General features: G+C 39.9%; 16 protein-coding genes across 32 annotated transcripts; 7 read left to right on the forward strand and 9 right to left on the reverse strand.

Annotated features, from left to right (window-relative positions):
- Positions 1–5,008: 5,008 nt before the first annotated feature.
- LOC148817970 (adenosine receptor A3-like) lies at positions 5,009–6,088 on the reverse strand. The gene has a single exon (XM_088937746.1). It carries the CDS (start codon positions 6,086–6,088, stop codon positions 5,009–5,011), a length of 1,080 nt encoding a protein of 359 aa, XP_088793872.1.
- Positions 6,089–21,837: 15,749 nt separating this feature from the next.
- LOC148817971 (protein snail homolog Sna-like) lies at positions 21,838–27,171 on the forward strand. The gene is made up of 3 exons (XM_088937447.1): positions 21,838–22,263; positions 23,444–23,941; positions 25,481–27,171. Exons 1-3 carry the CDS (start codon positions 22,188–22,190, stop codon positions 25,660–25,662), a joined length of 756 nt encoding a protein of 251 aa, XP_088793573.1. The 5' UTR covers positions 21,838–22,187; the 3' UTR covers positions 25,663–27,171.
- Positions 27,172–37,483: 10,312 nt separating this feature from the next.
- On the reverse strand, positions 37,484–50,173 carry LOC148817972 (deoxynucleoside triphosphate triphosphohydrolase SAMHD1-like). Its single transcript, XM_088937383.1, has 14 exons — positions 50,075–50,173; positions 48,305–48,465; positions 46,963–47,078; positions 46,741–46,814; positions 46,081–46,227; positions 44,471–44,556; positions 43,161–43,269; positions 42,878–42,969; positions 42,385–42,497; positions 41,045–41,184; positions 40,811–40,873; positions 39,067–39,171; positions 38,631–38,765; positions 37,484–38,084 (listed from the first exon to the last, which is right to left on the reverse strand). The coding sequence occupies exons 1-14, from the start codon at positions 50,114–50,116 to the stop codon at positions 38,037–38,039; spliced, it is 1,431 nt and encodes a 476-aa protein (XP_088793509.1). The 5' UTR covers positions 50,117–50,173; the 3' UTR covers positions 37,484–38,036.
- An 8,863-nt stretch (positions 50,174–59,036) lies between these two features.
- samhd1a (SAM domain and HD domain 1a) lies at positions 59,037–73,756 on the reverse strand. 2 transcript variants are annotated; one of them, XM_088937382.1, is made up of 16 exons: positions 73,408–73,756; positions 72,266–72,332; positions 71,871–71,943; positions 71,499–71,659; positions 71,042–71,157; positions 70,846–70,916; positions 70,421–70,570; positions 66,828–66,928; positions 66,398–66,506; positions 65,934–66,025; positions 65,640–65,755; positions 64,689–64,828; positions 64,197–64,289; positions 63,813–63,917; positions 62,577–62,705; positions 59,037–61,996 (listed from the first exon to the last, which is right to left on the reverse strand). In XM_088937382.1, exons 1-16 carry the CDS (start codon positions 73,592–73,594, stop codon positions 61,808–61,810), a joined length of 1,899 nt encoding a protein of 632 aa, XP_088793508.1. In that variant the 5' UTR covers positions 73,595–73,756; the 3' UTR covers positions 59,037–61,807. The 2 variants fall into 2 exon arrangements, with proteins under 2 accessions (XP_088793508.1, XP_088793507.1); XM_088937381.1 differs by having other exon boundaries at positions 62,577–62,714.
- Positions 73,757–76,322: 2,566 nt separating this feature from the next.
- On the reverse strand, positions 76,323–84,021 carry gss (glutathione synthetase). 3 transcript variants are annotated; one of them, XM_088937384.1, is made up of 13 exons: positions 83,920–84,021; positions 82,916–83,066; positions 82,335–82,480; positions 82,148–82,223; positions 81,506–81,645; positions 81,252–81,368; positions 80,890–80,970; positions 80,239–80,316; positions 79,949–80,015; positions 79,176–79,370; positions 78,417–78,498; positions 78,018–78,207; positions 76,323–77,242 (listed from the first exon to the last, which is right to left on the reverse strand). In XM_088937384.1, the coding sequence occupies exons 2-13, from the start codon at positions 83,048–83,050 to the stop codon at positions 77,119–77,121; spliced, it is 1,431 nt and encodes a 476-aa protein (XP_088793510.1). In that variant the 5' UTR covers positions 83,051–83,066; positions 83,920–84,021; the 3' UTR covers positions 76,323–77,118. The 3 variants fall into 3 exon arrangements, with proteins under 3 accessions (XP_088793510.1, XP_088793511.1, XP_088793512.1); XM_088937385.1 differs by lacking the exon at positions 83,920–84,021 and adding an exon at positions 83,796–83,887; XM_088937386.1 differs by lacking the exon at positions 81,252–81,368 and having other exon boundaries at positions 83,920–84,005.
- A 14,315-nt stretch (positions 84,022–98,336) lies between these two features.
- On the forward strand, positions 98,337–124,478 carry myh7ba (myosin, heavy chain 7B, cardiac muscle, beta a). Of its 3 annotated transcripts, XM_088937329.1 has the most exons (43): positions 98,337–98,373; positions 98,860–99,004; positions 99,659–99,762; positions 100,735–100,878; positions 101,545–101,701; positions 102,070–102,097; positions 102,525–102,621; positions 103,751–103,771; positions 104,378–104,470; positions 104,861–104,924; positions 105,340–105,438; positions 105,934–106,037; positions 106,224–106,362; positions 106,575–106,693; positions 107,065–107,214; positions 107,830–108,000; positions 108,722–108,901; positions 109,504–109,636; positions 109,864–109,943; positions 110,919–111,006; positions 112,135–112,252; positions 112,838–112,961; positions 113,199–113,335; positions 114,353–114,608; positions 115,136–115,378; positions 115,627–115,803; positions 116,547–116,692; positions 116,978–117,068; positions 117,499–117,888; positions 118,016–118,142; positions 118,446–118,564; positions 118,884–119,080; positions 119,549–119,898; positions 120,099–120,223; positions 120,380–120,495; positions 120,735–120,927; positions 121,046–121,249; positions 121,754–121,879; positions 122,234–122,404; positions 122,621–122,725; positions 122,945–123,040; positions 123,504–123,638; positions 124,379–124,478. In XM_088937329.1, the coding sequence occupies exons 2-43, from the start codon at positions 98,908–98,910 to the stop codon at positions 124,388–124,390; spliced, it is 5,826 nt and encodes a 1,941-aa protein (XP_088793455.1). In that variant the 5' UTR covers positions 98,337–98,373; positions 98,860–98,907; the 3' UTR covers positions 124,391–124,478. The 3 variants fall into 3 exon arrangements, with proteins under 3 accessions (XP_088793455.1, XP_088793456.1, XP_088793457.1); XM_088937330.1 differs by lacking the exon at positions 102,525–102,621 and having other exon boundaries at positions 98,357–98,373; XM_088937331.1 differs by lacking the exons at positions 98,337–98,373; positions 98,860–99,004; positions 99,659–99,762; ... (7 more) ...; positions 105,340–105,438; positions 106,224–106,362 and having other exon boundaries at positions 105,933–106,037.
- Positions 124,479–125,036: 558 nt separating this feature from the next.
- LOC148817976 (short transient receptor potential channel 4-associated protein-like) lies at positions 125,037–140,374 on the reverse strand. The gene is made up of 19 exons (XM_088937332.1): positions 140,160–140,374; positions 136,018–136,146; positions 134,822–134,938; positions 134,628–134,685; positions 134,289–134,344; positions 133,758–133,886; positions 133,088–133,289; positions 132,288–132,476; positions 131,916–132,058; positions 131,555–131,683; positions 131,320–131,378; positions 130,803–130,904; positions 130,242–130,325; positions 129,965–130,055; positions 129,654–129,794; positions 129,365–129,476; positions 129,079–129,191; positions 128,431–128,637; positions 125,037–128,092 (listed from the first exon to the last, which is right to left on the reverse strand). The coding sequence occupies exons 1-19, from the start codon at positions 140,283–140,285 to the stop codon at positions 127,955–127,957; spliced, it is 2,325 nt and encodes a 774-aa protein (XP_088793458.1). The 5' UTR covers positions 140,286–140,374; the 3' UTR covers positions 125,037–127,954.
- Positions 140,375–142,027: 1,653 nt separating this feature from the next.
- edem2 (ER degradation enhancer, mannosidase alpha-like 2) lies at positions 142,028–149,761 on the reverse strand. Its single transcript, XM_088937354.1, has 11 exons — positions 149,519–149,761; positions 148,537–148,647; positions 148,409–148,448; positions 148,047–148,152; positions 146,827–146,952; positions 146,088–146,299; positions 145,368–145,509; positions 144,900–145,024; positions 144,410–144,554; positions 143,436–143,557; positions 142,028–142,545 (listed from the first exon to the last, which is right to left on the reverse strand). Exons 1-11 carry the CDS (start codon positions 149,677–149,679, stop codon positions 142,075–142,077), a joined length of 1,761 nt encoding a protein of 586 aa, XP_088793480.1. The 5' UTR covers positions 149,680–149,761; the 3' UTR covers positions 142,028–142,074.
- Positions 149,762–151,216: 1,455 nt separating this feature from the next.
- Positions 151,217–205,765, forward strand: ndrg3b (ndrg family member 3b). 5 transcript variants are annotated; one of them, XM_088937333.1, is made up of 17 exons: positions 151,217–151,406; positions 171,884–171,964; positions 175,828–175,860; positions 189,275–189,380; positions 190,311–190,431; positions 191,704–191,766; positions 192,022–192,082; positions 193,038–193,124; positions 193,678–193,734; positions 194,088–194,191; positions 195,159–195,224; positions 196,263–196,314; positions 196,743–196,790; positions 197,140–197,175; positions 197,863–197,914; positions 203,008–203,046; positions 203,774–205,765. In XM_088937333.1, exons 2-17 carry the CDS (start codon positions 171,908–171,910, stop codon positions 203,953–203,955), a joined length of 1,164 nt encoding a protein of 387 aa, XP_088793459.1. In that variant the 5' UTR covers positions 151,217–151,406; positions 171,884–171,907; the 3' UTR covers positions 203,956–205,765. The 5 variants fall into 5 exon arrangements, with proteins under 5 accessions (XP_088793459.1, XP_088793461.1, XP_088793460.1 ...); XM_088937334.1 differs by having other exon boundaries at positions 151,290–151,420; XM_088937335.1 differs by lacking the exon at positions 203,008–203,046.
- A 5,194-nt stretch (positions 205,766–210,959) lies between these two features.
- Positions 210,960–221,885, forward strand: sla2b (Src like adaptor 2b). Its single transcript, XM_088937367.1, has 8 exons — positions 210,960–211,269; positions 214,653–214,795; positions 216,037–216,136; positions 216,710–216,796; positions 217,124–217,227; positions 219,217–219,366; positions 219,784–219,916; positions 220,032–221,885. Exons 2-8 carry the CDS (start codon positions 214,705–214,707, stop codon positions 220,168–220,170), a joined length of 804 nt encoding a protein of 267 aa, XP_088793493.1. The 5' UTR covers positions 210,960–211,269; positions 214,653–214,704; the 3' UTR covers positions 220,171–221,885.
- A 6,751-nt stretch (positions 221,886–228,636) lies between these two features.
- On the reverse strand, positions 228,637–251,520 carry phf20b (PHD finger protein 20, b). Of its 5 annotated transcripts, XM_088937343.1 has the most exons (20): positions 251,354–251,511; positions 245,745–245,844; positions 245,419–245,590; positions 244,695–244,779; positions 243,659–243,735; positions 242,765–243,347; positions 241,995–242,099; positions 241,371–241,541; positions 241,025–241,216; positions 240,614–240,673; positions 240,258–240,509; positions 239,366–239,584; positions 238,754–238,852; positions 236,670–236,837; positions 235,754–235,932; positions 234,908–235,007; positions 233,501–233,714; positions 232,689–233,070; positions 232,159–232,339; positions 228,637–231,046 (listed from the first exon to the last, which is right to left on the reverse strand). In XM_088937343.1, the coding sequence occupies exons 2-20, from the start codon at positions 245,825–245,827 to the stop codon at positions 230,904–230,906; spliced, it is 3,465 nt and encodes a 1,154-aa protein (XP_088793469.1). In that variant the 5' UTR covers positions 245,828–245,844; positions 251,354–251,511; the 3' UTR covers positions 228,637–230,903. The 5 variants fall into 5 exon arrangements, with proteins under 5 accessions (XP_088793469.1, XP_088793466.1, XP_088793465.1 ...); XM_088937340.1 differs by lacking the exon at positions 241,371–241,541 and having other exon boundaries at positions 233,501–233,696; positions 251,354–251,520; XM_088937339.1 differs by lacking the exon at positions 241,371–241,541 and having other exon boundaries at positions 251,354–251,520.
- Positions 251,521–258,510: 6,990 nt separating this feature from the next.
- On the reverse strand, positions 258,511–329,228 carry arhgap46b (Rho GTPase activating protein 46b). Of its 2 annotated transcripts, XM_088937344.1 has the most exons (10): positions 329,112–329,228; positions 302,129–302,566; positions 280,889–282,257; positions 276,361–276,922; positions 275,308–275,400; positions 268,888–268,961; positions 267,574–267,773; positions 264,296–264,387; positions 263,597–263,766; positions 258,511–261,998 (listed from the first exon to the last, which is right to left on the reverse strand). In XM_088937344.1, exons 1-10 carry the CDS (start codon positions 329,123–329,125, stop codon positions 261,804–261,806), a joined length of 3,207 nt encoding a protein of 1,068 aa, XP_088793470.1. In that variant the 5' UTR covers positions 329,126–329,228; the 3' UTR covers positions 258,511–261,803. The 2 variants fall into 2 exon arrangements, with proteins under 2 accessions (XP_088793470.1, XP_088793471.1); XM_088937345.1 differs by lacking the exons at positions 302,129–302,566; positions 329,112–329,228 and adding an exon at positions 283,614–283,794.
- A 3,922-nt stretch (positions 329,229–333,150) lies between these two features.
- Positions 333,151–348,680, forward strand: hm13 (histocompatibility (minor) 13). Of its 2 annotated transcripts, XM_088937189.1 has the most exons (13): positions 333,151–333,551; positions 336,425–336,523; positions 338,237–338,319; positions 338,694–338,782; positions 339,628–339,713; positions 340,919–341,044; positions 341,386–341,443; positions 342,020–342,103; positions 342,436–342,472; positions 342,676–342,778; positions 343,105–343,190; positions 344,288–344,471; positions 346,901–348,680. In XM_088937189.1, the coding sequence occupies exons 1-12, from the start codon at positions 333,321–333,323 to the stop codon at positions 344,433–344,435; spliced, it is 1,230 nt and encodes a 409-aa protein (XP_088793315.1). In that variant the 5' UTR covers positions 333,151–333,320; the 3' UTR covers positions 344,436–344,471; positions 346,901–348,680. The 2 variants fall into 2 exon arrangements, with proteins under 2 accessions (XP_088793315.1, XP_088793316.1); XM_088937190.1 differs by lacking the exon at positions 344,288–344,471 and having other exon boundaries at positions 333,152–333,551.
- Positions 348,681–398,906: 50,226 nt separating this feature from the next.
- id1 (inhibitor of DNA binding 1, HLH protein) lies at positions 398,907–400,221 on the forward strand. The gene is made up of 2 exons (XM_088937393.1): positions 398,907–399,446; positions 399,648–400,221. Exons 1-2 carry the CDS (start codon positions 399,078–399,080, stop codon positions 399,681–399,683), a joined length of 405 nt encoding a protein of 134 aa, XP_088793519.1. The 5' UTR covers positions 398,907–399,077; the 3' UTR covers positions 399,684–400,221.
- Positions 400,222–404,794: 4,573 nt separating this feature from the next.
- Positions 404,795–410,557, reverse strand: mrgbp (MRG/MORF4L binding protein). 2 transcript variants are annotated; one of them, XM_088937395.1, is made up of 6 exons: positions 410,305–410,500; positions 408,805–408,926; positions 408,205–408,286; positions 407,859–407,933; positions 407,682–407,718; positions 404,795–406,621 (listed from the first exon to the last, which is right to left on the reverse strand). In XM_088937395.1, exons 1-6 carry the CDS (start codon positions 410,438–410,440, stop codon positions 406,543–406,545), a joined length of 531 nt encoding a protein of 176 aa, XP_088793521.1. In that variant the 5' UTR covers positions 410,441–410,500; the 3' UTR covers positions 404,795–406,542. The 2 variants fall into 2 exon arrangements, with proteins under 2 accessions (XP_088793521.1, XP_088793520.1); XM_088937394.1 differs by lacking the exon at positions 407,682–407,718 and having other exon boundaries at positions 410,305–410,557.
- A 6,620-nt stretch (positions 410,558–417,177) lies between these two features.
- eef1a2 (eukaryotic translation elongation factor 1 alpha 2) lies at positions 417,178–427,659 on the forward strand. The gene is made up of 8 exons (XM_088937398.1): positions 417,178–417,353; positions 419,701–419,906; positions 422,091–422,270; positions 423,064–423,360; positions 424,358–424,508; positions 424,810–425,066; positions 425,912–426,146; positions 427,306–427,659. Exons 2-8 carry the CDS (start codon positions 419,763–419,765, stop codon positions 427,431–427,433), a joined length of 1,392 nt encoding a protein of 463 aa, XP_088793524.1. The 5' UTR covers positions 417,178–417,353; positions 419,701–419,762; the 3' UTR covers positions 427,434–427,659.
- Positions 427,660–499,750: the final 72,091 nt, after the last annotated feature.

Genomic DNA, 499,750 nt, shown 5'->3' on the forward strand with positions numbered 1-499,750 from the left:
TCTTAGAGTTATGAAAGCAATGACATAAATAGCAAAGCCCAGGTTAATAACAAAGTTTGGGTTTTGGAAGTTTTCATTTCGTGAAGACAATTTAAAATTGTTACAAGTGCCAATTTGCTGCTTTACCAACAACAATGGGCTTTGTCTATTAAAGAAGCTTCTGGTAAAAAAATAGATTTATTTTTTTGCCCAGTATCACACTTGAAAGCCTGTCTATGCTTAATTTAACAGCACGTAAAGCAAAACATTGAACACAGCACCTCTTGTTTATGTTTTCCTTGATGATGAGAGTATCTTTTATAAGCTGTCATGCACTCTGGATAGTAGGTAGCCTTGTGTCTCCCTTTAATATCCTTCAGAATTCATTTTCTTTCTTTAAAACACATTTTCTTTAGGGTGATATCTGCAATCTTGAAATCCTTTCCTGAAACGTAAGGGGATCTTGATAACGGCAGTAACATTTTTCTGTAACAAACATAGCTCTGCGCGCTTTTGTTTTCTTTGCTCGAATAGACCCCTATGGCATTGAAAAAATTACCAAGAAATAAAAGTGATAGATGAGCAAGATTCCTAGGTTATTAAATCAAATTGTGCATCAGTGAGTCATCAGCTTTCTGTATCACCATAAGTATACGTGTTTGTGCATAAAAATCTTCAAGAGAATGTCTTCTATATCTCATTTACATAATCAAAAGAGGCATAGTTAAATGTATTTAAAATCACTTCAAAATCAAAATTATAGTCCCTTTAAAATCAAAACTAGAATTCAGTAATCAAAGCCATTCTTAACAACAAACTCTTAACTTGAAAAGACGTGAAGCTTCCTATAGATACAGGACTGGAGTAAATTAATTTTTGTTACCAGCTGGTATTGAACTTGGCTGTTGTGTGTAATACTCTTGACTGGCCACCTCAAGCACTTTTTGAAATCAAGTTGGGATGAATTTGAAAATCAGATTGTCTCTGGGAAACCAAATTTTAAATACATCAGAATGTCTTCGGTACATTATCTTTCACTTGATCAAGTATAAAAGCTAATGACTCACTTCAGCAAAAGATGAGCTGATTAGCAGATGCTCAGGTGTCTCTTTACCACACCAACAGCTCAGACTGATAATTCATTTGCCTTTTAAATGAAAACATTTCCCAATTAAATATCTAGTTGTCTTTCCCCTACCAAGAGAGTCATTGAGACATGTATTAAAAGGTCCATTATACCTCTATAGAAGAGTCTTCACTTAAGAATGTGTACTATGTTAGAGATTTACATAGTATCAATGTAAGGTATTCTATACCTTACCAGAATGTTTAATAGAAAGTTCAAGGGAAATGTGTGAACAGAGATTAAAATGAAGAAGTTTCGCTTCAGCGAATTGAGAAATTCATTAATATTTTATTTCTTCTAAGGGTAACATTTGAAAATGAAAATGAATGAATTTGAAATAAAACCAATTGTAAAGCAGAGGCAATCTAAATGGATGACAGGCAAAAATACCAGAGTCTGGTGCTTCATGCCTGAATCTAACTATGAACATTTGCCCCCTTCTGATTTAATTCTCAGAAATGCGGTTTGCCTTGTTTTCTGTGTATTGGTTTCTCTTAAATCATATTAAAACTGGCAGTATGTCATGTTCAGTGATACAGAAAGTTATGAATGAAACTCCTGTTTGCATCAGGCACCTGCTATTATTCCGAATTAGGTGTTTGAGAATCTACACTACACTTTAATAAAAGTGCAGTGTAATATTTACAAATTCATGATATCCACAGGACTGGATAACACAATAGAACCTACTCAAATAGTCAAAACAGAGCCTATTGTATGACAAATGGCTCACAGCTTGCCCTCTATGTTTCTAAGACAATAACAGTAGAATCAACATAATATTAACAGTCTGTTGTAGAGTAGTGTTTTTCTGTTTCAGAAAAAAGATTTGAGGATGATTATTTGAAAAAAAAATGTCTTTCACTTTGTTATATAACTCATATTGTGAAGGCTGGAAAAGTGGTTATTTGAAATGTAATTTACAGGTTATTACACTGTGAAAACCTAGCGATGTAATAGATGTGATAATTCTTGTGAATTTCCTGCAGGCACTGCAAATTAAAAACCTATTATCATTTGGCATGTAACCATCCAACCATCCTGGTACATATAAAAGATACAGTGTAATTTCTAAAGGTTATTGGAACTGTGATAAGGTGTTATTGTCAGTATGTCAACAAATAGCAATCGTTAAAGAATACAAAAACACTAGAAATTGAAACCTTTGAATTATTTAATCTAGAGGGTAAAGGCTGCAGGCCTTCACATGACAGAATTAATTAATTTCTGTTGTTGGAAAACGAAATCAAACCATTAATTAGTCTTTACCACTACATCAGTGTCTGGTTGAGAGAAATAACTATCATCATAGAAATAAACACACCAATAAGAATGGCATGTTGATAGTGTTCCTTAGTGTAGTTTTAGATAAAATAGAATCTTCTTGAAATGTCAGAGATGGTTGTAGAAATAGTAGTTTGCTGTTTTGTACACTCCTGTGTAACAAACAAATGGAATAAGAATCACTTAACTTAGAATTGGTAGGTGAATGCATTCTGTCCTAACAATTAATTTATGTATCAGTCAGTTTCACATGAAGGAAAACTCATTAAAATGTGTTTTAAAATTATCTCAGCTGTGCTAAGAAGGACTTTCATTGTCAGTTAGTCCTTTAATCTTGAACAGTGCTTGTGTTTTGGTACATTCTGTTCCTGCTGATGTTTTTGTCCATACAGTGTGAAGCCGAACAAAACCAGAAGACAGTGGCATGCCTTGTTTGTGCTTTTGTGGAATTTTTGTTTAATGTTCAATGTAATATTCAAAAACAATGAAGAACAGAGAACACCAAAAAAGGGCAGTTGTTATTTCTCTCTGTGTAAATATTGACGTTTTTGTGTTTGCTAAAAAGATTCCTGTCGTTGGGCTTTGAAACACACTGGAATGTGCCATCATAACGTCTACCCAAGGTACTACATAAGTTGGAGCTGGGACTTATAAACTATTTTAATCTTTACCTAATTTAGTAGTTTGATCAAGTTTTAATTACCTTGATGAGTGAACAAATACAAAGCGAATAGCATACTTAATGTTTGGCATTAACTAACAGTGACAGCCCTGGGCGTAATGTCAAGGGCTAATTATTCAATTAATCATTCATTAATTGCCCGTAGCCACTCAAATTTCAGCTCCTGTGACCTACAGAGCCTATGAACCTACAGAAATACCTCGTAAAATAAAACAGAACTAAAGAAAAATCATTGAGCCATGGTTTGCAGGCTTTGTGGGTCTTTCTGCAGCCCTCATGTATGAAATGGATTTAATTTATAGGAAATTCTAAAGAAAAGTGCAGGTCTCACCTGTATCCATGATTTGATATCAGAAAATACAATCTTTTTTACAATAATTGCCAAGGGAAACAAAGTCACAATGTCCTGGGGTAATGTTCTTGCAATAGCCTGGTGAAAATTGTGGTGCAATATTCCCCTTTCCTACTTTCACTTTCAGTTCTCACCTTATCTCTATTTTACACTCACTTTCACGGAATGTGTGGACTAGGAAACGTGTTCCTTTCTGTAATAAATCACTGCTGCTGATTATTTTTTAGTTTTTACTGTTGCATTTTCTGACATTGGTCAGTATATTCTCAAACACACAAACACAGCTTTTCTCCAGAAACACACTGTATATCCAGGGAAAATGTAAGCACATTGTTTTTGACATGCACTGTTATTTTATTATCTTACAAGACAGTATATAATCCGTTTGCTCTTCTGCCCATCTTTTGTTTTTAACCTCATAAATCTCATTACCCCAGATGACGCAGGGTTACCTCAGCCATTATATTTGTCATAACAATCGGTATACAAACCTTGATTAAAAGCAACCCATCCAACCATTTCCTAACTGCTTTATTCAGTACAGGGTCACAGGAGAGCCAGAGCCTATTCCAGCAAGCAACAGGTGCAAGGTGGGGTACACCCTGCATGGGACACCAGTCCATCACAGGGCACACATAGACACACACATGCACCCACACTTACACTAAGGCCAAGCTTCCCAGAAGCCAGTTACCATTCCAGTATGTCTTTGGCTGGAAACCAGAGCAACCAGAGGAACACAGTGAGACCATACAAACTCCACACAGATAGCAGCCCAGATCTGGAACTGAACCCACTAGCACCCAGGACCTCACTGCAGTGATGCAGACAACTAACCACTGTGACTCATTAAAAACAACTCAATAGCTTTTTAGAAAGTAAAGGTTAATTCAGCCCTGAATGGCAAAAAGAGAAAAGAACAATGTTTTGGCTGTAGAGTATTCAAAGGGGGAAGAAGAAGGATGCTCTGCAGGTGAAACAATGTTGTTTCCTCGTTCTTTCAACTCTTCAGCATGTAATTAACCTCTACTTATTCATTTCCAGCTCACATATTGAAACGTTTCTATACATCTTAATGAAAAAAGCCATTACATTTGGCAGTAAACATATTGTATAACCTATGTAACTGTAGGGTTCGTGCGATGGTGGTTAAACCCTCTGCCTGTCAGCATGGGAACTGGATGGAGACGGATATTCTTTTTACAGTTTATTGCTGAACAGCTACATTTACACCTGCTACATTCTCCCTCTCTCGGTTCCTGATCTCTCCCCTCTTTCCTAGTCACGTTCTCCCCGTAACTAATCCGAAAACACAGAAAGTTAAATTGACGTAAACCTACCTACAGACTAAAATAGAGAATTCTATATAGCTCAAAAATATTTAAACTGCTTAACTGAATAAAACGACAATAACGGGACCTAAGCTTACACTTAACATATAGACGCCAACTCTTTCTTACGTTTAAGAGGCACAGTACAGTACATATTTTAACGCATTGTTTGCTACTTTTTATCTGTTAATGTCTTTCCTGGTGTAATGGTATTGAAGAATCTATACAATGATTTCCAGCATATACACAGCCGATCACACATACTCCGGCCGCAGCATTTCCTTAATCACGGCCATGCAGTGTCCAGGGTGACGCTCATCTGTCGCCTTGGGGCGGTGTCTGCCTTTCAGCACCTTCCCAAAGAACAGCTCCTTGGTCTTGCGACGGAATTTCTGGTCGCGGACGCTGTAGATAATCACGTTCCAGCAGCTGTTGGAGGTCAAAATCCAGAAGGCGTAGAAAGAGAAATCGCACCACTGGTAGCCTAGGACGCTGCCGACCACAAACACTGCGACAGGACCAAAAGAAGCCGAAAAGGACAAAGTAAGAATGGCGATGGTTTTGGCTGCACGTATGTCAGAAAAAGAAGGTCTGCTGGAGATGCGCCGGACCCCATTTTCGGCCAGCTTCTGTCTCATTTTGCAAACCTGACGTATAGCGCCGAATGTTATCAGATTGATCACGAAGGTCCCACCCAGAAGCGAGAAATCGAAGGCAGGGAACAGGAGCATCACGTTCCACCCCGGGTGCCGCCGCCCTAGCGATGAGAAGGCGTAGTTGCACATTCTGCTGCAGGGGTTGAACTGCAGGGTGATGTCCCGGCTGAAGAGCAAAGGAGCGACGGCGAGAAAAAAGCACAGCGCCCACGAAAACAGGATGAGGGACAGCGTCCTCCTCTTGGTGACGACCACGTTCTTGTGCAGCGGTTTCAGCACGCTGATGCTCCTTTCCACAGACATCAGGAAGATGGTTGTGATGGAAACGAACGTGCACCCCGCGAAAATGGGCCCCATCAGGTAGCAGGGATGGAAGCGCCTTTGCTCTTCCGATAGCGCCTCGATGCGTTCTAGCCCATGAGATAATATTTGTATCTCTGTGTGAACGGAGTACGGAACCACCAGTACTCCAACAGCTAAGTCCGCCAGGGCCAGGGAGGCTTTCAGATAGCCCTGCGGGGTCCTCAGTCGCTTTGATCCCAAAAATATCGCCAGACTCACCACATTGCCCAGCGTTATACCAATAACCAGCACCACCATGACGCAGACGTTTAACACCCGAGCGTGTTCAGGGGAGGATCGGAAACTGCAGACTGTTTTATTTGTGATGTTATACATTGTGGACGAGTAATCAACTTTTAGCTGATAATACAATGGTTTTGTCCTTTTTGAAGAATACCCGTTCTTGTTTTCAGCAGGTGCGCGCCTGCAGGAAAGTGAACAGAGAAGGACAATTTCATTTTGACAGCTAAGCAACACGCATCAACTCTTAAACAGGCAAAAAAAGGCAACTGCATTCACTATCTGCCAGTATTTCACTCTAACTTCAAAAGGGGAGCAAAAGAACGGCTTAATGTGTTCTTCTTTTACAAAAAGGATCAAACCTATAGATTCCACCATTATGCTGTAGCAACCTCGTTTAAACATGTAATTGAATTACTAGCGACTTAAGGACTTTGACAGATGTGACCACGTCTGTCTTACTCTTTGTGCATTCGCTAGTTTTGTAACTACATGTAAATATATTCACTATGGTGGATTGAAAGGATTGAATATTCACTATGTGTTTGAATGGTGTTCAAAAGAAGAGCCAATTGATAGTGCCTTGTTAAATGATAACCGATATGATTTAGCTAGACTGATGTTACTTGTTTGTAATCAATAAATACTTATGCTTAGATGTTAGGCTTTGGTTATAAGACATATTTTAGTTCATCGTTTGTAATTAAATTAATACAAGCAAATGTAAGTCTGTATGTTTTCCTTTTATGCATCATAATACGTAAATCTATCATCTAAACCATCGTTTTATATATGTTCTACGATCATTGCATGATGTCTTGAGGTTGATTTAGGAGAAAATGTGACTTGTACCAGACTAGCATGCTATTTGTGATATACAATACATTTACAATATACATTTTCTCCAACCAATAAAGCTTTCCTGGCAAAACGAATGTAAGTGTGTTTTAATTAGAAAAACAACTTTTCAAGAAAGGTCACAATTTTCGCGCTACTGAATGCAGCACGTTTTCTTTTGGCTTGGAGTGGAATTGATTCATTACTTTTCATTTACCTGTCTGTCACCGTTAAGTTGTAGCGGTAAAACGCATAAATTACACCTGTTAACGAAAACACCTAATCGAATCCAATCTGTCATGATTAAATTGTAATTCTAAAGCATAGAAGTTGCACCAATAAAAGGAGTTAGAACGAACCGTTATAGAATCAATCAAATATAAAATCAAATTAAATGACGTGCTAACCTACCACACAGTATGGAAGTAATAAACGTACTCGCGGAATAAAAGTCCCGTTTGCAGGCAGCATCTTTACTTGTCGCCAAGTGTCTTTGACTCCAGGCTACGGGTTTCTCTACAGTATGCTGGTAGTTGAAGCTACGTCACCAGCACCAATAGGAGCTACACAACCCCTGCTTTTCCAGTTCTTCAGCCGTTCTGCGCTGTAGTTCAGAGAACTGTGCACTCTCGCCGCTTGTCATAGCTGTATGTTTCTCCTTCGGGGTAAAGTGAGCAATCATGCTGGTTGACGCCATCTAGCCGTGCTAATATTCTTAGCTGTACCGTTTTTTTTCTTGAAGACCTTTAGACGTCAAGACGATAACTGTACAGTCAACTTTAAAATATAATTTTACTGATCTATTACTAATCCTTTTTTTGTGTAAATTGTAGAAACCTAACACCCATTTCCTCTTCTGTCTTCTGTCCGTTGTGAGCGACAGTTCTCGTCGTCGTTCGCTAATTCTCTGTTATTTTGTTTTCGTTACTTAACTCAAGGAACACACCAGTTGAATGGCCTGAGTTTCTATGTTTAGGTGTAAAGGTGGGCTGTTGTACATTTCGGTTTTTACGCAGTTTTCTTAATTGCTATATTTAACGTAATTTTAACATCTGTATTATAAAGTGTCTTTGATCATGTAACATAGGCTTGAACCCTTAAAATATCACGCCTATTTGCATCTGTGGGTGTTAACTTTGAAGAAAGAAAATGCATTTTAAATTATAACCCACATCAAAGCCAATGAGCCACAACAGCAGGAGTGAAATAGGAATGGTTATTCCATCATCACAGACTCAACATGTACTTTACTACCTACACATTCTGGAACACAGAATTTATTAAGTGTCTGATCTGAGCTTTTGACATTTGCACCGCAGTTCATTCTTGACTCCTGTCAATGTTCATGTCCCGCATCATAAAGCTCTTGAAATCTTAGAAAATCACGCTCTTTAAATTAAATTTGCAGTTTCGAGTAACTACAAAGATGGTTATTTTACTGTCTCCACAAAGGCCTATGATATAAGAATTTCTGTTTGCTTTAATAAACTATTCACTAGTGACCATATTGCATGCAGGTTGCCTTTTTTACACCTGAAACACATTATTTTTTCCTCTCAGTTGTGAAGGGCATCATTTATCTGCTGACCTTTATTAGCCTGTGGTTATTCAGATTAAAAAGGTCTTTTTAAGAGATGGAGAATTGCGTTATTTCTAGCATTTCATCTTTTTTCCTAGTGCTCCATCTGATTTTATTTGTTAAATCATTTCACCTCTAAATAACTAAATAACAAAGAGCATTAAAAGACCAAAAGCGGGTTTAACAAGATGTGCTTTCCCTTTGTGGAGTGAACCATTATGCAATATTTAAAGATGTTTAAATGAAAGCTTACATAATATAAGCATTTAAAGAAGATGCTGTTTTTTCAGGAAAACAGGGATCTTTTATTTCATATCAGTAATCACCTTCAATCCTGAATTTGTTCTTGTGTTAAACAGTAGGTTTGATTTAATAATTTCCTCAGAGAATTATTAGTGATCAATTCCACGCTGAAAGATAGATACTCTTTCTACTTTTCAGTAGTGTTTAATGTCAGCCCATCTCAATTTTTACTTTACAGTCAATCATTAGGTGCCCTGAATGGGATGCCAGTCCATCACCGGGCAAACACACAGAGATGCACACATTCACATCAGAGCCAATTTTCCAGTAAGTCAATTAATCTTTGGATTGTGGGAGAAAACCCACATGCATATAGAGAGAACATGCAGACTCCACACACATAGCATACCAGGTCCAGAATGAATCCCAGGGCCCCAGTGCTACAAGGCAGCAAAGTTAACCAATGTGCCACCATGCTGCCTCATACCATGTACACATCTGACATTTCATATGTGTTTTATATCTTTATACAGTACATATACTGAAACTATGGAAAAAGCCATTTGTCCTAAATTTCTCCTCTATGGTATTTCATAGGCTATCTCTCTACACATAAGGTCTTCAGCTAGAGTCCTTCCTTCTTTCTCTGGTTTTAGCTAGAATCCCTTTGTTCCCCCAGTGCAAACCTTTGCCCTGAAAAATAACATTTTCTGACCATTATTCATCCCCCATCCCATCTCTTCTTCCTCCTTTCTTTGCTTTCTTTTTATATGCATTTAAGAAAATGAATCTGTCTGTCTTGCAATTTCACTGTCCTTAGTTATAGAAGAAATAAAGACGTCAGTTTTCATCCTCTGGCTCAGAGGTACAGAAACAGTCACATCACCTACAGTAGCACATCACATGCTTTTCCAAAGGGCTAGAAAGCAATTATATTCATACGGATCAGCTTCCAAGATATTATTGAAGGAGATGACAGGCCATGCACTAGACTTCCTATTTAAAAGATTTGAAACAGGATCAGTCTCAGGAGGACTTGTCTGATCCTTTCATTTGAGTGAGGAGTAAAATGCTCAACTCTGACAGAATCTCTATCCAGTTTCTTTTGAAAAGTTCAAATGAGATACAGTAGGTTACCCATGTGTTTACTTTTAAAAGGCATCCCAACAGAGAACAAATTACTCCGGTCTGTGGCGTATTATGAAAGCTGTAAAATACGTTTTAACTGATAGTTCCTCAGTTAAAATACAGCATGTTCTATATTTCTTAACTTTTCTTTAAAAATGTCCAGACTGTTTTGCAGAAAGTTGGAAGAGCTGGAGGTCATAGCTTTTTCCAAGTAAATTTATAATATGGATGCAATTATTAATCATTAACAAGTGAATGTGATTATAAAAGTGTACATTTGATTGTAATAATGCATATATAAATATAATTTCCTCCAGAAACATAAATATAATGCAAGTGTTTAGTTTAATTTGCTATTTTGACATCTGCAATTTTCATGAAACCCATCATTTACTTTACTGTGGCTAATTTAATCACATCCTGACAGATCTCTTTCCTGATATATTTTGAAAGTGTGATGTTTGACACATCTGGACTCTAGTGGAGTCACTCAATCTGTGAATTACATGTTGGTAGCAATGAAAATATCTTCCCTCAAAACATTGGGAAGATATACTTACACATGATTGAGGTAAGAGCAGTAGAAATATTGAGGAATTTCTGTAGGAAACAGACATCTGTTATTAATCTACACATTTGTTTTAAGCTCAAAAAAGGAATTGAATATGTTTTGTAGGCAAATCGAAAACCTAGGACAAAGAAAGCTGAATTTAAGATAAGATGTGACTGTCAAGATGTTTTCATCAGTGGGATTCAGTGGGATTTTATAAGGTGGAAAGTGAAAAATAATAGCAATTCTGAACAAAAGCAATTCCTCTCAGCTCATTTTCTTTTTACACCCTTTCTCTGGATCTGTATCCCCTCAGCATTGTTCAGATCATCTTTAATATGATCTATTTGACACTTGTACAGTATACAGCCTACTCCATTTTATAAGCCTGCTGTTTAAAAATCTCAAGTTACTGAAAAATACTTTAAAATGTTTAGGTTTTTGACAGATACAACTAGCACAATGAGCAAAAAGCACTGATATCTGATCCTTTTTTAAGCGGAAGTTTAAGTATAGTAATTTCATAGAGAATTAGTTTAGAATACTGTCGGATGAAACACTAACATTAACAGTGAATATTCTGCCAAAACGAAAATAATACTATGATGTTTTGCAGAAAAAGAGGTAGCGGCTACAATTCCAATTTATCCAGCTTCATAATAACTATATATAGTCATATAAAATAGAAGGGAGACAACAAGGTGTGCAAACACAAATGTCATTTGAGTAGCTATGCTGTTGGGGAACTCCTCATGAGTAGAAGTAGGGATCTCTAAGTCTGGATCCTTAAGGAAAAGGGATTGCTGGAATTTCCCTGGATGGAGAAGAATGAATTCCCAGTCTGAGGCAAATAAGCTGTAAAAAAGTGTACACTTCTTCTCTTTGCCTGCTTAAAAATGATCATACTGTATTCTGTAGCAGACCCCATGGGAACATTCAACAAAAGTAACTGATTGATGCCTCTCTCCCATTCATTATAAATCCTATTGCCTTTCTCCTTTCTTTTATCTCAGTGTGATTGTCTGCAGTTGTTGAAATGCTGGCTTTTGAATTTTGAAGTGTACAGGATGATATGAAGAGAATCGTAAACACCAAGATCTTTATTTGATCTTTATCATTGATCTTTAATTGGCTAAAATTAACAAAATCACCAGACTACATTGACTTTTATGGGATTTATAGTGTCAATACAAGAAGGGGTGTTTGTACTGATTGTGTGTTAAGATTTGGAGATATTACTTTAGGCAGCTGTCAAAAAATAAGTGAAGATCAAAACAAAAAGACAGATATATTGAAAACCTTTTCATGTGAAAACATGACCAAGCTTGGGGTGCTGTGATAGATTTCTATATCTGTTTTTTGCTTGATTTTGTGTCTTTCTACAAAGAGAACAAGAAGAAGAATAATTGCTTTCTAATTTAAAGGCACAGTGGAACTCTGATAAGATAAGATCACTTTATTAGCCATACACAATTTCTTGCATTGGGAATTTGTCTTTTCGCATACCCCAGCTTGCTCTCCGTGAGACACACAGGCACAGAGAGAGAAGCTTGGGGTCAGAGCGCAGGGTCAACCATTTATATGGCGCCCCTGGAGTAGCTGGGGTTAAGGGCCTTGCTCAGGGGCCCAATGGAGTAGGATTCCTCTGCCAGGCCGCAGGATACAAACTGGCAACCTTCCAGCCACAGGCGCAGATCCTTAACCACAGAGCCACCGCTCCGCCCAATAAAGTGCAGAAAGATAGAAGCAGAAATGGACAAAGGGAGAGATGACGGGTTTAGGAAATGAAGAAAGATTTAACAGTGGGCAATGATTCACCATGTTGTCTGTGACACTAAGGTAGAAGATCCCAACACAATCAAAGACAAAGGCAGCAAACCTGATCACAGACACTTCTAGCAACAGCATAGAGTTGTCTTTCTTCAGGGAGGGAGAATGGTGAAGGGCCAAAAAAAGACCAGTGCTATATTATTATCATCATCTAATCATCCATCCATTATAAAAAATGCTTATTCCTGGTAAGTCTGAGGCAACCTGGAGTCTATCCCAGAAGCAAGATGCCTACAGCCTGGATGGGTCACCAGTCCATCACAGGGCAAACACTGTCACACAGGGACAATGTAGAGACATCAATTAACCTTAGCAGCATGTCTCTGGAAGGAGCAAGGAAACTAGTGCACCAAGAACAACGTCACAGGGAAGGTGTTTCAATCTTAAATTGAGCCCAATGTCCAAGAACAGCACTAATCACCCTGCCACTGCACTGCTCTGATTGTTCGTATTATGAAATAATAGAGGAGTACCACAGAGATTGTTATTATTATTGATTACCAGAGGTTGTTAGTGTAAAGTATTTGTAGTACTGTGAATTACTGTACTGTATGTGTGTGTTAAGGGGAATCTCCAGAGTGAGTGCAAAGAGGAGAAATCAGATGAATTTCTGATATGAAGAGAAAATCACAATTAGACAGATTAAGGGAACACAGAAGATTATACTGGCACTTGATTTACAGTAGGTATCAAAATCCCAAAAGGCACTGACCTAGTCAACTCAGAGAATATATTCTAAATCAGCAGCATAATAACGCCCCTGGAGACTTCAGTGGTACAATGCACAGACAATGCACAGATGCAGTGAAGATAATAATCGGGAAGATTATCTCGTCACTTCAATAACCTGCCGAGCACTTTAGAATGATTCTTGAGTGGAACAAAAAGAATCAAGAAGACCAGAATCTATGGAGAAAGGGGGACAGAAGATAATGGCTTAAACTAAACAGTATTACATCTGTGATTTTGTTTCACATTGTTACATATGTGCTTGTTTTCTCCTTGACTCTGAAGTAACTATAATTTTCCACTGCCACAGTTGTTTACAGCTGACTTAACAAAAGAGAAGCACAGACACAGCAAAAGAAGAAGAATGGGGAGCTGGAGACTAATATAGATAACAAAACATGTCAAAATTTAATGACTTTCCTACTCAGCAAAGAAGAAAGAAGTGAAAATGTTTGTTGCTGCAGTAGTCCATTTTTCAGACTGTCAACAGCAAATGACAAACATGTCTTGGCAGCATTAACCTTTCTAACTAGTTCATTCACTGTGTCATCTACCTGTGTTCTTGCTGACAAACCTTCCAGAGAAATGTCACTCTGTGGCACGAAGGTCTGGGAAACTGAAACACACTATACCATGTTCTGATTCTCAGGTTTACTGGTACTGCTGTTTTTGACACTAGAAAGTAAGGTTTAATCACAAATGTTTTATCAATAGAGAAAAATAATGAGCTGTCGAGGAAATTCAACCCTCTCTTCCTTCTGTGTTAATATAATCTATTAATACAGCTTATCTTATTTCATGCCCATGCCAATGTCGTGTTGGCAAAAATAGCTGCCAATGATATCTGTAACAGATCACAAAGATACATACAAATTATCCAGCATCTACTAGCTAGACATTTCCTAGACACCTTCCACCCAAATTCTGCTCTATATCTTGTGCTGTTTGTACAATATCTCTCTATCATCAAATTGACATAAATTAAATTGATGATTTTCATCTAAAGACACTGTGACTGATGTTTTAAAAGAAAAATTAAGTGTGTGTTTTGGCATTAATTTCATATTGGGAACTGGGAAATATTTCGTCGAATTATGCATTTGTGTAATCTTTTTGGTCAAGCAGAACTTGTCTAGATCTGTTGTCTTTATCGGTGGGCTGTACCTTTAAACCATTAACACTGTTATTTATATACATTATTTATATATTATATATTGATTTGATAAGTTGATTACATATGTGGCTGAGTTCCATTTAATTATAATACCATCAGGTATAATCATAATACAGTTAGGTTACATTAAGAAATACAGTGCCTTGCGAAAGTATTCGGCCCCCTTGAACTTTTCAACCTTTTGCCACATTTCAGGCTTCAAACATAAAGATATAAATTTTTTATTTTATGTGAAGAATCACCAACAAGTGGGACACAATTGTGAAGTGGAACGAAATCTATTGGATTTTTGAAACTTTTTTAACTAATAAAAAAATGAAAAGTGGGGCGTGCAAAATTATTCGGCCCCTTTACTTTCAGTGCAGCAAACTCACTCCAGAAGTTCAGCGAGGATCTCTGAATGATCCAATGTTGTCCTAAATGACTGATGGTGATAAATAGAATCCACCTGTGTGTAATCAAGTCTCTGTATAAATGCACCTGCTCTGTGATAGTCTCAAGGTTCTGTTGAAAGCGCAGAGAGCATCATGAAGACCAAGGAACACACCAGGCAGGTCCGTAATACTGTTGTGGAGAAGTTTAAAGCCGGATTTGGATACAAAAAGATTTCCCAAGCTTCAAACATCCCAAGGAGCACTGTGCAAGCGATCATCTTGAAATGGAAGGAGTATCAGACCACTGCAAATCTACCAAGACCTGGCCGTCCCTCTAAACTTTCAGCTCAGACAAGGAGAAGACTGATCAGAGATGCAGCCAAGAGGCCCATGATCACTCTGGATGAACTGCAGAGAACTACAGCTGAGGTGGGAGAGTCTGTCCATAGGACAACAATCAGTCTTACACTGCACAAATCTGGCCTTTATGGAAGAGTGGCAAGAAGAAAGCCATTTCTCAAAGATATCCATAAAAAGTCTCGTCTAAAGTTTGCCACAAGCCACCTGGGAGACACCCCAAACATGTGGAAGAAGGTGCTCTGGTCAGATGAAACCAAAATCGAACTTTTTGGCCACAATGCAAAACGATATGTTTGGCATAAAAGCAACACAGCTCATCACCCTCAACACACCATCCCCACTGTCAAACATGGTGGTGGCAGCATCATGGTTTGGGCCTGCTTTTCTTCAGCAGGGACAGGGAAGATGGTTAAAATTGAGGGGAAGATGGATGCAGCCAAATACAGGACCATTCTGGATGAAAACCTGTTGGAGTCTGCAAAAGACCTGAAACTGGGACGGAGATTTATCTTCCAACAAGACAATGATCCCAAACATACAGCAAAATCTACAAAGGAATGGTTCACAAATAAACGTATCCAGGTGTTTGAATGGCCAAGTCAAAGTCCAGACCTGAATCCAATCGAGAATCTGTGGAAAGAGCTGAAAACTGCTGTTCACAAACGCTCTCCATCCAACCTCACTGAGCTCGAGCTGTTTTGCAAGGAAGAATGGGCAAGAATTTCAGTCTCTCGATGTGCAAAACTGATAGAGACATACCCCAAGCGACTTGCAGCTGTAATCGCAGCAAAAGGTGGCTCTACAAAGTATTAACGCAAGGGGGCCGAATAATTTTGCACGCCCCACTTTTCATTTTTTTATTAGTTAAAAAAGTTTCAAAAATCCAATAGATTTCGTTCCACTTCACAATTGTGTCCCACTTGTTGGTGATTCTTCACATAAAATAAAAAATTTATATCTTTATGTTTGAAGCCTGAAATGTGGCAAAAGGTTGAAAAGTTCAAGGGGGCCGAATACTTTCGCAAGGCACTGTACATGTTTAGCAATTGTCTTTTTAATTACTGGGATGTACATCTTAATTAAATTATTGTAACTTGTAACAATGTTTATACATTATACATTCTTACGTTTTTATATGGGCATAGCATTTTAAGGGTGTAGTACTGAGATCTAAACTGACTGAATTGCTTGCCCTTTAGTTTTACTATTCATTAGTAGTGAATAAAAGACACTTTTGCTGGATTCACTCCTTTTCCTTTCTCAGTCAATGATGTTGTAACAGTCATAAAAAAACAAGGATGAGACGTTATTTTAAAACGCAGCGGTCATTTCATTTACTTCATTCTGTTTGTGTGCACCTGGGGTGGCATGAATGGCCATACTTTAGGAAGCCCAGTCAGAAAGGTGTGAACTGCAGTATAGCCTCTCAAATTCCTCTGTAAGTATGCAGTCCTTTTTAGAGAGGAATTCAAGACAGGACACCACGGAATTTCACAGCTTTCCCTCTTTACATGTAAATCAACAAGAAAAGCTGTTACATTCCTGGCATGCACAAGAAAATCATCATGTGGGAATCATTTATAGAGCACTGTACAGACAACAATACATGGAATTCAAGTTCATGTTTTTCTTTTGTTTCTTTACTCTTTTAACAATTTGATGCTTTTTATTCACAGTAGTCTGGTCCTCTCTGACTATTCTGTCTAGTAGTAGGTTCAGGGCTGATGCTTCAACATTCCAGCAGGAATACTGACATCCTTGACTGCTCAAGTTACAGCACAAAATTAAACTGGACTGTGCTGAGTGGGCGAGAGACACATACCTGTAATAAATTCATTAAAACAATTAAGAAGAAACCACCTTGCTGGATGTACGGCATTATCTAGATTATCAGTCCACTATAAACATAAATTGCAATTTTAAGCAACGTTTTTGTCTCTCTAAAAATGTTAGTGGATGGCAGTGATCCCCAGATGAAAGAGTAATTATAATAGGAGGAGCAAATGAAAGAAAAGGCAGAGGAATAAGATTTCTTCTTCTTTTCATTGGTGCTTATATTTCCCCCTAGTAAAATATGGACGAGTGAGCTTATCCAGCTGGCTGCTGATACTATTTTTAATGGTGGTAGTGGACTGGGGAAATATGAGGGGTTGAAATGTCACTTGATAATGGAAAATTAGTCAGAAAGATTTTCACATTCACTTGAACATTAAATAGCTCCTGTATGTAAATTACAAGCTTTTTGCTCTTTCTGAGTGACAGATTTCACTTCTAGAATTCCAGATGTTGTTGTGCATGATTAAGCATGGCGTTCAGTTTTACGAACATGACTTAAAAGTGTCTTGAAGTTGACATGTTGACTCTTAGCTCTTAAAACACAATTTTCTCTGTTCTTTGTTTGACCTTCTGCCTTTTCGCACGGTGTTCAAAAATGACTTTTACTGAGATGGATTTTGCAATATTTCTGTGAAAAAGGATATGAGAAGGTAGACAGGAAATAAACAAGAGGAGGCACTTAGGCTAGCTTATCTGATTGCGAATACCCTATTGATTCAAAAATCTTATCAAATCAACCTCACAACAAAAAATCACTTGGTTGCAAACTGGTGACTGAAAGAGTATATATCGTATAAGAATATTTTTTATACACACATGATATTTTATGTGTTTGATTGTGTTTTTCCCAATATAAACAATCATTATTTAAAAAAAACAATGATTCTGTAGTATTGTTCCGCAATGATAAAGTAGTAAAGAAGAATAATAAAGATTAAGAAAATGTTATTAATATGGACCAATTAAAACAAGATACAACTTATAATGATGCATCAAGAGGAAGTTTGAGTAGTGAATGGAATATTTTATTGAGAATGACTTGTTAGACAATGTGTCTCGAACATTTTTAAAATAAATTTAGTTTTGCTGTATGTATAATGAACATCAAATAAAAATGATGTTCCTATATTAAGGTGATTATCCTACATTAAGATAAAGGACTTGCATTAATAATTGATTTTAATTACATCTTCTTTGCAAGAAAGAGGAGACCATTTTGGACACTCAGCCTAAAAACACAATTGGGCATACCTGCAATGAAATTAGTACGTTTTGCATCAAGTTCACATATTAATCTGTAATCTATTAAGAAGAATTATTAATCATCAGTGCTGAATTTGTGTTCCCAGTTTGTTCATTGTATTGTTTTTTGAATACAGAGGAGGAATGAGTTAAAGCAGTTATAAATAAAATGTGAAAGGATTTACATGAAATGAAGAAGCCTTAAATATCTACACCCTGTTGTGCAAAAGTCTTATATATGTATCTTAGACCCCGATAGGAGTTAAATTATATATGTATGTTATCGGCATCAACATTTTACTCACAGCCTCCACTAGTGTTTACTAACAATTATAACGGTTAATAATGCAGTTTAATTTAGGTTAAATTTACTTAGTGTAATGCTTAATTTGAAAGTGTCCTATGTCCTATGTAGCCCGCAGCTTCATAGAGGTTACATATTACATTATAACATAAATCAAGCTTGTTCCGAACGACATAACTAATAGTGTACATACTGTACCGTATTTTCTATTAATACAGTACATACCATTTGTCTCAGCAGAGGTCTTATAATACGTTACAGCGTTAAAGTTTCGGCTACGGTCATTACGCCCTCCTATACTGGAGCTCTCATGTTTAAACATATAGAAATATTCCATATATATTCCATGTATAAATATTCCATGTTTAAAGGAATATTATGATGACACTTCATGCAGGCCTTGGCTTATTCACGCTCCACTGCACACAGCCTGCCACAGTATTTTTGTCAAGAGGATTCCTACTATAGCATCTGAAAAGTACGGTCTTTGGTGCACTTCTTCATACACTTGCAAGCAAACTGTGACAGACCATAACTATACTCTGGAAAAAAAGCATTCTGCAAACTGATTTCTTCGCTAATCTTTGCTTCTTTGTTTCACCTCAAGAGGGTTTTTTTTCCGCGTTAATGCAGACCAGAGTACACGTGTGGTAGAACAAAATTCGAGGGCAGAAGGAGGAAGTAATACAAAAACAATATCACATGAACTACAATAAAAGCAGTATGTCATAGGAAACCCGGTGTCATCATTAATTTGAACAATGTACAGGTCTCTCTTATAGTAGTTGATATTTGTTCCTGTATTTGCTGAATCAATTGATGTTTAATTTTGATGTTAGTCTAATTAAAAAGCCTCTAAAATGTATAGTGTATAATGTAGTATCTTTACATTCATACATAAAACACCCTGGAGAAGTGTCTTCGAGATTTACTGCAGAAGACAGAAGAGCTTTGGACCAGTGAATAAATCCAAAATTTTACTGTATACTAAAAACATAACTAACAAAAAAACAGTTTATTCCGCCCCCTAGAGGAAGCGAACCGGATTTTAAAAAAGCACATGAAAAGTTACGAGTTAGAGGAAGCCATTTGTCCCATCTAACAGGAAGGTGATGCTCTTTGAAGATCGAGCAATTTGGGCTTGAATCGCAGCAACGTTTATATAAATGTAGCATAGGGATGAAGAGGCAAAGAGTCTTTTTGTCTTTCACCTCACACAAGGGTTGGACAAAAGGCCGATAAACCTACATTGTACAAAATCCCGCAAAATAATTTTCATGTCGGAGACAAACATCTTAACATTTCAATTTAGCCGCGTCGGTTTGAGAGCAACAAGAAAGAAGTACAGAGCTGTATTTATTGGTCAAATCACCTAAAAGTTGCATGCTAAAAACAAAATAGACAAAGTTTAGAGAACCATACAGTGTTGCCCTAAAATAAGCTCTAAATGTTGGAGGGAAATGTACTCTGAACTATGCGACGATTGCGGTATCTGCGTCTCACTATTAAGAGCTAAAGGCCGCAAATAAGTAACCAGAACACAGAATGATGCGGGTGTAAGAGTCTTTTAAAATAATGAATAAAACACTCACTTCTGATAAGCGCCGCCGAAATTAATCGGGTTAAATAATCGAGTTCGCGAGGATAATTTAGAGAGCAAGTTTATTGTTTAAACTCTCTTTTCTGTTAATTTTCACCTTTCACCTGCTAAGCAGACAGACGAGAGAAGGCATTCCTCCAGTTATCAATGAGTCACGGCGCCTTTCCACTGCTGCACTGTGCAAAACCATGAAAAGATACGTTTATCTTGTAATAGATTAACATAAGCAACTTCTCAGTTTCGTGCAGCTAAAACTGTGATTTGTGGTGCTTACTGTGCCGTGTCTCCAATAAGTCTTCAATTGTTTTAATTTAATTAAAAACAATTAGCAATTATTTCCAAGGTCTGATTGATTAAGTCATGTTACATTTTTAAAGGCTTGGGCGCGCACTTGACATACTGTAACTTTGGGAAGTCACATCTTCAAGGACTCCCAAGGGATGTTAGAGAGAACACGCTCCACTCAATAGGTCCTATTTTCCTCGGTCTGAATTTGTTGCGGTCGGCATTTGTTTATGCGTTTGTTTGCTTGTCAGTAGTAGTCGTGTTGTTAATGGAGATCTAGAGAACGATTTTGCTTCTGGGACCTTATATCTCCCTGTGGGAGTAGGTAGTTTGGTGCTCTAGACTCTAGACCTAAGACTTGTGGGTCTTGTGGACATGGGACGCTGCGGTAGTGCGTTTAAGCAAAGCGCTTCACTCAAATTGCACCACCGTAGGAATGTATCGCTGAATGAATGGGGACTCTGCAGGACGGCATTGTAAATGATAATTTGTTCTAAGGTGACCTACATGATTAAGTAAAGGATTTTAAAATAAACTATTCATGAGTTACCTCCTGCCGGTTATTTTACCTGGGGAACTCCAGACTGGATGTCTCTGCTGCAGTAAACAAACCACCCGACATCCAAAGTAGTAACTTTTAGGTTTTTTTGAAAAGTAAAGAAACAGTTATATTTTAAATACAGACTTAAATCTTTCCACATTTATGTTGACCCTCTATAACGCTAAAGGAATACGGTTAATTTACGTGTTCCATTTTAAATACATTGCAATAACACGGTGCACTTATTAAAATAACAACTGAACTATTTTTTTTTACCAATTTACCACCTTTTGTGCCGATAGGGGACACTGTAGCAGCGCAGTTCGGAAATGAACATTACATCACTATCCAGACACTTCGGATTCTTTACCGCAGACTCACAGATACAGTAATTTGATATTTGTGTTTCGCGTCTCTGCACCAGAGCACATTACTGCTTTTTTTGATCATGTCTGTTAAGGTTTTTAGGTGTATAGGCCCAATGAATTGTACTGTATATTCTGGGCTTCGGCCTCTGAGCTCTTTACCTAACAAATTCTAGAGATATGAATTCTAGAGAGATGACATGGTGGGCACTGTTGGTTTTTTTTCACACAAATTGCTTAGCGTAGTATTGCCTATTACTTTAAACCGACTACAACTTTTAAAAAAACATTTATTTTAAAATCACGGTATCCTAGATACTTATTCTAAGCAAATAATCATATTGCAGGATCATTGCAGGCCTGTCACGTATTTCTGAAGTAGTTGTCTGTTTTAGAGGAAAATGATTCTCGTGATAATGGAAGTCTAACGGGTAATTGTTGTTTTTTATGTCATATTTTGTACGGTAGAACGGCAGAACTGAGAAGATTTTAACAACAACAACAACAAGAAGAACTAAAATGGACATGCATTCCTGATCTTTTCAGCTGCCTAATGGGCAATTCGCTTCCTTCGTGCAGCACTGCGTTGCTGTATAGTTAGGCAAGTAGCGAAGGCGATGCAATGCACTGTGTTCAAAGTATTTACATAATCTCGATTGGAATGTGATTTTAAATATGAAGAAAGACAATCACATTCCTTCTGTGTGTATCTCGATAAACACGACAGACGTTCACCACGTGGATCTCCCACCTCGCGCCTCCGGGCACCTGTTTTGGAGCCGCTCCGGCTCCGCCCCCCTAGTGTCCGATTGCAGGGGGTGTCTTCTGGGCGGGGTTACTGCTGCACACCCCAGCCCCCTGTCTCATCCTGGGAGAATATTTGAGAAACGGACCAGGGAGGGATTGTACAATTTTCACTCTTAAGTACGAGTGACACGGACTGCGTGCGGAGTTAAGAAACAGGTTACCGCGGTCATTCCGGGCATCTCCACCCAAGTGCTGCGAGCGGTGGACCAGCTTTGAGCTCAAGATAAATTCCGATTCCCAAAGGAGGTGGCGGACAGTCTCTGGCTTTTTTCAGCCTCTTTCCCCTGATGTGTTAAAGGGGATTCTTTCTTGGTGAGGACATTGTGCTGACGTTGGATCCCAGAATCTTCAGAGAAAGTTATTCATCAAGACCGCGTTTCTCATCCTTTTTGTCCCCACTATTAAGAAAACATGCCTCGATCTTTCCTCGTGAAGAAGTATTTCACCAACAAGAAGCCGAATTACAGCAAGCTCGCAAGACAAGCTGGTAAGTATTTTTTTTAAATGGTACTCTATGTATCTTGTTGTATGTGTATGTTTAAGAAAGCCAGCTTGCAACCTACGGTAATGGGTGCTGATGTGACAACAGATCGGTGCTAAATATACACCAATGTGATAAAACAAAACGAGCTTTCATATTAAGGAGTTTCGTTTTAAACGTGCAAAGTCGTAATAGGTTATATAGTTCTGAAGCAGGAACTATGTAACGTTTGCCAACCGTTTCGTTAGTATTCTGAAACCCGCAAGAAACGTGTCTTGCATAGGCTCAACTTGGAGCAGAGAGGAGACCAGTTCTCCACAGAGCGGATCTGTCTGTGCGGCGATAGCTATACAGTGCGGTGATGGCACTGCAAACGGCATTCCCTGAGTGCAGAGTTTTTGGGTTACATAAAAATAAAGTTCAAGGCAGGTTTTTAATTGATATCGGTCTTTTGCTAATAAAAAGTTACCCGACTTTCAGAAATCAGATCTTAGGATGCAAAGTGTACGTTGCGCGCTTTTGAATCCCTGGTAGTTTCAGACGACAGTGCAGGGGGTATCAGTTTTGACCTTCCAGTCAGCCTCGTGAAATTAGCGGTTTCCTGGTGATTTGACGACCCCATGTCAATGGGTCAGTAGAGGAAACAGCCCTTAATTGGCTGAATTTTGCTGTAGGTAATAACTTGGGGGATTTTACGCAGCGTTAAGTATGTCACCTTTTGTTGGGAGCAAGGTGTGCAGACAAAATCCCACGACGCTTCAAAAACACTAGCGGAAGGGTTATTGGAGTTTTTATTGGTTCCACTTTTGTCTTGAAATAAAAAAAAGGTAGTTTGAACGCTCTTTAAAAAAGACACATCACATGGAGTACTACACTGTTAGGGAAAATACAGAAGGGGATATCTCATTTTCAGCAGAATATGCCAGACTCATAGATTGAACTACCTGTACAAGACTTAAATGACTGAGTCACGACCTATTTGCAAATGTAGCTCTGTAGGCAGGCCAGATCGTTTTCGGAAGCGATTTAAGTCACTTTTTGAACCTGTACAGTTAAATTAATTTAAATTTCATGTTTTCCGATAACCTTTAAACAAACACCGTGCAAACTGCGGCGCTGTTGAGGGATGCCGAGAGTATTTGGTTTGGAGCGAGCTGCCTCTAACTGTCTCTCCTTGAATTTGCAGACTCGCTGCCACCTGTCCTGCCAGAGAGGTACCCGCTGGTGGAGCTCCCAGCTGGGGAGAACGGCTCCGTCTCTTACTCCGCCTGCCTGGTGTGGGATGTGGGGATCATCCCTAACCTCTACCCCTCTGAGACCAGCCCCTCTGCGGCCGACCCCATGGAGGTGAGCTCCCAGTCCAGCTGCAGCGAGGAGGACGAGGGGCGCACCTCGGACCCCCCCAGCCCCGAGCCCACGGACCGCTACCCGTGCCCCCGCTGCAGCAAGACCTACAGCACCCCCTCCGGACTGTCCCGCCACCAGGTGTCCCACGCTGGGGAGAACGAAGGGTTTGTGGTCCCGCGGCCAGCCTTGCGCTGTAAGCACTGCCCTAAGGAGTACAGCAGCCTGGGAGCGCTGAAGATGCACATCCGCTCCCACACCCTGCCCTGTGTGTGCACCACCTGCGGGAAGGCCTTCTCCAGGCCCTGGCTGCTGCAGGGACACATTCGAACCCATACCGGTAAGCCCCAAGAGATGCACCCCACTCACTGTGGACCGCCTGTGTTTCATTTTGCCACGGACAGCACGCGTGGTGCTGAGGTTCAGGGTTGTTGTGATTCTTTCTGTGGTGCTGCCGGGGGTAGTCGGATGGTCACGCAAAAAGGCTAAAGAGAAAAAAAGTACGCCGTGTCCAAGGGCCGAAAAGAAAAAAAAGGCTGTAGGGTGTGACCGTACTGGAATGTGCTTGAGGTAGACCAGAAAATAGTTGCGTTTTCGCCACTCGTAAGAGTTTTGCTGAGTGCTTCCTCAGAGTTCCTCAGAGTGGTTTTACACATTCGAGAATTGACCTGCCAGAAGTTTTGAGTTAGCAGCCCATACTCTGTATTTTGTGTTGTGCGTGTCTACCACTCTATACTGTTCTCATAATGCTTCAGTCAGATTTATGTATAGGCCTGTCCATCTCAGGTTAGCTGCTGACCTCCTCTGATTCGTGTCCAGTTGGCTCTCCAGTGTGCAGAATTAGGCAGCACTCATAACTGATCTGACAGAGATATATTTTTATATTATTCCATGAACATTTACTAGAATTTGCAGTGCTTGAGTTTTAAAATATATAGATTTGGTTGAAAGTAGGGTTGTTAAGGGTGCTTTGCAGGTTTCTGCTTCAGATTCTTGACAAAGATATATATTTTTTCATTTCTGATTGCTTGCGAAACTGAAACCATAATGAAAGCAGTAACATAGTTATCCAGTTCTGATCAGGGAGGCCACTGTGGGTTAGAATGAAGCCATGCACCATTAATAAAAAATAAGATCAAAGGAGGCCTTTCTAGTTTGTGCCTGGAAAAGGTACTTCTGAGTACAGCGAATGATAGCCATGATGGTAAAGAAAGCATTGTTTGTTTTTGCTTGGTGTAGGCATGGCTCTTTGCAAACAACCAATCACAATGCCTTCTCTGATTAAAACATCTTATCTTGCATGTGCATCAGATATGTAGATAACATGGTAAAAGACAGCCTTAAGAACCTGAGAGCTAAACTAAGTATTTTTAACATGTAGCACCTAATGCAAATATTTCTAATACTTTCTAGCCTCAGAATTACGCCAGGGAGTTATGCATTATAGTACTCTCCTGGTTTACATGTATTAATGCGTCAGACACATTTATCCAAAGAAGCTTACAATTAAAGTTATTTAATATTTCATATATATGATCATAGTTATCAATGGTTATTTTAGAAATGTGTTAGTAGACACTCTACATACTGTTGGCTGGAGCTGTAGGAGCTCTTGCAAGAGCCCCACTTGCTCCCACTTAGATGATCCTTTGCACTAATTTGATGGCAATAAACATGAACTGCTTTGCCACTATCATTGTCCTAAAAAGATAAGGTTGAAGGGATTAGTACATTTTTGGGATTCCTACCACTATGTCAATAGAGGCCCAGTGGAAAATGCATTGCCCATCTCTTCTCCAATTTACATGGCATTGAAAAAGGTTTCTCGAACCCGAGCTCTTTAACCCACTCAGCCTTCCCTGTCGTCCTCTGTTTCCAGGCGAGCGCCCGTTTTCTTGCCCGCACTGCAGCCGCGCCTTTGCCGACCGCTCCAACCTGCGCGCCCACCTGCAGACCCACTCCGAGGTGAAGAAGTACCAGTGTAGCGGCTGCTCTCGAACCTTCAGCCGCATGTCCCTGCTCCACAAGCACACGGAGACCGGCTGCTGCTCCTCCACCTAGGAAAATCTCGCCTGCCTGAGGACTGCTGGGCCACGTGTGCCTGCCTTTAACAAACAGACCTGCCTCCCCTCCTCCACCACCTACCATGACCTTCAACCTTTGACCCCTCTACCCCCCTATCGAGTGACTCATGGTGTCAGTGGCTGCCGGGCTTGTCATGTGAGACACCCACAGATTCGGCACTGTGTAGGAGGACATAGATGGCTAATATACTGGATGTGGAATGTCCTCGCTGAAATGGATAACTGTGTAATCGAGTCAAGCTTTTACTGCAGTCGCTCTTGGTTTTTTTTTCCTTCTGGTACAAAAAAAAGAACTTCTAAAATCTGACCCGCATCTGTCTGAGTTTGCCTGTCGTTTTAAGGAAATTTCAATATCGTTCATGAATACAGTCTCTTTCATAGAGAGGTACAGTGAGTATTTGTGTTTTATTAAGTTTTCGAATGGGGCTTGGACAGCACGACTGTTCGAATGTGGCAGTCCGGGGCTCACAATGAGACAGCTGCTCTCCAGCGTGTCAGGGGCAGCGCACACTAAGGAATTTATTGGGACAGCTGCCTCCTGACGCTGAGTGGAGGCTGGGCGCTGACAGGTGCACAGTCAGTGACCTTCGCAGGACCGCTGACAGGTGACTTCCTGTGAATTCTCTGCTGGAAAGCAAATAAGAAGAAGTAAAACAGTGGTGGGAGTGGGAGAAGTGGGGATTAATTGTGTGTGACTTACAGCCGTCCTCTCTTGTCTTGGACATTTCTGAACAATATCCCGGGACACTTTTAACTGCCTGTCTAAAGAAGTCCACCTGTCTCCAAACCCCTGAAAACCCACGCTTCCTGGTGCCCGTTTCATCTCTTTCACCAACGGCTTTCTTTTCGGGCTGCTACGGCACACTGTTTAAGATCTATCCTGGTCAACTGCAAAGTGCATTTTATTTATACCATTGTCGTTCAGAAAAGAAACACCCACAACCACAAAGCCATAGGACTAACGACAGGAAATAAGTATGTAACAGTTACTATTTAAACTTCTCTTGAAACACAAGATAAACTGTAAATCAAAATATTACTTGCTGTGCTTTTTCAGTATTTGATATACTGTAATTTCAAAACCATTCCCTTTGAAATAACAAGGGTGTGCCTTCTGTTACCTCGAATGGTGTATTCCCTGGTGCCATTTCTTAAATACTTTGTTAGTCTTATCATTTTGCAGTATTAGAATTTGTCTTAAGGAAGGTGTATTAATAAAGGTAGCAGAGCTGGACCTGCTCTATTTCCATAGGGATTTTCTCACTGCTTGATTCCTATATTGTATTATGATTAGTGTCTGGTTTTGTTCTTTCTGAATCTTAGCTGGTGAGGATCAGCATCCAGACATTTTACACTTCAATTTTTGTAAGGATTGGAGCTTTACAAAATACTGTGCAATCTCTTGACAATCGCTTTTTGTACCTTTAGACTTTTGTACTTGTTTGGTTTATACCAATTCAATAAAGTAATTTATGTTTGTAAAAAATCAAGTTTTTGTCATTTTTGAAATATTTTGCTGTTGCACTTAGTGAGGATACAGATCAGGAAGGAGAATGATGGCGGTTCAGAGCAGGCATGTGTGATTAAAATGACACAGAATGCACACCTGCCCATTATCAATGGATACCTCTCAACAGCAGATCTTATTATCCACAATTAGGAAGGTTGTTCAAATATCAGCATGATCATGTATTCTAAGAGATGGCTCCTATGACCGGGTCCATTTTTCACAAAGCATTATTTATCAACTTTTTCCCAAGGGACAGTGCACTCTATCGAGCAGTAAAACTGCTCGAACTTGCAACTCCTTCTTAGTGTTCAGTTTGAGCTATTTTGTCTTGTAAAATGAGTTATAACAAAGGGCTTTTAGATACAGCTGCTCGCTCTAAAATTCCACTCTGGAAAATGGAAATGACAGATGAGAAAAAAATGTAAATCGCGTTGCTAATCTAAACCTTAGGGTCGCCATGCTGGACTGTATTGAACATTAGTTAGAAACACTTATCATGGTATTTCCGTGCAGTTAAGCAAAGTGGAGGCATGTCGAAACCATAACAAAGCTATGACCCAATCACAGTAAAAATGTATTCATCAACCAGAAATCTACCAAGGTAAACTTTCATAAACGAAGAAAAAAAAAACACATTTCTTACAGGGTTTTTTTAACAGTATGTTTCAACCTGCCCTGAACTGTTGTCATGTTCTTTCTGGGTGACGGCTGGGAATATTGCTATGGTATGAAAGTTCAGTTCTAAATAGCAGCAGTTTCTTGTGCTAGACAGTTTAAGAATTTCCAGCTCGTTTTTTCAGCAGCAGTTTGCAAATATTTTCAGACACCCACGATTGTAGTGTGTAATGTCTTCATTCTAAGCACTTGCTCTATTTATGTTTGCACAGTGCTACTCAGATGTTCTTGGATTGGGCAAGATGCTTGGGAATTATAGCTGTGGACTCCCTGAACTGTATGATACAGTACGTCTGTCACAAACGGCTTAGGAATTATAAATACAGGCTCCATGTGTGTGGGGCTGAGGCTGCAGTGATATTTAAAGAATGGTGCAGAGACCACTAGACTCCTAAACCTTTGGGAACAAACACATGTAATACAGATACATAGCACATTTCATAGAAAATTGCATATGAGCCATTCTCTCTAATTTGTTCACCCAGGCATTGCATGCAAATGGCCATGACAAAAGAAAGTTTTAGTTTTCTGTTGATTTGATGATTGCATGTTTAAAGTGACAGATGTACTCTATCATTTATTAAATCACCACTTATGACTCCCAAAGTAAGCACAGAGTTCAAACGTGCTGTGGACTGCAGCCTGCACTTTTAAAAAATGCACCATTTGCACAGTGCCTCTGAGCTGCTGCTAGGAATCTCCTGTCTCCTGTATCTGTGGACCTCACATCTTCAAATTCACATCCTTGAGTCTGAGCCAATTTCAAGCAGGAAACCGCCAGTTTATATTGACCTAGTTTGGAGTGGGGAGCACATTTTTTTTGAACAGCAACCTTCCTCTCAACTGGAGTTGCACAGCCTGGTCTGGGACACAGGAAGAAGCTGTCAGGCAAGCATAAACACGACTCATCCTGCAGCCCTGATAAAAGTCCTCAGCCAGTTCTTACTGAGTGCAGGTTTTCCAGAAGGGTATAAACACTCTGCGGTCTAGAGAAGGTTTTTGTACTTTATCGAAATGTTCCAGTTACTACATGTGCCACTGCTAAGCAGGAGGACTCCGTCTTGTTGAAATAGACACTAGGTGTCCGTGCAGAAAACACTGTTCATTTGATTAATAGACATGGATCAAAATAAGGCCAATGAAGAAGGGACATCAATGACCATTGCTGTAGTTGCAAATCTTTAACATTTTGTTCCTTATTTTATGTATTGTGCCTGGCAGGTGAAATACTTGTTATGCATTGATAGAAACACATTGTAAAGAGGGCAACACAGTATTGAGGTGGTTAGTGCTACTCAGAAACCTTGTCTTTCCTTCTGTTCCTATGCTGCTCTGTCAGTTCTGTTCATAAAACACAGGATTTTTTCCAGGCCCTGCCTGCAGTTTTGCCCCCTCTTCCCCGGGTCACACATTAGATTTGATTGGCAGTTCTAAATTTTCCCTTTCTACATGGTCCAGTGGTGGACTGGCATCCTGCACAGGATGAGAGCAGTCCCGTGCTCTCAGTCATGCCTTGTGCACAATGCTTCAGGGATAGGCTCTGACTTTTACCCGAATACGCTGCTTTTCCTATAATGGATGGATATTCTGAAATCAAAACATCAAATATCAGGCAGCTCTAAAACATTTTATACTGAGAAACACTGAACAGAAATAAATGGACGTTTTCACACATATGTTGAAGAAAAGGATTTCTGCACAGAGTTTTGAGGCAGAAAGGGTCTTTAATCAAATATACAATGGTGGCAGGGTAAATGTTGATTAAATTCAATTAAAGCTAAATTAAATGTAATACTTGAATACCTGACATCTCAGCACCTGCAATCCTTATTATTGAACTATTGCATATGTTGGAAACTTCATAGCAAGTGATTCACTGCCTCAGTAGTACAGTCTATCAGGAAGAGTCTGAAGAGTGAGTGTTTTACTGTGATTTCACTGCCACTTTGTGAATGGAACCATCTCCTGCCCTGGAGCGACACGTTTAGATAAATAAACCAAGCTGACTAAGAGACAGGAAATGACCCCATTGGGGGGGGGGGTTCAGAGAACATCCTGCCTTGCCAGCTTCCCACATCAAGCCTACAGTAGGTCTTATTACTGGAGTTTCAGAACATATCCACACTTTCCCTTATCCTCCTTCTTATCCCTTCTCTCAAAACAGTCTGGCAAAATATTAGTTGCCATCAGATTTTCTTTCACAAGTTCCCAACAAACTCTAGTGTCTTATTGTCCCCTGTGCTAGATCTGAATGTTGCAGCTGGAACTGCTAGTCTGTAATCATCCATCCATGTTCTAATCGTTTCCTCCAATTTAGGGTTGTGGGGGAGCCAGAGTCTACCCTGGCAAACACTGGGCACAAGGAAGGATACACCCTGGACAGGACTCCAGTTCATCACAGGGCACCCACACACACAGACACGGGCACACACACACTCACACTTAAGACCACGTTTCCCAGAAGCCAATTAATCTGCCAGTATGTGTTTGGACTGTGGGAGGAAACCTACACAAACAGGGGTAGAACCCCAGATTGAACCCCAAACAGGTTTTGTGATTAGTTTATAACTCTCCATGTCTCTTCTCTCTAGTTTGGAGTTTTTAATTGCAGTTTAGTTTCTGCGCTAAATATCACTAATTATCAAAGGGGCCCTATTTGTCCTTCAATGTTGATATCCAGCAAAATTCCCTTTTCATTATCCAGCATAAAACAAACTAATGTCAGAAACTAACAACAAGAGAAAGCCTTCCTGCCCATAACAGCTCTCTTGTAGACTCCTTAAACCTACTGAAGATGCCTGGCAGTTGAGCACTGTGGCTGGAGTTTAACCCATCCCTCCACATAAATCTTCGTCATGTTATGAAAACAAAGGGTCTTCTACTTGCTTGCCACATGCTCCAAATTCCACCTCTAAGCTCTGGAAAAGCTGAGAAGGAGACAACAGAAAACAGGCCGGGACGTCTTCTCTCTGCACGTTCAGAATTGGGTGTGTTTCTCTTGCACCTGGCACAAAAATAATCACCTGTATTCCAGACAATTGCAAAATATGCAAGAGGTATTTTGCCTCAGTGGGGGAGGGGGTGGCTGGGAGAGAGAGTTAGTGAAGTGCAAGGTGCACTGCTTGTCTCCTGTCAGGGCTTGCTGAGCCTGGAGGTTTGGGGAGGAGTGTTTGGTGAGCTATTGTTCTGTCACATTCCACACGGCAAGAAAAGAGAGAGGACGCTTGCTCCTTAGAACAGGGGGGTGGCCCAGCCGGTGCAGAGAGAGCCCCAGATTGACTGATTCTCTCCCCGTGCCCTGCAGGCGCACTAATCCACCTGCCTGAAATCCATACCCAGAGGCTTCCACGCTTTCAGAAAGGCTTTTCTTTCCACTGTCTTCACAGCACCGCAGCGCTCTGATAAAGACTCCCCCTTTTCAGCCCGCGGTTTGTACTGTGTATCGAATTAAGGCGAGTGAAAAGCTCCGAACCGGAGCAAAACCGTACATGGAGCAGTGTGAATCTGATGCTGAAAGATGGATACGTGCCCCTACGTCATCGAGCTCAGACTGCAGTGGCTCCTTCTTTCCTGACTGTAGCAAGATTCGGAATATGTACTGTACCTTCTGTACATTGCTTTGACTTCCTTTGAAGTTTAGAGTAGATTTCAACAGTTCCCTGCTTATCTATAAGTTAGTACATGGTCCAGCTTCAGGTTAACTAAAAGGATAGTTGTATGGCAATAGTCCAACACATGATCAGAGATCTGCTGATTGAAGTATTCTTCTTTTACCCAAAAATCAGGCTTCACACAATGGGAAATGCAATTTTCTTGTGTGCAGTTCCACAGTTCTGGAACCCATCACCCCGATTGATTAGAGACTCTGTGAGTGTGTGCATTTTAAAGGCCCACCCTTTCCTGCAGTTTTTAATGCGTATTTCTGTTTGACTCTAATTTTCGTTTGGTCAGTTGACTGTGTGATTATTTTTTTTTTTCATCTGTTATGTGTTTAATCCCTGAACAGCACCATGTAAGGGCAGGAAATCCTCCATTTCTCTCTCATCTTCATCCATCCCCTCTGCTTGTGCTCATTAGTTGGAAAACCATAACGATAGATCTACTAGACAACAAATAAATGTTTCTCAATCACATGGTGTATACAGTAAATATGTTAATGGTGTAACAAAACCATGTTTGCTATAACAATGCATGCTCTCTGTGGGAGCATTAAAGTTTATAATTAAAGACAAGTGTAGAATTCTGGCCGGGCCACACATACAGTAGGTATGAGAAGGGTAGGAGCAGAAGGGGACGTTAAGAGTCATCACACAGCACAGCACCAAAGTACAAAATGAGAGCTCTTGTCTAAAAAATACAGGATTCCTTTCTAAGCAGGCAGGCAAGAAGCAGGCAGGTAGCAGCAGGTGTTCTGAGGCTGTCCCTGCCCTCTTGCCTGGAGGTGTGGTGAGGAGAGACACCTGCCCCCCAGCCGCGCTCAAGACTCGGGTTACAGCAGAGTGCAGGGCGGAGGGGCTGCACAGATTGAGCCGTCACCATGATCCCGTGCTCGTGCCCCTGCACCGTGCCTGCAGCTGTCACCCTGAAACATTAACTCTTTTTCCACCTGAGGAACGAAAAAAAAAAAGCACAGGGTGGTCCATTTGGAAAGCCAAAACAACAGGCAGATTAAAGACAGGAGCCCCCACTTTAAACAGCAGACCAGTGGCCTCAGCATGCGTCATCCAACCATGAAAGAAGAGCATCTGGAGAGGAGAATAAACACAGTAGCTCTTAATCTGAAGTGTAACAATGTTTAATTAATGCTAAAGTCTCACAAAACTAACACCATTTCAATAGTGTTCAATTACAAACATTGGGCAAGCTAGATATTCCACACAAATCACATTTGGTCAGAGCTTTGTGGAATTCTGCTAGGAGACAGAGCCTTAGTACTTTCTGCTCAGAGGTTCAGTTTTGCCTTCTGCACTACTTCCTAACTCCCTAATTCCTAGTCTTCCCTGCTCATTCAAGCCTTATGTCAGGTGTACAGAGTGCCATCCTCCATACATAAACAATTATTAGGCTTTGGTTTCCACCTCTCGGTTTCAAGCTCCATAGACACCATTTCCTGAAACGAAAGAGCCAAGTATATTTCTGGACTGTGGCCAGGGGATTATGAGGGGACCAAAAATGAAGGAAACTGGAGCCATAAATAACAAACGCAACACATTCATTCAACATGTCTCCAAAGCACACGCTGTAAGCATCTCCCTGTGTGTTTTTCCAAACAGAAAGAAGACAAAGAGAAAGGAGCCCTCAAGAGCCTGCGCTGTTGGGGATGCAAATCTTCCCACACAATTTGTCCAAGAGAACTGGTGACACTGACCCCCACGGCTCTGAGCAAAGCCTTTCCAGATGTGAAAACATCCGTCCGCTGCAGTTGCGGCTCCAGCTCGCTGTGCCCCAGCCGGTGGGGGACAGAGTCACACACACACACTCGGCGCTGAGCAGGCCAGACAGCTAGGCTGTAATGCACACCATGTGCTCTGTGGAAGCTGCCTCCTAAAGCCCTTTTGTGAGGGAAAACATGCAGAAGAACAAACAGGGGAGGCATGTGGACGTTACTTTGTTTTTTTTTTGCCCCTACATTCCTGCTTCCCCCCCACTTCCTCAAAAATGAAGGCAGGAAGTTATCAAGGTCTGTTAACAGGGACCCAGCCAGCCAGCGAGCCAAAAAAAAAAAGTCTGCTGAGTCTCCTCACAAAGACAGCAGGATTTCACTTTGACAAAAATCAAATGCGCAGTTCGGATATAGAAATATATATATTCCACCTCGCACAATGTGCGTTCGGGCTGTTAAAAGTTTTACAGCGAGGTGATGAAAGCCTTCACGCCGCAGCGAGAACAAGTTTTCAATTAAAACCCCCAGCTTTCAGGAGGATGCTAAATGAGCACCACGCAGCTAATTGTGCCTGATATGTCACCTAAGATCAAAGGCAGTGCGGCCCAGACTCGCGCCATTAAAGAGGTGACTGTTTCCCCTCTCCCCTGGCACGTCTGGCGGCTGAGGTACCACCTGTCTCAGGAATCCGCCCCCCCCTCGGGCAGGCTGTGGTTGCCTTTGCAAATAACAGTAATAGCAGTGAACTTCACAGCACAGGGCAGGGCGGCTGCAGCAGCAGATCCAGCCTGGCAGAGACAGGGAGCTGTCAGAGCTGCGGGGAATCGTCCCAGCAGCTGGGAGGCTGGCTCAATGATGCAATGCCACGCAGGAGGGAGGGAAGGAAGGAGAGGCAGAGATAGGATGCAGGAGAGGAGATGGAAGGCCTTCTGCAGCTTGACCCACATTTCCAGACCTCCCCTCCTCTGCGCAGAGAGCCGCGCTCGGGATTACTCTGTGGGCCTCTTCCTCTGGCAGTCTGCTTTTCATTCCCTTCTGCCCCCCCCGTTCCTGTGGATCACACACAGCTTCTCATTAACCTCCTCACAGGGGGCAGCTCGCGATCAAAGCGCACACCCCACTGCAGACTCAACACGCAGCCGTGCTGTGGGGGTCTGGAGACAGCGAGACGCAGCCCTTAATGAGAGCGCTGAAACGCCGCCGTCGTGGCCCGGCGAATCCCCGCAAAGACCAACAAAGCCCGGGAGTAGCGATGGGCGAGGTAAACCGAGTTCGGCTTCTCCCTCTCGGGAGGCGGCATTCCTCTGGAGGTGTGTGTGTGTGTGCCCAGACAAGTCACCCCCAGGATGCTCATTTTGTCAGCGTAAATAAAGGGAGAACTAACTCACACTCTGAGTCACCGGGGTTAAAAAGGGAAAGAGTATCCCCTTTCAATGAAGAAGAAAGCAGGCCAACCCCACAAACAGTTTCATCCCTGTGGTGGAGAACTAATGTCTGCAGGGGGCTCTTTATAAACGTGGGACCTCCTTTTTCGAGCTCTAAGCCTTTGCCGGCTGGAAAGGGCCAAGCCGTGAGGCAGAATCGGGGGAGTGTGCACGCCAGGCAGTGCTCAGGGTTTCCTGGCCTGCTTCATGTTTCGCCAAGTCGAGTCGCAAAGCCGCAGGAGCGGCGGAGAGCAGCGCCTTGTGGTTTCGGGCTGGCGGGGAGGCACGTCGCCCCGGGAGGGCCGGGGGAGCGAAATGCGAAGTGTACAAAAAACAAGTGCAGAAGGAGATGCATAACTTGGAGGGGGGGCGGCACCTTGCAACAGCTGGTCTCAATTATCAGGGGGGAAAAGGCAGAGACCACTGGCGCCAGAAGGGGGGCAGGAGGTCAGGGAGGATGAAGATTATCAAAATACGAGCAGGCAGTAGGCCCTGGTGCCGCGATCTGCGGCAGAGGCGAGTGAAATCCGGGTCTCCAGTCTCAGGGCCTGGCTGAAAGCACGCCACAGGATGGTGTCTGCGTGCGCTGTGGGGAGGGGGATTGGAGAGTGACTTCCGTTTCCTGGCCAGATAGCCCTTTCCTGGCTAAATGAGTGAGTGAAAGACAACAGCAGGGGGGCTGGACCTGCCACCTACAGCAGAAGCGGTGAGATCAGAGGGGGAACTAGCAGAGAAAAATTAGAATAACGAGTTCACCTGCTTGATTTGATTATCCAGTTTGCAGCCTAAGCTTAAAAGAGACCATTCCTAGAATTTAGTCAAAATATTTCATTGCAAGATCTGTTTATTTCTCGCAGAATGCAAACCTCCCTTGTCTCATTTCAACTTCAGTGTGTTAATTAGCGACAGAGTGCAGGCAGCAATGGGTTTCTCTTTCGTAAAAACTCAGAAGCACTCAAGGGGCAGTCTTTAGTTGCTAAATTAATTTCACAAGTTCATGTTCATGGGGATACTATGCACTCTAGTCCTTTACAAATAATTAAAAAAATGATAATATAACACTACCTTTTGAGTGATTGTTGTTAGCAAGAATATAAATGTGTGCAGAAAATGAAATTCACCTGACTTTATGAAGGATCCGAAAAAGAGATGGAATGGTACAGTACTCTACCATCTTTAAAATTGTACTTTTTTTCACACAATTTGTGAGTTTAGAACAACACGTCGTACATGTATCAGGGTGCTTTTCAACTCCGCCCTTGGAAAAAAAAAGATTTTCAACATACTGCTAACAAGACTTTGGCTAAAAAGGAGAATGTTGCCATCTTGTGGCAATAATTAAAATTAAAAAGGAGAATGTTGCCATCTTGTGGCAATAATTAAAATTAAAAAGGAAAATGTTAATTAAATTTATAATTAAAATGAGAGTGTGGTATGACCTGTTTGAATAATTTGGTCAAAACAGAAATGTAATTATAAGCATTACTATTAGTATTATTATGTTTCTTAATGAATTAAAATTGTCTTCTTGAGACATATGTGAGAACCATTGCATGAGAGCTTTTGTTGTTGTATTGGCGTTCTTTAATATAATTTCTCTTTCAACGATTAGAGTAATAAAACGTCTTACAACTCGAACATGTTCTGCTACAGTGTATATACGTAATGAGTGTCGACATTTTACTCAAATTCTCCGCATACTCCTTTTATTGTTATAAAACTGTAGATTTGGGCAAGAAGAAAACAATCTAAGTCACATCGATCACAAACGTGTCCAAGACACATCCTTAAAGCCGAAACGTTACTCTTTGTTTTGCAATATACAAACCTTTCATCAAGATTAACTGTGACAATAAAGTGGCTAAATGTTCAGAAGAATATTGCCATAAAACAGTGCTTCTGCATAAATATGGAGAAATATTAATATTGGTAGATAAATGCAAAATGTCTATGATGTGAGTGTTACGCATTCCACACGCGTCTCCGTCCCGCCTCGCATTCCCACGCGCACTGTGTTTAACAAACCTTCACCGTTCACTCGTATCACTACTTCAGTTTCCCTCTTTCCTCCCTTCGGCGCTCACTATTGCGGATTCTCCTCGAGCTTCCAGGTGCGTGTTATTCGTTACTAGTTTATATTCGGTATTTGCCCTCCTAGCTTTGCTCCTCTTTTACGAATTAGCCTTGCGTTTCGGATTGTTGCTCTGTAGCGCTTCAATTGTTTTCTGACTTTCTTGCTTGTTTTCTGGATTACGTTTTGTTTAGCGATTTGGGTTGGTGTGTTATTTCTCCTGAAGTCCTGCACAGGATCTATAGTACATACCTGCCCATTGTTGCAGAGAGCTTTATCTAACCAAGACATAGATGACCGGTAATACACGGCAATGAATAATGTTTCATCTTCTATCCCACATGATTTGAAACATTCTCTTTTAAAGCATGAGAGTAAGTCTTCCTTAAACAAAAACAACCATATACCAACTTTCACATTCATTAATATCTTTGTAACCACAGTTGTTAAAACTGTTAGAACAGACCAGTGAAGAAGGAAAAGAAAACTGATTTGTACACTGCAGTTCAACCTCCACTAAACCCATTAACTGAACAAGAAGTTCCCTTTCCCTTATGGTTCCAGCAATACAGATTCTTCTCAGTCTTAACTCATTTCTGTTTGCATTGTACTGAGTGATAAACATATGACTTCCTCTCTCTTCTCTACTCACATCTCTGCATTACTGAGTATAATGTGAAGCACTATGTCACAAAGTGTGAAAACTAGTAATTGTAAAGTAATAGTAAAAACAAGTCCAACTGAAGTTTGTCTTTAATGTGAAGCTTAAGATCATAATAACCAAAAATACATTTAAATCAATTCATCCAAAACAAGTATCTTAAAATTAGACAAAATCTTATATTTTGTCATAGAATGCCTGTATTTTATACCTTGGTGGTCCATAAACTGTAACCACCAATTCCCAGAATCTTAGCCCTATTCAGTTTTGGATATCTCACCTTTTAAACTCTAACTACTTTTAGACTTAAAAAAAAATTAAAAACAATATGATCACCTTGCTAATCCAACTAAAAAGTATAGATACATATTTTTTTTAATTTTGCCACCACCAAAAATAAGATTAAGCTTATTATCAAGACAGATAGATATATATAAGGTAGATAAAATTTCATAAATTGTAGTGTTTTAACAAGTAAAATTCCTTTTTGATAGTCAGAAATCTAAATATATCATTTCAGATCTACTTAAAAGCATTGTGGGATTCCCCTCTACAGGAGGAGTGTGGTTCTGGGAAACTGCCAGCATCTTTTCACACACCCATCCCTTCTTTGTTTCTTCCATCTCGTTATGGGTCCCACTTGTCCTTCAGGTCAGGGCAAATAATGTCAGCATCCTGGGAAAAAAACGGTTGTGCAATTAAAAAATCCAAAACCAAAATATGGTGTACCGGTCACACACTAAAACACTCATATACAGTATCTACTTTCATATAATCATCTCATATATATTTTCTTTTCAAAATCCACACATCTGTACAAATATCTTTTATTAATATTTTAAGTCAAAGATTAGCGAGAGGGAAGAAAGCTATATTTTCTATTATGTTTCCATGTCTTTGTAGCACAAAGCATCAATGAGGAAGGCAGTGTTGTATATCTATTGTACTATTGATTTTAATAGCACCTTAACTGTTTCATTTTTGTGTGAGACATAGGAACTACAATTGAGTGAACATAATTAACAAGTGATAATGTATAAGTACTGGTATTATTCTGTAATGGATCTTATTTTATGCATATCAGTAACAAACATATAATGACATTGTTCAAGCATTAATATTGTCTCTTTTCACACTGAAACCTTGGGCCCTAATTTGCTGTAGGGGCAGTACTCCTTCAGAAAAAATAGAGAAAAGGGGAGAAAGCAGTAGGGAGCATACCTTAGGCTTGGTGAGTTTATTTTGAAAGCACCATCTCACGAAGCACTTCTCAATGCTTTTGCTGTCATTATTTTCACCCATGTAGTAAACTTGAACCAGTAGCTCAGAAAAGTTGTTTGGTAGGATGTTTGTCACCTGAAGTGACAATAAGAACAACTGTTAGTCTAATGCAAAAGAGAGGCTGGTCTATGGCATAAATTTCTGCATCCCAAAATGCACAAACAACAAACTGAGAAACATATTTGAGATATTTGAGTTTTTGAATCTTTAGATCTTTAGAATCTTTAGATAGTAAAATAATTACGTAACATTGTATGAGCGGAATATTTTTTCCAGAACACAAACACAGCCCATATTGCATATTAGAATGAAGAGAGCACCAATAATATCACTACACCTCACTTTACTAAGAAAAAAAGACTTGAAAGGAGCCCACCTGGTTTTTATCAATTTTCACGCCTTTGGTAGGTTTATCTTTGAAGTAGAAGTGTACTTGATCGATGGGGTTGTCGTCACCCATGCCATAGTCCATTTTAGTTTTCTAAATAAGAAAAAAATATCTGTAATATCCTTTGCACCCTAAAGCAGCTTGCAAATAAATTATCACAAGTCACCGCTATACACATACCAGCTTATTCAAAAGAATATGGTATCTGTTTTCTTATTACAAAACTTTAGGACTTTGTATGAGCTTGCAAACAGAGTTGCTGCCTGGAAAATAATTTCAGTGTTTGCTTTAACCCTCAAATTGTCAGCCTGTGTCATTTATAACTGTGAATGTACTTATTTCAATACAAAGTTTTGTAGAATTATTTTTAAAATCAATCACTTTATTTGCTTTGGATCCTTTCACATACAGAGTGCTTTACAGAATTATAAAGTGGTCAGCAATATTGTACAGGTATAGTAGAACATGTGGCCAAGGAGGATAGGAAACAACCTTCCACCCCCCCCCCCCCCATTTATTATAGTTAATAAATTTCAAAATCATAAGAATAATTACAGGAGATAGTGTTTACTTTTTTATCCTGCATTCAGACATTTTGCTCCGTAAGTTAAGGAATGTTATGAATGAGTGATTGCTCCATTCATTGATGTTCTAACTGCTTCTTCCAATTCAGGGTCACTAGAAAGCCAGGGCCTATCCAGGCAATCAACAGGTGCAAGGCAGGGTACACCCTGGCTGGGACGCCAGTCCATCACAGGGCAGACACACAGACATGCACACATTCATAACTCAGGCCAATTATCCTAGTCAATTTAGAATCCAGTTAATAATAATAATTAATAATTGCTTACACTTATAGCGCTTTTCTGGACACTCCACTCAATGTGCTTTACAGGTAATGGGGACTCCCCTCCACCACCACCAATGTGCAGCATCCACCTAGATGATGCAACGGCAGCCATAGTGTGCCAGAACGCTCACCACACACCAGCTATCAGTGGGGAGGAGAGCAGAGTAATGAAGCCAATTCATAGATGGGGATTATTAGGAGGCCATGATTGGTAAGGGCCAATGGGAAATTTGGCCAGGACGCCGGGGTTACACCCCTACTCTTTTCGAGAGACGCCCTGGGATTTTTAATGTCCACAGAGAGTCAGGACCTCGGTTTTACGTCTCATCCAAAGGACGGCACCTGTTTACAGTATAGTGTCCCCATCACTATACTGGGGCATTAGGACCCACATGGACCGGAGGGTGAGCACCCTCTCCTGGCCCCACTAACACCTCTTCCAGAAGCAACCTTAGTTTTTCCCAGAGGTCTCCCATCCAGGTACTGACCAGGCTCACACCTGCTGAGCTTCAGTGGGCTGCCAGTTGTGAGTTGCAGGGTGATATGGCTGCTGGCTGAACATACTAGTTAAGCTACTAGTATGTTTTTGGACTGTGGAAGGACTATAGGAACCTGGAGGTATATAGCATGTTGAGGAAACCCACATAAGCACAGTGAGAACATAAAAGCTCCATGCAGATAGCCCCCTATCAGATGGAACTGAACCCTGGGCCACAGCACTGCAAGGCAGCAATGCTACATTGTGCCACCATGCCACCCCATGAGTGGCCACTCATCCCATTCAAGTGTATATTTATATACAAAATGTGTTTTCTCTTGAGAGTGAAAAGTAACTTACAAATTGGTCATCTACAATTTTAAGGTACTGTATAATTAACCTACCAGAACAATAAATTTTTTAGGATCCAGATTGACGCCATGCACATCTTGTTCTGTGAAGGCGTCCTGTAAAAGTAAAGCAAAAATATCAATTTTCAGTTCATTCTGTTGAAAAAACAGATACTTCTAGCAAGGAACTTAACGATTGCAATGAAGAAATGCATGGATCATTAATGACAAAATCTGTTTAGAAATTCATTTAAAATAATTTTTCACTAATTTACATTTAGTCCTCACCCGTATTTCATGTGTGTCAGGTTTGGAACATGTTTCTCCTACGAACTTGTAGAGTTTACGGCGCATCACTCTCTGGAGGATTTCACGGGCTTCCTTCAACTCTTCTGAAGTGGAGTTCAGGATCTCATGGAAGACATTGTCTAGGGACAGAGGCAGGGCACTCAGTCAGTGTTTGGAAGAAATTGGAAATAGGAAGTAACATAAGTAACACAGGAAGTAAAATAATATTAAATTACAAAAATCAGTATGAATATCAATCTGTCATGTTTAAAAAACAAGTCATCGGAGCGAAGGATTTAAACTTATTTAACACTGTGATAAGCACAGACACAGACAGGACAAAGACACTTTGAATATCATAACTTTGTCATATCCCCCAAGGCTAATGCACTCAAATTTACCCTAACTGTCAATAAATACAAGGTGATCTAGCCAGCAGCAATTTCACTCTGCAGCTCACCACTGGCAGCCCACTGAAGCTCAGCAGGTGTGAGCCTGGCCTGTACCTAGATGGAAGACCTCCTGGGAAAGCTTAGGTTGCTGCCGGAAGTGATGTTAGTGCAATCAGTAGGGAGTGCTCACCCTGTCATCTGTGCTGGTCCTAATGCCCCAGTATAGCCATGGGGACTCTATACTGTAAAAAGGTGCTGTCCTTCAGATAAGATATAAAACTGAAGTCTGACCAGGAGCCTGACTCTCCAGGGTCATTAAAAATCCCAGGGCATTTCTTGAAAACAGTAGGGGTGTAACCCTGGCACCAAGGCCAAATTTCCAATTGGCCTTTACCAATCTATGAATTGGCTTCATCACTCTGTTCTCCTCCCCACTGATATGTGGTGAGTGTATTGGTGCACTGTGGCTGCCATCTGATCATCCAGGTGGTGCTACACATTGGTGGTGGTGCAGGGGAGTCCTCAGTACCTGTAAAGCTCTTTGAGTGGAGTGCCTATACAAGCACTACAGTATGTAAGTGTAAGGAATCATTTATCACAAAATGTTCCTGAATACAACCTTAAGACTTCCAAAACATAACTGAGAATGAGGATTGATCAGTAAAATACAGCTAATTACATTTGAGTAAGCTTTATGAGTTGGAATTCTTTTTATTTTTTAGCTACTTATTGTCCAGAGTATTTCCAGAGTGGGGGAAGAATTCATTTTCACATTGTTTTCCCAGCCAGGATGGGTCAGGCATGTCTTTTGGACTGAAATAATCCATTCAGCTAATATTCCATTGAAATTACAGTTACATTTTACTTTTCAAATATACTGTAGTCACACTGCATGTTACTACAGATTCCTGGAGGCAATGAGAACAAACATCACTGAAAACAGTCAACCTGTCAGCTGAGTGTAGGCCTCCATATCATCTACTGCAGTGGAGAGATTGTATAGTCCGTTGGAGCTTTGAACTGTAATGTGTTCAGCAGCTTTCACGAAGGCCTCTGTTATCCTGAAAAATGAAATCATTTTGTTACTGCTGTTTAATGTTTAGAGTTAAAATGTCTCTGAAGTCTCTCAAGATGTGTGGAGTTTGGATGTTGTTCCTACAGTATGTTTGGTTGGAACTGCAGGTCCCTCCTACCTCCCAGAGACATGCAGATTAGTGTGATTAGACTGTCCAGAGACGGGGGGGGGGGGAATCACACATGGGGCTTTGCTCAGGTACAAACAATATTGGTTATGAGACTACAGAGACCTGCAACCAAATGGGAAAAGTAGACTAAATGGCCTCTTCTGTGACCTTTCTGATGATCTTGATTTTCACTAGACACGGCAATAGCTCCATTACCCAACTTAGTTTGTACAGAACTCCACCGTGTCTATACTTACATATGCTCAATTATATTGACAACCCTGTGCTGGAGAGCTCTCTTGTGAAGGCTGAACCGGGTGTAGAACATGTCATACAAATTGTAAATTTCCTGGAAGGTACAGAACATGCAAAAATTGATCTCGGCAGTCATTGTCCTAAGACACAGAGAAAGGATCCCAGACCACTAATATTTACCACCATATTTCTAATCCTCTGACATCAAACTTGTAATAAGAGAAATATGGTAAAGCAGAACTATTTTGAATCATGCATATAGCATGCAAATAGCATAGAGAATACCTTGTCTCTTGTGCAAATTTGTCTCTCTCCCTCAACTTCGCAGACACGGGCGAACTTCAGTAAACGCTCATGGTCAAAGCTGTTTTGCATCCCAAGGTAATAGCAATCCCTTACAGTGTGAAGAAAAGAAATAGTGTAAAACAATTACATCACCCAAGGGTGACAATAAGATGATTGTAAAGTATTACATTAATTTAGACTTTAATTTGCCTTGCCTTTTTGGATTGACTTACTGTATATTTGTATCTTTCACAACCCGGAAATTCTATCTCTCAGTAAATAATTGTGGAATTTATACCTTTACATCTTATCACATATTCCTAGGAACATCTATTGATTGAGAGAAAATGGAGATAAGACAATATTGGAATTAGCCATTCAAGTTCTTATGCAGTTTTCTGTGAAGGTTCCAAGACTCTATTGGATGCGCAGTGAACTGTTTCATTAGAGATTATCTAAATGTCATCAGGCTTGACTCTGAAACAGGTTTTCAGCAATGGGGGAATTAAATGGATAGACTAATTATTTAATTATTTCCCTGATGCATTTTCCCAAAGTAACATGTGTACATGGGCATACACATCAGGACACTCTACTGAAGAAATTTGATTGTAGTATCTTGCCGAAGGATACCACAACAATGTTCTCATTAAGGTGATTTCAATACGAATTTTCAATAAATTGCAAACTTTGTATGATCTACTACCAAGCCACGAGAAGGGATATGGAATTATTTTGGTTCAGATTTGTCACGTTTACCATAGGTATATTATACATTCTGTGTGATATCCATTTAGGCAAAGAAAGAACTAGCTTTAAGCTATTTGCTTATATAGTAAACACAGACAAAAAGTGGATTACCAACTATCTCTGATAAGGCATAACACTGCAAGCATAAAATTAATTTATTTAATGCAATATTAGGTTTGTGACAATTTACATTGATTTCACATGGATTTTCCTGAAAGGGGTGAAGAGTGCACCTAAATTAATTTAAAATAATTATATACTCAACATATTTTGGTTTTGAATTGTTTTTGCTGATGTTTAACTACTTTCTCTCATACAAGAGTTATAGCTAAAACATTCACTTTAAATTTTGTAATAATTTTTAAAATTTTTAAATTTTAAAAATCTCATCATTTTATCCATCCTATTTTTACTTTCCATTTCCAGAGGCAGGAACAAATACCCAGAGGATATCAGAAAAGTAAGAGACCAAAAGCCAAAAGACAAAGTAACTTAACCTACTGAACATATGAATCTAGTACCCATACATACAGCCGACTGTTGCAGGTATGAAAACTCACCTGGCAAGATAATCCCACTTGTCCACATCAATGCCATTTCTCTTGTTGGCCACAATCTCATACAGGAATTTCTTGTCCTTTCGACCCTAATATAGGAAAACAAGGACAGTCATTTATAATGTACATTATGCTTTTGTTTATCATAAATTAGTAGCTCATTTTTTTTCCCATTTACTCCTTCTAGACAAAAGTTATTTTCAGAGGAATTAAATGCTTTCCACCTGAACTGACACACACACTGCTGACGCAATGTGATAACTAGACAACCTTGCAGAAAATATAGGACACTTCCCAATATGCAGTTTGGCTATTGCAGCACTTTCCTGAGCAGCTATACAGTATAACAACTCAAAGCTACACTTGCCTGTTAAAGATTGAAAAGCTTATTTGCCAAGGTACCGAATACAGAAACATGACTTTCAATATTTCACTTAACAGACTGACTTCTATTTTGTAGAAGGAAATACTGAAGGTAAAGATGCAAACTTTATAATACATCATAATCTTTAAAATCTAAAATGAATAAACGTAAACTATATGTACTTAAGGAAAACATGCTTTTATTAGTAAACTCTCTAAGCTTACTTGATAATGAAAAGGCACATTAATATGTAGTATTATAATTCACCTGCTTATCACAGTGATCTAAATTATGCAATCATACAAATGTCAATATAAAAAGCCCTGTAGATCTGGTGAAAACCAAAACATTTTTTATGGACTATTAGTTTAGAATCACCTTTGTGGTAAGTTGTTTATGCACTTTAATGTACTTGGATTGAACAAAACCTCACTAATTGTTAAATCGCATCATATGTAGAGCATGTCTTTGTGCTCAATTTTTATTTGTGCATATATAAAAATGTTTTATAAAGAATATGAAGCATTAATCTGAAGTCACTTTCATATACCGCAGCCATATCACCTGTCTTCTAAGGTACTGCATTTCTAGTGCACAGCAATCCATGCATTTATAACTGGGAAGTGCCCATTTACTGTACATGGCAGCTGTGCATTTAGCTTGTAGGACAACAAACACTCTTTTTCTCTTGTATCTATCCAGCACTCATTAGTTTGTAATCAATCAAAAACAAAAGTGCTAGATTAATTCTGTAGCATGGTTTTGTGAATTATGAAACCTACAGCTACTGAATAGGGTTCCTTTTTGCCGTCTGTATCGTTTCAGATTTTTAATCACATATGTGAAGTGAAGTAGAACAAAGAACCAGTTCACTCATGCGCAAATATATAGAGTTTGAGAGACTCTGAAAAGGTGTTGGTGACTAACTGGCACACGTGCTGTGGACCAGACCAACCCCTGATCTGGAGAGAGTGGAATAACAGGAATTCTTAACCCAGGGGTCACCAATTCTACTCAGGTTTTCAGGTCAAACTAGGTTCTTGACAACAGAAATCAGCTCATCATTGGTTTAACTTGACCAGTTTAACATTTTATCTGAGCTCCTCAGGTGCTGCTGTTTTAAATACACTTAGGAAATCTGGAGACACACTGGCCTTCTAGTAGGTTTGGTGATTTCTGCCTCAATCGTTCATTATTAGCTTGGAAACTAACAAAGCAATGTGATCAACATGGTTATTCAGTTACTCACACATTCCCCATTATGGCTGTGATGATCTATCTGATTCTTAATGAAGGCAAGGTCCTGTTCATCCAGTTCATAGTCTTCCATTGCTTTCTTCAAGTCAGGATTATCATTTAACATGTGCTCAAACATCTTGACAGAAGTTTTCTCATGCTGGAGTACACAGACAAATAAATTACAGTGTAGTTAACAGCAAAAAATAGAGAACTCTAGAGATTTTAGTTGCAAGATTATGCTGCATGACTTCATAAACTCAGAAGACAAATTAATTGATGGACAACTAAATTCAAGGTGTTTTAGATGACCCTTTAAAATTTTAATTTGTCATTCTCTTTTTGGCACTCAATATATTTAGTGAAAAGACTTTGAACATATTGATTGAATTTAAAGGTTAAATTAACTTCAGATAGTCCAGAATCAGCGTTAAACAGATTTTGTGACATCAGTGGTACCCAGTAGCTGAATCTAGAATCCACTGTCTTTCAAATCCACACATTTCCAACTTCTAATATCCACAATGCTATCCTAGTGAAGAAGGTGAAATATGTTTGGTTTATACAGTACATTTTAAGTGATGTTCAGCCACATTCTGGAGTTTAATATTGGCCCTATCTTTCTCTGATTTTTAATTAACATTGTCTCTTCAGTCACAGACTCTTCACATACCTTTATTTCATTTTTGTCTTTTCTGAATCTGCAGAGGGATTTCGCATCAAACATATGAGAAAAAGGGCCATGTCCTGAGAAGGTGAAAACACAGTATATTCAAAATCTATGTTGCATGGAATTTGCAGAAAAAAAAATATCAACATCTGTCAAGAGAAACAATACTTTTCAAAAAGCCTAAGTGATAGAACTTGTGAATGAAGCAGCAGTGATTTGGTTCACCTAGGTCATGACACAGCCCTGCAATCTGCACACACAGCTTGTCCTTCTTGGTGATGTTCAGCTCAGACTGTCTGTCCTGTAGCACCTCGACCAGTCTCCCAGCCAGGTAACTCACCCTGCAAGAGACACAATGTGGAAATAATCAGCAGCTGTCTGATCATCGTCAACAGCATGTGTCTTTCCTGTACATCTCCTCTGATAGTGTTCCACAGAAAGAACTCATCTGTTGATGATTGTAATATTTCAGGTCTTGTCATGTAAAGGGGTCCACTATCATTTACGGTACATGTTATAAGAATAGTAGATCTGTCTCCATCATTCAGAGAAATTCATTGCAAACTTTAATTTCTATACACATAGATACGAAGCTGCTCTTGCAGAAAAAAGTTTAAGTAAAAAATAAGACAGATGATTAAACAGAGCAGTGTATGGTGGCCAAACTGCAAGACTGAAAAATCTGGAAGTATCTGTTTTTGAGAGGGTTGGGGTGTTAAGTAAAGACTGCTTTTTGAACAGTTTTCTTAGGATTGTTATTCATATGTCATATTGATTGTAAATAAGATCTTGAGTTGATCAACTGCAATTTATACATTTTTTGCTTTACTGCACGTGATCATCCTATTTGGTGATTGCGTAGTGTGAAAACTGATTTATTTTACATCGTTTGTAAATTCCATACAAACCCAGCTAATGGAGGACCTACAGCTTTCAAAAGAAATGTCCCTTCCTATAGGCTTCTATTAGGAGTTTATAAAGTCAGTATACAATGAATGTCAAACAATTCAAGATGTGGTGGCTTAGCTGCCACAGTTCACTCATGTGGGTGCAGTGCTGCAGTTCAAATGTGGATGATATCAGTCCTCCTAATTGGAGAGTTTTGGAATGCTCTAAGATGAAAAGCTCTGTTTAAATTCCAGCAACTATTATTATTTATATTGCTGTTGATTAATATTATTGTTTGCATTTATATTCAACAGTAATATTAATTAACAACAATCTGGACTCTTTCAAGAAATGTCTGAATAAGATTTTTGAATCAATTACTAATGTGCCAAAAAGATGGGCAATATGGCCTCCTCTGATTCTCTGTTCTAATGTTCTTTTACAAACAGAAAACAGGAGACAATCTTTAAGTGAATCAGAAGTTAAGGCCACTGTCTAGCAGGGGGAAATCAGGAGAATGGACTGAAAAAAAACAAAGTAGAACTCCCATTGGCCAAACAAAACACCATCTCTGCACATGGAGTTTCCAAGCTTTTTAAATGGTCCAATTTATATAATTTCTTTAATAACACTTTATTATAGGCGTGATATTACTGTGCAGAGAAATTAAGATCCTTACCCCATGGAGTGCTCAAATCGGTTGTGTGTAGCCCCAGGATAGACGAAGCTGCAGGCGCCCAGCTGCTTGATGAAGCGCAGCCTCTGAAACTGGGGGGTGTCGATGATTTTCACCAGCAAGGGGTGCATCTCAATGTGACCGTGGATGGGGTCGTTGAAGACCTGGAAGGCAGGAACTCTCATGGAATAAACACTACAGGCACTGCAGGCTACAATTAACCCCACTGATTCTGAACAAAATCTGTGCTATTATAACATAACTATTTTCAGGGTCCAGGTAGGAGGTGAAGGTAAATTCTAAATAATAATAAATAAAAAACTAATACTTCAAATAAATATTTCCAAATAAAGATGCATCTAAATTCTTGAATTTTGTAAATCAAGTGTTTTCATGACGACATACACCAGAAAGTAATTTGGACTTAATTTAGCACTGTTTTCCAGTCCATTAGTTTCAGTCTAAGACCAAATTTAAAATTTTGCTACAATATGCTGTACTGTATTCTCTGCTTAAACTGTATAACAGAAAATAATGGCTAATTATTTGGAAATGGTTAGATTATTAAAGAACATGAATTTCTTATTTCTTTCTCTTATATCAGATTACTGCCACAGATTGTAATTTTGTCATGAAACATTTTACCCAAAACTCGGTATTTTAATTTTACTTACTAATCTCTATTTTTCCGTCACACAATTTTGTAACATTATTGTGATGATGACTGGTGAACTTTTCATTTTTCATCCCATAAGATTCCTAAGTACTTAATTTATTTGAGAGAACCCATTTTGTACCCATCCATGAACGCTAATAAATAATAAATACTTAGTTTACTTTAACCTGGTTGGAAAAAAAAAACAATGACAGGCGAAACCTGGACTGAAAAACTAGTTCTGTTTCTAGACTTATTATGAAGTGCATTGTAATAAATATGAAAGGCGTTATGTAAAAAGATGTAATATTATCGGACAATGAGATTAGTATACAGAGTGAATTTAACAACAAACCCACAATTCGGTCTTTAGTGCTGAGTTGACTTGTTATAAAGTTTCTGAACAACAACAATAATGTAATGATAAAGGAAGCAAGCACCTTAGGCTTGGAAATTAAATAAGACAACATGAAAATCTACGGACAGCCAACATTATTTCCATCTATATCATTATAAGACAATTATTATTCAATTAGACCAGACAAGGACGTTTCTCGATAAAAAAATATACAGTGTAATTTCCTTCAACTGTTTCGTAAGAACCACAACCTTATCCCCTAATTACCAGAAAAGAGCATGAAATTAGTACTAGAGGCAGTAAAAAATGTGCGCAGAAATTAAAAAGAAAAAACACATTACAGTTCTGATACTGTATATTGCATAATTAGAAATGAACCTGACATAGTTCTGTACTAGCCATCTAATCTCCCGTCAGCCCCACAGCTGCGGTCCCTGCTATTCACAGGGAAGGGCGGTGACGTATGCGTTACAATACGTCCCATAATAAAAGAAAGTGTACCAAAACAGCCTATCTGAATGTTTCATAATAATCACGCAGTCACCTCAAATTACAGCATGAAATTAATGCAAGAAGTATTTATAATAATCTTGCGTAGAGAAAAAAATATAAAAAATATTTCTGATTTATTGCAGAACTCACAAGAAAAATATATTTGCATAGAACTAAGAATTTAAGAAGAAGACGAAATACGCGCAATCGATCTTATTCTATACTACAACATTAAGTGCAGTAAATCTATAAACAATTACTCACGTACCTTGCCGAGCTGATAATTTTCTTGTCCAGAAGCCGAGTTCATGTTTGCTCTTCTAAAGGTGTGTAAAACCTGTGCTTTCAAAGGAATAAACAAGTGAAATGTATTCGATTTCTTGTTTTTCTGTTATATTTCCTCTCCCAAGATCGCTTTTTATACACTCGAAGTGCTACACCTGTACAATATCCATTCGTTCTCATTGGTCGAACTCAGAGGATTAATTTCTCAAACGGTCGACACGCCTCCATAGGAATCCAGTTACTGCTTCTCTTTCGTTGCGAAGTGATGTACGCCGTAACAAACTTATATTTGTTTTAGGTTTGCCCTCTCTAGTAATATACAGCATATTAAAAAAAAAAACCGCCACATGTGCTCACAATATAAGACTCTGTTCACCTGAACACTTGAGGACAGGACAGGATTTTAAAAATTACTCTTGATCTGAAATATACGAATGCGTGTGAATTAATCATAAGTGACTTTGCCGAGATGAAATTTGGTTGCCCGGATATAGTATATTCCGAATGCTGAGTAGCTTCTCATTCCGATTTGTAAATACCAGACTGATATTATCAAATTGCTCGAAAGCTTTATTGCAGGTTAGGTTTTATATTAAAAGTGCACAGAATCTGTAACTGTTCAAAAGAAACTGTAACAACATAAATCATTGTTATTATTAAGGACAATTAAGCAATAGTAGTGTTTTCAGTTTAGTAATGGTGAAACATTGCACTTTATGATCAAGTGACTAGATTTTCTTTATGTAAACGTATGTAAAACACGGGTGTAATGCTGAAAACATGCAAAATAATACTGCATACTAAAACCTTCAAGCTCTGCTTTGTCTCAAAACGTCTCGGTGAACATTGAAATTGCATACAGTATATTCATTCTAGTTATAGCTCACCAAAGAAACCCAAAGCTCTATTAATCTTATACAGTATACATCTATGTATTATAGTTACAGTATGCCTCTATAATACATTTAATTGTTTTTATATTTAAATATTAATAACATTTATATATTAATATGAAAATGATCAATCGGAGTATTAATAATATTTTAAGATGTATTAAAAGATCGAAAACAGTTGTGCTTATTTGCTTTAACTATAAACAATCAAACAGTATGTACAGTAGGAGGCGTGTGTGATCGGTATGTCCGAACTGGATACCTGGAACAGGAAGGGCTCCGCTGGGAGAATTTAATAAATCATTTATAAATCAATATATACATTTTATAAAATCTACTCATGAATGTTTCCGTTTTAAGTTTTACTGCTTTTTATTGAATGTACCCATACGCAATGTTTTACTAATTGAACAGCAGCTCCATTGGAATTAAAAAGAGAAATGAGCTTTACTCCATTCACTATAATGTTTTTCAGCTACTGCTGAAAGATATTATTATTATTGTTGGTAATGTTAATATTAAGGATAATTATATTATTATGCTCAGCAGACATCCTTATGTATGATGACTTGATTGAAGTTTCATACTCAGTGTATAATCTGTCAGTAATGGCAAGAATAAGCATTAGAGCTTCCCTTCTCTACTGAACATTTTAAAAATGATATTTTGACTTTTAATGTGTGGTTTTATACCCTATTTACACCCCCACCTGTCCCTGTAACTGTATTTCACAGATGGTTCTTAGGAAAGCAGGTTACCCCACAAGTTTGTAACACATTAAGTCATATAGTTACACAAAAACCATGAAATTAACTCGAAAACATTTTAAATTTAGGTTATTCACACTCAAAACATTTCTTATTTATTTTTCAATGTGGAATGAACCTCTACTTGTTCCTTTGCTGCCAGTGCACTGAACTTCATTGTGTTTGCATAATACAAGAAGGAAGACTATTTGTTCTTCAACAAGTTTTGTTTTGACCAGATTAAAATTCTTTTCTGTGCAGTATAGTTTGCTAACACAGCGGGGTTCTTAAAGATTAAAAAGATTAACAATAGATCAACATGCACTATATATGTAGTTTAAAATAATTGACAGCTTCCCTGTATTCAAATGCTATTTATGTTTTAAAGCTTATATGTATTAAATATCACTATTGAGTTATGAGATGTGTTCCATAGATTCTCATAATGTGGTTTCATAGAAAGTATAATTACATATTATAAGATGAATAGGACTGTACAAAGCCTTTTTAATATAAGGCAACTTGGGGGTCCACCTCTAGTCTTTTAACATGTATTCATGCCAGTAAAATTCCGTTTTTTTTTCATTATCCAAGTTCCTAAGGTAACACCTAAAGTCAATTTTAATCTCTCATACAAAAACAAGCTACCAGTGCAAACTAAATACAATGCAGTGTGTTTGCTTGATTACTCATCTTAAAATACCTGTTCAACAGCTGTTCAGATCACCTGCACACTTTGTTAACTACAGTAAACAGTGCTAAAAGAAACCTCTTTGCAGCTGACTCTGTCCTCCTCTAGTATAAAAATCAATATTGTCTTCTGTGCTGCCTGGTTAACTCACTGCATTGATCTCAATCCAATTCATCAGTAATCTTCTATATCATCTGCATCTCACTTGATTCTGTGTTCACCGATCATTACTAAGGTGTTAATCAACTAGTCTTAAAAAAGGAACAACATGTAAGTTCCCAAAATGTAACAACTCCTGTTTCTGGTTAGACATAGATATTCTATATTTCTGTAGATATTCTATACATTCAACAAAAGGAGATTTTATTTTGCCTTTTAGATCTGTATATTTCTACCCAAGCGCTCTATCACTTGAATTTTATTATTATCATAATCTAGAGTTTAGAGTTGGTCAGAAAACATAAAAAGACCAATTTAGGTAGTGTGTTTCTGTACACTTCGAGCTCATCATTGGAAGCTGCAAACTACAGGAGGGATAACCATTTAGAGAAGCAGTATGTTTCTCATTGACATCATTTCAAATGTGTGGGTGCCCATGAAGTTGTAGTTTCTCAGAGACATGAGGGCTCTGGCCATCAATCTCAGCCCTACACTGGCAGTGCTTAGCCACTTGTGCCCCACTGCATACAGAATCCTGGTCATGGTCAGCTGGTGGTATAACCCAGGTTCGAGCTTGTGTCAAAGTTCAAGTTTGTTCAACCTGCTGCCTCTCCCCCTGCCTCAGGGGGCAACCCTCACCCATGAGGTGGAAGTGAGGGGGAAGTGTATGTGCCTGAATTCCTCTGGACTCTCAATAGTTCTAATCTGCATTTCATTTCTCAACAACATGGAGAGAAACATACTAAAATGAAGGAGCAGTTTTAAAACAGAAAGAGCTCCTTCTTTGCTTTTCTTTCCTGTGATTACTAACCACATTTTAATTCCTTCTTCTCAACACCAAGAATGACAACACTGTTTTCGGAGATCCAACAACAGTTTTTAATTCAGGTATATTGAGATATTTCACCCATCTTGACTGACGTGGTCACCAGAAAGTACAGTATGTGACATACTTAGAAAGAATTCAACCAAGAAAACAAAGCTAAAAGGATGAGCTAGGGAGAGGTAGTGATTCAGAGATCCACAATGTGTTCATCTTACATTATTGTTGCCAGCTCACTCATCAATAATGGTAAAAGGCACATTACTAGAACATGTTGTTATGATCAGGGTGTTGCTGAAACAAGGGAAAGGAAGGCTTCAGAGCCCAAAGTGATGCTCAAAAGACTGACGAAGTACTCTCCTTCTTCAAAAGTCACATAAGATTACATCTTCCTGACCACTATTAATGTGACACGACCTATTTGCCAGTATTGATAAACACTGAGCACATAAATAAACTGAGCAGAAAGTGGACTTTACCCTTCAGGTACCCAGGGTCACAGGTACCCAGAACAACAGTATTACAGAGCATTTCTCACAATACTTAGAGATACAGTATTGTCTACCAGTCAGATCTAACAATTACTTACCAAGTGGATGGGCATCCGTAGCAGTCAGTGGGGAAAGTGTCTCCAAACCTCCAAACCACTGTGTCTATGTCGTCTCAAACGTTTCACTGGGGAATAATTGTAAGGATTTAGAGATACGACCAGGCGCCACCCCCCAGGGAACAAGAGTGGACGCAAAAGTGTTAATGGACCCAAGAGCTAGGGCATCACAGTCCAGGTGGGAGTGGTGGGCTCACTTCACCCGGGCTTTAGACCCAAAGACAGCCTGAGGCGAGACTGTCCGGGGAAACCCGCGTCCAGGCTCCAAGAGCAGGGGCTGCCAGGGGTGTCGGACTCCACAGGAACTGTCTGAATTCCTAGTCCCCAGGCTCTGGGAGCAAGGGCTGAATGGGTTAGCAGAAAGAGTATCCTTTGGGCCAGACAGGGAACTCCTTCTCAAGCCGGTACAGTCATCAGCAAGGCATGCCGAAAGTGTTATGTCGCACACAGTGTCTGTTTGGGGTTTACCACGCTGTTGCGCTTTGGGTTTTGGGGGTTACTGCTTTACAGCACTTGGGTGCCTCGGCGGGTTTTTTGACATTCTGTGTCAGTTGTGAGTTATGCACAATAAAAAGCAGACATCTGCAAAACCTGTCCACCTTAGTCCCTGGTTTTCCACGATGTAACAGAAAGATGGGTTGACCAGGGTATGCTCTCTTCAGGGGGTCTTCTTCAAGACCAGGCTAGTGCATGCCGTCAGAGCAGACGTAGGAGAGACTGGGCCAAGGGAGTCGTCTGCCGGGGTACTGGACTTCTTGGGTGGAGGAGTCCAAGAGCACTGGATACCTGGAACAGGAAGGGCTCCGCTGGGAGACTGTAAGATGGCTCAGGAGTGAAGTGTTGTAAACATTAATACTGGAGCGCAGAGGAGGGACCAAGCTGAGCTGAAATACCCCAAGGTATTGAGTGATGTTTCACTGAAGCCAGGTGATCTGTGTATTCTGTCTCCTTGGTGATCAAGGCCGAGTGGAAATGTAGCTGCCAGCCACTGTGGTTGCAACTCGCATGGATGTGAAACAGCAGAGTGACCGTAACATTTAGAATTCAATTTCAACTCGCACTATTTGTCATTACAATATAATTTCACATGGAGTCTGCTAAAAATAAAGCACATAAAATACAACAATGTATTCCCAGCAAACAAAATTAAAATATTTTGAAATACTGTATAATACAATTATTAGATATCAGCTAATAATTATTATGAACACAGACATCTTGTTGCATTGACCCCCATTTGGTAGTAAATATGTCCAAAAACTTCCCGTCAGATCTAGAGCTAGAGCAATCCAAAGTTTTTTGTATTTCTTCCAATAGTTAGTACATTTCAGTTGTTCCTGTTAATATAAACAGCATGTGCCTGAAGTCCCACCTTCAACAAAACTGACAAAAAATTACTGTTTATATTATTTAGTATTTTACACAGACATTTGGAGACTGCTCGGATCAATTAATAGGGTAATCCCATTCTAATTATTAACACATTGAGATATGCTTCTTCACTGAGGATTCTTCAATAAATCACAGCTGGCAGCTAATTAACCAATTAGACAGAAACATGCCTGTATAAAAACACATTGTTTTGTGTAAGTACTATTCTGAATATGTTTGTATGAATTTATGGAGGAGAAGGAAACTACTGAACTGACGGGTGTAAGCTAAAAACAGGTTTGTGTTGATCCTGAGTATGAATTAGCAGTTTGCACAGCCAGGTCTGATTTATTGTGTGGAGAACTGGTACTATTTTTTATCAGCACACTGTTTTTTTTTTTTTACAATCTTTAGTGATTTTAAGCTCTTTATATTCTTACATGCCATGGGCTCCCCCATGACCCAGAATTAGAAGAAGCAGTTAGAAAATGAATGGATTGATAGATATCAATTAAAGGACAGCTGGGATCTGGAAAATGTGGTCAAGCTATGCATGCAGGGAACATCAGCTGGAAATCATTGCCAACTCATGCATGTGTGACAAGTCATGGAAATGTGTGGGTGTGACTCCTTGCTGTTGATCATGGCAGGACAGACTTTCAAGATGAGCAGCAACCTGGGCAATTAAGGACTCCTCCCCAGATGGGGAGATGATATTATCGAAAGAATAATTTGGGAGGAGGTTATTGTTACCTACTATCCTCAGGTCTGTGTGTTCAGTGGCTCATGCCCTACTGGGACATCAACAGCCAGTGAGTTTCCATCATGAGACAGTGATCAACACAATTTCCAACAATTATATTTACAATGACATTGACTCATGTGTGGTGAATTCTTGTGCAATGAGTTTTCTGTATTGTGCTTATAAATAGTTTAGGAGGATCTGTAGAATTTTATTTTCACTTTGGCAAAAAATCCCAATTAAATGTATGATGATTCAATATTTTTACACAGTACAAAGTTTAAAAGGAACATGGGGAGCTGAATACTTTTGATAGCCACTTTATATCACTTCTGGGATGGTTAAAATCTTATCACCAAGCCAAATAAGTTATACATCCCTAACCTTTAACCTTTAACTATAACTGTAATCCTAGCCCAGACTCAAACATTCATCTTAACCCTAAAACCTACTCCCAGTCCTAGCTCATCCTTAGATATAACCATGACCTAAATAGGCCTGTAATGTAATTAAAATAATGTGATTGCTCTGCATTGTCTTACAGGGTGATGTAAAACTGAGTTTAATAAAGGACATGTTCTTAAAAGGGGATCATCTAAAAATCTCTTGATGCTAAAGTATGGAACCAAAAAATATTTGAAATTAAAATTTTGAACTTCAATTTAAATATCATATCAATATAAATTTAATGTGTGACATAATATATTATGCTTGAAAGATAAATTAATGTTTGCTATTTGATACAATGTGTTTTTTGTAAATTAAGTACTGGTTAAAGGAGAGAAAACAGAGTACAGAGGTGAAAGCTTCAGCTAATCGTTATTTCATTAGTAGAGTATCACATGGATCTGTACTAGGACCACTGCACTTCATAATGTATACAGTATAAGTCATCTACATTCTTATGAATACAGAAGGGAGCAAGAACGTCATGGAATATTCTCAGCAATAACCAAAACACCCCCTTCACAGACTCAAAACACAGTTTCCATTTAAAGGATTGGGTCACGATTTGATGGCAAAGAGATGAGCACGGAGAGAAGCACAGTAAAATGAGGGAGCACTGTCAAGGTACAAATAGTACATTACTCACTTTTCATTTTGTGATCCCAAACCACTTTTCTGATTTTTTCAACACAACAAACGGCAGTATTATTTTACATAGACACTAGGGTACTGCGCAGATGAATTAATACGGTAATTTATCAACACGATGAAATGTGCTTCGCCACCGATGATAAATAAATGCATGACAGCTGACAGGTAATTAGACAGAAACACACCCGTGTGAAACGCAATTGTGAATATATGGGTATGTCTTTATGTAGAAGACAGTAATGAATGTTGACGAGGCTGAAAAAGATTACTGAATGGAGAGGTGTGACCTGAAAACAGGTTTTGTGTCGAGTACGGCGCAGATCTTGAATACAAATTAGCTGTTTGCATGCTCAGTATCAGCTTTCGGTTCACTGTTAATCATCTTTTGTGACGTCTGAAACGATAGAACGCTGAAGAGGAAGTAACAAGACCTCTTGCAGTGGGATAAACGGTTACTCCTGTCGATTTACACAGACTGAGTTCTGTAAATAAAAACGAGAGTTCACCAAGGAGTTATTGGAAACCCAATTTTAATGACCGAAAGCGCTGGAGTGATATCTTGGCAGTGAGACCAGCAGCACTCCCCCGGCGAAAAAAAAATGCCCGACGAACTCAGGATTGGACAGTTTGTACGATCGCTGGAAATATTCAAATGTGCACAAAAATAAGTAATTTATTCCTTTATCATATTGGCTAGCTAATGGCCTCTCTTTGCTAGTTAATGTTAACTGTGGCTGTGTTTCTGTGTTGCGCAGCAACGATGGACTATGTTGTCTGGCGGAGTAACGTAAACAGCTAAATTGTCGTGTTAAATTTTGAAATTAAAATTCATTCTATATAGCAATCCCATGTTTCGCAACTGTTTTCTAAAAGCAATAGGCACTCGAGGCCTTGCTATATCGTGAATATAGTCACAGTAAAAATGTGTTGCCGACACCTCCTTTTAACTGACTATATTCACAATATAGCACGGCCACACGCATCTATCATGGTACGTATTTAAATTTTTTAATGGAACTTGAACAATACGATCTTGCTGGGAATTTTCTAGGAGAAGGTGCTCAGAACGTCTCATACACTGGTCCAGCACCATGGACAGTTCAGCACCTTTTTCACCTGCCTAAGTGTATTATCACTTTGAGACACCCAAACCAAGGATGAGTGAGAAAAACAATGACATTATAATACTTTCATATTTTAATGATTAAAGAGAATGAGCATGAATGGACTTTATTACACTAGGACACAAGTAATTTATTTTTAAAAGTGTGATTTGTATTCTTTTTCCTAAGGGTTTACCCTGATAAACTTGCAGGACACAGTTCACAGTTACAGTAAGCACATTTTTCCTATTTATTTGTAACATTTTATTCCCCAGCTACAGACTTTAATAGTTCAGTGGCAGTGACTCTTATTATCAACCCCTTTCTTTTCTTATTGTTTCACATGAAGTCTGTTCTCTGCAATACATGTGCCTCAGAACTGCATGACGATGATGTTAATAAAGGTAAAAAAAATCCTCATATGGCTGTTAAGACCTTTTAAGTTTTTCTTAAGACAACAGACCTGGTATTTTACATATGTTTGCATACAGTTGGGTTAATAGTTCAAGTAAGGAGCTGTATCAGCATGTGGAGGCTACAAAGGAACAAGTAAAGGTTTATTACATGCTGAAAAGAGGAAAAAAAGGGACGTTTCGGCTGTGGAGCCTTCTTCAGGTGGATTAGTGACTGGTATATTAAATGTGCATCTTTTGTATATTTCACTAGCATGTTTGGTCAATCATAATATATTACGAACCACACATGAAACTTTGTTAGAACACAATTTATTGTGATCCCCCACCCCATATACTAATGAAAAGTACACACTGTGCAGAAGGTTACATTCTAGAACATTCGTGAGTCCATGAAGCCTGATATTGGTACGCAAACCACCCCAGTATATAAGCCATTTTGAATTACAATTTGACATTTTTCATTTTAAAACTTCTGAAAATAAGAAACCTCAAAGTGATGCGTGTAAAATAAGTAAACACCACCAAGCACAGAAAACGTGAAACGGCAAAAATGAAGAGCGTGAGTAAGTAAAAGAAAAAGGTCTTGTGTGTGAGGCCTGTACACCACTTCAAAATCAATAAAAAGAATAAATAGGAAATTGTATGCATTTGGCCTAACGATCACCATGAAAGAAAAAGGGTGTTGAAAATGTAGGCGAATAGTATACTCATCATAAAATTAAAAATATGCTTGACTGTAAAGGAGCTTGCTCCATTGCTCCTACCATCTAGATGACTCAGTTTTGAACCCGGGTCAAGTCACTAACTGGGATTCCTCAGGCTCGGCCCGGGTTCCAGCGGCTCCCAGCGAAGAGGTAACCCCTGAGGCTTCCTGGGTGCCCTGCAGTCAGTGTGGACCTCTCTGTGAGCCGTGGCGGGGGGCATCGATGGGCGAGAGGATTCGAGCGGCCCGCCCGCCCATCCTCATTCTCCTCGTGCGGAGACAGCTTCACGAGTGACCATTTCCAACCGGGAGGGTATATTGTAAAAATGACAGGGAAAACCACCGTTTAAAAAAAACAACAGCAAGGCTCATTTTGTTTCTGCCTGTATTTCTCCTACTAGTAACAACCCCACTCCCAGTAAGTATGTATCCTTTATAAACCTGAATAAAGCAAACTTTACACTACTGTATATACATGATTTAGTTCTATACAGTGAGTTATCACCTGAAAACATTTTTAGGGTTTATCCTAGATGAAACGGTGAGAAAATGTGTAAAAGTGGTAGTGGATTTTAACTATTGAACAAGTGTGCCATTCATGCATATGTTGAGTTGAGCAATTCAGGACAGCATCAAAGTGCAGCTACATAAAAAACTATCTCTTCATGTGATTTACAAAATTCAATATTCAGATCTTTTTTCTAAACGTACTTTTGGAATTATTATTATTTTCTGTTTTATGCCTCACAAATTCAGAATCACCGATTTTCAATAGCAAACATCCTCAACGCACATGAATTGAGAACACACTCCATGACACACACTCACGTCGCTGGGATTGTAAGGCAGAGTTAGCATAAAAAGGTGAGCTGGAATATTAACAGGCAGCTTAAAACAAACCAATACGCAAGGATAACGCAAAACCCTGCAAGCTTAAGTTTCCATTGCCAATGGTTTTCTACAAAAAGATGCCAAATGCAGAATACATACAGCTGTTAAAAAACAGGAACTCAACATTCATCACTGGTCACAATTTTGACCTGTATAACATTAACAATAAAAACCTTAATTCTTCCAAAATAAAAACATGCTGTTTTCTTTTGCAAACCAAAAATAACCATAAAAGATAAACTCTTAAGTAAGAACATGGCAAATACAAAAACATTCAAAACTTAAAAGCATTCACTGCTGGAAATAAAAAGACATATTGCCAACACAATACAAAATCAAAATATAGGCAGCATTTGTTGATACTCAAGAGATTTATACTGAGAAACGATATGTAAAAAAAGGTTTTCTCACACTGAGGTTCATGGACAATAAAGAGCTCTATTATATTGTCTATTGACATTCTAAGTCAACTCTTTCCTATGAATTCAATAACTGCTTCAGCTTGAATTAAAAACAAACATGAGCCATGCTTTTTATCAACAAGCATGCAATGTCAAAGATGGAACTGATAATGACAACGCAGAAGTCCGGTGTTCAAGACTTTAACACCCAGCACACTTTATGAACATCTGCACTAGGTATCTCTTGCCAATTTGGTTGGCACTACTCAATATTGTTAATTGACAACTTAGTTAAAATATTTTGTGCACATCCTGATGCATTCTCATCATAATTTTAGTAACACTATGCATAATAGCCTCTTTGTTGAAACAGAAAGATTAACTGCCTAGATTGTCTTTTATGCAAACACAGCTGGCAACAATTTCCATTGGTGAGGTAGAAAAGCAGGAACTCAGACATTCACAAGAGTTTTTTGACATTCAAACAAGTACATAGGGAAGGGTAGAATCTGCAGCATATTTCTGAAACTGAAGTATATAAGAGGACGTTTAAATGTAAAATTCACACTTTAAATACAACCTTAAACCACCTGTTTCAATCAACCAAGCAGTAAGCTCCAGACAGCAGCCAACAAACTCCACTTCTAAAATCCTCTTTAACTGTCACACCTCTCTACAATCATATTAACAGTCCTTACACTCAAGATCCCAACTGTCAAGAGATCCTGGTCATTTAGAATCAGGTTTAAAGAGTCTAGAAAAATACTAAAGCGCTTTGAGTGGTGATCGCACACAAAAAGATCAAAAGTACAGCACAGAAATAAAATTGTAAATAAAATATCCAGGCTGACTGCAGTCCTAGGTTGAGCAACGATTTTCTGAGCAGCTCTGAGAAGGTCTAGAGTATGTCGTAACACACCATGTTGGAGTATCTACTGTACGTGACGTTTCATTTCCTTTATGATCTCAATAATTATGCACCTTGCCTAAGAAAGCAACACTCAGAATACCGTAAGCACGAGATCTAGGTTCTGACCCTGCATGTACTGTTCTACTTCTGTTCTCAACACCTCTAACACACATTTCCCTCGATTTCCCTTTGCCTTCCAGTGCTCTCCGGCCATCCCTCGAGGATGAGCTTGGTTCGCGTTTTGGAATTGATCGGGACTCTGCTCATCACCCCTTTTCCCTCTTCGTCGTCACTGTCCTCATCCCAGCTGGCTTTCAGGGGAGTCAGCTCTGGGGCAATTATGTCCCCATCCTAAAAATAAAACCAGTAAAATCAAGACAATTTGGGCATCTACTCAAACCACCTTAACAAAACAAATAAAGGACTTCTGAAGGACACACATGGACCACTTCCTTAATTTGAAAGGATCTAAAGTTTAATTTAAAATTTTAATGTGAACTACTAACCAAAAAATACTTCATATCGTTCATATTTAACATTACCTCAAAATACATATAATGTCTTGCAAGAGTATATACAGTATATCCTTGCACGGTATTCATATTCTGCTGCTTTAGCATATTACTCATGCCAATATTATAAAATTACTCATAAATGAACTTGTCAATTCACTATAAAGGACTTTTTAATAGCAAATTAAGGACAAATTTTTAGTTTTAGATTTTCTGAAATCTAAAATTTATTCTCCTAAAAACTAAGATACATATCTCACATATCCTGGAATATCCTTAGCTAACATTAATCCTGAAGAACCTCAGGCAATATTACAACAAGCCAATGCTATTTAAGAGCTACTAAAAGGACTAAGTGTTAGAGAGCACAGGTCTCCGATATGGGCCAGTAAAAGATAAAAAGAGTAAAGGGGCAATACCTGAGGTTTGGTAAAGTCTCTATCGAAGCACCACTTCACAAAGTACTTCTTGGCTGCCTCGATACTCTTTTCATCAGTCTTCTTGCAGTAAACCCGAATCAGCTGCTCAGCAAACTTCTCAGGCAGGAGCTGAGACACCTGCAGAATCAATAGGGCTGAAAAGGCCTTTCTTAAAAGCAGAACGCATTTAGCAAATTTCGTATCCCAAAGAGAACGTAAACACTTGTTTTTCACTAAAGCTTTAATCACAGCAATACACATTTCAAAAAAGAGGCTTGGTGTTTGCTATATCACTGTAGCTCTTGTAGCTTTTTAATACAAATCCCAGAGAGAAGAAGATAGCAATGAAGCAAAGTTTGTGTTCAGCATTGTAGATGGAGGATTCACAGGTACTAGTACAGTCCTAACTGGCAGCAGCTTTACCATTAGTAATGTAACATAATCTCATGCGATATCTAAACTAAACCGGGTATGGCCAGTACTGGGCAGGGGGACCTCCAAGGAAATCCAGGCTGCTGTCTTAAGATGCTGGTGGACCAGTGGACCACTGTCCTTGTGCACCAGAATTTCCAGACCAGTGCCCCAGTTTGGTGACCAGTGATACTGTGCTACAGGAGGTGCTGTCCTTCAGATGAGATATAAAACCAAGGTTCTGACTAGTTATTAAAGATCCCATGGCTCCTCTTGAAATTTCAAGTGCTCTAATCTCAGTGTCCTGTTGAAATTTCACTTTAGGCTAATAGGCTTGTGTGGCTTTCCTAAAGTTTTGCCTTAATCAGCCCGACAAAGCAATTTCTCACTTCTGCTCTTGATCTGTTGTAAAAGCATGAACTACCACACATCACCTAGGTGTGTGATGCTCTGAATATATGAAATAGGTCTCCTTCTATGACTAAAGTACTTTGGAATGAAAAGCGCTATATAATTGTAAATTGTTATTAGAATAATAATTGAATGGATAAAGAAGGAATTGAATGAATATGAATGGAATACAGTTTCTATGGAAATCAATATACATCCTGTCTGAATGGAAAATAAATAATTGTCTTTCACTAAACCTTATTTGTTTTCTGTTTGGTGCAAAGTTAATAGTGGAATTTTTCTAGTGGAACTACAATTTTCCACCTAAAAATAGCCCAAAGATCCATAGCAAATTGCACAGAACATATAGGTAAGCCCAGAGAATTCTGACCTGCAATAACAACTGTTACTATGTTTACACAGAAAAGGGCTTACCTGGTCTTTACGAATTCTGATGGCATTGGTAGGGTCATTCTTGCAGTAGAAACGCACTTTGTTAATGGGATTTTTTTCCTTCATTCCATAGTCTATGTTTATCACCTAGAATAGAAGAAATGATTTAAAAATTCACCCTTTTCAGAGTTCTAGGCTATATGTTATTTAAAACGTTATTCAAAAACCATGCTGCTGAAGTCATACAGTATGTAACTCAAGCTTGGGACAATTAAACATTTTGATGTTCAACTGCTTCCTGATATGACAGTTCTAGTATCTATGTTAATTGGGACCAAGAATTTTGGCACAACGTCCAAATGGTGCAAGTAAATAAAAGACAACTTGCACATACTTGTGTTTGGAACGAAATGCTTATCAACTCACACTGACGATGAAGTCTCCTGGATCTAGATTCACATCTGATGGGACCTGTGGGATAGATTTCGCAACATCGCTGGCCAAAGTGTCCAGCTCATGCTGAGGAAAAAGAAACCAAAAGTGTCAGCAACAGTAAGACCCTGTAACAAAGACATATATGTATACAAAAATCAATACAATCACCTCCAAATATATATGCATAAATTATAAGTTGACCTGAACTCCAAATGAAAATTCAAGACTTTTCAATACAAAAAAATAGCCAAGGATGGAATTTCTTTACTGTATGTATTAACAGATTACAGATAATAAATAATATCCACTATTATTGATGCATTCAGTACTCCTTAATCATATTTTTATCCTGAAATGTTCTTGGGGTGGCCAATTTCTCTCAGTCAAGTACAAAGAGCACTGGATAAGCGAGGCAGAAGAGCTTGTCTGAAATGTGGACCCAGAATAGTCTCTTCTTAAATGTACATATTATCACCACTTTACCGGCAAGATCTTTGTGTCTGATTTTGGCTGCGTCTGTCCGATGCACTTGTACAGCTTCCGGCACATCACGTTGTTGAGGATTGTCCGAGCCTCTTTCAGCTCCGGGGCGGTGGAATACAGGATCTGCAGGAAGATGTGATCTGGGAGAGAGGTGGATAATCCCATTAAGCAAAGACTGTTTTGGAAGCCGAGAGGTAAAAGGACCTCTTAGCAATGCAAAATGTAAATGCAATTGAAAAGACTAGGCATGATAACTTAAGCCTTTTCTCTATCTTTTAACATGTTGAAAACTGAAGTGCACACGAATTACAAACAATGAAATATCTTGAATGACACAACTTTAGTTAAGTTTCACACTTTGTATAAATGTGGACCAATATTTCAGATTCAATGAAAATAAGTGTAACACTCCCATCATGAAAAAAATATTTTGTTTGTACCTATTTTTTATATTGTTTTCTGCCATCATGGTGTTTCTGACATAGCCTTTAAATTATGCAAATTTTACCACCTGCTCTGCGCTTGCGACAGCTGATTTTTACACTTTACTTTCAGTTTCTTGGGAGGGGCAAAAGCCACCAGAAACGTCAAGGGGCCACCCAAATGGCTCTACAGGTAAAGGCATTTGTCTCAGCAGAGGCTGAGAGTCAGCCAGGGTTCACCCGGCTTTCAGCCAAACCCTGTATCCTCTTATGAGCCCCCAAACTGCAATCAGGGCTGAATATCCAGTATGGGGCTGCCTAGTCCTCAAGATGAACAGCATGAGGGGTGGTCATGTCAGAGGAGTCTGCTTACTCCTCATTCTCCCGTGTGCGGTTGCAGGGTTCTTAGCTATGAGCCAAGACACAGACAACACACCATGGGCTATGCCAAAAAAAAATCAGATGCATAGAATAAAAATAAGTAGTTATTCTAAACTTAAAAAAAAAACACAGAAAAGAAAAAGCAAACCTGTCAGCTTGGTGTAGGCCTCCATATCATCTATTGCAGTGGAAATTGTGAATGTCCTTCCTTCGGAGCCTTCAATCTGGATGTATTTATCCGCCTTCAGGAAAGCCTCGGTTATCCTAAAAAGTAAGAAGGCTACTATTTTTTTCTTGCTACAGTAGTTTGTTAACTGACACAATAAATAAATAAATGTGTCATTCTCTGGACATGGAAAGCTCGACTTAAAAACAAGATGGCAGATAACCCTCAAGATGAAGCCTAGAAGCCACAAGAATGTGCAGTTTAAACTTTACTCACATTGTCTCAATGATATTGCCAACCTTGTGCTGGTAGGCTCTGCGGTGAAGGCAGTTTCTAGTATGAAACATGTCATACAGATTCCCTACTTCCTGAAAAGAGAACAGAACAAGTCAATAAATTCATGAATAAAAAAACACACATGAATTAATAAATTAAAAAGTAATTAATTTGGTTAACATTTTACTGTTTGGGTTTAAGTACCTTGCTGGGTACATATCCCAGCTGCAGTTTGAACCTACAACCTTCCAGTTACATATCCAGAACCCATACCAATTCTCCACACTGCTGCCTTAATCTTACGTTATTATTATTCTGTTCTGAACATTTTAAACAGAAAGGCTCAGGATCAGAACAGTATAATGCTTTAAAACCTCTGACAACAAAATCTGATAGTGATGAATGGATGTAGTTGTAACAAATAAGTTTACCAGCCATTTTCATTAAAAAAATCACACCAATACCTTGTCTCTGGTACAGATGTGTTTCTTATTCTCAACCTCACAAACTCGGGCGAACTTCAGAAAGCGCTTGTAGTCAAAGTTGTTTTGAATTCCAAGGTGATGGCAATCCCTAACACACAGGAACAAAAAGCAGCACCGATTAAGGGAAGCATTTGGTATACTCTTGCCTGTGCACAGGTGACCTGAAGGTACATTCTGAGGAGTCTATGTAATAAGGCTGCAGGCAGGGTCTTGGCAAGTCAAAAGTAGAATTAATTCTGTACACATCAGAAGTAGCATTTCAGTTTCTAAACAACTGAATACAGCATATAAAAAGATTCAGACTGGAAGACACACATACTGTAGGTACAGTACATACAGACAAATGCAATGCAATAAAACATTGTAGTCCAGCAAAATCCACGGTTGTGAATTTAGATGGAAAACACACCTGGCAAAATAATCCCACTTGTCCACATCAATGCCATTTCTCTTGTTGGCCACAATCTCATACAGGAAGCCCTTCTCTTCTGGACGGCCCCGATAAGGCCACTGGAAGGAGTACAAAAGGAAAAAGCAATGGGTTCATTTTCCTAAATAGCTTCCTTGTGATTTATTGTGTGTACTTCACATTTAAACCTCAGCGTACATCAAATTGGCAGTGATTCAGTTTTCCAATAATCAAGAGAATTACATGCATTACAGGCACCTTCATAAATACTGGCAATGCCGGATTTCCCATTAGGCACCGTAGGCACAGTGCTTGGGGCCTACGAAAGTTTTAGGACCTACGAAGGAGGGAAACACTAGTGGCTAACGAAAACCGAGCTGAAACAACATGCTCGTGTTCGGCTCTAGGTGCTCTAAATCAATAATCATATCCTATCCAGTGGCTGTTCTACAAACTAGAAGTATCGAAGTGATGGTCGCTCGACTCGATCCATCAATTGCGTGGTTTAGCATTAGAATAGTGCAGCGCCCCCACTGGTTGCTTTAGCAGCTGCACCTCCCCTTAGCTATGTGTCCACAAGGCAGGCTGGGGGCAGCAGCCATGGGGCTGTATGTGAGGTCAGTGTGTTGATCTCAAATTGACCTGGCAGTGTAAATAGCCTAGAGAGTTTATGAAGAGCCATTGTAAATAGTTGTCAGTGTTTGCTGCTTTGTCCTTGTAACCCACCCTAAACTGAAGTACCCCTCCTTAATCCTTACCCTGTGTGTGTGTAACCCCTTCCAGGAGTTTCAATCTCTGTCTGTCAAAGTACAACTGGCGAAGGTAAATAAACATCTTGTTGCTGGCACGTGTGAGCTTCATTCTGTTGGAATCCCCCGGTCATTACAATAGTTTAAAGTGCATCATGTCAATCAACGTAATTCAATTGGTGTTTACCCCTCTTTTTGCACATTTCGGAGTGAAAGTGCCTAGGGCCTACGGAATGCCAAAATCCAGCCCTGAATATCAGTAACATTGTATGTGAAATATGGATTTCCGCTTTATTTTAACTGTTGAATATCATTTTACTGGCCTCCACAAATAAAACAAGCATTACAACCAATGATATTAGTTGACATTTACAGTCAACATCCAGGTTGATCCAGGCAGGTGCTTTTTACTTGGAAGAACCTGTATATTGCTGCACTGATGCAACTAGGGAGTCTTTTAACTCCAGATCTAAATGCCTCTTAAGAGTCTTTAAAGAGGACTTACAATTCACTGTTCACAGGTAAGGAATGAGAACACAAGCAATCCTCCTCCTGGATCAGTAATTCATCATCCCCAGAATGCTAGCATTGCTGCTTTTGCCCCGGGGTTACGCACTGGGCTCCACTCAGAGCTATCCTCGGCTCTCAACGTCCTTTAAATCCTGCTACTGAGTGATTTGCTCTTTTATTGTGAGGTGTGCTTATGTTTGAGTGTTGTATGTTCAGAAACAAGAAAAAACATTAAAAAGTGCTCATATATTATCTACTTCCCACCATTTTCTTTTTAAAACAAAACTACTCTGCGCGCAATGAAAGCAAAACCAGTCCTGAAATCCGCTTGCAATGAAGGCACATCCAAGTCCCGAACTCCGCGCACAATGCCGCGGTTTCTTTGCCTGCCAGACTATATTCTGGGTTTATAGCCAACCACCCATTACATAAACCAGTGTCTGCCCCAGGCCAGTGGAAAATCAGAAACTCACGTTCACTCCATCACCTCAGGCGATCCTCGCAGGGAGCGGAGACATCCCAATCGGTCAGACAAGAGAGTCGGGACTTAAAAAGGAGTCCTTACTTCTTTGTAGTGTGCGCACTAAGCGTCTCTTCTGCCGATGGGAAATCCCCGTGCCTTCTGGAGGACCCTGCTTGCAGCACCAAAATTGTTGTAACAGACAAATAAGTTCTGGACCCCGAGATGAAGTTGAACAAGCGAGTTTTATTGCATGCAAGGAACAATCGGAATTGTTCAAAGATTATAGGTACAAAGCTCCAGTTTTTAGAACAAACTTCAGCTGTTTCTGACGCAAAATTGTTACCATGGTAATGGGGGGAGGTCACCTGTGTTCGGACATTCTCTAGACCTTGAACACTTTGAATGGCTGGTCTCATCTTCCATAGTTAGGGAGTCTCTAGCTCGCACTTGGAATCTCTTATCAGTTAACTCCCGTCCCTGCCATAATTCAAAAGAGCTTAAGTATGGAATGTTTTGTACCAAAAGACGTCTTTGTGCAAAAAGAAACCAGTTAACCCTTTTTCACATCTTATATCTTTCTTCACTACCAAACAGGTTAGATAGGCCAAAGGGCCTTCTCTCGTTTCCAACTGTACTAAAAGAGAAAGTGGCTAAAAGCAGCTCTTGCTGAAAAAGCCTTATATTGCTGCTGCTGAGATGCCAGTATTTCCTTTATTATCACTGTTACAGCTTCAGGTGACTTAGAAGTGTCTCTTAGATTTTAGATGAAGTTTGTGACACTGAGAAGAGTAAACACTTCAAACTTCAAAGGAGAGAGGATGTTTGCTGAGGTATGTGGGGGTCTATTGAGCAGAAACAACTGTAAAGTTTATCTTAGTATACCTAGGCAAGTTGTGGATTAATGATTGCAAAGGAGCAGGACAGAAACAGACAAAATAAGATCACATTAAGAGTACAACGGAAGAAGAAGAGGGAGGAAGAAACGAGGAGGAGCAGGGAGAAGAGACAGTCCACAGGAGTTGGGACTTGAAGCTTGCGCCAGGCGAAAGTCCCTACTTCATGATCATCCAAATCAAACCTGAATAGAGCTAAGTATCTGAACCTTGTTAGAGAGAGTGTGCTATTCTGCGTTTTAGGGCACTTGGGTTTCCTGGGTAAAATATACCTCAGTAAGAAACATCTTTCCTGCTTAGGGTGCATTCTTATGGATAGGGATATAGGCTCCCATTTATTTTGTGGCATCTGGGGTGCAGAGAGAGAGAGATTTAACTGCAGTTTGCACTGTATTTAGTTAGAAGGCATATTAAGAGTTTAATGCTTAGTAGCAGTCTGAGGTTTTCTAGGGGTGACCAGAATGTTCGGCCTCTGAAACACCTTGCTTGTAAATACCGTACATAACGTATCTTGTGTGTTGTATGTTGTGTGTAGTGTAGTTTGTGTTCTGTATTTGGAATAAATATTTGTTTAACCATGTGTGCCTGGATTATTACTCCTCTCTACTAAGCTGTGCTGGAGAACAAAGAAATTCACCTGCCTCTACTTATTCCAGCCACTCGGGTATATTGCTAGAAATCATTTTCAAGTTGGGGCTTATAAATAATTACTGACTAAACTGCTTGGTCAAACCCTGATTTTCACCCACTTTGTAATCCCCCATTTGTTATATTATTATTTACTTTATTGCTTCATTAGGTAATTACTGGTGTGGAGTTAGGACGGTATGTGAAGATGTGTTGGGTGGATGCAGTCTGTTATTGGCTTTATGTTGCTTAACTGTATGAGCTCACCAAACCCCATTCCATCCATGGTGTTCACCTCTGCGCCTTAATTGTCTACATGCTCATGCACAATCCTGTTGGCTCATTACTCACTGAAGACTGGTTCTGGTAAGTGGGCCCAGCTATCTGCTCCTTGATGAAAATGATGTCATCCGGAAGAACTAGGCCATACTGCTTCATCGCAGTCTCCAGATGATTGGCAGATACCAGGTGATCGAACATCTGAAGAGAGGCAGTCTCATGCTGGAACATGCAGGTACACAATTACTCAGGACCTCAGGATAACAAGGTGGATCCAGCCACAGATAAAAAGTGAGAAAATGAGTCACAATGTACAGTTAAGAGGCCTAGCACATCTTGTGTGAAGAGACAAATAACACAGAGAAATTATGTTATTCTTAGTTAAATGCAGCATAATTATAATTTTTTCTCATTTGATCTTGTGGCCTTGGCCTTGGCGTCATTATTTTGCCACAGCACTTAAATCCAAAAAAATATACAAAATTCTCTTCCATTACCTTCCAATTAAAGCCTGGGCGGGCTTGAGGGATGAATATTCCATCAAACATGTGAGAGAAAGGGCCGTGTCCTAGGAACAAATAAGAGAGAACAAAACAAACTGTTAGTTCCGCCTGTGCACCATGCAGAGGTGATCGAAAGAGTTAAGAAGTAAAGCCACAGCCAACCGAAGAGGCTATGAGGGACATGGCTCACCCAGGTCGTGACACAGCCCTGCGATCTGCACACACAGCATGTCCCTCTGGGTGATCCGCAGCTCCGGCTGTCGCTCATACAGGGCCTGGACCAGCCGGCCCGCCAGGTAGCCCACCCTGAGAGAAACGCACAACCTATGAACCATCACCAACACACCTGCTCAATGCCGCTCAGTGCACAGCAAGACTGCTGCCACAGTACTCCCGCCTGCGTCAGCAAGGAAACACGCCTACTGTGGCAGCTGCAGGATTTCCGAGTAAATTTCCTTTGTTTGCTTCCTTCATGTTAACAAAAGGCGTACAGCTTGGACATTAAAAAAAGCTTCACTTTCATGTGAAGATGAACTGAGAGAACTCCATGTTACTGCCATTACGTTAAGAGTTTGGGCAAACTATAAACCTTCACTAACATGAACAGACAGTGGACGTGGAGCTGTGCCAGTGCAGGGTTTGCCTACCCGATGGAGTGCTCAAACCGGTTGTGGGAAGCTCCAGGAAACACTAAGTAGGTACCACCCAGCTGCTTGATGAAGCGCAGCCTCTGAAACTGGGGGGTGTCGATGATTTTCACCAGCAAGGGGTGCATCTCAATGTGACCGTGGATGGGGTCGTTGAAGACCTGGAAGGCAGGAAGGTAGGAGGTGAAGGTAAATTCTGAATATCAATAAATAAAAAACGTTCAGATTTATTTTAACAGAGACATTAGAGCTGCAAAAACAGCTGCTATCCCCCTTACTACATCCAGATCTTTACCAGTTCCAGCTCCTACACTATCCATGTGAATCTGGAAAATTAAGATGGAAAAACCACATTAAAAAAAACAGCTCTACCTTCATCCTGTCAACAGAAAACTGCCATAGATTTCTCAGACAGTGAAGAATCTGTAATCGGGCACCCAGAGGTCTGAAAAATAAAAGCAAACAATGAGCACAACAGATAGTTAACAGTCCTGGAAGTTACTGGGGGTTCATGCAGAATAAGTTAAATTCTTAAGTCCTGAAGGTGTTTAGAGATCAGAGGTTGCCCGAGTTCATACATCAGCATGGAGAGGCTCTTAACATTAAGCCTTAAGAGCTTTAATTGGATTCACTTTTAGATCAGCTATTCCAAAATGAAGGAAGCTGGCAAGAAGACCTAAACGCAAAATAAGAACTGTGCTCAAGCAGCCAGTATACTGTACAAGCATGCCCTTTTTATTAATTTACGTCATTGTAAACTCCCTTACCCAATCCCCATTCTCTCCAGGTGAGCATCAGTAATGTAGGGCAGGCCCACACCTGTAATCTGGTGATCTGAAAGAACAAAAAAGGGGTCAAGGTCATGAAGAGAAAAGGGCTGCAATATAGCTCAGTAGTGCTTTAATGTACAGAAGTTCAGTAATGCACTGCCACATCACTAGACACAGGTACAGTGCAATTCAAAATGCAGGTTACTTAAAATGACAAAAGCAGGGTTTTAAACATGAGTACAGGCTGTCAACAAACAATGTAATTCCTTTTCTCTCATGTGCAAGAGTTCATGATTTAAAAATATGGTATATGACTCAATCACAATCCGTTTAATTGAATATAAAAATTAGTTTAGAGTTACTGCTGCTCGCTTGCTGCCTCCCTAGAGCAATGTGTATGCTATCTTCCTTGGCACACTTGGTGCACTTTGGTCCAGTCAAATGCAACCCAAGATTGAAAACAACTTCTTGCTGCTGCATAATATATTTGATAAGAGGATCTAAAAATACAGACACCAAGCTCCCACAGTCTGGAATACGAAGGTCCAGGAACCTTTGGACAAGGTCCAGGAACTACATGGAGGAAAACGAAAGTGAACGACACTGAGTGGAGGAGAAGCGGTTTCGGATAGTGACCAGCAGTGTTTTAAAAAACATTAAAAAGCTTCTTTTGGTTTGCACAGGACCTACATTCCATAGTAAAAAATAATATGGGTTATTATAAAGATACGTTACTCCACTTGGTGAAATGTATTTATTGTAAAATAAATAATTTATTGTAAAAACATTTTTTAATGACAGTCTTTACAGGAATCGGCTGATGTTTTCTGCCATGCTTTACCAAATTCGACGTGGGTCGTTTACGAAACTACGGAAATTTACAGATGAAACTACTTCAGCTTCTATGTACAGTATATATCAGAGTCAAGTATTTTGATGTAAATTCGTGCACCGATACCCACGAGTCTAAATACCATAAACCAGTTATAGTTAATCAAATTACAGTAGTTTGATACCACAATGTATTATTTCCGAACGAGAAAGTGTTACTACAGCTCAGGTTAAACGCCTATTCCTAATCTGTAGAAAACGCGCATGCATGACGTCCATTGCATTTTAAAAATAGAAAACACCCCCACCTCTAAATTTTTGTTGCCATTCTCCAAACCCTTTCAGTTGCAGATATTTGCACGTTTCTTCAACACCCCAGCCCTGATAATCGGTGTGTCGCCACGAAACGTCTGAAACCTTCTTTTCGGGAGTTACGCACAAGTCATTAGGCAAGATCTCTTCTCTCAAACGCTTTCGATTTTCGTTCCGGCTCATGCTTATCTCTTGTAAAAGTATCAAATGCAATAATTTTGCGTACGTTCAAAAAATATATACACAAACGAAATCGATTCGGTTTTCCACTCGTGTGAGTGCTATCGCCTCCTTTACACATCCGCTTTAGTTTTACCGGCTCCAGCAAAAGCTCAACCTACACCAACCACTCCAGCTCTTATTGGTCAAACTGTCATATGAATGCAGTTGTACCAGAAAGCGCCGCCTCTCATCGGGAGCCCACGCCTGCATTCTGGACCGTGACGTAGAAACTAGTGGTGCCATCTACCGGGTTTCATTTTTTTCACCACTGCTTTCAGTTATTAAATTATTTTAAAACAAACTTAAGTTTAAAACAGCTACAATTTCCATATACGAAAATTACATGAAAAATGAAAGATGTTTTAACAGCAAGGAGCAGACAAAGAACGACATGCAACATCGCGCCTGTACTTTGTATGCTGGTTACATCTACTGTATATCCCTTCTCTTTCAAAGTACAAAAATAATAGCCCTAATGAGCAATATATGAGACCCGTTATTTGAGTGGAGCTTTCTTTCAAACAATTCCAGACTGCAGTATTACAAAAGTAAAAGCCCTACTTTGAAATTCTGTCTGTTGTTTTTTCATCATCCCTTATCCTCTCGATCAATTTATAATTACAGGTAAAACCAAAACGCCTTCAATCTTAGTAGAAACGAACTTAAAATTCTTAAACTATGTGTGTACTTATATGATTAGTTGAATATATTTACATATATACATAAAGAGCTATACAGTATACAAATTATAACCTGTATGTCTTAAAAAAACATCTAAAATACTGCTTATGCTGCCGCTGTCAGGCAAGCGCGATGTTTTCTTTCATTCGCATAACAATTATCATCTTAATTACTGTACTTGTGTTGCAAGACCTCGTTTTTCAGGAAAACAGAGCCATCCGCCTGATTACTGCTGACAAACGAAAGCTTTTATAGAAGGGCTTCCCAGCTTCCTTATAAAACAAAAACAATTTTAAAAAACGATAATTACCTACAATGGCTAGCAAAACTATTCACTCGACATGATTTCCCAATATTAATTATGAATAATGTATGCTCAGTTTTAAAGTTAAGATTTTAAATCAAACCGGGAGCTTTTACTTCATTAAATTATTACATAACCGTGAGTTTTTACTTCATTATAATGTCACTTTATTCCCACGTTTCTCTTAAAAAAAACCATCCAGATTAATTTATAATAGTTATCCTTTAAACATCCATCTTTTGTCTTCCTCATCACAAATTAAAAAATGTAATATAAGAAAAATCAATTATTTCTCCCAAACTTACACTTCATACATTTTAAGTTTTTAATTTAAATTCAGCACAATGAAAATACTTCATGCAGAGAAAAAATTATATGCACCATTTATTCTAATTATACCACAATATGGATTTCAAAATTTGTCCCCTTTTAAATCATGTCAGTTCTAACATGTTCGTAGTGAATTATGTACATTGAGCCTTGAATTGTAAAATGACTGGGTTGAAGACAGGGTGTATAAAAACCATCCAAACCAAATGAAATTGCAAATACAGTACCACATATCTGCGGAGAAAGTCACAAAAAACAGTGACTGGCTCAGCATGTGAGCTTTGTGCATAAATCTGAAAAAGAAACATACCACAAAAACACCTTAAGATAGGATTCACCTGGACTGGAGCCACTGATTTTCCTCAACCACAGCGCGTGTGATGTGGTGAAGTGTGTTCAACCAAGAGTTTAAAACAAGTGAGCTGGAAACAGAACACGAGAAGCACAAAGACAAGCTATGATCACTTTTTGAATGGGTAAAAACATACATTTTGCACTCTAGAGTTGACAGTACAAAGACTCTTCAAGGATAATACTTGACGAGCCAACAATGGACAAGGCTAGGCAAATATGATGAGATAGCCAAAGAATAATGTCTTCAGTGACATCCCTCATTGGCACCATGCTTGGGGATAAGGCTAGAAAAGTCATTTTTACCAATTATCAAACACTATCTCATGGCTCATCAGTGACATGGCTCGTGCTGTTCTGTGTAAATTAGTGAAGTGAATCGTCAGCTACAGTTATTTCGCACTACAATTGAGTCTACAGATGTGGTAGACTTTGTTTATCTCCTTAAACATATGTGATAGATTAATAATTCAGGTTCCACACATGAGAAATTTTATTTTGCAAAATGTTATCTAGCTGAACAACTAACCATTTCATCAATGATCACAGGGTTCAAGATGTGTTGAAAATTGCACTGATGGTGCAAAATCAACAACAAGGGGCTTGTTAAAGGAGTGGCTCAAGATGCAATAGGGGTGCATTACAGGAAACACAGGGAACAAATTGCCACATGCCTGCCAATGCAAGGGAAGTACTGCACAATGCTGTGAAGATGGTCAAGTTAATAAAACCACATCCTTTGAATTACTGCACCTTTTCTGAACTGGATAACAAAACGGGAAGCAAACAGATAAAACTGATGCTGCACACACGGCTGTCAGCTCTCTTGGGGTAAAGTGTTGACCAGGCGATTTAAACTGCACTTTCAAGTCCAGCCGTTGCCCGCTTTCCCACTTTCTGTCATTATTCAGCCACTAGTGGTCGGGTTCTCGCGTTCGAGGGTGTGGTCTGAAATTTTTGCTCTTTAAATTGGACTACAAGAGCATAGGTCAGAAGTTTTCAATGTGCAAACCGAACTGAGGCCGCAGTTAAAAGCTTAGTTTATTCTTTTAAATAAAACAAAATCGAGTAGGATATCATACACCTGGCACAGCAATTACAGGTTTATTTTCTCTAAATGGTCAATACAAAGAGCTGGATTCTCTACCTTGTTTAAATTTCCCTACCTCTCTGGTGCCAAACAATTCAACCATAAATGAGCAAGAATCTCACCGAAACAGAAACAAATGGTGTCCTGAAGACTGAGCTTCAACAAACACATTTGCCAACGTTTTCCACATTAATGCAATCCGAGTATCCACTGTATCAGGTAGGGCAGTCAAGGGTTCACTGTAATTTGCCACCTCATAGCTTTTGAGAAAGTGGATTTTGGTTCACAGGGAAATCACTGCCCATTAGCTGAAAACCTTGTGTCTTGTGGCAGAAACCGTTGCCTACAGTACCTTCTGCTCCAGGAAACAGGCATAATCATCACATTAGTTGTAAAATGCATTTTTGATATTTCTTATTAGCATTTTTGTGTGTAATTATAATTACAATATGTGCAGGTACAAAAATGACTAGGATTTTGGAATATATAGGTAGTTCTGGATAGAATCGGTCAGCAAGAGTATCGTATTTCATGGAAATAAAACAATACAATAAAATCCTCACATCTTTTAAAAATAATTATAAAATTTACAAAAATCTTCATGATGATTTCATTCATTGAGATAATTTTTCAGACAACTGTAGTTGTTCCTGGTCCTTCCTTAGTGTTGTCATCAGGTGATGGGCTTCATGTGCAGTTCCTCCTCCACACAGAGAGAGGCAGCGTGGTTCATACGATTAGGGGGTTGTCCAGGACTGCCACGCCTGCAGCCACACCCCCATCAGAATGTTCTGCACTCTTGGTCCTCAGCAGGTGTCCTGCACACTCGTTCAGCACCATCTGATTATCCTGCCTGTATGAGCACATGGAGTTGAGCACCATGAATTAACTTCCAATACCCTGTTTCACTAAATTAATCTGCACAGGCCTACACAACTGATCTAAGACAGTATCGGGTAATGTAGGTATGGGCCCAAATAAGAGGTCTACTGGCATTTTATAAAATACTGGGTTAAATTCCAGGCCTGGGATGCCAACTGTGTGGAGTTTGAATGTTCTCTTCCAGTTCTCACAGCTTTCCTCCAATAATTCCAGTTTCTTCCCACAATTCTACATAGTTTTACACATTCTCTGAATTCAAAGTACTAGAAAGAGGTCTGAATTCAAATCCCTTTCATGTCCTTACAATCAAAACTGCCATTACGTTTTCTTAAATATTAGATTATTTGAAGCAGAAAAACATGATTCAAAAATCCATTCAATGACAAAAATTACTCTTCATATTAAGTAACTGCATCTTTTAAGTAGATTTCTTTTTACAAGAGATCACATTTACATGTGTATTTGTAATAGGTTATTTGGTGTTTTAATTGTGTATGCTTATGATATATTTGACATGAATTCACTTAAACCTTTACTGGGTTAAGACTGTATGTCCTTTTTGTGCCACAATATTGAAAGAGTTCAATAAATTATAATGGAGCAGACATATGTGTGTTCTGTTTTTTTTCTGTTTCTGTTGGCCAGCACCTTGTGAAATTACAATGATCATGTAAGTCCCTCTGAACAGAGCCCAGTCTGATTAATCCCCTCAGCACCCTGGCGGTGAAGAGAGTGACACACTGTACCTGATGTAGGCCCCAAACACACCCAGCTCACTCAGGCAGCTGCTAAGCTTCACAGCACAGCCACTTCTCAGCAGGTAGTTCTTCACAGGCTGAGGCTGGATCTTGTCCATCAGGATGTAGGCAGTTCTGTCAGAGCTGCCTCTGGCCTTGTCCAGCACCTGGCGAATCTCCTCCCCGTAGATATTGTTTCCTGTGTGAGAAAACAGAATATTCACAACTGCAGGCACTGGCCTTGAATTTGTAAAATATTTGTTTCCTGTGTGAGAAAAGAGAAACTGCACTTCAGAAGAGACCTAAATCCAGAACAAGAAGAAGGATGCAATATTCACAATGGCCTTAAAATATGACCTCGATTTTTTATTTTTTAACATACTAAAGAAGTACAGCGTGTCCTCTCACCTCCCCCCTCTCTCTGAGGTTTTAAAACAAAATGCTCTGGGTTAGCCAGGGCCATGGCTACAGTCCTGTCTCCTTCTTCTCCCTGTGGATTTAATTGCAGTTTTCAGTCTGTAAGCCATTTTACTTTAGTGGATAAACAGAAGTGAAGGTGGAAAGAAAAATAAAATGATGTATTGACTTAAACTTACTATGTTAATTCTAACAGGGACATTAAATTGTTCAAAATGTTCAATAAGCAGGGAAGCATGCTCAGCATGAAGTTCAGACAATGCCAGTTTGAGTGTGGGCTGCCATTGGCCATCTATAGGTACATTTACACCAGCATGAATATTCACCATCCACCACACAAGAGGACATTTTCCATTGTGCAGCAACTTAGGACATATTCTGGTACAAGTGGAGAATTTTCCCAGATTCGACAGCTCATTAGGTACTATATCAATCACAAATAAAACCAAAATTCAAGGGTACGTTTTCAAGAACAAAATATTTTTTTAAGCATGAATGATGCAATTCCTGTCAAACTAAAAGCAAAATCATCCTGGATTAGTTCAAAATGGGGTCTGGATGTAACAGTATTGTAATAGTAGCTTTTAATTCATTTTAGTTCACTGTCAATCAACACTCTTTAATCATATTCTATAATTCCATGAAGAATAAGAGTAATTCATTCCTACTCATATAGGGTGTGGTGAATATTCAGTGTGGGATAAAAGTTTGCTGCTGTTCTTCTCCATGCTTATACTAGGGTTATCTCACCATGTCCAGGGTGTAGAGCCCAGTGAAAGTAGCTCTGATCTGAGCAACAGCTGTTGGGTTGTCAGGGAAGAACCTCTCTAGAACTCCGGGCCGGGTCAGTTCTTGCTGGACCTTCTTGGTCCCAGCCAGGTGGGTACCGATGTCAGGGCACTTCACCGCCCGTGAGCGCTCCATCATGACTCTGGCCTCCCAGCCCTGCACAACAACACCCACAGCCCAGGGCTCCAGTTCACACAAGGTGTCCTAGCAGTACATCATCTTCACTACATCAATGTTCACAGCCTGCCTCTTCAGTGCCTAGGCCATTACAGATAATGCTCACAAAAGGTCATAACTATAAAGGAAGAATTTCCCTGTCCTTTCATTTACAACAATAAAATGCTGTGAAATGGGAACATGAAATTATGCATAGTGTAGCTGCTGTGCTTCCTTCAAAACCAGTGGGCACATTTCTTGAGGTCCTCTGCCTGTGCCTATAGTTTTGCAGTGAACACTGTGTGAAAATATTCTGTTATATCCCAATTGATCTGCATCTGGTTGAACGAACATAAGCAAGAAATGCAGTCTACACACAAGGTTGGACTTCAGATGTTAACACTCCCTTGACCAGTATGTTGACAAGTTATTGAAACATCTTTTGAAATGACAAAAAGTATAAAGTATGAACCAGTTTTCACAGTATCAGTCCTAAGTGTCAGTTTCATACAGCTCAATAAATTCAAAACAGCAGCCATGTAGCTCCCCAAGAAGAGAAAGAAACATCATGCACAGACCTGTTCTGTGTAGTTCTGGGGCATGTAACCATTCCGAAAGTACACAATTGCAACTTCTCGGCCGTCTCTAAACAGAAATGGAATTGTAAAAACGTTTAAGAGATCCTGAAAATTTGGTTTTACTCATTTCCAAATTTGCATGTGAATATTGTTTGTGAAGCCTGTCACAAGACCACCCTCTCTCTGTAGTTTTCAATTTGCACCCTGGATTTAAAGGCCTTAAAGACAGGTGAAGACAGCATTGCCACATCTTTCATGTCTATGAGAAAAGCAATGGAGATACTACTTACACAAAAAGCCTTTTGTCCTGGTCCAAAAATCCACCTTTGTACACGTCAGCAAATCGCCTCCTTATGACAGCAATATTTCTGCAAATGTAATTAGAATTTAGTTATGTCAATTATGTGTCTTTTGCTACACCCCTTGCCTGAAATTTCCATCTTAACTCACCAGAAAAACCCCTGTGCAAGCCTTCTGCGTCCTCCAAGGTGCACACTGTCCATGCACAGTGGTGCCAACCTCCATCTTGCACACCCAAGCTCCACAGAGCCCACAGCAGAGTCACCAATGAACAGAGGACTGATGCTGCTGTCTCCTGCATTACAGCCGGAGACCTAGTGGCCAGTGGGTCAATTTTCTACAGGTAGTCAGGGATGTCCTAACAGACTCTGGTCTCCCCCAGCATGATGACACTTGGCCAAGTGCACACTGCCACCTGGGGCAACAGCTGTGTTTCTTATCTTTGTACTTTTTATTTTACAATTCATACATGCCTTGCTCTCTATAGATAAAACATCAATAAAACCCAATGTTAATCACTCTCTTTCAGTTTCCTTATACTGTCATGTTTTTTCTTTAAAAAAACAATGAAGTACGTAGTAAAGACACAGAATACAATGTGTACCCTTCAGATGAACATCTGAAGAGCTGAATAAATTTACCTGTTCCAGAGTTCATTTTCAACATATCGATGGTCATATATATTCACTTGGACATTTTCAACCAGAAACATCACCACAGCCCTGGAAGAGACAAGTATTTCAACTCAACAAGGCTAACACTAAGATTAACTCACTGTGCCACCAGTAGCTACAAGGCAATGTCCTCACAACGTGGAGTGCTTTTTCATCCAGTTCACTTTAGGCATTGTATTATCATAATTTCCAGTATGTGTTCCTCCTTCATACCAAGCAGAATGCAGCCTTGAAAAGCAACTCAGCCACTTTTTTGTTAATCTCATTAACAAATTAGATGCAAAGGTGTAAACATTAAAAAAAATTCTACACTCATGAGCTCATCTCACCTCTCAGAGCCATAGAGCTCCCAGGCTTTTGCAATGGCCTTAGCAAGTCCTGCAGCTGGGTTATTGTCCAGGATCTTCTTCTCTACATCTAGGAGGCCTGCAACCTTCAGGACATGTCTTTAACAGGAAGGTGGAAACCGTCAGGCTTGATGAGATGGGCACCACAGGAAAGACTCGCAGCTTGAACACACACAGCTCATACACAGTAATACAAGGGAGCTCTGAAAATATCACCCAGCCTCCCAGAAACTTACCTATGAACTATTGGAGTCCTTGAGGAAAGACCTCCAAAACTGGCAGCTATGGTGTTGATCTCGATCTGTTTTAAAGATGTGCCGCCACCTTTTCCACTGTCCAGCATGTAGTCTGAGCGGTTTAACCCCAAAGCTAAAGACTACAAAAAACATATGTTCAAATTAGACAGGCCACAGAGTTAAAACTTAATCAGTTAAATGCATGAGATACAAATTACTAACAACACTACATTCAGGGCCTGACAGCCAGGGTTAATGTATAACACAGAAGGCCGCAGTGCAAAGTAATGGTTAGGTTTCTAGAGTTGAACATATAAGACATCGAGTTCAAATACCATATCTGAAACTGCTGTTTTATCCTTGAGCAAGGCACAGAAATATTGCTCCAGAAATACATCTAGCTGTGTAAATAAGTAAATGTATACATTTATAAGAAGCTTTATGAAAGCATCAACCAAGCTAATGATACAAACACACTCCTTCTCGGTGTAAGTTTACAACATTTAATTCAAATAAATCATTATCAGCCTGAGATGCAGCACAAAAGGTCAGGAATTTCTGATACTAATATGTCGTATGAAAACAAGCCTTCAAAATGAGGGAATAAAAGATGTTAATGAATACCTGCTTTACACTGCCTACCTGGGAACAGCCCTCTTTAAGAACCTGCCTATAGATGCTGAGCAGTCTGGCAGTGAAGTCATCTACTTCTATTGTGCTGAGGGGAAAATGTAAAAGTGCTCATGATCCATCTGTTTAGACCGCAGTCGTGATCTCTCAGCTTACGGCTATACGGCCAGGACCCGAGGTTTGTTGCTCTATACTGTACCTTGCCAGGGCTTGTTCCAAAAACTCTGCATCTCGGCTGACTCTGTCCACGAGCAGGTTGAAGTGTGTCTGAACCTGCAGAGCCTGTTCAAACAGATCTCGTGGCACTGGAGTGGGGAAGAGTGTGAATGGGGCATAGCTGACAACCTGGAACGAGATGGTGAATTTTCCACATTAGTAGTGCTTCCCAGCACTGTACTTTGAAAAAGTGAAAAGTCAGACTGTCTTATTTAATCAGATATATTCTTTTCAAATAATCATTTTAGTCCAATCTGCACAAAAGGAGCAAGGCGGCACCTCTAACTGCCAAAGCACAATGTCACCTTATTGATGTTACAGGAAAAAAACACTTTACAGAAAATATTAGTCTAGAATGAAATTTCCCTTGAAGGCCAACTCAAAACTGTTTCTTCCCATGTCCTACAGTATACTCATCTATTCCAGATCACAAAATATTTTGAAGCAAACGTCAAATGATGGCTAGTTTTTAAGCGCACAAAAGCTTACAATATTAGTGCTTATTGACAATCTGATCCAAATGAACTGGACGAGCACTAAAGAGTGGATACCAAGGCCCTTCACCTCTGATGAACTGGGACTCTCTCTGGTTCTCATCAGGACACCGTGAAGCAGGGCAGAGTCCTTAGCCACCTCCTGTAGATCCTGTATCAGAGCCTCGTTCATCAGCACTTCCTCAGGGATTGGATTAGACGCCATTGGGTCTGAAAAAGATCTGGACAAAACGCTCAGTTTTAGGTGCCAATGTGGTACACAGACTATCACAGGCATGAACGTGGCAAAGACTACAACATGTTAAATGTCTTTATTTCGTTCAACAATTCAACACTCAGTATTAAGTGCTAAAACTATATGGTAACAATGAATAAAAAACAATAAATTAATTAATACAATTAATCAGGTTTGTAATTTTAAGTGCGTTAAGTTTTTAAATCTTAAATGTTCTCGCTCGAATTATTTTTATAAAAAGAAACGGGAGAAAAACTATTTTTTTTTAAATTCTAACGTGGTTTAACACTATTTTATACCAAACTCCCTGAAAGGGTCTAAACTTAAGTTTCTTTTTTGCAAAGTCATCGTGAATGGTAAAGTGCCGTAAAGTGACTCATCAATAACACAAATCTGTATGTTTTTTGGTATCTTCAGTATACCACGATCAACCGATTACGATCATTTAAACTTGGTACTAACATAAGTCGCAGTCAAGAAAGCACCGTAATAGAGCTGAAATACTGCTTTTTGAACAGAATAACGTATGCTTTCAACTCAGCTTCATCCGTGAAAAAGTGGAGTTCCGATTCCCATTCAAATATAACGGAAATGAGCATTAAGCTACGAATCAGCGTCTCTGAATATCAATGGTACAGATCTAAAAATAACGATACTACATACACTACAACAGAACTAATTTTATTGACTTCTAAACAAAAACCTGCTCTCCCACCTGTCAAAAGCTTCAGATGTTAAAGCTTAGACGTGCAATCCCCAATAGCTCTCAGCGTTGAGATAATGCTCCAATGGCATATGAAAAACATAGATGAAAACAATTAACATTAACAGTGACTTACCTGACAGCTTCCCTTTGTCAGGAAAGGTAAAAATTAGTGATGATAGGACTCAGATGCGGTAGCACACACAACTCTTAACAGCGCTGCCTGAGTCATAGAATCGAGTTTACGGAAGCGCACGCAGGAAATGGATTGGTTGGGGCCATGCATTGAACGAAAATACAGAGCGCACCGCCTAGTGGTGGAGTACTGTAATATTAATTATTGACTAATATAGTTTTGCAGTTAAACGTGGAGCTCCGTCTTCACGCAAAGCATCGATGGAATGGTTAGTGTCGTTTTGGATCATTATTTATTTAAGAAGGCCTTTGCAAGCCTGCATGACAGACAGGTTGTATCTGTATCGCAAAGAATTAAAATGAACTGCAGTTCCCGGTTAATCCACTAGATACAAACGAATTTGAGTACACTTTTGAGTCTGCTGATCTGCATTGTTATCAATGCGTTGAAGCGTGACCCAATCCCATTCATTTCTATGGCCCGAACAAATCCTGTCCTGATAAGAACTGGCGGTGGAAGAACACGAGGAATGCGCAGTTCAGACACACACACGCCATTACCCTGGTCACGACCTCGACAGAAGGCAGTTCACCGAAAAAATAAGGGTTGCGTTGGTCTTCGAGAAAAACAAACATTGCGGTGTGCAAGCCTCATTCTGTTCGAATTGTGCAGAAGCTCAGTTTTATCCGAATAAAGTCTGAGGCCAATAAGTCTTAATAACAGCAGTAACTTGCATTTTTAATTCCGGATCATGCGTGCCGTTTCCTGTTATTTTCAGCGTTAACGAATAGTGAAACGAAAGGGTGTAGTAGCTTTCTCCCTTCACAAACCTGTACAATTGAAAAAGTGTAATAATGGTGTCATCAAGTTATTTCAGGATGTGCTGCGCTCCAACGTACTATTTGTACACCTATACATTTATGAATATTTTACAAAAAATACTATTTTTTTTGCATTAAATGCATTTGTTGGAATTGTTTTCATTCGCTTAATTATTTGTACCTTCAAACAGGGGCGTCGCCAGGAATTGATTTTTGCGTGGGCCTGTGCAAAAGTGGGTGGCCCGGGCTCTCTCTCACACACACACAGGTTAAGAAACAATTGCCTAGGCTGCCGAACGCTACTATATCACGGCGGACACACAAAAACTATCAGTACCTACCTCTGTTGTGAGGTTTTGGCCTTCTAGACCAGACGCAGGCATCGGGGCTTGGAATTGAATGTGGCGATAATCTCGTCACTGTCTAGAGAGTCGGCAAATTCCCGTTCAAATGGCAGCTAATTTGCAAAGGTCTCTCATATGAGAGCTAAAGAAAAGCTGCAAGAGCTCATTTTCACTTGTTGCTTGAGACAGTGCTAAGTATTTCGTATGCCTGCTTTTAGATTGCTCAGTAGTTTTACGAGTTACTCTAAAGTTAATATTTTATTGCAAAACGCAAGATTCAAAATCCGTCCGAAATATTGTATTTAAAATACCATGCAGGGTTCTCCTTGAGCTCCGTGAAGTTGCCCCGCCCTACAGACAGCACAAACGATGAAACCCACCTCATTAGTTAGTGCTACGTTTGTGCAGTTCAAAGTAGCGCTTGTGGTGCTTCCGTTTCCGAGATATAGCGCCTTGATTTTTCGGGGTCGTGACGTCACTCAGCCCTAACCCAGAGTTAGGTGTTTTAGGTACACGTGTTTTCTTTTAATTTTTAACCATGTTCTCGAAAACAAATTGCTTATGTACTCCTTTCACTGGTGAAGAGACACCAGTTTCCAAATTACCGCTGGTACACTCGAGAGCCCATATTCACATTTTAGGTATTAGTTTCAAGATCGATATAATTTAACAACAAAAAACAAAATTAAAAGCACGATCATAATACTATAATGATCATAGACTTTACATTTCTATTCATTTTTGAAGTACAAAGCAGAAGGTGTTTCCCCTACCTTAAATATACGATTAAAATTGTTCAAATACCATGTATTCATTACAAAAAGCAGCGGAGACAGTTATATTACAAATAAAAAATGTATTTATTTCGAAGAGTACGGGACATTGTGAATCAATAAAGACGTTAAAAAAATAAACCGATTAAGTTTTTTTTGCAGATAAGTAAAACACTTTAAAAATAGATTCTCATTGACAGTAAACAAGCCGATCCACCTGGCGCTGCTAGCTTGAACAGCTCTCAGACCCGTGATTGACTAAACCCCCGAACAGTTCGGGCCGCGATTGGGTGAAGAGTGAGAATCGACACTCTGATTGGGTAAAGCGCCACAGCGGAAGTTCTGTGTGTATCGTGTGTGCTGTATGAGCACGCTGGATATACAGTAACACATCCATTGGTTTCCAAGTACTGATCAATCGCACTGAGGTAAAAACTGAATAGCAGACAAAGAATGTCATGGCATCCACAGGGCATTCACGACTCCGATAGGAATGCGCGCAACACGATCACATCGCGATACGCATTGCGACTGGCGCATCACTGTCTTGGCGCCACTGTCACGACATTAAGTCAACATATCGCGATATGACATGCCCAAACAAAACGCCGCCGCCCCCATGTCGCGACATGGAGCCCGCATATCGCGATATGGCGCACCCACGACAAAACGCCCATCCCCATGTCGCGACATAAAGCCCGCATATCGCGATATGACATATCCCGGCAAAAGTGCACCACCCCCATGTCGCGATATGAAAGCCCTTATATCGCGATATGACAATGCCCAGCCAAAAACGCCCACCCCCATGTCGCTACATGGAGTCCATATATCGCGATATGACCAAAACTGTCACGCCCATGTCGCGACATGAAGCCCATATATCGCAATATGACATACCCCGACAAAACGCCCCACCCCCATGTCGTGACATGGTCCATATACCGCGACACGTCTGGGTATATCATGTCCTGATATGAGACCTTTGTTGCGACAGCGGTGCCAGGGAGGCATGGAAGCAAGCCGCCAGTCGTGATATACACTGCCGCGATATATATGTGATATACATGGGGTCCCTATCATGATATGCTGCGGAGGTCTTGTCGCGATGGTACCCTACAGTTACGCGTTTGGCAACAGAGTGTCACGGTAGGGAAAGAAAAGGAAAACGTGCCTTAGGAAATAAAAACTATAGATCTTACAATCACGGTGATTTTACATACATTCCAACCAAATTTATTAATATTTTACAAAAAATACTTTATTTTTGCATTAAATGCATTTGTTGTAGTTTTTTTCATTAGCTTAATTATTTGTACCTTTAAACAGTGGCGTAGCCAGGAATTGAGTTTTGGGTGGGCCTGTGCAAAAGTGGGTGGCCCGGGCTCTAACTGACCGTTCTGCCAGCATAGGGGCACCCCTGCAATGTACAATGCAATCCTCGAGCGGTATAATCAAATAGTAGAATTAGCGGAACTTTATTTATACACACTGTCTCTCTCTCTCACACACACGGGTTCAGCAACAATTGCCTAGGCTGCCGGACGCTACTGTGCCACGGCGGACACACAAAACCAATCAGTGCCTACCACTGTTGTGAGGTTTTGGCCTTCTAGACCAGACGCAGGCGCCGGGGCTTGGAATTGAATATGGCGATAATCTCGTCTACGAAGGTATTAAAATATTAAATTCTGGAGATTTTGTGTGATCCTTCATACTTTTAAACTTGTATGAAACCCACGAAATTAGTATTCTATTTTTGATGCCAAAAGACATAATTAGGAAACTCGTGACTTCCCACAAGACTTAACACTGAATTGTTATAGTCGCATTACAGTTTTAACAATTTCATCGTACCTTTAATTGCAAGAATGGTCTGCTAATAAAAGCGTCAAATACATATTTTGGATGTATTTTAGCTCTGTAAACGTTGTTCACTTAAAAATACTGCAGGGCATTTAGAGGCAATCTGAAAATGCACACTCGCATCAATCCGTCTATATTATCTTAATGTTATTCACGCATTCCAAAACTTGTAATATGTTTACAGGAGAAATTGTAGAACCTCTTCGTGCTTAACTCCTACAGGTCGAGCATGTATCGAGCTGCTACAAGCAAACGCGTGCACTGCCCCTTGCGGTACAGAAACACTACTCGGGAAGCCAGGCTGTACTCCTTAAAACCCAAGATGCCTGTAGCAACTCATGTGTCTTATTTATTTACATTTACATAAATATTTACATAAATATTTACATAATTTTCTTATTGGTCACAAAAGATACAGCGAGCCAATCCCAAATCACATACGATGAAAAAAAAATCAAACACGTAACATTAAAAAGCAAATCATGTAACGCAAACAAGGGGAAACAAATCTTAAATTACTTTGGACTGATTGGGCAGGCCTAGGATCAATCACCAGGCCCACCAGTGGCTACGCCCCCTGCCTTCAAATAGGATCTTCCCAAGGAGTCTTACTAGTTGTCATTAACACCCTCGCCTGAAGGTGTCAGCAAATAAGAGATTTCGTCTTCTCTTTCAAAACAAAAGTGTTTCAAAATAGGTTTTATGTTTTGAGTATATTACAATACCGTACTGTATAAAAAACTGTTGTGCAAACATGTGAGGCAATTTTTTTTCTTCTATAATTACAATTTCGTATTTTCCTACTTTATGCAAACCATTGTTTCTACATGAATTTTAGACATTTTTTGTTTTAAAGATAGCACGTACTCGAAGATCTGTATTTTGTAGCATACGAGTATCCATTTAGCTTTATAGATGTAAAAAGAAGAAAAAGTGTTATTAATGACGTGGAAAACCTGACAATGAGACAATACGATTTGACTAATGTGATGATACTACTACAAAACCTCGTATCAGGTTTCTAGAGATTCTGATCAATGCAAATTAAGGGTGTCTAAATAACAGGTTTGGTTCCTTATCATCCAAACTAAATTAAACAGTGAAAGTTAATATAATGTAGAAAACACTTTTATACTGTAGGCTTTGAGTAAATCATAAATGCTTTAATGTAGTTCAGGTGGGAAGCGGCGTCAGCATGCGTAGGCTGCAAAGGAACAAGTAATAGGTTTATTCCATGCTGAAAAAACAGAAGAAAACCCAACGTTGTGTTTTCTTTCTTCTGTTTTTCAGCATGGAATAATGCTTTAATGTGTTTATATTGCAACTTCAAGACCTGCACTTCAGTCCAAAAAATATATGTATTTAGTCACATAAGGACATTAAAAACGTTTTTTTTTCAGAATGTGTTATTTTATATTTCTGATCAATTATTAACTGCATGTAATTACAGATCATATTACAAGTTTAGATATCTAAACTTGTAACAGGATACTGCAGGATAAATGTTGGAGAAAAACATTGTTCAGAATGACAAAAGAAGTCCTCACAGTGCGTTCGACAACTCTCAGTTCTTTCAGGTTTCATTATAGTATAGACGATAGGTAATGTTTTGGTTCTGTAACCGAAAACTTCTCAGGTTAGTTTTATTTTATTCTGTGTTTATGAAAGTCCAGCATTTTGAACACGTTTGTACGGACAGCATGCTCTCACAACTTTAGCTATCCACATGATGAGAGCAGGAATGTTGTTGTAAGAAAGGTCTGCACTGTGCCCAGTGCTTACAGGCTGACACACAACTGTGGGAGAAGATTCTGGACACACAGAAGAGCACTCCTGCTTGTTTCTCTGTTACAATGGAAAGGCAGGAAATAAATGCTCGAGGGCTGAGTTTACCGGACACTGCAGGGCCTGTAAAAGAGCGTCTCGTCACTGTCAGTTGTCTTTTTCTCCTTTTATTTTGAATGAGCTGCTTCATTGTCTGGCCACACAGAGCCTTGTTGATTGGAATGTAGAGCCTCAGGCTTTTTCCATGAGTCCTCAGCTGAGGAGGAGAGAGAGAGGACAGAGACACATGTTGGTCAAGTGTCTGGCCGGCAGCCAGGAGGCACTTCCCAGGATATATTTGCAGCCCCCTGTTTGCCGCGAGGCCACTAACACATTCAGAAACCTTATAAAACAGGCTCTTTAACGCAGCAGAGGTGGTGACGCATAGGCATTGAATTTCAAAGGCATTCTTTCCCAGCCGCACGTAATTTGCAACAGAATTTTTTTAAAGATGGAATAGTTTTAAGATAAGGTGGCACAGTGGTTAGCAGAGCTACCTCACACTATTAGGTCCCTGGGTTTAGACCTGGGGTGCTATCTGTGCGGAGTTTGTACGTTCTCCCCACTATCGCATGGGTTTCCTCTGGGTGCTTCGGCTTCCTCCCACAGTTTAAAGACTTGCTGGCAGGTTACTTGGCTTATTGGAAAATTGGCCCTGGTGCGAGTGTGTGTCTCTGTGTGTCTGCCTTGTGATGGACTGTCCCATCCCATTGCAGGCTGGGATACGCTCTGGCTCCCCCGCAACCCTGAATTGGGTGAAGCAGTCAGAAAATGGATGAATGGATAGTTTTAAGATATCTTGTCTGCAGGGATGACTTTGGCAGCTGTCTGCAGTAAGGTTTCTTACGACGTATTGGCTGAAGTTCAAATACTGCATTAATCTCCCGTCAGTGGTCATAATCAAACCATGTCACCTCAATCACGAAGAAGTAATAAGATAAAAGCTTTGCATATCCTGTTGCTTTTAATGACTTCTATTCCAGGCTAATCAACAGAACTTTTGGATGAAAGGGAAGTGGAAATCTCTTTATGTCTACTCGTAAAGCTTCACATCTTTGTGAATTACAGCCAAAGTACAGTACTTTCGCCACGTTTTCAGCAGTACTGTAGAGTATGTGTCAGAGTGTGCAGGTCTGCCGAGCGGCTGTGTGCCTGTGTTTGAGCAGTTGCTCTGGGAGACAGGTGCAGTTGTATTGCAGAGGCCTCTGTGTAAACTGTGAAGAGGCTCGTGCACACTCCCTGCATTCTCTGGTGCTTTGAAGCCTGACCCTAACAGAACTGCGATGGAATGCTTTTCATTGTTAACAGAGATTTAATATCTAAATATCAAGGAAGGCTCAAACTCCTTTGCATCCCAAGACACTGTGCATCTACTATTTTAGTTCCTCTTGGATTATCTTCTTAAGAGCCCTTCAAAAGAGGAAAAACAGGTAAAAAATAAAGTAAAATTAAGCCGCAGACTCCACTCTGGTTAATTCCGACAACAAATGAGACTCCAGCATGCTAACTAGTTACATGGCCCCGTGTGGTCGGGAACTTCTTACGGGGACTAGTGGCTTTCTGCTACATGAGATTGAGCAATATAAAAAAGTCATCAAGAGAGAAACTGAAATAATGCTCAGTCTAGTGAAAGCTTAAAAAGTGCTTGTGAGCAAAAACCTTGATTAATTGAGTGTGAGGCTACTCTAAATTGGCCCTGTGTTCTGTGGTGCAGTTTGTCCTTAAATTCAATGTGCTTGATTCTTAATCTGTGAAATATTGGATTATCTGACTGCAAGTGACTGAGCAGAATGGTGCTGCACTGGTTAGTACTACTGTTTCACAGCTTCAGCAGTTTGCATGAAAATAAAGTTCCTGGCCCTTGCTCTGTTTGATGCTGAAATACTGATGCACACCTTTATTTTAGGACTCTGGTATCATCAACATTTTTAAAACTCACTCAGAAATCTTTCTGCGTAGGTGTGGATTTACTCTTAATTTCTCAATCTCAATCTACTGTGCTCTTGTACAGCTCTTAATGATGACGGTAATTATTTTTCTGAGGCATCATACACACAGCAAGTTTAGAATAGTACTGTATGTCACAGAATAAGGCGGCATCACTCCAACTAAGCAAAAATACAAAATATTAAACTTCACTTTACAGATAAAAGATGTAATGTCTTAATTAAACAATTTATTATCAAAAATCTCTAGCTCCCCTGCAACCTTGCATTGGATAATGCAATTAGAAAATGGATGGATTATCAAAAATCAGCCTGAGCAAAATAAGTACATTTACTTCTGTGCCAAATCAAATCAAAACCATGCACAAGAAACGCCTTACAGCCAATGCAAGCTAGAGTATTTCACTAGTGTTACCCTGAAGTTCATGACATTTTTAGATGTTACACTTGCAAAGTCATTTAGTGGGGGTCACGAGTGGCGGCAGAGGGATTGTTTTGGTATTCTGAGGTATGACAAGTTTCTAAGTTTGCAATGTTTATGTGTGTGTGTGTCTATTGTTCTAGGCAGAGCTGAATGGCTGAGGTATGCCTTAACACCCCAGAAATAGACAGACAGCTGAAGCTGGCCTTATCAGGGAGGCTGAGAGAAACACAATGCAGATATGCTATTGTCTAAAACTGCAGGAGTAATGGCATTGGTATCTGTCCCAAACGAGCTGTTAAAAGACTGATTACTGATGTTGTTAGAGGATAGCAATTGGGATATCATCTATGATTACAGAAAGTAATAGTAAAATATCAACTGCAGTCCTAACCTCGTATATTTCATTCTAAAGGCAATCAAAAACTCAGGTTGACTACTATTTTTTTTGTACAACATTTTTTATTGGGGATTTTAAAAGTAAAAGCACTTCAGTCATTTAACGTTATCATACTTTTGCAGAGATTTGCCATGTAATACTGTTAAAGTTTAGCAAAAAAAATGCCATTGGAGCTCAAAAGATAAAAACAATAATGTATTACAAAAGTCATTTTCTAGTTAAAGTAATCCAATGTTGTAGATCTTTGATGGCAAACATGTATTTTAATTGTACATTGAGTCATTTTCAACCTAGCACTTTTAATAGTAGTTGTAAAAAGAAGCTTAGTTATTTAAGCTTATATAATAAGCAATACATTGTGCTGCTTTATACAAAAGAATTCACCATTGCATTTTGAAAAGTAAAATTGAGGCAATGTGCTTGATATTGTTAGCAGATATTAAAAATGTTAACTTTAAAAAAGTTAATAATGGTTACAATCTTGTTTTAAACTAGGGATATTCAACTTGCACACTGACGTAGGCAATTAATTTGATCACCTGACTGCAAAAATCCATTTGTGAAACAAATACAAATTAAGGAGCTGTCTGTAGCAAAATTGTTTAAAGGTACAGATTGGAGAGGCCTTTTAGATGAGCACTCCTGTTTTAAACAACGGTGAATTCATTCATCCATTGTCTAACCACTTATTCCAATTCAGTGTTGTGGGGGAACCAGAGCCAACCTCAGAAAGCAACAGGCACAAGGCCGGGTACAACCTGGGAGGCACACCAGTCCATTGCAGGGCAGACACACAGACACTCACACCTAGGGCCAGTTTTTCCAGAAGCCATTTCACCCACCTTAGGTTTTGGTCTGTGGGACAAAACCAGAGGACCAAGAGGTAACCCACAGAAACACGGGGTGAACATATAAACTCCATGCTGCTAGCACTAGTTACTGTAGGTGGGGAATTGAAGTCAGGGCCCCAGCGCTGCAAGGCCCTAACCACTACGCCATCATGCCACCCAATAGTGGCGAATACAAAAATGAACAGTGTTTTTAATTGTGGCCATGTGATCAATGGGAGACTGAGATAATATATTAAAAGGAAAGAAAAAGTGTTTTTGCAAAACAGTTAGGGTGCAATTTTAGTTACACACAAGCTGTAAGCAGTGAAAAAGCAACTGACCCATGAAAGTGAATTGATGTACACTATATACCCATGGAAATGGAAAACACCGAGATAATTTTCTAACTCCTGGAGGGAAAAAAAACAGTATTTTGATCAATTTTAATTTTTGTGATTTGTTCTAACTAAGCACAATTTGGCATTGTAGCTTCTATTGGAAAGAAAAGTGTTCATACATACTGTTTTAAATAACTTACATTTAGGCCTCTTGCAAAACCTACCCATGAGTTAATTTTGTAATCTTCATTTCTTTTACATCTTCATTTCTTTTACATTTTTTTCTTGTGCTCTCCACAATTGGAAAACCATTCTGTTTTCTCTATTTTTCATTATTCGGTAATGCAACAGGAGGTATTGAAATTTTGTTTCTCTTTTTGTAGCAGTGAGACAGGGAAGGGGAGAGGATTTGCTTTCATTGATAGAGCAAAGAAGTGCTGTTGTGGTGTTGGAATAAAAACCCATTACAGCAAATTTAAACAACTTTGTGGGGGCGAATACCGTATAATCAAATATCAGTCAAGCTTTGTCCTTTTAGTTTTTTCAGCCAATTATTTTTCCTATGTTATAATGATTGTATAGGCTTTATTTATACATTTTGAAATAAAAGTACAAGATCACCAAAGATATGATGACTGAAGAAGAATGAGCAACAGAGTCCTGAAACAGTAATGGAGAGGGAGACTTGTGATCATCCAACCAGTATGTTTCTTATTCCTACTGTTTTCTGTTTACTTTACTGAGAACCTGGAGGTTAAGGTCTTCATTGCTTGCTTGCTCAGTGGGGTCTCAGCAGGCATTACCTACCCTAGCTATATTACAGAGACAGCCTGATTTAAGAAAAAATTGGAAAGAATCTGATGCCTTCTACAGTAAAAGAAAATTAATCTATTTGCAAATAACGTTTAATCTTTCATCTTCAAAATAAAAATATCTGTAAATTTGATAAAGAAATCCTGGACATACATTTCAAACGTGCTTCTTGTTTTTGAAATCGGCACATAGAAAGAATACAAATGCAAGCACAACCTACCTCTCCTTCAGTAACTAAGCATGCTGGCATTTAGTGCATGATAATCTAAAACAACTGTACCCTTTACAGCAATCCGAGCTCCAGTTCCTGGAATCCCTGCTTGTGCAGATATTCCTGTTAGCTCTGTTGGCTCACGGAGATGAGCTCACTGCACTGGTGGATAAACAGGTACACACAGAAAATATATTGTGACAAACCAAAACCAAAAGGGGAAATAGGTTATTGGGCATGTAACTGGTAAGAGATGAGCAGCATTTTATCATAGAAAACACAGAAATCATTTTAATATATACAATATGGAATTAAATATGCTCAGTGTGCAAAACGATGTGTCCTGATAGATGACATTTTGACCACTTTCACCCCAAAGCTTTAGTGACAAATATAATTAATAATTCACAGATATTATATAATATAATTAAAAACATTATAATTCAATTATAATTTAATAAAGCATTGGAATATTACAGACTCCAGGTACTGCACACTGTATATATGTGTGTGCATATAAATCTTTACATATAAGTACACAAAATATAACATATTTTTCAATTTCGGGAACACAATTTAAACATCTCACAACATCTCAGATCTCTGCAATTAAACCTGTTTAAACTTTTTCATTGCCTGCTTTTATCATGCAAAACACATGTCTGTGGAAACAGAGCAGAACTTTAATTAGCCATCTAATGAAATGCACTCCCAGAATAGCAACAGTGTGGGCTGTTTCTATCTAATCAATGTTTGAGGAGGCACCAGTTATCATTGTAACACTTCATGGCAGGAGATAGGACTGTCTGCAGACAACAGGGACATGTTTTCCTTCTAGCTCAAGCTGCCTGATTCAGAATGCAAGTAAAACGCTAAGTTTCAATTTCTTCAAATATTGTTTAGACAATGAAATAAAGGTTCAGAAAGGTTTCCACATATTCTCTTTTGACAGAATTTGTTAACAGCTGCAGTTTGCAGATTTTTTTTCTTTGACATACTCTCCTGCAGTTATCAGGAGCCCAGAGCTGGCCACTTGAGTAAGGCAAGCCTGAAATGGCCAATCCCTGCAAAAGACTACTTGCACAACTAAAGACAAACAGAGCTCTTGAGACCCTAAACGTATCCACTACACTTCATCTACAACATTAATAAATGCTTGCTGTACAAAGAAATCCAGGCTTAGATTTTTATGCAACCTTAGAAACCCAGAGCTGAACTTGAAGGACCTACTCATGGAAAATACTTCATTTATATTAACATACCTTTAATACTTGGTCCATACAATGTGAAGAAGCCCATAAAAAAAGGCAAACTGAATGTTAGGATATATAGCTAAAATGTGGAATTCAGAAAGATGTTTCTGCTTTGGAAAGCTGGCAGAGAAGAGTGACCTGATACATTCTCAGGCTCAAAGGAATGTCATATATTGACAGATTAGAACTACTAAATCTTCCTACTCTCAAATAAAGTTGACTATGAAGAGACCTGTTTCTGTTTTTCTAAATTCTGAAAAGCAGTAACAACATTAACCCAATTAACTTCAGAAACAACTTGAAACAACTGTGACTTGATGAGACACTTAGATCAATTTTCCTACTAGCAAGCAAACAAGCAAAATATGTCCATTGAGTTCACAAACTATTTTCTTATTTTGCATGTATAATTTCATGCGTTTTTTCATGTATGTAACTTACAATACCTTTGTATTATTTTCATACTCTTTATTGTTCTGTTGTTATATAGATACCTTTGTGCATTCTTTGTACATTGCAACACATACTATGAGGGTTGTAAGTTCATTTGCAAACTTTTTGGAAGAAAATAAAATCTGAGAGTGACCCAATGAACCTTATTTTATCTATTTGACATCACGATAGCAAGGAGAGTATGGATTAATCAAATCTGTACTATTTGCCTGGGGAGACAGAAGAGCCATAAGTTTCAAAATAGACGTTGCCCAGGTTTGTTGGGGTAGACATCTCTGTGGGATGTTCCCCGTCTTACTGCACTGATTGTCCTGCTGCTACCCTAGCTGAGTGCACTACCTCTTTAACAATGGAGCTCTTTCCAGCAGTTGGCCTGTCTCAGGCAGGAATTTTGGCTATTAGCACTGGAGCTGTATTCTTGTCTATTTCGGGACACTAGAGTCTGCACACAAGGACGTTTATCTCCTCTTTTGTTCTCAAGGTCAGGACGCACTGAGTTCCAAATTTAAAAAGCAAAAGGAAAAACAGCAAGAAAAAAAAGCTGTGAAATGCATGTACATCCCAAATGACAAGACCAGCCACATTATGCTGAAATGAGCAAAAACGTAGCTGCAAAAAGAGTGGTATCAGTATTGCACATGTTGTTTTTTTCTTGTTTTACAATTAAGATTTGTTTAAAAAAGACTTGATTGGCTTCACTTTGCAACACAAATAGTCTATTTTTCATGTTACCAAAGTAAATACATGTGCCGTTCAAAATCGTATCCACTAACCACTGGATGGAACCGCATGTTCAACAAATTCAGCAGGGATTTTTAAATTCCTCCACTGCGTTCAACCACTCAATGAAAATCTCTGTCAATGAAAATCTTTTTTTTTCTGTCAAAAGCAGGCATGTTTTCATCCAGATAACCTGTCACAGAAATCACTTCTTGATAGTTTAGTAAGTAGATTAGCAAGTTTCCTCAGTGCCGATGGGCAGAAGCTTATCTGGAATACAAAACAGACACCCCTACGTGCTGCTCATTCCATTTTCATTCAAGGGTAATGCAATAGTACAATCAGGCAGTAAGTACCCTGCTTCCCTGTACCCCATTCCTAAGGTTAAACACGCCAAAGACTCTCCTCAAACGCCAGGCGTGCTTTTCAGAACACATTCACAGACAGCCTGTGAGATTCTGCACAAGAATTAGATGCACAGCATTAGAGTCCACCACCTCGCGTTGGACTTATCTATTCTGTGAATTTAATGAATCGTTTTATGCTTCGCTTCTATTAATATCACTTTATATTTTTAGTGCATCTACTTAATGTCACGGGGCCCTTAAAACCACTTCTAAACGAAGCTTTCATTAAGTCGCACAGTGTGATTGAGTGAACCCCCTTCATGACTCAATGAAGGAATAAGACGAAATCACGTGGATTTGAATGTAAAAATATGGTGTTTCTTTAATTTATTTGTATAACTAATGTCTCGGCAAAGTGGCTCATCTTATCTGCAGGATTTAGAGAGAGATTAATATTCTTGTATTTAAGGTAAGATTACTGTATTTTACTCCTTAATTGATTAGGAGATTATGCGGTTTCTAAACTGGCATTTTCAGGTTCAGGTTTGAAGGATTTATCTGCGCACTAGATAGGCACTGTGTGTGTACTGCATGTTAACTGTAACAGAATTTAGTCTGATTTAATATAATATTCTAAACATGCGTTTGATTTATTCCGCTTTGAGTCATCAATACATATAAATTCATCCTTGCAGCTGTTTTATTTTCACAACTTTGAAAAGTTGTGGTCCTGTTCGATAAATTGTAGTTTACACAGAAATACAGTATATGCCGTGTTTGTTTTTATTAACGTACCACTCTATACGTGTTTATTGATAACAATACCCTACTATAAAGAAAGACAGTGTCCTTTTGATTGCTGTAATCCCAGTTATAACATAATACCGTTACAAAAATAACCGGCTTAGGTTTGCTTCGAGATAAAAATGCTGCTTGCCTTTTGTGTCAATGCGGGCACACGGACAGCACCAATGGGCGGAGGAGGAGGTGACACATGGGAATTTTTGACATATCTCCCTTAACCCTGACCTTGAGAAAGACAATAAAAAGACGGACTCCGTTTCACCAACCCAATCTGACCTGTGTGCTCCGAGGTTGGTACAGTCTACCTACCTGCATGTTGGCTGTATTGTACTAACTGTTACGTGTTGTAGCCGTGATTTTCCCCTTGTGTGATTTAAATTGATAACATTTAACAATATATTGATTCAGAGGATAATTACATGTTTTACACACTATATATGTTTTTCAGATCTCACGTTGGTATATTTTGGTTTCTATTTTTGCATGCAAATGTATATAGGATGGAAGCTTATTTAAAATCTACATCTCTAATGCTAACTGAAGTTATTTGCTTCGATTTCGAAATTGTAGGAATGTTTTCTTCCACTTTTTTTTTAAAGAGGTCTCTAATTTGCTCTTAGTAAAATAAATCAATGTACCAGCAAACACAATACTTTTAAAAACTTTGTTCGACCGTGAAGGGCGGAAAGTTTTATGTCCGTGTTCAAACTTGAGTTGTGCTTGGCGAATTTCAATTGCAAACCTTTCTAATGTGAAGTTTTTTTCTTCTCGCGCAGTTCAAGAAGTCGCGTCCGCTGTGTCGAGTGCCCTGTCGGACCTTCACCATGTCTCTATTGGATATGTCCGAGTTTGGGGAAGCCGCTTCGTTCCTTCGGAAGAGCGACAAGGAGCTGCTCGTCTTGCAGACTATACCTTTCGACGGTACTAATGTGCTCGTTTGCAGTGACTTTATCTGCGTTTTTCTCAGTTTTCGCCACCGCTCCTTAGTCGTTATTGCGTTCTGCAGATCTGTAGAACGAAAATCATAGGTCTGTAGTTCGGGGCAAACAGACCAAGAGTTTTCCAGAATCGATTGTTACAAAAACGAAATCCCAAGATTATAAAATTAAAAAAACGTTTTTTGGTCATTGTAAATTAATGGAATTTCGTAATTACTAGACGGAAACATCTTTATATCACCCCGAAACATTAAACCCTACAACAAAAAGGCCTAGAGGAACACATGCTACAATTTTCTTGTAAAGTTGCTAGCTTCTGAATAACCTAAGGCAATTAAATTGTGTAATTACGCATAACGTGGGAAAATGTGTATTCAATACATGAATAATGAAATGCTACTAAGAAGGTTTTTTTTTTTGCAACCAGTTCACAAGTTATTACTGACCTTGCATTTTTGATTCAGTGTCAAAACATATCTTAATTGTGGATAATCTTTAAGAATCGCGTCTCATTACCTCTGCGTTGCGTTGCGTTGCGCTGCGTATGCGTATGCTGGAACAGAAAGGAGCGAGTGTTTGATTTAGGTGACATGTCAGTCAGCGTTTCTCAAGACAGCCCTGGGTCCCTTCGATGCAGGTAAGAAGAAAGCCTGGGTACCCGATGATAAGGAAGCCTATACTGAAGTGGAGATAAAGGAGCTGGCCGGCGGAAAAGCCATCGTGGAAACCAAGGATGGCAGGGTAAACACATCTAGATGGTTGACTTCTTCCAGTACTTTAACCATATTAATAGCTTGGCTCATATCGAGCCATTCATTCAAAGGATCCCAGAAAGCTTCGCATATAGGAGGAGACCGACTTCCTCCACCACTGAACTGCAGCCCCCACCTGGGCGACAGGCAGCAGCTACAGTACTCTGCACAGCAGATTAAGTGGCTCAGTAAAAAATGTACTGTACCAATTGAATTAAGGTGGAAACGTAGGCTCCCAAAATGTGCAAGCCCAAAGTGGAAGGAAGCCAGGGTTTAGCACCTTTACTCACAAATAGTGTCATAGGGACTATAATGCCCAAGTAGTCGGGAGCTCAGTTTAATGTCTCATCTGAAGAATAGCGCTTCCCACAGTACAGTGTTGTCCCCCAGGTCACAGCAGCAACCTGTTATTCCATAGAGGTCTCCCATGGAAAGTACTGACCAGCCTTGCTGATGTGAGATCAGGTTGGACATGGTGGTGACAGTTTGTTTTCAGTGTAACTATGATTGTTTGACTTTGTACTGTGGGTGGGAGAAAGAGTCGTAGGTGAGGTTTTGAAATAATAAGGTGGGGGTACTGCAGGTCCTCTTTATATGCAGTTTTATTCAGCTTGCCGAAGCAGAGTTCAAGGCAACAATAATATACGGTGCATATTTTAGTTAGTTTGCACATATCATTTAACACAAAATAATATCCGCTTCTCCCTCAAAAGAGTTAAAGTAATAGGAGCGTTTTTCAGGAATTGTCTTAATTCTTCACATGGGAATTCACCCTAATAAGATTCTCAGGGTTTCTGAGTTAATAAAAGTACAAAAACTGTATAAGTGGGCTCTACAGAGCATCAGACACAATGCAGTAAAAAGATGTATTACAGTAATCTTATTATTGTATTCTCCCAGTGCTTTAAAAGAGAGTGTGGATGTTGGTTCAACTTTAATAAATCACCATTTCCTTCCTTAGACCATAACTGTGAAGGAGGATGACATCCAACAAATGAATCCTCCCAAGTTTGACATGATCGAAGACATGGCCATGCTCACCAACCTGAACGAAGCTTCTGTTCTGTACAACCTGAAGCGTCGGTACAGCAACTGGATGATCTATGTGCGTTCTCTTCTCGTTTACACAGCAGGTCCCTCCGTATTTTGCAACAATCAGCTAAAGAGCTAAATCAGCTAAAGAGCTGATTGTGGACTAGCCTGTGCTGTGCAAAAATGACTATACGCACACAGCAGCGTCACGCAGCTGTCTTGCTTCAGCACTCGTTCTGTGTTATTCTGGGAACTAAAATACAGTAAACACTAAAAGTTTGTTCAGGCTACAATGGCGATAACTTATGTCTTTAAATGTCATTTTAAAACAATAGTGAAGTGATAATGAGTAGTATAGTTCACTTTCCTGAATTTCAATGACATTGAATTCCTGTCTTTCCATTTCTTATGACATCTGTCGTTTACAGTAGAGCTATTTGTTTATATGCAACTTATTTTTTCCCCCAAAAAATATACCTGAGACTTGTTAATATTTGTGCAATCGTAAGCTTTTAAGCTTTTACGACGTAACTGCAAAAATGTAGTTGGAAAGTAAGCTTCTTGAATCCCAGAACCACCTCTGCCATCTCGCTGATCTAATTCCGTCCTCCCCACCTTAAGAAAGGTTAGCATTTTCATTTTGGAAATGTCAGAGGGATATTTCTCTGATAGCCCCAGCATTGTCACCAGGCTGCTCTCCAGACTACATGGTGCTACTGTGGTTTCTCCTTCCTGGCAGACGTATTCTGGGCTGTTCTGTGTGACGGTGAACCCCTATAAGTGGCTGCCTGTCTACACCGCCCCCGTCGTCGCTGCCTACAAGGGCAAGCGGCGCTCAGAGGCGCCCCCACACATCTACTCCATTGCCGATAATGCCTACAACGACATGTTGCGCAGTAAGTCTTCACTTCCTTCTGGTTCCCTCAGGTGTCGGTGAATCCTTCACCTGAAGAAACGCCAAGTTTGGGTGGCTAGTATTTTACCCTTTCAGATTTCACTCCAGTAATTTGTGCTGTGAGTTCCGTTAATGGTTCCATGTCATTGAATCGGATGTCTGAACTGAACCCCAGAAGGAAGCTGTTAAAATAAGGTGTGAAAAAATTGAATCTGTTGCAACTGTTTTAAAAGCAGGTGCTGCAGGTGTTTCTCCCTGCAAAGGCAGTCCACTGTGACGAGAATTTTAAGGAAACTGCCTTTTCTGTTTGTAGGCAATCACCCTGAGCACTGTGTCACTTTATAATCCTCCCCTGGTGTTTCTCCACAGATCGTGAGAACCAGTCCATGCTCATCACGTATGTAAAATTACACCTTTTAAACATTTAAACATTCTAGCTAGTATTCACTCAGTTGATTAGAACTTTAGGCAGAATTTCACAAAGCTGGGAATGTGTTATATAATAATAATGCTCAAAACATTCAGACACCTGAATTTGCTCGGACTAGGTCATCAGAGTCCTTTTTTGCACATATTTATTTCGATGCATATTTTTGCTAATTATTCTTATTCTAAAATGTGGGGAGCTGTTTTTTGGAATCGAGTGCAGTTTCTATTTTTTTGCTGCCTTTTGAAAGTGTAACGACTTTTTGTGGGGTTTTTTTGAGTTTGCGAGATTGGTGTGAGAATGCTGGGTGTGGCTAGTGGTGTATTTTTTCATGTGTATTTTTGCTTGACTTCTTGCATACATATATGTATATGTATTTTTTGTCTACCACTCCTAGCGGAGAATCCGGTGCTGGCAAAACTGTCAACACGAAACGTGTAATTCAGTATTTTGCCATTGTAGCAGCCTTGGGCGATGCATCCAGCAAAAAAGGAGTAAGGCCAAAGCTTTAGAACTTTGCCATTTTTCCCTTTTCCTTTTTGATTTTTTTTTCTTTTAATGAAGTAGGGCTTGAAAGTTTCTACACTAATTTTTTTGAGAAGGAGGTTTTCATTTTATATAATTTCATACGCTTCTAAAATACCTGAACAACTTGCTGGAGGTTGTATAATAGACATTTTTTAATGACGTAAAGAACGCTAGTATTTCCAATCATTTTAAGCCCTGCTTACAATGTGCTGCCCTCTTTCCCACAGTGCTTTTCTGCACCTTTTTTTACACCATTTTCCTCCCCAAATAATTTTTTCCCCTTTTATATATATTTTTGCTATTTTTAAGTGGTTTTGGGAAACCTTTTCTTGTTATTAACCTGCTGAGGCCACTTACTCCCTGCTTTTTTGCTACAATCCCGTATTTTGATTTAATTTTTCATCTCAGAAAAAAAACAGTTTTCTACTCACTGCACACTTGTCCTTAGAATTCAGAGCAACATCTTACTGCTGTAAGTTAAAAATACATTGTAGCCATTAAGCTTCACAACAAAAGCAGTCACAAATTCTTACATTCTCCATAAAATAATTTGTTGGACAAAAGTTGTGTCTTTGAATGATTCAGGCAAGAACAGTCCTGTTTATACACTGCAATTCTTGATATTTAGCTATGAAAACATAGCCTCAGTATATACACTAGGCTAATTGTTTCATTTTAAATTGTAACAATTTTATTTGCATGAAGATGCTTTTAAAATTTCCACCAAAACACACTGAAAAACAAATAACCACAGATAATAAAGGAGTGCAAAGGCTTACACATCTGTGGTATAAGACATTTTGCCAAGTTTAGATAAAGTACTATATTGCTTTTCAGCGCTCTTAATAAGCAGTTCAAACTACATCAATTAATAGTACATACATGTGCATGTTTAATACCTTAAAACATTAATAAGAAAATGATTAGTAGCTAACAGTAATTTATTTCTTCATAATTGCTGTGAAAAAATGATTAACGCCTGATGTTTTTTAGTCAAAAGCAGCCTTAAATCTGTTGCTATAAATCTTAGTTTGTGGTATTTAGTCTTATTTTTTATATTTTGTATTTGCTATTAATATGTTTTTTTTTATACAGGGGCCTGCCACCAAAACAGGGGTGAGTACAAGTTACATTATACTCTTTGTAAACAGTCTGGGAAGTCAAGTGCTCTTTGTCTCCCCCCTGTGTTTGCAGTCTTCACTAGCAGTTTATAACCAATTTGATATCTAGTATCTAGTATTTGGCATCTAGTGTAAAGAATCCAAAAGCAGTTGTGTATTTGTAATTAAAACAACCAATAAGATTTCGAGTCATTAGAAACAAGCAATATATTACAGAGTTTTAGATGTTTCCTTACAATCATTTATAACATTGTCTAATTTAGAGGGGAAACACACAGCAGTTCTTAGGGTGGGGTTGAGTCTCCTCAATGGACTTCACTGTTTTTTACCTTTGGGCCAGGTATTTCTCCCTTGAGTACTTCAGTGTGCTCTGCTGTTTGTATGGGTATCACCATTGCTGAGTATGATGTTACAATACACAGATGTCCACCCCCAACTCAGAGTCTTGCACTAACAGAATGCTTCATGCTGTGCAATCCAGGATGAAACCCAGCATACAATGACATGTTTGGCTCAAGTACAAACTTCACAAGTTTCATCACTAATTCAGTCACGTTACTGACAGTAGTAGGCAACTTCTTTCCATGTTATGCTTTGCCAGGGCACCCTAGAAGACCAGATTATAGAGGCTAACCCTGCCATGGAGGCCTTTGGTAATGCCAAGACCCTGAGGAATGACAACTCCTCTCGTTTTGTGAGTATTTGGCAGCCTGGGTTCAGCAGCAGCCAGCATCATATTAAAGGTCCAGTGATTTGATTTGATTTTGTATTTATTGTAACGTGTTCTCTTCCTATCTAAAATGTTTTTGGAATCAAAAATAAATCCCAAAACTCTTCTCAACAGAAGTTCCCATACTTGATATACTTAAAATACTTAACAACTTCAATTGTTCTTTTGTAAAAAGTACACTTGTATTTCAGAGTATTATCTCAGGCTGTTAAATTGGTTGTTAAACATTCAAGATTCTTATTTTTGGTAAAAAATGGAACAGAATTTCGGCAAACCCTAGAGAGGTTGTAAAAATATTTAGACTTACACCACTGGCTTGAAAAACAAGTGATTTGTCTTTCTTTTTTTACCCAGGGCAAGTTCATCAGAATCCACTTTGGGCCCACAGGGAAACTGGCTTCTGCTGATATTGACATCTGTAAGCAATTATTGTTTTATGGTACAAGAGAGTAATGCTACACCAAAAAATGTTGGTTTTCCAGGATGGCTCACAGCTTTCATGTCTGACCATCACTTTTACAGTGTTGTTGTCAGAGAAAAAAAAACTCTCTAGAAGTTTATTGTCTAAGTGAAATGTTTAGAGTCACAGTTGTTTGACAGTAGTGCTTATTCATTTTCCCACAAACATGGCTGTTGCTACTTCTAAAACAAAGTTGAAAGAGATACAGTACTTCTTGAAACTTTCATACACCTTTGTGTTTCGTGTCTGTACACCCCACAAGCATCTATAGAATTAGAACATTTGAGGCTTGCCTTTGATTTCTAGTTCTTAAATATTATGTCATTTGTAATTAATTAAAATTAAACAAAATATCAATTAAATTGTTTTTCAGATCTTCTGGAAAAATCCAGAGTGATCTTCCAGCAGCCAGGAGAAAGGAGTTATCACATCTACTATCAGATTGTGTCTCAGAGGAAACCGGAGCTTCTGGGTACGGAGTTTATGACTGCTCCGACGCTGTCGTAATGTCATGTAAAGTCTTCGTAGTCACTACCTAATGAATATTTTTCATTTATGATATTAGCATGTCAAGTTTTCTGCCAAAAATATATTTTATATATTTGTGAAAAATGACTGGCTCCCACGTGATCATTTGTTGAAAGATAGTGGTTAGAAAATGGATGGATGACATTTAGACTATGTTACCTTTTTCACGGTAAAGGGGAAATTGTGCCTTTCTGTAGTGAAGCAGTCAGTGATTAGATTCCAGATTCAGTCCTTGTACCCCTGTCCAGTTTTCTGGCCTTTCAAGTCAAACAAGGCAGCTGTCACACTACTGGATAGAAACAGATCAGGCAGCAAACAGATGTCATTCATTTAGAACAACGCTGGGTACAACTAGGAGTAAAAAAAGGTGTATGAAGTACAGAATGTTCCACCTAGACCTGGACACAGAAGGTTAACCAACAGTCGGTTTTATCCTCAGATATGTTGCTGGTCTCTTCAAACCCCTATGACTACCACTTCTGCTCCCAAGGAGTGACCACTGTGGATAATCTGGACGACGGAGACGAGCTCATGGCGACCGATGTAAGATGATCTTTGTACTGCATTCAGTTCAGCTGAAAGAAACTGTTCTTTTCCTTCCGTTTTTCAACTAGGGCGACCTGATAAGCTGATAATGATCTCATAATTTTTCTTAATGTAAGAAGATCATCACTGTATGATAAAAAAGTCTTTCTGGCATCTTTCTTTCCCTGTGGTCCTGTTGTTCAGAAAGCCATGGATATCCTGGGCTTCAGTGCTGATGAGAAGTATGGCTGCTATAAAATAGTGGGCGCCATCATGCACTTTGGCAACATGAAGTTCAAGCAGAAGCAGCGCGAGGAGCAGGCAGAGGCTGATGGCACTGAAAGTGAGTCGAGTTTTCGACAAGCTGACAGAATGAACGGGGCACTGTTGAAGGAAAATATGATCTGTTACGTTGGAAACAATCGAGAAATTTAAATTTGACCAGAATACAGGGCTCTTTCATATTTCAGTACCTATTGCTAAAGCAATGGAGGTCCCAGACGACACGTCTTATCCAGCACAGTCCCAGCAGTAACACCTGTGTCTCCTGCCCAGGTGCTGACAAGGCTGCCTATCTGATGGGAGTCAGCTCAGCTGACCTCATCAAGGGCCTCCTGCACCCCCGAGTCAAGGTGGGCAACGAGTGTGTCATCAAGGGGCAGAATGTCGAACAGGTACAGTCACCACCCCCAGACACAGCAGACAGCCTTTGTGCCATTTCTCTTTCCTAGGAAAATCTGAATGAGCTGATGACAAGCCTGTGTTTGTGCACTGTAATGAAATGAAAACACCAGGTACATCTTCGTGATTCTGTACTTGAATAAAAAAAGATTGGACATGACCTGCTCTAAAAGAGCTTTAAGAAAGCTATAGATAATAATTTATTTGTCAAATTTACACATACTGCCTTATAAAACAAGGATCTATCATTGCCTGCATTGTATCTTGTTACTTATTACTAACCTGATTTGAATATTTAGGCCGAGGGAGTTATGTGCTCTGTCCACTGTGTGACGGATAACATGTTACGTTGTGTTGTTTTTAGGTGAACTACGCAGTGGGTGCCCTGGCCAAAGCCACTTATGACCGCATGTTTAAATGGCTGGTCAACCGCATCAACAAAACCTTGTACACCTCCCTGCCCAGGCAGTTCTTCATAGGAGTACTGGACATTGCAGGCTTCGAGATCTTTGAAGTGAGTTCCCCAAATGTCTTTTTTTCCCATATAAAGAAAGTCAGGAATTTATTCTAAAACCAATCTGGTTTTCATACTTTGACAGGGTCTCGACAATGTCTCAGTCTGTTGTGACATTACTCCTCTGTTGTAATCCTTACCTTGGCTTCTGGTAGAGTTTCAAATTGATTTTAAAACCTTACTCCTGTCCTTGTTATCCTTCGATGGCCTGGTCTTTTATTTTTTTGTCATCTGTTTTTGAGAAGTGTAAATGATAAAATAATTCCGTCTAACTATAAATAACAATCCCATTTTCACCCTCCTCTCCCCACAATCCAAAACGTTCACAACAGCAGTAACCCATCCATCATCTCCCCAGCGCCTCTCCCTCCCCTGCCACACAGCAGATAACAGAGTCAACAAGACTTTGAAGGCAAGGACCTGATGATTTTTTAAGACCTAAGCTTATGTTCAATTTTATCATCTTACTCCTTTCTTATTCTTTTTTCATTCAGGGTTCTTGCTCTGCACTTTGTGACATTGATCGTGAAGGGTGTTTTGTAAAATATAGATTTAACATCATGGATTAAAAAAAACACACGCTCACCTTTTCCTCTGCCGTTCAATTCCTTGCAGTACAACAGCTTTGAGCAGCTCTGCATCAACTTCACCAATGAGAAACTGCAACAGTTTTTCAACCACCACATGTTCATCCTGGAACAGGAAGAGTACAAGAGAGAGGGAATCGATTGGGTGTTCATCGACTTTGGCCTGGACTTGCAGGCCTGCATAGACCTCATTGAGAAGGTAGGAGGAGCACACACAAAACCAGTTTCACTGGAGCAGTAAAAGGGGATTAAAACTGGTAACTCTTTCCTTAAATCCAATAAGGGAAAGGTGGTGGTAGTAAATGTGTTAAATGGGTACTACGGAGAATTTACAGTACATCACTAGAGAGACTGAAATGCAGAATGAATTCTCTCCTTGAAATGGTGCATTTGTCACATATGCCGAGGGAAAAGGTAGGGGAATAGACCCTGTGCAGGGTCAGAGAGAGTGAAAACAACTGAATTCCTAAGGCGAACGTAATCCAAATTGTCAGGCTAGAGCGAGGTCGGAGATCCGGAGCAAAGGGTCGGAATTCCTGAGAGTCACAAGAACAACGAGAGGCTGGACTAAGTCGCTAACTGGATGCGTAACTCTGGCCGAGAAAACCTCGATAGTGAGCGAGGACAGGTTGCAGAGTGGGAGCGTAAACAGACAAGGTGAATGAAGTTAAGTAGAGTGATCGGGTGCCTGTGGGAATGCGACAGTGTCGGCGTGCAGTTTGTGACAGCATTTCAAGAATTGTGGAAGATCATGTCAAAATGAAACGTCATCTGCCTTTTAAGAAGTCTATTAACATACAATTTCACTCGTTATTGTTGTGTGTTCACAGTTACTTTGGCACGGCTTTTTTTGTAACTGAATTTGAAATTGATGGCATGTCATACAAAGTGACCACTTTCTAAATTTTCCCGTTCCTTAGCCAATGGGAATTCTGTCAATCCTGGAGGAAGAGTGCATGTTCCCCAAGGCCACAGACTCTAGTTTCAAGGCCAAGCTGTACGACAACCACCTTGGGAAATCGGCTAACTTCCAGAAACCCAGGCCTGACAAGAAACGCAAATACGAAGCTCATTTTGAGCTAGTCCACTATGCTGGGGTGGTAAGTCATGAGTCATGACACAGCAGTGACAACTCCTGTCATGTAGGATACCTAAGAGTCTATATAAAATTATATTATTTGTAGAAGCCCTGTCCTGCAGTCTGAATCCTGTCTCATTTTATTTTTGTTCCTAACCTCTGCCTGTTTAGCTCTGGTTGCAAAGTATTTCTAAAGTTGACTTTTAGTTTTTATACATCTTGACAGTAAGTTTACATTGTGATCTTTCACCTATCTATAATGATCCTGATTAAGTACAACTGGGCTGTCCAGCTCTAGATCTAAGGAAGCATGTGTGTCTGCAGGTTCTCTCAGTTTCTTTAAAGTACCTGCAGAGCTGGGAGAAGCTGATCAAATGACACAAAACAAAATGATGTAGCTTGTCAAGAGCTGAGCTGGAATAAAAACCAGCAGACAAAGTGGCTCTCTAGGACAAGGATTGGACACTTCTAGTATAGAAGGATACTCATAGCATGCTATTGAGAATTTACACTCAATGCAAGGTATGCTTTTTTCTCATTTGTTTATCTACTTATTTAGATAAAATGTAGGGCACTGCAATTGATCAGAAAATTATTTTCATTTCTTCTTTTGATTTTTGTTAGGTACCCTACAATATCTTTGGTTGGCTGGATAAGAATAAGGACCCACTGAATGAGACAGTGGTGACCTGCTTCCAGAAATCAGCCAATAAGCTCCTGGCCAGCTTGTATGAAAACTATGTCAGTGCTGAAGCAGGTACTGGAAAAGAGGCATTTCAAGGCATTTTCCTCATTTAATGTGTGCTTGAATGTTCAGGGAGTGTTTCATTCACAGTCAGTGGGGTTCCTACCTAAAAATGGACTGGTCATGGTCAAGTCTTTTAGTTGAGACTTTGTGACAACTGTGTCGGTGCAGATACGCCCTTATTTAAAACAGAACATGATTTCAAGACATTTGTTTAAAAGCTGAACCTTATCTTGTAGCTGCTGAACATCCCAAAACAGGAGCCAAAGAGAAGCGCAAGAAGGCTGCTTCCTTCCAGACCGTGTCTCAGCTGCATAAGGTGATGCTCTTTGCTTGTCTTGTCCCGAACTGCCACCCTAACAAACTTTTCTTATATCACCCAAACTCTTTGTACTTTTTCATTTTGCATTATTTGTGCTTTGTTTGGTAGCTGGTCATTTTTAAACAAAGAGTTTAATTGAATTTAAGTGGAGTAAATAGAATGGATCTGCTTCAACACCAAGCTTAAGACAGTAGTGCACAGGGAAGGCGGTGTAGCAATCATTGTTCCTCCTCTGGAGTCTTGCCCAGCACTTGGGAGCAGTGCAGTGCTTCCCTTATGAGAAAGAGGTAGTTAAGACTTGCAGTGATGTTTAGAGGCATTAACACATGAACATCACTTTAAGTCTGTGCTAACTCTGCACTCAGTAGCGTCTGCTGAGGTCAAGGCCAGGGTAAGTAACCCAGCTGGCTCTTAACATGATAACAGCTGGCTGGACACATGATAACAATTGTTCTTTGAAAATGATGAAACAGGGATTAGCTGTTTTCTAACTTTGTGCCTTGCATAACCCCACAGAAGGGGTATTGATACATTTAGGTTTGTGCTTATTTATATTCCTGACCTGTATAATAGCACCCTTTCTTACTGCCAGTTCAAAGCCTATCCAGCCATGGCTTGGTGGAAAATGTAAGGACTCTGTTGAAAACACTGAAGTGTTTTTGTGTGCTCGTCTTTTTTAAATAATATTTGTGAGCAGGAAAAGATAAATTAGATAATAAAACAACGTTCCTACCCCTGTGTCATCTTGTTGACTTGGCCTACATTCTGCTGCTTAAAATAAACTGATAAAAAGTTTGAAAAAAGAAGGAAGCTGTTATTCTCAAAAGCCAAACCTGAGGCAGTAAATTGATATTAGTGTAAATACGTGCCCATGAAAGTGCCGGGAAATGCTGAAAATTGGGAATTTACACTTATACATACCCCTGTTGTCATTTTTTATATTATTTATTCATCTATTTATGTCTTTGTTAGGAAAATCTGAATAAGCTGATGACAAACCTGCGTGCAACTCAGCCTCACTTTGTGCGCTGTATCATACCTAATGAGACGAAAACTCCAGGTACATCTTGGTCATTCTGTACAACTGAGACGGCTCTCACATATCCAAGGTTAATTCAGACTCTAAAAGAGATTTAAAGGAGCTATAACCTTTTTGTTCATTGTCAAATTAGCACACATAGCATTATAATACTGGGATGTTTGTAGGAACACAGTAGTCAGAATTCAGGAGGAATAATGTGGTCCAACCAGAAAATATGTTTTGATTGTTTATTGAAAAAGTTAGGCATGAAGACTTTGGCTTAACCTATTGGTTTGAGGGTCAGCTACCTGGCTGTAGGACAGGACATGAGTGAGGAACTCACCAGGGGCTGCTGCAAGGGCAGAGATGGGGTGAAGAAAGAATGCAAAGAAAAAACAATCTGAAGAAGAGAGGAACTAAATAACTTGTAGCATTTCAGGAGGTGATGCCGTGGAAGGTTACAAGTAAGAGCAGCAGAGATCTGGGGGAATGTGGTGGCTGTCGTTCCTCCCAGGCTTGTGTTAAAATCTCAGTTCACACAATTTTGTGAATTGATGATTTCTGAATTAACCTTGGAGAGAGTTTTGGAAAGCATGTCCCGCTTATTCTTGACACACCCTTGCTTTTGTCAAACGCTAAGGCTGCCTCCCACTGAGCACGTCGCTTACAGTGCATTGCCGAGCCTCTTAAATAATCACAGCTTATTTTGATGAGAAATATGGCTGCATGCAAGTAGAAAGGGCGGCACGGCGGCGCAGTGGTTAGCATGGCTGAGGCCCTGGGTTCAGCTCCTGGGGTTCTGGCTGTGTGGAGTTTGGATGTTCTCCCCATGTTCACATGGGGTTTTCCTCCCACAGTCCGCGGACATACTGCTAGTTAAATCGGCTCTGGTGTGAGTGTGCTGTGTCTGGGTCTGCCCTGCGATGGACTAGCGTCTCGTCCGGGGTCCCCACCTTGGCCTGTTACTTGCTGGGATAGGCTCCGGCCTCCGGGCTCGTCCCCCCATCTCTATGAACTTTGAGGTCCCCTTCGCTCCCTCAGGGCTCAAGGTGCGCTACCTGAAGGTGTTCGAGCCAAAGATCCGCGATCCTGTTTTGGCTAAAGCGATTTGAAAATGGATGGATGTAAGTGAAAAACGGGCATCTGTTAATCTTCCTCCCTCCGCAGGCATTATGGACCCGTTTCTGGTGCTGCACCAGCTGCGCTGCAACGGCGTGCTGGAGGGCATCCGGATCTGCAGGAAGGGTTTCCCCAACAGGGTGCTGTATGCTGACTTCAAGCAGCGGTGAGCGAGGACACCTGTGGACATTTACACAATTTGAAAAGATTAATACTGTACACTATTATATTAATGTTATTTTAAAATACTTTTTTCATTAGTTGGTGGTAAAATGCCTGCCTTTTTCAAGTTAAATATATTAAGATACTTTTTGAAGTGGTAATGGTTTTATTATTTTATGAACAGAATGCCTTCAAAGTCTTATCTCAGTGTGTATGGTTTTGCTGCAGTGGCAGATGCTCTCTGATAAGTGACTGTTTCATTCCTGCTGAAGACATTAAATTAAGTTTTTTTTTATGTAATATAATGGCTGGGGGGAGTTCAAACAGCTGCAAAGTGCAATTTTCTAAAACAGGTTTTCTTCATTTATGGGATCTCAGATCCTATCAGTTTCAGTATCCCCCTTGCCTCTGTTTTTTAATATTTTTAAAACCTTTGTAAAAAAATAAGTAAATTATATGACATCTTTACTTAGAGGTCAAAGTGTGTGTGCAATGGGGACTACTCACACTTTGTTTGCAATTATACTGATTAAAAACCTTGTTCATTGGAATCTTGAACTTGTCTTTCTCATTCTCCCCTGTCGTGTAGCTATCGCATCCTGAACCCCAGTGCCATCCCCGATGATAAGTTTGTGGACAGCAGGAAGGCTGCAGAGAAACTGCTGAGCTCCCTGGACATCGACCACAACCAGTACAAGTTTGGACACACCAAGGTGAGTACGATACTGCAATACCCATTATAATTCCCAAAAGCTGGAAGGTCTTTTTAGAAAGATGACGTAGGACTGGCATTGAATACCATCCACAGAAAACCACAGTGGACAGTTAGAGTATAGAAATGTAGTAGAACTTGCGTTGGTTGGTAAATCTCGTTTTGAGAGCTCAGAAGCCCTACAAACAGGAGCGCAGCCCTGTTCTTTACGGACAGCCTGACCGCGCGGTCTCTGCAGGTCTTCTTCAAGGCAGGCCTGCTGGGGCAGCTGGAGGAGATGAGAGACGAGCGCCTAGCTAAGATCCTCACCATGATCCAGGCCAGGGGCCGGGGAAGGATCATGAGGCTGGAGTACCAGAAGATGATAGAGAGAAGGTAACCTTTCTTTTGGTCTGGTGTGATCAGTTAAACCAACTAACCGGTTCTAATGAATTTATTCTTCCAGAGTTACTGCATATGATTAACGCACTTCATTGTTCTGCTAAAATGTTCGGCATGGCAATGGAGGTCATCTTTTTCCTCTTCGCATTTTATCTCAGTGTGTATGGTTTTGCTGCAGTGGCAGATGCTCTCTGATAAGTGACTGTTTCATTCCTGCTGAAGACATTAAATGAAGTTTTTTTTTAATGTAATATAATGGCTGGGGTGAGCAGACACCATAAAATGTGTCTATTCCCAGACTTCACCACAAATGAATGATAGCAACATGCCGAAACGTAGCATAATAATAGTTCAACACTTAACACAGAGATTGTGAAGGGAACGAGCGAAGGGCAAAAAAAGTGCATTTCTCGTTGGGAGAATAATTCTGAAATCACATTAATGTGCATGTGTGTATGGATCCCTGATCTAAAATACACAGTCGTAAACAATGCAAAACCTGCTTTTTGAATTAGGAAGGAAGACATTTTCAAAGACCATTAAGTGTAAGAGCTAATCAGCCTCTCTTAAAAATAATTTCTCACTCCCTTGGGCCTAGTTGTGCATTTTAAATTAACTGCATAGACTGAATATCTACCAGGGTCATTGGGGATTAATACATCTTTCACTCTCTTATTTTTAAATATCAAAAGCAGCCTTCAATGTCTCATCACTTGAGCTTGTATTTGACAGATAACTACTGATAGGTAAAGAGAGGTTTACTGTAACAGGCATGGGGTTATGAAACACTTGGGAAGTGAAATCTGTTTTCAGATTCTAGCAGGCTTCCTTAAATTGCAAGTCAATGAGGGCAGAAACTGACCAACAGATACAAAATAACAGAATGATCATTGTTAACTCCTTTCAAGTTGGTGTCTTCTGAGTGTACGACGAGGAAGCACGTTTCCCGTGGGGCAGCTCCGGTTTGTGTCTCTCTCACGCCCCTGCGCCCCGATTCCTGCTCACCCCCAGGGACGCCCTGATGGTTATCCAGTGGAACATCCGTGCCTTCAACGCGGTGAAGCACTGGCCTTGGATGAAGCTCTTTTTCAAGATCAAGCCTCTGCTGAGGAGTGCGGCCACGGAGAAGGAGATGGCCACCTTGAAGGAGGAGTTCCTGAAGCTGAAGGAGGCCCTGGAGAAGAGTGAGGCCAAGAGAAAGGAGCTGGAGGAGAAACAAGTCAGCTTGATCCAGGAGAAGAACGACCTCTCTCTGCAGCTCCAGGCTGTGAGTGTTTGTGACCACACTCGCAGAACTTATTTTTATTATTTTATCGTTAGTAGTATTAGATTAATACTCATATCTTCTACATTAGTTTAAATTCATCATTACAAAAAAGTAAACGACTGAAAGAAAAGCAACAAAAATCTAGACGATTGTGTGATCTGAGTGAGAGAACTGATAGGGTCCAGGACTTTTTAGGACTGTTTGAAATTTATGGGGATGAGCAAATCGATTTTCTTTGCACTTTGTCATCATTCCTCAACCCCATTAAATGAAATGTTCCTGTTAAGAAGCGATTTTAAGTATTTTTAATAGGAATGCAATTTAAAAGAGAGACACTACAAGACAACAGCAAAATAAATGAATTACTCCCTCCTTTTTGCATTTAGATTCACATTCATGACATATGTATGTATAGACCATCGGTGTTTTTTACGTTAGTTTGTTATGCGCATTTGGAGATGATTCATATTTCATGTGCTCTTTGTCTGGTTTCATTGTGCTAAATACCTCCAAATGTCTCTCTCCAGGAGCAGGACAACCTTGCAGATGCTGAAGACCGCTGCGACCTCCTGATCAAAGCCAAGATCCAGCTGGAGGCCAAGGTCAAAGAGCTGACAGAGCGCCTGGAGGACGAGGAGGAGATGAACGCGGACATCACTTCTAAGAAGCGCAAGCTGGAGGATGAGTGTGCCGAGCTGAAGAAGGACATTGATGATCTGGAGATCACCCTGGCCAAGGTGGAGAAGGAGAAGCATGCCACAGAGAACAAGGTGAGCTGTTAAGGAGACCAGAAGATAAATTCAGTTAAAAATAATGAATCTCACACTGTTGTTGTTCAGTTTTATAGAATGCTTGAGAAAAAAGATGGGACTTTTTCATTTAGATGGGACATTTAGTTCTCCACTATAGTATTTTATTAAAACATCACTTAATATTTCTTGAACAGCAGTAGAACAATGCATGTTGGGAGCTTAAAAATTATGAATGATGGACTCCATCTCTCCCTTTCCACCCTCAGGTTAAGAACCTGATCGAGGAGATGGCTGCTCTGGACGAGATTATCGCCAAGCTGACCAAGGAGAAGAAGGCTCTTCAGGAGGCTCACCAGCAGGCCCTGGATGACCTGCAGGCAGAGGAGGACAAGGTCAACACACTGACCAAGGCAAAGGCCAAACTGGAGCAGCAAGTGGATGATGTGAGTCAACACTGGGGTATACGTGGGTGTGATTTCAGCATTGTTCTCTATGCTGACACTTAAATATACATCTCAGTATTATGTCACGGTAGCATTAAAGGAGGAGCAGTGTGTGATACATTCTGATTGTTTTGTGGCTACAGTCAGCTACTGAAACCTTGTCCTCCTTTGTGTTCCAGGAGATATCTCAGATACTAATTAAACCTTTGATTGAGCTAATAATTTGAATGAGGTGTTTGTCATTATTTTCCAACATCTATGAGGTGCAAATTGAAATACAGGGAAATCTCTAGCAGTTTGTGAGCTGAAAAGGTTCTAATTAATCAAATTATTATCTTTAACAAGAGCTCTATTAAGTAACTATGAGCTCCCCGGCAGATTAATTCTGTAGAGACTGGGGTCACCAAGATGTGAAGTTCAGATCCTCACAAATTTGGAAATTTTAAAAAGCTGGAAAAAGGGAAATTCATCAGATTAATTCTTTCCCTACATATATTGGAAAGGTATTTTAAATGTTCAAATATTAGACCTACATATAAATGGTACGTAACACCAATACATGGCTGTACAACTGATCCAGCTAATCAGTTATTGAACTGTCAAATATAAAATAATAATCAAATTATAAGCGTTTTAAGAGTTTGATGTGGAGTTTGTTTTAGAAAGTAACATCTGCTGTGTGTGTGAGAAGTAAGGCTTGAATCTCGGCCATGAATGAAAGCAGACCTTGCTCCCCATTCCAGCTGGAAGGCTCCCTTGAGCAGGAGAAGAAAGTGCGAATGGACCTGGAACGGGCCAAGCGCAAGCTGGAAGGAGACCTCAAACTGTCGCAGGAGTCCGTCATGGACCTGGAAAATGACAAACAGCAACTGGAAGAAAAACTGAAAAAGTGAGAGCAACGTGTTTTGTTCCACATGGCAGTAGCTATATAATCTTAGAACCAAGAACTGTGGTATATTATAGTATGTGTTCTTACATGTAAAGAAGAATCTTCAACATGATTTTCCCTGTGCTGAAAATCAAGAAATTGACATCAGTTTTGCACTAGAAATTACTAAATTACATTAGTTGCACCAGAATAAAGATAGTATATTGTACTGAAAGATAGTATATTGTACTGGTCCTAAGTGAAATAAGACACCTTTAAGCAGCTTCTTTTTTCATCTTTTTCTAGGAAGGACTTTGAAATGAACCAGCTCAGCTCAAAGATTGAAGATGAGCAAGTAATGGTGATGCAGCTTCAGAAGAAAATCAAAGAACTGCAGGTGAGCACCAACCTCTGCTGCCAGGAGCTCCTGACAGTCTTACTCCTGGGCTCCAGGCAACATCCATTTCAAATGAAGTTACATTTGTAATCACTAAGGGATTGTCTAAAACATCACTGTAGTTTATTTGGTGAAAATTGAAATAATCCTTGTTTACAAATTACCTTCAAGACAAGTAAATATAAACATTTGCACTGTTCTTCATAGTAGTTGTCACTGCAAGTGTTACACTCAAATACTTGGAAAATCTTAGACCAAAATTACGTCTTAAAATAAAAAAGCACAAAAGAAAGATGCATACGTTAAAGTTTTGAGCTTCAGTCTAATACAAGTAGGAAAGTTTGAATAACCGACCTCACATCAGTCATCAATGAGTTTTACTCTTGACGTTAAACATTGAACGATTCCTCCCTCGTGGGGGCGTGGCCAGGCTCGCATCGAGGAGCTGGAGGAGGAACTGGAGGCGGAGAGGGCCGCCCGGGCTAAGGTGGAGAAGCAGCGCTCCGAGGTGTCCCGTGAGCTGGAGGAGCTGAGCGAGCGGCTGGAGGAGGCCGGCGGGGCCACCACCGCCCAGATCGAGATGAACAAGAAGCGCGAGGCGGAGTTCCTGAAGCTGCGTCGGGACCTGGAGGAGGCCATGCTGCACCACGAGTCCACTGCGGCCGCTCTGAGAAAGAAGCATGCCGACAGCGTGGCGGAGCTGAGCGAGCAGATAGACAGCCTGCAGCGCGTCAAACAGAAGCTGGAGAAAGAGAAGAGTGAGGCCAGGATGGAGGTGGATGACCTGAGCTCAAGCCTGGAGCAGCTCACCAAGTCCAAGGTAAGCTAAATCAAGGTGCCCGTTTGATTACGATCGTAGATAAATCAGGCACTTCATGGCTTCTTTTCAGACTTTTTGCTTTCATAGCCCAATTCTGTACGCACAAGGTTTCAATTTATTTTTATAGGCTAATTCTGAGAAGATGTGTAGGACGTATGAGGATCAGTTGAATGAAAGCAAGTCCAAAGTGGATGAACTTCAGCGCCAGCTAAATGATGTCTCATCCCATCGGGCCAAGGTCCAGGCAGAGAATGGTAAGAATATAAAAAGAAGTACGGTACATTCTCATACAAAACGTGTATTTTTAAGCAGGATTTGTCTCCATTGTTGCTCATTGTGATTTTTTAGGTGCATTATCCATTTGCATCGAAGCTCCAAACCCACAAGAAAACATCAAAACTATCAACGATGATTTATTGCGATTTACTTTGTTGGGTTGTGATGAAACCTTTATTCCACTAAAAGTGCCTTCTTTCTGTGAAAAATCTAGGGTGAAGTGTTTTTTTAAATGTTTTCTTGTAATACATAGGTGTCCCCTTTCCCATCTCTCTTTGCAGCGGAACTGGCCAGAAAGTTAGAAGAACGTGAAGCCCTGGTCACGCAGCTGAGCCGAACTAAGATCTCCTTCAGCCAAGCCACAGAGGAGCTCAAGAAACAGCTGGATGAGGAGAACAAGGTGCTTACGTCTGCAAGGGACTACAAAAACACTCCTGTTCTGTTAACAACCAGAGTCTAACCTCACTTAAGCCATTTTGTTTGCTCACACAAACCAGCCCATTGTGAAAAAGCAGTGTATATGTTTTGGGTCATATTGACATTGAAATCTCATACGGAAATACTGACTAGTGATAATAGGACATTGATAATATTTAGTACTTAATCAGTCCTGTACATGACTCAAATTTAGTTTAATGTATAAAAATGTGTAATTGTGTAACCTTAGGACCACCAACACACTTATGTATCTGACACGGTGTTTAATTTTTCGGCCGCAGGCGAAGAACGCTCTGGCTCACGCCCTGCAGGCCTCGCGGCACGACTGCGACCTGCTGCGGGAGCAGTATGAGGAGGAGCAGGAGGCCAAGTCCGAGCTGCAGCGGGCCTTGTCCAAGGCCAATGCCGAGGTGGCGCAGTGGCGGAACAAGTACGAGACGGACGCCATCCAGAGGACCGAGGAGCTCGAGGAGGCCAAGTAAGACCCTCTTTCATCAGTGTCTCGGTGTCTCCGATAAGCAAGAAGCTTAAATCTGTTTTTTTGGGGGGGATATTTTCACAGAACTGTGGAAACCCAAAGAGGAATTTTCAAAAATGTATCCTACCAAAACCATAGATTCAGTATACTGTACACTGAATTTGTCATTAGCAAATGCATAAACATTAAGTACTATCCTGCCGTATACGTAGTTAAACTACGCAATTCTTAATTATAAAAAAATAAAATGTAATTAATAAAAAAAACTAATTTCTCATTAGAGAAGATACAAGAATGGCAATGAGATCTCAGTTCATAAGACTGACAATTTGCTTGGTCCATGAAAGATAGGAATGAATACTTCTCGTATAATCTAAATCTTGTGTACTGGTTGCTCATACAGCGAGGGAGTGGTGCAACGGGATGAACCATGTGTAAAAAAACCAATGCAATGACCTCCTTTTGCAGGAAGAAGTTGGCATCGCGGCTGCAGGATGCTGAGGAAGCAGTGGAGGCGTCCAACGCCAAGTGCTCCTCCCTGGAGAAGACGAAACACCGCCTGCAGACCGAGATCGAGGACCTGGTGGTGGATCTGGAAAGAGCCAACTCCGCCGCCGCCGCCCTGGACAAGAAGCAACGCAACTTTGACAAGGTGCTGGCCGAGTGGAAGCAAAAGTACGAGGAGACGCAGTCCGAGCTGGAGGCCTCGCAGAAGGAGGCACGCAGCCTGAGTACGGAGCTCTTCAAGCTCAAGAACGCCTATGAGGAGTCGCTGGACCACCTGGAAACAATCAAGCGGGAGAACAAGAACCTCCAAGGTATAAGTGAAGACTGGGCTTGCAGACCAGTTATAGATCAGGACCTGCATTTACCCTGCAGGTTTAATCTTCTTTGAAAGTTTAGCTTGAATTTGGGAACGGACAGTTTATTGTGTTCCGCAACCATAGCACAATGCAGCAGATGTTTTAAAAATGCGTACTCCTGCTTCTGATCTCATAAGAGTCTGTGTTTCTTCAAGAGGAGATCTCGGACCTCACGGACCAGATCGGCCAAGGAGGAAAGACAATCCACGAACTGGAGAAGATGAAGAAAGGCCTGGAGGCAGAGAAGAGCGATATCCAGGCAGCGCTGGAGGAGGCAGAGGTAAGCATCTGCCCAGGTTAAGCCACATGGTCATGTCTACGTTCTTGCAGCTGTATCTTGAGTAGCAAATTTTGCACAGAGATGTGCAAAACCATTTTTTTTGTTTTAGAATTACAAATGACAAATTACAAAATTGCACCGTATTTCTGCTTCCAGGGTGCCCTCGAGCATGAGGAAAGCAAGACCTTACGAATCCAATTGGAATTGAACCAGATCAAGGCTGAAATTGACAGGAAGCTGGCGGAAAAGGAAGAGGAAATCGACAACCTTAGGTAACCCAACTCTTCTTAGACAACCGTGCATTTCTCATTGACTGTTCTACATGGCAACAGGCACTTGGTATGTTTTAGGGGTCATTGTTTATGCTTTAATCCAAGAGAACTTCAGCCGCCTAACAATCACCCACCTTGGGCCATCACCCTGCTCACAGTCGGCAATATAGGCAGTTGCAGGATAACCTTTAAGGAAAGCAAATGGTTAATCCTAGGCTCTGCCCTCCCCTATTTCTCAGGCGTAACCACCAGCGTGCCATAGAGTCCATGCAGGCCACCCTTGATGCTGAAGCAAAGTCTCGCAACGAGGCTATCAGGCTCAAAAAGAAGATGGAAGGGGACCTAAACGAAATGGAGATCCAGCTGAACCACGCCAACCGGCAGGCAGCAGAGTCCCAGAAACTTGTTCGCCAGCTGCAGGCTCAGATCAAGGTTCGCAAGCGCCAGGGGGCCAGCGGAGTGGCGAAACAGTGCGTCTGTCCTTGACCGCTTTGAAACAAAATGGCAACCTCCAAATTCAGATAAGTCCATTTCGGTTTTGCGTTCCCAGGACCTGCAGATTGAACTGGACGACACACTCCACCAAAACGAAGACCTGAAGGAGCAAACCGCAGTGGTGGAGCGCAGGAACAACCTGCTGGTGGCGGAGGTGGAAGAGCTGCGCAGCTGCCTGGAGCAGACCGACCGTGGTCGCAAGCTGGCTGAGCATGAGCTGCTGGAGTCCACAGAGAGAGTCAACCTGCTGCACTCTCAGGTCTGTCCAACACTTACACCCACACAAGGGCCTGAATCCACAGCTATCCACATGGTGTTCATTAAAATCTGTATTCTTGCATATACTGTATATATTTAATTTGTACACTGCTGCCTTAGAAATGCATAATAATTGAAATTCCCTGAGTAGCACTAATCTTGGATAACCTAATGTTAAGTTAATTAAGCAAATCCAAGACTACTTCAAATTGGGGTTGGTGAAACAAGTCCCCAGATCCCACTTAAGAACTTGCAGACTCGTGCATAAGTAGACACTAAAGGCAAAGTTTAAGTGTAATGCATTGCAGTCTTAGATATGTGACTTAGTGTCCATGCTTGTTCACTAAGAAAATCCATTACACAACGTTCTGTGAGGACTGGAAAAAGATCTATATGCTGTTTGGATGTTGGGGACTCATGGACTTGGATTATTAAGCAAACCAACTTCCTTCATTAGCATGTCATTCAGTCTAATAAATTCTGCCTCTGTTGCCTTATCTTGCAGAATACTGGACTTATTAACCAGAAGAAGAAACTGGAGAATGATATTGCACAGCTGTCCAGCGAAGTGGACGAGGCTGTCCAGGAGTGTCGCAATGCTGAGGAAAAAGCCAAGAAGGCCATAACTGACGTAAGAAATACAGATATAAAAGCTTGTTGATGAATCCTGTTAGTCAACATCACAATGCACTGCCGAAATTTAAATTTCTGGTCATGTGCGATACCCAGCTTGTCAAAGGTGTTAATTGCCTTCAGTTTTCTATAATACTTTCTACATTACAATACAAAAAGCTTAGCATATTTCTAAATTTCATCACATTTAATTACATCAAAGGATATGTAATATACAAATGGTACGTTAAATTTGTGAATGACTTATGGTTGGCCAAAGTAACAGGAGCAACTATATTCTGCTCAAGGCAACGTGTTCTCTAATCTGTGCTCATCGCACCTGGTGACTGGTCTGTTCTCCATCACAACGCAGGCTGCCATGATGGCGGAGGAGCTGAAGAAGGAGCAGGATACCAGTGCCCACCTGGAGCGTATGAAGAAGAACATGGAGCAGACCATCAAGGACCTGCAGATGCGGCTGGACGAGGCTGAGCAGATCGCGCTGAAGGGTGGAAAGAAGCAGATTCAGAAACTGGAGGCCCGGGTGAGCCAGTGGAGTGGCCCTTGTCACTGTACCATGTAATGCCGAAGGCACCATCAAACTGCACTAATTCATCTACAATTAAGTAAAACTACTTCCTCATGCATGTCATACCCTAATCATCCCTGATGGTCGGAGATCCCTTCAAATCTTGTTTTTACTACTCACAGGTTTTATTAAAAAAAAACAAATCAAGAAGCAAACTATTCATTTCCCCAGGTGAGGGAGCTGGAGGGCGAACTGGAGAGCGAGCAGAAGAAGAGCAACGAATTCCAGAAGGGAGTTCGCAAGTATGAGAGGAGAATTAAAGAGCTCACCTACCAGGTACTCAGTCTTAAGTCAACAGTCACAAAGCTTACCTGAACACAGGACCTGGTCCTTGATTTCCATTTAAAGACTTGGGCTAAATCTTAGCCTGTTCTAATGCTTGCAAGGGGCTATTGCTTGTACAATATATCTACGGATGTATTAGTCAGTTCACAAGTATAGGTCATACACATAAAAACTTAAAAGAAGAGGCTGAAGCTCGCTGTCGTTGTGCAGACAGAAGAAGACAGGAAGAACATGGCGCGCCTGCAGGAGCTGATTGACAAGCTGCAGATAAAGGTGAAGAGCTACAAGAGGCAGGCCGAGGAAGCGGTAAGTCGCACTGTTCGACACGGACCAAACTTGAACGCTTTATGTTAACCTTGAAAAAAGCCTGGGCCATTTTCACGACAACAGAAATTGTTTTTGGAGGAAAAAAAAAAAAGACAAATCTATATTTTCTCATTTCAGATTTAATATGGAAAAAACAATATAGTTTAAAAGCACTTAAACAGCAGAAACATCACCTGCCAGTTCCTGCAAGCCTCCCATTTTCATCTGTAGCAGCTTTAACTACTCAGAAATTTGATAAACAGACCTTTAAAACTCTGCAAGGAACCAAGAGCATGTGTTTCAGCTTTAAAGTATTAACAACATGGGTCCCCACTATGAAAAAATAAAAGTAATGTTAGCCATTACTTAACCATCTTCATGCACCTATACTTCATAACAGTAGGTACATCAGAAGCTGTGTGCTCTTCTTAATCCGTCTGTCCCATCCCTCTCCCCCTTCTAGGAAGAGCAAGCAAACTCCAACCTGTCCAAGTACAGGAAGATCCAGCACGAGTTGGATGATGCTGAGGAGCGAGCTGAGATGGCTGAATCTCAGGTCAACAAGCTGCGTGTCCGCACCCGAGACCAGGGAGGCAAGGTAGGCAAAGTGCAAAGCACTGTCGACCAGCAGGTAGGAGCCATAAGCGAACTTTCAATGAAGTTTACTACAGACCATAGAGCATCTTCATTACAATTAGTTCTAAGCTTATAGCCAGCAGCTATATCGCCCTGCAACTCACAACTGGAAACACACTGAAGCTCAGCAGGTGTGAGCCTGGCCAGTACCTGGATGGGAGACCTCCTGGGAAAAACTAAGGTTACTGCTAGAAGAGGTGTTAGTGGGGCCAGCAGGGGGCGCTCACCCTGCGGTCTACATGGATCCTAATGGCCAGAATAGTGACGGGGACACTATGCTGTAAAAAAAGGCACCGCCCTTCCGGATGAGATGTAAAACCAAGGCCCTGACTCCATGGTCATAAAAAGTCCCAGGGCGTTTCTTGAAAAAAGTAGTGGTGTTAACGCTGGTGTCCTGGCCAAAATTCCCCCTGGCCTTTAACAATCATGGCCTCCTAATAATCCCCATCTATGAATTGGCTTCATTACTCTGCTCTCCTCCCCAATGATAGCTGAAGTGTGGTGACCACACTGGAGCACTTTGGTGTTGATGGAGAGGGGATCCCAATTACCCGTAAAGCACTCTGAGTAGAGTGTCCAGAAACATTCTATATAAGCATAAGGATTATTATAACTTAGACTAAACAACAATTTTACTTCACTTGTTTCATAACAGCCATTAATGGTTGTATTCAAGACTGACAGTATTTCCTTTTATTTCAGCAAGCAGAATAAAACAGAAGTTACTCTGCACCTTACAGAAGAAAACAGTCACTTAGCTGCAACAGCTATGGGAGTGTGAAATAAAGCATTTACAATTTAACTGCCCTCGGTCTCTTTGTGATAAAAGCCCTTCTATTCCATCTGAAACTTCACAGCATTCCAGATCCCATTTGCTACTTTAAAAGAGCAAAATGAAGTCCTTTATGAATTCCACGTTTTCAAGCAAGTCCCAAGGCGAGGCCTGACTATCGTACAACACCGAGCTACTCTTATCAAAAATGGTGCTCTGCTAAGAAGTGGTATTAATTCTGAGCAAGAAAATAGTGGTTAAAACATTCTTCCATAAAAATAAGATTCGACTATGAATGGAATATGCAGTGTATATATATATACATACACACACACACTCAATGAATAAGCAAAACACTTAATTCTAAAACAACCTTATAATGACCACTAGCACTACTGAGCTAGGCCACAGGTATGCAATAGGGATCCAAAGCCCTCTCACACTTACTGTTCTCATTAGGAAATACATGGCAATGGCAAGTCTACAATTTATAACGGACGCATTATAAATTTAGGCAATTACTCAATACCATCACTAGCAAACCTTTTTTAGTGTCAAGCGAATCAGAAGCTAACACACCACACTAGATTAAAGTAGTGAGAACAATTTATTTTTAAATTTACAAACAATAAAGTTAAATAATGAAAACCGCAACCATTACAGAAAAGAAGACATGGAGAGGAGCAGTAACTAAAGACTGGAGGACTGTGGCTGTGGAGGCAGGGAGAGTGCTGCACATCATGGAAGAGGTCTCTCTCGGGGACACTGGGTTTCAAATGTACTACTGGGAGGCAGTTGCTGCGTAAGACACTCATGGGGTGTGTGTTCCTAGTTTTGTGAGATACTCAACACAAATGATGAAAGTTACTAAATCATCCACACATGTCAAAACTATACAAAGAAAAGCAAAAAATTCTAAAAAAATAAAAAGGGGGGGGGGGGGGGAAATCAGAGTCTGCATCTATGGCAGCCACTTTTAACCAAGAAAGAAAAAGGAACAAAGCAAGGTTAGTTATCCAAAATTCACTCATGTACTCTAAAGTACCTACAGCACAGAGAAGAGACGTGAGGAATACAATCAGAATTCACTGCAAAGAGCATAGCACCAGCACCACACCTGTCTATAGCAGACAGCTGATAACTGCTATCGTTCATATCTAGGATTTAAGTTGGTACAGAATATATATTAGACTGATCAATATCTTAATTAATAGACCTGTACAATTACAATTTCTAAAATTTAGTTCCCATACTTAGCAAATGCAACTTCCATTGATGAGCTTGTACGTTTTAAATAAAATTCTACTATTAAAAAGTATATTTCAAATACTAAAACTTAAAATTGTGCTCCTTGTGAAGCCAGAAGATCAGTAAAACTTAAGTTGCTGTGATACACAAGAGCAAAGCAAATAGAAACAAGAAATTTCACTCTTGGCTAAATGTTATTTTTGCAGCTGTTTGGCTAGAACCCTGCATATCACAAACTGTTTTTTTCCTAGTTCCAAAGACAGACTTAAATCAATCTAGTTACAACTGCTGAACTGGAAAAATATTTCTTTGCAACAGCTGTTACACCAGATGAGATTCTTTTATCCTTCACTTCAAATACTAAACCATTAAGTGTGTACAAACTTAGGGAGAGCTGGTCATCTGCAAAACATGATGAGGAAGTCTGTAGTGTAATCTTCTTATGTAAGAAATATCCTGAATTAAGAGTTAATGTCCCGGATGCACACATTTAAAGTACCAGTACGAATTGTATATAACATTGTAAGAGCACCTATTTTGACAACAACCATGTTTCATCTTGGTGCAAATCATTCAATTTGAATACTGGCAGCACTGTTCCCTGTGCACAATGAGAAAGATGATTCAGTGGTATCTATACAGAAGGCTTGGAAAAACAAAAGCCAATCATGTTTGATTAGGCATTATGTTACAAAAAACAAACCTATCAGTTATGTCTTTGAAAAAGTGCAAATTTCTTTTAAAAAAGTAACATTTGCAAATTAACATTTACCATAATTATGGGTAATTTGGGTAGAGGGCTCCAAATGTAATCCAAAAGAAAATATTTTGAGGAGGCAATTAAAAATACACCCAGGCTACCAGATTCCCAGGAAAGAAAAAATTAGCAGCAATGTAGCTACCCTTTATCTTCTCTTTTCTTCATTGCCGAAGGACAATCCGGTTCCCGACTCTGTGCCTTGCAAATGTGAATCAGAATTTCTGGGGAAAACATCAGGCAATTTACCAAGCATGGGGAGAAGCAGATTAAAGTGTCCATATAGAAAGGTTCTCACTTGTAAAAAGTCAGAATAGTTTAGCATGGCTGAAAAAGTTTATTGTAACCCTATGGATGAAAATGGTTATACAAACGTATGGTGCTGGGTTGAAAAATGAGGTAGCTCAAACCATGTTTTTCCAGAGGGTTACTCAGGCCAACCAGAGAAATCAAGAACTAAAGTTTTGTCTGATATTAGTAGCAACCTTTAGAGCAGATAACTGCTAATGGATTTCCAGGCAGTTTTAAACATCCTAACAAAAGCAGCTTAGCTGGTTCCTGGAGGAACATACTCCAGTCACCTATATCCATCAAGTTTTGCAAGACCAAGAGATAGGATGTAAAACTGGGATAAACACCTTCTAATAGTGAAGCAGTTACTATACTAGAGAAGGTGGAGGGCTTTTTTCCCCACTCTCATTCAGAAGGGGGATAAAACGTTACAATGAGAAATGCCTTAGCCTGCATAGATATAACCTATTCACAATTTTACAGATGTGTTCTAAGCATTAATAAAAAATTAAGATCAACAGTGGATTACACTTTGCGAACCTGTCTAAAACTGTAACTGTCACACTAATGCCATTTGATGATTAACAGCTAATAATACCACTAAAGCAAAAACAAAAAAATATTTGGGTGTCCCATTCCCTCTGGCACCAACTTTCAGCAACTGATTTGAAATACAGGTTCGTCTTCATGCTGTATAGGATAGAGCTGACTGTGTTAGACTTCACATCCACAAGCATCCATCTCCAGATGGATAGAAGAGAAATCTGCAAATTTCCTCAAGGTCATAGTTATGCTTGAATGCAGATGATGCCATTTTGTATGTATGGTAATAACAGATATCCAAGTCTTAACATTGGCATACCTATATGGAAAGTATTTCTTTTTTATAGATTTGCTGTATTTATATATAGTTTTTATATATTGTTAATATATATAAAAAGATCTATTTAATTCAGTCAAAAACAAACCACCATCGTAACTACCATCATTTCATGTCCCTGAATAATAAATTTTTCTGGGTTAACTTTTGTTTGGGGAAAAAGAAAAAGTCCATAACTGCTGTGGGTTAAAACACACCTGCAATGATCAATTAACATTCCATATTTCCAGCATCAAACACAAACACTGTACAATGATGGATCCCTGAATAATCACGGGCTGGGATATGCACTCTGAATTATAGTCTATTGTTGTCAGAAGTCCCCCAGGATTAATCCTCAATGAAATCTCTGTCAATGTCCATGTATGCCTCATCAATGTAGCTTGCTATGGCACACAGCGAAGTCCGGTCAGGGCTGAGAAGTACCGACACTGTCTCTTTCCAGTAGCTGAAAGAAATGCAGGAACTCTGGAAAGCAAGAAGGGGAAGCATTGAAGAAAAAAACTGATTTATATAAAAATGACAAGAAATCACGTGCAAGCAAAAAAATAACTTTGATCATCTGAAGGTTTTGCAAAGAAATATTCTAAAAGCATTTGGTAATACAATGTAGGGGCTCTGAACACTAAGGTGGCAGGCTCAATCAAATGCATGCATGGCAAAAACTGTAGGATTAACCACACATGTTAATTTTACCCATGGACCTAAACAAATTCAAAATGCTTAAAATCTATAGGTTTTGCCTTTAATATTACGCATTCTAAAAAAGAAATCCTGTGAAAGACAGACACTTGAGTGAAACTTACATTTTCCAAACAGGTGCTGTCCTTGTCTTTGTTGAGGTAATGTTGCTGCCAAAAGCGAAGGAGGTTGTGGAAGTTGTTGAGGAGACAACCAGGATATTTCTCTGCGTATTCCTTTTCCCTCAGAGCGTTCAGGTAAAATGGGAGCTTTCCCTTCCTCCGGGCCAACATCAGGATCACAAGACTGGTGTTTAAGCAACTGACATTCTCCTACAAACAAGAAATCACATCTCTCGGATGAACAGGTCACTTGAGTTTACCTATCCTTTAAGATGGAACATTGTTCAGTTTATACATACACATATAGTGACCAGGAAACTGTCTGCACTATACTGAAATTTACCTACTACACTCAAATTGGTAATTATACAGAACAATTGCAGAATGATAATGCTATTTAAAAGCCATTTATCTGAGGACTAACACCACTACTTCCACAACATGTATGAATATAGTTTCAGTCTGTTACACAAAAGCCTTTGATCACAGAAACCTAATTCATGCTCTTGTGCTCCCACGAAAAACACTAACATGCATACACAAAGCAAAAAGACTAAGCTTCCACATTTTCTGATAACAAAAGGGGGCTAAGAAAATTTGAAAAGCATAAGAATAAAAAAATAAAATAAAGTTTTAATATCAAAATCTTGCCTGTGTGAGTGTCTGCACATTGATGATATTAATTAGCCGGAAAAGAAAAGACAGTCTGTTCTCCACTCGAGACATGTACGACAACAGGCAACACTCTGAAAGGACTTCAACAACTGAAAGAAAAAAAGGAAACCACTATAAATAAGAGCATTATCGCCAACGTACATATAATAGATTGCGTATGATAAAGATGCTAAATATACTTGCTTTGCATTTTAAAAGTTCCTTTTTCCGAAAGCACCCAAAGCAGCTACTTAAACTGACCACTTAAATAATCCCAGTTTACCTTTGACATCTTCTGTTTGGCTCTCAAATCTGTCTAGAGATAAAACAATGCACCGAACGAGCATGTTGGAGTCCACTAAAGAACTGTTGATCTGATTCAAGAAGATCTGAAACTGAAAAGATAGAAAACAAAGCATAAAATTACACCCTATTACAAATGAATTGTTCAAAACTGTAACAATATGTTCTGAAATTAATACTTTTGGGATGGTTGTGATATAGTTAAAGCATAAAGTTAAAATCATTATCAAAATCACAGTTTCTTAGTGCTTGAAAAAAAAAGTGCTTACCTTCTCTTCTGTATTAACATATTTGTTAAACCTCTTGAAGGCATCAATGTTGAACTTCATGAGCTCTCCCAGAAGGTCAAAATAACTCTGTAATACATCCCTTGACTTGCACCCGCTGTCAATAATGCAGAACAGAATGTGCTGTTCAAAGGAAAAAAAAAGGTGAGAGCAGGCCAACATTTACCACACAGCATGCCAAGGACTGTCAGTGAAAAACTTCTCACAAAAAGGCACGACACCACATAATGTACAAAATGAGAAAATGAAGGGAAAAATATGCCAATGTAATGCAACAATATCTACAGCATTACCTCCAACAATCCTCTTTTCAGCAGAAACATTTGATCAGCATAGGATGTTGCCCCTCTCAGAAAGCTCTCTACTGCTCTTGCCTGCCAGAACCTGCAGAGATGGAGTCGAAATTAATACCAACCACTGAGAAGGACAAATCCCCCCCAGATGGACGAACACATGTCCATCCCTCAAATCTGTCTGCATATTGCATGTGGGCAAAAATGAATAGGCAAAGTAGATGCGTGGGCCCAAATTAAACACAAAAATTACGAAGAGGCAAGAAAAGAGCCTTACCTAAACGAGGAGTCCGCAGGTTCTCTCTTCATAACTGTTAATAACCTTGTTAGGAGGCCTTTCTTACCGTCACATACCAAACTCCTGTTTGGACAGGGAATAAAGATCAGTATTTCAAAATACCTTTCAGAAGGTTTCATGCAAAAAGTCATTTCAAGAAGTTAACACAAATTCAATCTGCTTTCTTGGCAGTTTCCTTTTTAACATGAATGCAACCAGACTACAACTTTGCCATTTCTTAATTCTAGTTTTCCTCCAAGACACAACCCTCAATCTTAAGCAGACTGAAAAAATTGTGTAATTTCAAATGAAAGCTCAAAAATCACCAAAATATTTTCTTCAGCCAAGCAAAACAAAAAGATACTAGTAAAATAAGTTGGGTATCTGTGGGATTCCTGCTACCAGGACTAAAATACTTGTCACTTTAGTGATATTGCACAGTAAAAGAGCCTAAAAACAATACATCAATTTAGGATGATACAGGGCTCCCTTCTAATGTTTACAGCTCTACTTCACTTACATCTTTGCCACAAGTCAAAGTATATTTCCTGTTCATCCTACCTGTCGGTGTTTACCAATGCCTCTACCTCTGGGATGTTGGCCTTCAAGGAGATGGCACTGAGCTCATTCAGTTCCTGACTATTCAAAAGCAGGTACTTGTTTCTAAATGGCGAAAGGAAAGCAAACATGTTTTTTTAGATGAATTTAAAAAAGTGAAAAGCTAAATAGTTAAAAATTTAACTTAAACATGTAAGAACACCAGAACATAAAATACCTCAGTAACAAGGTCATAAAATGAATACAAATAGGAAACTTCTGGCTCCTTCTCACATATAGTGCATATTTGTGTTTACAGAGGGTTTAAGTACTCTATATGATCCAGGAAAGATGATACCCTTAAGAACTGCCGGAGCACTAGATGTATAAAGTTTTCATTGAATTACAGACGTACTCTTTGATATTAATGTTTTTGCAAAAACTAAACTGTACAATATAACATCAGATCATTTAATGAGAACATACTAAAAACACAGACAAGGCTTTGCTGTGAAGTGGATGTGCATCAAGAGGGACTCACTCATGATGGTCACTAAAGCTTTGAAGTAGTCGCAGGAACTGGATTTTGAAGGAAATTTCCTATAAAACACAAAAAAGAAGAGATTCCATTTGCATAAGTCTAAACAATTTCAAGCATCCAAAAGTGATGTGGGTTCAGCCGAACCCTTAACATGTATATAAAATAAACAAATTTCCAAAGCAGATAACTCAATGCAAAATTTATTTTTAGGATCATCATAACTCTGTGTACTTACAGGACTACAGTCACAGTTCTGGTTTTGTCCATGAAGAACATGGTTTGAAGTGTGTTTCCTCCAGATGAGTTTATCAAATAGATTGTTAAGGCCTGGAATCAACCTAAACTCTGCCAGCATTTTGTGCACCTGTTGAAATAAAATTTGTTTAAGAAGAAACTCTGCTCTTCAGATATATAGGACAGATTAAAGTATTGATTATTTCTCTCTATCACAACCCTGTGACGACTGGCGCCATTATATTTAGATGGCAGAATAGCTTAAGCAAAAGTAATGATAACTGTTATAGGTTGCAGACACATCAGTAGAATTCACAGTTATTAAGAATGATATAAATTGGTATTTGGCAATAGCCCCTTACCTGATTTCTCTGTCGCCCCATAAGCAGGACACACAGCACATACAACACTTCCACTTTGTACATGATCTCATGCACAATTTTCATAGACTGGGGTAACCGGTGCCTTAGTGGGCTGGTGGCCAATGTGCTCTCATCTGAGGATTCTGTAAGGGCAAGCATTCTCATTATCACGTCTCTATTTTTCTCAATGCCGGCAGAAGCTTTACACAGTGCAAATCTATCTCCAGAAGCATACAACATTTGCATGAAAATTGAGTTCTGAAAAAGGCACTTAGATGACATATTGAACTGTTTTTCTGATTTTTGGCTTCAGACTTCATTCTGATCTTAAGCAGTACGTTTACTTGTAGTACATAATGAGCTCAGTGTCACCTGTGCTGCTGTGCTCAGCCTCCTCGCTGGCCATCTGCATGAGAGCATCCAGCACGAGTGCATTGTCTAGCCAAGTGTACCAGTCTTCCAGCTCCTGGAGGAAGTTTGATGTCCCTGTGGCCTCCGACACTTTCCGTGTAGCCAGCTTACACAGCCTCTCAATAAACCCAGGGATGTTCAGAAGAGTGACTGGAAAAGCACAGCAAGGCACTTAGAAATCATTCAGAACCACAATACTGACTAAATCTACGTCTTGCAATAAAGTTTAAACTAATAAAGTACAACTCAAAATAAAACTATTTGAACAAACACTTCAGATCAGAATCTACTGAAATAAATGCATTACGTTTGTCCAATCTACTTCTGACAGGCAAGAGAAGCAAATTCTTCTCTTATCTGGTACATGAGCAGAATACTTTTCTATTTATTTTCAAGTAACATCTCTTTAAACTGTAATTACTATAATAAACTGTACTCTTTATCAGCACACTGTGACCTAATTAAGAGAAAATTATGCAATACCATCTGCATTTTAGATACTTTTTATATAGCAATGTTTCAAGCATTGGAATTCAGTGCTTATTACCACATACAACAGTAAAGATATGCAGAAATAAATATCTGTCTTCTTTTCAGCTTATGTTGAACATGACAAAATGGAGGCTAAATTAGGACACTGGAATTATCAAATGCATGTCAAAGGTTGGGATAATGAGTGTTCAGGGTCACCTGTCAGGTAGAAATAACTTTCATACATTTGGCAGAAATGTTGAATTCTGGAGGAGACTGTCTTACCCTACCTTGGTTAATCTCTGCCCGAGAGGGGTTAGAGTTCTTCTTCTGCTGAGCATTCTTGGCTAGGAGGGTGTGTTTGTCGTCATTGCCAATGTCGGGCTCGGAGATAGTAACAGAAAGAATTCTGCAGAAGTTGGCAAGTTGCTGCTGGTCAAAGCTCTGGACCAGGCTGGGCAGGTTGGGAATATCCTCCAGCTGGATTATCTCCTTTAATATGGAAGAAAATATTCAGGTGTTGTGATAAAACCAGTGTTTTGGTGTTTTTGGACAGTAGTTTAGGAATTATGAGTAATAAGACAAAATTGACATCCTGCAAAGAATACGCATGCACAGCAGTTCTCTACAACTTTTAATATTGAGGACTGTAATCTCTCTGCAAGTCAGCAGAATTTTGATTTAACATGCCATTTTCTAGGTAAATGTTATATCGGAATACCAGAAGGCACGATAAAGACTATCCTACCTTTTCAAAGACAGAAACAGTCACTTTTTAAAAAGAAAAGCTTTTCAAAAAAGCACTGAAGAATTTATTCAAAAGGTAACACTTTTTAAAATAAATCATATTAAAGAGTTCCTGAAGACCTGGTTTGTGGATAACCACAGATCTCACTTTATAGTTCATTCACGTATTGCACTTAACTTAAATATTCTATGAGTTCATGTTGATTTACTCACCTTTTTAACTCCTAGAATGTCTTCTATTAGTGTGGCAGTTTGTAGAAACGTTTTCTTGTTCGTCATCAACGAAAACAGAAACAGGACAAAGTCACTCCTGGCAGCCAGGCTTTTGGTGACTCCCTCCGTCTACAAGAAAAGGCACACTTGATTTCCACATGTTCTCTATACAGATCAGAGGTCCTGTCCCAACCCTAATTTAAAATACATAAAAAATGACCACATTCTCACATTTGGAGTTATTCACAGCAATAGTATACTACTAACTAATATTAACTATATGCATGTCATTTTCATGCTTTTATTAGCACAGATCTAGAACCACATGTTTTCTGTAAAGCCCTATATTCATCTCCATTTATGAAAACAGCAAAAGTGTTACAACTGACATGCTGCAGTTTCTATGGCTACTATATAGTACTTCATATTCTGCATCTTTCAGAACTGTTATTCCACAATTTCACAAACCATTGCGATACCGAGGTAAAATCCAAACAGCCCACCAATAGCATTTTCAGAAGGACCACTTACACATATGCAACAGTTGTACAAAACACTCAGACAATCCTTAACAAAGTCATCACTCACTGCAAATACAAAAAAAAAGGTTAATGCAAAAAAAATGCAGACATCATTAAGAAAGCTAATGCAAGAAAAAGTTTAACTATTGTTAAGGAACTGACTATTTTGTTGTGCGCAAACATTTGCACCCTAAACTGTAAACAATATACTAAAAGAATCAGTTTAAAAATGTTTTGGCACTATGTAATACACTTAAAACTCAATTTAAAAATAAAAATTATATTGCAAATATAAAGAGCTAATGCGTGATGAATTGATAATACACACAATTCGCTTTCTGTCACTTACTTTTTGGTTTCTTCTTCTGCGTTGTAAGCGTGGGCCTCATTAGGATTTCCACTAACAACTGAGGACAGAAGAATTTGTGCATAACATTACATTTAAAAAACGATTGTTTCAGAACTTGTCAACTGCTGTAAAAGCACAGGCTAAAAATCGGCACAGCTAAGCATCCCACTGAAACTCAAAATGTCAACACTTACGTGAACTCCACCGAACAGATCAAAGGTATACGTGTTGGGAAAGGTCGATTCTTGAGCAGTCTTTCTGTCCTCCGTTACAAATGTCATAGCTTCCATTGAAAGCAAGGAGGACATTTCCTGCAAAATAAAATGTACAACTTATACAGCAACCGAAAAAATAATATGGCACTTCCCTCACGAGTGTTTATGAAAAGCATAACTAGAAGTTATACTGGTGTAAATCACAAAAGACGTGGAGATCACTGCCAAAGAGACATAAAGGGGTCATCACAGAGCAAAGTAAGGCATTTTATTCCAGAAATTCCAGATGGAATTTGTAAAAAGATTGGGACAATATTAAACATAAGAACGCATTAAAAAAAAGAGGACATTCAGCTCATCTTGCCCATTTGGCTGATCGCAGCTAAATTATCTGAGGACCTCATCCAGCCACTTCTTGGAAGAAGGCAAGGTTCTGGCTTTGGCAACAGAGCTGGGTAGTTTGTTCCAGACTCCCACAACCCAAAGAAACCCACTGGCTAAAAAAGCACTATACAAATGCAAGAAATAGTTATGATTATATATGCAGATAATAATTTCAGTTAATAGACGACATATCATTTCAGAAAATGTCAAATATTAGTCACACTTTCACCCAAAGCAGATATCCAGCTTTAATTGATAGCCATCAAGAAACAGGATTCACTTAATTGATCTATTGAGTGCTTTTTAGGAACAGGTGATTTAGAGCACTTATATAAGTTACTGGATCAGGGCTCTCCAGGTACAAGGCTTGAGATTCTTGACCTAAACCACAGGTGCCAGAACCCAAGATCTATTTAAATCATCATCAGCTGAAGAACCTGCTAAAGCATTTAATAGTTAAGCTAACATTAGCTCAATCAGGTCATTAAGAGCAGTGGTGAAATGAAAACTCACTGTTCCTTCAGACATCCAAGACTGGAGTGGCACACCACTAACTTAAAGCCCTCTTATAACTAAAATATATATATGAAGGTGTTGTATGAGCACAATTGCTACCGAGTTCATATTTGTGCTAAAGGAGTCTACAATACTGTCCCAACCCTAACTACCAATTTACATTAAAGATAGTTTGACTTCAGTCTGAATGGCTATAATACACCTGACTGACTCAAGTCTTCTTTACTTTATTTGACACCCCCCCTTAACTAAAAGGGTGCGTGGAGATGCTGTACCTTCAGTACACCATGGGTCTGCAACAGGTCGCTGTTGGGATGACTGCTTTCATACAATTTCTGCAGCAGAACTGGGATACCATGCCACTTGGATTTCTTATCCCTTTCTTGTAACAAAGCCTCAGGGAGCTGAAAAAAGAGAGGACATTTTCATTAGCCGATATTCTTTGTTCTGCGCTTTCTTCTGTAAACACTTCTGCTGACATCAAACCCAACTATAACGATCCATCACACAGAACACAAAGCTGTAGCAGGAGAGACCTTCAATATTTTAGGTGTTTTGGACTTTATTCTACCCATAGAAACAGAAACTAGCAGCTAAAATGTCTCTCCTTTTCTACAAAATATCAAGTAGGACTTCCTCAGACAGACTAGTCAGTGTTCTGACAGTGGATGGGTTGCTCTGTGGACCTTGGCATCAGATGTGGGCGAAAACTGGAACTGGTGTGTGGAAAGAAACACTGCATTACTGAGCTGCCATAGGTGACATTTGGAAAAGTGTGAGCTTGCAGATGCTATTTAGATTTTGTCCAGACTTTGTGATTTTCCAGTCACAGTAGAGAACATGCAGCTTTTTTAGAAGGCAATCAACGTTTCCTCCAAAAAGCCCTTCAAAAAAACAAAAAACCAAAAGCAAAAAAAAAAGATATACAAGAAGAGGACAATAGTCAAACTTTCCACTGGCTAGGCAACAGCAAGTGTAGCACCATGCCTTTATTCAGCTGTTACCCACATTAAATCTTGTTGTAATACTGTATCAGAATGATCAACATACAGAACAAACAGAAGAAGTACAATCTAATATACACGAACAGATCGATGCCAAAGACCAATTATTCCATTGGTAGCAGCGTACAAAAGTACAACTGTTCTATGTGACTAATATTCTATACTTCTGGCTACTGTCAACTGCCAAATCTTTGATTCATCAAGATAAAAGACCTTTTACAGGTATCAACCCTTTTGTGGTTTTAGATGTTTTCCATGCTCAAGACAGTAACAATAATAAAACACCAGAAAACAGGTAGAATGTTCATCTATCTATTCATCCATTTTCTAACTGCTTTATTCAACACAGGGTCACAAGGCAGCCAGAGCCTAACCCAGCCAGCAATGGGCACAAGTCATTGTACACCCTAGACAGGACTGGATGCCAGTCAATCACAGGATACACATAAACAGACAAACGCACCAACTCAGAACCAGAAGCCAATTAACCTACCAGTATTTGGACTGTGGAAGGAAACCTGAGCACCTAGAGGAAATCCATGCACACAAAGGGAGAATATACAAATGCCACACAGATAGCACCCCAGGAGTTAAATCCAGGATCCCAGCGCTCCAAAGCTGCAAAGCTAACCACTGCACCATCGGTTTCCACCTCAGTACCTGCCTGAACTATTATCGCCCTACTGCCCACCTCACAACCTTTGCTCTTCTAATTTTGGTCTCCTAACTGTCCACCAAGCCCGTCTACATTCTATGGGTGACAGGGCCTTCTCCTGTTGCCCCCAAGATCTGGAAGTCTCTCCCCAAGGATAATCAGAGAGTCACCTTCTCTAAACTCCTTCAAATCCAGACTCAAAACCTTCTTCTTTAGAAGAGCCTTTACTTAACTGACTCCATTCTTTATCCCTCTGCTCCTACTATACTTAGTACCACCATCCACGGTCTCCTCTGTGTATTGTAATTGTGTTTAATCTTGTGTGTTCTTTTTATTCATTGTTATTCTGTAAAGCGCTTTGAGAAGCCACCTTTAAAGGTGATATATAAAATAAAGTTTATTATTATTTAATTACAGAAACCACATTGTGTTATTAAAATGTTAAAATCACACTCATACCTAAGTCACCATTGTAATACTGTACAGTGCTTATACACTTAAATGTATATAAACACAATACACAAACTGTACAAACAAGCTGTAAACAGCATCTCCTTAGCTTGTAACAACACTACTTCTTGGTTCCTGGTTTTCCACCCTGTAATAAAAATTAAACTGCTTCCCAATCCTGATTAAAACCACTTATCATTCTGGCTTGCTGGACCTCTTGATAATCTATTTAAGAGTTGCACAAGGTACGTCAGAGCTGTATTCAAACTTCTGAAAACATGACAGCTGAGGCTCTGATGTTGATCTATGCAAAGAATTAGCTGGCTGACAAACAAAAAAACAAACAGATCTAGCCAAAATATAATCATATATTGAACCAAGTGAATGCTATACAGTATGTTTTGAAGAACCAGTGCTGTACTATACATAACATGACCAGCAAAGATACAGGAAGTAGGCTGCTGAATGTATTGTTTGCTTTCATTTCTCTTCTGATATGGAATTGTGCTAAAGTGCAAATTTGCAGCCCCCCCCAAGAGCAAATACAGTGAAGATTCAGCATTTGTTGATTTATTCCTTTGCAACAACTGAAATTTCACTATGTCAGCTCACTTAATTTGCAGTCCCGTTCAACACTGTAAAGTTATATTCTGTAGTGGATGCATCCTGCCATAATGCTCAACACTGCATATAAGAGGTGACCAGGAAATTCAGAGCAGACTTGTGAATGTGAAATGCATCTTCACCAATGTCTGGGTTGAGGTCTTCTTCCAAGGACAGAATTATAGCATAGCAGAGCCGAATTACTATGATTTTAACACATTCACAAAGGAGTACTTTGTATTATTCTAATGTGTTCCAAACAACGGCAAAAATAATTTTGTATAAAACATCACATACCATGCGTGAGCCAAACACCGCCATCCCCAAAATTTACTTTTCTTGTACTAAACATGCATTTAAGAAGATGGGTATTTCATGGTTATATAAAGCTCTTCTGTGAAAACAGCAAGACCACAGCCAGCATCCCAGGTGTGTGATCGTAGTGGTTTGCTCAGCTGATACCAAGACCTGCTGAAAACCAAAACGCTAAGGAGTGCCTTTAAGATTCAGATTTTTGTTGCTGAAGGTTTCCAAAATTGTAAGTGCTCTGGATTCTGCGTTTCTTAAATGCTTCATAAAAGCCACGTTGATTGTTTCGGCCTCAAAGCAAGGAGAAAATGACTATCCTCCTCTTCAATCATATGTATTTACGTTTTAAAAACAAAACATGGGATTAGAAACGGAAATAATTCACTCGCGTTCCTTCTATACCGATTACAAAACAACCACCTCGCCCTAGTACAAGCTGAATGTAACGTTTCCTGGAACACAACGTTTTAGATAAAAGCAAAGCAACATTTAAAAATTTACATCGCAAAACTGTTAGACCAGGTGATAGAACAGCCTTACTTTCAAGCAATGTTAAAAAACGAGTTAAGACATTGCATTTTTACAACTGAGACACTAAGGGGAACGTCAACACTTTTCAATGTACAGTACACTTTTAAAACCAAAGATTTCAAAACAATATTCGCATAATGAAATGGTAGTTGCAACTGAAAAGGCTATGAAGATTTCCGTTTTGCTTCTCGGTATTCGATGTTACAATTTAAGATGTGACTTTTGCACATTTGTTGGGAACCAACCTATCAACGAAGATTTATACAAAACTTCTGTTTTACACAGATCGAATCGCTTTAAAACATTTAAATTGCTTTAATCGTTGCAACGCAGGGAAGCGATAATTATTTGCATGGATCAGCGGCACTGGTATTCCTTCTGGGAATTTTAAGACCGTAGACGAGCAGAAAAGACTGTAATTTAATATGATTCACAGATCATACCCGTTATTGTTCATTTCTTCCAGCCGACCCGTCTTTGTAACTGTCTCAACCGCCTAAACTGCACATTTTCCATTTCTCACGTATTGTCTGAATCGTTAAACGTCGCTTTATCGATATGGTAAATTACTCGTCAACAAAGACTATAAAACTATACACAATTTTACATCACACACTATTGTCTAGAGCCATGCAATATACGTTTTTTCATTACGGAAGAGTGGGCAATTGCTCACAATACGATTTTCTGGCAGTAAAAACGGGGTAACAATATCCCGATAATAAAGCCGTCTGAATATCCCCCACAGCCGGGATGGTTTCCTTTATCCCGGTTCAGATGTTAACTTTGGTCCCAGGCTCACCGTGGCCTAAGCGTCTTTCTTCCCGGAACGGTCAGCAAGCGGGAAAGCCCCAGAGTCTTTTACCTGTGTTCCTCGGCTCATCCCCCGTCCAGTAATCTGGGCCTGTCTGATTCTAGTAAGAATATTCCCATTCCGGCTCTTTCGGGTACCCCAGGTCCGAGGGGACTCGGACCCCAACGACATCGCCATTACTTCTTCTTCCTCCTCTTCCTGAATCGTTCTAAACAGGAAGGTGCGGGTCGTCCCTTCGATAAATCGAGCCCGGCGCGCACAGCGCCACCTACCTGGAAGGCCTGGGCAGTAGTACAAATAGGTGGTAAAACTGCATAGATGCCTTGCATTCCCTCAAACCTCCAAAATTTGGAATTAGTCCAGCACATATATTCCTCCACCCCACCATATTACTGGCTAGTGTTAAGGGCTGCGTTTTGTCAAGAACATGATGACCTGGTGCAGGCAAATGCCAAACCTGTACTCGTGAAGTGCAAGTCTAAATTAGGTCCGAGTTAAAACAGTGCTGTTCCCAAGACAGAAAACAGCCAAAGCCATCAGAAATAATGTAGGAATCCTGTTTTAACACATTGTAACTGCAACTGTTAGAGAATGATACCTACCAGGCCGGGAGTTATTTGGTCAAACAGTTCTTGAAGCAGGCCTAAAAAGTGTCTCTGTAGCAGGCTATGTGCAACTCTCAAATGGCAAAGTGCACAAAAATAATAGCATGCTAAATTAATAAATAGATTAAAGTCACATTAGAAGACAATCACTTATCAAGATCAATAACATGATGTCTGTCCATCATTAAAAGAGACTTCAAGAGATTAATTATTACAAGATTGGTTTGCTTTAAGCCATGCTTTCACTTCTGTTTGATTGATTATAGATGATTGTTTAATGCTAGATGTTCTAACTGAAAATGCTGATTAACCAATTTCAGTGGCTTTATTACCTATAACAGAGGCTCTTGTGTTTCTAATATTGTCAAAGCAGAGTGATATAAAGTATTTCAAAGGAGGGAGGACAAGATTATTTATGATTCTAAAAAACAGCCAGGCATTTGCCAAGTACAAGAAATTATCAAATGATAGATTATATTTTTTAATTATGTGGCAATGGTGATGATGAGTCTGAAACAGGTTTGAGTGCAATGAAAGTTTCCATCAGTGGAGCAGTTCCCCAGACAATGCAAGTTCGAATTTGGCGAATAAAATGGCAGTCAGATAGCCTCTGTGGAACTATGCATTATGCAGGACACCATTTCATCACATATTAACAGTATCTACTAATACCATAAAAGCAACTAATAGCAGTTGGTTTAAGCGGCTGTATTTTGCCCAACACTGATGGCATGTTGTGAGCAGGAAAATTGTTGCAGCCTCTTGTAAGGAAGAAATCAGTAGACACTTTGGTTGGCTGTTCATGAAATCAGCTAAGTTTAAATTCAATTGGTGCAGTAGTACTCAGGACAGAGGGAGTCAGGGTTATGAGAACTACACTGAGTGCATGTGGCCAAGTGGTTATACATGTAGGAATGACAGTGTCAATTATATTCTAGCTGACATTACTTAACACTAACCTTAAAATTTCTGAAAATTGTCACACCAAAATCATATCTACCTTGAGACATCTAAGAAACGTCCTTCTTGAAGCCTTTATGTTTTTGATTTCATAAATGGCAATTAAATATCTCAAGAGTGATATTAGCAGATAATTCCAAAATATATTTTAGTGTACTATAGAAACTAAATTAAAAAAAAATATTCAATTTGTGAAAGTAATTTTAAAAGGCTGGAATATACTGTATTTCCTGTGTATTTAAATTCTTTATGCACAATGGCGATCCAATAGGTTTAAAATTGATGAGAACATTAGGTATTCATTTAAGAAAACTGGTGAAACATCACCAAGAATAAAACTGGGACACTCCAGCATTCGAAATAAATAAAACCATTTATTCTCAGCAATGAAAACAGCCCTGTCACGTGGTGTCGGTGAACACCTGGCCCAGTATGGAGAGCTTGGAGGTGAAGGGCTGCATGGGGCAGGTGAGGATCGGGGCTTTCCTCCTCTCCCCGTGCTTGAGCGCGATGCTCTCGGGAAAGGCCTGTCCCTTCGGCTCACCACCCACCGGCTCTCCGCGGGCGGCGCCGGCTGGGCCGGGCGGCTGTGTCAGGCCCAGGAGGAGCTCCTGCAGCTCCTGCTGCTCCGCCAGAGCCCGACTGCAGCAGTGCAGGGCCGCAGGGTCCAGCGGGTGAGCCTCGGTGTTGAAGACATACCCGCCGGCCCCCAGGACGCACTCTCCCCAGGGCCCACTCACTATGTCGAACTCAGAGCCGGTGTTGTGCAGGAAGTTGTCAGGATCGAAGAGCAGATAGAGGTACTTGACTGTCTCAGCCAGGAAGAAGGACTCCATCCGATTATCCAGCTTGTGATCTCTGACATCTTTTACCTAGGAACAATATATAATTTATACATAACTGGTATCACCTAAGATGTACGGAATTACTACTGGGCAGCTTTAAAACTAGATGATAAAAGCCCCAAACATGATCTGTCTTAAATTGAAACATCTTAGTCTATCCAGAAGTACCAATGTTAAAACAGATTTGTCCAGAATCAAAGATTCAGATGCACCGTTAATTAATTAAAAAATATTAAAATGAGAATTAAAAATATGAACTACCCGAGTAAGATAGACAATTAACTCAGGATGCAATCCATATTCCAATGACCTAAGTGAGGGCACAGCCCTGTTGGGACTACATTCCCCAGAACCCTCTGGGAAAATGAACCACTGCTCTCAGTTGCCTTATCAGATGCTCAAAAAAGCAGGAAGCAGACACTCTATCTGAGTCAGTCACTGAGATGTCTGTCGTTTGAAAAGCAGAAGGCAGAACCTCTCTGTGCACCATTCACAGGAGGGAGAAGAAGTGACTCAAAAAAGCTTCTGCTTCCTGCTTCTTAAAGTCAACTGACCAACCGTCTTCAAGCATCAGGTCAGGAGACTGAGAGCAGCAGCTCACTTCCACAGAGGTTTCTGGGGAATGTTGTCCCGACAGAGCTGTGATCTCATAAATAAATAATAAATACTACTCCTACAATGGCACAGCAATTCTGTTTTAAAGATCCATTTCTACTGCTTGTAAAAGTATTCATATTCACATTTCAAGCATCACAATATGCACAAATTACTTCTAACATAGAAAACAAACTGAAGAAAAACAGTGTTTTTGATAAGGTGCTTGGTTGCAAACGCACCCTGTATTTATTGTGCTTTCCTGAAATATTTCACACAGAGGTTTCTAAATCAAGGCAGTAATCTTTACAATCTGCACTTACAGTGGCAAAGCCACAGCTGACCCGGCTGATCTTCTCAATGGACTCCACCGCGTCCCGGCCCAGCTCGAGCAGGGTGGGGTCCCCTGTGGCTCGGTACAGGTACATGGCACTCTCTATCAGTTCTGGGACACGTGGGGCGCATGTTAGGAATTGAACCGAGCCAAATCCGAAAACACGCACACCGGTTTTTATCAGAAGTCAAATGGTCGACTGAAAACCTTAGAAAATGCTTGCCGGCTGCCTTTCAACCTTCTGCTTTTGTCTTCTTTTAAGGAGTACTTGCCTTTAAAATTTCAGCACAGCGCTTCTACAAGTGCACAAAAAAGGGTCTACTACTACTACTATCCTTAATAATATCCTTACTCCTTATATAGTGCTTTTCTGAACACTCTACTCAAAGCATTTTACAGGTAATGGGGACTCCCCTCCACCACCACCATTGTGTAACACCCACCTGGATAATGCAAAGGCAGCCAAAGTGCGCCAGTACGCTCTCCACACACCCGCTATCAGTGGGGAGGAGAGCAGAGGCCATCTAGGCCATTAGGAGGCCATGACTGGTAAAGGCCAAGGCGGAAATTTTGCCAGGACGCTGGGGTTACACCACTAGTCTTTTCGAGAAACACCCTTGAATTTTTAATGACCATGGGAAGTTAGGTGCTCGGTTTTATATCTCTTCTGAGGGACAGCACCACAGTTTCTTAATCACTATACTGGGACATTAGGACCCAGAACAAACCACAGGGTGAGCACTTCCTACTGGTCTCACTAACACCTCTTAGCAACTTAGCTTTCCCAGGAGGTCTCCCATCCAGGTACTGGACAGGCTCACACCTGGGTAGCTGCTGGCATATATATAAGTGCTACTCATATACTGTAAGTGCAGGGTGAAACCCACACACCTTCAAAATTCTATAAAGTGCACATTAAACCTGGGTAGGTTCTATAGGAAATGTACAAGCACAGTTGTCTACCTGGTCGGAGGGGGTATCCCTCTCTCTTATCCACAGTGTACCCCTGTGGGATGCTGTAGAATTCAGGCAGCCCTCCGAACTGTCTCCACACTGTGTAATAATTGTGAAACGTTTTCATGGCATTATCTATATCGCCGATTAGACTCTGAAACAGAAACACAGGCCAATCAGTAAATACACAGATAGTCTTACCTTACCAGCAAAACTACAGTATATCCATCACAGGTTCAATCTGTTAGAAGCAGAGCATGTTATTTAAGACGGAGTGTAATGCAGGGTTTGTGTATTTGCACTTCATGACAGAGGATGGCGCCAACCTCTAACTTTTGAAATTGTATGTACCGTACATACATAAACTGTTAATACTTCTACAGTGCAGCGCAATGCAAATTCTGCCAACACCTTGTCTTGAGTGTAAGCACTAAGGTCCTATCTTGACAGAAGGCAAGAAGAATGCTGAAGTATTTAAAAAGCTGCTCAAGTATTTCACCTGCAGCCCTGGCCAGAATGCTTCCAGTGACTGAAAGATTGGCATGGACACAGTGCCTCTGTGCATCTGAACCCATAAGTACCAGTCGTCAAACTTGGTGTAGTTTCTGATTGCCTTGTCATACTCTGTAAAGACACAATAAGAAAATAATAACTCTGTAGCTAACATTATAAGGACAATGAAGAATGAGAAATGAAATGCTTCCATATAATCACATTAATCTCATCATGTTCAATAAATTTGTGTGTGGACAGCAGATGGAGCTATTATGTCCCTCACAATTTGCAAATAGCTGTAACAATTGAATTGGTGCATTGAATATCTCTTGAAATAAAAAATGAAGCAGTCATACCTAAAGATGGTGTATGAAAATGTAGCAGCTAAAGGGAGAGGGCTTGAAAGCATCTCACTTGTTAGCTTCACTTCACAAAATGTCAGGCAATCTGGAAACAGGGTGTGACTTCTCACCTGAGAACATAGACATCAGCTCCTCATCTTGCAGCATGATAGCTCCCTTCACCAAGTACTCAAAGTATGAATCCACGCCAGCTCCTATTCCAGCGTCTTGCGCCACCCACTTCGAGGTGACCACATTAATGTGGTTCCCCACCTGAGAAGCACAGACACGCAACATACACATCACTGCACCTCTTGCGAAATGTCCAGAAAGGAGTATCCAAAGGGCCTTTGTTCTCACTGGTTCTGAAAGCTTCACAGCAGGGAAAGTTTCACAATACATTAAAAGTAGCATAATTGCCTATAAACGTTGTTTACTTGGGTGCAACAAAAGAAAAATAAAAGAGATCACAGTTCCCACTGGAATTCTATATGATGAAATGGCTGACTTCTACCGTCTACTGACTAAATGATAACGGCATGTCATGCAAATATTTTTAAATCTGAAAACAAAGATTATCAGCAGTGTAAGGTCTCCGGAGATAGGTTTATAAAAGGAAGGTATTTTTTTAATCATGTACTACTGGTACTGGACATAAGCCCAGTCCCTAACAAGATGAAGCTCTGGATGGCCATCTTGCTAGTGGCTAGGGTTATATGCAATACCTGGAGTATGTGATTAGAAAAAATACCTTCCGACTATAACCCTGCTCGTGGAGACATTACTCCAGGCCACTTCTTTTAAGTTCTGTCAGCAGGTATAACGCTATCAGGCTTCAGGTCTCTCCTCACCAGTCCAATGTCAGAGCGTGTTTCCCAGAGTGCTTTCAAGGCCTTGCGAGCCACTTCCTCAAAAACAGGGTCGCCAGTGAGCCGGCTGAGGGCAGCGAACTCCAGAATGAAGGTGCCGGCGCCAGCAGTGCAAGTCACAGGGGTCTCGGTGGGGTTGACGCCCAGGAGCAGGTTCACTGTGCCATAGGGCAGGCCAGTCGGTGTCTGGAAGGCTTATTGGAGACGGAATATCAAAACAGACATCTCTGCGGCATATCATTACACTGTATGAAATCAGTGTTTATGGCCAACTGTACAGAAAGAAATGTTTGTTGACAGCATGGAAAGAAGCCACTAATCTGACTGTGTATAGTGTACATTACTATAGCACACTATTATTGTGAATAATTATCTCCTGTATTATTACTGTCTGCTAAGCATTTATAGAGCCAAAAGATATTTGATGGTTCTATTGCTACTGCCTGCGGTGATGTGTGCAATGGCTTACATAAGAAACATTTGCACAATCAGAATTTTGAATTTTCATTCATTCTCCCTTTCAGATTTCATTCTCCCTCTTGCCCAAGTCTCATACACCTCATGAATCTTATTATTATTAAGTCACTGAAGGGTTCACTATGAAATGGGACAGCTCTGTTCTTATATTTTTGATTTAGGAAAAAGAAGGCCGCTACTTTTGCATGAAGGTAAAATCTAATGAACGTGTTGATTCAACATCAGTAGAGGAAGCCCTGCTCACCTGGCAGGAGCTTGCGAGCAGCCTCTTCGGCCATCCCGAGAAGAGGTCCCGAGCAGGGCCAGCCTGGCTCCACCTCCACCCCTGCCCTCTTTGACAGCAAGTGGGCTGAAAGGAGGCCTCCCACCACTGAGGGGAAAAAAAACAATAAGGCCAACTGATTCTGCTTTCTGGTGTAATGCACAATGCAAACATCCCATACAGTATATCTCATAAAAAAGAGGGAATTGGTCTGTCAACATCTGTCAAGACAACATCTGTCAGTCAATAGCAATGACCCACAGTCTGCTTGTTACTGTAGGTCTTTCATGGAGAATCCCAAGACCCTAAATGTGGGTGGAGATTACACCTACCAGAAACTTGCCTTAATTAGGGCAGTGGAGGAAGCAACAGAAAAGTAGTTATACGAAAAGCATTTGTATTGAATCACCCCTAGGCTGCATCCGTTTTTTCTCATTTATATTTTCCTAAAATTGAATCCACACTGTTTTCACATCAATGATATTTGAACTTACTGAACAGTACCCCATCAATGCAGTGAAAACTGTACATTGTATTTTTGCATGCGTCAGTGGGTATATCGAAAGTGCCTGAGTAATTTTCTTATGGATTTTTTTCACAGTTATGGGCTGTGTTAAAATTAAGGAATAAAAAACATTTGCCATTACGCGTAATTATCAATGTTCGTCCTGATTTAATTAAAATACTTTACAAAATGAACCTGATAAAAATGTTTTTTTTTCTAAATGAAAAGGGGTTATTTGATATACATAGTTTGCTACAACAATAAGCTGATTGTTGCTGATTCAATGATTCATTTCTGGTTTATGTGATATTTATTATGAAGTGAATATTCAAACTGTGTATTGCTCGAGTCACACTCCGTCTTTAGCGCTTTCCCTAAGGGTGACGAGGGAGGGGCTAAGAAACTAAAAATTGGTTTTGTCAGGAAGTTCAGTCCTTTTGGTGGTGAGGGCACCAGTGATTGGGGTTCAATTCCCCATTGGACCTGTCTACCCTGAGCATTAAAACACTAAATCTCAATTAACACAATCATCCATTTTTTTTCTCAGTGTATCAAGCACTCTGCAACATAACCGAAAAACATGCGACAGATCCTGTATATTTTCCACAGATACTTGTGTTTCAGGGATCTTGCTATGAAAACATTGCCTGTAAGCGGAACATTTTGTATTACCTTCCATGTGTTCTCAACAACTCACCCCTGATATTGGTTTCAAACACAGATGCATTCACATCAATGTCAAAGTCCACTGTATCCTGAAGCAGAGCAGCCACCCGCTGAAACTCTGTATTGTTTCCAAGGATCTAAAGAAAAAGACAGAACATTTGAATGCAGCATACTAGGCTTAGGCCTCATGAGCAGTCGAAACATCAGGACCTACCTTTGTGTAATTGTATAATTTGCTGGTAATAAACACCTGCTGTGTTCCTGTGCTCTGACTTTGGGATGTGAAATTCCTCCTTTAGAGGAGGAGGTGGGGGCATTATAAACACTCTTTTTATGTAACAATCTTTTAAACTACCAATAAAAATTGCTGCCAAGAGGAGGAAGTTAACTCACCAAAAGAGTGTCAAGTGCATCAATCAACGTCAGAGAAAAACTACAGGAAATGGAAAAACATGTCACTTAATTCAATTCTACACAGCAGCTATAAATCTGAATGGGGAAGAGGGGGAGACATATGGTACCTGCCCCACGTGTCCTGCCCATCACAGGTCAGAGGTCGCAACTCATCGTAAGGAAAGGCGTTGTCAAGGTAGCTGTTGTAGGCATGATAAAACATGGACTTTATTCTTTCCCTGTAAAAACAGAGAGGGTATAATTTTGAAATACAAATGTGAACAAGACTGCCAGGTAAGAATATGCAAAGAAAGATGAAAATCTCAAAGGTCTTTTAACATTGAACAAAAATAGTGTACTACTACACAGCACCAAAAGTCGGCTTTTGCATAAATTCAATACATTGCAAACTATCATTTCACTTTCATAACAGGCCTACATTGATTTTCTCCAGTTAAAACACTGATATTTGGCCATGAGGGACCATGATAAATCCTAACCTTAAGGAATAACATTGGTTAGTCAGCTAAGGAAAACTCTGACTGATGAGTCGGTTGCTATACAATGCTAAAAATATAAAGACTATTTAGTTCATTCGCATTCCTGCCATATACTCCATAGTAGTTGAAACCACTTTTATCTCTGTGCTTATTGTAGAGAATTTACAAACTTCAGTTGAAATGAATGGTCTTAGTTTAAGAGCTTTCGTGGGGGGTAATTATGTTTATCCCGACTGCTCTCACACTACTATAATAATAAAAATAATAATTTCTCGCATTTTTTAAATAAGGATGATAAATCATTTTAACAGATAGCAGGGAACAAATAGACCTTTGGCCACTTAAAGTCTGGTACAACTCTTTTTCGTGACTTTCAAGATTTACAATATTAGAATACCTTTCTGAGAAAAGGTTTTTTTCGAAGTGAGGGCGTCTGAGCGATATACAATACTTGATACAATAGGCATTGCTTTCTGAATGATTACTTCCTGTTTATGTGATCATAATACCAAATGCGAATTTATTATTTAAGCTACGTACTGCTACGTATTTAGCCAGACTCCGGCTGTAGCGAGGTTCCCCCTGAAGAAACAGTCTGTTCCGAACGAACCTGTAACGTGCCATGTCTTGTTCTGTAATGTCTTTTCCTCTGGCATGGTTTATTATTGGCAAAACATTAATGACACAAAAAATTACTGTGCAGAGGTACTTCAGCATGGAGAACCGGGAAATGGAGAAAGGACGACTCAAGTCGCTGTCTAGATGCAACATTAATTTCTTAAGAAAAATTACATTAAGAAAAAAGGTATCTTAAGAAAATCCCCACTTCTTCTCGCAAAGCTGTTTAGAAAACGTATGAGGAAGCGATTCAACTACCAAATGAGCCTTGAATCCAGCGCTGACGTCATTGTTGAGCGACGGAGGCCTCTTTTTTTAAAGGGGCAGCCCTTAATTCATTATATTCCAAAATGCCAGATATCCTCTGATTTTCGACTTACATTATCATTCTCAATAAAAAGCTATTTATTCTCTTCAGTTTCTCACACATCTTATGTTCCGTCAGTTCTCCGATTTTTTTGTTGCCATAAGACATTAATGTGTGTTGTTTTTTAAACAAATATTTGTCAAGGAGGAAAACTAGAGGAGACCCCTGTAGGTCAGAATAGAGATTGCAGGGAGTGCACCTGGCCGAGTCCAAAACTACCTTTTATTTGGCTTCTGTCCTAAGAATTGAATTAAGATAAAAAGTTGAAAGCACAGTCATTGTCATTCTGCGTAGTGAATAAAATATCATACTGTACTTAAAATTCACATTAATCTCAGGATCACAAATACAAAGTGCTTGACTGTACAGTAATAATTATTACAAGTACAAGTACAACTTATATATACAAGTAGGTAGCTGCGTCAGCATTCGTAGGCTGCAAAGAAACAACCTTTGCAGTAAAAATCATTATTTTGACCTTGCTGTCCCGATACGTTTGAAGGTCAGCGTGTGTGATAGTATACAAGCACACGCCTATAGACTACAGGTATTATATTCAGACGCTAAAAAATGGCCCATAAAATATTTCCACCACACTATCAAAACACAGTTTGTTGCTGGAAATACTACAATGATTGAAAAGCTGTAGCTGAGGGAAGAAAGGTATGTGGTGTTAATCGCGTTCTCCATCTTTTCTATCTTACAAGGTAGTCCAATAGAATACAATCTACTACAATACTGGACCATGACATCAGCTGCTAACTGTCTGAACTGGAGGAGAAGCTATTGTGACGTCTGCGTTGTTGTGTATTTGGCTTTCCTTATTAAAAGCAAACATCTAACACTTCTCATTCAAGGTTACGGGCTAATGAACCACTCGACTTTCAATTTAACCCCAATGTCCACATATATGAATACAAACACTACTGTTAATTGAACAGTCTATATATATATATTTTGATTTTATGGTGTTGTTTGATATTTTATTGTTTTTATAACTAGCGAAACGTTTCAGCTGTTTGTGGACGTGTCCGTATTAATCTCTATATAGCACAATACAGTACATATGCTCCAAACCGGATCGCAGAACACGCGTTGCTGCTGCCTGCTGTCTTCAAATAGCTGTTGTACCTTGCACTTTGCTCATGGTGTCACGATCTAATACGCCATGCTTTGGTTTTTATTTCACACTTTTAAATTAGAACATCATAGCTTTATAGTTTTACAAAACACAGCTGAGCTGCAAAGGAGCATACAGTATCTCGTTTTTTTTTAATGCCCAACCTCCTGGGGGCGTAAAATATTCTCCTTTTGGCTCGTAGGGGTTGTCCTATTGCTGTCTTCGGCGCATCATGTAGTACCGCCCTTCAAGTGTGAGACTGGCGTCATTCGGGCAGGAATTGAGACAGCTCGGGAGAAACGTGTAGTGGAAGAAGACGGTGGATCCGGAATCTTTACAAATTGCACGCACATTTTCGGAGAAGCTAAAGCCTTTTTTTAGTCTAAGCAAGCGGTGAGTAGCGCAAGGTGTGTTGCCGTTGTATCTGATCAGGTGGTAGATGCAGATATGTTGCCGGGTTAAAAGCAAGTTTATTCAAATTGCGGTATGCTGTTCGCACTCTTTACGGTACAGGACAGCAATACAACAAAATTGTTCCCCCCTTCTCAACACTGTTTATAAAATCTCTTGCATGCCGTTTTAATGTTGTTAAATCAGTTATGATCGTGTACGCAGTGCTTCAGGAAATGGGAGCGTCGACCGAGAACAGGCGAGCGAAGATGCGTGTTATTTAAATCATAAAATCAGATGTTTTAAAGCAAGCTTTGAAAATGCTGTACTGTGAGGTGATGTTTATACCGTCAGTCTAAACAATTTGTGCCCTTTACGTAAAGAAAAACGTGAGTTTAGCATTAGCATTGTTCTTGTACGCAGTTGTTGTTAATTTTCAAGTTGATCGCCACACTGCGTGGTCTTTAAATATTGTTCTCTTAAGGCTTACTCGTAGTCGTTTGTGATCGTCCTGTTACTTCTTTTTCCTGTGTGTCTTCATTTTGACACCTACTTTTTTAGGAAGTAGCGATGCCCTGATTCAACAGATTTCTACCACACAAGGGTGGACGGGTGGAAGCAGTTGCGTGTAGCCAGACCACCCCTATCCCTCCCAGTTTAAGGGTATTTCCATTTATCGGTTCGTTAGCTACTGGATCTAACTGGATCTTCTTTGCTTTTTTGTTACGACAGTCCATTATCTCGAAGACAGACTAGGTATAAAATGCATGCGGCACTGTATACGGTACACAGTGAATTTGAGACACAATAACCATTTGAGTTCCGATTCCGCCGGATCGGTTGCACGGCGAAGTGCGGGAGTTATGTCGTGTCATGAGCATGTATTTCAGGTGTGACTAATGTGCGTAACACGGTTCTGCAGCTGTTACAGTATGTTACTGTGATATGTTATTGTGTTTCATCTATCATAGTTCTTCTGGGCACCATTAATAACATTTACAGTATAAAGACACATGCTTACTGTAGGTGTGCTTTTGTTTAGGTATAGGATTTGCGAGAAATTAAGAGCAAGTCACTCCTTACCGGTCTCAAATTCACATAAGTAGAAGTGCTCGATGACTCTGTCATAACTTCATGTTTCGTCTTATTTTGCCGAATATTATCTTTATATTAAAGAAGCTTACACGAGGGATCGCATTTTTGTAAAACGATTACATGGGAAAAGCAATTTACTGGTGTTTAGAGGTTGAACTGTCCATTTTTTGTATATGTACTGTATAGTACGTGCAGGGACAAGTGGATTTGAATAAGTAATGAGTGTCACGGACTGTATGTGCTCTTTGTGTTTGGAGACCAGGAGCTGAATAAAACCGTCCACGTGTTGAGCCTGAAGGTCTTAGACGTTTCAAACTTTTCAACAACAATTGCAACAATTCCAATAATAATTGTACTGTTTGTTTATTTTCGAGGAATAACAATAGGCCAAACCGGGCAATTGGACTCAAAATAAATTGGTTCAAGTAGTAGTAATAAACCTGTACCTGTTCCTCCAAATGACTTGTCTGAGGTAATGAAATAGAGCAGCAGGTGTGGGAAGGTGACCCCACACAGAGGAATTGCAGCAGTTAACAGGGAGTGTGTGTACAAAACACAGCCAGAGTAACTGAATGCATAACAATTGCTTTTTGTGTTCATGTGCTGAAAAGGTCAACACGGCTCTCCCTGTGACTCTGTATTTCACTCCATTATGTGGTCCACCTTCTGTTTACGTACTAACAAAATTAATATACAAATAAACCTCAGAGAGGCTCAGTGCATATATTTGGGCCAAATACCACAATTTGTGTGATGTGCAAAGATCATTGTTATCGGTCTTCAGAGCAGGGATAATATTTCCAGTATTCTGCCTGTTCAACACTAGATGCAAGTATGGCCTGTATCTAATCAAGAGTTTAAAAAATCATTTTCCCATACTGGTAGGAAAAAAAAAATCAGTAGCAAGCTCTAGGCTTCTGCTAAGTGTGTCTTCTTTGTCATTGAAACCTAGGGTTTGATTCTTGTACACTTCATAGTACCTTGCTTAGGAAAAGCAGGAATGAACTTTTCCACTATAGAGGTAGAATGCTTTTCAAAGTGTTTTAGTAATGAGACTGTGGAATGAAGTGTACTGTACATTATTGATGCTGTTTGTGCAGACCTTGTGATATTTGCTTGAATATGGATTGATTTTTGCACCAGTTGAGCATGGGTAGAATCTAGGCATTTTTGGCTTTATTTGACAAAATCTGCTTTGCTTTATTTTATATGGGAGTAGAAACATAATGTGAGTATAAACAGCGAAAGTGCTGCACGATGAAATAGACTTCTGTGATGGAAAGGTTCACATCCTCTCTGTAGAGCTATGCAAAATAATTGTTTCATTTTTCAGATGGTATGCTGTTAGGATGTGTTTAGAAAGACATGGATTGAAAACACTGTCACCTTAGATAGAAGACTGGTGGTTTCTAGAGTTTGTATTGATGAGGCCTAAACACTGCCAGCAGACATGAACCAATTGAGTGAGGAGAGAGGAAAGGAATTTATCACATAGCCACAGTTATTTGTTTCATTTATCAGTTCTAATCATATGCATAAGTGCTTATAATCAAAGGAGTATTTTTTACTAGTTTGTATAATCTGAATAACTTGACAGCTAATATCAGGGAATACATATGCGTTAATGTTCCCCATTCAATGAATACACTAAAGAAAAATAAACTCTTTGTAAATTGACTCAAAAATAATTGAATTGTTGTGTCATGCAGCTCTGTCTCATTACGCTGTGACTGGCAGCAGTTTGGCATGCAAAGGTAAAGGTCCAACACTATAAGTTGAATGTAACAAGGATGTAACAGAATACAATTAAAGTGAAAGCTGTATTTGGCATAGCTGAATTTAACCGATCTTGCAAATTACTATTGCTTGAGCTGAAACCAAATAGGGTTGTATTGCTTTAGTTTCAGATACTGTATTATAGATAGATACTTATTTATCCCGTAAGGGAAATTGCAATTGCATTTTAGTCAGTTTGACTAATTGAATTGATTGATAAAGAGAAAGGAATATGGAAAGTTCTGTAATGGTATCCTGAATCAATAATTTGGTATGTTCTTGATTGCTCATTGCTACATGTACATTATTAGTGTTAAATTAGAGGCGTTGATTGCTTCACAGGCTTACAAACCTAATCTTTACAAATACTTAGCTGAAATCTGTTTGCTTTATGAACTCTGTGTTTAGTACTCCATAACAAATATTTGAAATGCATTGTGCTCTCATTATTTTATACATTCATAAAAGTTGCCCAGTTTGTATCGGAGCAGTGTTGAGAATGCTAAGCTAAAGCATTACTGTACTTTTTCAATTAACGTTTAGTATGGATCATGGGTTAAATGTGAATAACAGTGAAAGGGTTGAAACATGGGACATGATTTTAATTAAGTTGTGTACAATATTAATTTGTCTTTGTTAGTGCCGCTTGACAGCTTATCAATGCTAGTCTAATACAAAAAGAAAATGAAAGAAAAGAAAATCAAGGCCATCCATCTAATACGGAAACATTTGGGAATTAAAAAAATGGCAGTTTAGATTAAAAGCAGTTTTAATGAACCTTGTCTAACAATTTTTTTATTGTTCTGAAAAATATATTCTTTTTATTGACCTCGAGTTTGTTCTGAATTAAATGTAGAGCAGTAAAAGACAGCTTTTAATTTTTTTTTGTTTTGAGCTTTGGTTGAAGTGTAGTTGTCACTGTTTGAGCCGGAGGACACTAGCCAAAAACGGCGTGTGTGTGTCTGAATTACCTCATGTCTTAAAATTATTGTGAAATTACCTCATGTCACCATTAAGTGAAGTCTGGCTGCCTACATCACCAGACTGAGCGCCTCATTTGCAGCACGTACAGTCAGTATGTGGAGGACAAGATGTCATTACCTCTGTGCGGCACAGTATCTTAAGAGGCGAACAATTTGTTCTTGATTCAGTCCTCTTCTGTAGTGTATCATATTCTATTTTTCTGTAAAAAGGTTGTGGATTACTGTAAACTGTAAATGGAGTGCCCACGTGTAATGTAACTTTGTGGTGGTTTTGTTATCATTTTCTTCCTCCTGTATTCTTAATGCAGTCAGAGCTGAAGTGAGATAGTCTCAGTGTGTGCAAAATACATTCAGTGTGTTACGATGCAAATAAGTATGTATGCTGTTTGGAGCCTGGCAGTCCAGTAAAAACATGAAAACAGTTCTTGAGTCTTACTTTCTAAACGGAAGACGCTTGTCTTTTTGTTTTATATGAGGTTACCTTGATTATTGTACCCAGAGAAGCATTGTTACTCTAAATATCCTATCAGCGATGAAAGGTCAAATATTGAATTGGCACACAAAGTAACAAAGGAGAAAGATAACCCCCACCACCACCACCACCAGTTGGCATTATATTTTAAAGATAAGTTAACCTTCCAGTTCCTTTTTTTGCAGTTCTTGCAATACTCTTTACCCAAAAGCAGTTCTTTAAGAAATGGATTAGTTTGTGTTCATATGAAGAAGCAGCGTCCAGCTTCAAAGCTTTGGGCAGTGGTTGCAGATCATAGTGCTAATAGCTATACTGTAGGTGCTGCCCATTTCCCATTCCTACCTCAGGGCTTTAAAACTGAGAAAAAGGGAAAAACTCACTGGAAATGAACGAGCCGTGGGCCGTGTGTGAGTTGAATGTGGCCAGTGTAAGCCAGTTTGTCTAACTGCGTGTTCCAGCGGGGCACCTCATTCAGACCACACTGCCCTGCAGAAAAGATTTCTTTCCATATGAACTTGTCCTCAATGGAGCTGTGGCAAAAGGATGTCAAATGACCTATGACTCATTTGGGAGTATTACTGTATGTCCTGTGTCCAAACTCCTATGGGTTTAGACAGAGGGACAGCAACTTCTCTGGCTCTATAGCAGCTATATCACCCTATATCTATAGCAGATAAAGCAGCTTCCAGCAGCTATATCACCCTGCACCTCACCACTGGCAGCCCACTGAAGCGAAGCAGGTGTGAGTCAGGTCAGTACCTGGATGGGAGACCTCCTGGGAAAAACTAAGATTGCTGCTGGAAGAGGTATTAATGGGGCAAGCAGGGGGTGCTCACCCTGTGGTCCATGTAGGTCCTAATGCCCCAGTAAAGTAACGGGGACACTATACTGTAAACAGGTGCCGTCCTTCGGATGAGACGTAAAACCGAGGTCCTGACTCTCTGTGGACATTAAAATCCCAGGGCGTCTCTCGAAAAGAGTATGGGTGTAACATCGGTGTCCTGGCCAAAGTTCCCATTGGCCCTTACCAATCATGGCCTCCTAATAATCCTCATCTATGAATTGGCTTCATTACTCTGCTTTCCTCCCCACTGATAGCTGATGTGTCGTGAGTGTTCTGGCACACTATGGCTGCCGTCACATCATCCAGGTGGATGCTGCACATTGGTGGTGGTGGTGGAGGGGAGTCCCCATTACCTGTAAAGTGCTTTGAGTGGAGTGTCCAGAAAAGCGCTATATAAGTGTAAGCAATTATTATTATTGTTATTTAATCTTCCAATCCTTTTTTTTTTGTTTGGTTTGTAGTTTTTAGCTTCCCTTCATCAAATTACAAAGATTAAGCAGGTAACCTGAGATCATCACATTTTTGTTTTCATTTCATGTACCTGAGCTTGCAAGTATTTTTCATCTGAACTCCTTTCTCAGCAGCCTTTCAGTCAGAAAGAGGTTATAGGAAATGTAAAAGGAGGATGTCTTTGGGTTCACTGCTACTTAAGGTACAAACCTCAACTGCAAGACAAATCATGAAGATAAGTTTGCAACCTTGACTTGGGTAACAAAAATTTGTTTGGTTATTGTAATGAAAGTAAGAAAGAAGACAGAAAGAAGCATGTTTTTGTTTACAAGAAAACAATTGAATGACCAATGTCCCTAATTCATACCCAGCTCCCTGTGAACATACGTCCTGCTGAAGAATGTGGTATTTCTAGGCAGGAAACAGTATGTAATGGAGTGCAGCATCTGTCTGTCACACAGACAAGCAGTGTGTACATCCAAGTTAAAAATAATCACCTTTTTTGCAATTTGTATTTTCCAATACATAAATTAGAAATAATTTATGAACATGAATTTGTTCAGCTGCCTGGCCTTTCCTTGCTTCTTGTTCTGTGCCATCAGGCTGCAGCCACTGTGCATCAGACAGCTCTCCTATTGGCTCTTTTGCTTCCTTCTCTCCTTCTATTTCTGTAGCACATCCCTCTGGAGGACCACACAGCTCACAGGAATAGCGATTGTGAGAAGGCTGAGTGACGGATTGAAACCGGTGGACTTGGCTGGTGTTTAGCAGTGAAATAATTACAGAACAATGCATTTGCCAAAATTATAGAACGCCCAAATGTCTTCTGTTATAAACAGCATATGCCCCGCACCCACCTAATGTCCAGGATAAAACTGCAATGTCAGGAAAATTCAATGTCAGGACAATCCTAGCTACCCTTTTGTTTTTGTTTCATAGATCTTGAGTTTCTGATTAAAAATGTTCCCTTCTGTAGGTTCAGATCTGGTCTGGTTTATCATGTGAACGAGCGTACCGGAGGAACAGATTCTCTCCCAGATATCCCCACGGGTGTCCAGATCTAGTGGTGGTTTCCCTCTCCCAGAACTGCAAACTGGGTTTTAATGCTTCCCTCCTGTAGTACTTCCTGTAGTATGAGTCTGGTGATAAGCAGTTAATGTTAGATAGCAGAGTTTCTGCCTTTGTGTACCCAAGCTATTTGAATTCATGGGTTATCTTGTGTTTTGATTCTGAGGTCTCTTCTTTTGACTCCCAGTGCTTGAGGTGCAGCTGGAACCACAGTCTTGTCATAAAATACACCGTAGTAGTTCATGTAGGGAGCTGCGTCAGCATGCGTAGGCTGCAAAGGAACAAGTAAAGGTTTATTCCATGCTGAAAAGAGAAGAAAAGAAACACAACATTTCGGCTGTGGAGCCTCCTTTAAGTGTGAGGGTGTGAAGGTGTTTCTTTTTTTCTCTTTCTAGCACGGAATAAACCTTTACTTGTTCCTTTAAAAAATACACTGTTACAGGCCTTCTGTATTTTGTGCCCTGTGTTAGAAAACGATTAAGATATGGTAATTACATTGGGATAGGGTGTATTAAGCTACAATTGTGAGTAAGTGAGCTCAGTCTTTTCTTTTTTCCGAATGCGCCTGGATAGAATCACAGAGAATTTTTCCTGTCATTCCTTAACCTGCTGTCAGGAGAGCAGGAAAGCTGAAACCTGCCAAGTGGAGTGCATTGAGAGTTGGAAATCAGCACAGGACAGACCTCTGTGTACAATCTCAAAACCATCAGCCTCCCTTAATGCATTGCAAGATATGCATCAAGGTGTCCTGATCTTGTAGTAGTTCCCTCTCCTATAATCTGATCTCTTTGTGTGATCTTATTAAGAGCCAAATGGAATGGTAACGTGATTCACCTGGAGCAACACAAATTGAGGTTGAGGCATAGTTCATTTCTGTAATGGCACAGATTCATACGTCTTGAGCCTTGCAAGCTTATTCTGTTGCATGTTATGTCTTGTATTCCAAAGGAGTTGTTCTTTTCTGATTCAGAAATTATGTCTTATTCTTTGGTTTTGTTTCATAACTGTTTCTACAGTTATTTAGAAAAATGAAGTGCTGCATTACTGTGTTGCTCTGGGTGTATACAGATATGTCAGGAGAATAAGGATGTATTTGTAAAAATTCTAAGTTGGATGCCCAAATAGAGAAGACTAACAAGTTTCCTTGACCCAGTGAAAATGCTTTATATTTAAAAATAACAAACTGAGTGCTATTTCCCACTTGTTTTCATTACTATCTGATGGATAGTTGAGCTCTGCAGAAATACAAAAGGAAATAAATATCAAACACTTCAGTGCCGCTTTATGAATATTCTAATGAAATTTAGAAATCTTTTGAAACTCCCTTGCGAGTGCTGTGTAACTTTGCATATGCTGTCATGGGATGAAACGGATCTTTTCAGTTTCTGGCTTTCTCTTGGAATTGCACACTTCTGATGTTTTTTAGTTTTAACCAGATTTCTTTTCATTATGTTCCTGGAAATAAAAAATAAAATAAAAAGCCATTGTACTTTGCACAGTGGTTATGTTGCTGTATGTTTTGTGTTACATTAATTTGGTGGCCTGGTGTTTCAGTTCATTGCACTGCGTTGCGTAGAGGGTCAGGGAAATGAGAGATTTATTAAAATTTTGGAAAATAACATTTTCTTGATTTGTCATTTGCCTACAATTAATGCCACCCGTCTATAATTGAGAGTCAAGTGAAGCAAAAGTCATAGATATAACAGCTCCAAAGTGGACGTAATAGTACGATCTTTCATCACTCACACAACGTTTTGTAAGTGGTAAACTACTATGGATATTCTGTAAAGCATCATGCAGTTAAGAGAAGAAATGCCAGGAAATTTCTGGCACTCCCCAGATCTCCTCTTTGCTTTGACTTAGACTGTGACCTTGGGGAAGGTAAATTGAATGAAAATGGAGGACTAGAGGGTTAGCCATCTTTAGCAAGCAGCAACATGTTCTTGTGACCTAATAAAGCACTGTGCACACCAGAGAAGGTGCTGATGTGTGCACAGGGTGTCTGCTCCTGTGGAATTTTCCAGGAGCCAGCCAGCCTGATGAATACTACAGTGCAGTCACAGGCTGGAGTGCCTTTTAGAGCAACAGAACTGGAATATTTAATTAAGGACCTTTACATTTGTTTTTAAAAATTACCATTGTGCATTTTAGTGATGCATAGTGTACTGTGCTTTATAGTCTGTGAATGTATGTGCGGGCCCGTTATTGTAAATGGAGAAAGTGTGTGAGATGTTAGATTTCTGCTACATTTACTGAGAATAAAGGGATTAAACATCTAGATTTGTTTTATGCGAATTCAGACCTACGTAACAACACTAGTGGACATTTCATGTGAAATAACATGTCTCGGATACCTCGTTGAGAGCTCTCCTTTGAAACAGTGCTTGCTCATAGTAAATCTTTTTGAGACTGCAGGTAAGCTTGTGGATTTCTGTGTGTACACAATGTATATTATTTCTGATCAATTTATTTTTATTTCTTTTTGTTTCAGATCGGTCATATACAGTATTTAATATATACCAAACCCTGGATCCTTAAAACACAATTCTTGTAAATCATGTGCAGAAAATTGAATCTAATTGAGCGGTTCCTGTTGTCGCTTGATTGTCTCTTTGCTCATTTGCAATTGTCATGCTGTTCCCTCTTCATTATTAATAAGCAGTGTACCTTAGTCATTATCTGATGACCTATTCCTGTACTCCATTATCACAATGGTCCACATTGACAGAATACTTACACAAGGCTCAATGATTCCTGCTTAGCAAACTGTATTTTCTCAGAGCCTCTCCGTAATCATAAAGGTGTATCCCGCCTTGTGTTTGTTGCTTCTGGGGTTAGGCTCCGACTGCCCTGCAAACCTGCATTGGATATAGCAGTTAGTGGATGGATGGATGGTTGTAGTGGAATGCTGCAGGCTGAAATTGGGGATGTTGGTGGAGTAGCCCTGGTGTACAGTGCCCCTCTATACTGTGCGTTAAGAGCCCGGCCACAGCTCTGCTTCTTCCTGTGACACCAGTGCAGCCTCATGTGCATGATAATGGCACTGTACCTTTTTTAAAACTGCTACTCTGCTGTGGTTTCCTCATCCTGAAACAACCTGTCTTTGGGAGGAAGGGCTAGCAGCCTGACCAGAGTGCACCAACGTTTCTTTTAGAAATGGAGCACAGCTAAAGAAAAGAATCCTCTGTTCAATGTTTGTTTTTTAAAAATACTCTTTATTTAAAATCCTTATTCCGAATGTGCCCAAGGAACAAGTGAAAGAAATATCCCTTTAAATCTGTCAAGGTGTTAATGAAGAGTCAAAAGCGAAAGTCCTTGCAGGACAGGTGGCACCAGTGTATCCTAATGCAGCAGGGAGCGAATGCATCATCGTACATCATACTGGCAGAGCGGTATTCATTACAGCCTGCGTCGTGCCCCAAACAAACAGCACTAATATGGTTGCCACTGCGCTGCCTTGATTATTAATGTACAGGGGATGGAATTCCTCCTTCACACTTGTATTGCGAGAGGAATGCTGCCGCGCATCGCAGGAAGCAGATTAACCCAGATGGAAAATTCACCCCAAGATCCTTAATGAGTTCTCCTCCCCCTTCTCTATCTCTACGAGCAAATCTCTTCCCAGTATCCATCCCCACCCCTCCCACACCAGCTACCCAGCAGCAGGGAGCAGCAAGGTCAGAGAGAGCTATTTAGGTAAGCGCAGGTTGCTCAGTATCCATTGTGTTTCTGTATTGGAAAGTGAGATATTAATTATTAGCTTTTGTTGGACCAACAGGAATGTAATGTAATGTAATGTGTGTTGGGGGGTTGGGTTAGTCATTTTTTTCAGCCTTTGCCTTTTTCAATCAGTTACACATTAACCACCAAAGGTAACAAGTGTTTTTTTATGGTTGGTTGGAAAAAGGTTGTCCACCATAATATAAAGGCCATCCTGCATTGTAGCATTGAACCACGCATGACTTCAGAATGGGAACTGAGACATCTCAAGGTTAACATTCCTAAACTAAATGGATTATCCTCGCAGTGAAGAGGAAGACGTTCCAGATCCTAAGTGTCACACGTAATCTAAGACTAAAGCATTGCTCTTTGTAACTGGAGCTCAGAGTTTAAGTTTACTTGATCAGGGCTATGTCTCACACTCTTGACTGATATTAAGAATCTGCAAGACAAGGCAATCTTATTTTGTAAGAAAATACAGGCAGATCATGCTAATTCTAAACAAAAATATGTACAATAAAAAGGGTTGATTACCAAATTCCAATGTGTTAGATGTTGCATAAATTGGAAATGGGTTCTTAAACGTAATGTTCGCTTAGATAAATTTGAGGTGTTTTGTCTGAAACGTTGTAGGTCAAGTTGAAAATATGCTTCATGTTCCTCATTAAGTGAATTTGGATTTTTCATCAGGCTTCTTGTCACGAAACTGTCTGCTTTTCTTTCTTTTGTCTTTGAGAGCATGCTGTCAGTTGTTTAACGGAGGTCACAGGCTGACATTACATGCAATTGTATCCGAATGTAAACCGAGTGAAAGTATCCCTTCATTGATCGGGTTTGTGGGAAACAACAGTAAAATGTTTTTTGTTCACTGCAAAGCTTGGAATCCTGTTTTTTCTTAGCTTGCACTGGGTTAGTGATGAACAAATCCGGCAAGTAATAAAAGCGTTGTTTTTTGCTGTAGTGTCATTGAGAAGGCAAAAAAAGATGGCAAAACAGAAATCCTTTTCTTTTTTCAGACACGGGCATGTACTGATTTCTTTTGTATAGTAGTCAGATCAGTGACCTTGTTCCTGCTTGAAAGGTCAGTTTTTAAGCAAAAGGTGGGGGAGCAAAAGATTACAGTTTGTAGAAGGGATTGAGAAAGAGCCACATCTTTTTTTAAAGACTAACATGAGTTGCAATTTATTGAGGAATTGTTCAAGGCAATGGTGAAATAGTAATCGTTCTACACTCCACCTGAATCAGATGGAACACAGTGGAAGGAAAAGAGCCACATGCTGCCATCAATTATTCACCAGTCTCTCTCTGACAGGCAGGTAAAGATACCTTCTGCTTCCAAAAGAAACACTAGAGGAATACTATGTGCTTTCTTCTCAGGACTGTAGCTCTGAGGACGGCAGCCATTAAAATGATTAACCTTCCCCGCTCAGCCTCAATGCAAGTCCAAGCACAGACCTGAATAAGTATAAATACCTGAAGTAGTATGCAGCTAAATAGCTTTGCACTGCACGTTAAGAGCATAATATTGTATTTTTTCTGTAAGTGTGAGTTCAGTAAAATTGTTCAGTTGCGCCGTTCTCTATTTCTGCTTCCATGTGTTGGAGGAAATGCTCTGTGAGTGATGAAATGCTGGACTAAATTTAGTTTTAACAACAAGAAGGCGTGAGGACTGAGAATCAAGATAAACTGTAGCTGTAGCCAGTATACAAAGCAACAAACTTATGTATTTTAGCATTTTATCTAACTAGTTTGAAACGCATCCTTCATTTGGGTAACCAATAGCTACAAAAATAAAGTCTGGTGGTGCTTATAAAATATAGCTGTCTAGCCAAAGTGCATGAAGAAGCCTCTTGAAGCTTTGGCTCTCTGCTGGGGTCACCTTGTTAAGCTTTGAGTGGCAAGATCTGTAGACAAAACAGGTGTGTCTGTAGTCAGCACACATCGATTGATTAGGAATCCTAGAACAAACACACAGTAGATTTGGACTGCCTGGTGTGGGCTGGCCATAAGAGTTCATCACTTACCCCTCTGTATCCACAGACTTGCGGACACTTCATCACTCAGAAGCAGCTGATCTTAAATGGCTAGGAAAAGATTGTTAAATTGCTGCTTATCATCTTTGGTCTTTTTTTCCACAGTCCTATCCAAATAACATCATTTTGGTTACATAAAAAACAATGAAAACCTCAGTGTTTACTGTGGCTGGCTCTGGAAATCTGCAATTTCTGAAGCCCACTGTTATGACTAAGTACAACACTAGTCATACATATTTAAAAAAGATAGTATCGATGAATATTGCTTTAGTTTCTGATTTCAGTGTGCTGCATGCCGCTTGCAGGCAAGTGTCAGATGCAATGGATGCATTATATTTCTGAAGTCAACCTGTTTCTGTGCATTCCTAATATGAATATGTCTGTGTACAGTCTGCACTTGTGTAGACTCACTGCTGTGCTAGTGCATGAGTTTTGATAGCAAGGAGCAGGACAAAATGTAATCACCTGGTCTTCATATTCCATGTAATATTAGGGAAGATGTGTCATATACATATACACTAAATGTGAGCACTATGAGCATGCATTGTTAACATAGTTAAAAAACACCTGGCTTTGTATTGCTTACCTTGTTTCTGAGCAAGGGGTTTCAGCTTTTTCCAGCATCTACCCCTGATAGCATCCCACCGATTTAGACTTTAAATCAAAGTGTACGATGATGATGAACAAGTGCTGTTTAAAATTCACATTTACAAGAACCGTAGGACAGTACATTCAACTGTAAATAACAAGAGCTCAGAGGAAACCTATTGTTAAAGAAAACCGAGAATTAAGAAAGAAAACTAGCAGTGTGTGAAGCAAATACTCTGTTTCTGGGAACCTCCTGGGGGATGACTCCCGGGAGATCTCAAACCCTTGAAGACTGCTTCTTCGAGTGTTCTTTGGAAAGGTTTTGTTTTCCAAAAAGAACAGAATTACAGTAATCTGCTTTGACCTCAGTCCTCTGCATGTCTTCATTCTCAGTGATTACCACTGCAGTAGCATCTTCTGGTATTATGAAATTCCCTGTTATTATGAAAATGAGAGAAATTAGGAAATTTCCACTGGGGGAGGCTGAAAAGTTGCTCTCCAAAACCAGGAGGACCTCTGCAGCTGTTCAGTCACTTGTGAATTCCATCGAAGACGCAGATGAAAAAAAGGCCTGCCGCTCTCTGTAAGCTCATAGAAATGTACCAGACAGCTTGTGTTAATGGTCAGGAGGAGGGCGTAGAAGGAGAAAGTGTATGGGGCTGGGAGTGGAAAATTAAATTGGTCTTTCAAATATTATGAATGGGTGAATAGAACTCTTTACTTAGTGAGGCATTAGTATAAATCCAGAGTGTAATTTGACTTTATGGTGAGTTCCTTTTTTGTTTTTTTTCCTTTAGTCCCACATGGAATTCCTCAGAATATTCCATTTCTTCTCTGCAAAACCTGATGTAACTTTGTCTCTTAGCAACCGCAGAAGAACCTCAGAAGGCCCTTCCTTAGTCAGGAGTGGCCATTTCAGACAATCCATGTGTTGGTTAAGCAGGTTAGAAGTTAAAACTCTGTGCCCCCGGAGAACAAGATATGACGCGAGAGAGCTTTTTTTTTTTCTCTCGAGCCAAGCAAAAAGATTTTTCCTTCTTGTGGTTGTGCAATTTGAAGTTGAAGCATAATTCATCTGAGATTTTGATTTTGTTTAAGAGGAGTGGCAGGTAAAAGTGTGTGGGGAAATGTAAATGCTGAAAATGAAGTAACCCCACAAGAAATTCCTTTTTTCAAATAAGACTTGCAAGTTCCAAACCCTCTATTACTGCCTTGGTAATAAACTCAGGAGATTATTGCTGGATTTAGGACTTTGTTTTCTAGTGATGAACTATAGCCAGAATAGGACATGGAGCTGGGTGCTGTGATCTTTTTTAGGAACACCAATTCTCCCTAAAAAAATAAATAAATGAATCTTACTTAAAGCTTTTTACACCAGTAAGCTTCAATATTATATATTATTTTGGTTTGGTCCTTTCACACTGAAGCTGCATCATTGCCCCCTATACTTCAATAATCAGAAAATATGGTGGTAGCATATTCCCGTTAACTTAATCAATCTCTGTACAGCAGCTTAATCCATCTGACAGCAACTTTTCCTTTCGCCTTTGTCATTATAAGCTTGTGAATGCAGCTCAGACTGTGTTCTGCCAGTTGGCCTCATATGAAAAGGTTTTTTTTTTCTTGAGAATCCAAAAATATAAAATGACCTGTATGCCAGCAAAGGGGCAATGATGAAAAGGCTCAAGTCGCTGTTCCTTTTTTTAACTGAGTGCAAATTGGATGTAAATTGGGAAAATGGAGTCAAACACACTGTGGTCATGGTGGCAGAATACCAGCCACAGTCTTCTTTACCAGCGAGTAAACTTCCCTTTTTTTCTCAGGGATGAAGTGGGGGAATTGTTTTCAACACCAGCTCGTATGCGGTCTCTGTTTGCTTGAAAGAATTTGAATTCTTAGGGGTCACAGTGCTTAGCTTCGCTGCCTTGCAGCTCTGGGGTTCGATTCCTGGGGTGCTCTTTGTATGTCCCCCTGGGTTTGCGTGGGTTTCCTCCCACAGTTCAAACACATGCAGGTTGGTTTATTGTCTGGTAAAATTGGCCCTGGTGTGCGTCTGTGTCTGCATGTGCCCTAAAAATGGAATGCCATCCCATTCAGAGTGTGTCCTGCCTTCCGCCATACGGTTGCCAGGATAGGCTCCATGGTTAGAAAATAGCAGAATGGATATTAATCCTGCTACCCTAAGTTTGAGTTGCCCTTCTTCCTTCTCAGTAAATTATTGTATTCAGTGTTTCTCTCTTTCAAAGGAAGTGCAGGGTCGCACCTTTTTCTGCCTGCCGACTGTCTACGACTTTAATCAAAGAAGGAGAAACATGATAGTAAATTTTGCAACTTATTTCTGCAACTTCACCCTGGATTGTACCCTTGTAATCTTTTGTTTTTTCTTATCTCATCCTCCATGATTTGTCCCTGGCTGGTAATCATGACTTGTTATTATTAATGTACTGCATGGACAACTGGCTAAATTTCAAAAGTAACAGGGATCATTTCAGAGTAAGAAAGACCAATAGGCAGCCGCTCTGTGCAAAATTAGTGTATGGCATGTGTAGAGGACAGCAGACAGTCTGGGCAAAGAAGAACAAGTGTGACTGTAACTATAATAAAAGTAATAAAAGCAAGAGCTGTTTAAGAACAGCTGTGGAGCTAAATGTCTAAAGCATGTGCAGTTGTTGTAAGAGCAGGCCTAATGATGAGTGTTCTGAATTATATGATCAGATTTACTATAGATTAAATATTCCATGTGGTAACAGGGTTGCCTTTGGTGTTAGGAATGTAAATTAAATGAGCACCTCCGTGAGATCATTTATTTCTCTAAAATGTGAATAGTTATGTAGTAAGATATGTGGATGAGGAGTGACCAGTGTGGCTTTCAGGGAAGAAGGAAGACTGAATCTCAAAACAAGCAAAATGGGTGAATCTCCTTGTTTTGAGACTGCCCCTAGAATGTGGGATTACGAGACGCTAGATTGCATTTTCTTTCTGAATCAGTTTCTTTTACACTAAAGGAAGTCTTGGATTGAAATAAGCGATAAAGCTTTGTAAACATTTGGAATATCCTTTTCCCTCATTTTTTTTTTTGCACAGCTGATCTGGTTTAAATGAGTTTTAAGCAGATTTTCAGCATTAAGCATTTCCAATGCTTGATCTGTGCTTGTTTTTTATTTACGTAATTAGTTTGCACTTGTTTTTGTTTGTCTGCACGGATTACTGTGATGCAGAAGCTCCCCATTCTAATGAAGCCAGCTCATCTGCTGACTCACCTCACCTTTGACAAATTGGATGAATGATTAAGACCGTATAGGCCTAGAGTTCCTGTTCAATTCTGAGTTAAGGCCATGACACAGGAGTGATTCCAAATCAACAGGCGAAAGCATCTGATACCCGTGGGTCTTTCTGTGCTTTTTTATGCAAGACTCGTGTTTGATCTTTGATCTTGGGTCTGGAATTCCTGAAACGGTCCTGAGAGAAGAGTTCATACAGTACTTTGGTTTGGCAAAATTGATGGCGATACAGAAGGTACAGTACCTGGTCACAGCATGAGAAGAAGAGAAAATTCCTTGTGGTGTCTTTGGCAGAGTTTTTCAGTAACAGTGTTCGAAAGGAGGCGTGGAAGGAGTCCATTGATGTGATTAGCACATCACTTTCAGCCATGTTTTGCTTGTCATGGCAATGTGGACCCAGAGAGCCACTGCGATCTCTGCTCCCCCTGGAGTGCAGCAGTGTTTTCTTTGTGCTTTCTTTGTGCACCGAACAGATCAACAATATGTTTGTGGCAGAGGATGGTGAAGCCTTCATTTTTAGAAAAATTTGAAATCATACAGATTTAGTGGTGCACCTCCTCCCCCTGACAGTAGATGATGTGCAATACGGCCTCATCTGCTCCCAGAAAAGGCATTTTGCATTCTGTTTGAGTTGTCTCATTGCAGAGTGACCTTTACAAAACCAAAACTAATAACTTGTTTATTTTCTCCTGACAGGGATGTGTCTCTGCAGATCACACTGAACCTTTCACTTGCCACCTTCAAGGTTGCATGTGATTTCAGTTCCCTGTGTTTCTTGTCTTCTTTAATGCTTTCCCGCATACCATCTGCTAGCAGACCAGAGGCCAGGGGACATGTAACTAAAAGGCTTGGATCACACAGCTAGAGAAAACGAAGAGCAGACTGGTTATCGTGCCCCTCCCAAAAATGAGAACAGACAGCTCAGAATGTTCCTTCTGTCTCCTTCCAAGCATTTTTTTTTAAAAAGTCTGGTTTGAGGAAGGCAGATCACATTTGTTTTACTCTTTCTGAAGGTGTTTTGTGATTTTAAAATGGCAAATGTAAGCTTGTGCAAGTTTAAAATAAATGGATGAGGGCTGGCTGGCAAAAACCCCTGGCTGGTTTAAAAGCATCCGGACAGCACTCGGGAAATTCTAATGTCCATTTATAAATAACTCATAACTTTAGAAGGACGTGGAGAGGCACATGTAGGAAGAAAAAAGGAAATGAAGACACCAAATGAATTTGTTGGAGACGTAAATAAACCAAAATGTACTGGACAAGTAGGCCAGAGTGGGACAATGGAAAATCTAAACTGGGAAGAGGTTAGACAACTAGCTAGGCCTTGTAAAAAATGGAAAGATGAAATTAGGATGTTTGCATCTGGAAATGGGAATCAATGAAGGGACATCTAAATGTGATGTCATTAGAAGATTTTTTTTGTAGACAATAGCAGTCAAGTCTCTGCCAATCTGTGTTTTCTCAAATGCTTGAGTCTGAAACTTAATTGACCCGTAATTGTCAGCATAAATTACTGCACTTGCATCACCTGTGGCCTGATTGCCTCAATTAAAGATAACTGCAGAGAATCTCATCTAAAAGGCCTTAATTATTCATGATGTGATTCTTGACATTTGGAATAAGGAGAGTAGGTCAGTGGGCCCTTACTTCTGTGTGTACAGTACGTGTTTGTGGAGGCGTGGATACAAAGAAGCCAAATTATCTCGCATAAATCAATCTCTGGCTTCATGAGTCATAAAATGTACAGTACACCTGTTAAGAACCTTTTTGAGACTCATTTTAAATTAAACAGTTATTGTAAATCAATGACAAGTAAATTTGGATAGAAATTTAAAAAGGCACCTGACAAGAAGCAGCAAAACACTACATTATTATAAGTTCTATCATTTCACTTTACGTAATCAGATATTGAGAATGTGTTATTTTTTTCTGATATTTTTGTTTTGCTGAGCTCCAGTGATTGTCTTAATGGTAATGCGTTGTTCTAAGTTAAGCTTACAGAGCGTTTTTGTTCATGTATACTGTTTGGAATTCTGACCAAAGGCTGTCTGGAAAATGTTTGTGGATTCATGCAAAACTGTACCTCTCAGCAATAGATATTCCTCTCCTCACTTCTCAGAAGAGGCAAGTGGCACTCAGACTGGAAAGCAACATGACAGGTGTATTAAATATTTTCAGCATCCCATTTTTCTTGCCTCAGATTTTATTGCAGCCTCTTTTCGAAAGCTTTCTTGTTCCCTGTCGTACTGAGGTATCCATGGTAACAGTGATGCCAGTGTTTCTGTAGGCTCTGCAGATTAATATGCAGTCCTGTCTGAAACCCAGTCTTGTAATTATCTTGGACTGTTATTATGTACTCCTTCGGAGACCTGGGTTAGCACAGTGCCATTATTCCTATTCCTCATGAAATAGCAGATTAAAAATGTAATATAGTATCATACAATAATGTAAATAGCATTGCACATATCAAAGTCATATTTGTCATAAAGTCTAGAAAACGGGAGGGTCACATTTATTCACACCCCTGTTTGTTAGTATTTTCTAAATGCTCTTCTGCTGTTGATTACACTGACAAGCCATGGCCTGTAGTGAGGTCCTTATGATTACATTGTATAAATATAATTGGACACATTTTTATATCCGTAGCTCCTTCTGTTATGAGATTATCTTTTGTCCTATTTCATCAGGGGCATTAAATCATTTGCAGGACACTGTATGTTATACAAACATTTTGTAATCAGTGCAGATCAAACTACTGTTAGATCTAATTGTCCCAATTATGGATGTCTTAATTGATTTGTGTCAGATCAGTTTTAAGGGGCAGGCTTTGTGTGAAGAGTAAGCCCAGACTGATGATATTTTTTGATCATATATATATGATATATTTGAGCTGATCCGCAGTTTCAGTTTCAGGATATTGGAAATGGTGTTTGCCAACACTTCTCGATAAAAGTGCAAGGAAGAGAAACTCCATGGGGTAAAGACCTCAGCTTGGAGTGTGTGGCAAGTCTTAAGGTGAGGAGACCGCAGGTTCATGTGAGGGCCCTGCCACAAGCCAGTTGTGGCCAGCAGAAAGGCACAAGCTGGAATGCCCAGGCGAGATGGGATGAGGTGGTTTGAGTTCACATAGCCCTGTTACTGCTAGGGCCGTTTTTCTGTCTGGACATACAGATTTAAAGACGAGGATTAACATGGCAGCCGTCTACAGATACCCTGGTGAATTATAGATGAGTACTCCATCATTTAATTAAGTGCTATCTTTGCCACTGCAACTAAGTTACAGTGTATACAGTACAAGTTCTTAATATTGTAAATGTACGTACTGTATAACTGGCATAAGGTTATTCACAAATTAAGAATTTTTGTAAAGCCGGTCCTGGTGTGGGTGTATGCATGTGTGAGCACTGCGATGGACTAGTGTCCCGACCAGGGTGTATCCTGCCTTGAGCCTGTCGCTTGCCAGTATAGGCTCCAACTCCCCCGCTGTACTGTATTGGATAAAGTTATTAGAATATTGATGAAGAGTTCGTTACTAATTGATAAGATCACTTTATTAGCCACATACAATTTCTTGCATTAGGAATTCGTCTTTTCGCATACCCCAGCTTGCTCTCCATGAGACACACAGACACACAGATGGGGAGAGGGAAGCTTGGGGTCAGAGTGCAGGGTCAGCCATTTATACAGCGCCCCTGGTGCAGTTGGGGTTAAGGGCCTTTGCTCAGGGGCCCAACAGAGTAGGATTCCTCTGCCGGACGCGGGATTTGAACCGGCAACCTTCCAGCCACAGTGCCACCACTCCACCCAAACAATGTGATGCAATGCGCTATGACCTTTACTTGCATCTTTTCACTCGCTATGCTCTGACCTGGCCTCATGGACAGTAGGCAGGTGTACTTGAATTCAGTCCTTGGTTTAGTCTGACCTACAATGATTTGCCACTTATCTTTGAATTGCCAAGGCTCTCATGTCCCATGGCCTCGCCTCAGTCTGAAATCCTGCTCTGTGCCCGTTGTGGAGAGGAACGAAGGTATCGGTGGGTAACTGGCAAGCAAATGGGCAGAACCCAGTAGGGTACTCTCTGGCTCCTTTTTAGCATTGGCTGTCCTGCAGTGCCAAGCCTTTCTGTTTCGGGCACTGTTCACAGCCTTGTTCCCTCTCCTCTTTCAGGGCCCAGAGCAGGTGGACGTTACCATGGATGAGTTACAGGATGTGCAGCTGACTGAAATCAAACCACTGCTGACTGACAAGGTGAGTTCTTGGACAGCAGCTGTCTTTCCGTTACAACCTGTGTGGAACTCGGCAGCTAGACTCCTTACTGGCTCGTGTAAGTGATCATCACATCACTCCTGACCCCTGATTCTCTGTCAGGTTTCCAGAGGATGACAAAAGCCTCTTGCTTACTTAGGGGCTCTACTTGGCCTGGCGTCCCTGTAATTAGCTGAAAATATGTAATCTTTGTACTCCCCTCCATCTTTGTTCAACTTATTCTGGTTTATTATTTTTCCAGTATTCATCTATATGCTCAATGGGGGACAAGGCCTTTTTTTACTATGACCCAAAGATCTGGAAGTCCATTCATCAAAAGAAATTGGGGAGCCAGACTGTAAATCCAACCTTGAAGAATTCAGAAAGAAAAATCCTTAAATTTTAATTTGTGTGATGTTCTTTTCATGTACTGTATTGCAGAGCACATTTAACTCATTGTTTTGGAAGGTGCTATCTAAAAAAGTTGATTCTTTCTTTGCATGGGCACTTGTGAGACGGCCTGGTTTTGTGTGTGTGCGCATCTCTTCGATATTCTGTGTATATTAGGTGTTCGTTTTGTCCCCTCCTTGTCGGTTTCAAGTGTCAAAATGAGAAACAGGAAAAGGCTGCAGATGGTAGTGAATGCCTCAGGATCCACCCTGGGTCTGTTCTTCACCTGTCAAGAAGATTTCATAACTGGGGGTTTGAAGTTGTGTCTGAATGGCAGCGTTACTTATCAAAGGACCAAAATAACACCCATGTGAGGAAGGTGAAGATCGCTGTGGTATGGTACCTGCAGTGATGGCAGCTGTCAGCTTGTGTACTGCTCTGATCGACGGGAAGGATTTTAAAGTGCTCCTCTTTGATGTACCAGCTCTGTTTGGTAATCATACCCTGGGAGCATGTTAGCAGTATTTGATGATCAGCTTTGCAGCGATAGATCTGATTTAGTGTTAGTGCTGTTCTTCCAGTTCTCGTGCATCTTCAATTAGCAACCATTTTCTGTCACTCTACACCAAACCATCACACTCTCATAAACCTGATCCTTACACCCACTATTACAACATATATAGTGAGAACACAGCAATTACCAGAGTGGTATAGTGTGTAATGTGTCATGCATGTAAATTTCAAAGGATGTTCAGAGGGATATTTTGAAATCGGGGTGTATTTCTGTGTTAACAATAACAAGGCTCACTATAACCAACAGAAAGCCATAGACATTTTCATTTGACTCTCAGAAGGACAATGCTGATTATCCTGAACTGAGGAAAATGAAGGGGGCTTTTTTTTCTTTGTCAAATCAGATAGCACTTTCTTTCCCAAAAGGGCTTTGCATTTATTGATCGGAGACTCCCTATGCTCTTGTTACCAAGCAGGTTGCCCTTGGAAACGAGATTCAGAGCTTTCAGTCGTCTTTTTCCTCAGGACAACATAAAAACACCAACGAAAGAGTAAACCCAAATGCATTGCTTGGCAAAGTGATATAGCAGGTTGAATGCACCACAGAATAAACAGCTCTCCCTGAGAAGCCCCAGTGAAGTGATGAGTGGTAAAGTGTGGGCGTGATGTCGATTCAGTGGTGTGCTAAGTGGTTCTGCAAGATACTTCTGTGGTTTGTTTTATTGATGAACCAGAGCAGACGATCACTCTGCCTCTTGGGCAGTGCAGCTAAAATGGACTGAGCAGTCATGAAGAGGAAGAGAGAGCTCAAGGATGGAGACACGGTGTAGTTCACATGGATCAAAAAGTAAGGAAGTGTTCAACGTGAAAAGTGAGACTGCCACTCAAGTTGATCGAGCACAAGTTCTCAGTGTCCTTTCGTTAAAAATCTGCACTGACTTAGTGAGGGGAGTTAAGGTGAGTAAATATTTAGGGTCAAAGTTATCATCCACTTTCATGGCACAAACAAGCACAGCCATCAAGGTAACAGCTGTAAAGTCTGAAAATATATCTAAACATTACTGTTAAAACTATGAATTTATAACGTGCTTCTGCTGTTTTTTGTTTATTTGTTTTATCGTTAACTCAAGAAAAGACAATACATTGGTGACAAAATCAGTAGCTTTTTTTCTGGAAGCTTTTAATTAGTTGTACTTAATTTTAGAGTAGCTGGTTGAAAATAAATACTTGGCAGGTGTTGGTTGTAAACCAGAGACAATACAAACTACAAAATCAGAAAATGTTTTTGAGTTATTGGCTGTTCTTTTTGAGCTTAAGCATTTTTGTTTATTTTTCGGAGTAAAAAAAAAATCTATTCTTATTCCTTTTTTTACTCTAAAATAATTCGCCCAATTTTGCCTGATTGGTTTGTGAAACTGGGTCCAAATTCAAATAAAAAAATTAACCTCAAAATCAGAACCTCTAATTGAGCTGCTGAATCACCATAATATAATAATTTAGCTGTCCATAATTATTCCGAGTTATGAAATAAAGTGAGGGAGGTGAAAGTAGGTAACATGTAAATGGATCATATATTTCCTAAAAACGCTAAGAAAATGGCTTTAATCTATGAATTGGCTTCATCACTCTGTCACGTCCCCACTGATAGCTGGTGTGTGGTGAGTGCACTGGTACACTCTGGCTGCCGTCGCATCATCCAGGTGGTGCTGCACACTGGTGGAGGAGAGTCCCCATTACTTAAATGGCTCTTTGAGTGGAGTGTCCAGAAAAGTTCTATGTAAGTGTAAGGATATTATTATAAGAATAAATATTCAGCTATTATTGCCCAAGTCATAGAACCTGGATCCTAGTTTGTTAGGAGTCGGTTAACCTGCAGCACCTCCTAGTGGTTGAACTCTTTTGCTGGGGACTGTGTTCATGTTGATGAGCTCCAGAGCTCCTGAAGAGCACCTTGTCAGCAGCTCTCCTCTGGCTGCAGACCGGCTGAGAGAGAGAGAGCAGCAAGGCTGTGGTTCACAGCTCCAAGGCTTGAATGAATTTGCCCTGATTTGTATTCTGAGCATGCCACGCTCGGAAAAAGTAGGACTGAGGTTTAAAAGGATGGATTTTAATAAAAAAGCCTTGCTTGTTTGTGTCTGTGGCATGTGTCGGAAAATCTTTGGAAATTCTCGTGTCTCGGGGGGGGGGGTGAAGAGGTGGAACTTTCCACTGTGCTGCGTGTTGCCCCCAACCACCCCCCCCCCCTCATTTTCTCATTTCCAGAACGTGTAATGGTAAACAGGCAGTGCAGCAGACTGGTGGGCCCCTGCAACCTTCTGCCCTGCAGTTCCCCTCTTCACACCTCCTCTACCTCATTGGCTTCGTTTGCTCTCTGTGTTCCCTGGGTTTCTCAGTATTGCCTTCGTCTGCCAGTTCTGGAGCAGAGCATGGTTTATCTCCATTAAGCAACAGCGTTGAAGATGCTGCACACCTACACCTACGCAAAGCGCTCGTGAAAATCATAGTGCTGTCTGCTTGTACCCTTACAGCTTTGAAACTTTGACATGAAGCTTGTAATGTCAAATCGCTTAAGAGGCTAAAAAATGAGCTCAGCTGTTAATGGCGTCTCTTCACTTGTGTCGGGTTTTTGAGCATGGCAGGTACTAAAGTACCTTTAGGGTAATTCTCCATACAAAAGGAAGTCTGTTTTCATAAAATGATGTCATGAAACGGTAAAATCCAGCTTTTTATTTTAAAGCAGAGAAAGAGTTTAACATTGCTGTTATTAAATAATGTCCTCAAACAGTAAAACAAATGAGATTCCTGTGTAATTCCACTTACTGTAAAGCAGTCATGCGAAGTGCAGTAGCTCAAAATGGGAGCTGGACTAACCTTTTCCTTTTACTTAAGACACCAGATTCTTCCAGAAAACCTGAAAGGAATCTGTTAATTCACTGACATTGTGTTTTCCTTTCTCTCCACAGAACACTCGTAATTTTCAGGACTTCGACTGTCAGGTGAGTGTCTACTGAGCACACTCTGTGCCCGGTAAGTGACAAGTACTGCCCTTTAAATTGGAGCCCTTTCATTTGTCAGCTTTTTACTATGTAGAAAGAGTAGGTTTTGTAAGACACTGTGTGATTTAGCAGGACAACTAGACACCTAGGGAACTGGTGTTCCATTCTTAACCAGTATTGCAAAGGAAAGGGGTTCCTTATTTTTGCAATGGATTTTGTTTCTGGAATGAAAGAGCCCAGAAGGCAAGTAATCCATGGTTTCCCAAGGTGAATATGATGACAATCAGGTGTAGTGAAGGACTTTTTCTTTTGTCCTTTTCACAAATTCCAAATATCACAAATGTTTGGGGTTTATAGTCTTGTTTGTGTCAAAATAGCTACAGTATGTGAGTGGAAGTAGTTAAGTCTGATTCATGTAAACTATGGGCAAATGCTACAATACTTTGTATACTGGTAAAGTGGGTTAAATGAAGAATTATTAAAGGCCTAGATAGTTAATGATTGGGAGTTATTTTTGTTTGTCTTGAAATTCAGTACATGCAATGTTCAGTGCCTAATATGTGCAAAAAAATGGTTCCATTTGCTGGGAGATTGCTGGCATGCTGGTGTTAGTGTTGTTTACAGGTAAAAATGGGGATTTCTTAATTAAGCAGGTAAGCTTAAAAAATCTACTGTAGTATAAAAAAATATATTGTACACCAAACAGAAAGAAAACCTGTTTAGAATCTAGAGGACTCTGTTGAGCTACTTTATGAAATCCCATGTGCCACTATGCCTAACACATTGGTATTAGTGGCACATTGTTAGTTAGTTAATACATGTAAATAAGGGTAATTCTTGCTGCTGGCGGGCCACTGGCTTTTCTATAATTAATATTGCTTGTATTAGCATTGGTTTGCCAATGACTTCATTATGAAAGATCAATGCTGTGATGTCAATTTTAATGCAGGGCACACTTGCTGCCCTGCTCAATTTTTCCATACAAAGATTACCAGTAGATTACCAGACATTTTCTTGTCTGGTATTGAAATGGCAATTCTTGCTGCTCTCTGCCTTTTTTTCTGAGCTTGAATGACCTGTTACGATACTAAGACACAAATTTTATATGGGTTTACAAAAGTAACATAATATCTAGAATTTTTTAAAGCGGTGATAGGCAAGGAGATTTGTTTTGATTTAAAGTCCTATCCATTCCTTCATGGCAAACTGAATAGAACTATCTATAGCTTTTCTGCTCTTTATTGTAGATAGATTGGGCTAATGTAATCCAGAATCTGAAATGTATGCATGATTCAGTTAATCCCTTAACTGATCCTCACAGAACAGTATTTATGAGAAACTTAAAATACTTGTTTTTTGGAGAATTTTGCCCAACCTAATTGAGTCCTGTAGTCCAGACATCAGTGGTTGCACACTGGGTTGTACCATTTGCCAGTTGTCACCTGTATTCCGCAGTTGATAGCACAGAAGCTAACAAGAGCTGGGCATGAGTCAGCCAGGCTGTTCTTATCTTATCCTCAGTTTCAGCACCTTTTACACTGGCTCTCAGTGTAGGTCAGAATTACATTCAAAATTCTGTTACAATCCATAGTTCTGCTGTTGCCCTTTGCCAAAGAACACTACAAGAGTCACGACCTGTTGGCTGAGCGGGCAGTGAAAGGGTTAAGAAAAAAGGCGACTCGCACATCTGCACATGCAGTTTTATTCCCAGCGCTGTGTCACTGCTATATATAGCTACCTCAGGTAGGAGAGCAGTTACAGATGAGCAATTGCAGTGTCACCAGTTCCCCGTGGGGCCTGGGGGAGAATCGATTTATCAGTGACGGACAATTCCTGAACGTCACTAGCGCTACACAAACGGACAAAGGCTCAAAGTGATGTCAAAGGGAATTGTATAAGAACTGTAAATTGCGTCACTCTGTGGTCCTTGATATTCAGGGTTATGCTCAAGGTGACTGGACTTCACTAGTAATTCAGCTTCGCTGGGAACTGATTTAAAGTACTGCTTTTAATGATAACATTGTGTTTTCTCAGGACTATAGTGATAAAAGTGACGAATAGGTGAGTCACAATTACATGGCAAATCATAGAAGACTGTCAATTAATAACTTCTTTATATTTAATTTGTATGCAACACCACTGTTTTTATTATTTTCAAAATGAATGTGAGTTATTAGGATGCAGGAGACTCAGACTGACATGCAGGAGAAGTGCTGGGGAATTTACATTCCTTAAATACTAGGTTCAACGGTTTGGGTCTTCATTTTCAATTAGCATAAATCTTTGTAAATTTTAATTAAAGCTTGTTAAAAAATCTAGGTATCCTAATCAAAAGAACAGAAGTATTCAGTACTACCTAGGTTTTAGATGCTTTAACAATCATTCAGACAGTGTACAAGTGCATGGATATTTTATTCTGAAAGTATATTTGTCAGCAGTACAACATTCAACAAAAATAACCAAAGTGCAGAAACACTGGGGACTAACTGGGGTCATTGGAGTTATGAATATGTGTCCCAGAAGCTGAGAAGAGTCACCTGTCTGAGTGTCTTGTCTCGCCTCAGTTTCATTTGCACATAATATGAAACGAACAAAATTTGTGTCAAGATGCCAACCTAAGAGGAACCAGCTTTGTTTCATAATCAGCAGATTTTTGTGGTTTTACTTACCAAACCAGGGGATCTCACAACTGGTTTAAAAGGTCATCACATGATAAATAACAACTGTTGAAAAGAAATAGGGTGTAGCATGGTGTGGTGTTTCGGTGTCTGAAGGCAGTACCAGAGGGTTGGTGAGTTTAAGTGGCCACTGTGCTTGTTGCATTGCTGAGTGCTAGGTACTGTACACTGAGTTATCCTAATTTGCTGGAAATGAGCTCACAGCAGACTGTCTGAAATCTGAAGCTTTCAGTCTTCAGTCTGAAAGAAACCCCTGCCCCCTGTGCCATGTGGGTGTGACTGTTACCTGGGTAGATGAATAACTTTACACATAGCACCCGTTTAAATTATAAAGGATTTACATAGGTTGATATTTACATCATTTATTGAATCACTAGCAGTATTCAACAGGTTGTAGGCAGTTTCTGGTATAAGAAAGTACATCCTTTTTAAAAAGAATTTTTATTTTAACAGATGAGTTCATTTGCCTTTTATCCTTTCATAGCTGCAGACGGCAGGCACTGTAGAGTATTGGCTCTGCAGGTTTGTAAAATCCTGGGTAATACAGTACATAGAGTCTCTTTTTTTAACACTCCTGCCTTGTGAGCAAGCTAGTGTTAGCGTTTACAGAGCCTGCAGCCTAATATACTGTGATAAGGGGCAGATTGCTTGTTGTCCAAGGACAGCTTTTGTTATGTACTCTGTCTGCTTCATAAAAACCTGCTTTGGATGGGACCTGGGTGATAAACTCTTTTAGCTGCACAGTTGGTTCTTTCCATTCTGCAGCATGTATGACTCCAATAATAAGAATGGAAATAGGATTTTATTAAAATGAGGCTGAGACCTACTGGGAAAATCAATTTCTTCCATGAATTGGATTGTTTGTTGTATTTCTGTTTCTTCTCAATACAAGGATTTCACCCTGAGCTCTGCTTCTCCTGAAGGATCCTTGCCATTATAGATTGGGAGCCTTACTCTGAGGGGCATTGAGTTTTTGTAGGAAAGTATAATGAATCCATGCTCTTTAAATCGATTATCTTCTTCTAAGTCTCCATAGGCAACCATCCTATGTTTATAGACTTAATAGGAAACATGCATAATCACTAATGTAATTTATAGAGCACAGCTGTCTTAGGATGTTATCCTCCTTTCTGTTTGCTCTTATTACTTCTGTGCTCAATCATACTAGATTGAATGAAAGTATTAACTCTTGTGCTGAAATATATGTCAGAAACAGAGCAGGTCCTTCACCCTGCCTTGCTTATCTGATTGTCAGTGGCTTGTTATTCCAAGGATCTCAGGTCTGCATAAAGAACATGGATGTTTCTCAGGCTCCACACTGCTTTATTGGCTTACTGTATGTTTTACAACTGACTTTAAAATTCTGTAAACTCTTCACGATAAGGCATGGGTTGGGAGTACAAGTTTTGTTGCAAATGATGGATGCATCCCAAGCAGCATGTTCCGGGTTAAGGAGGAGTATAATTGTGAAGGTTGGTTCTAGTTGTGCATGTCCCTGTCCTCCTTAAATCCAGAGGAATTCATACTGGAACATTTGACGTTGTCTGATGATCACCAAGCATGTTTCAGCATGATGCCGTTTCACACAAAGCTTACAGAACTAGATCAGAAATAGCCATCAAACAAACAATTATTATTTAAACATTTTTATCATGTTAGTAGAAGAACAAGCGAAGAACACGATACTCTTTCTACATTACTAAACTGCAATGTGCTACTAATATGTATATGAGAATCAGAATCTACTTTATTGTCCACATAAAGTCCAGTGGACATTTTCCTTTGACCTCAATGAGACAACAATAAAAGCAATGTATATACAGAGCACATAAAACATTCAGTGAATTTCTCAGATGTACACAATAAGTGCAATATATATAATACAAAAATGTTCACGACTGAGCTGCATACAGTACATATAGAAGTACATAGCTGCAAGTATTTTGTCAATGAACTGCTCTGTAGGGGGCTCTGAATATAAAAGCTTTTTCAAATTTCTGTTATTTTACGTAATTTGGATCTGAGTGCTGGATCGAATGTTTTTTCAGTTTTTTTCACCCTTTCAGATTTAACAAACTGTTTAACGGATAAATTGATGTTAGGTATTTGTCTGGCACTTCTGATTTCTGCCAGGAGGGGGCGTTGGAGACATGCTATTGGCTTAGACCTGTGAAGCTGGTCTGAGGGAAATGGTGAACGGAGGGACTGCAGAAATTAAAAAATGTCCCCGGGACCTTGAAAGTCCCATTAATTAAAATGTAAAAATCTTAATTTTCTAATTTTCCATGATGATTATTAGGTTATTATAGTCACACAGCTTTCAATATTATTTGTTTTGTCTATATCCCCTATAGTGATGCAAGTTTAAAATCTGGTAAGGTTACATTTAGTCACCTGTTGAATTATTACTTATTCAGGGCAGTTCCCTTGCATTGAAATTATAGTTTTTGGGGAGCATTTTGTGTCAGAGAAATTACCTGGTATTTTTGTATTATAAATCAGTGATATAAATCTGCGAACTCTCACTTTAAATTTCTGTCTGAGCGGTCTCTGTGTCACAGTCACGGTGTTTCCATCACAGGTCATAAGAAGATTGTGATTGCTTTTTCCACGTGGCCAAACTGCTGAGCTCTCTGCCCTTCTGTTCCACTGTGGGCAAAGTTCCCAAAATGTAGTAAATTAGTAAACAAATTAGATGTACAGTATTCTCTGAGTAGAAGAACATGGCCTCAGGTGTTATGATTCTTTTTTCTTGGACCCTGAGCACCCATATTCCTGTTGGAATGGTGAACATGTGCTGTTCTGCTGAGCACAGCGTGTGTCAGTCCATGTAGTTCAGCCATGTGCCTATAACTGTGGGTACAGCCTGCAGAACGCTGCCCCAGATAAACAACTGAAGGACAGGATCCTGCTGACAGATGTTGGGCAGGCCAGGGGGGACAGATTGATTTAATCTGCCAGGGTAACTGTCAGCAGGCCAGACCACATGGCAGTCATGCTGGCAGACTTATTTCTAGACTCTGTCGCCGGGCACACAGTGCCAGTGCATGGCACAGCAAGACAAAAGGGTGAGCCAAAGTGAAAATGTACTTCTTTGACAAGTACGTCTAATTCTACAGAAATGACACACTGATACAAGTTTTTATCGGCTTCTGGAAGTAATCTGAACAAGTTAAAAAACAAGTCAAACCCTCAGAAAAGGCAGTGCCAAATTTAGTAGCTCACAGCAGCGACGGTCAATTCAGATGTTTTGAGCCCAGTTTTATTTTGCAAGTAAATGATACAATCCATTGTCGCCTTGTACTGTATGTTAAATTAGTGGGTTCACATCTTAATCTTGGAGAACTTGCTAGCAGTTCTGCACCAATGCAGAGAGGTATTATTAAGAAGTAGGAATTGACAGTTACGTATACGAAAAACACAAACACTTCTGTCTGAAACTGAATTCTTCCCTTTTGGAATGGAATCCTTTTGCAAGCACCTCGAGGGGTTACGTGGCAAGAAAAGTTGTCTTGCACAGAGTGAAGTGTAGCGCATGTGACCTGATGGGTCCTGTTGGCAGCGATGGAGGATACACCTGTGGTGTGTGTTGATCTCGGTAGCTGCAGACGTTGCAGTGAGAACAGCCAGACGTGTTTTCCCGAGATAAAGGAAGACTACTGCAGACCGTGCATGGTGAAACGAGAAGGTCCCCAGAGCAGTGCCGAGAGTGGAGAGGGAGTCCTCAAGGTAATGTCAGCTCAGCGCAGGTGTATCCTGCAGTGTGATTTGGGTAATCGTTCACCTTTTCGGCATGGAAATGACTTCTTCTTTTGGTTTTGAAATGGCAGTCTTGGTCCTGAGGTCTGCCAAACAGTTCTCAACAGCTGTATCCCTCAACTGCACAGATACAGTAATGAGGTTTAGTGACATTTGGAGGCGTCTTTCCTGTGACCTACATGGGCGACCCTAAATAAGAGATGCAATGCCCTGTATTCAGTGTAAACAGTGGATTGAGTTTAAAATACTTCTTTGTCAGCTATGCAATGGATTTTTAATCACCTATGGGTGTATGCAGATGCAGAGCTGTCTTCACTTAACACAATTTTTCACACCAGTTTATTAAGTTTAATTACATTAATATAATTTTCCGTGACTTTATAAGATTATTTGAGCAGCTATGTATCCGCTCAGGGGCATGAAGATGTTATAGTGAATTAACTGTTTAATGAAGCAGGATCCCAGTACACGCCTATATACAGTAAATGTCTCGCTTGCTTATACTGTGTCTATCTTCATATCCATTTTCTTTTTTTCTGTGTTATTAATAGCCAGACTAATCTAGCCCTGTATGTTGTGATTTCCTGTATGTCATTAACTGACTCATGTAACAAATCAATTTTGTAGAGTTGTTGCCATGAGCCTAGTAAGTACTGATCAATTGAATGTCACCTTTACACCCGCTAAATGCAAAATGAGATGTGTCTGGGATAAATAACACTTTGCAAAACCATTTTTGAGTAATATTTTTGTTTTTGTTGAGCTGAATGAATAGTGATCGCATTGTGAAGAGCTGTGATGCGTCTCACCCCTGTTAACCAAGGTGGTGCAGAGGCTGGGCAGTCAGAGCAGTCACGGCCACTGCGCCTGCCTCATAATCCTCATAATCGAACAGCAGGCAAGCGCCCCCCATGGTCACTATCATCTGTCACAACACAGACAGGCTGGCTCTCAGTCCCTCTGTGGGAGAGACACTCAGCTGCAAACTGCAGTGGCCTCTTGTGGAAACGGTGTGACACTGCCAGTTGAGACCACTGTGTGTGTGTCCCAGTTTACTGTAATCACAATAGGTAATGGGACTAACAGCTGCACACAGCCTCAGATGAAAAGTAGTGATTGCCAGAAGTGGCCTTTTCCCCCAGATGATCAGAAATTCTCAAAACGTATGCCTCTGTTAATTTGCAGCAGCATTTTCTGTTGGGCTAACAACGAGCAGCCGAATTAAAGGAGGTTTTCCAACCTAAGTTCATTTTAATTAAAATAGTTTTTTTTATTTTTTAAGGTTGCCACTTGGGGGGGCGCCTGAAAGGTTTCTTGGGTGCAGAAATTGAGGCCTCCTGCCAACTCAACTGCAATGAACTTAGACATTGTCACACTAGGGTCCAGAGCCAGAGCTAATCCTCGCAGAAATCCACACACAAGATTGCTTTCCCTCTCTGCTAAAGACTGGGGTGAATGGGAAAGCACATTCCTGCAGCTTTGAATTCAGATTGTTCTACAGAAAAGCAGGGAAGTAAGGATTAAATTCTCTTGGATTTACATCAAATAGAAATGAGAAAGGAAAAGGGGTCTTTGTGTTGTATACTAAAACTAATTCAACATGGTTCTACCAGTTTGCACCAAAACCAAATATAAAAGCCCTGTGTTAGGTATGTAGTATAACACAATATATTTTGGACATTTGGCCTCCCTTGGACTCAAGTATGCCAAATACCTTCTGCCTTAAGCACTTCCTTAAGCAAGTGGAGTTGATTTGAATGCTTTCAACTAGTTTGAACTAGTTTATCACAGATTCATTTCAGCTTGGAAACCCTTTTTGTTTTTGGTAGTGATTACAGCAGCAGGAAATCCAAATATACATCTGGAAAATCAGTAGTGCCGTTATTGGCATGAATAAATTGTTGACTTCTGCCCTGCCTCATCTTCTCGTGCACAGAGACACACTCACACACCATTTGTTTGGATTAGAGTCAGTGTTGTTGCTTCAAGCAGTTTTCAGATGACCACTGCCCCCTAAGAAGTCCCAACTGCATGACATCATAATTTAATTGAAGCATAGAACTATTCTCATTCCCCTTTGTTAGAAGTGAAAGTTTGGAATGTGGAATCTGTTGGTAGAGCACATCAGTATACAGTGAGTCCAGAAGGGTGTTATTGATCTGTTTAAAGCAAGCAGCTAAAAGACGTTTTTCCTGCAGTGCCACTGTGCTGGATATAGGGTGTTTTCCATGCTTCTTTGGCACTCCACCCCACCTGACCTTCCTAAATCCAATTACCAGCCGCACACAGCCCAGACAGCTCCGGATGCTTTATGCTTACCAAGCGAGAACTGCAGTCATTCCCTCTCTGCGCACCTCCCTCTCTCGCTCTCTCGCTTCCTCGCTCTGCTCTATCGCACTCTCCTCCCATCTTCTGGAGGGTCAGGCTGCTTGGAAACACTATTTCTCCTTTTCGGCTGGCAGTGCTCTCAGTGCTTTCTCTCCCGCCCCGCCTCAAGAGAAAGATGACTGCCGAGCTGGATCTGAACCACATCGCGTGCGCAGTAGTTGGAGTGGTGAGTGAGCAGGAGTGTGAATCGGACACGATTGCTTTGCCTTTCTAAATTGTCGTTCATTTGCAGTGTGCTACTGTAATTACAGGGTGGCTGCTTTTGTAAAGCAGTGGGCTGTGGTTGTGTGTGGACGCTGGCAGTGGGCATGTGCGGGTGCGACGGCTCTGGTCTTCCCACTGTTCTGCCTCTGGGCCCGTCAAGAGTAGCCACACAAGAAAGAGAAGGGTTGTGTGTTGAAAAGAGCAGATTTGTTACTTTTCTTCCCCACCAGAGTGATGTAAATGAGAAGTTATAGCTCACAGATTGTGTAGCCCTGAGGAAAAGGGATGGGCTAGCACAGAATCCACTCTAAGCTTTTTTCCCAATTGCAACAGTGAAACGCGTTTTTGCATCTCCTCGTACAGTGCTCATACAGTATTTAGCACTGCATCGGAAAAGCACAGCAGTATTGTTTGCTACTGCAGAATTTTTTTCTAATGGTGATGTATGCCCAGGGTTTAGCAGACGTGCTATAATAAAAGGAGTGCACAATTTTAATTATCGCCCAGAAAATTTTGCAGAATCCTGTCTGTGTCAATGCTCATAACAAAAACCTAAAAAAACAATCCACTTTGTTTGTTGTTATTACTACTGCTATTTTTATTTACGTTTTATCCATGATATTGGGATTTATTATCCTCTGTTCTCCCTTAGTCTGGAATCCCTGCACAGACAGTAATGAATCTCTTTGTTGCAGATGTGCACCAAAAAGTGCTGTTTCATTGAAGGCTATTAGCTGTTCTAACTTCATCCCGATCCTGCACACGAGTAAGATGGTATTTTGCAGTGCTCTTAGGAACACATTTACAGGTATATGTGGAGGAATTCTTAGTATAAAATCAGACTTGTCATAACAATGCACCACAGTCACTTATTCTGCTAGGCGATGTCCCTTCTGTTTCATCTGAATGAGTATTAATGAATGCTGTCCCTCATGCGGACACATAGTATCACTGAAGACTGTGAAATCTCAGTTGGTTGATGTTTTCATCCATTTTTATTTAACAAGTGCAGTTCTGCTATTGAGCATCCTTAACCCTCCACGCTCTGTCTCAGAACATGGAAACCAAAAATCGCATTTCCTTGTTTCCAGATTATAAAGTAGAATTCAGTTACCCTATATTAATCAGGCTCTTTTTCAAGTTTTACTTTGACTACTACTTTTTGTGCCCTTTTCCAAAAAAGCGTACTTTTGTTGTGGCGAGAGGGGACTTTCCCTTCGTTTGCTATGACTGGAATCGGAGCGATGAGGAGAGTGGGGAAAGTGGTATCCCATTAAAGCTCATCACCTAGACCTCTGTTGCCGCCCACTGATGTCTTTCTAGAAGTGTCTTTTCTGCACTGTGTATTGTCCTTTCCATTAGAACTAATGTCATGGCAGAGCTACTCAAGGCATTGCCAGTCTGTCTTAACTTCTGTGAAGAAGAATCTTGCTCTTCCCAGTTATTTTTATTGCAAATTTACCTGAGGTTTAAATTTCCATTTTTATTAGGTGCCATTTCCTTGCATCCTTTCTTTCAGTATCTACATCTGTGTGGAAAGATTGCATGATAATGCAGAAAGAGAGAGAGCTGTTTTCTTTCAAGATGGGTCAGACTGGACCAAAATGGCTTTATTCAGTGAATCTTCTAAATTTCCAAATTGCTTAGTTGTGTAGAAGGTGGCTTAGGGGCTTTCTCAAGCAGTAATCTCAGTTTGTTTTCCGAGTCAGGTTTGGGTTTTCATTTTTCGCTCCCTCCTTTGTTTATGTTATATTTGCAAGGCAGACAGTTGCAGCAAGTCTGCGGCCGATCACGGTATATAGGGGCAGCTTCCCCGTGCAAACAAAACGATTTTTGCAGCAATTGCGGTAGATACAACGGGGTAGTTCCCAAACCTGTTTATAACATTTTTCATACTGAGAGTGCGGCGAAGCACACCCCTTTTCGAATACCCTGAAGAAAACGAGCAACAAGGAGCCGTATCTCTGATGTGGAAGGTCTTTCCCCAGGTGGGGAGTCCCAGGTGTGGGTGTTCAGTTACTACAGTCCCTGGGCTCAAAGACAAGGTGCTTAACCAGGCCTCCCCCATGTTCAATTCTCTGTTCTATATTTACTCCTCTTAAACGTAGTTTTCAAAATGCTAATCCCACAGCTGCTAACTTGGTCATGCTTTTGCAAAGCCACCAAGTTTCTTGAGAATCTGTCAGACAGATAGTTTTTGTTCTTACTCGACATTTTGTTTTAGTGCTTTTTTTGTTGTTTTCATGCTAATTCACTAGATAAAATTGACACCAGATTAGTTCCGAGATTTTGTGCTTCAATAAAACACTAATCCCCCCGATTAAATCCTACTGTAGTCAAGTCTTGCCAGTTTGTTCTTTGTTATATAATCATCCAGGCAGATATTATTGGGCAAACAATAAGCAAAATAGAATGTTTTCCTTCTAGCTCTGTGCTTATTGGGCATGGTAGAAATAATGCACTGAACAGCAAATAGCATTGCTTCAGGTTCTAGGTTTAAAGAAACTAGCTCACTGAACTGTGACCACTCCAGACGTTACACATATTTCTATCTATAATTCTGGCTAAAGCAATATTTACTTTATTTTACAAATAAGCGTGGAATGCTCACCGTTTCAATAATGATTAAACATCATGTCTTTCAGTACATGTACAGTAGGTGATAGTCAAATTCCACAGTGTTTTGGAAAAAAATGTTTTTTTTTCCTTAAAAATGAAATACTGTATGTTCCAGGATATGAAGTAACAAAACCCTGCAGTGACACCTTTCATAATGAATCTGTAAATGTGAGGCATCAAAAACCTGTTCAAATATTTGATTGAGTGACTGTTCCATGCTCTCACAAACATTGGCTGTGTTCACATGTTGCTGAGGGGAGCAGAAGATCGATGACTTCATTTGTTGAAGCCTAGTCCAGGGACTGATGGAAAGATGACTAAGGCTGGCACTCTCCATTGTTGATTTTCAGCTGGCTTCCAAGATCTCACCCCTTTTAAAGAAACTATTTTTTTTCAAAAGTTAGTGAGATCAAAGCTTGTGCAAATCTTTGTTTATTTGACTAATTTTGTAATAAAAATCTGTAGTGATCTAAACTGAGGTAATTTGATAGCTTCGCTTATATACTGATTTTTGCTCTCTTGGAGGAACAGAATGCCTGTTGGATGCTGTTAATACAGATGACCCAGTCAATGGGTCTATGACACATCTAATATATTTTACTGCAGTCCTATCCTTGGTTTATGATGCAAACTAAGGAAGAAGGCTGCTGACAGATATGGATTCATTTTAATGGCATCACTGAATTAGATACCCCTTGTAGTTTGTGTTGAATTGGTTTTGTTTGCTTGCACATGTAGGCTCATCTGGATACCCGAGTTCGTACATTTCATTAGATTGTAGAGGAAACTGCAAGTCATTCCGTGCTTCATAGTTTTGCTAAAATAGGCCCCAAGGGATGCACAGCAAGGATATATCCGTACAAAGATAATTTGATTACAGGCAGACGTCACTGGCCATTATCTAGTAAACAGCATTACAGCTGTGACACAGTTCCATGTCCTCAATGTGCGCTGGGCTTTCTTTTGAAGACATCACAGAGTCAGAAATGGGACCTTTTTCACTTCTGACCTAAACAGAGATTTTGTGATCTAATCAGGAAGACCTAGTGATCTCAGACAATGGGCACATGCATCTCAGTATGACCGCAAGTGCATCAATTTGCTGTGGAAACAATTCTGCTTTTTGAGCCCTTGCATCACATGATCTTATCATTCTGAAAATGTCCACATTTGCAATTGCACAAGGACATAGTGATGCAGATATCCTTTTATCTATTTAAAAAAACTGAAGTGGTTGTGCTTCCCAGTATTTTGTCCCTTAACCTGCTTTCTTGGTTGTCATTACATTACAATAAATGTACTGTATAGAAAGTTTGCAAGGATGTTTTGATGTGTATAATGTTAGTAATTTAAAATATTTACTATACCCTACTATGTTTGAAATACCAAAAGAAGTTTTGAAAATGACATTCTTGCAGTGGTACATATTTCAATGAACAAAATCAATACGATAAAATTGTACACCCCATTTCTTACAATAAAAATGGAACCTTGGTATATCCTGGAGCTGTTGAATACGACCTTTGATCGCATCCTATATGTCCTGTATTTATTAACGAAGGATAAGCCTCTGGGGAATCTGAAATGAAATTTCTTTGGTGGGAAAAACAGAACCGCATGTTCCCCACTGCCTCTCTCTTTTGGGCACAATTTGTTGATCACTCAGTTGTGGAGGAGCCAGAGTGCGTCGTAAGTTAAGCGGCCTGCTTGCGACTGCTGGTCATCCGGCCCTGACTGAAGCAGCACTTGTTTCTCGTCGTCTCCAGGAGCATGACATCGAGACTCCGCATGGCGTCCTCCACGTCACCATGCGCGGAACCCCCAAGGGCAACAGACCGGTCATCCTCACTTATCACGATATCGGCCTGAACCGTGAGTACTCCCTGTGGGTACAGCTTCTTGTGAGCTTTCTCAGGAAGAGCAAAGGCAACATCTGCTGTTTAGATTTCATGATGGCGTGTGTCAGGTTCCGGATCTCCAAGGACCGTTTGTCCTTTGGCTGTATTCTAGAAATCCTCAATGTCTTTTTTTTAAGGGAGATTCAGAATAGAGTGAAGTTGTGTGTGGTAATAATAACTGGCGTCATTATATTCGTTGTTGACCAACAACAGATCTAAATTTGCTGGTAAATCAAAAAAAAAACTGGTAACATATTGCAGAACTTCAGCTTTATATTGCTTTTGTGTTTTGAACAGTTTACTATAACTATGGCTGTGGCCAGTTATAATCATAATTATCTGCCAGTTCATTTTAGATACCTTTCCCGAACCCACTAACAAGTAGTCAGTGTGGTTAATGGTAATTTTAATGTTATGAGTGTCTACAGTACAACGCTACAATAGTGTAGTGCTAAGAAGCCACTAAGGTACTGTGCTACAGTATATTTTTACAGGGTACATTGTCTTGGACAAAGAAAGCACATTAAAGAAATGTGAGATTGCCTTGGCCTGGGCAGCACTCCAGGCCCAGAGATTTAGGCCATTAGGCCAGAATACACATTACATCACATCCACCTGTTTCTTCCTGAGTGGCCTTTCAGCATTGGGGATGAGGTCAGCAGGAACGAACTGAATTGTATTAAAATGCAATGGCCAGGCTGTGTCCGCATGTCTCATGCTGTCAGCTTCAACATTTAAAATTCTCCAGGAGGCTCCCTGGCTGTTTCTGTTGGTTAGGTAGCTCCAAAGAGAAGTTCACCACAGCTTCAGCGTTCCGTTGCCTAACGAATGGAGTGTTCTTTATACAAGATGGGCAGGTAGGAGACTCATGCCCATGCGTGTGTCTTTCTGTTGTCCCGCTCAGATAAGTCCTGCTTCAACACACTCTTCAACTTCGAAGACATGCAGGAGATCACACAGCACTTCGCAGTTGTCCATGTGGATGCACCTGGGCAGCAAGAGAATGCCCCCCCATTCCCTGCTGGGTAAGAACCTGGGCCGATCTGGTCCAGTCTAAGGAGCAGTCTAAGAGTGTGCCTGCCTGGAAGTCACCTTCCACTGTACCTAACGCCATTAAGATTTAGGACCGTGTTCTGGGGAGGTTTGTATAAACTTCCATGTCAGGATGTTCCTTTCTTCCAGATTTTTGCCTTGTCATTTTTGAAAGGCACTAATGGATCTCTTCAAACATTACTGCTCACAGCAGGAGAGATCATTTGAGACATGGATCATATAAATATCCTTTATCTGAACAGATATGACTTAATTTGTTTAATTTAATTTTAAAAATCTATATTGATATGACTTAACAATCTCAAAATATCTCGATCTACAACAGAGGGTAGTTTTTCATCTATGTGTACGTGTATTTTGGTATGTGTGTATGTATATTAGTTTATGTTCATAAACTTATTTGAAAAACATTTTTGTGAAATATAGTATTCTTTATCACATAACACTGCCTTGTCTGGTAATATGTTCGTCTCCTGCATGCATGCAAGTTCGGAAAAGAGGACTCTTTCATACCATAACATAAGCTAGCTGGATAGTACATATAATAGTGCAATTGTATTTTTTGTTCATTCCGAAGAGCTCTTATTGCTGATTCCCTGTTCCCGAGGTAGTTAATGACATATCCTTCATATAGCCTGCGTCAGCTCAGTCAATGACACACTGCTGACCCCCAGACCCCAGGTCTCACTCACTATAATGTATATATAACTATAAAGTTATAATGTAGGCCTTAGAGGTAGAAACTTTCCTTCGCACATCAGCATAGTACAAGACCATATGTTGGGGTTGAAAGCACTCTTGCTGCTCTTCATAGGTTTTACAAGCAAAGCCAACCTTTTAACCAAATTGTAGTAATATAGCAGAAAGGAAATACTTTTGACTTGACTTATGGAAATGGATCAGAAATGCCCAGCATCTCTTAGCCTTTACAAGAAGCTGTAGCTCATAAAACCTGAAATGGATCCAAGCCCAGTGGGACAGGAGTATCACCGGTTTCATGCAAAAGGGCTTGAGCACTAAATTTCTCGGTTCTTGTTAAATTGAAGAACACTGTGGTTGTAGAGATCTGGGTCTTTCCTTATGGGTGACTGTTCAGCCTTTTCAGCTTTTAAAGAAAACAGCTCAGGCTGTTTTTTAAAGGCTGGGAGGATCACATGCAGTTTCTCGTTGCTAGTCCTCATTATTTCTTTGCACGTTTTGGAATGGTACAATTGCTGTAGTGTAAATTCCACATGTCCTCACAGGTACCAGTACCCCAGCATGGAGGAGCTTGCCGAGATGCTCCCTTCTGTTTTAACACACCTGAAGTAAGTTCCAAGTGCAGTGCACAGCAGAGTCTGCTTATTGTTTTGTTTCCTAGAAGTCTAGACAGTCATGGAAATGCCTGGCGTGATCTTGATGGAACGTTATTCATGATTATTTTTTACTTTATGCTAAAAAAAATTAAAGCTATTTAAAGAATTGTATTGACAGGAACTAAAAGATGACATTTCATCTTCAAAACAGGGATCTGGTCTTTCTAACCTTTTTGTTTGCTGTTTTGTTGTGCTTTATTTAAACAGAATAAGCAGCATTATGGGGATTGGCGTGGGAGCTGGGGCCTACATTTTGACCACACTGGCGGTAGGTTCAGTGGGATTTTTCACTTGAGTTTGACTGCCTAGTTGGCTCGAGTGGACCACAGGATGCATCTTGTGAATTCATCCAGATGTTTACCTTTCTTATAGAGACCAAAACACTTCACAAATTCAATTCACATTTTTTGTGTCAGAACATTTTCTTGTTCAAATTGAGGAGTCAGGATAGGTCAGTAACCCGTTATCACTGTACATGACTTTAATCAGTTGTTAAATGTGTCATTTTAAATCTGCACATACTTGATTATTATATATCAAGGTAGATTTTGAGTTGTATCTTATCCCTCTTTAACATTTTGGATCGAATGGAAGGGTCTCTTGTTGATGAAAACCTTGATCTTTAACTGGGTTTAAGTAAATGCAGTAGACCAATTTAAATACAGGTAGAGGTGTCACTTTTTTTTCTATGCAAATATATTGTATTTCTAATGCATTGCCTAAAATGACTAAGACGTCACATGCACTACCCGTATGGAGGGTAGAATCCCCATATCCCATGATATACAGTAAGGAGATAATGACCCCTCCCACACTGTCTTAGCCCTGCATAGGTTTACTGCCATACTCTGCACCATATTTCCAGCTCATTCTAATCCCTCTATAAAAAGGTAATAGGATTTACGATAGATTGTGTTCTGAGGCTTTACCTCTGGCCTCATTGTTTTTTTAGATTGATGTCACACATGTTTTCGGAAACTGACTGACCTGCACTGTTCTATATTTAGAGTCTTGTGGTCCCTTTTGCTGTGTCACCAGTTTTCTGCAGGCTTGACAAGATGTCTCGGGCTGCTGAAACATTAATGTAGGAAAGAGACCAGTATTGGAATGCTCGAGTGAGCAGAGCACTAAAAGCCTCACGGCTCCTGGCGAGTGTGCAGATTCCCCAGTCAGTTCTGTTGTCAGGTCTGCTCCCTAAGTCATGTGTTTCTTGTGGTCTGCAGCTCAACCAGCCCAACCTGGTGGAGGGATTGGTGCTCATCAATATCGATCCTTGTGCAAAAGGTTGGATCGACTGGGCAGCTTCAAAGGTAAATATTTATATTGCATGTATGACATGTAAGTATTCGTGTTTAATTTAATATATTTATAAATAGCGCTGGGAGCCCTATCCTCCAGCCTGATCATGTGCAGTAGTGTACTCGGGTAATCTACTTACCCGAGGCATAGACTATGTGAGGAGTTAATCCAGTCTCACTGCACTGCTGGAGCTGCAGATTTGGTGTTATTTACTATTTTTTATGGATAATCTGTGGTTTGTTTACAATCAACCACGTCTTCAATGTTCAAGAAGTTTGTCCACCTTGTCACTTGTCCACCTGTCTCTTTGAGGAGAAAAGGTGAATGCAGTGTGCTATAATATTGTTCTGAGAGGGATTTTAAGAAGAATGATTAATGTTGTAATATGATTTGAATGCATGAGGTTTGCTCCTAAAATTCTATCGGAATTATGGAAAACTTATAGAGGTGGCTGCTGAAATTCCTTGCTGTTTATGCAAAACAAATGTTCTTCTGCAGTGCAGTTAGCTTACCCTTGCTAGCGCAATTGAAAACAGATATGTAACTTCTTGACTTCTTTTCTAGCTCACTGGATGGACAAGCAATTTAGTGGACATTGTGATGGCTCATCATTTCAGTCATGTGAGTCTGAGTTGTTTACCTGCTGCACAGATTGCTTCATTATTGGATATCTGTTTACAATACTCAGCTAATCTCTTCTGATAAAGTGCAAATGGCACCCACACATCATATCTGATTCATCTGGCTTAATCTGATTGGTCTCAGTAAATATTGTATCTAGCAGCATGTGAATGAAGCCTAAAGCCAGCATTTCACTTCAGACATGCTACAACATTGTAAGTTATCCAGATGTAGGTAGAGGTGAGGGGTTTGTTTCAACAGGCAAAGGGTTCTGTTTCAGTCTTTTTTTTTAAGTAATACCATACCCACAGTGTCTGGGTTCCCAATGAGGTTTTCCTTGTGTGTCCTCACAGGAGGAGCTTCAGGATAATCAGGAGCTGATCCAGACGTATCGCCTTCACATTGCACAGGACATCAATCAGGACAACCTGAATCTCTTCTTCACCTCTTACAACAGGTATAAACTGCACAGCCTCCTTCCCATCAGCCCTCTGATGGACTCAATCTACCATCAGCCCTCTGTCTTCCCTTCACCCAATGATGGTGAGCCACTGTAAGTTTCAGCACCCAGAGTTCTGTGTTTTTCCTTGAAGTGACACTATTGACAGTACAGAATCAGTCCAGTCTTTATGCATCTTTGCATAAAACAAATAAGATATACAAACTTTGTAAATCAAGCCTGGAGCAGTTAATTGAAGATAAAAGTGATCCAGACTGTGGACATCTAATGGAGAAAATGTTAAATCTGTGGCACTGAGAGATGCGACTTTAAATAACAAGATAAGGAAATCTTGTGATGAGAAAATAGAATTCAGCCTGTTAGAGCTTATCATTTTTGATGCACTAAGTGATTAGGTCCATTTCTATAGAATACAGTGCATTCAAAGGGTTCTGGTCTTTATATACACTTTTATGAAAATTAACCAAATGGAAAGAAAATGTGAAGTTCTACATTATAGGTGTCTGTATGTTTATATTGAAACCCATAGGCAGAATGACACACATAGTACCTGATAGCAAGCATTGTACATGTTGCACTGTAGGTGCTTCTTGTTGAACGCAGTGATGTAAAAGTTCATGGTGTTCTGTAAGGGTTCTGGAAAATACGCGATAGAGTAGCTAGGGGCGTGGGGGTTCAATTGTGTGGCTTGCTTGCTTGCGACATTTCAAACCACAAATCTGTGCCTGACACAGAGGCGTGCTATACAGTAGTGTGGTCCTGAGACACGCGACACGCATCATCCTACAGTCTGACCTCGTTGTGGAAACAAGGAGGCTGACAGAAGCCCACATGGGGTCAGCCTGCTTGGAAACAGCTGGGCGTGAAGGGGGGTCTTGAGATTTGGAAAAACTGCTGTCATTCCACAAGGTCTGAATGCGGAAGATTTTATACCGAGTTGAACTTTTGTTTTATTTGTTTGAAGCCGTCATGATCTTGAGATTGAGAGACCTATCCCCGGCCTGAATGAAGACACAGTGAGCACGCTCAAGTGAGTATGAGTGTGACTGTTAAGGGAGTCCAGAACATAGCAAAGGTTACTGTGGTAGGAGATTGCCATCACCTCTCAACCTGACATTTGGTCGTGCCGCCAGACCCTTTAAACTGATATTGATATCTATCTCGAGGTCAAGCTCCTCTCCTTGTTCTTTCGGGGTTTCTTTTTAGCATTGCACTGGCCCTAAATCTTGTCAACGCTCAGTAAGAAATCCAGACAATAAAACTACAGATGTCTAAGTGTAGAAATATTTTCAAGGGAGCAGTTCAAACACTTACTTTGGATTCTTTAACACCATCCTGGTAACACTTTCATTTTTAGTTTGGAGTTGGCAAGTGCTGTCCACACTGATGACCATTCCTATTGTTTTACCACACTGTCTGGATCAGAACTTTGGAGGAATTCACCTTCTGTAAATGCCTAAATTATTCATTAATCACTTCCTCAAGATCTGTTCCCGAAGTTTTTTTTATAAACTGAAGCAACTAGTAACTTCAATACTTTTTTGTATCACCTGTTTTATTCTATGAGCTTGACAAAGTCAGAGTATGACAAAAAAACAATTGGAACGTTCAATCCATGTTCATTGAGGTTCACTTGTGATATGTGGTTTGGGTCCCCCTTAGGTTCTTGGGTTAAGATGTGTTTGTATTCTTTAGTGTAGTATCTCCAGAAAGATCTACATTCGCTGCTCAGAAATGTTCATAACCCTCAGTAAAATGAGCTGACTCACTCTTGTGGCTGGCTGGGCCGGAAACAGAACTGGCCGGGCCTTGACAATTCCAGATCTCAGTGCCATTGAAAACTGTGGGAACTGGAGGAGTGTGCCGTTTCATCACAACAGTGTCCCGATCACAACCTCAAATGAGGGAGAACCAGCCAGAAGAATGGGATGGGATGGGGCTGTAGATATTTCCAAATGCTGAGGAGTTCAATCCATCCCTGCTTTAAAGACCCAACGCATTATTTGGAGGGCTGTCCCAAAGGTTTTGACCAGTAAGGAATATAGTCTTTCCCTCTTTTCCACGCCAGGTGCCCTGCCTTGCTGGTTGTTGGTGACACCTCACCAGCAGTAGAGGCTGTGGTGAGTTTATTTTGTTTTACGTTTTTGGTGGTGTTGTCATTACTGATGAATTCAGAATTGTAACTCTCATTTACAGTATCTTACTCCTTGTAGTCCTCAAATAAACTTAAGCACTCAGAAGAGTGATTTAATATAACAGAAAATGCTGTTTTCTGCTTTTCTAGCCTTATCATCAGCAGTAGATAACCACGCCTATGTTTTGATGAAGACCTGTAACAGTTTCTGAAAAAGTTCAAGAACAACACAGATAAACTCAATTTAACTTTTGTTAAGCTAGAACCTGGAATGTGGTCTGGGTGGATTTTATATTGTGTATTTTAAAATGTATTTAAAAAACTATTTACAGTGTTACAGGTGAGATTAATAACCTTATCATTTCAAGAATGCTCAAACTGAAATGTATTGTGATATTATGTTTTCAATTACAGGTTGAGTGCAATTCCAGATTAAATCCTACAAAAACAACATTGTTGAAGGTGAGATGTCACTATTGTAGAGAAGGTTTGGTGATGTCCAGCAAACATTGTGACTGCCATATGGTTTGAAAAGCTGATAGTGATAGATTTTGCTAAAAAAAGTCCTTATTTCCTTATTTTCTTCTGTTTTGGCAAAGATACTAAGTGTTTGAAAAGAACAAACAGTCTTATCTGTTCAGAACAGTTTGTACAGTCTACCCTTTCTAGGACAAATTATTAAAAGATCCACATGCAGCTTTAAATAACTATGTATCAGTAAATGTCGAGCCAAAATTAGCTCATAGTGATATTTTTATGGCCCAGCCAACGTGGTGTGTATTTATTTTATGTATTTTATCTTGTTTTTCAGATGGCAGACTGTGGAGGGCTGCCTCAAGTCGTTCAAGTAAGTAGATGAATTATGTGTAACTATTTTCAGAAGACAAGATTCATATAGAAGAAAGTGCAGCGAGACAGTGCAGTCAGGACTTCAGACAAGCATGCTTACCTCCAGCTGAGGTAAATGCTATTTCTATAGCGCATTATGTTACACTGTGTGATCTTCACCAGTGAAAAATCGCAAAACAGGATTTTATTGGGACACTACCTGTGTTAGCTCACCTGCTCTTTTGAGTAGTGCCAAGATGTCTTTAATGAACACAAGTGGCCTGGATATTAATTTAACATCTCTTCTAAAGTCTGTCTTCCGTCATTGTAGTTGTGTCTTGGTATGTCTGTCTTACTGGTCTGACACCACTTCCAAAGACAGCAGACAAATAGCCATGTCCATCCCTCATGTTTGTAGACATGGAGATCATAATGATTAATAATAATAATTGCTTACACTTACAGTATATAGCGCTTTTCTGGACACTTTTCTCAAAGCGCTTTACAGGTAATGGGGACTCCCCTCCACCACCACCAATGTGCAGCCCCACCTGGATGATGTGATGGCAGCCATAGTGCACCAGAACACTCACCACACATCAGCTATTAGTGGAGAGGAGAACAGAGTAATGAAGCCAGTTCATAGGTGGGGATTATTAGGATAATGATTTTACACTTTTCAATAATGACCATCTTCTTCTTGCAGCCTGGCAAGCTAGCAGAGGCCTTCAAGTACTTTGTTCAGGGAATGGGCTACAGTGAGTAATCTTTTCTCAATTTGCTTTTTCAGCCTCCTTACTGTCAAACATAATGTTGCATTAGTTTTTGTGTTTGACTGATTGATTTACACTGTCTACATGTACCGATGAGTATGGTTTTTGCTCAGAGTGTCCCGTCTGCAAAGGTGTTTCTGTGTCTTAGCATCTCTTTCCCATAGAAGATAAAATCTCCTGCTGTCTCCCTGTCAGCTGTATTTTTCCACACCACAGAGGTATTGTGATCTATACATCCCATTGCTAATTTCCTTCTTTGGTATACAGAGTCAGAACACTTCTTCACCGATGTCTCTGTCTCGGTTTGACAGACTTGAACAGACGTTTTGTTTTCTCTTTTTCTTTATTCTGTAGAAACCTTTTGTTTTTCTCTCGGTTCTAGATCTATTTTTTCCGTATTTTACTTGTATTTAGGAGACCTGCCCTGAAAAAAAACTGCTTTTCCAATAGAATGTTACAAATTAGGATGCTTGAATACAAGAGCTTAGTTTTCACAGCTGAATTTATACACCTTACTGCTAAGTCCAGACTAGTAAGCATCATACTCAGATGTGTACTGGTTTAACATAATTGATTTTATTAAAGGAGGAATTAGTGCATGCAGTCTGGCAGATCTGCAACCTTATCCATAAGAATTTCCATTTTCCAGGCTGATATATCTGAACATGGCTTTATAGAGGATCAACGTTATGCTCTTATTACTCATCTAGAATACTACAAACACATAGACAAGCATAACATCATTAATTGGCAACCCACAGTACACATGCTGTGACTTTGGGAGAATGACTTAAATATCTGATACAGGCCATACTGCAGTGCATTTAATCATTTGCAGTCTTTTGGCCAGTAGAACTCTGCCATGTTACCTGAAATGATTACCTGAACAACTGGCAGCTTCTTCAAAGGCTGAGCATTAAGTCAATTTTAAGGCTCCTGCTCTCAAGTCAAGTGGCTTGCACTAATGCTTTTCTTGTACTCGTTGTGCATTACTGCTCCTCACAGAATTCCTTCTTAACCTTAAGCTTTCCATCTAGTAAAAAATCTAGTTATTCCACAATACATTCTTGGCCTCCTTGATATCACCTTTATTATGAGTAAACAAGTAAAATGTTTTGTGACAGCTCAAAACGCACTGGTGTTGGGTCTACCCTGAACTTGGAGACGAGAGCATGTTTCTCTCATTCAGAAGTGTATATTCATTTTGAGCGAGTGCAAACACAGATTGGTATTAGACCAAACTCGTCTGAGTGATGTAAAGGCTTGTGTGCCATGATTTTCCATAAATGTTAAATGTTAGCTGCAAATTAAAACCTGTCTGACGTGTGTTCAAATACTCGCATGTGGCAGTTTCAATTTCAGGGACCTGAGGCCTTTCAAGAAAGTTTCAAGTTTTTCTTTAAATTGATTTAACAGTGCATTCCTCCAGGAGGTTAATTTGTGGCATACGTCTGTCTGAGCTGCTGTTGTATAGTTTAATTCAATTATTTCCACAGAGGAGAATATTTAGATTTTGTTTATTACTTAATCTGTTAGTGTTAGGCTAAATATAAATACAGGCAGTGTTTTGGGACTAGTTGTTACTTTGACAGCTCATATTACTAAGGAGAGGGACTGACATGACTGAACTCTAATGATATTACTGTCTTGTTTTCAGTGTTGCGTAACCATGCTTGTAAGTAATTGTTTTCTATTAAGAAAAGGATGTTTCTAGCATGACTTGCACTAAGCCATGCCAATATATATTGGCATTCTGAAATCCTCCGAGTGTGAATCCATTTTCTTTTATTTCACTTTAAGGTACAGTGGCCCCTATAATGAAGACATAGCTTTTATGCAATTCAGAGCCCAATTTTTACCAGTCACCTTTTATAACACAGACCATTACAAATCATTAGACACAGATACCAGATATAATCATGCAAAGTGTATATGAAGCTTGTAATAAATATTGGAAGCATTTTTAATGAAATGTGGGGCATTGTATTCTTAAACTTTATCAAACTTTCACTGTTATTCAGTGTCTAAGATTACTTCTCCTGTTGATACATTTTGAAAAATTGTGTATATATCAAAATTATTGGTGACAAGGGGTGTAAACGTGGGGGGAAATATTTGGGCTTCTTAATGTCATTAAAGAAGGCGAAGCTGCTGTCCTTTTTTACAGGGGCAAGAAATACTTTTTTTTATTAAACCATTTTGTTACTGGAATGAGTAATTATTTTGTGAATGTTAACTTGGTTACCGCTGGTGGACAGTCCTGTACTTTATACTAATGCAAACAAACCTTACTTTGCTGTGAAGTAAGGTAAAAGTAGGGATGCTTCTCAGATTTTTACTTTTTATTTTTGCTTTTTTTAATTAATAAATGCCGGTTTATTCCCCTGTCAGGTACTTCCTAACATAAAGAATATAAATGAAGCTAAGCTTTATTGACTTGAGAACTGAGGAAATATGTTTACGTAATAAATTTACCCTCTTGCTGAGTAAAGTCTATTTTTATTGTGATTTCAGCAAGTTAAAAAAAAACTGATTTCTAGTTGTAACAAATATATGAAGAAAACAATCTTCAGACCATTTAAGTGGTCAATTTTCATAGTAAATTGCTGCATAACCATTGTTAATGGATTTAGATGGAAGTGGTTGCTATTGCCTGTCACAACCTGGTCATCAATTAACAGGTAACTAGGTGAAGGGCAGGCTGTTCTGTGCCATTTAAAAACAATGTCATTGGATGCTGAAAGATATCTTTGGCCGATTAAGATATTAAAAAGGCAATGGTTAATGCCTTGGAAATTAATCTTAATGTGTATGTGTACTGATGTCAATACAGAAGCCACAGGCTTCTCAGAAAGGGAGTGTTTGAAATTAACGCCGAGCAGTCCAGAGGGTTGTAGGAACCACTTCAGACTCGAGACTGCCATCCTTCATCTGGTCTGAGTCTCTACTTAATGTCATGTTACCGTTAGTATCAGAACCTCACATTAGCCTTTGTTTCTGTGGTGTTTTGAAATTAAGAATGAGTAATAGATGGCACTCTTCTCTCTGATCCATGATTCTTAAAAGACGTATCTACTTTCGCTCAAGATATCAGACTGAAGCCCTGATTATTTGGTCGATAGAAATCATGAGAGTAAAGGTGATAACCTATGTATCTTGACTGAATTCCATTAGGGGCTTGTATGATGTGGCCAACGTATAATTCCCCCTTAATTTAACTGGTGAAATAATTCCTCAAGTTATTTACTTGATGAAAAGAATGTAATGAGGCTAATTCTTCATAATGACTACATTTCAATATAGTGCAGCAGTGGACGAAGGTGGACCTCTCCTATGTGTGTGAAATGCTTTGGGACCCATAGAGCTAAGAAGCACTAAAAAAGTGTTCTTAATACTTTGTATTTCTCATATTCGTAATGCTCCACTGCACACACACTTCAGTTCCCTTATAAAGCTAATCTGGAAGCATTTGAAAACTGCACAGGAGTGTGGTGTGAATAATGCACTTTTACGTTTCCTGGAATGCAAAAAAAAGTTCAAGAGCCAAGTGAGAATTGTGAAATCTGGAAGAAAAAGGCACACAGGAGCATAGTGTCTTAGAGAGGGCAGTGAAGCCCCTTGTGTCTTGTGGTCTTCGACAGTCACATCATCAGCCCACACACCGTTTCAGAGACTAGGCACTGCAGGTCTCTGGTGTTCCCCTCACAAAGCCCATTTACTTTGAAAGCTGTTGCAGTGCTTTGTAGATTTTTTTGTTAAAATTGTTTTATAAACAGGACCAGTATGGAATGTTAGTGTCATACCAGATATATCATTAATATACATACTCTTTAAAGTATACACATGAAAGATAATAGATTCCATTATTAACTGATTATAAAAGTTATATTGATCAATTATGTACACTGGTCCAAAATAATCCTCTCTTTAAAATATTTTGGTATTCCAGGGTTTAAACTTCGGGACATTCTCATATTTTGTGCTTGATGTTATGTTGCTTATTTAAGAATACAGTATGTGTAATTGTGAACACCAAATACAGTTTAAAATCTCCACAAACTGTACATATTTTTCATTGTATTTTGAATGTAAGCATTTTTTTCCCCAATTTTTTTTTAAAACCCTTAATTCAAAAAACAAATCGGGTTGTGAAGAGTGAAGATGGCTAAAAAGTAATTTTCCCGTGTCTTAAGAAATATGAGTGGATGTCGCAGTGCACGGTCTGTGTCTGCGTGTGCCGACACAATGGAAATGTCTTCCTCTATGCAAATGTAAGAGAAACTTTCTCTTGTATGCGATGTTATCATTCAAAGGTGTTCCCCGGTTGACTTATTTTGGGGGGGAAATTGGTGTGGGTGCTTGAGTCCGGGGTGGGGACCTCAGGCGATGAATGAAGCCTCTGAACATTTGTTTCTTCCAGCCTTTTGATTTGATTCCAGATAGTGATTCATCTTTGCTGCACAGGAAGTGAACCTGGTATCAAAAATATGTGATACATGCAAATTCCAACAGCAGAACTGAGCAGAAATACGTCTGAGCTGCGTAAATGTCTAATCTTCCCCACGGGCGTTGTGATGTTTGTTGAAAGACGGCTTTGAACCATGAAGAAAAGCCCTGAGTTACAGGCTAGCACCAGTGCATAACAGAGTAGAGAAGACTGCACGTCTTTCAGGTTCCACTCTTCTTTATCCGGCTGGGGTGGACTTGGCCAGTTTTTTTTTTCCTTCAATTAACAGATCAGGAAAAAATTGAAAGCTTCATCTGAACACAAACCATGCCTAGAGTGGCTGAACTGATGTGTATGAAATCTAATCTACAAAAAAAAACTTTTTTGAAGGACATTGGAGTGTTTACAAGCCAAAGGACTGGGAGAGAGCAACCTCGTATTATTTATTCTTTTAATATTATTTTACAGTCTGTTAAAGAGGAGCAAAGGGGTAGATGTCTTTGTTTACACAAAAGGTGTCAGAAAATACCAGATTAAGACCAGGCTTTGTCTAAGAACCAATAACCTGAATATATATTTCCATGTCCCTCCTTATTTTTCTTCCTTCCTCCTCCCCCCTCAATGCTAACAGTCCCTTACGTTCAGCTCAGCCACCTGAACAGCGAATCAGGTACCAGGATCTTGTGCCCTGGGCACTGCTGCACTAGTCCTTCAGTGGTACCATCTTTACAACACGCCTTCTGTTCCTTACACTTGTATGCCCATGCCGTTTGCCTCTCATATTTTGCAATTCCTTTTTTTTTTTCTGTTGTCATGCATGATCTGTGTCATGATTTTGAATTCTTTCCCAAACTTGAGGCTGTGGTGTGGGGAGCGAGAAAGCGTTCATCTTAACCTCTATTCATTTATTCATTCATTCATTCATTTATTCATTCATTCAGTCGCTGCTGTCTTGTTTCCTGTGTGTCTGTTTGTACCGTGAATTTCTTTCTTCTGTGTGATGCATGTTGCATTTTACATATCAGAGTTTGGATGGGCTGTGGGGGAGGAGGGGGTTAATTATTGACGAAGTCTTCTTCAGTGATTCCTTCAGAGTAATGGGAGAATAATGAACCATGAATTTCATTCAACTTCAGCAAAAAGGGCTTTTTTAAAATGGAGCCCATGTAAATGGATATGACAATGTGTACTTTATTCAAACATTTTTCAAAAGCTGACGATGGCTACATCTCGTATATCCTCTCATTTCCAAAGAGGTGATCAGACACCATGAGGGCCTCATTATTCTCCCAGAGCTGCCGGCGGACATTTTCGTTTCAAATGTTAACGATGTCGGCGATCGCTTACCTCGTGCCTCACGGGCGGCTGCTTGACGTGCTCTTTCCTCTCCTCGGCAGTGCCCACAGCCAGCATGACCCGGCTCGTCCGCTCGCGCACCCACTCCTCGTCCAGCGTGGGATCCGCGGACGGGGCGCGCAGCCGCTCCCACACCAGCAACCAAGTGGAGGGGGCCGGGGCCGCCGCCGCCGCCGGCAACGATACCCAAGCCAGGCCTCAGACCATGGAGGTCTCCTGCTAAGACGCGCCAGTCGGCTGGCCCTCCCTCCCCTGCGTTTCTCTTCCTGCCAGTTTCCCCCCCCCCAGCTCAGCGAGCGCTGTAGGGAGCCACATTATAAAGATCAACACATCCCGTAGACGCCTTCCAGTCATAAAAGCAGTGAGGACAACAAGACAAAAAATGTCAAGAGCTTGCCATCTTCCACCAAGTACCCAGTTATTGTTTCCCAGTGGTGTGTGCATGCCTCCGGTGACAGTCTGACAGCAGTTATTTTGGCGTTTTAACCTTTTATTTTTGTCTGTTAAGTCTCGGGGTTTTTTTCACTGGGCTGAAAATGATTAAGAAACCAGACGTTACTACGGCTGGGGAGGAAACAGAATCATGACGAGACGAGTGAAGGAAGATTAATTTGCCTTTTTGTTGGCCCACTGCTGCAGTAGTCTTCCCTTGCAGCTTGCGGATTAAGAACACACAAAGCAGTTGGCTCTCTCTTTCGTCTCCGTCTGTGAGCTCTCTTTCACTTGGCTCTTTGTTCCCAGATACTACACACACGTGCTCATACATGAACACAGACTTTTTTTTTTGTACGCCATCGTGCTTTGTGAAAATTCAGTGCTCGCTTCCTTCAATCGAGAAATGTAGTGCGACATTGTTCTAGTCCAGTACCTTTTTATAACGCAGTTATGGCATGGCGAAAGTGTAGGAGTATATTTGTCAGGTTTCTTTAGGTCTGTTACTTAAGTGTTTTCACTGGTACTAGCATCTAAAGTATTTTCACCTCCAAGACAGTTGTGTTTGATTTGCAGATTTTTGATTTGTGGACCAAAGCTTACATCTGAAACAGGAGAGAACTGTAATGTAAAGTGAAGCCCGTGTTAAAAAGGTGTCAGACACTGGGGAAACTAACAGACAGATGGAAAATTGAGATGCAGTTCACCATTACAGCACCTGGATGTCTACAGTGTTGTACTGAACAGCTTGTCAACAATGCTGTCTGCATTTGACAGGCCAACAGGTCTTTTAAAATAGTAGAGTAATTTCTGTGGTTAAAGGCAGTTTTTGTCTCTATGCCTTTACCAAAAAAAACATTTAACAGTAGCAATGAAATCTGCCAAGTCTCAATATATCCTCGAGTCCAGGGTAATATTAAAAGCCTTTTCTGTCTGTACTCTATTAACACAGGTTTCATTATATGAACAAATTTACATGCACGAATAACTATAAGTTGAGAGGCACATGTAGAGGTGCAACAATATTTCTGTACTTAAACCTAGACTGTTAGTAAAGCTTTCCTTATTAGTAGTTGGCAGGAAAGCCAAGCCATTGTTCTTTATGTTTATAATGGGATCCTAAATTACTTTAAAGTACCATAATCATGAAAAATCTTTTGAATATATTTGATGAGCTTTTGCAGTGTATCTGAAGCTTTGCATTGTAGTGTTTCAATCAAGGAAAGGAAACTGTACAGCACTTAATTTTTTCATTCATTTTCTTGGTTAATTGCATTTTGAGATTAAACTTTATTCATTTTAAGCGTGACGAAAAACAAAAAGAATGACTGGTTTGACAAAACTGTTCAAGAAAAAAAAATAAGAGTAACATTTTTATATAGGTTGCGTTATTTTTTTCATTTTTAATGGTGGTAGGTGTCATACATTAAGTGTTATTTAATGTCTTCACTGTGTGATATTCACTGCTGTTCCTGACTGAATGAAATCATGGATGAGCTTGTGATGATGCTTTCTGTCTTCAAGCAGGGAATATACACTTCTCACTGTCTGCTGATTATATCGATTTGTACTGATTATTAAATAAAGCTAGAAGTTGTAAATTAGCTACAACTGACAGGTTTCAATTATTTTATCCAGAAAAATCCAGAAAAGGCATGTTACTTCAGACTGTGCAAGACATATGACTGAAAATGTGTGAAAAACATGACTTATTAGATATTTTGAAATTTTTATCAAAAAGTATCCATACAACAGAGGAACACAATTCCAGGTTTCTAAACACAATAGACAAAAAATAATACCAGGGTTATACACATAGCATTTAAGGCACATAGCATTTGCATTTGAATGCATTGTCAACTGCTGGCTTGCCAGCACAGTGCCCTTCTCTGCACATACCTTCTGATTGATATACAGTGAACAGTGTTACATGCTAATGGTAACCACAGCCACAGGGAAGGCTTTATATGGCTTTCTAGATGGCAAACACTTTACATATCTTTACATCCAGTATTATCCAGGACTGGTATACCTTTCTCTTTTGTACAATCATGGGAAATTCTTCAATAGAGGAGACAGCCCTTGTGCAGATGCAGCCATTATTGAGCTCAATACACACAGCAATGCATAGCTGGGTCTACCCTGCAAAACAGACAAACTACTAAAGTCTCTAACCCTTTGTATACATTTCTGTCTCATGTAGTACCTGACAGGTTGATTTCCGGCTCTGGATTTCATCCTGTTCTTTGAAGTTGATTCCTCCTTCTCTTGAGAACCTTGTTAGGCGTAAATCAACTACTGTTGATTTTATTCAGTCAGTTCTTATCGTACCTTAACAGACCTCAAGGCAGTTTGGTGACTGGTACAGAGTTGCATCTCTAAGCTAACATGATACAGTAATTATTACATACATTCCACAGCATGATTAAGTGCTAAAACTATTGTCTTGAATATGTGTCGATATATTTGTCCCACTTCAGTACTAACCTGTGCTCTGGCTTCTGCATTACTGCATTCTGGGACCACCTAAAACAAGGTGCTGGTTGGCACTAATTCCTAAAGAGCTCCAGGGTCTTGGTTTGATTCCAGCCTTGAGTGCTTGGGAGGGTTTCTCCATGATCTCCCTATGTTCACATGAGTTTTTTACAGGAGCTCTAGTTTCGACCTACCTCCCAGACATGCAGGGTAGCTGGAGTGGTTGTTGTAAATTGTCAGGGGGAAGGGAGGTTTCCATATTTGGGGTGCTCCCAGTGCAGCCAACACCAGCTGTGCACCTACAGAGAGGAAAAAACAAAAGCCTAATGACCTGAATGGCCTTTCTCATTCCTGGACTTTCTGGTGCTCATATGAGCCCTTCATCCATTGTCTCACTGGTGAATGTTTACTGCAAGGAACATATTCAGTTACTGCAACTAAACTATGAAAAGAGTACAAACTGAAAGAAAAAGTAGTGAAGAGGATTTTTGAAGTCACATTTTGAATATTCTTTCCCTCCTGAAGTCACTGTAGGTTGAAATAACTAAATACTTGAACTTGAACTTTATTGCCATATGTAACCGGTACATGTACTGGTACAATGGAATTCTTAATTACAGAAAGTCTCTCGATTGTTAAAACAAGTGTAAAAACACAAAGTGCAGACAGTGCATCAAGACAATATTCAAACAAACAGTAGACAATGTACAAGTAAACAGTTTAAATGTAAACTATGCAGACATGAAGACAATGACTGGAGATGTAATAACTACAACACCAAGCAATAAGACATCTGAGAAGAATGGCCTACTGATTTTGATAAGGCTAAAAATCAGGCTGATATACTGTACACTGGACTACATCAAAAAATGACTGCTTCATCTTTTAGTCTTTTTTGCTTTCGGAATCTGTTTGGTAACACTGGCCAAAGTTTCCAACCTCAACCTTTTATTTTTGTTTTGTTGTTTGCACAAGGTTGGACCACAAATGACACATTTATGGTTGAACTATTTTTAGCACGAGGTACATCAGATAATTTTGCCCAAGAACAAATCAAAAAGACTTAGTGTGCTGTTAAGGCTTTCACAGTGCTGAATCGTCTTTCCAAGCACATAATCTGCAGGATGTTCGCATGCAACCTTCATTATCTGTTGATTTCTCAATGTCCTCTTATTTCATTTTCCCCATTGGCTGCAAATGATTTTCCACAAACGTGGTTTGCTTGTTTTTTCTTTTACAACTTGACATCTTCTCTGTCGAGTGAAGACAAGTTCTCACTGCTGAAATAGTCTTATCTGATATCCTGTTTGGTTCCAATCAAAGGCACTCTGTCAAGCACATTGGAGTCAGCTCATGTAACTTAGATTTACAGTATGTCAATAGTATCCCACCAAATCAGTTTTAATAGAACATAATCCCACCGAAGCAGTCTTACATAAATGAATGTTATAAGATGTTTTGCAGGGCTTCAGCCATGATCATCCATGGACCTCATTGTCCTCCATGGAAGTTAAAGAACATTGGAAACATCCTTGAGAAGCTTGCAGGGCTCTGCAACCTATTTGCAACAGGAATTATTGATGTCCTTAAATTCATTGACTGTTTTTGCTATTGCTTGTAATGGTGCAGACCGCTGCTATATTCCCTCTCTATTGTGAAGCCATCTCCCATGCCAGCTAGTATGTTTCTTGTCCAACTTGTCTGGTATGACTGCAAGGCATCAAGTAGTGTACAGTATATTGGCGAAACCCAATTCTGTCAGAATATTCCAGAGCACAGCGGTGCTAACACGAAAAGGGCACAGTAGATGTTCGCCCTCTCAGCTATGGCCTCGTCTGCCAGCTTAATCTGTCCTTGCTCCTACTGAATCACCATCCAGTGCTTGATGTTACGAAGCACAACTCTGCATACAGTATACAGCTGAGGTGGTAGTGAGTCCATAAATGAGCTGAGGTTTGCAGATAATGTGATCCTGCTCGGCTGAAAAAGTGGCTGACCTTCAAACACTGACAGAGTCTCAGCAACTAATGGTCTCTACCTTGATACACACACGTCACCCAACATTCAAGCACAGGGATTCCTACATCATGCATGATATACAAACTCCTTCATCAGAGTTCTACTTTAACGCCAATGAAGAACACCATGAGGAACTAAACAAATGAAGATAAATGAGGGCAAACCAGTGACATCACTGAACATCATATGGAAATCCTCATACTTTAAGAGTGCACACAAAAAGAAAACCCTGAAGTTCACATGGACAGTGCATACAACGAATGAAAAGGCACTGTAAGGTTAGAGGACAAGATAACTGCTGAATGTCTTGAAATGCTGACACCTTGTCTGCTCATATCATGACTGCTCATGTGAATGGGAGGTTGACAGGCTCAAAGCTATGACACTGCAGTGTTATAAATGGCTGTTGTATCTGACCCCCAGAAAGAGGCAAGACCATCCTGTTTTGACAGTGCAACTAAAACCAATCTAACATTTTAATAGAGTCTGACTTAAGTCCTGTTACTGGAGTGTAGTCAGGGTCACCATGACATTTATATCTTCATGCCTCTGCTTCCAGCTCTGTGGGTCACCAATTAATTGTACAGAGCACACTGAGTTCCTAATGAGCTGGCTGTAGATCAAAGCTGTGGCTCTTTTGTTTGTTCCTAAATAGGGTATGATGCTTATTCAAGTTACTAACTTACATATTAGGAATCAAGGCTCCAGAGCTTTGCAGCGCACCATAGGCTTACTTTACCAAGAGCTGTGTGTCCTTCTGGAACTGAAAAAAAAATCATTTTTGCACGTTTTTGGGGCAATAGACTAAATATTTTGCCTTCACACTTCAGCATGGATTTTACTGTGATTGTGCTATTCTGCAGTTGCAAAATAATTACAGAACAAGTTCCTTGTTTAGTCTGCTGCCAAGAAGGGAAAACTGCCCTACCCAATACTCTATGCTGCCCCAACAAGCTCTTCTTCTTTGTGAATTGGATTTCTGTTCATTTTACAAAGTCGTTAAAAAAAAGGGCGACGCAGACCAACACAAGATGTGAGTTTCAGAAGAGAGTTCATTTTCCGGGTGAATTTGCGAACGCTTAATGTTTAAAACTTCAAACCTTTCACTGTCACACAGTAGTGGTAGTTTCCTTTTCAACACACTAATGATTAAGATATCTTCAGAAATGGGGGGGACGATTCCACTTTTGATAAGTCAGTTATTTTTAGTTTTTGCAAACATCTGCACAACCCCAGCCTAGCGATCTTTTCCGACGCATCTTGTTTACCTTCAGAAAGCTGCCTCCTCTTTGAAATCTTTACGTCACAAGATGGAACAGCGTGGCAGCATGACGTATTCCAAAGGGCGTGTCCCTTGTGAGACGATGCTCTTGTGTGATTAATAAATTATTAAAGTTGTTAATTTTCCTTAAGGAGGATGCGGAAGAACTAACCAAGTCATTTATCGTAATGATCATTCCGGCAGAGAAACCGCCTTTTGCCATAGTGCAAATGTTTGTGTTTTTTTGGTTCCATTTGTACTCATCACGATTATTACACACATTCATGATAGTAATAATAAAGGGACCTAAAAATATATTGGAATATTACTGTCATGTTACGCATTTAAAAACACCATGAGGTAGATTTAAAAGGTTAGAAGGTTTCCAAAAACCAATCTGTTATTAATCTGTTTAATCTGCCATGTTTTTCTTCCCTAAATACAAATTTAACAGATTAAAATATTTGCCATATTTGTTAGTTTGTAAGCACTCAGATTTTGTTGATTTGCAATCACTAAAGAAATATTTTGTTCTCAGAAATTTGTATATTGGTTTGTGTGCTTTTATTTTTGTTAATTTTCTTTACCTGTTTAAATCATTTAACATTTTGCTCTGGGGTTTTTTAAAGACAATACACCTGAAAAAAATAAATGATTGGATTAGACCTTTCTGTTAACATTTTTAAAAGCTTTCTGTGCAACATTTAATGTCTTAGTATGACACATTAAAATATAAGTCTCCATAAAGATATAAAGAATTATAAAAGCTTGACCTAGACCTATTATGAGGAGGTCTGACTCTTCCCTGATAGACTATGTGTTTTGTGTATAACCACTTCTCTACTCCAAAACAACAGTCTAGTCTTCTGCAAGCAACGTTTACACTCCTATGATCTGGCCACAACTAAAACAAAAAAAAAGACACAATGTTTTTGGGTCAAGATGGATGACTCGTCTCTGTACGTCTTCAGAGCAGAGTTTTGTGTCAGGGCATCAGCTCTGTCGTCACAGGAAATTTGCTGCAAGCTTGAGGCAGCGGCAGTAGATGGGAGATGTATAAACTAGCCCACAGGTTCCCATTGTTCTTCAGTGATTTCACGTCATTCCACACCTGCACAGCGCTCTTGCAGAGGAATAACTGAGAGGAGGAGCTCGGCAGTGGCACAGTGCAAGACAATGCGTAGAGGAGACTAGATCCCAGACTCACACCCGCTCACAAAACACAGCTGGTGCAGCCGTCAGTCGTCGGACCCTTCACCTGGAGCCTTTTGTAACATCAGTCAGCCACAGAAGCCTCATGTTCGCAGACGTGAACTAGACAAATGCTAAACAGCAAGGGAACACAATGATGTGAGTATTGTGCTTTTTGATTTTACACTTCCTTAAGCATAAGCAAACATCATGTTGTTGATTTTCTTTTCCCCTCCTTGATCTCTGAAATACTTAGGGTCTTGACACTATTCTCTATATGAGGATGTTGGTTATGTGTTTCAGTTTTACATTCAATGGCATTTAGTTAAAACGGATTTTGATTTCTTTAACCAAAATTGTACTGCAATGTGATACCATTTTAACAAATTGTTATATCACACTAAAAAATACAGAAAACAGAATCTCTTTTATTGTGGTTAAGAACTGATTGTGCATGTTCATTCTGTTGGTTTGTTTTTGGTCAGCTCCACCTTCTTGCCTTGACTTATTGATAGGCACTGTCCTTCATCTTTACAACAATTATTCGTAATAATCTTTTACATTATCCCTCGAGGCTAAGTGTTGGTTTGACGGTGGTTGTTTCTTTGATACCTTGGTTACTTCTGCTTGGTGTTTTTTTTTTCAAAATGATTACAGTGATTTAAGAAGTTTACGTTTGTTGTTTTATGTTCTCTGTACCTCTCTGGCTGAAGAGCTAAAAGAGAAGCAAAATGCTGAGGAACTAGCAAAAGTTTTTTTTTTGCATTATTTTTCCAGAGACAAACTATGTCCTTCTTTCCCTTTTCACCCAAACCCTTCAAATCTGATATCTGATGCACACTTACAAAGCCTGCTAAGTTCAATATTAACACAAATACGATTTTGGTTGAACTGGAATATAATGATACATTGATGTATCTAAACACATAGAAAAAACTGACTTTGTTGCATTATATTTCAAGATGTGTCAGATCTTTGGAACAGCTGGTAGCACATGCTAAAATGAATTTGGAAGCAGGGACATACTGCAACACATGGTCGTTCTAATAATCTGAGCAGAACAGAGGAGAGCAGGCCATAAAACGTGACACGATTTCATATTCAAAAGACTCATTAATACTGTATTTCCATTTCTGTGTGGACAGATTATTCATCTGAACTTTTCCATTATAAACCTTGTCTTTGTCCATGATGGATTCTAAAAAAAATGAAATATGTTTTATTTTAACCAAGAAATGTGTTCAATTCCTCATACAAGAAAACTCAATGCAATATGGACACATTATTTTGTTTTTTCTTTTATTCTGACCTAAACTTTTTCTTAAAAAATAAGTTGGAATTTACATAACTAGTAAAGAGTGGCTACTTTCCATTAAGTATGAGCAAGAAAAGTCTTGTAAATGAAACCTGCTATCAAATACTAAATGTATAATTTGCATTAGGTGGGTGGATCACAGTTATGATATACAGTAATCCAGGTCTTACTCACTTACAGAAACAATTCTTTGCAAAACTAATTTTTATCATGATCTTTTTATCTATATACAGGAATTGAACAAGAGAATTGTTAAAGAAATCTATAATCTTCATTCATATTTGTTTTCTATAGTATATGAACATAACACAGCTAAGACTGTGTATAACTATCTTTTTGGGGATCAGAGAAACTCATAGTTGCTCTATTGTCAAATATATCAATATTTTGGCAATTTGTCTATTGTCAAAATTGTCAAAGTATCACATCTACAGTATGCATTAGAACAATGCATTGAAGCACATTTTTTAAATTTAAGACTGTCTTTTCCTAATCCTTTAAGCTTTGTCAAAGAGAACCTTTTAATAACCAATTCACACAGTCAGGGATGTGCAAATATAAAAAGTAATCAATTGAATAAATGTACCTGTATGCTGGAGTTATGTAGTAATTTCATAGGCCAAATGGTATATTTTTATATATGCTTTTACTGACACATGGTAGATACTAAAACAAGCCCTTATATAGTTATATTACCAAATTAAAGCTTTATATCCTTCAAAATGTTGCAAAAACAATGGTTCTCTAAGAAAATCACTAAGAATAACTAAAACTTAGAAATCACTAAAACGTTTCTGTTCACTAAGAAAATCATGCCTCGATCTTGTGTATATTCTCTCATATCCAGGGGACAGGCTCTCAAAGCTCTTGTTCTCAGATAGTACTTCACAAATGTAGAAACCAGTAACAAAGAAGGGGACCACTCCCTACAAATGATGCTGACATGTTGACACAGCCTCAATAGCCCCTTCAGATAGTCCTGAGGTTATTTGTGGCACACTGCTGTTTGTCACTTAACGTTTCAACCTTGTCACAACTCTGTGGTTGGAAAAGGTGGTTTGTAAAGAAGCGTTTATCTACATCCTCTTGTGTTCTCTGAGCAAGTTTGAGAAAAGTGTAGAATCAATGCAGGCCTGCAGTTATTAAAAGAGGGCACTAATATAAACATGTTGGGTTTTTTTTTGCTGACGGGTATTGCAATAAACTGACCCTGTTCGGAAGTGAATGGCATTTTTGTTTCTTGGCTAATTTGAAGTAAAAGCATTAGCAGGCACATAGTGTTTTGTAAGCATTAGATGCAATGCATTTTGATTTGTTGTAAAAGTTTTAACTTCTGGACTGAGATGAAATTGCTACGGTTATCTTGCTACAAAATATCGATTGAATTGATACACTTTGCACCATTCAGAGATTTTGGCTTTGCAAGTTTAGCTTTACAAAGAGTTTGTACATAGAACTGTGAGCAGAAAATCATATTTTTCCCCAATGCAGCAAATCAAAAAAATTCTGAAGAATTGTCTCCTTTAATCTTATAGATGGGTGAGATAGACTTTAGAGAAGGGAGAGTTGTGCACCTATTTCTGTGACCAGATCAGAATGAATGACCTCAACGGATACTCACAGCTATATAATACACAGAATGGGGTTTCACACCCTGTTCTCAACCTTAAACATTGTAAACGTGTTTCCATGACCTAAACGAAATAAAAAAATATTTCAGTAGTGTGCTCCCTGTGACCAGATGAGTATCACTTTTAATTCTCTGGTTCTCTAAAAGGATAGGATGCATCTGGAGTTCAGAAGCATTCAGAAAGGCAGCTACCAGCAAGTGATACATAGACTGATAACAAGGTCTAGTCTTTTAAAGAAACAACTTGCATACCGATGAGAACAAAAGACAGTGCAGTTAAAAGCAGATTTGAAAAGGAAAGATTAAATCAACCCTTACCCTTCTTTTTAACTATATTAATGTTGGTTACTGAGTTTGCTTTTTTAAAGTGTTTCAAATAGTTGTTGCTGCAAAAGGGTACAATATCAAATAGAAACCTGGTGCGATTGCAGAGGAGATGGAGGAAAGGTACCAGGGGAAGATAAAATGATTGTATTTTTCGCAGGACAGAAATGGTTTACAGTATAGTGAACAATGTTAATGTGAAAAAAAAAATATTCAAAAGGGAAACATGCTGGTGGGCTTCACAACAGACGATTGATTACCTTTTACGTACAGGATCTGCCAGTGAGACTGTTTCAACACCGGAGCATACAGAGTCCACGGTGAAATGGGGAGTCGTCCCAGCAAAGGCCGGCGAAACTCTTCTCAGCAGGCGAACCTCTCGAATCAACAAGAGCCCCCACAGGCTGCCGCAATGGGTAAGAACCCCGACTGCCGCCCTCCCCCTGGGAGGGGAGATCGGAGAAACTAGGGGCCGCACCTGGAAGAGAAGAGACTGCTGTTATCCTCTTTGTTTCAGTGGTATTACTAATCTCTAATTCTATATCACTTTACTACATGGAAGTGCATTTAAACTACTAGAAAGTGCATTAAATCTGGGAACAGAAGGCACTTCTTTACCCAGATGTTTGTGGGAGTATTGAACAAGTCACGGAACCATTACCATGGACTCTTTCAACAGATCATTGGATGAATTAACTGCTAATTAGCAAACCCCCTCTCCTTCGTAACCTTTTTTTTATGGTCTTATATTATCACAACAAAACCCCTAAATGGATCTCCCTCTCTCATTGCTGCTCTGGCCGCTTTGTGTACCGAGCTTTGGTGAAGATATTTTTGAAACCAGCTCATCTACCTTCTGTAAGAGAGGTCACCACCCTTCAAAGTCAGCTCTTGTGCCCTCACGAACCTTTCACGACAAGTGCTGAAACACTTTCTTGTCACGATAGCAAAATGAAAAAAAAAAGACGTGTCCAAAGTGCTTCACATGGGCTAACATGAAAGTAACAGTTATGCTTTGCAGAGAAAAATAAAGGCCATTTTCTAACATGGACTCATATCTAACGTGAAGTTGTATTCTAACAAAATCAAAGGTGATTAGATTGTACTTAAACAGCTCTTTTCGGCATTGTTCATTTGTAAGTATAATTTTGCTTTCTTAACCATTTGACAGATGTGTATCTCAGTAGCGGAAACTACTCTGATTTTTTTCCATTCCAGAAAGCAAAAAGAAAATAGCAGCTAAAGAAATCTAGTAATATTTATTGGCCATGAAACCTTAGGGTTTTTCAAGTCAAATTAGTATGTGCAGCATTGCAAACCATAGTCCTTGGGGATCAAGAAAACAAAATTTAAATACAAAAAATAAATCTGATAATTGCGAAGTATGGTGAGGAATGGTGGAAATATTATACAGGCTTGCTGGTAGAAGATCATACATAAAAAATACAGATTCATCATCGAAAACTGGAATTGTACTGTATATGTGTAAATACAATATCCAATTCTCTTTTTTTCTGTTCATGCGATGAAAACCATTAAGTATTTCTATGCTCCTGGAACGCTGGTTGGTTTATCAGTCATCAAATGACCATTTCTCATTCATGTTTTTAAGAGCAGTGCAGAACTAATGCTTTGTGTCTGTGTTCTCCTTCTGCAGACCCCAATAAATATGTGGTGGTATCTCTCTACAACTATCCATCTGGGGGTCCTGGTGACTGCAGTATTCGGGTTGGGGAGCGCCTCAACATCCTGTCAGAGTAAGCTACTGTCCATTGACCCCATGATTCATTGCACACACTCACTAGCACCCAGACAAAAGGCTGATATACAAAATAAAGCTCAATTAAGAAGGGTTTGACCTAGAATACATGAACTCTGAACTTAAGACCCAAACTGTTAAAGGTCTGGTAATGAGTGAGGTCAGGTGTCCATGAAAATAGATGTCACACCTTGGAAATATTTGTAAAGGAATTTATCGGTTGATTTTCATTCTCAATGTTTGAGAATATGTATATCCCAAAATAACTGTAAAATAAAATTTGAAGATATATTTTTATCTGGAAAGATACAAAATACAAAGAACTCAGTAAGTTTATTCAGAGTGATCTATGCTCATCACTTAAACTTTTTTCTGCTTTAGAATATCTTTAACTTTATTGCTGAAAGTGGCTGTGAAGCATCGAAGCAGCTCTCCCTTCTGCTGATGTTTTGATGCCCTGTTATTTCTCGATGTCTGGATGAAATCACTCAGAAATGCTACGACGGTTTCGACCTTGAGGCTGTCTGGGGGTATCTGACCCTGCTGATTATTCACTGCCTCTTTGTTACAGGGAAGGAGACTGGTGGAGGGTGTCCTCTACAGCCACAGGCAAAGAAAGCTACATTCCCAGCAATTACACTGCCAAGGTTTTTCACAGGTAAGCTGTGTACACCAGCCTGGGCAATAAAACAGAGCGCACAGTCTAACAGCAGCTTGAGCGAAGGAAGAGATGATAGGGCTGGAGACCTTCACTCCAGCCTCCTTCCCTTCAGTGAGAGTGATGTCATATATTCCCCAGTGGGTGACAGCGTGCCTACCTGTTCAAGTTTCCACAAACTAAACTGTCTGCTTTAGAGTTCGGGGATGTACAGAAACGGAAAGTGTGCCGCAGCTCCTTCTAGGAGTTCCTGTTTTTGCCAGCGAGCCTGCTGAAGACACTAATGTCTGTACTGCTCCCCCTCTTTCTCCCCCATTCTCTCCACAGGTGGCTGTTTGAGGGCATCAGTCGCGAGAAGGCAGAGGAGTTACTGCTCTTGCCCTACAACCAAGCCGGCTCCTTCATGATCCGCGAGAGCCAAAGTCAGAGAGGTCAGCCATTTTAAGACACTCTCCATGCATGATGTGCAGAACTGAAAAACACATAGTGTTGATAGATTAGCCCCTTTACTTACTCCCCCAGATGCTCCTTGACAGTAGCTGGTGCCTGAGTTTGGCTCAGTGTCCTTTATTTAACCAAGTGAGACTCTTGAGAACAAACTGTAAGTGCATGAAGACCTAACCTAAACCCCCAAAGTCAGCTGAGAAAGCACCCTGCACTACAGGACACATCCAGTTTTAATTATAATGTAAAATAACTCGTGTAGCAACAGGTGCTGGAAATGTAGTATAAAATTATCTACTTTTAAAAATCTTAGCACAAGCTTGTTAATGTTCAGCATTCTTTTAAAAGAGGTCAAACATTTCAAAACATTAAAAAAAATAGTCCCTGGATCAAAACTGATCCTTGGAATGCTTTGGAGAACACTGTGTTGACAAGTGCTGTTAAACTTGTCAGATATTTGATTTACAGTATATACATTTACATAGTTATACTAGAGTACAATTTGTTTAGAAGATTACAAGGACTTCATAAATTAGAAAAAAGGTGATTAAAAGTATTATTACTTTAAAATGAAATCGATTTTTTTATGTGAAAGCAATAAAAAAAATGTAAAAAGAAACAGACACATTTTGGTATACTGGAAGAAGCAAGTTTAATTTCTTCTCTGTAGACCAGCCTTATCGCAGAAAAGCCACTTAACCACAGTCAAACAAAGGCTCAACAAGGAAATCACACATGTGATAGTTCTAAAGAGAGTGAAGGAGAGAAAGAGACTGAGGGGTGCCAGAGATACCTTCAAAAAGTTGAAGAGCTATGAGGAAGACAGAACATGGTACAGAAATGTGTTTCTGTGAATCAATAACTTTGAGCTCAGAATTCCATCAAATAATTTCAATTTTGGCAAAGAAATCTTGGTAACAGCTAGGTTTTGTGAAGCTAGCTCTGTGTGTTTGCTTAACATACTGTAACTATCTGCCTGCCTGAACACCAGTTGAAAATGGGATTTCTTGAACATTGATTTTGCTTACAGTGACTAGAATAATTAATTCTGTAATATGTTTTCTAAGGCTGTAAGGTGGTCATTTTTTTAGAGAATCAGTTTACAAGTATAGTGCATACTTAGTGTGTTATATTATTATCCTATTTACTTTTGTGGACACTTAAAACTCAGTATACAACTTTCTTCCTGTAATATGTAATCCCCTTCATTAAAGATACCTAGCACTGTCTGTAAGAGAGGTGCTGACCCCAGTGTCCAGGCTAATTCTACTTTTGTGCAAACTGGTCTTCTTAAAATTCCCCCTTAATTCAATTAGGAATGCAAGTTCTCACTTCTCTCTCTAATCATGCATGAAGTGGGACCCCTAATTTATGTAAAGCACTTTCAAATTTGGGGGGAAGAAAAGTGTTATATAAATGCAATAAATTAATGAATTAATGCCCTCAAATTGAAATGTAAGACTGTTGTGTCTTTAAATGTCACAATGACATGAAATGAAGGTCTTTTTCTTCCAACCAAGGATGCAACTGAATCCCCTGAACAGCTTTCTATTAATGCAAAAAAACAACTACAATTGAAAAAGAGCAACAAGTAAAATTCCACTAACCTTACGTTACTGTTATTGTTCTCACACCTGCACCTGCAGATGAAGTAAAACAGCACAGTGGTTGACAATAGGAAGAGGAAAGAGCTCATCATTAAGCTAGACCCAGGTGCAGCAGACTGCAAGATAAGAATTAATACGAATATACTGCTCTTCAAAGTATGAAAATCATCAGCAAGAACCACAAGTGCAATAAAAGTACAAGATAAAGCATCTTTTAAAACATTACATATGTATTAGGATAAAACAACGCTTTTATAAGTGTGAATGAAGAACTGGAAGGAGAGTACAGTTTGTACTGTTCAGTTTGTAAAGAAAAAAAACTTATGTAATATCTGAGGTGATGCTGAAAGCCATTTTCTTCCCAAACAGGGGCCTTTGCACTGTCAGTGCGGAGAAGTACCACTAGCTCATGGGATTCAGTGAAACACTATCGCATCCGACGACTGGAAAATGGCTGGTTCTACATCTCCCCCAGACTGACGTTTGCCTCCCTCATACAGCTCGTGGATCATTACTCTGGTGAGCACAGGGGGACACCTGGTGCCTAAAATCAACCTCAAGCCCAGGTTTCAGCCAGTTGCATGGATATACAGCACAGAAGGAAAACCAAAACCATTTTGAAGTTTCAAGCAGAAGCTAGCCTTACATGATTTGGAGCATGATTGTAGCAAACCAAATTTGCAAAAAAAACTGCACAGTTTTGGTAGCTCTTGGTTTTTGATTTTTTTGGAGTGTAGATTTCTTCCTTTTTCTGTAAGGTGCTGTTTCCGTCACAATAGACCTTAATAATTTAAAGAAATTCAGGACCACTGAATCACTAGAAATGAAGAACTACCCTTGGAGGGAAACACACTGCACTGAATTTATTTAACACTTGATATAGTTGTGCCTTTACAGTATAATCCTAATGCATTGTAACTGTGCTTCATTTTCCAGAGTCAGGTGAGGGTCTGTGCTGTATGCTGAGGGAGCCATGTTATATTCAGGGTTCCAATAACGTCCCGGTGCTGACCGGACCACCACCCACGGCAGTAAGAAAACCTACCCTGAACTGGAAAGACGTGGACAGGTATGTTGGCGATTGATAAATCGCTCTTCTTTTTCCTCAAGGGGAAGTCAAATTTCAGCGTCCTGCATGTCCCAGATGGGCTGAACGTTTCTTGTCTGTCTCGGTCCAATGGCAGGTCCATGCTGTTTTCGAAAGACAAGGATACCACAGAAGAGTCGCTGGTGAGTGAGGGCCTTCGAGAAGCCATCAACTCTTACCTCTACATGACGGAGGAGATGGGCTGTGTGGACTGCATCGACAGCTGGAAGACCTGACAAGGGCCGCGGGGCGCGCCGGAGGTCAAGGAAAAGATTCCTCTCGCCCTCATTGATTCCTCTCGCCTCGCCCCTGTTGCGTCAGGAGGCTTAAATATATTCCTCCCCGCTGCTGAGTACAGTCTTGTCCGACAGTGCTGGGAACTGAAAGAAAGAGTGCCGTGCGATGTGGCTCTGGTCTGCAGGAGGAGGATTGTAACTCCCAGCGCATCGCGCACATACCGGAGAAACACAGCCGCGAGGAAGTTTAGGACCAGGAGAACTCATAATGTTTTGCTAATTTTCTTGAACGTTACGTACACTTTTCCCAAAGGCAGGTCCTTTGATAATCCATGCTGCAGCTCATATTTAATGCTTGTTTGGACACTGGAACCCAGTGAGAAAGCAAAGACCTTTTAAGGATACTACACAGTAAATGGGAACACATGCTGACAAACTCTCCTATTCACAGAAGGTGTGCCATGTTCAGGGAGCATAAAGGCACCACAGCTCTTAATCTTTGGCACATGGACCACCCAGATCGCCCCAGAACCCTTCCAGGTATTCTTCCATGTTGTACCACCCTGTGCCTCACTGAAGCAGCTCTTCTTGGACTCTTTTTCAGTTTACTGCTTTTTAGTGCAGTTTATTATACAAGCTTTACATACAGTTGGAGAACTAAAATTTGGCAGTCAAACTGCTAACCATTGTTCTTTTGTTTCTTAATGATTGCTTTATGTGACGTGGGCGATTTTCCAAAGAGTTTCAGAACATAACACTGTATTTTTAAATTAATGACTGTGTGTGTGTGTGGGGGGGGCTTTCACAAAAGCTTAAGAATCAAGCTGTTATGCCCCAGAGAAAATGGCTATTTTAGAAGTATGCGTAGGTCAGTCAAAGGTGTCATCTCATATACACAACAAAAGTTAACCGTGTCAAATCATCAGTAAATTAAAATGGCAATTCTGAACAATAAGCACATACATAAGCAAACCAAAGAGAACTTTGCATTAATTTGTTGGTAACAAGGTAATGCAAGTATCCATTGAGTACATTCAAGTTGTTAGATGTAAGTGTTATTCGTTTAATTCTTAAAATTTAGTCATAAGACACAGGTTCACTGGGTACAGGAAATTGATCTGTTATAAACAGTGAATGGAAAGTGTGGTGTCAATTCTGTGTATTAAGACATTGGTGTAACCAGCAGAGACATCAGTTAATGAAAACAGAGTGGTGCAAGGAAAAAAATTCAGAAGCATCAAAGATTATACGATTTTTGCAAACTAATCCCCTGGTTAAAAAGAAAAAAAATATTTTTGTACTGATTTTTGTTAGTGTTCAACTGTTACCTTCAAAACTCCCAAAGCAGAAAGTTCTTTTCATATATGAAAAAAATAAAAACTGACAGTTATTAAGCAAGAAGGATTGCTTAATGAAATGAAGTGGAGTAAATGGTATTAATCTAGGTTGTTTAATACAGCCACCTTACCTTGCAGGTAAAAAAAAAATCTTTAGGTGTTTTTATCTAGAAGTTCCAAATATGTTTTGGAATTCAGTGTCTATTAAAACCTCCAAAGTGCTATTTTTTAACAATGGGAAATGTTTCAGATTATATTCATACATTCCACAAATTGGACAGTTCAGTTGTCTTGATCTTCTATGTTTGTTTCTATGTGTACTTGTATTACAATGCAGCTTGTAAATTAATCAAGAATAAATTATTTATGTTTAATTTATTTTGCTGTGCTCAGTGTGATGTGCATTTTATTGTAAATAAATACATTTTTTTTAATTAGTGGCAGCAATAATGTTTTAAGAGTCATACTCAAAGTGCTTAGTGAGCTTGTTAGTCAAACTGCTTTTCCAAGACGGTACAAATTTGCTAGCAGACAAGCATAACATCCCTGCCATTCTGAAGCCTATCTTAAAAGATAAGGCTTCAAAGTATTTCAATCTTTAAAATAAAGAAAAAGTATCAATTCTTCAGCATGTGACAGAGCCTGGGACTTAATTAAGCAATGTTACGCAGGTGTAAAACATATACTCTTGTGATATTACTAAGAGCATAATTCAAATGACAACACATTGGCAGAGGTAATACAAAGGTTTTCATTTCTGTTGAGCCCTCAACAACACAGGTGCCAGGAAGCACAATTTCACTCTTCTCACTGTTCATCTTTAATTTCCATCCACCAAATTCAGTCTGCAGAAAGCCAATAGCTTGAATTTGGACAGACTTTGTACTTTAACAAATTCAAATGAATCCGATCTGTTTTCATAACTAGTAGGTATCCAGCATTTCCCATTTTAGTTTTCCAAGTGTGTAGAAGACCTGAGACTGCCTTCCTTCTTCTATCGTTTCGATATAAGGTACTGGCTGTTCATTTTAAATGACTCCATACACAGCAAACCTCTTTTCTTTAAAACTGTGCTTATGTTTACTGTAGTTACTGTATCTCAATGTAATGAGAAATTAATCAACAGCAAGTTGATCAATGTACTTAACCTTAATAAGCTTTCCCTACGTTTCTATAAGAATTACTTGCAGCAGCCATCATTACACTCCTACTACAACATTCCTATCGTAGCTGAAACCTAGGCTGGGTACACTAACAAAATATGGAAACAGGATAATAGCAACTGGGTCAATTGCAGACCACTATATGTTTAAAGTATACAATTTGCTGGAGTCATTGAAATAGGACAATTTTTAAATGTAGTTATTTAGACCAGACTAACCAACCAAAGATCTGTTTAGATCTCAGTGGGTTACATTCCTAAAATAAAGATCAATAACTCTATCCCCACATTTCTTATTTGCATCACTTTCTTCCTCCCTGTCTGGTAAGGTTCCAGTTTTCAGCATGCAACTGTTTTCTAGCTTTCAAGTAACTGTGTATCTCCACAAGAAAAGATCCTGCATTGGGGAACAGGTAGGCAGGTAGGTTCATTAGGATACAGTTTTGTGCATCTGTCTCTTTCTCTATAATGCCCCCCCCCAAAAAAAAGTATATACAAACTGTTTCCATATCTGATATATATGCTTCATGGTTTAAGTTTGGTTATGAGTGGTCTTGAGATTAGATATGCTTATGAAGTCAGAAATGTCAGAGCTGTTTTTGATCCTAGACTGTCTCATGTGGTGTGAAATGTGACTAAAAGGTCTGATTTTCAATGAAGTATAATTGCGTGTTTGTCTCAGAGAAGCAGGTGCAGTATGTGACAGTATGGGATTACTATAGCACCTTATTTACTTGTATTTTTACATGTGTGCTTCATACGATAATGTCCAAAGTTTAGTTGTGCTGATTTTCACTGAATCCTATCACCAGACAATTCTTTGTTTGTCATGCTTACACTCGTCGCCTCTTGAATTCAGGGCAGATTTTAAACTTCTTTCCCACTTACATGCATGGTCTGAATCGTATGTATCCATTCATCAGATACACAGCCTACACAGTCTATGGAATCTGTGTTAGTCTACATCACCATATCAAGATTGTGTTGTAGGGGTGATCAGTACCGTAACCCTTACTGTGCCTCTCAAACAATGTATTACACAACTCAAAATGTAATTACCTGATGTTTTCAAGCTCATGATAAATTTGCTTGTGTATGTAAATTTGATCCACTTCTGTGTTTTTCTTGGTTCCCAGTTAGTGATATGCTTGTGAAAGATATTAAACCAATAAGGATGATTATAACTGTAGCATTTGGAAGCATCTGCACAGTTCCAAATGCAAAAGACGACACATTTGAGATAACCAAGGAATGGGTAACAGAAACAAGTGCACACTGTAGGATCACAGTCCAGACTGATCTGGAACACCTGGACAAGGTACAACATGGCACTAAACGAACATAATAATTAACACATATTGTATAAGATTGTAGTCTTTATACCCATAATATTTATCACTACAGTCACAGTGTGATTAACATCCACACTAATCTCCAGAGCCACAGTTACAGCACCGCTGGTTTATCTTACATGACTACATTACTAGGCTCTTAATTTTAAAGTAGCTTTAAGGTCTTGCAGTTCTTGGATGATACAGTTCCATGCCAAGGCATGGCAGAGTGCTTTTGAAGCATTCAAATAGGTCTGATTTGGCAAACACAGATGCACACCAGTTATAATCAGACACACAAAACCTGGATCAGAAGGACTGCTGTCCAGTTTTAGGCTTAAAAGAATGTACGGGTTGTGTATTTCTCATGCTGACTGGGAGAGATACGATAGAGGAAAGGAGCACAGAAAATGAAGGCTCCAGTCCCATTTGTTCCTTGGGAATCGCCAACACATCAGCATGTTGATGGCAACGGAGAGACTAAGCAACTCCTTAATAAGACCTGAGTTTATTAGGCACTATAAAAGTTATGAGGACTTAAAAATCAATTCGGAATATGACACATGAGCAGCGAAGGGATCTAAACGTGGACGTAGTTTGAGGCAATAATCAATCTGTAGTGTTGGGTGTACTCATCCTATGAGCTTGTGCTCCACGTGTAATGTAATCGCACGCCATTGCAATGTCTAAACAAGCCAGCGATTTCAGTTCTCAGCTAAAAAAATATAACACGACTAACATGCATCTCAGCCACGGGCAATTTGAAAAGGTGGCCTGTTTGACCTACAAGTGGTGTCTTACTGAAGAGCTGTCCTTCTTAAAAGCAAAGTTCTGTTGCACGCTTAAACCACATGGCCTGTCAGACTTTAGAGATTTCTAAGCAGTGACCTAATTTCCATTTGTGCCTTTTAAGAAGTACAGGGAAGTCGGAACGAGGTAGACAATGAAGGAATTAAATCGGCGGGTGAGGCGTAGGATGCACAGCTCCATTTCGCTGGATCTCATTTCTTAGAATCTTCACAACTCTTTGCACACCTGCCTGTGGGTTATATGCAGTTGCCATAGCAGCAGTGTGCGTAGTCCACCGTCACCTCAGCATTGCGCACACACTTTTTACTTCTGTAGAAGCAGCGTGGCCAAGACATATGTGAATGAAGGTTAAATGTGCACGACCCCACTAGTCCGCAGCCTGCTTCGGCTACTGTGCATTTATATTGCACTACCCACGCAACACTTTGCATCTGCACAGGATGAAAATAAAACACGTACTTCAGCATTATTTTAGCACAGAGGACAGCCCTGACAGCAGCCATGAATTCAGACAGGATAGTGTTTGCTTTTGTGCAAATAAACGGCCGATTGTTTAATTTCATTCTGGTGCGAGTCTGAGACATGAGAAAAATGTGGAGTTCAGTATGTCGCGTCCTGCTGAAGAATCAACCTCATTATTTTTAGAAATTTCAATTTGAATATCTTATTGTTCTCTAAAGGTGCAAATTCACTTGTGGCATTTAAAAAGGAAATATCTTACACCTTTGTGGGCGTTTTATGAAGACAATTGAGAGAGAAGTCAACAGTTGCTGCAAATCAGCATTATTATACCCAACTCTAATTTTGAATCAACACAACTTGGACACAAATTTTGCCAAAAATTGGAACCGACAACAAACTTAGTGGGAAACTAATTAACAAATTACTTTAGCACCACTAATGACAATTAAATCATGTAGCACCATTAATAACAAGTAATCTAGTAAGTATACGTGTCTCCAACACAAATATAGCGTAGTAAATGCAAACTGTTTGCTCCCATATCTTCAGATAGGCAGCCACACTTTTCTTAGAGACAAAAAAAGCCAGAAAAATAGTTTTACTATGTAAACTGTGACCAATATCAATGATAAATAATTGATAATAAGACAGCTTAAAATGATTTCAACTCTAGCAGCTATTAGAAGGAATGTATATGAAAGTATTCTTATTATATAAATAAATGGATTTGAGCAAGCTGAAGCATTTCCAAGAAAGTGGAAAATCAAAAAAGAAAAATAACTCAAAAGACCAAAGACGACTACTAAATTCCAAGTTTATGAAATCTGACTAAATGAACTATGAGCATGTGAAACCACACTCCCTATGGACTAAAGCATTTAGTCTAAATTTGAGATTTTCAGCAGCAACAGAAAACAATACGACATCTGAGGAATGAAAGAACAAGAGATAAAACAATGCTAGTTTACATCCAACAAAAAACTACGGTTTTCCCAATGGCATTAGAAATGAATTTATACAATTAAGGGACCTTCACTAAGGTCAAATGCAAGCGATTCTCCAACACCTCGCAAAACTACCCGGGAATGTTAACAGACTGACTCTTTACCACTCTTTATCACTCAGCACGATCACCCTTCTTTAACAGTAAAGAATACAGAACAGTAACGGTAGTAATAACAGTAAGAACAAAAAACAAAGAACAAGCCATTTCTGCCAACACCAAGCCAGGCAAAAGTGAAGGTAAGGCAACAAAGGCATGGATCTTTCAGGTTTTTTAAACAGAACTGCAGAATCAAGTATTGACAATAACCAAGCAGCATTAATGACAGAATGTTGGCCCTAGCCATGCCATCACAACAGTTATCTAATCTCCCGCTTATATTTATGTTAATTCATTTACCATAGTCAAAATAAACAGCTATGACAACGATTTTTGGTGTTTTGTTTTTTTTTAAAAAAAGACCATACAGTGCATTTACATATATATGATCATTATCAACCCAATGTGCTCTTCTAATTGACTGATTCCAACTTACCAAGTGGTGTTCTTTTGGGATTTGTCTCCTGGGGGACCTGGTTAAGTATTTCTTTAGTGATCTTCTCTTTAATGTGTCCAATGCATAGTGTACAAAATACATAAATACAGACAGAAATACGGGCACATTTGTATACTGAGAGACATTAAAAATGCTACTGGATGTAATACTGGTGTTGTTCCTTTTGATGCCTCACAGCATATGTAATGTGTAGCTACTGTAGTACAAAACAGATGATGAAATTCACAGGTCTGTGTATGTGTACATACAGGCACCTGTACACACATAGTTAAAAATAAGTTGACACAGTTGATGGCAGAAGTGTGTATCCATGTTTGAGACTTCACATTCTGGATCAGGATCACAGGTTCCAATCACAGACAGGATGTTGTTGCTGTACCCCTGAACTAAGCACTTGACTCATAGTTCTCTAGCCATATAACCGGGCAGTCTTCTGCTATCTTCGTCAATGAGAATTTTTTCTTAACTGACTGATCTGATTAAACAAGGGATTTAATTTATTAAGACACCAGAATGAAACTTACCTGGGGACTATAGAAGGAAGACAAGCTGTAGTGCCCCCTATGGCTATAAGGTCTAATGATCAAGGCGCTACATAAGAGGAACCAGCCCCATGTTTATGTCAAAAGCCCTTTAATCAGGATGGATTATAATCTAGGACACTTAGAAGTGAAATAAGATAAAATGCACAGAAAACAAAACTATATATTGTAGAACCATGAAAAGAGTAAAGTTAAACTTCCCAAAATCCAACAATATACAGTACTACCCTTACCAACCACAAAAAATACATCAACAAATCCTACATGTAAACACAGGTAAGGATAGTTCAGGTTGGTAGCTGCGTCAGCATGCGTAGGCTGCAAAGGAACAAGTAATAGGTTTATTCCATGCTGAAAAAAAGAAGAAAGAAAACACAACGTTTCGGCCGTGGAGCCTCACACCTGAAGAAGGCTCCACGGCCAAAACGTTGCGTTTTCTTTCTTCTTTTTTTCCCCAACAGGTAATGATAGCGTCATTACAGTTTAAATGAGCATTTGCATGCATTACATACAGGCGCTTCAGTAGGTGTAGCTAACACAAAAATAAAGGCTCTTATCACTCTTTTTTCAATCTTTTCCCAAACCGTAATAAAACTGAAGTTTTGCATTCATTTCATTCTTGCTTTGTTAATTAGGCAGCTCCTGTTGATTACTCGCAAAACATACCATACCATCTACTCTGGAGCCAAAACAAAGTCCTGTTGCAGAATTAAAAAAAATGAGCCTATTTCCTGCATCCCCAGCCACCACAGGTATCAAAACTCTCAAAAACAGGAAGCCGATGACAGATTACTGTAGCAGACATCACTGGCAGAACAAATGCTGGTGACTTCCGCCTCTCTATGCAGAACAACAGAATAGCACTTTATGAATTCAAAACATACAGGCAGGTACTGAAACGCTTGGAGGTGGAGTGAGGTGCAAACAACAATGGTTATTTGCACACACTTTGTCTTCACACTTCTTCCTACAACACTTATTTTCGACACCAGAAAAGGTGTTTTGAGTCCGTATCGGCAAATGATCTTTTTTACAATCCAAACTCTGTATTCTAAATATATATTTTGACGCTTCAGTCACCAGAAAACCACCATACCTATTGTTTTTTTTTTTTCCAAAACACTGATGCAAAAGTAAAAAATGTTTTCTGTCCCTACCAACCCTGTGGAGTGAATGTAGTAAAACAAAGACGCAGGATATTCTAAAACGGTTTGACAAGCCTGTTTTTAACTGCCTTTTCACTTAACACACACAAAAATAGGCTTTAAGAAAAAGATGGTTTATTTCCTTTTGTCCAGAACGCAACACATTCATTGACACGTTACCGCTGTCAGTAGTGACTCTAAGCTGAGTAAGCAGCGCGTCCAGGAATCTACGGAGCTTCCCATACGGTCTCGCACCCCCAGCTCTGATGGGAGATGAACAGACACATGCAATCTCTCTCAGAAGGGAAAAGAGGGGTTTCAGTGCAGCAAAAGTGGCCAGGGGCAAGGGAATCTGCCACATTAAGGAACTTTCACTTTCTTGTCTCAGCCATCCAGGACACGCCACTGTCACCCTTCGGAGAAGCAGTTATGTGAAAATACCAGATAAAAAATAAACCCTGTTTACAATACATTCGGAGAGATAGAAGAACCGTTGAAGGCATAGGCAGGGAAACCATTACTGGCTATAATAATCTACAACAGAAAAGACAACTCTAACTTGGGCTCATAAAAGACGTATAAAAAACAGACTGGTTCTAAGAAAGCAAACTTACTAGGTATCTGATTATAAAGCGGGGGGGGGGGGGGGGGGGGGATAAATACCTCTTTTCCCTCATGAGCACAGACGTGAAATAAACAACCAAGAACAATAAAGCAGGATTAAGAGCATTAGTTACAAAAAATGAGAAAGGCATTGAGGGTGCACAAACTCAGAATGCACGGAGAGATCCTAGGAAAAGCTGGACTGATCAGAACTTTGATATGGGGTTAGCTTAGTCAGCTTCTTAAGAAAACGTCTGTGTTAAGGAGAATACAGAAGGAGGCGACAGAAATCGTACCAGAAGGAAATGCTTTCTCTTTCCATTCTGCGACCTGTCTGCCGCCAGATTCTCGTGATTAGTTTCTAATACAATGCACAGCGATTGCAGTAAGAGACCAGAAAAAAACAGAAGAGCGCCAGAAAAAAACAGCAAAAATAATTTATGTTTTCATCAATAATAAATAAGAATGAGCAGAGTAACAAATGCCTAGAAACTGAAACAAAAAAAAAAACATTCTTTTGAATACTGTACATTAAGAGCTAGGACAGAAAATCACAGCCAAAAACAAAAGATTTATTTTTAAAAACCCAATAAAATGGATTTTAACATGGCAGTCTAAGGACTGCATTCAAGGGGTTTTCTATAAATGGCCGAGACTCTTTTAAGATGTTTGCTCCAAGGCGGAATATGCTCCTACTTTCTCCAAAAAAAGCATGAATATGCCAAGGAATTAACAGACAATACAGGAACTGTACAAACAGAAACTGTTCTCCACTTAAACACAGTTTAGGGCTTTGTTTGGAGAGGGAGGAAAAAATGCTCCAAAAGTTGTCCAGTAAAAACAGACCTCAGGTCACCTGGACACCCTCTGCGACAGATTAACTTCAGTATTTTACTGAAACGCAGGAAGGTATGTGGGCTTCACGTATGCACTGTGTGTGGTGTGTGCTACTGTGCGCACAGAGACACTCCTATGGCCCTGTCATGACATTCCAACTCTGCGGTTCTACAGACACACCCTACTGTATGTCCCTCATTTATTCAAAAACATACAATTCCCCCTCAAATATGTTAACAAAAGAATTACATAAATTACATTTGCAATTCTCACCTCATGCCTTTGATTAACCCATTATTCATTTTCAAAGCACTGTTTTATACAAATTGTTAAGAAAAATTGGCCTTCTTTTACACTTGGCTTCTTATTTAAAAATACCTAAAGAAAATGGATATCTTAAATACAATCTTATTTTCTGCACGGTGCTTCACCACTAGCACGTTCTCTCACAGCTTCACAATGGATACTAGAAGCCGCCAAACTCCAGTGCCATTTATAACAAGCGTACAATTTTAAAAAGAAAGGCATACCTCTTTTATACCTAAAGACTGTTTGTTTTAGAACAGGAGGCATGCTGAACCCCTTCACAACTTGTAACAAAAACTACACTGTTGAAAACATGGTTACCTGGAAACCGCAGGATCTAATACAGAGGTTATTATTTATTTTTTTTGCTCTATTATTAAATCTCGTTCTCCTCCACGGTCATTGGTGTCATGGCTGTATCTATTGTTCATCATTTCTAAAGCAGAAACAATTCGCTCTTCCCTTTCACCAATTCTGTCCGCACTGCCGCTGGGAATGAGAGTGGGTTCACTGGGAAACTGTTCCTAGGCTCATCTCCCAGCATGCTCAGTCCTGGCGTCCTTCCTGTTCTCAGTGGTACTGTTCAGGGGGCTGCTGCTGGTTTGATTGTGGAGGGGGGATGGGGCAGGGTGCAGCTCCTCATGTGGAGCAGCAGAGGGCGATCTGCTGCACCTTCCCCAACTCCATCAGCAGCTGTTTGATCCTGTGCTTCAGCTGGGGCAGTCGTGCCAGAGGCTCGGGGGGTTCCAGCTCTCCAGTGTAGTCCAGCCAGCTCTCCAGGACTAGAGACAAAGAGAGGGAAAGAAATTAAATTTTCACCGTGCTTTAGCCCTCTCGTCTGATACACATCACAGTACTCATCATGTAGGTTCCTGCACACTCATGCATGTTAAGTGTACGCAAGGATAGGCGTGCGCTCTACCTTGTTGAGCCTAGGCAGCTTGTACAAAGTTTTCAGAAAGGGACATTTTATGTTGCATGGTAATTTCTGCAAGAGATAACATGTCGCTGGGCTGTCCCAATGTCTCTACTGGGCTCCTTTCTCGAGTGGCCCATCTAGTAAAAGTGCCGATTAAGGTCGATGCTGAACTCTATGATTCAGGTTTCACAGGTTCGAACCAGTGTTGTGCCACTAGCGGACTGGGACCAGGATTCCCCAAGCGATAGTGCACAGTCTGCTATGCACCGCCAAGGGAATTCTGGGATTAGTCAGTCCGTGCCAACTTGTTGTCAGGGTGTCAGTTGTCAGCGACAACTGCAGCTTCCTGGGTACTAGCAGGCATACAGTACAGCTGGCGATAGATGTGCTGCTCCTCCATTTGGCACCTATCCTCCGGTACAGGGCTGCGTTTCTTGTGAAGTGTTAAAACACGTGTGGCTTGGAGGAGGGCCGCTTGGAGGAGAATCGACTACACTTCCTCGTTCTCACCTGTGTGTCACTCCGGGTTTTGCAGCTGAGACATGGAAATCACACAGCTGGCAGTTCCAAACCCGGTGGGAGTATAACAATAAATAATTGAAAGGTGAAAAAAGGCGCCTTGTGTTTACTGCTCCAGTACTACACTTGCTAGACCAAGCCTGCAACTATGATAAAATAAAATGATGGCCACTTTCTTGAAGACTCTGTATACTGCCACTTCCTTGATGATTAAGGAGGGCAAGCAAACAGTGTCACAGCTCTCAGAAGTGCAGAGATGAATGGAATAGCAGAGCCATGCATTCTTGTGTTTATGAGGAAGGAAACTGCTGTGCAGTATGAGGGTGGTGCTATCAGATCTGATCTTTCACAGGTCAAACCAACATGGACTTAACCTCCCACTGGTTCACAAAAAAAAACCAGCCAAAAATGCAACACAGGCTCTTCTAGAAACAGTTGAGCAACGGTGAAGATTACCATCGAGCTCCCTCTCGATGAAGTCCATCCTATGCGTGACCTCATCCTGCACGGCCTCGATGTGGTCCAGCAGGTTGATCTGCCACTGCTGCTGGAAGCCATCCGCGCCCCCCGCCCCCTCTTCCCCTGCCTTCGCTTCACTTCCTTTCTCCGGGCAGCTCTTCTTGGACACGTCGGCTTCCTGCACGAAGACGGACGGACGAACAACGCACACACACACACACAGCAGAAAATTACACCCCGGAAAAAAAAGCCAGGTTTGCGAAGGCACGGCCACCGTCCTGGTAAACACTGGCAAAGCCCTCGAAGAGGCAGCAGCTGTGCGCGATGGCAGCAGTTCAAGTGAATAAAGCGCCTTTGTTGTGGGCGTGCTCTCAGCCAAGCTGACACAGAAGACACGCACCCCGACGTTCAAGTGAAATATTTGGCTCTTTTAAGTGCGCCTTTGGCTTCTCTCTTTTTTTTTTTTTTCAACCATCGACGTACTTCTGTCATGGCCTACTGCCCAAAGGGAAAGCCCGGCGGCACACCTTGCTCTGAGCGGTCTTCTCCTGCTGCAGCTGGCCCAGCGCCTTCCCCCGCTCTGCGTCCGGGCTCCTGCCGTAGCGCTGCTCCAGGGCCAGCAGGCTGTCCCCCAGCTCGGCGCCCCGCGTCTCCACCACCAGCCGCTGCTCCACGGCCGGGTAGTAGGTGCGAGGCTTCTGGTAGCAGTGCTCGCTGGTGATGTAGGACTCCTGGAAGGACGGCACGCGGCACGGCCTCTCCGGGCTCCTCTCCCGCTCCTCCCCTTCGTCCGGCGCCCCCGCCGCCGGTGCCGGTGCGGGCACGGCCGCCTTCCTCCAGGGCCTCTCCCGCGACTCCAGCTGCTTCCAGGGCTGGCACCACAGCTTCAGGTCCGGGTGAGCCTGGCTTCTGTCGGGACGGGGAAGACAACGTCTCGCATGGTGAGGGCACACATGGAATCTAGAACTGCAAGTTCCCATTTCAGACACAGCCAGGGTGGCTACTCCAAGGCCAGCATCGCAGGGCTATAAAACCTTGGGACCTTGAGTAAGACGTGTTTAAGACTTACTGCACAGCAGCACACTCCATTACCAACGCAAAGGGTATGATCAACCCTTATAAAACGCAATTTATCAGTATTAGGCCTTAAAAAACAAAAGCTTTAAAGGTGTTTCAAATACAGTATGTGATTCCTCTATAGTTATATTTACAGTATATGATCCGTGGGCAACAACGCCACCTGGACCCCCCCTGGCTGGGAACCAATTGAGGTCTTTTTAATCGCCTAACATAGTACATCAGTACAGCGGCGAGCTGGTGCAGGACGTGAGGGACTCACTGCAGGATGCTCATCTTCAGCTGCAAGCCGTTGAGCACCTCGATCACCCGGTGCACGTCTCCTAGCAGCTGATGCGTGGCCGATATCTTCTTGGCGTTCTGGTGAGAGTAGTTTTCCTCCAGGAATGGCAGGCCATACATGTGGCCAGTGCTCAGCCAGTCTTTGTCATACCAGTACTTCAAACTCTGCCTCTGCCCTGGAGCCACAAGAGAGACTGCATGAATAATAATATTAATTGCTTACATCCACCTGGATGATACGACGGCAGCCATAGTGCGCCAGAACGCTCACCACACATCAGTTATTAGTGGAGAGGAGAACAGATGAAGCCAACTCATAGATAGGGATTATTAGGAGGCCATGATTGGTAAGGGCCAATGGGAAATTTGTCCAGGACGCTGGGGTTACACCCCTACTCTTTTCAAGAAACGCCCTGGGATTTTTAATGATCACAGAGAGTCAGGACCTCGGTTTTACGTCTCTCATCCGTGGGACGGCGCCTTTTTTTTTTTACAGTATAGTGTCCCCGTCACTAAACTGGGGCATTAGGCCCCACACAGACAGCAGGGTGAGCGCCCCCTGCTGGCCCAACTAACACCTCTTCCATCAGTATCCTTAGTTTTTCCCAGGAGGTCTCCCTACCAGGTACTGACCAGGCTCACACCTGCTGAGCTTTAGTGGGTTGCCAGCGGCGATATGGTTGCTGGCTATGAAGAGCAACATCCCGGCGAAACCACAGACACTCAGCGGCAATCCACAGTTTTACAGAACATTAAGAGCCTTTCCAGAAACAATCCAGACCTATCATGATATAGCCTTGAATGTAATATTAAGATCTTTTATTTGATGGTTTAGAGATGCTCAAAAATGTAGGATTGACAAATATTACTTCTGATTTTATTTAGGACATTTTTTAACGATTGCGTCTTTACATTCCGGTTCACGATGACCCCCTGAACCCTCATGAAGAGAGCGAGGAAGCACATGTCATCCCCTCCAACTCATCCACCCACTATTCACACACTCCGAGTGCCATGATGCTGTACAAGAGGTCCACTGGAGGTGAGATCAGTCCCTCACAGCCATTACCAGCTCTCCAACCTGCAGGATCCTGGGATGCTGCAGGGAGGGGAGATTGCTCTAATCCCAGCCCTATCCCTGGTGGTGCTGGGCCAACTGTGCCGTGTTCCTTGGGGAATCCCATTTACAGGCATCTAGTGACCAGACTCAGGTTTGCATTTACTATGCCTGGATCATAAAGCTCAACCTGTTCTCAGAACAAGCACCCTTTCTGTGCACTGCTGATCAAATAGATTTCTGCATGCTTCACTTCACTGTCTTACACAGTGAAATCTCATTTAATCTTCATCCCAGTTTAGAATGATACAGAAACACTCTCAGACTTACCTGGGGGGTCTCTGCATATGTAACAGGTGTACTTTTCAGGAACACTGTCCTCCAGCAGCCCCATGCAAATCCCATGTTGCCAACAAAAGCACTCTTCACACTGTGACACCAATCAAGAAAGGAAGACAACACTTAAAATCACTGTTATCTTGTAAGTCACATATGCGTTACAGACTGAATCAAGAAAGAGGAGAAAGAGGAGCTCCCTAGTGAAGTAAAGAAAAATATTACTCCTTTTGAAGGCCTGGAAACAATTCACAAGGACTATCTAAAGTTTCTGTGACATCAGAGGGAGACACCAAAATATCGGCATGCTACTTGTGAGGTGCAATTGTCCCACTTACTAAGTCACTAACTAAGGTAAAGTGCTGAAATACATAAAGTTTGACTATAAAAAGTCATTTTCTTGAATCAATTACCCATAAATTATTTTTTAGCAGTTTCATGTACAAACACTACATATCAGTATCAGTATGGGCAGTGGTAGCAGCTGATTTGGTTTGGTGAACTGGTGTTCACTATCGATATCAAGAAACTTGACAACCCTCAGGGCAGAGAAGCCCATTCATGTAGCCCTAAAGCATCCCCAAATGGCCATGATGATAGAATTAACCAGTAACTACAAAACAATTAACAAACTGCACAACTGCACTTCACACCGTTAAGAAGGTTAAAAGCAGCCAAACACCGGTCACAAATAAAACAAAAGTCAATCAGAATAAGAGTTCATTAGAATCCAGTGCAAACTTCGGTTATGCAAAATGTCTACCTTCCAAAGGAAGGTAAAATAATCAGACAACTAAAACAGATCGAAAGTCGGCCGACAGCAGGCGAGCGGCGAGCAACCTGGATCATGAAGTCGTTCTCCTCCTGGGCCTCGCAGACGCAGCGCACGATCTCAAACTCGCGCTGTACCGCCAGCCCACCCTCCTCCTCGGGGTTGGTGATGACGTCCACATCCTGGCTGCCCTCGTCCTCGCTCCACAGCAGGCTGTCCGTGGAGCAGTCGCTCAATGTGTCCTCGTCTGCGATGGGTGAAAAGACAAGGGCACGCCGAAAAGCGACTTGAACGCCAAGCCCGAGACAACACGCGGCGGACCAAAACTACTTATTTAAAACGTCTCCTTCTCCTTGCACTGAGCTAAGGAAGAGGAATGCAGTTAAAAAGGCCCTGGAAATGTCAGGACCTTTGTACAAACAGAAATAATTCAGTTCACCCCCCCTTGAAGACGATCCACCTAATTATTCCGCACACAAACCCATTATTACAACCTGGCAGCTACACACACAGGCAGACTATATTTAGTCCAAAAAGTGCTGCAAAATACGGTGACCAAAAAAAGGGAACAGAAATAAAGTGTATCACCTCAGATTTCTGAGCATGTGCCATTGAATAATGCTGCTCTCATATTCAGTTGAGGCTCTATGAACCATTCTTTGTTATCTGCCAAGTTCTGCTCTTCTATGAGGCAATACTTAGGCAGTAACACATGTTGCATGAAAAAAGACTTGCTGGTACTGTTGACTCTCTTGCACCAGACATGTGATTGATATCACAGTCCATTGTATGCCATAGTGACTGGACAAGATGGTGGATGTTTGGACCAACTTGCTTATTTTGTATACTAACAGTGCTCTGGCACTTAATGACTATCACTAACTCTGTTCTCTTTTTTTGAGGGGCAAAGGCTAGGGTGGGGTCCCCTTATGTAATGACTAATTACTACCAAAATAAAAACAAAACAAAAGTTATGATACCCACCATCCACTTTTATCTTTTCTGTGTTGTGTCCCGGGCTGGAGTTGTGTAACAACTTGTGTTTGTGTGAAAGGGGGAATTTGTGAGACAAATTCAATTGGGATTGAACAAATAGTTTCTTGGACGTGAAATCCCTAGAGATGTCAATATTTTCTTCACTACCCGTATACTCTGTCAAAGGGAAAGCAGATGCACAATAAGTAAACAGTTCAAAGTGCAGAACATGAACGTCATAAAATGCAAGCCACGCCACAGACGAAAAAAAAAAGTTTCAAACAAGATCTAGCTAGCCTAGACAGAACGGCTACCAAAATGAAATTCTCTGGAAACATTGAGAACTAAACATGAGAATATAAGATCCATGCAAAAACCAAACTGCTGATTTTGCATGTCTTAGGACACAAATCAGGAGAATCACTTATCAGACAGTGCACAAAACATCTTTTATCAATACTTGGTTTAACTATATTGCTGTTTTAACCAGACAACCAAGGATTGTCAAGAACAGACATGTCATTACTATTAGAGGATTCATATAACTTAACCCTCTCACTATTACATCCTAATGATTCTCTTAGATTATTTCTCAAAGAAAAAAACATTTCGTCCTTCTTAAGACTGCAGCAAAAATGTATCATCTTGTATGCCTTTAACTGTTTATAGTGGTCAGTACTACGAGCCTAACCACAAGCCTACAAGCATAAACACTACGAGGCACTGAAACAAAACCGAGCCAGCTGAGGACTGATGCATGACTTGCATGTTAAGTAGCTCTTTTATTGCTGTGGAGCTTGTCTGTACCCAGGTTAAGTAATGTAACTGATGGAAACAAGTGTAAACACAGCACCGGCGCTCATGCCTGACAACGTAAGGCTCAAGCACAGGTCCAGACAACGGCACATCCTCTCGCTAGGCTACACAAGGCTCAGCTGGTGCGAAGTCTGAACCTCCCCTGGTCCCATAAGAAACTCTCCTTAGCTAGAAAAGTTGAATTCACATGCGGGACGAGCTAGAAGTGTTCCTTCCACTGCGGTCTCCACTAAGGCTCTGTTTCACACTGCACTCTCCCTGTGCTTTCATGCAGGAGTGGTAACTTTGGCACATTATCTCACTCTTCTTCACTGAAAACTGTGGGTAACCCACTTGCAATGATGTCAAGGAATCTATTTTATTATTTCATGTTCATTTTATTTTGACAGTATAGTGTAGGATAACTTTTTTTACTAAATGTATTTACTGTATATTTTTAATGGTGTTCTTTATTTGATCAAACTTTTTTTTACTCAGTTATTTCATTTCTCTCCCTGGATATAACCAGGAGAAGTTTCCTTTCTCTCTCTACATCATGGCCTTGCTGTCAAGCCCCCTCTGTGATCAGCACACAAACCTGCTAACCATTACAGGACAATAGTGTGCTCTCCTGTCCCTCCTTCCTCACCTGCACACAGCTAGGGCTGAGAAGCGAGGATCGTGAGTGGTTAATCTCTGTACGTATTCACGCAATGGCTAAAAAAGAGCCTTTTTCGACATACATAAGATTTGGGTTACATAAACGCTGAACCCTGATGTAACCTAGAGAGAGGGTGTATTTAATCCTTTCTGACGCCTCAGATCTAGCGCAGATGCAACACCTTTGAACATCAATCTAAAAACGGACCAATCTCTTCCTTTGGAAGGAACTGCTTTCCCCCAACAGAAGAATACAGACGTGATCATACTTGCAGAAGATTCAACGTGTCCCAAGTCTGACCACGATAACAACAAGTAGACATGGGACACAAGACCAGAGATACTGACTTACTGGTGTTAATGCCTGTCTGTCGTCAGTGTTTGAAAGCAGACCAGCCTGGGAAACAATTAGAAGCAGAGCAGCACATGAAAGGGCATTATTTTGTTTTTCCCCCAATTGTCTCTTAGGTTTTGTGTCTGTGTTCCATCAGATATTTTACTTCAGGAAACAGACCTCCTTGGTAAATTAAAATCTCTAGGCCAAAACGAACAGGGAGAGGAAGACACCAGTGTAAAATCTTCACATCTTTTAAAGGTCTGATCTTCAAAGAGGTGAAGTGCGTAAGCGTTTTCTTTACCAGATTTGGACTTCTTTTTCTTTTTCTTCTTTTTCTTCAGTTTAATTCTCAGAAAGTCTCTGTGTTTCTTCTCTCTTGCCTTCTCTTTGTCTTTCACAACTGAAAAACATGAAAGGACGGTGATTCACTGATACCAAGAGAGGATGGTGATTACAGACTTCACAATCTCTCCTCAGCCTTTAAAGGGACACTACAGCTAGAGGTTTCAGAACCCCCCCAAAAATAAAAATTGGGTATATCAATATTACAAAAATCATTATGACACACGGTATGTTTAAAAGTTTCAATTGAATTACAATATTTCAACATCTACATTTTCACAGCATACTGGTTTACTCTTTACTAAACCAAGATGCTGGAGGTTGATGTGAAGTAACTCTCTTATCTCCTGTATCACTACTGTACAGTCTTCTCTGTTGGTAATGTGTGTCTTCCTTGTTGTATTGGGCTGTGCTGTAAAATACATTTCCCTTAAGGGTTAATAAGGCTTGAACTGAATTTAATTGACAAATACAGAAAAGAGAAACAATGTAAAATATAAAAGAGGAAACAAAACTAAAGCATAAGGGAATCCCGAAGGCAGCTTGTGTCCTGCTGCAGGAACGTACTGACCTGCCTCAATGGCACTCTTCTCTCTCTCCTTATCCTGCTGTTTGCGGTTGGACTTCTCAATCTGGTTCTCTTTGCTCTTCTCTCGCAGGGAGGGCCTGTGGTTATTCAAACTGTTGACAGCAGGGGGCGCCGACGTCCTCCTCTTCTCATTTAGTCTTCCAGCTTTTGTATCGCCTCGTGGGGACTGCAGGGTCCTGTGAGGACTGTGAAATGGGAGGTCTGCGAGACAAAGACGAAAAAAAAACAATGCACAGTGCGCTACAATTATCAGACAAACTGATACATGCATTATACTGGCAGTATACCTTCTGAACATTTAAACCTACAACACAGAATCTTGTCAAAATCAGGCATAAAGACAGTCAGCTACAGAATCAATTAAGAGATTTATTAATGTTCCTTAAGTGGTGTGGGACATTTAGAACTATACAACAGGGGAACACATGCAACCCTGTAAAATCCAACCTCTAGATTTTTATGGACCTAGATCTCTGCCATTTCAGTTTTATTAATATTTTTTAAATGCTGACCACACCAGTTTTCTCCCTGAAAACATCTTTTTTTGCCTGGAAAAATGTCCTATTGTAGAACCTCCTGGACAGTGTTTAACCTGTTACGGCTGTTGGGCCTTGAATGTCCCACCAGTGGAAGAAGTCTATGAACATGAGGAACAGTACAAAACATGAGGAGTTCACTGAGAGTTAGTAGCTAATTGATCCAAGAATCTTATCTTAAGAGAAGCCATGGTAGTGGCTTCAACCACATGGCTGGTATGAACTCTGACCCTGGGCCTCAAAGAGGAGGGAGGGAATTTATTCAGTGAGCTGTCACTTCTCAACGTCCTTACACACAAGGTTACAATCTCTCCGAGTTCAGAACAGGGCTGACTTACGCAACGAGGCCGAGATGGTCCGTCTCCTTTTGGGGCTGTCCAGGGCGGCCTGTTTCTCCGAGGCGCGCGTCTGGACGCTCCTCTTGGGGCTCTGGTCACTCTCGGCGCTTTTGTCCACTCCGTGGTAGTATTTCATGTGGTAGTGCAGCAGCTTGGCCTTCCGGAAGGACTTGTGGCAGTCGGGGACTTTGCACTTGAAGGTGTTGTGGTCCAGGTCCAGGGCCGTGGGGGACTGCTTTATGGCTGTATACACTGCACACAAACACCCAGGACACAAGAGGACATTGAGAGGTCTCCCGCTCACGGCCCGGGCCCAGTCAGACGTACTTGTTCCTGACTGAGAAGGAGATACTTACAAGGTTCCCTGCTGTACTTGTTGGGGTTTGGTGGGTGAGGCTGCCGTCTCACAACAGGGGCTACACAAGACAAAAAAAAAAAAATCAAGGCCCAGGTTTCACTCCAGAAGCTTGCAGTTTCTGTTGCTAATGCTTTATTGCTTGACACCATTACTGAACAGAGCCATCACTTTGAGTCTGCCCAATTATTATAAAAAGGAAAAAGCTGGCCCGAGTCACCTTTTACTATTCATCCAAAGTGCCCCTCTTTCTTAAGGTATCATCAGCAGAGGCTAAATTCTAAATTCAACAGTCTCTTGTAAAAGACATCAGAAGTCGGCAGTCTTTATCAAAAAGCACTGCTATTCCAATTTCATTCACAAGGCTGCTTGACAACATAATAAAGTTCTCCTCTGCCTGGTGACTCCATACCTTGTTCTCCGACGACACTTGCTCCTTCTCCAGATGTTTTGGTGCTCTCGGTCAGACCTTCTCCAGCCTCTCGCGCCTCCTTATCACTTGACACAAGAACAAGGGACTCTGGGAGGACGTTTGAAGACTCCTGTTTCTCCACTTGAGCCGAGGAATCGGTTGCAGGCTTGAGCTCCGACTGGCTGCAGTTGTCTACGGAGAGGAAGGCCAGGGAACAGTAAGAACATGTTTGCACGGACACAAAGCCACAGAAGATGAAGCACAATTAGCCGGGTCGCAGAAGAGACAGAGCAGGGGGCTGCTTATTAAGTCATCTATTGAAGCAACCAAAATCCAAACACTGAACCTGTTGAGGTCTCCTTAAGCTGGCTTTCGGACTGAGACGCGAGCTTGGGTTCAAGGGCTTCTGAGGTGGTCTGGGGGGGCTCTGGCTTGGCCCCCCCACCAGACAATCTGGATGACCTTCTTCGGCTTCTGTCGGTCTCCCTGCTGCTGTCCTGACTCACCTTTCTGGACGCTAGACAACAGGACACACCACACAGGACACAGATTGAGCTGCTGCCGTCGATATGAAACCACTCGGATGTGGGAGTCTAGCCCTTCCCTTCCAGCAGTGCAGCGCATACAGGCTACTTCCAACGGAGGAATAGCTCAGCAATTAACTTCCCACGCACACAAAACTGAGACGCTGTTATCTTTTTAAAAAACAAGACTGTTTGGTCTAAGGGTAAAAAAAGTGAAGTACACAAAGTGAAGTGAAGTGTTTTAATTGAAAAGCTCGGCAGCATTACAATTTCCAGTTTTAATTTCTTGTCTAATAATTAGCTCTATTCTGGAGCATGACTGATACGACCTCTCATCAAAGAGAGACGTTTCATTAATACCATAGCATTTAAACAGGAGTTTGATTGAAGTGGCCCCAAACGGTTTGGTTTCTGTGACCCAGATGCTCTTAAAGATCATACAGTACCTGTGACTGTGTCGAGCTTAGTTCTCTTTGATGGTGTGTTCGGTACCAGAGAGATTTTTCTCTTTCTCAGCTCCAGTACTCCACGGAGGCTTTCAGGGGATTTAGCTTCAAGAAAAAGAAAAGCATCAGAAAATATAATATTAAAAAATCATTCTGTGACATATGTAGTTACAAAGTCATAATAACAACACCAACCAATAAAACAGCAGTAGCAAGAATAATAGTGGGACAATTAAAAATGTTTAAGGATATTAATATATGGCCTTTTTTTCTTGCTAACAAACCTGAAAAAAATGGCATTATTTAATAAAATTATTTTTTAAACATTTACTACTCTTTGAAATACTTAGGAAAACTATCATTATAATAAATTTCTAAGACTGTGATAAGTCATGAAGACTATTAAGAGGACCAAAAGCCTTCAACTAAAGACTGCTTCATTGAAACCCTCCTTAAAAAAGGCTTCTCGGCATTGGACAATTGTTCCAGTGAAAATCTACTGCTAAAGCTCACAGCCAGGTCATTTAATAGATAAGAACGCAGTCAAAATGCTTAAAATCCAAGGCAAACCAAGTCACTCTGCATTACAGTCAACAGCCTTTGAGGGGTAGGAAAGGCCAAGTTATTTCTTGTACTATGAGCAATACAGCCAAAAAGATTTTCTTTAAAAAAAGAGAAAGATTTCCAAGTGGTTTCGTGTTTTGGGTAATCTCCAAAACAAACTGGACGGGCTGAATGTGACGCATCTCGCACCGAGACGTCAGACAGACCTGCTGAGGAAGGCCGGCCTCGTTTCCGCCGGCCGCGAACAGGGCTCCCTGAATCCCCTTCACAGGGCTGTGTGTCCGCGGCTGACCCTGCTGCGCCTCCGACGTCTTTATCGGCATGTTCCTTCAAGGCTGCCGGCTCCCCATCGCCCCCCTCCCGGCGGAGATCCTGGGGCTGCCCCCCGGACCCCCCGGGCCCGGCTTCTGCCGCCGCCTGCTGCTGCTGATCTTCCTGCGGTCGCTGCTCTGCTGCCTCCCCGCCTTCGCCCCCCGTTTCCATCGGCTCTGCTGCCCCCGGCTCCCCCTCCATGCTGGGCTCCCGCCGCCCCTCGCTCTTGTCCGCTGTGCGATCACGGTCCCCACTCTCCCGCCTCACTCTCTTCCCCTCGTCCTCGGGGTCCCCCTGCCGCTCCGGCTCCTGCTCCAGCTCCGGCCTGCTCCGCCGCGCCTCCTTACTCTTCGCTTCCCTGGCGTCGGTCCTGTCCCTCGGGTCTCTCCCGTTCGCCACCGCCCTCGCGCTCCGGTCGCCTTTCACAGAACGCCTGTCCTTGTTTCTGCCTTCCATTTTGGATTTCCCTCCATTTTTCTGGTGGGAGAAAAAAAAAACACCTCAGCAAGCTTAACGTAACTTTCCTGACATTCTTAACCTTTCCTGGGTTTCTACACAGAGGAGGGCAGCCACTTCTCTGACAGTGAGCTGGTGATATTTATACAGCTTTTAACTGCTGAAAATGAATTCAACAAAGCTGAGAGGTAAATTAAAGTTAGGAGAAAATATTCTCATATTGGCATTAAGGCAATATATTTAAAAAATGTTCAACTGGTATATACACTGATTCTATGCAGTTTTTATGAAATCTTTCCAGGGAAAAAGGTAAAAACTGTGGAGCTTCTTACCTCCCTGCGAAATGGCTTGACATGGATCCCTTTCACATTCTGAATAACACCATCAAAAAACTTCACAGTGTAAGAAGCTGAAAGAAAAACACATTAGGATTGAATTACTTTGAGCTGCTGATGGAGGATGTGCTTCTAACATTTCATCCCAGTACACCCTCAATATGCATCCATAACTGGTGAAGTCTCTAATTAACACAATAAATCACACCAGAGCAAAGTGTGTTTGCAAAGAACAAAAACCTGTCATCTGCAGCACTTTTGTCTAATTAACAGGAATGTTTATAAAAAGAACATGTAACTGAGTCCTACACATGGAAATTAAATTTCAGTTTATAAAACCAGACAAACTCTCTGCCCATTTTCTTACTTAACTGAACAAAATCAAATCAATTTAATATCATGACTGCTCCTTTGGAGCTATAGTATAGAGAGGAACTGTACTGCCCAAGGGAAGCCACTAGTGTGTGCTAAAGAGACAGCCACAAAGATATTTCCCCAAGGCTTAATAAATTAATTCACACTGAGTGAATGCGTGAGGAATACAAACATGGATTTTCACAAGGCACTTACTGTTGTAAAAGGAGGGTCTTTGTACTTTTGTGTTGTTACGTAAACTGGTATATACTGTCAGGCAGGTGGACAAAGGCAGGAGATAATAATTTTACGTATTAAGTCTAGTATAATATCTTCACTCTTTTCTTAATTGTGTGAAAAAACATGCACATTAAAGCCAACATACATCATACACCCTTGAGAATGTTTCCCAGCGGCCATCCTGGAGCAGGGATTTTCTCTTATACATGCACATATAACAGGTGTTTGCGACACCCCAGAAATGTTCATACTAACTTGACATTATTTCGTACCTCAGAAGGGTCAGTGTTAGAAGTTAGAATTCAGAAATGTGCTTCATTTTCTAAAGGAAGGTAAAACAGGAAAAAGCTGTCTGTGCTCTGCTGTCCTCTCCCTACAGCGTTTAATAGCTGTTAATCGGTGCCGACTAACCCACAACTTCTTCCCAGGAGTCACCTACCATCTTTATTGACAGCCAAAACCTTGGCAGGGTAGAACCGACAGTCAGACCAACTTGCCAGAACCTTTTCGTTCACCCGGAAACCCTGCAGACGTGGGGCAGAAGATAAAAACAAGTTTATTTCACAATTCAAGGCAAACCGTGGGCCTTATAAGGATGCGTTAGGTTAGTCCTCACGGAGAACACTGTGTCAAGTTTGGTCACCGCGCTACAAGAAAGATACTGCTGATTCAGAGGCAGTACAGAGGAGAGCAACCAGCTTCATTCGGGCCGGAATAACTAGGTCAGCAGAGACACAGGGATCAGGAACACAAGTGGAAATGAAGTGTAGGCACACTCAAGACAGGAAAACAAGAGACAGACGATTATGGGAGTTTGGAGGGAACTCTCAAGTGTTTGGAGCGGAGTCTGTGAAATTCTCACAGACAGGGGTAGATTCTTTAATCACTACGCTCCTAGGAATGAAACGAGCACGATGGGCCAAATAGCTACCTCACGTCTGTGACCTTTTGCAGGTTCTTGTAAAAGAGAGAGCAGGTCTCAAACAGCAGCAGCTGCCCTCTCCCTTCACGCAGGGCCTGATGCAGACATTTTTTGAAGATGGCTGCTCTTAACGGCAGAGCAGAAGAGACGTTTAGGAGAGGTTTTGCTTTCAAATCCAGGGATCTAGGCGCTGCGAGGCAGCCAGGATGAGGCGCGGGGACTCTTCTGGAGACACACTTACAGGTACGCCTTCCTCCTCCTGCAGGCCTTCCTTCCTCAGCTGGACTCTCTCCACGGGCCGCAGGTAAGGGCTGGCCCAGTCAAACCATTCGTCGTAGCGGTGACTCCACTGTCTGTAGTGAATCAGCACCTTCTCGTCCTCGTAGTCAATCTTCTCGATGTTCGCCGCATACCTGCACGAGCCGGCATAACGCGCTTTAGTCGGTCACCAACATCCACCGCACGCCAGTTTTAGCGTGTAAAAAGTTAAAAAAAACATAAAGGAAAAAGGAAATAAATCTCAGAGCAACTTGGGGGGGGGGGGGAGAAAGAAAAGGAGAAACTCACCAGTTCTTCAGGCTGTCCCGAGCCTCTAACTGAGCTCCCACCTCAAACTTAATTCCCCTCCTGTTTGGTGGTGTCTTGCTCATTCTGTTGACATTCAAAACTGCAGGGCAAGCCAAAGGAAGGGAGAATCAGACAGAGAACACAGCAGGGATTAAACAGCAGCAGGTTGGTCCAGGCCTGGGACACTGTGCCTGCCAGCTTTCTAGGTCTCTGTAAAGCACCAACACCTGAAGATCTGCAATAAGCTGGCACACTGGTGCCCTTTAACCAATAATGCGCTGCTTTGTGTCATTAGGAGGTGAGTGTGTATACAAACTTGCAGACACAGAAGACCTGCAAGACCTGGGATGAGACCACCCTGTTTGAAGACAGTATTCCTAATCCCAGCCTCTCCCTCCCAGGCTCCTCCTGGTTTGTATTCTAGCCGAGCCCATGGTTACTTCGTTTAACACTTCAATTTGAGCAATAATTAATTAGATGCTAAATTCATTTTTTTTTACAAAGTTTTAAGCTTTTACGTTAGCAGCTTTAACACTCTCTGTAAATCCTAAGTAATGTAATTCTAAGTTTTTAAAAACAATAAAAAATTAACAGAATTTCTGTGAATGCCTTTTGGATGTTGATGATCTCAGTTATTACTGTTAAGCTTTTGCTCAAAATTTTCTATGGAGTTTTTAATATAAAAGTAAAAGTATGACTGGCAACTTAATGTTATTTACCGCTTGTACGGAGTAACATGCTTTGCCAAGAGGAGCCTACTGTTTGACTATTCTTTCGATAACTATCCTTCAGAACCATGTTTTACATGAAATAATAGATTAAAAACCATTAAACATACCAGAAGATAGCAGAAAAGAAACATCCTGGAAAATGTATATACTGTAATAAACCGTTGACATTTTGGGCAACCATTAAAAATGACATATAAAGTAAAATTTATAATTTTTTTGTCCAGAAACAATAGAAATTGGGTTATGATCAGAGAAAAGTGTGAGAAGTATTGTCCTTGACTATACATACAATGCTTGACAGTTAAATTGCTGAACCGATGTAAAGGAAACATATAAACACTGTGGAACTGTCATAAGCACCAGGTCTTGAGTACACAAAGCACTAATGTGTGCAGCCACACAGGGTGAAAGTCAGCTTTCAGTTTGTGAAACTGCCACACTCCCACTGCGTGCCTGAACACCTTGGACCTGTCTCTTCACTCCCTACAGCAGAGTCCTGTCTCCCCTGCTATTTTAATTAGACATCACTGTGACACCACCTCTGCAATTATGCAGTGGGAAGAAAGCAGGCAGAAGGCAGCCGACAGGCCAAGAAGCAGTAATTAAAGATCAACAAGGTGACGAAGATTGAGAGGCATCAGGGATCCAAGATGTCTACCACAGAACGTTAAGCTCTTCTGTTGACGCTGCAGAAAACCGAAGCTAGCGAATCTCGAAGGCCCTTCGAAAGGACTTCAGCGCCTTTAGATTGAGGGTCTAGGCCTATTTCATTGCGTGATGGGTTAAAATTTAGGGGTTCACCTGTGCAAAAATGTCTACATCTCAACAGCAAATACTCCAGCCGAAATTGTGTTTTGGAATAAGTCGACATAATCAAACAGTGATATTTTTGATAAGGACGAAAACATCCTAAACCCATGAGTGTGAGCTACGAAATGACAGGATGCAGTGTCCCCAGGGATGCTTTAAATAGAGTAAAAGGAAGAAACCCTTAAGAGTCAACCCTCAAGTCCACTTTCACTGTTGTGGCTGGGATGCAGATATTAACAGCTTTAACAGAGCACTGGGGAAAATAACACTCAAGGACAACTTTAAACAGTTTTAAGACTGAACGTCAAAATCCTCTTGACCACTTCAACAGTATACTGCTGTAATGCAGAAATAAACTTAGAATGTGAATCACTGTCTTCTCGTATTTAAAATGCAGAAAAATAAAGATATAGTGCGTATAGAGATAAATTATGTGTGGTATGAGAAATACAATACAAAGACAGTATAACTACACACATCGGTCTGAATTCTCCCACATGGCTAGGCAAATATTTCAAATTATTCTCCTAATTGCAAATACAGTTTACAGCATTCCCAGTCATCATAATAAAATTGTTTAGTATACAGTCTTCAGTAGCGGTGTTGTTTTATTGTGTCTAAATTACAACACATGACAACTACACATGCTTTAATTCTATACGATCCTCAACCCTTTTGGATAGAGTGGGGGTTTAACCCAAACACACGCACAGTTATTGGGAAGGAAGACATGGCTAATTATGTAGGAAATATCTCGGGATTTCCCACGTGGGAACACTGCAGAGCAAGAAGCCACCTGGAATGCATGCTGCAGCAAGTCTCCACCCTGTTATCAACCTTAAAGAGTTGTTTGTGCTCAGACAGGAAAGCGGCACGGGGCTAAGAATATGAGTGTTTAATCAGGACAGAAGTCACTGACTCATTTTTACACGCATTCTGCTTTCCTGGCTTTTACGCCAGTGATATCAGCAACTGATTATAGCTATACAAACTTCCCACGAAAAAACAAAGGTGTCGCCTTTTCCTTCGGCTCACTCAGAGGGCACGGTGCCGTGTTTCCAGGTTTTCAGTGGGCGTGGCCTGTGGCCTCAAGGGAACCAGTCTCTACTGATATAAGCAGCTGTAAAGAAGTGTCCCGGATTATATCCTGAAGTCATTTCAGAGTCAATTCACAATGACAAACTCTACACTACTACATGAGGCAAATTCTTGTTATGATCATAATTAACACATACTGGTTGATTAAACATTAAACAAATAAAAAAAAAACTCCTCTTTTTCAGCTGTCTGAACTCTACTGCTTGAAGAGCATGAAAATGAGGTAAACAGAAATGAGAACAGGAGGTGCTTCTGGACACAATGAGTGTGAAATACCCTGCCATGTTCTTGAAGCCAATATCCTGGCCTATTTCACACTACAACAAATCCTTTAGCTACTAACGGTCATAAGGCCTAGTTGTGTTGAATGGTACTTTTGTTTGTAACTGTTCTTATGCTTTACCGAAGGAAAAAAAGCTCCCAAAATAAGTTTACAGACAAGTTCAGGGAATGTTAAGCAATTGGGCTTGGTCAGTACTGGGATGGGAGACCTCCAAGGAAAACCAGGTTGCTACTGCAAGCTATCTGTGGAGCAGTAAGTGGCACTCTTCATTATAAACAGGTATTACCAAGAACCAATATCTCAGGAAGGTGGCGCTCTTCACTATAAACAGGAATTACCAAGAACCAATATCTCAGGAAGGTGACTGGGGACAGAGTGCTGAAGGAAGAGCAGGGGTTTTAGCTCAATTCTACTTTGAAGAGGTTCTAGCAGGGAGACGATTCAGCATGCAGGAACAGGTAAAAGTTCATTCCATGCTGAAAGGTAAGAAACACTACATTTTGGCAAGTAGGTGAATTAGCTGCTGTGAAAACTGGCCCTGTGGTGAATGTGTGTATCTGCCCTGTGATGGACAAGCGTCCTGTCCAGGGTGTATCCTGCCTTTCGCTTGCTGGGCTAGGCTCCAGCTCACCTCCCCATCCTCACAGCCCTGTACTGGATAAGTGCATCGGATAATTAAGTACTGGATTCCACTGCATCCTTCATTGGATTATGCAAATCCAAACGTCCTTTGCTGTTAATTAACAGCAGTCAGAGTCCTGGACCTGAAAAAACGCATGCACACACCCTCGACAGTGGCTTGAATATCCTGCACCTATCCTTTGCCTTTTAGGAAAGGGGGGGGAGCTTCCTATCTAGTAACAGCAGGTGGCAGGCAACTTCCTAAAAACGAAAGCTTTGCATTTTCATTTCACCTCAGGGGAGTGAATCTACTGAAGAACGAACCAACCCACACGGGAAGTTCCCTTATTTTTAACACCGTTTGAGTCCAAGACAGCCTGCAATCCCATCTGGAACCTTCTGCTCATCTTTTTTTCCCATTACGTAACATTAAAGAGAAACACTGTCAAAAACTAGTTATTAGTTCAATAGTATAGCAACGATAGTTCAACCCTTCCAACTTATCAACCAACCTTATTAGCCAACTATTAAAAACTACAGGTTTGACAATGTAGCTGTGTTAAAGGCACAGCTCCCGTATTATTAAAGTAAGAAGCTGAGCATCCAGTCACGTGTACTTTCCAACTGTCTACTCGTTTCAATAATTATTAGCTTTTTATACCAATATTGTAATATTGCCAATAAACGTAAAAATCGCATTACAGTTAGTTTTGTTGCTATACATAGAACGTTTGATATATTCAGTGTAGAAAAGCCTGAATAAAAATAACTCTTTGAGTTACGATTTTTTTTTTGTATTTTAAGGTATTATTTGGGAATCAGAAAAGGAGGGGGCACTGGGCGTCAGCTCCAGGTTTTCAAAGAAGCTACATAAAACGCTGCGTTTATTTCTCTGCCGGCTTGAAGAGGCAACCTCTCGGTGAGCTGCTGCCGAGGACAGAACAATATGCGCCATGTGAAGCTCAAGCACACGTGTGACCCCAGGCTTGCAAACCGGAGGTGTTCCCTCGGCCCTAGTGCAAATCGCCGTTGTAAGACGGTGGGGCAGGCTGTGTGTCACCGAGCCCCGACCCGGAGCCTCGCATTTCAAGTTGCGGAGCCGGAGGACAATCACTGCAGCTGCCGAGCACAAGTCGGGAGCGGAGTGACGCAAATGGCGCGCAATACGTTTCTCGCCCGTTGTTTATGCCACTACCGCGGGCTCCCGGACGAGTGAATTCCCCTCTTAAAACGGGGTGCCGTCCCGTTTGCGAAGTCGGGAGACTTCTGCTGGCGCCGCAAGGTCTGCTTTATGGATCAACCCGAGATACTGGATTAACCGTTTTATTACAAGCACCGCCTGGGTTTTGTTTCCTGCGTGCACAAAAAAAAAACGTGGATCCCTCCACGAAACAAATATCACCTCCAGCCACCTCCGACTCCACAGAGAAGCCAACGGGGACGTGCTAAAGCATCTCCTCGCTAAGCACAAGGTGGACGTTGCTCTTTGAAACACAAAGTATTTTCAGGATTTCGGCGTTTTAAAGACGGAAAAGTAAAACCCCACATTGCCGATACTCTCCGCCCGTTTGCCGATTTCAGAGAAGCTTACTGGCTGCCGGCTCTGACAGCAGCGGATTCGAGGCGCCTGATTGGACGAGCCGCTTGTCAATCGTTCGGCCGACTTTGCCGGGGCCTCTCCGGCCTGCACACATCAGTCTGCCGTAATTACTACACGAACTGAGAAGGGGACTAACTTCCCAGAAAACAGGAGAAAAAAAAACCTTCCCCCCCGAATCATCGGGAAAAAATTACATCAACGCTTCGGCTCTGCAAAACAAACCATCGCGAAAGCCACTCCTTACATACCCCCCAAACCTGCCCTTCACGGGACAAAATCTTTCTATTTTCTCCAAAGTGTGAGAATAGCATCACTCTCGAGGAGACACATGCGGCAACTTTATTTTTTTCCCCCTCCTGATGCATGGCATCACAAACACTTCACATGGCAAATAAACAATGATGAAGGCTGAGTCGCACGCAAAACGTCGTCCCTAGCCCCGCTTCGACGTGGGAACGGTCTTTACCTTGTATTTTCTTACGTGATCCCCCGCTGATGATGCATGTACAGTTAGCTACTCCTTCCCAGACTCTAGCGCACTGCCACCCTCTCGGTGTCGGCTGCCCACGCAGTTTATTTTCCCTGCGTGTGTGTGAGCGGAGAGAGAGACTCCGACTGCTGGCCTTCTGCGCTTGCGCCGGCGCGCCAGGCGCTCTTTCTGATTCAAGAAGTGTAGAATGTTCCCTTTAAAATGGTGACGATTATTATTCCCAATTTCCCTTCTCTTTGTTCGTTTATTTCGTGCACGAAACACATGCGTGCGCGGTTATATGAAAATATGTATTAACGTCCGCTCGGCTGCGCGTCCGAGTGGAAAGAGAGCTTGCGTTCTCCCCCGGATAAGAAAATATTCACGTTTTGGTCGGGGTAAAATGCTTCTGTCCGGTCTTCCTTTGATAGGGCTAAGGTTTTGGGGGGTACCGGGGTTTCTCAGCGAGACTGTCCAGGAAGGGGGGGGCATACTAAAATTAAATGGAAATGTTTTACCTGCCAGCGATCGAGTGTAAGATCATTTAAAATCACTAAAGCGATGTCCTGGCTTACACTGAATTGACCTGCATTTATGCGCTTAATTCTTTAAAATCGATGCAGCCTTCAACAATAATTATTAAGTTGATTTGGCTTCTAATTTGACGGGTCTTGATTGACTAATGCTGAACGGTAAAGCTAAATAAACTCGCATTTCATATTACACAGAAGTAGTGATATTTTACTACTAATCGCATTTCGCTTTGTAATATGAAATGCGATAGTTTATTAAATATGCGCTTAATTATAACTACGAAAAGATTCTGTAACTTAAGGGAAAGAAGAAAAGCATAAAGTGACCTAGGTGAAATAGCGTGAGAACTTTTTCACCGACTCGCATTATATGGGTAGCATATATGCTTGTCCTCCTCTCTCTTACCTTTAAAGTTATTCATACCTTTAGAGTTATTTTAAGCAACAAATCATTTTTATACGTTGTCTGGATTGGTTCCTTTACGATATTTGAGACATAAATATGAAGTTTTTTATTGTTTTTGTAAGCCGTTTTTGCTCACAAGGCTTGAGTCCATTTGTAATCTTTTTTTTATTTTATTTTGGCATGATTTCTTAATTATTATAGCATTTTTTATTATAGAAGTTACACTGGTCATGTATTAAAATTACACTGGAGGCAAACGAGTTTATTACAACGGGTAGCGAATCCATTACGCAACGCGGTGTCATTTTGACGTAAGTGTGCCCCGGCGGAGAACAATGCATAATTTCTTCCTCGTTACAGCCAAGAATCACCTGCTCAACTCTGATACGATTATAATGAGATTATACTGACATTTTTCCTCCCCTTGAACGGCGAGAGAGGGGGTGGTAGAGTGAGCAATATCCTTCAGTTACTGAACAATTTGAGCAGAGAAAGGTTATGCTCTCATTCTGTATTAATAAAAACCCTGCCAGAACGCTTCTCTAGTCTAGTCACACATAGTGTGAAGTCATACAGTTGGCATTATCAAGTTGAATTCAATGATTTTTATCATCATCATAATCATAATTTCTAAAATTTTCTGTCTTCTGTTTGCTTGTAGTGGCCAGTATCAGTTTTCATGTCCAAAGCTTTTTGGTTCATATCAAAAACGTTTTTTTAACCATATTTAACTGATTTAGATTGAATCATGGTTTTAGTTCATCAGTAATTAGAACATCATTTTAGTATCCGCTATTGATAAAATAGATGTGTTCATCTCTACTCAGAAACCGTACGTACCAAACTTGAGGCACATAATAATAAAGTGAAATGTATTTATATAGTACTTACAGGTTATTCATACCATCCATTTCTGGAGATGAGCTGCAGTTATTACTCTTGAATAAGAAGGAGCACGAGAGCTGTTTTGTTTTACATTTGAATCATAATGTCAAAAACCAAACTTTCACAAACTGAATTACAGTACAGTAACGAGGAAGTTAATGCCAATAGGACATACGTAGGTAGTGCGTGTTCAATCTACTCCAAAGATAAACTATACAGGGGGTTTATAGCAAATTTTCTAATGTTTTCTGAAAGTCAAAATGTATTCTAACACACCCAACAGACATAAAAATGTTTACAGACGACATAAAAATAACCTCAGAATTTAAAGATATAGAGAGCATATTTCGAAAGATGAACAATTGTGAAGTTTGCAACAGGTTAAATGATTAAATGTGTTGCCACACTTTTCAGTCTTATATCTTATATATTTGAACTTTTTATAAATATTATCTTTATCGTTTTAGCAAATTACGATTGATTTCTGTACCCGATTATTTCTGGTACAGTAGACTGTGTGGAAAAGAACTTCTGCATCTCTCCAATTATCCCAGCAGAGGGCAGCCTCAACATTTTGTTTACTTGGTAGTATCCCTGTTTTATTCGAAACCCTACCATTGAACGTAACTATGTGCAGTAATAATAAGTTAACAATTCGGAATAAAGTCTGGTTAAACCCCTTACATAATCTATTTACGGAATAACCAAATTTCACATTATTGATTTTCAAGCCATAAAACAACTAATAGTTGAAACAGATTCATTCACACAATACTGCGCTCAGACAACGGGAGTATTCCAGCTGTCTAGGAAAGCTCCATGAAGTTGCCCCCCCCCCACAGAAAGCACAAACGATGAAACCCATCTCATTCGTTAGTGCTACGTTTGTGCCGGTTTGTGCCGTTGAAAGGAGCGTTTCTGCTGCTTTCGTTTCCGAGATATAAAAACCTTTTATTTCCGGGGTCGTGACGTCATTCAGCTCCCCTACAATGTCGTAGGGAAACCAAAACGGTCTCATTCGTTAGTGCTACGTTTTCTGCTTTCGATCCCGATATATAGCACCTTGTTTTTTCCGGTGATCACGTGACCATGGATATACCCTATCGCAACATATGGACTCCATGTCGCGACATGGGGGCTGGGCATTTTGTCGGGGGTATGTCATATCGCGATATTCGGGCTTCATGTCGCGACGTGGGCATAACAGGTTTTTCATATCGCGATATATGGACTCTATGTCGCGACATTGGGGGGTGGGCGTTTTGGCTGGGCTTGTCATATCGCGATATAGGGCCTTTCATGTCGCGACATGGGGGCGGGGCATTTTTTGCCGGGTAGGTCATATCGCGATATGCGGGCTTCATGTCGCGACATGGGCGGGACGGTTTTTTTCATATCGCGATATATAGACTTCATGTCGCGATATGGGGGCGGGGCATTTTTGCCGGGTATGTCATATCGTGACATGAGGGCTTCATGTCGCGACATTGGTGCGGGTGACGTTTGTCATATCGCGATATGTGGACTCTGTGTTGCGACATGGGGGTGGGAGTTTTGTCGGGGGTACGTCATATCGCGATAAAATGGACTTAATGAAAGTGGCGCCATGACAGTGATGCGCCAGTCGCAGTGGGTATCGGGATGTGATCGTGATGCGCGCACTCCTATCGTGACATGCTATCGGAGTCGTGAACGCGCTGTGGGTGCCATGACATTCTTTGTCTGCTATTCAGTTTGACTGAGAGACAGTGCGACTCTCTTAGATTGATTAGTAATTGGAAACCAATGGATGTGTTACTGTATAACCAGCGTACTCATGCAGCACACACGGTTAACCGGGGCTACAGTATTTGGCGAAGAACATCCATCACCTGTGTATCTACATGTTCTCGGAACTTCCGCTGTTGCACTTTATCCAATCAGAGTGTCGATTCTCACTCTTCACCCAATCGCGGCCCGGACTGTTCGGGGGTTTAGCCAATCACGGGTCTGAGAGCTGTTCAAGCTAGCAGAGCCAGGTGGCTTGTTTACTGCCAATGAGAATCTATTTTTAAAATGCTTTACTTATTTGCAAAATAACTACATTGGCTCATTTGTTAACGTCTTTATTGATTCACAATGTCCCGTTCTCTTCGAAATAAATATTTTTTTTATTTGCAATATAACTGTCTCCGCTGCTTTCTGTAATGAATACAAGGTATTTGAACAATTTTAATCGTATATTTAAGGTAGGGGAAACACTTTCTGATTTGTACTTCAAAAATTAATAGAAATGTAAAGTCTATGATCATTATATTACTATGCTCGTGCTTTCAATTTTGTTTTTTATTGTTAAATTATATCGATCTTGAAACTAATACCTAAAAATGGGAATATGGGCTCTCGTGTTGTACCAGCGGTAATTTAGAAAAATTGGAAGCAATACGTTTTCGAGAACATGGTTATAAATTAAAAAAAAAACACCTAACCCAATAAACTAACATATTAACTCCTCCCTAAATGAAAGTGTTTATTCGTGTAAAGGCTGCAAAGTCTGGGGTCAATTTATCAAAATATCACTTTTAAATGCACTTCACGTTAGAAAAGACGCATGTTGACAACTACGAAATAAATAAAAAAAGCAGTAAATACATTGGATTTATGAATGTGGGATTCAAGATTCAAATGTCCAAACCACACTGTTTTACCGAAAAACACAAATTGTAAAATCAGATTAGATTTAGTGGCTTGGTGCTCTCCACTGTCTGAGCCATAGAAAATCGAATGCATGAGGGATCCATTATTCGTCTGCAGAGTGAAATCTTTAGTCATGGTTACATCATTAAAGAGTGACTTTACTACTGAGAATTGACTTTTGTAACTTCTCATGGTGACATTAATAATATACTAACAAATTTGGCATCTGTTTCACACTTTAATTTATTTTTATTTTTTTAAAATTAGTTTCTTCTGCTACCTCCCATAGCGGGTTGTTTTTTTTTTCTCGTGATTGATTTTAGTATGGGTTAGTAAAATATATTAGCCACTACATCCCTAACACAAACCCACCCTCTTATCAGTCTTAAATGAATCTGTTCAATATACTGTACTGTATATTCATATTTTATGTAAGGTTCGGGGAGTTGAGATAATGTGGTGCACTAAGACCTAAATGACCTAAACTGCTTTGTCAGTAGGCCAATGTACCTGCAGAAGCTTGTCTTATGTTCATCTTCATCATCACCATCATCATCATTTTCCTACTGCTTACCGCTGGTGATGGTCGCAATGGTAACAGGCAGTCTGAGTGGACCAGACTTCCCTTTCCCCAGCAACAGTCTCCAGCTCCTCTGGGGGGAACTCCCAGGCCAGCTTAGAGATAGAATCCCCTCAGTCGGGGTCTCCAGTGGGCCGTGCCCAGTACACCTCCAGTGGGAGCCGCCCTTTTGGCAACCTCAGCAGATAACCAGCCCACCTCAACTGGCTCCTCTCAATCCCGCAAATGTACACATACACACGTGTGTATAAACACATACACAAATGTACACATACACACGTGTGTACAAACACATACACACGTGTGTACAAACACATACACAAATGTACACATACACACGTGTGTACAAACACATACACAAATGTTCAGAGAGAGTAAGCCCAGCAACCCCACAGAAAAAACCTCGTTTCTGCTGCCCGTCCCCACAATCTCATTCTTTCAGTCACTACGCTAAGCTCGTGACCACAGGTGAGAGTAGGGAATTGGATTGAGAGAGAAAACCGAGAGCCTTGTCCAAAAACTCAGCTCTTGCTTCAACGCCATGGTTTGGTACAGAGAACACACTCCTGCAGCCGCTACACCCATCCGCTGGTCAATCCCGTGATCCCCTCTGCCCTGTCTTGTGAACAAGAGTACTTCATCTCCTCCACTTGAAGCGGCTGTACCCCCCTCACCTGTAGCTGATTTTTTTTTCCATCACAAAATTACATCATGTACGAAAAAATCTTTAGGAAACCCATGGAGGAATGCTTCCGTGGAATGTATTTTCCAAACTTCCAATGTCCGCGTGCGAGTGCTTTGTCTGTGCATTTTAATAATGGTATTTGGAAAAAAATCAGCCCGCTACTTACGAACTGGAAAAGGGCAGTAAAATTCTCCAGTGTAAGCTGCCTTGTGGCAAACCACATGATTGACCAGCAGCCATATCAAGTATTTACTGTTCGCCACACTGCAGGCAGAACAATTTACATTTACTAGAAAATGAAAATGCTGGCAGTGTGTATATAGATTTCCCCATCCCATGTTTTGCAGCATAAGCAGAATTTCCGAATTTGTCAGCTGGCATGAGTCGTTTTTCCCAAAACGTGTTGTGAGTACAAGCCAGACAGTAGTAATGCCATGTGTGACTTGGGTAGGAGATAATGCAAAAGAAAAGTTTTAAAAGAGACTGAAAAAAACCTTTCCATTCAAACCAGCATCTCAGTTTCTTGTCATAAGGAGGATAATGGGCTATGTGTTTGTGGCGTCCATGTCGATTTCGTTGGAATTATCACAGCTGACAAGCATGTGCATCTTTTTCCACCCAAAATGATAATGCAATATACTTCTCCTCAGGCCCTCAAACATTACCGCATATTAGACACGGTGAGAAGATACAACCAGAATTAGATGGAATTATGATCTAGTAAAACTAAACAGATGAAGAGCTCTTCCTTCCTGTCAAGTACACACTTAGCTTCATCACTTAAAAATCGTATGGTTTTGACTTATGCAATTCAAGAATGAAACACAAACCGAAACCAGAAATGGCTTCAGATCACTGACACGCACGGCCACAGTTCTCTGCCAGCTGTTTGTTTGCAGATGAGAAAAGGCAAAACCTTCACTTGAGCTCACTTTTCAAAACAAGCAGGAATTCCTGTGTGTGGTAGAAGCCCTGCAATACTCTTTACCAGTCCCATTTCCAAACTTCAGTGTTAACACCCGTCTGAAAAAAAACAACTGGATTCACAAAGCATTATCACAGGCCCCTCTCTCAGATGTGATTTTCAATCCGCCACATATCTCAAGCAGCCTTTGAGTTTAAATACTCTTCCCCCGTTTGCCTTAAGGCATGTGTTTTCAGAATGGCCCCAGAAAGCAAGGGTCTGTTCTCAATGTGGTGCATTGTTTGTGTTCAGCCTGCCGCGTAACAGAACCAATTTAGAAGTTAACTGTTTTTTACTCTTCACTGGGGCATGTGTTTGATGGCTGGATGATTGCTGACACATCTGGTTTCGGAGAACCGACAATACTACCACAATACATAAATTACACTGCGGAAAAAAACAACAAACTTGCACCACAGATTGTGTAAATTTACAAACTTTATTTTTTATTTATGAAATTAGGTAAAATAAAGCATCCGACATTGTCACGGTCTCTCACTTGTATCTCTTCACACAAACTGAATGTACTGAGGACGGCAGAGGCATTTACACCGACAAAGCCAACAGCATCTGAATACAGAAAACAGCAGCAAATAAAAATGATGAAAAGCTAAGTGCAGGAGAGGAGGGGATGGCAACCTGTTGCTTGGCAACTGTAGGCATTACAGTTAAAAGTATTACAGTTCACTTCTTAACACACGTTATGAACAAAACATCGAAGAGTGGTTATCAGTTTGTTTTCCACAACAGGCAGCCAACAGCAAAAAAGAAAAGCTGCCTCTGCGTTTTTAACACCTGAAACTATAATAATCTTTATCCTCATTACTTCAAATTACAGTAATTAAGACATTGCTATTCACAGACGGTATTTACACGAATGAATCTTGATTTACCTGCTGTGAACATGTTGAGGTAAAAATGAATTCCAGGAATTATGTGTATTGAATGCGTTGTGCTTATGTTGTGTCTGAGCAACTTCCAGCTGTTGAGGCTATTTCCCTTCATTCTACAGCATTAAAATGTTAAACATTAACATAATGTGAGACACACCAATCAGAGGGTAAAAGACAAGGGGGAAATCCTACAGTCCTATGAGAGCAAACTACTTCAGACAAAGCCACATCAATTGGGAAAGGGAGAAAAAGCTTATTTATGTAGGTTAGGTCAATTGCAGAACGCAATGAAATGAGTAGGTTCTCTTCAGCCTGTTTCGGGCTCTGGAAACCTCTTTAAAACCTTCTTGAATTCACAGTCGAAATCAAAATGTTCTAATCGCAGGTAGGTTAAGACTCACAAGTCTGTTCAGCCATTTTAAAGACTGATCATCACAATTAAAAAAAAACCCAACACATTGCATTACACGTGCAATGATTGTTAACTGGTATTAATCAATGCTCTGTGAGTAGACAATTAACACACTGCTGTGTCTCATATGTGCCTGTATTTCATAAATTCATCTCTGATGAAATAAATGAGGCTTAAGCTTGCTCACACACCACCACAGAAAAGCAGGTAAGGCCCTCAAACACATACAGCACATTGAATAAGCAGTAACACAGTACATGGAGGGTAAATTATAAACAGAGATGTCTCAATCACTTTCATTTTCTGGAAAATAACTTAATGTAGAATAATGATCCAGTTATCTTCCTTCAAAAAGGTTCTCATCTTGTACACTAATTCTAAACCAAATAACCAGACTTTATGATCAAATCTTATGGTCAAATTTTCTTATTTGAAGAGGAGTCAGATTTCAACTACAGCTTTTCCATGACCTGGATTGTAGGAGAGCATCCAGTTAAAGCATTCAAAGAGAACAAAACTTAATGATGTCTATTTTTGGGAGGTGTGTAGGAACTGAAGAGGCTGTAAGGCTTTAGTGGCTATCAAAGGGGCCATTTTGTATACTGTAAATAAAGAGAGAATAAGACGACCACTGGGAGAGCTGTGATTCTAAAGGGTGACCAAAAGAACAACCTCCACAGAGATCTACTGGTTTAACAAACCCTTTAATTTCATCTAGGGCAAAACTGTGTTTCGTTTCCAGGAACTGAACAAATACGGTCTACAGTGGGACTGAATCCTGTTGCCTGTAAAAAAATAAACGGGTTTTAACTGTAAGAAGACAGCGAAGAGCTCTAGCATAGATGAAGCTGCAGTCCAGGCGGGTCGTTAAAAAAAATGTCTGCTGTAATGAGGGACGCCTTTCTTTCACCATTTACCACACTGCTGGCACAGCAGGAGGAGAAGCTACAAACAAAACGCCAACCACATCTGTAAATAAGGCGGCTTACTTGAAAAAGGATGCCAGCTTGGCAGTCAACAAGTAAACTCAAATATGACATTTAAACAATATTTGGTAACACAAAAAAGCCTTCCATCCCTCCAAAACTAATTTTGAAAGCTTACTTTAAAAAATGATGATTTCCACTCACATTACATTCTTTCAGCTCGCAACTCTTTTTGTAACAACAGCCTGTGACCTGTTACATGACTGTAAAAAAAAAAAACTGACAGGAATTATAGAACTGATGTCCTTGCAAAGATGTCTTAAATGGAACTGCTGTCGTGACTGTTAACACTGTAGCAAAAACCAGTGAAGCAAGCAGTGTCTGTCAAAGGGCACTAGCGATGACAGACTCAGGAACTTGAGACTAAACCCACAAAGCCCTTCCCACTGTCTTCAGCCTTGCTATCCTGGATAGATTTCTTCTATATCCTGGGTCACATGGCGTCACAAACTAACATTTAATTACAGAGCTCACATTTGCGCTTTCTTTCTTCATTCCTATTGCTTAAACCTAATAATGTTTTGATCTTCCTGAAAAAATAAATTAAGCAAATCATGCCTCTGGACAAGGTTAATGCCTGTGACGCATTCAAAATAAAATGCAAGCTAATTTCCTATGATGTGGAGCTGAGAGTGCATTACAATACAACACTGCTCAGCTGTGTTGAAACCACAATAATGCAGATTGCTTAGATGTGTTCAGGTGAAGCAGAGGAATACAAGTTTCTTCTGATTGCAGTTTGTATGCTTTGATGTGTGCAGAGAGACTTAAACTTAAATAAGGCAGAAAAAGTGGTCGGTCAATCTGGAACAGTGAGGCTGGAAATCAGGGACCCTGATGATGATCAGTGTGATCAGGGAGTTGTTGACTGTTTTGCAGGGACAGTCCTGGTACAACTTTTTAAGGGCCAGTGTTAGCTGGCTGGAACAATCAAGCACAGCATGTCTAGCCCAGCTTGCCCAGAATTAAATAAAACAAAACCTTTCAAATTTTAAATTAAAAAGAAGAAGAGAACCACTCTTTTTTTTTCTTTGCACAGATGAAAAAAAAGCAGAACCCAAAAGAAACATAAAAACGAGAGAAAAAAACAAAAACCTTATATTACATTATCATTCTGTGGTATCTGTCTCTTCCACGGGCTGTGTGTCAATGAGATGCAGCATGGGACACCTTTGTTTCGTACAGACTTTTTGCAGAACGGATCAAGTGAGTATAGCGAACAGCAGGTGGTTCTGTTAAGGATTACACATCTTATTACTGCATCTGGATTTCAAAACAAAATATCTTTGAAGTGTCCCGAAGGCACTTCCAAGAAATTCCTGAATACCGCTCATAGGAACAGCAGAGACTGAGCAGGTCTAGGGAGGGGACAGATACCGGAGAGGGGCAGACAGGACAGGAGGGCAGCGGAGAGCAGAGGGGGACGTTCACATGAGGCCTTTGACGAAGCTGGTGTCCAGGTGCACGATCAGCATGCGCAGGAAGGACATCTCCTTGCGGGTGTTCTCGAAGATGACCCGCGGGTCGTCCGACTGGCAGCGCAGGCAGTTGGGGGCCATCACCATGGCCAGGTTGTTCACATCCATCTTGGTCTTGCTCACATTGACCGGCTGTGCAAACACCTAGCCGGGGGGGAGAACATCGGGACGTTAAAAAAAGCTTCAAGAAATACGAAAGGCCGGCCAAAATGAAGAAAGAAAAGTCCATCCATCTGACACAAGGAGGGATACATCCTGGATGGGACGCTAGTCTACCGAAGGACACACACACACATGCCTGGGCCAATTTTCCCAGAAGCCAATTAACCGACCAGCATATATATGCAGAGTGGGAGGAAATCAAGAGTACCCAGAGGAAACCCATGTGAATAAGGGGAAAACTTACAAACTCCACACAGACAGCACCCCACGAATTCGGGCCCAGGGCCCCTGCACTGCAAGGAAGCAATGCTAACAACTGCGCCACTGTGCCTCCCACAAAAAAAATGTGACAGCCCAAAAAAGATGTTGAGATGAAGAGTTTTTGTTTGCCAACAAAAGCACTGAAAGCTTATTTCACACATTGAGGAAGAGGTCTGGTCTACAGTTAACTCCAGCCCTGTGAGAAGCCCCGGTCAGGGGCCAGGGTTTTTTCTGGGTGGGGGGGGTCACGTTGAGAACAGACAAAGACAGCTGTTCGGGATCACACCCTTTCCCTATGGCTTCAACAATTTTATCTGTGCACTTTCAGAAACTCTGGAACTAGGCGTTAGCAACCACTTTTCTTTCTTAAAACACTCTTGTTTAGGCATATTTAAGAATGTTTATTTATAGATTGTTTTATTTGCTGTAGAACATGAAAAGTATAGCCCAGCTTTAATCAGTCTACTGCCTTTAATCAGGCCACTTCAAATCCAGTTAGTGTTATTGTGAAAACCATGCTTAGAAATATAACCCACTATTCCCTCCCTAGACAAAAATCATTGACTGTACTGTTACCCTATTTCAGTTGGGTTCACAAAGGCTTTCAATAATTTAAAATCTTCTGTTAGAAAAGCCTATTAAAGGAACACTACTGATCTTGAAATATGCAAACAGATGAAAGAAAAAGCTTTCGTTGAACGGTATTTAAATAGGGTCAAATTTGCATTAAAAAGCTCTGCATTTAAATCATGGTTTTTATCTATAAAAGTGGTATAAAAATCAGGTTGAGGCAAAAGCTGCTGGTTCAGACTTAGGCTTTATCATTAGCTGATCTGTAACTGTGTCACTCCTCACATGGTAAAGGATGTGGACTTTTCAAATACTATGAACTGAAATGTCTCCTGTATAGGTCCTAATGTACTACTTTCAGTCAGCTGTAGTCTTCATGATGCTGTAAAACTAAACATTTAATCAATCCATTGGACTACAAATGACTAATCTATAATTATTTGGATTTTATACAGTCATTAACGCTGTATACATAAACAAATTGATTATTCTTCTACAATGAATCTAAATGCATCTGCATACATGTTTTTTTAATAAAGCTTGTCATCTTATACTAAGAAATAAACAAGTAGGCTTTTGTGAGAGAAACCGCAATGTTATTCTCATTTTGTGGCCTGGTTACACCCAAACTTTGTACAAAACATGAACTTTCCTTTTTTTCTCTGAAATGTACAGTTCCATGGGGCAGTGAACCCACGGCCTAGCTGTCACCAGGGGACCATGCTGTCCCGTCCCATCGCCACGGTTACCTGCAGGAAGTGGATGAGGTAACAGAGGACAAGGCGGTTGAGCTCGGGCAGGGACTGCACCACAGCAATGGCGGCCTCGGGGTCCTCATAGTTGCTGATGCACTGTCGGTAGAAGCTTTGGGGAATGACTGGCTCCTCCAGTTCACGGTACCACAGCTTCAGCAGGGAGGCTGGAAAACCAAGGCAAAACAATCACAAGCTGGACAAATCCAACACAACAGCACTACAACACACAGCACCCCTGCCTATGAGCATAAATACATTTTCTTTGCTTTTCTCTCCATCACGTTAGGCGATAAAGCTGCGCCAAACGTTCCTGTTGTATTTGTTCTTACTATAACATCATGTTGTGAAGGCTTTCAAGGTTCCTTGAAAGCAGCTCTATAGAATAAAGTTAAAAATAAGTGAAACAAATACCAAGAGAATCTGGTGACAGGTGACCAGACTTAAATGTCCATAAAAAATCCTCAAAGCGATATGGCTTTTATAATGGTTGGATGAATGAATATACACTTGGACACAGTTCTTAGGAAGAACTTAATGGACATGCCTTCATAATACAGGAGGTTATCAGATAAAGAATTGAACTGCAACTATTGCTTCAATCTCTGTGTAATCTAATGTAAAAAACTAGAATTCAAATTCCAAGTATATTACTTGGCTCTGAGCCCATACTTCAGCTGAAACCGAAAGAAGTACCTGGGACATTGGGATCGGAAAGATTCTCTGGGATTTTCCACTGATCCACTTGTAGCTTCAGTGCGTTGACCTCGTCAATATCTCCAGGAACTCTGAGAAACAAACCGCATTGCCAAAGGTTAGATCGGAAGAGGGAGCTCCAGAATTTCAGTCTGATTTTTACTCCGTGTCATTTGATGAACCTTCTTCAGCAGCCACAGTAATCCTAACCTGTTGCATGTTGATTGTTAAAGAAGTAGAGGCCAGCACTTCATTACATGTGATGTAATTACATAATCTGCCCACCAGATGGCAGAAAGAATTTTATTTTTTTCCCCTGTCCAACGTGCACATCAGTGTCCACCTGGCTCTCTGAAGCCCTTCAAAGCACTTACAGACCAAGTCTTGTTATGTATGAACTTTCTTGGTTTTCACAGACTGGGCTGCTCAGTGTATTTCCTGCTCTCACAGTAACAACCACTGCAATTCTGACATTCTGCATGTGGCTTAAGAGGTATCAGTTACATGGAGTCTTGACTAAAATTCGCTGTCATGCACATTGTAATCAAAACAGCTGTTTAAATCCATTGAAAGCTTTTATTAAAAACAGCACCATTGGCTGTTTAAAGAGCAGCATTAAACTAACAGACTCTTCATTTGCAAATTATAAAACCTTTATACTCTATATCATTATATCATTTTCTTGCCAATCTTACAGCACACACTTGGTGCCGGATACTTGCAATAAAAACAAACACGCCCTATCATTAGCTCCAAGTTTATCCCAGTTATCTCCATATTCTCTCAGTCCATAATCCTAAGGAAAAAGAAAAGCAGCACATCACTTCAATGCGAACTGATGTTTAATGTAAATATGTGCAGGGTTTGGATTGTAGACAGTAAAAAATTGAAACACTGAGCTGTAAGACGTTACTTATTAAAAAGACTTTTTATGTTAATATGTTTATGTTGAAATCTTCTAGACAACGTGGGAAAGCAATGAAAAAGGCAAACAAAATGCTAGAACATAGAGTCAAAAGTGTAGAACTTAAATCAAGGGATGTTATGCAAAGTAAGGCCTCGTTTGCAATATTTTGGTCGCCACATTACAGAAAAGATATTGCTGCTCTGGCATCAGTTCAGAGCAAAAAAATACATTCTGAGGCTTATGGGAATGTCCTCCGCTGACAGTCTGGAGGGACTGAACCTTTTTAGTCTTGAACAGGGATGTCTACAAGGGGATCTGATACATGTTTTCAACCTCAAAGGTATTAACAAAGTCAGGGTGGCGGATCTCTTCAGAATGAACACCGAAACATTAACCAGAGGGCACAAGTGAGTGGAACTACACTACTTGGAAGTGCACTTAAAACTGAGAACAGGAGGCACTTCTTTAACCAAAGGAATGCGGAAGTGTAGAACAAGCTGCCCAGCCACATTGTTGAAGCTGATATTCTGACGTGACTCAAGAATTTACGTTTCCCAAGAAATGAATGAATTAAGCTAATCAATTAACCGCTAACTATCAAACGGGCCTGAAGACCTAAATGGCCTACTCATGTGACCTTTCTTCTGTCCTTCTTATTTACCTGTTTTGCAGAAGCAGGGGAAGAGGAAGGTCTGACTCAACAAAACGCCTGTTCTGTATGATTCCCGACTGTGTGGGCTTTCACGTCCCGGAAAACATACATTACATCCGTATGGCCTTCAGCTCCAAATGTAAAGAAGCTATAAATAACCATGTCTCAGGAAACGCCTGGGAGTGATGTAAGTACTTTGAATATGGAACACCATTAGGAAATGGGTTATCCCATGTTCATTCTGTGACTGCTCCACCTGGAATAATGTTGCCCTTCAAAATGTCTGCAATACCTAGCAACGGCTTTTGTTTCCCTTATGAAACACAGTAAGCCTGTATTTCAGTTATTCCCCATAGTTTTAACAAAACTCACTTAAACTGAGTTTTTTTTAACAACCTTTACAAAACCCTTTTCAGTAAATCCACTGTATTTTACTATACTACTTTACTCTTATCATGGTCAAACAAAGCAAATATTTATCAGGATCATCTCAAGTAAAATAATGTCTTTATGTTTCCCTTTTGAGGCAAGATGTTGGTCTCAATACTGAAACTAGCACAATATTTTGGATTTCCTGTGGTAGCCATATGGTTTTGATTGTGATTCTCAATAATCAAGGATATTAAGCAAACAAAACTCCCAATGTGGAGATTAACTCAAAGGAATCAATCCCTTAAGAAGCTTGTGTGTGTCATTATTGTTACTCTTGTGTTGTGTTTCTTCTTCAAAACCCAAGGTGTAAGAACATAGAAAAAGTTACAAAGCAGAGGAGGCTATTCATTCCATCTGGCCAATTTGGTAATTAGAAGCTAATGGATCCAAGGATCTCATCCTGCCCTATATTCAAAGAAGCCAAGGCATCAGCTTCAAACACATGGCTGGAGAACTTGTTTCGTACACCCCACAACCCTGTGGGTGAAGTAGTACTTTCTTTTCTCAGTTTGAAATGCTGTACCATGTTGTTTCCACTTGTGTCCTATTGTCTGTGATTCACTGCTCATTATGAAGACAGTATAAATAGGAAAGAAATCGACAGAGACTATTTACACCTGAAAGTTGAAACTAAGGTGAGAAGGCGGCTCTAGATTTATGAGCGAGGCAGACGCAGTCATCGAGCAGGTGGAGATATGTGCATTACTTCCATCTACACTAGTTCTGCAGACCACCCTCTGAGGTCCTTTAGGGCTGAGGACTACAGTTCTGGAAACTGTGGGCTTCCACCCAAAATCAATATAATAAAAGATCCAAAATGAATATCCTAGTGAGAAAATACAAACAGTGGGTATCTGAAATTCTTCCACTTTCCGGTTTAAACTAAACGATAGAAGATTAACTTCCAGTTTCAGGATGAGGGCATGTTTGGGTAAGCGATTACAATGGCTAAAGAGCAGCCAGAACTATGGAGTTCCCATCTCCCAGATGCCTAAATCCTGCACTCAACCCTTTTTTTAAAACCAAAAGCGTACTCTTAAAAAATAAACAACCACTCCTGACAAAAAGGAACCTTGAATGCAGATTGGTGTGGTGCTAGGGTAGTTAACAACAACATCAATAAAAATAAACCAAAAATAGGATGCCCAATATTAAAAATAGGTCAATATAATAGAATATCAAAAGGCAGACATGAGATTTGGTTCTGAGCAGTTCCTTTTTGTTACCACCTGTTGGCATTGAAGTGCAATGCAGCAATCTCACTGTTCCCCCACAGAGGAGCCTCACCTGAAGATGCCCTCCGTCTGGGCGCCCCCCAGTCCCAAGACGTGCTGGGACAGCTGCACCTGCACCCAGGGCAGCTTCCTCTCGGGGAAGAGCTCCTGCTGCCGCTCCATGATCTCCTCCAGGGCACTGCCAAACAGCGAGGGCGTGACCACAGCGTTCTTGGCGTGGTCAATCTCTTCCAGGGTGGGCTTCCGCAGACCCTGAAAGGTGCAGAAGAAGAGAATCCACAGCTCTCATCAGGGAGCACAACACCCTGAACTCTGCCCAGGTTCTCGAACGCAGCTTCCTTCATAAAAAGGCCAGATGAGACTCGTAGATCAATTAGCTGCCCGAGGAGAAACTGCCCCCTCTTGTCCGTAACCCTTCCCTTATGCACGTTGTCTTCACTTCCCCCTCGAGGCACTGGCCACCCTCTTTAAGGGAGCCAAGACTTTGCTCAGAAACGCTCATCATAAAAATGATGACTAGTGTTTGGACGAGGTGAGCTGGCTGGGATTCCCACAGAATTTGAAAAGTACAAAGTCACAATGCTGATATCAGGGCAACGCAGGTCATGTGAGTTTCTCTTTCACTGTAAGACCTGGAGTTCTGCCAACATGGAAAAGATGCTTCACTCTAGGTTAGTCTGAATTGCCTGTTGTCATTTTTTAATTTAAAAAAGTTGTTTTGTTGTTTAACCAGAAGCAGACTAGTGCAATGGGCTCCCTTTAAGTGAAATGCCTGACCTACTGTTTTGCCTGAGCGAGTTTCCACCCTCATGGCACTTTGTAAGGTATATTATCTCTCCTCTCAGCCAGAGGCAATCAGATACAGTCCGTTTGATAATGCATATCTCCCGGGATTTCCTACTAGGAAGCAAATGTGATTCACAGGTTCTTGCCCACCTAGGACATTATGATCTAAAATAATACGTAGGTAATAAATACCATCTCTTTATATAATCACTGGCACAAAATGGGTCACTGAAAAACTACTCTTTAATGCAACTGGCTTCAGGTCCATAATCCCGTAGTGTTCAGCAAATGGCAGAAAGCGATTGAAAAAATCACATCAAAACCACCTCTTTAAACCCCAACCTAAAAACCAGGACCAGAACACACAGAAAAACCAGTGCCCAGCACTGCGAATGGTATTACTTCCCTGGTGTAGGTGTAGCAGTACGTTTCTTTGTGAAACTTTGCTGCCAAGAATCACAGAAAGCCAGTGTGAGGTGAGTCCACAAGAAGGGGCTTGGTTAGGTTTTGGAATGGACAAGCCACCAGCTTTCTCATGAAGAAGATTAAGCCAAATAACCATTTCAGTATTTTGCCTTACCTTTTTGCCTCCCGTCACAGCCACTTTCTGGAGTTTACGGTAGCAGTATTTCGCATATGTGCTGATCGGCAAGCCTGTTAAAGAAAGAAAAGTTACCACAAGCTACTCCACCATGAAACCACAGAAACCAGAAACATGTCACGTTTAATACGAAAAGTGATTTAATGTTAAGTATGACTACTGCATAGCCTGTCAGCTACAAGAAAAATATCTTATGAATAGATGAAAAGATCGCTATGAAACAAACACAGCGCATTTGTACACAGGCATCTGAAGTAATTCATTACAGCCATAATCACTTAGGCAAAATTTCTTGTTTTCATTCACAACAAATACAAAAGAGAAATTGTTTTTTATCATGCTACTTGGCTTCTTCCATCACAAAAGGACATCCTTGAAAAAGAGGTCACGAGGAGAACCTACACATTTATTCTCAAGTGCATGTCGAAATGAAATTCAGAGACATTTCACTATGTTGTTGAGATACTAAGATAGTAAAATGTGTCTTGTAGCAAAGTGAGTCCTAACATAATCCACATTCAAGGCCACATTTGTTCCCTCTATCTCACTTCTGTGTGTAGCTGTGAACTCTTAGTATCAGGTCTAGTTTGAAAAATTCCTACAGCATGAAACTGTCTCTGCCCTAGAGTTCCAGCCTTAGAAAAATTCAGGATTTATGGCAAACAGGTGCAAGATAGGATATTTACACAGCCAAAATAATCCAACACTGAACACACATTTTTAAAACAAAAATTCAAGTTAGTGAACAGCAATTAACTGAAAAACCTAACCAAATAAAAGGAAGGATAATTTCTATATTTTCTGTGACAACTAATTTAATGTCACATAATCCTCAGTGCTGATTTATGCCATAAACTACCATTTACCCCTCTACTCCTACTATATTCAGTACCCCCATCTACCGTCTCCTCTCAACAATAACTCCTTTATTGTTGTTGTCGTTCTGTAAAGCGCTTTCAGAAGCCACCTTTAAAGGCACTACATAAAATAAAGTTGTTTATTGTTATAAACTGGTAAAAAGCAAGGATTTTATTGTGTCCTCTTGCACAATAGAAAACAGCATGTTAAATGAAAGTGCTATAAACACAATCATTGGGTCGCAATAAAGAAAACACGGAAGAGTAACCAACTTTTGGCAGAGGAGAAAAAGAGCAAAACAAAAGCTCAGAATTAAAAAAAATCCAGCCATGTGGAATCGCTTTAAAAGCCAATAGCAGGACAGGGAAGGAACAACGGCCACAGCCCTCACTGTTTGTTTCCAAGTGTAGTTCACTAGTTAGCACCTCTGTGAGATTTAGCAAGCGCTGCCCTCGAAGGCTGTGGAGGTGTAAACATGTGCGTTCACACCAGAGCCTTACGTCTGCTCACAGCTGCCTAACAAATGGTCAACGCCTCTCGGAGCCCTCAGAACAAGGGAGAGGATGAAGGATGGGCGAGGGAAACAATCGGGCCTGGAACAGAGCTCCAGCCTTTCCTGGGCTGGCTTGATAGCCCAGTGTTGATGCTTTTGCTTTTCAATGCGCTGCCACCACCTATGCATGTCTTGATTATAGGCATTTTTACAGCCAGGGCACACTTGCAAAACACCAACACCACCTTAGGACAACAGAAGTATGGATAACAGATTCCTTGTGGGAAGTCTGCTACACAGGAAGGCCAGCCAGGGAAGTTTGCATATTAAATAAAATCCTAATGTCAGTATAAAATCAAAGTGCCGGGAAGGTTCCAGGCTTTGTTAGGGTGTAAAATAAAAACAGCTTCAGAATATGACTTTAAAGAACTGATGGGTAGAGTGTTTGCCACCATCTCACTCACATACAGCATTTCCAAACTCAACAAAAACTCACTAAGACACACCTATATATACAGAAACCTGTGAAAATCCCACATTCTACACTACAGTTACTTCATTCAATAACCGGGGGACGTTTCCAATCAGTCTTGGAAGCCCCACTGTCACTGTATTGTGGGACATGAGGGCTCTAAACACTGAACATCAGTGGGAGAAGACAGAATACAGGTAAGGAGCAGGGAGTTTATGTGTCTTAAGAAGATCTGGAATTTCTGACCTACAATCTCAATCATTTTTTTTAGGAAAGGGCAGGTCAATTAAAAAAAATATATTTTTGCAACACCCATTTACTGTTCTCGTCCTCATAATCAAAACTATAAACCTAACCTTGTGAAACATTTTGTAAAATGAAGTTAAATCAATCCCATGGCCTCTGCATTACTAATAATGAAAAGCAACACCAAAAGCTAATGATATTATAAAAATCCTAGCATAAAATTCAGAATCTCCTAAAGTTATTCCGTCATCCGTAGTAGGAGCTACTTCACATATTACTGTAATAATTTGCCTTTAACAGTGTTATTTAGTGTTGATGATTCCATTTAAAATGGAGGTACTAAAGAGCAACACATCACAGGAAGCATTATTTACAGGAAGCACTCTGGGGTCAGAAATCATGGAGGCTTTCTTGTGATTCAGCCTGCCTGCTCTTGATGAGGGAGAAACGCCACTGAACATTAATTCAAACTGCAGTACTTTTCTGCTGCAGTCTTTGAAACGTCTGTCTCACGTTGCTCTCCAGGAATGAGAAACACGCAAGCTGGAGAGGTGCTCTGGCACTTGAACAAACTGAGTTGAGTCAGGGGGTGATTTAGATCCTGCGTCTGGACGGCAGCTTCTGTAATCAAAATTAATAAGTGTTCGCAGATGTTTCTTCATGTCGCACTCCTGCTAAACACTTAAAGATGGAGGATATCTCATAATTAATTCCTCCATGCAGAGATAAGCAGACTGGATTAGAGGGGGAAATAAAAATAGGAATGACTGCAATAGCGTCTAAAAGCTGCAGGACCCAGCTCATTCTGGGGAAGACTTAGGCATATGAGTTCAGGGGCCGGACTGAGTTTTGGAAACAACCTGCTCTGTATTAAGTCATGACTTCATAGTTTCTAAATGGGAACATTTTTTTTTATACGCAGCTATGTGGTTAGGAGGTATTTGCCTGATGCCTGGCATGAGAAAAACATCCAGCCCTACAGTGGCAAATTCTCATTGCAGATACAAAATCGAAAGTGTGACAATAGGATTTTGCCGCTGAATGGCAAGTTGTGCAGTGTGGGTGTAATTCCCCGCAGAATGTCACAACAACCCAAAACAAAAATAGAATTATAAATGGATGTGGGGGGAAGGGAGGTATTCAAGAAAGTGGGTACTAAAAGACCTTCAACAATTTACTTTCAACTGCTTTTTAAAAACACTGAATGCAATTGCAGCACCCCCCCCCCCCCGCCCCCCTCAGTAACAGACCCATCTTACTGATGTGCCTAATGAGATAAAAAAACAGTTTGCAAGCAGTCTTCCCCCTAAATTTGCATACAAATGTGGGGTGTCGTAACGGCTGGGGTTAATCCCCGACAGCTCTCTGAGCACAAAGACGCCACTCCGCACAGCCCGGCCGCGACCTCACTGAGGGAATGTTTTTCCCAAGCCAATAAACCCTGCCACCACAATACCCCTCTGCCCACACTGTATCGGCCTGCCCAAGAGCTGCAGCCAGGCTATTGTCAACAGCACACTTTAGATGTGGCATTGAGGGCTCTTTAGACAAAAAGATAGCTTTCTTTTAGCACAGGCTAGGCCTAAAGCCTCAAGCAGGCATGTGCACAAAACCTCTCATCTCTTTGGCATCGTCTCTTTTTACTAGGGCACAAGGGCAGGGGTAATCACTGCCACCCCCTATACTAATGTCCACCCCCAAAAAACTCCTTTGGAATTCCGTAAATTGAATAAGAAGACTTCGCATTGTGGTTTTTTAGCTTGTTTTTTTTGCAAAGCATAACTTCACTTACAAACAGAAAGAAATAGAATGAATTATAGCCCACGGCAGATTAGGGCGATATTTTAATAACTAACTAGTTGCTGTGGTACCAGTACTTAAAACTGGTAGTAAAAAGTAAGAAGCAGTCATCTTTTTTTAGCATTAGGTTCTGCCAGCTTCGCCTTTTGTTTCCCAAACAGCTTGGGTGTCACTGCACTGGGCCATTAACTAGAATGACACAAACCGCGATAATGTCACTGCCTCTCTGCTGCTCAGACAACAGTCCTGCCCTGTGGGAGAAATCTATTACTTTTTTACTGTATTTCTTAATATGTTTCATGCTGTGACCATTGACGACTCTCTATGAGTCAGAAGCCCTTCTCAGGAGCTTGGTGTATCGGTGGCATTCATTGAACAATGCTCAGATTTCACTAGCAGATTCGCTCCCTGATGCGGTCAATGACACATGATGTGTATGCTACTGCGGGTCTCCAAGAGCTTTCAGTCGGTTGACCACAGTGATCCTCTTGAGTGTTTTGGATGGCAGCAAGGCAGGCTAAATAAAGCTGGGGGTGAGTGGAGCCTGGCCACAGCAAGGCTGGTGGTTGAGTTTAAGGCCCCGGAGCACAGGAAGTGGCAGTGAGTCATCTGCTGACATGAGAGAGCGTCATGAACGTGGACACATCAGGGCATTGGCAAGTCCCGAAGACAAGATCAATCTGTCCGATATTACAGGGAGAAAAGGGGGCCAAGAATACAGGAGACAACAGCGTGGCAACCACGTAAAGCACATAGTTGTTCTAAAATAAATATTAATTTGTTTGTACCTAAAGTAACTCACGTTTTGTTCGCATTTATATAGCTGGGTATTTCCCTCAACAAATACTTTACTCAAAAGTAGCAGGGCCGAGCCCCACCCATGATTTGAACCCACAACCTTCCAATTACAAGGCCAGAGCCCGAACCGGTCTTTTTCCATGACTGACAGCATGAAGGTTAAACAAGCCAAAACTGAAATGATTATATTAATTTAAGAAACAGGTCATAATGGTCTGTTACCAAAATAGTTTTTCCACCATACGAATCTGGGTGTATTTATTAACTTATTTTTCAGCTCCATAGCTTTAGTTCTGAACAGTTTATCCTTCCCTGTACAGAAATCCTTAAGAAAAGGACCGAGATCCTGGTCTCACACAGTATTTACACAGCGATCAAACACTTTGAGACCCTTTATAATGTCAAGATGTCACCAACAAGCATGTGCTCCAAGAAAAAAAAATATTTTTACAAACCATTCAAAACTGATATCAAAGGAAACCTACGCTTCTTAGTTTTTAGTAGCTAGATCCTCTACAAGCATATTGAAGTGTGAGAGGCCTGTGAATGGGAACACTGCACAGCTGATGGGCTAATTAGTATGCATGTCTATTGAAATCGGACAATTATCGTTTTACAGCTTTTACTATGAGCTTGAAAGCACTTATTATGCATCTCCACTGAATGAAAGCACTAATACAACACAAATGGTACTTTGAGACTTGCATGCTTCACCATACACTTCTGAGCCATATTTAACAATGTGGCATTAAAAGTACATCCTGCTTAATGCCATATCATTCTCTCTTTCTCCACCTCAGGTACTGCAGGCTGTGGGTATCTACCCACAGGCACTAATCACAACTTTAATTTGTGTACCTCAGGAGCCGCCAAAAACCTGTAAAGGCAAACCTGTTAATTTCTGAAGCTTTCAGCTTGACTGCTGTGGTTTCCCTTAAAAAAATCAACGGTTTGATCGTAGCTGGAGTTCAGTGAATACATCAATTGATTCATCCTGTTTTCAGGAAAGAGCCAGGGTGAGGCTATTAATACAAGCACATACTAATCGCTTTTCGCCTGCCTGAGCTAACCCGTCTCATATATTATACAGCTGTAATAATGATGGAATATAAACGTAGTAAAAGAGAACTTTAGAGGTAGTGTCCCAGGACTCCCATCTTCCAGCACTGAGACTGACATTCAACTGAAACTATGCAACCTTAATAAGACTAAACACTGTAATTGGCAGTAACTAGTATGCAGACATTGCCAAAGCCAACACAAGTCAGAAATAAACTCAACTGAAGTAGGGGGACTTCCTGGGAGGCTGGATTTCCATCTTCTGCCACACCCTACGCATTTGAGATGTTTCCATGGTTGCAATGACAGTTGGGACAGTACTTGACTGCACTCTGTAGATAATTTTAACTCTGTACAGTTTTTAAAACAAGGGTTGGGCAGCACACTCTTTGACAACAGGTACGCATGAAACCATCCACTTCTCCTCCGGCAAAGGTGACCACAAGAATGTTTCCTTTGTGAAGCCGTGACACCAGCAAAGAGATTATTTTGTTTTGACTGGCAGGACATGCCACTCTCCAAAACAGGAAGTTGCTGAAAATGTGTCTCGCTACTGTTCTCAATGTGCCAGAAAGATCCAGGAGTCAAGCTGTCCCAGTTTGAGAAGCTGCGCAGGAGTCAGAAAAGCTTCCTTTAGTTCTCCGACACAGCGAAAGAACCGAAACTCACTCACCTTCTTCTTCTTCTGTGTTCTGTTTCCTCTTTTTTCTGGACTTGGAGTTCTTCTTGTTTTTCATTTCCAGCTGCTCCGTTATGTGTTGGGTAACTAGATACCATACGAAGCACAAAGAAATAATTATCGAAGAAAGATACCGTCTGTTTGTTTCTTTGAGTTTAACTAATTAACTCAAAGAAACAAGATTTTTAAAACACACTGGCATTTCTGAGATAAAAATGTTATACTGCTCCAGGGTCATCAGACATTCACATTCTAGTTTTATGGGTTTTTTTTTTCCAAAGCTGAAATGCTGCATCCTATTTGGTTTGGACATGATTAAACAAAAATCAAAAACAAACGCAGTATTATTTCAGTATTGCTGTTGGTGAAAAAAAAAACACAAGTGTGTTCCTAAAGTCACCATTGTGGCATGGATGACATTTCACTGCCCACTGTCTGCTGCCTGAAAAGAGCAGCTGAGACATTTCTGCCAGAGGGTGTTATTATAATTTTGTTATTTAGACACCAGTCTGTCACTAGTTTGTATTTCCGACATTTAGAACATAAGAATAAAAAAAGGAGGCCCTTCTAGCCCCCTACAATGTTAGTATGAGTTCATTCTGTTTAAAATGTACAGATGTAGTGCCTAGACGCAGGCAGAAACATTTTCATTTTGTATGCAACCTGTACACTTTTATATATATATATATCTTACAATGTTAATACATGTCAATCAATCATTATAGGCTTTAATCCTTAGATTGAATCAGTCCTCTGTAAAGTCACTGTTATAATAATTTATTTGTTTGAGACTTTTATCCAAAGCAACTTACATTGACACTTATTTATTCCACTGGGAATCTTGCTGAAGCAATTTGACCAATGCCACCCATGATCTGAACCTCACTGGGTTTCCACTTGCAAAGCCCAAAGCCCTATCCAGCCTCTTATCCTGACCGGTTTACTTCCATGACAGATAGATTAAAGCTTAAAGAAGCCTGGACACAAGTGAACCTAGAGGACATGAAGAAATCAAATAGGGAAAAGCAGGTGCTTCCTGACACTTACCCTTCTTGTCGTATCCTGGCTCCAGGTGCCTCTGGATGTAGCCCTCCAGGTAGCGGCGGAATTTGGGGGAAGGGGAGAAGAAGGCCAAGCTGATGGCCATGAGCTCCCACCCAGCAGCCAGGCTGCGCAGGCACAGGTTGTCCGTGGTCTGCCTGACCAGCTGGATGTAGAGCTCGTCCCGCAGGCCCTGCATGCTCCAGCACTTGGTGACGATGAGGAGAGCCACGTGGCGGCGCTCCAGGCGGGCCTGCCGGTCCCCCATGTAGACCTGCACCAGCTTGAACATCTCGCAGGCCTCCTTCTTCACCGTGCGGTCGCTGGTGATCAGCATGGGCTTCTTGATGGACCCCCGGTTCCAGGAGAGCATGTTGGCGATGGACACCCTCCTCCGGAAGATGCCCTGTGTGTGCATGTTCAGGTTCTTGCTGGCCCAGTCCACCATGTTGACATCGGCTGGCGGCTTGCACAGCGTCGCGTAGGGGTACTGGTAGCTGCTCCCACTGCTGCCACTGCCTCCTTGCTTCCCGTTTCCGAAGTTTTCTTTGGATTCCAGCGTTCCGGCCTGGAAGCATTCATTGAAGCAGACAGCTATCAGCATACAGACCAGCACATAGCGGCAATCTCTAATGTCCAACCTCAAGCGCTGCTTCACTTAGCTGCAGTCTCTAGCCTATACAATGAATTGCTACTGGATTGGCTTAGTCAGTGGTTTTTTAGACAGAAACTAAAGAGAACATCAAAATATGTCTATCCAAAGCCTTCAACCACCGGTCCATAGCTAAAACAACCACACACACCAACTGGAGCTTATTCTGCACAAAAAAGCTATGTCATTGCTTGTTTGACTGCTGCTGCTACTGTGGTGATCAAGGAAACTTAATAAAGTAGATTCCTTAAAGGACACATGTTGTCTTTGTCATCTGTTTAACTTCATAATCCACTCATTGGACAAAACATTAGGAACCCTGACTGAATAATATTCAGCCTCTACGATCAGCAAGAACAGCTAGAACAAGACTTGCATACTGTAAATACTTATCGTACACTCTAAAAGTGGGAAAACAACACAAAACAAAAATACAGACACACTACACATTTTTTTAAAGGACAAACGTTGAGCACTTTTTCTTATGGGAATATTTCTAAAAGTGCTCTATAATAGCAATCTTCAGCAGGAGTCCTGACAACAGAAGGGAGGTCAAGAACTATCAGCTCCAGCTTGTCCTTCAAACAATAAGCCATTGTCTACTTCAAAATACTCATGTTACCCCAACCCAGTTTACACATGTTCAGAAAATATGCAGCAAGATAAGAATACTATGACACATTAATTCTTTTCTGAAGCATTGGTAAATACTTTTTTTTACAACAGCATGAACTTTGAACTAATGAGCTGTGCTTTCGTAGTGTTAGCATGTTAATCTGCAGAGAGAGAAGGCTATATCTTCCTTGCATATACTGTAAGCAGTCCTGTAAACACTGATTTCTTGTTGATCAACATGATACAAAAAAAGTTTTAAAATTGAACCTTTCTGAAGTTTCACACTATATTCTCTTTAACACACAGGGTCACATGTAAATACTGTTTCTTTTTCAGTAAACAGCATCTCATCAGCTTCCTGCACCTCCAAAACCCACCTGCTAAAGATATACCTTTAGATTCTATGAATCATCCCTGTATTTGCTGCACTTGGTATTGTCTGAATTCCTAACTTGCTTATGTCACTCTACACTGCATATGCTGAAATACAACATATGAGAATTGGATCCAATTACATTTTTAGTTTTTCATGCACCTTAATATATATTACGTAGTTTGTGAAATGTAATTGTTCTGAATGCATTGTGAGTCGCCTTGGATGAAAACATTAGATAAAATGATAATAACTGGAAGAACAAGAAGAACAGCAACATGCTGTGACTAATGCATATTTTTCTGTGAAAAAAAAATCCCTGCATAGCTTTAACCATATGGATCTCAGCTTCTGCTTTCCTGAACAGTGGGCATGCAGTTCTGGAATACTGCTGTAAGCTGGCACCGGCTGCTGTCCAGATTGTAGACAGGTAAGTGGGCCTTGACGGGCTTCCTCATACACATTTGGGCCAATCTTTAGGAGGGCAGCTTCACTTCCCATTGTGACTGGGGAATGATTGTGGAATGCTGTGTGAGATTTTGCAGGCTTGCTCAAATACACTAGGACTTCGCCATGTGACCACATAGCAAACATGAATTTCCTAACATTGCTTAAAAAAGCACATGCATGGCTGACGGCACTTATCATTCAAGCATGAGTCAAAAGACAAAGCATACAGTGCTGATTTTCATCACCTGTTATTCCTGCATCTCAATTGTTTCTGCAGTGCTGTCAGAAGATATGTGTCATTCTTTTTAGATTATGAATTTACCTGCTTCAGAAAAACATGTGGTTTTCTAATGTTTATAGAGAGATTTCCCCGCCATTCAGTGGCACGAGTGCGTCAAAACTATCTTTCTAATTGCTGTAACTAATTATTAAGTCTAACTGATGCAGCACAAAAGCTGACCATTTCCCAGCTATCACCAATGTAAGATGAGATAGAGAGGAAAACAAGAAAACAAGAAATCCAGAGTAGTTCCATTTCAGAAACAGTTCTACAAAGTTACTTAGAAACCTAAGAAGGACAGACTGTGAAATACGTCTTGACATACTTCCAGTCTGTGTGTGGCCAAGCTTAAATTATGATCCTTACCGCCACATCTGTAAAAATTTTACTATAACCGTATGTTATCTATAAAGGGGAATATTTGTGCTACCACAAGGCAACATTAAAATTCATGCATTTTCCACAAGCTGCTGTTATGTTTCTGCTGTTTGTCTAAATCAGGTTATCATGATTCATTACTCATGGTGTGCACTGCTTTGACTTGTTTTCTGAGTTGCAGTGGAAAGATTTGCAAAATCACTGATTTTAGAACCATGTGTACAAGTCAGACTTGAGAAACAGATACCGAGAGGAATGGAGAATTTACAGATACTGCCATGTTAGCTGATGACATACTGCAACTGAACAGATGACAGTTTCATCAAACCAGACTAAGCCAGATTCCTATTGTCAATGAATTTCTGGATCTTTAAAAAACCCTAATGCATTCAACAAATAAAAGATTAGGGTTACTCCTTCATGAAAAACAAAGGCTGGAAATTAAAAGCAGAATATGAAGAGATTTCTTATGATTTCCATACAAACCCTTATTTAGAACAAGTGTCAGAAAAAAATAATTATGCTAGAGAAAGTTGTTATATAGCTGCCAAGGGAGAAAAATGTCATATAAAACCACCAACTGCCCTAATTAAAAAAATATATTTAAAATATTTTATGTCCAATCTTCACTCTCCTGATAAAGTAGTTTTCTATAGAAGGAAAGGAGAGTCAAATATAAACATTAAACACACACTCCCAAATATCTGTCTGTGGGGCAAATTCAGGGCACACATGACAAGAGAGAGATATGCGGTCATTTTAACCTCCTGGACGAGGTAAAAGCAGAGTTTAAAGTCGGTTACTCACCTCCGCTTAAATCGCAAGGGCTCTACTTGGTGTGCCAACAAATATAGAGCCTTCTCTCTGCTATTTTGTCCTTTAATGCGCTCTTGATAAAAGACTGCATCAAAAAAGGGATCTCCAAAACCACACAAATCCAGCTGAAATCCCCACATTTTTTATTCCACCCAAATATGAGAAAAAGAGTTTGTAAAACAAAAATCCTGTTCTCATCATCTTGGGGTGCTGTGTTTAACCCACATTGTCTCGAAAATAATTAGGCAGCGCACTGCATCTGGAACACCAGACAACACCTCATGTGTGTGCCATTCAACCCCAACAAAGCTCCTTCTCGTTTAATGTTTATTTTCCTGTGTACCACAAACATATAATCAGGCACGATGACTTGCTTTTGCAATGTATTTTAAATCCCTTTTCAGGATTGGCCTCCCAATTATGGGGGTGGATGCGGTGTATGATACAAACCTCAGACGAAAACAACTCCCTGGGCTAAAATAACCACTTAAATAAAAAAATACACTAAATGTAAAAAAGGCAGCATCCAACTCTCAGACAGCTGTTAGCAATGGAAGGAGTTAAGGTAACACTGATCTATATTAACATTGCATAATTCAGCTTGTTTTTTTATGACACAAAACTGAGCTGAACATTCAAACTTGAGCAAACCACTCGATTCCTCCTGTAATAGAACGGCGTGGTTTTGGCCACAGGACTGCAAACTGCTCTCTGTTCACAAAAAAAACTTAAACAAGAGACGGCTTTTCTAGGGGGCGTTTTTGGTGTTTCTTTGCAGCCTACGCATGCTGACGCAGCTATCTACTTGAACTACATATACAACCTGAAATACTTGTGATGTGATGTACTTGTCATGATATTTTAACAGTTGTCTTTAAAATGGTTATTAAGTGTTTCCTATCCCTCTATCTTCTTCAAGCGAAAGTGTTGCCATAGCTGGGGCTCACACACTACGAATCTGCCACTGTACCTGTGATGGCGACCTGGGGGGCTCTGGGGAGGACAGGCTGATCTGACTGGTGACACTCTTCTCCAGGGAGTCCACCTTCTCGTAAGTCCGTTTCTGGCGGCCCAGGCCCTCGAGGGCGAGCGGCGAGAGAGGGGTGTCGCTCTGGGCACTGCCCCGTGCATCCAGGCCGGTCCGGTACAGGGAGCGATTGCTGGCCGTCATGTCCTCCCGGGAGCCGTTGCGCCCTGAATATTTCTTGAGAGAGTCCAGTGGGGAGCGGGCCCGGGGAATGGAGTTCTCGGACATTTCTGTGTCCAGACTGACCTTGCTGCCCCGCAGGGTGCTGGACCTGCCCACCACCGCCCTCATCTCTGCCATCAGCTTCTCGTTGAGGGCGTTGAGCTCCCCGCTGCTGCCCACCGAGCCCGGCCTCCCCTGTCCGGCCATCTGCCTCCGGCGGTTCTTCCTCCTCAGGCTGGGCGAGGGGCCGGTGGAGTAGCCGGAGTCCTGGTAGTTCACCGTTGCTGCAGCGGGGTACTCCTGCGACGCCAGGCTGTTCTGCCGGCTGTGCCGCGCTTCGATGCTCTTCAGGACGTTGGCCTCCAAGATCCTCCAGGACTGCTTCTTCTCCCCCGAGCCCTCTTTCTGCTTGCCAGAGGGACGCTCAGAGGAGCCCGTGTGGGGCGGGGAAGAGAGTGGCAGCCCAGCCGGCTTGGAGGAGGAGCCCGAGTCTACGTTGACCATGTGCCTGATGCACTCTCTTCCGGCAGGGCTGTACTCCGTGGCCGAGGGGCTCCTCTTGTGCTTGGAGCCCAGGTGCGTGGCTGGGTACTGCAGAAGCTTGGTTTGCTGGTGTGGGTGCTGCAGCTGCACCTGCTTCTGCAGGCTGTGTGTAGGGCTGAAGTGAGGAGGGGAAGGCCCGTTGTGGAGGGGCGCCCCCTCCACCTCCATCTCCACAGGGGGCTCGTCGTAAATGGGCGACTCCAGTGGGGGCTCATCGTAAATGGGGGGTGTGGCGGCATACTGGGGTGACACCGGCCTAGGAGTCCCAGCCTGCGACCTGTGGGGTGTCTGGTAGGCCGAGCTAGATGAGCCATTGACGGGCATGACCAAGCAGAAGCTTCCATTGTCAGTTTTTTTCAGGTGAAGGGCCTGCTTGGAGTCTACAGGCGCTGCCATCTTTCCCGGGAGAGGGGTTTTGTCAGCTGGGTAAACGTAACCCCCGGCCGGTTTCCTGGCTGCAGAGTTCGCCGGATGGGTGTTGTTGTGGTGGTGGTGGTTCTGTGGCATGTCAACGGGACCCGCAGGTTGGTTCCTGCCCATGCTGTTGACCTTCACTAGCATGGCTGCTTTGGTCCCGGGAGCTGGCTGCCATCTCTGAGGAGTTTCCCTGGAAGACAGAAAGAAAATAAGTGAGCTAACACTAAGCACTGATCCATTCACATATCCTCATAACAATATACAAAGGAATGCATGATACTTCAACTTTACAGAGAGTTAAGCACTGAATAATACACAGCAATGAGGACAAGCATACTAAGGACCCACTATGCATTCATTTCATTGTCAGAGTGGAAAGTCCAACTCTTTCAACTAGATGGGTTTAAAAAAAAGTGAGACCTGCAATTATCTGTCTCAGTAACTGGGGCACCCCAGTCACTTCTGAAAGCCTAAGTAGCTGAAAAAAGAACTGTAACTGCACTTCTGTATTGTAGTACACTGTGGAATGCAGGCTTCTCTCCAACTGTCAAGGATACAGATATCCCAAATTTTCTTTAATACATGGTCACAGGTCACATAAACATATATTAGTACCTGAGCAATTGTTTACTTCAGATAGCCGCTACACTATAAACAGGCACCCTTGCAAGCACCTTACCTCACTAGCTACATACATGTATTTTCCTGGAGCCAGTCTGCAATGTGTCATGTTGGAAATGAAACAACAGAAAATGTGGTACAGCCTGCACAGAGCGGAGCACTAGTAAAAGCAGACAAAACTGTGTAATCTCAGGCTCACCCTTGGGAGGAGGCCCACTTGCAAAATTGAACACTCCAAACTTGTCTCGCCTCTTTAGAATGAAATTAACTGCTTAAAGAAATGAAATTAAAGTGTTTCAGCTGCCCTTCAGCAGTGTCCTGTAACCGTTTCTGATTACATTATTCACTCGCCTAATTTCATACCATGAATCCCAATTATTGCAATTAATCTTCCTTCACTTTTCGCAGGGATCACACTTCGCAATCTACAGCACGCGTCCTAGCACATTTCAAAACAGCACGGTACCATGTCAGCAGTTCATTTGAAATAGATTTGCACTGGCTTCAAAAACTTCCACATTGGGAACACTCACACTTTCATCACATTCGCAAAGTCAGCTGCAGGCATTTGTGTAATCCCCTGCCCACATACCCACAAAATCGGAAAAAGGATACTAATACTAGTGTACACAAAACTACCTATCCTGTTTTCACCACCATGGTGAGCTCTGTTTTTCTGAAGAAGGCACACAAGCTCTTAAGCAACTTTACACACAGTATACTGGACATTATTTAACAAAAACAATTTTAAATACAAACAAAGACAAAACTGTGACTGTAATATTAACAGTCCAAGCAAGATGTGCATGAATTTCCCTATTATGTACAGAGCTGTTATCTTGGAAAATAATCTTTAGCCCAAATTACATCCCTCACTTCAACATTCCTCCCCCTCAATGTCAAAAGATGTCAAAAATACACTTACCTCCTTCTGTCTTTGCTGGCTTAATATTATGATTTTTGAAATGGGGTCTAGGCTGAATGACTCATTTCCTGAGCTCAGAAAGAACAGAAATAAAATAGATTGTTGTTGTTTTTTTTTAAAAAAAAAGTGAGCAACAGCTCTAGGAACTTCCCAACGAGCTATTTTAAATTGAGCCCAGAAATCAAACTGAATTATACAGTAGACCCTCAGCGGCACTTGAAACGAAATGAAGACTGGTGATCTTGTTTTAATTGTAGCCTTCCAGTGCCTAATTCTAATTCTGGCACTCGAAGTTAAGAAAAAAGGCAGAGGCGGGACGATTTTTTTTCCCCAGTTACAGTAGCAGGAATGTGCCCCTACACAACTACCCTCCCTCTACTGCCTTTTAGAGCTGACTTGAGCATGTGAAACAATACAGCGATAATGCCCTTGAGGCCTGCTTGCAACAGTGACCCATAGTGTGCTTCCTCTCTCCCTCTCTCTCTAGCTTTCTCTTCCCCAGCTCTCCAGCGAGGGCTGACCCACCCATTGTGGCTCCTAGTGCACTGTTCCAAATGTCAACAATCTTTTGAAACTGTTAAGCAAATACAAGCCATGGCGTGCAGACAATTGAAACGCTGGCACAATGTGTTGCCCCCTGGTGCTTTTCTCCTCGGCGTCAACATTAGAGCTGTAACCAAAAAGGCAATAACAATCACTAATAACTTTCACAGAGACCTTTCTCTGGTAAAAGCCTACCCAATGTGGAGTGTTTTAATAAAACCACTACATGATAATCATATTTTAGTTCCTAACAGACAGTTAATTTAATGAGACAGGCATTTCAATTGAAAAAACAAACCTTCTGAGAGATTTTTGGCTAAAGGCATCATGTTGACAGGTAAATCTGTTTAAAAAAAGGTTAAAACAACAGTAAAAGACAAAAAGAACTATTGGAAAACTGACTGGGAGGAAACACTGACATTTCAGTGTTTCTAGCCAATAAAAAGCAACATTGAAAAACACACAGTCTGATCTAACATAAAATCGGACTTCTTCAAACGGACAAAAAATAAAAGTGACTACCTATACCAACAAATCTGTTATAAACAAGGCTGGAGAAATCCACAATATCAGTCATCAAGGGCTCGGGAAATGTGACATCTGGTTTTAGGAAATTCAGGATACTTTAAAAATGTTTCTCCTGTAATTTGTACAAACCTGAACATGAAACCAGCCATGACGACAAACAGAATTTGCTCAACAGCACAGAACATTCCAAACCAATTTAGATTGAGTCTTATATATTAGAAGCCCTTTTCTCCTCTCTAGAGTTATGCAAAACTGTGCTCACTATGCCAAATTTGCAAACCGCCAACAATCTATATTTATCCAGTTGATTTTCTAAAATGATGCCTAGACTTTCAAACCACCATGTTTTCAAAAATGGCCAAAAGTAATTGCTTCTGCTAATTTGCTTCAGTCCATAAACTCTGCATTCATTTCAGTATCAAATTAAAAGAGAATCAGGTCCTTGTGTTCGTGTTTCTGCCTGTCACTCTTAACTGTAGATTCAGAAGTTGTGTTTCTAGATGCAGAGAACAAAGACAATTTTGAATCATCTTGGAAGTAGTGAAAATTAAAATTCTGATACTTCTGCTTCGGCTGCAGTCATCACAAAAGTTATTTTAAGACCTTTCATCTGTATAGGGGCACCGGACAAAATATTGCTTTACTGTGCTCCATTTTTATTGAACCCACGCCTACTGTAATACATAAGATTGCTTACATAATCGGTATCAAGGCAGAATTGGTCAATGTTCTGAATATTTGTAGCACTGCGGTTCTCAAATGAACATGCTACCAAAACAGCTCAGGTAGGTAGCTGCGTCGACACCTGAAGAAGGCTCCACAGCCGACATTTTGTGTTTCTTTTCTTCTCTTTTCAGCATGGAATAAACCTTTATTTGTTCCCACAGTACCAAAATGAAGCTACTCTTCTATGATCACGATGCTTCCTGAAAAAAAGCAGTATTCTTCCCTTTGAAAGACTCATTGGTCACCTTAACAAACTTAACTAATTATAATGTATCTACTTACTTTTCAAAGGGTGTCGATACTCTACTTCCTGTTCCTCTCTGAACAGTTTGAGGCTCTACAACAGTTGATCCCACAGAGACTGATTTTTCTGTTTGCCTGCCCAGTTATCACACATATACCCCTCTTCTGTTTGCCAGCCTGAGAGGGCATTTCCAGTCTCCTTCTCTTGAAATTAGACTTTACGTCACACCCAATTCTATGTGGAAGGACTCAGGCGGGGCAGGCGTGGAGGCACAGGGGATGTTGGATCTGTTCTGCTTCCTCTTAATTTTAGAAATAAAATAAATATTTTTTAATGCTTTTATGAAAGGGGGACTTGTTTTTTTTACACTGGCTTCAGCAGATAGAACTGGGTTTTCAGGGAGTGGCTTATTACAAGGTTCAAAGGCCATTTTCTAGAGTGCAAACAGGAAATACCAGACACAGCATTCACATCAGCTTAAGTCAAAAAGAACCTTTCAACTGATAGTGAGTTTATCTCTGTCCCTCTTACACTGCAGATACTTGTACACATATTCTAACATCCACTTCACATATATTTATATACAGTATCTTAAGTACATTTTGCTGCCTAGAATGAATAACACAAATAAAATCTAACACAAATTAATGTCCAGCATGTACATTAAAACAGAATATAAAACTGTATTTTCCCAGTACTCCTTCAAATAGCTTTAATTTTAATTCAAATGATAGGGCTGACAGAAAAAAGTCTCACCTGCATTAGCATTTGAATAAGTGCATTTCTGTCTCAGGTCTACGGGCAAATAAGGAATCACAGGTTCTGACACTTGAGAATGAATATCAAGGGAGGGAAGATATTTCTCCTTAACTTAACAGCAGACATGGGTTAATCATGCAGGCCTGTCCTTTCACTATCCCTCCAAAGAAGGTGCTACCCCTTGGAAACATCTGATTTGATGTTTTCTTAACTTCTAACTCCACCCATATTTAGGGATTTGTAAAAATGAACTAGTAGTACCTTCTGTTGCCCAAAACGTAGCTGGAATTATCTCCAGGCTAAAACATGCTCTCACAGGCTCCTTGTCACCCCTCCTGCCCTCTGTACAACACAGCCTTTTGCAGCTATAACATCAGGCCTACAGCACTGTCATCATTTTCAGCCTTTCCACACAGCACTGCGTACGTCCGGAATTGCTGTGTGACTGTGATAATGTGTTAACATACCCAATCTGCAAAATTAGGCTCAACATTTAGCTGTAGCTTCTTTAGGGTTTTAAATAAATAAAAGTAAAAAAAACATTTTATAACTTGTAGCACCTACTGCTTGAAGATTTGATTTTTGCTTTAATGAAATTATTATATTATTTAGTTAGAAGTTAGAAGCAATCTACAGGGGAACATTCATCCATCTATTTTCTATCCACTTGATATGATTCAGGGTGGCGGGAGAGCCAAAGGCTATCCCTGCAGGCAAGGAGTGCAAGGCAGGATACACCCTGGAAGGGAACCAGTCCATCGCAGAGCACACACAGACACACTCACACCAGGGCCAATTTCTCCAGAAGCTAGTGAACCTACTAGTATGTCTTTGAACTGTGGGAGGAAACTGGCCTGGAGAAAACCCACACACCCATGGGGAGAACATACAAACTCCACACAGATAGCACCCCAGGAAAGGAGCTGCACCCAGGACCCCAGCATTGTGATGCAGCCATGCTAACCACTATGTCACTGTGCTGCCCTGCTGAGGAACATATCCTTCCTAAATAATATCATTCTTGAAATTTAAAACAGGAAAGTCAGCCTTTTGGTTTTTTGCTCTCAGTTAATCAGCATCTTCTGTTGCTTTTAAGCTGAAATATTAGCTTTTGTGCACCAGCAAAGAGGGAGCAGCATAGCCTCCCATCATACCAGCCTGATCCGAGCACTTCCTTGACCACTTCCTGGGAAAGAACACACTACATAACAATAACTGCTGGAAACTACAGAAGCAGCCTCACAAACATCTTCATTAAATGTTTAAACAGCAGCCTTCTCTTTTGGCAACATTACAAAACAGGCCTGTAAATGAAGAATTAGTTCCTTACTGAGTATATGGATTTCAATGCAGATGACAGAACAAAATCTGAAGACATAGGATCTTAAGATTTGAGATAAACCAAATGCATCATTGTTACTGTACTTCAATCCCAAATGAAATTTCAATCTTTACAGTGTTGCTCAAACAATTGTATTTCATATAAATGATCAAATACCACCTCTTACAATAGAAACATAGTGCCACTTAACATGAGAATATCCAGATACAGCTTAAATGGAATAATGATTTGTAGCATGTGAGGCAGAATTATTAAAGCAGACCCTTGTTTGGGATCCTGCTAGCAAATGTGTTCTAGGGTCAGAAGTACATGTCAACTGACTCATATAATCTCCACAGAACTGTTCAGCTAAGAACTGTAACACACAAGGTCACAGAGTAATACCAAACGCTATAAACCATGGGCTTTAAATGTTAGCTTTATTGAACCAATGTGCCAAATGCATTCAAAGTTTTGAATTCACAAAGGTTCATTTACTACCAATGCACTTGAAAGACAACTGATGGATTAAAATAAAACACCATATCCAACTATAAACATAGCCAACCTACATGAATTGCTGATTTAGCTTACCAAGACAACTGGATTTTCAGCAATGAAATACTGCTTGTAATGAACACTAATGAATAATTCAAATTGTTTTGTCCAGGAATGTTTGCCATAGCACTGAAGATCAAAATGCGGTATCTGTCACAGCCCTGGTAATTTGTACTTCTGGAATGGAACTGCATTCAAAACGCCGCTGTAAAGTTGCCACATTCTTGTTAATTTTTATTGGACATGTGTGGATACAATTTTCAAGTGGACAGAATGCGATTGATCTCGTTGTAAACTCCAACATGGGTACAACAATAAAACAGCAGTTTTAGTTCACAAAAACATCTTACTAAAGATGAAAAAGTCCAGAAATAATGGAAAAACACTCCAAAACACCAAACAAAACTGCAAAAATCTAAAGCTGTTCAAAATTACCCAGTGTTTTTCACTCTTTCAGCTGATTTGTGATCTCATCCAAGAAATATCACTTTGCAGAACTAAAGAATACCGAAACACTGGGAGAATAACAAGTTATGCAGGTAGTATAACTGATTTTTTTTTAAGTCAAGGTACTTGCCTGAATACATGACAATCGTTTCTATACAGCTAATGGCAGACTGCTGCCCTTCCTTTACTGGGCACAAACAAGAATATTTTGGACACAGAGAAACTGCACTTATTTTTGGGTTAAGGTTGTTACTGATGCTTTTAAGTTAAGCTCAGCTTGCCTAACTAGTGCACTGAATGCGCTTCAATGAAAAAGCTCCAAGCCCATAAACAGCTCTAATTAAAAAAGACCTTGTTATTAAGAACACAACGTGTTTGTATTTAAAGCTAAGGCAGCAGATGTTTGCCCCGTAAAGCATAAAATTCAGATAAGCCAGTGTTTTGTAAGCATCTTTGCACTTTTCTTTTTTCCCCTTTGGCAGGACTGCAGGCAGGAATCGTTAACACCTTCCTGAGTGTGAGAGGAGAAAAGGTATCACAGGGGCCTCTGACCTGTGCAAGCACCCTTCGGAGAGTTCCCAATAAAAAGTCATTACTGGAGTGAAGTCTTCCAAACCAGCAGCATGTCGAGTGTCATTTCGCCTTTGGCCACGTGATATACAGCAAAGCAAGGAAAGCACACACAGACACAAAAAAGTAAGCTAGAGGCCTCATCTCCTATTCTGTTGTCAGTTCAATAGCTGAATACTGCTCTGCGTACATAAGATATTTGCTGTTTTTGCAGGTGCAGCAGTGATCTTTTAACTGCTGTGCTACAGTGGAGCCTTGAAAATCCCTACATACTAGACAGGCCTCTCTGGGCAATTACAAACCGCCAGGGACAATTCAACACACCACGAACACTCTCACGCACCTCATGCACACAATCAAATATGTGATGAGGACACCCTGTATGTGGCCAATGGCCTTTTGCTCTGAATTAACTTTTTTTCCCCCACTGCTGACACACCTACCTGCCGAATACCTTAAACTCACCACCAGCTTCAATTAAAGGGCTGAGGTGATGCAATCTTTAATAACCATCGAAAGGTGTGGACATTTTTGCAAGTAACGTTTATATAAAATGAGGTCATAAGCCTGAAACTTTGAAAGTTGTGTCAATTTCAAAAATAAGAAAAATGGAATAACTACCTGTAACAAATAAGCTCTAAAAGCATACAGAAGTCTTGGAAGGGTATAGTTATTGAATTGTGACACTGATGCAGATTTTTAATCCAATGTTTTAAAAAATGAAAACGTTTCTTGCTAGCAATTCAAAAATTGAATTTATATAACACATCTTTATGGATTTTATTAATAGTAACCTTTGTAAAAAATAAATAGTCATAGCAAATTTTCTTTGAGTAAACAACGTAAGATAAGGAGGCTTAAACAAGTGCTGTAACTGCAGCCTTCACAATGAATCCTTGAGCTCAGCTCTGCCTGAAATTCAGACAGGAATTTTGGGGGCAAGACCTCTATGAATGTCTCTCCTCTACATCCAGCTAGTGTGGATTGACAGCATTGGCCTTCAAAAGTTTGAAAATGATGGCATCATATAAGTGGACAAAACCAGTCCTTGTTCTAGCACTCAGAAGGACAAGTGTCAAGGCATTAATAATAAGAAGAACTATCATAATAATAATTTCTTTCCAGACCTGGGCCCTAGACAACCTTCTTGGGTGCCTCCCTCTGATAGCAACCCTGTCAGGATATCCTTCTGGTCTGTTAAAGCGGTGATTTGCATTCCCAATACCTCACAGTGCTCTTTATGTTAAACAGAACACATGCATGGTTTGCATCCATTCAATTTCCACAGGCAACAACCAAATACGAGCCAGTGAACAAATATGCAAATCTCCCAGGTAAGTATGTTCTGATAATGGCCACAGTAATCAACAAACTGCTTTTCCTTTATTGAAACACAGGATGTAGACTTTACACTACCGGCACATAAAGCATTGTACTGTTAAGCCATTTGGTACCCTAGTTCTGTTCAAACAAGAACTAGAGAAGCATGCTTTCAATTTCCTGGCTTTCCAAGAGGGCAAGGCAGTGAAAGAGAGAAACACAGAGGGAATGAGAGAGAGAGGGATCTGCCATGCTCAGTGAGGGCTGCTTTGTGCTCAGGGCTGTGAGCTAAACACTGGATATAATCCTATTTGGCTACATTAATCCGAAGATGAGAATGTGACAATATTTCAGCACTCTGGAATGCCAAGTCAAGAATCAAGAGGAGATAGATTTGTACTCTGTCAATGACTCTCTTTTAACCAGAACCAGCTTCATTAAGGACCACTTCCATGTCCCATAAAACTCATCGTTTCTTCCAGTTAAATTACATGAATCAGGATATACTCCATATTATACATTTTTCAGGCTTAATGCAGTTAAAAATAAACATAGGGCATATAACATTTTCACTAACACAGCTCACTAAACTCAAAAGTAAGATGTTTTGGGGGAGGAAATCTCAGCAATGCAATTACCAGAGAGGCTGCCACATTGTTTAAACCTCTCAGGGGAAAAAAACTAAGGTGAAATAATCCAAAAAGAAAAGCAAACATGTTGTAATAATGTCTAGCCTCGACTGTTCGATTACCCTCTCAGAAGATGGATCGGCTTCCATGCGTACAAATGGCAAGCCATTTTTAAGATGTGGTTTTTATGAGAGGAAAAGGGCAACACTGGGTTTAGAGTACATTTCATCAGCGTTTATGAATCAGGCTTGTGGTGTTATTGTTGGAATTAGGAACAGAATACCGTGCTGGAAAAGAAACACATTTCTCTACCGCTACAGCTCAACAGACCCACATTCTTTGGAAGTGGTCACAAGCTCCGGATTACAAAGGGAAATAGCAGCACGGTCAGACACAGAGGACCAAACAGGTGTCTGGCACCCCAGAGCCCAGCTCTTTAAAGAGCTTCCAAGAAAGTCACAGAGGTGCAGAGGGAGAAGGGGACAGAAAGGGGTCCCAAGAGGACAACTGGGTAATTTCCAAATGATTTTAGAGTCCTTGAAAACGGTCCTCAACTGCCCCAGAACATGATCTCTGAGAAAGAGTACAGCCACTTCTTTCAGCCAACAATAGCAGGAAATGGGATGGCGGAGTGCTAAGGTTTGGGGAAAGTACTGCATGATGCCTTGTGGGACCCCAGAAACCCTTTGGAGTCTCTAGAGTGAGAGTCCACTTCACTGCTCCAAGGCTGAATCAGGGATAAGCCAGCATGGCTTCAGAGCTTACTCGCAAACGGATGACTGAAAGAAAATACAAAACGAAGGAGAGGTTTATAGTAATGGGCATTTCTAAGGTGGTGCCAGATATTAAAAAGAATTTCAAAAGGAAACAACTTCTAAACACAGACCTTGTGTATCGCAAAAAAACCTCTAAAGAAAAGGGACATTCCTAAAATGCCTGATCTGTCGATACATATTTTTTTGTCGAATGTTGTTGAATTAGGTGCATACTTTGATGATGAAAACTGGTAAATTGAGTTCAAATCTACTGGTATTCTGTAATTCAATTTAAGTCCAGAGAGCAAAATTAGGTTAACCAGTCAGAGAGTTGCAATCTGCCACATGAAAGCAGGATATGAAGTCAGCAACTACAGCCTGAACATCAGCATTAATGCTATATTTCTTGAAGAGAGGTGCCCTGGGGCATGCTAATTCTATCAACCATTTCTTTTACAAAACAAAGACATTCTTTCTGAAATAACGAAGTAAACACAAAAACATGTGAGCCACAGGGAAGTACCTTCCAGACTCAAAACTGGCGATTGGGGAAGTGGGAATTTTAGATCAAACCCATCTGCAATATGACAGAAACAAATCAGCTGAGTACAATTGTACAATAAACTTTTCTTCTTGTGATGTGCTTTCTAAAATTGACATCATGGCAAGATCCTCCCTTCTGGAAATTTTGTTTAAGAAACAGATTCGTCGAGGGTTTTGAAATGTTGAGGGCAACACTTTTGGGCAGACTTCCCAACGTTTATACCTTCAAAAGATAATTTCTTCCAATTTGCAGAAGAAAACATAAGAGATACTAAGAGATATGAAGTTTTATGTGATCACACAGACAATGCTGTAACTCCTTCTACAACCCTGAAATAGAGATAGCTTGGTGATAACAGCATGCTAACTTCCATATAGAAGGGGGATCTTTTAGGAAGATGCCCTAAAACTGGACATTTAGTTTACTCTGATTTGCAACAGCAAAACCACAGTGAAGTATAATAAAGCTCAAGGCAGTTGTGGTAACTGCATAGTACAATATGAATACAGGGAAAAGAATGGTATATGCAAAGCCTAAACCTGATGATACAATGGGCCACACACACACATATATTTCTAACAGAAGCTCGAGTAGATAGCTGCACCAGGCAGGCTGCAAAGGAACATGTGAAGGTTCATTCCATGCTGAAAGGAAATGAAAAGAAACACAATGTTTTGGGTCACACCTGAAGAAAGCTCCACAGTTGAAATGTTGTGTTTCTTTTATCTTTTAGTGTGAAATGAGCCTTAAATTGTTCCTATATATTTATAAGACAACTGACATAAAAAAACACAATAGATATTCATCACAGCCTATATGGAGCATGTTCTGAGAGTAGCAGATCAATGACACAGACGACCGCCTCTTCCCATGATAAAGGCTTGTGGTCAGGTTTTGGGGGAAATAAAAGTACTGCTCATTCTCCAGGATGTGCTTTCACTGACTCACTGAGGTGCTAGCGAGAGAGGCCACACAAACCACGAGGCAGACCCTGCGTCCAACAGCTGCCCACCAATCCCTGAGCACAGAGCTGTGCCAGGAGCCCTGCCATTTCTCCCCTACAGCTCCGTGCTTCAAGTCCTATCACTGCCGCCTCCACGCCAAACAAGCAAGCTGCTTTCGAGAAGCAGACCCCAGGCAGAGTTTTTTTTCCCCTCTTGTTGTTTTTGTGAATGACTTCACCTCTTCTTGTTTCAGAAAAGGCGATAAAACAAGTCCACAATCTGCCGTATCAGAGGCACAACAAGACCCAGTGTCAGGAAAACAACCCTTTAAACAAAACGCTAGTGTGAAATATGGGGCCTTAAGAGATTTTCTCTTTACTCGCTCGGTCTGGTACATTACAATTGACATGCGGGAAAGGTCTTTTATAATAATAAAATGCCTGTTGAAGTACAGGAGCTTTTATCCTGTCAGTGGCTTGGCACACGATTTAAAGGTTTTGCAGCTTGGAAAACCAACCAGGAATGTTCCTCTATAAATAACCTCCACCCTCCTCATTATTGAAGGCTTGCTACTAAAATGCTATCTCTGATATTAGGTTTCTGCTCCTTGGTGTATATGCCACAGACTATAGCTCCCCCTTCACCCACAGCCTCACTGCTCTTGCACGAGCCTGAACAGACCGAAAAAGAGGACGGGGATATTACACTGCAATTAAACTGAGGCATGAATGCCACCCTTGCCAAAGAAGGCTTTCAGTGCTGGCCTGTGTTTATAGTCTACAATTTAAAACATAGTCCTCAGCTTAAACTTTTTTTTTCCACTGATCTGGAGAGGCACCACCTTTTTAGAGACATAATGTGGAATACTAACAGAAAGAAAAATTAAACCACTTAGTTTTTTCATTAAGTAACCAGAATGCTATAATTCTTATTGCTCTTATTCACACTGTACTCTAATTATTATTATGTTTCCTTTTACTTTTGGTTTTATCTTATTAGATTTATCTTTCTATAGGATTCTTGACATCTTCAGAACCACAAAACACGAACCCCAATGGCCTCTTGATGTAGGCAAATAAAAGTCTGTCATCTTCCCTCGAATGCAGATAAAAAACATCTCTTTCGTATGTATGTGTTTTTAAACCACCTTTCTCTGTTCTTTAAGGCCAGGGCATTGGCACTGAAAATGTCTGAAAAGACAAAATGGGTCAGTGTGATGCGATAGAAACAACAGGCATCAACGTGCCATCTTGTTACACAAATTTGCTACACAAATTCTGCCAGGACTTTGGGGAAATCTGAGGGATAAAAATGTGCAGGACTTTTTCTCCGGGTTCCTTTCAGATTAGGCTTGCTAATCTAATGCTAAAAATGGGAATTGATCATGTCATTATTTTACAGCAGAAACGTGTCAAACAGGTTCCGATTATTATACACCTGTGTATCCAAATACACTATTCAAATAGAGTAACACCATGTAACTGGAAAAAATAAATCTTAATGACTAAAGATCTCTGGAGAAGCAACGATGCACATACCACAGATGCAACAAAGAAATGTTTCTTTATGTGTTGTGACTTTATAACTGCAAAGGCTACCACTGTCTGTTATATTACATAACAGACAACACACAACATAGATGTAGGACTACATTAAGTCCAGATTTTCGATTTACTGGTTTGTTATATTTTTAGGTATTGAGAAACAGTTCTGTCAAAATCTAAATAATGCATATAACTAGAAAACTAGATATATGTTACTTTAAAACACTGCTATCTTACAGATGTTCATGTTCCCCCTACCCCCTTCACTAAGGAAATGAACATTTTTGAATACCTTGGAGAAAAAATACAGACACTAAAGAAAGACAACAATATAATCTCTTTCTTCCCCCAGGACCATGTGCTGAGCCACATTTACACTGGAATCCGATGGGAGCAGTCTATTCATATGGAAACAGTAAAGGCAAGAATGCAGAATTACTTCAAACTGCCAATATAAAATCAAATCCACAATGTAAAAAACTCTTCTGTACCATACATTCAAGATTGTTGCCCTTCTCTCCTCTTGTGTGTCGGATGTTTAATATTTACAAATGTCAAACAACCTGCCAAACGTGACCTAACATAAAAGAAGGATGAACTGTCTTATTGCTAAATTCATCATTTAAGACACTGGTAATTTGTAAATTTGTAATTACATCCCAAGCCAGTAAAACACAACATCCAAATTCCCCATCATCCACATTTTTACTAAATGGATGTTTCGTTAAGTTTATCTACATTAATTTAAGCTTTAGATTTTTTTTATTTTTCTAAACTAGATTAGAGAAAATGCGTTACTAATTTCCAGTTCATGTACTATAATATGAAACAATCAGATGGCAAAGCGAGTTTCTTGTTTTTTCTTATGTTTTTACATAAATAGATCATGTGTACATGCAGGAGTGTTCTGTCTTGCTCTGCAGTCTTGCCAATTCCAAAACCTCAAAGAAAAAAACATATCCCTGTGATATTAGGTAGGCATACAGCCTACAGAAAGAACCTAATTTGCTTTTAATTTATTACTAAAAAATGCCTTAAAACCACAAATAACTGAAATGCAACACAATCTTTTCAGTTTTTTTACAGTTCATAAATAAAATAGTTTTAAAATTAAGGCTGTAAGTATGCTTTAAGAAAACAAATGATCTGCTTCAGTTTCACTCATAAAATACAAGAACAAGAATTCCACGCAGAAATCCACCAGCTTTACTTCGGTAAGACCAAAGACCAATATTACTTACCAATCAATATTATGAGTCCTAGTGACATTCTTATTGTCAGAAATAATTTTTTTTTAAAAAGTTTAAAGCTCAATTCTCACCTCACACTGGAAATGTCTACTACATTTTGAACAAAAGTTGAACAATTTGTATGAACAAAAGACAAAGCCCTAGCTAGTAAGCTACGGAGATAACCCATATGTCACTATAAAAGGACAGCCACATGTAAAGCTGGCTTAGAGAGTGGATAACAGCCACAAACAGACTCTGTTTGCAAACAATTACAGGCTTGTTTCTGTTAGCCCATTTCACTTCCCTGTCTTGGGCTGTGCTGTCCAGTGAGTAAAACACAGGCCTGCTGCCCTGGAGGTAGAACATGGGAAATAATTAGAGGTGCTGACAGACTTATTAATAATTGTTCTTAGTAACTGGGCTCTGGGAAGGAAAACTTGTTAATTACGCTAAGGTGGGAAAATGTACTTCTCTTCTGCTCTGGTAATTAAGAGCAAACTGTGATGTAGAGAGAACTGCAAACGCCAGCAGAATTCATTCTTCCAGAGGTGGAAATGGGCTGCAAACGGACAACACAGATTTCTACACTAGAGGGACTAGAAGTACAACACTGACCACTTTAGACCAAACAAACAGAGCTACACTTCATAACACATTTTCTGGCAGCAGGATTACTTACACAGCTTAAATAACAGGATTCCCTTAATTAGTTCTAGAAAAGGTAATTACAGCACGGTGACATCAGGAGGAATCTGACAGTCTGAACAATGCTGTCAATCACAGCTCTCAATCAGACACTGCATATAGTATATAATATATCATGTAAAATGCATATAGTTCATATTTAAGCATAATGCCTTTCATTGCCCATCTTAATTTTTTTTTACAAAGTATCCAAAGGAGTTTTAGAAACTCAGTCTCTTCACTGCAAAACATAAGCATTCACTTTGCTGTAACAAGACACCTGTGGGCTGTTGTTTTTTTTTCTCCAGTTAAACAATATGTGCCAAATAGAAAGAATTAATCAGCTAAATTCGATTACTTTAATTGAACTGGAAAAGTCGTTTGCAGAATTGTGAGCGGTTGTAAACCAATGTATGAGATAAAATAAAATACAAAGGTCTTCAATATACTGTTCTGTACAAATATTAGTCACCACAGATCACCCCTTCTTATCTCTCCCTTACAAGGCTTCTTCTTTTCTACAGAAGCCAGTAAAACCTCTCCTGAGGCAGAAGCTTAATTGGTTTAATCAAGAAATGAAATCCTCTCTGAGCTGACCAGCAACCTCCTGACATCACTCCCAGGCCTTCCTGACAGCCTGTTCATCTTGGCGTCTATAATTTGCAGACAATCAGTAGTACAGCATGACCCACAAACGCGCTTAGAATCACACGTCACTTGATAGAAGAACTGTAGCTGTTTCTTTCAATCCAGTTTTTACTGGATTGCTGCACCAAAAGCTGGCCAAAGTGACAATAAAAACAACAAATGGAGCATGGAAAGTAATCTGCACTGGAATACAGTACAGCTGTTTAAGAGATAGACAGGGGGGTGAAGATATGTCTTTGTTATTACTGATCTCATTGTGTGTCACTGATTGCTGGGACCGAGAGTAAGAGAGCTTTATTAAAAAAGACAACCGAAGCAGGCATTCCAAATTTTCACATCCGAAGCACAGTTGAAAACATGTGCCAATGACAGAGTCACAAGTTACAATTTCCCTGACTAAACTGTGTGATCAGGAAAGAAAGAATTATCACAGGAACTCAATTTTGGGCCACTTATATTTGGGGATGCAATTCTTATTATAAAAGCATTCCTGGAAAATGGAAGAGCAAATCTGTTTTCTCACATCATTTAGAAAAAATGAGGAATTTAGGCAGAGTGGTGGCTGTGAGCTGTTAAGAACTCCAAAAGCATGAAAAGTAAAGTCACTGTTCTGAACAGCTGCATTCAAGTTGGAAGTTTCCATTATTTTAATGGTGCGAAGCATGAAAAGGCAGAGCTGCCCTGACGTTTTTTGGATGCAGTTATTATGCATTTTGCTGGCAATCCAAGAAGGCGCACGTTCTTTCCGAGCTGTTTCTAGCGCTAATGAGAAAAGCAGGGGTTTGTCTCCCACAAACAAGACCCCGTGCCTCCTCGCTAGTCCATCAGTCTGTAATTCAATCCAACACTTTTCCTAGGGAACATTTTCTGTGCAGGGGGCAGGGGAGCACAGGTTGTGGCAGGAGAAGTCAAGCCCGTATAGGAGCTCAATTAGAGTCTCAACTCCTTAGCTAGAAAGCAGCAGCTCTTTCTGAGCAGTGCACACAGCTGTTCATTGTTGTGGACAGAGTCTAAGAGCACACTGCCCCACACAATACCAGCTGTCACAGCAGCGGGGAACATTTCAGATGATCCGTCTGAAGGCTAAAGTGTTAAATTAACTCCAAGAGCACAGTTTAAGTGTGAGGGAAAATGGATTGAGGTTTTCCATTACTGCACTTGAATGAAAGAGTTATCTCCCCAAAGGAGCAATTAGACTATCCCACATTTGAGAACACGAGTCAAAACGTCTCCATTAATAGTGAAAGAACATGAGTGGCAATAGTTCATTGTAGACTAACTAAAACCTACAGCCTGACATCCACAAGAGGATTCTATTTGCCTTTATTTTCTTTCAACGGAAGGTGAGATAGGTTACTGCCCATCAGGGCTTCACCAGACAAGAGTACAGCATGGGAATGAATCATGATTTGGCTCTGTTGTAAAATTATTTTGTGTGGGAAAAGGAAAAAAAAAGCCTATGTTTCCTCATTCAAGTCTTGTTTTATTTTGTACTACAGAAACACAGTGGTTTTGAGCTCAACGTGTTTAGATTAACACACATGTTACAAAAAAGTGCAGAGCATCAAATGTAGATATGTGAGACAATATAGCATTAAGGAAAATGCACAATATGGCACTAAAATGTAGTAGACAGTCAATAAGTTGTTATAATTCCACTTGATTTTACAGTAGAAGATTTAGAAATGATTTGATTGTACAAGAGCAGAAAATCTAAATAACAATACACATGAAGGACATCTGAATACAGGTTTAAAATATAATTAAACTCAATAGATTTGTCCACAATGATTCCATTCAACTATGAGTCCAATCAAACACTGCCAATGGCTTTTATTTCAATTGCAAATTTTGTAAATTCCAATTTTTTGTGTTTTGCAACTACAAAGGTTCTCAAAGGCTTTGGCTGCACAGCATAAATGACTCAATTTGCTGAGTTGTTATGTATACCTGTTTTAACATAAGTATGAAGATGTTTTTATTACACAGACATTCATTTTATTTTTGTTCCTGTGTACATGGTCCAGTAATATAAAATAAAAGTGCTCATTGTAGACAGTAGTAAAGGCAGAAGATCTAGAAAGAGAGACGCAAAATGCAAGCTTTGAACAAGAATACAAAGCTGGCATCCACATACTTTTATATTGCACAAATCAAAGAAAAGGTTGTTCTCATTCTGCAAAAACTCACAGCACTTCAGCACGGAATCCTAAATTTTGTTCCCTTCAAGAAGCACTACACATCATGGTACCTTACAGCATTTTAATATTGGAGCTGTGTTTTTTTTGTTATATTCCTTTCTAGGGGGGAAAAAACCCTTCAAATTGTTGTTTCTGACACAGATTCAACTTATCTGTTTGATTTTGATTCATGCTTTACTTCATTTCAAGATCACTGCTTTGTTAAAGAACAGACTGTGAAAAGGGTTCCATCAAGTACGCAGTTCCAGAGCCTCACAAGAGTGAGTCCTGGTTAGAGTGGTCATGTAATGCTCTGCTTTCCTCTGCAGTAGATGGCCAAGTATGTAAAGAGCATTTATTCATAGTGGAACCACACATGACACTGGCCAAATAAGAATGGAGTTGATACTCTGTGATGAAACTCTGGTATTGCAGCTCATTCATTCTTCCAAATCTTTTTATTAAGAGTCATCGTACAGTTCTCCTTACAGTACTTTGCTGTCTTATAAAAAACACGTTTGGCATTACAATGAATTAACCCCACCTATATCAATCTCATTTATTCTAGTTACTTGTGTCTTGCCAGAATTTGTGATATGTAAAATAACAAGTTGCCAAAGGACTAGTTGAGGTGTAGTCTGTAACCCTATTCATTAGGATCTTATAGGGCTGATGAGGCACCTCAGTGGAAGAAGAGGTTAATGCCCACGTCACCAGTTCCTGATAGCAAAACTGCATTTCGAGCCACCCTTCTGAGAGAAAAAAAGACAGGATTATGAAAGCAATCAGTAATCACTATTCCAAACCACTTAAAATTTTAATCTCTTCAGAGATTCATTCTGATGAATAAATGCTCAGTAGCTGTAACACCCACATGGAGAGCTAAAAAAGTATATTTCCTCCAAAAGAAAAAAAATATTCTCATTTGAAAAATGAATAGGCATGCCATGCACTTTTGGTAAACAAACCGTCTCCGTTGGATTTTCTTTTTACACCATGCACCATATTCAAAACTCTGTGCCATGCATGGTGCACTGCACATACACTGAATGTAAGTCCACATGCCTTTGTTTCTCATTTGAACATGCTGTGAAGGTTAGATAACCAGCTGCTATCTTGGCTTGTCTGAGAGAATTTTGCATGCAACAGCTGTGCTTTACTCTCCTTACAAAATCTATCTTCACCAGGATTTAAGCGCTGATTTGCACAGACCTTCAATTTAACAAAACTGCTGGCGCTCTCCTCACACTGTAACACTACAGAAGGCCAGAGGTTTAAGCCATTCCAGAACTGGAGATTGTATCACTGCACTCTGCCTAAATAATCTCATTAAAGCCCAGGATTGATTCAAACTGCTATTGTAAGAGAGTCTTCTTTCTGTGCCCGTTGAGTTAAAGAGGGGATTCTCTCGCATTCTGGAGCTCTCTCAGTGTTTATCTAGTCCTGCCAAACAGAAGACGAAAGGTTTACCATATTCGCGTGAGTGAGAAAAGAAAAAGCTTTCCACTAACATGTAACCGCTGTTCTGTATCACGTTACCGCTCTGCAGAAAGAAGCAAGCAGCTACAAAACGCAGAATGATGTGAAGGATAAAAGCAGAGAATTAAGGGTCATAATCCATATCATTAAGAGCCTACAGGACAGAGAACTGAAGGGTGCCTTGACCCAGATTAAAAAATGCTGAATCACAATGAAAAATGACTTTTTCTCTATTCAGTGGGATGGTTTGATTGGCAAGGAATGAAGAATTGACCAAATTACCAGGGTTTTAAACTCAGGCAGCGACAGAAACAGAAGGTCGGACCCTTGACAAGATTCTTCCAATGTACCAAAGGAACTTTTACATAGAGCTGGTCAGGACAAAACAGGATGTTTTTTTACAACTTTAAATACAAGTTCACTCCTTCCAGTTAACGTCACAGAAAACCAAAAATACGAGTAGAAAGTACTACTACCTGCTACTGAGACTATCATATTTCCTGAGCAGGAGCACAGACCTAAATGACATAATGAGATGTTCTTTGTACAGTTATCACCACGCACCTCCGTAATTAAAAAACGCCTCAGCCGTTATATCATTTTCGGGACTTTCCGTACCTCTGAACCAGACATGACTATGATTGCACTTGCTTATTACTCTTATACAAATCTACAGTTTTGTTTTGATCACTTTAATAGAATAGATTACAGCCCATTCTGTCCTGGAATCACTCCATGTAACTGAAATGTTGCAGGTACCGCCAATACTGTTGATACTGGACTTCGGCAATGCAGCCGATGTCACAAAACAGCGGTCTGCGTCGCTCAGGCACTGCGATGGCCTTCAGAGTGGCTCTTACCTCCCAGGTTCCTTCCTGTTGTCCAGACTGTCCGCCCGGCCTTTGGCTGGGGTCTCTCTCCCTGTGCTGTCCCCGTCCTGCGGCGGAGGCACCAGGTAGGCCCCCTGCAGGGGCGTCTGGCGGCCCTCGCTCCCGCCGCCGCCCCCCCGCTGCCTGCCGTGCCCCCTGAGCTCCGACTCCGAGCTGCGCTTCATGGCCTGCAGCTGGGCCAGGGGCACGATGTCGCAGCTCTGGGGCCTGTGCCACACCGTCTGCTGGGTGGCGGAGTTGTAGTAGTAGAAGCGGTTGTTGTTGCTGTCGAAGAGCTCCCACCACTGGCGGCCGTCACACTGGCGCACCTCCACGCTCGGGGGGGGCTCCCAGCCGCACTCCCCCGTCACCAGGTTGACATACATGCGCTCCCGGGAGCGGGGCTCAAGGATCTCCACCCAGTCAGAGCTGCAGGCAAACAAAGAGGTGCCGGGGTCAAGAGGAGAACACAAGTGGCAGGGAGTGCACGATACTGATGACATTATATCCCACTACACCACCGACCCCATGAATTCACACTGACTACCAACGCAGTCGCCTGTCTTGCAGTGAAAAGGAAGAAACACAAAATTAAGACTCCATTTTGGTTAGGCTGGTAACCAAATGATAACATTGAAGCACATAATGACCCTCATTTCATATCAGCTTCTGAAAAAGATGTTGTGGCTATACACCTGAACAGCTTTCAAAGAGTGTGGCGCAGCGGAACAGATGTATAATGTAAGAAATGAGCGCAGCTGTAAATATTTACTTGGTAATAGTGCTTAATCTGTAGTGTAACTATGAAAGGTGTGTCACCTTCAGCTGCGGTAATCTCTGGCAGAAACCGAGATGAGAGTGAGTGTGACAGAGGTGTGTGAGGATTAATATGGGGATTACCCGAGAGAAAGAGGTAAAGACCCATTCAGAAAACACCTTCCACTCAGTGACAGAAACTAAAGCTATTACGCTTTACATCTCCTTTACAGGAATACATTTCAGTAATGAAGCTCTCTACCCAACAAGCAGATTCAGCACACAGTCCAGTTAGCAGCTCTCCAGATTTAAAGCAATAGACAAAGATGCCAGTGCTTTAAGCCCTTCTTGTTAATAGGAAAAAACAAACAATGACACAGATTAAGTGCCTTCAAATGGGCCAGATGGCTAAGTGTTCCAATGGGGTTCCAAATAATGAGGGTGAATAAAGCTTATAACACAACATCAGCTCACAAATCCCAACAGCAACACTGGTCATCGTGGCTTTTGCAAAGCAAATCAGTTTTAAAATTGAAATTAATTTTAACATTTTCTGTTATTTTTTGCATCAATGTATCAAGGAGTCAGCAGATCCTTGATATTATTTCTTGTGCTCCCTAACGAACACAGCTAGTCAAGTGTTAAAATAAAAATCATTCTCCTCTGTGCACTAAAGTGGATTAAGAAAACAAAAATGTCCTACTTGCCAAAACATGTTCGGAAATTTGTTAGCCTTCAACGGGCTACCGCAATCCCATATTAACCTACGTTTGAACCTGGATGGAGTTCTGATCCTTGATATCCTACAAATACAATAAAATCAGAACCAACCAAGATGCATTAGTACTACTCCATGTGGCGGTACAGTGGTTTCATTGACTGTACAAATACAAATACGAATGAATACAAAACCAAATGAAAGTCCCCAAAATCAAACAGAAACACATAAAAAACCGTAAGTGTTCTGTAGGTGTAGGTGACTTCAGCTGTAAATACGAATCCTAATGTGTATGAACGTTCTGTGAATCACATGCAGACACTGGCAGGTAGGGCTGGGCGATATGGCCAAAAACATTATCACGATAAACATTTTCATATCAGTCGATATCGATAATAATCACGATAAATGTCAAATCATTATTTCTTTCAAGTTTAAAGGCAGATTTTTTCTCCTAAGTGAAAGTTGAAGAAACCAGACAGTTAATTGGTAAATTAAACAACTCTTTATTTTAAGAACACAACAAACACTTGCCAAACAGCAGAAACATTAAACAAATCTGTTATTTGTACACACACGTGCACTCGCGCAGTATTTTGTGCGCATGCGCACATCATGTGCAAAGCATAAACATATATATCGAACATTTATCGAACTTTTGTTAAAATTATATCGAGGAAAATTATATCGTGATAATTATCGTTATCGAATTATCGCCCAGCTCTACTGGCAGGCCAAGACTACTTGCAGCAACGAGATCCGTTCATTGCTCTATGTTGCGCTAGGATCAGGTCGCACTCCTTCCACTGCCCTCCTTCTTCTGATCTCAATTAGAAATGAGAGGCTCTTCCCATCTAATTAACCACTCCTTTGCCTCTGTAAAAGGATGCAATCATATGAACATAATAGCCGATGAGATAACAGGCAGGGCATGTATTCAAGGTCTTGGACAGTGTACAATGATGCTGGCCAAGCAGTTGTCTGATTATTTTCAAGAGACTTGATTTCCAGCTGACTGGACTGGAAACCACCTTCCCGATCAAAATCTCCCAGCTGATTCCAAGAAAACCATCTTAAAAGGTGGGAGAGCCTAGAAGTTAGTGCGGTTTCTTCCTGAATTCCTTGATGTAACCGCCATCATTCTCTGAGCAGATCATGAGACAGTCCCAGGCTGCAGGTTCCAATCAGGCTGACTTGAAGCCTAAGCCTGGGGTTAGTAAACTTATTTTGTTTGCCTCATAATGTATAAGTATATATTACTGTATATATACTTGATTATGTATATCAGTGTATAACTGACTGAAAGCTGTAGCACTGTACCACTTTTCTTGAATTGATAAATTTACAGTTGTTTTCTGATTCCATACACAAACTAATTTGGAACTACTACACAGGAAGAGTGAGGACAAGCGCACATGGTCCAGAGACACTTGACACACTGTGAGCTCCACAGGGCCTTACTGCAGAGTTAGCACTGATTGGAGGAGAAGCAGGTCTCATCACAAGCTTGCAGGCACCTGGCAAGCCTTTTGCACGGCAAGCAGGGGATTTCAGGGTTGGCTCAGATCTGTCGGCATTCAGCCAATGACGAGATGTTTCAACTGTTCAGTAGAGCTCATGCCTACTTCCTTCTAAGAAAATGCTCTAAGAAATGACCTCATCTCCCAGTACTAGGCTCTACTAAACAGGGTAATAGTTCAGGTGGGTAGCTGCGTCAGCATGCGTAGACTGCAAAGGAACAAGTAATAGGTTTATTCCATGCTGAAAAAAAGAAGAAAGAGAACACAACGTTTCGGCTGTGGAGCCTTCTTCAGGTGGCCTGAAAAAGGCTCCACGGCCGAAACGTTGTGTTCTCTTTCTTCTTTTTTTCAGCATGGAATAAACCTATTACTTGTTCCTAAACAGGGTAATGGCTAACAATTTTCCACTAACAAGCTTAAAAAACCACACAGTAAAATTGCCCTTAATAATTTGACATAAATGCCCTTATAAACAGGGATATTTGCCAAACTGAATACATTGGAATACAAACTAAACGACTGCCTTAGCCTTAGCTGAAGAAAGCATGGAAAAGCATATCACAAATTATCAATCAGTTTTGAACTGACTGAACAAATGCAAGTTTCCTTCAACACTGTATGAAAAGGTTTTCATTCACACTCTAGAATTCAAATGCAAAACTGTCTGTACTGTGGGGTGAAATGGCTCTGGTTTAAACCCTGAGGAGTATATCAAAACAACCTGCCACTCGGGAGGGAACCACCCAGGACTTTATTGCAGCAGGATGGCACTACAACACAAGTACGTGCTGCCGTGAAATATTAACAGCACTCAGCAGGCGGCTTCAATTTCAGAGAGATGTTTCATCACAGGTACTGAGCGCTAGTCTCAGACAAGACCTTGTGTCTTCTGCAGTAACCCCAAAACTCCTATCTGCCAAGCTGCTCTTCCCCCTCAACAAATCCCATAAGCAGCAGAGAAGGGAACAAGAAAGTAAGCCATTTCTCCGCTCAGCCAGTGAATCCCATCACTCCCAGCCACAAAGCAATTAGAGGAATCCTTTACAAATTCTTTTTTTAATCTGCTGTTTTTATATTTCCTTGTAACACAATACGGTTTTCGTGTGCAATTTCCCACATATCCAAAGACGTTTTTAAAACGGTTACCACTGTCACGTGGTGGTAAGGACATGCCGAACTGCACTGATGTACATGATAAAGTAATGCACTTTGAAAGTTCAAAATGACAATTAGGAAAATATGCAACAAGAAATAGTGAACAGCCAATGTGAAAAACAGTAGAGCAAACCAGTTCAGTGGGTATGTTCACATACCCTGTATCACATTACTGTGTTTTCAGCTTAAACAATGTGAATACTTTTGTAAATGTTTTCCTGTTTCACTACACAATCAAGTCATTCTGCACCCAATAATGTATTCAATAATAAATTAGTAATAATTTACTTAAAATAATGTATTGAAGACCCAATATGTGTGTCTCTCTGTGTTACCACTGGTCATGTGAGAGTACTTCACTGTCCGTTTGTCTGACATCATAGTTATAATATGTGGTTTCACTTTGTTCACTCCTACTGATACAGTCACCAACAATAACTACATAAAATTCCAAGTATAAAGGACAATATCATTTCATGACAAATACAGGCAGTACTTAGCTACTGTACTTCCAAGAAGTTGTCACTGGGCGATACACTGAGGCACACCTGGACAGAGAGATCACTATAGCAACAGGCAAGTCAGACAGTATGTACTAGAAACATTTTCTTTTTCAAACCGCAAAAGCCACACCAGGTGGTCAAAGCATCAAATAAAAAGGAGAGGTGTGTAATCTATACCATCCCCTTAAAATCCAGCATCGATTTTAATTAGCTCCAAACTGATTTTAATGTGCTCCTAAGGCTTTAGATTAATAAATAAATATATGGAACAGAAGCTTTTTGTTTTCTTAAATGGATGAACTACCCAAACACACACACATTCCAGTTTTGGTGTATTGTTCTCAACCTTTTTATAGCTGTTCAAGCCAAGAATTTGCGAGTGCCACAATTCAACAAGACAACTGAAAAGCCCGTCAAAGTCATTTAAACATGTCGAGACATGCTTCAGCAGTAACTGAGACTACACAGCACATCAAGAGCAAATTCTCTGATTTGTTCAGAATGTTAGAAATAAATGCACAAGTGTAAAAAATGGCATAAGAGAATAATAAATGCTGCTTGTAAAGAGGTTGAAGACGTCAGCGTGCTGTAAACACACTAATTAGAGAGAATGCTGTGATACTGAGAATATGCTGAGCAGCCGAAATTTTAATGCAAGCTATATTTTATGAATCCCCAGGGAGAAAATGTCTACACTGCTCCTGACTTGTATACGAGGTTGGAATCATGCAAACAGTCACTCATGAGAGTTCACGCAAAGTTTTAAATTGATCGTCTAAGACAGGGAACAATTCCAGATGTGTAGCAACTGTGAACATTTTCTTTGTTTCTGTGCGTTTAAAAATGAGTGCTTTAGTATGACTTCAGAGACACAGAGGATCACACTAACGCTGATATATCCAGAACCTGGCTATCAATTTGATCTGCCTCTCTATAAAAGGTCTAGGCCCCTAAGGTGGATGGAATTTATCTTGAAAAAATTACATATTTAAAAAAATGCGTGGCTTGCTACTTCAGAAATGTGCTGAACCAGAACGTTTCATCATCATGAGATTTAATGCTGCACTAAGCCTGGCATGAGAAAATATGAATATCTGTTGTTGGATTACAATATTAAAAGCTAACAGAATCTGACATCAGCTATGCAATGAAACATATCCAGGAACATTAAGAAATGCAACCATGAAACTTAAACAGCATTATTAGATGGGAGCTGGCTGTTTTCCTTTCGAAGGCAAAACAGTGACAAAAGAAGTAAGATAGCAATGATAGGCACACTGCAGTATGTGACAAACAATTAAACAAAGATTCTTAATGCAATTTGCCTTTAAAGTTGCATAACACCATCATTCTCATGACTTTTTTCCCCTTTGCCTTCCTACTGAGTTCCATAAAGAAGAGAACAACCCTTTCACTTGCTTCTCAGTTTCTCAAGCCTTCACACCTGAGTGGGGCCAGCAGCCTCACAGCAGTGCGCAGCCTGTCTTCCACCCACACTGCGGTCCTCGAGGGACAGGACAGGAGGTCACACAGCTGTGAGTTCCCCTGGGGCTGGCGTGAGCGAGGATCGCTGGTGGTCTGGATCATAACAGCCGTCACCGGCGATAAGGGACAAAGTAGCTTTTAAGTTGTTTTTTCTTTCTTTTAACTCCAAACGCTGCTGCTTGCCAGGACACGTAAGCTGGCACTTTATTTTATCTTGGGTCATCCTGCTTTTTTCCACGGATGTGGCGAGCGCTCTTTCTCCTGGACGGACATCGTGCAGCTGTCGTTTTCTCGTGGTTCTGCGAGATACCCGCTAAGCGGGCAGGCGTGCGTGAGACAGAGCGAGTGTCCACTCTGGCTGTGCCTGTGCTGTGCAAGCGTGCGCGTCACTGCCCGGAGCCCTGGAGAGATTCTGGCTCTGCCACGGGCCCCTCCAAGAGGGTGCATTCCCTGTGCCCTCCAGTGCTTGTTAGTGCCATATGGCAGCCCACAACAGGCACAGACTAATGAAGCGTACCTTCTCCGTAGTGCCCACCTGCCCATTTGGAACAGGGCTGGCACCCAATTCCCACAGGAGCTTTAGAGAAATGCACTGAATAATGTGAGCCAGCAATCTGGTCCAAAAAGGCTTCCACATTCCATCCAAGCATGCCTACATCCACTGCCTCGCAACAGGTACAGTGGCACCAACGCATGAAAACACAATCTGTCTATAACTCTAATAGCATTCGTACATTCTGCTTATTTTTGCGTGTTAAAACCTTGAGATTGGCAGGATCAGTCATTAAGTCCTCTCCACACAATAACTCCTATATGGTAAGAAACCTGTAATCCAGGCAAACTGGAACAATGGGCGCAGATCGGGCTCTAACTGAAAAACTTTAAAACACAGCACAAGCCACGTTTCACGCCAGTAAAAACAAAGAGTTTGTTGTCTTTTATTTTATTGTTTTTTAGACACTTAATTTTTTTCTGTAATGAGCCCCATTTGAGCAAACAAACAAGCAAAACTCCCATAATGTGCTGGAGGCTTCGATCTTGAACTCAACACAGGGAGAAAGACTAGACCAGACACACTGACCTCAGCTGAATCATAAACTAAATATGAATGGAGCACTTAAGTATCACTATACAATATATACAAAGGCCAGTGCACCAGAAATTCACCCCGGAGTCAGTCTTCTTCCTCCTTAACAAAGAATATTATGACTCACAATAATATTATGAGCAAGTAAAATGCCTAAAAATTTTTATTTTTAAAAAGCAAGGAATTGGAGAAACTATAGGAGAGTTACATAAAGTTCTTTTTATAAGCACAAGGAGTCCACTCAGGCTCCCAAAGAAAATGGCTAAGACACAACAACACCTCTTCTGCACACACTGCACCATCATGAACGACAACCCTGCTTCAGCTGCTGTGCAGAGTCCTCAGGGTCTGAGTTTACTACAGTAAACTAGAGGCTGAATAGTTAGCAAGGCTGATCCTCATGAGGACACATCCAATAACACAAACGCATAACAAGCACATGCCAATCCAGGGTGATATAGCTAGCAGTAACCCTGGCGTCCTGGCCAAATTTCCCCAGGAATGATCCCCCTTTATTAATTAATGTAATTAATTAATCTTCCCCACTGACAGCTGATGTGTGGTGAGCATATTGGCGCACTTTGGCTGCTGTCGCATCATCTAGGTGGGGCTACTCACTGGTGGTGGAGGGGAGTCCCCATTACCTGTAAAGCGCTTTGAGGGAGTGTCCAAAAAAGCACTAATTAAGTGTAAGGAATTATTATTATAATTATTAAGATAAAAGGACCCTACTGTAACTTTACACATTGCCTGCCATTTTCTGCAGTTCAGGCAGGCCTTACTGAAGCCAACTAAAAGGCAAAAACTGTACGAGCAAAGACTTCTTACAAAGCATATTTAAAATTAACACACAAAAAGGACGAGCAACACATAAATAATTGAGTAGCCTCTAAATACAGGACCACAAAAAACACTATTGTTTACAACAACACTTCCCAGTGTTTCTACTGAACAAAAGACTGCATAGACTTGACTATATGATGAATACTTATTTTCCAAATTTAATTCAATTTACATAATGCGCTGAAAATAATAGAGAAGCAATGAGCCAAAAACGCTGAAAAACAAAATGGACCCACATGCCGACACTGACACCCACAGTAAACAGGATAACGTTCAGTTCGGAAGGTCACAATGATCATCACAAGAATAAGACTGTGTCAAAGGGAAAGTAAATGCTGGGGTTGAGAGCTTTTTTACAATACCCTTTTCTGGTTTTATATATAACTGGTTCTTCAAATGGGCAATGATAATGGATGCACATTTGTCAAAGTTTTAAACCCACCCTCTATTGTTCGACACATGTGTTCATTTAACCTATATAAATCAAATGTAAACCAGATATTTAAAAAAAAACTCAGTGGCTGTGTCACAATCATGCAATATGTTTCATTTTCCAAGGGTTGAAGGTTTCCTGGCACACTAAAAAGTTAAACACTTGGACATAGATACTATGAACTAAAAACCCAACAGTAAATTACATTTATCAATTTTTAATTGCAATGCCTTATGTGAACTTGTGAAAATAAAAGAGTACTGTTCTTGGAGACAAGTCTACTTCATTTGATGTTGCCCTTCATAAGAGAATTTTGTTTCTGTACCAAGTGTAAATGCAATTTTATGGAGAACAGAACATTGCATTTTAAATGTTTTTATTTTCATGTGTTCTAAAAGAAATGAGTAGACTTAAGCAGAAGGTATCTGCCTCCTATCAGTGCTCTTGCACTTAGGAAAAGATAACATTGCTCAATGCACAAGGTAAAAGGGCTTTGGCAAGTAAACTCTTGAGACAGCTTGATAGTGCTTAATGTTATAAACTAAAAGACAAAGATCAGTGATATTCTATGGCAGCTAAGGACACCTTAATGGGCCCGGCACACAATTTCAATCAGACCACACAGAATTTAACTGGACATTGTCTGACTTGTCTGTCTTGGGTGGAAAAAAACATTGATTCCAAAACATTGATCAATTTTTTTTCCTGCTTTCTTCCGCCCTCTTTTCTTTCTGTACAAAAACAGTGGTGTGCCTTGCCAGCACAGTCTTTTGCAAATTTGAAAAAGAAAAGCTTTCAGAAAAATGACTCAACGGGGTCACGATAAAGACAAAGACACTTCAGACAAAGAGCATTGTACATGAATCACCAACTGCTGATGTCTTTCCTGTAACTGTACCCAGCTTTCCTATTGTCTACCAAGACTGCATGGCAGCTTTTGCATTCTTGAGAGTAACGTGCTGTTTCTCTTTTTTTCTTACTCTGGCTGAGCCCGCTGAGGCTTACTCAGGTAGTCAACAATTTTGACATGTCTCATGCCTCTGCTTTCCCAGACATTCGCAAAAGGGCCAAGACACACTCAAACGTGACAATTCATTGCGTTTCAAGTGAGGTTGCGGCGGGGACAGGGCATCAAATCTCTCAGCAAGAGGCTGTACTTGTAGTGGGAGCCATCCAAAAGAAACAAGAAGTGATCCATTTTATAGCAGGCCATTTTACAGTCTGTGAGGGTAGATGGATGGGGTCTCTTTTCAAAGGAGAGCTAGTCTTTGTAGGCCTTTGCAGAGAGGTGTAGCTGCTGTAGCTATTAAACACTGAAATTTGCACCACTCTCACTGCAAACACCTACCACAGCAATCCACACCTGTCTAGGCACCTGAGTGGTAGGGGTTTACAATACCTTTAAGCTATTAAGGTTTGCATGCTGAAACATATTAAGGGGGGTTAATTTATGAGATCAACCCTGAGGCTAAATTCTGATGTGTTGTTGCAATAGTAATCCAGCATGACCAGGAACCGTGTGATCAGCTATGTAGTGTCAATGCTTGGCTGAGGAGCCAATGGTGTAAAACTACCATCTCTGGGATTGAGACTGAGCTCCTCTAAATCAGAACTCCCTCTCAATGGGTTCCTATTCTGTTGATCACAGGTCATGTGATCAGTTGCATAAAAGGCTTCAATGAAAAATTTCTTTTTTCTTCTTTAACTCTAATTTTGTGGCTGCTGGCGCATCACCCCGGTGGATGCTATCAGTGTACCTTAAATTTATAGGGTTAAAAAAAAAAGAGAGAGAAACATAAGTGTATTCAGCAGCTGGTATTGAATATTTGAGATATTTTCTTTTCAAGATGTGACATTAATCATGAGAATACAAGAATTGTTACTGAGGAGGCAATTAGGCCTACCTAGCTTGTTTGACGGTGCTTAATCTATCCAAAGATCTCATCCTGTAGAAAACCAAGGTACTGGCTTCATCAGTATGACTGGGTAGCTGTGTATCATTTCAATTTGAAAGTTATTCTATACCAGTTCAGCCAAAAGATACATTCTATCTTAAATCTATCAGTGTAATCAGCTGTTCTCTTGCTAGCACTCTTGCTAAATGTTCAGAGCAATACAGTTAGGTATCATGGACCTTTGGTTGGGCTTGAGCAGCTTTTTAACTAAGTGTTCCATGTAAATTTGAAACTGTCTGCTAATGGCTGCTAATCCCATAACCAAAAACACACATTAAAGCAAAATCTGTACATGTCTACTCCCTTATCAGGAGACTTGAAATATTCCAGATACTTACCTGTATTATACAAGATCTGCCAGGTAAGAACATGGGTTACAATTTCACCCCCAAAAAATATTGCTGGAGCTACAAAAGTAAAGTAATGAGGTTTTGTAATATTTTAATAATTGTAATAAAGAGGATCATCCAGTGAATGGAAAACTCTGCCAATGAGTAATGGAAACTCTTTGGACCGTCTGAAATTTTCACTTAGCCGCTGATCCTATGGGACACCCATTTCCTGTACTTGAAACACTTTCATCTGTGTTTTTTTGGAGTCCACTCTTTGCTGGACGATCTGTGCTGTCTCTCCTCTTGTACACCTATTAATAAACCACTTGGCAAGGAATTAAATATCCTGAACTGGGTCATACCTTTACAAGCCAGGAATGTGAACTCATGTTAAATAGAAAGGTTAGAATATCTTTCCCTTGGCATGTAGTAATGCAAACACAGAGATGGGAAGGCTGACAGGCACAGACAAACACACTGAGGATAACACTGCCATGTGGCTCAGAATTTGTCCCTGAGATAGACAGCAACCAGCTTGCCCTGAACTAAGCTAATTACATTTCAGAGCCTGATGTATTCTCCTCTCTGGGTCAAGGAGCTGCTTATTTACTCTCTGAAAACGCTATTTCAGCATGAAAAAAAGTCCAAAGCGAAATGACAAAAACATAGTGTGTCCTTGATGAGACCACAAACGTTTCAGCCAAGTTTCCAGAAAGTCTCCTGTCTCTGCCAACGGTGGGTGTTTTGATAAACAGTGACTTTCTTCAGGAACTTACACCTTTCGCTAAAAATAACCTCTCTTTGTTCACCATTACCTCCATGTTTCCCATAAGTGAAAACATAATGTATTGTCTTAATAGAGCTGAAACGGGCTCAAGTGCTTTGTTTTGTTTTTGTATAAATACGCTCAGTAACAAAGCATAACATCCTCAAAGCAAATTTTGCCAAAGCCATGTCAGTTCTGGTGTAGTGTTTGAGTGACAGAAAGGGATAATGGCTTTATTTTTACACACCTCCACTCAGTTAATAAAAAACAAAAAAACATAAACAAAAGCTTAGGGTTTCAAAAGGCCTGCAGCAGTATCTTCACCATTCAGCAAATTTAATGTTAGGTCTTTCATTTGGTTATATCTCGCTACCTAATAATAAAAGGCACTCAAACAAAAACAGACTGTCTCTGTTAAAAGGTTTCACAAAGTACAATGTTTTGTTTTACAATAATCACTTTTATACTCATACTTGCACCTCTGGATACCTGTGTCTAAACTATGAGGTGGTCAATATTCTCTTTTGAGCTTGGATTGCGTGTTTTTGTATTTCTCAAAAATCTGGAACTAAGCAAATGTGAGCTTGTAGGGCACATGGAAGGAAATAATGAAAGTAAACTACTACATTGAGTTAAAGGGGAAATAATGTCCAATAAGCTGCCAACAACAAAATATGTTCAGTCTGTCAACAAAAAAAAATATTTTCAGTCTGTTTCTTCAGTATTTCACTTTACTTTTTGGTGAAAACCAAAAACATAATGAAAAATGTAATGAATGGGAAAATATAAGCTTTTTACCATGCTGCCAGTGCACGGCAATACAATCGAAAACTAGATTGAGGATTTCTAAAAAGTCCCCATCCCCCACAAAACTGCAACAGCTCCTTCAAACCTGAATATTTCTGTCATGCTCTCAGCGATTTTTTTAAGCGTATGTAGGCTGCCGATCAGACGTGGATTTCATTGGCCTCAACAGCAAAAGAGATTTTTTTTGTGCACTAAGTAGGTTATAAACTATTTTTAAACTGTTAAGAGGGACTACATTTTGGAGCATCTGCAAAAGTGCTTGCACTGCACTGGGCAATTGTTTTAGCAGAACGTCTCTGTCAGAGAAGCCAGCTTTGGGTGATGCAAACAAAATTCCATAACCAACTCTCAAGTAGCTACAGGAATATTCCAGCTTGTGAGTGGTTAGATGTGATTATGGGGACTAATTACATGCTAAATCTTTGGCCAGAGAATCACTGGAGTGAATCCCAAATTTGAAACCTCTGCAAAAACTACCACACTCACTGGAGCACTTCAGCACTATGGTTTTGCCAAGTATGTCGGTAACAACGGTTGTAAGCAGGGAACAATTTAGCAACTGGTGTTCTGTCCAGTTAAAGTCCTGCGTCCCAGGAATGTCTGAATTGTTTCGACCCCCATCAAGTATAAGCTGCTTTCTGGTAATGGATGGATGAGTTGATAGATGGTATATCCAAGGCGTTTCAGCAATCATTCACAATGCCAAAGACTTCTAATGAAAACTAGCTCTACTGGACCAACAATGAGCAACGTGGATCTCAAAGTTTTAAAGCAGCCCTCACTAACAACATTGCTACAGGGTAAAAACCTCTGAATTCCAGTCACTGCCCACAAGCATTGAATATAAATACGGACTATGTGTCCAATGCCAAACCAGTTTAATAGAGGCATGTTAAATTAATTTTTAGAAGGCAAGAGGAAAGAAATTCACAGAGGAAAATTATAGACGGGGAACAGGAGAAATTCAACTGCAAATGTTAACTGACAAAGTCAGAGGGGATACAGAGACCAGCTAAGATCAAATCTATTATACAGCAGAATTCTCCAGCTCTGGTCCTGCAGAGCCCTGATCCAGTTATTCTTATAGGTGACCCTGAACCATGTTGTTTTTTGTAGAATCAGGACCAGTTGTTCAAGTAGTTGATTAATTAAACAATTACAATTACAGTCAAGTTACAATGCTGGGCATGCTGGTCCTTGGGGCCTGAAGGATATTTTGATTTTTGTTCCAAATGATCTCTGAGTTAAAAAAAACACGGCACCTGTTTAGCTGATTCTAGTTAAATTGTCACAGTCCTTTAGAAATCGATGGTTTAAAGATGACTTATAAAACCTCCAGGACCAGGGGTGGAACCCCTGGTATTTGCTGGATAAATCAAACCCGCTTTAAAACTTTAAACCCATCAATATACAGAAAATTTTGCATCATGATAACAGCTCCGAACTACACACAATATTGATAAGCACTGAAACAGCAGTACTTTCTTGTATCATGCTAGTATCTGACGAGATTCCCCTGGGAAAAAACAGCTTTTCCAATCATCTGTACCACACCAGATGGGTGTGGTACTGAGGCACATAAGCTTCTTGTCTCCCCAGAGACCACACATCTTTTATCTACTGTTACTGGTCTTTTTTTATATTACATTCTATAAACGTGGGCACAACCACGTTATTTGGAGTTCGGGGTTTGCTCCTAAACCTAACCCTGGGTTACCACTAAAGTCATTTATTTCTTTTTTCTCATTTATTTTCGGATGAGTGTCTGCCAGCTTGCAACACCCCATGCCAGCTCAGAGCAGTATTTACTGCCAATTATGTCCTGCCTGAAGACACAAAGTCCCTTTCTCTGCAGAGGTTACAATTTGGGAGCAAAAATAAAAAAGTGCCAAACATCCTTTCCACTCACTGCCAATGAAAATTACAGAGAGACCAAAGTAAACTGAACCTCTGTTTCAAGTTGCTTTTCCAGTGACAGATACAGAGAAAGCCCCCTGTCTGTACAGTGCAGAAATTGGAAACTGTATCACTTTCGAGTCTTAAACAAACATCACAGTATTTCTGCTAACGTTCAGGGACCTTTTTTTTTTGTTTTTTACTCTCCAGCTTAACATTAAGACAAGCCAAGTGTACAGTACACTATTTCCAAAAGATATATAGTTTAACACTCTACACAAGCTGTACAACGCTTGCTAAATCATACACATATTCAGCATGAATACCTTTCCCAGTGAAAATATATTTGGGTTATGCTTGATTTTAACCCTGTATGACCTGTTGGAACTTGAAAGTCTAGGAACATTGAATCTGAGCTTCTAGTCTGTCAGGACCCCTATGTACCACTGCCTATAAATATTTTTGTACAACAATGAAAACTTGGGGAGTTATGGAGTTACTTTTCCTTCAAAGGAAGCATTCCTACAATAAATAACCACTTCTAATTTGTTTTTACTCAGAAACAACCATTCAGACAACAAAAAAGAGTTAAAATGCCTTGATCAGTGCTGTTATTGAGTCAATTAATTTTCCTCTGACATCCCTCTCTCTCCAGTTCCTCTCTACCTTTGAATTTCGGTGAATGGCTGCGTTTTCCTCTTTGTTGTCTAACCTGCTTGGTTTTACATTCTTCATTCCGAGCCATTTAGATGTTTGTTTGTGTAATCTAATTATCTTTGACATAATCTTTTGTCTGCAAATTGAAAAGAGGTTGAAATGAGGATAGGTCAGGTACCACAGGTGTTCCATTGGTGGTGAAAAATGAACAGCAAAAAACAATAAGTTTTGTACGAATATGTAGCAGCAGTTTGTGTAAGCCACATACAAGTATTTGTTGCTTATTTTGACCTTTAAAAAAAACTAAACTACATGAGTCCTGATGTCAGACAAAACCTGAGAAGCCGAAAAAGACAAGCAGACCGGCCTGTTTGCTAGCAGTGGTCTGTGAGCCAGACTAGGCCGCTCTCACTTAGCTGCTGTGTTTGCTGTACTGTGGGCGTCAGCTTGTACACTGAACTGGGACTGAAAGGACACTGAACCACACCATCACAGCCACCAATTCAGATGTGACAAGATCTGAAAAGGAGTCCACACCCAGCACAGTGCAGCTTTCAATCCATTTTTTGCAGCAGGTGAGGCTAATCTATTTTCTGGTGTACCAGCAGGCTGCTGGGATATACAAAATAAACATAATATGAATAACAGAAATGAAAGCAAGAATGGATTTCTAAACAGCCTGCCAATCTTCCAAGGGTTTCTTTTGATTTTTAGAAATAAGGGCTGAAGTCTAAACGCACATTATTCCAGGTAAATTCACATTTGTCTTTGTTTTTCCATTAAAAATGTCTCCTAAATGCAAGAATTGGAAGGGTCACTGACAGCGACCAGTCCATTCATTTAATGAAAAGTAAGGTGTTTTAGAATATTCTTTCTTCTTTTCAAAATATCTGACTTTTCAATGTCCCAGTGCTTCTAGTTTCCTACAGTCCAGTAAGTAGCCAGTACTGCGTGTACTCGGGGAAAAGCCACACAGGACAGTTCAGAGCGGGCAATCAAACTAGCTTGCATTTCCTTGGGAAGTGGGAGGAAACCCGAGCAACCCAAGTGAACACAGGGGAAAACATGCAAACTCCACCGAGACAGGTATCCCAAGATGGAATCAAAACCCAGGACCCTAAAGCTGTGAGCCCCTGGTCCTAACCAACCACACCACTGCACCACTATACTGCCCTAGATCTGAAGATCTCAAACTTCTTTCACAGCCATTCTGCACGGCATTTCTTTGGACTCCTTTGGATGCTACTGGCCTTTCTTTTAGGCTGCTATCCAAAGCAGAGCTATTTTAGCACAACCTTCTTCAGTTTCTCCTTCAAATAACGTGAAAATCAAGATAATCTCCATTTAAACAACATTCTCATGGTGACTAATATTTTCTCTGTCTTAATCTAGCTGACAAGAGACACCGAAATTACTCGAAAATACTAGACTAGTTTGGAACAGTAGTGAAAAATGCTCGATCTGAAGATTTTTAACCTTCAAGAACATAATACGCTTAAAAGTACAACGTGTAATTTGTAAATTATTTTTTGTGTAAAATAAAATGCAAAAAAAAATTAAAAAAATATTAGTCTAAAACACAAAAAGTGTTTTGCGTGTGCAGATTAGGCACCCACGGTGTTACAAATGTAGCCAAAGAACATTCTCAGCACAATACTATGGAAAAATCTTGTTGGCACAACCTGACTTGCTATCAGTTGTTACCCAAGAGGATCACAGAAAACACAGGGCAATTAAAACGCTGGACACAGTTGAACAAACAGTTGTTTTTCAAGAGAAAACCTTCTCTTCTCTAAAGCATGTTGCAAGCATACAGAGAAAGGAAACCTCTCATCTTTACTACAAATAATTCTCCAGTAGGTTTGCTTTGTCAATGGGACCCACCTCGAAGAGGGCAGTCAAGCAGGCTCACGATTTGTCTGCAACTACTCTTTAGCCTGCAATTTTTGCCACAGTAATCCACTTACCATGTAGATTACCACAAAGCTCAAGTTTAGTTTTTTCCAAGAAGATACTTGTCTGATAAGAGGACAGCTGAAGGAGTTGAATTAGGTTTTGGACGGGCACTGCTGTTGTCTGATAAGGTCTAGATATCACACGAGATTCTTCTTCCTTCTGTATACCAGTGGTCAACAGCAGGCAATTCAATCATCTTTCCCAGCAGTGCCCTTACAATGACTCAGTTGCGTAGTCTCCATCTGATCTCAAAATCACACAGCCTAAAATTAGAAAGCGCTAGCGTCTAGACCAGAATTTTTCCCACCCCTCACATGTTGCCCCTCTCATAAAAAAGGGAAAATATTCCGAAAACATCGTACTTTTTCTGTCGTGTGGTGTAAATGCCTCATTAACCAAACTGCATATACTGCTCCCAGGGTATTGAACTATTAGCTCTGGAGATATTATTCAAAAGAAATCTGACCACTGTCCACTATAACTGTTGTTACAGAGAATGCAAGAAAGATTTGCTGGAAAACGTGTTTCCACAAGGGTTCAAAACTCAATTACTAATAAAAAAGACGGTTACAAAATTCCACAAGCCTCTTGCTGAACACTGCTTTCATGGCTAAAGAGATATTTATTCTTTAAAATAACTAGGTAATAAAGTGCTTTGTAAATGTTTAGAATCTGTATTTTTTTTTGTCGGTTTTCCCTGACGATTTTTTCGCTCCTTCTGGTCACACTAGGAGGGACACACAAACCTACCATTTGCATGTTGTGTTTTAACACAGGGTGTGTGTTTATTTAGTCAAAGATCTGAAACAAGCACTTTGCAGACTGAAATGCAGCACAGCACAACATCAGCAGTAAAAAAGAACTCAAGGCAAAAAAAAAATTAGGCTTTTTGTTTTGTGTTACTGGGTACAATAGCAAATACATTTTCATCAGCTGGCCTTTGGAGTACAGCTAAAAGACTGTGTGCAGGGGGTGGTGAAATAAAGAGGTTTTTCTTTTCTTTGCTAAGGCTCCTACTAGTTTTTCCTCAAACAAAGCTGGCAGTGTTTCGGCTCGTTATTCATGCAGGTTGCTGCAACTATTCTTCCCTGATCTTGGGGGCTGCCGCAGCTGTCGGTGTCCATTTGGACAAATAAAAAGAAATTTTAACAGCATGAACAAACGCAGGCTTATTCTGCAAAGGATAAACTGTCACAAATTATTAAGTGTGACTTGTGTTAACAGATCTGCCATGGAGCTTGTACAGGAATCTGGCTGGCAGCCAGTAGGTATAAGAGGTTGGTGCCAGTGATCCTCTCACTACAAAGCCCAAAAGGGCTGCCCACACTCATCTGTTCTTCACAGCTAAGGTTACCTTAATACCGGCAGGATTCTTTAAAGCTGAAGGGATCCCCTTTTGAGGCTCTGACCTTCCAAAGATGCATTGCAATTCAAATTATAGGACATCACCTCAGAGCTCCCTCTAATACAAAACTGCCAAACTGGGAAAGTGTCAGCAGGACCTTTAATTAAATTAAAAAATGAAAATGTATGTAACTACTTCCAATCCAAGGGATCCAAATGCTGATGCAAGTTTTCTTCATCAGGGAAAAGACAAATTGAAGTCTGCGGTCTGAAATGCATTCCATATTAGTGCTTCCTGCATTCTGAAAACACTGTTGACTTTCTGTTGTCCGAGATCATTTAAAAGCACGTACTGTGCTTGCATGATCAAATGAGTGTTAAAACACTGTTAAAAGGGAGTTACCATAAATAAAGGTTGAACTTAGGATGCTTCTCTCAGCAGTGCAATGCTTCATAAATTCAGCAGGGTGTCGAAAGGGGGCTCTTTCGACTCTTTCGAGAGAGAACCATTCATTCTTTGCACAATATACCAGTTTACTCCAGTGGTTTATTATCTGTCCTTAGCCGATTTTTTGCTGGGCAGAGTGGGATATCTTGTCGAAGGCAGCCTGCTACTGATAAGACGTGCTGACTTTGAAAGCCGCTGAAGTAGAGGGGCCAGGTAATGAGCTCATACAGTTAAGTCATGCAGGTTGACTTTGATCACAGCGGCTTGATCTGCAAAGCACCTCCGCTCGCGTTGCCCGAGGGACAGCTCTCGCTCCCCAGTCATCCTGCATAAAACATGCTAGACTCATTAGCTCTGATTTCACTGCATTACCCCTATGCTCCAGCAAATGGATTTTGGCTCTGCCTCCAGTGCTCCCCAATGCTGTTTGAGAAATTACTGGCTGGAACACAGCAAGGCTGGAGAAAGTGGCAAAGCATCTGCTGCATGACTCCACTGGAACAGAATTCACTGAAAAGTGCTTTGAGATGGTGCCCTGAAGAAAACAAAAGGCACAACTGCCAGAATCATCTTGAAACCCTTGACATTCAACTGAGTAAGAACTCACATTACGACATAAGTGTCTAAAACATAATTTACCATTAGGAGCATGAAGCATTCTCATATCTGTGCCTTCTTTGTAGGTGGTTTTTGTGTTGCTTTTAATCGCCTGCAGTGTTGTAAAGTACAATGCTGTACATTTGAAGCACAGTAGGCTGGGAAGGGGTGAGGCAGACTGTTCAAAACGGAGAGAAGATATCAGCTCGGCACAGTCCAACCCTGCAGTTCTGAACACACAGGGGCTAGCCCAAAGCCCTGGGTCAATGATGGATGAAGAAGTGAATAGAAAGAGGCTCTGTTAGAGAATAAGCTTCACCTGCACAAAGAGGAAGAACCATAATTATCCAAACATTTCCATACAGTGATTAAACACCAGCAGGAAAATTAAATCAGGGGATCTACTAAATTGAAAGACCACTATATAGTAATTAATGGATCATGAGATGAACAGTACAAATAAATGCCGGATGAAACCATGGATAATTACTGTAAAATGCTCCAAAGAAAATCTGAATATGTATACTGAGTTTTGGAAATTTGAGCAAGCCACTTGTGTAAGTGCAACAAGTGTACTTTCTTTTGAGAAATCCTCTTTATTGCACCAGTTTCACTAATACCCAGCAATATCGCGTGCAGTCACCACATCAAGGATCACACACTGTATATTCCTTATGAAAAGCTGCAGCTCTCTGTGTGACATTTTTGCTGCAAGTGAAGATTTAATTCTGGGACGCCTCCACGGGCTGACCAATTCCATATAACCCACGAGAACTCAACCGGGGGCTGACAGGCCAGTGCCCCAGATAACCCGGACAGTTAAGATTTCCAAACAATCAGCCTTTTACTCCAGACACTGGTGACACATTCTATATAAGGAAAGCTGCTTTAACCTCTTCACAGCCCCGTGATGTATGGAACTCATTGTTTGCCTACTTCTCCTCACTAGTGGATCCTCACACTGGAAACATCAGGCTTTTTTAAACCTCTGCCAGTTACTGTATTTGTCTGAAACCCCAGCCAATGAGAAATGGCAATAAAATCTGCCTTTGTTCAAACCAGCCTGACAAACAGGACACTGCTGCAGCCCCCTGCAACAGGGACAAAAAGGCTCTTATCTTGCGCACATCGGAGGAGGAATCTGAAAGGCCACTGAGCTGTAAGAGACAGGAAGGAAGAGGCTTGTTCCAGCTTAACGTTACAGCACACAAACAGAATCCTTTTCCTATCCAAACTGCTGCACCCATGAGTCCCTCGACACTCAGGGAGCCAAGCAGAAAACAAAAATGCGCACAAAACATTTAACCTACAAAGGCATACCTACATTCCTCTTGTCTCATGCTTGAAGAGGCAGTACTGCCTATCATTTAAAAGGGCTTTCTGAAGAACCACTTAAGAGGAATGATGGTCTTTTAATGTCTGCTTCACTAATACAAAATATTTCTAAATAAGCAAATAAATTCTGGTCTTTCACTAAAGGGCAACTGTTTCTGTCGAAAACAAATGGCAGAAGTCGTTTTTCGGTGCCCCTGAGTATTTTAAAGAGCAAAAAGAAAATGAAGAAGAGCATGAAATTAAACAAGAACATGACACAAAGAAGCACAGGGAAGCTTACCACTGCTAAAGGGAGCTGACAGAAACAAGCAGGTGTCTCTCCCTCTCGAATCAACTAGGGTTGAGAAGCCAAGCATCAAGGTCAATTAAAGGATTCTCCTCCATCTCTGAAATGATCAGCCTGCAACACATTCAGCATTCCTCTCTGGGCACCACTTCCAGTTCTGCCTATCACTTCCCATCTCAAATGACACCACATACTGCTCTTTAAACACAAATGCAGGCAGCAACACAGGGCAAGAGGCAGGTGCTGACATCAAGCCTCGCAAAGGTTCAAACACAGGCTGTGTCAGATACAGCTAAGAATGAAGGGCTGAGTGATTATGAGTCCTGGATCAGACAACCTTCTGATTTCCTGGGGTCTAGGATTAAACCAGCATTGTTGAATTTATCTGGACTAGAAAGTCCTGAGACAACAGGTAAAATCTTCCCACTGATCTTGACAGAAGAACACCACACATCTTTCTTTAACCAGAAATTCTAAAGGGATCGGAAAAATTAAAGCCTTTTGGAAAAAACTCAACTCTTTGAATACAGGAAACAAAGGGACATAAGTGAAGTCTGATATATAAAAAATGTCATAATAAATATACACTTAAGATTGTGATTTTCTGGACACTCCACTCAAAGCACTTCGCAGGTAAAGGGGATCCCCTCAACCACCACCAATGTGTAGCCCCCACCTGGATTATGTGACGGCAGCCAAAGTGTGCCAGAACTCTCCCCACACACCAGCTATCAGTTTATTCTAAAACAATAACTTTTCATACATTACACAGAGAAACCAGGGAGAGTGTGCTTGAACACCTGCCTTCTATACTCGACACTATCTAAAGGCCAAGGTATCGTCTTGTATCAATGAAGAGGCAGAAATCATGTACACTACATCAGTTGCTCACTTGATAAATAAGACTTTCTCAAGGCATGTGATTGTGGTCGCCAAAACATGAAAATGTTCTTTCAAGAACTGTCTCGACCGGAAAAGGTACCAGTATTACATAATAGAATAGTGGCAGTGTTAAAGGGGAACTTCAACACTATTTTTATATTTCGGGGTTAGAAAAAATCAGCATTCAAACCACAGTTCAAATGCAGTTCAAACCACAATAAAAGTAAAATGTACACAGTAACTTATAAAACCTCCAATTTACATCACAAAATAGATTAAATTTTCAGGTATGCACAGCGCCATGTTCTGCGATTCAGAACAAGACAACAAAACTTCCAGTGACGTGAAGCAGCCTTATTAGATTATAGACAAGCAGGCTGGTGAATACTCTTTTAATCCAATAGAAATACTGCTCTCAATTTCGAGGAGGTTTTGCCGACAAATGCTATTTACTTGTTAACTTGGCATGCAGATTACGTTGGAACATTTCTGCAGTGAAAAGTCTGCTGCACAGCCTGTACTGATTCGCTTGACATCACATTACAGTAGTCATTACAGTGACTAGGGAGCAGGAAGGGCTGCATCACATGGCTATTTGTGGGAACTCCCGCTCTCGCCCGTGGAGACACTAGGGGTCTGCAACAACATGGAGACTTACAGTGCTTTCATAAAGTTCATGATTTTGTTCTCAGTTCGAAATTTGTTAAAAGCTTTCTATACTGTCAATTAATTAATGATATTACTGAGATCAAATAACCAGTCTGAGACATTGTGACTGTAGTTCCCCTTTAAAATCGTGCAGAACCATTTGGTTAAAGGCTGCAGCTCAGTGTTGACATCACTTTACGCAAAGCTTGAGAGAAACGCGAAGGCTGTTTTTGTATTTTAAAAATTTCCTGGAGGTGCATTAGGCCTTACCTGCCACTGTAACCCTCAAGCTAAACACAAAGCAGCATCAGTATGTAAATCACCCCTGCATCTGTAATGCTACCTAAATCGATCCAGCCGGAATAACAACTCGGCCTGCATGCTACATAATCTTCAGGTCAAGGAATATAATGACTAATTCATCCAAATATAGTCGTGGCAACATAACCTTCAGGTACTGGGGAAATCTAAACAACAGCAGACGTTCTTAACGCAGAGGCAGACGTGTCCTGAGATGGAATAGTTCTCAGTTGCCAGGAAGGATTACCCTGTTTGCAACACAAAAAGGACATTTAAACTGCAAATGACTGTGAAATGCGCATACCAATCTCTGACCCCCCCAAGCCTGTGCCGATCAATCAGCTTGTTGCTCGTTGCTATGGAAATGCAAGTTTCACCAGGAGTTGTCTTAACTGTTCAGTGCCGTGTCTGTGTGTGCTGCAGATGGAGTTTGTGGAATAAGAGGCCGTGTCTTTGTCAAAACATGGGAACAACCTGAACAAAACTGGCCCAGATGTTAAAAAAGGCATTATTTGGCAAAATATTTTGATGCTCCTTTGAAAAACTGCTGCCATGTGACAGCCAAACTACTCAGGACTAATTTTGAAACCGCACGTTCTTTAGTCTAACCCCCTTCTACTTTATTATACTTTATGCCACAGACACTGAAGGTTCTGAATCCCATTACAAGATATGCACCAAGAGATGCTAATTTATCTGGCGCTTAAAGTGTAACTAATTACACTGCTCATGAATACCAACACATACAAGCTGATGTAGTTATTGCACACCGAGAGCTACTTTAAACGTAAACAAACAGCTTTGGTAAATATAAATAAAATGTGATTTGATAGAGCGGCCTGAACCGTAAGAGTCCTGGTGTGGGAATTGTGAGAACGGAAGGGACAGGCCACAGAGCAGCTCTGTTTGCCGAGAGTAAACTCTTGTTTTTAAACCCGGGGGAAGGGCACAGTGAAGAGGGGCTAGGAGCTGGGAGGACTGACTGAGTCACATTATTCTGACTCGGGTTTGTTTCAGGTTAAAGTCCAGTCAGGGGAATCATCAACGACGGACCGCAATACTTTGGAAGGGGTCCACATTATTATGCACAGAAAGATTTGAATCAAAATGCTTTTAAAAATGAGAGTGGAAGGAAGGGTAGGAGGGTGGTAAGGCCCCACTGTAGCCGAATTAATCTGCAGGAACAGGCAGGTCTGTCCAGGTAGCCTGCAGTATTATGAGCTCTTATATACACTGTAAATTGTACCCTTCATCTTTCAGTGTTCTAAGCCCACAGAACAGAAAATGAAGATGAAGTTCACCAGCTCCTGGTTTAGAAACAAGACTTTGTTCTCAGCCCGGATGGCAATCTGACATGTGTTCACAAAGCTTCTTGAACAGAATGAGTACTTGAGTCATCCTCAAAAGGATAAAAAAATACACAGTACGGAGTTAAAAACTGATATTAATGCAGATGACAGGATAAATGTGTAGTATGCAACTAAAACCTTTATTAAAATGCACAGAACAACTTCAGCATAATGAATGTCATTATTACCTACATTTATACAAGCTCCTATTGTGGATGAGGCCTGGACCAGGTACAGTCAACAAAGCATTTTAAAATGTCAAAACAGTAGTTTGATCAATTTAAACATAAAAGTGGGTCCATTTTGAAATGAACAAAGAAGAGACATTTTAACTAAACATGCTAGTCTGTTTCACATAATAGCCCTAGGAAGCTGAAAGATCTTTGTTTCTTAGCATAGGCTCTTTAATCAATAGCACTACAACAGGATTTTAATCAATGTACATACAAACAAAAACACCCACCATTCACAACTTGTATGAGTCTCCAGACACCATCATTAAAATGAGTCTGATAACACCAAACTCTTCCATGGGTTGCTCTTTTTAAAAGAAAACAAGTCACATTCTCTGAGCTGTACAATTGTAAATGAAGAGACTTGTGTCACCTATCTAGCTTCCATTAATTATTCAAGACACCGTAAAGATCACACCTTCCCAGTGTAACAGGATTTGGCAACAGGAGCAAAGTAGGTGAGAGATACCTATTTCCTTAGGAATTCACAAGTGGTTTTGTCAGATGTGGATCTATTAGGGTCTACAAGACAAAAGCAGGAGACTAGGTTCTGAAGCCACACACAATAGAACAACTGTGAAGATCATAGGGTAATCAAAATGACCTGAAAGGCTTCTCAAGTTAAGAGAATTCTGATTTAATCAACTACAACAATATTCGTTCTTCAGCACCATTATAAATCTAAAGCCAGTGCATGTCCATGCAGATGTAAATTGACCTTAACCACGTTTAGTTGCCTTTTGCTTAGAGCCAGCATTATTCGTCCTGCAGATCCGTGTGTCCTAATACCTCGATCACATCATTCAGGCAACTGGCCCGAATAAGGATCATTAAGAGGAAAGTACGTTTCCACCGTATGTGCAGCTAGGATTTCTTGATCTGCCGTGCAACAGCAAAAAGAAAACTATGAAACACTAGTCGCCTGAGCACGTAGGCAAAATCCAACAGCCCAACAGAACAGGAGCGCAGAAAAGCAGATGTTACGGCCGGGGAAAATAGGGGGCCACCTGTCTGTTTCATGTCACAGCCTCAATCGAAGACTTATCGCGCGGTGATCCCACATTTATGAAGCGCAGCAACCCAGCGCACACATAATTACCAATAACAATAATGGGAAGCAAAAGAAATCCACATCTGTTCGACTATACAACAGATGCCGGTAAATGTGTAATGTGTAAAAATAAAATAAAGTAATTTATGGGCAACAAAATGAAGCAAGAAACAACAATGCTCCTACTAAAATTATTGAGCTTACTTTAGCATCTAAACCCAAGTCAACTTGCCGCTGTATATGAAGAGATTCAAAAGAGATTTCGTAAAGATTAACCACAGCCGAGTTAATCACATCGACTTATTTCAGGACACAAGAAATACTGTTTATGCAATTGTTGTAACATCACAAAATTCACCATGCAAGTTTTTCTTTTGCAAAAATGCGTTTTAACTTTTCATACTTAAAAAGGGCTATTTCCTACGGCTAAAAATGAATCATAGTGGTTATGAATACCAGTGAAAACTCGATTTGTTTAAAAACATTGCCAACAACTGCAGTGTACCTCAGAAACATAAAACCAAACAAAATCTTACCTCAATAAACAAAATTAGCAAGCCACACGTGTGCACATTCTAACCTGTTGTTTCTCAACTAGTGTGTTATTTTCGCAACCACTCTCAAAACAGTCCACAAAAGTAACAAAGTAATGTATTTTCTTCTGCTATCGTAATTTGCCCCGCATGTTATTAAATATTGACATAAAATATTGCAAAACTACTCTCAATAGCATTAGCTTAGTCCATAAATCTGGAGAGACTACTGGATTCTCAAACAACTCCGAGACAAACAGCCATAAAAACAAGAGAAATTGAAAGACGACTGTAACGCAACTAAACTTTTTGTTCATCTCTTGACACTTGGAAAACAGGATAAATTCAGGAATGTGCCTTGCAAGACGATCAACCAGGCAAAATATTATAAACCTGCCTGCACTGTTCCACACATCTGCTCCAAGCATACCAGTCAAGATAGAACACGTTGCGTTACTGATCACATTAATCCACTGCAGACCAAAACTCACAGAATTTATTTTTTAAGTGTCCCCCGAAGGCATTACACCGTTGATTACACATAAAAACGATATTCCCAGCACTTTAGAAAAGTACCGTATTTACGTGTCTTTTTTTCTCTCGAGGAAAAAACTTTTTTTTACATGCATCTTAGTTTGACGTTAAATTCGCTATAAAGGAGCATAGTGATTTATATAAATTATAAATAATCATAAAATAATAAAATTCTGTGTTCCCTGACGATGCAGTTAACAATTAAAACATTGTCAGGCTTTCTTGATAACTCAACAGGATAATTCTCCAATCCAGCTCAGGCTGTATTCAACTGTGTTCGGCGATACAATGACAATGTAAAAAGAGAATGTACTTTGCGCACTCTCATGTCTTGTAAGCAAGATCAAATACAAATAATAAGAGTCAACGCTAAAGTAGATGGAGCGATGTAAACTATTACTGACAAGCCACAATTATCGATTACACTACTAAATGGACTTCTCCGTGATTTTCCCCATGAGTTAAGCACAGTGTGGTGTTACAGTAAAATCTCTTTCACCCCTTTTGCCTGTGTTCTAAAATTAAACAGGGTGCTTTCAGAAATAAACAATTCGAAGAAACTTACCTTGTTTCAGCCATTTCCCTCACATTGTACGTTCAAAACTTAAAATGAAATTAATAATAGTTTTCCCTCAGTTGAACTCGGACTATACAGGCATACGCGGATGTCGGAGCAGTACAGTTTCTCTCGAAACTCCACCCCTGTGAGCGAGTCACTCAATTGGGACTCTCTCCCTCCCCTCCTCCACTCCCCACTCCCCACTCCCCGCACGGTGCTGGGCAGGATGTGTAACCTGATCTCAGGCACTGTCTCGCTTTAGATTGGGGAACGAGAACTGACCCCCCCCCCCCCCCCCCCGCAATGAATTCCAAATCAGTGGGTCCATCTGTTGGAAAGGAGGATCTGGAAAAATGTACGCCAATATTTCTGAGCGAGCCCTCCGCTACATACTGTACGTAAAAAGCCACACAGAGCAATAACGTTATTGAGGCGCATGAAGCAAAGGGAAGTCAAAGATACACAGTTGGTATTTCTATTTACTTTATATTTTAATCGAGAGACAAGCAAAAATAAGAAGTAGATATCCGTGACTCGATAAATAAAAATAAACAGCTTTCTTGATCTCTATGTTATCCTGGGAGAGTGAGGAATTGGTAAAAGTGTTTTATTTTAAAGAACCGAAAAATAGTCTGAGGTGATGTTAGGTGTTTTCTTTTAATTTTTAACCATGTTCTCGAAAACGTATTGCTTGTGTACTCCTTTCACTGGTGAAGAGACACCAGTTTACAAATTACCGCTGGTATAACGCGAGAGCCCATATTCACATTTTTTAGGTATTAGTTTCAAGATCGATATAATTTAACAATAAAAAACAAAATTGAAAGCACGAGCATAATACAATAATGATCATAGACTTTACATTTCTATTCATTTTTTTAAGTACAAAGCAGAAGATGTTTCCCCTACCTTAAATATACGATTAAAATTGTTCAAATACCATGTATTAATTATAGAAAGCAGTTATACTGAAAATAAATAAATTATATTTAAAATAAAAAATGTATTTATTTCGAAGAGAACGGGGCATTGTGAATCAATAAAGACGTTAAAAAAAATAAGCCGATGTAGTTATTTTGCAAATAAGTAAAGCACTTAAAATAGATTCTCATTGACAGTAAACAAGCCACCAGGTGCTGCTAGCCTGAACAGCTCTCAGACCCGTGATTGGCTAAACCCCCGAACAGTTCGGGCCGCGATTGGCTGAAGAGTGAGAATCGACACTCTGATTGGGTAAAGCGTCACAGCGGATGTTCCGAGAACATGTAGATACGCAGGTGATGGATGTTCTTCTTGTTCCAAATACTGTAGCCCCGGTTAACTGTGTATACTGCATGAGCACGCTGGATATACAGTAACACATCCATTGGTTTCCAATCACTAATCAATCTAAGAGAAGTCGCACTGAGGTCAAAACTGTCACAATTGGAGTGCGCGCATCACGATCACATCGCGATACCCATTGCGATTGGCGCATCACTGTGATATATCGCGATATGGCGTACCCCCGACAAAACGCCCACCCCCATGTCGCGACATGAAGCCCGCATATCGCGATATGACAAACGTTACCCGCGCCCTTGTCGCGACATGAAGCCCGCATATCGCGATATGACATACTCCGGCAAAAATGCCCCGCCCCATGTCGCGACATGAAAGGCCCTATATCGCGATATGACATGCCCAGCCAAAGCGCCCACCCCCCATGTCGCGACATGAAGCCCACATATCGCGATATGACGCAAACTGCCACACCCATGTCGCGACATGAAAGGCCCTATATCACGATATGACATGCCCAGCCAAAACGCCCACCCCCATGTCGCGACGTGGAGCCCGCATATCGTGATATGACATACCCTGTCAGATTATGCTGACCCCATGTCGTGACTATCAGGTCCTGATATGAGACCTTCGTTGCGACAGCGGTGCCGGGGAGGCATGGAAGCAAGGCGCCAGTCGTTATATAAACTGCCGCGATATACATGCGATATACATGGGGTCCCTTTTTATGACATGCTGCGGAGGGCTTGTCGTGATGGTATCCTACAGTTACGCGTTGGCAACAGCGTGTCACGGTAGGGAAAGAAAAGGAAAACGTGCCTTTAAAAAAATAAAAACCCTGGATCTTACATTTACAATGATTTTACATACATTACAACCACAGGTTTATGTCATAGATTGTTAACTTGTTGGCGTGCGTCTTGTCTTAGTATTATTCACATCTAAGGAATTCTCATATGTTTATGGATATTGATTGTCTTTAAAATATAATATATAATAGATCAAAATGGTTCTCGGTATTGATAACTGAAATTGCTCTTACCTGAATTTAACATCTTTGTTTTACTTTATTTTTGCTGCAATGAAAAATTTCTTTTAATCCACGGAGATCTGAGAAACATTGCCTGGAATGAAGTGTTTCCTAAGTTTGATGTCAATTCTCCTGTCACATATATATTCCTGTTTAAACAGAACTCACCCTAACATGCCAAAAACAACTTTAACTTCAAAACCCGAACAAAAAGGTGTATAAAATCCCAATCGGATTTTCTGTGTATCTAAATCTGTATCTTAAAACACAAGAGGAAACATTTTACTGAGCACATTCGCGATCTCAATTTTCTGTCTTTTAACATGAGTAGTCAATTAAAAAATAGTTTTGTTTTAATGTTTTTAGACTGTTTAAAACATTAATACTTAAATAAAGACTGTATTTAGACTTTAATTAAATAATTAAACTAAATAAGTAACTAAGCTCAAGTGAAGCTGAAATTTAACGACACTAGTCTCTCCTGGAACGGAGTTTGAGTTATCTTTCCCTCAAGGAAGAGTTGAAAAACATGCGGAACATCATCCTATGTTCAACAAAAACTATTAAAAAGAAACATATCTCACTTTCCCAAGAGCAGTATTGGATTAATAACTATGTTGTACATGTATTGTTGTCAACACAGGGGTTTAGCACGTTGTAAATATAATTGATCGCCTTAGGTTGATTGCTACAATTGTTACAATTTATACCAAGGAATTGTTTGGAACCTGAAAATAACGAAAACCCAGATACGGGACTTGCACGATAAATATGTAGGCAAATCATAATTCATTTGTGCCAAATTTCTTTCAGAGTTTATAATTGCGTTAATAAAATTGTGCATGTGATATAGCTAACAATTTGGTTTCCTGATAACCTAAGAATCAATGCTGTTTTACGTCAGACGACTATTGTTTGTTACGTGACACCAAGTTATGTAACAGTGACACCTGCTGTTTGATTGAAATACGCCATTAAAAAATGCTGAAACGAGAAGAGGCTGTTCTATTAATTTTGCTCTTCTGGTAGTTTGAGTTTGGTATTTCAGTTAAATTAACTGTTTGCCCAGCCGTTTCTTGAATGTGCCCAGACTTTGGACCTACACATACACCCTGAGTTATAAATTGTTTCTATAGTTGAATTCTCCTCTCAACTTCATTTGCTCTGTTGAATAGATTTATCTCCCTTAACTTTTCAGTATATGAAGCGTTGGCTCTACGTAAACATAATATGTTGGCAGTTGTTTGTGCTGTTCCTGTTTTAGTACCTGAATAAAAATTATATTTAATCTGCAGTGTCTGTACAAAATTAATGAGTAAACACTTTGTACCATAAATACCTTCTCACCGATGACTGAGACCAGTGACCAGTTGGACATGGTGATCTGGCCTAATACAAACAGGACACAGCTTGCTCAGGCTGTACTCTGCTAAGAGTACATTACATTAGAGTAAATTACAGGGATGTCATTCATCTTCGCAATAAACGAATTCATTTTAAAACTGAAAAGAAAGCTAACGAAAATTTATTTCAATTTAATTGTGACTTCATAAACAGTCAGAAAACCCTTCTGGAGTTATCATCAAGTTGCGTTGAAAAATATTAGGAAATCAACTGTAGTATTATAAAGATTTGAATAAATCGCTGGTGTTGCGCCGGGCTTGGCGTTACGCGGTTGTCATGGAGATCTCTGACGTCACTTCCCTTTCCTATTCCCCGCCTACAGCTGAATGATACCCGGTAGTGATGTCAGTTCCCGGAGTTAAGAAACGTGGCCTTAGTAAATGGGCAGTGATAGAGGTGTAGCGATTAGTAATACTGTAACAGTAATTAAGACCTGCTCGTGTGTAGTCTGACAGATATATTTTGATCATTTTGACATCTGAGCATTGCACGCAAACATGGCCGATGTCGACCAGGGATCGACATTTTCCAGTGAATCCGCTTCTCCGGCGCTTGACAGTCTCAGTAATGCCAATGTCTCCAATGGAACCGACTCCACCAATGCCACGGTAGCCAAGTTTGTTTCGACACCTGAAGGCACGGCTTTGGCATATGGAAGCCTCGTATTTATGGCCCTGCTCCCCATCTTCTTCGGAGCGCTGCGGTCAGTCAGCTGTGCCAAGAGCAAGGTATGGTATTTTGAGAACAAATTAGCTTTTTATCAAGATGGGGTTACGATTAGCATGACGACTCTATTGAAGGCTTTATTGTTCCATCTGGTGGGGTTTCTGCTTTATTTATAACATTAAAACTTACACGCTGCAGTATTGCAAAAACATCCAGACAGCGAAAGAAATGTATGTTACGTGCAAAAATATTTACAACAGCAAGGCGCTTAACTTGGGAGATATACTGCCGTTATTGCAAAAGAACAGGCCTCATCCGTAAGCACTGGTTTGCTACATTTTAACGTTGTGTTTCAGTCAAAGATGATCACAGCAGGAACTGAGGCTTTATTGGACCGGCACTAAGAAGGGGGAAAATTCTCCAGATTGGAAAGCTTCCGTGATACATAAAGTCCTCTTGTAACCAGATTGTTAGGATACTAGGAAACGGCATCAGGCGTAAAGACAACCGGGGCGTCTCAAAAGCACAGTATTTCCTGCGGGAAGCGCTCTTATTCGCGGACCTCATCACTTATGAAAGGGCGAATGTTCAACAGATTGAATGAATTATGCTTTTATGCACAAACAAGCACCGAGTTTTAGCGATGAGCACAACAGCACTTCGCTTTAATCAAACATTCTTATTGATGCACAGTGCACAGTTATTTTCTAACTTATGATACCAGTACGTAGACACCCTCATTGCCTGGCTAATTAATCCTCATGAAGCATTTATTAAAACCGTAGATAGCTGCTCTAGCTAGGATTTCCTTTCCCCTTAAAGCATAATTTAAAGAAAGAGGCCCCCATCACATACCATCAATGGGTGGCTTATATAATCCCAGCAACGGTGTCTTCAATATTTGTTGTTCCCCATTTGTGTGCATGATGCTTGTGGACTAACACAGGGTTTCGGGAGGTATTATTTTAGTCATGTAAAGCTGGCTTGTGAGTTGCAATAACATTGCCTTTTTTTCTGGGATGACTAAAGCTAGCAAACTTTTAACATTCTCTAAAGGGAGATGTGTGGATTCTCTTAATTTACTCTGAAACTTAGAGGTTACTGTGTTGGGTGCATTGAGTTTATTGGCTTCTGGTTCTGCTTTAGGAAGTGTGTCGATTGCTTCTAAGAAAGTCCAGTGCTTTAATTTCTATACACTTATTCCATAGGTGCCTCCTGAAAATGATTGGGCTAATGAGTTCAGAGTGAGTATTAGCACTGCTAGCACATAACTAAATTAATAGGGGATTTTCAATGTTTACTGTCTGTATTGCTCCCTAAGTCTGTGTAAAGTTTATATATTTGAGTTAAATGGGGGTGTTAAAGTGTCTTAACCATTGTTGATGCGTTTTTCCCTCTGTAAAGGGATCACTTTCAAGAACTGAAAGTAAGAATGTGCCTGTAAACGAAGTCTCCAATGTTTTGATTGTAAGACAAGTCAGTTCATTTCACAATTAACACATAAAAAGTAGTGTACATGTAAGAAAAGGGGAAAGCAGACTGGGTCTTTCATTTGTGCGATACTGTGTTTTGGTCTGCAAGATTATGTGGCTGATGTATGGTGACGTAGTTCTGTTTTCACATCATGCGCACAGAGCACGTTGTGAAATTAATCGACACAATGTGGGGCTGAGTCTAACCAACATTGAACATGTTTATATGGGCTTTCCCTTAGGTTTGTGAAACAACAATCAGGCTCGGATTGCCCTCACCTTTCCACAGGAATGTCTCCACAGACTGGAGGTCCTCAGCCGAGTTTAAGTCTTCCAGGATTAGAAAGACCCACACAGCCAGATGAGGAGAAACACCTTTCATTTTTCAAAAATGAACTTGTCAGTATTGTAGAAAATTGTATACTGTAAGTTAATTCTTTGGAAAGGCCTGCTGACAATGGAATTAACACCTGAAGTACTTACCTGGAGTGTAACTTACCAAATAAGTCTTAGACCCCAGTTGATTTTTTATGTTTCCTTTTAGGCAGGTGTGTTTGTTTCGAGCCCCTACGTATGTTGAGTATTTTTGCTTCAGGGCAGTGACAAGTATGGTCAAGTTTCTGTTGGCGCCTCACTCACCACTTTTGTGGCCGAGAGCTCCACAGGTGTGCAAGCTCACAAAAAAAACAGCTCTTGTGGTCTTTACGAGTCATGAGTCTTCGCAGAGAAGCAGCGCCACTGGAGTGAAATTCAAATGACACGTTCCCCTTGAAAAAGGACCTCTTTCTTGCTCCCCAGTGGTTTTTGTTACCCGTAATAATGTGACCTAGTTTGTGAAGGCTGTTCTAATTTTACATACAAAACCCTGTGGAATTTGCGATGACTTATCATGTGCAGCAGCTGAGTTTCATATCAATGTAGGTGCGTATCGTAAGAGAAGGATGTGTGTGCACAAACTAAAAATGATCTCCGGTAACTCAAAAAAACAAAAGCAATCAACGTGCAGTTTGCATTTCTTTTTCTCTTTTCGAATGTCGTCTCCAGAAGGTTCCTGTGCAATAGGGATCCGCATAAAGAATCGCCAGATGTAGAAAGAACACGTTTTCTATGTTAAGAGAAATGATGCCTTAGGTATCCATGGATTCTTTAGTATGGTCACCCCTGCCATTCCTGTGAGTTGCAGCCTCCAGGAACTGTGGTGTCAATCAGACTGGTAAATAAAAGAGGGGTGTAGTGAAAAAGAGCCTGGCAAAGACAAGTAAATAGATCACTTGAGAAGATGCGGGGGAGGAGCCTTGTAGAGGTACAGAAAGTGTAAGGACAAGGACCATGGGGAAAAAATGATGGTGGGGAAGCCTGTTACATATTTAAAGAAAACAAATGTAGATCATTTAAACCACTTTCTTCAGTGGAGGTTTATGCACATTTAGACCATTTCCCTTGTCTCTCTGTCCTCTCCTCAGAACTCCTCGGACATGCCAGAAACCATCACCAGCCGAGACGCGGCCAGATTCCCCATCATTGCCAGCTGCACTCTGTTTGGGCTGTACATCTTTTTCAAAGTAAGCCTGTGTCTCTTTATTGCTTACCTTTTGGACAGGCCGGACAAGACGCGTCATAAGAAACGTAAAGGCAATATCTGAACATGGATGACTAACGGGGCTCTGTAAGTCTTTTTAGAGTCTTTCACATCTTGTATGTGTGTCAGTGTAGCCGACAGTAACCGCCCGTGTGGGTTGTGTCTTCGCACACGCACTGCTGCTGGAATTGTGCATGCTGGAGGCTCCTGCCTGGAGCAGACTTGGAGTTGAAAGTCACCCTTCAGTTAAGACCAAAATGGATAATCGGCAACAAAAAACACTTTAATTCCTTTATCGATACAGCTTAAAGCTAAATAAGGATGCACAGAATAAAGAATTTTTTCATCATTTATATGAGTGCTATATCCTCATTAGCACGTCTTGTGCCCAGAATAAACAAGAAGTGACCAACAGACTTAACTACACCTCCACGTTAAAGGGGCACTGTTTTATTGAAAGGGACCTTCAAAGTAACCCTGTCAGAAAACCTCATAGTCACAGGAGTTTAGTAAACGGGAATTTATAGGCTAAGGTAATGTGGAACAGCACTATCTGGTCTCCGACCTTAATGAGTTCTATGAACATTTAAACAAATTTAACTTCAAGTTAAAAGAAAATATAGTTCTCGCTTGCCTGTCATTACCTCTCAATTCTCTCTGAAGCAACTCAGAACACTGGGAGCATCACTGTCTTGAGTTGGAAATATTGCGCAGACTTCTGGCAGGAGCAACACCTTAGGTTTAATATCCGTCTTGACTGTTGATTAGGTAATAGACAGTGGGTATTAAAGTAGTCACTCTTCATGACCCACCTTTGGACTGAAGCGGTTGTTCCTCTGCAATTTTGGTGTACAGTAGCCCTCGTGGTATGAACTTAATTTGTTCCTCGAAAACTGCTTTTAAAGTGAAAACGTGTATAACAAATCAAATTCCGATTACGTCCCGGGTTATAATCTCTGATTGGTTCCTGAATTCAGTCGCTTCCTTAGACACTACGGCTCCACCTTGATACCGTACAGAATGGTATGAAAACAGTAACAATCCTGGATAACTATTCGAGTAACATGCTTTAAGTCATTAGCCGATGCATAAACAATAGATAGGAGAAAAATAACATGCCTGCTTGTTTATGGTGCAGTAGTTACATCATTACAGTCATTAGCAAATGCATAAACATTATCGTTTTATATGGAAACCTTTTTAACACGAACCTTAATTATAGAAATGTTAAAATATAATAAAAAGTAAATTCCTCATCTGAGAAGATATGCAAAAAAGAATCTCAGCAATGCTTTATGAGAGCCTAGCTAGAGTGAAACGCTGCATGTTTAATGAAAAAAAAACAGGTAGGAATGACAACTTCTTGTATAAATGCAAATTCGAATACTTGGTACTTGCGTAGTGTTTAAAATATAAATTGGAAAAGTAAAAAGTCTGCTTTTTATGGTTTAGTGGTTGACTTTGGTGCTTTGAGAAAGCCTGGAATGACCTATTAACAACTTGTTCATGTAAGGCAGGTCTTCACTCTAGAACTGGTTGTGGAAGGGATAAACCATCATTGAAGAGTATGGCTGGGTTGTCCATTTAACATCAGTAACACAGCAGCTGGTGGGCAAAATGGGGGAACAAGTACAAAGATGCATATTTGCTTTTTTGTCATTTTAATGTACTGAAGTAATTTTTCTGTTTCTTTCAGATATTTTCTCAAGAGTACATCAATTTGCTACTATCGATGTACTTCTTTGTGTTGGGGATTTTAGCGCTGTCACACACTATCAGGTAAGTTCTTATTAATAAAAAACCTGGAAGTCTTAAAAGACTATTACAACAAGCACTAACAGTCCTTTAAGTCTGTGTAGACCTTGAATCCTTCCAGAGCAGGAGTTGAATACTGACATATTTACTTGTATGACTTAAAAAAAAAAATCTGAGCAGTTTGATGTAGGTGTTAAATGAAATCTTGACTTGATTGTAACAGAAGTGCAGTGTTGAAAGTGTGATATACAGGATTGAGCAAAGTATGAAATTGATCACTGGGAAGATTGTATGAACTTTTAACTTCAGAGAAAGGGAGAAAATATTGAATTGAGTACTGTAGTTTATAAAAATAAATTGTTTTTTTTTATATCTTAATGAATTTCTTTGTGTTCCAGTCCCTTCATGAACAAGATATTTCCTGCAAACTTCCCAAATAAGCAGTATCAGCTGCTATTCACCCAGGGATCTGGGGAAAACAAAGAGGGTAAGAATCTACAAAATGTTAGAATGATGTGGTGCCATATATATTATGCACCTTTTGTTCATTTTATCATTTAATCCTTTGATGAAATGGTTGTTTGCTTACGTTAGCCTGTTTAACTGTCCAAAACCTGAACGCGCTTAACAATTTAAGGTATGTTCTCAAACTGTTAACCCTAATTATACAGTCACAATGTATTAAAAAGTAAATTGCCTGTATAAAACAAGTAAAAACACCATGCATTTAAATGACAAAAATAAAGAACTTGGTTCACTCTTGAAAGGGATATCTGGGTTCCATATCCAGTCCCATTATGTCTACATGACATTTTAACATCCAGGTGGAGACTAGTGTAGTGTACAGTCTAATCCAGTGTTGAGAGATTTGACCTCTGGAATTCCTGCACATCAGATTGCATGCATGCATGCACTTCACTGGCACTGGCGGAAGCTCTTGGGTTTTATAGATTCTTATTCTTATACAATGTAATAGTTGTCTTTTAATGTTTTACCAAGCATATACAAAACTTAATTTGATTGTAAGTCTTTAACCTTTTTGTTTTCCTAAAAGGAGGTTCTTAATGTTTTGGTGAGTGTATAAATACTATGTAGGTATTATAATACAAAATTCACACCGGTGCACTGTTCTGCATGATGGAATAAAATAAAAAAATATTTATTGAAAATAAAAGGTTTGTGATAATCATGCATAGCAGGTCTGGATTCCCATTAAAACACAGTTCCAGAAAAGAGAAGGTCATTTTGGACAACGTATCAAAATAATTGCTATGCGGGTTACATTGTAAATTTTCTGTATGTTAAGTGGTGTGTCTTTGTACTTTGTTTCAGAAATTGTCAATTATGAGTTTGATACCAAAGATCTTGTGTGCCTTTGCTTCAGCAGTGTGGTTGGAGTTTGGTACGTCCTCAAAAAGGTAAAAAGCACCAACATTTTTTCACTCGCAGAGCTGCAACCATATTTTATTTTAAAAATGTAGTCGTCAAAGGGGAACACAGCTGCTCCAACTTATCACCACTAGATGGCATTGTCCCCTTAATAATAATAATAATAATTGCTTACACTTATATAGCGCTTTTCTGGACACTCCACTCAAAGCACTTTACAGGTAATGGGGATCCCGTCCACCACCACCAATGTGCAATATCCACCTGGATGATGCGACGGCAACCATAGTGCACCAGAACGCTCACCACACATCAGCTATTAGTGGGGAGGAGAGCGGAGTAATGAAGCCAATTCATAGTGGGGGATTATTAGGAGGCCATGATAGGTAAGGGCCAATGGGAAAGTTAGCCAGGATGCCAGGGTTACACCCCTACTCTTTTCGAGAGACGCCCTGGGATTTTTAATGACCACAAAGAGTCAGGACCTCTCGTCCGAAGGATGGCGCCTGTTTACAGTATAGTGTCCCCGTCACTATAGTGGGGCATTAGGACCCACATGGACCGCAGGGCAAGTGCCCCCTGCTGGCCCCACTAACACCTCTTCCAGCAGCAACCTTAGTTTTTCCCCAGGAGGTCTCCCATCCCAGGTACTGACCAGGCTCACACCTGCTTAGCTTCAGTGGGCTGACAGTTGTGAGTGGCAGGGTGATATGGCACTTAACATCCTTGTCAAATTGAACTCAGAGGAAATTTACAGGCAAAGTTTTTTGGTTGATTGTTTAGTTATGTACAGAAGAAGTTAAGACTTTGTTCCCTAACTTCTAGAAAATGTGGGCTACTGTAATCAGTTAGCAATCGGTTATGGAAGTGGAAATTGAAAAAGCAGAGAGCCCTTAAAACAAAATATTTAAATTTAACATAACATTCTGTGTACTAGAATATTTGGTTACATTAGCACAGCAAGTCCAGATGCTTTTAAAGTCCAGACTTGTGTGCTCAGCTGGAATACACTAATGACAGGCAAATGCTAAGTAAACATTGCAGAGTGTGAAATAAAAGCAGTTGTATTTAGAGCTGGGGTAGGGGCAGTAGCCTGGGAATTAATGCTTATCACTTGTGTTTAAGCCCTTCTTTGGAGATGACGAATGGAGAGTGTGCATAATTAGACTATATCTGATTTCCTCATGGATCACACGATTAGAACCAGCTTATAATTATTGCACCTGTATTGCAGCACTGGATTGCCAACAATCTCTTTGGGTTGGCTTTTGCTCTCAATGGAGTGGAGCTGCTGCATCTCAACAATGTCAGCACTGGCTGCATCCTCCTGGGAGGCCTCTTTGTATATGATGTCTTCTGGGTAAGTGCAGAACGTTCTTGCCTAAGACCTTACAGTCACATCTAAGAGGTGACTACATTAACAATCTTTTAGGCGAGCATTGCAAAACACCCATTATGTGTTATCTAAAGAAAGGGATCCTTGTAAAAAGATTACCAACAAATTTGAACAAGGTATGTTTTTGATATGTTTTTTTGCTGAATTCCTTTTTCATATTTATTTTTATAGTATTTCTGTGAAATAGAAATAATATGGTATTTGTCAAATTTAAGTGGTTTAATGCAAAAAAAAAAGTTGTTCAAAAGCCAGATGTGTTTAATGGAATTAACGGAAGTGTCTTCCATGTCATGTGCCTTTTCCAGGTTTTTGGGACCAATGTTATGGTGACAGTGGCCAAGTCATTTGAAGCACCAATTAAATGTAGGTATTAAAAGTCAAGCCTTTTCTTCTGCTTGTAAAGGTGGAAATGTTTTGAATAGTTTTCCATGTTGGTTTTTCAGCTGAATGATGTAAAATGCTGTTTTAACTTTGCTCAGTAGAACCAGGAGTTGGACAAAGCAACATTTCCATATGCTGACAACCGCCCTGTTGTCGTGGTTAGTGCTGAAGGGCAGATCAAGGTCACAGTGAGAGTCTAAACTGTACTCCAAACTGAGTCTAGCTCCCGCCAGCCCTGGAGTTGATGCGCTTTCCGAAAGGAGAGAGATTTCATTCCCTAATTATATGCGGGTTACAGACCTACACTTTTGACATGCAGTATCGCCAGAGTGTTAAACCTTGCCCTGTTTAGTTCTGGACCTATCTATGATTTTTGTGTAACTTGTAGTTTTTGATATTTTGTGTGCGTGGCAAATTTTCATGTTTTAACCTGGAACATCACTTTAAAGTCTTGCATTGGTTGGATTGGGTTTGGTAGTTTTGTTCAGGAGGGTAGAGGGAATAGTTGTGAATTAAGACCGGAGGTTCTCTGAAGGTTGTCTGCTACTCTCTCCACAGTGGTTTTCCCCCAGGATCTCCTGGAGAAAGGCCTAGAAGCCAGCAACTTTGCAATGCTAGGTCTCGGTGACATTGTGATCCCAGGTAATATATATCCAACTGTACTCTAGCAGTTCTGTTTTTCCTTCTTTTAGATACGTAAACCTGTGAGCAAAGTTTTAACTGATAAATTCAGTTTCATTTTTCACTTCTCTGGCTTTTAAAAACAGAAGCAGTTGCTGGTTTACACTGCATAATTTGCATTCTATAAATTCTTCCTCATTCATAGTGATTTTTCCGTTCATCCACCAGATGGCAGTGTAAAAAGGGGGTTGTTGAAAGATTGGGGTATATTCACTATTTCTACTAGAGGGCAGTCTTCAATTGTTATTGTTATGTAACATTGTAATGTTTAACTGTTAATTCTTCAATTTTAGGTATCTTTATTGCATTACTTCTGCGTTTTGATGTCAGGTGAGTTTTATTTTTTTCAGTAGTAGAACCTTTCGTTAATGTTATGTCATTAATGTTCTTTAACGTTATCGTTAACATTAAAGTGTTTTACTTGAATATTACACAAGGCAATGCAATTGATGAGCAAAATCAACCTTTTCACTAATTTGGTAAATGCACCAATTGTATCTAATTTGTCATTTGTATTCTTTTCCTTGTTCCAGTCTGAAAAAGAACACCCGTACCTATTTCTATACCAGTTTCTTCGCCTACATATTCGGCCTGGGCCTGACTATATTCGTCATGCACACCTTTAAACATGCTCAGGTGAGAGAACATGCTTCCCTTTTGCTGTGAAACTAAAGGAAGGCCTTGCTTTCTTTCCTTGCGTGCAAGGAAAAGCTGACATTGCAGTTTACACAGCGACAAAGCTGTCTTGGGGTAATTTTCCAAATCACCTTTAGGGCACACTGTGTCACATGCTTGAGTCTAAAATACACATTTACCAGAGGCACCCACTGAACATTATCAGTATGGTGGTGTACTGTGCTCCTGGTGGATTCAAAGAGAGTTTTGGAAGCCCTGTGTAGTGCTGTAAAATGAAATCTGTAAAGAAGAGTCCTGATTATTGCTGTCTGTCTCTGGTTTTCCAGCCGGCTCTCCTGTATCTGGTCCCAGCCTGCATTGGATTCCCGGTTGTCGTAGCTCTTTTTAAGGGAGAGCTGACTGAAATGTTCAGGTAAGTTGTTGTTCGTTTTTTTTTTTGCATTTCTTCACTAGCCTTTAGAACTCGTCTTTGAGAATTGTGTGTTGGAAGAGAGACTCCTGTTTAATAAGTCTGTGTAACTGGCAGCAAAGCTCCTATGTCCGTATGAAATTGCTTTTTGCAGTGGTTTCAGTCTTGGCTATCCCTAGCCTCTGAGACGTGCGTAAACCTATTGGCAGGTGGCACAGGTCCCAGCTCAACTCTTCTGCATGTGGCACGGTACTGACAACTGCAAGAATATGTGATAATAGACGCCATCTAAATTAAGCACAGATCACTCCCTGTGATTCCAAGGAGTGTAGAAAACATCTGTACATCCAGATAATTTCAGAAAGAGTAAATCTGTGCTAGCTGTTGGCCACCCTCTTCTTTTGTCCCTGTTCACGCATCCAAACTGCCTTACCCTGGAACTCCTCCCCTCCTCTGTGCCCCATTGGGAGAAAAGATGAGTGCTAATAATAACAATGCACACTGTTGTGAGCAACACCAGATTTGTTGGAGCTTTGTCCTTTGTGGTTTAGTTTTTTTTTTTTCCCAAAAGCGATCCAGCTTCCCTGCTCCTGGATTGCACTGACAGGGTCAGACTTGTGCACCCATGAAGTATTTGCCAGAAGGAGGGAGTGATTTTAGTCAAAACAGCTTAGTGAAAACAGGCAGCTGTCTGACCACCAGTGCACAGGGACCCCGTGTGTGGAGGCGATACTCTAGAGCTCTGCGTCCAGCTGCTGCAGTGTTGGGGGGGGGGCTTTCCCACATCGCTCATCTGCCTGAACCTCTGCTGCCACCGATCCTCGGATAATCGCCATGGCAGCAGCGAGCTGGTGACCTTGTTTCAACTGGGACCTCGGCTGTCGCACGGCCCGACTGAAGCGCAGGTCTATCCTAGATTTATAGGTTCAGCCCCAGCTCTGTCTGCATCGGAGAAAGATGTGATGTGTATATTCTTTTCCCTTTCTCGGTGTGAAGCCACATCCTAAATGTTTTCTTCTGCCCTGTGTTCTCCTCCTCCTCCTGGCTCCTCTTGTCCTTTCCCTGCTCTTCTTGTCGTTCTGTTCCCTCTCCTCCTCCAGCTATGAGTCTTCTGCTGAGGTCATGCCACACACCCCACGGCTCACCCACTTCCCCACTGTCTCCGGCTCGCCCGCCAGCCTCGCTAACTCTATGCAACAAAAATCCTCCTCTCCCCGCCGTAGGCGGCACAATGCCACCGCTATGTAGCGGCCCGAGAAGTGCCAGCTGTATCTGACTGGTCAGGTACTATCTCCTCTCTTCCCTCTCTGCTTGCTAATACAGCACCAGCAGCACTCCTGCCCTCCTGTGCTGACACAGGGCCATATGTACAGTAACTAACATTTGTAAGGATTTGAAAAGGATAAATGGGAGAAATCTGGATTTTTGTAGAAGAAGCAAAACTTCAGCCATTGCCTTGATTTTCGGCTTGGGATCCCTGGGAGTTTTGTGTTGCTGGAGAGGGCTGGTAAGGCTGTTCTGGGGCTCGGCGTAGTTTGTTTACTCCAGACCTTTTATCTCAACCCTGGCTCTTTGCTTTCTCTGTTTCTTGTTTTTCATGAGTTCTCTCTGTCTCAGCAGCTACTGAAAGATTGCTCTTGTTATTCCAAGAGCCTTCGTAATCAAGAAAAACACTATTATTCATAAAACCTTCTTGGGATGGCATGCATTTCTGTACCCCTTATGCAAGATGTTGAACTGTAACTCACTGAATCTGTTTATTTTATTTGTGTTCCATTTACATTCACCTCGCCTGTTAAGCCAACAACAGTGTGATGATTAAAGGAGAGCATGTCTTTAATTCACTTGAAACGTTTTTGACTTGCAGCTGACTGGCATTTCACTCAGCTGTTGGAATCCACCTGTCAGTACTATGTTTTGTTTCTTTGTTTTCTTAGCTTGTTGAACTCTGGATTTTATTGTAACAGTCTCATTCTGTGATGCATTGCACTCATCGGCGCTTATTTAGATCTGAGCTTGATAAGGGGTTGTGCAACAGTTCATTGGCTTTCACCTAAGAGGGAGAATGAATAAATATTTTTTTACATGCACACTGGCTTTTAAGTACAGTGTGTTTCTTTTTTCATAGATAGTTCTGGTTTGAAGTGATGTGCAGCGAATGGAACTTTATTCCCCTCCGAACTGCATTTGAACTGATGTGACTCGGGAGAGTGTTAGCACAGTTTGAATTTTCACAAACTGTCAGTTTTTCTTACGATTGTGGATTTGTGAATGTTCTCCTGTTTAATGTTTTAATGCTCAGGAAATGTTTGTTTTAAGTTTTGTATTCTTTCAAGGAGGAGGAGATGAGTTCTGAATTCTTAAAGGACAGTTTTCTATCGTTGCTTTGCAAGTGCCCTTCATTTCGCCTATGAATGCACGTCGGCCCTCTTTTCCCCCAGGAAAGTGCATAGATCATGACAGCACTCCTTAATTTTTGGCACCTTCTGTATGTAATTTGCATGTTGTCTCCCTGTTTCAAATCTGCAAGGAAAGCATGAGGACTAGCAGGCATCTTCCTCTGTCATGCCCACCTGTCGGAGACATTTGTTTGACATCGTACTGATTGAAGGAACAGGTTACGTCTTGCAGACATCACTGCAAGTTGAAGGAGCTGTTTTTGTGGGGAGCAGAGCTCCTAAGTAACTCAGTTCTTTTCATGTGTGCTTCTGCATGGGGACTCATAGTCACATTAGCCTAGTGAGATCAGTAGCACTCATTTGAAGTTTTTTATTCAACGTAATGGTGAAGCAACCTTCAGGGTTAGCTCTAAGATTGCTGTAGTGTCCAGCTGAGACCACCTTAGGGCAGATTTCTTCTAAAAGTTTAAAATATTTGCTCCTGGTCCTCTCAAGTGGCTCGATACTATTTGGGTCCGGTTGAGCCGTATAGTAAAGATGCTGCCAGTTCAGGCTTGGGTTTGGTAACTGGCCAGCTGTCACTGGGATTCTCTAGTCGGTGATGCACAGTTAGCTGAGCATTGCCGTGATCACGTGGGCTTGAGTCGACCAGGTTATCCATGCCCGCTCTTCGGCACCATCCTGTGAAACATGACCGTTACCTGCTTGCTAACCCAAGCCAGTGAGACCGTATCTCTTCTCCAGTGGGTGCCAGCTCTCGTGAGGCCCATATGGAGCTCGCAAAGTGTCAAACAATGAGTCTCTCTGACTGGTTGGGGTGATGCAGCAGGTCATGTGTGGATCCTCATTCTCCCTGTGAGGTATTCCTTGTAAGCCATTCCAATTAATGATAAATGTGCATTTCCTAATAGGGAGAGGATAAGATTTGAGGTATTTGCAGGTTCCTGATTTTCATTCATTTTTACACTTATCACAGTTGGTGGGGCAGTGTGTATTGGCTTTAGTATGTGTGTTAGATTTTATTATTATAATGGAGCACGTCTTGTGGTGAGTCTGTTCATCACACTCACTCAGCAGTTTACACCCTTCTTATTCTTTCAGCAGAAGTCTATGATTATGACGTTGATTATGTTGTTTTTGTTGGTATACAGCATGGTATGAATGTCCACAGGTTTCGAATTCCAAAGTTGGGCCTTGCAGCTATAGCTAATGTGTTGGGTTGCACCTGTTAATTTGGCCTGCTGAGTAGCTTCCTGTGATGGACATGAGATGCACGTGCTGATGTGTTCCTGTTTTGTTTGTCTTCTTGTCAAGGTATGAAGAATCTTCCCCTCTACCAGAGGTAGTCTCTAACGAAGAGAAAGAGACTGAGAAAAAGGAAAAATAGTGAAAGTGAAGCTCAGCACATCGTACTGCCTCTACATTTCACAGCTCTGTATACTGATGAGGGAAGTTGGCAATTCTGTCGCGGATGTGTTTGTTGTACGAGAAAACTATATTAAAGTAATTGTATTTCATTGGATATTTTGTAGCATATAAGTGGTTTGTTTAAAGAAAAAAAGTACAACAGCGTATTGGTGCCTATGTATTCCATTTTTTATTTATTACAAATTGCCTTGCATTCTCGTAGGCAGACTTTATTTTGATGTTAATTAAGGCCAGAATTTTAAATCTGTCACTGAAAATATTGCATTTTCCTTGTGAACCCGATATGACAAGGAGGAAGCACATATTTCTTTTATAAAGACACCTATTTTAGGGGTTTCTAAAGAATGAGATTGAAATATATTCATAGTTCTGTTCCAATTGGAATAACATTTGACTGACTTTCATAGTTTTTCTAGCATACTTTCTATTTTTTAACTTTATAACTAAAACGAAACCATTTTATTATGTGCATGCACCAGTAGGATTATGTCAGAGGTCATGCACCAAATTTTAATGTGTGTTTCCTGTGCGCACATTCATGTTCATATCTGTGTTCAAATATATCCTTCTGCAGGATATTCAGTGTTCCTTCCTATTCTTTCAGATTTGTAAAACTCTTATCACCCATGTATGTTCTGCATTTACTGTCTTTTGTTGTTACAGCATTTAAACGGCTATTGGCTTGAATGTGTTATCTGCAGTACAGAGACAGTAAAATTCTTTAGAATATAACCTCGCTTTTAGTGTAAGATAAAGGATTAACTATATTTGCAATCCTAAAGATTTCTACAGCCTATCGTAAAGTACATTTATGATTCTTGAATTGCTATTTCGATCAGTTTTAACCCATTTCATGTCATTATAAAGCAAATATTCTTGGGGGGGGGAAAAGTAAATTGGGATATATCTAAAGTTTTTCTTCTTAATTCTTTCTACTGAATTAGTTCAATTACTAGACCACAGCGGGGTAATACTGCATCTCCATGAAGAATGATTTGCCTTACTGGATTTGGGATTTGACTGCAAACCTTAAATCACTGTATCTGGAAACAAATATCAAACTTCCTACATCTAAATTTATTTTGAACTCTGATTTACATTCTGCACTTGAATCGACAGGACTTAGTTATGAAGTTACTGATATAATCTGCTGAATGCCTAATTTCATTGTATGTAACCATGCAAGCTGGAGTGTCAATGTGGCATTACCTTGCTGGTTCCAAACATCTTCATTTTGTCCTTCCTATTTGCAGTTGTGTGTTGGAATTTTTTCTTCTAATTTCTTGTAAGCAGGAAATTTATTAAGACCATTATGTTACTGCTGCACTTGGTCAGTGATAGACAAGCTACTTGTTTCTATTTATCAAATGCAGTAGCAGTTTTACAGTATTGTCTTTCTTAAATCCCAACAGAAAATGGCAAGATCCTTGTACTGTTAGAAGTAGAAGAATTTAAGGTTCTGGCTTTCCTGTGTTAGGATTAGGTCAGATTAGGAGGGTTATTTTTTTATTTCATGTCCATGCTTTGCTTGATCTATGTTTTAAATATGCTATCATCTGCTTTTTATCCCCTGTTGTACCAATGCAAGTTCAGGCTAGCTTCTTTGCGGAGGAGCTGTACCATTCTGCAATAAACTGTGGTGTACACCACTGTAGAGATGCATAAATCTTCAGTGTACAGGTGTTTCTTTTTCTCACCATCTGTTAGTAGTTGGATGCACTGTAGTTGCTGTATAATGACTTGACAGTTCCAGAAAGCTGCTTGGGTACAGACTTAGGGCAGTGTGATAAATCTCAATCTAAGGTTGCTGGTAACTACTTCTTTGATACTGTAATTCCAAAGAACTTTTTTAAAGATTTTAATGCAAGGCATCATTGCAGTACAAGTTATGTACTATACCATCCACAGATACGCATTGCACAGCTGTAGAGTTCACTCTTTCCATCCATTTTTGTGAGAACCAGAAGTTTTAAATGGCATTTCTTACACCTTTACTTACTGTTGCTAACAAGATGATGTTACTTTGTGGACAGCATAATTGTCTGAAGTCACTGAACATCCAGGAGAAAGGTTTTAAAACCTGACAAGCTGGAAATGTACACATCCTGACATGAAGTAAAGAAATGTTTGACTCTCATTCATGCCTGCAGAAATGTACTGGCCATCGAGAGGAAGCAGATTTGAAAGTTATGTTGAGCTTTTGTGCTTTGTGTTATTGGAGGCTGGCAGGGACAGGGTATTGACAGACCTAATTGAATGTGTCAATATGTACAGAGAAAACAGGCCTTGACAAAAACCAGAAACCGTTAACAAGCCCTCTGTGTTCTTCGGAAATGCTGATCTTCAGTAAACTGGGCAGGAGAACCCATTACAACTGGGTAGTGTGAGAAAGCGAGCAAGACTTTATTGTAATTAAACATTCTTTTAGATTAGCTGTCTATAAAATAAAAATGGGTATTTACTAAACCTTTGTCATATTTATTCTTTGTTATTCCCAAAGCAGAAAGTGAAACATTTTTCTAGAAATCTGCCTTTAGACTTCCATATAATAGTGTGTGTGGGGGGGGGGGGGTGTAATTTTCTGTACCTATTTATAGACATTTATTTCCAGTAAAGTTGTTTTCTATTTTTCCAGCTGTGTTTAACTATTCCCAAAGACATTTGAGGGTAATTTTGTTCTGTTCTGTTGACCAGGTGTACAAGTGCTGAAGTTTTGCATAGACCACATGAGATTCCTCAAATAGCTCTAGCTGACAGCCTGAATATGTCAATTTAATCAAAGTTATGTTTGAGTATTCTATTGTGAGGCAAAATTTAACTGTGCTTGAAGTTTGTGTAAGACATGTAGCCATTCCTTTTGATCATGTTGCTCTACAGTTTTGAACTTGGACAATCTGATCTTTGCTGGAAAACCCTTGTGTATATTTTGTAGCCTGGCCTACCTTCATTTTTTTTCTCAATTTCCAGTAATATAAGGCTGAGAAGTAAGTTCCTTTGCCCCTGCAGTGTCCCATGCTCTGGTCTTGGCAAAGTGTGTGTTGATTTACACTTTGAAAAAAGGAATATGTCTTCAAGTAGCAGATTTTTATGCAGGCCAGCCTGGGCAACTTGCAAAGTCAACACCTCCCCACTGACAGCCTGACAGTCTTCTGCTCGTAAACCTCAGGAAATGAAGTGACTTGACTTTCAAGCTACAATGATGATTTAGGGTTTGCTGAGTGGAGTACCTGGAACCCAAATGTTTATTTCTGTTAGTGAAAGAGTCTTTGGGAGAAAGTTCTGGAATTCATCTCAAAGATGAGTTCGGCTATTCTAAAAACTGAGGAACAAGTTGGGAAAAGTCTGTATGGAGGAAAATGCGGATCACAACATAAAAGGGAATATTGTATACTTTTTTCTCTATTCTGAAAAAACAAAATTGTGGGCCTGTGATCTAAGCTCAGACACCTGTGAGTTTCACAGCTTGCTCCATATTAGTTGGTTGATGAATATGAACAAGGACTGGTTCTGATACCTCCTTCACAAATTCCTGACAGCAAGGAGACGGTGGGATGTGTGTGATGTTTTTGCTTCCCTTGGATTATTACTGGGCTCATCAAAACAGAATTCCCATATTAAAAAAAAATTGCAAGTAAAAGAATCTCTCTTCATTTTCTGATGATTCACTTACAATATAGTTTCACTCAAAAGAGTCTGCACCGTATTAACGCTTCATCTTTACCAAATGTGGTATACTCTATTTCACCAAATCAGAACTACTTTGAGGCATAAGGAAGTATATGAATTTGTAATTGCCTGCTTGTAATATTGATGTTTTTTTTTAACATAGGAGAAAATGATTGATGTACTTTGGTAGTAAAGTCTACTTTAAATGCATTGTTTTCAGGCTTGGGTTGTTTCTCAAGGAGCTGATCCCGGGGGATGTGTTGTCTACTTTCCCATGGTCTCAGGCAGTGCTGGGCTGTGTCAGTGGTTGTGAGGCTCCCTGAGGTCAGTAGCAGTTCAGCCTGCCCCTGGGCTGCTTTCAGTAGCGATCTGATGTCTGTGGGAGTTGGCAGCTGGAGCCTGGCAGCACAAAGCCCTGGTTTCCACAGCACTGATAACTCCTCACCCCCATGTCACCTTTGCAGAGAGAAGAGAGGCAGACCTCTTCCGCTCAGCTCTGATCTCTGGCCCAAATCCCTACCTTTTCCTTTCTTTTCACCAGCACAGATTTTTATAACTAGTTTTTTTTTCCCTCGCACTGCTCTCCCCAGTTCCAGGCTTTTCAAGGTCAATTATCTCTATAAAGCTTATTCCTCATTGTGACTAGCTATCTATCAGGAGTAGTCAGCCACGTCCTAAAAACAGTTACATCAAATACGGAGCCAAATAAATGTTGGTTTAACAAATGTAAGCAAGCCAAAGTGCAAACGAAAAAGACAGGACAAGATTCAGAGGCACCTGCTACACCACACAACCCAGGCTATATACTCCTGGTCGCCTCGATGAACAGGTGAACCTCCATTTAGAGGAGTGGGTAGACAAGCTCTGTAATCCGACACAAGATGGTGGGACAGACCGGCACAAGACAACAGGTAACGCACCACAAAAATACAATAACATATAATACAGAACTGACTGTATAGATTATAGAAAAGAATAGTTATAGATTATTTTAAACACCAACTATATAGAAATGCCCTACATTGGCAGCTGCTCCTATGACAGGCCACAAAGGCCATGTGACAAGGGTCTGGTACAGCCCTTCATTACACTCATACCAAAAAGCGTATGTGTTAACAGGTCATTCAGTTTGTCATTGTTTAAATATCATGCTTTACCTGTCTTTCCACCAAAATTCACCTTTGGAGGAAATGTCTTGTATATCGTTTCCTCCTTCTGTCACCAGTTTCCTACCAGTAAGACCACTCCTTGCCACACACTGGATAGCTTGAAGACAGAGAAGCTGTGTCTCACAGCCCCGTTAGAGGAAGAATACTCTGAAGATACTGGAGAACTGCTGGGACCCAGGCTAGCAACTTTTCTGCCTGGGCTTGAGGAGAGTTTGCTCAGAGAGGACCGCTGTGGATGAGTAGAGATGGTGAAGAGTAACATGTCTTCTCTTCCAGAGCCCTGGGCTTATGTTTGGAAAGCTGTGAGCACCATCTGTCATCTTCTTCCGTGCTGTAGAACACGCTATTGTCAGATCTGAAAACAAAAATGACACAAATGCCTTCCAAATGTATTATGTATATCGAGTGAGATCCCAAGAGACCATTTTCCATTAGAATGTTTTGCTAGTTTATCCAGCGCTGGCCAATTTTTAAGAATCTCTCCGAATTAACACAGAGATCATGTTGTTTTTCATTTCATGTTTTGCACATGTGTATATACAAGAGCTGGTGTGGTAAGGAAAAGCAAAAAAAAAAAACGTTTTGAAGTTTTAGTGGATGTCTCTACTAAAGTAAATTATTTGGCTGCTCTGTTACTCTGCTTCTTCCACATCAGGGTGAAACGATTGACCCCTTGGTGCCATAAGGGGGCGCCACTTACCTTCATATGGATGGTGAAGGGCTGGCTGAGACAATGTACAGATGGATTGTAGAAAAGTCACTGATTTATAGCAAGTTCAAGTTCTATAATTGTAGAAGACGTCCTCTGGGGGCATGGAAGCTCAACTTGCAATAAATACCTAAAATGTTAGTATATTTTTTTATAGTTTGTTCAATTTGCGTAATATATATTAGACATCTTAACCATTTTTTAAATTGTTTTGTGTTGCACGTTTGCATCTTTAATGTAGAGCATTGTAGGCCGACAAATCAAGCCTTGCAGGAGAGTAGGCGGCACAGCAGATGATGCTCTCAAATGCTGTATGTGTTGATTATTGCATTTTAAAGATTATTTCTCAGAGGGCAGCTGGTAAATCATGGAGTTTCATCTGAGCTAGCAGTGTGTGAAGGTGCAAGAATACCACTAGGGGGCGTGATCAATGTGGTGTATGGCATTGTGGTGGTGATGGTAGCAGTGATCCACCTCTTTCATTTTTTTTAGCAAAGGGTAAACTAAAATCTAGGATGGTTTTATGGCCTGACATTGCACGTGTGATGGGGAAATGTCAGTTTGAATCCAGTGCTCTGTGCCCACATGCCATTGAACACCCGAGTTATCATGAACAGGATGAGCTGAATGGCCTTCACTCTGCCTACTTCACCTTCTCCAAATCAGAATCTCATTTTTGTCACATTCCAAGCATTCCCATTTTTCTGTACACTTCTTGAGGGTTCAGAAGAGTGATGTGCAAATTTCCATCTATGTGGGATTTGGTTCTCCGTGCGCATGTAGATTTTGCCCTGCTACTGCTAATATGTTTGCTTCACAAATGTAGTTTTGTTTTGGTTTCTGGTTAAACTTGCTTGTTGTTTGGTATATCATTAGTCGCAAATTATTTTTAGTTTATATCAAATGCAAGAAAGGATAAGACGATTGCCTGTGGAAAAACAAAACTGGCTTATATGTAAAACTTCTGGTTCACAGTAGACTGCTTTGCTCTGCTTCAGGAACCACTCACTGTGCTCTTGTCCTCACAGGCTCACCAGCAGATGCTTCTAGCTTTAAAGCACTGTGAGTGTTCTTTCCTTGGTCTCGCTCTGTCCAGCTGGAAAAATCTCCCTGTTTGAAAAACAGATGGTGCAGATAGAGACTTTTTTTCCTCTTCACTTTCAGATATAAAAATGTGATTTTAAGGTTGACTTAAGTTCCTCGTTACTGGAGGAATTTCATATATGTTTAGCCACACGGCTCAGCTCTAATTAAGGGGATGCCACTTCAGAACGTTGTGCAGTTTTAGGCTGCCAACAACCTGGTAATACTGAACAAGCAATGGGCGGCTCGCGCTCGCTGGAGCTTTAAAATGCCGCTCTTGTCGAGCAGAATGGCAGAGTTTGAGGTTGAATGTAAGAGAATAACAACAACTCCGCAGGAATGCGAGTTGAAAATGCTGTTAGTTTTGCCAAAGTGCTGACAATAGCAAAGAGTGATGACAAGGAAAGCAAACAAAAGAGAGAGGAAAAAAACAACATAATCTAAAATGATTTATCCTAGAAATTTTTATTGCCTTCCTTGCACCCACACAAATTAAAAATGTTTGAGGAATGTGCTTATTGATTCTTTCCATGATGCTGCAGCAATGACTTGGAAGAAGTGGGTTTTTTTTTAGCTGTGGTTTGAAATATACTGTAGTTAACCAGGAGGGTTAAAACAACAAGTTTCTTTATGTATTTGTGACAATAGGATTAGCAGGGAGATCTTGCTGGGCTTCAACTGGTTGCAGTATTGTACTATTGGGACCCATTAGAAAGACTGAATGAGATGACCAGCCATTGTTCTCTGCCAGTTTACTAATGAAGCACGACAAGTACAGCTGACATTCATCACCTGGGTGTTAGTGAGACTGAGAAATGTGGTAATTCTGAAGTGTGGGAGGAAGATTGCCAACAATAAACGCTGCATCATATAATTTCCACCTTGAATCAAGTAAAAAACAAGGGACAGCTTGCATTTCTGTCACGCCTTCCATCCTAAAGAATCCCAAAGCTCCTTAAATACAGGAGAGGACCAACTTCATTCAGTGCTAAATTACAGCACCCACCAGGGCCAGATGAGTAAGACCAGACTGGAATTCAGCCAGGACTCCAGACACTGTGAGAGCTTCCTTGCCATCCCCTCAATAGGACAGATCACTGTTTCTCCGCCCCAACACAATCTATAATAGCATTACATTACGTGACTGTGCCAATCTCCAATCAATTTTAAGACAAAATAGGAAAATTGGAATAAGAGGGTTTGCTGAATAAAATATTTTTGTCAGATGAGACCGATCAGATATTGTTTCTCCAAAATAAAGTGAATTAAAAAAAAAGTCTGACAAAGTTTGTCATTGTAGATCAGATGCAAATCGTGCACCATATAGCACAACACGACAAACTTAAATGAGTAAATGTAAAGATAAAGAGTATTGTCGTGGACTATGACTGCAAAAGAGAGCAAGCAGGAGTGTGATAGTCCTGGTTTCCTTGCCTGGCCCTGGCTGAACATATTAAATATTGGGTTGGGTTCAGCTCTGATCCGGTACATAACAAACAATCCAGAGGAAGTATTGGGCTTTGAAGTAAGGCCTGGAGTCCACATTCACTAGCAGCAGCACTGGAAACCATGACGACACCAGTGGGAACGGTGAGCTCTCGCCGGAGAAACGCGCACCACATGTACGAAGCCACCTGTGAACGCGCCGCTAAACTGCAAACACGTTTCCTATCGCTTGCTTGAAGAGGGGGTGCAGGGGTCTGGGAACATTGTCCTGGTAATGCTACAGTGCACACAATCTCAGTATAAACACTTGGTGGGTTTTATTTTCTTTGACTCTTTCTTTCCCTCTGTTGATAACAGCTGTGTCGCTGTTTGCGGACGCAAGCGTCAATGTGTGATGGCTACTCCTCACACCTGCTAATAGGCCTGGGACTGCAAACGTGAGTCACAGTTACGATAAAACATAGCTGGGGAAACAAAATGGGGTCCCCCTGCCACTTAAAGCAATGGTTAAGAGAAAGCTGGGCAGTCACGTGCAACTGCAGACATTAGTGGAAAAAAAGGTGCAGGATTGTGGACTATTAGTGTAGCCTTTGCTTAATTCAGATGTAGCAGTAAGAAACAAAAATAAATCTGGTTTCATCTTCTTTAGGTGGTGGGTCTCTTCAACGACATGCCAATCATTTTGTTGAAGATGACCCTCTGGGATCTTTCCAGAAAGACGTTTAAGTAGCTCAGATAGTGAACATATTGGTTCTAAGTATGAGCTTAATGACCCGTCTACAGTATGTCTGGATCATTCCACAAGGAGACTAAGGCCAGGTATTCCAATTGACAGAGCACCCCGGAAAGAAGGGCTGGTGATTTTTCAGTTGTTTGTTTTTTTACAGTAATATCCCTGAGAGATGCTGGCCCAATTGGTGCCGACTCCTCTGCCTCACTTCCTTCTCTTCCTCGCACACCGGAGTCATAACTCAGAGCCAAGAAGTAAAGAAACAATTGGAGATTCCAAAGTCAATGGGGTTAAAATGAAAGATACACAATCAAATGGGAAAATAAAGAAAATGACTGGATTTCACCTTGATAATGCCTAAACGAGCTGCAGGAGCAAAATTGTAGCCCCCCCCCCCATCTACCCATTTGTCCGTTTATCCATCTGTCTGGCCTTGTCCTGCCCCAGAAGTATAGGAACATATAGGTGTGTTCCCTTTGCTTATTAAATGTTCTTAAGGACTCATAGTAATCTAAGCCAGCGCAAAATGCAGAGCACAAGCATTTAAAATCGCTCCTCCTGTATTAATATACAGTAATCAAGTTAAATTCTTTTCCCTTATGTCAAGTCAAATGATAGGAGGAAATTGCATTTTGAAATTCATTTACCTTTCTCTACATGTAATATTTTCCACACTTTGATTTCATTGGTACTTCCCCTGAGTTTTTTTTTTAAATAAGAGTTATACAGTCTTATTTTGGTGAAGAATTTATTATGGCATTGCCTTTTCCTTCTGATCTTGTGACCGTTGAAAGGGATTAAGCAAAACATCATGACTGATGTGATGAAAATGTAAAAAGCACTTTTGCTGTTCTCTTTTTCACTGAAGCCATGGAAAAACTAATGTACACTTTATGATTTGTCGTATAACACTTGTTTAATAGTTTCTTTGGTGCAGAATAATTAGGAAAGAAGTCTTCTTTTATTTTTGTGTATTGCAGTAATGGCTATTGTTCAGCACTGCAGCAGTGGAACTGCACCCAAATTGTTGAAATGTTCTAATTGCACAACAATTTGTGCCAAGCGTTTCCTAACACCAAAGCATACAATGTAAGAAAAATACATCCCACGTGGAAACATTACGTAGTCCGTTTAAAAAAAGAAAAAGTCAGATTCTGGATTACGCTTCATCCTTGAGAAGAGAAAGGGGACAATGGAAGTTTAATACATGAAGGAAAGAGGATTCAGAGTTAATGGGAGGTCAGATTTCAAAGCAGGAACATCTGTGGTTCTCTGTGCTTGTGTCCTGGTGGTGATGTGGCTTTTTTGCTGTTTCCTTGAATTCTCTACACTGTCCCCACTGTGCTTCTACCTGCAGGTGTGCTTGGGAGCCCTGCTGAGAAGGCTCTTCCCTTCTGGCCATGTCATGCCCCCAACAAGGCTGATGCTGGGCCTTCTGCTAGATCCGTTGGCGTGCTGTTGCTAAGTGACCCCTGAGTCCCTAGCAACGTCACTCAGGCCTTCCAGCTTCAGTGACCTCCTCCACTGACCACTGCTCTGTTCTGCTCAGAGAAGGGACTTTGTGCACGGTCAGTGGAGGGAAAATCTATTTAAGAGGTGATTACCGGATCCTTTTGTGCTTTTAAGAAACAAATAGAGATTTTAAAAAGAAACAGAGCAGGGCTATTGCTTTCAAAAAAGAAAAAAACAAAACAAAAATAAAAGGCTGACATTTTTTTCTAAACGATTCCAATATTTTGAACCATATCACTTTTGTTTCCCTTTGAAGTCAAGAAGTAAAATGAGAGGCATTAAAAATGTGCCATGTGCTATTGGTTTTGATGCCCATTACATTACAGTTTGCATGTCTCTCAGTACATAAATAGGCATCCAGTATATTAATGAATAATAAAGTTGCATGCATATATATTCTGCATGTCCCCTGGTGGAGGGTCATGAGAATGTACATCAGTTAGCAGGCCTGTTGGCAATGCACCACTGAACCAGGTTCAATTCTAAACACTTACTGTTTACAGCGCCAGCTTTACAATACATACACTGAATATAGAAGTTATAAGGAAGAAAGGGGAGCGAATTGTTTAATTTCTTTGATGATTTGTTTGATAAAAAAGCAGAAGAAAGTTATATTCTCGGTGTCCTCCTTTATTGTCCAATAAAGTGGAAACATGAGAAAGTATAAATCTGAAATTGAGCGACGGGCTTAACTGCCCTCCAGCTGTATGTGAAAGGCCATGCTGGAAAAGGAAACACAGCGCTAAGCAACACCAGGGACACGCTGTACTCAGTTTAAGTGCCGAATTCATGTTTACCATCTTAACAAAGAGCTGGTTTATTTCCTGCCAATCCAGCAGGTATTTTCAGAGGATATAGAAAAACCAGCAAATAATCTTGGAGCCGTGTTAGCAAATAATATGGTTGTGTGGATGATTTATTCTTTTTTCCACCTACATTCATCAAGGAATTTAAAGAAAGATGGCTTGTTTTGCGTACTTTCAAGTTGCTACAAATTGCTTATTCGTAGGGTGTATTAAAAATGCAAATGAGTGTTACCTTGTTGTGTTGATTTATTACTAGTGAATTAAGGGAAATGGCACAGGCAAAATAAAGGATGAACCAATATTATTAAATTGCATCTTGAGTTCTGAACACTCTGTAATGTGAACACCATATTTGTCTTGTCACATTGCTGTATTAGTTGTACACTTCAGGAAAGAGCTCTCTCAATAATCTGTCCCCCTGTTCTGCCAACCAAGTGTGGCTGAAAAAGATCTGAGCTCTGCAGTGTGCAGTGGACCTGTAAGCTGCTTCCTTTGTCAGTGTTATAGCACGAACAACAACAACAAAAAGTTTTGTTAATCACGTTTAGCTGCAGCCAATGCGTCTTTGAAAGGTGAGCCTCCAGTGTGTTTGAGAGGAGAGTATTGGGAAGAGGGGGATAACTGGGGCTGTTGAGCGAAGAGCACTGTGAGATGTTTAATTAAAAACTTCCCTCGTTTTCTCACGCCTTCAAAAACAATCACCACAGAAACCAGTCCGGTGGTGAAACAACTCGTGTCCCCTTCTTTCTCTGGAGAGCCATGATGCAATGGCTCAGCCTGTGCTGTGTTTCTCCTCTCTCGCCTCTGGTGCAGTTGATAGAAATGCTCCCTTACTCAGGGAGATTGCTTCTAGGGAGGATCTGGAAATGCTGATTATCACCATTCGTGTTGGCAGCAGGAACACAGAAACACTGCTCTTAAAAGACAGAAAGTGAAATATGGTATAACTCATCCCTTTATGGATACCTGTCCCAGATTTCTGTGGTTCCAGTTTAGTTCCTCTAGGTCACCAGGCCAACTGGTGTCTTAACCTTTTTGATGTCGGGGACCAGCTGGCTGCCTTCCGAACCGGTTGTGGACTCCTTGGCCATTTTAGTGCCTATTTTTCAATTGTTAACTTGTTTTACATAAACTTTTAACTTTGAAGTAGAAACCTCACTGTTCAGCACAAACAACAGCGAGAAGATTTATCGCCTGCCTGGCTCTGGCACAGGATTGGGAGAGCATGTGCTCGTCCACTAGACACCTCCTGTTGCATTTGCATAGAGCTTAACAACCAGGTAACCAGCTGTTTTATTTACTGACATCTTTAAAATTGTTTGTCCATCCTTACTGTAGACGTGCTAAACACTGCCTTGCACATAAACAGTGAGCCAAAATAATGACTATCAAAAAATTGAGAAAATGGAAAGTTGTAAATATGTATTCTATCCATTCTGTATGCAGTACATTGTGCTTTGCATATGAGCCAAAATAAATCACAACTGAAACAAATTGATATATAAGACATCACTGACAATGCTTAAATTGTTACACATCATTGTAGTATCTATCTACTACAGTGCAATTAATAAAAAAACAACACAAATTAAAAGTTTATCAACAGCAATATCCCAGATTTAATCTTTTATTTTACCTTAACCAAATCAGATTAACGAGATTCAATACAGACCATGCATCAATGTGTGTGATACGTTATATAATAATATTTAAGCATCAACTACCAAACAAACACCAACAGTGTAGAACAGTATCCTTAATTTAAATTGTAACTTCACTGGCAGATGAGACAGATGAAGACACAAATTAGCTTTATATTGTCCCTTATATTAAATTAATCCCTTATTTAGTGAGGTAAGTAAATTGAGAACAAATTGTCATTTAAAATTGCTATCAGAAGACTCATTTATATGCCAGGGCACTTACTGGAGTACAACAGCAGTGTCATAACTGGGATTTAAAACCATTACAGTCCTGAGCCCAATCCACAACTCCAGTGTGTCCACATTCTGTGGAGCCAAAGAAAAAACACAAATAAGGACATCTTAAAGAGTAACAAAAGCAGTTATGACAATCACCCTCTATTTAGTCTTCAGGGTAGGATTTTTTTACTGGGTAGCATGAACATTAGTGTGAGCAGACTGTCCTCACATTCCCCTTTGCCTTGAAAATTCAGTATAATCTTGGGCACAGGATATTCAAAATACACAATGTGAGTGGACAAACTACTGTTGTTTATCTTAACATTTTACAACTACAATAAACCCAATCTAAAAAGCTCTGCTAGCTAATATTGGAGCAATTGAAATAAATGACATTTTCTTAAATGTATTTTCTTTTTTTAAACACCATGTAAAAAAAGTATATTTACTTCTCCTGTGTGACAGTTGAAAAAGCTATAAAACAACGAGGCGTTTATGTTAACAGAATAGGATGACAGTGTCTGGCCACAGTTCGAGGCAGTTGTCTCGGTAAGATTATTATTTGTGACCAGTCAGTGGAGTGACCTCTCTTGGCTAAGATTGCAAATCGTTCATTAACTCAGCAGTGATTTCCCTGACAGAACCTTTTCTCTCTCCCTGACAAAACAAGAGAAAATATAAGTAAATAATGGTTGAAAATGGATGTAAGAGTTTTACCTTGAAAATGAACAGGCTAATTTGCAAAGACTCACCATTTTGCACGTGCAAGGCAATTTTCGACACATTTCAATACTTAATAATAGTTTCCAGAGTATAAAAACAGACCTGTGGCATCCAGATGTACATTTCCAAATCTGCATTGTGCAATGTGTGCCGAGATTCAGCTTGCTCATGTCTGACAGCTGTCTACGTTCAAAATTAAAGAGGCTTGAAGAGGTACAAAGAGTTTTAATCCTCATAATCCATATGAAATAATATTACACTGGGGATTTGTTTGTTCCATATCCAGAAGTTATTCTGTATTTCATATTATTTTTTAGATGTGCTTCTCTTCTTTATGTTCATGAAAGACCTATAGATAATGAAAGAAAGTGCTTAAATGTGTTCCTCTCCACAACTAAAGCATTAATTCACTCTCATTTCCCTTTATTTCTTCTCAAGGAGAAGGATAAAGCAAGTTCAACAGACCTTAATTTAACTACTCAGTGCGTCTTGGAGGACATTTCTTTCTTTATCCATTATTAAAATATGTTCCGAATATTTCATTTCGCATTTCCTCATGGATAAGCAATGAGTTATTTTCAATAGCAGAACCATGCACGCCTGAAGTGTATCAGAATGTTATGATCAAGTCTCGGAGTAGGTGAAAAAAAATGTAGGCGCTCCTTTGCACAGTTAGACACCTACACAGACGCACCCCTCAACACAGATAACACACAGCTGCCAGGCAGGCCTTGGAATTCCTATTAGATGACAGTGGCCTATGCTGAACATTTGCTAACTTTCTGTTTTTTTTTCAAGAATAAGAAGAATTGTTTGCATTTGCGTAGTGTTTTATATTCCAAAGGATCCATAACTACTTCACATATAGGAGGTGACTCACTTCGTTCAACACTGAACATGCAGCAGCCTGCCATGGCAGTATACACAGGAACTCCTCTGCACAGCAGGTCAGATAGAGAGGTGAGAAATTGCTTCACCGATGAATTAAGGAGGAACTTCAGTAAGATCGAATTGTGCAGTCCCAATTGAACTAGGAGACAGGAGACACTCATGCCTATCCAAACCCACTGGTGCTCTGCGAGAATCCTGGTCAGGGGCAGCTGAGGACATAGTAATTCCTCGACTACAGGACTTAACCTGCAATTTGAACCAGTGACATTATTGACTGAGCCGTCAGATGTAAGTGGCTCGACGAAACCTTTCAGAACAGGGTTAGAGTCAATACAAATCTCAAGTCACCCAACAAAAAGCTGTAAACCATCTGACAACTGACTTCAGAAGAATATACAGAAACACATTTATCTGTTCATCCTACAGAGTTACAGAGTTTGATAGTATTAGTTAATTGAAGCTTTTCACCAGAACGTCTCCTGCTCTTCCTATATGGGCCTTGATTAACCGTGCTAAACATAGCTCTCCAGTACTGTGCTGAATAAAATACTGACAGTATGGAGCTAAATTAAAGGTAGTTCAAAATGCTGCAAGACCAAGGAAGAAAATAAAGGAATTTGGTACCTTTTTTTCTCAGGATCATCTAAACAGGCCAAATAAAGTAGCTGTAACTCCTGTTTAGAGACTGAAAATGCTACACAAATGTGGTGGTGATAAACTGCTGACATGGAAAATGAGGGCTGTCTGCACTACTTGAAAAATTATTTTTATAAGGCTGACAAATGAGGTGCGATAAAGAAATAAAATAAACTAGATTCAGTACTTAAGCTTTGTCCTCACTTGTTATAAAAAGAACTGCATTTGAAGGTATATTCTTTCTGGATTTTCCATCGCTCTGAACACTCATAGCTTTTATGACTTGGAGAACCTTGTGTGCTCGCACAAGCTGAGTGAGAAAAATATAAAAATGGAAAACCAATAAAATTTATCGCGCTTTGCAGCAAAGTTAACTTTTTCCACATCGTGTGGTTGAGCAACACAGCCAGTCATTGTGTTCTTGGGATATATTTAACACTGACAATATTGACTGTGTCACGAATAGAAGGGACAACAGAGAGTTTCTAATGGCAGGAACAACAAAAATAAATGCTAAAACTGGCCCAGAGATGTGGACCCACTGGGCTTAACCCTTTCCTGCCTTTGAACTGCAGCTCAATCAAGACATCTGAAATAGTACATTACTCACGTTAATGATTATTTCAAACTCAAACAAAATCAATTTGTTATTATGTAACAAAGTATGTTTAGAGCAATCTTTAAAGTAGAAATTATTCATTACTTTTTCAGTTGTGGAGCAGTCCAGTATGTTCAATCAAACTGTAAGCTGCAAGCTTGGAATTCAACAGGGACACAGTATAAAGCCTTTTTATAATGACATCCTGTTCAGTTTCAGTTTCATTTAGAAGGCAAAGAATAGTTTCCTTTGACTGAAAGATATTTGAGTGATGTCATTGCAATACAAATAACAATAATGATAATGGTCATAATAACAAAAGAAAGAGCTTGAGATAAAAGGAACACATTTGCATGAAACACATCCCGGGTAAATCCATACAGTATAATACTGAGATAAAATAATATGAGTATATCTGACTCCTACCGTTGCCCATTCCTCCAGTTCTCTACAGACATTAGCTCTGTACAGATGGGAAACATTATCAAAGTATTTATTTTCATTTGACTATTTTGCTTCTCACTCTAGTGGGCAATCAATCATAACGGCTGGTTATTACTCTGTTAATCAGCCAGGGAGTGAGTCTCCTTTTCCCAGCAGGTTAGCTGTGGGAAAACAGAAGTGCAAATTGCCGGCATTTAGCTGTTCCTAAACATTTATTTTGTCGTCTTTGCAAGGGCCTGGCTGTGAATCCAGCAAGAGGCAGCAGCAACTATCCCTGAATCCAGCAGCAGTGGTGCGCATAGAGATCATCTACTTGTAGCATTTAATACTACTGCTACTTCTACTACTACTAATAATAATCCACCCATGAATAACTGATTCATCCAATTCAGGGTTGTTGGGGACCAAGGCAGGGTACACCCTGGACGGGAAAAAGTCCTGCAGAGTATATGTGGACACAGACATGTACTGTACACACTCACACCAGGGCCAATATTCCCAGAAACCAAATAACCTAGCAGCATTCTTTGGACATGCAAACACAGAGCAAGCATACAGACTCCACACAGATAGCACCCCAAGTCAGGAATTGAACCTAGGGCCCCAGTGTTGTGAGCCTGCAATGCCAAGCCCTATGCCACAACAACAACAACAACAACAACAACAACAATAATAATAATAATAATAATAATAATAATAAATAAAAATAATAATAATAATAATAAAGGTACCACACTGAGTTCATGGTAGAACCAGGGGTTTAAGACCTGAAACCTCGTAGAAATAAGCCTTTTGCCTTAACCACTAGAGCATCTGTGAACCACTTCATTGGGTCCAATCCTCCCAAACTCTAATTAATACTCGCATTTGTAGAGTACTTTTTATCCCAAACTGTTTAACACATTACGGGTGTACTCACTTCACTGTTGAAGTGAAATTAAAGTTGAACTGAAGTTAAAGTGTAATTTAGCTGGAACACCATGATTAATGCATTTTTCTGACCACTGCCATGGGGTCAATGACAAAGCAGTGAGGACGTCAGTTAATGTCTCATCTGAAGGATGGCCACTCCTCTAGCACCGCAGTGCCCCAGTCTCCATATTGTATTGCTTTGAAATTGGTAGTCTACAGGGAAGGTAGAATAGGTAGTCTACAGGGAAGACTACCATATACTTATCCACCAGCACCTGCAGTAGCAATCTGGTTTTCCTTAGAGGTTTTTCCCTGTGGTACTGACCAGGCCCAGCCCTGCTTTCCTTCTGAGATATGATATCCTGAATTAAACTGCATCCAATAACCAACAACTATGTTGTTGCATGGCAAGAAGATCAGTGCTGCACATAAAGGAAGTGTGAACAGATAGTGTTAGCTACAGTAGTGTGGTATCTGTGGTATCAGTCAAACACAGTCTGCAATAGCACTAGTAAAACAGCACTACAGTTCATTGCAAGGGAAATCTTGCATAGTAAGGGTTCTCAGATAAAGTGCTTTGTATAGTCTACCTACTGTATACCAGCTGTTCTACCCTGAAGTCGGCCCCATTACCCATATAGACATACGTACAAACCTCACAGTACCTTTGCCTTAGTTCTCCTATCGCTCCTTGACTGGAGAATCAGCTGTACCGACAGATTGTGATACAGTATCTCAGCTGACATGTCAGTTGCCCTTCTGCCGCAAACAGGACATTTTCTTAACCAGCTCTTGCTGTTCACTGTCCTCTCTGGACACGTGAAAATCTCATGTGAAGCGCAGGAGCTCCTAACAACGGAAAATGAGGCAATTAACAAAAATGTGTATGGCCTCCTTCCAGAAGAGAAAAAAAAAGAAAGAAGGACACTCTACTGGTTAACCTTTTCCAGTAGGTTCTTTATTGCGTTTTCTAATTGGGACTGGCAAGAGTTCTCGTGCCTCTAATGGAAATCCTTGACTGCTTGAAATAAAACAGGTCAAGTAGAACAATTTCTCACCCCCCTCTTTTTTTCGGAAATGAAATTATTGTGTTGCACTTCCAAAAGGTTTTATTTGCAGGGGTCATGTGCCTTTGCAAAAGGTTACAGCAGTTCATGACAGCAGGAGGGTGATCTGTACCTTACCCCTTACATGCTGCTTGAGATCAGATGCTATAAATTCATCCAGATTTTGTTTTTCGAGAGGGTGCGTAATTGGAATTAACCTTTTGTTTCTGGATCAGGGCAGGGTTAGTCAACATTTTCTATTGGAAGGGACATTTTAAAAATGTATGTAATTAAGAGGATAGGAAAGCCTGATTCATTCATGGGGCAATGTGTTCACCCATGTGGTAAAAGTAGAATTCTGAAATTCCAGACAAGCTTGTCCATTTTCTTCTGTTTCGAATTCTGTGCGGATTATATATAGTAAATTGTATTACAGGTCAAGCACACTGCATGTTTCAAAGATACAATCATTTCATTACTCGTAATAGAATAAAAACATGAAGTGGTTTGGAACCCATCGAAACTAATGCCTCGGCTAACACTGGAAAACACATCAAATTTTAGCAAAGAAGTTGCTCCACAGTTTAGTCTCGTGTGGAAAATAGCTTTTAGTTACTTACAGCAACATTTAATGACTGTTTCATTTTTTACTCCACTGACAAAGTCGGATCTGAAAAACTGATCTTTTTTGCTTTATCTCTCTTCTCTGTCCACTGGAATGACATAGAATATAGTGCATACCTACATGATCTGGATTCTATCTAGTGGTTTCAAAGGAGATTATGTGAAAACTAATGGATATGTGAGGAAAAAAATGTTGCACTAAATTGTGCTTGCATTAAATTAAAGCCATAAAAACTTCTAAACTTCTATTGTAGTTGAAGCCAAAATGACACTCATCATTAAGTGGTACAAGGCCATTATAATAATCACTGCTAGCTTAGCAATTAAATATCTTTCTGGTTTATGACATTAATGGACAATGGAGACATATGATGTAAAAAGACAGCTTGTGAAAAACTGTTTACCTTCCCTCATAAACAGTGATATTCTGAACCGTCATACGGTTTTCAATGTGAAAAGCCACACCTATATCACAAGCTGCCATAGGAAATCCAAACTGAGGAACTTTTTTTTTGGCATGGGGGGAGTTTGGACTCTGCAGGACAAAAAGACTTTATATAGAAGCAATTCTTCAGAGATTATTTTACCGTCTACTGTGGACACTAAAACTGGCGCCAAGCTTTTTTGGAATAATAATGACCCTAAAATGTCCGACATATGTTTTCTATGACTTATAGTTAGTCATTTTTTTCAGTTTAGTTTGTCCTTCGTACAAGACAGGGAGAGAGAGAAATAGGAGGCACTTTAATTTCAATTAAACACAACCAGCTATGCAAACACTGGACAACAGGGAATGGGCACAGCAGAGCAGTAGAGGCCTACCCATAGAGCCAGTAAGTCTAGACTCCAGATGTGAGCTGCTAGCCCCTACGGTCCTCTGTAAATATCGCAAGCAGATGTCATCGGTTCAGTAGTAAATTACAAGGGGAGGATCGCAGGAGCAGCGCGGCCACAAAAATTCACCGCCCGGGCCCTGTGCGCGTTGGCTGTCGACAGTCGGACGCCACTTCGTCCACAGTGTAGCAGAGAACCAATAACTTCAATTGCAGACAGAGGGAGGCGGTGAGGGGTAGGCCCCTCTGTAGCCTGTTCCCTTCTCTGCAGCCCCAGCCCTGCTCGTTCCTTTAACAGCTCTGGTGTGAGCTGTTAAAATTCCTCCCCGGTTTTTAAACAGATTCGGGAAAAGACACCCGCGCTTGCTCGTGCAGCGCAGACTTCTCCCGAGTCTCTGCGCCTGCAGCTCTCCCTCTTTGGGGGGTGTGCACTGGGTCGATCCCCACCGTGTTCAAGCATCACATGCCTGGGACACATATTTTCTGTTTCGTTAGTAGTGCAGTTTGAAAGCTTGAGGGTTCGCCAGGGGCTGGGGAGTCGAGCCTAGCAGCGCTCTCCCCGGAGCTGCGGTGTACTCGGGCACAAAAGGGCTTTTTTTTTTTGACGCGGAGCGCGATGATCCAGATGCCGTTAAAAGTACTCAGAACTGATCACAAAAACAACACACAAAGCTGGAATTGTCAGTCATGTCGTCCCTTTCCTTGTTGTAATCAGGCTGTCGTGAAGCTTCCTGGCGCAAAACCTAGAGGCGGATGAACTTACGTTTACAATTGTTTGCCAGGTGGTGGCTTTGAAGTTGTGAATTGCTTTAATGTCTTTTGACCAGTCAGAATTTCTTTTGTATATGCAACGTTATGTGATATTGTAACATACTGAAGCAGGTTTAACATTCCTCTGGCTGCGTCTCTGTTTCCTGAAGGAACTGTGTGTGTGATACCACTAATGAGAGTCTCAAATACTGCTGCTTTACAGAATTAGTAGCCTCCCTCAGCTTTCATTCTTATTCCATAAGGTGTATCGACAATCCACAAAGGACGAGCAAGCCTTAATCATGTGTTATTTTAATTCATCAGATTTTATATATGATATATTTCATTCTCATTTGTGCATTTTTATTATTATTCCATATCTTATTCATTTAAAAGTCTGTAAAGCTAAGGCTTTCAGCTGAAGAATGATATATTCATAATGACTGTCCATCTTTTAATGAGGTACCTTGTTTGTTGTGTGTGTATGAGTATGTGTTCATGCTTCAGTTATCAGGAAATGTTAGTCATCTGCCAATCAAAATAGCAGGTACTCAGAGCTTGGGAGCTGCATTCTAATCCTGAGCAACTGAGAGCTAAAGAGAGGGCAGTTAATAGCAGTCCTGTTTATGTAGACAGAGAGGCTGTCAACATGGAAGTGTATATCACTGCTGACAAGCCTGCCCTTGCACCCTGTATATTATTGTAACGCACGTGCTATTTGGGATTCTGTAAGGCCCGTGTTTGGTTGTTCTGGACATTATTCTGCGGGAGTCCAGCTGTCATCTGTGGCCTTCGTGTGTCACTGAGATAGTGGCAAAGAGACACCTACTGGAGGACAGCAGCCGTGTACCCCAGCCAAACTGCACTGGTAGAGTTTATAAAATCTCTTGCTCGGTGCTGCTTTCTACATACTTCTTCATCTTTAAACTTGTTTAAATGATAGGGCAATAGGGTAAACTGAAGTCAATTTCTGTTTTGTTCAGCACGGTTTCACTTAAAACCAACAAGCAAACAAAGCATAAGGAAGAGAAGAAACAGCTGGGATACCAGATTTCCAGCTCTGGGTTGAATTTTGATCATTATTGTGTTTTTTACTCTCTCATTTAACTATTCTTTTCTTATCTTGTTTCTCAGCCGAGCATGGTGAGATAACATTCCAACAGCAAAGGGCACTGAGTGAAACTGTCTCTGTGTGGGCATTAAAACGGCTGCTTACACGTTACTATTTGATACCTTTATACTCCCTAACAGCAGCCTGATCTGGTTGTCATATTTGCTAGACACCTATTTTACACTTATTTTTTTTATTGATTTTGGAACAAAGCTAATAGTGTAACCCAGTACCTTCAGCCAAGGGAGGATTATTATCCTACTCCCAATGAGGAATGGAAAGGGTTAAACCATTCGCTTCCATTTTTTGTCTCATTTGTTTTCTTTTGATCTTAGTGCTTAAAGGTGAGCACTGGAATATGCAACCTTGTGTACAATAATTAACAGTAGAAGAAAATATAAATATGAAATGTTAATTTCTATTCTGTCTTTATTACTGTATACTGTACATGCTATATATGCATATAAAAGTGCTAGTATAGATTGAACACAGGAACTAGTAATAGGTTTATTCCATGCAGAAAAGAAAAGAAAGAAAACACCACGTTTCAACTGTGGAATGGTGTAGATTGAACATATATTTCCAAAGATTTGGAAACCTTGTTTACCAACAGAGATCCAGCTGAGATATCAGAAATGGCGGTTACCTTTATTTAATTGACAGCCAATATTGATAGAGGATTAGAGCTGTAATCCTCTGTAACATCCATTCTGGGTTTTCAGATAAACAGAAGTATCCTGACATTAGCAATGAATATGTCAACTGTTTCTCCTTCTGTGGTCCCTTTGGTTTGGGATTTTTGGTGTTTCATGTTCCAGTCACTTTACCCTGCAATGAAACTCACCCAATCGAATACAATTAGAGAATTTAACTTGTGTTTACAGATTTGGTCCTTGGCTCCGTCTGATGTGGCAGTTTTTAAAATGCAGGCTTCCTCACAGTTTTAAGTAAGGTCTTCCGCTCTTGTCTCTGATAATCGCATGTAGCCTGTATCGTGTGTCACAACATGTATTGATTACATCTTTCCAGGCCTTTTGAGAATCTTCTTTAATGTTTAAAGAACTGCAAAAACTGGGAGACAGCTGTGGGAGTCCGTGTTTAGAGTGTGTGAAATTCCATCCTCAGAGCGTCGTTGATGGAATCCAGGATCACCAGACACTGACTGGGAGGAATGGTGAGCCTGATTCTTACCCCGCAGCCCTGCTCCACTGCTCTTTCACTCCTTAAAAGGAATCGGAGCTCACTATAATAAATCTGCTTCTTGCTCGAAACATATTTCACAACAGCAGTGGATAGCATCATTTGAGGAGCATGCTTATGGGAGGCATTAATGTATATGTTTTAAATTTTTAGATATGTACACACTTGCATCCATCACCAAGAACCACATCACCATGTTGATAGGAGGGGCAGGAGAAAACGACTAGCATTGAAGGTGCAGGTGACTAGCCCAGAGATAGGGAGCTGTGTAATTAGACACAGCAGAGTGTAGATTAAGCAGGTATTTCATCCTTACCCTTCCCTCCCCCAGTCTTTTGACAAACTGCAGAAATCTCTGGTGCCCACCCCCTCAGACACACACAACTCAAAGCCCCTCAGATCCCCAAAACACCAACTGTGTTCAGCTGTAAGCCAGCATGGGGCTGTCAGAACCTGTCACTGTGGTCTGCTACTTAGTGCCTCCAGAGAAGCAGTGATAGAAGGGTGTAAAGTGACTGCATTTATTTGACTTACAAAAAGCAATTGTTCCAAACATGCACCATTATTTCTTTATTAGATTGACAATTCATCACAAGGCCCCGAAGGGGTCACTGTAATATTTCAATTCGTGATCTGTGACATGTTTGTGCTTTGAGTTATTTCTCATCTTCACGTGGAGCATTGGAGCTATAAAGCATTAAGCATTTTCCACAGATTTTGTGTTGGCACTATAAGTGTCTGCATCAGCCTTAAATGACATATAATAAATACTTTTTTTATTAACTCACAGGCACAACTGTACTTTACAAAGTGCTGGTAAAAAAAATGTCCAAGATGGACAGTAACAATAATTTTGAGCGCAGTTAACCATTTATTAGGTGATCTGGACTGTCGTGCTGGAGTATCCACTTTCAGACAAGGCTCCTTTCATACCCCAAAGGAACAGAAGATATACCTCCTTTTATACCCCAGGGAAACAGGGAACCTTCTAAGTTCGGAGTATACTGTATGTCCAAAGAGCAGAGTGTTACTGTTTTTGGTATTGTATTTCTCTATTATTTAAAGGTACTCTTAGAGGTGTAAGTAAAGGTGACCCTCACGTCTCAAGGAATTCAATTAATTATTCATGCCTGATTTGACTTTGCTTTGTGCCATCATTACGATGGCTGTATAACATTTTTCGAATTGTTTCAAGCAAGGGGCCTTATTCTATCCCCAGCTCCCTCTTTTCTGTAATGCATTTTGTTCAGATTTCATCAGGGCGTATGAACATATCTGGAGGAGTACCCTCCTTGTCAGCTCCTAACAAACATTCTGTACCCTGTCTTCTATTACCGAAGCACTGAACCTGCAAATCCGATGAACGGAACTGACTAACAATGATGAACACATTCCCAGTTCCCAGAGTGTGGCGATATTTTCATTGTTGCTTTTTTTATTTTGAGGTCGGTGGAGGGGTTTAATGTGTCCATTTTTTTAAAAAAAAGGCTGAGAGTTTTGCACTGTATAGAATGATCTGGCTTGCTGTGGGCTAGTTAGTTACTATCTAGCTGTTTCAATAAAGCCGTAATTGTTGTTGCTAACTGTCTCCCCTGGGGTGTCCCCCCTGTAAGCAGTGTTGACACAGCTTCACCCCCCCCCTCTTGCCCCCCCCCCCCCTGCCCCCCCTGATGGCTGCACATCAGAAGCCAAGCGGGCCCCCCACACCTGGGCATGTTTGCATAGGAAAACAGGGCGGGTGTTGCTTCATGTGTCTTGATGACTGGCTCCAGAAAGTCTGGCCAGCTGTGCAGTGGGGATGTAGGATTGGCCTGCCTCTTGCTGTGGGGCCGTGCAGCTGGGAAAGGCATGTTCCCAAAGACAGAATAAAACCAGAAAAAAAAACCTACTGAGGCTGAACTATTTCAAGACTATAAGCATTCCCCCCCCCTCTCTGTCTCTAAATGCGTTGTCGAATTCAAGGACTTTATCCTGAGTGGATGAGTTTTCAGTTTTCAAGCGCCAGTAATCTCCCACTCATCGTCCCCCGTCCCCAAAACTAAAAAACAGTTTTTCTGACTTTACTTAGCTGTGGCAAGAAAAGCGTTCTTGTTTCGGGGGTATTTGCTTACATTTTGTGAAAATTGAATTCTCATTAAATGACTGTAATCAGTTTGTTTTTTTCTTCTACTGCACCACTTCTTGAAGTTTTCACATCATAAAAAAAAATCATTCATAGTCCTATCTTGTATTTTAAAATAATTTAAAAAAAATATTTTAAATATTTTTTATCTTTATCTGCATGTTTTTACGGGTGCAGTATACAGTATATATATATAATCCTATATAAAGGTTTTCCTTAAGAGAAGTTAGTTAATTTTAATTTCAGATTTGTTTGGAAGACAATCCACTCCACGTTCATTCTGCTTCAGTTCTAATGGCTTTCCGGTGTAACTTTCTGCTCTGATGCCCAAAGGCAAAGGTAAAACCTGCTTAGAAAAGAGGGCTTTAGACTCTTAAACTAATAATTCTTGGCAGGTTAAAAATGTGTTCCTTGTAACAGACATCCTCGACCTGGGAGGCACACGATCATAGTCAGAAACAATCAGTGGCAATTTTGTTTCTGTTAGTGTGTGCTCTCAAGTTTTTTTCATCCTTTGTTTTAGGCAAATCTTTACACAAAGGGTTGTGGGTGTCTGGAACAAAACACCACATTGCTGAGGATCATACCCTGGCTTTATCAGGTGATCTTCTGATCAATGAGCTACTAGAAACCAAACTGGCTAGATGGGCCAAATAAATGGCATCCTCTCATTTCTAACCTTTCTGGTGTCCTTAAGTACTTTGCTCAGAGAACCCCTCACTAGCCACTACTCCACACTGCTACTTTGACAGTTCTAGATCCTTTGATTGAACCAATTCCTTTGTGGTCAATTGGCAACGCAAGACCCTAATTGTTCTTTAAAGCTCCACAGCGAATAGAAGCAAAGCCAAACATAATAAAATAAAAATGTAAAAATGACTGCAACAACCACCATGAGTGAAAAATGCACTCTCCTCTTAAAAAGAGGTTTTTGAAAAACATATGCTTAAAATACTATTTCCTAACACGTAATATCTTGCCAAACTGTTAGAACTGTTAGACTAATTAGATTATTATTAAAAGCCTTTATTAGAATCTACCATCCAAATTGTTTATCTTAAAAAATAAAGTTTCTTTGGAAATGGTAAGAAACCGTAATAACACTAAAATGCATTCTCTGCCTAAAATAATAATTGTATCATTTCATCTTGCAAAAACCCTGAAACAACCCTAAACTATGGCCACAACTGATGGCATTCTCTAGCTTACATATTCACTTGATTAAGCCAATGTGTTCCGAACTATTCTGATGGAGTGCAGATCTGAAAAAGGGCTGTTAGGCTATGCAATTCCTTTCTTTCTCAAGCAGACTCAGCTTTGGTTTGGAGGTCAAGCTAAGTGTACGGGCTGAAACATTTCACCATCGCTTCTTGTCAGCTTCCTGAAAACGTGTGCCCAGGAATGCGGGCACATCCTGCCCTGTACCAAGCATCTGCCAGCGGGGGAACTTGTGTGTGTGCCGCCTCCCACTCCTGACAGGCTGCACTGTTATCAGCCACTGCAGCTGACCTGACAACTTGCCATGAGGAGACCCTGCCTGACCCGTTGCTAAAGTGTTTCAGCGCTCAGAAATCTGAAGCTGTCGCAATATTAGAAGACCATTAGCTGTTGATTTTCTAGGTGTTTGCTATCTTTATCTACACACTACAAGACCATGTGCAAAGGGACACAGAGATAAGGAGCTGGGAGGCTATGGTGAGGGATAAAGATTTATTCTGATTTAAGAGGACAAACAGTGTGATTGTTAAAATCCCTGGAATTTGAGACTGAAGTGGCTTGGCTTTGGCCTGGGTTGCATCTTTGCCTGATCAATCCCAAAGCGTGATTCAGAACACATTTTTAATCCGAAATGCTCGACAAGCACCTCTTTCTTATGAGCACTGGAAATGCTGGAAGGCTTGTATGCTTTCTTGCCCAGAACCACAGCCATTTTAGTTCCATTTAACCTTTCCTATGGCTGACGCCAGACTGGCTTCAACTGTGGGCTACTTGAGACTTTCTCAGAAAAGTCTTGAATTTGAAACACATTGGAAAAGATGTTTGCTGCTCAATGCCTTGAAAAGGAGATGCATACAGTAAACCAGCGTGAGTGAGGCTCTTTTTATGGTTCTTAGACATACATCTTACAAAACAGCTGTGTTTTTTACATTTGGATAAACCTCTCCTGCAGAGATATCGTCAAATCAAACAGAATAAGGTAAAGTTGAAAGCATTCCGAAATGGTAATATTCAATTGTAAATGAAATAAAAAAAAGCAGTTTTTTGATGAAGATGGGTAAAGTTATTCATATTAGTGACATTATTACCATCACCATGTAAAAACATCAAGGCCAGCTGGCACAGTATCAATCCAGAAGGTAAAACAGAATAAAGGTAAGGCCATGGGCATATATCTTCAGAGCACAACGGGACAACAAAACCCATTTCAAGAGCAGTCTGTATGTTAAACTGCAAACAGTGTTAGTGCACGTGGTGATGTTACACTCAGACCAGGGCGACATCGTTAACATACACAGCTGAGCTTTGACCACTACAGCCTTTAGAGAACCAAATAGTAGTAATCAAGGGTTTCAGAGCACTTGTTTACATTGCAAAGTGAAGTGACTCCAAACAAGACTTGTTAGATAACAGCTTTTTAATGGAGTTTGAACTGATGGACTTATTAGAATGCCTGCCTATCTGTCTGTCTGCTGCTTTGTATGATTTTTACAGACTTCACAGTATTGTTAGTATAATATGCACTTAAAAGAAGCCTTCTTTTCTGTCTGGCTTTCATTATATAGAATCATGCAACACTGCATTCTCTCTGCTGACTCCTCCATTATCTCATTCACGCTTGGTGTCAAGGGGCACAGCACATTTACTTAGGAAATTTTGGCCTTTAACTCTGTTAAATAAAATGAATGTGTTTGTCATGGGATATCTCAGTTTCTAACTGATTTTTGCAAGGAACTGAAGGGCTGGTGGCCAATCACCACATAAATAAAAAATCCTTTTGAAGCTATTTATTTGATATTTTCATGGAAAAGCTGTAAATTCCATGATATTGAAGCAGCTCTTTCTGATGTGTGTAAAATACCATTACAAATAACTTAGTTATCAGCTGAAATACATCCATATGTTAAGGTGTATAGACACACAATATATCTACATATTTACTTTTGTTATTTCTGAAATGAGTCACACACACTAACATCTTGTATTGTAAAGCACAATGAACATGGACACAGCCTATGTGGGATAGGTTTGGCAAACACCATCAAATTCTCCTTCATATAGAAAGCCGAAGCCGATCTCAGCTCAAATAACGCCTTAAACACAAGTTGTATTTTTATCAGTTCGGAAGTCATGGGACTGGTGTAATTTGCAGTTACAAAAATCAAAAGAAACCCAAAAATGGAAATCGCGATGAAACTGCGAATCCTAAAAAAAAAAATCCCTGACAAAAGCATAAAGTGGATATTATCTCCCCACAGCTGTCCCTACCACAGGCTGGAGTGGCCACTCACAGGAAGTAGGCCCAAGCGGAGGTTCTTAAAGACCTAATCAGCGAGGCGCGGCAGGATGTAGCATAAAATCAGAGGAAGTGAGCCGTGGCTCCACTAGGTCTGGGCCTGAACGGGATAGAGCCAGCTAGGAGGAAGAAATAGCCCATTAGGACGCAGATTATCACGGAATTAGTGGAGCTTTCCCAGGGTGCGGCTGTCGGCCCCTGGTCACTGCCAGCTGTGTGCTGTTACTCCACTTCTTATTAAACATCTCAACAAAGATCCGCATCTGGCACTCCTCAGCACATCATGTAACACTCTGCTTCACCCTGCAGTACTGTAACCCTCTGCCCCACCCGCTGTCCCTGCTCTCTCACACGTGCGCACATGCACACACATTCCATTTACGCACTCACTGTGCAAGCATCTTGCGTTTTATTCCATCTTTCTGGAATGACATGCCCATCCAGTTGCATGCGCTTCCACCTGAAATGTTTGAAGGCCTGTGCATTTCTTTATGACAAGAAATGTTCTGTTGTTGTTTTTTTTTAGAGATGCTAGGCCTACCTAGTAGCGTAAGATTACACAAGGTCCTTTTGGAGGTCACTGATTTGAAAATAAAAATAAAAATGACTGTTTTGAACCTGTTCTGGAACATCTTTTTTTTTCCTATGATTTTTGAGTGCATGAAGGAAAAAGTGAATGGCCACTAGTGTGATGTGAGTAAGTCTGAGGTGGAATTTTTATTTTTCAAATGATCTTGGTAATATCTCTTTCCTTGACTGTAATCTAAACCAATCCTGTAGTGTTTTAGAATGAAAAGTAGCCATTAAACATATATAGTGTATGTGTACATATATGCATGTTTTAGAAAAGGGTTCCAATTTGCATTAGAAATAGACTGTAGAGAAAGTGGTGGGCGATATTTCCTTTGGCACCCCACTAGAAAAACTGTTTTTCTGGGGTGTGAACATTGTTAATAGGGCATTGGCTGCTAATTGCCTGACACTTAGGAAGCATTTTCCAAAGCAACAGGAAATGTGTGCTGTACTTCTCACTTACCTGATTGGATTTGCATAACGTATTTAAACAATTAAATCACTTTTATAGGAAATACAAGCAGAACAAGAGCTTTCCCTTTTTTATCAGCAGGCAGTGTCCAGTCCAAGTCTCATGTTCAATTTTGACCGGAGAACTTTTCCCTCTTTTCTTTTATGCTTCGCATCAAAAAGAATAGTACTTTCTACCACTCAACTTCAGCATTGGATCGGGAACAGTAATGTCATTATGGTACATTCCACAGAGATGGATCAATCATTCCCCATGACTTTCATTTCTTTATTTTATTTCTGGTATTCCAGATTGAGCGTATTCAATTGTACAAAGTCAGGTTTTTTTGTTTTTCTTTTCAATAGTCAAACAGATCCTACAATTTTCAAGGTCTCAATATTTGACTTTACCCGAGAGGTAATTTGCAAAACAACTGCTTTTCTAGTCCCAGCGAAGGCTTTGATTCTCCAAGAAGAAAAACTGAAGTTGCTTTCAATTTCGGGAAAAAACCAACAACAACAACAAAAACAAAGAAAACATTAGCCCCAGTATATAACTGTCATTTTAAAGTATTTATTTTTAAATTCCATTTGCTTTGCCCAAATGTGGAAACGCGGTGGGTATCTGGGTCAGTTCCAAAGTGCTGCTCCATCATGCATGAAATCACCCGGCTCTGTGTCACCCAGGGGGCAGCAGATCCAGAAGAGAAGCAGCTGAGAGAGGCACAGAAAGGGTTAATCAATTTACTGTCTCACCCTGGCTACACACCTTTATTGAAAGCTAGAGCCTTCTGCTTAGTAACTGCTCCTTCACTAATCTGCACAAATGAAAGGCTCACAACTGTCTCCACTCTCCTCTGAGATGCCCAGGAATGCTTTCACTGAGTGGACAAAGACAGAGTTTAGGTCTGCAACTTTCCCAGCATTGTCATGCTAAGAAAGACAGAGAAAACTGCTCTATTAGCATTTGAAGGAGCTGAACATCTGAAGGAATCATGCCTAGGGTCTGAGAAAGCAGCACGGTTCTCACTCACTCCCACTCTTTTCCCTTTTCTGCATGTCTCTCTCTGTCCTTTTTATTTTTAAGCCTTTGCCATCTGCTAAAGGATCCCATCTTCTGCCTTTTTCATAAGAAATGAAACAGACTGAAAAGAAAGGTTATTGAAAAGCTGAGAGAAGAGAAGTGTTTTGCTGTGTTTTTTGGGAGGGGGGTTTCTTCCTCAAATCTGTTTAAAAAACACAATTTTATATTATTGCCAAAAAGAGGATGCCACTTTTCAGTTAGAATAGCATTTTTGGATTATGTATTAATTTACATGTACTCACATGGCCTTCTTCCCTGGAAATTCAAACATAATTGCTCCACTTATTCAGTTAAAATTGCACTCATCAAGCCTGGAGGCAGATTGTTAAAAGCTTTGTCACCAAACAAAGATATGTACCCTTAATACTGCTCTCAACACAGATACATACAACCTTTGCCAATGGCTTGACTTTCTTACTAAATGTAAACAATAACAAGTCATAGTTAAGATAAATACCATCCAGGGATGACTCCTCAACTGTGTGTCATTTATTTCAGCTATGTAACTGAAAGCAAAGACAGTTGGCCTCGGCTTCTCCCATACTCACATTCTGCATAAATAACAAACATATGTATGAAACAGACTGATTACATTTTACAAAGCTGGGACACATTATGCCATTAGGAACACATTCTTTTTTATTTTGTTCTTCGTTTTCATGACAAAGAAATACAATTGTGCTCTTGGAGTCATTGTCCACACTGCAATTTTGGCAACCCAAATTTCAATACAAAACAAAATCTATCCTCAGTTGAATCCTGTGGTCTGAACACGTTCACAGTTTTGCTTGTCAAGCTGGAGCTGCTGTTGGGGAAGAAAAGGTCTAGCATACTCATGAAGGATGCAGGGTCACATTATCAGTCCAGAATTATCCTTGAGAAAAGCACTTTTCTCCCATTGTTTATCTGTACAAACACATTCTCATATTGACAGAGGGAGTTGACATGGTAAGCCAAGGATATATAAAATATAGCGGAGTGCTACGTTGAGCACCCTGTTAGCTGAGAGAGCATTGTAGCTTTAGCAAACAGTACGAGAGGTGCCTGCAGCTGCGATAGGAAAGTGGCTATAGGTCCACTGTTTTGGCTTTAGCACTTCCAATAAATATAGGCTTTTATGCCTTTAAATATGATCCATCAATTTTCTAAACTGCTTCATCCAATACCGGATGCTGAAACTCATTTGCCAAGGAACAGGCACAAGGTGGGATACATCCTGGAAGGGATGCCAGTACATTACAGGGAACACACAGACACAGACATGCACACACTCACTCCTGAACCAATTTATAGAATCCAGTCAACCTACCGGTATGTCTTTGTACTGTGGGAGGAAAGCAGAGCACTCATGAAGATCTCACACCAGGAATTGAACCCCTCAACACTGCAATCCAGTATTACTAACCACTGCGCCACCCAAATGTCATACAGTTTAATGTTTAAAACTACATTGGTCCCTCTAAACTCTCTGGATCCGAACTTTATTCTCTCGACTATCTTTTGCAAACTGGTTGTGTTTTTTTCACCACTGTTTAATAAGAGCTGCCTTGTAGTGCCCAAAGCCCAGTGCTTACTGCCAACTATCACCTTGCAGTGCCATGACAGAGCTCTATGCCTGCTGAGCACATTCCGTATATCCCACCCAGGGGCAGCCTAATACCTTCAGTTCACTGAACACCAAGGAAACTGGGATAAGCTTCTGAACTGTGACAGCCTGGCCTTGTGAAGGGCATTCCTTATTCATAGGGACTGTTACTACTAAGAGCAAACAAAACAGCAAGGATGCCACATAAGTGTCCATTCTGGTTTGTGGCCTTTTTTTGAAGTGTAATCTGGACAAGGACAGGGCCTAATCTTAACTATATGAGCTGTGCTCATGCTGCAGAGAAACCAGCCCAGCCTGTATTGCTCTGGGACAGTCTCAGGCGTACTATGAAACTGACAGGGATACATTATCTATTTATGTTAAGCTTCAGTAGCCAGAAATACAAATTAACACAGATCTTAATTCACATTCTGAAAAGCCTCATAAATATAATAACTATATATTAGTCTAAATATTAGTCTTTTGTGAGTATAAGCCCACAGAAAAGTTCCAAATATATTTAAGTACTTTGGTTAAGTTCCAATTAATGGGACGAGACAATGACATTTAGTATAGTGTATTAAAACGTGCTGTATTTCGCCTGGTTGAGGAAATGGCAGCCTGACTGTAAGCAAGGTTGGCTTGGGAGGAATGAGCCAGGAAGCCAGCTGCAAGGGTGTAGATGTGGTTGTGTACAAAGGCGTGCTCAGGAGGTGTTTAAGTAAGAGATGCAGGTGCAATTAAATTTTGACCTCCTCTCGAACAATTTGTTTACAATCTCCATAAACTGAACACTTGTGAAGAACTTGATCTCTTTGATTTAATCACACAATCATGTAAAGAGCTGACCTCATCATGTCTCCATAACCTCTCTGCAGTATAACAACCTCATAAAATCAAGATATTAGACAGTGGTACTAGAAATAGTTCATACAAAGGTGAACAGGCTGGAGCAGGAAATCGAGGAAAATAAGTCCATTGTAAAAGAAGCAATGCTGCACAAAAGCAGTGGAGGAGCTGCTGAAAAATATTTAAAAGAATTGTGGTATTAAGTTGAATCTGCCCTTAAAAATATGTCTATTGCCAAATTTTATTTATGCAGAATAGGACTGTGGGAGAAGTGGAGGCCAGCTGTCTTTTCTTCTGTTTCTTTGGTTATAGCTGAGATAAATGACACATGGTTTAGGATAGTCATCCCTGGATGGTATTTATATTAACTAAGGTTTGTTTTCTTTTGCATCAGGTAACAAAATCTACAACCATTTGGAATAGTGTTGCGAAGCAGTAAGTACATGAATCTTTGTCTTAAATGTATATTTGTTGTAAACTAAGAGATACACTAAACTTTGAGTTATTATATCTATAGACCTCTTTGCCATATGTCCTACCAAAGTCTGAACTTATTTATATATTTGGTTAATTATGTTAAATGTAAATACATGGTATATTCTTGTATGTTTCATAGTTTGGTTGTTATGAGAATGCAATTAGTTATAATAAATAGAGGTGTGTTTTACCATCACCAAGAAGGACAGCATTTTTCAATGGTTTTAAACAACCTTTGTAAAAATACACCCAATTTGTTTTGTTTTAAGATTACAACAGCACTGCAAAAGTGTCATATTTATCCCAAGCTGAGTGACTCAGTGGTATTGCCAAATACAGTAGATCCCAGGAAAACACCCTTTTGTTGCAGCTTGTATGACAATGTGCTGTTCCAGCCTGACTCACAGCACATCTGTCAGAACCTCAGAAATAAAGCTCTTCAGAAACGCCCATTATGCTGTTTGATCACTGCCCCAAAACAGCAGCAGCTCTGGCTTCAGTGCTAAGCTAATAACAGGCAACTTACAACAGTCTTAAAGAGCATTATTCTTCTGGAGCTGAAGAAAGTTTACTTCCCACACTGTTCCTATTTCATGATCTTTCCACCTCTTTTAACCACACTGTCTCTGTTACAGAGCCAAAAAACATCCTCACTTCTGTCAGACTGGACTGCTGTCATGCTGCAGTGATTTAAGAATGTGTACAATGCTTCGAACAATTTCTGTGCTTTTTAATATGCATTATATAGACTACACAAACAAGGCCTAAAACCTCCATCATTCAAATGCTGTAATATGTGGTATGGTGGTTAGGTCTTAGTAACTATGATCTGTTTGCTTTGAATTAGAAATGACCAATTTGCATAAATGAAGCTGCCTGAAACTGTGATGACTAATACACCACCCACTTGCACCTGCTTTATAGTTAAGGCATTTCGACAGAGTTAAAAAAAGAATGACCAAATATGGAGAATGTTACAAAATATTGACAGTAATGCTCGCAACATGTGGTTCAACAGCTGCAGAGAAAGTTTCATTCTGTAAGAGACAGTGAGTCATGTCGGTTGATTTCTGTCTAGTAAAACAGACAATCCTCAGAAAATGTGGTGCAGTGCAATTCACAAACAGCAGGAATAATCACACAAACTACCTGTGAACCAAGACAGCAGATATGATATTATACCAGATATAAGTGATGATCCTGGTGCAAGACGTGTTTTGAACAAGAACATAAAATGTAGCATCTCCTGATTCACCTCGTGGCAGTTCACAATTGCCTGGACATGATTTGTAAGTTCATATAAAGGTACTTTCTTGCACCAGAAGAAAGTTAACATTAAGAAAAGAAAACAAAACATTAGTGCCAGTGCAGAAAATTATTCACCATCTCACATGAGAATGAAGTGATAAGTGGCCGTTGAATCAGAAAGTTGCAGAACACTGGATGACCCAAACTGTTTACTGAGTGACCAGCTCTTTATAGGAGGAGCATGGATGTGGTTAAGAGAAGCATTAGGTGTGTGCTGTGAAACAGTCTGGCGGTGAGCTTTTGGGTTACTCCCTGGGGTGAGAATAACGAGCTATTGGTTTTATTAATTCTAAATTGGGTTCCCTTTCCAGATGACTGGTTTACAATTTATTGGCAAGGGGTTTCTCAGTAGAAGGAAGATTTCTGCATTGTTTGCATTAAGAAAAAGTCAGAAAACACTGAACACTGTGCCTGACTGTTTGTGGCACTGGGCATCGCTGCTCTCCAGTTACAGTACACATCAAGTGTTCTGCGCCATCACGCAGCAACATGAACGGAAGAATGAGAAGAGGCCATTCTGCCCATTTAGCGTGTTTGTAGCGAATTGATCCAAGGATCTCATGCAGTATCGGCTTCAACAACATGGCAGGGAAGCTCGTTCTCTACTCTCACAACCTTTTATGTAACAAAGTGCTGAGGTGGTGAGGTGCTGGAGACTTTTTAGAATATTAAGACTGGAACAGTTTCATTTCTGCTTGTATGGAAACTGTCTAACACTTTAGTGTAAGATTTAGCATGAGTCTTTCAGAGAGTTGGAGGTATAAAAAAACATACCGACCTGAATATCCCTGCTACTGCAATTCGCGGTTTAACAGAATAAGGTTTTTACCAGTTTTCTACTAATTAATCGCTTGTTTATTTACCTGATGCTTGCATCCACAGCAACTTACATTTGCACCCATTTAACAGCTGGGTATTACTAGAGCAATGTGGGTGAACTTCTTTGCTCAAGGGTACTGTCTCACCTGCGTTTTTGAACACTCAAATTACCCCAATTCCAGGTCTGGAATTCTAACCACTTCTCCACACTGTTGAAAACTGGTGAAAGCATAACTTCCAAAGAAGTTTGCTCTAGGGCACATTGTACTCCTTCTTTTCTCTTTTCAACATTTTATTATTTTTTTTCACACCTGTATTGGCTTCAGTTCCTTTGACATTTTCATACTTTTGTAATTACATTCAGAACACAAGGAGAATATTCTGTTTGGGACCAAAAAGCTTTGAAAATCTCACTGGTGATATTTCCTCTTTTGCTCACAACTTTGTTTTGAAAACAATAATAAAAAATAGGCAAAGCAGGTTTAATGTTTCACTTCATGGATTGCAAATTGTTACTGTTCACAGCAGAAACGGTTTTGACAAAATTCAAATGCTGTGGAGCTCCGGCTTTATATTTGAGGATAAGAAGCATTTCTGTGACTAGAAAAGTATTTCAGTGGGGGGTTGCTTCTGTTTCAGCCAACAACTTTTTCAATGGAAGATATTTTTAAAAAATAATATGCAGTAAAATTTTTTTACCATGAACAAAAATTATCTGTGATATACATCCCAATGAACACTGTAGAGATGCTGACTTATTTGAGAACTGAACACAAAGCTATTTACATATTTTAAGTATGATCAAAGAATGACCTAAGAAAAAAGTTGATTAACACGGTCTATAGAAACCGACAGTTTTCAAGACTTTTGGTCAGAGAAGGGAGAGTTACACTTTATTTTTTAATCAAAACGTCTGAATCTATTTGGATAGACTTAAGGGTGAACTAGTTGTTCTAATATATTTGCTATCAGTGAAATTGTTCAGTGGTTTGCAATCAGAGGTTGTCTACTGCGAAGACTGCAACACTTTGCTTGCATTGGCATGAAAGTGTGACACATCCTATATTCTCAACGGGGCTACTAGATTTAAATTTGGCCCCAGTACAATATGTTTTACAGGGATGTAATTATAGAACAGCTGCACTCTTTATTAATAGAAGCATAAAAGATTCCTACAATAATATTTAATCTGTTTCGGGAAGCCTGTTGCTTCTTTTCTCATTCTTGAAGCGCTCTGGATATCCTGTGTACACAACCTCCATCAGGTCCCATGGGGCCTTATCATAACATGGCTGTCTTCAAATATGCCTGAAAAAAATCAATAATTTTAAAAAAAGATTAAGTAGATTACCTGTGTCCCACTGTATATTCAATAATGACACTAACCAGCTATTATTCACACTGATTGGATCTGTGCATGTATCTTGTTGATTTCTTTCTTTATTTGCAATAATAATTAGAAAAATATGGTTATAATTAGAAAACTATGTGAACATCAGCCTCTTTATAATAATTATAATTATAGTTATTGCCTTGCTCCTCTTCCTTTTTGGTTATACACAAAATTAAAAAATGATTAGCAAGGGAAAAGTAACCTTGATGATCATTTCAGGCTTATTCTTTGCCGAGTAATATATATATATAACTGTTACCCAAAATCAATCATAACACTGCTGGGGTCCTTGTCTCAGAAGACTCTGGGTTCTGAGAAACTCGAGCTTTTAAGGAATACTCTGTCTAACTGCCACCACACAGTAACCCTGTAGCCTTCCTAGAAAGCAGTGCTCTCTGCAGCTGGCACGTACCACAACCACCCATCCTGCTGAGCTCAGTGGCCCCTTGGCGGGTCTTGCACACAGCCTGACAGAAGGCACCATGGAGGAGAGCTACCATGTAAATCAAGGGAGCAGGTAGCCTGGTTTAGCCTGGTCCATTATTAGAGACAACTACTACCTAGTAGGGAAGGAGGAAGCAGAAAATTTGTGGAAAATAGAGGGCAGAGGACTGAGTCTCGAACCCTGTCATACTGATAATTGTGTAAAGAAAAATGGCATTTGTCATGTCTTGGAAGCGATTCCAAAGGATATGTGAACTAATGTATTTATTGTTATGTAACTATTGCTTTGTAATCTTATCTAGATGTGTGCATACATACTGTTTTAGGTATATATATTAATGTAAAGTTTTCTTTTTTGTGAGTCTCTGTATTTATTTGTGAAAAGTAAATGAAGTTCTTAAAAATCTAAATCAAGTTACCATTTAAGTGGAGAGCTACGTGCTGCACAAACCACCAGCATTGACACCCAGATATCCTGTTCCTCAGCTTGTACCTCATTGCTGGAAAACTGCTTACCCACACCCAGCACAGTGCAATGACACAGAATGAGCTTTCTTACCTTTAAATGCAATGTTCAGCTCACACATTATTTACTGCTGTCCAAATGCAGCCTAGTTATCAAGTAGAAACAGTCGTTTTTCCTTCCATGCGTGATTGCTGATTATAGTAAAATATGTCTGAGAAAGCCAGAGTGAGGATAGGATCGTAGATTTACAGGCTCTTCCTCACACTATTGCATCATGATGAACCTGCAGGGCAAGTCTGGATGCGCGTAGTTTTCGGGAGCTGAGCATTTGTAATATTACCTCTGTTCAAGATGTAGGAGATATCCATACCTCTGGCATGTAAGATAGAAAGAAATGGCACAAACCTTACTTGAAATACTTGAAAACCACCCTTTATCTGAAGGGAATGTGTTAAAATAAATGAATATAACTGAATGGGATGCAATATCAACAGGTGTCCAGATGTCATTTAACAAAATCCCTCCTTCTTACAATTATTATTTTTGTTCTTATTTTGTTTGTTAAATTCATTCACATTATTATACAAATGCTTACACTTGGCAGTATTTTGTAATACCTGATTTTAGAGGGTGAAAGAGCAAAAACAGACTACAAGAGAGGAGGTGTTGTCATTTTAAAAAAAAACGACAACTTGCCATACAAAAAACACACCAAACAAGACACCACATCCACTGAGTCATGAGAATCCCGCGATGCGCACTATCACTCAGGGGGACATCAAATCAATGATTTACTGCACGGAGGACCGAGGAACTAAATTACTCTCCGTGGGCAGAAGTTTCCTTCTCAGAAAACCCTGCCTCACCGCTCATTAAAAGACAAAGTGTCAGCAACAAGCAGCCAGTGTCCCTTGTGTGGTCCAGCCCGTCCCATAATAGAGCAAGTTGCTAAGACCCTCTGACTTAGTGGTTCCAGTTTACACAGGGCCTTTGATATCAATGGCTGGGAGGCGACCCCTCTACTCTGGAAGTGTCCATGATCTATCCTGGTTGCTGAGCGAGTGCCATATGGAGCTGTGCTTGGTGTTACTTGGAGCTCTCTGCTGTTCCCAGAATTCACATGATAATTAAGCCATTAGTCTTTCACTCTGCGCAAGTCTAAAGCTGGTTGAGGTGCTTTTGAGAGTCCCAGCAACCTTTGGTCCTTCCCACCGCTGGTTGCAGCAGATTGCCAGCCTCGCTGAACCGCCTGTTTGATTTTCCCAGGGCTGAGGGGAGGGCTCTTGGAAGGACACAGGAATTTTTCTCTCCATTGCTGCTGGGTACACTTCCCATTCAACAGGTCCCCCTTTTCTTTCTCTCTCTCTCGTTCATTCTCACACTTGCTCACACATTCTCGTCCTTCATTGAGGCCGGCCTAAAACAATCTGGAAAAAAAAAAAAACAGGGCACCTTCTGTTGCATTCAGGTTTTTTCCTTTTAACTCACTCTGATTGGGGCTCTCTCTTGAGAATGCAGGGCAATCTGACAAAGCCTTGTGCTTAAAACGGCGGAGTCCCATAATAGAATCATAGCACCCTGACTATGTAGGCCGTGCTGCAGGAAAAGACATTCTTGTAAACAGCCTGGGGGAGGATGACAGCAGGTTGGGAGATACTAAAAGCTGATGAAGACGCTCATTAACTCCTTTATGGCACAGTGGTTTATAAGACACATGAAGCAGTGAACTGATTATACCTAGTCCTTTACTTTTCTGCTTCGACTGCTGTTATTTTCATTGTGTGAGAAAGGGCTTAAAAGTATTAATTGCTGTGACATCGTGGTGAGTGCCTGACTTCCTTTAGTGAACTGTGAAGTTTTATCACCCCTCCACAACAATTTAATCTACATTGTATGAACTTAATATTTAAGATTTGTGAGCCTGGGAATACCAGTGATAAATATCACTTTGGTGTTTCAAAATAATATTTCTTATCCTTATTATTCTTCTTATTTTTATTATTCCTGTTATTATATACTTTTATCTATGAAGTTATGAATACTGATGTTACTTATATAATCAATGTAATATTGATTTATTCATTTAAATCATATATAATCATATCTATCATATATAATTTCCTATAAAAACAATAATAACAAAGTGCAAGTCAGCTGTACTTTATAGCTAATTATGAAATGAGCAAGATAAAATGACTCACTGTGATGTTTCTTTTAAAACAACTTTAAAACCGTAATTCCAGTAACACATCTTATGAGTCAAATAACTCCTTTTCATATTTTAGAATTCTTTGAAATATATAAATATGCCTGTATTTTAATTCCATTAAAATGACAGTATAGTCATATAGACATGTAGAAAACAGCATCAGATTGTTTTAGTGATTTGCACATTTAAGGATTCACTCATCAGCCTTTTGTAATGTACGAGCAATTCCAGTCTTGCAGCCACAGTGTGGCTCCCCTACATAAACTAACTGGACCAGTCTGCTGCCTGTGCCTGATAATCATCTGAGTTTCTATTGACTGTTGAGGTTCCAGCCATGTCCCTATACTCTCTCTCACTTGGCTGTATGCAAGCCTGCTGGTTAGGACTGAACACCTGTTCTCTTTTCCCAGGCTTTCTGTGCAGGGTGGGGCTTTACAGACATTGTGTGCAGTGGTCACCTCTCAATAAAGCTCCCACTGAGGTGAACAGGTGGCCTGCACTGCACAACAAAGGCAGTTTCTTTGGCGAGCTTATTTTTTTACACTTTTTTCAGATAATGGAAAAAGGAAACAAAAGCAAAACAGCACACACACACATGCACAAAAACTTCCTATATTCCCCCGCGCCCATTCACATGCCTCTTTTCAAATAATACACCTATCTGCCTAAGGTACATTCATCATTGTAGCGGCTTATACACAAGGTGGAGCACGGCTCAGGCAGGTGTTGAAAGCTCAGGAAGCTATGCTGAATGGGAGAGCTGTATTAACGCCTCAGTAGGGAGAATTCATGAGCCGTGCAGACTGACAAGAGCCTTTACTGACGAGGAACTCTTTTATGCACAGAGGCAAGCTGATCTATGACCTCTTGTTAAACACGCAAATTGTTACAATGGAGTTAGTGGTGGAGTTTCCTTATACAGTATGGGGCAGCGTGGGAGAAAACTTTTCACAGTCAGCATCTTCTGACCAATAGCCTTATTCAAAAATCTGTAAATTGCACTTTACATGTTTGCATTCCCAATCCTTGGTCTGGTTGCCTTTTAAGGCTTGCCATATGAGAGGAAAGTGTTATTCAGGGATTTTCGAGCTTGTAGCAAAGCTGGCATGCAGCTAGATATGGTAGTCTTCATTTTAGCAGTACACCAAAAGTCGCAAAAAGAATCAGAAAATATGTTGTAGTATTTCTAATTGAAAATAAAAAGTTCTTAAGGCAAAGACCAGATTTCAATATGCATCTCTTTTCTGGTTCTATGTAGATAAATCGGCTAGTATTCTATACTATATTGATTGTCATGAAAACGTCCACAGACTTCACGTGGTCTCTTGATCATTATATATTTAACAAAAGCTTAGTCTCATTTTGGAGCACACTGTATGTAATTGTGAATCATAAGATTAAATGAAAAGTTCTGCCTGTAGCTATGTTTCTGGATTCTAGTTTAACTGCAGTGTAATCAAATTATACGTCACATATCTGCATGTGATGTCAGTGTTGAAGATGGATTGTGAATTCAAATCTATATACTGTAAGTGCAAATGCATGCACTTGTGCCCATTTCAATACAGAGGTGCAGAAAGGTTACTTTTTTAAAGCAGGAGATTATGTGTTCATTGTAAGAAGGTGGGTCTCCTGTGCATATCAAGGCTGAGGTCCATCCACCTGTTCAGTTTGTCAGTGGTTCTTGGGAGAGCTGAACAATAGTCTGAAGACCTTTGTAAAGGAACAGGTAAAGCCTGAGAAGGAAGGGATTTAAAGTTTAATCTATGGGTGGGACTGCAGAGTTGAACAGGTCTCTAACACATACTACCTGTGGTTAATTCCTGTGCCCGCCCTTTAAGACATCATATCATTGATGATTTATTCTACAGCACCTGAAACAATTCTCCTTTACAATGACGTTACTGGCCAAGGTTATTGCACAGCCTTGAAAGAAAGAATAATCAATAAAAAGTCAGCAAGGCAAGATGACATCAGTGTTAGCAAGCAGAAGTGTCCCGCATGCAATTTGTATAACCTTGGCCTGACAAGGGGAAACAGAGTCATCATGACATTTTGCAAAAAACAACTGCTTGCAAAAGCATATTTGCATTTTAATGTATTCCAAAATCGGCCACATACAGTATATTATACATAGTTTTGAAGGCAACTTTACTGGAATCCTTACCGTTATGGTGGGTATTTCTTCATAGAAAGTAGGTTTCTATGAATCAAATATGCATTGCAATAATTAATTTGACCATTTCTTATGATATAAGCTAAATATGCAGTGATGTCTTGAGGGCCTCTCATGGAAGAATACCTTTGTAACCACTCCTTGAAATTGACAAGAAACAAAAATAGGATGTGAATGGGCCACAGAAAATCTGGAAAATGGCCACTAACAGATAGTCTTACAAAAATTCTGTGGGATTTATTACATGTATAGAACTATACTGCGTCTCTCTCCAATCTATCCAACTTATACCTGGACACAACAGCTGCTTACAGGGGTGATATTGATATGTCCTTCATACAGAGAAAGCTTCATTGCAGTTGAACATCAATATAATCTGAGCTAAGACCAGTTAGAACCTTGTGCTTGAGTTAAGATGTGCACAGCTGCTTACCAGCCAGACTCTCTTGCTTACCAATGGGATATAGTGGAGCACTGCCTGAGGGTTCCTGCATAACCTCACTTCACAATAATGTTGCTCCTGTTGACTTCTTTGTCCTTTTTACCATTAATCAATGGATAGCTGCTTCCCTGGAATTGCAACATCTCTTTGAGAGGCCATAATAGCACATTCCGATAAGTCACCTATGGATATAATGCAATGAACATACTGTTTTTGCCGTGAATTGAAATCTGCAATCGTTGTGAATATTTTACAGGAAAAGGCTGACATGGACATTGTGTATCTCGGGATATAAGTTTCAATATATTTGCTTTCCTGCATGCGTTTTCTGCTAGCTTCTGTTTCCACAATGATGACCTCCAATGATTTTGTACTGAAGCAATGCCTTATTTCCCATTGGAGTAAACTGAGGTTGAATCTAATCATTGAGGAAATAAATATTCCCCAGCATTTAAAATGTTAGGAACCTCTTCTTCCTATAGGGATTTGGCGCTGTCCTGTTTGCTCCTGTGCTAGCCGTTCAGACCATTTGCCAAGCTTTATTTTCACTTGTTTTTCCGTTGGGGTGACAGCTGCCGAGAAGCTATAAATCGTTGCCTGGCCAAAGACGTCTTGCTGTTGGCCAGCTGTGAACAGCTGGTCTTTTCTAAAGACCCTTTTTCAGCAAGGTTTTCTAAAGGAGCAAAAGAAGAAACGAGTTGCAAAATGCTTTTTTGTCCACTTAATCTGAGCCGCCACCATAACATTCATTAAAAGAGGCTCACAGGGACTGGAAATGCTTTTTTTTAGTAGAAGCCAGATTGTCACCATTATTTTTTCTACAGCATCCAAGTAGTTTTATTTAGATGTTTTAGGATAGGAAATAGAAGGATGTTTTTGAAGGGGAAGAGATATAATGATCCTGTTAGAAAACAGTATTACACATCTGTCATTTTTAACAGGAGTGTTTTGTCTTTTTTCATAAAAGCAATTAAAATGGACCTCTTCCATGGTTTTTAAACATTGCTTTTCAGATTGAGTTCATCATATCTTGGTTAAACTATTCTTAAATCTATATCTTAAAAAAATCTCCTTTTTGCTATTGATTTTGAAAATGATGAAAGGGATGCTTTAATTTCAAAAGGGCATTCATGAAAGAATGGAGCCTCAGAAGAAAAGGAGATTTTGAGCAAAGGAATTTTTTTTCTTTCTCTCCGTCAAATGGGAAGAGAAATTTGCATTTTCAGCAGCTTTGAATAATGGTGGTTAGCCTCGCGATTTGAACACTTCAATGCTATGGTGCCGCTGTGCTTTGCTAAGGGATGACCCTGACCAACACCTTGTTCATTCATTGATACCTGCTTTGAAGAGCCCTACGGAACTTGCTACAGCTGTTCTGCACTCTTAACTCTGCTTAAGTGTCTAAACTGCTAAACTTTGCCACCCAGCTCACACTGGTTCAAGTGGGGGCTCCTACAACCTGCCTAATGACTATTTTTGCCAAGCGGTGAATGCTCAATAGAGAGATTGATTGCATTTATTACCTTAGCATTGCTGAAAACAGCTTATGGGAAGTGGGTCTTTTTACTGATCTGATGAGCTGCGAGATGAGTTAACTCCTACATCTGTAGCTGGAGGAAGACTCACAGCCAATAGGCAGACTGGCAGGCCTAGTGCAGGAAAAGGACTCTGGCATTATTAGATTTGCTACAAGCTATAACAGTGTCTCCCTTTGTGCCACAAAGCCCCTGACCGTGTATAGCCTCCATTGCCAGCTTCTCCAAGCAATTGCTATTGGAGTGGAAAGTATTCCACTGCACAATGTCCATGCTCTCAATAGATCTTTGCGTGCCATTGGTACACTGTCACTAGCAGATGGCGAGCTAATTAGAAGCTATTAAGTGCTTTGATAGTGTGTGTGGGAACCAGGCTCACAGAGAGCCCTGTGCTCAGGCTCTGAATGAGCAGACAAGCTGCTCCAAGTGCCCACCCAGTGTCTCCCCCTCAGTGTGAAAGAGAGGGCGGCCACAAGTTCAGCTCAAACTGGGGGAGAGACCCACAAATCAGGGCATTATTATCGCATGTTGTTAAAGGAATTGTACCTCTTTGGACATATTTGCATCTACCGTACATTACAGACAATTGCTTTTTTTCCTTTGGAATGTTTGCACATGTTTCTGTTCCAATATCACCTTCATTTTTCCTTTTGGTTAATCTTGGACACAGCTGAGCTGAGAACACAGATGGGAACCTCCGAAGACTATTAATAGGCCACCATATGCTTTCTGTGCCAATTTATCATATGCATCATATAGCATTCAAAATACTCATTCTCAAGAACTGGAAATAGGTTTTCCGTTATTCCTATAGCATGTTGGGCCATCTGCACTGTGTGCCTGGATCTAAAGTAGTTCATAAATGAAATTAGTTTGTCCTGCTAATTTCATGACACATCACTAAACAGGAGTGTGTGTCAACAAACTGGAGGCCTCCCTTGAGAGATGCCCATTACTGCTTATAACAGAGCTGTTCATTCCAGTGCAACTCATAATGACAGCCAGGAGAACAAATCAGTGCCTTTATCCCCCCTTATCATATTTTATGCAATTAGTTCTTACACAGCACACCAGCACTAAAGATAAATAATTCCCAGATATCAGCAGGGCTGAATTCATTATTGACCTTTATACTTTTTGAACATCTTTATCATTCTTTCACCCTTTTCTAATTAAGCGAATGCAACGTCACTTATTGTGGGTTTAAATCCATGGCAGTATATATAATAAGTCATAAAAGTGCTACTGGTTACAATTCAGAAATGTTGCTTGGCTGATATTTGCTCACCTGTTGTCAGCACATCATGGAACTTAGACAAGAAGGAATTAATTAAGATATCACTTATCCAAATTATGCTCCTTGCTCAAGCACACAATAACTATTCCTCGATGAGGATTTGAACCCAGAACTGATCAGAGTCCAGATCTTTAACCCCTACACCACAATTATATTTTTTTCAACACTGTTGATACCCATCATATTTACTCACTGTCACCAAACCTAAAGTTGGTAGGATCTCAGATAATCACTTTAAAACTGTCTCAGAAGGCATAGTCACGACAGAGTATGGTAATAACTACTTTGCACAAAGGGCTTACAGTACTGTACAGTAAACTACCAGGCAATGTTGTTGGCTCATATTGAATCGGACATTTCAAAAGACATACTGAGTAGGTTTATGGGCCAATAACTGGGTGAGCAAAATGGTTTGATTAGCCTGGAGTTATCGATATTCATTGCATTTTTTTAAGGTTGTTGAAACCCCTGGTATTTACTGACTGCCACCAAACCTAAAATTGGAAGGATCTCAAATAGTCTCTCCAAAGCTGTCTCTGTTCTAAATGCTACCACTGCACAGCACATTCGCTGAGATTATAGGGTAAGAGTATTTACCAAGCTTAAAATTATTTTGCTTGGTCCTGCAGCCCACAATTTTTAGAGTGGCAAAATGCCCTAGAATTTAGCAAACACCACTTAGAGCCAGGTACAGCCAAGCCAGGCACATCTGCGAAGCAGAGAAAGTACCCAATTGGGTTTTGCTTGTGAAAAGTAGCCTTGTTTCTTTGTATACTGAGGAGCACATAGAGCCTCACAATGCATGGTATTTAGGACCCTTTTCTCGGCTGTCACAATCCCCTGACCCTGACCTTACTGACCGCTACAATGAATTCAACACAGAGGTCAATAGTCGGTATCCATAACAGGCAGCTGAGCCAATGCACCACCTAACTCGTGTGACAATGCTTCCCTGTGGTCCAAGAAGTATTCCCGCTTTGAAGGCTGCATTGTCTCCAGGGTTCTGATGCTGCAAATGGGAGCACAGATTCCACGCTCATGTTGGAACTGAAGACAAGATCACAGCCAAGAGATCAGAAACATGCACCTCTGAATCTCGGAAGAGAAGCTGAGCATTATGAAGCACAGGGCATGGTGTACTTTAAGAGGGAGTATTTAAGCCACAGGTTTCTTAACATTACAGTCTATTCTGTCATTGCTTTCCCTGATCTGTTTTGTTTCATATAAGAGTATTTTACAGTGTGAAAAGGGGGTGGGGACACTTTTGATTTTATCACTGTTAAAATACATGATTTCTCCATTGTTTAAACACATGTATGAAAGGTCAGAAAAAGTTGGGATGTCCATCTTTGACTTAGCTTGTGCAGGGCAGTAAGGCTTTCCTGGAATCAAGCAAACCTGAGCGTGGGAAACAGGGAGAGGTAGGGATCATATAATAGTGAATAAGTCACTGTAAAACAATAAAGCCTGTTCATATTCACCTGATTTCATAAAGTAAGTGTCAAGGACACCTGATAAATATGTGTTAATGCTTTATATGGTGCCAGGTTCCCACGGATACAGAGGTCCCCCACCTGTGCTGCTGCTAAGCTTTGCACACCTGCGTACAGGTGATCATTATCAGTCAAACAGGAATGAAATATTTTGAAACACTGACACATCCCCCAGCTGATGAGGATGTGTGGAATGTCCTTATATACAGACCCACTCCCTCAAGCACACACTTGCATGTACACATTCATATCTTTGTATACATATGCATATATACTATTTAAATATAATCCTACACAGCTCAGTGTAATTAAGAAAAAATAGATAAAAGAATTATGCCCTCGACTATAAAAAAGGTAAATTCCAATTTACCGAGTTCATGTTTCCTATACAAAAACAAAACCACCTTCTTCAATATTGGCACCAGAACAGGTTTTCTTAGTATTCACTTTTGAAGATGAACAGAAACCCAATGCTGGACACAGACAGCCCTAAATGTTGCACTATGCTTGTGCTTTCCAAACCTCTCTAGTGCTCATAGTGAGCTACCATAGGATAGCCTGATGGGGCTGCTTCAGGGGGATTTAACACTTCATTAGGGTAGTAGCAGGCTGAGTTTGCAATTACTGTTCTGGTACAAGGGTGGGTTTTCCCTCTTAAAATCCAATTTTGCTCGACTACAATTGAAGAATTCACTGTTTCAGTTGCACCACATTCACTAGCTCCTAGCCTTGTCTGAGCAGTTGAAAAATCACTCTGTACTTGAATCACTTTCACAAGACTCCATTCCCGTTAGAGATGGGACAGACACTGTACTGTCTTGCAGGCTGATCTTATCAGATCCCAGAAGCTGAGCAAGGCTGAGCCTGGTCGTTAGTGAGCTAGGAGTCGTAGAGCAGCAATGTTTTCCTGGGGACCAGAATTTCCAAACCAAAACCCTAGTATAGTGACTAGAGACACTGAGCGAAAGGAAGTGCTGTCATTCAGATGACATCCTGACATTAAATCACAGTGCTGATTACTTGGTCACGGATGGGCTGAGATCCATGAATCAATGAGCTACTATCAGCCAAACAGGGTGAACTGACTGAATGTCCTCTTTTAATTTGGAACCTTTTCCTCTGTTCTCTCTAAAGATCCCATGTTACTGTTTGCCCAGGTGTCCTAGTTCAATTTCACTCTGGGCGGCTGCAGCCAGGCCTAATGTACAATCTTTCCTTCATTCAATTGGTGAAGTAACCTCTCTCTACTCCACCTGAACTGCTGGCAGCTGCATATCATGTAAGAGGGTGCTGTGTCTCAGTGCTTTAGGGTGCTTTGGGATGAAAAGCTCTACATAAATGCAAGGAAGTAGTATTAGATGTTGAAATAATAAATTACAATATTGCTGTACTGAAGCCCTTAAACAAGTGGCCTAGTCTACTTTGTGTCTTATTTTCTTATTCTATCACTAGAGTCTTTAAAACCATTCTGTACATTAATATATTTTTTTCACAGAAGTACCTTTCTGTATTAGCATACAGAATAATAGTGCAAGTAGGTACTGCTTCAGCATGCGTAGACTGCAGAGGAGCAGGTAACAGGACCTGCAGAAAGCTCCACGGCCCAAACGTTGGGTTTCCTTTCTTCTCAGCGTGGAATAAACCCCTTACCTGTTCCTTTGCAATAATGATAGCGGCTGCGTCTGTTTTCCTTAATATTAACTTGACACCTAGATTTTCTTCCTCAAAGCTTTCTTTTCTTGGATTTTGCCCATCAGGACAAAAAAAAAAGATAAAGAGGGCATGGATGGCCCATACATTTCCTCTGCGAAAAATGGAAAACTTTGAAAGGAAAAGATGCAGAGAAATCTTGGAAAATTGAAGCCTGCCCTCAAGGGTGGAGTTAGCGACTGCTGGTATTCCACTTCTGGATTCACACCAAACACCAAGCAATGTTTGGTTCATTATTTCAGTTCATTATTAATGCAACATACATAAAATAATGGGAAGATTAGCGAGCAAGGGGGAGAGGGGTAAAGAGAAGCCACAGAACTTGTTTTTTTACACATCAGTTAATTGCTCATTTAAAACCCACCACGAATAATCTAACCTTTTCTAATTAACCATTGTGCCGCAGCTGACCAGTGGGGGGGCAGCTCTTCTCTGTCAGTTAAAATCAGGAGCTAATATGTTTCACTTTTTTTTCCCTCTCCCTGCCTTGATGTGCTGTAAACAAGATTAAAAGGGCCCAGCTGTGTGGAGTTATTGTCGGTGTCAGTAGGAAGTGCTGATAGCTTTTGCAGCTGAACAAAAGCTGGATGAGAGAGCAAAGAGGCGCTCCAGACACTGTGGCACCAGCCTAGATTTCTCCCACAAACCTTACTCTGCTTGCCTATTGTTCTCGCTGTGCCCCCAGCTCTCTCAGCCATGACCTGAGACAACGGACAACCAGGACAACAGGATGTTAAACTCTGCTAGGAGAGAGGTGTCACTTTGCCATAAAAAAAGCAAGAGAAAATCAGGGCATGTTTCGCTTACAGCACTGCAAGAGTCCTGGTTAAAGAATTAACATAGCCACCATAACGACCCTTCATTTTCTAGCAGTATATACCCTATAAAACATTGCCTCAAAATCCCAGCAGCGCTGATCATTTTTCTCAGTTACTTTTGCTTTGTCTTTTGAAAACCTGCAGATAAATGCATGCATTCCTTTAAATGCATGCGTTTTCCTTTTTTTTTTTGCTAGACAAGTTTACTTAATTGAATTTTTAGGGATTTGCAACAACTGCACTGTGGCTGAGATTTTCAATACTTGAATACAACACAATCTGAGACACATAACTAGTAAGACGACTAAGCTGGTTTTAAATTCTGATTTACTTCTTCTGATTCTTTAGCAGTAGACTAACCTATTTTTTTTCAAACTGTAAGCTGTGAAAGACATCCCAAGTTCTGATCTTGAAAAATATTCTGCCTTTTGTGCAGAAATGCGAAAATATGAAAATATATGGTGGTCATAGCGATAGAGTAACTTCAGTGCCTATGAAAACGATATTTCACTATCACAAGGTTTACTAAAAGCAAACGTACAAATAAACGGTAATATTTTTTAACGTTATTTTCGTTATTAAAAAAATAAAGATGAACAAAAAATCACGACGTCGATTAAAAAAATAATTTAAAATTGATATAGTCTGTTTATTCATATGCTAATATCAAAATATAAATATTACATATAGATTAGATATTCTACGGGCGGTTTACACAATAACTCGTTTGAAACTACAGCTTTTCAAACTCTCGATTCCATGTAACGGAATGGTCGCGGATCGAGCTACAATCATCTTTCAGGAATTTGCTATGCGGAAAAAAAACTCAGATCTGGTGGCATCCAAAAGCTATCATTGCAATTCAAAGCCCTTGGACTCTCTCTCTCTCTTGCTTTCTCTTTTGAGGATCGAGGAAGCCGGCGACAATGGCAGTTTGCAGGTGTGCGGGGCGGTAATCTCTTCGGAGAGCGGTTTTAGGTGATAAATGAATGACGATCTCTGCAGCCGGTTTGTTCTCAGGGTTTGTGCCGCGCAGGTGAATGGGGGAGTGTGAGCCTGTTGTTTGTGGTCTCCATGGAGACCGCCCGCGCGGCGCCAGGCTGACAGGCGTCAGGGATTGTATGAATGGGTGACGTCACGGGGCTGGCGCCTGCCAGTCTGCTCCGGCTTGTTTGGACAATCTGGGGAAGATTCAGAGCAGAGCAATGCAATTTCAATGCACACAACGCTAAACACACAGTGGGAACATGTGAAAGAATCTGTAAACCTATTCATAGGGAACCTTTTTTAATAAGGGGAAAAAAGAGGGGGCTGAGTGTAGAAATATGCGATTTGTAAGTATAAAGAGCTCTTTAATATGTTAAACGATGCTGTATGGGAATGTGCGTGCAACACATAGCATATAATAGTGCTTTAATAGAATTGTATCATTTCTACAGTATTATATTCCAAGCCTGTATACTGTTTCTGGAGTCTTAATGCTTCTTCATCAGTCTATCCATATGTCCGTCACGCCTGAATTTTGCATTTGGAAAATAAATATTAGTCACTTTACTACAGCATTTCTCATATTACAGCTCATTATGACAACCATAATAAGTCCAAAACATGACAGATGTATTTAAAAATCATTGACTGATTGACAGCTTTTCCAAACCACAGAAAATATAAACTCAGTCACTCCAGAGCGTGAATAAACTGGCCCCAGAAAATGCTTTATTTGATGAAATCTTCAGGTAGGCTATTTATACAAATGCAGACGGCTTTACAGCAAAATAAACTACATAATTATACGTGACTTAAATTGAATGGATTGCGTTTTGTTTTCAGGCCAGGGATTTTTAATATTATACCAACGTATATAAACCCTGCGGGACCGAACTCGTTCTCATATTTACTGTATTATTTGTATGTATTTGCTCTGATAGAGAAATATGCCCTTTTCTGCCAAGTGCGGTTACAGCGTACAATTATAAGCCTATTTATCCTAAAGTAATTGCAACATTCTTCTGATTATGCCCCCCACCCATGTCTCGAGGCAATCTCTACACCTGCAGAGTCCCAGTGGGACGGACAGCTGGGTTCCCACATATCACCCATAAAAAAACACATTTGTTTCCATTTGTAACACCATCCCCTAACAGATTGTAAATTTTGATAACCAAGCCCAGGCTCGGATTGGCCAGGTCCGAGAAGGAGGACCCACCCTCTCCAGCGACGATCGGCTTCCCATTGGCTTTCCACCTCGAGTATAACCGAGGGGGCGCCCCGCCCACAACAGCCCAAAGTACAATAAATACCAGACGCCTGGCGACACTCGCGTTACAAGCTGTCATTGACCAAAAGAGGCATAACAATCCAAGACGCAACTCTTTGAACCTCAAGTCCTTCCGTGAACCGTCGAGCAGTTTTCAGCTTTCTCTGTACCTCGCAGATCTTCCAACTGGAAAACATTACCTTGCTTGAACGGCAAAAAAAGACAACCAAGATGAAAGTTGTCGGATCTACCTGCGCACTGAAGAACAAGACCGGCAGCGAGGATGTGGTGCGGTGCCTGTCCGAGCAGAGCTTGGCCATCTCCAAATGCAAGATCCCGCTGCTGGACGACCAGATGAACGTCTTCCTCTACGACATGAACAGCTGCTACAGCAAACTGAAGGAGCTCGTTCCTACTCTGCCGCCCAACAAGAAGGCCAGCAAGATGGAGATCCTGCAGCACGTCATTGACTATATCTGGGACCTGCAGCTGGAGCTCGACTCCCCGGGTTTAAACCGTCAGCAGGCGGCAAATGGCTCGTCCCTCACCCGGTCCCCTCTGACAACCCTAAACGCGGAGATTGCAAGCATCACCGTAGAGGTAAATGTCACCCTCATCTTGAAATGCATGCAAATATCGAGCGAGTGATTAAAAAATATATATATTTATGGGGTTTATTAGCCTGTCAGGTCGGAGCTCGTCTCTTGAAAGCAAGGGGAGATGGTTGTGATCAGGGTTCGGCAACGTGAAACGTTTTTGTGTGCTTGAGACCTAACGTCTGCATTTTCTCGTCCTTTTCAGAATGGATGCTCAGACGACCGGATCCTGTGTCGCTGACTTCTCCTGCAGCTGTCAAAACCCGTCTTCGGCACAACGGAGCCAACAGACCTAACGACGAGAACAAACAAGGTGCCTACATGAGTGACGATTCATCACTTCGTTAACCTTGACCAAGTAGGGAATAGTGAAGCTCCCGCAGTAGAAAAGACTGTATAAACGACACGAAGAGGGCTGTCCTGCGATTCGGCACCCGGTGGTAGAGCTGTCCTCCTGCAGCGAGCGTGTTGGGACCAGATCGAGCTGAAGACGCTCAGACCGCGCTGGTGTCAGTTCCACCTTTTGCATCACAACGACTACTCTTGTTTGGTGCTTCCGATTTGAAAATTTTACGAGAGATCTATTTTTTTTTGCCTGTTTTCTTTCTCTATTTTCAAATGTACACGTAGGGGATATATTTTGTAAAAAATGACAACTTCTCAGATTGCTGAGCTATTATTGTATTGTATATTACAATGCTATATGATGTGAAAGTTTATATTGTTTTTTTACAATGTACCTAAATGGTGTTTTATTAAAACGACAAAGTATTTTGAAAGTCGCCTTACTTGTGTTTTTTTGAGTACGGTGGAGTGCGAGGAAATACAACTTATAGTAATTATAGCAGTTAATTTGATCGTGTCAAGTTAAATGTGGCCCAATTACAGCCATCAAGAATAATCATACAATTAAAGCATCATGCATCCATGACATGCAGTTCACGCTGAAGACGTGAGGGTTACATTTAAACTATTTAAAAATAGGGAAATGCAAGAAATACCTTATCCTACTACAGGCTTTGCGTTTTGTCCGAGGATGTTAAATTTAAGAGAACGAGCTTTTTCACAAACGCTGTACTTGAGAAATAATGACAGTGATTTCATTTGCAGACGAACCATTTAAAAGAACACGAGAGTTACCCAATCTGTGTATAGTAATCAAATTAACCTCAGTCGTACTTTGGCATCGATCCAAAGCTCTTTCACTATTTATAGGACTACCCACAAATTGTATTTCCTTTTTAAAATATGGGTCAAAGGTATAGTATTGAGCATACAGTGGTGTGAAAAAGTGCCCCCTTCCTGATTTCTTGCATGTTTGTCACACTGAAATGTTTCAGATCATCAAACAAATTGAAATATTAGACAAAGATAACACAAGTAAACACAAAATGCAGTTTTTAAATGAAGGTTTTTATTATTAAGGGGAAAAAAATCCAAACTTACATGGCCCTGTGTGAAAAAGTGATTGCCCCCTAAACCTAATAACTGGTTGGGCCACTCTTAGCAGCAACAACTGCAATCAGAGGTGGACTTGCTGGTGTGTTTTGGATCATTGTCCTGCTGCAGAACCCAAGTGCGCTTCAGCTTGAGGTCACGAACAGATGGCCGGACATTCTCCTTCAGGATTTTTTGGTAGACAGCAGAATTCATGGTTCCATTTACCACAGCAAGTCTTCCAGGTCCTGAAGCAGCAAAACAGCCCCAGACCATCACACTACCACCACCATATTTTACTGTTGGTATGATGTTCCTTTCCTGAAATGCTGTTACTTTTACGCCAGATGTAATGGGACACACACCTTCCAAAAAGTTCAACTTTTGTCTCATCAGTCCACAGAGTATTTTCCCCAAAAGTCTTGGGGATCATCAAGATGTTTTCTGGCAAAACTGAGACGAGCCTTTGTTCTTTTTGCTCAGCAGTGGTTTTCGTCTTGGAACTCTGCCATGTAGGCCATTTTTGCCCAGTCTCTTTCTTATGGTGGAGTCATGAACACTGACCTTAACTGAGGCAAGTGAAGCCTGCAGTTCTTTGGATGTTGTCGTGGGGTTTTTTCTGACCTCTTGGATGAGTCGTCGCTGCGCTCTTGGGGTAATTTTGGTCGGCCGGCCACTCCTGGGAAGGTTCACCACTGTTCCATGTTTTCGCCATTTGTGGATAATGGCTCTCACTGTGGTTCGCAGGAGTCCCAAAGCTTTAGAAATGGCTTTATAACCTTTTCCAGACTGATAAATCTTAATTACTCTGTTTCTCATTTGTTCCTGAATTTCTTTGGATCGCGGCATGATATCTAGCTTTTGAGGATCTTTTGGTCTACTTTACTTTGTCAGGCAGGTCCTATTTAAGTGATTTCTTGATTGAGAACAGGTGTGGCAGTAATCGGGCCTGGGTGTGGCTAGAGAAATTGAACTCAGCTTTCCAAAGATGTGATAAACCACAGTTGATTTATGTTTTAACAGGGGGGGCAATCACTTTTTCACACAGGGCCATGTAGGTCTGGATTTTTTTCCCCTTAATAATAAAAACCTTCATTTAAAAACTGCATTTTGTGTTTACTTGTGTTATCTTTGTCTAATATTTCAATTTGTTTGATGATCTGAAACATTTCAGTGTGACAAACATGCAAAAAAATAAGAAATCAGGAAGGGGGCAAACACTTTTTCACACCACTGTAACATGTTGCAAAGGAATCGACCAACGTGATGCATAAGAGAACAGGAAACCATCTAATAACAGAAACAATATGAATTAAAGATAATTCAGTTGTGATCATTCTCTGTCAGAATGTTAGCTCTCTTGAGCAGCCGTTTTAATCATTAATAAAAGGGAGCGTTATCATTTCTACTAAAAAAATAGCCCGAGCAAGTAACATTTACATCTAGACTGCCCTGAAAAAAACGTCCGAGTCAAATTGAATTACACTTTTCACAGGTTAGTTTAATGGTATGAGAAAGGTTTATGCATATCATTTTGTATCTATACTATATATTTTTTTTTCTGGTAAGGGACGTAAATGACATTTTTGTTGAAAATCTACTACTCCTACATTATGTGCGCAGTCCCAAAAGGAAGTAATTTAAGGCTAAATCCATTGAATACGTATTAAGAATCACGCAGATGATACGTTTTCCAAGAAAAATCTCTACTTCTGTATTGAGTCTCCCTCCCGCGCGACACACACACAGTCTCTTGGCCGCGGTCCCGGCCCATCTGCAGCCTGGCTCGCGGATTACTGTTTGTTAATGTTTCAATCAGCTGTGTGCTCAGGAATGTGGAGCTATTTAACCTGAACTTCCCCAGGTGTGGCGAGGCGCCGCTCAGTCTGGGCCCGCCTGCCCTTCCCTGCCCTTGGCACAATGCTATCACACAAACACAATCACACACTGGCTTTGCTCTTAAACATTACTGCAGCAGCTGTGTGCATCGCACAGCAGGAGAATTGGAACAGCATTGCACAAGGGAGATAAAGTAAATCTTTCAATGAATTGCCGTTATTTCAACTAACAGATTAACCATTACTCGACCAAAACAAGGCGTTTAATTCTCCACTGTTCTCAGAGGAAAACATAGGTTCTCCGCTCTCATAATGTTTGTGCTATTATTAATGGTTTTAAAATCTAGTGTCTTGTTCTGACTCGTAGAAAAACACATAACATCAGTTTAAGAAATTTGTACACTTCCTAACACAGTCAAAAACTCGTTAATCCGTTTTGTTGATGGCAAAATAATGCATTTAAAATCAGACTTGTAATTCGTTACTAAAATATAGCACGTCAGAAATATTTAAAGACTGGGGGATATGCGTTTTGCCAGCTATGCAATTCAGTAAAGAACTTTGAAAGGGTGCTAAACAGATGGTAAATGTTCATGTTCATAAATGCAAGGCATCTATGAGAAATTAAAAACAAATCTATGAGAAATTAAAAAACAAAACACTGGGCGGCACAGATCCTTATCTACCAGAACTGTTTTCATTTTTAATCTTAATCTCAATGAAAACGGACAGATTCAGGACACTACGAGGACCTTTCATCTTGCTATACTTTGCCTCTGGCTTTATTTGGCCGAGGGCTTTACCCAAGGTAAGGTACAAGGTCTTGGTGATCGTCTAACCGATCTGTAGTGCGCCAGTGTTTCACAGCACTTCGTTCCAGCCACAAAAGCAGCCTTTTAAAAGACCAAAAAAAAAAAACATTTCGTAATTTGAGCTATCATTGCTTTAAAAGAAATATAAGAAGTTGACTTTAGTTTGTTAACTACCCATTTCCAGTAGTATTATTCAGCCACGGACAGTAAACTTTACTATAGAAAATACTCTTTAGCTTTTCTCTCGCGCCCTCTTGTGGGAAGGTCGGTCAGTTGCATGTTTGCTGTCCTTTTCGTACGCATAAGCACTTCAGCAAATACTTCATTTTCATCAACTTAAGATGCATGTTATTTCAAAAGCACGGCGCTTGTTAGCATCATTGCGTAGTATAATGTCACTTTATTTTGAATACTGAAATAATGAAGAATGATAATGAAGTTTCAATCAGCATACATCTATATATAGCCAGCAGCTACATCATAACTGGCAACCCAATGAAGCCCAACAGATGTGAGCCTGGCCAATACCAGGATGAGAGACCTCCTGGGAAAGCTAAGGTTAGACATGTTAGTGGGACCAGTAGGGGGTGCTCACCCTGTGGTCTGTGTAGGTCTTAATGCTCCAGTATAGTGATTGGGACACTGATTCATCCAGGTGGATGCTGCACATTGGTGGTGGTGGAGGGGAGTCCCAGTTGCCTGTAAAGCACTTTGAGTGGTGTCCAGGAAAGCACTATATACAGTAAGTGTATGATTCTTTTTATTTTATATATGTTACAGATGTGACATGTTCCAAGTGTAGGTGTAGTAGCAAATATAGTATAGTTTGAAGACAACACTATGCATTTCCATTTATAAATTAATTGCTTAAAACAAATTAGGAAGTACCCAACTTTTTGAGATTTAAGCTTTTAAAAAACATTAAGGTACAATTTACAGCACATTTGAAGATGTGTCATAAAAAGTTGGTACCATCAAAAATTCATTATGGCTAGATGCCTTTTTGTAGCTACACTGAGCTCAAAACCTTTCCCATTATTAAACTCATAAGATATGCACCTGTTTTTTTTTAATTGAACAAACGTTTTAGTAGTTTAACAAAACAAAAAGAACTAGAAATAGGCCGGAAGATGTCAATAAATGTCGCAAATATATTTAACATAAAACACAAAGGTGTTTTCACAATTTAATAAAACTGTCTTCAAAAAGAGAACTTTCAATAAGTAAGTCAGTTAAAAGAGTGATACAAATAGACCAAGACAAAGTAAAACAAAGAATGAGCCTTTAATATTCCTGAATTTATGGTTCATTATGCTAACAGTCACATGGGCTGTATCCTTGTAGGTCTGGTCAAACGTTCAGTTAAAGATGACATTAACAGATTTTTCCAACTACTAATCCATATGCATCCACCCATTTTCACATCACTTGGTCCAGTTTAAGGCTGTGAGGAAGCCAGAGCCTATCCTGGCAAGCAACAGGCGCAAGGCAGGGAACTCCGTCACCGGGCACACACAGACACACACACACTCACACCAGTGCCAGTTCTCCCAGAAGCTACTTAACCTACCAGTATGTCTTTGAACTGTGGGAAGAAAACTGGAGCACCCAGGGGAAACCTACAGTAACAGAGGGAGATACACATAGGGCCCCAGCGCTGCAAGGCAGCAATGCTTACCATTACGCCCTCGTGCCACTCTAAAGCATGTACAGTAAAATACTATTATAAGATATGATTCTAACTGTCCTTTTGATACTGAATTTCAGCTTTGGAATGGACAAGCCTGAATAGTCTTACTTCTACCACAAATCACTAATAGTAGTGAAGTAAATTCAATGTAATTTTTTTTTGTTACAGAGAAAGAGAAGACAGTGATCAGAACAGATTAGAAATGTCTGGTATACCTAAACCTGAATTATTTATACATACTGAGGCCAAACTAGGATTTATTTGTGTAGTGACAGGCCTTCACATTTTCTGATGTCAATTTTTTTGCCAACATAAAACATTCAACGCCACATGCCTTTAGATAAACAGTGGTGTGTTGCAATGCCAGGCTCTCACTTTACTACAGTTTCATAATTAAAAATTATTTTAGAAAAGTAAAACTCTTGCAGTCAAACTGGAGCCACAATAGGACATAATGTTAGTTAACATTTATTGAACCTTTTGCTTAATTGTATTGGTTTTGATAATCTGAATGGAAAACAAAATAAACAATGACATTTTTACCAAACCAGTGAAATCCAGACAATCACAAAAGTTCACTTGCCACTCACTTCAGATCTATTTATGATTTCTGCAATATCTCCCCTTTAGTTTAACAAATCATCATAATGTGCAGACAGAATATTTACTAGGTGGCAGTGAGTTGCTGGACCCATAACAGTAGAGCTTTTGATCATACCTCTACAATTTTGCATTTGTAACTTAAGGCTGGACATGCACTGCTTTGTACGAAGGACAGGTTCATGTCAAATAAAATAAAAAACACCTTACATGGAGCATCAGGTCCTTTCTGGTCTTTTCCAGTGACATCCACAAGAGGGATCAGCAATCCACATTATAACCTACCCATCCTGACATCACTGTGACAATGTTTAAAATCCAGCACATTAACAAGATAATGGTTTCCTTGGATTGCATGGAAATAAAGGCCAGCCAATACTATACTCTACACCAGATCTTCTTCTGCAGCTCAGCCTTAGAAACCTGTCTACATGCTCAACAGAGTACAGTTCTAGCCAACTAACTGCTGCTGCCCTACACATTTCGATGAACACACGACATCACTTTTTGTCCCAGGCTTCACCGAACTGTTTAGAGTACATGTGCTCACAATCCGTTTGCGCCTCGTCACCACGGCACCTGGGTGCCCCCTCCCTCCCCACCCCCGGCTACGTCCGGCGCCGCTTGGCCCCACTGGGGCTGGAGGGGTTACTGTTGGCGTTCAGCACTTTCTCAGTCACTCGGTTCCTCTTCCTCTTCTCTGCAGCCTCCTTCGATGTGGTCTCACCTGAACCCTTCTCTTTGTCTTTCTCCTTGTCTTTGCTGTTGGCCCTTTCTGCCATCTTCACAGAGGAGTTGCTGCCTGCAAGGGAAGAAATCGGGCAATTCAGGAAAACAGTTCCCATTTCCCGATTTTTTTTTCCCCAATCACAATGCTCTTTGCCCTGGAGGCGTCAAAGACAACTGCAGAACTCGGAATCGATTGCTTATACAGTACACTGGACATTTTGTAAAGCAACAATTGCAATCAGATGTTCTGCGTCAATATCTGAAACAAAAAAAGAACTTTAAAACAAAGAATAAGATCAGGACAACAAAAGGTGTGCCTTTTGATGGACATTTTAGGAAAGGTGTACTCAAATACCAGATCTTCCCATCCACTGCAGTAAGACTCTTTGGTGAAACAAGTACATTCATTACATATTTATAAGTTAAACAATTAAACAGCTGCTGATGCAAAACCCCTGCAGCTGGATGTACTGGAAGGTCCAGTATGCGTGTACCAGAACCATGGTAGGGCATAGAAATCCACAGAATCTAAAGGTATGAGGATCATTCCTTTAACATGTTAAACCTACAGGAGATCAAAAAGAAAAAAACAACAACATCTGCTAATGGCACTGTTTGCTGTCCCAACCAACCAAATGTTTTTAAAAGGAAATTGTTTATTTGCTAGAACATGCAGAACTATTCTGTTTGGTAAAAATGCCTGTGATGTGAAGTGTATAATTTCCCTTGGTTGCTTTCCTCCTTTTTCACTGCACAAAGGAAGGACAAGCAGGACTAGGAGCACACAGGAAAAAGAATATGCTTCGGCTGTCATATTCCCCAGATTCTTTACATTACTTTTTATCGTCCTGAACTCTTAAAATACACTGAAACCCGAGTTCCTGACAGAGTTTTTCTGGAGAACCACGTACAAATGAAATCAACAGATGACATTGCACATCCATCCCCAAGACATGCTTTTAATGTCCTCTCAATATATAAATAAGGATTTGCCTGTTTCAAAGGGAGAAATCCATGATGTTTGTACACCTTGTGGTAACTGAAACAATTCAACGGCCATGTGATATGAGTTGGTCTCTAGTGAGGTCATATTGGATTGTTGGAACAGAGTGAAAGCATTCTTCTGTCCATACCTCTCACAATCCTGGCCAGCCAAAGTGGGTCTCAGACCTTAAAAATGAGAGATAAATGACCAGAATGAGGGACACCAGTTTCTGTCAGCAGAAGGTGCCAAAGTGCTGCAATAGCACAGCCAACATCTAACTAGAAAATGAAAACAAGTCAACCAAATAAACATATTAAGCGAGAACCTTCTTCCATGGTTGCAGGTGGGTCTCGTTCTTCTTTGATTTCATCCTTGACTTCTTCTTCGACCACCAGTTTTCCTGCATGCCAGCAAAGAACTAAACTTAGAACATATTCTAGTAATGAACAGAAATGATATGTTTTCACTCATGGCACAATATTTTTCATATTGTATGACACTGCAGAAAGTGCTAGAGACGGACGTCTCATCAACTACAAAAAACTGAAAATGTCTACTTACATTTAAATATGACTAAAGAAGCAATCAATATTTACAAATCAGGAATGTCAAGGATTGTTGAGAAGAATCAGTCAGGAATGTTTTTGTAGTGAGGCTTGAGTCAGTCTTACCTTCTTTGACTTCTTGAATAATTTCCTCTGGCAGAACAAAACTCTTTTCTGAGTTTGGGAAAGGCAAGATTTCGGATTCATGCTGCAGACAGAAACAAAAAATTACAACATTTACATTATATTTAATAAGTAATATATTTTAATATTTTAAGTTTCAATATTTAATATATACAATAATACATATTTCTACAGTCTTAATAGGACAAGAGGAAAACTTTTAGTTTTAGTAAACTGAGAATCTATCTTTCACACTGCTGCAGACATGGACACAATTGCTGCATACATTATTTCCAGCTAGCAGCACCTAAAACACCTTTTCATGTTTATATTAGCTCTTAGTCATTGTAGTAAAAATGATCTAATCTTAGCAACACATTAAACATAATATCTGCTTATCTACTTAAGGGATTCGGGGGGAGCTGGAGCCTAACCCCACATACAATGAGCTCAAGGCGAAATACACCCTGGATGAGACAGCAGTCCATCACAGGGCATACAAAGCAGACACAGAAACAAACACCCACAAACTGACTACACAGGCAATTTCAGTAGTACCGCAAATAAACAGGATGCAACTACCAATAACCACTGCATACTAACCAGAGCTTGCATGTCGTACATTGTCCCCAGATGATCCCAAATCACTTTTGAGGAAACCTGCCGTCCAATATTCTGGCTAAATTTATCCCGAATGCAGATCATGTGGAAATGACGATTAACTCCTAAGACAAAAGACATTTATACACACATAACAAAATGGTGAGGTTTAAATAAGAATTAAAACTCTTAAACACAATCCCACATTGGACCAGACTGGTCCTTTTTTAACATTTATAGGTTTTACTTTACACCCCCGGTCAGTAACCTTGTAGTCCACACCATCTCTTGGTTTGCCCTAAGAGAGAGGATGCAACCCAATGCTACAGACTAGATATTCTTGTTGGCCCCTGTAGGTCCACTGCACCCACCTTTTCATGATTCAGAATTTGATCAGCCAGCCCTGGGAGGAGGCAGGTGATGAGTGAATGAAAATCTGCTCAAGCTCCCTACCTCCACAAGTGGCAGCTGTTTTGAGTGGAAAAGCTGCTTATGGACAACTCTCTTACTAGAATAACATAACAGATGGATAATCATCTGGTAACATGGAAAAAGAATTGATAAAATATATCCTAAATTCTAGAAGCTTCCGGGTGTCTTTAATGAAGGATCTTCCATTCTTTTTCTGATGATGATATAATTTTATATTGCACTATTACTTTCTTTTACACTATTATTTCACCTCGTGGGGTAACTGTACAAAGCACGATATACAGTACATCTGTTCAATGCCAAAAAACCAAAAAGTTAAATGGAAAAAAATTAAGCTGCTCGACACAGTTCATTCAAACATTGGCAAATGAATAAATCCTAAAGGTCCTGGCATATCCAACTATAAATATAAACAGGTCCATTACAGGCAGTGTTATCCATGATGTTTGTACACCTGGTGATAACTAAAACAATTCAACGGCCATGTGATATGAGTTGGTCTTTCTAGTGAGGTAATATTGGATATATAACAGAGCTATACAGAAGCTTTAGTCTTCGTCTCCTAGCTTGTACACCAGGGGGAGCCGCCTCTGTTGTTTACTACGAATTGTCTCGTCGTAAAAAAAACAATTACGAGATTAACATTGATCACATTTAAAAATTATGTACAGTATTAACAATTAACAGTAACATCAATGTAGATGTATTGTGCGATACCATTAGTCGATTTTAAGATATTTGCAAGGTCTCCAAGTTGTAAAAACGGTCCCAAGGAGGACAAACAGAACGCCCATTTACCCTAATAAAATACGATATCTGAATGTGTGTTTTTACTATGGCATTGGTTTTCTCCATCTTGTACTGTATTTGAGCAGCAGTTGCCAAATTCACTATTTGAGGTAGGATTTTCTGTTTCCAATATCCTCCTTTTCTTCCTCAATAGTACCCTAGTTAGCGTGGCTGGCGGCAACGGCTCCTCAGTCGGTGACCTAACTACTCAACACCGAGGATTCATAGGCCTTAAAAGTGGCGGCATCATTTCTCGTAGTTCATATTCATTAGAAGTCTTACCTACGGGTTTGTGGCCCAGCATAGCATGAAAAAGGCAGACCTCCACTTCTTGGCTCCATATTACCGACTCCTCCACCGGGCTAGACCCCGAATCTGCCTGTTTTTCATCAGCTGGGACGGCCTCTGCTTCTCCCATGTTTTCTGAATCTTCCAGCAGGAAAGGTCGTGCTCAGCAAAAAAGAGTAAAATAGCGCCCTCTAACAACAGTCCGTCATGAAGAAGGAGCTGCAATCTCGGTTTGGCCTATTTTATGCTAAGACCTTTTTTCTTAAATTATCCGTTTTTATCGCTATATGTTTATATTATTGTTATAGTCAATTATTATTATTTTTATAACAAATTACTTTCAAAATTATATAATAACAATTATTATTAAAATTATTAATAATTATTATTATCATAAATTGTCATATTATAATAATATTAATAATAATAATTATCATTATAATTATTAATAATAATAATAATAATAATAATAATTATTATTATTATTATTATCCAGTACCAAAATAACACTAGAAAGAAAGAAAAAAAACAAAAAAACATAATTAAGAAGATTTTCAATAGTAGATTCTGGGTCAGCATATTCTGTCAGGGTATGTCCTATCGCAACATAAGGACTCCATGTCGCGACATGGGGGCGGGGCCGTTTTACCGGGGTATGTCATATCGCGATATAAGAGCTTCATGTCGCGATATGGGGGCGGGGCCGTTTTGCCGGGGTATGTCATATCGCGATAAAAGGGTTTCATGTCGCGACATGGGGGCGGGGCCTTTTTGTCGGGGTATGTCATATCGCGATATACGGGCTTCATGTCGCGATATGGGGGCGGGGCCTTTTTCTCGGGGTATGTCATATCGCGATATATGGGCTTCATGTCGCGATATGGGGGCGGGGCCTTTTTGTCGGGGTATGTCATATCGCGATATAAGAGCTTCATGTCGCGACATGGGGGCGGGGCCGTTTTGCCAGGGTATGTTATATCGCGATATAAGGGCTTCATGTCGCGACATGGGGGCGGGGCCTTTTTGTCGGGGTATGTCATATCGCGATATATGGGCTTCATGTTGCGACATGGGGGCGGGGCCTTTTTGTCGGGGTATGTCATATTGCGATATACGGGCTTCATGTTGCAACATGGGGCGGGGCATTTTTGCTGGGGTTTGTCGTATTGCGATATATGGACTTAATGTTGCAACAGTGGTGCCATGACAGTGATGCGGCAGTCGCAATGGGTATAGCGATGTGATCCTGATGTGCACTCCTATCGTGACATGCTATTGGAGTCGTGAACACGCTGTGGATGCCTTGACATTATTTGTCTGCTATTCAGTTTTGACCTCAGTGCGACTCTCTTAGATTGATCAGTAATTGGAAACCAATGGCTGTGTTACTGTATATCCAGCGTGCTCATACAGCACACACGGTACACACAGAACTTCCGCTGTGGCGCTTTACCCAATTAGAGTGTCGATTCTCACTCTTCACCCAATCGCGGCCCGAACACTGTTCGGGGGTTTTAGCCAATCGCGGGTCTTAGAGCTGTTCAGGCTAGCAGCGCCAGGTGGCTTGTTTACTGTCAATGAGAATCTATTTTTTAAATGCTTTACTAATTTGTAAAATAACTACATCGGCTTATTTTTTAAAACGTCTTTATTGATTCACAATGTCCCGTACTCGTCGAAATAAATATTTTTTTTATTTGCAATATAACTGTCTCCGCTGCTTTCTGTAATGAATACATGGTATCTGAACAATTCTCATCGTATATGTAAGGTAGGGGAAACACTTTCTGCTTTGTACTTCAAAAATGAATAGAAATGTAAAGTCTATGATCATTATATTATTATGCTCGTGCTTTCAATTTGTTTTTTTATTGTTAAATTATATCGATCTTGAAACTAATATACCTAAAAATGTGAATATGGACTCTCGTGTTGTACCAGCGGTAATTTGGAAACTGGTGTCTCTTCACCAATGAAAGGAGTACACAAGAAATACATTTTCGAGAACGTGGTAAAAAGATTAAAAGAAAACACCTAACCCAATGAACTAACATAGTAACTCCTTCCTAAATGTATTCCTAAATGTTTATTCGGGTAAAGGCTGCAAAATCTGGAGTCAACTGATCAAAAGATCACAACTGAAAGATCTGGTGGTCGTGACTTTGCTGTTTTGTACATCACAGCCAGGAAAAGAAGGCGCTATATTGAAATACATTGAAACATCCACCCCACCCGACTAGACAGATTCGGAAAACAAATTGCCCCCATTGTTTTAATCACAATCAGGCAAGTACCGAGTTTGTTGGTACCTGTAAACTTCCTTGTAGGTAGTCACGCGATTACCCGAAAAACAAGGCGCTATATCTCGGAAACGAAAGCAGCACAAACGCTACTTATAGCGACACGAATCGGCACAAACGCAGCACTAAAGATTGCGGTGAGTTTCGTCGTTTGTGCTGTTCGACGGGCGGGTGGGCAACTTCATGGAGCAGGACAAGCAAACATGTCTGGGTCATTACATTGCAGACTGCAGAAGACTCGACTTCACCTGAGGATCTAACACAGGCACCCACACCTCTGTCTTCAGAGGGCTGGTGTGTCCTCACGCTGTATTCTACACCAAGCACTGGCCGGAAACACAAAGATACTGTGAGCTCACCGCTTCGTGTTTGCGCATAAGACCCCTGTAAATACAAACACACGGATAATGACAGTTTATTCAATAATTCTGATATATGTTCATTTCTGTTATGTGAAAATAAAAATATATATGTTTCCAATATTGCCGCGGTCCGCAGGTGTGAGACGGTGGACTTTCCAGTGTTGCTTCTCGGATGTTGCTTCTCAGATGGGCCAACTTCACGGAGCTAGACTTATAAGTATAAAAAATGCTCTAAAAAAACACCTCTGACTCAGTACCTTAAAGGCTTTTGGGAGGGAGCTATATGTAACAACTCCTCTTCTGACCAGTAAGACCTGACTTGTCTTTCTGTATGACCAGGTAGAGTGTACCTGGGTTGTGTTTATGATCCAGGATTATGCAGCATGGCCATAGTTTATCAGAAGAGGGGAGAGGTTTCATTCCTTGTCAATGAGACAGTTAAGGATACTACTGTACAGTATGTCCTTGCTGGTCAAAAACAGATTGCAGCAGTGAGGTGAAATTTTAATGGAGTTCTAACAAAAGCGTGGGAGGGATGAAGGCAGCAAGACAAATAAAGCTCAGCTGCTGCTTCCCACAACTTATCCTGACGTAATTTCTCAGATTCCCATATGCACCACACTCTTCCTCGCTTGTTTTGCGTTCCTCCACCCCACTCCCACAGTTGCAGCTACCCCTTGGTTGCCTTTTTCTCCAACCATGGAGCTCGCAGCCTCCCTGTCCTATGGCCCTAAGCCATGCGGGCTAAGCCATCCTTCCACAAACTTAAGAACCGATTCTGCCGTAAACACAATTTTCGTTTGCCTTATTTCCTTGTTAAATAGAAGACTAAAGATTGGAATTATGGGAAATCGAGCCAGCATGCATTATGTCAAAGTGTGGCACACAATCGTGAGCCTTTACTCTTAAGAATTCACTGGACAAAATAAGGAAAGAAACTCCCTGAGATCCAGGCAATGCGTGAATGCTTTAATATGAGACAGACATCCATCACCTTCCCAGGCAATCTCATGTCTCTCATTTCAACATTTTGATTGAGTACAGGTGGACACCAGTGAGGAGTTCGTGTTCAATCCAACACACCATAAACTGAAGATAATCCACCTACAGAACCCTGATAAGATTGTGTTTCTAGTGTGTGAAAGATTTGTTGAACACATGACACATCCTGGTCACACAGCTCTTGGTGATTGTAAATGTCCACCATTTTATTAAACGGGGTTCCTAATATTTTGGCCGTTGAGTGTATTTCATCACACTAACTGATTTAGGCATTTTATGACACAATCATTGCTTCAGTTCCTTCCAGGAAATCTATTCAGCGTTCACAGAAAGGTATCTGGATAATAAGTATGTCACTGAACTGTTGACTCACCCCAGAGACTGAAGAAGTCATTTTTAAATGTAGCAAAGGTTGCTTTAGATTGGCAATAGGACATATTTGTCAGTGATTTAAAATCTGTTTAACACTTACAGGTTCTGTGGTAAAATCTATTCAATGCTTAGATTAACATCTGATGCAGTTTCACAGCTGGGGAAGTATTAATTTGTCTCACAGTTTTTAATGTGTTTGTCAGATGTGCAGAAAGGTTAGTCTATATTTAGTCTAGCTTGCTTTCCCAGAGAAGAAATCCTTCCAAACTGGAGAGTTACCAAGTAACATAGAGCATGGAAGGTTTATTTTTCAGAATGAAAAGTCTGAAATGTCCCTGAACTTTCTCATTCCTAGAGGAAAGTGCGTTGACTTCAGTTTTCTTTTCTTGACTGTTAAAACGTCCTGCCAGCTTCTTGGATATGTTTAGATCTCCCATGAGAAATATCTACTTGACAGTATACAAATAATGGATTTTATATTGGATAATATGACATAAGGAAATACTTTCTTTCATTGCAATACAGGGGACAACAAAATATTCAAAAAGAAAAACAACTTCAAGTGTTCCATGTGGAGCTCGTTAAGCTTACCTCAGTGTCCATAGATCAAACATTCAGGTTCTGACGTTTACTAGTCATAAACATCAATAGAGACTTACATAAGTAGGAGTAAAATTGACTAAAATTTTATTTATTTGGAAGACATAGCACTGTAAAAGCCAGCAGACATATCACCCTGCAGCTCTCAACTGGTTACTTGCTGAAGCTAAGCAGGGTTGAGCCTGGTCAGTACCTGGATGGGAGACCTCCTGGGAAGCTATGGTTGCTGCTGGAACCTGGATGAGATGTTACACTGAGGTCCTGACTCTTAGTGGTCATTAAAGATCCCTGGGCATTTCTTGATAAGAGTAGGGAGTTATCCTGGTGTCCGGGCCAAATTTTCCCCCTCGGCCTCTTTCCGTGGCCTCTAAATTATCCCCATGTATGATTGGCTTGCAATCTGCGATGGACTGGCGTCCTGTCCAGGGTGTACCCTGCCTTGCGCTCGTTGCATGCCGGTTAGGCTCTGGCTTCCTGCAAGACCGAATGATATAAAGTGGCTTGGCAAATGACATGACGTAGTACTGTGATTGCTACTAATCATCTAGACTTAAAATTATATAAATGCTAAAAATTCTCATTTTAGACAAAGGTTAAACACACTTTGTCACTTTTTATGTTCTTATTTCATTGATGTGCTTTGGTTGTATTGCTGCTTCTTATGTTCAAACACCACTACCACAAACCACACTTTGAAACCAATATGGTAAATTGCTTCATCTTTCATCTTCAATCAAAAAAGCAATTTTAGGTGTGCCGTGTAAGTCTTGAAAGTTTCAAGTGGACTTTATTTTCTTGCATTTGTCATTTTAGTGGTTTGGGTTTTGGGAACATTGCAGGCAGGGCTGCATTCAGGGGTGTTATATCCACCTTTAGTAGGCAACACTACCAGTTGACAGACTAATGCTATCAACCTAGACATCAGCAGGAGTAATGACTCAGGAAAGACTGTAAAAACTATGGCTGCTAACACAGTGGGGCATCCTGGAAGAGCCATCGGCCTCAGAGCTCTGATGATCATAATGTTCAGAGCTGTCAGTACGCCATGTCATGGTAGCATCATGACTCAAGCTTGTAACTAGGCTTCAAGAGTGCAGCTTGTGTATTGTTCATACAGTATGTAGTGATGTGTTCCCTGGATATTAGCAAAGGATGGTATTTTCTGACCCCCACTTTATCCTCTCCCACTTAGTAATTGCAGAGCACTTCTGCAAGAAAAAAAATGCAAAAGCCCTCTACAACTTGTTGTGTGGATAATCAAGCCTGTGGTCACCTCCCTAGATAAACTCTACATGTTGTCTGTCTTGAGCAACAGGCATGCTCTTTTAATGCCAGGTGTTTATTTTTAAATTCTGGCTTGTATCAGAAGATATCAAGATACAGTGGCTTCGCTTAGAACTCAAAAGAAGGATCTAGTGCTTATGATAATTCTGTTCAAATGCCTTGTTGAATGCTGATTTCATTCATATTAGTGAATTCAGTCAATATTAAATACATTTATGTTGTCTTAGAAGTCAACTTTTCCTGAAGGTTGTCTTTACACAGTGATTTAAATCTAACTTTAACTTATTAACTAAATTAACTTATTTTTTTCTACAAAGTAAAATACGAATGCATAGTGATCCGTTCATTTCAAACTTTGAATGCTTGTGCTGATTGAAAACATCATACTGTGTGTTTTTCCATATAACAAGAAACGCATACACACAACAGTTGGAGAAATCTGTGCTAGAATTTGTTGAATGTGTTTAGAAAAATCATACTACAGACCCGTCTTTCAGCGCACATACAAAAACGAGAAAGAATCAAATCACTGAATGTACGTACTGTATAAAAATAAAATAAAACTAAGTTGGCCAATGGCAACATCTTTTTTAGTCTTAGCAAAAGTTAAACGTATTTAACCTGCTTGATATAAAAGATGAACTGATAAACAATGTACACTTCAGAGGAGAGTGCTAGACAGAGTCAATGTTTTGTTTAAGTAGAATATTGATGAATTATTTTTGTTTTTATTTTGGTGCTCTATGTTTTGGCTCTACACCCTCTTTAAGCAACTCAGTTCCTCCCATTGATAGAGGTTACACATACAGTATAATCACTCTGTGCGTTTATACCCTTGGCTAGCTATGGGCAAGCTTGCTGGATTGGAGCTGTCTGGTTTGTTGTGAGCAGATACGGGCTTCTTTGCTGAATCACTGGGTCTCCCTCTTGCTCTGCAATCAGATCAGTTCTGCTGCAGTCGCTTCACTGCAGTCCTTGCTTTTCTTCCTCTGCTACCGCATTGCCGTATTACAGGGGGTGCCCGCATTGCGCAGGGGAGACCAAAGCTTCAACCCCCTCCCAGGGACATAAAACTGCCAGGGCTGGAGCTAATAGTCCCTGCTGTCTGAGATCGCAGCCACAGGTAAGAGGCAATATGAATCTGCTATACTATAACCTCTTCTGCTGCAATAGTGGGAATTTCTTACTGTTTTGTGTTGGTATGTTTTCATGAAGCACCGGGGTTCAGAGTGTGAAACCGAGAGGTCCGTCTTCACCTGCTGGGAGGTATCAATGTTTGCTAGGAGACATGTAGAACATGATGCTAAAAGTAATTTGTTACCTTCAAGAAGAAAACTAGAGACACATTCTCAACAAGCAAAATTGAATATTCTACTGACTCATAAACTGCAACTCCCTTGCAGTGGTTTTCTGGTAAGGATGGGATGATATCAGTTCGAAGTAATGGAGGAATCAAACTTTGCAGCTTGCAAAGCCAGCTATGTTTTATCGGGATAAATAAAAAGACAAACAAAGATGTTTGTTTGCTGGGGAATCCACTGCTAAGGACCATTGAGGCCTTTGCTTTATTTTCATGAGGACCAATGAGCATGAGCATAGCATTGCGATATAGAATACAGGATTTTAGATTCAAGACCACAATGACATAATTATTTTGATAACTCTGTTTTTAACATGCAGCAAATACCTTCTGCTCTAATATACATGTTACTAAATGTTTGTCATCTCAATATTACCACACCTGGGCTCAAGGGAACTAATACATTCTAGAACTAATAAATTAGTTTTACATGATTTGGTTGGAAATGTTAAAATTATTCCAAATATATAGAGGATCAAGCACATTGCCTGGCTCAAGGTTTGACAATCAATAATCTCATAACAGATGAGGTTATAAATTAATAAAGTTCTTATGACCTGGTTAGAGTATGATTATTTCAATCCTGTGAGCAAAACTATGTGCCAAAACAACATAATAAATGTTACCTTAACATCAAACTTATTTTTCCCTATACCGATGCTTTTCTAAAAATATTTTTAGCCTCATTGTCTTTTCTTCTTGCTAAAATGGTGAAATTAATGATAAACTATAATTGAGAAGTTATTTAACATGAATATGCTTATTTTAATGAATGCTGAGATTTGTTTGCCTACAAGCCAGCCTTTCTGTCTGGTTAAGTACAGTTTGACTTGAGTGGATACTTCTCTTTGATCTGATCTTGGCAATCAGGGCAGCAGTAGTGCATTGCCTAGTGTTGCTGGTATACAATGAAAATATTCAAATCAATGTGATTTGATATTGTTAAAAAGTGCACATTTAACAGCGTATGTGAAATGATTGCTGAATTAAATTTAACATGTCTGATTTCTTTGTTGGGTTGGTGAAACATGTATATCCTCTATTAACAAGGTTTAAACTGGAATGTTTGTGGTCCTTGTATGAAAAACGAACATTTCTAACTATCTTCCCATCTTCTCATTGAAATAAATAAATGCATTCAGTATATAAAATGTTTAACATTTTCAACTGTAAATGTGGCTGCAGGTCTCGGAAACATCCTAAATTCAGACAGTTCTGTCCTGACATTGTAAAAGTATTGATGATTAATAATGACAAATGATCATGAAATCATGAAAAATATCATGAAGTTGTTGTTCATTTAGATTAGTGCATTTTAGCTTGGTCAGTTGGATAATGTAGTACTGGGATAGCAGTGGATCCTGTCGTCCTCATGGTATGAAAACAATTTTTTTCCAAATAAACTCCAGAATACATTTCTTATACACAATATTGTTAATATATTTAGATATTATTATGGTGGAGTAATGAATTTTGTTTAAAAAACCTTGCAAATCGCAGTAAGTTTGTTATATTAGATGTTAGATAATTATTATTGCATTAACTGGTACTGTTTTTAAGTAGAAAAAGAATTATGTGAATTTCAATATCTTTTAATATTAATATTTTAATATTTTAATATCTTTGGAATGAAAATATCTTAACATATTCAGTTACAGAAACAGTTGTTTTAATTCTTTGTGACATTGGCAGCTTGGTCAATAATTTAGTCCTGTTCATGTCTTAATGTCTGTCTGATTCATACTCACATACAGTACAGTATGTTGTCTCAGAATTAGTCTCTGTCTACAAGGTCATGGTACTTTCTAATGTGTAAAGACTTAAGAGGCAGCCATTTTAGGGATGTATTTGCATATAATGTCAGATCTGCAATTCAGGGAAAATTAGGGCAAATAATAAATCAATAAATCAATGAATAAATAACCTTTTGCCTCCCATACATTCTGAGAACTTTCTTATTACTGTAGATTAATGGGAAGTTTAAAATTAAAGTATTAAGAGGGACCCTATTCAGGGTAGACTAGTTTTGATAGATTTCTCTGATGCTCTTCAGTGATTAGTAATCCTCTCTAACGCGGGATGTTTCATCTTCCCTCTCCTTCTCCCCCAGACCCGGCTTGTTTCCAAGCTTCCAACTAGCTCGTCCCTGTCCCTGGAGACCCGAGCTGTAGAATGGGGAAGGAGAAGGTCCACATCAACATTGTGGTCATTGGCCACGTGGATTCTGGAAAGTCCACCACCACTGGGCACCTCATCTACAAATGTGGAGGGATCGACAAAAGAACCATTGAGAAATTTGAGAAGGAAGCAGCAGAGGTAGGACAAACGCATGCCAAGCTCACGAAACCTGAGAAATGTCAAAACCTAAAACGTTCACTGTTTTCAGCTTTTCGTTCCCTCTTAGTTTAAGTTACGCTACTGCTGAGGATGGTAGGAAATCTGTGGTGATTTGTCTGAATATCATCTCCTTTTTTCGTGATGGTATAAATGCTTTTCTCTGTCTCTGTTACATTGCATTAGGGCTGATCACATTTTAGAGATCTTTTAGATGGAACATGAGACTCAGCAGCCTGCAGGCTTGCACACAGCTCCCATACCTTTGAATAAGACCCAGCCAAGAGTTGTGGAAAGTTTCCATTATTAGCTTCCTTATTTAGTAAGCACACTCCATTTTCTGATGCAGTGTGGCCCTTAACTTGATAGCACATGACACAAGATGGAGTATAAATCTATTTACACCAGCTGAGGGAAAGCGATCTCAGTGAAATTGATTGCTTCTGATCTGAAAATCAGCTAAAGATAACACTACAACCTCTAGTTTTTTGTACAGTGTGATTCCTTTCTTTTTAGTTCGGTCATTTACAGCAGCAAATTTCCATGCAATAGAAATAGCAGTAGGTCAATCTTTTCAACCTTGGCAATGTGGTGAAGGTCTTTGCCTTCCGTTCATACTTCATTTCTCAGGCTGAGCTCAGGTTTAAATTTGGTTGTTTTTGTTTTGCATTTGCTAAATTGCACCTGCTCTGATGATCAGGTCATCTCTTTGTTGTGGCACAAGGCCTGTGGTCACATTTTCTTTTTGTTGATATGTATAAAAAAATCAAGAGAAACAAGAATTGTTTTTTTAAATGAAATCCAAGGGGACCGAAGCACAATAATGCTGAATTTGACATATTTTTACTTTTAAAGAGGTCCTCAAGCTGTTTTTCTTTGGAAGAAGCCTGTAAAAGCCTGTTTCCCAGTTTTTTTAAAAATTCTAGTATATTAGAATATCAAGGATTTACTGTACGATTGAAAAGGTGGACCATTTGACCCAGTTAGCTTGATTTATTGCTAGTGGCTAATATATATTAGTCCATAATAAAATATTGTAACTTCAGAGTGATGCAATATTGTTGTTTTTATAAAAATATACTTATTATTGAAACTGTTATGATAACAATTAACAATTTATTTTAACGGGACAGGAACTATGAAGGAACAGAGGTTGTTTCTTGCTGATGGGAGTACAAAATGTATCCATTCCATAGTTTTTGATTCTGATTCTGATTATTACTTTCCTCTAGTAGTTGTCAGTCCTGTGGATTACAACAGCTCAGTGCCCTGAGGTCAGACTTTCACCACTTTGTTTAGGCCCTGAAGTACAGATGGGTGCAGGCAATGTTTGAGATTTATTGATGTCAACAAATTCATCCTTGGAGTAGAGCACAGTATCATTTTGGTCTACTCTTGTTTATCCTGATTCATTCATCACAATTGCACAATGTTATTTACTACAATACCAAACACAATCAGCCAGCTGGGAGCTAGTGCTTTACGGTATTGACCAATGAGAAGTAATGACTTCATCACAGCACAGAGTTGCTTGAAAAATGGAGGTATCTAGGAACACACAGGGCTGTCTACCAGAGTGTATGGAATAAACATAATGATATTGATCCTGAAGTTAGAGGTGAAAAGGTTAAAGCTCAGGGAATTAGAGGGTTTCATAGACTCTTGAAAGATTTCCCTATCATTTATGGAGATTCCGTTATCAGCATTCTCTATGGCTGTAATTATTGATTTCTTAATTAAACACTGCAATTTGAGACTTTTTGACCAGGAAATATCTATGTTGGCCAAATTGAATAACAGTGTCAATAATAGTGATTTAACTGTGATAAGGTGGTATTTAAAAAGTACAGTCAGACAAATGCAATCCAGTTTCCAAATAAAAGTACAAAAGCTCCCATCAGCAATCTAAATTACCAAATGCATTCATTTGTAGAATGCGGGGCATCATTACAGTTTCATGAAGGTTTAACATATTTTAAACAAATAACTATTAAGAAACAAATGCATCAATTTGTTGATTGAGTAGTTCCAGTGAGTGAGCTTGACTGCTATCCCTCCTACCCACCACAAAGCAGTTCTCCTTTGTGTGAATGTGTCATTCATACTCTGTAGCTGTGTAGCTATTAAGCTTCTATATGTCCTTGTGCGTGTCTTTCCACCTCTCAGATGGGAAAGGGTTCTTTCAAATATGCCTGGGTGTTGGACAAGTTGAAAGCTGAACGTGAGCGTGGAATCACCATTGACATCTCTCTCTGGAAGTTTGAAACCATCAAATACTATATCACCATTATAGATGCCCCTGGACACAGAGACTTCATCAAGAACATGATCACAGGAACATCTCAGGTAGAGGCCCACTTTACTTTTAGTAAATGTAATGTTAAAGTAGTAGCATAGTTCACGATGCCATGGTACTCCCAGGCTTGTTCCATCAAACTCTATGTCCGAGTCTGTAGTTCGCATGAATATACTTTGAATTGGTTATTGTACAGACGGTTGAAATAGCCAATATCAAGTAATCCAAATGGTTCAATATCTGATATTAGCATACAGTGGTTGGGATTTAGCTTGTTTTGCTATTTCAAGTTAGAAATGGTGTAACATCCTCAAGTTAATTTTGATTCTTTAGACTTCTGAAGTAGATGTTGTGGGGAATTATTATTATTATTATTATTATATCCTTAACTGCTAGATTAATAGAATGAAACTCAGAGCCATGTGAAGGATGTAATGCCGCTCTGATCAAGAATGTCAGTTACAAATAAATAAAATTAAACGGGGAAAATTGGATTATAAATCCCAAAGCATTCCAGCCGCAGAAGCACGTGATGCAAGGTGACCTGTGCGAAGTGTGAAGAGGTGCACCAGTGTTAAACCCCGTGCGCTCCTGTAGGCGGATTGTGCACTAGTGTTAAACCCAGTGCGCTCCTGTAGGCGAATTGTGCACCAGTGTTAAACCCCGTGCGCTCCTGTAGGCGGATTGTGCACCAGTGTTAAACCCCGTGCGCTCCTGTAGGCGGATTGTGCACCAGTGTTAAACCCCGTGCGCTCCTGTAGGCGGATTGTGCACCAGTGTTAAACCCCGTGCGCTCCTGTAGGCGGATTGTGCACCAGTGTTAAACCCCGTGCGCTCCTGTAGGCGGATTGTGCCGTCCTGATCGTGGCAGCTGGGGTTGGGGAGTTTGAAGCTGGGATTTCGAAGAACGGGCAGACACGAGAGCACGCCCTGCTGGCCTACACGCTGGGCGTGAAGCAGCTCATCGTGGGTGTCAACAAGATGGACTCCACCGAGCCGCCCTACAGCGAGAAGAGGTACGATGAAATCGTCAAGGAGGTCAGCGCCTACATCAAGAAGATTGGCTACAACCCGGCCACCGTGCCCTTCGTGCCCATCTCCGGCTGGCACGGCGACAACATGCTGGAACCTTCCCCCAATGTGAGTCCCCCCTTCAGTCTTGTTTCTGAGAGAAATTGCCCTTCAAGAATATGGATGGTTTTCTACATCATATTTGTAGAGCAATCTATGTAATGAGGATTACTGAACGGAACACATTATCTCTGGGATGTGATAGACTGAAATGTGAGTGGAATATAGTCTTTTTTAGTGTTATTTCAGGTTTGCTATTCAAGGGGCTATGAATGGCAGTCGCTTCTTTAATAGCATGACTTCAGCTTGTGAGGTGGCTGGCTGCTGTTCCAGGTTGTCCAGTGGGCCAGACAACGGCAGAGAGGAAAAGCAATGCCCTAGCTTTTCTGTAATTTAGGAACATACAGAAAACAGCACAACAGGGCACATCCTTCTTCTCCAAGAAGAATTTTTTCATTAGCTTCATGACAGCGATCGCATGTGCACAATTTTCCACCAGGTGGAGCCACTGCACTACACGCGATTCAATTTTAATCCTTCCGTCTGATCTTAGTTCTAGTTTGTGGAAAACATTATATTCTTTCTGAAGGTAACCGACAGTGGGCTGTCATATCTGCTGAAAATTCTAGATTGCTATTTTGAAAGACTGCTTCAGAATGTTAAAACCTTTAGAGAGTAAGTTAGATACAAGTTTCTTAATATTTTAGGTGCCACCCTTAGATAGGCACATAAGAAAAGAAGATACTTGTTTATAGCAGGTTGCTGACTTCATCCTTTCTGTAATTCTGCTCATTTGGTTGTAGAAAGAAGTTAACATTTTGGACAACCTTGTAAATTGTTTTAGAAAAGAGTAGTAGTTTCTGTAGCTGAACTGTCTCATATCCCTACTACTGTTCAAATGGAGGCAGTGTGGTGCTTTTATTTAAAATACCTAACTGATTTCATAGTTTCTGCTTTGTTATCAGACCCTGAAAACACACTTTGCATACTTTGAAAGGAAACCCACAGAGTGATCTGACACATGGAGCTATTGGTTGCATGTTATTTTGGATCTGTACTCTTTCAGATGCCCTGGTTCAAGGGCTGGAAGCTAGAGAGAAAGGATCACAATGCCAGTGGGGTGAGCCTGCTGGAAGCCCTGGACACCATCTTGCCCCCAACACGCCCCACTGACAAACCCCTGCGTCTGCCCCTGCAGGACGTCTACAAGATTGGAGGTCAGAGGGGTTCAGTGTCCCAGGGAAAGAGCTCAGAATCCTTCTCTGAATTTTCCAGAAACGTCACCTCTGTGTTCTGGAACAAAGAAGATGTTTGGAGGGTTGAGGGGGTTTTGTACTGAGGGCAAATCCTCAAACTCTGCTTGAGCTTTGCTGATGGAAATAGGACCGGAAGGCTTAGTTGAAAAATAAAACCGTAGCCTCAAATCCTCACCGTTGACACTGTGAGATGAAATGAGAAGATGCTTACATCAAGAATTGGCTTTAGCTATCTGTGATTCATTGCTATTTTTGCGGGCAGGTATTGGAACAGTGCCAGTGGGCCGAGTAGAGACTGGAGTCCTGAAACCTGGCATGGTGGTGACCTTTGCCCCTGTTAACATCACTACTGAGGTAAAGTCTGTGGAGATGCACCACGAGGCCCTGAGCGAGGCCCTCCCTGGGGACAACGTGGGCTTCAACGTCAAGAACGTCTCCGTCAAGGACATCCGCCGAGGCAACGTGTGTGGGGACAGCAAGGCCGACCCGCCCCAGGAGGCTGCTGGGTTCACTGCTCAGGTCAGCGTTCCTCATTTCCTGTGAATGCCAATTCCTCTAGCAGCTCTAGCAGCTCACAGGCATGGTTACTGGGGAGCTTCTGTGTGTAGTTTTCATGCCCTCCTCATGTTTCTTGTGGGTTTTTGACAGGTGTTCCAGTTTACTCCAACACATGCTGTCTAGGTTAAATGTGTATTTAAATTGTCCCTGTGCCTGTATGTGTGTGTGCCCTACAATGGAACAGCGTCCTATCTGTGGTGTAGTCTTGCCTTCTGACCCTGTATTTCTCAGGTAGGCTTGGGGTTGCCATGATCAGGAAAAAGTGATTTTCTGACAATGTATGTATGGATGGAAGAATACAGCTCTCTTTAGTCCAGTTGTTGCTGGTTTGAGTTATTTTAAGCACTAGCCAGCTGGGAGCTGGTTTTTCAAAGTGGAAGTGTACAACATGAGGGCCAGTGCTCTCAGTGAGGTATTCCGCTTGTCCGGATCTGTATAAGGCATTCCCTCTGTCTGTGGAGCTTTCAAAGCACCAAATGATGAATGTCTGTGACAGATGGGCTTATCAGAGGAATATGTCTCCAAATCGCCATTCTTCACATGTTAAATTCCCATTTTGCTTATCGCTAGTGTGGTTATGACCACTATATCATGACCACTAAACTATAATGTTTTTTTGTCCTATTTTCCCATTTGATGGAAAATACCCTAAGCATATTGACTACTGCAAAATTCTCCTTATGATTTATTCCTTCCATTACCCTCATGGTCCCTTATCTTAGCCATTCCTGCAGCTTGCTATATAGACAAATGCAACACGACCAACAGGAAATGAACTCACAAGGATTTTCTGTTGTCTTGCTCAGGTGATCATCTTGAACCACCCTGGCCAGATCAGCGCTGGCTACTCCCCTGTCATTGACTGCCACACCGCACACATCGCCTGCAAGTTTGCAGAGCTCAAGGAGAAGATCGATCGCCGTTCTGGCAAGAAACTGGAGGACAACCCCAAATCTCTCAAGTCTGGAGATGCAGCCATTGTTGAAATGGTCCCTGGCAAGCCTATGTGTGTGGAGAGCTTCTCCCAGTACCCACCCCTGGGTGAGCAATTGCACAATTACCGTCATTACTGCTAAGCGCATCCTCAAAGCCATGCAAATTAATTATTTAGCACTTGGGTTTTACGATGCTTAATGGTAGAACCTATTTTATTCAACTTTCATAGATCATAGATCATTCAGATTGTTTTTTTCTTCTCATTTCACTTGCTTTAGAGAAAGAGTTAACATCCTGTTCTTCTGTAACAAGCTGATGGAAGTAAAACCAAAAGCAGCCAGACAGATGGACTGAGTTTTATTGAGAGTGAAACTCAATGGGCTGTGAAAATTCTTGTGCAGAACCCTGTTCTCATTTGCTTTTATATGCACTACAGAGACATTTAGAAACAATTAGACATGTATTTGTAAAGCATGTAAGTTCTTTCTGATGCATATCATCATTAGATTTAAGATATTATTCTTCCTAAGGGAGCCAGATTGCAACCATTGGCTTACAAAAGTGTTGATTTCCTTTCCATTCCTGAGAAGGTATTTACAGCTGACTCAATGGCCCATAGAGGGGTCATATCCAATATTAGTGGCTAATGGTGATGATGGAGAACATGGTGTAATGGTGTCTTGCAGAAAATTTAAATCCGTTTTCCATACCGTAGAAGCCTGGTCTTTATTGCTGTGAAGCACTTAAATTCATAGAGTCATCAAGGGATAGTGTGTTAATGTTTGCAAGAAAATTACAAGGTTAAGAGACGGAAAGCTTTTTGAATGACTTTGGCTGACTTAGAGCGAGTTTTGTGTGAACGTCTGTGCCAGTAAAGGCCAATGCATACTGTATACTTGGGCAGCAGAGCGGCTGAGGTTAGAGGCCTGGGAGTCTCGATTACACTGTGGTCAGTACCAGGTGCTTCCTTGAGGCTTGCTTTGTGGTGTAAAAGCCACTGAGACATGGATTCATCCCCACCAGCCACTGTGACACTGTAATGAGATATAAATTAAGAATTAAGAGCTGTGCAGTATTGTAGACCTAGACCACAAAGGCCTTTCCCTAATATTCTTCTATTCATTTGACTGTGGAAGGTTAAAGGAAATAAGATTCAAGGAAAGGTAGGCTGACTTCCACAGGATGGTCTCCTACCACGACTGTGCCGGCACGGCTGCTGTGTGGCAGACCAAACCGGTCACGGCTGTCCTTCTGTGTGCGGCAGGGCGCTTTGCGGTGAGGGACATGAGGCAGACGGTGGCGGTCGGCGTGATCAAGAACGTGGAGAAGAAGACAGGGGGCGTGGGCAAGGTCACCAAGTCGGCTCAGAAGGCCCAGAAGGCTGGCAAATGAATCGAGCGGCAGCAGTGCATGTTGGCCGGAGCGCCCCAGCCTCCAGCCGGCCCCCAGTACCTCCTCTCCACGGGGCATGCCCACGCATCCGCTTGTAAAACACTCTTCGGCAACGATTGGATGCTAACTATCAAAGTCCAATGGAAGTTCTTTAAAAGGAAAAGCATGCTCCAGCATTTGTAAGGCTTCTTGTTAATTTTACCATTAAACTGGTCCACCCACTTCACTGCTGCCGGTGCTGTCATTTCACTCACTCCACATAAGAAAGAACACAACCTTTTTTAAAGGGCAGAATACGGAGAATGGACTTGTCTGTCTCGGGTGATCTGTAGATGCTGAAGAAGACTCCCTTCTAAGTATATTTACTCCATGCATTCTAAAAACAAGGGGGGATAATATTTACAGTTTTAAAATATGTACTTATTCTTAAAAAATATATGCATTATATATACTGCTTTTCAAAAGGCTTAGACATTTGACCTTTTATGGCCTTCGTCAGTTGCTTGCCAGGATAGGTTCTGGCTTCCTTGCGACACTGAATTGGAAGAAGAATTTGATTGGTAAATTTGACTTAGCAGCTACAACATTTCATATAGACCGTTTATGTAGAGTTTATAGACTGTTTATATAGTGTTTACCTTTTTGTTTTGCCTTCTTATTTTTGAAGATTCTGATCAAGAACAGGTTTCTTCTCACCCAGATGAATCTGTATCAACAACAGTCACAGTTATTGCAACAGTAAAAACCACTAGTGGAGTTAAGAGTTGATGCTCTTAAAATACGTGCTTTATATATGTAATCCTGATTATGTAAAAGACTTAATACACAGCAGTGTATTGAGTGTGTAAAATGTTATCTGTTGAAATATTTTATAGAGGTTTAATTGTTTTCTAACTTGAGCATAGTGTTTGTACCACTAGACAGCTGTCTTGTTCCTGATATTGGGAGTAATTTGAATTAGAATACTACAGTTCCCTCTTTCTTCTTCCCAAATTTAAGGCATTGCACATCTCATAATTCAAATTTACAAGTTGAGTCACAGAAGTAATGACTTTATTGGAAATCCATCATGGCCGCATTTAGCAATAGGACAATTTTACATAATGTTTCAGTATGTAAAACATTTTTCTTTCTTTGAATTTCTTTAATTTATTATCCAGCACCAAGCCTAGACCTTCAGGCTACAATATTTTGCAACGCAGAGAAAATCATTGTCAAGTGTTATAAAAAGAATTCAGATCATTAGCACAGCACTGTGTACACTGAGGAAAAACAGATTGTTAAAATAATGTAAAATCTTCTCAGACCGTACACATTATATTTCTACCTAGAATTTGGCTTGAAAGTCGCATACAACCAGCATCATTGAAGTGATCAGCTGTGCACTGTGAAAAACAATTCATAATTTTTTTCTGATTTTGTAATATTTTATGTTGTAAGACTGACGTGTAACATCCTGGATCTGCTGAGCTGATGGCAAGCGTTTGAAAGCACTGGGAATCATCTTCCGGGCTTTATTGAATCTGACACCGAGACTGGGTTTTCCAGTGCTGACTCTGGAGGGAAGGTGTGTCTGCAGGTCTTCATTCCCGCAGCTGTTAATGACCTAAATCAGCTTATTACTGCTTTAATTAGATCAACTTACCACCTCTTCACAGCATTTTGAGGTGCTGGTGCTTTAAAGAAACTTAGAAGGCCTATGGACACCTCTGCTGTGAAGGTTACAGACCTCTACATTAAGGAAAATTGCCAGATATAGAGAAACAGAAATTCTGCAGTGATTTGAAAGAGAAATCAAATACACATTTAAACAAGTAAACACATGAAGCTAGAACTTTGTAATCATTATGGATTATAGTGGTATGTTTCAAGAAATGCCATAAACTCCTTTGTTAAATTGCAGGATCTTCCTCCACAGTCACTCATGTCTTGTTCTCTGGAAGATGAAGGTCTATTACGGATTCAGGGTTATACTAGATTTTATTATGTTATGTATGTCATCACTACATACACTGTTGGTATTTCCTCCTTATAGGAAATCTGATCTTAGTGCCTTTAAACAGATCATCTCAGACAAATGAGTCTGTAGGAGGACGAAAGCTACTCTCCTCACTGCTTTTAATCCATTCCAGCGGCTGATTTCTCAACGTTGGAAGGAAAAGTCTTTTCCACCTGCTGACGTGCTAAATGCTGCAAGCTGTAATGAACTGTAGAGGCTTAACAGTACTTCTCATTCTGACTGACATCCTTTCCTAATTTGCTGTCCTGCTTGTGAGGAACTCAGACAGCCAGTCGAGGAGGTCCAGGTGTCTGCAACACGGTTCTCTAACTTGGGCCATGCCAAAGGAATTGGGAAACTTCTGATGAGCTTAGTAAAGGATAAAACAGGAATGTTCAAGGATTATATCTCTATACATATGGTGTCATGTAGAAGATAGTAATTTTTATAACCCTGTTCTACAGTGCCTCTCCTTTCCCTTCACATTTATTGCAAAGCAACACAGAATCTATCCATCCATTTATTGTCTTACACCTCTGGCCAGTGCACGCTGACAGTGGAGCCGGAGCCTAGCAACACAGAATGTCTGCTTTAAATAGCTTAATATTGATGTATTAAGTAGTAGTTACATTTCCATGTATTATCCATATATACAATATATTATTGGTAGCATTTGGATCATTCTAATTTGTGATTGATTTAGTGCTGAAGCACATTCCCCACAAAATAAATTGAACGTAGTTTTTAATTCATATCAATATGAAAGACTGTTATATAAATAAAGATGGTAAATGGTGAATTTAAATCACTCAATTTGTTCAATTATTTAAGCATACTTTTATGCTGACTCACTGCATAGCTCAATTAATCCTTTTAGGTTCTCTAAAGCCTATGACCTCATCATTATATAATTATTTCCAAAAGAGTGAAGCAGACTTGTGGTAAGTATCTGCTCACATCTGAAAACAGATTTTTTTAAATTTTTCTCTTTATTATCTTTTCATTGGGGTATTGGAACATTGTACCACATATCTTTATGGTCTGAGGTATTTTCTAGTATATGTTTGTACTTGTATACATTACTGTATAATGTAGTTTAATCTAGCTATCTATAAATGAAAAGTATTAACATTTTTATCCACTGTGATGCATTTTTAATGGGATTTGTGACAGTTTTTTTCAGTTTTGTATGAATGCGATTTAAAAATGTATATTTTTCATTTAATATACTATATAGGTTTTTTGACGTAATTGACTATTAAAGGTTATAATCTATCACTGTCTCCTAAATACAGGAAACCTATATATGGTTTTACATCTTTCTGCTCCCTGTGTGTGTCTGTGAAGACTAGGCATGATGTGATACAAAGATTTTTTGTACTTCAGATCTACTTGTTTTTGTGCAAAAGCACACAGGCCCTTTCATCAGCCTAAGTGTCGTCAGTAATTACACATTGTGCTATTTTTTCTGGGGCAGTGAAAAGACAAAACATAGAAACCACACTCTGTTATTTCATGGAACATTTTGTGGTATCTTGTGGCAATTTGGAGTAGTGATTGCCTTTAGCTCCACAGATGTTGTGCTTTGTAGTTTGTTCTGGCACTGAAATAGATTGTTTCTGTCTTTAAAATACACTCACAGAAGAAATTGACTGTAATATCAGAAGATAACAGAAATTAGAAACAAACTGTTGTCTTACCTACCTCTCGTAGAGAGGTATGTGCTGAACACATTATTGCCTCCCATTAGGATGCTCATGATTAATTTATGAAACAGCTAATCCTGGTTTGCAAAACATCCAACTATTTGCACTGTCTATGTCTAAGAGGGCATCATCTGGGGTAGGCTTGCAGAGTCTTGCGTTGTTTCTTCCAAATAATGTAATATTGGTGACACTTGTTTTTTTCTGACAGAAGTTTAAGCGAACATAACAGTACTCTTTTGAAAAACTGAATACCCGGACCTGGGAGGCTACAAGTTCAATAATGCCTGCATTCAGGACTGCAGAGAACAATGTCCAAGACACATGAGGCAAAGCAGCAATTGGATCTGTGATTGAGATTCATATTGTTTTCCATTAATCTTACAAAAAAATAAAATTGTCAGCGCCAGTCTTGACGGAGTCCTGTGCATTTATTTACGTTCCATTCCTATTGATTAATGACAGCGAGGAGCCCCGGAGCAGTACGAGTTTATTCGTCAGCCCACCGATCGTACTGTGACTATGATTAGCGATGTTACTAATCAAAATAAGCAGTGATTGATCCCGCCGTACCTCGCGAACTGTCATCTTCCAAGTCTGTGCTGTGCAAATGCTTCCTGTAGCGGCGCCGATGCAGGTTTGCAATCAAGTGTCAGACCTTAAAATAACAGAGGCTGAAAACATGCGATATTGGCTTTCAATAGATGAAGCCGTTTGGTGAATAATAATAATAATAATAATAATAATAATACTTTCTTCTGTTTTAGTTCGGAGATTGGAGTTTAATTATTTCTGCCCCTAGAGGGAGCTGTGTCCATTACAGACGGATGGTCTACTTACGTGCGGGTCTGGTTTCCTTTTCTACCTCTCCGGAGTTCAAGGATAATTAATATGATTTACAACGATTAAGTGCAAGTTAAAAAGCAGTTTGTAATTATCCCAAATTTTAACAAACGGATTACAGGTAGGCCGTGGTATTAAATAAATCTTATAACATTATAATGAATGGTAGCTGAATAGGTTATATAACATTTTCCAAGCTCTTTAATTTGTTATTGTTATGTACTAAATGGATACTAAATGAATGAAAAAGGACATACGTATTACATCGCACAGGGTTAATAGAAATACAATTTTATTGGTAGTAAATGCTTTTAACAGGTTGTTTACAGACTGCCCCGGTGAACTTTAAGGTAGTTACTGTAAACTACCTTTGTAAAGCCTTATAACAACAATTAAGATGCAAGCCAAGTATTGTAACATACGCTCCTGCTGCTACTATTTATTGCACGCAGCACAATTGAAAGGACCGGGAAAGAAACACTTTTGATTAACAGCGTTAGACTTAAGATGTAAGGTCTTTTTTAATTTCGTTATCAGTTTAAAAATAGCGTAAAGAGTAGCTATACATTGAAACTAAATGAAAGGCTTCAGCTGAGTGGGGAGCACGTTATTTTTTTTTGTTACATTTGTTATGGACTGACGTAATTTTTAACAGATTTGCCCGTTCCGCTCCCTAATTACCTAGTAGTGTGCATTATGGCTTTGTCATAAACTAGCAACAGCATTTAACACTAATTGCTAATGATAATTATGTTCAGTAGATATCTGACACTGATCCGGAATGATAGACGGTTTTTTCTGCCGACAAAGATGCGAGAAAAGCTAAGGATCAGTAAGCTCTTTCTAACCTTGCTGTCAAGCCAGACCCTAACCTCGATTAATACACCTCATCAGAAGAACTTGTCAAGAAAACGGCTCTTGGCCTCAAGCAGACAGGGTTCTGCTTGGGCGATCACAGTTTGGCCTATGGGATGTGGCCTCAAGACTACTGTGTGCGGATTTCTCCTTTTATAGCCTGTCTGAGCTCCTCGCTTACTGCCTTCACTTGTTGCCATCAAGGACTAGAACCCTTTGCCTCTCTCATAATGTGGAAGCTGATCGTATTGCTCAGATGTGGTGCTGCCATTAACCACCTCCTGCTAATGCTGTCCTAGACTTACATTCATTGGGGTGACAGTTAGCCAGAGGTACTGTACAAAGCGGGCCTTGTTAATGATCCTTCTTTTGTTTGGGGCTCCTTCTACTCCATAATACACATGACAAAGCTTTAATATGGAAGTATTGGTTAAAGAAAGGATTTTATTTGGAAGTTTGCGTCGACAGAGGTGTAGAGGTGCTGCCTGATTTTGTCTTTGAACGGCTGAAGAAGCACAGAAATCGTAAATATTTGGTATTTTCACCCAACCATTTGTTTTTAGATGAGATTTCCCAGGCAGAGTCAGTTTTTATTACACTAATTCCAAAGCACGCTGTTCATGTAGGCTCATTTCTGTTTGAGGAAAAAGGGTGTTTTAGGTGCTTTGGCTGCAGCTGGTGTTTGTGGGAGATACAGGACTCCACCTGTGGTTACACCAAGCCCAGTTTGGCTCTCGAATCAGTATCCGTTTGTTTGGTCTTAATTAGGGGACCTCTTTTACAAGCCCAGACTGCTCTCGGGGTGATAGTCTGGGCGTGAGAGTGTGTAGGAAGATGTGTAGGTGTTTGATCACGTTTATTCAGTGGAACTATGCAGTGGGAGACAAAAACATCAAAATACTGTAAATCTAAATCGAGCTTCTATTTAAACTGTCCATAAGTCAACCTTTTTTTCCACATGGAGTCAGATTGGAAAACATATTTCCTCCTCTAGAAAAATTGACCTAAAAATTGTCAAAAGTATAAAACAACAAAGATTCTGTGAAACTCTGGTTTGCAAACAATTCTTTTAATGTTCAATCCTAGCAATTAGAGTGGAATTTCACGTTCATAGTTTTCTCAGTTGTATATGACAGTGATGTTGAACTGCTAATGTGGACATGATATTAAATGTCTTATGTTTTATAAAATAAAAACACAGAGGCATGAAAGAAAAGTTATGAAAAGTTCAGTGAATCTTCATTAGACTATAAGAAGCTCACATTAAGCTCACAGGGTTGTACTGACAGATGATTAATTTCCAGCCTAAAGGTGATTCCTTATGTACTAACTTTAGCTTTGCTAAATATTTAAGTAGCAGTTTCTATATATTGTAAGACACATTTGCCGGAATGTAAAGCAGCATTTACAGTAATTGTTTTCTTCTTGAAAAATGTTCCCTTCCCCTTTCCTTTCTTAAAATTTAAAAGAAGTGAAACCAAATAAAGACAAGATATCTATAAATTCTTGCTACCAGGAATGGTTTTCGTAGCTCAGCCAAATATCCTTTCTTAGTGCACCAGCATTAATGAGATATAAACAAATTTCCACTCAGATCTTCCCCTTTTAACATGTGCAGGCGTTTGCTGTCCTGATCTGGTAAACAACTGAGAAGACTTTAGACATCATTAAGTGACAAGTGAAAGAATTACTGGCGGTTAATTACAGTGCTTTGCTCATTAGCTATAAACGGACAACTTCTATTGCTATAGTACACCGATATCAAACAGGATAGTGTTGCAAGCAAATAAATAGAAATGATTCATCTGGAACAGGAGCACCTAAATCATTAAATATGGGGCAGATCATGTAATTCGTCGAAGGGTTGGGGTCATCCACAAATACGATCCCATTTCTGGGATACACTTCTGGTCCTTGATGAGCAGCTGGAACAGCTTGTGCAGCAGGAGGTGGATTGAACCCACGAATCTGAAATGTGTGTCTTTAGGATTTGGCTGGAAAGGGTGACAGAAGGTAGCCTCTCACTCCCCAGTGCAGCCATGCCTAGCCTGCTATAGAGTGAGTGAGTCATTTAACTGGGGGTTCCTAATATTTTGATGAGCTTGCCATGCACATAAGCATGTATAGTGCAGAAATGGAATTTACAGGCACTTCCTTAACAGTGACTAGTGGCTTTCCAGTTTTATCACATTATCGCATTTTCAGAGTTTCACAACATACTGCTTTTTCTTCATGGAGTTGTACTTGAGAATAACTGATTCAACATATTAATAAGTAATACGGGTTTGTAACATAAGGCTATTATTACAAAAATCTGAAGAAACGCATGAAATAAATGTATCTTTGTGAAGTTTTCCTAAGGTAACATGGAAGACTAAGTTGCTCTTCACACTTAAGGTTAAAGTGTGCACTTGATACTAGATTTATGGTGTAAAAATAGACAAACCTGACTATAAAGATAGCCAAAGAAAATACGGAATAAAACCTAAATAGAAAAACATGAAAACATTTTAAAGAAAACTCCGTAACCAATGAACTATAACTGTAGAAAAGACCGTCTTTACAGAGAGAAAATCTTTAGAATGCCAATTTCAGGTTTTTACACTCTTTAAAGTGATGCTTCCTCTTTTGGAATGAAGGAATATCTCCACTTATCAGCATCCCAGCTCTCCCTTCCTATTTGGCATTTATAAAAAAATAATTGCTTCATGAAAAATCTCTCATGCCTGAATTGCTTGTCCATCCTTTGTGTTTGATAATCCCATAGAGAATATATTTTGAAACATGAAATGAAAGCACTGCATTCCATAAAAACGGCTTGTCATTTCTTCTTACACAGTGAAGGTCAGAGATGAGAGTCTGTTTTCCTGAGACAGCTGTGTAGCAGGTCTTGTTCCCTCAGCTGGACTGGCTTTGTTCACTCTTTCAACCCTGCTCTGAGCTCCCTACCCCTCTGTGTCCGACAGCAGATCACTTAACTGTACAGTCAGTTGAGTGATTTATTAGTAGAACAAGCTCGAGGAAAAGAGTTTCAGCAAAGTATTAAGAATATCTTGGAATAATTAGGCAGATGAAAAATAATACAGAGGCCATTCTTGATAATGCAATCCATTCAAAACAGTCATGCAATTTGTACTTTCCCCCAGGGCAAAGAAAAGTGCAGTACACTAGCACTTAAACTTTAGTCTGCAGGTTATGAGTCGTCAATGAGAGTAATTCTTCAAAGGGAAACAGACAGGTGGAAAAATAAAGCTCTACCTAGAACAGTATAATTCAATTATTTTGTTAAACCTTTAAGGTTTCAGAAGTTGATCATCAACCAATATCTTGTCTCTTCTTAGTAGACTAACTTTCATAGTGTCTTGCATTTTAGTATCTTAATCAGCATATTAAGAGCCATATATTAACTGTATTACAGAAAACGTGTATCACTACTAATTATTCATTCTTCTAGCTATAAGAGTGCCCTGAACAATCCAAATATAACTGCTGTAGATAAATAATTTAGAGTGAACCATGCATAATTCATTGCACATATTAAAGCCCAGTAGCTTTGAACATTTTGTCTAGTAGAAATAAGAATGTAAAATGCTTTCAGCTTTGAAAATATTACTTTAATTTGTCCTGACATGCAAGGGCAATGCAATGGGCAGAGCTATAAGGTCAGCCTTTATAGCTAGGACTATGAGAAACATTTATTTAGCAAAATGGATTTTAGAGAACACAACTTAATGTTGTAATTGTTACACTATTTGTTTTTGCTCAGGTACTACTGTGATTCCCATTATATTGCATATATAATGAGTCTGTATAGTAGCTCATGGATGGATAAACAGTTTATGTTTTGTGGTTTTCACTGAAGTAGAAAAGCTCAGAAAGTAGCCTGGTTTGCAGCTAGAATCAGAACTTTTACTAATCATTATTAACTATACTCAGAATAGCTCCAGTTGTCTTAGATTGTAAGAGGTTACTGGTGACCTGGTTCAGTACAGCTCCTCCTACAAATTCTGACTCTAAATGATGTGACAACAGTAAAGCAATGTATTGGCCTTTAACTTATGTTCTTGGAAAGTGTAATACCAACATTAATTAATGGCCTGCTGTTTATTGGACCTGAACTGGGAATATTTTGACAGAAGGGGAATATGTTTTCATATGCAAGTCCTAAATAATTTTACTAGCTTTTCATATTAACTAGTATGGGCGCTCTTGTACTTACAGGTAAAGTCACGCACGTATAGCATGTTGGCAGTTATGTGCATTTTTAAGTAACCAGCTCACTCATGTTACAAATTTGTAATTACCTGACCTGCTACAACATGATGCATTGCATTTATACTTTACACCTCTTTTATGCCCTGGAATCAATCAGTTTATTGTTTTAAAATGGCTATAAAACAACCACTTTGGTCAGTTATAAGTTAAGCATATTCAGAATTTTTCTCCAGGTGATATCGAATTGATGTTAAAATGTAAAGTCCCATTGTAGATCTACATATAGGGAAAGTTCCAGTAATTTGGAATTAATAAGAGTAATAATGCATTCTCAGAAAATTCTGTTACAGTTCAAATATAATCTCTCACCTTTCAAAACATGAGAAAACCGGAGGTGAGATGGAGCAGAGATGAGAATTTATTCACAATATGTGAAATCTGTTCTGTGCTGCTTAGGATATGTAAAAACAATTTTCAAAATGACATTTTTTTTCATTTGGCATGACAGTCTTGGCTGAGACGCTGCCTTTGTTAAAGGAATAGAACAAGGTGTTTTAGTATTCAGACGTTTCAACGCTAGGTTCTGAGAACAAATCCTCAATACAAATCCTGGCAGCACCCTTACTGAGCTCCTGTCTATACTTATCTGTTATGTGTCATTTTCCTGACAAATAACAGGCCTACAACATGGACTAATCATCTTCCAGTTATGAGGACTGCAAAGCTTTGAAAACATCCCTGAGTCCCACACACTGTGAGAATACTAAACCATCAGATTTTTCCATGCAGTGCAATATCATTAATACTGGAAGGGCCCAACCTGCAGTTATTTCATATTGATGATGGCCTGTGCAGACTTGAAGAATTCCAGTCGGAAGCAGAAACCCATGATATTTCCTTATAAAATGGGTGCAAATAATTTTTTTTTTATTAATAATACTTTCTTAAAAAAACTCAAGTTAAAATGAAGGCTCATGAAGGGCTTGATGAGATAACTGGATGATATGGGCCAAATGGCCTGCTTTCTTTTGTAGTCTTTCATCATGTAATTATTGTTGTTATATTGTTTTGTGGTATAGCTTTCCTTTGGCCTTTGTCACTGTGCTGAGAAAACCCTTTCCTCTTCATCTTTGCAGTCTATTTGATATTTGTTTTCGCTGTATAAAGTAATAAGGCAGATATTTAAATCTGAAATATACATCAACAGCATAATGAATATCAATATTTAACTGATTGCACCTTATTTTTCCCCTCCTGTAAGAAAGACATATGGAGAGGCTGTTCTTCTAAGTATATTGTATTTCTGCTGTGAGGTTAGGTTAGATATGCCTTATCTATCCCTATCTGTAGTCAGCTGATCAATGTTTTATCTAATGCTATAGTTTTCTGTCCAGATGATGTATTTCCCAGAAGCTGGATGGCACAATGTCTATTTCCGTGATTAGGCCATTTCCCTGTCTCCATTGTGATGTAAGTTCTCTGACTGCTACAGTATATTCAGCTGCAGTTGAATTGGGAGGTAGGAGGTGCTCCCTGGACTTGATTTGAAGATTAAAGATTGTTGTCACAGGAAAGCTGAAGAATAAAAGCAACTCAATGCAGGTATATAAATTTACTAGAAAGTTGGCTGTATAAGAAGAAAAAAGTTTTGTCACATCATATGACTACTTGAGAATACCTTTTTCTTAAAGTACACTACATAATCTGTCTTCATGAATGTAAAATAGTCACTGTAAAGACTCCTCATGTAATGCCACAAAACCTGATCATGATATTGTTTGTAGTGAGTAGTGAGTCAGGAAAAATTAGGCAGCATTCCTCCAGCTTCATAATTCTCATCTTTTAAATACATTTATTAGGAAATAGATTCCAGTTCTGTTCTTCTTCCACCAGCCTGGAACTCTGCAAAATAGTACTCCTTAGGGAAAGTGAATTTCTTTCTTTCTTTTTTTTTTGAAAAATCAGTTTTCTCTTGATAGCCCGAAAATGATGTAAGAAATCTCTTTGCTTAAAGAAGCTTGTCATTGTGTACCATAATATTAGCAGTAGCTATTAATATGAATAATTTCACTTTACTTTCAATGTAGCTTTCAGATGAAATACAATCTGATATTGTATTTCATCTGAAAGCTACATTGAAAGTAAAGTGAAATTATCCAAATTTGTATTTGAATTTGTGTTATTAAAGCATGACCAAATAATATTCTTGAGGTGAACAGTACATATATTATTTTTCCTCTGTGTGAACACTGACAGAACTGTTTTCTATTCATTCTTAGCAGATTTCATTTTGTTTTCATTTAAATATTTTCAGTAGCCTGGTGATCTTCAATGCTGTAACTGACCTTTGAGAGCAATTCTTTCATGGAGGGCTAATTTTATACCTTCCAAAGTATCCAGAAATTCCTGTAATTTTATTGCAATTATAGACTTTGTAGGCTATTCATCTCCGAGTTTTTCTCATGCTTCTTCATAAATCTCTGTTCTTTACCTCCCTTACCAGATTATCTGCCATGGCAACAGAGTGCTTCTGTAATAACAGCGAAAAATGATCTTATCTGCTGTAAAGACATCATAAAGTTAGTGATCAAGGTAAAAACCATTTCTAGAATTCCAACTTTTCTAGAGAAACGTTATTTCTAGCTGCAAGAGGTGTGAAAAATTGCCTCTAATAGTAATTTCATTTTAATTCCTTAAAAATCACTTGATATATATCACCTGTTTACTATTTGTATGCTGTGGTTTCCCCAAGTGAAGTTTAAGAGACCACAAAAGAACATTTTTGCTTAATTTCAACTTGCTTGGGCCCCCATATTGATTTTATCGCCTTCTAAGCAACATTTGTTTTTTCTGCCTCTAACTGTTTAGGATTCAATGAGAAGAAAATCTATTATAGCAACAAACAGGGTTTGAAAAAGTCGTCTTTTATGAGGTAATTTCTCTTGTTATCGATTTATGCTCAGAAATGTGCTCCCTGGGCATTCTAGTTAGCAAGCGGACCAGTGTCTAAATTATATTGTGTAAGTTTTAAAAGCTGTTTCAAGCCACTCAGTATCTTATAAGAGACCTATGGTTTAAAGGCATTTCAGCACGTCACAAATATCTGTACAACTTGCTCATACTACTTTCATAGTTTCATAATTCTTCACCAAATATCTGTCAGGTTGTGAAACAAGACTTTAATGGAATAACAATGTTGAGTGCTGTTTTACAAGTAGCGACAAGTTAAGGAGGTTTTCTGCATGGTCTGGGTCCAGCAGACAGTGTTTGGAGAACATGGCTGGAATAAACGTATCTTTAGATTTGGGTTGACTTTTTCCTATGTCACACAAGTTCAACTTCCAATTGAGCCAGCGTCACGTGTAATTGAGCTTGACAGAAATATTTGTCAGATTCATGTGGAACTTGTGTCTAAATTGTCAGCACGCTAACTTATTCTGTTTCCAGAAATGTGGTTCTTATTTAGACAGGTGTTTTCTGGAATTAGTCTTTGGCACTCTCTGCTAGAAATTAAAAGAATATAGAAATGAGGAATGAAGAGTGCTGTCTGTGAATACACTGGAAAAGTGTTGAGTACAGCGAGTCCCCAAGTGACCCGCTAATACCTAATTCAGGCCTCAGACTTGAGTGGTGATTTCAGAATGTCTGCTTCTTCTCAGTTTTGTTTATCCATCAAAATCTGACAGTTTTAATCTTAAAAAATGGAACTAAGAGGCTATTGCCCATCAGACCTATGATCTCTCAAGTGCTTTTTGTAGTCAGCTTGTGAAAATTGAACTGACCACAGCCCCACTGCCCAAAGCAGCTTCTGTTGTCAGCATACAGTATTGCTTTTTTGCAGCAAATGGGAAGTAAATTTCCTTATTCTAAATAATATCCTTTTTTGTCAGTCTTTGTGCGTGAAAAAGAGGGAGTGACAATGGACAAGACTCTCATCAGATCTTCCCATAAGCCTTTGATTGGAATTGATCTGCAAAACCTAGAAGCTGTGCGTCAGCCTTACCCTGTCTGTCTGTCCGAACCCAGAATTTGCATCACAGTGGTACTGTGGCTTTCTGCACTGGGAAATAGTTCCCCCTGCCCAGTTAAGAATTCTGGAGACCAGTTTTGATTTTTCACTGGGGTATGTATGATTGACTTGATTACGGAGATTAGTAAATGGGTTCTTAATGTTGCCAGCACACATACTGAGGGTTTCTTTTGTGTATGTTTTTAGTGTACAAGATTTTCAATCGGAAAATTGCTTGAATCCTTATGTTATAGTCCTAGTACATCCTTATTTTGAAAAGAACGGAACTTCATCTGTGTAGTTTGAATGGTTTACCTGTGTCCAGAAGGAGTTTCTCTAGGTGCTTTGTTTTCCTCCCAGCTCCCAGAAGGATGCTGTCAAGGTGAACTCACGCCTCTAAATTATCCTTGTGTATTTGCATGTCCTGTGATGGACAGGAATCCTGTCCACAATGTAATCATGTTTTAAAGAAATCATGTAGCTTCTACAGTACTTTATACTCTAACTTCCATTAAATTAATTATAATTGGTAAAATAATTGGTATTCCCTAAGCCGTTATTTACAATTACCTTTCTTGTTAGAAAAGCCAAATTACTGTATGTACAGTAGTTACTAGATGGCTTTGTGGAGAATTTAAGCTTGTTATTTGCGAGGTGGCTTCAAAACACATTTCATGATAAAAAGAGCAAGATGAAACGGAGATACACTGAAAAATGATCCTTAAAAAGAGTGAAAATATGTTAACTGTGCTAAGATTGGGCTGTCAACACTAGTGTAATGACGACATGCTTCTGACAGTTATGCCAGTAATTGTAGAATTATTTACGTCTCAGATATAAAATGTGCAATCTTGTCAGAATCCTGGATCTTACTTGGTGGCTGTCATTAAATAGGGTAGTTTTGTTATCTGTAGAATCTGTATTTTAGCATCTCAAAGGAGTAGTCCGGCCGCAGAATATGTGTCTCTTCCAGTACCTTAAATAAACTGTCTGATGGCAGCTATAAAAACAAAGAATGTTATTTAATAGAATTTGAAGGAATGTGTCTTTTTATAGTGCTTCTTAGTGACAGTTTGGTTTCGGCTTTCGAGTCATCTACTCTGCTGAAATTTGAGTACTTTTGTAGATTTTAAGATGTGTAGCTGCAGCCGTTTGATTTCTATACATTAAAATAATATACGGTTATTGACATAGAATGTCTAATATTAATATAGGAGTTTTAAAATGTATGCATTTTGGGAAGACTTTTGCAAACAATTGCTAGGTGTTATCAGCAATAACAGGATACTTACAGAGGTTGATTAATATGGGTTTGAAACAGTACCCTGCCTAATTATGGTAAAATGCAGTTTGTTTTCTAGTTGATTGAAAAATGAAAAACAAGTCTCTTTTGTGCTGGAAATTATTGCGTGTTATTATTTTAAATTAACCTTGAAGAATATGCAGACGATTCTTTTCTCGGAGTGCTTCGCTTGAGAGTCATGTGCATGTGGATGGCAGACTGTTATGACAGGCTCATTCAGGTGACTGTGACATAAGGGGCTGATACTAGGGATGAATAACGTGCTTTAATTAAAGAAGGCAAAAGAACCTCACTGAATTATATTACTTGATATCCCTCAAGTATTCTCAGCATTGGTGAAATAGTGAATTGCTAATTACCTTCAAATCTCTTTTAGCCTTGTTTTTTGCTAGTGCGTTGAGACTAAATATACTTTTTCTTGCCTACTGTGGTGGCTCTTTACTCTCACTATGAAGTGCTTCAAGAACATCACTTGTAATTTTTTTTAAGGTCTTTCTCTTTGCTTGGTTTTTGGAGGAGACACTTTATTTCTGTGAACTACTACTCTGCACTGTGCTTTGCAGTGCTTGACACGAGGGATGTCCTATAAATATGTGAAAGGTATGTTTAGATCACTGTTTGGAATCGGGATGGTGAGTACTCTGCCGTCTCGGGTCCTGGGTTCGATTCCAGACAGGAATGCCTTCATGTGTGGAACCTGAATGTTTTCTCCATGTCCTGAAGGGTTTCCCTGGGGTCATCCCACCTTTGAAAACATGCAGTCTAGGTCAACAGTTAGCTCACACAATGGAATTCTGTGCGCTGTTTTTCTGGGATAGACTCTGATTTGTATGATCCTTACCAGTGGCTAGAATAAGCAACTTTCTGCTAATGAAGGAATACATAATTTGACATACATGTTTGTATTGTGTGCAATTCTTTATACTCTGTTTTTATTGCAGTTTTTACTGACTGTATTTATTGTATTGTTGTATTATTATACGAGCACTTTACTGGCCATATACAATTTCTTGTATTAGGAATTTGTCTTTTCTCATAGCCCAATTTGCTCTCCATGAGACACACAGACAGACAGGGAGAGAAGCTTGGGGTCAGAGTGCAGGGTCAGCCATTTATACAGCACCCCTGGAGCAGTTGGGGTTAAGGGCTTGATCAGAGGCCCAACGGAGTAGGATTCCTCAGCCGGCCGAGGGATAAAAAACCAGCATAAAAAATCTTTCTTCTGTGTGTTAGATACTGAAACCTTCCATCTAAAGACTGTGTTCCAAACAACAATGAGTCATCTAAAATACAGAACTGTGAGTGTAAATGAATATTTATCGTCCCCATCAAACGTAACACAAGAGCAGTGCAGGGCTATTTGAAAATGTTTATTCATTAAAGGATTATGTAAATTATGTCTCATGAGCTATGCATGCTCATGCCTTTCAGACTTGTAGGCAAGGACCTTAGATTTAAGCCTTTTTTCAGATTCATGGGTATTGACGTCTTGTATCGGAAATCAAAGCAAATAGCCAATATCGACCATTAAGTCACAGCTGTCTGTGAATCCCTGCCTCCACTCCCCAACCACCTTTCTCAGAGCTACCCAAGTCTGAGGGTTTTTTCATTGACCTGTGGATCTATTTGTGGGAGCTTGTGTATTTCTGTGTGTGTGTGTCTAGGGCAGCAGTGAACCAGAACAGATGGGCAGATGGGTGCAAACAAGACTGAACTTTGGATTCAAAACCGAACGCAATCACACGGGCCTCCAAGTGCACCCTTATTCTGATTTCATGACCTTTAGCGACCTCATCGGTGACACAAAACGACTCCCCATGATTGCCACTGTCCTCAACTCCGCATTTTGCTTCACCAGCCAGCCTGTCCCCTAACAGATGGCCAGTGCTCAGCGGCCATGTCTGTGGCCATAAGGTCTTTGTCAAATAGGCCATGCATAGCTGAGACTTCAGGAGTGTAATGTGTTCCCTTTGGTGATGCGGATGCTAAAGTCATAGCTGAGCAAAGTTCCCCAGCTTCCGGTAAGAATCATTTCAGAGACGTAAGAGTCTGCACAGAGCCCCTAAATAAGGATATCCAAACCTTAAGAAAGGTTGTGTTGTTTAATAGTGTCACATTTGGGTAGGGTAGCTTTCCTAAGTCCTTACTCGTAGACATATACTGGTAAAGTTATTAAGACTGTTTTTAGATTTATAAATTCCCTCCCACGATTGGAAGTCATTCTCTTCCATCTTCCTATGGATTATTCATAGGAAATGGTGAACCAGGTGATTCTCTTACCAAAAACCTTTGTTTTTATTTGAAAGAATAAGGTGCCTTTTTTACAAAGGCATTTTCTGTTATTGTAAAAAAAGGTTGTTTTTTTTGTATTTGTGCTGTACAAAAACATTCAGCAATTGTGCTGACCTGTCGAAAAAGGAGGACTGTGGTTCTCGGGTGCCAGTGACTGGATTGAGAGACCTTCTGTGTGGTGTTTGCATGTTCTCTCCCCTGTCCATGTAGGTGTTTCTGGGCTCTCCATTTTCATCCTGCCTTCCAAAGATGTGCTGGTTAGGTTAACTGTATGAAAGTGTTACATATGTGTACAATTTCAGTATGCTTCCTTCAGAGGCCTCTGAAAGTGTGTGCCCATCTTGTGCCCTGTGCTTCTAGGATGATGCCACCCATTCTAGGAATAAGTACATTTCTGATAATGACTAAAGTGGTAATGTGCTTGTTTACAGGTACGGTTTGCACAGAACATTTAAATCTCATAGGCATGGATCGAGATTACATCTTTTAATGAGAGCAATATTTTCTAAGACGGGGAAAACGTGCCTAGACTGAGTGTCTCGAGGAGGAGGAATGAAAAAGCTGCTGGCTTGTTGGTTTATAATTTCCCTTCAGGTTGTCAGAAATAAAAAAAAAGTTTTTGGCAGGTATCTGAATACCAAAAAGCGACATACCTGGGTTTATGCACAGTACTCAGCTTTCAGAAAATATTTATTAGTTTTGTTTTGCACGCTATGGGTAACCTTAGACCTTTGTGCTAGAGGCAAAATGCCAGAACCTTTTTTTCATGCCTCTCCATATTCTGTCACAAATTCTAGACATGAAGGGATGGAAATGTCAGATACTAAAACAATGATGAAAAGGGAAACTGCAGTTTTCATAATGATGGTGTGGGTGGTGAAATTTATATTTTAGATAAAGAGGTGGTTATAATCTTTGAGTCAGGAAACAAAGTCACCTTAGGTAGCTGGTCCTGGTTCTCTCATAAACTTCAAATTCTTGAAGTGACACACTCTTCAAATAAGGATAAATAGACTTGTGGTCATTAATCCAAGATTGGTAGCAAAACCTGTCTGGTGTTAAAAACACAGATACAGATGTCATAGGTGATCCCTGGAGGCTCATTGTATGCCACTTTGTAGTTTTCATGTGAGTGAGCAAATCCTTTGATTTGAGGTAGTTTGACCTAGTTGGGTTTCAAATTATTAAAGACAGGGCTGAGCATTTTTTATTTTGTGAAGCTGGATGAGTTGTTTTTAATTTTAATGTTGAGAAAGAGTTCTAAAAAAATAAAGGACTAAGTTTGGGTTGTCCTTTTTGAAACGAAAGTAAAAACAAACATTCTGAAAAAGCTGTTTACTGTATACCCAGACATATGAATTTTATCTTCATCTTGCATCACAGTGTAGAGATGATTTAGAGGGCTTTGCTGTGAGAAATATATAACATACATGTTTTCTCTTGGGTTTGTATTAGGATAAAGTTTTTCTGGGAGTAATTGCTTTTCCTGTGCAGTTTTTACACTGTGTTATCCTGGACGTAGCTGTTGGTTTCTTCCACTCTCTCTCATCTCGGATCCAGAGTGGAATATTGATGGTTTTTATTCCTTTGATCTTGACTGATTTGAACCCAGTTCCCTCATCTCTGACAGTTTTCTCTATCACCGTCTAATGCTGTACTCTGATTTCTGCTTCTCAGAAAGACAGGGGATTGAGATAAAAAGCCACAAAGAAATGAATCAGATGTGGTTAGAATTCAAATACATTGACTACTCTGGCTCATCAAATTCCTTTTCTTGTTGAACCACCACTTTCAGTCTCTAAAGCTGTTCCATCTTTAGATGGAAATAAAATGGTGATTTTTAAACCTTCATAAACAATTTATATTGGAGAAACTGCACTAGCCAGGAGAGTTACATGCTTCCTGAGAAGTGCATTGTTTGCCTCTCAGCAGTTGCTGTTGAATTAGACAGTAGATTAGCAGATTCATGTCAGACCTATTTGAGATATTGGTTGGTATTTGACTGAAGAGCAATAAAAAATACTGTAGAAGTCTTGATAAAATCCCACGAAATGCACTTAAAACCCAAACTAGGTCAACTGGATTTGCTGATAAATATGTTTGCAGAAACAATGGGGGAATGTTTTCCCACATTCCCTCCTTAATAATTCAGTGGGTCATAGTTGTTGAGCTTCAGAGAAGCAAATTACTCTTTCCTCAGCAATCTGGAGTCCAAGTGTCCAAAAAAGTCACAGAACCTTTACTAGCTAATCCTTTCACAGTATGGTGAAATCCATAAGAATTGGTGCCATACTGCTCACTGTAACTGGGACATATTAAAAATGCTTTAGTTTCAAGGTATGCCACCCAACATACTGTACACATGTAGTTTTTTGAGCTATCAACATGTTCATTGTCCTAAACTGAATATTTTTTGCTTCCCATTGCTGCATTATGTTTTCTCTACAAAGGGTATTAGAGTAAAATTCACAAAATGATCACAAGAGCTGTACCAAATCCTAATGTTTCTGAATAGTTTCCCTGAAACACTTTTCTTGACTAACATTTAATTCATAGATGATTCTGGTGGTAACCCAGACCTCATTTACTTCTTGACCATGTTTAATCATTTTAAATTGCCCAGACTACTTTCACACACAAATTTGACATTCTTTGGAAATACAGAGATCAAAGAAGTCATCAGTGGAAAGTTTGGAGAGAGCTTTAATAATTAAACATTTGTGTCATGAGTGTTGTAAAATAGAGACGTATTCGGTTATGGATACTTTTTGCTTGTTCTTATGTGACAAAGCTGTGTAAGAGAATTCTTAACTAATGTGTAAAGAGAATTCTTAACTAGCCTGATATATCTTTAGAATACTTCCAGAAATATTTCTGAAATATTTATCCTGTGAATTATTGGCTTTTTCAGTCATGGAAGATATACCAGAAGATATGATGGACATTAAGAAATTAAATTAAGTAAAACTGCAAAATGGAACCCAGCTTCAGCAACTGTTGAGGGACGAAGGGAGTATAGTATATATATGTTCATCTGTATGGATATTCTATATGATATACTGTATATGCTGTATAGTACAGTATATGCGCACAGATGAACAGGCTGATGTAGACTCAATCTATATGGATTTGATGATGATGGATATCTTTTTTGTTTGTAAATGAAAGCAGATTCAGGATGGCCAAGCAAGAGTCTGGAGGTGCTGTAATTGAAAGATGTGTCAACACCAAACCTCTAGAGAGACATAAATACAAAGTTAACAATACAAACCTCTGTGGAAAATGTTTAGCAATGTTCAGACAGACTCCATTGTTGTGGTGAGCACCATCCGGAATTAGTTCTGCACTGCTAGAGTAATAAAACTCGATTGGCTAACACCTTCACCAGACCTAAACTCTATCTGATGTCAGTGGGAATGTAAATGCGTTGAAATGTGACTTAATAACATACTGGTTCCTTTTATAAAATCATGCATTACAAAGAGTTAAGTGAAGAGTGCTGTTTCTAGACTGTCATTAACCCTACATGTTGCTGTTCGAGATATTTCTGATGTGTTCAGTGTTTTAGTGTTCTTTGGAGAACAGTTTTTGGTTTTGGAGGGTACAGTGGCCTTATTAGTGGTCTTTATGCTGAAGAATTCTTTTGTGTAATGTTTATTTATCAAAAGGTGTTATTATTGATGATGCATTGTGTGTGCATGTTATTTTTTTTGCTGGATTATTTTGATAAACTGATGAAGAGAATAATATCTTTGAATAATTGTGAGGAAGAGTCTATTACTTTTGCAATCTAAAACCAAGACTGATGGAACAGAGAACAGTCTTTTTGCATGAAACTTTAGAAACAGAATGTGGAATGTGTTTACAGAATGGAGAAAATGGGTTTTGTCACAATAGAGTACTGTTAGTTTTTGTGAGGCACTGTGGTCGGATTACTCAATGAAAAATTGGAGAACAAGTATGGAAATGTTTCTTATTAATATACTCTCTATAGGACTGTCCTCAGAAACCATTTCCCAATATCCCAAGTTTGAACCGGTGGTTTCCTCAAAATGAAAAAAGGGTTGGTCAAAAATAGTTCTTAAATATTTGAGCGGTTTTTATGCATGTATAGAGAGGTTATGAAACTATGAACCCCTTCAATTACATTAAACATCTCTTTAAAAGTGCTGTCAAAAATGTATTATTTTTACTTTTCACAAGAAAACACAATCTACACCAAGGTAAATTGACTTTGTAGATGGATTTAAAGGAATCTGTTGTTTGAAGGTATTCTTGTCTTTGATAGCTGACTTTGTGTGACTTTGTGGATTGTGACTTGCATTGACAATCGCCTTGTGATGTTATGCAGACCAGGACCTAGAAGCTAAAGTTTTGGGTGATGGAGGTAATTTGGGTGACATACACCTGTTTCACATAATGATTCGCGCGGCATAGATGTAGTTATTTTGTTCAGCTTCTTCCTCAGCAATACTCAGCTTTGCACAGTTTCTTTTTTGGCTCAGTGTATATAAGGTAGAACAAAATCCTGTAATTCTTATTCTAAAAGCAAGTTAGACTGTGATGGTCTTCACTACCTGAGTGTGGACAGTGTTGGCGAAAGGTTGGGATCTCTGCCAGATTAAATGTTCCATCTTTGTCTCTCCAGTTTAGCATTCACTTGTAGCTCCCTAGCTATTAAAGGCCTCAGGGACCATCAATTTGCAGATACAGTGACAAAACAGTGAAATCCTGAATGAATGGCACATTAACTTAATGATTTTTTTAAAGAAAACACTCATTTCCTCAAAGGTCTGTAGTGCCTTGATTTGAACAAACAGCCATCACTAGTAATGCTGGTGCTGATGTTCTTTCTTTTGACAAAGCTGGTGCTATGGTTTGTAGGCAGTTACTTCTTAGACTGCTGGCTCTTTGTGTGGAGAGCCAAGCAAATATGCATCCATTTCTTTTCCTTCCTGTGTGGGAGCAGGATTTGGTATATCCAATCATGTCTGATTATTTCGGATCAGAGATCACACCTCTGAGGGGGACAAATTAGAGCAGCACACCTCACAGAAACAAATGCCAAACATTGGAGTGTGACACAGAATTCTGGAATAGAGCATCAGTGCCACCTCAACATTACACTGCATTGTTCACTATTAGGATGTTACCATGACAGCTGTTACCTTGTGGGTTTTAGTAAGTGAAAGAAAAGTTAAAAACATGATCATTAATGCTTAATGTCACGAAATTATGCGCTGAAATTATAAATTTGATTGTTTTTGCATTGAAAGTAAATTGTACAGCAGTCTATAAAGTGATTACGAGTGAGGATGTCTTCCTGAGACCTACAGTAGGTAGCACTTAAGGGGAGCAATATTAGTCTGCCAGTTTTTTTCTGAATAGCTAAAAATTCTCTAGGTTTCTCCTGACCTTGTCAGAGGTAAATGCTTCCTGGAAGCTTTGTTGCATGTATTAAATATTTCCACATATTTCCGTAATGAATATCTTTAGTGTAGAAAACTGGAGCTCAGCAGGGAGATAAACACGTTATTATACTGTCCTGAAATACATCTGTAGCTCCCAAGACAAGCTTAAAACCAGATTGTGAAAACTTTATGAAGTGTGTGGCTCACCCAGCAGCCTAATTACTTTCTGCATAATTAGAGAAGTCTGTGGCTGTCTTCCAGCTGTATACTAATAAAATTCTTGTTGAATGTTTAAAGGAAAAATGCTATAATGTATTTACAATCACGGAAAGTTGTTCTGGTTTAATCCCACAGATAGACTGGATGTATTAGACTTGAAGTGCTATTCACCACATTCATGCAAAAACATTCCATCTATAAACATGAGCAACTTCAGTTTTTCCCTTCAGAAATGAAGGTTGCGGTTGGGATTTACTAGGGTTTACCAAAGATCTGGTGGAAATAATTGCTTAGCATTTTTCTTTCTTTATCTCCAGATCTTGGACCCATTTTTTTTGGTTACATTTTTTCTGTTACCTTTGCTTCCAAATGTAACAATTGATAAAAACGATTATTTAGCTGCACAGAAACTGAGTTTCTTTTATTAAGACTAAATGATTCCAAACAAAACCAGAAAACAGAAAAGTGGAAAACATTTTACAGCTCTATTTTGATGCCATTTGTTTTTTTAAAGAGCTACCTTTTGAAATATCTTGTATAAAATGTTAACAGTTAAAGATGAAATTTCCATCACAGTATGTATTAATTGGCTCTTCAGCAAAAGAAGGTAACAGGTAGATAAAGAAATAAGAAGCTCCTTTAACACCATTATATTGGAAAAATCCATCTTTCTCATTATCATCCTTGGCAGAAAACCATCCACTGTATCTGATCAGCGTCTAAACCTTTAGCATTTTCTTTGTATTTAGTTTCTCTTGACTGTGCCAAAAGATATACCAACTGGTGCCAGTTTCAGTGAATATCGTTGATGTGGATATGGTGTCTGTATGTTGCAGACACTCTGTAATTATTGGTTACGCAAGGCACACATTGCCTTGGAATGAATCACTGCTGATGTTCTTGTTAACATGGAACTAATTAAACTTGCTGGACTTCTTTTTTCCTTCTGAATCATGCACTGAAAGAGCTAAGTGAATTAAGATAGCTGAAGTTGCATGTTAAAGTTTCTATTTTATTTTCTTTTTAAGCCTTCTTTTTGTGGGGTTAGCTCCCTTTCTGGGTGGCCTTGGGTATCATTTTGTTTGCTCATTTTTCTTGGTGAGGCCCACCTCTATGGCCTCAAAGCACTTTTGCTGATTTAGCAAGGACATGTCTTATTGGAGATCTGGTCCTGTTTATGAAGTTCAAAGGTGGCCGCAGTTTGCTCTACATTCAGTGCTTCATGCTGCAGTTTTTCCCGATTCACTGTTTTGGTTTGCTGTCATCGTTGTAATTAATCGTTGCATTGGCGAGTGTTTGGCCATTGTGAAAGTTTGATTGCTTCTTTAAACAGATCCTGGAAAGTCCAGCTCTGAAGACATGTTTTTTTAAAGGTTCAGATTTGAATGGATCTAACTTCGCTGTTTGTTGTTTTTTTTTGTCGTTTTGGAAAAATGGTTTAAATAGCTTTAAATGTGATATATTAACACAACAGGAGGCACAGCAAAGCAGTGCATTAATCTTGTCCATTTTTTTGTAACACACAAATTGCTGTAGTTCCATTGTACATGTTCATGTCAGTTAGGTGTAACAAATGGAATTGGCATTATACATTGAGTTATGCAGGTTTAAACGTTGCTTTGTATTTGATCTCCAGAGAGATCACTTAGTATTTTTAGGTAGACAAAAGCCAAGCATTCCTCTGGGATGCAAAGTATATATTCAAGCCTTGCTGGTGGACGATTCTGCAGTGGTCCATTTTTTCCGCCCATCTCTGTGGGACACCCAGGTGCACTTTCATTGGTATTTGGCCCCTGCTCTCCCTGGTGTCTTTTGTATTTGCCTCTCATTTCTCATTCAGCTGCCCCCGTCGTTCCCACAGGACCCAGCTGATGTGCCTTTCATGGCGTTGTCAGCGCTCAGTATGCACCCATTGGGAATATCAATGAGGGGCCTCTCACAGCAGGGGCTGTTTGAAGAGGTTTCCTAAAGTACTTGGGAAGGTTTGTTGCTGCAAATGCCGACCTGCAGCTACCAAGAACCCCAATAAAAACGTTACAAAAAAAGCCCCCTGGGAATCAAGACTTCTCTCCCTGGGGAACCCCTCACGCAGGGCAGGGTGAAGCTGAAGTGCGCTGGGCGAGTGTTTGGGAATTAAACAGGAATCTGACTTTGATTAGGCCTGGGTTCCGAATCAGCTGCTTTTTTTTTTTAAATAGTACTAAAACAAAATAATTTCTTATACGGCAATGCCCACTCAGCCAGTGGGTGAGGTTAGGCAGTGGGAGGTCCCTAGGCTTTTCGCCACTTCTTGGAAGGCTCAGTTAAAGCTGGCTCAGTCGTGTCTGCATAGAGGAGACTGATGTTTTTAACCTAGAGCTCAGTGGACATTAGCACATTTAATGAGACTGACAGCTGGTACAATTGCTCTGTTGGAGAGGCAAAAGGAGAAAGATCGGCGGAGATGGAGCAGAAAAGCCATCTCCACTGGGCACTGTGGTTTAAACACTGTGAAGAGAGTCAGACTGAAGTTTTCATGTTGTACCTGCAATGTGTATAAAAGACTTGGTCACACTGGTCCATAAATACAGGGATTGGCTGATTGGTTTGCCTGGAAACAGAATATGCAAGGCTTTCTTAATTCATGCATGAAAACATATAAAAAGGTAATGAAACAACCCCTTCAGCATTGTACGTCTTTTTTGGTGCTCAGCTAGGGTGTGTAACTTCATATATTATATGTCTGCCATTGAGACAGAGTTTGATTTGAACTGGGGCTGCAGTTCCCCAAAAACATGGCTCACTCTGTGACCTAGCACTTCTGACAAGAGCTTTGCGAATTTTGTTTTTAATATTGGGACCTCAGCACAGTTATCCTGCTGCCAAGTACTGTTCGTGTTTTCTTATACATATAATGGGAAATCTGGAGGTTCTATAAAGGAAGGCAGAGGCAAAAAAATCTATTTTACAGACCCCCAGGGCCTTTGTGATATCCAGGGGTTTCTCATGTGTCATCCTGCAGAGGTTTTTCCAGCTGTTTTAATGTTTTAAATCCTGTCTCAAAGTTCAAAGTCTGACGATAGCAGGGAGCTTTAGGGGATGTTTGTTTCTGTAGTGCTCTCCTGCTGAGTGCCATGGTCTTGTGCTGTATAGCTCGCCCTGGCAGTGTTGGTTTTTGGGGATGTGAGTCTCCCAGGTTCTGTGGTCACGCTGGGCTTGTCACACGGCCCATTACTTCTCTCTGTAGAAATCCACCATCCCATCTCCCATCCATCACCCTCTTCTTTTGCACAGCATCTGTCATCAAATAACCTCAAGCCCCAATTTGTACAGACGCTGCTCTGCTTGATTGTTTTTTTGCAAATGACCGCAAAACGTTTGAAGTAGCCTGTTGTACTGTTCACTTTATAAAGTAAAACAAGGTGCTGCTGTAATTGGGTTTTTTTAGTTCAACAGCGATTCTGCCTTGTTACAATGGATTTCCAAACCACCAAAGAAAATTGTTCTCTTGTTTCACTTATATTAAATAGTATTTAGTAGAAATCTTATACTGACAGCTTGTCTCAGTGCTTCATTTGTGGAAAATACTTTTTTAATGTTAGCTTTTGTTTGTGCATGCAGCAGTGCTTCACACTGGAGATCATGTAAACTTTTAAAAATTCTCAGAAATTGCTTTGTCTTACATATACTTTAACTATAAAGAATACACTTTACGCAATATATATATATATTTCCAATAACCAGGCTGCTAATGTGCATAATTTATTTGAATATTCTGTTTATGAAATGTATATTTCCAAATTATTGTCAGTCTAACATATATTGACATTTTCAACAGAATGGACAATTAGTTATGAATTATGCTGACATTTAGAAGAACTCCCAAGAAGGGCTGGAGAATTTAGCGCTGAAATGTATGTAGATTTTTCTAATGGCTCTTGCAGCAGTTTCATTTTCCCCCATGGCCAGACTGTGTTTCAACAAAAGGTCATGTTTAATTATCAGCTTTAACTGGCAGCGATTTATATATTGATTAAATCTTGTCTTTATACTGGATGTAAATATCAACATGGTGTGAGAAGGAGGTTGTTGTGCAGTCTGAGATAGAGAGAGTCCATGCACATGCTATTTTTTGTCTTCTACGTACAGGTATATATATTGCATACAGTTAACATGGCATCACATAACAATGTGTGCTTCCATATTGTTTAATTAATGTCTTGAGCAGTATGTTCCCAACCTCTGACTATGACTATAATATTTAATCTAACTTCAGACTTTTTATTGTATTTAGAGATGGGCTTCCATGCAATACTATCAACAATGTTCGTGAGGTCTTTGATTTAGAAATATTTGTCAAGATGGGATTAGGTTGTGTATTTTTCCACATTATCCCAATTACTATAAGTTCTTGTTTAACAGATAACATCATGCTATTACACAAAAATTCCCAATTAGAATTTGCCAATACTCTGTGTTTTCAATAGCATACTGAGATGTAAGATTTTCTTCTAGTACACTAAAAAAAACAACTTTGTAGGAAAGCTCTGGTTTCCCCATGACCCTGTATTAGATAAATCATTTAGAAAATGGATGGATGTTTTACCTAAATCATTACATTGAAAAGAACCAGGTGTACAGGTAATATAATAATGCTTCATTTTTGAAGGAATGTTTATTGTGTTTGTTTTTTACAAAAAAAGTAATGTTCATCAAACAGTATTTGGAAATTCTGGACTTCAAATACGCTGGGTTGTATTTTTCAGTACGTCTGTTATTGAAATTAAGCTATGTTCATAGTAACTTAAAATTCCATGCGAGGTGACATATATTTTTGCACATGAGTTCATTCTGATTGAAATCACAGAGGTATTCATGTTGCTTGTCTTTCTAAAGAACTCTCCAGTGGTTCACAATAAAATACAGTTAATCAAATTCCAGTCAGCAGTCAAATGACTGAATTCTGACATTCACAGCTCTTACCATCTATGCACTACATATTCATTTCATAAACTTAATTTTCTCATGGTACAAGAAATGAAAATGTCTTTGACATTCATGCAGGGGCAGTATGGTGGCGCAGTGGTTACTATTTGCTGCCTTGCAACTCTGGGTCCCTGGTTTCAATTCCAGACCTGGTGTGATATCTGCATGGAGTTTGTATATTTTCCCTATATTTGCATAGGTTTCCTCTGAGGGATCCCGTTTCCATCTACAGTCCCAAGAAATACGGTTAGGTTAATTGGCTTCAAGGAAAATTGGCCCTGGTGTGAGTGTGTGAGTGTACCCTGCAGTACACCGGCATCCCATCCAGGGTGTATCCTGCGTTTTGCCCACTGGTAGTGGGAATAGGCTCTGGTTCCCTTGTGAGCGATAAAGCAGTTAGAAAATGTTAGGAAATGGATGGCTGGAAGAATGACGTTCCTGCACAATCCATGTACTGTATTTAGAGAAGGGTAAGGGCAGTGGGAGGCTCTGACACGCAAGCTAGCTATGGTACTGAAACTAAGACCTTGGGATGCATAAAGAAATAGCAGGATGAGACTTTTTTATCCATATGTTATCCTTCAGAACTTTCATAATGTTCTTATGTTGCAATTTAGGCTTAATCTTACTTGTTAGTGCTTCAGTTGAAACATAAAAATAATTGAGTTTTGCAGTACAGTGTCAAATTAAGAACCACGATGTCCAAAGTCTTTACAAATTATGGTACTTGATTTCTTTACATAATATTGTTGTTGAGAGTAGCTGATAACTCAGTTCCCTTATGTGGTTATCTACTGTACATTATGCTCATCATGTTTGTGATGTGGTATTGTATGCTAAATATTTGTTTTGTCTCCGGTGTGTTTTTTTTTCCTGGTTTGTTTTCATTTAAAATATTTATGAAGGTTTAAATAGCACACTAAATCCTAATTCAAAATGGAATGGCTAATTAATTTTGCATAATATTTTAATTTATTATTCCTATAATTAACAGAAACCTAGTTGAGGGGAAGTATTTGTAAAACCACCGCTGTTATTAGTGTCTGCAACAAGAGCTGCTGAAGTAAGTAAAAATGAAATCAGCAGAGGGTTAAGGCACACTGAGAATTGCTTATGGGACATACTGAAAGATACATATATTAAGACTAACCAATTTTTTATCTTCAGGAGTATCAGCATGAAAATTTGTTTAAAAATATCCTGTTTTTTTAATTAATCACATAAACGATAACAGATTACTACTGTATGTATATATAGTACTGTATGCGAATAGTCACAGGAATAAAATGTTGAATTGAGTGAATAATAGACCTGTATGCTTATTGAGGCCAAACTTGATAATCTGCACCAGATTTACACTGGCTAGATGTACGATTTCTGCTGTATCAGTTGTATTTATTGTGTGTCATTCTGTTGGTTGTTGACTTAAATTTTTTACCTGAAGTCTGACAGTTATTGGAGATGTACTTTTTGAGAAAAGGATTCATTCTGTGTTTTACATCTGCCTGACTTGGAATGCCCAGCTGTTCAGCTTGCTGTGCCACCACTCCACCTGTTAGAGACATTTGTCTTTTGGCACAGTGAGCATTATACTCCTGCACTAGAGAGGGAGTGCCAAATGCTGTGATGCCTCTCAGGGATGAGTCCACAAGCTTGCAGGTACCTGTTGGGTCCCTGTTATGGCTGGCTTGCAATGTACAGTACAGTACGTTGAGGAACCTCTTTCCATGTCAACCAGTGATGTGAATTAAACATCACAGTCCCAGTCTGCTCACAGCACAAGAAAGAGCAGTGAGGTCAGGACCTCAACCTACAGTACATCCTGGACTTACTGAGAAGCAGGCATATTTGTGAAAACTATTATCAAAAGTAAGTTATATCTGTGATAGCTGTATTTAGAGAGAGTGCATATACAATAGGACAGTTTATTTTGGCTAGGTTATTTCTGTTTTTTTGCGCTTTTCTACGTTTTCTACCTCGTTATAGTCTATACAAACATTTCCAGCTGTTATCTCCTCTGCTATCTTATGACAATATTTAACACAGAACTCAGTTGTTCTATAATTACATTGTGGATATAATTATGCTCTATCTGGCTTAACTCTTAAAATCAGTGGTACTTAACATGACAAAGCAGCATCTGTATTCTGAAACTAATAGGCACCAAGTCTCAGTATGCACACATATAACCGTATGCACCGCTGTCTAGACTGATATGATTACGAATATTTGTAGGTGCCACTGTACATTTGTGTTGTATTGGTTCATTATTGCAATACTTTGACTTTCTTAATGGTATTGAAGGAATCTAATTTGAGATGCCAAATTTCAGTTTAAAACAAGCTGATAATATACAGTAAAAGCTCCATGTTCACATTACAGGAATAAAGCAAAATTTGAATCATCCATTGACCAAATAGCATTGCTTTGAAATGCCATTATTACATTAAGATTTAGAATGAAACTTGACCGAATCAATTAAAATTGTATCTTTCTTTGGGGAAGCTGGGGGGCACTGCAATTATAGCAGGCAGTTTGTTATGTAGTAAATGTTAAATAAGAGTAAGTTATCCGGAGATAATGGTTTTTCTACTGCTTCAAGAAAAAAAATCTATTTGTAGTTAGGTAGAGGTAAGTTACTTTTGAAAATGATTGGTTTTTAATACATTTTATATCAATGTATATATCGTACACGTTTATTTTCTTACTCATAAGATAACAACTATGCTGTATAGACAATTCTATTTATATTCTTTGTAGCCTGGTCACATTTAGACTTTCACATTAGATTACAGTGCTGTGTCTGTTTCAATTGTAGCCAAATAATTTGTCCAGCCATCATCCCATTTTCTGGTTTAATTCAATGTGCCTGCTAGCGTTGACCTTACTCTGTGTCTGAACATCATCTGAAGCAAAGGGAATGTTAAAAAAAAATGTTTTTCTTAATGTTGTGTTCTTCTTTTCTGAGAATCACATTCTGAAATAAAATTACTTTCCCAGAAGAATTTATTATGCTTAATTTAAAACATGGTGTAATAGTAACAGTAATAATCATCATTATTATGATTTTGTTGATTTCATCTGTAAAATTTAACGTTCTCACAGCCGATTCCCCTAGTAATTGATTCAGCTAATCAAGAGAAACCCGTGCTTTGCACAGTAAATTATATTATCAGGCTAGTTTCATAGTGAGATATTGGGATTTGCTGGTTGAACAATATGCTTAAAATAAATGTGGAAATCAATTTTTAGATGCATAGGTAATATTATTCACATGTAGACATTTAATTAGAATGTTTTCTTACTAGAATTTTGTAATGTTCCTCCCTAAATGGTTTATTGATTTTGTTTGACTGGCTCATGGAATTGACTTTTGCTAATGTTCTTTACTTTAGATACTGTAAAGAAACCACAACGTCCTGTACAATATTTATTTCTCTGTAGAACAACTGTTAATAATGCTTTATCTGTTTGCTATATGCCAATGTTTTGAAGTTTATTTTATTATGCATTGTAAAGACAGTATCATCTGTTCCTAACTCTACTTATATATGGATTTCAGAATGTAGGATACATCATGTTCATCCTGTGAAAAGCTATGGTATAATCCAGTGATTAAGCAGCAGGGGATCTCAATACCCTTAAATTGCATATTAATCCTACTAATGTTTTTTTTCAATAGGGGATTAATTGCCTTTTTATTTAACTTTGCTAGACAGAATAAAAATACAGAGGGTGGAGATATTTGTCAGAGGAGGTTTAAGATTAAAGCTTCATCTTTTTAGATCATTCAAATAGTGTTCAACCTCCTTACAGTATATGAGACCATAGTTCACACACCTTGTACACGGATTGTTTTGGAAATTAAAGAAATGTTCACTTTGGCATTATAGCTTGTTTTAATAGGAATGCATGTTAATTCTTGTCTGTATACGTTTTTAAGATAAAGGAGGAGCTGCAAGTTATAGACGGTTTGGATCCAAAATACTTACTAATGGGAATGGAGTTTAAATAGATGTTTATTTCAGTGATTGCTCTTGGAAAGCAAACATTTAATTTTTACCTTTTAAGAACACAGACATCCATTGTTAATGTAGCTGAACTCCGTTCCTCCGATGTTAAACTGTTTTGAATAAAAAAATAATAATTTTTGAAGTAGAAGTGGACAAGTAACTAAATACAACACATACACAAAATAACAGTATATTGTAACTCTCAAGAAATACCGGAGGACAGATACAAATTTTTAATTAGCATAACAAAAATCCATTTTCCAGTTTCGGGAAGAAGAAAAAAGGTCGGTCTTTAAAAAGGACATGCTCACCCTCCTTCCCTTGCTATAGCTACTTCTAGAGGTCCAGATGAGAAAACCCACGTGGCCTTTAAAGTATTCTGTACTCTCTGCAGCAAAGTGAAGACCTGCAAAACTATTCCTGTTCTTTGCTTTAAGCGTTTCAGCCTGCATATACTGTAGCTATCTGCATGGCTTTATGAGACTGATGCTTTGAAAAACACATGGAACAAGCTAAAGATTAAAATAATAAAATGGAAACTAGTTTCAGCCTATTTAGGTCAGTGTGTTCCAGGGAAAAAAAAAAGTTCTGCTTTAAGCAAGCAGTCGTGAAATTGTTTTAACATAATCTCTAGCATGTGCCACAGCTGTAGCGGGCAGCTCTGAAGAAGATTACTTGGGAAGGATACAAAAGTTGATAGAAGCCAGAGGGGAGTTTTATTCATATGACACTAATGTTGTCCAGAGGGACCATATGGAAGGTATCGGCATTTCAAACTTCAGAACAGCACCAATTATATCACCTTCTTTTCCATATGAAAAAAGAACAATATAATTGACACCCGAGCTGCATTGTGGATTGGCAGCAGTAGGCATGCAGTGTCAATACAATAAGAGTCATTGTGAACTGTTTCAGTTCTGTTGTCAGAACTGTACATGTAAAACAGGGTTCGTGACTACACCAGTAATTCCACTGCAAACCCTTTGATTACAAAAGTTACATTTTCTACCCATGAACTCCCTGATAAATTATAACGGACAAGACTTTTGCTGTAATCTTTTCTGAAATTCATTCAAGGAACACCAGCCTAGTTAATTGTCAAAAGTAATTGTGATAACTTGTAATAACGTGATCTCTTTAGGCTTGAGAAGAAAAGAATCTGGTACAAGTATTTAACATCACACTTAAGACACATTGTGAGCAAGAGGAAGCTGTTCAGTCCATCTAGCCTGGTTTGGTAGTTAACAGCTAATTGATCTCAGAATCTCCTTTTTTTGTTTCTTGAAAGAAGCCAGTGTATCGGCTTCAACAACATGGCAGGCTAGCTTGTTTCACACTCCTACAACAACGTTTTGTAAAAATATCTGCCTCCTGTTCTTGATTTAAAAAACATTCCTCTGGTTCCTTTCACTGATGATTCCAAAGAATTCTACAAAGTTTGAATGTTCTTTGAGGATTTTGAATATTTAAATCAGGTTACCTTGTAGTCTTCTCTAAAAAAGGTAGATCATCTCTGGAGTGATTCCAGAGCGATACTTTAGGTGGTGACAAAAATTGTACATAAAATTCTGATATTCTTGCACTACAAGGCCTGTTACACACCACAATTTCATCTCCTTACCTAAAGTACAGATGGCTAAATACTTGAACAGGTATCAGCATCTAGTTGTTTTAGGTACTTTTATTTCTAAAGAAGAGTTATAAGACAGAGTTAGAAAATAAAGTACAGCTAAATCATTTTAAAGAGTTAAAGAACTTCTGCTTTCCCTGAAATAAAATAATTGGCACATGCATTTAATGGGCTCCATTTGTAGCTCATTTATCACAGAATAAATGAATGTCATAAAAATTAGAACTGATTACTCAGTAATAGTTCAGACTACAGACAAAGATGACAGCGCAGGAAATTAATGGACAGCATTTTAATTTTTTAATAAATAAGCAGGTTTTGACCTTCAGGGGAAGAAAAATAAGGAAAGCAAAGATCAGAAAAAAATCAATTTAAGTAAAGCGAATCTGTGTTTGAAACAGAAGATGTATTAGAGTCTCTTCTCTGGGTACCACAAACATAATTCTCAGCAGACGGCATCTGGATCTTATTAGTTTTAAATTAATGAACTCTTGCTTCTGATAAGTAACGATTGATAGGTGTGGGCTTGAGAGGGTGTGGTGCACGCTGCTGGGGTGAAGTGGAGGAACAGGCCTTCAGAGCCAGCCATGTGAGATTTGAAAGAGATCTGATTTCTTGCTCACTACTGTTTTTCACAGGCTCTGCTGCTCCATAGTCCCCTAGCCACATGAACCTAACATAGCCCATTTCAGTGTGTTTGTGACCCAGCTGGAAAATGACTATGAAGTACTTTTTTTTTACCCCTTTGTGATACCCTTTGTTTCAGCTGCCTTGGGTTGGCACCCTGTGAAGTTTAGGGATGATTTTAAAATCCTTTTACTGGCCTACAATTAACTGGCCTTATTTTAAGGGGAATCTCTCTTATGAGTGAAATATAACAAGGAGTGGCGTGCTTTTCTCATAGAGCCCCAGCAACCTTAACTGTGCAGGCTGCGTCCCCACAGTGAAATCACAGATTCTAGCTTGAGATCTAACTCATTCGTTTCAGTGTAAGGGACCTGTACAGTAGAGTTGAATCACTCTGTTATTTTGAAAGCATCGATGACATAGCCACTCCCAGGCAGCTCAGTATCTTCTTAGAGCATTCCATTGTACTTTTACCATTTATGTATGAAAAGGTTTAAAAAAACGTAGCACTGCCTATTCTGAAACTGCCAGAGTCCCTCAGAGGAGACGGTAGATTGTCTCTCCGTTGGCAGCGAGCAAAGTGCTCAAAGGGGAACTGGTTTTGTGACAGATGCACGAAGCATTATCAAGGCTGAATGAATCCCCTGGCGATATGCTCCTTCAGTGGCCTGAACTTCCAGAACTGGCAGACTGCGTGGCAGAATCGGTAATTGCAATAGACATGGACACCCCTTTTGCAGATTTTCTTGTACATTGCTAAAGTAGCGCCCCATCTTTGCAGAAGATCATTGGAAGCAGTGCTGGTTTCGTCGCCCTTATTGAGATGTGATTATCTGTGTAGCGTGGAGTGGTCTGGGTTTGGGTGTGTGTGCGTGTCCGTGTGTCACCCTTCTGTATAAACAACACATTAATTATTCAAAACTGGAAATTCACTGCCAGCTAATCTACATAGCTTTAGGAGGCTCGACAATTATAATTCAGTCTTTTCTTCCCTGGCATAGAAACCCAGTTGGCCACACATCCATTGTTTCCCTTGATAGACAGATACACATTGCAGGGACCAGGTGTTTTCTCATATGCACTAAATCCTGCAGTTCAGTGTAGCTGTAACATAATTGCATTAGGGATGTGCCGAAGTACTTTCATTAAAATCACTTGGAAAGAGGATTTCTGTTTTATTAGAAGGCATGCATAACTTCAAACCGAAAAACAATAATTTAAATAAAAACCGTGAGCATACAGATTGTGACTTGCTGTGTTTACTGGCTTGTTAATGTATTCGCTGCCAATAAAGGCCTTTAAGATTTATGAAATGTTGTGCTTCATTTATTTTGAAGGAAGTATTAACTGCAGAAACGTGTTTGGTAAAAATTAGGCAACCATGATTTATAACAGCTTTTCTGTAATTGACAGGCTGTAATTTGAGTGCAAAGCACAGCATTTGTGATTACTTGTAACTGTTGAATTAGGTTTCTTGGCTAAGTATGTATTCAACAAAATCATGTAAAAGGATTTTATTAACTTTGTTTCAGAATGTGCTCTACACATTAGGTCATATAGCAAAGTACAAGTCTTGATATTTTCTCTGTGGGCAAATTGTGTGAGAACTGGAAACTAGATAGGAAATGAATTATATAGTCAATTTGCTCACAGCTTGCCCACAAGGAAAATTGGGTCCAAGGTGTTATAAGAATCAGTACAGAGATTGATTTCACCAGGTTGATTGTTGCCAGACAGAGCATAACTATTTACAACAGATTTTCATTGTGCGAATGATTGATCAGGAAATGTCTAGTTCTTCTATTTTCAGTGGTAGAAGTCTGCCATATGTCAAGCTGAAATTTCTGTTGTGATCTTTTCCATTTTTCATAGAAGACATCTGGGTTTCCTGTGTTGTGAACTTTAACTCTGGGCAGGCTCTGACTTAAAAAATGGGTCTCAAACTGTCTAGTGTCTTCTGTTTTTTTAGTCCAATTGAGCCCTCAGTTAGATGGTCTAAAGAATTAACTGCATAAATGTAATATTTCAAACCAGGCTCTTAGGGGTTTTGTATGTGAAAGTAAGGATTTTAAGAAAGATCTAAGAATATTATCTAAGAAAATAATTTGGGTCATGTCTGTCTGAAAATAGCTTTGGGATTAATGACTAAAAAAAGGTTAATGTTTTATTGACTTCTCATATTAGAACAAAACCAGCAGGTTTTGAACAAAAACTATTATTTACTTTCTGATAAGATAAAAATAATATAAATGGCAAGATTGTGATCACCTGCTTGAGGCTATGAAGAGAGAAGCTATATAATTTCTTATGCTTCAAACTGAAAGATGAAAACTTTAATCAAATATTGATGCAAGGGGTCAAATGCATTTATAATGAAAAAAAAAAAACACCAGTTCAATCCGACAGGGGTGTCAAACACATGACTCACGGGCTGTGTGTGGCCCACAGAGCCTGTTCTTTTCCCCGTGTGGAGGCTGCAGTCAGAACCATCGTTGGGATTCAGTTCCTATTCTGTCTGAGCCGGGATACTCTATCTTTATCAAAAACAAATTTAGATCTAAAAATAAGAAAAGCAAAAGAAAAATAGAGAATGTTGTGTGGTACAAGAGAAGTGGAGAAATGTATGTTTCTCTGTAGAAGAGATTAAATGAAAAGCTGACATGCTTGCCTTTTACAGCAAATACCTTGTTTCCAAGGAGCAATGGCAACAGTTGTAAACATGAGTTTGTCGCAGTTTTTCTATCACTGATATGCAGCAAATAGGGTTTGACATTTTCTGTATTTGATTTTTCACACCTGATGTCCCTTTACCCTTTTCCGATTCTGATTTCCAGTTAAAAACATTAAAACAGTAAAAACCTGATAATTACAAAAAAGTATGAGTTGTTTTTTTTTACAATCACAGATGCTGTTTTAGCCCTATCAGTCCGTGGAGCAGAGTTTGCAGGTGATTCTTATCATTAATCCATGAGCCAGTTTCAGTCCTGCAGATTACCAATTGATATACAGTACAGTACATATTCACCCGTCGCTTGTTGTACAAAGGTAATTTGTTCCTCAGAACTCTTTGTAATGTAAAATTCGGGTTAATGAAAGTTAAATTCTCATTGCTTCACTTTTAAATGCTTATGACTCCTGAGTTGTAGAAAATTGCTCAGTAATACTAAGTTACCTTAAAAATTTATTTTTTAAAAATAAGAACTTAATTGTGTTTTCTTGATAGTTTTTACATTACACTTACTACAGTTATTAACAAGATAAAAATAAATGTGCAAAAAATTGGAATTTGTTGAACAGCACCCTAGATTCCCTAAGGTCAAGAGAATGCAAATGTGTTTTGACCACTTGTCTTTTTCAGTGTCTTTTTTCACTTCATAACTTTTGTAACACTTGAAACACTTTCAAAAGCATGACGTAAAAAATAAGGAGGGCGAAACAATAACAACCACTAAGAGACATCAAAAAGAAACTGAAAGGAGTATCCAAGACTTGTGAATCAAGTGTTCATGTCACAAGGGGTGGGTGCATGCAGTTAAGTGTTTAGTTTTGACAGTTGTTAAATATACATCCAGACAATATGATAATGCTAAAAAACTTCCCATACTCAAAGGGTAATAAGTAAGTCTTATATCATTATATCATTAATACCAGAAGAAAAAAAAAATACAAATAACAATACTATACAATGGTTGTGTCTTTGATAACTGAGAATTTATGGTTCGTGAGACCCTCTCGGAATACATTTAAATCTAATCTGGCCCCCCAAAGCAAAAAATGATGACACCCCAACTTTTAAATTTCATACAAATTTGGAAAAGTAATTAAACATGTATTGTCCAATCTCATTTGTTGCCTGATAGAGAACTATCTGTCTAAATGCTGTAAATAAAGACAGGTTTCCTTCGGTCATGTCTGGCCTGAAATAGCTCCTGATTTTGATATGGTGATATTACCTATAAGAGTTTACTAGAACACTGAAACAGTCAGTACAGACCTCACAACAAAGTGTTCATTCACTCATGTTGGGGTTGACTTTACCTTTGGCTTCTCTGCATGTTTTGGGCTGTGAGTAGTGGCTTTGGTTTCTCTTTCAAACCGTGAAGGTGGGAAGAGAAACATAACATCCAAATCTATACTCAGAAAGAGAGACATTATTTTGTCATCTGTGTAGTTAACCCAGTGCTATTAAACAACATCAAACCAATGGTGAGTACCATTGGTTGCATTTGGGAGGCTTGTGTCTTAAATGTTTCATTGTAACCCGACCTTATCAAAATCTTCATTGTTATGTGCTTTAAAAACAATATTTTTTTTAGAAATACCAGTGGGAAAACAACAAATCATCTGGAAAACTAACATTTTCTAATGACAGGTCTTTATCACATATTGTATTTGCTGTAAAGCTTTCACCACACAATAAAAAGCCTTAGTTTATTGATTTTTTTCTAGAAGTTATGCTCATTGTTAAAATAAATCACCCCTGAAGTAAAAACACAAGTTTAAACATGCTAAAAATAATTGATTGATTAATAACTCATTATTCAATTAGTTGTGCATGCTAAAATCGCCTGAAGACTACCAATATGTATCGATTAGATGTATGATAGGGCTAGTCTCTTATAATGTGATGGTATCTCCCAAGAAACTGGATGGCTTTGAATTCTCCTGCAGCAGGAGGGCTGTGCATTCTGTAACTTTTTAAGGTAAGCCTGAGCACAGACGATTTGAGTGTATTAAATTATACAGTGGGTATGGTCAATATTCAAGGCTAATTTCCTCTTGATAGCACTAGAAATGAATGGAGAAAGAAAAAGTCTGATTCAAGATACTTTTAAAAAAGCGATTTAATTCTTAAGGCCCTAGTGCTATGTGTGTTTCTTCTGTTATTGGCTGTTTGGCATGTGGGGTTTTTCTCTTCCTTGGTTTTTAGCGATGGATGTTGAATATGGTGACTTGCAGTTTAGTTTTGCATATGGGATTCCCCCTCTTTTTCTTATAGGAGAAGCTGTTTTGATGTTTGTTTACTGACTTTTTGAGTGGAGGAGGCACCTGTGGTTTGACTTTGTGTTGAGATGGTATTAGGGTCAGAGCTCTGAGAAGAGGAAAGGAAGTGGAGAGGGTGGAGGAGGTAGCTGAGGTCCTTTATTTATTCAAGACAAGATTCATTACTCTGTGACATTGGTCACTGATATTCGTGACTCATATTTTGTTTTAGTCCTGGAATACATGTGAAATAAATTCCCCCACCTATATTTCTAGCTGTTCAGATTTGCTTTTAAGGAGGAATACAAATATTGCTAGGTTAGAGGAATTCATTTGAAACCACAAGATATTTGTAGATTTGCTAGTAGGCAAAAAAACCCCAAAAGATTGCCTTAATTGTATTACAAAAAACATTTTTTCCCAGATGTTGTTAAAACCCTCTTATTGAGTAAAGATAAAAACTCCACACATTGTGCAAATTATCCTCCAATCTCTCTGATTTGCCCTGATGCCAAGCTGCATGCTAAGATGCTATCACACTGACTGGGGGCTTGTGTGTGCATTATAGTCAGTCTGGCTTTAATTAAGGGCATCTTGCATCTGATAATGTTTTCCGCCTCCAACATATTAAATAAATGTTGACCATAGATGGTGATTTCTGCTGTACTGTTCTTTCACAAGAGTCTGAGAAAGCTTTTCGCCAGCTTTTGACCAGTGCTGCAGAGACCAACAGTTGTCTCTGCAGCACTTTAGTTAGATTTTATAGTGGAAAAAACATCCTAACTCTAAAAGTGCCACAAACACTTTTGGTACCTTAGTATTGAGAGATTTCCTTTTTCTTCATATCTCAGAAAATACATTTTAATAACCTCTATGAGCACTTAGACACTGACTTGATCAGATGGACACACTTTTCCAGTTCTCTCCAGGCTTGTGCCTCTGTGATAACACTGAAATTACTCATTTGCTTGAATTGTCTTAATTCTATGATTCCTCTTTCTCCCCTTTGGGGATTTGGAATATAATGCATACTAGGATTTGTGAATTTTGAATATGCAAAGCGAAGCAACCAAGTATTAAATAATACATCCTGCAGCATGAGAGGTCTGTGAGAGGCCTAGCTCTGCCAAGCCTAATTTCTTTTCCTGACACTCCAGTATGTTGGTGTTTGCTTGCAGAAATTTTCTTCTGTCTTTACACACATCATGATTTCATTACTGATACTGTTGCTCTTAGACATAGTAGATTGTACTATTGGCCCCATAATTATGTTTGAAATTATAGCTTTGCACCTAGTGGAGAGGTTAATGAAATTCCATAAATTGTGGCATATCCACTGTCATATCTTTCATAATAAAAAGCTCCTTACAGGTATAGTAACTATTAATTCCAAATCAGAGAAATTCACATACTCTCATATATTTTTAGTGATGATGTTATTCACTTGTTCCAGGAATTACAACTCCAACACAAACTGCTTGGCTCTTCTTTCTTTTTAGCCCAATGTCACCGTTCTGCAGTGCATGCTCATGGTGTCCTCTGGGGGCAAGGTTTTTTCACGAATCTCCATAATCTGCAGGATTTCAGCAGCAAAAAGATGGCTTTGGCTAGGTTTACTGTTAGAGGCTTCATATAAACCTTGAGCAGCTGTTAGTGTCTGGAATAGGTCTTTGAATGTTACAGATAAAGACATTTCCTGGGTCAATATTTGGGACAAGATAAATGTGGCTTCCAGAACTCCTAATCATCAAATGTTTCACTTAACCTGTAAATGCTATTGTACAAAGCTAACCCCTAATTCTTACCTAGTAGTCTTGTTAATTGATAGCTCCATTCTTGGCCTAGATAGCCATTTCATAGCTCCAGTATTCCAGCTAGAAATCACACTCTTTTCTTTGGCATTACTAGATCACACAAACGAGAGGTAAATTCCATGTTGAAATGAAGAAAGAAGAAAACCAGCATTTTGGCCCATTGAATCTCTTCAGGTGTGATTTTTGGATCCTGGCCTTTCTTAATATCATTTATATCGAGCTTCTCACTGCTCAGATGCATGGCGCCCGCCTGGGGAGGAGGCTGGCTGGTGAAGGCTTAAAGTGCTTTTGCTGATGCATTCAAATCCTTATTGCATGGTGCTACTACTGCAGGAGACACGTCTAGTTTGGGGTTCCTTTGGATGGAAATGTGGAGAGGGGCACCAATGATAAATGGGTGAAATGTACGGTTGAGGTGTTGTGTACATCGTTTCATTCTTTTGTCTGATTTTAAACTACCTCATATAGATAAAAGACCTAAATTCCACATATATTGCTTGGGTATTTATGCAGTTGCCTGGAAGACAGTATATTCCATGATATGAAGAGGCATTAGAATAATACATTGTAGTTGTAATTCTCAATGTTATATTGATTCCTGTCTGAGCAAAATCTATCTTGCACAACCCAAAGTTATTTTTGTTATTTTAATAAAAGTATATTTACATGGGTCCTGATTTGTATACCCTTCAGATATTTGTTGTGGCCCTGGTACTGAAGCAACGTCCCATGTAATTATGCAAAGGAATGCACAAGTCTATTAGGCTCTTAATGTAAATTTCATCTCTGCAGTTAATTTCACCTTAGCCTGATTGTGGCAAATTCGTAGTGTGTGCAGAGCAGCATGAACGAAGAGTTTAATTGGTTTTCAGATAGGCTGTCTCTGCTGTAGCACTGCTAGCTTAAACATTCCACACTGAGATCTCTTCCTGCTGGAAATATTTACACTCTGGTTTTCAGCAATTTATTTTTACACTTATCTGTGTGCAGATAGGCTAATAGCCAAGCTCTTTAATCAGACATGTGTGGGTTTGTTTCTAATGTTAGTCTGTTTAAATATGTACAGATTTTGTGATGTCAGCCTACGGCATTGTTTGAACAGTAAAGCTGTCTTATTTTATCACCTTTATTATTCTAACCACTACTGATTGGATCGCTTCCCGTGTGGTGTTAACTAATATTTGTCTCTCGTGATTCAGTCTTTTGGAATACATTTAAAAGATCAACATGAGATGTACTTTAGTGTGACATGCTACATCCCACAAACAATGCTGAGGTTTGTATATATCTGATATAAACAGCATTCACTTTGTGACACAGTTTTGAGAGTTTTTGTGAGTGTTGTGTGTGTTAAGTCATAGTAATGTCACCCAAAAAGGGTAAAAGTGTGAGCCATCTGTTCAGGTTGTAGTGGCATCTGCTCTTTGTGTCAAAAGGTTTTTGTTAAGGTCACATTCAGATATGGTCACAAAGTCAGCTACTTTACTATCTATAGAAAAGTTGCTTGACTTCTTATGCTTTCTTCACTCAGTGGATTGAGCACGTATTTGTAGTAAGATGTGGGATCAAACACGTAAAATGGTTGAATGTCTTCCTCTTATGTACAAGTCTATATTTTCTTAGGTCCTTTAGATGTATAATAGTTGGTATAAACTGTCAGCTTTCAGAATAATGCTAGCAATTTAATTTATAGGAGAAAACAGAAGCTGCTTAGCCAAACTTCACAGTGCCAGTACACAGGACCACAACTGTACCTCTCGGTTTTCAAGGACAAATTAATAGGTGGAAGATATCTATGCAATATTTAAATATAAACAGTATACCCCCAGATTTGTTGGAAGTCATTTTAGGTTGACATAAAAAAAACTCTAAATGCATCCTAATAATCCCTCTGATTTTGTCTAATTATGGGATTTTAATATAAAAAAAGTAAGCAGATTCTTGTAGATTAGAGATGGAAATTAGTTTTTGAATCATACTGCAGTTGTAGTATGTGATTTATCACCGTACCTGTGCTTTTGCTGCCTGTAAAGTTGTTTAAGTTCAATACACTTATCCTCATGGTGGACTTGGCCTGTCTTGAAAGGGTTGAATCCAGAAAGGTGCTGTATGCTGTTGAATTTCTTCAGTTGTGCACATCACAGAAACACCTGGGATTTTGTACTTGTGTAGCAAAAAAACACCCTACATTGTCACACTTTGAAAACATTGGAATTTAATGGCTAATCTTGTATAGATCTGAAGGACTGTGTGTCACTCTGTGTATCCACCTTGCAAACAAGGGATTGTAGCTGTTACAAGGTTTATACAGCACTTGTATTCTCCAGTCCATCTTTGATCTGAACATAAGATGGGATTTAAATATACACTGTAGATTAATAGCCACTGGAAATGTTTCTAGTTGTGTCTCTGTAAAACTGTAAAATAAAGTCCTAATGTCTAATACAAATTCTCCATTTGGATGAAAATAGCTATTGCAATTTCTTTTCTTTTTAATTGTATTACTTCTTAATGTCTTTTGTTCACAAAGACGATTAGAGACTCTTTTGTTGAATCTAGACCTTTATTCATCTTCGCTGACCTGTAAAATATATTTTTTTCCTCAGCTGCTTCTGACATGAAAGTTCTATAAATAGTTGATATCCATTCAGTCTGTTGTTGCTAATAAAATTTGCAGTGAATTGCAAATAGTTGTAGCAAAAGCATGCGCAGCACTTAAGAACTAAAGAACCCTTAAGCATGATGAAAAAACTGGGGACAGGGAGATAGGGTGGAGATACAGTAGCTTGAAAAAGGAGAGGAGGGTGGGATGGAAGGGATTCATATTGTTCTTGTATTTTTGTGTCGCACCATCTGTTTGAAACTGTTTCTGTGAAAATCTAATAAACATATTGATAAAAAAGATAGATGTATATTACATCTGGGAGAATGATGGGAAATCTAGAGTTTGGAAGGGAAATGGCTGATATTCTGAACGAATGTTCCATTCAGGAAGGAGGAAGAAGTCACTAACATACAGTATCTGAAGAGGAAGGACAGAGTTCTGTTTTAAATAGTTTTAGCATCGAAAAGGCAAAAGTGTTTTCGTACTCGAAGCACCCAAGGTGAAAAAATGTCCAGGACCTAATGTTATCTATCCAGTTGTTCTCAAGAGATGTATTTGTCAAAGCCATTTTCGTCAGTTCCTCACAACAGGGGTAGTGTACATGAACTTTAGAGAGGCTAATGGAGTGCCCATCTGTAAGAAGGCTGAGAAAACGGAACCAAGAAATTGCATACCCAACAGTTCTGACTTCTGTTACGTGTAAGGTTGGAAACAATTATTAGAACTAAATTAGAGGCTTTCCTATATAGAAATGAGATACTAAGAAATAGTCAACATAGAATCAGACAAGGTAGGTCTTGCCTAAGCAACTTTGTTCTTTAAACAACCAACAACAGTAATTTCAGGGAAATGCATGTGTTTGGATTGAGAAGTGGTTAATAGGAAACAGAGAAGATAGATATGGATAAATGCTTCCTATTTCTATGAATGATTTGGATTCTAGTATAGTTATTAAACACATCAGATTTATAGTAGGTAATATACAAAATGAAGAGCATTGGTCAACAATGTAGAAGAAGCAACTGAAATTCCAAAAGATTTAGTTAAAATGTATGTTTGGGCAGACACCTGGCAGAAGACATTTAATGAAGAAAAGTACAGGGTTTGACATGCAATTAGCAAAAACGTAAACAAAAAATACAGAATAAGATGGAAGAAGCTACGTATCAAATATGTGTTTATGAAGAAGAAGCTATGTATGAAAAAGGTATTATGTATGTTAGGTGTTTATGCTGACATTTACATTTTCTTCACAATGTGGGGAAGCAATTTAAAAAGCAAACAAAATGTTGTGTTATATACTTAAAAATGTCTGATTAAATTAAGAGACATGACGTTAAAATAGTCTAATATTCCAGTTTTGGTGATCACATTATAGAATAGACATTGCTGTGCTGGAATCAGTCTAGAGAAGAGCAAGCAGATATTGAATATTCCAGTCCCAAGGGGAATGTCCTGCACTGCAAAGCTGAAGGAACTATGCCTTTTCAGTCTTGAACTGAGAAGATTGCTATAGTTATTTGATTCAAAACCCTCAAAGGCTTTGGCATAGTCAACCCAGTGAATATCTTTGGAATGAATTGTAAAACACGAACAAAGGGCACACAAGTTAAAACTGCATGGAAGTAGATTTAAAACTGAGTTCAGGAGGTACTTCTTCATCCAAAGGGTTGTGGGAGCATGGTGCTGAAGTTGATACCAGCCAGAGGTTGGCTGAGATTTTTGGATCAAGTAGATAAATTAGATACTACCTACTACACAGGCTAGATAGCCAAGCAAACTCTTTTGTTTTGAAACTGTTCTTAAGTTCTTAAAGCATCTGTGACTGTTTATGTTAAATAGTGTGAGTCTATATGACTGTATTTGATGGCCCACACATGCACATCTACATTTTGAATGAAATTTGTCTCCAAGATAATGTTGTACACTGCAAATTCTATAGTTCCTAAAAATCCTGTCTAAGCAAAGTTGAATAGGGAATTTTTGTATGTAAATCTCATAGCCCCTCACATTACTATGATCAGTGATTATATAAGAAAGGTGGATGTTAATAGTCATTTACTATTAGACATCTAAGACTCATGTATCTAAACATGACAAGATATATATATAGATTACTGTTGCTAAGGTGGTAGAACTTGTTTTTAACATCTGTTCATTCTGCAGGTAGCTAGTCTACCCTGTATTGTTTCTCTGTTTAGAGAAGAATAATCTGTAGAAAATATAGACATGCTGACAGTCTTGGCTCTATCAATAAAGGCTTATTTCAAAATTGATTTGCTAAAGTAATGATATATTCAAGATGGAGCTTTACTAACACGATTTATAGGAAATACCTCTCTTTTTATTTTTGAGGAAGACTGATCTCGTTCCAGGAACTTTGACTTCTTTATTTTTACAGGCTTTGCTTTCAGAGTAATATTTTAATATTTTTTATTGTTGACTCACTGAGTAGCATGCTAAAGTAATATAAAATCGGTTTATCCCCACAGCCTCAATAAAATGGAATAGCTGAGTAAATCTGTACCTACATCTGTTAATACTTTTCAATGACTGAATATAGCAGAACTTTGGAGTTTTTAAGTGTTATTAAGTCTATAGAATAACTACATTAATCACAACTGCACTGTGGCCTGTTCAGACATACAAAGAAATGCAAAGTTAGGATTTGTATTTATAAAGGAACCTATTATGGTTAACAGAACTCCTCATTCTGTCTTTTTTAAAAGAGCTGAGATTAAAAACATGAATACTTTTTATAGTTCATAGATCAACCAAAAAACAAATTTAGCTATTATCTGTGTTGCTTAAATATTAATACTGTCCTCTTAAATCATTACACTTAGAGCATGATTGTTTTACTCCTTATGTTGACAACCGTTACTTTCACTGTAGCAAAGCATTGAGCTGAAACAGGACAGTAAATGGAAGACTCCTGTCCTGTTTCTCTTCATCTGGTGCCTTTGTATGAATCGCTGTTTAAACTCAATGAACCAGCAACAAATCTAGCTGAATAATAAAAAAAAAAGATTTCTGGTGTACTTACAGACTCATTTGTGCTGGAGAGATGCCAGTGACTTATACTGGGGCTGGGTGCTCTGGATCAGACTCAAAACTTTGTGAAGAAACAACAGAGACCTTCTAGGAAACAAATCAAAAGAGACTTCGACAAAGAGACCACTCTGTCAACACCAGCTATGAATGAACACTTGACAGTTTTTCAAAAAATGTAAAAAAGCTTAAAGAAGAAGAACTGGATGTAAAAGCTCAGTTACAACATATTTAGCAGTTTTAAGCTCACTTGTAATGAACGTGTTTGAAACACTCAATCATAAGACTTTTCTGCTCAGCTGATAAAATCAGGAAAGGTAAGATAATTACAGGGTGATAATGGAGCAAAAATTACACAGCTGGATAATCCCAGTTCATTTTCACTAAGATTAGCTAGATGTTTGTGACAGGCATCTCACCTCTTCCTTTCTTAATGCATCAAGATAAAACATAAACATGGAGAAACAGAAAATGATTTGCTTTTTTTCTTGTAGGAAACCCATTTCTTGATGTTTTAACAAGCATGTCTTAGCGCACAGAAAACTTGAAGTAAATTTGGCTCAGGATGAAAAAAAGATGCAAAACTAAGCCCTGTAGATTCACCTGGGCTATAATTATGATTGTTATATTGTTGTTTCGGCTTTTTTGTGTTTAAAGTACACCCCTTATGTTTCAATATAAGCTTTATTCTTGCAGTGGATGGAGTGACATCAGTAATAACCAATTCAAAAGCATTCCAATACAGTTGTTTTCACAGTTTGTGTGGAAAGGTATACATATTCATTTATAAAATCGTTGTTTCAGGCAGTGATTTGTAATGGTTTTGAGAAAACTGCATTAGTAAGTAGGATGCCCTAACTCTCAGCTGTGTGGCCTATACCAGCAGGGATTGCCCACTCCACCAGACAAAAGTGCTGGAAGCCAAAGGCAATTAACAGTGACACACAGTTTCGCCGAAGTGGGATGCCTGAGCTGGAGGAGGGCAGTGTTATTTCTGTTTGTAAATGGCCTTCTGTCCTTGCCTGCTCAATGGCTACACTTTTTGACTGACTTCCAGCTCATTCTCCTGGTTTTCTGGAAGTGAAGCAAGACCCAATGTCTGTGTTCTGTGCGCCTCTAGAGGGAAGGATCATAACCACAGCACCAGTTGCCAGTATGTTGATGATACGTATATCGGATATACAATATATTCTTAAAAGGTTATTTTTAAGTAATGTACATAGTCTTTTTTCGTATATATTGCATTTTTGTTCATTTCCATTCATTTTCGAGAGGATTTTAGCTCTGAGATCTAGGTAAAAAGTTAAAAGAAAATTTTGTAAGTACACAGATACAGTAAGTTTTACATCTAAATCACAAAGGTGAAGCATGGAGGAGCAAACAAAAGAGCATCCTCCATAGTTACACTGGCTTTGTACCATGAACAATGGGGGAGAATATTAATTAGCTTTTACCTTATCAGAATACCATGCTGGAGCGGAATTTCTGATCGTGTTTCGATCATGATGACGATGAGATGATTCCCAGACAGGTTACAGGGGTGCAGGAGGATATCCAGAGGCACAGAGATGTAATGGAAGGTGCAGCACTCCTGCGACTCGGAAAGCGGATACCCCTGGGAATCATTCAGCCTGAAGAAACTGGGATTTGCATGCTTTTGGCATACAAGGGTCAGAAGGTTGGGTAGAACAGAGAGCCAGACTAAAGAAAAAAGGCCAGTGGAAACTGTTTCACTGCTAAGACAGGAGCAACTGCAAGAAAGGGGGGAAAAAAGACCTTCAATGAGGGAATCTTTTGGCAAGAAGCTATACAATGAGAGAGAAGCAGGGCAAGAGAAAGGCAAGTGTCAGCACATAAAGGCAGATGAAGTGAATGACTTGAGCAGTGCCAGTCTCTGTGGCTACTGTGCAAATACATCTGCCTGCTTTCTGCTCGGTGGGAAAACACGCAGAGCATCTGCAATTACCGCAAATGAAAATGTAAGTCAGGCCTTTGAGTAGCGATAGGAGAGCAAGAATCAGAAAGTGGCATGAATTCAGAGGTGACAATGAGGACTGCAGGTTCAATGGAGCTCCTTTTCTATCTGTGGTGTCACCCACACAAAGGGAGAAGAACTTTGGTAGCCCAGGCACTGAAGAACAGTTCCCCCTTTTTTCTGATCTTTTTAAACACTCAATCCGTAGATCTTTTTTTTTTCCTCCCAGCTAATGGATACATAAATTTTCACTGTTCTTCCTTGGGTTTCCTGCTGAGCTTATTAAAAACAATTTGACAAGGTCCATTTTACCTTACCTTAATAATTCCATTAACAAAAAAAAAACGCTGACTGAGAAGAGTACTGAGAGAGAGGTGAAGGAGAGACCTGCGTGGTGATAGATCTTTTTTGATAGCTGATTTAACAGATGAAGGCCGTTGAGTTTTATGTCATAGTGATTATTCATTCAAAGCAAATATTCAGTCATTAAAGGATGTGAAAAAGTGGGAGCCAGTTAGCTGCCAGGGCTGCTTCAAGATTTATACTGAAGCAAATCACTCTGCCTTCCAAATTGCACTTCTATCATTTAATCCCAAACAAATAAATGCAATTATTTCCATAATCTTATTTTTAAATGAGTTTCCTTGGCAATCAAAAAGAAATTTGTAATCTCGAAACATAGCCAGAATGTTAAAACCTCTCTCGCATTCTGTCAGTTCAGAACTGTGAGTGAATTAGTGTAGCAGAAGAAATGTGTTACGTTATCAACCATATATTTACAAGGTGCAAATTCACAAAGGTGAAAAATAAGGACTCACAAAGGTTAAAAACAAGGACAATTTTTGTTGTTGATGTTGTCTGTTTATCTTCCAAATTTGTAAATTAAGCCCAGGGAGAAGTTTCTCTTTAATATAGAAAAATACGTTGGAAGCTAATATAAAGACTTATTCCTATTTGGTTGTAAGCAATTCATCTGGTATTTCTTCAGTCTCTTTTTTCCAGACAGTCATTTATCTTGTATCAGAACCTTCTTTTGTATACTGACCTCACATCGGAGTGACTCCTCAGTGAGAGTAAAGTGGCCAACATGACGCTATAGTGCCCCATCAAGGAGAACGCAATGTCCAACACAGAGCTACAGTATAGTGCCCCATCAAACAGAACACAGTGTCCAACACAGAGCTATAGTGCCCCATCAGAGAGAACGCAATGTCCAACACAGAGCTATAGTGCCCCATCAAACAGAACACAGTGTCCAACACAGAGCTACAGTGCCTCATCAGAGAGAACACAATGTCCAACACAGAGCTATAGTGCCCCATCAAACAGAACACAGTGTCCAACACAGAGCTACAGTGCCTCATCAGAGAGAACACAATGTCCAACACAGACTTATAGTGCCCCATCAAACAGAACACAGTGTCCAACACAGAGCTACAGTGCCCCATCAGAGAGAACGCAATGTCCAACACAGAGCTATAGTGCCCCATTAGAGAGTACACAGAAATTATAATCACTTTACATCTGGGTCCAACTTCTACATTCTATCCCTCACAAGTTTCTGTTGTTGCAATCACTTAAAGTAGGCCTTCTTTCAGTTCTTCTTATGCCCCTTCTTGTCTTTTTCATTTTTTTCTTTTTTTTTGCATTTCTTTTTCCTTTCTTTTGTGCTCACACGTTGGGGAGTCTTGCTCACCCATTCTTTTCTGTACGAGAATGTTTGCAGTAGAAAATGCTGTATTTGTCTCCTGGAGGAGTTACATCATGTTTAAATGATTTGTTGTGCCCAGATTAGGACTGTCTCACGATTCAGAGTTGCAGGATCTTCATGTGCATCTCAACTTCACCGTACAAAAGTACTTGCTGCCTCAGGAGTGGATATACAGTTCATGTTAAATAGCTACACACTGCGCCTGTCAAACTAACGATGAAGTCAGGGTTGCATTTAAAAACCCACATTGAATGTGTGTTAACATGCTTGAGGTTCTGTATTGTTAAGTGAATGTGTCCTGGAAACATACTGTATATTTGAGACTAATGCTTAAGCCAAGGCTTTTTTAGGCTGCCAATCTGAGTTATTTTTATTTCCTTAAAGGTTCAAATTCACTCTTAAAATGTGGGCTGCCATGAAGTGTCGGTATTCTTATACCTCTTCTTTAAAAACTAAAATGACAAATAGAAAAGTTTTTAGTTTTGGCCATCCTCTTCAAACACATGCAGGCATGTTTTTTTACATTCTCAAGGTTTGTCTTTAGTGTTCTCTTTATTGCAGGTTCTCTGCAATAAAGTTGTATTAGTTGTATAGATAAGAGGAGAACTGATATATAGGTCATCTTGTCTGTATAAAGCAGATATAAGGCAAATTTGTGCAGTAGTGCTCACAATTGTTTTTAAGTTGACAGTACATACTGATATTCATACTTGAATTTGTCTGATCTGTGATGAAAGAGCAAAAACAACATCTGTAACACCTTATACTGGTTGGTAACCCTTGCTTTCAGTGAAAGAGAATAAAATCTTATAGAGTGCAATACGTGTATGTAAAGAAATGTCTGCTAAGCGAAGCCTAGTTATTAAAATGATACCCGATTTTCATTGTTCTGTCATCTAGGATGAGTTGTGTGACATAAACTGTATAGTCCTTCAGCTAATGTACATTATTGTAAACGTATAGATTTCGTTACACCAGCACACACAGATCTAGTTACTGTATATCTGTTTAATTTTTAGTGCATGCCAAGGATATGTCTTGAAAAATGTATAGGATGGTTTCAGCTACATTATATAAAGTAGTACCTCTAATTGGAACTGTGAACTCATTGGCAAAAAAAGGCCATGTCGAACCATGAGAGAACAGATAAGCATGCAGGTGAAACTGGTGACATTTCAAATTACATTTTCTGTTTCTTGTGTTAACCTAAGCTGTCTTAAGGGGAGTTTATTCATTATGCATTATTTCATCAGCCTTTAGGTGAACTGCTGTCAGGGAGTGGTAGGGTTCAGATGGTTAGACGGTGTCTGTGTTATGAGACTTTGGTTTCATTGGGGCTATAGAGGAAGCTGAGGCTTTTTGGAATAACAGAGCGATATTGTCAGATTTACTGCAGAGCTGATTTCCAGAGAAGCTCAGTTAGATTATTGTATTTCACAGAGGACACAGAAGGCTGTCTGAGCTCAAACTGCTTTGATTTCACTCCAGAAAACAAAACTTTTTCTCCCTCAATGCGGCACACAGCTCTGCTGTTCAAACAATAAGGCTTTATAAATGACTAGGTAGTATTCATGGAGATCTATGGGGGGGCTTTAAAATTTTACATTGCCCCATAACTTAATTAGCATTTCAACTAGTTTCTGTCCCCTTACAATATTCAGTATGATTCCTATTTTAGAGTTAATGAATAGGAAGGTAACTTGTACAGTTTTGTACAAGTTATATACTGTTGTATATATCATGTACTTATTAAGCAAATGCTTACTTGAGTGAGACTGTCCCTGATTTCATGTGAACCTCCAGTGGAGGGCTTGGAAAAGAACTGCTCTCACCTTCACTGACTGACAGCATACTTATACTCTGCTCAACGATGCTGTGTAAACAGGCGCTTTCCAGGGAGTTGAGTGGTCTGGGAACATAGTAAGCAAGGCCTGTTTCATTTTTTCCCACCCTCAAACATTTTAATTTACTTTCTGCATGACTTGCACACCTTTCAATATGCTTTAATGAACCAGTCTTTTGCATGACATTGCTGAATGTCACAATGTTTTTTTTAGATAAAAAGACTCCTTTCACTGGACTTTTTTACTTTACATACTTTACACTTTTACTGTATCCATTTTCAGGAATGCTTTCAACTAAGCATTTGATATTAACATTGTTTTGGAGGGTGAATTTAGGTAGATGGAATCACTGCATCATAGCATTGTAAAGATTTTGACTATGGGACACAGCACATGGTTCTATTTTAATGTTCATAGAGCTGCATAATCTCTATAGCTGTTTTTATTCTATTCAAAGTACTGATACTACAATTATTGTAATCCAATTGTGATATAATATATTGCTGGCATTTTTGTGAACTTGTAACCAATAATGTAAAAAATGTTACTAAGTTACTGCATGATTGATGATGTGGAATTTTGAAGCACATCTGAAATAGCCTGATGGTATTATTGTGAAATTCATTGACAGTGATAACTTGGAAAGTACCCTTTTATACAGATGGACATTTTACTTTACTTTAATGAAAAACCTAGCTCAAGGGTACAAAACCTGTGCCCCAGCCAGGTTTCAAACCCACAGCCTTCTGGGTGCATGTCCAGAGGCCCTAACCACTGCTGAACTGAAGAGCTAAACCAAAGTGTGTAAACACAGCTCTGTTGCTTACTGTTCCATTTAAGCCTGAAGATACTTCAAATCTCACTGTTTCATGCTTTTGTGGTTTTCCTCAAACTCAAACTTGTTGAGGGAGATGTATTGTATACTGTGAGCTGTTATCCAGCAGCAAGGATGACAGTGGCCAAACAAGACTGTAAATTCTGTGTCTCTGTATCTTCTAACCACAGTGCTGTTTTTAGTTCTGTCCACAGTAGTGTATCAAATAGGTTTTTATTGATGAGAGCACACAGACATCGGATATGCTGATGGGAAGCTTGAGACAGTTGGCGTTCTGACAAGTGATTAATCTTTTGGTGCTGTGTCTAAGTTGATTGATTGACCTTGGATATATAATACAGAAAATAAAGCAAATATCTAACCAAGTATGAAAAGGGAAAAGAAAATATCTCCAGTTCCTTGCATGCACAATATTGCATATTGTTTTCCCAACACTGAGGTAAGCATTAAAGTGGTGTCTATAATGCTGTAGTTGTGTACAGTACTTTGAAAATCTTTCTTTAGTAAATTATAAATCAATGAATTACTTTGCTATCCTTTTAAACATGAAGGCATTAAAGTGGAAGTGTATTTGGAAATTGAATGAAATGTCTCTAGAAGCACAGAGACTGCTGTTTAATACTGCTGCTTTCTGCAATATCTGAAATAATGAAGATGTGAGATTATGTCAATCAAAACGTTTTCTGTTTGGATAATAAATTGGGATGACAAAAATAAAATCAAAGCCTTCTCTAAATGCCACTCTTAGACACTCAGGGTAACAGGTCACAGTGAAAAATGCCAGGTTCAAGGGAAATGTGAGATAAGAGAGGGCAGAGTACTTTTCACTGATTTTGCATTTTTGTGGACTGCTTTTCTTGCTGTGTTAAAATGAACCTCATAAATCACATGACTATAAACACTGCATCCTGAAATACTGGGGAAAATGGCTGCCAGGGACCATTTTTATGGCATTATTTTTTATTTTCCAGCAAACAGTACACGACACTGTCCAAAGACACTGTCATAGATTGGGTTTTTATTTGTGCATGTGTGTTATAAACACAGAATGGAAGCACATATCTACTATCCGGGGAAAAAAAAAAGTCTTGCATAATTATGCGATTGTCTGAGAAAGATCCTAATGACTAGTGATGTAGTGATATACAGCACACCTTGACACAGACCCTCAGAAAGACAGCTCAGGTGATTATTCATCTCTATTGGAAGAAGAAATGCTTCTAGAAAAACACAACCATAAAACTCCTGCTGTGCATGGCATGACTGTCATGACTTTTGCATTTAGTATTCCAAGCAAGAATTTGTATGGAAGGCAGAGTTAAGAACAGAGGTGTAAAATGTGTGTACTGTAGGTAGGTGCTGTACTTTTCAGATCCAGGCCACAGCAGCTCATCGGGCCAGAGCTTATCGTTGGTTTCCATGGCGTTAAAATAGAAAATAGATTGTGAGCCTTCACCCCTGGACAGGATGCTGGTCCTTCACAGAGATTACCCCCCAGTAAATGCTGTCCCCATTCATGAAGCTGGGTGGACTGGAGCAACAGGGATTCAAACGTAGTGTCTGCAGTGGGGACTTGAACTCACAACCCACTCACACTACTATGCTGCCCCTTAAAAACTGAGCAATTCTGAATACTTGTAATAAAAAAAAACTTTTGGGACTTCTAAAGGCATTATAAACAATTTGAATGTGATGGCTGGCTACAACAGTAAAAGTGTTTGTCCTCTGTGCAAACATTTGTTGAAAGCAGCACATTCTGTTCCCAAAAGAGTACTGCATTTTGAAATCAGTTTAGAGTTTCACACAGGGAAGGCTGAAAAAAATACTCGTTTTGGAAAGCTTTGAATTGTGTCACTTCTGGACTTTGTTAACAGGCTTATTAACACATCCATCCGTTTTCTAACCTCTTTATTCAATCTAGGGTCACGGGGGAGCTGACACCTAACCCACCAAGCAACGGGCGCAAGGCAGGATACACCTTGGATGGGACGCCAGTCCATCACAGGGCACACAGAGACACAACCATGCACACACTCACACCAGGGCCAGTTTTCCCAGAAGCCAATTGACCTGCCAGTATCTCTATGGGGTGTGGGGGGATTTCGCTGACACGTTTTCAAGAAAACGTACCGAATAAAGACTGCAAAGTAAATAAATGATTGAGGTTCCATACTGCTCCACCCTTCCAGCTGCTTTCATTTGCTCTGGAGAGTGAACAAAAAAGATCTGTTTGCTCGAAAGGAGATGTTCTTTTAGGATAGGATTATTACAAGAATATGGTAAGAGCTGTGGTGAAAGTGTTCTGGGTGTATTAGTAAATTAGAGATTAGGTTTATGGAAGGTAAAAATGTGGTTTAGATTCAGACATATTTTTAGAGTTTAAATAAGCATTGTGCAGTCATGGTTTAAGGCTAGGCCTGAGTAAAGGATTAGAGTTCAAGAATGAAGTTGCTAGGGTTAGGGCTAATATTTTGTTTTGGGTGTGTCGAACATCATTCGAGACTAATTTGTGTTAATTACCGGTTTGCATTAACCTGCATATTTCATTTGTAATAATCCATGTTCATGCATGTCAATGTACTGTCTTGCGAATAGAAAAAAAAACAGGCCAGACTTCTTTGCCTGGAACATGTTCCTGGGAAGAAAACAGAAAGAGTCATGTAAAAAAAACCCGCTGCAAATCGGAAAAGGAAATAAAGCATCACTGAGCATCTCAGAAGCAGTCCCCTCTGGCTGCTGGACACTAGCCCTGACCAAGATTAAGCTTTCTTTTACAGAACAGGTCCTGGTAACAATGAAGGAACTGCCTGTTCTCTAGATAAAATCTTCAAACCTTGGATCAAAGTTCAGTCTAATACCACAAACATTTTGACTACTTTCCCTTTTTCTATAGGTGTGAAATGTAAAGTTTTCTCATTTTAATTTCTTCCCACATTCCAACAAACTGTCCACTTGAATGAATTACTCATTGAAAGCGAAGAGTGAGGATATGTGGCCGGGTCAGGAACAAGAGCGCATCGTACAGCTTTTGTTAATGGTCCTGTATTAACATTTTGTCACTTGAAAAGTTGCAGTTCTTAACTTGCTTAATACTGTTTGTGTATTCTAATTGTGCGTTTGAAACGGAAAAAAAAGTAGAAAGTCATTCCCAGTGTGCAGATCTGTGGGAACTCCATACTTCGTGTAGTATTTATTTAGTCATTCATTGATGTATTTAAATGACTCACTCCTGTGACCCTTTATCGTTCACCCTGACATAAATACCAATTAAAATTTTACACAGCATGACTTTTAATTAGGACTACACTGATCTCTGGAAACTATCAATATTTAATGGGATAATTGTGTGAAATTACTTTTGCAGAGCAGTAGGCGAAGGAGGGGGGTGTTGAGGCACCCTCAGAGTACGCTAGGGGGGTACTGTCCTGCAGAGGTGGGGCCAGTCCTGTCAGTTTTCTCTGGGCGGAATATGCCCCCCTCCCAGCCAGCAGCACAATAACTCAGAAGAGAACCCAAATGGAATTACTCAGTGATTTATTAAAAGCATCCCAGTGAAACTACTGTAATTTGTTTCCTTTTTTCCAAACAGACCTCCAGCTTCCCAGCACAGCTCTTAAAAAATTCATGCTCTCCTCTAATTCAATAAAGTTTTTAAATACAGCAGTCTTTATGCATATGCTTTAGGTAATTTTTCTTGACCTTCGCTCATTGTTACTGTACTCAGCATTGCAACACACTCTGCCTGATTGCACTATTTAACTGCCTTCCCCAATGCTCCAGATTCGAATGCTGTGTCTTCGTACACACTTTAGCAATGAACAGTGATGGATCATAGGCCTTGAAGTGAGGCTTATCATTACAGCACTACCATTTATCTCATTCTTGATCTCCTCCGTTGTCCTTGCCACTTGGTCTGGTGCCTGCCTTGATGGTACATAATATGTGAGCCTTTGCTTACTGTATTTTTTTGGTCTGATACACGACTCTTTGTGAAAAATCAAATTTGTGTTCCACGAGTACTTACAGACATCCGAGACGCAGAAAGGAGATGTAACTGTTTGTTTTTAATTTAGAGGAAAAAAATCCCTTGCAGATAAGTTGTCAGTTCTCTCAGCTTGAGTGCAGCTACTTTCTCAAGCTGCAGGAGCAACAAATCCGTAAGAGTGCATTTCTGTAAAATCTCTGACAGGCAGTCTGACTTGCATGGCATCTTACAAGAGGTAATATGATCAACTGTCTCACAGATCAATGCCTGCCAGGGTAGAACATTAATACTGTTGAGGGATCTAACAATGGGATTGTCTGTTCGTGGTGTGATATCACTCCATCATATCATATCATGTGCTTTGCCACGTTCAGAACCTAGGAGGAAATCGTTGACACTCGTCCGAGAGACAGTCTTGCCCAGCCTTCAGACAAGAATTTAAATAATCGGAGATGATTGCCTGAACTTCAGCTGCTAGAGTTAAAGAACTGCATGTCACGTACACCACAACGTGAAGGAAAGACACGCTGGCTGCACATCTTAGCTATTTGCTGCTGTTCACACAGAGGGAAAAAAAGTGAAAGGATTTAAATAAATAAAATAGAACTGATGTCACTAAAAACATTTGAGGTTTAAAATCAGCAGATTAAATATTTTTATACATGCTGTCTGTCTGTATTTTTAATCTTATCATACTGGAAGAGTTCTGATAGAGCAATGTTCTTCAATGTTGCTTTCTATTATGATATTGTACTGTTATATTGTATTATTGTCATATGTATTTATGAGCTCTTGATGTGCAAGACAAATTCCCTTTGAGGCAATAAAGGTTAATTTAAATTATATGTATACAGTATAATGCATATTGCACATTTATTTGGACACTTTTTTGCTGTTGCAAGGTTATAAGATGGTATGTTCTAATATGAAATTAAATATGTCCACTTGTATGAGAAATAGGAGATTTGCTGATGCTTGCTGTAAATATACAGAATTACTCACTCCTGAGATACTGTGTGATTTATGTATTTATTTCCCTGTAAAGCTATGCTTTGACCACATTTCTCATTGTTCCTGTATAACCTCTAAACCTAATATCATTTAGTTTGTGAGTTTTGTCAATGCATTCTTTTGCTTTATGTAGTATATCTACTTTAAGCCAGCTGCATCAGTATAAAATACTGAGGTGTAAATGAACAGCTATGGTGTAATGTTTGGTTGTATGGCAGGGCATTGTCCTCTGTGAGACAGACATGAGGTGTAATCTGTGCATTGCTGCACATGGATTTGATGGGATTTGTATGCTGCATCTACAGAACCTCAAACCAGTCTCGACGTCTTTTCATTTAGAATTTCATAGGGCAAGAGTGGCTGGAGCAATTGTTTAGGTTTTCACAAGACTTAGAAGGGTCATTTTTATTGCTTTTCCTTATTTTTCTTACGTTCAAAAAGCACCTTTATAAAATTACAGTACAGTATGGGCTTGGGTGCATGATATTGTGAGCACTACAACATTGTTTGCCCTTGTCAGTTGTTCTTTCTCCTCTTTTTCAGCTGTGAGCTTTTAACTGCTGGTTGTGATGAAGATGTGAATAGGTTTGGAATAGTCTACTGCTCACTCCATCTGTGACACAGGAATCCCAATTCTTATTCTGGAATTTTGTTTTTATTTTCTGGTTTGAACAGCACAAAAATGTGGCAGATCAGAGCCAAACAGGAATGAATAAATGACAAGACCATGGCACAAAATCCTGATAGTCTTCTGTCAAATTAATGAGTTCTATAGCAGAAGCTTTAAAGTACCTAGTATGTGGTTTCGGTGTAATACTGCTGAATCCAGCAACTGCTTAGTGTAAATGTGCTTTTAAATCCACTGATGATGCTAGTGCTTGAAGTTTTTTATTACAACACATGGATTTATAGTTCTGAACTTCAGTTTTCTGTAGTCGCATGTATTTGAGTTATTTCCAAGTCCCACAGGAAACACTGTCCAATTGAAAACACCTGTGGAGTCACTGAAGGAGAGCAGGACATGGCTCATGAAAAGATTGACTCAGGTTGGCAGACTGTGCTGTTAAATATCAGGTCTTGGCTATAATCCTCCAGTCTTTTTTTGTTTTTTAATTAAATTTGTCTGTTTTCCTTTTTTAGTCCTTCCATATCAGGGATTACAGGTCCTGTTTGTGTCTTCTGCTGGGAGCTTGGATGCTCATGCATAAATTATAACTATACTTCAGGGCAAGCAGCCAATTGGCTATTGGCTAGTGTTAATGGCGTTTCGTAATTGCATGATTAACTCTTTACATAGGGAAAAAAGAGGCTGCATCTAGACAGTGGTATAGCTCCAGATCGAAAAAAAACATGAAATGGAGTACAGTATATACAGTTACACAGAGATATGATTGTTTTCTGTAATGGGTGGTGTGTTTTAGAACTGTAATCAGCAGTGTTTAGCTGTTTCAAAATTGTACTTAAAGACGTTTTTCCTTTTATTTAGCCAAAGTAGTTTTCTGTTTTTGTTTTCTTAAAACAAAGTAAATATTTACACTCCGTTTCAGCCTATAAAGCCGGATTTTTAACACTACTCAGTACAATGTTGTTTCCAGTTAAATATTTTTAATGAATGCCTTAGGTTTTATTGAGTGCTTGAATTCTTACTGCACAGCTCTCATACCTTTCTAAAGGCCTTTTGGGATTCAGCTGTTGATCAGTAAAAAATAATGCTATTATTTTTCAAAAGAGGGTGAAGGTTTTTCACTATTAGTCACCATTGTGCAATTCCTACATGCATAGTATCATATTTTCATTTTAAAAACCAGATATAAAGTCATTATTACTTTTTAATAATATGTTTGAGAGAAAACAAATATGATTTTTTTATATGAGTAATGCTGCTTTGTGTTTCTGTTATGACAGCTAGTCTTTCTCAGCCCTTAGCAGGTAGCGTTCTTTCCTTACTGTTGTAGGACCAAGTAGGGTGTATTTCAGCCGAGGCAGTATTTTTATTAGATTAACAGTAAATCAAATGTTTTTTCCATTTTAATTTGTTGCTAAATTCTTTGCAGAAACCACAGGCATGAATCCTAACTGCACGAAACACATCAGTACGTCACCCGAAACAAAATTAAAATCCAGGACTGACCCTGCAGACTTTCCATGGCAAATTTATTTTGGATGTTGTAGTTCAGAGTTCTGGCTTCAAGTCATGTAGCTAAAATAGAGGTCTGGCAGGAAAATCAGTCTGGGTATAATACACACGGTTAGTGGATAATATGCATGCAAGCTAAGCTTTGCCAGTTGGTACAGGAGTACAAAACCATGCGAAACCATGTGAAATGCAGTATCTCTCGGTGAGACTGACAAAAGACCTTAAGCACATTTACTTATGGTGTGTATCATGTTTCTTCTGGTACTGTGTACTGAAATGGAGACATGACGAAATGATAGGCAAAGTGCATCAGTGAATAATTGTGTAATAAGTCTGTCTGTACCCATACTGTTTTTACTATAATTTTTATTCTTGTTATAAATTACTTATTATAATTAGTTATAAATTAATGTCCTGTGCATCTGTTTTGACTCTAGCATAAAATGTTCCTGTTGCGTACCCTATTGATTCATTTTAATATATAATTAGGTTTTTAGTTTAGTGCAGCTTTGAAAGAAAAGTACATTGTTGAAAGGTTGACAACAGCCCCTCTTGTGTTGAAACTGAACAATCACTCTTGGCAATCATTTCTTTCAAGCTCAAGAAAAGCCATGCCTTTTGAATCAGAAGCAGATGAGCAGGATTATGAATTTCAACTTTTGTGCCTATTATTAAATGGCAGAGATGCTAGAAGTTTGTTTTTGTTTAAATGAGGGCTTTAGCATCATTAAGTCAAAGTATTTGTTTGTTTTTTTTATTCCATACACTATGCTCATGAAAAATAAAATATTCTGATGAGGAGGAGCAAAAGTACCTGGTTTTCAGTGCTTTTTCAAAAAGCGGTTTGGAGAATCTTATAAGGGACAACCAATAAGCATATATATAAAACAGATCTTTGACTAATTTGTGTTGCCTCTATTACCATATGAGTGTGAAACATGGACCCTACATATGAAACTGGAAACTGACACAGGAACTGCTGATGACCTAAAGAAGCATTGCAAGAAGTTTGCTCAGAAAAACAAGATGAGACAGAAAAAGAAATGAGTGGATTAGAACACTGACAAGAACGTATCTCTAAAGCAGTTGGAACACTAAAATGTAAATGACCTGGACTCTGAGCACACAATAACAGTAGATCATCACTGAATCAGGCAAATACTGAACTATACGCCCCCGAGACCAAACTTGACCAAGCTGATGAACAGGAAAATGACCTGTCTGGTGCCAAAGAATTGAGAATAGCCAAAGACAGACCCTCACGTAGCAGTGGATCAATAAAGGATGAAGATAAAAATACTTTTCATAAGGTTTATTTAGAGATTGGAAAACCTCCACAAAAATTGTACTGGATCTAAGAGAATATGACAGTCACCCAGTTTGTGTTTTCTCTTTCACAATCAATAGGTTTAATTTTTAAACATAAAATCAAAAAGCTGTGATACCTAGATGTCCACAAAGAGAACCTCCATTAATCCTGATCTTTTTCCACATAACATATCTTGGGAGCTCAGGGGTAGTGGGTCCAATAATTAAAATATATACTATAGCTACAAGTCTTCTTGATCAAACTACAAAAGCAAATGGTCTAAATAATATCTTGTGACTGTTCTTCTCCAGCAAATTGTCTTGCATAGTTTTACTGCAAGAATGGGTAATTGTACCTTTTCTTTCCAAAATGAGTCAGATGCTGTTTTCATGCAGACAGTTTTTACAGAGTTGTCTGTAATAATCGCCCACTCAAGTTGTGATATGTTATCTATAAGCTTCACAGCATGAGGTCAGCAGTTTGAAACCTTAGTTTGGGTACAGAGAATACTGTAATGATGGCTTTGATGGGCGTATTTTATATGTTCTCGAAGTGGAAAAGGAAGTGTCATCTCCTTCAGGGTAGACATGAGAGCTTAACAATTAGACATCAAAAAGCTTTTGGACAATCCTAGGATCTCTGTCCAAGCAGTATACTCTATTGTGGAAAAAGAAAACAGGTTTCTCTTCCTGCAGCATATTTTCAAAGTCTAATGTGCCCCCCTTTCCTTCCTCTTCAAACTCATTATTCAAACCATTTCCATTTATTCCCTTCAGGTTTGTGATGGGCAGTTTCCCCAAAGGAAGCTATGGAGATATAATGGTGTCTCACAGCCAGGGTGGTCTGAAGGAAAAGTGACTTCCTCTTTCAGGAACATGACAGCGATTACAAAAAGAACAATTTTGAAGGGAAGGCAGTACAGCCTTTAAAGAAAAAGTCCTTCAGAGCAGAGCTTTTCTAATTTGCACAATATCTGTGCTTTCACAAAACAAGGATAAAAGGAAATGTTTTCATCAGCAAGATGGGCTCTGTGTCTAAAGAATTGTGGATCGTTTGTGTTGTGGACTCATCTTAGAACAATTTAGCAGCAGGATCTATAAAAAGTATCCCATTGGGTATTGTCAGTGTTGACAAACTGAGGGAAAACAGGCAAGAACTTGTATCCTAAAAGTTTCAGTTTGTTTTATATTGACCTATACTGACATGAACATTACTTATACTACAAGGCATGCACATTAAATACCCTGAAACCATTTACTCTTTGTGGTCTAAATATCCCTTGTATTAATACCTACAGAGCCTTCAACATTTTGACCTTGGAAAACTATATATATTAATTTTCATGGGTGATTAGCACAACCGTGTACAATACAACATAATTTGCTACAAAAACAAACAAACATACAAACAAACCTACACAAATTCAAGGCTTCCTTCTAACTACTTAAAAAGAAAGTGCTTGAGATGCCTAAATATTGCCCTACTCAATTATCCAAAGATAATGCCCCCTAAGGAGCCAATTATCTCTTTAGCAGAGGAAAAAAAACATTTGGCAAAAATGTGTTAATATAATAAACTCAGCAGAGTTGAAGCTATATTAATTTTAATTTGCCTATGTTGTAATTATTGATGTGTTAATTCAATCCATTTCTCCAGTTGCAGCAGTGGGCCTAGCCAAATTGCAATTTACATATAGGTGTGCTGCATTATAAATGTGGTCAAAGAGAAATCTGTTCTTCTGTTGGAGTGATTAACTTACCCTAATTAAGCCTGTTGTAAATCAGGATGTTGCTTATATTGATTTCTTCTGTGTTTTTGTCTAAAAACTTGTCGAATTTAGGAAACCTTCGAAAGTGAGTGGTGCTGAAATAACGTTTGCATGTGAAGGGGTTAGTGAAGCGAGCCAGTTGAGTTAAAGTGGTGACAAGTCAGATGGATTGATAAATATATGTGTGTCTTGTAGAAGATGAGATTATGGTGGCGTTGCTTCCCAGGCTTACAGAAGTATTTAAACTTCCCTCAGCAAGGGAACAGTTTTTTGGCAGAGGTTTCTCATTTATCTGTGCTGTGCAGATTGGCGACCTGAAGTGTCCACAGGACAGAAATTTGAATATGGAGCATGGCTGCTGATTGTTACTGACATATACATGCTTTTTCAAAGCTTTGGAAACACCAGCTTACTGTACATTACAGGAAACTCAGTGATAAATCCGGGTTAGCATCATTCAAGAAATACCTTTAATATGTTTAAAAATGAATTTGTTGCATGTGACATTCCTCAAAACCAAATAGGTTCCACTGAATATTTAGAAAACAAAATCAATCTTATGTTTATAAATATTTGGTAGGAATTTAAATTAGAGAACTTAATCTAAAATTAGAGAACTTAATCTAAAATTAAGGAACAGGTGTTAGAAATACTTGGTAATCAGGTGTCTTTTAAATTGTTACTGTTAGTTTTTCTGGAGAATATTTAATGTCTCCAAAATCCTTTCTGAGAAAAAACTAGCAACATAAGAAGAGCTGCCAAGAACTTACAGGTATTCCTAAAGGTGTTCTAAAAAACATGTGGCTGGAAGATAACTGAAAAGTACATGAAAGATCAAGGACAACTGTTAAATCTCAACACCAGTATCTGCAGGCCATGTGTTTGAGATCCAGAAGGAAAACCAGCAGTGTTTTACTAATGTACTGAATAAAGTAAATGGAATCACAGAATCTGCACGCTGGAATAAATTGGTAACATCTGCAGAGCTGCTGCAAAGCTGCTTTTTCTTAAGTCTGCAAACAGAATAAAACAACTACATTTGCAAAAGAGCCTGCAAAAGTGGCTTAAAATCCTCTGAATTTTACATTTCCAGTAGCAGCAGAAGACTATATCTGATTAAAAAAGGGGGAGAGAAATAATTACAGTACAGTATGTTTTTTCTCCTAACACTGTCCGATGAAGGAGAACTCCAAAATTTGTACTTGGCTGATGTGTTTATTCAGCTTAACTCATGGAGGTTACTATTACCTGTGTTTTGTTTTTGATACATAGTGAATTTTTGTACCACTTTCTATGGATTTCTTTTTGGATACAGTACCTTGCTCGGGGGCACAGCAGCATTATCACCTGGGAGTTGAACCCGTGACCTTCCAGTAAGGAATATTACCTTCTACTCACTGCTACTACCTTGCAGCAGTTTCCATGAGTGTTGGAAAATCCAGAGTTTCTCCTACTAAAGAAAGCGTAAAGGCAGTTATTTAAAAACAAAGATATACTGTCTGGGAAGACTAATAGTTGAAGCATCACTTTTTTTTAATCTAATTTGCCCCAGAATTTCATTCTCCTAAAACCTTGGACTTCCACCCAGTCACTGTAACACATTTTTGTATCGTTTTATATTCCCACTGCCTGGATATTGTAATGACTTCAAACCTGAATTGCCAGTCTATGATGGCAGGTCCAGAAAACCTCTGCTCAGAATCAAACCTGCCTACAGTAAATACTCTTAGTGGCCCCTAACATTTTGTTTTATTTCCATTCCTATTATTTATTTTCTCCCAGCGGGAGTTATTGTTTTTCTCTCCTCTGTTCCCACAAGGTCTGCTGTTGCCGTACAATACTGTCAAAGGCTGTATAACTCTGTAAAGCTCTCTGTTGTGAATGGCGCTATAGCAAATAAATATTGATTGATTGACTTTTCAGGGTGACAGTGATCCGAAGCACACGGTCATAATATTAAATAATCATTGAACTAACAAAGAACAAGCCAGAGATCTGAAAAATAATACTGCTGCCTCTCCAGAGCCTAGATCTCAATCCAGTTAAAACAATATGGAATGACATGGACCCAGAAAAGAACAGCAGAAGGCAAAAGAACAACATTATCTTTGGAATGTTCTTCAGGATATTTGGAACAAAATCTTGAGACAAAACATTTAAAAAATAGACAGGCTGGGAAATCAATCATAGCATGTGGCATGCAAAATATTAATCTTCATTTTACATTATACTCGGTAAAATATCTACAATTGTACAAGAAAAATATATGTTGTTTATAGATGATCGCACGCTGCTATATAGTTGTATAAATACTGTATTCGTAACGACCTATTGAGAACGTCAACAAAGGCAGGGGCCTTCACTCACAAATCAAAAGGAAATTCTTTGAAAAATATCTGCCTCCTTTAAGTGAAAATTTTCAATGAAATCTAATTAAAAAGCTGAAATAATAGCACACTTTTTCAGTGTCCGGTACATTCATTTCTTTAATCTTGCCTTCCTCTCTTAAATCTTTTAAGAGCTCTTTTCTTCTTTCAATTATTTTCCCCCTTGCTTCTCCTTCTGTTTAAATAAAGTATCGATCTTTTCCGAGGTAATTTAGAATTGTAATAGCATTGCTGTTTGATAAGTATCAGTGCCTTGTTGGCCCGGAGTAGACAGCCTTTGTGGTATCAATTTGTTATCCGAGGCAGCTCTGTGGGCAGAGCTGAACCTCACTGTGGAGCGAAGGATCTCACAGGCTCCTGGGCTTCCTTGCTTTCTCCGTATGCCACACATGCACATGGAAAATCCAGAGGGAGCACAGCTTGGTTACCTGATATTGTGGGAGAGAAGCTCTAAAGTTACCTGTGCCTCAGCTCAAAATCTGTCCATAAATTTTTAAATACAGTGCCCGCGTCTCAATCTGACCTTCTTGTGTCTGTTTGCAAAATAAAATGGAGAGAGTGGGAAAAAAAAAACGCCGACCTTTTTTAAAGGTTTCATTTACAATGGCTGTGTTTTGTGTGCCAGTGATTGTTTAAATGAGGAAACCGTAGACTGCAGTATGTTTTACGGCACCAAGGAAGGAGAGTTATTGTTTGCAGCTACTGTTGGAATGAAACACATGTCAGAGGGTTTATTCCTCGAATTCGAAATAAGGTGCGGACTCTTACTGTGCCAGGCAGTCAGCTTCTTTTCAGGGTTAACAAAACATTTTCTTCCCTAAGACCTCCAATCTGATCAATTTTCTCCTTACTCCTGTATATTTAGCTCTGCCGTTGTGCAGGAATATCCAACACAAAGATTACAGTTTTCTTATTTGTCTCACCACACTTCAACCCACATCTACATTGGAACTTGATTTCAAATTTGGCAATATTTGGCAGAAAATTAAATCCTACATAATACATCAGCATAAATCACATTATTATGAGATTACGAGATCTTGGATTTCTCTCAAACCTCATTCTTTTCAGTGCAAGATGATTCATATTACGGTAGTGCCTCCCATTTGAAACCTTCAAAAAATTAACTTCAGACCAAAACCAGTAAACTAGGTTCTTTCTTGCAACTGATGTTTTTGAGGGAAAATTATCTCAGAACCCAAGGTAATGATTATAAAAGCAAGTAGGGAATACTGTTTTGTAAAATGTGCAGAAGCTTTAATTATTGAAATGTCTCATTCAGGAAGCACATTCTTCTAGGGATGACTGGAATATACAGTAGTTTACCACTTCATCGCTAATACAGCATCGTTACTTTTCAAGGTCACATAAGAAAGAAGACTGATGATACATTGAAGTTACAGTACGTGTTACTTCAGTCAGTAGTTCTCATTATAGATGTATGCTTCTGAGGAAAAGTCTTTGACATTTTGCATTGCTTTGCTCTTTTTGCTTTTTCCTTTTTTTTGCCAGAGTGCAATTCTTTGTCAGTGTGCTGACATTTTAGCCATTTTAAGATAATTATAATGGCACATTTGTATTGTGCAGTACCAAAAGTTTGGCCTTTTAGCTTTCTGAATGTATAGAGTGGTACACCTGACACTGGGTCAATCAAATTTGATTGATAAAAGTAATGGATCAGCTACTGTAATACTTTATATTTTTCATATGTAGTTTATCTTTTGAGGATTCTGACCGATGTGAATCAAAGTTCTTTAATGCAAGCTTGGTTTGTTCTTGCACAGACCTTGTTGTATTAATCATAGCCAAAGTTATTATGATAGTAGAAAACACTAGTGTAGGCTATGAGTAAGTTAAGTTGATGATCATAACATGATTGTATCTAAGATGTCTAAGATCCAGCAGAGTTCATCAGTGTCACCTAAATCAACAAGGCTAGTTGCTAACAGAAATTAACCAGCATTTGAATATTGTAACGCCAAACAGAATGATACTGTACATAGCTATCTTACATTGAGTTCATCAGACTTTGCTGGGATTTTCTTTTCAATAAAAGAAATGGCGCTCAAAAGATGGAAAGATGAATTCTCCATCCTCTTTGACATAGGATTTATTTTTCTTCATTTTTCATTTGTCGTGAGTAGTGGGCATGCAGCAATTTAGAGCCTAGTGTATCGTAAAAAATCTTCTGTGGTAAAATATTTGTTGTGTGTTACCACGCTTCATGCAACACCTTTGTCATAAAGAAGACTTTAAGGCTGTCAAAGGCTGTTTAAAGTGTCAGGCAGCATTTTTGCTGGATCTGGATTTGAAACTTAGAATGTTACTATTTTTATGATATTTTGGGTGTGTGTCTGAACTATTTTATTGGATCTACTTGTTTATGCATGCATCATTTTAGAGTCACTGTCTCCGGAGTACAAAGAGTTAATAGTTCCCAGCTTCATTAGTCTCTGAGTGAGAGGTTGATGACAGTACAGTTTGCCAGAAGCTGATGCCATTTTTTTTATAAATGATGAGGTGTGCGAAGCCAAGTCACGCAACATTTTGACTTTCTTGTGCACTCCTGAGTAAACTGTGGCAGAGGAGCACTGCCAACGAGGACGAAAGCAACAATGAAATGCCAATAATGCTGTGAAATCATTTACTGTATTTCATGCGCGCTGTCTAGATTAATTTCTGTGCATTTAGTAAGTCTTATCCTTTCTTTGGTGCTTGGAGTTATGATCTAAAATGAGTTCTATTAGGATTTCTTGTCTTACTATGTTTCATAGTGAGTGCTTTACTCCTGGTGAGTTGCAGCAGCATGAAAAAGCAGGGATCAAAAACCCAACATTGTTACACATTTTAGTAGGGAATTTGTTACCAATTTACAAAACTGGTCTTACTCTGTGTTTTTCCTGAGATATGGAAATATACATGTTCTTTATGATGTACAGTATGTCATTTTACTTTGAAATCTGGCACTTTTCCCCAATATTTGCTTGCTTTTAACATAAACATATTATTACGTAACATGTCTTATCATGCAGTATTTTGGACAATGTTTCAGAACTCTTGGCCCTTCTGGGCTAAATCATATTTTTCCATTAACCATTAGTTCCATTAACCCTCTAGACAGCATTCAATGAATGTCCATTGTGCACTCAATTAAATATTTTTTTTCTTCGGTTCTGTCAGTACACACCACATTCTTAATGTTTGCTCTATCTAATCTCATTGTAAACCCTGCTGTTCTCTGCTGGAATATAGGTCTATATAAATCTTACCCCATCTATTGGTTTCTGTGCTGGTTCCAGTCTGCTGCCCTGCAGCTTCACCATCTCTGCAAAAACCATCTGCCCCGCAGCTACAGCCGTCTTTTCTCGGTACGAATCAATGAAATCGAGTTCAGACCATTCGAGGGGACTGCCTCACTGGAACGTCTGCTCCTTTATTTCCAATTATTTTGTACACAAAGCCAACGCCTCAGACAGCTTGTGCTCTGGTCGGCAGTGGCTTATTTGATCCAAATTCAGGCCTCTGAGCAGTTTGTCAGGTTGTGGTGTTTCCCCCCTTTGTATGTCTGTTTATACGAGTCTCAGGAGCCTAAAGAAGTATCCTTCTATAATCATCCTGAGCATCTTTGCTGCGTGACTCGCAGCATAGACCCACACCCCCACAGACTTCTTTAATAAAAGGCTTATTTCCAAGTGCAGTACATTGGCAGAAGATCATGCTACACACATGGGTCTTGTGATCTAAATGTCCCTATTGTTTTTCCTCTGCGTGTAATGATGTTCATTTCTTCTTCTGTAATTTTCTTGTTCGCTGTTTATTTATAGAAACCCTTCCAAGTTAAATCAATCAAAATTGAATTTTTTTAACCCGGGGATGGAGAAATGAATTTAATTTTTTTCATGGTTTCTTTTAAGTATATTATATCATTTGTTATTTGTGCAAGAACCACAAGAGCTGGGTATGGTCAGAACAACAAAGCTGCAACAGAATTTGGTGCATTGCTTGGTGAGCTCTCTTGTATGGAAAAGATAATGTGCTATGACTGCGTCCTCATCTTGACAGTTATAAGTGAAGAAAAAATATTGTACATGCAAACAGGACCAAGAATGTTTTTGTTCAATTAATTACTTAATCTGTCTTATGAGCCAAGAAAACGCTGAAGGAGAATTGTTGGGAAGAACAATAGTTTTCCTGGGCCAATTTGTTTTCGCAAACATATTTTGTCTAAGACATTAGGGTTGAAAACAGTCCAGTACGTGTCTAACCCACATGGATGAGCATTAAAAAAAGCTTTAAATTGAAGTGCTGGCAATACATTGGGGATGGTGCTTGTAATTAATCTTTTGTGCCTTCACACTGTCGATAAATTACCTGGAAAGAGAACAAAAGCATTAATCACTTGTTAGTCTTCAGGCCTTAATTGATTTTTCCATCCGTTTTCTGAAAAGAATTTTTTAATGACAGTGCAGGAAATGTGGTTGCACTCTTATTTTAGGAAGTGTGCCAAAATCCCTGTGTTGTTAGAAGTTAAAAGAAAACATCGTCCCAAGTATCAAAATATGGAGAAAGTGGATTCTAAGCAGTTTATTGGACAGTAGCATCAACAAGCTTACTCTCCACTTGTACACCCAGCTTTTTAGTTTCACTAAACTTCCCCATTTTCATCCATGGAATTCTCCCAACCATTTCCTCCCCCAAAATTAACACACAAATTTAAACACAATGCTCCCCTCACTTGTTCAGGTTTAGCTAATTATAGATTCACTTGTTGGTATTTAAACCTGAGATCTGTTATTTAAATAAACACAAAAATGTGTTCAGAATAACACAAAACTGGACTATTGACAGTGGATGGTTGTCGTATTTAAAATGGTCTAAGATGATGTTCACGTAAAAATGTATGTGTGCCAGTTATGATTATGTTTGTTGCTAGTTGTGTCCCTCCGTCTTGATCCACTGCCAGCAGTGAACCATGCCATGTAATGATGACATGGGATTTGGGATTTGGGTGCTTTTGTGTGTCTGTTATTTGTGTGGCCTTTCTTCCTTCCTCATTACGATCCCTATTGACAAACCAAGGTTGCAGTAAACGAAGTGTGCACTGCAGTCAGGATACTGACAAATGTGTGTTCATTCTGACAGAAAAAAAACACAAAAGCTTTATAGCTCCACTGTTGCTGATACTGCAATGTTGGAGTCGTGGAAGATCCAGTGGCTCAGTAAGAGGACTAAACTGTGAAACTGAAATGTAATTGTTATGTATATTAATATGCACTGTGATCCAGGCTTGTTACTGAAAAGGTGCAAAGTGTGCATCTTTGCATGGCTTAAATGCTTTTTCTTCTGAGAGTGCCTTTTCAGAAAGAAAAAAACAGCGTTTTCTCTCTTTAATTGCGGAATAATGTGTGTATAAAATGTAAGTGCATTTGTACACCTGTGACTGTCCAAAGGTTACGGTGTGAGACGCCATTTAAATATTGTGCTTCCACACAGTTGTCATACTATTGTATGAGTGTTAACATTAATGCTGAGATATATGTATTACCTGAGTTCACCTGAGTTAAATTTAGGGGGGTTGCTGGTCTTGGATTGCTAGACAATAATCCTGGTGGAAGTGACTGATTGGTGGTTTTTGAATGATGATGCAAACCTAAATGTTGACCTACTGTAATAATTTGCTAATAAGTATAATACAGCTCATAATTTAGCTATACTACATAGGTGTCTTGCGGTGGGCCATGCGACCTTGAGAATTTTGGGGAATCGCTGTGATTAGTATTGATTATTGTGTCATCTCTTTTCATGCAGTTCTGCCTGTTATCCAAGTTCTTTAAACAGTCACCCCTTACAGGCAAGTATTTGTAATTTCGTTAGGCTGTTCCATTCAGCCATTGTTTCATATTAGAATCCTGTTGGTTCACTGGGCATTTTCTAAATTTGCATGAGAGCCTCCTCACCTTGCAAAGTTGTAGTTATGTATACTAGAAAATATTCTTTGATTTCCCTGTGTTTCCCACCGTGTATTTCTAGGTGATGTGTCCCAGATATTTCAATTTTGTTTTACCGAACAATATGGTAAGGTACTCACGCTGTTCCTTCAGGAAGACCTACAGCAGGCTGTGGCAAAATCCATGCTACAGCCACTGAGGTGCCTGCCAAAAGAAGAATGTCTGAAGAGCAAGCCAGCTGGTTTAACTTCCCGCTAATGATTTCTGGAAAGATTGTGAAACAAATAAACTAAATCCCTCGCATTTCATGTTATGTGAATGTGTAAACATTGCCTTAAATCTGCTACACCAGAGAGCAGTAGCAGCACAGCAGCAAAAAAGTATTTTGAAGTATAAGCAAAGGCTTTAACTAGATAGCTGAATAAGCTGAATGTTATTCAATCCAATGTTTTAATCTTTGTGAAAGGTAAGAATCCAGTAAGTCTGTAAAGATCATGGTGGGGAACAGAATAAGCAGATGTGTCATGGAGTAAATTGTGTGACTCAGCAGGATGAGGTTTTGTAGAGGGGCTGTTACAGGGGCAGTGACAGACAGCCCTTGTGCAAGGTCAGTGTCCTCCCACTTGTGCTATCACTGGGCAAGAGAAAGCAACACAACTGCCCAAGACAGTCGTCTGGCTCACATTGTAGGGCGTGGAACTTTTTGAAATGGAAAATGGGTTTTTGGCTTTGAGTTTGTATTCTTCAGGTGTTTTCACAGAGTGTGTGTTGAGCACGTGTGTATCTGCTGAAGGGGAATCAGTCTGCCTGTGTGTCTGTCTGTTTTCTCTCCAAGTTCCACTTTGCAACTTTCTGCCTTCTGCTACCCCC

This window comes from Atractosteus spatula, chromosome 19 (assembly GCF_055471065.1).
Source record: "Atractosteus spatula isolate fAtrSpa1 chromosome 19, fAtrSpa1.hap1, whole genome shotgun sequence".
NCBI lineage: Eukaryota > Metazoa > Chordata > Actinopteri > Semionotiformes > Lepisosteidae > Atractosteus > Atractosteus spatula.

Bases quoted from the DNA above. Each gene is read 5' to 3' on its own strand.
- edem2 (XM_088937354.1), bottom strand. From the start codon at position 149,679: ATGTTGCATCTAGACAGCGACTTGAGTCGTCCTTTCTCCATTTCCCGG. The intron at 146,953-148,046 runs GTGAGTTGTTGA...TTTTCCCCTCAG, and splicing joins GTTTGAAACCAATATCAGGG to TGGTGGGAGGCCTCCTTTCA. The intron at 144,555-144,899 runs GTGAAATACTTG...TTTCTGTTTCAG, and splicing joins CATTCTGGCCAGGGCTGCAG to AGTCTAATCGGCGATATAGA.
- ndrg3b (XM_088937333.1), top strand. From the start codon at position 171,908: ATGGATGAGTTACAGGATGTGCAGCTGACTGAAATCAAACCACTGCTG. The intron at 175,861-189,274 runs GTGAGTGTCTAC...CGTCGTCTCCAG, and splicing joins TTCAGGACTTCGACTGTCAG to GAGCATGACATCGAGACTCC. The intron at 193,125-193,677 runs GTAAATATTTAT...CTTCTTTTCTAG, and splicing joins TCGACTGGGCAGCTTCAAAG to CTCACTGGATGGACAAGCAA.
- hm13 (XM_088937189.1), top strand. From the start codon at position 333,321: ATGGCCGATGTCGACCAGGGATCGACATTTTCCAGTGAATCCGCTTCT. The intron at 336,524-338,236 runs GTAAGCCTGTGT...TGTTTCTTTCAG, and splicing joins GGCTGTACATCTTTTTCAAA to ATATTTTCTCAAGAGTACAT. The intron at 338,320-338,693 runs GTAAGTTCTTAT...TTTGTGTTCCAG, and splicing joins GCGCTGTCACACACTATCAG to TCCCTTCATGAACAAGATAT.
- eef1a2 (XM_088937398.1), top strand. From the start codon at position 419,763: ATGGGGAAGGAGAAGGTCCACATCAACATTGTGGTCATTGGCCACGTG. The intron at 422,271-423,063 runs GTAGAGGCCCAC...GCGCTCCTGTAG, and splicing joins TGATCACAGGAACATCTCAG to GCGGATTGTGCCGTCCTGAT. The intron at 423,361-424,357 runs GTGAGTCCCCCC...GTACTCTTTCAG, and splicing joins TGCTGGAACCTTCCCCCAAT to ATGCCCTGGTTCAAGGGCTG.
- LOC148817972 (XM_088937383.1), bottom strand. From the start codon at position 50,116: ATGAACTCGGCTTCTGGACAAGAAAATTATCAGCTCGGCAAG. The intron at 48,466-50,074 runs GTACGTGAGTAA...CCTGCCTTCCAG, and splicing joins AAAATTATCAGCTCGGCAAG to GTCTTCAACGACCCCATCCA. The intron at 42,498-42,877 runs GTAAGTATAGAC...TTCATTTTTCAG, and splicing joins GTCAATATAATTGAGCATAT to GATAACAGAGGCCTTCGTGA.
- mrgbp (XM_088937394.1), bottom strand. From the start codon at position 410,440: ATGGGAGAAGCAGAGGCCGTCCCAGCTGATGAAAAACAGGCAGATTCG. The intron at 407,934-408,204 runs GTAAGACTGACT...GCTGGCATGCAG, and splicing joins TATTCAAGAAGTCAAAGAAG to GAAAACTGGTGGTCGAAGAA. The intron at 406,622-407,858 runs GTTCTCGCTTAA...CTTCCCTTGCAG, and splicing joins ACCTGCAACCATGGAAGAAG to GCAGCAACTCCTCTGTGAAG.
- arhgap46b (XM_088937344.1), bottom strand. The intron at 268,962-275,307 runs GTGAGTGAGTTT...TTTCTTTAACAG, and splicing joins GAACACAGAAGAAGAAGAAG to GCTTGCCGATCAGCACATAT. The intron at 263,767-264,295 runs GTACTTCTTTCG...TTGGTTTTCCAG, and splicing joins TTCCGATCCCAATGTCCCAG to CCTCCCTGCTGAAGCTGTGG.
- gss (XM_088937384.1), bottom strand. From the start codon at position 83,050: ATGGCGTCTAATCCAATCCCTGAGGAAGTGCTGATGAACGAGGCTCTG. The intron at 82,224-82,334 runs GTACAGTATAGA...TTTTCCCCTCAG, and splicing joins TTGGAACAAGCCCTGGCAAG to CACAATAGAAGTAGATGACT. The intron at 81,646-82,147 runs GTAGGCAGTGTA...TGTTTTTTGTAG, and splicing joins TTAAAGAGGGCTGTTCCCAG to TCTTTAGCTTTGGGGTTAAA.
- LOC148817971 (XM_088937447.1), top strand. From the start codon at position 22,188: ATGCCTCGATCTTTCCTCGTGAAGAAGTATTTCACCAACAAGAAGCCG. The intron at 22,264-23,443 runs GTAAGTATTTTT...TTGAATTTGCAG, and splicing joins CAAGCTCGCAAGACAAGCTG to ACTCGCTGCCACCTGTCCTG. The intron at 23,942-25,480 runs GTAAGCCCCAAG...CTCTGTTTCCAG, and splicing joins ACACATTCGAACCCATACCG to GCGAGCGCCCGTTTTCTTGC.
- phf20b (XM_088937343.1), bottom strand. From the start codon at position 245,827: ATGAGCAAGACACCACCAAACAGGAGGGGAATTAAGTTTGAGGTGGGA. The intron at 242,100-242,764 runs GTCTGTCTGACG...TTTTTCTTGAAG, and splicing joins AGGCCGGCCTTCCTCAGCAG to CTAAATCCCCTGAAAGCCTC. The intron at 235,008-235,753 runs GTTGCTCGCCGC...TTGGTGTCACAG, and splicing joins AGAACGACTTCATGATCCAG to TGTGAAGAGTGCTTTTGTTG.
- LOC148817976 (XM_088937332.1), bottom strand. From the start codon at position 140,285: ATGGCGATGTCGTTGGGGTCCGAGTCCCCTCGGACCTGGGGTACCCGA. The intron at 132,059-132,287 runs GTGACACTGAGC...TTGCCCTTACAG, and splicing joins GGCTGAGCACAGCAGCACAG to AATCCTCAGATGAGAGCACA. The intron at 130,056-130,241 runs GTAAGGCTCTTT...CCATCTCTGCAG, and splicing joins CCTGCGGACTCCTCGTTTAG to GTTCTGGCAGGCAAGAGCAG.
- id1 (XM_088937393.1), top strand. From the start codon at position 399,078: ATGAAAGTTGTCGGATCTACCTGCGCACTGAAGAACAAGACCGGCAGC. The intron at 399,447-399,647 runs GTAAATGTCACC...CGTCCTTTTCAG, and splicing joins TTGCAAGCATCACCGTAGAG to AATGGATGCTCAGACGACCG.
- myh7ba (XM_088937329.1), top strand. From the start codon at position 98,908: ATGTCTCTATTGGATATGTCCGAGTTTGGGGAAGCCGCTTCGTTCCTT. The intron at 106,038-106,223 runs GTAAGATGATCT...CCTGTTGTTCAG, and splicing joins ACGAGCTCATGGCGACCGAT to AAAGCCATGGATATCCTGGG. The intron at 117,069-117,498 runs GTGAGCACCAAC...GGGCGTGGCCAG, and splicing joins AGAAAATCAAAGAACTGCAG to GCTCGCATCGAGGAGCTGGA.
- sla2b (XM_088937367.1), top strand. From the start codon at position 214,705: ATGGGGAGTCGTCCCAGCAAAGGCCGGCGAAACTCTTCTCAGCAGGCG. The intron at 217,228-219,216 runs GTCAGCCATTTT...CTTCCCAAACAG, and splicing joins CGAGAGCCAAAGTCAGAGAG to GGGCCTTTGCACTGTCAGTG. The intron at 219,917-220,031 runs GTATGTTGGCGA...GTCCAATGGCAG, and splicing joins AACTGGAAAGACGTGGACAG to GTCCATGCTGTTTTCGAAAG.
- LOC148817970 (XM_088937746.1), bottom strand. From the start codon at position 6,088: ATGTATAACATCACAAATAAAACAGTCTGCAGTTTCCGATCCTCCCCT.
- samhd1a (XM_088937381.1), bottom strand. From the start codon at position 73,594: ATGAGCCGGAACGAAAATCGAAAGCGTTTGAGAGAAGAGATCTTGCCT. The intron at 62,715-63,812 runs GTAAGCCCTTTT...TTGATTCTGCAG, and splicing joins TCAGAATTCGTAAAGACCAG to GTGTCTCAGCTCCTGCCTGA. The intron at 61,997-62,576 runs GTATTGCCCCTT...TTTTATTTTTAG, and splicing joins GAGACTTTACCAAACCTCAG to GATGGGGACATAATTGCCCC.